Source organism: Saimiri boliviensis, chromosome 6 (assembly GCF_048565385.1).
Source record: "Saimiri boliviensis isolate mSaiBol1 chromosome 6, mSaiBol1.pri, whole genome shotgun sequence".
NCBI lineage: Eukaryota > Metazoa > Chordata > Mammalia > Primates > Cebidae > Saimiri > Saimiri boliviensis.
The window spans coordinates 114,529,120-115,098,305 of NC_133454.1; the positions used below are offsets into that span (position 1 = coordinate 114,529,120).

A 569,186-nucleotide genomic window follows, 5' to 3' on the forward strand; every position below is an offset into this window, starting at 1 on the left:
CCCAGTGCTTTGGGAGCTGGAGGTGGAGGATTGCTGGAGTGTGGGAGATAAAGGCTGCAGTGAGCTGTGATCATGCCACTGTACTCCAGGCTGGGTGAAATTACATGTCCATCAACAGAGAACTTTTTACATGAATTATGGTATATCCATTCAGTAGACCACTATGCAACTGTTAAAAAGAATGTGGTTAATCTTCGTGCTGGAGTAGAAAAATGCACAAATTTTATTAATTGAACAAAAAGCAAGTTGCAGAACTTGTGCAATGATTTTATTATATATGGTTATAAATGTATGTGTTTGAGGGCATGCCTGAAAATGGTTAGAACCTTCCTGGAATTATAAGAAACTTAATAGGAGTGGGACTCAATAGGGAAGGAAATGAATTTTTACCATTGATTTGGTGTGTGTTTCTTTTTTCATTCATAGATGGAGGGAGATGTCTAGTGGGGAAAGTGTTAGTCAGGGCACAGAAACAAGGAAGTGCATCGTATGTATGGGACTGAACATGTGGGGTTGATTTTAGTACTGAAATTATGTTGGGAAGTAGTCGAACACAAGATTGACACAGAAGGTTAGAAACAATTCTTAAAGGATCTTGAATCCCAGGGTATGGAATTGGTACTTTGTTAAGTAGATAATGGGGAGCTGTTGAGAGTTCCTGAGCAAGAGAGTGACAAAATCAGAGTTGTACTTTAGGAAAATTATAATTAGCTTGATTGTCTAAAATGGTTTAGAGTTGGGAACCCAGCAAGGAGTCTGATACGAGGTGTTAGCAGAAAAGAGAATGAGAGCAGATTCAAGAAAGAATGAAAGATTTGACAACTGACTAAATTAGTTGCAAAGGAGAGGGTAGATCCCATTTAGGGAGGCGAGTCAAAGAGAATTCCAGGATTTGATTGCCCAATAGAAGTAGGAAATGAGAAGAAGCCAGTCTCAACGGTAGGGTGAGGAGTTTAAATTACAACCTGTTTACTGGTAGGTACCAATGAAGCATTCTCATCTGAGTAGGCCTAGAAAATACACAATGGAAGCTGGAAGAATAGATGTAGAATCAGTGATAAAGATTTGGGGATCACATTGATAGAGTGAATGAGACTACAGATGGGATATTGGAAAGAGCGAAAGGATGGGCAATGAGGAAAGATCCACATGTAGGAGAAGACGAAAGGAATGAATCAAAGCAATACGGTCATGGTAACCTTGGAGAAATTGATGAGGACATACAGAAATAGTCTTCAGTCATTGCTTGTTGGCATATTTACTTCATTTAAATATTACCAGAGGCCGGGCGCGGTGGCTCAAGCCTGTAATCCCAGCACTTTGGGAGGCCGAGGCGGGTGGATCACAAGGTCAAGAGATCGAGACCATCTTGGTCAACATGGTGAAACCCCGTCTCTACTAAAAATACAAAAAAAAAAACAGCTGGGCATGGTGGCGCGTGCCTGTAATCCCAGCTACTCAGGAGGCTGAGGCGGGAGAATTGCCTGAACCCAGGAGGCGGAGGTTGCGGTGAGCCGAGATCACGCCATTGCACTCCAGCCTGGGTAACAAGAGCGAAACTCCGTCTCAAAAAAAAATAATAATAATAATAAAAAAAATAAATAAATATTACCAGAAATAGGGCCGGGCGCGGTGGCTCAAGCCTGTAATCCCAGCACTTTGGGAGGCCGAGGCGGGTGGATCACGAGGTCAAGAGATCGAGACCATCCTGGTCAACATGGTGAAACTCCGTCTCTACTAAAAATACAAAAAATTAGCTGGGCATGGTGGCACATGCTTGTAATCCCAGCTACTCAGGAGGCTGAGGCAGGAGAATTGCCTGAACCCAGGAGGCGGAGGTTGCGGTGAGCCGAGATCGCGCCATTGCACTCCAGCCTGGGCAACAAGAGCGAAACACTCCGTCTCAAAAAAAAAAAATATATTACCAGAAATAAACTGAAGATCACATTTAAGGAGAGGGTGTGATGATAATCTGGAATTGGCTTAATAAAGGATGTGTGTGCAGTCTGGGTCCTGAAGAGTTTTAGAACAAGACGGCAAAACCCCTTTTTGTCTTGGATGACTTAGGTACATCCCTACTTTAAGATGTGCGTTAGATGTCTGATTCTACTCATTTATTCATTTATTCATTCAACAAATGTTTATCAGCACCTAGTATGTGAAGGGACTGTTGTAGGCACTGCAACGATCAGTAGACAAAATAGACTCCCCAAAATTTCCTCCCCTTGGGGCACTCACACTATAGTGTGGAAACACAGACAATCAATGCATAAATAATGTAGTGTGTTATTAGACAATATGTCCAGTGGGAAAAGGAGAAAGAATAAAACTGGGTAAAGGGATAGGGAAATGGGGTTGGAAAGACTGTAATTTTATTTTTCAACATTTATTTTAGATTCGGGGGTACATGTGCAGATCTGTGATAAAGGAATATTGTGTGATGCTAGGTTTGGGGTATGATTAAACGTAGGTACTGAGCATAGTACCCAGCAGTAGTTTTTCAGTCTTTGTTCCTCTCCCACTCTCCCATCTCTAGTGGTCCTAAGTGTCTATCATACCCTTCTCTATGTCCATGTGTACCCAGTGTTTAGCTTCTATTTCTAAGTGAGAACATGCAATATTTGGTTTTCTGTTTCTGCATTAGTTTGTTTAGGATTATGGCCTCCAGCTGCATCCAGGCTGCTGCAAAGGACATGATTTCATTCTTTTTTATGGCTGCATAGTATTCCATGGTGTATATATACAACATTTTCTTTCTTTCTTTTTTTTTTTTTTTTTTTTTTTTTGAGACAGTCGCACTCTGTCGCCCAGGCTGGAGTGCAGTAGCACAATCTTGGCTCACTGCAACCTCTGCCACCCGGGTTCAAGCAATTCTCCTGTCTCAGCCTCCTGAGTAGCTGGGATTACAGGCCCCTACCATCACACCCGGCTAATTTTTGAATTTTTAGTAGGCATGGGGTTTCACCATCTTGGTCAAGCTGGTCTTGAACTCCTGACCTCGTGATCCACCCACCTCAACCTCCCAAAGTGCTAGGATTACAGGTGTGAGCCACCGCACCCGGCCTAGTACCACATTTTCTTTATCCGATCCACCATTGATGGGCACAAGGGTTGATTCCATGTTTTTGCCACTGTGACTAGTGCTGTAATCGGTACATGTGTCCTTTTGGTAGAATGGTTTATTTTCCTTTGAGTATATACCCAGTAATGGGATTGCTGCATTGAATGGTAGTTCAACTCTTAGTTCTTTGAAAAATCTCCAAACTGCTCTCCACAGTGGCTGAATTAATTTACATTCCCACCACAGTGTACAAGTGTCCCTGTTCCTCTGCAGCCTTGCCAGCATCTGTTAATTTTTCACTTTTTTTTTTTTTTTTTTTTTTTTGAGACAGAGTCTCTGTCGCCAGGCTGGAGTGCAGTAGTGTGATCTTGGCTCACTGAACCTTCTGCCTCCTAGCTTCAAGCAATTCTCCTGCCTCAGCCTTCTGAGTAGCTGGGATTAAAGGTGCCCACCGCCACACTTGAGTAATTTTTGTATTTTTAGTAGAGACGAGGTTTCACCAGGTTGGCCAGGATGGTCTCAATCGCTTGACCTCATGATCTGCCTGTCTCAGCCTCCCAAAGTCCTGGGATTACAGGTGGGAGCCACTGCACCCGGCCAATTTTTTACTTTTTGACAAAAGCCATTTTGACTGGTATGAGGTGGAATTCGTGGTTTTGATTTGCATTTCTCTAATGATTAGTGATGATGAGCATTTCTTCATATGTTTGTTGGTCACTTTTATATCTTTTGAAAGTGTTTGTTCATGTCCTTTGCCCACTTATTTATTTATTTAGAGACGGAGTCTCACTCTGTTGCCCAGGCTGGAGTGCAGTGGCATGATCTCAACTCACTGCATCCTCTGCCTCCCAGATTCAACTGATTCTTCCACCTCAGCCTCCTGAGTAGTTAGGATTACAGGTGACCACCACCATGCCTGGCTAATTTTTGTATTTTTAGTAGGGACGGGGTTTCACCATGTTGGCCAGGCTGGTCTCAAACTCCTGGCCTTAGGTGATCGCCCACGTTGGCCTCCCAAAGTGCTGGGATTATAGGCATGATCCACGGCCCCCAGCTTGTCCACTTTTTAATGGGGTTGTTTTTCACTTGTTGGTGTAAGTTCTTTATAGATTTTGGATATTAGACCTTTGTTGGGTGCATAGCTTGCGAATATTTTCCCCCATTCTGTAGTTTGTCTGTTACTGCTGTGTTAGTTTATCTTGCTGTGCATAAACTCTTTACTTTTAGTAGGTCCCATTTATCAATTTTTGGTTTTGTTCCAATTGCTTTTGAGGACTTAGCCATAAATTATTTGCCAAAGCTGATATTGATAGCAATCACGTTCATTATTAGTGGGATTTAAAAAAAAAAAAAAAAGCTGAAATCGAGAAGGGTATTTCCTAGAGTTTCTTCTAGGATTCTTATAGTTCAAGGGAAAGGCGGTAATTTTTTTTTTTTTTTTTTTTTTTTAGATGGGGTCTTGTTCTGTCACCCAGGCTGGAGTGCAATGATGTAATCACAGCTCACTGCAGCTTTGACCTCCAGGGCTCAGGTGATCTTCCCACCTCAGCCTCTTGAGTAGCTGAGACTACAGGCATGCATGAACACACCTGGCTATTTTTAAAAAATTTTTTGTAGAGACAGGATCTCATTACGTTGCCCAAGATGGTCTTAAACCCCTGGACTCAAGCAATTCTCCTGCATCAGCCTCACAAAGTGCTGGGATTACAGACATGAGCCACCACACCTAGGTGACTATAATATACCTATAAAGGAAGCCGGGGGCTGTGGCTCATGCCTGTAATCCCAGCATTTTAGAAGGCTTCACCTGAGGCCAAGAGTTCGAGACCAGCCTGACCAACATGGTGAAACCCTGTCTCTACTAAAAATACAAAAATTAGCCAGGCGTGGTGGGGGGTGCCTGTAATCCCAGCTACTCAGGAGGCTGATGCAGGAGAATTGCTTGAACCCAGGAGGCGGAGGTTTCAGTGAGCTGAGATCATGCCATTGCACTCCAGCCTGAGCGACAAGAGCAAGACTCCATTTCAAAAATAACAACAGCAAAAACTGCCAGGGTGTGATGGCTCACACCTGTAATCCCAGCACTTTGGGAGACCGAGGCAAGTGGATCACCTGAGGTCAGGAGATCGAGACCAGCCTGACCACGATGGTGAAACCCTGTCTTTACTAAAAATACAAAAGTTAGCTAGGTATGGTGGTGGGCGCCTGTAAGCCCAGCTGCTTGGGAGCCTGAGGCAGGAGAATCACTTGAACCTGGGAGGCGGAAGGGTGCACTGAACCGATATCATGCCATTGCATTCCAGCCTGGGCAACAGAGTGACTCTGTCTCAAAATATATATATATGAAAGGGTGGTCAGAGTAGGTTTCACTGAAGGTACATTTGAGCAAAGACTTAAAGAACGTGAAGGAGTTAGCCATGAGTATATCTAAGGGAACAAAGTACCAGCAAGGGCCGGCAGCTGTGCAGTCCTTACATTTTTGAGGAAGAGGGAGGCTCGTGTAGCTGGCCCAGAGTAGGATGCAATAGGGGGAAGTAGGAGATGAAATCTTATAACAGGGAGGGTGAGAAGTGGCAGATCCCATAGGGCCTTGTAGAAATCTTATACAGTACTTTGCCCATAGTAGGTATTCAATAAATGTTTGCCCAGTCATCTTTTGCCATCTGGGATTATCATCAAATAGTATTTACCTGTGTATTTATTGGAGTTACATGTGTCTCTTTATTTCAGGGTCCTTTCAACAGTCCTTTTACATAAGGAGTATATTTATGAATATACTGCCCTCTGAGGGCAATGAAACCCTTGTGAGCATTAGAGATCAAAATGAACGCTTTATTTTTGCAACTGGAAACCATAAATAAATGCCAAATACTGTGGCTGTTGAATAACTGTGCTGCGCATTTCTAAAAAGCCTGTTAGGGTTGGGACAGTGCTCATCCTTTTGTAATCACAAGCTGAATTCTGGTTGAAGCATCCCTATCATGGGACATGTATCCATATTTCTAGCCTAAAAGGAGCAGCTTCAGTGATGAGCTTCCTTTCAACTTTCAATCCAGGTGCCCTCTGCATTATTTCCCTGGCAGTGGTGACATTAATGTAGATTTCAAGTGCCTGTGGTTTTAGTGCCAGCGGTCTTCCAGGATTGCAAAGCCTACCCTGGCTTGCACTTGATTGCATTTAATAGGTGCTGGTTGAATGAAGGAATGAATAGCCTGTTTTTTTTTCTTTTCTCATAATTCATTTTCCATAGCCCCCAAAACATAGGCTGTCCAAGAACTTTGAGCACAGAAGTATCAGCCCCACCAAAGAGGAAGGAAGGAGAAAGGAGAGGAAGGGACCTCATTAGCAGGCTCTCAACAGACTTTTAGGGCCTGGAGGGAAAACCATCAGGAAGGGCAAGATATGTGAAAGTTCTTGGCTCTTCATGTCTTATAAAATGAAATAAGCAGATTGTGTGGCTTGGGGCTAACTTAGCCTTGGGTTTAAACTCAGACCCTTAATTAGGCTGTCTGGGTCTGTTTAACACCATGTCAAGGAGACCAAAGTTAATGAGCTGGAGCTTTGACTGGACATCAAACTATTCCCTATGCTGAGCTCTGCTAGCCTCTCCAGCTGGTTAACGGGAGAATGGCGTGGAGAGAAAATAAGTAGGCAGATGAGGGAATGTTTCAAAACAAAGACTGCCTAAAACATCCCAAAACACACATCCTATTAAGTGCATTCGTTGACTCATCTTCACATTTGAAAACATATTACAGACTGTTTCGCAGCCATTAAAAGGACTCAAGCACATTTCTTTTTATCATTATGTCCATAGATAGAAACCAGAGAACTTAAGCTCACTGAATAACCTTGGATATCAGTGCATTACACTTAGAAACATATGCACCCTCAGCTCTTGCAGATGCTGCCTCTGAGTTCCTATGCATTAATTTTGTGTTTGCTTCAGGCCTAAGTTTCGTGAGAGCTTCAGTTCATGCCATAGAGTCCTTCCTATGGGCCGGAGATCCTTTCATTTTAGATTCCACAGTTTGTTCACACATCATAAAAAGACAGGCAGTGACTGTATATTGAGTGAGTTTGCAAAAATACGGCCAGTTTGTCAGAACTTGACCCACCATCTGCTCACTTACCAGTTTCAGGTTTTTCTGCTTTTGATTTTTAGTGACAGGGTTCTGCTCTGTTACCCAGGCTGGAATGCAGTGTCGTGATCGTAGCTCGCTGTAACCTTCAACTCCTGGGCTCAAGTGATCCTCCTGCCTCAGCCTCCCAAGCAGCTGGGACTACAGGCATGAGCTCCCACACCTGGCTAATATTTTTTAATTTTTTTGTAGAGACAGGGTCTTGCCATGTACCCAGGCTGACCTTGAACTGCTGGCCTCAAGCAATTCTTACTTCTCTCTTGGCCTCCCAAAGTGGTGAGATTACTGTGCCTGACCCTAGTTTCAGATTTTATATCCAGAGAACCAGACAAGGAATTCACAACCTTTGTTTTAGCCCAAGATGTCCTCCTTTTCTGCTTTTTTCCCCCCAAAAGAGAACAATGGGGGTTGGGGGGATGGTTATCCTTGGGCTATTCTACTTGTTTTTGTTCTGGCACACTTACTCCTCACCAAAGTTGGAAAAATTACACACTTTATTTTATACTCATCTCTGGTCACTTCAATACAGAAGCTTCAGTCTTTCTTGCTTTCATTTTTTTCTTTTTTGGGATGATGGTGGTAATGGTGTGGCTAGACTCTAAGCTCTGTAAGATTATGTCTTCGTTTAGGCATGGGCAGTGCCTAGCCCACAGTAGATGAATGGAGATATTATTCTATAGATGGTGTGTGGTTTAGAAAATCAACTATTGAGACTTGACATGAAATTCTACATTGGGCATTGAGACTAACATGATTCTCAGTTTTCACTGAGGGGTATCACATCCATAGAAACTGAGAAGGGATCACTAGCTCCTTATTCTAGCCTTGGGAAGTAGTGGATGAGCTGTGAAAAGGCAGCTTTTTTTAAAATAAATGAAATCCTAGTGATCACTTGATCCATTCTCAGAGTAACTATGAAAGTTGACTAAGATCAAACAGAGCTAGTGGCAGATCTGGGACTGGAATTAGCCCTCCATGTCTCCAGTTCCAGTACTTTTCTTACTACATGAGATAGTCTTGCCAGTGACCATCACTGCAAGGCAAAGTAAAGTTCTGTGACAAAGACCTAGAACAGAAATAGAAGATACCTGGTATACATGCCATGACATTTCCTTCTAGTGCACAAGAGATGGCACTAACCATAACACATTCTTTCCAGTGAGTGTGAACAGGCCCTCAGGCAGCCACTACCAACCAGTCAGAGTTGGCACTCAAGAGGAAACCCCTCTACCATTCCTTTTTTTTGAGATGGCATCTCACTCTGTAGCCCAGGCTGGAGTGCAGTGGCGCGATCTCGGCTCATTGCAACCTCCACCTCCTGGGTCCCGGTTCAAGCAATTCTCCTACCTCAGCCTCCCAAGTAGCTGGGATTATGGGCACAAGCCACCACACCAGCTAATTTTTTTTTTTTTTTTTTTTTTTTTTTTTTTTTTTTTTTAGTAGAGACGGGATTTCACCATGTTGGCCAGTCTGGTCTTGAACTCCTGACCTTGTGATCCACCCACCTCAGCCTCCCAAAGTGCTAGGATTACAGGCGTGAGCCACTGTGCCTGGCCCCATTCCTCTTCTAGAGGAAATAAGGGTTTCATCGGTCAACGAACTCTGGCTTCAACCTGTCTTCTCCAGATGAGCTGAAACTCCGGCAGAAGCCTCACACCCTTTACTGCTCTTCACTGTCCCCACATCCACAAAGGACTTAGAAGTGATATCTGAGCTGGGTGCGGTGGCTCAAGCCTGTAATCCCAGCACTTTGGGAGGCTGAGGCGGGTGGATCACGAGGTCAAGAGATTGAGACCATCTCGGTCAACATGGTGAAACCCTGTCTCTACTAAAAATACAAAAAATTAGCTGGGCATGGTGGCGCATGCCTGTAATCCCAGCTACTCAGGAGGCTGAGGCAGGAGAGTTGCCTGAACCCAGGAGGCGGAGGTTGCGGTGAGCCGAGATCGCGCCATTGCACTCCAGCCTGGGTAACAAGAGCGAAACTCCGTCTCAAAAAAAAAAAAAAAAAAAAAGAAGTGATATCTGTAAGCAGGTTTTCCACAGAATGGGTCTGCCAGACAGAGCAGGTGCAGAATTAGTCATGACTCCAAGCCAGGCAAGGTGATTAAGAAAAGCTAAATTTATATTAAATTATCATAAAGTCCTAAAATACTGAACATAGTGGTTAAATAACTCCAGAAAGTCCAATCTCTCCAGTGAGTAACGTTAAAACCATGACACATGAACATGGGAGGATCACTTCCATTAGTTTAGGACAGAGAGATTTTGCTTTTTACAGAGTAATCAGTGCTCAAATAGATATTTCCTCAAATATGTCCTTTCTACATTCTGAACAGCCCAAGTGCAACAAGATCCTTCCCCGTTTCCGATCGCGAGAATGCCACTTTTCTACCTGCTCTTCCTCTCCAGACATAAGTCTAAAGACCCAAAGTGCTCCTTCCTTTACTGCTTTGTCAAGTGTGAAATGTTCCCATTTCCTCCCAGAGATGGCACCTCACCTTTCCAACTTTGTGCACTGGTGAACCCTTGGTGGCCTGGCCTGTCTCTAATGTGGGGAGGCCCAGACCTGGGGCTGACACTACCGGGAGCAAGGCTAAGGGCTTGGTATCTCTCTCTAGCAGTCTTAGAACTGACCAGAAAAGATTTGATCTTGTCCTTTTTCACCCACGTTTGGTAACTGATTTCTCAGTACCAATAACCACAGAAGAAGTTTCAACTCAGAAAGAAGTTTCCCCTAGAAATTCTCCCCTGCATTCACAGCCCGTTGTTCTCTCCTGCCACTTCTAATTCCTAAGGAGAAGAGGTCTGGGTCTGCCACAGGCTAACAGGGTCTCATCAGTGATTCTACCTTTCTACTCCTTGCCCACCTCTTTGCACCTTTATTTATTTAGCCCTCCCCACCACAGGACTTTGGAGATTGCTGGTGCCACAAGGCTTGGTCAGAAAAAGCAAATTAGGCAAAAAACAAATGAAAAAAACAAACAAACAAAACAAAAACCATGAAGAACAGCTAGGGAGATGTTTTAGGGCAAAAGTAAGTCTCAATTTCCCTGATACTAGGCTGAGACACGTGCCCTTTGTGTGAGTGAGCATGAATCCAGTGATGGCATCCCACATGGAAACTAAGCCCCTTAGCTGAGGAGAGAGCTGGAAGAGGAACATCACCACCCCATAGCCACAGGCTCACTGTCCACTAACTTAGATCCCTGAGCACTTGCGGCAGAACACAGGAAGTTCAACAGGAAGTCTAACCTTATGGATACTTCTCTTTAGGTGCTGGGTGTCCCGAGTCTCCAACCTGATTGTTCTTTCTGATCATTTATGACAACTTCTGGTTTTTCTTTGAAAGCTTATTTCTGAGTCTTTTCCCCAGAATCCCAGGGAATGAGGGAGAGAGGGTTCAGGTGGTATACCATGTTTGCTCTAGGCAGAGCTTCTTAGACATTTCAGAGACTCAGCCCCCGAGGCCTAACACTCACTCAAGCTACTGGCTCACAACCTGGTTACTTTGAGCAAAGACTTAGGAAAGGTACTGGCCAGTGGTGGCACCAGGAGGGAATTCATATCAGCCAGTAGCCTCATGATAGGAGCCCCAGTTATCTGAAGGTAGAAACAGCTCCAGGCATTCTAGCAGGAAGAAGAACAGCTTCAGCCACCCCCATCTTGCCAGTATCTGCTGCTGAAAAGGCAGTGACTCTTAGGGCAAGAATGTCCACTGCCAGCAATGGACCGGAAACTACCCCCAAAAGCTTTTTTGTGTTGTCAACACACTTGAGGCTGGAGGTTTCCTAGATGCCCATACCTGCTGGGCGGACTCTCCCTTCTCTCAGCCTCTGTCCTTCATCCCTCTTTACCCACACCCCCTTGTCTCAGCCCCTGATGGGCAAGTTCTCTCAGAGAAGCAGTCATGCTGGCTGTGACGGTGCAGAGCACAGTCCTGGCTCATCAGCTGCATCAGCACTGAGAAGCAGGCACTGAGGGTACCAGGGGAAAGAGAGGTGGAGCTCTACGCTCGTGAGGAATCATGAATAAGCAGTTTCAGGGGGCCCAGGACGGAGTACAAGATGTGAAGTTCATGGTAAAATCCAGGTCTAAATTCTCGAGATGCGCCATCATTTCTTGTGCACAGGTAGTTATGGACTCAGGTGGTAAACAGCTCCCATGAGGGCTTAGGAGCAGTTATGGGGTGGGAGGAGGAGGATGAACACACAGGAAGGGGACCTCTGGTGTAAGCGAGCACAAGGACTAGACGTCCATAAAGGAGAAGAAACAGGCAGGCAGGGAAGAGAACGCGGGCATTTAGACCTGGCTCTCTGAGGAGAGCTTGCGTTCGTGTTTCCAGCCCGTGTCTGGCAGAGAGCCTCGTCTTTCTGGAGTGGCTGTGGTGTGGACGCTGCTACACTCAGACTGCTCTTCCTGTAACAGCTGCTCCGTCTCTGTGTCATCCAGGGAGCCAGAGCTGGCCTGGATGGACACTGTGTCTGTCTTCATGCATACGTGATCCCGGAGGAGGCCCCCCCGTGAGCTTCGCAGTTGCTTGAGGTCATCCCACTCAGCATCATCCCCCGAAAGGAGGCAGATCCCTTCTACGATCTTGATCTTCTCCTTGGTGTAGTTATGGTCAGGCCCTACCTAGGGTGGAGAGTGGGCAGACATGGTCAGTCAGTTGGCTTTCTACAAAGGATGCCATGGTCAACTGAAAAAGGAAGTGGATGGGGTAAGAGTAGGAGTGAAATGCAAAAAATCCCACAGACAAATGGGGAAATGTGATTAGGGCAAATATATGAGGCCTAGCCTAAGAGGGGAGGGGCAGCTACGATGATTATTACCATTATCATATGGGGAGGAGGGAAAACCATGGCTGTCAGTCCTGCAGCAGCCACTCACTGGCTTCATCACCTTGGGCAAATGATTTCACATCTCTAAAACTCAGCATCTGAAACTCTGCTGTGTAAAGTAACAGTATCCACACCTCACAACCAACTGCTGCCAGGTGAAATGAAGTGACACATGGAATGCAGTTATCAGAGTGTTGACACGAGATGCACTATAATGTGTTAGCTTTGTTATGTTGGCACTATGGTTTATTCATGGGACATCATGCTGATATAAATCATCAAAAGCAATTGGCAAGAGCAATTAAATGTGTATTTATTCAGGACTTTAAGCTACTTCAGGTTATTACTTTGTTCTCAATTATCTCTTTTTTCTAATTTTGTTAAGGAGAAAACTTGAGAGATAAGATGGGAGACTCTAGAAAATCCTCTTATCTGGCCAGCCGTGGTGGCTTATGGCTGTAATCCCAGCACTTTGGGAGACCAAGGTGGGCAGATCACTTGAGGTCAGGAGTTCAAGACTAGCCCGGCCAACATGGTAAAACCACGTCTCTACTAAAAATACAAAAATTAGCCAGACATGGTGGTAGGTGCCTGTAATCCCAGCTACTCAGGAGGCTGAGGTAGGAGAATCCCTTGAACCTCAGAGGCTGAGGTTGTAGTGAGCCTGGATCACACCTGGATCACAAGACTGCACTCTACCCTGGGTGACACTGAGATTCCATCTCAAAAAAAAAAAAAAAAAAAAAAAAAAAAAGAAGCAGGAGGAAAGAAAAAGGAAACCTCTTATCTGTGTCCTAATGTCAGTCTAGTGGGGTCCTGTAACCTATAACCTTTTTTGGAGGTTACTCTGGCTCTCCTGCCATGAGTCCTGGGACCATTCTAAAGCAAAACTTGGGACTTTTCCAGGCATAGCCTGGAGTTCTGCTCAGGCCTCTCCCTTTATGGCTTCCTCAAAGAGCAGCCTCACTCCTGGCTTCTGGGGTATACCAACCGACATGCCACCACTGCCAGAAGAAAATGGATCATCGCTTGGGTTCTGTCCCTGGGATAGTATTCCTGCCAAGAGTTCTGCAACTACGGCTCTATTTTTGTAACAACTCAATTCCACAGATATTTACTGAGACCCTATGTTAAGAAGGAGACTGTTCTAGGTGCTTTGATGATTATACAATATGAAATATGGTCCCTGCCCTCTGAGAGTGACAGCTCCCTCAACCATGCAGAGAGGGACATAGCACACAAGCACACACAGAGATGTCCATTCACCCAGCATATTCCCCAAGATGAAGTTAGTATAAAATGCAGGCCACTCAGTGTCTTAATCACAGAGACACACTGGGTAAGTTAGGGAGAGGTGGGGGACATGGCACTTGCAATTTGGGGAACACCACTCCCTCTACAAACACACAGCAACAGGTACCTGAAATCAAGAGGAAATCAGAAGAGAAAAGGTGAAAGACTATCAGAGGGGTAAAAGAGCTGCTGAGGAAGAAACACACAACAGAAGAAAGAGGTCACACCATTTTTTTTTTTTTTTTTTTTTTTTGAGACGGAGTTTTGCTCTTGTTACCCAGGCTGGAGTGCAATGGCGCAATCTCGGTTCACCGCAACCTCCGCCTCCTGGGTTCAGGCAATTCTCCTGCCTCAGCCTCCTGAGTAGCTGGGATTACAGGCACGCACCACCATGCCCAGCTGATTTTTTATATTTTTAGTAGAGACGGAGTTTCACCATGTTGACCAGGGTGGTCTCGATCTCTTGACCTTGTGATCCACCTGCCTCGGCCTCCCAACGTGCTGGGATTACAGGCATGAGCCACCGCGCCCGGCCTGAGGTCACACCATTTTAATTGCTATCCTGTGGCCTTCACTGCGGTTCCTTTTTGGAGCATCAGATGCTCTAGGAACCCAAGTATCTTTGAGTCTTTCTCTCAAAGATATTCATTGAGGACTCTACCATTTCTAGAACTACAAGCCATTCCTGCACGTTCTGTTTTGACTGCAGTGGAAGCTTTTTAAAAAAATGTTTAACAAAAATTTTTGGGCCAGGCATAGGGGCTCATGCCTGTAATCCAAGCACTTTGGAGGCCAGGGTGGGCGGATCACCTGAGGTCGGGAGTTCAAGACCAGGCCTGACCAACATGGTGATACCCCATCTTTGAAAAAAAAAAAAAAAAACTAAAAAAATGAAAAAAAAATTTTTTTTTTCAAACACTAACTTGAACCAGAAGTAGTGGAAGCTTTTAAAATATGAGAATTCATGGATCCAGACTTTTATGTGAAATGTATTCATTACACATGAGAGCCCTGCAGGTATGAGAGCAGGTTCTGACTGTGCTAGATAGGCCAAAGAAGAAGACCAGTTAGGATCTTCTTAAGGAATAACTTCCGATGAAGAGTTACAGGATTTTAGAAAAAAAAACAAGGCTTATATTGGATTAGGAAAATCTGAAATCCCAGCTATAGTTCCTTTGTGGAAATGGGACTTTCTTTTTTTTTTTTTTTGGAGATGGGGTCTCACTCTGTTACCCAGGCTGGGGGATAGTGGCATGATCACAGCTCACTCTAGCCTCCAACTCCCGAGCTCAAGCGATCCTCCCACCTCAGCCTCCTGTGTAGCTGGGACTCCAGGCACAAGCCACCACACCCAGCTAATTGAAATGGGACTATTTTTCATGCCTTAACATTAAGCAAATAATTTTCCATTGAAGTGACAAGTTAAAAAAAGCAGGTAAACCTTTAGAATTCTAGAGAAATTTCTGTGATAAGAGGAAGAATAGTGAAAAACAAGCCATTCCCAACCATAGGTGCTACCAGCTTGGACCGGAGGCTAACAAATGGGTGAGTCCAGGAGCTCTTGGGTTTTTTGGGTGTTGTCTAGGAGAGCTCCCTTGTTTCAGAAGTGCAAAGCCGTTAGCAGGGGAATGACAGTTCCTGGAGGGAAAGAACCTATGAGCTTGGAAACATCTCCTGGCAGGGCAACTGCTTTTAGATCTAAATCTTCTGAGATCTGCCTTCTAACCTGGCTCTCACTAAGGTCCCTCAAGCTAATCCTTCAGAGATTCTAGAACTTCCCAGAAACCCAAATTACATTCAGTTCTTCTGTTCACTATAACTTCCAGAATGGTAGATGGGATTACTCAGCAGCCCTTACTGACTTAATGAGGCACTTGGAGCATAATCCCTCCCCCCACCCCCCCAAAAAGACCCTTGAATATAAATTTCAATTTTTACCTCTTTCTTATAGCACAACTGGTTGTACATGGCTGGTTTGGGGATTGCTTCAATCTTCACTTCCTGTGTGGATGTTCGGTAGGAGGGGTTGCTATAGGTGAGGTTCCCCATTCCAGGATCAGTGAACTTAGATTTTTTGTGTCTTTAGGAGGAAAGGTGATGAGAAATTAGTTCAGATCTTTAAGGAGTTAATACCTGGGAAAATTGTAACCTGGGTCTGGTAGGCCGCCTCTAAGATGATCCCAGTGAGTCTCACTTCTTGGTATCCATGCCCTTAAGAATCCCCTCCCCTTAAGTGTGGACTGGTCTGGTGACTTACTTCTAATGAAAAGATTATGCAGATGTGTTGGCTGCTAGATTAGGTTGCCAAGAAACTGGTTCTGGTTTTGAGTTGCCCTCCTTCATTCTCTCTTGCTGTTGTTCTGGGAGAAGCAACCTGCCATTTTATAAGTTGTCCCATGGAAAGGCCCACCAGGAAGGGAACTGAGGAGGAAGGCCTCCAGCCAACAGCCTGTGAAGAGCTGAATCCTGTGAATCCTGCTAACAAGTATGTGAGCGAGTGCGGAAGGGGATCCTTCCCCAGTAAAACCTTGAGATGAGACTGCAACCCCACCTGACATCTGGATTGCAGTCTGTGGGAGACCTTGAGGTAGAGGCATCTAGATAAGCTACATCCAGATTTCTGACCTACAGAAACTGAGAAATAATGGTTATCATTTTGAGTCACTAAGTTTTAGGGTAATTTCTTATGTGGCAATAGAGAACTAATGCACTGAGCTTTAGGGTCAGACAGATCTGTTTCAATTCCACCTGTGTGATTTATTAGCTGGGACCTTGATAGATATAATCTAAAGTTTCTGGCTGGGTGTGATGGTTCACACCTATAATCTCAGCACTTAGAGAGGCTGAGGTGGGCAGATCACATAAGGCCAGGAGTTCAAGACCAGCCTGACCAACATGGAGAAACCCTATCTCTACTAAAAATACAAAAAAAAAAAAAAAAAAGAAAGAAAAAAAGAAAAAAAAAGCTTGGTGTGGTGGTGTGTGCCTGTAGTTCCAGCTACGTGGGAGGATGAGGCACAAGAATTGCTTGAATCCAGGAGGCAGAGGTTGCTGAGAGCCGAGATAGCACCACTGCACTCCAGCCTGGGCGACAGTGAGACTCTATCTCAAAAAAATAAAGATGAAAATAAAAAAATAAACTTTCTGAGCCTCAGATCCTCATCTGTAAAGTGAGGAGTAATGACACCTGTGTTACGAGGTTGTCATGACATTGACATATATCCATTAATGGTAACTGTTATGATGATGATGATGATGATGATGATGATGAACAACAGCAGCAAACTATAAACTACGTTTAAAGCATTTGGGGGAAAATATAAAGAAGAAGGGACACGAAAAGATTCTAGATAACACATTCTGCCTTTCCAAAATGAATGCTACTGATCAATAAAGTACCAACCAATATTGTAGTAAAGGACTGTGTTTGTATGAGGGAAAAATCACTTCCAATTTCAATGGTTTGAGGTAGGGAGTACTGGGAAGGTAAAAATTTTAGAGTCAGTCTTAGCTTTGCCTCTCACTCTATGACCTTGGGTAATATCCCCTGTGTCCTCAGCATCCTAGTCTATAAAGAAAATCTGAGGCTGGGCGTGGTGGCTCACGCCTGTAATCCCAGCACTTTGGAAGGCTGAGGCGGGTGGATCATGAGGTCAGGAGTTCGAGACCAGCCTGACCAACATGGTAAAACTCCACCTCTACTAAAAATACAAAAATTAGCTGGGCTTGGTGGTGTGTGCCTGTAATCCCAGTAATCAGGAGGCTGAGGCAGGAGAATCGCTTGAACCTGGGAGGCAGACGTGGCAGTGAACCAACATCATGCCACTGCACTCCAGCCTGGGCAATGGAACAAGACTCTGTCTCAAAAATAAATAAATAAAAGAAAAGAAAAAGAAAATCTGAAGGGTTGTTGTATTCATTCAATAAGGAAAATGCTTAGGTTGTGACTGGGGAAGAGGAATTATTTAGGTTTCCACCCTTTCCTTCTGCTACCCTGACCAGGCACCCAACTTTGCAATAAAGCTAGTCAGAGCTTGATTCAGTGAACCGCAGAGCTTTGGGAGATCCCAGACATGCTCATGAAGACTAATGAGCATGTGGCCCCTGCAGCAAGACTGAAGTTACCTGTACAGCATCAAAGCTGCAATCACCACCAAAATCAGCAGAATACTGAGGAGTCCACCGATGGCATAGCTGACATGAAGTCCTTCCCCTAGGAAGAATACAGAAACACTAGGCAGGAGCCACTGACAACCTTCTAGCTGGTGCTGGTGTGAGCAATGGGAAGATGAAGGGTTTCTTTTGTGGGTGTTGGATCCAACACCATCTGGTGATGGCTAGGGGCCTCCTTTTCAGAGAGGTGAATGGCAGGTGCAGGGAGGAGGCTGAGAAGGAATCTATCACTCGGCCAGCATCTCTGATCCCATTTCTACCACTTCCTAGATATCTGACAAAGGCAAGATGCTTAACTAGTAAGCCTACATTTTCTCTTTAGTTAAATGTAAAGAATAAATTGCTCATAGGACTGGAGATTGCATGAGAGTATGTATATAAACATGTACACACACATATGTGTGACATATATATGGTTTATCACATGCCTGAAATATGGAAAGCATACCATAAGCTGTCACTGTAAGTGGTGAGAGCTATTATGATTATTATTTCTATGGATTTTAGTTTAAAAAGAGTTAATTGGCCAGGTGGCCCATGCCTGTAATCCTAGCACTCTGGGAGGCTGAGGTGGGTGGACCACGAGGTCAGGAGATCAAGGCCATCCTGGCCAACATGGTGAAACCCTGTCTCTGCTAAAAATACAAAAACATTAGCTGGGCGTGGTGGTGCACGCCTGTAGTCCCAGCTCCTTGGGAGGCTGAGGCAAGAGAATTGCTTGAACCCAGGAGGCAGAGATTGTAGTGAGCCGAGATTGTGCCACTGCCTTACAGCCTGGGCGACTGTGCGAGGCTCTGTCTCAAAAAAAAAAAAAAAAAGAGTTACTCAACTCCAAAGAGTCCCAACGAAGGTTAAGAAAGATGTCAGTGGAGACTTAGATTCATTGTATCTTCTTTTCCATAACAGAGAGGCACTCAGGGCTTACCTGGAGCAGCAGGTACAGCCTCATTGGAACGTGCACAGAGGCCCAGCCTGGAATCCCTTTCAGAGCATCTGTGGGGCACAGAAAACCGAATGTGAAGCCCACTCATACTCACTGAAGATCACACCTTCCTCCAGGAAAGGGGGAAAGGCCTGTAAGCGGGGGCTTTCAGGTATGAGAATGCACCAGATGGAAGATATGAGAAGCATGGAGAGGGCAACAGCAGGAAATGGAGAGAAATCAGTGCAAGGCACTGTTTTCAAGCTGTTATACCATATTTAAATGTGTTATGAAATATGTACCTTTTTCGGATCACCTCTGGGAAAAAAACAAACAAAAATATATATATATATACCTTTAAAAATGAGAAGCAGGTTTGGAGTGAGTTGGAAGTCTGCAGAAAGAATACTAAGGACATCAATGTTAGGCCTTCTTGAACTACCAGGATGAGTCAGAAGAAGCTGCTAGTCAAACCAGTCTGATGGGGTAAAAATTATCACAAGAGCAAAATATCACAAGGTCAAAAAATTGTTTTTCTTCTCTTCATTCTTTCACAAGGGAATATGCAAGACACCCAGAGGGAATGCTCAGATAACTAACTTGAAATGCTCAGAAGGTGACTTGCTTATGGTACATTATGAGCAGGCAATTAAAGGCATCTCCTAAACAATCAGAGAAAAGCTATTTGCAAGAGCATATAGAACCAAGATGCACCGAATTTTCAAATAGAACTCTGACAATAAGAAAATGTCCAAGCAGGGGTCAAAAGTTTTCTTTCTTTTTTTTTTTTTGGAGACAGAGTCTTGCTTTGTCACCCAGGCTAGAGTGCAATGGAGCAGTCTTGGCTCACTGCAACCTCTGCTTCCTGGGTTCAAGCAATTCTCCTGCCTCAGCCTCCCGAGTAACTGGGATTACAGGCGCCCGCCACCATGCCTGACTAATTTTTGTATTTTTAGTAGAGACAGGGTTTCACCATGTTGGTCAGGCTGGTCCCAAAACTCCTGACCTCGTGATCCATCCACCTCAGCCTCCCAAAGTGCTGGGATTACAGGCGTGAGCCACTGCACCTGGTCTGAGTCAGAAGTTTTCTAAATAAACCTAAAGAAAATCAGAGAGTAATAATGACTGATAGTACTTAAAAGTTAGTGAGGCCGGGCGCAGTGGCTCACACCTGTAATCCCACCACTTTGGGAGGCCGAGGCGGGCAAATTATGAGGTCAGGAGTTCGAGACCAACCTGACCAACATGGAGAAACTCCGTCTCTACTAAGGTTACAAATGTTAGCCGAGCATGGTGGTGGGCATCTATGATACCAGCTACTCAGGATGCTGAGGCAGGAGAATAGCTTGTACCCAGGAGGTAGAAGTTACAGTGAGCCAAGATCACACCACTGCACTCCAGCCTGGGCAACAAAGCGAGACTTGGTCTCAAAAAAAAAAAAAAAAAAAAAAAATAGCATTTCACACACATTTGCCGTTGGTTATCTTTTCAGTTTCATTTCTCAAATCAGGATGCATTTTATAATGGATAGCACCTTTAATTTAATGAAATAAGATACTTCATACTTGATTTGAGAATTGTTCATGGTTATAACTACTTATTTAATAATGGTATTGGTGTGTGTGGGGGATGCATGTGTCATTACAAGCTAAAGCCATCATATCTCTGGGGAAGCCTACCTTTATGTTCCAAGTCATAAAGCCACAGCCCAGAGACTACTCTTAGACAAGACAATGATGTGAGAGCAAATGTCACAGAGAGAGAAAGAAGGAAGAATGCCATGTGGGAGGGTCCTCCTAAGTGATTTCTGTTTCAAGTTGTTCTTAAAGCTTTTTGCCCTCAGAGCTAAAAAGGGAATCACCTGCAACAATCTACAAGTCTGAATATCATCTTCTGTCCCAAATAGCAGGGACTGGTAGCTCATGACATAATCTACCTCCGAACTGCCTTATTAAGATGGGACTATGAGCTACTGGTCATGGGTTGGTGATTTGAATCAAAGGGCCCATAATCTTATATTGAACCTATTTACCTTCCTTCCAGCTCCTCCAGAGACGTGCGGGTCCGGGTGGTTGAGGAATGCAAGGTGGTAGGTAGTATGCTGGGTAGCACCCGGCTCTTTTCGCTCATGCTAGTGGCCCTAGGAGCTGGTGGTACCAGGCCAGGCACTAGACAAAAAAGAGGATTGGAGTGGGCTACTGGACCTACAAACCTCTATGTACGGCCCAAGGGTAGCAGCTGGAGAACTTGACAAAACAATCTTTTAGCTGCCCTAGTCCCAGGCACCTTTATTAGTGGCCCTTAATACTATAAATAAAAAGGAATTGGATTCAATATTAATAGCTCTGGATGGGACAGCTGGCCCACCAAAGTCAGGAAGAGAGAGTGATGTACAGGCCACTGATTATCCCACAGCAGGGACCTGGGAATCAAGAGACCTGAATTCTGTTCTAGCAAATGCCAGAGGGCAAACTCAGGTTTGAGCAATTCCCAAAACCCAAGCAGACTGCTACTGGTCACTCTACTAATAAAACCTTCTTTATGGGGATCCCACCCAGAAGGACAGATCAGACCAGGACTGGAGGCTGCTGACCCTCAGCCCTTCCAGGGGCTCTGCTGAGTGGCTCCAGCCCATTCAGTCCAACTCACCAAGGGAGCAGGGCCGGCTATCAGGTTCATCAGGACAAGCACATACGAAGTCCGAGGCTCTGGCGAAGCAGAGGTGGGTGCAGCCACCATTGTTCACGCCACAGGCATTGGTCCCTGGAGGCAAAGTAGATGGGTGTCTTATCTAGGACAGAATCAGGTCTCCCAGTTTAACGCTTCTCAAATACAGAGGAAATCCAGGATTTCCCTACTCCCAGGGACAGGGGAGCAGGAAGGATATAACCACAAGGGAGTAAAAAGGTCTAAGAGTTTAAAATGTGAACCAAGAAGCTCTCTTGTGGGCCTGTCTTGATCTCGAACAGTCCTTGGAGTGACCAACCAATCCCACAGATGGTAAGGAAGTGGGGTCAGTAGCCGGGAGCCCACCTGTCTGCCGCTGAGGGGAAACCACGATGATATCCATGAGGCCTTCCACATTCGCCAGCACTGTCTCCTTGTTCCGGCCTGAGTATTTGTCTACACGCTGGATTGACTTTGTCTGCCAGTCTGTCCAGTAGATCCACCTGTCTTGCTACTCAGCAGGGGAACCCAAAAAAGAGTAAATATTATTCAGCAAGCAGCCTCCTTCCTGTACAGCTTCTGTGCCTCAGCATGTGCCACTGCCTCTGGTGAAATGTCCTCTTCATCTCTTCCTCATCAAGTCTACTTCTGTGCGTCACTAGACATGACATTGCCAAGGAAATCTCCCCAAATCCATAGAGACGTCACCATTCTCTCCTCTATACAGTTGTACACCTTGTAGTCACTCGCACAAGTTCTTTTTTTTTTTTTTTTTTTTTTTTTGAGACGGAGTTTCGCTCTTGTTACCCAGGCTGGAGTGCAATGGCGCCATCTCAGCTCACCGCAATCTCCGCCTCCTGGGCTCAGGCAATTCTCCTGCCTCAGCCTCCTGAGTAGCTGGGATTACAGGCACGCGCCACCATGCCCAGCTAATTTTTTGTATTTTTAGTAGAGACGGGGTTTCACCATGTTGACTGGGATGGTCTCAATCTCTTGACCTCGTGATCCACCCGCCTTGGCCTCCCAAAGTGCTGGGATTACAGACTTGAGCCACCGCGCCCGGCCACAAGTTCATTTTTACATTCAAGCAATTTGTTTATAGGCCTGTCAGTCCTACCAGATTACGTTCAAGGACAAGAATGTGTTCTATTCATCTCTGAATTTCTAGCACCTAACAGTCTTCATTCAGTTGACTGAATGGCTCCCTATCTAGCAAATAGGAGTAAATTTGAAGGTTCTTCTAGGTTCCTGTTCCTCTGGGCCTTTTACTCAGAGCACTGCCCCAAATCCTCTGCTTACTTCTGTGGGCAGCTTTCTTCTAATGTAACGATGGTGAAATTCCCAACCAAAAGTGTTCCCATCCCCACCCAAGGGCATATATCAGAAACTCTGGGGAAACCTGTAGATTGAAAAAACTATATGCAGTATTATCCTGTAGCTTTACATTTAGAGTATGAAAAAAAAGCCTATCATTAAGTAAAACCAGATAAAATCTTCTTAGCTAGTAGGACATAATACAGAATACAGACAGGGTGGATAATATTTGGCAAAAAGGGTCAAATTTGTTTCTCTTTGTTTTGGTTCCTTTCTTCTTTCCTTTCTCTCTTGTCTCTTTCTCTCTCTGAGTCTCTCCTCTCTGAGACAGCATCATGCTCTGTTGCCCAAGTTGGAGCACAGTGGTACAAATGCAGCTCACTACAGCTCGACATCTTGGCTCAAGCGATCCTCCTGCCTCAGCCTTCTGAATAGCTGAGACTACAGGTGTGTACCACCATACCTGGATAATTTTTAAAAATTTTTGTAGAGACAGGGTCTTGCCATGTTGCCCAGGCTGGTTTCAAACTCCTGGGCTCAAGCGATACTCTGGCCTCAGCCTCCCAAAAGTGGTGGGATTACAGGCATAAGCCACTGCACCTGGCCAAGATTTTTAGCCAAGAGTTTTAAATGACTGAGAATTCCTGTTCTGGCCTCAGGCTTGGTAGATCTTCTTTTCCTTGCCCAAATCATTTTTTGTGTTAGAACCCTCAAAAATGATAGCAAATAATAATCAAAATGGGTAGTGATAACATGCATGTGGTGCTTACTATGTGCCGGGCACTATGTTAATGCTTTGTGTGTATTTCAGGAGGATACTATTATTAGGCTGATTTATTTTGTAGGTAACTGAAGCTAAGAGAGGTTCAGTCACTTCAGTTTAAAGTTACACAGTTATTTAATAATATAGATAGAACTTGAACCCAGGTACCTGGCACATTGATGGTATTAAATACTTACCAACTGGCTAGATGCCTTAAAACTCTGGCTTTTAGTCACTCCACCCTGTTGCCATTAAGTCAGCTGCCTAAGCCCAGATGCTAGGACCACGGCGTTAGAATTAACTGGGGAACTTGTCAAAATGTATTTTGCTGTGCCCAGCCCTCATGAAGCAGCTTCTAGAGTCCCTATAGTCAGGGCCTAGGAACCTGCATTTTAACAAGTGCCACATCTGATTCTGTAGGCCACTCTTTGAGAGCCACCCTTTGAATACTAGAACATGGGAATGGTAGGATAGCAGTAGCAGGGTACTCAGTGGCCCTACCAACCTACCACGGCTTCAGGGCACAGGAAAAATCCCTACAATGAGCTTCCATAGCACACCTGTTCAGTAGCAGCTACAGCTGAGGCTACTGACTTAGAATCCCAAAGAAACATCCCAGTCAAGGAGGTTTAGTTACCTCTCTCCTGAGCCAGTACCTGTGTGAGGGCAAAGGGGTGGGACACATGGCTGACCAAGACCTGCCGCAGTTTCCCATTGAGGTCAGCACTCTCGATCCGGTCCAGATGCGCATCTACCCAGTAGATCCTGCAGAGAAGACGAGAAGGGTAGCTGCTCCAATCGCTTGCCAGGGAGCCCAGCTCTTCCCCCTAAGAACCTATCTGTCCCCCCCTGAGCTGAACTGGCAGGTGCTATGAGAACTCAAGAAGCATCCTTGATGGGGGGTCATAGTGAGTCCCAAAGCAGAAGAGGAGAGCTGGTGGTTCATGAGTGGGGAGGCCAGGGCTGCTCTGGGGAGGGGTAGAAAGTCTAGTGACCTCAGAGGAACCACACCCAGCCTCATCTTCAGGAACTTGATTGCTCTTTGACTCCTACCCAAGTCCAAATTCTTACAAATGGTCTTTAACAAGAGAGCTCAGTTGGCTGGGCATGGTGGCTCATGCCTGTAATCCCAGCACTTTGGGAGGCTGAGGTGGGCGGATCACTTGAGGTCAGGAGTTCGAGACCAGCCTGGCCAACATGGTGAAACCCTGTCTCTGCTAAAAATACAAAAATTACCCAGGCATGGTAACACATGCCTGTAATCCCAGCTACTCAGGAGGCTGCAGCACAAGAATTGCTTGGACCTACGAGGCAGAGGTTGCAGTGAACCGAGATGGTGCCACTGCACTCCAGCCTGGGCAACAGAGTGAAACTCCATCCGCTCCCCCACCCCTAAAAAAAGGAAGTAAGCTCAGTCTACGTGGACCTCATTGAGGTCAAAAGAAAGCATTCTATCATCTTTCCAGCAGCCTTGGATTCCCTTCCCCTTCTTCTGGGCCAAAAGGGGGCACAGACTGCTTCAGAACTCCTTTCCCTCCGCCCTCAGCATTTCTTGTCTAGACAAGGAGCTGTATATTCTGGAGCCTGGGTCAGGCATGGTGGCTCATGCCTGAAATCCCAGCACTTTGGGAAGCCAAGGCAGTGGGATTGTTGGAGTCCAGGAATTCGAGACCAGCCTGGGCAACATAGCAACACGCTGTCTTTACAAAAAATTTAAAAATTAAAAAAAAAAAAAAAAAATTAGCTGGGCATGCTGGTGTGTGCCTATAGTCCCAGCTACTTGAGAGGCTGAGGTAAGAGGATCGCTTTAGCCAGGAAGGTTCAGGCTGCAGAGAGCTGCGACTGCACCACTGAACTCCAGCCTGGGCAAAAGAGCAAGATGCTCTCTCAACAGCAACAAAGTTCCAGAGCCTGAAGGGATCAAGATTTGTTATATTATAACAAATATAAGAATTAGCCCTAGCCGGGCGTGGTGGCTCAAGCCTGTAATCCCAGCACTTTGGGAGGCCGAGGCGGGTGGATCACAAGGTCAAGAGATCGAGACCACCCTGGTCAACATGGTGAAACCCCGTCTCTACTAAAAATACAAAAAAGTAGCTGGGCATGGTGGCGCGTGCCTGTAATCCCAGCTACTCAGGAGGCTGAGGCAGGAGAATTGCCTGAACCCAGGAGGCGGAGGTTGCAGTGAGCCGAGATGGCGCCATTGCACTCCAGCCTGGGTAACAAGAGCAAAACTCCGTCTCAAAAAAAAAAAAAAAAAAGAATCAGCCCTTAAATGAGTAGGGGTGTGGGACCTGTGGTTCAGCCGGAAGACATGCTCTGCCAAAGGCACTCAAATTAGGAACATGTAAACCAGCCAAACAAAACCCACCTAAGGGCTGAGAGCTGGATTTAGCAATCCCTGCTCTAAGAATACATTCCCTCATCCTTCTCAATGCTTCCTCTTCCTGACATTCCAAGGAGCTTTCTATCTTTTCATTTTTCCCACTTTAATCTCAACCATGCTCTCCTCTGCCCACCCAATTTCCAGGAGGTTATTTGGTGCGGGACTCCCACCTGCGAGTATCATAGTCCAGGGTAAGGCCATTGGGCCAACCCAGGTCTGTGTTGATGAGGACCTTCCGTTCAGAACCATCCAGGTTTGCCCGTTCAATCTTGGCAATGTGGCCCCAGTCTGTCCAGAAGAGGTACCTGAGACACAACAGTGCTGTCATCATCAAAGCATGGGAAGACAGCACCCAGAGGCTGAGAGAACACAGAGGACCCACTAACACCATCTTTTCCACCCGCCCTTCTTCCCTGGATCTCTCTTCTGCTGGCCATAAACTTACCCCTTCCTGGGGAAAACAGCAATGGCCCGGGGCTCATCCAGGCTGTTGTTGATCAGCACTTTGCGGCAGGAGCCATCCAGCCTGGATGCCTCAATGGTGTTGCGACCTGTGTCTGTCCAGTACAGGTTCCTGGCCACCCAGTCCACTGCCAGCCCATCAGTGGTCTTCAGCCCACGCCCGATCACTGTCTCCATGTTGCTGCCGTTCAGGTCTGCTCGCCTTAGGGAGAGCCCAGTGTTGGATGAGCAACCAGACTGACCCAGAATAGAGTGGAACTCCTTTAACCCATGTTCCCATAACTGGACCCCCACTGACTGTAAGCGCCACAGGAATGGAGATCAAGTATCTATGAGTACATTCCTCAGCACCCAGCATGACAGATGCTCAATAAAATAATTGCAGAATGAACGAACCAGTTCTTAGGAGGACAGAGTATTTCCGGCTAACAGGAAATAATGGCGGCTGCCAGGGGATGCCTTGCTAGAAGACAGGTGTATCATCCATCCCCACATGTTTTTGGGAAGAGACAAGGACTGCTAGGTAGTGATTATAAGAAACACAGATTTGTCAAAACCTACCTGAGCATTTTTTAAAAATTAAAAACAAATTTAAATACAAATAGATACGAGGTTTCACTATGCTGCCTGGGCCGGTCTTGAACTCCTGGGCTCAAGCAATTCTCCCACCTTGGCCTCCCAAAGTGCTGGGATTACAGTCATGAGCCACCATGCCTGGCCCTATCTGGGCACTCTGGCAGAGGCCCTACAGCAGGAGGGAACTCTACTTCAGAATGGGGAGCATGTCACTGGCACCTAGGGAACTTCCCTAAACTGCACATGCCCACCTGTCCCCAGCTTGAGACTCTAATACATTCCTTGGGGAGAGCAAAGGGGAATGTTCCCTGTTGCTCCTTGTGAGAAAATCTGCCATGGTAAACCACTCTTGCTGGTGGCAGGGCATCATATTCCTAAGCTGTGTTAGGGCCGAAAATTTAAAGAATAAAAAAAAAATAAAATAAAAATAAAAAACAACAGCTTTGTAAACCACCATTAAGCCTAGGCATTTGGGCGTGACTTCGTTACTGCAATACAGATCCTGGTTCCGTGGCCTACTCATCAGTAAGTCCTAGGGGACAATTGTAGGTCTGAAAGGCTCTAGGTCCCCACCCTGACTTTACTTGTGTTGCTGTTGTTGTTGTTTGTTTTATATACTAGACTTCTGTGTAATCTCTAAACAAACCAACGTTTGAAATTCTGCTCTAAATGATAACACTGCAAAGTGAGCAAGTCGGGATTAGAACTCACTATCCAAAGTGCCAAATCACTCGTCCACTTAGCGGTCAGAACATAACCTCACTCATGAGCGATCAGAGCAAGTCTGTGTCCTCGGGAGGTTTCAGTGTCGCTCATACCTGATAACATCCAGGAACACATCTGTGTAATAGACCTTTCCGTCCACGCTGTCATAGTCTAGGGAGATGACATTGTTGAGCTCAGGAACAGGGACATGCACATCTGTGTTGTCACTGGTGTCCAGTGAGATACGCCGGATGGAGCCACGGCTGGAGAAGAGCAGGTAGGTCTCAGGAGAGGGATCACAGGTCTTCCCATCTCCCTTCAGCTGGATGCCAGTAGGGCAGGCACAGGAGAAGCCAGAAGGCCGAGGCAAGCACAGGTGGGAGCAGCCACCATTCCTCGAGCCACACTTGTTAAAACCTGGTGATGAGAAGCACAGGTGTTCACACCTATCCTGGAACATCATCTGAATCTTACAAAGGTCCCAGTTGCTTGTAGCTGACTCTTTGCTGTTCTAAGTGATGGGATTCAGTGCCTGGCAGGGTGAGGTAGAAGGAGGGTCTGCAGGAGGATCTCCAGGAGTCCTTTGAAGGTGACAGCATCATGTAGCTGTAGCACCAGCCATACCCAGAGAGAACACAGCCCAATCTTGGAAGGGAGTTTAGGCAGGTCACTGTCTTTCTGGCTTTAAACAAGTTCTGTGCTCTGGATAGATCTCTGATGTTGAGATGACCCCAGAAAGCCAGAAGCTCTGACTCAACAGCCCCAGGGTCCTTCTCACCTAGTGGTTGTGTCCGGTCCACAGCCTGGATGTCCATGAGGCCTGGCAGGTTGGACCTCACAAGGATGACATTGCTGCCGGTACCCTTGTCAGCACGGTGGATGCTCCTGGTCTGCCAGTCAGTCCAGTAGATGTAGGAGTCGAGCAGGGTGAGTCCATATGGGTGCTGCACCGGTGATACCAACGTATGCCGACTGGCACCATTCAGATCAGCAGCCTCGATTCGCTGCAGAGGAAGGAGAGGGTTGGGAGTGGTGATCAGCAGACTGAGAGCTCTCTGCAGAGATCCTAGGTGGGCCTTTCTCATCTTCCCAGGCATCTGGGAAGCTGCAGGGGCACGGCTCTCACCTCGGTGTGTGCATCGGCCCACAGCAGTTGGGAGCTGGCCTTGTCCACGGTCAGTCCATTGGGCCATCCTAGGTTGTTGTTGATGAGCACCATGCGGTCTGAGCCATCCATTCCAGACCGCTCTAACTTGGCATTCTCCCCCCAGTCTGTCCAGTACATAAACCTGAGTGAGGAAGAATAAAAGCTCTATTAGCTAGTTATTCCAGCAGCTACCATATACCATGAGTACTTAACACTATGTCAGATACACTTGAGTACTTACACTATGTCAGGAAAAATTTTTGCTTGACAAAATACTAAACACTTCACGTGCATTATCTCACTTGATCCTCATAAGGGCCACAAGGTATGTATTCTCCCTACCACCTCCATTTTATGAAATAGGTAAGGAAGCCAACAATCAGAAAGCTTAAATACTGGACCCAAATGATATAGCTAATACGTGATGAAAACATTTCAATCCTGGTATTCTGATTCCAAGGCTCATGCTTTTAACTTCTCCACTGTACTGTCATCCTGCAAGAAGTCACAAGGGAGTGGAAGAGCCCCAGGGAGGTCACGTTGTTCCTGTGATGCAAGCTTCCTCTCCATCGCCCACCTGCACCCCATCATAACCCGAGCTGAGCTGCCCCCTCCACTACTCTCACCCCATCTCATGGTACAGTACGATGGCCCGGGGACTGTCAAGGTTCTGCCACACCAACACTTTCCGCATGGACCCGTCCAGGTTGCCCACTTCAATCCGGTTTGTTCCCGTGTCTGTCCAGTACACTTTCCGGCCAATGGCATCCACCGCGAGCCCATCTGTGGTCTGTAGCCCTGTGGGAAGTCAAAAGAGCACACTGGCTCCTACTTTGAAACAGATGGGCTATTTCCCCAGCCCTGTTGCCAGACAGGTGGTCCCTGGGCTGGGAGGAAGGCCCACCTGTGGTGATGATGTCCTCGTGCTGTGAGCCATCCAGACTGGCACGGCTGATCCTGTGCAGGGTGCTGTCAGACCAGTATACTTTTCCTGGAGAGGGAAAGCTTGGCTCAACCTAGATCCTCACCCCCCACCATGGGACACACATAGCTGATTCGTGTCCTGAAACACCAGAGCATGTCAGAGAGCCCTGGAGCATCTAGCAGAGGAAATCAAGGAAAATGCAGAAATATCATAGCAGGATAGCTCTTAGAGCTGGGGCAAAGAGGGCCCCAAACCATGCTCTCACAACCAAAGAGAAACTGCTAGAGACAGGGACAGGAGCTATGCCAGAGGGAATGGGGAGCCCCTAGGCTCCTGGCAGGGGAAAGAGGTGATGGGAAAGGAAGGACAGTAGTTGCTGTCTGAAGGGCAGGGGCAGAAGGCCAGGTGAGAAGGGAGGGCCACACAGACCTTCCTGGGGGTCTACTCCAATGGCAATAGTGTTCTTCATGGTAATGTTGATTGGTACCACCACATCAGCAAAATAAGGGATGTCCAGGGAGACCATGCGAATGTCTATCCTCCTGGCGAAGATGAGGAAGCTGTTCATGCCTACCCAGGTGGAAACAGGAAGGAGGATCACTCGAGCACAGCCATTAAGTGGATTTGGAATCAGGCAAACTGAAACTCATGCCCGTTCCTGCCAGTTTCTAGCTATGTTATTCTAGGCAAGTTATTAAAATTTTTTTTTTTTTTTTTTTTTTTTTTGAGACAGAGTTACCCAGGCTGGAGTGCAATGGCGCGATCTCGGCTCACCGCAACCTCAGCCTCCTGGGTTCAGGCACTTCTCCTGCCTCAGCCTCCTGAGTAGCTGGGATTACAGGCACACGCCACCATGCCCAGCTAATTTTTTGTATTTTTAGTAGAGACGGGGTTTCACCATGTTGACCATGATGGTCTCGATCTCTTGACCTCGTGATCCACCCGCCTCGGCCTCCCAAAGTGCTGGGATTACATGCGTGAGCCACCGCGCCCGGCTAAATTGTTATTTTTTTACTTTATTTATTTATTTTTTTTGAGACAGACTGTCACTCTGTCGCCCAAGCTGGAGTGCAGTGGCATGATCTCGGCTCACTGCAACCTCTGCCTCCCGGTTCTTGCAATTCTCCTCCCTCAGCCTCCTGAGTAGCTGGGACTACAGGTGCTTGCTGCCACAGCTGGCTAATTTTTGGTATTTTAGTAGAGATGGGGTTTTTCCACGTTGGCCAGGATGGTCTCAAACTCCTGACCTCAAGTCATCTGCTCGCCTCGGCCTACCAAAGTGCTGGGATTAGAGAAGTGAGTCACTGAGCCCAGCCAGAAGTGTCTTATTCCAACCAAATCAGTATATTATGACGACATACTAACAGATGAGAGGAAAGTGTTTTCAGAAAGGAGCATCTTTATCCAATATGCACGAAGACACCATAAGAACTAGTTGGACCCTGCCTCCAGTCCTTTCTACCTGCTCCCCAGGGGCTCTCCCCAGGACCTCTCCCTAGGCCCCCACCCTTTTCTAAAAGCTCTGAGTCTCAACCTTAGGCCTTTAGAAGCAGCAGGACTCATTGTTTCTCAGACCACACTGGAGCCCATCTGCAGGGAAGGAAGAGAGCCATTGCCCCCTCCTAGAGAGGCTGCATCTACATCTGTGATGTGTTGACTCACCTGGAGAGCAGGTCTTGCCATCAGACAGCAGGTTGATGCCTGTGGGGCAGGTACAGCTGAAGCCGCTAAGATTTGGAGACCTAAGACACAGGTGGCTACAGCCGCCATTCTCCATAGCACATGGTGTAGACACTGGGTAGAGAGGAAGGGGCATTCAATGGGGAGGGCCAGGGCATAGGAAGGCCAAAGAGAAGCCAATGCGAGCCAAGGGCTGCTCACCTGGGGGCCGCCGGCGGTGGAAGACATGGATGTCCATCAGGTTCTCCAGGTTCTCCTGCAGGGTTTCGCGGTCCAGTCCTGTTAACCGGTCAGCGCTCTGTATACTTTTGGTCTGCCAGTCAGTCCAATAGATGCGCTCTCCATAGAGGGTCAGCCCAAATGGGTGGGGGAGCTGGCTTCCAATCAGCACCTGCCAGGGCCCCCACACTGTGTCATCTTCAACAAAGTCAGACAGTATGGAGCAGTGGTAAAGAGCTCACTGGGGACTCAGAAAGTAGCTCTACCTCTAATACCTACTGTGTGACCTTCACTAAGAGCTACTTATAACATTTCTCTGAGCTTTGCTCTATCCATCTGTGATTTGATCGTGCCTGGCTCTAAGGGTTGTGTGATGGTTTTATTGGAAGATGTTGGAAATCATCTGTTACTCACATCATCTGGAGGTATCTCAGCACAAATTACTTATTAAGTACAAAAGAATAAAATAGCAACTTTACGGTGGACACTACCCTAACCGTACAATGGGAGTAAATATCGAAATAACGGAACAGGCCAACATCTGTGCCTACCGATGAGACACAATGAGAGCTCAAGGATATAAGTTCACTTAGGGTAGTATTCCTGCTCCAAATGCACACTCTGAATCCAATCACAAGGAAACATTAGGTAAACCAAAGTTGAGAGACTTTATCAAAAAAATAACTGGTCTTTACTCTTTAAAAATGCAAATGTTGGCCGGCATGGTGGCTCATGCCTGTAATCCCAGCACTTTGGGAGGCCGAGGCAGGTGGATCACCTGAGGTCAGGAGTTTGAGACCAGCCTGGCCAACATGGTGAAATCCCATCTCAACTAAAAAACACAAAAGTTAGCTGGGCACAGTGGCAGGTGCCTATAATCCCAGCTACTTGGGAGTCTGAAGCAGGAGAATTGCTTGAACACAGGAGGTGGAGGTTTCAGTGAGCAGAGATTGTGCCACTGCACTCCAGCCTGGGAGCCAGAGCAAGACTCTGCCCACCCCCTGCCCCCCGCCAAAAAAAGCAAATGTCAGCTTTGGGAGGCTGAGGTGAATGGATCACCTGAGGTCAGGAGTTTGAGACTAGCCTGGCCAACATAGCATACCCTGTCTCTACTAAAAATACAAAAATTAGCTGGGTTTGGTGGCGGGCACCTGTAATCCCAGCTACTCAGGAGGCTGAGGCAGGAGAACTGGTTGAACCCAGGAGGCGGAGGTTGCAATGAACCGAGATCAGGCCATTGCACTCCAGCCTGGGTGACAGAGCAAGACTGTCTCAAAACAAAACAAACAAAAAAATGCAAATGTCAAGAAAGACGCACAAAAGCTGAGGAAATGTTCCAGATTAGAGATTAAAGACACCAGATTAGCTGGGCCCAGTGGTGCATAGCTCCAGCTACTCAGGAGGCTAAGATGGGAGGATCACCTGAGCCCAGGTCAGCATGAGCAACACAGCAAGACTGCAGTCTCAAAAAAAAAAAAAAGCTAGGTGTGGTGGCTCATGCCTATAATCAATTTAGGAGGTCAAGGCAGGAGGACTGCTGAGCCTAGGAGTTCAAGACTAGCCTAGACAACAAAGTGAGACCCCATCTCTACAAAGAATTAAAAAATTAGCCTAGTGGCTTCAAACTCATAGGCTCCTGAGTATCTGGGGTTCAGTAGTGTATGTCTGTGATCCCAGCTATGTGGAAGGATGCCTTGGGTCCACGAGGTCTAGCTTACAGTGGGCCATGTTTGTGCCACTGCACTCCCACCTGGGCCACAGAGTGAGTGTCTAAAAATAAATAAATAAATAAAAATTAAAAGAGGTATCCTTACTAAACACAATGGGTGATCCTGTTCGGATGCTAGATTTAAAAAGTAAGGGTTGGGGAGAGCTATAAAGGACATTATTGAGGCAATTGGCAGTGAAATTGAACATAGACTATGATCAGACAGTAATATTGGGGCAGGCATGGTGGCTCACACCTGTAATCGAGGCTAAGGCAGAAGGATCATTTGAGGCCAGGAATTTGAGACTAGCCTGGGTAATATAAGAAGTCTCTACCGAAAATAAAAGAGAAAGAAAAACTAGCTAGGCGCAGTGAGCCAATATTACACCACTGCACTCCAGCCTGGGCAACACAGCATGACTCTATCTCTAAAAAAAACCAAAACCAACCAAACAAAACAGACAGTAATATTGGATCAATAGTAAATTTCCTGATTTTGATCATTGTACTGTAGTGATGTAAGAAAACACCCTTGCTTTTAGGAAATGTGCACAGGAACAGTTTGGAGTCAAAGGCAGGCTGTCTCCAATCTAACCTCAGATGGTTCCAAAAAATAATAGTGAGTATGTACAGAATCAGAATGATAACGCAAATGCAGCAAAATTTTATTTATCTATTCTTTTTACTGTTCTTGCAACTTTTCTGTAAGTTTGAAACTATACCAAAATAAAAACAGAGTTCAATCACAGGCCCATCGTGGTGCAATTGGTAATTAACAAGTGTTAGTTGTGCTGGTTAACAAGAAAGTCTGTGCATTTCTACCTCCAGCCCATAATCTATACAAGTTCCTAGTTTCTTTTCACCATCAACCAGCAGCCCCTTCCCACCCCTGCCCCCAAGCTCTGGAGAGCACCCACAGCCTCACAGAAACACCACATGCCCCATGCTGGTCCCATAACCTCTGGGTCCTCTTATGTCCCATCAGCTGCCAGCCGAAAAGTACTGTCCTGGAGGCTATCAAGGCTGTGGAAAAATGTTTCAGTGCCACCCATACCTTCCTCTTGCTGCCATCCAGTCCAGCAAATTCAATTGTCTTCATGCCAGCGTCAGCCCAGTATAGTCGCTGGGACCCGTAATCAATAGCTAACCCATTAGGCCAGGTCAGATTAGAAGAGATGATGACTTGGCGGCCCGAGGCATCCATGCCAGCTCGTTCAATCTTGGGGCTTGCACCCCAGTCAGTCCAATACATGTACCTGGGCAAAGGCAAGGGAGGTCTTACAAGCCAGTTAATATCCAGCAGGGACTCAGAGTACTAGGATCTTAGGGTTTCTGCCTGAAGTAGCTGCCTCGGCCTCCCGATTCAGTGTCCATCCCAGCCTTGGGCTCAGCGCAATCTCTGAACACCTTGTCTTCTATCACTATCAAAAGGTACAGCGTCTTAATAAAAGCAGAGCCCACAGCTTAAGCAGAACTCAGCAAATAAGCTGTACATGGGAATAGAGAAAGAGGAGGGGTAAAAATGAACAGGAAATGTTTCCTTGGCCAGCCGCCATGGTTCATGCCTGTAATATTAGTACTTTGGGAGGCTGAGTTGAGAATATCATTTGAGTCCAGAAGTTTGAGACCAGCCTGGCAACATAGTAGGATCCCATCTCTACCCCCGCGCCCCCAAAAAAAATAGCCAGATACAGTGGTGCACGTCTGTAGTCCCAGCTACTTGAGAGGCTGAGAAAGGAGGATCGTTTGAATCCAGGAGGTCGAGGCTGTAGTGAGCCATGACTGGTCCACTGCAATCCAGCCTGGGCAACAGAGTGAGACTCTGTCTCAAAAAAAAAAAAAAAAAGAAAGAAAAAAAGAAATGTTTCCTTGACTGGATGAGTTAAATAAGTTAACAGAACTCTGTGTGACCAGTGAGAAAAACAGAGGCCAGGTGCAGTGGCTTAGACCTGTAATCCCAGCACTCTGGGAGGCTGAGGCAGGAGGACTGCTTTAGCCCACAAGTTTGAGGCCAGCCTAGGTAACACGGCAACACACCATGTCTACAAAAAAATTGTAAAAATTAGCTAGGCATTGTGGTCTATGCCTGTAGTCCCAGCTACTTGGGAGGCTGAGGCAGGAGGACTGTTTGAGCCCAGGAGGTCGACGCTGCGGTAAGCCGCGATTGCACCACTGCACTCCAGTCTGGGCCACAGAGCCAGACCCTGTGTCAAAAAAAAAAAAAAAAAAAACCCACACACAAACAACAACAACAACAAAAACCAAGGTAGATTTATACACTCAAATGGAAGGATACACAAGATATATGGCAAATAGAAAAAAAGTCACAAAAAATATGCTATTTTTACAAAACCAAAACCATCACCACCACCAACAAATGTTTACATACATTTAGAAGAAAACCTGGAAAAAAATACCCTAAACTGTTAACTTATTGCTGGAGAGTGAGATCACAGAGAATTTTTACTTTCTGCAGATGTATTTTTTTTTTTTTTGAGACGTTTTGCTCTTGTTGCCCAGGCTGGAGTACAGTGGCATGATCCCAGCTCACCACAACCTCTGCCTCCTGGGTTCAAGCAATTCTCCTGCCTCAGCCTCCCAAGTAGCTGGGATTATAGGCATGTACCACCACGCCTGGCTAATTTTGTATTTTTAGTACAGATGGATTTTTTCCTTGTTGGTCAGGCTGGTCTCAAACTCCTGACCTCAGGTGATCTGCCTGCCTCGGCCTCCCAAAGTGCTGCGATTACAGGCATGAGCCACCGCACCTGGCCAGATTAAAAAATTTTTTTTAACAGTGAGTTACTTTTGTAAGTAAACCAACAATAAAAAAAGATAAGAAAAGAAAAAATTGAAAAGTTTATTTGTCCATAGTGGACACAAGGTTGTCACCAGACTCTGTAGTTTCTTTCTTTTTTTTTTTTTTGAGACGGAGTTTCGCTATTGTTACCCAGGCTGGAGTGCAATGGCGCCATCTCGGCTCACCGCAACCTTTGCCTCCTGGGTTCAGGCAATTCTCCTGCCTCAGCCTCCTGAGTAGCTGGGATTACAGGCACGTGCCACCATGCCCAGCTAATTTTTTGTATTTTTAGTAGAGACGGGGTTTCACCATGTTGACCAGGTTGGTCTCGATCTCTCGACCTCGTGATCCACCCCCCTCGGCCTCCCAAAGGGCTGAGATTACAGGCTTGAGCCACCGCGCCTGGCCAGCCAGACTCTGTAGTTTCTACACCTGCTCTTGCTTCCTTGGGCAAAGCCATAGGATCTGGTCACTCTTCCTAATCTGTAGACTCCTCTCTGGAACTCAGATCTTGGGAAGGGTGAGTTGAGTTCATTCCCAAGGGGCAGCGCTCACCCGCCCATGGGTTCCACCACAATGTCCCGAGGACGATCAAGGTTCTCCCAGATGAGTACTGTCCTCATGCTGCCATCTGTGTTGGCCACTTCAATCCGGTCTGTACCTACCAAGAAGGGATACAGAGATTAATTCTAGCCTTGTTCATTCACCCTCTTACCTTCCATGGCCAACGTAAGAGCCTCATATGTGCCAGTAGAGCCTAGAGTACGTGCTCAAATGATCATATATATATATATATATATATTTTAAATGCGGAGTTTTACATTTGTTGCCCAGGCTGGAGTGTAGTGATACGATCTCAGCTCACTGCAACCTCCACCTCCCCGGTTCAAGCGATTCTCCTGCCTCAGCTTCCCAAGTAGCTGGGATTACAGGTGCCTGCCATCATGCCTGGCTAATTTTTGTATTTTCAGTAGAGACAGCGTTTCACTATGTTGATCAGGCTGGTCTTGAACTCCTGACCTCAGGTGATCCTCCCATCTAGGCCTCCCAAAGTGCTGGGATTACAGGCATGAGGCACTATGCCCAGCCTCAGAAGATATCTGTGACAGATGCAAAATGGATATTTAATGAATTGAACCATAAGAAGAAATTCAAGGATGTGATCAGTTTCATTGCTGGAAAGAGCAAGACTTCCTAAACACAGGCAACCATAATTTAAGGCAATGATTCTCAGCTTTAGTGTATGTAAGAATAAGGAGAACTTGCTATAACACAGATTCCTGAACCTAATGCCCAAAGATTCTTTTTTTTTTTTATTTAATAAAAATATTCTAGTCCATTTCATGCTCAAGGGAGTCTTTGTACTTTGCCCAGCCTGGTCTTGAACTCCTGAGCTCAAGCAATCTTGCCTTGGTCTCCCAAAGCGCTGGGATTATAGGTGTGAACCACCATGCCCAGCCCTGATTCAGTAAGTCTAGGGTGGGGCCCAAGAATCTGCATGTCCAATAACTTCCCAGATGATGCTGATGCTGCCATACAGAGGAGACAAGATTGTCATCAGCCTCTGTGGTCCAGTGGCACTTGTTCAGGGTATCCCCTTGCCTCCCAAACCCACCTGCCTGATTAAAAATGATTGCCAGGCACAGTGGCTCACATATAATCCCAGCACTTTGGGAGGCTGAGGCGGGTGGATCACGAGGTCAAGAGTTTAAAACCAGCCTGACCAACTTGGTGAAATCCCATCTCTACTAAAAATACAAAATTTAGCTGAGTGTGGTGGTATGCGCCTATAATCCCAGCTACTTGGGAGGCTGAGGCAGGAGAATTGCTTGAAACTGGAAGGCAGCGGTTGCAGTGAGCCGAGACTGCGCCACTGCATTCCAGCCTGGGTGAAAGAGGGAAACTCTGTCTCAAAAAAAAAAAAGAAGAAAGAAAGAGAGCCTGATTTACCCAGAAAGTGATGGAAAGAAAACCACAGGGCATAGGTTTATGATCTGAAATGCCTTAAAACATTCCCCAGCATCAACTACGTAGCAGAAGTAGCTGCCACAATGTGAGCTTCTCACGTGTGAGCTTCTCACTTCAGCTCTGCAGCAGCCCTCCTGCTTCTGACCTACCAAGGACTTCATGTGAAGACAGAGGTGGTCCAGGAGGGACACTGGGCCCCTTCTGTCTGAGGCCAGGGTTTTAAACAAGAGGAATCCCAAGGAGCCAGGCAGGCCACGGCCCCCCATACATACCTGCATCTGTCCAGTACAGTTTGTTGGTAACCCAATCAATGGCCAGGCCTGCAGGGCTCTCCAAACTGGTATCCACCACCACCTGGGCAGGAAGCAAAGCTGTATCACCAACTGTACTTCCACTCTAGTTCCAGAGCCCAAACTCCACCAATTCTGAGTTGGCAAAAGTACAGGAAGCCCTCACCCTGGAGAGGGCGGATTCCACCCCTCAATCTCTGCCCTCCCTGAGGGCCTGGCCCCACGCTGGGCCCTACCTCCTGTCCTGTTCCATCCCACTTGGCCCTGCTGATGGTATCAGTGCTGACATCTGTCCAGTACACGTGGTCATCCCGGGAGTCCCAGTCAAGGGCCACAGCACTGCGCACGTCAGCTAGTGGGATGACATCATCAGACAGGTCCTCTGTGTCAAAGCTGATTCGACGGATGTCCATCCTTCGGGCAAAAAGCAGGAACTTGTCAAGACCTGATCAAAGGCCGAAAGGGGTCTTCTTTTAATGCTCTACATCCAAGAACAGTGACAGACACAGACGCTCACCTGCGTGACATCTGGTTCAATCACACTTCCTGGGATCTGGTGCCCTTTGCCCCCTAGTCTTTATAACTCAGGTCCCCTTTAAGCACTGCCATGCTGGCAGAATCAGACTTCTAAATCAAATGGAAACAGATTCAACGAAGGACCCAGAAGTGCATGCTGTTTAAGCATCTGTCAGCTTCATTTCAACTTCTCTCTTCTTACTTTTCTCCATCTCTTCTGATCCCCTGGCTTGCCCACTGCCAACCCCTGACCCCCACTTCTCTAATGTTCATGACTGTTTCAGGGCTCCTGCCCCTCCCTTCTGTCACCTAGATCCCTTCCTCTCACTCTCCTCTTCACAAATTTAAGCCAATAATAACCATTCACTGAGCACTTTCCTTGCCAGGTACTGAGCTTGGTGCTTTTTTTGGTCTCATACCAAGCCTCTGCGGTGTGTGCTAGTCTGGCTCTGTAACCCAGTGGCATGATCTCAGCTCACTGCAACCTCTGCCTCCTGGGTTCACATGATTCTCCTGCCTCAGCCTCCTGAGTAGCTGGGATTACAGGAGCATGCCACCCCACCCAGCTAATTTTTGTATTGTTAGTAGAGGTGGAGTTTCACCATGTTGGTCAGGCTGGTCTCAAACTCCTGACCTTGTGATCTACCTGCCTCAGCCTCCCAAAGTGCTGGGATTACAGGCGTGAGCCACCGGCCTGTGGTGTGCTAGTCTTATTCCCATGTTCCAGATGAGCAGCCCTGAGGCTAACAGAGATCAAGAAACTTGCCCAGGATCTCATGGCTACAAAGCACCAGAGCTGGGACTCAGGTCTGACTCTGGAGAAAGAGCTCTGCCGCTGCCCTACATAGTTTACTTCCAGCCAGCTCTTTCCACCCTTTGCCCTTCCCCTGCTCTGTCTGAATACTTTCTCAGCAGACTTTTCTACCCAGAAAGCCACTGCCTGCCTAATGTTGCCAAATGTCTTCTTCCTAGCTCTGGGAAGTCCTTAAGGGGAAGCTGGCAGGGGACAGGGGGCTTTACTTCTTGCATCTCACTAAGACAACAGGGGAAGCGCTGGGCACAAAAGAATGCAAGAGGAAAGGGCCAAGTATGGTGGCTCACACCTATAATCCCAGTACTTTGAGGGGCTCAGGTGGGGAGATCGCTTGGGCTCAGGAGTTCGAGACCAACCCGAGCAACATAGTGGAACCACATCTCTACTAAAAATACAAAATTCTCTGGGCATGGTAGCTCATGCCTGTAATCCCAGCACTTTGGGAGGCAGAGGCAGGCAGATCACAAGGTCAGGAGTTCAAGACCAGCCTGGCTAACATAGTGAAACCCCTTCTCCACTAAAAATACAAAAATTAGCCAGGCATGGTGGCAGGTGCCTGTAATCCCAGCTACTTGGGAGGCTGAGGCAGGAGAATCACTGGAATTGGGGAGGTGGGGGTTGCAGTGAGCCAAGATCATGCCACCGCACTCCAGCCTGGGTGACAGAGCAAGATCGTCTAAAAAATAAAAATAAAAATAAATGCCAGGCGTGGTGGCTCACACCTGTAATCCCAGCTCTTTGAGAGGCCGAGGCAGGTGGATTACTTGAGGTCAGAAGTTCAAGACCAGCCTGAGCAGCATGGTGAAACCCCGTCTCTACTAAAAATTCTGAAGTTAGCTGAGTATGCTAGTACATACTTGTAATTCCAGCTACTTGGGAGGCTGAGGCAGGAGAGTCACCTGAACCCGGGAAGCGGAGGTTGCAGTGAGCCCAAATCACACTACTGCACTCCAGCCTGGGTGACAGAGTGAGACTATGTCTAAAAAAAAAAAAAAAAAGGAAGGGGAAAACTCTGAACATGAAACTAAGTTCTTGGTTAATGTGCGTATGAATGAAGCGTCTGAATGTTTTCACTAACCGCAATCTCTAGAAAGAACCCAGGTCCCAGAAAAATTTTATTTTATCCAGATTTCAGAGGGTCAGCTGGGTAGGCAGCAGTAAAGAACAGCTGCTGATGTGTGAGGAATCACCCCAGGCCCCCTGCTGGTCATGCCATACATCCGGACCACTCCTCTCTGGACTACTCTTAGAAAAAGTCATGGCATACTTCGCTCTCCAGGGTTACCCTCCCAAAGCAACAACACTGCAGGAGCCCAGAGGAAGCCAAAGTAGCAGTTGAGGGCGAGCCCAGGAAATCCCATTATCTTTTGCTTGTTTGACACATATTTATCCAGGACCTACCTACTTACACAGAACATCATCAGAGATTCTAACTTTGGCTTTCTGGTTTAAGGGCCAAAAGAAAGTCTTCAACAGGGTGAGGCTAAAGGTAAAAAGGCAGGTAATCACTCCCCGGTTTTCTACATGAGCATAAAGCCCTCATGCTGCCCATAGAGAAGGCATCCTGCCTGGCAAATGATACATGAGCCTGATCGTAGGTGTTCACACTCCACCGGGTGGTGTCACTGAGCCTTCCCCAACTACTGCTGGGTCCTCAGTCCTCAGCTTTGATAGAAGATCCCTCAGCCTCTTAAGTTTTTCCTCTCCAGGGCTCCCTGGGGAATGTGGTTCTTCACACAACAGACAATCCCTCCATCTCCCATCCCTTGTTCCTCCTCCCTATCCTCACATCCGCTTCCCTGGAGGCTGGTGTCGCAGACCCACTTACTCTGGGCACAGGCGTGGCTGCTGATCTTTCGAAAGCCAGTGGGGCAGGCACAGGTGTAGTTCTGGCCACTGGGCAGACACAGGTGCGTGCAGCCTCCGTTGTTGTCCCCACAGCGGTTTTTCCCTGCTCAAAGAGCCCAGAGCAAGAAGATCAGTAAAGGTTTGCAAAAGTGACCCCAAGACTAGGGAATAGGGGTTTCGGTAGGGTGTGAGTTCCCTGAAGGGAGAAACTGTGTCTTATTATTTTTGATCGTCCCCCTCTGCTAGCACAGTGCGTATCCGGCACATAGGCGATTTATAAGATAAATGTCTGCACGAATTAGCTGGGAACGGCAAATTAGCCGGGAACGGCAAAGCTAATGCTTCTTTTCATGAATCTTGTTGTACTGCCCTGAATGTCCAGCAGAGGGAGGAATGAGCCCATGTCAGTGCCCTGCTGGATTTCCCCATGGGAAGAAATGGCAACTCTTAAGGGCAAGGAAGGTTCTCAGAGGCGACAGAGGCCACCCCAACCATGAGGCTACTCTGGCTCACCCGGTGGGCAGGTTTTTACCTGCAGGTTGGCGCTGGGGATGCAAGGTGTGGATGTCCATAGGGAAGTGGAGTTTGTTGCGAATGATTTCCTGGTTCTTCCCTGTAAACTTGTTGGCACTATTGATGCTCTTGGTGTGCCAGTCTGTCCAGTACAGGCTGTCTTCAAACACCGTGATGGCAAAGGGATGAGGGAGACCTGGGGAAAGTCCAGGAAGCCCTCAGTCTGGGTATGCTCTGCCATGGCTCCTGGGCCCAGGACTGGCAACTGCATACAGCCTCTGCCAAGGCTCCTGGGGGCCGAGATAGGGGTAGGAGGACAAGAGATGAAGAAGAGTGAAGGAAGGGCCTTACCCTGGCTAATGACAGCCTTACGGTGACTCCCATCCAGATTGGCCCTCTCGATGACGTGGTGCTTAGCATCCACCCAATACATACGGCGCCCAGCGTAGTCAATAGTGAGGCCATTGGGCCAGAAGAGATGGGTATCGGCGATGATGCGGCGTCCAGAGCCATCCATGCTGGAGGCCTCAATACGGGGGGTGTTGCCCCAGTCTGTCCAGTAAATAGTACTAGGAAGAGAGAAAAGGAAATTGGGAAGTGGGCAGCAGAGAACAGGTAGGTAACTAGGAGATTTAAGACAGAGTCTCATTCTGTCACCTAGGCTGGAGGGCAGGTGCAATCACAGCTCACTGCAGCCTCAATCTCCTGGGCTCAGAAGGCCTTCCACCTCAGCCCTCTGAGCAGCCAGCATCACCACACCTAACTAATTTTTTTTTGTAGTAGAGATGAGGTCTTGCTATGCTGTCCAGGCTGGTCTCAAACTCCTGAACTCAAGCAATCCTCCTGCCTTGGCCTTCCAAAGTGCTGGGATTACAGGCATAAGTCACCATGCCCAGCCTCAGAATGCTTTTTAAGTGTTTGAATTTAAATGTCTTTAGACAGGGCATTTATGAATTTAATAATTTCTTTTTCGTACCTGCAATGTGCAGGACATACTATCTTAGGCACTGGAAATCCAGAGGTGAACACAACAGACAAAAGTCTTGTAGAATTGACAATATAATGTAATATTAGGGAGATTTTTTTTTTTTTTTTTTTTGAGACGGAGTTTCACTCTTGTTACCCAGGCTGGAGTGCAATGGCGTGATCTCGGCTCACCGCAACCTCCGCCTCCTGGGTTCAGGCAATTCTCCTGCCTCAGCCTCCTGAGTAGCTGGGATTACAGGCATGCGCCACCATGCCCAGCTAATTTTTTGTATTTTTAGTCGAGACGGGGTTTCACCATGTTGACCAGGATGGTCTCGATCTCTTGACCTCGTGATCCACCCGCCTTGGCCTCCCAAAGTGCTGGGATTACAGACTTGAGCTACCGCGCCCGGCTAATGTAATATTAGGACAGGCACTTTCTTCTTTGTCACAATCTCTTCCACTGCCTTTTATATTTTATTTTATTTTTTATTTTTGAGACAAGAGTCTCAGCCTGTTGCCCAGACTGGAATACAGTGGCATGATCCCGGCTCATTGCAACCTCTGCCTCCCAGGCTCAAGTGATTCTCCTGCCTCAGCCTCCCAAGTAGCTGGGATTACAGGCACCTGCCACCATGCCCAGTTCAGTGGCATGATCTCTGCTCACTGCAACATCCACCCCGGGTTCAAACAGTTCTCTGCCACAGCCTCACCAGTAGCTGACGACAGGCATGTGTCACCATGCCCAACTAATATTTGTTTTTTTTTTGAGACGGAGTTTCGCTCTTGTTACCCAGGCTGGAGTGCAATGGTGCGATCTCGGCTCACCACAACCTCCGCCTCCTGGGCTCAGGCAGTTCTCCTGCCTCAGCCTCCTGAGTAGCTGGGATTACAGGCACGCGCCACCACGCCCAGCTAGTTTTTTGTATTTTTAGTAGAGACAGGGTTTCACCATGTTGACCAGGATGGTCTCGATCTCTCGACCTCGGCCTCCTAAAGTGCTGGGATTACAGGCTTGAGCCACTGCACCCGGCCATACTTGTATTTTTAATAGAGACGGGGTTTCACCATGTTGACCAGAATAGTCTCAAAGTCTTGACCTCGTGATCTGCCCACCCTTGGCCTCCCAAAGTGCTGGGATTACAGGCTTGAGCCACCACGCCTGGCCCCTTTTGTATTTTACACACACACACACACAAACACACACACACACACACAGAGCTTCTAAAACAGTTGACACACACTGCAGGATCTTATAAGACACTCTGTCCATTGAAACTGCACAGAATTTTTTTTTTTTTTTTTTTTTGAGATGGAGTTTCGCTCTTGTTACCCAGGCTGGAGTGCAATGGCGCGATCTCGGCTCACCGCAACTTCTGCCTCCTGGGTTCAGGCAATTCTCCTGCCTCAGCCTCCTGAGTAGCTGGGATTACAGGCACGTGCCACCATGCCCAGCTAATTTTTTGTATTTTTAGTAGGGACGGGGTTTCACCATGTTGACCAGGATGGTCTCGATCTCTCGACCTCGTGATCCACCCGCCTCAGCCTCCCAAAGTGCTGGGATTACAGGCTTGAGCCACCGCGCCCGGCCTAAACTGCACAGAATTTTTAAAAGCCAGAGGTAAGAACTTCCATTTCAGGAGTTTTTCTTTAATTCAGATTTCTGAATTTTAAATTTAATCTTTTTTTTTAGACAGGGTCTCACTCTGTCATCCAGGAGTGCAGAGCCATGATCATAGCTCACTGCAGCCTTGAACTCTGGGGCTCAGGTGATCTTCCTGCCTCAGCCTTCTGTGTAGTTGGGACCAGAGGCACGCACACGAAGCCCAGATAATTTTTGTACTTTTTGTAGAGATGGGATTTTGCTATGTTGCCCAAGCTGGTCTTGAACTCCTAGGCTCAAGCAGTCTGCCCACCTCGGCCTCCCAAAGTGCTGAGATTACAAGCGTGAGCCACTGCACCTGACCATTTCTCAACGTTATTTATTTAACTTTTTGTTGAGACAGGGTCTTACTTTGTCACCAGGCTGGAGTGCATGGTGCAATTACATCTCCCTGTAACCTTGACCTCCCAGTCTCAAGCCATCCTTGCACCTCAGCCTGCCAAGTAGCTGGGACTACAGGCATGTGCCACAATGCCAGGTTAATTTAAAAAACTTTTCGGAGAGATGAGGCCACACTATGTTGCCCAGGCTGGTCTTGAACTCCTGGACTCAAGTGATCCTCCTACCGCCATTTCCCAAAGTGCTGGAATTATAATTATTGCAGCCTAAAAATTAATAGAGGGGCTGGGCAAGGTGTGAGCCACCATGCCTGGGCCCTCTATTAATTTTTAGGCTGCAATAATTAATTATAATTCTTATAAATTACTAATAACATTAATAATTTGTGTTAATTATGTCAACCTTATGAGCTAACAATAAAAATGCTAAACACCTACAACTTATCTAATGTGTATTATACACAATTTAAAATGCATCACGTCATTTAATCTTCACACAACTATGATGGAGGTATTTTTTTAAATCACCAATTTAGAAATGAGTAAACAGGCCAGGCGCAGTGGCTCAAGCCTGTAATCCCAGCACTTTGGGAGGCCGAGGCGGGTGGATCATGAGGTCAAGAGATCGAGACCATCCTGGTCAACATGGTGAAACCCCGTCTCTACTAAAAATACAAAAAAATTAGCTGGGCATGGTGGCGCGAGCCTGTAATCCCAGCTACTCAGGAGGCTGAGGCAGGAGAATTGCCTGAACCCAGGAGGCGGAGGTTGCAGTGAGCCGAGATTGCGCCATTGCACTCCAGCCTGGGTAACAAGAGTGAAACTCTGTCTCAAAAAAAAAAAAAAAAGAAATGAGTAAACAAGGCAGAGAGAGCTTACCTGGCTCTAGGCCACACAGCCAGATACTACGAAGCCAGGACCCAGACTCAAGTGTGTCAGGGCACAGAGTGCATGTTATTAACATCACATCTTTTTTTTGTGTGTGAGACAGAGTCTCACTCTGTCACCTAGGCTGGAGTGCAGTGGTGCAATCTCAGCTCACTGTAACCTGAGTCTCCTGGGTTCAAGAGACTCTCCAGCCTCAGTCACTCAAGAAGCTGGGATTACAAGCACCCGCCACCATGCCTAAGTTTTGTATTTTGTAGAGACGGGGTTTCACCATGTTGGCCAGTCTGGTCTCGAACTCCCAACCTCAGGTGACCTGCCCACCTCGCCCTCCCAAAGTGCTGGGATTACAGGTTTGATTATAAGCACCCGCCACCATGCCCAGCTACACCATATCTTGAGGATGTATCTCCAGAACGTCTAGTCCAGGTAGCCTGGGAACCGTCCTGAGAGATTGCAAGAGACCCAACTTACTCACCCCTCCATGGGATGCAAGGCAATGGCCCGGGGCTTCTCCAGGTTCTGCCACAGCAGCACCTTCCGGTGGGCTCCGTCCAGATTGGCCACCTCAATCCTCGAGGTGCCTGAGTCAGTCCAGTAGAGTTTGTCATGGACCCAATCCACAGCCAGGCCCCCTGGTGAGAAGCAGCAGCAGAAAATGTCAAGAGTCAGCCCAGGTGCCCCTGTGCCGTAGTAACAAGAGCAAACTTGTACAGGTACAATTTCTTGGGCCAGCCACTGTTGTCATCATTTTACATACATGAAGGCATTTAATGATCACAACTCCCTGAGCTAGATACTGTAATTTCCATGAAGATGAGGAAACTGAGGCACAGAAAAGTCAAGTAACTGTCCAGGGACATGCATTTCTTTGTCACATCCCAGCATGCCTCACTCCCTGAATTCAGCTCCCTGATCTGTTCCCAGGGTCCCCCACTGCACTGACCCAGCGGTTTGGAAATTGTCATCTAGGGTTTTGCAGAGGCGTTTCAGAATTTCCCTAAGCATTTGAATCCAATGTGCTTGATACCAAATTAGAATTTGATCACTTCACCTGTTTGTAAAATAGTCTGAAATTGCCAAGTGAGCCGTTTGGTTTTTTTAAAATCTATAAAACATTTTGATATACTTCTCCAGCTCAATCAGAATATTCTTTTTTTTTTTTTTTTTTTTTAAGACAGAGTCTCACTTTGTCATCAGGCTGGAGTGCAGTGGCACGATCTCAGCTAACTTCAACCTCCGCACCTCCCAGATTCTAGTGATTCTCCTGCCTCAGCCTCCTGAGTAGCTGGGACTACAGGCACGCACCACCACACCTGGCTAATTTTTGTATTTTTAGTAGAGATGGGGTTTCACCATGTTGGCCAAGTTGGTCTGGAACTCCTGGCTTCACGTGATCCTCCTGCCTCAGCCTCTCAAAGTGCTAGGATTGCAGGCATGAGCCACTGTGCCTGGTCCTTCTTTTTTATTTTTATTTTTTTTGAGACAGAATCTCACTCTGTCGTCAGGCTGGATCTCGGCTGTGTCAAGAGTCAGCCTGCAGTGGCACAATCTTGGCTCACTGCAACCTCTGCTTCCCGGGTTCAAGTGATTCTCCTGCCTCAGCCTCCCAAGTAGCTGGGACTACAGGCACGCACCACCACTCCTGGCTAATTTTTGTGCTTTTAGTAGGGATGGGATTTCACCATGTTGACCAGGATGGTCTTGATCTCTTGACCTTGTGATCTGCCCGCCTCAGCCTCCCAAAATGCTGGGATTACAGGTCAGAGTATTCTTAATACTAAGCAATTGAAACAAAACTCAGAAATAAACTAGATGTGAAGGCTGATAGAGAACTCTGTCATCCAAACCTGATTCCCATGATCACATTCACCGACATGGTCTCATTAGTCTTACTGACTAAGCTCGATAATGAGCAGATGTTATATTTGAACCTATAAATGTTATATTTGAACATTTCATATATGCTAACAAATGTTTTCTATGTTAGAGCTCCAGCTAAGATTTCACTGGAAGAAAAAGATGTCCTCCTGCCTCGGGTTTGCAAACCACTGGCCCGTTCCTCCCACCGGCGCTGCACACATGGTATGGCTCTGCCCCTGTCTATAGGGCCTGGTTCCCTACCTGGGCTCTCTAGCCCAGTAGACACAACCTCCTCCACATTGCTGCCGTTGAGGTTGGCACGGAGGATCCGGTCCAGGGTGACATCTGACCAGAAGACAAGCTCGCGCCGGTGGTGGAAATCAAGGGCAATGGCGTTCTCCAGGTTGTTAAGCAGCAGAGTGTACTCAGAGCGGTGCGGCAGCACCTGCCTGATGTCGATACGATTGGCAAACAGCAGCACAGGCTCCGGCCCTGGGACACAGTACAAACATTGGGTCCCCACAAGGCTGCAGAGCTGCCCCTGGTACCCATCAGCAGGTCCTCAGCTGACCGATGAAGCCACTTGCCCACAAGGGCATGCCCCAAGCCGTCAGCATCAGTACCAGAAGAGCAGCAACCCTTAAACTATACTCCTCCACCCCACTTCACCCTACTCCACCCTAGCTCGCCCCACCCCACTCCACCCGACAGCGTTTTTCTTGGGACTCAGAATGCAACTGTTGCTCCATTTTACTGTGACAGAAATCTCTCTACCTCTCTGCAAATCCCTGAGGACCAGAGCACCTGACCTTCCTCCATGCTCAGCCCTCTGCCTACCCAGCCAATTGCCAACAGCCCTTACCCAGAGCCTTGCAGCTGCGCCGGTCCGGCCGGAGTTCATAGCCTGTTTCGCACCAGCACTGGAAAGCCCCTTCGCTGTTGGTGCAGCCCTGGCTGCAGTACCCCTCCTCAGCACATTCATTCACATCTGGGAACACCAGGCGCGTCAAGAGATCTCCCTTCTGCCTTCTCCCCACCCCCCGCTCCCAGGTTGCCGAGCTGCTTTTCTGCCCACATCTCCATCTGCTTTCCAGCCTACTGGGAAGGCCATCTAAGAAGTGGTTAGGGGCTTTACGGTCATGCAGAGCTGGGCTGGAATCCCAACTCTGTTGCTCATCAGCTGTGTGGCCTTTGGTAAGCTACTTAACCTCTCTGAGCTTCAGTGTCCCCATCTGTGAAATGGGAAGGATGATCCCCACCTCCCAGGGTTATCATGAGGATTAAATGAGGTCACATCCTTCAAATGTCTGACCCATAGGAAACACAGCTGCCTGTCTGCTGCCCTGGCCCAGAACCCCGACTCTGCTACAAACCAGGTCCCAGCTCACCTTGGCACGTGTGCCCATCCTCTGTGAGCCGGTAGCCTGTGTGGCAGGTACACTGCACTGCCCCACGCACCATCTGGCACTTCTGGGCGCAGCCACCGTTGTTAACATTGCAGTTCTCCTCACCCGTCCGGGGCCCTGTGCCAGCCAAGCCAGAGTTGGGAGCTGAGCCCAGAATCCTCCCCCAGACAGCCAACTTGGCATTCCACCTGGGCCACGGAGGACAGCTCCCAAAGCTGCCAGAGTCCTGAGGGAGGATTCCCTTTGAACCCTGTGGGTGGGGTTTGTCCACAAACCGTGGGCCAGGTCCGCCCACTGGGGACACTCACGGCAATTCTGCTGTGGGCTTTCGTCGCTGTTGTCACCACAGTCGTTGACCCCGTTGCACAGCTTCCTCTGCCCAATGCAGCGCCCGTTCCAACACAGGAACTGGTCCGAGGCACACTGTGGGCTTCCTAGAGACGGGGAGGGAAGGAGGGAGAGAGGGAGGGTCAGGTCACAGCAAGGCAGGGCTTGGGTCCACAGGGAGATGGGAGCCTGTCATTTTCTAGGGCAAGCTGGAGACAGATGAGACTCAAGGTGGGAGGGTGGGGGTCCCGGGCAGGAAGCAGCTCAGACAGGCCTGGCTGAATTTCTGCATTCACTTTCTCCCAGGACTCCACAGTGGGCTGGTGAGGAATACGGAACAGAATGAAAAAGTGCATCCGCGGCTGGGCGCGTGGCTCACGCCTGTAATCCCAGCACTTTGGGAGGCCGATGCGGGTGGATCACGAGGTCCAGAGATCGAGGCCATCCCGGTCAACATGGTGAAACCCCGTCTCTACTAAAAATACAAAAAATTAGCTGGGCATGGTGGCGCGTGCCTGTAATCCCAGCTACTCAGGAGGCTGAGGCAGGAGAATTGCCTGAACCCAGGAGGCGGAGGTTGCAGTGAGCCGAGACCGCGCCAATGCACTCCAGCCTGGGTAACAAGAGCAAAAGTCCGTCTCAAAAAAAAAAAAAAAAAGAAAGTGCATCCGCATGCTCCATACTGGGTGTGGCCAGGGGAGCACACGTGGGGGCTGCCAGATGGAGGGTAGTCCTTCCTCACTAGACCAGAGCTAAAGGCACTGGCTGTGTGTGAGTTAGAATAGGAGTGGCAATGGAAACTCACAGCTCTGATACCATGCTCCAGGCCATAAGGCCGCAGGTCAGTGATGCACCGGGATTTTACACTGGTAAAACCTCAACCCAACTGGGAAGACTGCAACAACACCCTCTTTTCACCCTTCCACCCCAACTACAGGCTAAGGGTTTTGCACCCCGGGAGACGCCACCTGTATTCTCACAGTTCTCTTCATCGCTGTTGTCGGCGCAGTCGTCCTCCCCGTCACAGCGCCAGGACAGGCGGACGCAGCGGCCTGAGCGACAGCGGAACTGTTCGGCTGTACACATGGAGGTGGCTGGACAAAGCAAAGGCCGAATGAAAGGCGGGCCCCATTTCAGCCTGAAACTCTCCCTGCCACCCAAAGCTGCAGTTTATGTCAGCACCTATGCCACTCTTGACACCAGGATCACAGCTGGTCTATACGGTATCTGTGTGAATCAGAAAAAGGTAATCTTTCCTCAAGACACTTTACTGCCATCTGCTGGAAAACTACCATGATGAGTATATAAATCTATTATGTGACTGGCTTCCCTTTGGACATATTGCCTTTGCATAGTGCACAACGTATACAACTGTACATGGTTATCTTATCCAATATATCTTCAAGCTTTATGGGTAGTGGGTGGTGGCCTCTGTCTTTTTTTTTTTTTTTTTTTTTGAGATGTCGTCTCACTCTGTCACCCAAGCTGGAGTGCCGGGGTGCAGTCTCGGCTCACTGCAACCTCTGCCTCCCAGGTTCAAGCGATTCTCCTGCCTCACCTCCCAAGTAGCTAGAAGGCGTGTGCCACCACACCCAGCTAATTTTTGTATTTGCAGTAGAGATGGGATTAACCATGTTGCCCAGGCTGGTCTTGAACTCCTGATCTCAAGTGATCCACCTGCCTTGGCCTCCCAAAGTGCTGGGATTACAGACGTGAGCCACTGCCCCCAGCTGGTAGCGGCCTCTTTGGCTCCACGAGCCCTCTCCTCAGCTGCAGCCCAGCCTATTTCCACTCCCCCACTCACTGCAGTTTCGCTCATCAGACTGGTCATCACAGTCCGTGTCACCGTCGCAGCGCCAGCCTGCGTTGATGCACAGGCCACTGTCACACATGAACTCCCCCGAGCGGCAGGGCTGGTGGGAGGCTAGGGAAACACAAGACTTCTGTCTGTAGCCAGTCTGTGCACAGTGTCCCGTGGCAGACTAGAAGGCCACAGCCCCAGAACCCCAGTTCCTCCATCTCCTTCCAAGAGGGACCAGGAAATCCAGAAACTCCTCCTCTGAACTCCTGCCCCAGCTGGCACCTGCGCTTGCCACCCGAGGAGTTCTTCCAGCCTGGACTCCCCTCCTCCCAGCTGGCCGGAGCACTCACAGCAGTCAGACTCGTCCGACCAGTCTCCGCAGTCATCGTCGCCATCGCAGTGGTAGATATCGAGGATGCAGCGGCCGTAGGCACACTGGAACTCCTCCAGGTTACAGGGGGGCACTGGCACGGCGGAGGCTGGAGAGGAGGCAGGGGTGGGGAGGGGCACACATTCAGGCCTGGATAAAGGAGAAGGGCCCTGATTCCTCAAGCAGGCAGGATGCTCAGGCAGGAGAGCTTCCTCAAGTGAGACGTAACCGGGTTTCATCTGGGACGGCCTTTCCAGACGCCCATATTCAGATGGACCAAAGGGAGCCCTCCCTTCCCACCGGGAACTTGCTCCCTCCCTAGTTCAGCCTAGGAGGAGCTGCTGCTGAGGCACCGTGCTCCTTGCTCCTGGTACATGCACTCCTCAGCCTCGCCCTTACCCATGGGACAGAACCCGTCTGCCCTCATCCAACCCAACAGCCTGAGGTCTGGGGCCACTCACGACAGCTCTCCTCATCGGAGCCATCTTTGCAGTCGCTGTCACCGTCGCAGTACCAGTGCTCAGCAATGCAGCTTCCGTCACTGCAGCGGAACTCCTTGTCGGAGCACTTGCGCATGTCTGGGGGATGCAATGGTACAGCGATCCCGAGGGGGTCCACAGGCAACCCTCTCACCCTCCTCTCTGACTCCCAACCTCACTGGCTTTGGCGGATCTGCTCCAGCCCCTAATGGCACTCCAGAGCCAGTGCAGACTCTCCAGGGAGAACCAGGGCCCTGGAGAGACTGGGCCTCAGCCTCCTGATCCACAGTTCCTGGGGGATCTGAGCGGCTCTGTACCCCACTCCAGCCCACCCCACCCCCGCCTTCCTCTGGCTGCTCCAGATATCTGGGCAGTTGAAGGTTTGGCAGTGCTAGAGCCATCGCTGCTCTCTCCTCCCCTGGCCAGGCCACCCATTGGCCACCTTGCCTGCCTCCTTCCGCTGGGGCCACCCACCACACTGCTCATCGCTGTTGTCGCCACAGTCATTGTCACCATCGCAGTGCCACAGACTCCGGATGCAGTAGCCGTTCTGGCAGGGAAACTCGTCCTCCTCACATTCTCGGGGGGCTGTGGGCACAGAGCAGTCAGGCTGCAGCAGGCAGTGGGGGGTCTGGTGCCTGGAAGCCCAACTTAAAACCCTCCAGAGCAGTCGAGTAGCTCCAGTGCGGCCCTGAGGGCTCCGAAGGAGGTGGCTGCCTCTCAGCAGCTTATCTGACTGAGAGAGGAAGTGAAAGGACAGGATAAAGTGCTGAAAGCACAAGGGCTCACGTGGACCCAGGGCATTGCTTCCTGATTGAAAATCCTTTCCCAGTAGAAATCGATGGAGTCCGCCCGGCCCCTGCCAGCACTCACGACAGTCCTGCTCATCCGAGTCGTCCTCACAGTCGTTGTCCCCGTCACACACCCAGGAGCGGCGGATGCACTTGCCATTGTCACAGTGAAAGTCGAGAGGGGAACAGGTAGGTAGCACTGAGTCCCAGGAAAAGAAAGGAAAAGTCAATCACCCTGGTATACCTAACTCAGGCTCAACTGGGACAGATGGTCCTTCACTCCAATCCCCTTGTCTTTTTTTTTTTTTTTTTTTTTTTAGACAGAGTCTCACTGTCACCCAGGCTGGAGCACAGTGGTGCAATCTTGGCTCACTGCAACCTCCACCTTCTGGGTTCAAGGGATTCTCATGCCTCAGCCTTCCAAGTAGCTGGGATTACAGGTGCCTGCCACTGAGCCTGGCTTTTTATTTTTTATTTTTATTTTATTATTATTATTTTTTTTATTCCTTTTGGGCTTTTTATTTAAAAAAAATTTTTTTTTTTTAATTTTTAGTAGAGACAAGTTTTCGCCATGTTGGCCAGGCTGGTCTCAAACTCCCAGCCTCAAGTGATCTGCCTGCCTTGGCCTCCCAAAGTGCTGGGATCACAGACATGAGGCACCACGCCCAGCCCCCTTGTCTGTTTTATAGTCCTTCCTTACTGACTTCTGTGCCCATCTCCAGCTGAGAAGCTAAGCAGAAGCTGTAGCAGGGGAAGAACAACCCAAAGAACTCACAGCCGCTAAAAAAGCTAAGAAAGCCGGGTGCGGTGGCTCAAGCCTGTAATCCCAGCACTTTGGGAGGCCGAGGCGGGTGGATCACAAGGTCGAGAGATCGAACCTGGTCAACATGGTGAAACCCCGTCTCTACTAAAAATACAAAAAATTAGCTGGGCATGGTGGCGCGTGCCTGTAATCCCAGCTACTCAGGAGACTGAGGCAGGAGAATTGCCTGAACCCAGGAGGCGGAGGTTGCGGTGAGCCGAGATCGCGCCATTGCACTCCAGCCTGGGTAACAAGAGCGAAACTCCGTCTCAAAAAAAAAAAAAAAAAAAAAAAGTGTAAGAAAAACAAGCAAGAGAAAGAAGCACCTTTTTTCTCCTTTCCTCTTGTTAAATGATGATTGACACACCTGGGCTCAATTTCCAGTTCATTACATAGCGCTCTGAACAAGTCATTTACTTTCTCTGAGCTGAAGTCTTTTGGGCTGTACAATGGGGATAATTATACTCAGCTCATAGAGGCCTTTTGAGATAATGCCTATGAAAATGAAAGTGAAGCATTTATCATCAACACAATTAGCTGAACTGGTTAGGGTTAATGAGGTCCAGGTTGTACCTCCGTTCCCATTAGACTAATTAGCCACCCTCAGATATAGATGCGCAGGTAGGTCAGAGATTGCACCTCTAACCCAGACAACTGGCTTAGCAATATATCTAAGACAGGTCACCCTGGCCAACAGTGCAGATGTTACTATGCTAGGGGAAAAGGGAGATTTAAAGAAAATATAAGATTTCTTACAAAGTTTATGTTATTAAAAAAGGTGTGGCCAGGCATGGTGCTTCATGCCTATAATCCCCGCACTTTAGGAGGCTGCGGTGGCCAAATCACTTGAAGTCAGGAGTTTGAGACCAGCCTGGCCAAAATGGTGAAACTCTATTTTTTTTTTTTTTTTTTTTTTTTTGAGACAGAGTTTCACTCTTGTTACTCAGGCTGGAGTGCAATGGCGTGATCTCGGCTCACCACAACCTCCGCCTTCTGGGTTCAGGCAACTCTCCTGCCTCAGCCTCCTGAGTAACTGGGATTACAGGCATGCACAACCATGCCCAGCTAATGTTTTGTATTTTTAGTAGAGATGGGATTTCGCCATGTTAACTGGGATGGTCTCGATCTCTTGACCTTGTGATCCACCCGCCTCAGCTTCCCTTTTTTTTTTTTTTTTTTTTTGAGATGGAGTTTCACTCTTGTTACCCAGGCTGGAGTGCAATGGCGCAATCTCGGCTCACCGCAACCTCCGCCTCCTGGGTTCAGGCAATTCTCCTGCCTCAGCCTCCTGAGTAGCTGGGATTACAGGCATGTGCCACCATGCCCAGCTACTTTTTTGTATTTTTAGTAGAGACGGGGTTTCACCATGTTGACCAGGATGGTCTCGATCTCTTGACCTTGTGATCCACCCGCCTCAGCCTCCCAAAGTGCTGGGATTACAGGCTTGAGCCACCGCGCCCGGCTTGAAACCCTATTTTTTGTACTAAAAAATACAAAAAATTAGCCAGGCATGGTAGTACATGCATGTAGTCCCAGCTACTTAGGAGGCTGAGGTGGGAGAATCACTTGAACCCAGGAGGTGGAGGTTGCAGTTAGCCAAGACCATGCCCCTGCACTCCAGCTTGGGCAACAGAGTGAGATTCTGTATCAAAAAAACAAAAAGTTTTATTGTGCAGAATACCAAACTAAGAAACATAGAAATAACCCACGTTTGTGTATAGTATATAAATTTTAAAATGCACAAATATGTAGTACATAGTCACAAAAATACAGAGACACCTATTTTAAAAACTCTCTGTTATTTCAAGGATGTTCCCTTTTTTTTACGCTTGTTTTCAAGTTTGTTTTCTTGGACATATATCCATGAACAAACCAAGAGAAACATAGGAGAGTTGGAGCCATATATAGTAAAGAAACTACCCGAATGTCAGTATCTATCAAGCTTGCAAGAGACCAACTCTCCAAGTCCGACACAGATGATGCAGAGAACACTCCATGAGCCTTGTCCTTGCCCACCCCCCCAGGTTCCTGTCCACCACCTCCCACTGCCTCTGGGGAGGCACTTACTACATCCGTCCTCATCGCTGTGGTCCCCGCAGTCGTTGTCTCCATCACACTGCCACTGGGCAGGGATGCAGGTACACTCGCCAAGAGCACTCACCGCACATGTGAAGTGGCTCCGACCACAGGCACACTCGGGGCTGCCGGCCAGGCCTGGGCAGAGGGAAAAGGAATCAGTGAGGGCTCAGCGCCTGCTCAACCAAAGTCCATTTCAAGGGGAAGGTTGAGAAGCCTAGTCTAGGGGCACTGTCACCCAAGGAGACACAGTGACACTTCAAGGGAGATGCAGGCAGTAAAACCATGCCTCCTCCAGGGCATAGACACCCCAGAAGATACCCCCTGACATTAGGCTTACAAAGATTCCAGGTGACCTCCTCAATGACAGGGTTTTTTTGCATAGCACCTCCTAGGACCCAGAGACAGATGATGTCACCTATCCTAGGCACAGTGGCCCATACCTGTATCACAGCACTTTGAGGTGCTGAGATGGGAGGATTGATTGAGCCCGGAAGTTCGAGACCAGCCTGGGCAACATAGCGAGACCCTGTTCCTACAAAAAACTAAAAAAATTAGGCCGGGCGCGGGGACTCATGCCTGTAATCCCAGCACTCTGGGAGGCTGAGGTGGGCAGATCACGAGGTCAGGAGATCGAGATCATCCTGGCCAACATGGTGAAACCCCGTCTCTACTAAAAATACAAAAATTAGCTGGGTGTGGTGGCACACGCCTGTAATCCCAACTACTTGGGAGGCTGAGGCAGGAGAATCACTTGAACCAGGTAGTCAGAGGTTGCAGTGAGCTGAGATCCCACCGCTGCATTCCAGCCTGGCGACAGAGTGAGACTCCGTCTCAGAAAAAAATAAAACAAAAATTAGCTGGGGGTGGTGGCATACACCTGTAGTCCCAGCTACTTGAGAGGCTGAGGTGGGAGGACTGCTTGAGCCTGGGGGAGGTCAAGGCTGCAGTGAGCTATGATCGCACCACTGCAATCCAGTTGGTACAGCAGAGCAAGACCTTATCTCAAAAAATAAAAAGAAACAAACAAATCCCCTGCAAAAAAACAAATGATGCCATCCAGAGATTTGGTGCTCTTGAAGAAGGGGAACAGGGCACAGAAGGGGTGATGTTGAGAGGCCTCCGTATCCTTCTCACCACAACCAGGTTGAGATATGGATGCTTCTGCCTCTGTCCTGAACCCTACCCTGGGATGTTGGGCAGGAGGGGAAGAACTACTGGTAGAATTCAAACGCCGGAGCCTCTTTAGGATAAGGAAGCCACACAGGGGAGTAGGAGGCGGCGTGGGCTGCTGTGAGTCCCCCAGTCAGATGTTACTTTTGAAGAGGGTGACCAGGAGGAGTGGGACCAGACGGGGGAGGGACAAGACCACCTCGGGGCAGAGTAATTGGGACCTGCCAGGGTCTTCCTGTCTGTGGCACAGGCCACAGCCTTGAGGAAGGCTGGCAGATGCAGCCCCTCCCCCGGCCTCAGCAGCACGCAGCTGGGCTTCCCTATTGAACATCGAGCTATCTGCCTGGCCAAGTCCCATGACCGGCTGCTGTGCCCCCTCCCCAGCGTGCCCAGCAGGATGCCCTGGGATGGCGTGTGAATGGCTCAGTGCCCTGCTCCAGCCTCAGCTGGAACAAAGGGTTCTGCCAGGGTCACTCTCCCCACTCCCAGCATTCATCCAACCCGCTGGGCTGCTCTGCTCGCAGCTGGGGAAGGAGGGGGCCGCAGCACACTGCTCATCTCTCCCCCTTCCTTTCTTCTCTTCTTCCTCCCCTCAGCTGGGCCCTGCCCTCAGGCTGGGCTGAAACAGAGAAGGAGTCAGCTCGAAACTGTCACCCCCTCTTCCTGCACTCTGTACCTGGTCCAGCTTTTCTCTCTCAGCTCCTCTCCTTGATGTACATCTTTGTCTCCATTACAATTCCTTGGCCTAGCCTAGCGCTTAGGGCCTGGGATGAAAAGGTGTGCTGCCATGCCTTCCAAAAGCAGAGAGAGACAGCTCTAGACCTTTCCCTCTCCATTTCAACCCAAGAGTAAGCATGAGCATAAGGAAGAGCTCACACTCTTCCTTATGAAAATGGATGGATGGATGGATGGATAGATGGATGGCTTTTGGGATCTGTGAATCCCTGATGCTACAGGTATAACATACAGTTCTGGGGTAAGGGAATCACAGTTTTCACCAGATTCTCAACTGAGGCCTGGCCCTCCCCCTCCACACACTATGGGAATCAGCTGCCCTAGAAAAGATGCAGGATTGGGCTGGGCGCAGTGGCTCATGCCTGTAATATCAACACTTTGGGAGAGTGAGGCGGGTGGATCCCTTGAGCACAGGAGTTTGAGACCAGCCTGGGCAACATGGTGAAACCTCATTTCTACAGAAAGAAATACAAAAATTAGCCAGGCCTGGTGGTGGATGCCTGTAGTCTCAGCTATTCGGGAGCTGATGTGGAAGGATCACTTGAGCACAGGAGGTTGAGGCTGCAGTGAGCCGTGATCTCACTACTGTACTACAGCCTTGGTGACAGAGTGAGACCCTGTCTCAAAAAAAAAGCAGGATTTCCTGCGGAAGCCAAGTGAGGTCCATTGGGAGATGCAGTCTTTCCATACCTCACAGGAAGGCCTTGCTCCAAGCCCAGTGCTCCTGTCTCTTCAGATCTCTCTGCAAACGCAGGGTAAAGCATTCTTCCCCAGGAAGCACTGAAAGACCCAGCTGCTCCTGCCCCCACTCCATCCTTTCTGGCCTATTCTGAGAACTCTGAGAAGGGAGGAGGGCTTTTCTCACTCAGATCCTGGACAACACAGCCTGAGGAACCTCGGTAGTATGACTGAATTGAACAGCAAAGATGTTTAATTACCCTCCATGTGATGGGATCCCCAGCACACAGATCCCCTTCATGGGGTATCACGGTGAGGAAAAAGGATGAAGTGGATCTCAACTGGGGATATTTTGTCTCCCAGAGGACATTTACCAATATTTGGAGATTTTGGGTTTTTTTGAGACAAGAGTCTTGCTCTGTCACCAGGCACCAGGCTAGAGTGCAGTGGTGCGATCTTGGCTCACTGCAACCTCCGCCTCGCGGGTTCAAGCAATTCTCCTGCCTCAGCCTCCCCAGTAGCTGGGACTATAGGTGCACGCCACCATGCCCAGCTAATTTTTTTTTTTTTTTTTTTTTTTGAGACGGAGTTTCACTCTCGTTACCCAGGCTGGAGTGCAATGGCGCAATCTCGGCTCACCGCAACCTACGCCTCCTGGGTTCAGGCAATTCTCCTGCCTCAACCTCCTGAGTAGCTGGGATTACAGGCACGCGCCACCATGCCCAGCTAATTTTTTTGTATTTTTAGTAGAGACAGGGTTTCACCATGTTGACCAGGATGGTCTCGATCTCTTAACCTTGTGATCCACCCACCTCGGCCTCCCAAAGTGCTGGGATTACAGGCTTGAGCCACCGCGCCCGGCTAATTTTTGTATTTTTTAAGTAGAGATGGGGTTTCACCATGTTGGATGGTCTCAATCTCTTGACCTCATGATCCCGCCTGCCTAGGCCTTCCAAAGTGCTGGGATTACAGGTGTGAGCCACCGCACCCGGCCTTGGAGATATTTTTGGTTGTCTTGCTTGGTGGTGCTTACTGGCAACTGGTGGGTAGAAGCCAGAGATGATTCTATAATGTGGCCAGGCAAGGTGGCTCACGCCTGTAATCCCAGCACATTGGGAGGCAGAGGTGGGCGGATCACCCAAGGTCAGGAATTCAAGACCAGCCTGGCCAACGATGTGAAACTCCATCACCACTAAAAATACAAAAATTAGCCGAGCGTGGTAGTGGGTGTCTGTAATCTCAACTACTTGGGAGGCTGAGGCTGGATAATTGCTTGAACCTGGGAGGCAAGGTTGCAGTGAGCCGAGATCGTGCCATTGCACTCCAGCCTGGGCAAGAGGAGCAAAACTCTATTTCAAAAAAAGACAAAGATTCTATAATGTTGCAGACAGGCCCCTGTTTTGGGCCAAAGAATTAGCTGGTCCAAAACATCAATAGAGGTCGACAAATGCTACTAGCCACACACATTAGAGAGTGGGGATGTCCCAGAGGGGAGTTCAGGATGAAAGGTGTGACAAGAACAGGGAGAAAAAAGGGGGGACTTGGAGGAGGAAGTGGGCGGAGGACAAAGGACTGGACCTGGAGCAGGCAGACTTGGGTTCCATCCACCAGCCAAGTGACCTTGTGCAAGTCACGTAGCTCCCTGACCTTCAGTTTTCTTGTTTGTAAAAAAGCCACGAGGGGCCAAAAGTGGTGGTTTACACCTGTAATCCCAGCACTCTGGGAGGCCGAGGCAGGCAGATCACTTGAGCTCAGGAGTTTGAGACCAGCCTGGCCAACATGTCGAAAACTTGTCTCTACTAAAAATACATTGGGAGGCAGAGGTGGGCGGATCACCCAAGGTCAGGAATTCAAGACCAGATGTGGTGGTGCACACTTGTAGCCGCAGCTACTTGGGAGGCTGAAGCACAAGAATTGCTTGAACCCCAGAGGCAGAGGCTGGAGGTGGGAGTGATCCAAGATCACACCACTGCACTCTAGCCTGGCTGACAAAGCGGAGACGCAAAGAAAAAAAAAAAAAGCCGCAAAGATTACACAAAAAAATAAAGGTGGAAGAAACCAACCTCATGCCTTGGTACACCAAAGGTATTCAATAATGGAGGCTGAGGTGTGTGGATACAGGGCTGTGGGGACTAAATTTTTCCAAAAACCCTTGATATTAAGAATCGGGCCGGGCGCGGTGGCTCAAGCCTGTAATCCTAGCACTTTGGGAGGCCGAGGCGGGTGGATCACGAGGTCAAGAGATCGAGACCATCCTGGTCAACATGGTGAAACCCCGTCTCTACTAAAAAAAAAATACAAAAAAATTAGCTGGGCATGGTGGCACGTGCCTGTAGTCCCAGCTACTCAGGAGGCTGAGGCAGGAGAATTGCCTGAACCCAGGAAGTGGAGGTTGCGGTGAGCCGAGATTGCGCCATTGCACTCCAGCCTGGGTAACAAGAGCAAAACTCCGTCTCAAAAAAAAAAAAAAAAAAAAAGAATCGGAGTACCAGAATAGAGAGAGCAAACACAGCACAGCCCTGAGGCTGCATGCAGATGAAAAGCCATACTGATAGGGAAGAACCTTCAACTGGTTTGTTTTTTTAGGGCCCCACCCCCGCCTTTGGCTGAGTGATAACAGAAGTCCTGATTTCCCTGCACAGCCTTTAGGAACAAAGCATTCCATCGGTGGGCATCAAGTTAGTTGCAGGCAGTTGAAGGGCCTTGACTTCCTGCCTGTCAAATCAACCTCTCAGCGTCCGCTGCAGTGAAGGGCGGGCAGCCACCGGTCAGGCAAACGCTTGACTTGGGCATTCATACAGTAAACAGACACATTATACTCCAAAAAGCCAGCTCTTCTGGACAACTGCTGTCCCTTTGGGGTCCTCAGAGGTGGAATTCTGCCTTTTCACTCAAGTCCTGGCTGTGATCATAAAGGCAGCTTTTAACCCTTTTTAAGGAAAAGAATGGTGAGTGAAGAAAGGAAACAAATGACTGTGGGTGGCAAAATGCAGCCTTCGTTTTAAGAAGTGCTGAATTAGAACACTCAGCTGTGCTTCTGGCCTTGAAAGCTGCCAGCCACACTGCAAGCTCCCTTAGCCTCCAGGGGCCTGGGCTCTAGCCCCACCACCTAATGCAATTCACCATGGGAAAGATCTCTGCACAAGGGATCTTTGATCATGAAGCCATCCAGCTTTTGGGATATATGTTAATGTGCTCATAGGGCCTTTCTGCAGAGGTTAACAAAAATCTTACCTTTTGCATCTCATCCCCCCCACTCCCACCACCTTACCAATTCCTCACTGCTTTCATGTAAAGCAGCTTGTCCAACCTGTGGGTTGCATGGCCCAGGACCGCTTTAAATGTGGCCCAATACAAGTTCCTAAACTTTCTTGAAACATGAGATTTTTTTTCTTTAGCTCATCAGCTGTTGTTAATGTTAGTGTATTTTATGTGTGGTTCAAGACAATCCTTCTTCCAGTGTAGCCCGGGGAAGCCACAAGATTGGACACCCCTGATATAAAGGAAAGAAGGGGAAACATCCATCTGGTAGACAGAATGTATGCTGTCTATTCTGCTGTCTACTACTAACTTAGCAGTAGAGAGCACAGACTCTAGAGTCAGAGACTAAGGTTCAAATCTTCATTCTCCACGAATTCTACAACTTTGAGCAAGTTAGTTAATCCCCCCCAGGCCTCAGTTTCCTCATCCATAAAATGAGAATATTAGCAGTTCTACCTCAGAGGGGTTTTAAAGACTCATCCACATAAACTGCTTAGCACACGGCTAGCACACAGCGAAAGCTAGCTCTGTTACCAGGTGCCCTCTGAGTACTTTTCTAAATGCTTTTCATATGCTACATCACTCAAGGCTCTCAGCAACCCTTGGAGGTGGTACTGTTGTTATTAGGTTGGCACAAAAGTAATTGTGGTTTTTGCCATTACTTTTAATGACAAGAATCGCAATTACTTTTGTGCCAACCTAATATTATCACCACTTTATAGCTGGGGACAATGAGCCACAGAAAGGTTAAGTCTGTAGACAGACTGCACAAGTACTAAGGGTTGAGGCCGGCATTCGCACCCAGCCAGGTGATTACACTGCTTCCCAATAAATAGAATTACTATTGTGAGAATCTCCAAAACCCCAAGGTCAAAAGGGAGAATTTACAACTTCTGGGTCCCTCTCTTTTATGTGTTTTCCAACAGCAAATATGCAGTGAATTTATGGGTCTCAAACAGTGACCTCTCTTTCTGGTTACTGCTAAAGTAAAGGCTCATTTCCCTCGCCCAAAGGTAAAGTAATGAAGCGAGGAAAGTCTGGAGTCCCAGCGCTTTTGAATCAGTGTTCGACTGTTGTTGGTCCAGGAAGGAACAGGGCTTCTGATAACAAATAATTATACTTTGCACTTTCTCTTTAGTTTGCAAGCTACTTTTGTATACACATTTGCATTCTCATTGAATCATTACAATAACCCTGAGCAGTGACTGCAGTGCCCATTTAACAGGTAAGGGCACCTGTTTTGGCCAAGATCAGGAGGTAAGTAGGAGAGCCAGGATGCCAGCCCCGTTCTGACACTTAAACAGTATTCTTCTTCTTCTTCTTCTTCTTTTTTTTTTTTTTCTGAGACGGAGTTTCACTCTTGTGACCCAAGCTGGAGTGCAATGGCGTGATCTCGGCTCACCGCAACCTCCACCTCCTGGGTTCAGGCAATTCTCCTGCCTCAGCCTCCTGAGTAGCTGGGATTACAGGCACGCGCCACCATGCCCAGCTAACTTTTTATATTTTCAGTAGAGACTGGGTTTCACCATGTTGACCAGGATGGTCTCGATCTCTTGCCCTCGTGATCCACCCGCCTCGGTCTCCCAAAGTGCTGGGAATATTCTTCTCTTAATGTGATCTCAGAGTCTAGACTTTCAGTAAGCTTTCCGGGTGACACAGATGCACACACTCAAGTGTCTAGAGGCACTGCTCTCCACCATTGCATAGAATGCACAGCTGAAGGTGGACCACACCTGTCACATGGAGGCACACAGGTATTCAGTGACTACACACAGCTACACAGCAGCTTTTTCAAGTTGAATCGGAGATGAGAAGGCTTAAGGAGTGCCCTGTGAGTATTCTGGAGTTTGACCGCTACCCCACTGTGAAAGGGATTAGGATTACAATGAGAAAAAGAGGAATCACCATTCATTTATAATATGCTATAGCGCCGGGCGCGGTGGCTCAAGCCTGTAATCCCAGCACTTTGGGAGGCCAAGGCGGGTGGATCACGAGGTCAAGAGATCGAGACCATCCTGGTCAACATGGTGAAACCCCGTCTCTACTAAAAATACAAAAAATTAGCTGGGCATGGTGGTGCGTGCCTGTAATCCCAGCTACTCAGGAGGCTGAGGCAGGAGAATTGCCTGAACCCAGGAGGCGGAGGTTGCGGTGAGCTGAGATCATGCCATTGCACTCCAGCCTGGGTAACAAGAGCAAAACTCCGTCTCAAAAAGAAAAAAAAAAAAAATGCTATAGCATATAAGCATATGCCTCTCTCCTTTTATACACTGGCAGCAATAATACTAGTTTGTTGAATGAATGAAAGAATGAATGAAACACTCCTCTAGAAGCTTGTGAAAGCTGGAGTCAAAGGGAAAGAGACTCAGAATATAGGAAATAAAAGTAGTTATTTCTGACCTAACCAGTACTAAAGAGAACAGCAATCTTCTCCTTTGCAAGGACGCCTCCCAGTCCCACCCAGGTTGTGTTTACTCCTTTCTCCTACAAGAGTTCCTTTCACCAGCTGTATTATCTGGCTGTGAAACTGACATGCCACGACTCTACTTACTTCTGTCCCATGGTCCCTTTTATTCCCCTTATCCCTAGAGGCCAGCTTAACTTGGTTGGTCTGGAAATCTACCAGGTGAAGGCAGGGCCTGGTGGCTCTCACGCTTGTAATCCCAGCACTTTGGGAGGCCGAGGTGGGCAAATCACCTGAGGTTGGGAGTTCGAGACCAGCCTGACCAATGTGGAGAACCTGTCTCTACTAAAAATGCAAAATTAGCCGGGTGTGGTGGCGCATGCCTATAATCCCAGCTACTTGGGAGGCTGAGGCAGGAGAATCACTTGAACCTGGGAGGCAGAGGTTGCGGTGTGCAGAGATCATGCCATTGCACTCCAGCCTGGGCAACAAGAACGAAACTCCATCTCAAAAAAAAAAGAAGTAAGAAAGAAAATCTACCAGGTGAAGTCTTCTCCTCAGTGGGTCCTCTCGAAAGGGATACTATCAGACACATGATTACAGATATAAGAAAGTTCAGCTCTCTCTTGCTACTGTTATATACAGAAAAGAATTCCTGGGCAGGGCGCGGTGGCTCAAGCCTGTAATCCCAGCACTTTGGGAGGCCGAGGTGGGTAGATCACGAGGTCAAGAGATCGAGACCATCCTGGTCAACATGGTGAAACCCAGTCTCTACTGAAAATACAAAAAATTAGCTGGGCATGGTGGCGCGTGCCTGTAATCCCAGCTACTCAGGAAGCTGAGGCAGGAGAATTGCCTGAACCCAGGAGGCGGAGGTTGCGGTGAGCCGAGATCGCACCATTGCACTCCAGCCTGGGTAACAAGAGCGAAACTCCGTCTCAAAAAAAAAGAAGTCGTTAATGGTTAGCCTCCAAAGTTATGAGGCGGAAGAACAAAATGCTAAGCACATGGGAACAAAACTCCCCAGGATACAAATCCCGGCCCTGCTAGTTCCTAGCTATCTGACCCTGGGCAGTTATTTAATCTCTTTATACCTTATTTTTTCAACAGGAAAATTGGGATAATAAAAGCCCCTATGTTATAAGGATGTTATGAGAAATAAATTAATTAATTCATAAAAAGGACTTTGCATTATTGCCTGGCACATATTAAGGGGTCAATAAATAATAGCTCTTGCTATTACTATTAAAGATTTGACTCACCCCAGAACTGTCACACCCAACACTCCATGATTAATACCTGCTATTTTAGGATTTGAGATGTCTGACAACCAGGCAGTAGTGCCACCCCCATGGGTTAAGTTGGTAGCATGAATAACTGCATTCTTGCTTTATTGCCTTTCTCTGGAAGAGCTTGAGACACATGGTATCAGTTATCCTTGCCTTTTTTTTTTTTTTTTTCCAGACAGAGTCTTTCTCTGTCACGCAGGCTGGAGTACAGTGGCACTATCTCAGCTCACTGCAACCACTGCCTCCTGGGTTCAAGCAATTCTCTGCCTCAGCCTCCTGAGTAGCTGAGATTATAGGTGCACGCCACCACACCCAGCTAATATTTGTATTTTTAGTAGAGATGGGGTTTCAGTATCTTAGGGTCTTGAACTCCTGACCTCATGATCTACCCACCTCAAGCATCCCAAAGTGCTGGGATTACAGGCTTGAACCACCGAGTTTGGCTTATTACCAACTAGTTCTGAGGAGGCAAAGACAAGAGAATCCAGAACCTAAAGTACAGAGGAGTTAAGAAATGGATTAGTTCCACTTTTGTAAATCAGGAGTAATAACAGTACCTATTTCATAGGGTGGCTGGGAGGTCTAAATGAGATAATACACATGAGTTTATACGAGGCAGCTGTTATTATTGTTCTTGTTATTCGTACTAATCCCATTATCTTCATCTGGATATGTCTTCTCTCTCAACGAAGGAATGTAGCTGATGCCAGGCTGTCTTTGTATAGATTCTCAAAATTATACTTGCTCTACCTGGAAGCTATCAACAGATTTCACAGATCCAACAGTGCTCAAACATGGCTATGCTCTGTGAAGGGCTGCTCAAAATATTGCTTTCCTCTCCCCCTACATCTCAAATAAGAAGGTCCACACAGTAACACGTGGTTTCAGGGAGCAACACAGCACATTTTCTGGAAGCTTTTTAAAGTATATCTCTTCTCGGGCCAGGCGTGGTGGTTCAAGCCTGTAATCCCAGCACTTTGGGAGGCTGAGGCGGGTGGATCACCAGGTCAAGAGATCGAGACCATCCTGGTCAACATGGTGAAACCCCGTCTTTACTAAAAATACAAAAAAAATTAGCTGGGCATGGTGGTGCATGTCTGTAATCCCAGCTACTCAGGAGGCTGAGGCAGGAGAATTGCTTGAACCCAGGAGGCAGAGGTTGCAGTGAGCCGAGATCGTGCCACTGCACTCCAGCCTGGTTAACAAGAGCCAAACTCCGTCTCAAAAAAAAAAAAAAATTAAAATAAATAAATAAATAAAAATAAAGTATCTCTCTTCTCCTGAGCCCATGACTTCAAGGCTACAGTAAGCTATGACCATGCCACTGTACTCCAGCCTTGGCAATAGAGTGAGACCCTGTCTCTAAAAATAAATTTTTTTTAAAAGAAGTAAATAAAAATAAAGTGTCTCTCCCTCAAAAAGCACCTGAGAATTCCTTATGCATTGAGATTCCCCGAGAAGGAGATGTCTGAAAACAGAGAGGAGAGGTCAATCCAAGGTGAAATACAGATCTTCCCAACCTAGATCTTCTGGGATAGCCTGGATTGAAACTATTTCTATTTCAAGAGGTAGCATGGGATGGGGGCTTAACAGCTTAGACTGGGTTCAAAAAGTGGCTCGTTACTCACTACTTGTGTGATAGCAAATTGCTCTGAGCCTGTTTCCCATTTTATAAGATGGGAATCTTTTTTTTTTTTTTTTTTTTTTTAGACGGAGTCTCACTCTGTTGCTCAGGCTGGAGTGCAGTGGCACAATCTTGGCTTACTGCAACCTCTGCCTCCCAGGTTTAAGCAATTCTTCTGCCTCAGCCTCAGTCTCGTGAGTACCTGAGACTATAGGCATGTGCCACTGTGCCAGCTAATTTTTGTATTTTTAGTAGAGACGGGGTTTCACCATGTTGGCCAGGCTGGTCTCGAACTCCTCACCTCAACTGATCTGCCCACCCAACCTCCCAAAGTGCTGGGATTACAGGCATGAGCCACCACACCTAGCTAATATAAGACAGGAATCTAATGGTACCTACATCATAAGGATATTGTGAGGGGTAAATGTGATATCATACACTAAATGCTTATCACAGTGCCATCTCAAAAATGTTAACTGCTCCAGAAATATATCTGGATTTTTTTAGACCACATATCCCAGTTTGTAAATCCACATGTCCCACAGTTTGCAAAAATTGTCATTGGAGGAGCTCATTCCTAGAAGGGCAGAAATTCTCATTTGAGGGAGATACGTTGTAGAGTTGTCGGTTTCTACTGGCTCTTGGAGCCTGTAGTTGAAACTCCTTGTTTAAACTGCCTGCGGTGGGAGAGTGGAAAGCCTGGAGCTCCCCTTTCCTGCCTGGAGCTCGCCTTTCTCATATGATAGGCTTGTGGATGTCATAACCTAGCCTCTCCACTTGTTTAGAAGGAGGCTACAATCAACTCAACAGAGTCTCCTGTCCTCATCCATGCCTGCACGTGGTGGCAGACCAGCTCCAAGGCTGGGGCCATGGGAACACAGGAAGGGAACGCTAAGAGCACTCCCCTTCCCCGCTTCCCCCCCAGGCATGACAGGAAGTGGTGCTGCCGAGCTGGGAGAGATCCCTGGAGGCACTTACAACCTTGCAGCTTCTTTATTTCACGTGCTAATCAGGTGTCATCTCCTGATACCCTTTTCTGTACCTGGTTTGTCCTATACCCAGACAGAGGGAGGGTCCTCTCTCCCAAAAAGGCGCTGCCTGGAGCCGGGAGCTTCCTAGGTCCAGAAAACCTCCGGTGATAAATTATGCAGCAGCACCTCTGTGTCACTGCCTCTCAGCCAGATGGGAGGTTTGCTCCCAGTCTTTTGTTTCCAGCTCTGCTTGCAGCTCTGATCCTCAGCTCCGCACAGAGGTGAGGGTGAGCTCCCATAGGCCAAGTCAGGGCTTGCAGCAAGTCCCAGCCAGGCTTCCCTGCATTGGGTCCCAGGCAGCGCCCCCAACTCCTCATTCGAACCTGAATGATAGGGGAGTCCCACTCCGCTTGGGGAAACGAGGCGTCAGGGAGAGCTTACAGTCAGTCCGCTCATCTGAGAGCAAGGATGGGGATGCCTGCGAACAGTGAAAGAATGAAGTGGGTCTGCTTGGTTGGGCGGAAGAGGCGCCCAAGGGCACCTAGGATGTTTGCTTCTTGCTAAATCAAAAACGCACAACAGAAAATGGAGTCAAGCAACCGCCAGGAAGCTAGAGAATTGGCTCTTTTAACGGCTGCTCTTGGGTACCGTCAACTTTCCGAGGCTCCCAAAAACATCACATCACTGGCACCAACTTAAAAAGAAGAAACAAAAGAGACAACAAGGGTCAAACTTTGAGGTGGAGGAGCTGGGGCTTGGGGGCCGTTCGGGGACTGGAGACCCGCATCAATTAGGTCTGCACACTGACAGGCTTCCTGATTGAAGATGGTCGCTGGGAAGGCTCCACAAACAGCTCAGCTCCCAGATTGGGGCAATTACTACCTTATGAGCTCTGGAGCCTGACTCCTTTCTCAGGCCGATGGGAGGGAGAGCTTGGAATTCTAAACTGTTCCTGCAAGAGTCCTCGGCCAGTCCCTCTCACCCCAAGTCACAGGAATCTTAGGGTGAGAGATTGCTAGGCTGCATCCCTGACCACTCAAGAAGGGAAGCTCTCGGCCAGGCGCCGTGGCTCATGCCTGTAATCCTAACACTTTGGGAGGCTGAGACAGGCGGATCACGAGATCAGGAGTTGGGAGACCAGCCTGACCAACATGGTGAAACCCTGCCTCTACTAAAAATACAAAAATTAGCCAGGGGTGGTGGTGGTGGTGGCACATGCCTGTAATACCAGCTACGCAGGAGGCTGAGGCAGGAGAATCGCTTGAACCCAGGAGGTGCAGGTTGAAGTGAGCCAAGATTGTGCCACCGCACTCCAGCCACGGCAACAGAGCAAGACTCCCATCTATTTTTTTTTTTTTTTTTTTTTTTTTTTTGAGACGGAGTTTCGCTCGTGTTACCCAGGCTGGAGTGCAATGGCGCGATCTCGGCTCACGGCAACCTCCGCCTCCTGGGTTCAGGCAATTCTCCTGCCTCAGCCTCCTGAGTAGCTTGGATTACAGGCACGCGCCACTATGCCCAGCTAATTTTTTGTATTTTCAGTAGAGACGGGGTTTCACCATGTTGACCAGGATGGTCTCGATCTCTCGACCTCGTGATCTACCGGCCTCGGCCTCCCAAAGTGCTGGGATTACAGGCTTGAGCCACCGTGTCCGGCCTAAGACTCCATCTCTTAAAAAAAAAAAAAAAAAAAAAGGCCGCGCGGGGTGGCTGACGCCTATAATCCCAGCACTTTGGGAGGCTGAGGCGGGCGTATCACGAGGTCAAGAGATCGAGACCATCCTGGTCAACATGGTGAAACCCCATCTCTACTAAAAATGTAAAAATTAGCTGGGCGGGGTGGCGCCTGCCTGTAATCCCAGCTACTCGGGAGGCTGAGGCAGGAGAATTGCCTGAACCCAGGAGGCGGAGGTTGCGGTGAGCCGAGATCGCGCCATTGCACTCCAGCCTGGGTAACAAGAGCGAATCTCCGTCTAAAAAAAAAAAAAAAAAAAAAAAAATAGGGAAGCTCTCAGAGGAAAAGCTCCATTTCTCCAGACCTTTCTCAAGGGAACAAAGCAAAGTGAGTTCCCCTAGACCGTGTTACAGCTTAGGAGACCTCTTTTCTAGGAGTGGGCACAGGACAGAACTATGCTTCAACTCCATCGCCTTTTCAAGGGGAGAAAGAAAAAGCAGAACTTTAAGAGACAAACAAAAGATCAGCTGAAATGAATGAAGGACCAAGTCTCAATTTTAGCATGGAACACAGTAGCACAATTATTTACCTGGCGCTCCTATTCTAAAGGCAACAATCATCTCTGATGTACTTATACGACTTTGCTTACGGCTAACATTTATCCAGCTCTATAGTAACACAGTAGTTGCCAAGCTCTGTGCTGTATAGTTTGAACATTCTATCTCCTGTAATTTTTATGATATTCCTATGTGATAATTTATTACTACTTCCCTCCCCCTACCCTACCCACCTTTGCAGTAACAACCGTGAAGTTCAGGGAGATTTTGCATAGGGTCACCAAGAATTGCCAGAGCCAAGATTCAAACCCAGGTCTGTGAGTGCTTCTTAATTACCGAGCTATGTATACAGTGATTATGTTAGTGCTTGACATATATGTGTTCGCTGAATGAATGAACAAATGAATGAGTGTGGAGCCTAGTTTGAGGAATGCTCCTGATTGCACGAGGAAGAAACTATCCCTGCCAGCTGTAAGCTGAAGTGAGTGTGGCAAGCCCATGCAGTCATCGGAACTATTTATAAGGCCAGAATCAGGCCCTGCCAGCTAACCAATCAGCACTGAGTCTTCCCTGGGACGCTGAATCCTCACAGGCTGAGGAGGGGAGGAGGGCTTCCGCTGCTGAAGATGAGATGGCAGTCCAGACACAGTCTGGGGCCCAGATGCCCCATGCCCAGGCAACTGTGACAAAACTCATGGCTAAGCTGCATCAAGGAATGTAGAGAGACTGTGGCTGGAACAGGCTAACAGTCTAGTCGACCAAAGGCACAGACTGTCTTGTAATTTTGTCCAATCATAAAAAGGACAAGACTCCTTTTTTTTTTTTTTAAGACAGGGTTTCACCATGTTGATCAGGCTGGTCTTGAACTCCCGACCTCAGGTGATCTGCCCGCCTTTGCCTCCAAAGTGCTTGGATTACAGGTGTGAGCCACCGTGCCCGGCTTAAGACTACTTCTTAAAGTAGTCCCTGAAATTCTGTTCCTATTTAGGAATCCCCTAATACTGATTTTTATTTATTTATTTATTTATTTATTTATTTATTTTGAATTGGAGTTTTGCTCTTGTTGCTCAGGCTGGAGTGCAATGGTGCAATCTCGGCTCATGGCAACCTCCGCCTCCTGGGTTCAAGCGATTTTCCTGCCTCAGCCTCCCGAGTAGCTGGGATTATAGGAATGCATCACCATACCCGGCTAATTTTGTACTTTTAGTAGAGATGGGGTTTCTCCATGTTGGTCAAGCTGCTGGTCTTGAACTCCCAACCTCAGGTGATCTGCCCGCCTTGGCCTCCCAAAGTGCTGGGATTGTAGGTATGAGCCACCGTGCCGGCCTCAGTTTTCTTTTCTTTTTTTTTTTTTTTTTTTTGAGACGGAGTTTCGCTCTTGTTACCCAGGCTGGAGTGCAATGGCACGATCTCGGCTCACCGCAACCTCCGCCTCCTGGGTTCAAGCAATTCTCCTGCCTCAGCCTCCTGAGTAGCTAGGATTACAGGCACGTGCCACCATGCCCAGCTAATTTTTTGTATCTTTAGTAGAGATGGGGTTTCACCATGTTGACCAGGATGGTCTCGATCTCTTGACCTCATGATCCACCCGCCTCAGCCTCCCAAAGTGCTGGGATTACAGGCTTGAGCCACCGCGCCCGGCGATTTTTTTTTCTTTAAAGGGGCAACAACATAAACAATTTCTCCCATTTTCCTTCTAACAGTTAAGACTGGCAGTTAATCAGCAGAAAGAGTGAAGGAGAAGCTATAAAACACTCTGTCCTCTGTGACCTCCTGTGTTCTTTGCTGGCCCAGAAGATGGACATACCCAACGTGCTCTGTATCAGACACGGCCAGACTTGGTTCCCTTGCACCTGTCATTCTCAATACCATGTGCCAGTCCAAAAGATGTTATCTGATATTCAACAGAGTACAGAAGAGGAAATCCAAAATCAGTGACAAGCCAAGTATGTTTCACAAGTCCAACAGATCAGGGACAAGGTCACTCAAGCACCATGACAACCATGGTCATGACAACCATGACAACAGCGAGATGGAAAGGAGACCAGTCTCAGTTCCGCTGTTCTGCACTTATTATCAGATACAACTGTCTATCTACCTAAGCGCACCTAGGCAGAAGTTTAACATTTCCCTTACCTGGATGAGACCTCCAGAACAAACACAGCTTCCACTCTTCCAATGGTTGTCATCCACGCCTTACTTTAACCTTCAGGATGAAAATACTCAGGGCTTTAACCAGCCATCAAGTTTCCTTCCAAAATCTTTTAAGGTTGGAGTGTTATGTGGGCTGAGCCCAAACCAATAGGCTCTAAGAAAAGCCCCAAGGACTAGCAGCATCCAAATAAGCACCTTAAACTTTATTTATTTATTCAGATAGAGTCTCACTCTTTTGCCCAGGCTGGAGTACAGTGGATCGATCTTGGCTCATTGCAACCTCTGCCTCTTGGATTCAAGTGATTCTTCTGCCTCAGCCTCTCGAGTAACGGGGACTACAGAATGCATCACCACGTCCAGCTAATTTTTGTGTTTTTAGTAGAGATGGGGTTTTGCCATGTTGGCCAGGCTGGTCTCAAACTCCTGGCCTCAAGTGATCTGCTCATCTCACCTCCCAAAGTCACCTTAAACTTTAGTGTCTTTAATTCATGCCTTGCTGAGGTCAGGTAGGCCTAATGGATCTATTACTATGCTTATCACAACTGCTGTCTGCCTGAGACCCTGGAATTGAATGTCAGGGATCCTCATGGTTGTATTTTTGGTTGTGCTGGTTCCAGGCTCTGAAACTGCTCAGTCTCCTTGGTGAACTGTGAATCTGACCCCTCTAGACCTCTGAGGATGGCTCAGTATCAGGCCAGGTGATGTCTATACCTTCACACCACTGCCTAATCTTACAAACATGAGCATGGAAAGCTTCCCATGCTTAGAAGTTTCTATTAAACTTTTTTCCTTAAAAAGAAACCTGAGCCAGACACAGTGGCTCACACCTGCAATATCAGCACTTTGGGAGGCCAAGGCAGGCGGATCGCTTAAGCCCAGGAGTTAGGAGATTAGCTTTGGCACCATGGTGAAACCCCATCTCTAGAAAAGAAATTTAAAAATTTGCAGGGTGTGGTGGTGCATGCCTGTAGTCCCAGCTACTGGGGAGGCTGAGATCACAAGATCACTTGAGCTTGGGAGGTTGAGGCTGTAGTGAGCTATGACTGCTCCACTGCATTCCAGCCTGGGCAACAGAGTGACACACCCTCTCCAAGAAAAGAAAAACCTAAAAGAGTTACCCCGAACCCTCCCATTCTTTTTCTGTGAAACATTAGATATTCCTAATTCTCTTCCCCCATTCTCACCCCCATCCTCTATGCACATGTAATATCTGCAGTGCTGACAGCTCTGGAGCAGTAAAATCTTCTTGGCCAGTCTCAGCCCGGAACCTTCCAGCTCCCCCTTCCCTAGGGCAGAAGGCGACAATCTCCTCTCTGGCTTTGTTGGTATCCGTTTTAACGCCTTCCCCCCCGCCCGCCTACCCCCACCCCAGTGCCTTGCCATTTCGCTTGATCTTTTTCGAAACTTCCTCCAGGGGGCCGAGAGGAAAGTTCCATCCCCGTCCCTTGCAGCCCGAAGGGGGAAACCCCCCAAAAAGCAAAGCTGTCCCTTTAAGGGGCCCATGTGGTGGGAAGAACAGCTACATTCCTACCCCAGTAGGGCCGCTGTCCCAACACGCCAAAGAGGCTACAAATAACCTTCCAGGAGAGAGCCGGGGAGGGGAGAGCGCAGAGCGGAGCGGAACGTGGGCCGGCCAGGCTACCGCTCCTCGGAGAGAAAGAGCTCAGTTCGCGCTCGAGAGGACGCGGAAAGGGCCGCTGAGAACCCACAGGTAGTTTAGATAACAGACACGAAAACGCTGTCGGATTTGGGAGCTAAACCAATCTTTAAAACGAGTGCCCAGACATCTCCACGCCCTGCCAGGCAAGTTCCGAAATCTGCACTGACTTTTTTCCACACGAACTGTCCTACGTGAAAGAAAGAACCGGTGCAAGGCCGGGCAGGGTCTGCAGACCCCTGCATTCTGAACCCCAGTCCCCTTCATCCGGGCTGAGAGGGAAATGAGGAAGACTCGGAACTCCCGCCACGGTGAATAGCGATGAGCGAATAGGGCTGGGGTACAAGGATCAAAGTCCTTTGATCTCTGGACGCAAACTACAGGCAGCTGCTCAATCACGGGGTGCACCTAGGGTCATTAGGAGGCTGCGGAGAAGCAGATTCCACCGGAGCCCTAGTCACACACCACAGGGGGTACGGGCACCAAGCGGTCCTGCTGCAGCCGTCCAGCTCCCCCAAGGGCCGGGGCCCCGCCGCGTGGGCAGAGAGGCTGCCTTCTGGGGTTCAGGGATACCTGCCCCCTGCCCCCTTACCCTGGCCGGGCAGATCTGCGGGAGCCTTCCAGCAGTGTCTTCCCTACGTTCCTCCTCGGCTCCCTTTCCAACCACCTCCCCTGGAGGTGACTGGCCGCAGCCAAGAGAGGGACCCCGAAACTACGCCGAGGGGAGATGCTGCTCGCAAACAGTGCCCCAGAGCCCCTTGGTGGGAGCAAGAGCTGGAGTCCGGGGATCGTTCTCAGAGTAGAGGAATCCCCGGTACCCAAGTACTCAGATTCCACAGGGGCCTCTCTCCGCAAACCGCCCGAGCCCCCAGCCCTTGGAAGGAGGGCTATTTACAATTTATGGGCTTAGCGACCCTCCTCGCCCGCCTACCTTTCTTCGTACGCATCCATTCGCACCAAGGACACAGAGCCCCCCTCCTAACCTGAAAGGGAAGCAGCCCCCAGCTCTTCAAAGAGCAGCGAGGGAGGGCGAGCTAACGAACGCCCCAGATCCTACCCGCGCCCCGGCCCAGACTCGAGCCCGGGGGAGCGCCTTCGCGGATGCCCCCGCTCAGACTGCGGGAGCCGGGGCTGCTCCGGGTCCCCTCCCGGGTACGCAGCCCCAGGGCCACTGCCAGCAGCGAGGGCGAGGGGTCTCAGGCCCCGGCCTGCGCCGTCCGGGTCCCGGGAGGCGAGTCCTGCAGCGGCCGAATCCAGGGACAAACTTTCCCGGCGGGCGCTGCTTACCGTGTGCGCAGAGCAGGGCGCCAAGCAGCAGCGCGCCCCACGGCCGCCTCATGGTGCCGCCCGCGCCGCCCGCCCGGGGTCCTGCCGGCTCCCGCGGGACGGCGCTACGGAGGAGCCCTCAGAGCGTCCCCCGGGGAGGGGAAGCGTCCCGGGTGCACGGCGGCCCGCGCGCCCCGCTAGTCGCCCTCCAGCCGCCGCCGCCTCCAGTGCTGCCAGAGTCGACGCTGTCCCGCCAGGGGACCGAGAAGGGGTGTCCCGGGCCCGGCCGCCCCGCCCCCAGCGCCGCAGCCCCCGCCACCGCCACCGCGCCTGGGCCCGCCCCCAGCGCCGGCCCGGCCCCTTCCCGCCCTCGGCCCCGGCTCCAGGGTCCCCCGACCCCACCCGCTGGCGCCTCCTGCGCGGGGCCCCGCTCCTCCTCAGGCCGCCCCCACATTCCTAGCCCGAGAGAGAGCCCCCCTCCCTGTCCCTATTACTACTGCTCGAATGTCCCTAACTTTAAAAAAAATTATCCTAGAGGCAACTCTCGCCCCTGCTCACTTCAGCTCCATGCTTCAGAGGAGCACCTGAGCTGACCCAAGTCGCCTGGACGTGACCCTGGCCCCCCCTTCCTGCCCCAAGTCCAGACTTTATTGATGTCTCCGAATACTCAAGGCTTGCTGATGCATAATCCTCTTGGGTCTTTATTGACATCAAACAAGGGACATCAGGGGGCCTGGAGTGATGTATCTTAACTAGCGTTCTCACTGTCAAAATTCCTTTTCTGAGATTTTCTTCTCCCTCGCCTCCCCCGATCTAGGCAGCGTTGTTCCAGGGCTAAAGAATTCACCGGCCCCCTCTTTTCATTCACTCATTTCCTGAAGTGGTTGTCTGGGTCCTATTGCTCCAGCTCAGACGTCCAGATTCGGCCCAGACAGACTTAGTTCCTCCTCGCTGTCTTTGTAAATCACCGTTGTTAGCCTCTTCACCTTCTTTGACTTTCTGATCCTGACAAGGAAGGGAGGGGGTCAGGAAAGAAATCCTCAAGGGCAGCTGCACTCCCACAAAGCCCTCAGCCTCTTTCCAGCTCCCATCTGTAGGGCCCTCCGTCAAGATTTAACTTTTGATTTACTACGTAAAATCATAAACTTGTCTCTAGTTTTCCTTACTTTTGTGGTCTACCTTCTCTGATGCATATTGGTAATACGGGTTAATTTCACCACCTTCCATTTTTCCAGGTTAAATCTTGTTTTGTTCCTTTTGCCCAAATCCCCAAATCCCCAAATTTCTGATGGCCCAGTGTATCGTTTTTTTCCCTCCCCGCTGATGTGCCAACATTTCCTGGCTTTGGATCGTCTATGGATTTCATTAATTCACTTTCCTCACCAGTATATAGAGTCAGGGAGACCCAAATGTCCTGGTTAGCTAAGGGAAAGTAATTTGGCATAGTGCAAAGTGGTTACTAGATTTCTCCGAGTGGATACATTGACATTTCATCCTTGCTTGTTTTCAATGCTTTCACTTCAAATTACCATCTTTGACCAAAGCTAACACGAACCGTACTTTGCAACAGCAACAACAACAAAAGATGTGAAGTGTTAACTCCTTGCAGTTTTCCACATTATTTTGTCTGAAAATTTTACCCTGATACAATGTGGTTGAACTAGCATCACCATGGTAACTAATACCGAGGCCTTTTCTGGGTGTGTAGTTCTTCTTGCTGACTGAAGGCGGCAGTAGAGTCAGGTCAGGTTTACATGATCCTAGAGCTAGGAATGACTGTCGACCTTTCTGGCCTCCATCAGTTATCATAGCCAAAAATCCAGGATAAAAAAAAGTAAAAAGTAGAGGCTGATTCCTCAGGACCCTCTTTCCCATCTCCCATTTCTTTCTTCTTTCTTTCTTTCTTTCTTTCTTTTTTTTGAGGCAGAGTCTCGCTCTGTCGCCCAGACTGGAGTGCAGTGGCGCGATCTCAGCCCACTGAAACCTCCGCCTCCCGGGTTCAAGCGATTCTCCTGCCTCAGCCTCCCGATTAGCTCGGATTACAGGCACATACCACCATACCCGGCTAATTTTTGTATTTTTAGTGGAGACGGAGTTTCATTATGTTGGCCAGGGTGATCTCAATCCATCCACCTCAGCCTCCCAAAGTCCTGGGATTACAGGGGTGAGCTACTGTGCTGGACTTTTTTTTCTTTTTTCTTTTTCTTTTTCTTTTTTTTTTTTTTTTTGAGACGGAGTTTCGCTCTTGTTACCCAGGCTGGAGTGCAATGGTGCAATCTTGGCTCACCGCAACCTCCGCCTCCTGGGTTCAGGCAATTCTCCTGCTTCAGCCTCCTGAGTAGCTGGGATTACAGGCACATACCACCATGCTCAGCTAATTTTTTGTATTTTTAGCACAGACGGGGTTTCACTATGTTGACCAGGATGGTCTCGATCTCTTGACCTCGTGATCCACCCGCCTCAGCCTCCCAAAGTGCTGGGATTACAGGCCTGAGCCACCGCACCCGGCTAGCCTTTTTTGTTTGTTTGTTTTGAGATGCAGTTTCGCTCTTGTTGCCCAGGCTGGAGTGCAGTGGCTCAATCTTGGCTCACTGCAATCTCCGCCTCCCCAGTTCAAGCGATTCTCCTGCCTCAGCCTCCCTAGTAGCTGGAATTACAGGCAGGCACCACCAAGCCAGAATAATTTTGTATTTTTAGTAGAGATGGGGTTTCACCATGTTGGTCGGGATGGTCTCAAACTCCTGACTTCAGGTGATCGACCTGCCACAGCCTCCCAAAGTGCTGAGATTACATGCATGAGCCACCGCACCCTGCCCCACCTCCCATTTCTTAATGTAGGTTTGGTTGGTCTCAGGGTTTCATATGTTGCTTATGAAGACTTGCTTTTAAATCTGTTGAGAAAGACCTTGGGATTCTGGAGACCATATTTTTTTTTCCAATGGAAAACTAGACACATGTGGTAGAGTGAATACAGTTGTCCCAAAAAATCCAGGACAGGCGGTCCCCATACTTTCAACGTTAGGGGATTAAGAACTTACAAACAGTTTCCACTCTGTATGCAAAGGACAGGTTCCTTTCCAGAGGCATGATTTGTGTTGTTTTTCTGGAACTGGAGAAGAAACGAGAGGCTCGCTGTCCCTGTCTGACTCAGCTCGAGAGACTGTTTCCTATGTGCATCCCAAGTCCTTCCCCACGGTTCAGCACAGTTCTGGTGCACAGAGCCACCACTGGCTGCTGTGAGTCACTGGGAATATCAATGGATAAGAAACTAACTTCGTGCATAGTCCCTGCCTGGGTCACCCCCTAGGGTGAGTTAAGTCTTGGCTGTCAGAAACTGCTCTTGTGCCAGGAGTACTAAGCCATATTTATTTTTACCAGGCCTCTCAGACTTTCTTGTTTGGAGTGAGAGATCCTGAAAAGCATGCCAGAATGGGCTGTTTGTCTCCCTTTCATTGTCCTCTGGGACATGCCCCTGGAAAAGTTGTAGGGGACTGCCAATTTCAGAGGGGTCTCAGAGGCCTTGGTTTCCTCAGAAACACCACCCCTTCCTTCATCTTTCCAGGACCAGCCAGGGGTCTGAATTTCCAAGATCAGAATATTGCCCTGAACTGGACCATCACTAATGGGCTTTACAAAGAAAACACAGGGAGTGCTACGGAAACAAGAGAGAAGTGGGCACTATTTTGATCCAACTGGGTTGGTAGAATTCTCTTATAATCCAGGAATCATTCAATTACCTGAACTTCTTTCTTTCTTTCTTTCTTTCTTTTCTTTCTTTTTTTGAGACGGAGTTTCGCTCTTGTTACCCAGGCTAGAGTGCAATGGCGCGATCTCGGCTCACCACAACCTCCACCTCCTGGGTTCAGGCAATTCTCCTGCCTCAGCCTCCTGAGTAGCTGGGATTACAGGCATGCACCACCATGCCCAGCTAATTTTTTTTTTTTTTTTTTTTTTTTTTTTTGTATTTTTTGTAGAGATGGGGTTTCACCATGTTGACCAGGATGGTCTCAATCTCTTGACCTCGTGATCCACCCACCTCAGCCTCCCAAAGTGCTGGAATTACAGGCTTGAGCCACCGCGCCTGGCCAATTACCTGAATTTCTATATGTAATTCTTCTACAACAAAATAAGGCCTGAAGTTTCACACTTCAGCACAGTGGCTCTCAACCACAGGTGAATCTGCAGGCATGGGGCAATATCTAAAGACATCCTTCCTTTCTTCTTTCTTTCCTTCTTTCCTTCCTTCCTTCCTTCCTTTTTCCCTCCCTCTCCTTCCTTTCTCTCTTTCTTTTCTTCTTCCATTTTATTTTATTATTTTTTATTTAGACATAATCTTACTCTGTCATCTAGGCCATAGTGCAATGGTGTGATCTTGGCTCACTGCAACCTCCACCTCCTGGATTCAAGAAATTCTCCTACCTCAGCCTCCTGAATAGGTGGAATTACAGGTGTGCACCACCCTGCCTGACTTTTTAGTAGAGACGGGGTTTCACCATGTTGACCAGGCTGGTCTTGAACTCCTGGTTTCAGGTGATCCTCCTACCTCGACCTTCCAAAATGCTGGGATTACAGATGTAAGCCACCATGCTTTTTCTTTGAGAGACAGGGTCTCACTATGTTACCAAGGCTGGAGTGCAGTGGCTATTCACAGACACAACCACAGCACACTGCTGCTTCGAACTCCTGGCCTCAAGCCTCCTGCCTCAGCCTCCCAAGTAGCTGGAGCTACAGGTGTGCATCACCGCACCAGGCAATTTTTGGGAGTCAATGTTACTGGCATCTAATGAGTAGAGGCCAAAGATGCTGCTTAACATTCTACAGTGAGAAGGGCAGCCCCCACAACAAAGAATTATCCATCCCCAAATGTTCATAGTCCCAAGGTTGAGAAACTGCTTTATAAGATTAAAAACATAAAACTGCAAAGAATTACTATATCCTCTTTCCAGAATCACTTTCTTGTTGAAGGCAATGTGGCCGGGCGCAGTGGCTCACGCCTGTAATCCCAGCACTTTGGGAGGCTGAGGAGGGTGGATCATGAGGTCAAGAGATCGAGACCATCCTGGTCAACATGGTGAAACCCCATCTCTAGTAAAAATACAAAAAATTAGCATGGTGGTGCGTGCCTGTAATCCCAGCTACTCGGGAGGCTGAGGCAGGAGAATTGCCTGAACCCAGGAGGCGGAGGTTGCAGTGAGCTGAGATCGCTCCATTGCACTCCAGCCTGGGTAACGAGTGAAACTCCATCTCAAAAAAAAAAAAAAGAAGGCAATGTGAAAGGAGGCAAGTTTTCTTTTTCTTTTTTTTTTCTTTTTGAGACAGAGTCTCACTCTGGGCCCCAGGTTGGAAAGTAGTGGCCTGATCTCAGTTCACCGCAACCTCTGCCTCCTGGGTTCAAGGGATTCTCTTGTGCCTCAGCCTCCAGAGTAGTTGGGATTACAGGAGTGTGCCAAAACACCAGGATAATTTTTTTATTTTTTATTATTAGTAGAGACAGTGTTTTACTATGTTGTCCAGACTGGTCTTCAACTCCTGACCTCGGGTGATCTGCCCACCTTGGCTTCCCAAAGTGCCGGAATTACAGGCATGAGCCACCATGCCCGGCCAGTTCTGAAAACTTTAGAAGAGAAAGCACAGCTAAGGGCACTAATAGAGTCCTACACCTATTTGCTTTAGAGAGGGTTAGTTTCAGGATTCGCTTACTCAATAACTACTTACAAAAGGTGTATTATGTGCCAGGCACTCTGAGGCAGTGATGAACAAATAAATATAACTGGGTCCCTGGAACTTACAGTCTGATGGTTGAAGGCAGCTGCAAGTATGTAGAGGCATTTAAACAGTGCTCCCACAAATGAATTTGAGGTTACAAATGTTAGAGGCTTTGAGGCAGAAGTACAGGGTTCTATGAAAGGAAAGACTGGATTTAGATTTGGGGGTTTGAGGCCGGGCGCGATGGCTCAAGCCTGTAATCCCAGCACTTTGGGAGGCCTAGGCGGGTGGATCACGAGGTCAAGAGATCGAGACCATCCTGGTCAACATGGTGAAACCCCGTCTCTACTAAAAATACAAAAATTAGCTGGGCATGGTGGCGCACGCCTGTAGTCCCAGCTACTAGGGAGGCTGAGGCAGGAGAATTGCTTGAACCCAGGAGGCGGAGGTTGCGGTGAGCCGAGATCGTGCCATTGCACTCCAGCCTGGGTAACAAGAGCCAAACCCCATCTCAAAAAAAAAAAAAAAAAGATTTGGGGGTTTGAGGAAGGCCTGCCAGAGGCACTGACACCCAAGCTGAGTAAGAGCCATTGGGCTAGGAGTGGGTAAAGAGGCCTTCCAGGCAGAAGGAACAATGCGTGCAAAGGCTACAAGCCAGGAAAGACTCCATCGGATGTAAGGAAAGGTTTTACTAACTTTAAGCAACAGGTTTGCTTTTTTTTTTTTTTTTTTTGAGACGGAGTTTCGCTCTTGTTACCCAGGCTGGAGTGCAATGGCACGATCTTGGCTCACCGCAACCTCCGCCTCCTGGGTTCAGGCAATTCTCCTGCCTCAGCCTCCTGAGTAGCTGGGATTACAGGCATGTGCCACCATGCCCAGCTAATTTTTTTGTATTTTTAGTAGAGATGGGGTTTCACCATGTTGACCAGGATGGTCTTGATCTCGACCTCGCGATCCACCTGCCTCGGCCTCCCAAAGTGCTGGGATTACAGGCGTGAGCCACCTCACCCAGCCCCTGTGCTTGCTTTAGTTGCAAACCCTTCATGCCACCATTTCTAGTGCCAATATTTTTCATGTTCCAGCTCAGCAGTGGTTCTCCAGTCAGGATCTGGGGCATATGGCTGATTCAGATCCCTGGCCTAACTTGGGGCACACCCTGAAAGGTGGGGCTGTCTAGCATATTTTGATCTCCTAGAAGCCTGATATTCATATACCTGGCACATATAAATAGAGTCTCTGCAGTGAATAGCTCAGTATGTCTTGCTTCTTTTAATAGTAATGATATATTCAGAATGGTGGGGTAAACAGATCAATGAATAAGTGCTCATTTAATAACAAATATGGCCAGGCGTGGTGGCTCAAGCCTGTAATCCCAGCACTTTGGGAGGCCGAGGTGGGTGGATCATGAGGTCAAGAGATCGAGACCGTCCTGGTCAACATGGTGAAACCCCGTCTCTACTAAAAATATTTTAAAAATTAGCTGGGCATGGTGGCGTGTTCCTGTAATCCCAGCTACTCAGGAAGCTGAGGCAGGAGAATTGCCTGAACCCAGGAGGCGGAGGTTGCAGTGAGCCAAGATCACGCCATTGCACTCCAGCCTGGGTAATAAGAGCGAAACTCCGTCTCAAAAAATAATAATAATAACAAATATGAATGAAGCATCTATGTAAATGGCCTGTTTCACACTTGCCCCTTCATAATTTGTTCTCTGCACAGAAACCACAGTGACTTTTTAAAAAATATAACTCAAGGTCTGGCACAGTGACCATGCCTGTAATCCGAGGACTTTGGAGGCCAAGGTGGGAGGATTGCTTGAGCCTAGGAGTTCGAAACCAGTTTGAGAAACATGGTGAAACCTCGTCTCTACAAAAAAAAAAAAAAAAAAAAAAAAAATAGCCAGGCATGGTGACATGTTCCTGTAGTCTCAGCTACCCAGGAAGCGGAGGTGGGAGAATCACCTGCGCCCAGGAAGTTGAGGCTGCAATGAGCCATGATCTCCCACTGCACTCTAGCTTGGGTGACAGAGTGAAACCCTGTCTCAAAAAAAATAAATAAATAAAAAGAAAAAAAAAAAGAATACTCAGATCATGGCTTTAAAATGTTCCAATGCCTTCCTGTTACACTTAGAAGAAAATTCTTACCTCTCATGTGACCTTCAAGGTCTTCATGACCTGACATCTGCTTACTTCTTTTATTTTTTGAGACAAAGTCTTGCTCTTTGCCAAGCCTGCAGTGCAATAGTGTGATCTCGGCTCACTGCAACCTCTGCCTCCTGGGTTCAAGCAATTCTCCTGCCTCAGCCTCCTGAGTAGCTGGGATTACAGGCATGCGTCACCATGTCCAGCTAATTTTTGTATTTTTAGTAGAGATGGGGCTTTGCCACACTGACCAGTGCTGGGATTACAGGTGTGAGCTACTGCACCCGGCCCTGCTTACTTCTTTGATCACTTTTGCTCTCACTCATTCTGCTCTAGCCACGCTGGCTTCCTTTCACTTCTGCAACTTGCCATCGTTTCTGTCCTACAACTTGAGCACGTGCTGTCTCTTTCTCTTCAAATGCTGTTCCCCTAGGCCAGGCGCAGTGACTCACACCTGTAATCCCAGCACTTTGGGAGACCAAGGTAGGTGGATCACTTGAGGCCAGGACTTTGAGACCAGCCTGGCCAACATGGCAAAACCCCATCTCTACTAAAAAAAAAAAAAAAAAACACACACACACACACACAAATTAGCCAGGTGTGGTGGCGCACACCTGTAATCCCAGCTTCTTGGGAAGCTGAGGCAGGAGTCCCAGCTACTCGGGAGGCTGAGGCAGGAGAATCACTTAAGGCCAGGAGGCGGAGGTTCCAGTGAGCCTATATCATGCCACTTCCTCCAGCCTGGGTGACAGAGGGAGACCCTGTCTGAAAAAAGAAGTCTAATGCTGTTCCCCTAGACTCTTCCTGTGACTGGTCTCAGCTCAATATCATGACCTCATAGAAGCCTCACCTTCAGAGATGTCTCACCTTACCACCCTAAAGTTGCCTCATTCTCATTTCCTGCCTTTATTCTATTTTATTTTCTCCACAGCGTTTATTATTCTTTGAAATACTCTTGTTTGTTGTTGTGTGTTTATATTTGTCTATCTCATCACTAGTAGACAAGCTCCAAAGAAGCAGGGATTTTTTTTTTTAATTCTCCAGCACCTATGAATAATGCTTAACACATATTGCTGAATAAATTTTTGGTAAAGGAATGAAAACCGGACAGTTAGCTAGGGCTGGGGAAATACAAAGATGAGTAAGATAGGGTCCATAGGGCCATGTGTGGTGGCTCACACCTGTAATCCCAGTATTTTGGGAGGCCAAAGGCAGATCACTTGAGGCCAGGTGTCTGAGACCAGCCTGGGCAAGGCAAGGAGACCCCATTTTGGAAAAAAAAAAAATTCATCAGATATAGTGGTGCATGTCTGAATTCCCAGTTACCCAGGAGGCTGAGCTGGGAGGATGCCTTGGGCTGGGAGGGTTGAGGCTGCAGTAAACTGTGATCATGCCACTGTACTTCAGCCTGGGCAACAGTGGGAGACCCTGTCTCAGAAAAAAAAAAAAAAAAAAAAGTTAGGCTTCATAACGTTAAGAAGCTCACAATCGGCAGGGCGCGGAGGCTCATGCCTATAATCCCAGCACTTTGGGAGGCCGAGGCGGGTGGATCATGAGGTCAAGAAATCAAGACCATCCTGGTCAACATGGTGAAACCCTGTCTCTACTAAAAATACAAAAATTAGCTGGGCATGGTGGTGCACGCCTGTAGTCCCAGCTACTTGGGAGGCTGAGGCAGGAGAATTGCCTGAACCCAGGAGGCGGAGGTTGCGGTGAGCCAAGATCACGCCATTGCACTCCAGCCTGGGTAACAAGAGTGAAACTCCATCTCAAAAAAAAAAGCAGCTCACAATCTAGAGGAGAGGAAGGTTTCAGAAGCAATGATAGTGCAATAGAAGTAATGTAAAAAGGACTGTGGAAACAGAGAAGAGAGGACCTTCAAGTTTGGAGTAGCTGGGCATTAAAGGTGGGGGGAATTTCACCATGTAAATAAAGGAAAAATTGAGGAGGGGGCACATATTCCAGATGGAAGAAATGGCATAAGCAGAAACATAATGTCTTGCAAGTGGCTGCCATGTTTGGAGAATAATCAATACCTTCTGTGTCTAGAAGAACATAGGGTGATTAAGGAAAGCAGAGAGGGGATCTGTTTCTTTTTGTTCTTTTTGAAATGAAGTCTTGCTGTGTAGCCCAGGCTGGAGTGCAGTGGCGCAATCTCAGCTCACTGCAACCTCTGGTGTGAGCCTCAAGCAATTCTCCTGCTTCAGCCTCGCTAGTAGCTAGGACTACAGGCACGCTCCACCATACCCAACTAATTTTTGTATTTTTAGTAGAGACGGAGTTTCACGGTGTTGGCCAGAGTGGTCTCAAACTCCTGACCTCAAGTGATCCGCCTAAGAGAGGGGACCTCTTAATAACCAACTATTACTGAAAATTGTTTCTGAATTAAATGCCCTTTATATTTTTTGTATCTGTTTATTCAATGAGCAGTGACAGAGTTCCCACCAAGTCCTAGGGAGGGATTGTACTATTTTTATTTTTTAAATTCATCTTTCTATTCTTCTTATACCTTTGACTCTAGACAATCAGAATGATACATTTTCCCAGTAGAGAGATGGGCTAGGTAGTAGGTTTACATCTGGTTTTCTTTTTCTAAAATTATTTTTATTTTTTAGGGATAGGCTCTCACTATATTGCTCAGGCTGGAGATCAGGGGCTATTCATAGGTGCAATCACAGCACTGTAGCCTCCATAAAAGTGCCTTTCTCCTCCAGCCATGATTCTGAGGCCTCCCCAGCCACATGGAACTGTAAATCCAATTAAACCTCTTTTGGTTCCCAGTATCAGGTATGTCTTTATCAGCAGCATGAAACCGAACTAATACAGACTTTTGACAAATACTTCTGTCTTTCTGGGTAGTGGGAAGATTATAACAACAAATAAAGCATGATCCCTGGCCGTGAACAATTCTCAGTCCAAGAGGAGCAATACCCAGGCAAACAAATAAATAAAGAATATGGTCAATGCTAAAATACAGGTACATATCAGGTATTCACTGGCCCCTTGGGAAATTGAATGAGGACTCATCGATGTGGTGACATTAAGCCTAGGTCATTTCTTTTCTTTTCTTTTGAGGTGGGGAAAGGTCTGACTCTGTCACCCAGGCTGGAGTGCAGTGGTACAACCACAGCTCACTGCAACCTCCACCTCCTCAGCTCAAACAATCCTCCTGCCCCAGTCTCCCAAGTAGCTGGAGCTACAGGTGCATGGCACCACATCCGATTATCGTAATTTTGGTAGAGATGGGGTTTTGCCATGTTGCTGGTCTTGAACTTCTAAGCTCAAGCCGCTCACCTCCTTTGGCCTCCCAAAGTGCTGGGATTACAGGCATAAGCTACTGTGCCCAGCCATACCTAGGTTTTAAAGAATGTGTAGCTGGCCGGGTGTGGTGGCTCATGCCTGTAATCCAAGCACTCTGGAGGCCAAGGCGGGCGGATCACCTGAGGTCGGGAGTTCAAGAGTAGCCTGACCAACATGGTGAAACCCTGTCTTAAATCTAAAAAAAAAAAAAAAAAGGATGTGTACTTTACTAGGCAGAAAATATGGTAAAGGTGCATTCTAGACAGAAAGTTTACACCAAAGCAAAGGATGTGAAAGAGCTCAGTATGTTGGGGCATATTGAGCAGGAAAGCATGGCTGTATGTGTAAGTATGTAGAGAACAGTGAGTGGTGAGATGGCTGGAAGATGAGGCTGGGACCAAAGCATAAGGGATTTATATGTTTGCATGGGAAGTTTTGCTTCTTCCTGGTAGTGATGAGTCAGTAGTAACATTTTTTTTTTTTTTTTTTTTGTGAAAGAGATGAGGTTTCAGTATGTTGGCCTGGCTGGTCACGAACTCCTGACCTCAAGTGATCCACCTCCCTCAGCCTCCCAAAGTGCTGGGATTACAGGCGTGAGCCACCGTGCCCAGCTGCAACATTTTTTTAATTTTTTAAATTTTTTTTTTTTATGAGATGGAATTTCAGTCTTGTTGTCCAGGCTTTAATGCAATGGGGTGATCTCAGCTCACCACAACCTCCTCCTCCCCAGTTCAAGCAATTCTCCTGCCTTAGCCTTCCAAGTAGCTGGGACTACAGGCATGCACCACCACACCCAGCTAATTTTTGTATTGGTAATAGAGACAGGGTTTCTTCATGTTGGTCAGGCTGGTCTTGAACTCCCGACCTTAGGTGGTCTTCCGGCCTCAGCCTCCCGAAGTGCTGGGATTACAGACGTGAGCCATTGTGCCCGGCTTTTTTTTTTGTTTTTGTTTTTGTTTTTAATGTAGAGACGATATCTCACTATGTTGATCAGGTTGATCTCAAACTGCTATCCTCAAGTGATCCTCCCACCTCAGCCTCCCAAAGTGCTGGGATTACAGGTGTAAGCCTCTGTGCCTTGCCTAGCAACACTTTTTTTTTTTTTTTTTTTTTTTGAGACGGAGTTTCGCTCTTGTTACCCAGGCTGGAGTGCAATGGCACGATCTCGGCTCACCGCAACCTCCGCCTCCTGGGCTCAGGCAATTCTCCTGCCTCAGCCTCCTATTAGCAACACTTTTTTTTTTTTTTTGAGACGGAGTTTCGCTCTTCTTACCCAGGCTGGAGTGCAATGGCACGATCTCGGCTCACTGCAACCTCCGCCTCCTGGGTTCAGGCAATTCTCCTGCCTCAGCCTCCTGAGTAGCTGGGATTACAGGCACGTGCCACCATGCCCAGCTAATTTTTTGTATGTTTAGTAGAGACGGGGTTTCACCATGTTGACCAGGTTGGTCTCGATCTCTCGACCTTGTGATCCACCCGCCTCGGCCTCCCAAAGTGCTGGGATTACAGGCTTGAGCCACCGCGCCCGGCAGCAACACTTTTTAAGTAAGGGAGTATCATGGTCAAATTTGAATTTTAGAATAATGCACTCTTGTGACAGTGTAGAGGATGGTTTAGGGGAGAAAGAAAAAAATAGGCACAGAGATTCCAGCTTCTTGTCCTAAGATTCTGAAATTTGGGAACTCCCAGTTCATATCCTAAATTTGATATCTAGCACATTCCCTCTCATCCTTCCGAACGAATTCTCTGATGTACACGAAACATTCTCTCTAACACTGTTGTTAGTTACTTTTTTCTGGGCATTTGTTTGTTTGTTTGGGTTGTTTGTTTGTTTGTTTTTGTTTTTGAGATGGAGTCTCGCTCTGTTACCCAGGCTGGAGTGCAGTGGTGAGATCTTGGCTCACTGCAACCTCCACCTCCCAGGTTCAAGCGATTCTCTTGCCTCAGCCTCCTGAGTAACTGAGATTACAGGCACACGCCACCAGGCCTGGCTAATTTTTGTATTTTTAGTAGAGACAGGGTTTCACCATGTTGGTCAGGCTGGTCTCAAACTCCTGACCTTGTGAACCACCCGCCTCAGCCTCCCAAAATGCTAGGATTACAGGCGTGAGCCACCGCATCTAGCCTGTTTGTTTTTTAGAGAAAGGGTCTCACTCTGTTATCCAGGCTGAAATGCAGTAGCACGATCACTGCTCACTGCAGCCTCGAACTCCTTTTTTTTTTTTTTTTTTTTTTTTTTTTTTTTTTTTTTTTTTTTTTTTTTTTGAGACGGAGTTTCGCTCTTGTTACCCAGGCTGGAGTGCAATGGCGTGATCTCGGCTCACCGCAACCTCCGCCTCCCGGGTTCAGGCAATTCTCCTGCGTCAGCCTCCTGAGTAGCTGGGATTACAGGCACGTGCCACCATGCCCAGCTAATTTTTTGTATTTTTGGTAGAGACGGGGTTTCACCATGTTGACGAGGATGGTCTCGATCTCCTGACCTCGTGATCCACCCGCCTCGGCCTCCCAAAGTGCTGGGATTACAGGCTTGAGCCACCGCGCCCGGCTCGAACTCCTTATTTTTAAAAATATTTTTTGTAGAGATGGATCTCTCTATCTTGTCCAGGCTGGTTGCAAACTACTGGGCTAAAGCAATCCTCTTGCCTTGGCCTCCCAAAGTGCTGGGACTAAAGGCATGAGCCATTATGCCTGGTCCGGGCATTTCATACATGGTTATTTAGGTGTAGGAAGGATTTGCCAGTGTTTTCTGATTGACTTTTAATGTCTTTCTCAATGATGCCTTGTGTTTTTCTGGCCTTTTTTTTGCTTTTGGTTTTTGTTTTTGGAGATAGGGTCTCACTCCAGGTTGGAGCGCAGTGGTGTGATCACCCCAGGATCAGTCGATCCTCTCACCTCAGCCTCTTGAGCAGCTGGGATTACAGGTGTGAGCCACCATGCCTGGCCACCTTTTTCTTTAATACAATTTTTTTTTTTTTTTTTTTTTTTTGAGACGGAGTTTCGCTCTTGTTACCCAGGCTGGAGTGCAATGGCGCGATCTCGGCTCACCGCAACCTCCGCCACCTGGGCTCAGGCAATTCTCATGCCTCAGCCTCCTGAGTAGCTGGGATTACAGGCACGCGCCACCACGCCCAGCTAGTTTTTTGTATTTTTAGTAGAGACGGGGTTTCACCATGTTGACCAGGATGGTCTCGATCTCTCGACCTTGTGATCCACCCGCCTCGGCCTCCCAAAGTGCTGGGATTACAGGCTTGAGCCACCGCGCCCGGCTCTTTAATACAATTTTTTAATGAATTGATTGCCATGAGGCACCCATAAATCCTATTGGGCGGTTGGTCTTTGTTTTCTAAACTTCTAATCTAGAGGGAAGCAAATTAATTTAACAGAAATTTATTGTATAATTGCTTTCTGCAGGCACTGCACATGGTCCCAGAAATTTAAAAATGAATGAAGACTGTCTGCCCTCATAGAACTCACAATCTAGTAGGAAGAATTTTTTTTTTTTTTTTTTTCCTGAGACAGAATCTCACTCTGTTCCAGGCTGGAGAACAGCAGCGCAATCTTGGCTCACTGCAAACTCTGTCCCCTGGGTTCAAGTGATTCTCCTGCCTCAGCCACCTGAGTAGCAGGATTACAGGTGCCCAGCACTGTGCTCAGCTAATTTTTTGTATTTTTAGTAGAGATGGGGTTTCAACATCTTGGCCAGGCTGGTCTTGAACTCCTGACCTCTTTGTTTTGTTTTGTTTTGTTTTGTTTTGTTTTGTTTTGGTGTTTTTTTTTTTTTTGAGACAGAGTTTCGCTCTTGTTACCCAGGCTGGAGTGCAATGGCCCGATCTCGGCTCACCGCAACCTCCGCCTCCTGGGCTCAGGCAATTCTCCTGCCTCAGCTTCCTCAGTAGCTGGGATTACAGGCACGCGCCACCATGTCCAGCTAATTTTTTGTATTTTTAGTAGAGACGGGGTTTCACCATGTTGACCAGGATGGTCTCGATCTCTCGACCTCGTGATCCACCCGCCTCGGCCTCCCAAAGTGCTGGGATTACAGGCTTGAGCCGCCGCGCCCGGCCTGAACTCCTGACCTCTTGATCCACCCTCCTCAGCCTCCCAAAATGCTGGGATGACAGGCGTGAGCCACCGCACCGGGCCAAGAATTTTTTTAAAAAGACATAAATGGTTATAAAAGTGCATACTCGCTGGGTGCTGTGGCTCACACCTGTCATCCTAGCACTTTGGGAGGCCGAAGTGGGTGGATCACCTGAGGTCAGGAGTTCAAGACCAGCCTGGCCATCATGGTGAAACCCCATCTTTAAAAAAAAAAAGAAAAAAGAAAAGTGCATACTCTAGGGGAGAAGAAGGCATAACTAGTTTTTGTGGGCTGTCAAGAAGAATCAGTAAATCACCCCACCCAACTATATGAATGTGTAATTTGCAACTCTTTGCCACATTTGAAAAACAATAACAAGAAGGTACAGTCCATAATGACCTTTGAACTTCAGTTCAATTTAAGCCATAGCCCCTTAACCATGTTCTTATGATGCATTAGTTATTCTTAACTGCCCAAGAGTTTGTGAATATTTCTTTTTCTTTGCAAATTACTCCAAAGCTCTGGTCTAATGGCTTGTGGCAGTCCGAAATGACTCTTCTATAAATAGCACTTTTAATTTAAGCATATGAATCCCAGACAGTGGCATCACACTTAGTTTCTACTGTGCCCTTGTGGAAGATAGGTAAGTCTTTCAAGTACAGCCTCATAGCTCAGCATGAATTTCATGACCTGCATTTCTTAGCAGCTACTTTGCCTTTAGCATCTTTTCTGCTTGATGAGTTGATAAAAGCTTGTCCTAGTTTCTTGAACCTATTTTATAGCAATAAACCAGCCTGCATTTATTGTTTCCTTATTGCTTCCTTGAAGTTTAAAACTTTTTAGTGTATTCATGGTTCACTTTTCTATAGTCTTTAATTATAGGGAGGATTTTCTTCCCTATCAGTCTGTCTCTTTCTCTCTCCGTTTTTTTTTTTTTTTTTTTTTTTTTTTGAGATGGAGTTTTTTTTTTTTTTGAGATGGAGTTGCCCAGACTGGAGTGCAATGGTGCAATCTCAGCTCTCTACAACCTCGGCCTCCCGAGTTCAAGCAATTCTCTTGCCTTAGCCTCCTGAGTAGCTGGGATTACAGGCATGCTTGACCACACCCGACTAATTTTGTATTTTTAGAAGAGATGGAGTTTCATTATGTTGGTCAGGCTAGTCTCGAATTCCCGACCTCAGGTGATCTGCCCGCCTTGGCCTCCCAAAGTGCTGGGATTATAGGCATGAGCCACTGTGCCTGGTTGCCTTATCAATCTCTTAACAGGTCTTCTGCAGAGCCAGATATGTCTATTAAATAATTTTCTCATTATAAAATCAGAAATTATAATCTGATACTTGATGTCTCAGCTGGATGCAGTGGCTAAGGCCTGTAATCCCAGCACGTTGGGAGACTGAGGCAGGAGGATCATTTGAGCTCAGGAATTCAAAACCAGCCTGGACAACGTAGCAAGGCTCTGTCTCTACAAAAATAAAAATATTATCTGGGTGTGGTGGCATGTACCAGTGGTCCCAGCTACTCAGGAGGCTGAGGTGGAAAGATTACTTGAGCCCAAGAATTCCAGGCTACAGTGAATTATAGTTGTGATTGTGCCACTGCACTTCAGCCTGGGTAACAGAGGGTAAACTCTCTCTATATATGTAAAGGCTGGATGTGGTGGCTCATGTCTGTAATCCCAGCACTTTGGGAGCCACTGCACCCAGTCTGTTTGTTTTTCAGAGACAGGGTCTCCCTCCGTTAGCCTGAAATGCAGTGGCATGACCACGGCTCACTGCAGCCTTGAACTCTTGGGCTCAAGTTATCCTCCCATCTCAGCCTACCAAGTAGCTGGGACTTTAAGTGTGTGCCATCATACCTGGCTAGTTTTTAGTTTTTTATTATTTTATTATTATTTTTTTATTATCTTAATTATTTATTTTTAAAAATATTTTTTGTAGAGATGGGTCTCCATATGTTGTCCAGGCTGATCTCAAACTCCTGGGCTAAAGCAGTCCTCTTGCCTTGGCCTCCCAAAGTGCTGGAACTCTAGGCATGAGCCACCATACCTAGTCTGGGCATTTTATACATGGTTATTTATACCATTTTATAAGAGGTGGGTGGATCACTTGAAGTCAGGAGTTCGAGACCAGCCTGGGCAACATGGCAAAACCCCATCTTCAATAAAAATACAAAAATTAGCCAGGCATGGTGGTGCACACCTGTAGTCCCAACTACTCGGGAGGCTGGGGCAGGAGAATAACTTGAACCTGGGAGGCAGAGGTTGCAGTGAGCAAAGATAGTGCCATTGCAATCCTTTCTGGATGATGGAGTGAGACTCTGTCTCAAAAAACAAACAAACAAAACAGAAAACAGTCTCAATATATTCTCTGCCTTGTGGGTGTTTTTCTTATTGTTCAGAATTTGATATTTACATCCCTCATGCTGTAGTACTGCCTTTAACATCTAATGCTCTCTATTTTTGATCAATAGATCAATGCTCTCTATTTTTGATCACTTGCCTCTTGCCTCTTTTCAAGATTGTGGATTTGTCTTCTGACTTACCAATTTACCTGGGTAATATTTTTTTGGTAAATTTTTAAGAAATACATTATGATAAGAACCCAATTTAGATGAAAGGCTCACATTTTTGTTTTCTTTCTTTTACATTGAAGTCACAAAAAATACACTTGATTTTAACAACTCTTATGTATTTCTACTCTTCTTAAGACTGATGTAGGCTGGGTGCGGTGGCTCACGCCTGTAATCCTAGCACTTTGGGAGGCCGAGGTTGGTGGATCACCTGAGGTCAGGAGTTCAAGACCAGCCTGGCCATCATGTGAAACCCCATCTTAAAATTTAAAAAAAAAAAAAAAAAAAAAAAAAAGACTGATGTAGTGTATGTTTCATTGAAAAATGTCCTCAACAACCAATGTGTTTCCAAAATCTATTATCATGTAATCTGTGACAGAAGAGAAATCTAGCAGTGGCTTCTCTTTGGGAAAAAAACAAACTCTATCTGGAAGGTCATCACATCTACTTGAAATGTTTTAAAGATTTTCATGCCACTCATTTATTTTTGTTTGTTTTCAGGTTATAATACATGCCTATTATAGAAAAATTTAAGACTACAGAAAAATACAAAGAAGAAAAATGTAAACAGTCAGTCATTCCACTACCAGTAAGGCCACCTGTTATTTCGGTGAAACTCAAAATTTTTGTGAAGCCTTACTCTAGCAACCTCCTACTCTTTTCTAAGTCCTTCTCCTCAATAGACTGTTGAGGACATTCAGAGTGGAAGACTGACTTTGAAGACAAGGATCCTTCGGATTTTTATGGAAGGGATGGAACTGTAGGAAAAACCTACAAATTACTCCAGAGATGACATCTTGTTCTTATTTAGCTTTCTTTGAGTCATTAACAGTCGGGCGCCACTGGTGCTGAAACTTATCATTATTATAACCACAAATGGGTTAATGCCCAAACAAAGCTATATTCTTGGGGCTGGTTCCCAGCTCCACCACACAGACCCCAGCAGCCAGCACCCGGCAAGTCCCAGGATAATGCTCCACCAATGACGATGTCAAATGTTCAGCCTGGACTCAACATTATCTTCTTCTATCTGGGAGCTTCCAGTTGCTAGCAGGGCAGAGGAAAAGGAAAAATAAATAAATAAAAACCAGGTCAACAAACCCTAAAAAAAGAGACTGTGTGGTTTAGTGGTCAGACCACTAGCCTGGATGTTGGGATAGCTGAGATCCAGTTCCAGCTCTACCACTGTGTGGCTGCATGATGTTAGACAAGTCACTAGACAAGTCCCTGGTGTGACCTGTGCCTCAGTTTCCCTAGTTAGAAAAGGGAAAAGTGCCTTAGAAAGTTTTTATGAGGACAAATAAGATTGTCTGCAAATGGCTACAAGTTGCTTGGGAATAAAGTAAAATTACCACTTTTTTTTTTTTTTTTTTTTTTTTTTTTTTTTTTTTTTTTGAGACAGAATCTTGCTCTGTTGCCCAGGCTGGAGTGTAATGTTGCAATCTCGGCTCACTGCAACCTCTACCTCCCAGGTTCAACTGATTCTTCTGCCTCAGCCTCACGAGTAGCTGGAAGTACAGGTGGCTGCCACCATGCCTGGCTTATTTTTTTTTGTATTTTTAGTAGAGACAGGGTTTCACCACATTGGCCAGGCTGGTCTCTAACTCCTGACCTGGTGATCCGCCCGCCTCAGCCTCACAAAGTGCTTGGAGTACAGGCATGAGCCACTGTGCCCAGCCAAAATTATCATTCTTAATAATTACTATGGTATTACCTTATTAATAAAATAGTAAAAAGCCACAGTTATGTAACATATGAACCTCTCATATCCTCAAGCTGCATGGGGGAAGCAGAGAAGAAGGCAATTAAAAAAAAAAATCAGATTCGTTGGACTTCACACCAAATATCAAATTAGTAAATTCATTGCTCAAGACACTAAGCTCTGCTCTTAGTTTGGCTCTGTCCTTTTATCCTCACCACATCCAAACTTAGAGTGACTCACAGGAGCCTAGAATTGAGACACATATACAATTTTAAGGGAAAGCAAGAATTAGGAGGTTTGAGGCTCCTTGCTGGAGGAGGCTAAGAATAGGCCACTCTGAACACAAAGGGAAGAACCTCCTCTTTCCTTTTCCTCCCAGTGTAGGTGGTCTACTGGTTTCCCAGTCATTCCTTTGATAGCTTGATTTTGTTTTCGTTGTGTCTTTTTCACAAACCTCACCTTGTTGGAGGGGGAGGGCACTAAAAAAGTGAGGACACAGTGGCTTTTTCTGCTAGGTCTGCACTGTGTCAAGTGCTACAGATCTCTGACCTGTTGTCAGGAACAGAGAGGGGCAAAAAGAAATATTTCGGAAATTGAAAACCATTGAATATTCTCTTAAAGGAGAAGTGAGCAATTGGGCATATGGGGGAAAAAAATCTAACTGGTGTCCTGGTTTCTGCAGCCCCTCCCACTCAAGTGAAATGTCTTGGTAAGAAAAAGGAAAGACACTTGGGAAGGGTACCAAATAGTAAGGGCTAGGAATAGAAAGAGGCCAGGTGTGGTGGCTCACGCCTGTCATCCCAGCACTTCAGGAGGCCGAGGTGGGTGGTTCACGAGGTCAGGAGATCAAGCCCATCCTGGCTGACACAGTGAAACCGTCTCTACTAAAAAGTCGGGCGTGGTGGCATGCGCCTGTAGTCCCAGCTACTTGGGAGGCTGAGGCAGGAGAATTGCTTGAACCCGGGAGGCAGAGATTGCAGTGAGCCAAGATCATGACACTGCACTCCAGCCTGGGCAACAGAGTGAGACTCCGTCTCAAAAAAAAAAAAAAAAAAAAAAATAGCCGGGCGCGGTGGCTCACGCCTGTAATCCCAGCACTTTGGGAGGCCGAGGCGGGTGGATCACGAGGTCAAGAGATCAAGACCATCCTGGTCAACATGGTGAAACCCCGTCTCTACTAAAAATACAAAAATTAGTTGGGCATGGTGGTGAGTGCCTGTAATCCCAGCTACTCAGGAGGCTGAGGCAGGAGAATTGCCTGAACCCAGGAGGCGGAGGTTGCGGTGAGCCGAGATCGCGCCATTGCACTCCAGCCTGGGTAACAAGAATGAAACTCTGTCTCAAAAAAATAAATAAAATAAAATAAATAAATAAATAAATAAATAAATAAAATAGAAGAACCAAAAGTGAAAAGGAATTGAGACCAGGCACAGTGGCTCACGCCTATAATCCCAGCACTTTGGGAGGCCGAGGCAGGCAGATCACCTGAGGTCAGGAATTCGAGACCAGCCTGGCCCACATGGCGGAACCCCGTCTCTACTAAAAATACAAAAAATTAGCCAGGCGTAGTGGCGGTCGCCTGTATTCCCAGCTACTCGGGAGGCTGAGGCAGGAGAATCGCTTGAACCCTGGAGGCGGAGGTTGCCACGAGCCGAGATCGCGCCGCTGGACTCCAGCCTGGGCGACAGAGCCAGAACGGAGAAGAAACGGCAATGATCTCAGAGGACTTCATGAGCACCTTTTGTGTATCCAGCAGTCATAGGCATGAAAGACCCACTCCTGACCTCTGGAAGCAGCTAGGGCATAGGCATACGTAAGCACGTGGCAGCAATTTAAGACAGTAAATACCAAAGAGATAGAAATAGGTAACGGGATACTAAGTGTTTATGGGGGCCAAAGGGTGGGGGCTGTTATTGAGTCACGATCACTGAATAAAAGCAGGGATAGTTATGAAATTCAGAAACTGCGTATATGGGCGGCCGACAGTAATTCTTCGACATCGTGAATCAACGGATTCAAAAGAATTCTGCATCTCCGATTCCTCTAAAACCAAGTCTTCAAGAATGGGAGTCCAGAGAAACCTGGACCGTCGTGAAGCGACTGCCCCCGGAACTTGAGTGGCCAGCTCCACTTTGCGACACGGAGACGGTTTGTGTGACACCGCCTCCGGGTCCCGCCCCCCTCCCGCCGCGTGGGTGCCATGGTAACGAAGAGAGACGGCAACCTGGGTTCCGGAAGCCGGAGAGCTGGAGCTCTGAAGCTACCCGGGTCAAAGGATGCTGAGTCCGGAGCGCCTAGCCCTGCCGGACTACGAGTATCTGGGTAGGTGTCCCCTTCAGCTTTGGGGCAAAAAAGACTTGCAGACGAATTAGGCCGGGGTCTGGGAGGAGGCGGGGGCGGGGGCGGGGTCTGAGTGGGATCGGGTCCGGGTGGAATGGGGAGGGGCGGAGAGGCGGGGGTTCCAGGGCCTGAGCCTGTAAGGCCCAGTGGGGAGGAAAAAAACACCTGGGGAGTAAAGAATGTCTGCAGTGTAGGGGCTGGAACTCGGGCAATGAGGATTGTGTTCAACGTGGGTCAGGTTGGAGTTAAGGGTTTGGGGCCCTGTTGGGGTATTATTGATATGCTGGTAGTGGAGTAAGAATAACCTTGGAAATTCAAATGCCAAATCAGTCATTTCGTCAATAACTGTCTTACTGTTACAGCGGCAGCGAACATTTCCAGCTTTTCTTTTTCATTAGGCACTGTGCTAAGCATTTTGCATCCATTATTCTTTATTTGAATGTCTCAACAGCCCTAGGAGAAATTACTGTGTTTTCTTCCAGTTTTGCAGGTGGAGAAACTGGGGCTGAAGAGGTAACTTGGCATAAGTTAGGCCACACAGCTAGAAAATGATAGCACTAGGATCAGAACCGGATTTGCCCACTCCGGAACTTGAAATCTTGACTTAGCTCTTGAGCTAAGACTGTGTATGTTGTACTTTGTTGAGCATCTTTAGTGTATAAGGCATTTAATGAATGAAAAAGGTACACGCCCATATGGATATGCACACACACATATGCACACAATACACATTTTAAATAATTCATAGACTTCTTTTTTTTTTTTTTTTTTTTTTTTGAGACGGAGTTTCGCTCTTGTTACACAGGCTGGAGTACAATGGTGCGATCTCGGCTCACCGCAACCTCCGCCTCCTGGGCTCAGGCAATTCTCCTGCCTCAGCCTCCTGAGTAGCTGGGATTACAGGCACGCGCCACCACGCCCAGCTAGTTTTTTGTATTTTTAGTAGAGACGGGGTTTCACCATGTTGACCAGGATGGTCTTGATCTCTCGACCTCGTGATCCACCCACCTCGGCCTCCCAAAGTGCTGGGATTACAGGCTTGAGCCACCGCGCCCGGCCTGACTTTTTTTTTTTAGACAAGTTTTAAGTTTACAGAAAATTGACTAGATAGTACAGTGAGTTCCCATACACTTTGGGTCTCCCTCATTCACAGTTTCCCCTATTATTATTTGAAAAGGAGTCGCGGGCTGGGCGCGGTGGCTCAAGCCTGTGATCCCAGCACTTTGGGAGGCCGAGGCGGGTGGATCACACGGTCAAGAGATCGAGACCATCCTGACCAACATGGTGAAACCCTGTCTCTACTAAAAATACAAAAAATTAGCTGGGCATGGCGGCGCGTGCCTGTAATCCCAGCTACTCAGGAGGCTGAGGCAGGAGAATTGCCTGAACCCAGAAGGCGGAGGTTGCGGTGAACCGAGATTGCGCCATTGCACCCCAGCCTGGGTAACAAGAGCGAAACTCCATCTTAAAAGAAAAAAAAAAAAAGGACCCGCATTCTGTCACCAGGCAGGAGTGCAGTGGCGCAATCTCGGCTCACTGAAACTCTGCCTCAAGCAGTCCTCCTGCCTCAGTCTCCTGAGTAGCTGGGACTGCAGGTAAGCGCCACCACACCCACCTATTTTTTTGTGTTTTCAGCAGAGACGGGGTTTCACCATGTTGGCCAGGATGGTCTTGATCTCTTGACCCCGTGATCCACCTGCCTCGGCCTCCCAAATTGCTGGGATTACAGGTGTGAGCCAGTACGCGTGGCCAGATTCCCTTATTATTTACATCTTGCATTACTGCAGTACATTTGTTACAGTGGATAAAGTAATATAGATATTAACTAAAGTCCATAGTTTATATTAGGGTTAATTCTTTATGTTTTTCAGTTCTGTGGGTTTTGACAAATGCATAACATCATGTATTCACCATTCCATTATCATACAGAATAGTTTCACTGCCCTAAAAAATGCTCTGTGCTCCACCTATCGATCCTTCTCCCTCCCCTGCAGCCCTTGCCAACCACTGATCTTATTGTCTCTAAAGTTTGTTTTTTCCAGAATATCATGTAGTTGGAGTCATATATAGTGTGTAAATTTTTCAGATGGGCTTCTTTAACTTAGCAGTAGGCATTTAAGTTTCCTCCATGTCTTTCTGTGGCATGATAGGTTCTTTCTTTTTATTGCTGAATAAGACTCCATTGTCTGGAATGTACTATGCATATCTTTTTTTCTTCTTTTTTTTGAGACAGTACCTTATACTGTCACTGAGGCTGGAGTGCAGTGGCACAGTCATGGCCCACTGCAGCCTCAACCTCTGGACTCAAGTGATCCTCCTACCTCAGCCTTCCAAGTAGCTGGGACTGCAGGCGCATGCCACCATCCTGGTTAATTTTTTTATTTTTTGTAGAGACAGAGTCTCACTATGTTGTCCAGTCTGGTCTCGAACTCCAGGGTTCAAACAAGCCTCCTACTGTGGCCTTCCAAAGCACTGGGATTACAGGTGTGAGTCACTGCACCTGGCTTACATCTTTTTTTTTTTTTTTTTTTTTTGAGATGGAGTTTCGCTCTTGTTACCCAGGCTGGAGTGCAATGGCGCCATCTCGGCTCACCGCAACCTCCGCCTCCTGGGTTCAGGCAATTCTCCTGCCTCAGCCTCCTGAGTAGCTGGGATTACAGGCATGCGTCACCATGCCCAGCTAATGTTTTGTATTTTTAGTAGAGACGGGGTTTCACCATGTTGACCAGGATGGTCTCGATCTCCTGACCTCGTGATCCACCTGCCTCGGCCTCCCAAAGTGCTGGGATGACAGGCTTGAGCCACTGCGCCCGGCGGCTTACATCTTTTTAAATGAAAAACAATTCTGGTTTAAATTTTGTGTTTTTTTTTTTTTTTTTAATTTTTATTTTTTTTGAGACGGAGTGTCGCTCTTGTTACCCAGGCTGGAGTGCAATGGCGCGATCTCGGCTCACCGCAACCTCCGCCTCCTGGGTTCAGGCAATTCTCCTGCCTCAGCCTCCTGAGTAGCTGGGATTACAGGCACGCGCCACCATGCCCAGCTAATTTTTTGTATTTTTAGTAGAGACGGGGTTTCACCATGTTGACCAGGATGGTCTCGATCTCTTGACCTCGTGATCCGCCCGCCTTGGCCTCCCAAAGTGCTGGGATTACAGGCTTGAGCCACCGCGCCCGGCCGTGTTTTTTTTTTTTTTTTTTTTTTTAACTTATTTTAAAAATGAATTTTAAAATATTTTTTAAGATTGGTAATATGGAAACTTGACTCAAAATATTTTTTAGGCCTGGCATGGTGACTCATGCCTGTAATCCCAATACTTTGGGAGGCTGAGGTAGGAGGATGGCTTGAGGCCAGGAGTTCAAGACCAGCCTGGGTGACAGAGTGAGACCCTGCCTCTAAAATAGATGGATGGATGGATAGATACATAGATAGATGTTTATAGTGAAAAGTCTCCTACCCCTTTGCCTCCATCTGCGCAGTTGCCATCCATCCTCAGTCCCCTAAAAGTAACCACTACTGTTTTCTTGTGCGTCTTTCCAGAGTTTATTATATACATAAAGGAGCATGCAGCGCATACTTTTTTCATTTAATACATCTCAAAGCAATTTCTTTTTCTTTTTTTTTTTTTGTTCATGAGATGAAGGAGTCTCACTCCGTTGCTCAGGCTAGAGTACAGTGGCACCATCTCAGCATACTACCACCTCCACTTCCCAGGTTCAAGCCATAATCCCACTTCAGCCTCTCAAGTAGCTGGAACTGCAGGCACAAGCCACCACGCCTAGTTAAGTTTTTGTATTTTTGGTAGAGATGGGATTTCTCCATGTTGCCCAAGCTGCTCTTGAATTTCCTGAGCGCAAGCAATACGCCCATCTTGGCTTCCCACAGTGCTGGGATTACAGGCATGAGCCACAGCGCCAGGCCTCGAAGTAATTTCTCAGTCAGTAGGTAGCTTCTTCATTCTTTATGAAATTCATTTTTAGCTATATAGTATTTCAGTAATATAGCTAACCAGTCCTGCATTGGTAAACAAGTTGTTTTTGGCCTTTTGCTGTTACTAAGAATGCTGCAATGAATAACCTGCAATTTTGTTCCTTTGCAAGTGTATCTGCAAGAATAAGTTCCACAAAGTGGAATTGGTGGATCAAGGGCCTATGCATTGAAGCATTGATAGATACTGCTGCATTACCCTTCATAGGTGTTGCACCATTTTACACAGCCACCAGCAATGTAAGACAATGCCTGTTTCCCCACTGTTTGACAACAAAATACATCAAACTTGGATTTTTTCAATCTAAGTGACAAATAGTCTCAGAGTAATTTTTTTTTTTTTTTTTTTTTTTTTTGAGACGGGGTTTCGCTCTTGTTACCCAGGCTGGAGTGCAATGGCGTGATCTCGGCTCACCGCAAACTCCGCCCCCTGGGTTCAAGCAATTCTCCTGCCTCAGCCTCCCTAGTAGCTAGGACTACAGGCGTGCGCCACCATGCCCAGCTAATTTTTGTATTTTTGGTAGAGACGGGGTTTCACCATGTTGACCAGGATGGTCTCGATCTCTTGACCTCGTGATCCACCCGCCTCGGCCTCCCAAAGTGCTGGGATTACAGGCTTGAGCCACCGCGCCCGGCCAACTCTCAGAGTAAATTTAATGTGCATTTTCAAATGAAGTTGAGTGTCTTTTTACCAAGTTTAAGGGCTGATTGGTCTTTGAAAGCTATACATACACACATATATACATGAACATATATATATATATATATATAGAGAGAGAGAGAGAGAGAGAGAGAGAGAGAGAGCTTAAGACAGTGACCACTTCCATTAATCAGCTAAAAGGGGATACTGATATCACAAATAATTTTGTGTTCAATGAATAACAAGATCAATGTCAAGCAATGCCTAGACTTTTTCCAAAGACTTTATGTATTTTATTTACCCAGTACTCAATGAATATATGAAATATTTGAAAAGCCTAGTTCGTTGTTCAGTTTCTTGGCTGTTTGCTGTTTGAATTTTATGTCTCAAAGGCTTGGCACATTTGGTATATTGGTACTTTGGTGAATAGAAGTTGGTGGTCCCTTCATAAATGGCTTTTTCAGAGAGGCCTTTCCGTGGCAGTGTTAAGAATGAATCGCCAAACGGAATCAGAGTCTCAGGTTGATTGAAAAAGCTTCAACGTGTGTGAAGTCCAACCACCCACCTAATACTTGAATCCTATACAAATGCTCCTTCATACTTTGTTGCATATTTAAGTGTCTTAGTTCCTTGTCCTAACCACCAACTAGACATTGATATTGCTGTCAGCATGGCCACACCACTCACTGACTTCTGGTTCATCAAACCATATTACTCTGCTGAAATGCGTTTGTTTTTAGTTGAGAATCATCCCTGCCTATTACAATTTGGTATCTCTTAGAGGTATGCTGCTTTGACCTGTTCACCCTCAATCTAATGACCACTTAAAACCACTCCTGGCTGGTCATGGTGGCTCACACCTGTAATCCCAGCACTTTGGGAGGCCAAGGCGGGTGGATCACCTGAGGTTGGGGGTTCGAGACCAGCCTGACCAACATGGAAAAACTCTGTCTCTACTAAAAAAAAAAAAAATACAAAATTAGCCAGGTGTGGTGGCACATGCCTGTAATCCCAGTTACTTGGGAGGCTGAGGCAGGAGAATCACTTGGACCCGAGAGGCAGAGGTTGCGGTGAGCCAAGATCACGCCATTGCACTCCAGCCTGGGCAACAAGAGTTTCAAAACAAAACAAAACAAACAAACAAAAAATACTCCCTAGAGAATAGATTAATAAAGTATTTCCTGATTTAAAATTTTAAAGACCTGTGGGCTTTTCCATTTTTGTTTTGTTTTTATAAAGTTATTTACGTATGTAGGCCTAAAGAAGACTATACTTATAGAGAAAACAAAATTGAAGACTGGGAAGCTCTAGGCATTCAGAGAAACAAAAGCTAAAGCTGAGTTCCCCTTGGTTAGTGTATCTGCTGCCCTCTCTTGAGGATTATGGTGTAAATTATGGAGATACCTATCCAACAAATATCTACAGATATCCCTTTCTCCTTGCTGGCTAGGAATTATATTTACCTTTCTGACCATTAGTGAAGAAATCAATCTTTTATCATGTTGGGTAAACTGATTGTTTCCCCACTGACTTTGTGGATTAGGAACCTGTAATCATGGCCTTGCATGGCTTAAGATCTTAAGATCCGTCATTAAAGAATAGCTTAATGATGTTCATGTCTTCAGTCATCAGAATCTGTTGATAAAACCTGTGTGAATGCCCAGGCCTAAAGAGAGAAAGGGCAGTCTGGTAAGGAGATGAAATAAGCATAGACCCTTTGTGTAGGACCCACAAAAGATTTCCAGCTTTATTAAACCTACTTAGTGGAATTTTCTGCCAGAGGCTGGAGGTGTGTCTGTGTATCTGGTTGGGTGTGACAAGCCTGTAGAGCCAAAGGGCAGCCTGTTCTGGTCCCAGGTTTGCTAAACATATCACCTACGTGCTGATCTGAGTATAAGCATGAGGGTGTGAGGTTTATTTTTTGCTCCACCTAATTTGGTGAAGTGCATGCTTTCACTCATGCTCCAAGTTGCCTCTTTTCCTTGGAACCTGTTTAGTCTCACTACGGGTGATAGTGGGTTAGCATAATAGATAACTCTAGGAAATCAAAGATGGCCTTTTTCCTTTTGGGACTAGATGTTTAGAAGACTTACAATAAATTGGGTAGCTTTTTTTAAGCTATAGTTTTTGAACTCTTCCTATATGCCTGGCACTATGCTTTGTCTCATTTAATTTTCACAACTACCATGTGAAGTGGGTACTCTTACTAGTCCCAGTTAGTAATTATTAATATCATCTTCTTGTTTTATAAATAAGGAAGCTGAGGCTTAGAAAGGCTAATTGATTTGCACAAGGTCGCACAGGCAATGATGCATAGTAAAGCAGGGGTTCAAACCCAGGTCTGTCATATTCCACAGCTCATGTTTTTTCCTCTTCACTGAAAAGATAAGAACAAACAAGCAAACAAAACCCCTGTTGGTTCAAAGGGCAGTAATTCTTGCTTCCTTATGAAAGATGGGGCTCTTATTTTATTTTTTAAATTTTTTTTGGGACGGAGTTTCGCTCTTGTTACCCAGGCTGGAGTGCAATGGCGTGATGTCAGCTCACCGCAACCTCCGCCTTCTGCGTTCAGGCAATTCTCCTGCCTCAGCCTCCTGAGTGGCTGGGATTACAGGCATGCGCCACCATGCCCAGCTAATTTTTTGTATTTTTAGTAGAGACAGGGTTTCACCATGTTGACCAGGATGGTCTCGATCTCTTGACCTCGTGATCCACCTGCCTCGGCCTCCCAAAGTGCTGGGATTATAGGCATGAGCCACCGCGCCCAGCCCAAGATGGGGCTCTTAAACATTTCATTAGTTGCAAATAAGTTTCTTGGGAACAAGAATTGTATTTACTCATCATCGTATACCTTGTATCATTGTATACTCTCCTATGCTTAATTCATATGGCGTGTGAAATGGAATATGAATAATCTGACCTCAGGGTACCCCAAATGTGTGTAGCTAACAAAAGCAACCAAGACTTACTAAGAACTTACTCTGGGCTGGGCGCAGTGGCTCACGCCTGTAATCCCAGCACTTTGGGAGGCCAAGGCGGGTGGATCATGAGGTCAAGAGATCGAGACCATCCTGGTCAACACGGTAAAACCCCGTCTCTACTAAAAATACAAAAATCAGCTGGGCATGGTGGCACGTGCCTGTAATCCCAGCTACTCAGGAAGCTGAGGCAGGAGAATTGCCTGAACCCAGGAGGTGGAGGTTGCGGTGAGCCGAAATCGAGCCATTGCACTCCAGCCTGGGTAACGAGAGCGAAACTCTGTCTCAAAAAAAAAAAAAAAAAAAAAAAAAGAACTTACTCTGTACCAGGTACTATTTTAAATGCTTTACATATATTGATGCATATGAAGATAGTTTCAATTGTTATCTCCATTCAGCAGATAAGGAAACTACACACAAAGATACCAAATAACAAGTTAGTAAGTGGTGGATCCAGAATTCTAACCCAGCGGTGTAATTCAAGTCCACATGGTTAAACTCTATGCTACAAATACCTCAAGCAACTCCCAAAATGGGGCTCCAACTATTGCGTAGACCTATACATGGATCCTGGAGTAAGGTCATTTGATTCCAGTGGCTTCATTTAACATTTCTGCTGTGAGGGGAATGTGAGGAATCAGGATGGATCATATAATGATAAAATTCCAATTACTTCTTGCTACTGGACTCATCTCTCAGAGGCAGGCAATGAGGAAGATAACTTCTACCATTTGGGAGAATTTTATTGAAAATCATCTTTGTACTTTGGGTAGCTGTATGACCTTGAAGAAATTACTTAACCTCTCTGTGCCTTAGTTTCCACATCTCCAAAATGTGGGTAATAATAGTACAGTCATGGTGGTTCACGCCTGTAATCCTAGCACTGTGGGAGGCCAGGGAGGGAGGGAGTACTTAAAATGAAGTTTTAAATATAATAGTAGAACATAAGAGACATGATCCATTAGCATATTTCTGATTCATCATCCTGGGAGCCCAGGAGTTTGAGACCAGCATGACCAACATAGTGAGACTTTGCCTCTACTAAAAATAAAAATTAGCCGGGTGTGGCGGCACACACCTCTAGTCGCAGTTACCCAGGAGGCTGAGCTGGAAGGATGGCTTGAGCCCAGGAGGTCAAGGCTGCAGTAAGCTGTTTTCATGCCACTGCATTCCAGCCTGGGTGACAAAGTGAGACCCTTTCTCAAAAAGTTTAAAAAAGGGCGGGCATGATGGCTCATGCCTGTAATCTCAGCACTTTGGGACCCGAGGCGGGTTGATCACCTGAGGTCAGGAGTTTGAGACCAGCCTGGCCAAAATGGTGAAACCGCATCTCTACTAAAAATACAAAAATTAGAAGGGTGTGGGGGTGTGCGCTTGTAGTCCCAGTTGCTCAGGAGGCTGAGGCGTGAGAATTGCTTGCATCTGGGAGGAGGAGGCTGCAGTGAGCTAAGATTGCACCACTGCATTCCAGCCTGGGTGACAGAGTGAGACTCTATCTCAAAAAAAAAAAAAAAAAATTGTACTTACCTCATACGTATAAACATTTATCCTGTTAGAGCACCTGGTACTCAATAAATATTAGCTGCTAGTGTTAATGCTATATTTTTGTGCAAATATGTAAACATTTGTGGCAACCACTGATGCGTGCCTCTCAGATCTCCTACTGTGGGTGTGGGGGATGGGGGCTGCGCAATCGACTCCTGGCCCCAGCTCTGAATCTAACACCTTGGACACACTGAGGTCACACTTTCCACAGACGGCTCCTAGTCAATGACTGAGCAGGACAGATCCACTTCTATGAGATGTTTACTCCTCTGGTACGTGACTTTGGCTTAAAGGCTCCCACTGCATTGCTGAGTCCTTCATTCTCCCTTCCTCGCCCTTGCTAGGGTCACACCTGCATTTGATCTGAGCTCTTCCAGACTCCTCCAGCTTCCTCCCCATTTTCTATCATGGGCGTTTCCCCCAGTACATCTCTTGCATGTCTGATCCTGTTTTGGTGTCTGCTTCTCCCAGTATGTGAGCTAAGACAACATCTAACAGTTACTGATACAGTCTCTTTCAGCCGTGAGGTTAATACAGTTTCTTTAGGCCTTGGCAAAGGTTCTGACATAGGACCCCTTCTGGGTGGAAGATGAGTGTTGCTAATCTTGTTTGTTTGTATTTGCTGATACCACAGCATGTGATATTTATTTGTCTGACTGCCAGACACATTTTATTTTTTTGATTTTGGATGAATCTTAATAAACTTATTTTTATTTGAATATAACTAGTGAACCTTCCAAATCCAATCCTATGCTAGGAAATATTGCTGTTTACGGTAAGGTAGCAGAAATTCTCTTAGGGCCTTAAAGTGGTTGCTGCAGAAAGGAAATGAAATAAAATATTATAGATGTTACACTGACTTCCTAAATCTTTGGAAACTAGGTTTATAATATATAGAACCAGTTAATTTATCACTTTAAATAATTATGGGCTAGATGTGGTGGTGGCTTATGCCTGTAATCCCAGCACTTTGAGAGGCTGAGGCAGGCAGATCAGAGGTGTCAGGTGTTTGAGACCAGCTTGGCCAACATGGTGAAACCCTGTCTCTAGTAAAAATACAAAAAATAGCTGGGCATGGTGGTGCACACCTGCAGTCCCAGCTACTCGGGAGGCTGAGGCATGAGAAAAGCTTGAACCCGGGAGGCGGAGGTTGCAGTGAGCCAAGATCATGCCAGTGCACTCCAGCCTTGGCGAGAGGGTGAGACTGTCTCAAAAATAAAAATAAAAAATAAAACAATTATGAACATGTTCACAAAGTCACCTCTTTCTTTCCTTTTTCCTCCTCCTATCCCTCTCCTTCCTTTTCTTCCCCCTTTCTATACCTTCTCTATATAAAGCCAGGTATGAATATATGAACATAAAACATCCCTCCCCACAGGAAATGTACATGGTAGATGGGAGATGGGACATATTCATAAATGACCATAACATAAAAGGACAGTATAGTAAGTAGAGAGTACATGAGCTGTATGGTTCTAGAGCCAGCAGCTGTCATGGCCCTTTCCCAGTTTGTTCAGCAGCTTCTCAGTCGTTGAAGGGACAGCAGTTCCCCTGGTAGCCTAGTTCTGGAATGGGCATTTTGGGAGTTGTTTCTGGAAGGTTAATGTAGATTCTTTTCCTTTTCCTTTTCCAAAGATTCTGTAACCTATTTAATAAATGTAATAAATATCTTTTTGTTGGGGGAAAAAAAAGAGCAAGTAACTTCTAAGGCATGTTGTTCCTGACCCTTGCCTACCCCCACTTCTCCAGAGTAAACTGCAGAGTGATTTCAATGTTATTCTAGGGTTTTAAGATAGCTTTACAATTTTTGACTTTGCTTATTATTTATGTATTCAAATAATCTTAAAAATCTTTATTCCAAATGGTATTCAGAAGTTGGGGATCACTTTTATTTGCACAAATGCAATATTTGCTAAATGAGTAATTCTAGGAGACCGAGTAGATTAATTGAAGTTTTAAAAATAATAGTAGAGCATAAGAGGCATGATCCATTAGCCTATTTCTGATTCATCATCCTATTTATGTCCTTCACAGCACTTATCAGAGTTATCTTGCTTACTACTTGTATAGATGTCTACTTATCTACTTGTCTGTTTCTTGTTAGAATGTAAGCCATGAGGGCAGGCCTTTTCTGTCTAAAATCTAGCACAATGCTTGGCCCAAGTGAAGTGCTCATTTGCTGAATGAATGGTCTGCTTTAAGTAACAGAATAAATTTTAAAATAAATGGGAGAAAGGAATTCAGTTCAACAAATAGTTACTGAATTCCTAACATGTGAGAGAAACTATGTTTTCCCCCTTTCCATGCATCAAAAAGGATGACTGATTAAATCTGCTCTGGATCATTCAGTTTTAACTCTGATTATACCTAAGGTTAATTTCTTAGTTGATACCATAGTTTCTGTATTTGGGTTATACAACACTAAAATTTAATCCATTTTTTAAAATCAGTATTTTATAAAGGAAGGACTTATTCTTTTTTACAATTTTGAGGTATCTCAATGAGATCCTGGCCTTTAGTTGGACAGAGTGATATGCTTTGATTAAGACTGGAATTGCCCTTGTAAACTAATCCCTGGGTCCTCTTTCTGTGTTGGGATCACCCTTACACTACTTCCCTAGGGGCCTTAGGAAATAGCTCATTCTATGATTGGAATCTCAAGTCAAAACACATTTATCTGAGCAGAATTTTAATGATTTATCAAAGAGAGGAGGGATTTTCCCAAACACATCTGAACTTACCAAATTACTGATCCCATAGCTATGTTTTTTCTTAAGCACCTTTCTTTAAACAAAGCAATTACTGCTGAAATCATCAAATGTGTTTTTTTTTCCATGAAAGCTTTTGACTAAGTTTTGTTTGATTAGCAGGAACCTAGTAAAAGTAAATATTGTTTGAGACAGGCACTTTCAGAGCCTGTTCTTTTTCTTCATTGAATTAGCTTTTAAAAGCACTATTCTTTGGAGAGAGTAAGAGCCTTTTTTCCAGCTGTCCTATTGTGTAGCTCAAGGTCTCGTTAATACTATTATCTAGCCTGGAGATTACAGGTAATTGTGATAAAACACAAGCTTCAGTTTCTGTAATCTCAGACAGAAATCTGCTTGTGCCTCAGGACTTCATATCAGGTGTTTTTAAAATTCAGACTTCTCTCACCTGGGACAATCCCATTGGCCCGAAGTAAACAGAGGCATCTGGCAGGAATGGAGCTGCATTAGGGCCCATTGCCTTTTTTTTTTTTTTTTTTTTTTTCTTTTAAATTAATGTGGCAGAACTCCTGTGGCCAACTTACATATACGACCTATTCTAAATGGGAACATTTTATATTTTAAAATGGGCATGTTTGAAACAATAACACTTTTGAATGTAAGATATACGAAAGGGCACATGTCTTCAGCTTTGCTTGTCAAATGGAGAGGCTGCCAGAACTGGTCGGCTCCATGGTTCTCATGCCCCAAAGTCCAGCAAATTGACACGTAAGTAGGCAACACACAAAGAAGTGCAGCCCATGAGAAAGTGAGTTTGGGCGCTTGGGCTGGCCTCCTTTCTCTCTGTGTGGAGTTCTTTCCAGCTTTGCCTCTTCTGTCCCATCTTAGTTTTTCAGAAAGGAGAGATTAAATGTGTCTGGTATTTCAGCATGTTAACTGCTTGGGCAACATGAGGCTAGCACTCAGGCCACTGTTCAGCCTGTCATATGGAAGGAATTGCCTTTCAGAGGAGATTATAATTGTGTATGTAGCCACACAAATGCACATTCTGCCTGGAGAAAAATGCACAGAAGAGGATGCCTTATGCTGCCACTCAGGTCTCTTTGTGGAAGGCTGCATAAGAAGAGCTTATATGACAGTCACCTCTTTTGGGCTTAATGAGTCATCTTTTTGTGTGCCATCTACTTAAAAAAAAAAAAAAAAAGGAAAGAAGAAATGTACGCTTCCCCAAGTGAGCTGCTTTTATTGGCCCTGCTGCTTTGTCTAAGAGTTTTGTACATTCCTCATGACATCATTTACAATGCTAGTGCTCAGACAGTAAACAAAAAATAATTTAGCTCTTGGGCACCTAGACGAAATTTAAACAGCCCAATTTAGAGAAATGACAACAGTAAATGTCATAAACTGAACACATGAGCTCAAGCAACAAGCATGACTCTGGTCCTTTTTGAAATGTGATGCATTTAAAGATGGCTCTAGAGAAAACTAGAAGCTCAACACATCAGTTGTGTGCAGTTAAGCCTTGAGTCCATGGTCTAGTGTTAACCTCAAGTTAGCGGATAAAATACAGGCTACCATGTGAGTAAGTCATTAAGCTCCTAGAGCCACAGCATTTACATATAAAAGTGGAAAAGGTAATATTGCCACCTACCTCACAGGAATGAAAGATGATTGAGAAGATAAACTTGTGGATTTCTTTATAGGGAAGGTATTTTGTAAATAGAAGACACTGTTACTATTCTCCTTGATCAGATTTCCCCAACAAATAAAGTTGATAAAAGCTACCTCACAGAGGGTTGAGAGGATGAATTAATTAATATATGTCTAGTATCTTACGAGTAAACTATTTAATGAAACCTAAAATTGATTGTCTTTCTTGAAAGTCTGTAAACCACCAGCTCACTGCAACTTCTGTCTCCTGCGATTCTCATGCCTCACCCTCCCAAGCAGGTGGAATTACAGGTGCATACCACCACGCCCAGCTAATTTTTGTATTTTTGGTAGAGATGGAGGTTTTGCCATGTTGGCCAAGCTGTTCTCAAACTTCTAACCTCAAGTGATTCACCCGCCTCGGCCTCCCAAATTGGTGGGATTACAGACATGAGCCACCATGCCTTGTCCTATTGTTGAAGGACCTGACATCAGGCTCTCCAGCCGGAAAGTTCTCAAACTTAGCCAAGTGATAAAAATAGCTTTGGTTGTTCAGAATTTAATCTTTTGTTTCCAATTATAGTTAGTAGTATTTGGGCAGGCGTCCCCAAACTTTTTACACAGGGGGCCAGTTCACTGTCCCTCAGACTGTTGGAGGGCTGCCACATACTGTGCTCCTCTCACTGACCACCAATGAAAGAGGTGCCCCTTCCTGAAGTGCAGCGGGGGGCTGGATAAATGGCCTCAGGGGGCCCGCGGGCTGTAGTTTGGGGATGCCTGTATTTGGGTAACTTCATTTCCCAGATTTCATTGCTATTAGGTGACACAAAAAGGGGAAAGACTTTTTCTTTTAAATTCTAATCCTCTGGGCAGGGATCACGTCTCATACTTAAAAAAAAAAAAGAAAGGGCCGGGCGCGGTGGCTCAAGCCTGTAATCCCAGCACTTTGGGAGGCCGAGGCGGGTGGATCACGAGATCGAGAGATCGAGACCATCCTGGTCAACATGGTGAAACCCCGTCTCTATTAAAAATACAAAAAAACTAGCTGGGCGTGGTGGTGCATGCCTGTAATCCCAGCTACTTAGGAGGCTGAGGCGGGAGAATTGCCTGAGCCCAGGAGGCGGAGGTTGCGGTGAGCCGAGATCGCGCCATTGCACTCCAGCCTGGGTAACAAGAGCGAAACTCCGTCTCAAAAAAAAAAAAAAAAAAAAAAAAAAAAAAAGAAATACAGAGATAATATTTCAACTTCTAAGTAGTACAGCTGCCTAAATACTGTCTTAAGTGGAAACTGTTTCAAATAGGTGTTCTTGATATGCCAGCTAGAGTCATTCTCATATTCAGGAAGACTGAAGAAGACAGCAATTTTAATCAGTCCTCACAACAGATAGGCACCAGGCTGATCCCACTTTTCTTTGAGGAAACTGAGATTGAAATTATATAACTTGTCCACGTCACTGAGCAAGTGTGTCTGGAGCTGAAGCTTGACGTTTATCTGACTCTAAAGCCGGTATTGTTAGCCACTTACTTTCAGGTTTTGTAATTTCTGAGGGTCTTCTTTCCCATTCAGTTTAATAAAAATTTAAGTTCAGAACTTAAATTTAGTGGAAAATTCTATAGAATATGTGATATATTCCTTAGACTCTTTTTTTCTGAGACAAGGTCTCACTCTGGCATCCAGGCTGGAATGCAGTGGCATGATCATGGCTCACTGCAGCCTCAACCTCCTGAGCTCAGGTGATCCTCCCACCTGAGACTCCTAGGTAGCTGAGACTACAGGAGTGTACCACTATGCCTAGATATTTTTTTTCTTTGTTTTTTAGATGGAGTCTTGCTCTGTCACCCAGACTGGAGTACAGTGACACGATCTCAGCTAACTGCAACCTCTGCCTCCCAGGTTCAAGCAATTTTCCTGCCTCAGCCTCCCAAGTAGCTGGGACTACAGGCGTGCGCCACCATGCCTGGCTAATTTTTTGTATTTTTAGTAGAGACAGGGTTTCACTTTGTTAGCCAGGATGGTCTTGATTTCCTGACCGTGTGATCTGCCTGCCTCGGCCTCCCAAAGTGCTGGATTACAGGTGTCAGCTACCATCCCTGGGCAGTTTCTGGGTTCTTTGTTTGCCATGTTGCCCAGGCTGGTCTCGAACTCCTGGGCTCAAGTGATCCGTCTGCCTTGGCCTACCAAAGTGCTGAGATTACAGGCGTGAGCCACCATGCCTTGCCAGATTCTTTGTTTTAATATGTAGAATACAGATTAACATTTTCATGGTGAGGTAGTATCATTATTTTAGTCATAATTTATTATATTATTCTATAAATATAACATTTGCCCATGAGGATGGATGTTATTTTTATTACTCATGAGAGGAAATGGGGGTTCAAAGAACTCAATTTTCCACCATTTGTATAGATAGCAGTTGGTGAAGCTAAGATTTGATTCTAGTTCTTCTAATTCAAAATTAAGTGGTTTAGGTGCCACTCAGTGTTAGTTAAATTCAAATTTATAGCTATTAATAAGAAGATATCCCCCTACCACCCCGCCAGTACTTACCATTCCCTTCTCTCCAGACTAATGTTTCATACTGAGTCAGTAAGCTGTTGAGGTCTACTGAGGTTTGGTACTTCAGGTGGTTTAGTGCTTCTGATCTCTCAGGATATTAGGGTGAGGGCCGAGCTGCTGTTATAAAAAAGAAAACCCCAAAAACCTCTGCCACTTCACTCCCCCACCCTCCCAGTGCAATGGCTCATACAAGAAAGCACTTTCTTTCTTTCTCACTTAATCCAAATCTAGGATGTGAAAGGCAGGGTCTACTTTAGGAAGTCATCATATGATTTCAGCTAGCAGAGCAGTCATTCTGTCTGAAACACATGGTTTCCAAGGATGCCTCAGCTGTAGCCATTTCCAGCCAGTGAAAGGGGCAGCAGTGAATCCAGGGCAAGGACCTTTTAGGCAAGTGAAACCAAAGATGATGCAAACATCACTTGTGCTCTCATTTCTTAGGTGAGAACTTAATATAAGGTCCCTGCTGTCACTGTGGCAGGGAATTTGAGTCTAGTGGACAATCGTGTGCAAGAAGAAGGGCAGCATATTTTTGGGGGCGGCACAAACAAGAATCTGTCATACCTAGTATATATGGTGTAGACATCTCTCCTACTCAAAGCAAGTTATATTGTTGGTAGCTGCTTGCCTTTATTCATAGATGAAGCACAAATGTGCTGGTCTGTATTTGGCTTTTTCTCCCCTACCTCTGCCTCTTGAATTACAAAGGTATTTTATCCCTGATCTCTGTCTCTGAGCTCAGTTGCTCCATTTTTACAATGGTTATTATTTTCTTTATTAACTTTATGTTGCCTGTCATTTCTGTGTCACTTCCTGTCCTTTGTAAACATTTCCAATAATCAGAATAGTTCCTTTCTATACTCTAGTGAGTCGTTCACCTTAGTGAGAACATGTAATTTTAGAATTTTTAGTTCTTTATAATTGGTTTTTTGGGCATAAGCGGTAACTTTGCTGCTAAATAATTTTTTTTCCTATTGGGAGTTAGAGACCCATTGTAGAAACCAAAATCTTGTTTTCAGAGAGCTAGTTTTACAATAAAGATATTTATCTCCCTAAACCAGAGAGTGATTGGTAAGAGATTTAGGAGGAGAATAAGAAAAAGGCAGTGCCATAGACACTGGGGACATGGGGGTGGAGAGTTTCAAGATCGAGGGAGTGTTCAGTGATACCAGATGTCTCAGAGAGATCAAAGAAGATAAGGGCTGCACAGCCCATATCACTATACTCTTGTGAGACGACTAAGGTTGTCAGTGGCATTAAAGGAGGTTTCCATGGAGTAGTGTGGTAAGATGCCTGATTTTCCTGGATTGAAAAGTAAATGAGGAAGGAGTTGAGAATAGGCTACATTCATTTCAAGAAGTTTGACTAATTAGAGAAAGGAGGAGAGGTGGTGATAGCAAGAGGAGGAAAGAGAGTTTATTGTTTTTAGTTTTTAGATGGGAGACACTTGAGTATGTTTTTAGGCTGAAGGAAAAGGACTACTTTTTCAGGGAGCGAGGGAAGATCCAAGGGAAGGAAAGGATGATGAATACTTGATGGAACATTTTTAGAAGTTTGAGGAAATTTAGGATTAAAGGCACAGGTGCCAGGCTATTTTGTAGGTGGGAGTCAGGACCATATTTATCCAGTAGGCACTGTTTGTGTGGTGCCTAACTTACAAACTATTATGGGATGCTTGAAAATGTTTGAGACCTAAAAAAAAATAAATATCAACCCTAAAGTATGGATAGATGTTTTATTATACATCTGTAAAACAGTATAATGTCGCCGAGCATGGTGGTTCACGCCTGTAATCCCAGCACTTTGGGAGAGTGAGGCAGACGGATCACGAGGTCAGGAGATGGAGACCATCTTGGCTAATATGGTGAAACACCACTTCTGCTAAAAATACAAAAAATTAGCTGGGCCTATAGCCCCAGCTACTCAGGAGGCTGAGGCAGGAGAATCGCTTGAATCCAGGAGGCAGAGGTTGAAGTAAGCCGAGATCATACCACTGCACTCTGGCAGAGCGAGATTCCATCTCAAAAAAAAAAAAAAAAAAAAAAAAAAAAAAGCAAAACCGAAAAACAGTATAATGTCAGCTTTCATTATTACATGTAATATTGACAGACATTTTGCCATATTTGAAAGCAAATCATAAGTGAGAATTTTTCTCAATTAGGAAGAATTTCCAAGTGAGAAATCAGATCCTTTTTTTTTTTGAGATGGAGTCTCACTTGGTTACCAGGCTGGAGTGCAGTGGCACAATCTCGGCTCACTGCAACCTCCGCCTCCTGGCTTCAAATGATTCTCCTGCCTCAGCCTCCCCTGAGTAGCTGGACTAGAGGTGCATGCCACCATGCCTAGCTAATTTTTATATTTTTAGTAGAGATGGGGTTTCACCGTGTTAGCCAGGATGGTCTCAATCCCCTGACCTTATGATCCACTGGCCTCAGCCTCCCAAAGTGCTGGGATTACAAGTGTGAGCCACTGCACCTGGCCGAGAAATCAGATCTTAAGGTGGTCTTAAAACAGCTTCACATGGCATAATTGTATTTGAACAACAGAGGTAGGAAGTAAGGATGATGAAGGATATGGTTAAACTTAGAAATGGAGTTAGAAGTTCGTGTTCTTTACCTGTTGATCTCTTCTTTGTCTGAAGTAAGGAATCAAGATTATCTTCTTAGAGTTAGGGAAGCAGAAGTAAAAGGCTTGAGCAGAGCGAAGAAAGTTTGTATTAGCTAGTGTGGGAAAGAAGAAAGATAGCTCGACTAGGGCCAAGTACAAGTATTCTGAGCTGCATTAAGGTATATGAAGTAAGACTGCTTAAATAAATCCACTGAAAGAAGAAGTAACTAAGAATGCTAACAAGAGCAAAGTTGACTATGGAAATTGGTAAAACAAAAAAAATACAAAAGCATTAAAAAATAGTAATTAGAAGAAACAGTTGAAAAACTCTTTTAGGACCGGGAGCGGTGCCTCAAGCCTGTAATCCCAGCACTTTGGGAGGCTGAGGCGGGTGGATCACGAGGTCAAGAGATCGAGACCATCCTGGTCAACATGGTGAAACCCCATCTCTACTAAAAAAAAAATACAAAAAATTAGCTGGGCATGGTGGCGTGTGCCTGTAATCCCAGCTACTGAGGAGGCTGAGGCAGGAGAATTGCCTGAACCCAGGAGGCGGAGGTTGAGGTGAGCCAAGATCACGCCATTGTACTCCAGCCTGGGTAACGAGAGCGAAACTCCATCTCAAATAAAAAAAATAAAAAATAAAAATAAAAAAATAAAAGAAAAACTCTTTTAGGAAAACATGATGTCACAAATAATGTATAAGAAGAGGGAGGAGGCCGGGCGCGGTGGCTGACGCCTGTAATCCCAGCACTTTGGGAGGCCGAGGCGGGTGGATCACAAGGTCAAGAGATCGAGACCATCCTGGTCAACATGGTGAAACCCTGTCTCTACTAAAAATACAAAAAATTAGCTGGGCATGGTGGCGCGTGCCTGTAATCCCAGCTACTCAGGAGGCTGAGGCAGGAGAATTGCCTGAACCCAGGAGGCGGAGGTTGCGGTGAGCCAAGATCGCGCCATGGCACTCCAGCCTGGGTAACAAGAGCGAAACTCCGTCTCAAAAAAAAAAAAAAAAAAAAAAAAGAAGAGGGAGGATCTGACCAGGCGTGGTGGCTCAAGCCTGCAATCCCAGCACTTTAGGAGGCTGAGGCAGGTGGATCACTTGAGGTCAGGAGTTTGAAACCAGCCTGGCTAACATAGTGAAACCTCATTTCTACTAAAAATACAAAAATTGGCTGGGCGTGGTGACACATGGCTATAATCCCAGCTACCCAGGAGGTTGAGGCAGGAAAATAGTTTGAACCCCGGATGCAGAAGTTGCAGTGAGCCGAGATTGCGCCACTGCACGGCACCCTGGGTGATATAGTAAGACTCTGTCTCATTAAAAAAAAAAGAATCCTGGAAGAGGTGTGTGAAAAGAAAGGAATAAGTAAATAAAAATAAAGAAGAGGGAGCATCCAGAGAATGCAAAATTCTATTTCTTCCATTGAAGAAAGTCTAGAGAATTGCTGGATTTCAAGTTTTTGATGTTTATTTTTCTTAACTACAGAGACCATTTTCAAATTTTTCGCCATTAAAAGCAGATTTTTTTCCTGCATATTTTAAAATAACATGCTTAAATTGCTCTTCTTGATTTTTCTTTTAGATATTATTTAATGACTTTATATTATAGAAGATGAGGATTAGGCCGGGCGCGGTGGCTCAAGCCTGTAATCCCAGCACTTTGGGAGGCTGAGGCAGGTGGATCACAAGGTCAAGAGATCAAGACCATCCTGGTCAACATGGTGAAACCCCGTCTCTACTAAAAATACAAAAAATTAGCTGGGCATGGTGGCGCGTGCCTGTAATCCCAGCTACTCAGGAGGCTGAGGCAGGAGAATTGCCTGAACCCAGGAGGCGGAGGTTGCGGTAAGCCGAGATTGCGCCATTGCACTCCAGCCTGGGTAACAAGAGCTAAAACTCCATCTCCAAAAAAAAAAAAAAAAAAAGAAGATGAGGATTTAGGTCTTTTATACTATTCAATTTCCCTTCCTCCTAGTCTTCTAACAAAATTATTATAATTTTTTGTTAAATCAATATTTAGTGTTTGTTATGACTATGAAAATTATATGTATGTATATACATAAACAGTATATACATATATGTAAAAAATATATAATATAGAATACTATGATTACATTTCTCCTTTTTGCACATTTTTTTTCATTTTCCTGCAACTAATAATTGCCTTGTCTTTTGTGCATGGTTTTCTTTTTCTTTTTTTTTTTTAATATATATATTTTAGGCTGGGCACGGTGCACGGTGGCTCAAGCCTGTGATCCCAGCACTTTGGGAGGCCGAGGCGGGTGGATCACAAGGTCAAGAGATCGAGACCATCCTGGTCAACATGGTGAAACCCCGTCTCCGCTAAAAATACAAAAAATTAGCTGGGCATGGTGGCACATGCCTGTAATCTCAGCTACTCAGGAGGCTGAGGCAGGAGAATTGCCTGAACCCAGGAGGCGGAGGTTGCGGTGAGCTGAGATCGCACCATTGCACTCCAGCCTGGGTAACAAGAGTGAAACTCTGTCTCAAAAAAAAAAAAAAAAAAAATATATATATATATATATATATATATATATATATATATATATATATAAAATTGTGTTTTAGGTTTTGGGATACATGTGAAGAACATGCAAGATTGTTGCATAGGTACATACATGGCAATGTGGTTTGCTGCCTTCCTCCCCATCACCTATCTAGTATTTCTCCCCATATTATCCCTCCCCAACTCCCCATCCCCCGCTGTCCCTCCCCTAGTTCCTCCTCCCCACAGACCTTAGTGTGTGATGCTCCCCTCCCTGTGTCCATGTGTTCTCATTGTTCAACACCCGCCTATGAGTGAGAACATGTAGTGTTTGATTTTCTGTTCTTGTGTCAGATTGCTGAGAATGATGGTTTCCAGGTTCATCCATGTCTCTACAAAGGACACGAACTCATCGTTTTTTATGGCTGCATAGTATTCCATGGTGTATATGTGCCACATTTTCCTGTCCAGTCTATCATCATGTGCATGCTTTTCTATGGTTTTGTCCTTAATTCATCCCCAGACTTTACAGCCTGAAGGTCAGTTATTCAGACCTTGGTCGTATCAGGCATCCTCTTAGTTTCAATTTCTTTTTCTTTTTCTTTTTTTCTTTTTTTTTTTTGAGACGGAGTTTCGCTCCTTACCCAGGCTGGAGTGCAATGGCGCTATCTCGGCTCACCGCAAACTCCGCCTCCTGGGCTCAGGCAATTCTCCTGCCTCAGCCTCCTGAGCAGCTGGGATTACAGGCACGCGCCACCATGCCCAGCTAGTTTTTTGTATTTTTAGTAGAGACGGGGTTTCACCATGTTGACCAGGATGGTCTCGATCTCTCGACCTCGTGATCCACCTGCCTCGGCCTCCCAAAGTGCTGGGATTACAGGCTTGAGCCACCGCGCCCGTCCTCTTTTCTTCAAAATAACTTTTCTGAAGTACTCCTTTATCTAACTGGTCCCCCTGTTCCAGTCTGGCCTGGTTGCTCTCTAAATCCTTCATCCTTACCATGGGTATTACTTGTCTTGCTCAAGTAAGTTATAGTGCATATTTTCTTTTTTTTTTTTTTGAGACGGAGTTTCGCTCTTGTTACCCAGGCTGGAGTGCAATGGCGCGATCTCGGCTCACCGCAACCTCCGCCCCCTGGGTTCAGGCAATTCTCCTGCCTCAGCCTCTTGAGTAGCTGAGATTACAGGTATACGCCACCATGCCCAGCTAATTTTTTTGTATTTTTAGTAGAGACGGGGTTTCACCATGTTGACCAGGATGGTCTCGATCTCTTGACCTTGTGATCCACCTGCCTCGGCCTCCCAAAGTGCTGGGATTACAGGCTTGAGCCACCGCGCCCGGCTTTTTTTTTTTTTTATATACCAGATCATGTTATTTGCAAGTAGAGGTCATTTTACATCTTCCTTTCCAATCTGGATGCTTTTATTTCTTTTTCTTGCCTAATTGTGCTGGTTAGAACCTGCAGTGCATTGTTCAGTAGAATTGGCAAGTGGACATCTTTGCTGTTACTGATAGGAGGAAAGCACATTTTGTCTTTTGCCATCAAATATAGTGTTAACTGTGGGGCTTTTGTAGATACTCTTTATCAGGTTGAGGATATTCCCTTTTATTCTAGTTTGTTTAGTTTTAGTTTTATTATAAAGGATGTTAGACCTTATCAAGTAGTTTTTCCACATCTATTGAAATGATCAGGTAGTAGGGTTTCAGTCTTTTAAAAATCCCTTTGGTGATATTTTAGCAGAGATTTTGGAGGGGAAAAAAGCATGTTTCTGTTTGTGTTTAATCTGATGTGTTTAACTGCAAGATACAAAAGAGATTTAAAAAAAGATATTAGGGGCTGGATGCTAGGAGCGCTTGGGGGGAGGCGTGGATCACTTGAGGCCAGGAGTTTGAGACCAGCCAGGCCAACATAGTCTATACTAAAAATACAAAAAAAAAAAAAAAAAAAAAAATTAGTTGGATGTGGTGCACACACCTGTAATCCCAGCTACTTAGGAGGCTGAGGTATGAGAATCATTGGAACCCTGGAAATAAAGGTTGCAGTGAGCTGAGATTCCACCACTGCACTCTGGGCAAGAGTGAGACTCTGTCTCAAAAGAAAAAAAAAAAAAGAAAGATAATTAGGAATGAATGTAGTTTGTTTGAAGTTGGTCATAGCTAGAGGTGTTTAAGAAATTTGGAAGTTTAGGAAAGATAACTGTCTGATCATGCTTAAAACACCTTATTCATTATTTTTAAGTATATAATTAAAATAATAAATAACAACCTATCATCCCTCTAAGAAAAAGGAAAAGTATAGGGTTTTATTGGATGACTCAGCAGTTTTGCATCTGGTCTTGTTACCTTCATTTCTTTTTCTCTATTTCTATCGGAGCTATCTTTCTAAAACCTAAATTGGATCTGGTTAAAATCTTTCAGTAACTCCCCATGTTATCATGGCATACAAACCTTGTGATATGGCAGCTTTTTTCCCTCTGTCTAGCACAATTCTTCCTTCAAACTCTTGTCTCCAGCTATGCCAAACAATGTACAGTTCCAGAATTCACAGTGTCTTCTTTTATCTCCGGGCCTTAATACAAACTGTTTTGTTTACCTAGAACTGTAGTTCTCAAACTTTTTGGTTTCAGGATCTCTTTATACTCTTAGAAATAACTGGGCCGGGTGTGGTGGCTCACAGCACTTTGGGAGGCTGAGGTGGGCGGATGACAAGGTTAAGAGATCAAGACCATCCTGGCCAATCTGGTGAAACCCCATGCCTACTAAAATACAAAAATTAGCTGGGTGTGGTGTTGTGTGCTTGTAGTCCCAGCTACTTGGGAGGCTGAGGCAGGAGAATCACTTGAACCCAGGAGGCGGAGGTTGCAGTGAGCTGAGATTGCGCCACTGCACTCTAGCCTGCTCAACAGAGTGAGACTCCATCCCCCGCTAAAAAAAAATGAGAATTTCTTGGAGCTTTAGGAAGGATATATCTATCAAATTGTTAATGAAACTCCAGGGGTTTGCTGTAGGTCCCATTGCTTGCCACATAGAAAGCTGATCCCTAAGACTATGAGTATTACCAGGGAACAAGGCTTTAACCTGGTGCTATAGCTGAGGAGATGAGAGATCAGTTCCAAATTCATCTCCCTGACCGACTAAAATTGGGGGTTTCTATAGCAGGGAAGAAGTGTAATCATGTGTGGGAAAATGGGAATTAGAGAGGGCTAAGGAAAAGGAGTTGGTCAGTAGGAAGCCAATGGTTGGATAGGCAATCATGACAGGTGAGTGCTCAGATTTTAAGACTGGGAGTATCAATTTCTATGTTTATTCAAAGAAACCATAAACATCAGTTCTGTGGGACAATTGGATCACTTTCAAAATGTACTGTATTTGAATTTTAAACAAAAAATTTAAATGTTAATTCATTTAAAATAACAATAATAAGCCTATAGCATATTAACACAAATAGCTTTTTTTTTTTTTTTTTGAGATGGAGTCTGTAGTGAAGTGATGCAATCTCAGCTCACTGCAACCTCTGCCTCCTGGGTTCAAGCGATTCTCTTGCCTCAGCCTTCCGAGTAGCTGGGATTTCAGGCATGTGCTACCACGCCTGGCTAATTTTTGTATTTTTAGTAGAGACGGGATTTCACCATGTTGGCCTGGCTGGTCTCAAACCCTGACCTGAAGTGATTTGCCCACCTGGGCCTCCCAAAGTTTTAGGATTATAGGCATGAGCTACCGTACCTGGCCTAAATAGCATTTTTATTAAAAATAATTTCCAAACCAAAACAATTGGTGAGAATAGTAGCATTATTTACACTTTTGCTTATCTTTTAAATCTCTAGCTTAATAATAGAAGACAGCTGAATTCTCATATCTGCTTCTGCATTCAGACTGTTACAAAATGTTGTTTTAGTTGAAGAATATGAAGGAAGTCTATCCATATACAGATATGTAGTTTGAAAAACAGGAGTCTTTTAAACTGCGTTTTCTTCTTTGATATAACACCAAAACTAGAGAAATAATAGTTTCTTACAGGTTCCCTGCGTTGTGAAATCTAAAACTACTTCAGTGAGCTTTTCAGACTCTCTTATATTAAAGTTCACAGGATTGTGTGCACTACAGAAGGATCTTTTACCCATATATGATTCATGCAGAAAATGCTGCTTCACTCAAGTAGAGCAGATCTTCCAGTATCAAAAGATCATGTTTATTCATATAATCATCTTATCGGAAAAGTCTTTAAGAGATGAGAAGTTGGCCGGGCGCGGTGGCTCAAGCCTGTAATCCCAGCACTTTGGGAGGCCGAGGCGGGTGGATGACGAGGTCAAGAGATCGAGACCATCCTGGTCAACATGGTGAAACCCTGTCTCTACTAAAAATACAAAAAATTAGCTGGGCATGGTGGCGCATGCCTGTAATCCGAGCTACTCAGGAGGCTGAGGCAGGAGAATTGCCTGAACCCAGGAGGTGGAGGTTGCGGTGAGCCAAGATCGTGCCATTGCACTCCAGCCTGGGTAACAAGAGCGAAACTCCGTCTCAAAAAAAAAAAAAAAAAAAAAAAGAATTGAGAAGCTGTCAGGTTCATGGAGGAAGTACGTTTTCCTCCTTTTTTCACCCATACTATACAGATGTAGAGTTTTCCAAAATTTTAATTTTTGATGTGAAAGCTTGACTTGTTATCACTGATAACAAATACTATCACTTGTTTTCCTTGAAGTAACAGGCTCATTTTGTTCATTTTTGAGAAAATTTCTGCCAAATACCCAAGTGTGAATAACCATGATTTGTACATTAGTTCTTTCAAGTAAAAATGGTGTTTTATAGGCCGGGCGCGGTGGCTCAAGCCTGTAATCCCAGCACTTTGGGAGGCCGAGGCGGGTGGGTCACGAGGTCAGGAGATCGAGACCAACGTGGTCAACATGGTGAAACCCCGTCTCTACTAAAAATACAAAAAATTAGCTGGGCATGGTGGCACGTGCCTGTAATCCCAGCTACTCAGGAGGCTGAGGCAGGAGAATTGCCTGAACCCAGGAGGCGGAGGTTGCAGTGAGCCGGGATCGCGCCATTGCACTCCAGCCTGGGTAACAAGAGCGAAACTCCATCTCAAAAAAAAAAAAAAAAAAAAATGGTGTTTTATGAAAAAAGCAGCTAGTTGAGCTTGCATGTCAAACAATCTTCCAGCGCTTTTCTTTAAGACAACTTTTACGCTTTAGTTTGTAGCAGAAATTTTTTATGCATACTTCTAGTTTGTACACAGAAATTAAAAAGGCATGTACTTAAGGGGCAAGGAGCAAGAGTTAATGAAATTAATATTTACTGTATCTTCAAGAACATTTGTAAGTGAAACTGGCTATATTAGTTAGCTTGGGCTGTCATAACAAAATACACAAACTGGGGTGGCTTAAACAACATTTTCTCACAGTTCTGGACGCTAAGAAGGGGAGGATCAGGACTTTCTACTGGATCATTTTGTTTTGGAAAGATAAAGTATGAAATTAGAGAAGTAGAAGAGAATATAGTAATTTCATTCCCCCTGTCTATTTATAGTAAACATTATAGAAGCAAAATATTTACTTATACTTAATCAGATTTCCAAATTGTCCTGGAGAGTAAAATATCCTCTTCTATGATCTAATGAGGAAATTAAATTGGAGGTTAAATACCTTGCATGATAACCCTAAAGAGATAGGACAGGAATTAGAAACCAGGTCTCATGTAATGAGACACCCTTGAGCATAGATGCCTGTCTGTGGGTTGGCAGTGCAGGGTGGGATCAATTCTCTGTTTAGGAGCAAGACTGAAGGTCAATTCACCTTTCCTTTTTGAGCTGGGTTATTTGAGCAGTACAATGTACACTTTCTGAAGAGATTTCTGGAAGCAATTGCAGAAGTGTCTTATACAGGATAGAATCTGACCTAAGTTGTCCAAAGAGAAATGGCCCTTAGAGAGAAGCTGTGCTTCCCCTTTGCTACCTCATATTTTATGTGCTGCCTCTCATTTGTTCCTTTTCCTCTAGTTCAAAATGCAGGATCTGAGAAGGAAATGGAGCTGTCATCAGTTCTAAACCTGAACAGAATGTTTCCTCAGTTAGTAAATGGAAAAATTATTTTTAAAAATCTTCATGTAGGTTTGTGAATTACCAAGACATTGATTTGTGGTCTAGTTTGCAATCATGATAATTATATTAATTAGTATTAATCATTATCATTTTAAACTTTCTGAATTTCTCCATTCTAATTCCATGATTGAGTGGAAAATATTTATACTCGAGATTAAGATTCAAGTTTCTGTCCTACCACTTAACAACTGTGTGACCTTGGGCAATTTCTTTATTTGTAAAATGGAGATAATAATCCCAGTCTTATCTGACTCCTAGGTTTGTTGTACGGTTCAATTGGATAACGTATGTGCAAGTATTTGGTAAGCTTTCAAGAGCAATACAAATGTTTTTGTTGAAGTTATGAAAGTCATTACCCTGTTTAAAACACAGGAAGTGTTGAAGATAGCAGTACGTCTCTTAAGATTCTAAAATAGTGTCAAGAAATGTTCAATCCTATCCTAGCATGCACTAACCTAGGTCTATGAATAGGCCAAGGAGTCTTCTGATTGGTTGCCTGCCAGATATATTAGTTTGATCCCTTCATTTATACTTTTTGGAAAATATATAGATGCTTAATGTTAGGTTTATCTGCATACAACAGGGAAACTTAAAATACCATGGTTTAAACAAGATAGAAGATTGTTTCTCTTTCATAGAAAAGAAATCTAAAAATAGGCAGTCCACAGCTGGTAGCGTATACTCCAGGGTTTCCTCAGGACTCCAGCATCAATTTTTCTGTAAAATCTTAACCATAGATTCCATTCTTTACCTCATGACCCATGAGGACTGAAGGAACTCCTTCTTATCCCTTGGGATAAATAAAGGACATCTCTCAATTGAATTAGTCCCATTTAAGTACTTTCTTTCTTTACTTTTTCTGTCTTTTTTTTTTTTGTTTTAAGACAGAGTTTCATTCTTGTTGCCCAGGCTGGAGTGCAGTGGTGCAATCTTGGCTCACTGCAACCTCCACCTCCCAGGTTCAAGTGATTCTCCTGCCTCAGCCTCCTGAATAGCTGGGATTACAGGTGTCTGCCACCATGCCCAGCTAACTTTTGTATTTTTTTAGTAGAGATGGAGTTTCACCATATTGGCCAGGCCTGTCTGGAACTCCTGACTTCAGGTGATCTGCCTGCCTTGGCCTCCCAAAGTGCTGGGATTACAGGCGTGAGCCTGTGCCCAGCCCCACCGTTTAAGTATTTTCTAGAAAACTCAAACAGTATTTTGCTTGCATTTTATAATGGAATTACATGACTAAGGGCTAGCTATAAGAGAAGCTGAGAAATACAATCTTTATGCTGGTGACCATGAGCCCAGGTATGTACTGGAGGGAGGGTGTGTGTGTATGTGTGTGTGTGTGTGTGTGTGTGTGTGTGTGTGTATGTGTGTGTTGAAGAGGGTAGTTTAGCCGGGCGCGGTGGCTCACGCCTGTAATCCCAGCACTTTGGGAGACCGAGGTGGGTGGATCACAAGGTCAAGAGATCGAGACCATCCTGGCCAACATGGTGAAACCCCGTCTCTACTAAAAAATTACAAAAATTGCCTGGCGCGGTGGCTCAAGCCTGTAATCCCAGAACTTTGGGAGGCCGAGGCGGGTGGATCACAAGGTCAAGAGATCGAGACCATCCTGGTCAACATGGTGAAACCCCGTCTCTACTAAAAATACAAAAAATTAGCTGGGCATGGTGGCGCGTGCCTGTAATCCCAGCTACTCAGGAGGCTGAGGCAGGAGAATTGCCTGAACCCAGGAGGTGGAGGTTGCGGTGAGCCGAGATCGCGCCATTGCACTCCAGCCTGGGTAACAAGAGCGAAACTCCGTCTCAGAAAAAAAAAAAAAAAAAAAAAATTACAAAAATTAGCTGGACATGGTGATGTGTGCCTGTAGTCCCAGCTACTTGGGGGGCTGAGGCAGGAGAATTGCTTGAACCTGGGAAGTGGAGGTTGCAGTGAGCCGAGATCGTGCCACTGCACTCCAGCCTGGCGCCTGGTGACAAAACAAATCTCTGTTTTCAAAAAAAAAAAGAAGAGGGTAGTTTATAGTTGAAAACATTCATATTTTTTACATAATGCTGTGGCAGAGATTTCAAGTTGCCAGCTTTGGCATCCTCTCCTTCCTTAGAAACATACTTGCGGCCGGGCGCGGTGGCTCAAGCCTGTAATCCCAGCACTTTGGGAGGCCGAGGCGGGTGGATCACGAGGTCGAGAGATCAAGACCATCCTGGTTAACATGGTGAAACCCCGTCTCTACTAAAAATAAAAAAAAACTAGCTGGGCGTGGTGGTGCGTGCCTGTAATCCCAGCTACTTAGGAGGCTGAGGCAGGAGAATTGCCTGAGCCCAGGAGGCGGAGGTTGCGGTGAGCCGAGATCGCGCTATTGCACTCCAGCCTAGGTAACAAGAGCGAAACTCCGTCTCAAAAAAAAAAAAAAAAAAAAGAAACATACTTGCAATTTTGGCCAGGCATGATGGCTTACACCTGTAATCCCAGTGCTTTGGGAAACTGAGGTGGGAAAATTGCTTGAGGGTAGAAGTTTGAGGCTACTCTGGGAAACATAGCATGACCCCATCTCTACCAAAAAACAAAAACAAAAAATTAGCTGGGTTTGGTGGTGTACACCTGTAGTCCCAGCTACTCTGGTGGCTGAGGCAGGAGAATTCCTTGAGTACAGGCGTGGAGGTTGCAATGAGCTATGACTGCCCCAATGCACTCCTGTGTGGGCAACAGAACAAGACCTTGTCTTAAAAATAAAACAGCCTGGCTCATGCCTGTAATCCCAGCACTTTGGGAGGCCGAGGTGGGCAGATCACTTGAGATCAGGAGTTTGAGACCAGCCTGGCCAACATGGTGAAACTCTGTTTATACCAAGCAATGAAACCAAACCAAAACAAAAATTAGCCAGATGTGGTGGTGTGTGCCTGTAGTCCCAGCTACTTGGGAGGCTGAGGCAGGAGGCTCACTTGAACCTGGGAGGTAGAGGTTGCAGTGAGCTGAGATCGTACCACTGCACTCCAGTCTGGGTGACAGAGTAAGACTTTTATTTAAAAAAAAAAAAAAAAAAAAGCCGGGCGCGGTGGCTCATGCCTGTAATCCCAGCACTTTGGGAGGCCGAGGCGGGTGGATCATGAGGTCAAGAGATCGAGACCATCCTGGTCAAAATGGTGAAACCCCGTCTCTACTAAAAATACAAAAAATTAGCTGGGCATGGTGGCACGTGCCTGTAATCCCAGCTACTCATGAGGCTGAGGCAGGAGAATTGCCTGAACCCAGGAGGCAGAGGTTGTGGTGAGCTGAGATCGCACCATTGCACTCCAGCCTGGGTAACAAGAGCAAAACTCTGTCTCAAACAAACAAACAAACAAACAAACAAAAAAACCCATAAAAACTACTCCAATTTTTATCTGGAGATTGGAGAAATTAGGGAAGAAACCAAATAAAATATATTTCCTTATAAAATAAAAAATGAAAATAAATTTTTAAAAAGGCTGGGTGAAGTGGCTCACACCTATAATCTCAGTACTTTGGGAGGATGAAGCAGGAGGATTGCTTGAGTCCAGGAGTTTGACAGCAGCCTGGGTGACATAGTGGGACCCTGTCTCTACAAAAAAAATTAAAAATTAGCCAGCTATGGTGGTAGACACTTGTAATTCCAGCTACTCAGGAGTCTGAGGTAGGAGGATCGCTTGAGGCTGGAAGGTCAAGGCTGCAGTGAGCTGTGATCACACCACTGCACTCCAGCCTGGGCAACAGAGCGTGACCCAATGTCAAAAATTTTTTAAAGTTAAAAAAGAGAATATATTCCTATAGTGCAATAACAAAGTGATTTGTGCAAGGAAAACTAAAAATTCTGGAGACATATTTTTAAACTCAGCAGTATCTATGTAAATAAATATTTATAATGTGAAAAAAAGTACTTCATTAAATTTTGAAAAACATATTAAGTAAAGCGAAAAAGGAAAGAAAAATGAGAAAAAATGCTAGAAATACAAGGGATACATTGGTTTAATTTGAACCTCTTATGCATATGTACCTTTACCTCCTTTTACTTTAGCTTTTCTCATCTCTTAGGAAATGAAAATGTTCAGTTGTTGCCATGATTTTGCTTGCTTTGTACAAATAAAAATGTTGGCTTTGTGGTTATGGATGGAAAGATGATCTGAAAGTCCTTCTACTTCTTAGGTTTTTGTAATTTAGGAGCAGTGGTAAGAATAGTAATGAAGTTTCTAACTACTACTTCCAAGTTAAGTAAGATCCAGAGAGGCCAGAGGGACAGACTCTGTGGGAGGATGTTGGAGGACTTAAGTGACTTTAAGTCCTGGTGAAGAGAAATTTTGTGTTTTATGGAAACTAAAGAGGACAAGAAATTTTCAGGTCAGGGGGCTTAATGGGTCATCACTGTGTTTGTTGCCGAGTTTAAGGAGAGTGGTAGGGAAAATGATGGAGAAAAAGAAAATGGACTCTGTGCTCCTAGGAAGAAAGATGTGAGTTCTCGCATTGTTTTCTATCATGTAGACAGTGAACCCCTGGGCTGGAGGGTGCTAGAGATGTGCTTTAGGTGGTTCTTGAATGCTCTGAAATGATATGCAACATATTGTATTTATTTTTCTGTGAGAAAGCATTTATAGCTTTAAGCTGATTCTTCTCATAAGCTAACAAAGCCACTCACTCTTAAAGATGAATAATAAAGACTTTAAATGATTAGAAATGGAGACAAAGTGACACTTCAGTGGTCCTACAGTGGGTGGACATAGTCACTATGATATTTTCAGAGTAAGCTAGGTTTCAGTAACACACACACACACACACACGCACACGTGAACATACACACAAAGGATGAGAAAAATGTATAGAATCGTGGGGAATTTGCCGTACAGTTTTGGGTTTGGGCTTGCTATTATTTGCTGTACCTTGGGCATGTTACATAACCTCCCTAAGCCTCAATTTCCTCCGCTATAAAATAAGGATAAAAGTACCTTAAACAGTGGTTGTGAAAATTAGAGACAGTGTAGGTTGAGTACATAGTACAGTGCTTGGCCCATAATGGGTATTTGGTAACCCTCTCCCCCAGCGGGGTTTTTAAGTTTTTGTGTTTATTTTAAGGTCCATATTGTATACAGTCATCCCTCGGTATACACAGGGGGTTAGTTCCAGGGCCTTCTGAGTATACCAAAATCTGTGCATGCTCAAGTCCTGCATTTGGCCCTGTGGAACCCGAATCTTTGAGAAGCTGGCCTCCCTATATGTGGGTTTTGCTTCCTGAGAATACTGAGTTTTCGACCTGCATTTCGTTGGAAAAAAACCCTTGCTTTTAAGTGGACCCAAGCTGTTGAAATCCCTATTGTTCAAAGGTCAACTGTATTTCACTTTGAAGGACTGGTCCTCAGCAAGCCCATCTTCCAAATGACTCAGTGATGCTCACAGTCAAGAAGACCATATCTTATTAAGTGGTTCATTTAGAGGCTCTTTCCCATGCAGATTTGCAAGCGGAGTGTGTAAAAATCACACATTGCACTTGTTGCCTGGCAGCACGTGTCCTTGAGTGGTAGTACATGGCTTGCATTGTAATGTTATCACTGCTGGGGCCAGCTGGCTAGACATGTACTGCCACATGGGCTAGGGACTCCATTCCTCAACAAAACAGCAGCCAGCACTAGGGTTAACAGAAAATGACAAACCAGGCATGGATGAGGGAGGCGCCAGCACAGCAGCGGGATGTCCTTTGATTTGCTTCTGTTATTTGCATGTCTCTCTTGTGATGTCTGTGAAATGTTTAGAATGACAAAGTTTTTAAAAGACCTGCTGACTCCGCCTGAAAAATGTGAAAAACCTCCCGTTTAGAGACCTATTATGTCCAGCTAGCCTGCACTTTCTATATCTTTTTCTTTATTTTTTATTAATGCAAACATTTGCATGAAGACAGAACCTTTGTTTCTTAAAGAGTTCATCTGCTCCTGCTGCTTACTGGCCCTGCCACGCAAGAGCACAACAGAACCTTTGTTAGGCTTTCAGCAAAGCTGTTTATGAACGGTGGCTTACTGAGGACTGCTTCCTGTGCTGTGTGCTTCCATTTTGTCTAAAAAGAAAAAAAGAAAATAGTTCTTAGGAGTGAAAAGAATTTGGACTTTCTTTTATTCAAGTCCTGGATGTTGAAACGACAAGTAGCCCCCAAATTTGTGAGGAACTGGTAATTGCATCGAATGCATTTTTTCACTTTACCTTGAACATAATGAGGCTCTTAGTGACAATAGAAGGAACAAGTGCCTTCTCATTGGAATGGAGAGAAGGAACAGTAAAAAGGCAACAGAAAGAGTGGTTGAGAACAGGACAAAAGTGGCTTCCTGTAAGAACCCTAATATTGTAATAGAATGTGTTTTGGTATTTAGTGTTTCCCACCTGGGAGGCACAGTCCTAAAATGATTGAGTTGAATAAAGAACAGCATTACAGTTTATAAATAGTGGATACAGTTTGTATGTTCATTCAGTAAATATTTGAGTGTCTGCCATGTGGAAGACACTGAATGGTCCTGAGCGTTAAAGGAAAATAAAGATAAATGAATCATGGTGCCTATCTTTAAAGATCAGGACATCTAACAAAGAAGATAACGTATGTATAACAGAAATAACTCTATATCAAGATAGAAAATGCCACCGGAAATATTTAAAATAGGTGTTTAGAGAGTTCAGGAAAAGAAAAGATTGCTTCCAGCTGGGACAGAATCAGGGAAAGGTTCACGAAGAAGGTGGCATTTGAGTTGGGCCTGGCAGGAAAGGTAGGATTGAACATCGCAACATTCCTAAAAGTGGTGAGTCAAAAATTGTGTTGGTCTAATAAAACGGATCCAAAGGACGTTTCTATAGGGTATTTTGGTGGTGTTTTTATACCATTAATTTAGATGATATGTTAAGTGTTGGTGTGAGTTTTCTGTGTAAACTAAACTGGGGCCTCTTTGTCTAGCCTATGCTTTTCCAACCATTGGGCGCCGTATGGTTTCTGTACACTTTGGCCTAGGCCTTTTTGTATCTATAAATATCTACAATGACATCCTTTACTTTCATAACAAAAATAGAAACTCAAAGGGATTATTGAGCATTATTACAGCTATATCCCATAAACAGAATGTGGAGATAGTTCTTAGTGGGGATTTGACATGTGAGACTATTTGAAAAAGAATCCCACCTTTGTGCAGAGCCACATCAACCACAAGAAAGAGGATAGGGAATTCTAAGCCCGTGAGTTTTCAGCTACTTTAAATTAGAACTTTTCTGTATCTTTTTATCATTAGAAAAAATGAGATCCTGTTACTGTTAGCTCAGTTGTTGTGAATGCCAACCAATTTTTATGTAATATTTTTAATGTAAAATGCCAAGTCAATAAGTTGTTGCATTAGCATCTTATTGCATTAATATCACTAATCTGTATATCCATAGTTAAATTGCATATTAACAGTTTAATATTAATCTGTAAATTTATTGATAATCTATAAATAACTGGTTTGCCCCCAAAGGCTATGCCTTTTTTTTTTTTTTTTTTTTTTTTTGAAGAGACTGGATTCTTACTATGTTGGTCTTGAACTCCTGGGCTCAAGGGATCTTCCTGCCTCAGCCTCCTGAGTAACTGGGACTACAGGCATGCACCGGCTATAAGACGATAACTTTTGTGCTACAGCACAATTAATTTTCACCTTGTAACTTTATTACTTCCCTGTTTGACCAGCACAATTAATTTTCACCTTGTAACTTTATTACTTCCGTGTTTGACAACATTATGAGTGGCATATGATTTACTATGTTTAGCAATTTACAGGTTTTTTTTTTTTTTTTTTTGAGACGGAGTTTCACTCTTGTTACCCAGGCTGGAGTGCAATGGCGCGATCTCGGCTCACCACAACCTCTGCCTCCTGGGTTCAGGGAATTCTCCTGCCTCAGCCTCCTGAGTAGCTGGGATTACAGGCACGCGCCACCATGCCCAGCTAATTTTTTGTATTTTTAGTAGAGACGGGGTTTCACCATGTTGACCAGGATGGTCTCGATCTCTTGACCTCACGATCCACCTGCCTCGGCTTCCCAAAGTGCTGGGATTACAGGCGTGAGCCGCCGTGCCCGGCCTACAGGTTTTTTTTTTTTTTAACCCATGGTACATTCTGGAAAATAGTTATGTGAATGTTTATGGTGTTGACTTAATAACTATACTGCTCTATGAGTAACTATTTTTGCAAAGTTATTGCCACGACAATTATTACTTGGGTTCTTCATATGTCCCTTAGATTGTAACTGTGGGAAACTTAAGTGCTACTTTAGATTTCTCTGGTGTCAGGAAGTACATTTTGTTATGGTCAGCTAGCTGAGTGCTTTAAGTTTGAACCTCTATGAAAATCTCCTTTAAACAAAAAACAGGCTAGGTGTGGTGGCTCATGCCTATAATCCCAGCACTTTGGGAGGCTGAGGCGGGCAGATCACCTGAGGTCAAGAGTTCGAGACCAGCCTGGGCAACATGGCGAAACCCCATCTCTACTAAAAGTGCAAAAATTAGCCGGGCATGGTGGTGGGCACCTGTAATTCCAGCTACTCAGGGAGTAGCTGAACCCGGGAGGCAGAAGTTGCAATGAGTCAAGATCGTGCCACTGCATTCCAGTCTGGGCAACAAGAGCCATTCCAAAAAAAATAAAAAAAAAGATTCTGTAGTTTCTGGCACTTGAAATTGCAGGACTCCAACCTATGAATGCTGTATTATTATGAGATTTAGGCTGGAAATACTGAGGCAGTAGGATTTAAGCACTTATCCTTAACTGACATCCCAAAACTATAAAAACACCAGTTTTAGGAAGGAGAAAGGAAGAAGGGAGGATTAATGGTTGACCAGAGACTATTTTGAATGTCAAGGCACTCAGCTTTGCACAGCTATTAACCAGTACAATACCCCTTTTGGTTGAGGGAAATAGACTTTAGTTTTTCACCCTCTACTTAACATAAAGATCTTTAGTCACCTCTTGTTTTCTGGTTGTCACAGGTGATGTCAGCATATGTGTAATGCTTTGTTTGCCTCTGTCGTGTCTTTTAGTATTTGAGTTTGACTGGTCGTATAGCAGCACTTTGGTGGTTTGGATGCATAGATGCAATGTATTGCTTTTGACTGTTTTATAATTAACAATTATAAAATAGAAGGTCGTTCCTTAATTTGCAAATTTGTTCTCAGAAAGTTCCATTTGATACATGTCCTACTGCATGGCTCTTTAGAGGTAGCAGTATCATGCAATGCAGACAGGAATATAGGATAATAGGCTTATACACTTGGAGTAGAGAAGGCCTTTTTGAATAGGACACAAAGCATACCAAAAAAGCTATAAACACATTCTTTTGACTGTATCAACATTTAAAACTTCTGTATAATGAAAGATACCACAGACAAGTTAAAAGAGAAACCATGAAGTAGATGTATGTATTTGTGACATATATAGAATTATCTATAAGTCAAGAAGAAGAAGAGGAAGAGGAAGAGGAAGAGGAAGAAGAAGAAGAAGAAGAAGAAGAAGAAGAAGAAGAAGAAGAAGAAGAACAAGAAGAAGAAGAAGAAGAAGAAGAAGAAGAAGAGAAGAAGAAAAGAAGAAGAGGAGGAGGAGGAGGAGGAGGAAGAAGAAGAAGAGGAAGAGGAGGAGGAGGAGGAAGAAAAGACAACTAGAGAGGAAAATTGGCAAAGGATAAGAAATACAAATAAACATGAAAATTTGCTTAACTTTATTTGTAATCCAGAAAAGTAAAATTAAAACAACAGAGAGAAGCTATTTTATAACTATTAAATTGGCAAAATTAAAAAGCATTAGGCCCAGGATAGTGAAAATAGCTACTCATTCGGCTGGTAGGAGTGTAAATTGGAATAACTAATTTGTAAAAGCAATTGTCTATCTCTGGTAAACATGAAGATATCCTGTGCATCCTATGAAATGCCAGTTCCATCTTGAGGGATCTATCTTAGAAAAACTCTTGCACATACGTACAGGAAAACATGTATAAGAATCTTCAACACAGCTCAGTTTGTTATAGTGAAAACATGGAAACAACCTAAATGTTTATCAATAGGAAAATATTTGCCTATGAACTATGAAAAGGGTAAGTCAGTTCCATATTGTTTTATAAAAGATCTCCAGACATTGTTGAGTAAAAAGAAACAGACTGCAGAAAAGTATATATCATATACTTAAAAAAACTTAAAACATAAAAATAAAACAAGCTCACAAACTATATTTCTGTATTTTTGAGAGTATGCATCCCAAACTGGTAATAGTTGTTGTCTATGGGAAGTAGGATTGGTCTTTAGCTTTATCTGTATTATTTGAACCTTTAAAAATTATTGTATGTTTAGGCCAGGCATGGTGGCTCACACCTGTAATCCAAGCACTTTGGAGGCCAAGACGGGCGGATCACCTGAGGTTGGGAGTTCAAGACCAGCCCAACCAACATGGTGAAACCCCGTCTTTATTTAAAAATAAAAATAAAATAAAAATAAAATTAAAAATAAAAATAAAAATTATTGTATGTTTAACTAGAAATAGTGTTTTTTTTAAAAAAAATTTAAAGATCGTACCATTACTTTGTCTGATTTACCAATTTAAGCTTCTTAATACTATAAAGTATTAACAGTGAAGAGCTAGCAATTTCTAGATAATGCAGTGTTTAAGATGGGACACATTGTAGGTTTTTGGATTTTTCTTGTTTTGCTTTCATTGATTTTGAGAGGTAGTGGGGTGAATGGAAGAACGTGGGCTTTGGAGTCAAATATAAGTTTGAATCCACGTTCTGCCATTTATTTAGACTTTGGGCAGATTTCTTAACCTCCCTAAGCTTTTTAAAAATGCTATTACCTACTTCATTGGGTTGTATAGGAATTACATGTGCTGGTTTTCCTCATTTCCCCATTCCCTTTGGTTAAGGGAAATTGGTCTAGTGTGGTCTAAGATCAAAGACGGTCTTGTGTGGATGACAAAACGTTTCACAAGAACACACTGTATCCTTGGACCAGGATGTACCAGTAAAGATGGAGAATGTAAATAATTAATTTTAGAGGTCTATTAACTTCTTAAACCATTAAGCTATCTATTTGTACCTCACAAGATAAAATACTAGATTATGTTAGTGATTTATAAATTATATTGAACTTGAAACTTCTAAGTAGTTTACATGACAGGTTGTTGATTAACAGGTTTACTTTTCTTATCTTAGAGAGCATTTTAATTTAGTTCAGCAAACATTTATTTGTGCCATCCAGCATCTCAATCTCAAGAGGCCTTATTGACCAAAATAATGTCTCAAAAGAGAGGGAGGAAACACCCTATGTATTTATCAATTTATTTATCAAAATCTGGCAAGGGAGGAAAAAGCCAGGTTTAAAGTTGAGTGTATGTATATACTCTGCTTTTCACTTGTACTGCTATTGCTTGTGTATATATTTGTTAATATTATATATAGCAATTCATATGAAGATTTTTTTTTCCAGTGTGGCTTACTTATTCTAGTATTGGGACTCTGTATTAAATAATAATTGTGTCCGGTGTGGTGGCTCACACCTGTAATCCCAGCACTTTGGGAGGCTAAGGCGGGTGGATCACCTGAGTTCAGGAGTTCAAGACCAGCCTGGCCAACATGGTGAAACCCTCATCTCTACTAAAAATACAAAAATTAGCTGGGCATGGTGGTGGGCACCTGTAATCCCAGCTACTTGGGAGGCTGAGGCAGGGAGAATTGCTTGAACCTAGGAGGTGGAGGTTGCAGTGAACCAAGAGTGCGCCATTGCAATCCAGCCTGGGCAACAAGAGCAAAACTCTGTCTCAAAATAATAATAATAATATCCAGTCTATCATCGTTGGGCATTTGGGTTGGTTCCAGGTCTTTGCTATTGTAAACAGTGCTGCAATGAACATTCGTGTGCATGTGTCCTTGTAGTAGAATGATTTATAATCCTTTGGATATATACCCAGTAATGGGATTGCTGGGTCAAATGGGATTTCTATTTTTAGGTTCTTGAGGAATCGCCACACTGTCTTCCACAATGGTTGAATTAATTTACATTCCCACCAACAGTGTAAAAGTTTTCCTGTTTCTCCACATTCTCTCCAGCATCTGTTGTTTCCCGATTTTTTAATGATCGCCATTCTTACTGGTGTGAGATGGTATCTCAATGTGGTTTTGATTTGCATTTCTCTGATGACCAGTGATGATGAGCATTTTTTCATATGTTTGTTGGCCTCCTGTATGTCTTCTTTTGTAAAGTATCTGTTCATATCCTTCGCCCATTTTTGAATGGGCTTGTTTGTTTTTTTCTTGTAGATCTGCTACATATACACCATGGAATATTACGCAGCCATCAAAAACAATGAGTTCAGGTCCTTTGTAGGGACATGGATGAACATGGAAACCATCATTCTCAGCAAACTGACACAAGAGCAGAAAATCAAACACCGTATATTCTCACTCATAGTCAGGTGTTGAACAATGAGAACACATGGACACAGGGAGGGGAGCACTACACACTGGGGTCCGTTGGGGGGAAATGGGGGAGGGGCGGTGGGTTGGGGAGGTGGGAAGAGATAGCATGGGGAGAAATGACAGATACAGGTGAGGGGACGGAAGGCAGCAAAGCACACTGCCATGTGTGTACCTATGCAACAATCTTGCATGTTCATCACATGTACCCCCAAACCTAAAATGCAATAAAAAAAAATAATAATTATTATTATTATAATTATTTAAAAAGAGTGCTTTAACTAATGTTAAGGTGGAAATTCTAGATCCCTCAAGCAAAAATTTCCAAATAGGACCCCTTATCATTTAATAGTGAAATAAATAACACTTTGATGGTATTTATGCTTGGGAAGAGAATAAAAAGAAATAGTTTTGGACTTTCCCTATATAAATTAGGGCCTGCTGAATAATTAGCAGTTAATAAATGAATGCTTCCTACAAGTTTAAAGACTATACCTGAAATGAGTATAAGATGATGTGTATTTTTGCAGGTGTAGGTTTTATGTAGCCCAAGAATCCTTGAAGATAATCTAAACATCTTGGTTTGATGAACAGAACTTTCAATGAGGGAGTAAGGGGCTAATATTGTTTGAGCACTTACTATGTGCCAAGCACTATTCTAAGATAATTACATAGATTATTTTACTTAATCCTCACCACAGTCTTCTGTGGTAGGTACTAGTATTGCCCAATTTTATAGAAAAGGGCAGAGAGATAAGGTAACTTATATAAAATCACATAGTCAGTAAACGACACAGCTAGAAATCAAATCCAGGTTCAATTGGCTCAAGAGCCCATGTTCTTAACCATTGCAGTAAAAAATTGTTACACTGTTTTAATCTATAGAGTCAGCATGTAGCAGTAATAATATCATTAACATGTTACTTTTGTATATATTGAATGTTTTCTAAAGAAGTAGTTTATTATCAGACATATTCTTAGAATCATACCCATTTTATAGCAGGATTGACAGTGTTGTAAAGAGATTAAGTGATCAACATGGGATAAGTCAACAGAACCAAGAAGTTTCTGATCCACAATTGCCTTCACTTGCTAGGTTGACATAAGGATCATATAGTGTTTACTTACATTTGCCTTAGATTTTTCAGTATAGCATGATGAAGTTCTAAATGCTTATCTCAGACACATTGATGCTATCTGGGCAAGACATGGACGACTGGGCATTAGTGTGGATTTTAGGACACCAGAGCATTATAGGTACATGTTAGAAAACTTAATCCTCATCTTGTTGTGGAAGTCATGGCAAAGCCAAAGAGGAAAGCCTGTCTTAAATGCTTTTCCTTTTCCAAGAGGGCAGCTATGTGCCCAGATATCTTTGCCCTCCAGCTATGCAGGTGTGCTGTTTTTATTCTTTAATCATTCACATAAATTAAAGCCTATTCCTTTGCATTAAAAAAATATATATAAAATGACACTCTCCATGTTTTATTGCCAGGCAAGAGCTTTGAACTTTGTCTCCTTGAAGTTTGATAAACTAAGGATTTTCCCGTTTTGGGTGGTACCCTTAACCACAGAGAGAACATTAGACTGATAAGAGCTGCAGGTGAAGGAAACCACCAGGGCACAGCAATTAGAGCTTCGCACTTGGCTGTTGGCTGGTATAAAACTCTCTGCCGGGAGGAACTTTTCTTCTTCTTTTTTTTTTTTGAGATGGAGTTTCGCTCTTGTTACCCAGGCTCAAGTGCAATGGCACGATCTCGGCTCAGTGCAACCTCTGCCTCCTGGGTTCAGGCAATTCTCCTGCCTCAGCCTCCTGAGTAGCTGGGATTACAGGTACGTGCCACCATGCCCAGCTAATTTTTTGTATTTTTAGTAGAGACGGGGTTTCACCATGTTGACCAGGATGGTCTCGATCTCTTGACCTCGTGATCCACCCGCCTCGGCCTCCCAAAGTGCTGGGATTACAGGCGTGAGCCACCGCGCCCGGCCGGAACTTTTCTTCTTAGCTTCTTCCCTTCACCCGCAGATGAAAAGAACACCAGGGCTTTCTTTCTCTCTCTCTCTTTTTCTTTTTCTTTTTTTTTTTTTTTTTTTTGAGAAGGAGTCTTGCTCTGTTACCCAGGCTACAGTGTAGTGGCATGATCTTGGGTCACTGCAACCTCTGCCTCCTGGGTTCAATGATTCTCCTGCTTCAGCCTCCGGAGTAGCTGGGATTACAGGTGCCCGCCACCGTGACTCACTAATTTTTGTATTTTTAGTAGAGATGGGGTTTCACCATCTTGGCCAGGCTGGTCTCGAACTCCTGACCTTGTGATCCACCTGCCTTGGCCTCCCAAAGTGCTGGGATTACAAGCATGAGCCATTGTACCTGGCCAAGGACACTAGGGCTTTCCGTTTCTACTTTGTGAACTAGCAATGGATGGGATGGTTCTTTTCAAGAAGCTTTGAAATTTAGGGACGAATTCTAACTTCACAGAAATGCTGATTGGTATGAAGGTGGGAGGACAGGACAGACAGACATACATACACATGTAAATTCACATGGACCCAATTGGACCATATCTCTCAGGTGATTTTATTGTCAACATACATTCCTACCTTTGTGCACTATGTAAAATCAAGATAATTTTTACTTCCATAACTGATTATAAAGTGTTAATGGTGAGGCAGTGTGTTAAGAGAATGGATTCTTGGTATTAGGCAAACCTTGGTTCAAATCTTGGCTTTTCTTCCCACTAGCATGTAAATTATTTTAACTTTGTAAGTCTCAGTTCTTCCACTTATAAAAATAGAAGTATAAGAATAACTATTGGCGCCGGGCGCGGTGGCTCAAGCCTGTAATCCCAGCACTTTGGGAGGCTGAGGCGGGTGGATCACGAGGTCAAGAGATCGAGACCATCTTGGTCAACAAGGTGAAACCCCGTCTCTACTAAAATACAAAAATTAGCTGGGCGTGGTGGCGCGTGCCTGTAGTCCCAGCTACTCGGGAGGCTGAGGCAGGAGAATTGACTGAACCCAGGAGGCGGACGTTGCGGTGAGCCGAGATCGCGCCATTGCACTCCAGCCTGGGTAACAAGAGCGAAACTCCGTCTCAAAAAAAAAGAAGAAGAAGAATAACTATTGGCTGGGCATGGTGGCTGATGCTGTAATCTCAACACTTTGTGAGGCTGAAGTAGGTGGATCACCTGAGGTTGGGAGTTTGAGACCAGCCTGACCAATATGGAGAAACCCCATCTCTACTAAAAATACAAAACTAGCCAGGTATGGTGCTCATGCCTGTAATCCCAGCTACTTGGGAGGCTGAGGCTTGAGAATTGCTTGAACCTGGGAGGCGGAGGTTGTGGTGAGCCAAGATTGCACCAGTGGACCCCAGCCTGGGCAAGAAGAAGAAAACTCTCAAAAACAAAAAACAAAAAACAACAACAACAACAAAAAAACAATAAAAAAGAGAATATTATAGGAGTGTATTTGGAACAAATAGAATAAAGCATGAAAACAATTAGTACAGAGTACTGTATCTGTCACTTTGTTGTTTAATAAAATTGTACAAGTTCTCTAAAATGGTAGCTGTTATTTGTAATATTAAACTAAATTATCTGACTGGCAGATAAATGTTAAACATGCATGGCCCAATATTTTTCTTTCTTTTTTATATTTTTGGTATAAAGTTTATTTTCCAGAAAATTCTTCCTTTTTTTTCTCTAGAAGGACAAAAGTACTTTGACTTTCACTGCTCTGAAAATATTTCTCCTGTAAAGGGCTTTCACATTAACTCCCTGGAGCTAGGGAGGAGAAGCAGCAGGATTTGCTTCTAAGTAGAGCTCTTTCATTTCTACCATCAAAAAGAAAAAAAAAATCCTATTCTAGCCTTAGATAGAGCTAAGTCATAAAAGGCCACATAGCCCAAGGAAGGAATCATTTTGTAAGATCAGGATAAGCCGGTAGAAGAAAGGAAGAATACAGAGGTGAAAATGCTGCTGATTTTAATGTTTCTCTGGCCATTTTTTCCCTCCCAATTTAATGTACACCTAATTATAATTATCGTATTTTGAAAACAATGCAAAAAATTGGCAGGTATTATCTCACAGCTTCACACCCAGTTTTAGCCATTTCTTAAATAAACAGTTTTCTAGCCCAGGCATTTTGGCTCATGCCTGTAATGCCAGCCTTTTGGGAGGCTGAAGTGGGCAGATCTCCTGAGGTTGGGAGTTTGAGACCAGCCTGACTGACATGGAAAAACCCCATCTCTACTAAAAATATAAAGTTAGCTGGGCATGGTGGCACATGCCTGTAATCTCAGCTACTCGGGAGGCTGAGGCAAGAGAATCGCTTGAACTCGGTAGGCAGAGGTTGCGGTGAGCCGAGATCGCACCATTGTACTCCAGCCTGGGCAACAAGAGCAAAATTGCATCTCAAAAAAAGAAAGAAAGAAAGAAAGAGTTTTCTAGTTGGATGAACTGTTGAGTTGAGGCACTGATTTTGTTTCACCTCTTTTGGGGTGGGGGAGGGGGTGGGCAGTCAGTGTTTGCAGTGGTTGATAGTTGTTAGTTTTGGGAAGCACTCATTTAGATAGAAGGAGTCACAGAATGTAAACAGGTCATCCATCTGAACTTTAGGCTGCTGGGAATGCGGTAAAACCTTAGGTCACCGTAGTCATTATGGTCAAGTGAAGACTCGAGCTCAGGTTGGTAGATTAACTTACTTGTTTTATGCACTTCACTAGACTACCAGGACTTCAGAAACAGTTTTTGGAAACACTGATCTTTTTTTTTTTTTTTTTTTGGTAAATTTTAAGTAATTCTTTCACATTTTCCTGAGGAATGAAACTATGAAAGAGGCAAATGTCTACTTTGGCAGCAACTTCATGGAATTGCTTTTTGGAAGGATATTCATCACTTTGGGTTTTTTGTTCTGACTGCTCCAGAAGAAAGTATTTTCCTGAATTTTTTATGGTAAATGGGAACACCAAATTGGAAAGTTCTATGTAAAGTTTGTCAGGACACCACTGTCATACCTAAGGACAAAATTCAGAGAAGGGGAAGAAGTATTTATTGAGTACCTGACATCTAAGAAGTTCTGACCTATGTTGTTTACTGAAGTAAATTCCCAATAACATTTTGAGATAGGCTTTTAAGGAAACATGTTATCAATCACGTACTATGTACCAAGCACGTAGTGGTGTTTTACCTGTACTGTCTTATTTAATTCTCATAACACTGTAATGTAAGTACCATAATTATCCCCATTTTACCATGAAGAAATAGGCTTGAAGACTAATTTGTTAGGCCGGGCGCGGTGGCTCAAGCCTGTAATCCCAGCACTTTGGGAGGCCGAGGCGGGTGGATCACGAGGTCAAGAGATCAAGACCATCCTGGTCAACATGGTGAAACCCCGTCTCTACTAAAAATACAAAAAAATTAGCTGGGCATGGTGGCTCGTGCCTGTAATCCCAGCTACTCAGGAGGCTGAGACAGGAGAATTGCCTGAACCCAGGGGGCGGAGGTTGCGGTGAGCCGAGATCGCGCCATTGCACTCCAGCCTGGGTAACAAGAGTGAAACTCCGTCTCAAAAAAAAAAAAAAAAAAAAAAGACTAATTTGTTTATGGTCACATAACTAGGAAGCAGCAGAACTGCGAATGGAGCCCTCGACTCTCTGAAGTCCAAAGCCCAAGTTCTTAACCAGTGATTCTTTTTTTTTTTTTAAATTGTACTTTGGGTTCTGGGATACATGTGTAGATCATGCAAGATTGTTACATAGGTACATACATGGCAAGATGGTTTGCTGCCTCCATCTCCCTGTCACCTATATCTGGCATTTCTCCCCATGTTATCTCTCCCCAATCTCCCCACCTCCCACTGTCCCTCCCCTAATCCCCCACAACAGACCCTAGTGTGTGATGCTCCCCTCCCCGTGTCCATGTGCTCTCATTGTTCAACACCTGCCTGTGAGTCAGAACGGGCGGTGTTTGATTTTCTGCTTTGTGTCAGTTTGCTGAGAATGATGATTTCCAGATTCATCCATGTCCCTGCAAAAGACATGAACTCATTGTTTTTTATGGCCGCATAGTATTCCATGATGTATATGTGCCACATTTTTCTTGTCCAGTCTACCATTGATGGGCATTTGGATTGGTTCCAGGTCTTTGCTATTGTAAACAGTGCTGCAGTGAACATATGTGTGCATATGTCTTTATAATAGAACGATTTATAATCCTTTGGGTATATACCCAGTAATGGAATTGCTGGGTCAAATGGAATTTCTATTTCTAGATCCTTGAGGAATCGCCACACTAGCTTCCACAATGGTTGAACTAATTTACACTCCCACCAACTGTGTAATACTGTTCCTGTTTCACCACATCCTCTCCAGCATCTGTTGTCTCCAGATTTTTTAATGATTGCCATTCTCACTGGCGTGAGATGGTATCTCATTGTACTTAAGAATACATAAGAAGCAGTCGGTGGTGGTGGTGGGGTACTTGTTAAAAATTACTCGGCTCCAGTAAGAAATTTAAGGTCACTTAATTTGGGACAGTGCTAGACTATAAATCTGCATTTTTTTTTTTTTTTTGAGATAGAGTCTCATTCTGTTGCCAGACTGGAGTGCAGTGGCACAATCTCGGATCACTGCAATCTCTGCCTCCCGGGTTCAAGTGATTCTCCTGCCTCAGCCTCCCAAGTAGCTGGGACTATAGGCACACACCACCAAGCCTAGGCTCATTTTTGTATTTTTAGTGGTGACGGGGTTTCACCATGTTGGCCAGGATGGTCTTGATCTATTGACCTTGTGATCTGCCCACTTTGGCCTCCCAAAGTGCTGGGATTACAGGTGTAAGCCACCGTGCCCAGTCTAGAGTTTTGTTTACAATCAGACCATCCATGCTTCAAGTGTGGAATCATTAACTCCCTGGGTTAAGTTTCTGACACAGAAGTAGAAAAGAATAGAAGGAGGTAGAAAGAAAATAACATCCAGGTATATTTGCTGAATGGTGCTAAATCTCCTCTTCAGCCCACCGTTGTCACTGAAATGAAGAATGAAGGGTTGATGCTAATACTAGCAGCCAGTCAAATGGCAATAGGTCATGTTCACGTCATCTGCCAATCTATCTTTTGAGACCATAGTTTGGTTAGGGCCAGCAAGTTTGCCTTGCCTGTTCCAATCCACTTCATCAGACAGAGCCAACACCTGGATTGCCTTACACGTGGCTTCCTACTAGGACTGGGAGAGTTCTTTTTGTAATCTTTCTCTCATTTTCTCTTTCTCTCTTGCTATTTGATTGTAGCTCAGCGACATGTCCTCACCTACATGGAGGATGCAGTGTGCCAGCTGCTAGAGAACAGGGAAGATATTAGCCAATATGGCATTGCCAGGTTCTTCACTGAATAGTAAGTACATGAATGTTTTGCTAATACAGTGAATCTAGAGGAGGCACTTGGAAGCAGGCAGGATTCTTGAAGAATAGAGCAGAACAATACTGAGTATGTAGTGGCAGTAAATGCTTGGTTTTGGTAGGTCGGTCGTGGGCTGCCCAAACATGTTTTGGAGCATGCCTTTGGTGCAGCTAGTTTTGTTCAGTGATGTCTCATGAATGGTTATGTCTACAGTTGCTTAACAACTGCTTGTTTGATCTATTAGATCTGTTTCTTTAGGTTCCTCTTATAATTTATAACTTTCTCCTTTATTCAAAATATTCACCTGAATTTCTCTTAGTTGGTGTTCATCTAGTCTGTTTTTTTCATGGCTGGCTTTTCTCATGGAATTGTTTAGGATAGTATTCCTCTGCAGTTTTCTTTCTACAGGATGCTGTGCCAGCCACTTAAAGAGTATTTCTTTTTTTTTTTTTTTTTTTTTTTTTTTTGAGACGGAGTTTCGCTCTTGTTACCCAGGCTGGAGTGCAACGGCACGATCTCGGCTCACCGCAACCTCCACCTCCTGGGTTCAGACAATTCTCCTACCTCAGCCTCCTGAGTAGCTGGGATTACAGGCACGTGCCACCATGCTCAGCTAATTTTTTGTATTTTTAGTAGAGACGGGGTTTCACCATGTTGACCGGGATGGTCTCAATCTCTTGACCTCGTGATCCACCCACCTTGGCCTCCCAAAGTGCTGGGATTACAGGCTTGATCCACCGCGCCCGGCCTTTAAAGAGTATTTCTAATCAACAAAGTAAAGAGACAACCCACAGAATGGGAGAAAATATTTGCAAACTACCCATCTGAGAAGGGATTAATAACCAGAATATATAAGGAGTTCAAACATCTATACAGGAAAACATCCAATAATCCCATTAAAAAATGGACAAAAGATTTGCATAGCTATTTCTCAAAAGAAGTCATACAAATGGCAAACAGGCATATAGAAAGGTGCTCAACATCATTGATCATCAGAGAAATGCAAATCAAAACTACAGTGAGATAACATTCCATCCCAGTTACAATGGCTCATCCAAAAGGCAGACAATAACAAATGCTGGAGAGGATGCAGAGAAAGGGAACCCTTCTACACTATTGATGGGGATATAATTTAGTACAACTACTATGGAGAACAGTTTCGGGGTTCCTCAAAAAACTAGAAATAAGGCTGCCATATGATCCAGCAATTCTGCTCAGTATATACTGAAAAGAAAGGAAATCAGTATATCGAATAAATATCAGTACTCCTATGTTTGTTGTAGCACTGGTTTAGAGTACTAAGATTTGAAAGCAATTGAAGTGTCCATCAACAGATGAATGGGTAAAGAAAATGTGGTGCATATACACAATGGAGTATTATTCAGCCCTAAAAAAGAATTAGATTCTGTCATTTGCAATAACATGAATGGAACTGAAGATCATTATGTTATGTGAAATAATCCAGGCACAGAAAGACAAATGTTGCATGTTCTCACTTATTTGTGGGAATCTTAGAACCAAAACAATTAAATTCATAGACAAAGAGAATAGAAGGATGATTACCAGAGGTTGGGAAGGTTATCAGGGTGGTGGGCGGGGTGGGGGTGGGGCTGAGGGAAGAGGTGGCGATGGTTAATGAGTACAAAACAATAAGACCTGCTATTTGATAGCACAACAGGGTGACTATAATCAATGATAACTTAATTGTGCATTTTAAAATAAAGGATAATTAAATTTAAAATAATTAAAATGATTGGATTATTTGTGACACAAAGGATAAATGCTTGATGGGGTAGATAAACTATTCTCTATGATATGATTATTTAATATTGCATGTCTGTATCAAAACATCTTATGTGCCCCCAAAATATATATACCTACTATATACCCATGAAAATTAGAGCTTAAAAATTTTTTTAGGCCAGGCATGGTGGCTCATGCCCGTAATACAAGCACTTTGGAGGCCAAGTCAGGCGGATCACCTGAGGTCGGGAGTTCAAGACCAGCCTGACCAACATGGTGAAACCTCATCTTAAAAAAAAATATATATATATATATATTTTTTTAAGAGATATTTCTAGAAGGAGGATATCTTTCGTAGATTATATTTTCAAAAGGTCATACTTCTTTGTAAAGTATACTTAGGATGTGTAAAAGTCAAAATGATTACTGCCTTTTTTTTTTTTTTTTTGAGATGGAATTTTACTCTGTTGTTCAGGCTGGAGTGCAGTGGCATCATCGTGGCTCACCGTAGCCTTGAACTCCTGGGCTCAAACAATCCTCCTGCCTCAGCCTCCCCGGTAGCTGGGACTACAGGTATGTGCTATCATGCCCAGCTAATTAAAAAATTTTTCTTTTGTAGAGACAGGGTTTCTATGTTGACTAGGCTGGCTTTCAACTCCAAGCCTCAAGTGATCCTCTTACCTTGGCCTCCCAAAGTGTTGGGATTGTAGGCATGAGCCACCATACCCAACTGATTACTACTTTTTGAATATCTCAGAAGTATTTTGCGGTGGATTGAGATAATCACTTGAAAAACACATTAATCTTTTTCTTCCAACTTTTAGATAGAGGGAGTACATGTGCAGGTTTGTTACATGAGTACATTGTACCCAGGTAGTAAGCATAGTACCCAGTAGGTAGTTTTTGACCCATTGCTCCCCTCCCTGCTCCCCTCTAGGAGTCCACAGTGTCTGTTGCTCCCATATTCATGTCCATGAATGCTCAATGTTTAGCTCTCCCACTTATAAGTGAGAACATGTTGTATATGGTTTTCTGTTTCTACATTAATTCACGTAGGATTATGGCCTCTAGCTCCATCCATGTTGCTGCAAAGGACATGATTTCATTCTTTTTTATGGTCGCATAGTATTCCATGGTATATAGGTACCATATTTTCTTTATCCAATCTGCCTTGATGGCACCTAGGTTGATTCCATGTCTTTGTTACTGTGAATAGTTCAGCAATGAATGTATGAGTACATGGGAAGAATGATGTGTTTTCCTTTGGGTATATACCCACTAATGAATGGGATTGCCGAGTCAAATGCTATCTCTGTTTTAAGTTCTTTGAGAAATCTCCAAACTGATTTCCACAGTAGTTGAACTAATTTACATTCCCACCAACAGTGTATAAGCGTCCTCTTTCCTCAGCAGCCTTGCCAGCATCTGTTGTTTTTGACTTTTTAATAATAGTCATTCTGACTGGCATGAGATGGTATCTTATTGTGGTTTTGATTTGCATTTCTCTGAAGATGAGTGATCATGAGCATTTTTTCACGTTTCTTGGCCACTGGTATATCTTTTGACAAAGTGTTTGTTCATGTCCTTTGACCATTTTTAAATGGGGTTATTTGGTTTTTGCTTCTTAAGTTCCTTATAGATTCTGGATATTAGACCTTTGTTGGATGCATAGTTTGTGAATATTTTTTTCCCATTCTGTAGGTTGTCTGTTTATTGATAATTTCTTTTGCTGTGCAGAAGCTTTTTAGTTTAATTAGCTTTTTAGTTTAATTGTCAGTTTTTGTTTTTGTTGCAATTGCTTTTGGAGACTTGGCCAAGAATTCTTTGCCAAGGCTGATGTTGAGAAGGATATTTCCTAGGTTTTCTTCTAGGATTTTTATAATTTTAGGTCTTACATTTAAATCTTTAATCCATCTTGAGTTAATTTTTGTATATAGTGAAAGGTAAGGGTCCAGTTTCATTCTTCTACATATGGCTAGCCAGTTATCCCAGCACCATTTATTGAACAGGGAGTCCTTTTCCCATTGCTTGTTTTTGTCAGCCTTGTCAAAGATAAGATTGTTTTAAGTGTGTGCTTTATTTTTGAGTTTTCTATTCTTTCCATTGGTCTGTTTTTGTACCAGTACCATGCAAAACACATTAATCTTCATGAAGGATGTGCTAAAGAAGTAGAGAGCACTATTTTTATTACCAATATGCTATCACTTATTTATTTATTTATTTATTTATTTATTTATTTATTTATTTATTTTGAGACAGAGTTTCGCTCTTGTTACCCAGGCTGGAGTGCAATGGAGAGATCTCAGCTCACCGCAACCTCCGCCTCCTGGGTTCAGGCAATTCTCCAGCCTCAGCCTCCTGAGTAGCTGGGATTACAGGCACGTGCCACCATGCCCAGCTAATTTTTAGTATTTTTAGTAGAGACGGGGTTTCACCATGTTGACCAGGATGGTCTCGATCTCTCGACTTTGTGATCCACCCGCCTCAGCCTCCCAAAGTGCTGGGATTACAGGCTTGAGCCGCCGTGCCCGGCCCGCTATCACTTATTTATATAATCATTTGGATTCTCTTTCCTTTTCTTCTGGTTTGTTGCGAACATTCTAAGAAAGGAAGAATAATCCTTATAGGCTTCCATTTAAGTAAATCATGTACTCAAGTTCATCTTCCTTGAACATAGATTTTTTTTTTCCTTTCTGTTCTTCAGAGGCTCCTTGGAGATCAGACAGCTATTCTAATGGCGTCAACTTGGGTTGCTGTTAGGGGAATACTTGACATTCCCTAGCTCTTTTGCTGAACTCTCAAGTTGTTATCAATGAAATCTGTATTTTTTATGGATTGACATGTTAGGTTTCTTGGAACAAGAAGCTTTCTGGGAGGAAAGTTGTTCCTTTCTCCTAGTCTTCTAAAGGAGGATGAGGTAGAAAAGGGAATTTTACTTGTTCTCGTGATATGGGCTGGAGCAAATGAGGTGGGCAGGGAGTAAAGACTGAGATTGAATAGCCTTGCTTGCTTTTATAGAACTGACAAGCAAAATGACAAGCCTACGGGTCAAGTTTCTAGGCCATTTAATCTGTACCAGCTCTCTTGAGGCTCCTTGCCAAGTGAAATATGACTCTTCTGGGGCTAGTGCATCTTCCTGGCTTTTTAAATTTTACTTCCCTCCCCATCTCTGTTATAAGTCTTTTCCCTGTTAAACTGGTTCCTTGAAGGTGGGGATCATTTACTCGTTTTTGTTTGTTTGTTTGTTTTGTTTTGTTTTTTTGAGACAGAATCTCCCTCTGTTGCCCAGGCTGGAGTGCAGTGGCGCGATTGTGGCTCACTGCAACCTCTACCTCCCGGGTTCAAGTAATTTTTATGCCTCAGCCTCCTAAGTAGCTGGGATTACATACAGGCATGCACCACCATGCCTGGCTAATTTTTGTATTTTTAGTAGCGTCTGGGTTTCACCATGATGGCCAGGCTGATATCGAACTCCTAACCTGAAGTGATCTGCCTGCCTTGGCCTCCCAAAGTGCTGGGATTACAGGCGTGAGCCACCATGCCCAGCCTCATTTATTCTTCATCTTTGCATTCTTGGTACTTGGCACGATGCTTCGCATATAATAGATGTTAGGTAATTATTTATTGAATCTACAGCAGTATCTATATTTTAAGTTATTGAATACCATCTTCTCTTCTATATTTTGTTATAATAAGGACTATTTTCTTGTCTTTTCCTCCCTTTCTTGATTCTTTTTGGTAAAGCTATATTCTGCGATTTTAGAAGCTGTATGTCATGCGCCTAGCAATCCGAAAGTGAATTCCACTGTTGTATGTAGCCAATATTGAGCTTTAGTGAACCAGTAGTAAGGCCGACAGTGCTAATAGAAATGTACTTTCCAAGTGGGCTGTTTCTTGTCCCCAGAAAACTAAAATTTACACAATATATGAGTGGCACATACCTGACATTTCCATAACATTAAACCAGCTCCACAAACTTTTTTTTTTTTTTCTTTTTTTGAAGACTTGAAAGGTATGGATGTATGGCAGAATGGGAAGTAGTGTAAGTATCGTTTGGTAGACAAAGAGACCTGAATGATGAAAGCTCCTGAGTTTACTTTGTGAATTCGATTTAGCCAGTGAAAATCCTTCACTTTCAGGCTTCGGTTTTGTATTGATTTATAAGAGAAGCATAATAAAGTAGAAAGAGCACTACCCTAGGAGGAAGAAGAAGAGCTCCTTTTTCTTATAAGTCCTCACTCTCTAACCTTGGGCAAAGTTCTGAAATCTGGGCTTTAGTTGCCTTATCTATGAAGTGGGTTTAATAAAGCCTTGCATGTTAATAATAATATAATAATAATTATATATTATAATATGCAGTTTTTACTAAACTAATACCATTGTTTCAGCTACTACAATTCTTTGAGATGGGTACTATTATTAATATCTCTGTTTTATAGAGGAGGAAGTGGATGCTCAGAAAGGTTAAAATAGCTTCTTCAAGTTCACAAGCTATTAAATGACAGAGTCAGGAATCAAGCCTCATCTGCAGTATTACAGAGGCCATTGTTCTCTGCTGTCTCCCGGCCACCTTACTGCTTAATGTTATTAAAGGGCTAACCAGATCATATTTGGAGGTCTCTTCTAGCTATAATTTCTACAATTTTTGAATTCTCCCTTATGAGCTATACTTCTCAAGCTTATCACACAGCCTTAGCGGGTGATCTCAGTTCATTGCCATTTAAACGTTTAATATTGGCCTTTTGGGGGATGCAACTAGAGCTGGCTCTAAAGAGCAGGAAGCATGATTTTTAAAAATATGTTAAGAGTACCCTTCCATCTTAACAGTTTCAAGTTCACATCTTGAGATATTTATACATTTAATGGAGCTCGATTTAGCTTTAAACAGTGATAAAAGTACTCCTTGAAATTGTTTTTGGAAGGCTTCTCTTCTGATTTTCTTCTCTTGGTCTGCTTGCCTTCTCATCTATGCTGTCCATGTCTCATCTATACAAGTCCATGACTGTTCCAGCAAATCTGGATAGACTGTAAAACACAAGTAGCTGAGCTGTACTTTGTGTATGTCTGCAAGACCGTGAACTCTGTAGATCATATTCCTCTGGATACTCTTGGAGGATAGACACTAAATCCCAGAGGATTTTCTTTTATATTTTATGTAACCTCTATCTCTGAATGTTGTCCTTCAACCCGTGGAAGGTAAAAGAAATTAATATTTAGAGGTGCTACTCTAAGAATAGGCCAAATGTCAGCACTGGGTCAGGACCTCTGAAGAAGTACATCCAAGAAAATGAGGCAAGAGTAGTTCTAACTTAGAAACCACAGCAGAGTGTGACCAGATTCTTGTGGTAAAGATAAAATGAGAAATGTGGCTTTTTGAGACATTGGAAAATAATGATGAGAGAAAAACAGGCTGAAATCTGAGAATTCCTATCAGAATTGAGAACCATTCTTCACAGGCTAATTGATAGTTATAACACTGTGGCATCAGGGAGCTTGACCTCCACGTACTAATATAGAAAAGAATAATATTCTGTGGTATTGGTTGGTGGGCCCAGGAGAGTTCACTCTTATGATCAAGTGTCTTGTTTTTGTTTTTTGAAGGATGATTTTAGTTTCTTGGTGAAGTTTTTATGATGACTGTTTTGGTTGCAAGGGAAAGAGGTAGACAGACTACCTTTGGTTTATCTTAAGGATACGTGAGAATATAAGACAGCATTCATTTGTGAATTATTTATTCACAAATTATTTTTGAGCACTACTCTGTGCCTGAGTGTACTATGCAATGGGAATAGAGCAATGAGCAAAAGAAATAAGGTACCTATCTTTATGAACCTAGTGTTTAATGAGGGCAGTAGTCAATAAACAAGCAAACTGATGAGGATGAGAGTATCTAATAGTTAATAAACACTGTGTGCTAGGCACTGTTCTAAGCATATGATGCGCATTATTTTACTTAATTTTCACAGTTCTATAAACAGGATATTAGTATTATCCTCATTTTACTCATAAGGAAATTCAGGTGCATAAAAGTAACGTTCTCTTGGTAACATTCTCATGGTTACACAGCTGGCAACTGTAACAAGATAAATAACAAGAAAACAGCCAGAGTAACATAATATGTAGGAAGGACAGGGAAGGCCTCTTGGAGGGAGATGAAGATTGAAGGTTCATCTCATCAGAGAGCCAATAACTTAGCTCAGAGGGTGACTCACCTTCTCTTTGTCCACCTTGATTATCTAAATAAGCTTCCTGTGTCCAAAAAAGATTATTTGATTGATTTTATTTGTTGTTACTGAGAATGGAGTACCCTTAACAAGCAGTGTTCCTAGGACCACCTCATGGGTAGTTGGCCTCCCTCATTTCCTGTTCCTGTTTAACCAGTGAAAGTAAATAAAATAATTAGTCATCAAAAGTATTTGTATTAGGCACTGCATAGTATGAATATGGAGATGGAAATCTTCGTCAGTTTTTAGAAAAGGAGCGTTAATAATTTCATTTTTATACATGTTAATCATCAGAATTAATTTTGTTTCAAATAAATCCTTAAAATATGAACATCATTATTCATCCTTGGAGACAAAAAAGAGATTCCAATAGTACATATTCCTTTTTTTTTTCTTTTTTCTTTTACTTTTAAGTTCTGGGTTACATGTGCAGAACATACAGGTTTGTTACATAGGTAATAGTGCATATTCCTAAATAACTTAAAATGTAGCTCTAATGAAAACAATCCGTGATTATAAAATATGTATCATTATTTTTTATTTTTTCTGGACAGATACTCTAAGCCCTGTGAAAAGATGACCCACTTCTTTCCTACATAATCTAGAACAATCAGGGTATAAACATTCATTCTAAAGGGGACAGATTTTTTAGGATAATTCACCATCTAGAATTTAAGTAGTGTTTTTTGGGGAAAATAAGAGGAAATGAAGTTCTTCTTATGTCCATGGTATCAGAGGAACAGAGTGTAGGGCAGCCAGAAGCACATCAGAACAAACCAGGACTTCCCTGATTTCCAGGCTCGTAGATCTGAATGAGAGATGGACTTGAGACTTCTCTGGGTCATTTCTGCTCATGTTTTATCTACTTATTTTTGTTAAATTGAGCCAAAATGTGGTGTGGTAAAATAATGGTGACTAATCCTATTATAGACTTCTTCAAAAGGGGTAATGCTTCCTCCTGCACCCACCCCTCCCCTGCCTTTTTTCCATAGTTCAGTTCTTAGCTGGAGTCGACACATTGTAACAGAAAATTACTCATTTCTCATTGTCAGCATCTGGATTCTCACAGACTCAGATAATTGCCAGGAATAGATTTGTATTCAGTTAAAGCAATCCTATTGCCACTGTTACTGGGCCAGGCACCTCTGTTAGGTCATCATAGAACCAAATCTATAGAGGATTCGGGCTCTTTTCTGTATTACTAGAGGTATGCTATAGCAAAAGGACTGCAGGGAGCCATAGTAGTGAATTAAGTCACCAAAATCTATTTTGAAACTTAAAAATCCAGGGTCACTGAGGATGCGAGAAGTTTCCTGTTTTTGTAGATTCCATCTCTCGTCTTCAGTCCCTTTGTGTTATGGTTACAGGAAACTATCCAGCAGCACTTGGCCTGGTAATAGAGGAAGCTATTTCACAGCCCACTGGTCCCTTGACTCGTTTAGAAGTCAGAGTCAAAGGTTACAGAAGTAGTAATTGGGTCCAGATTCTCCCTGTCAGGAAATACCTTCCTACCCCCTCCAACCCTGACTTCTGCTAGTTAAGAGAACTTAGCTGTTATGAAGCCATTTGGTAAGAGGACATGAAGGAACGCCATCCTTGACTGAAGTGTTCTCAAGCCCCAGTGTTATTTCTCTTTGCATGGGAGCTGCTTTTGCAGCTAGCTAGTATAAAATTTAGGTATAATTCTTTATACTAAAATATGTCCCCTTAGAGAAATAACTTGATTTATTTCTATCTATGAATAATATGAATGGTCTTTATATGAATCTGCATTAACTAGTCTGTCATGCCATTAGCAATGTAAAGTCAGTCATCAGAAGTTAAGAAATTAGGCCAGGTGTGGTGACTCACACCGATAATCCCAACACTTTGGGAGGCCAAAGTGTAAAGATCACTTGAGGCCAGGAGTTTGAGACCGGCCTGGGCAACACAATGAGACCTCTGCCTCTACAAAAAGAAGAAGTTGAAAAAGCTTTACTTCACCTACAAGAGAACAATTTAAATTTTTTTTTTTTTTTTTTTTTTGAGACGGAGTTTATCGCTCTTGTTACCCAGGCTGGAGTGCAATGGCGCGATCTCGGCTCACTGCAACCTCCACCTCCTGGGTTCAGGCAATTCTCCTGCCTCAGCCTCCCGAGTAGTTGGGATTACAGGCGTGCGCCACCATGCCCAGCTAATTTTTTGTATTTTTAGTAGAGACGGGGTTTCACCATGTTGACCAGGATGGTCTCGATCTCTTGACCTCGTGATCCACCCGCCTCGGCCTCCCAAAGTGCTGGGATTACAGGCGTGAGCCACCGCGCCTGGCCCAATTTAAAATTTTTAGTGCTTTTAATTTCTTCCATAATTTGCCCAGAACTCCAGCGGATCAATCTGTGGTGCTAGTGGCACAGGCTTGGCAGTAGAGTAGGAAGGAATGACACAATTTGGCACCTTTAACCAGAAGATCTTTAATGAGCTGGCATGGGGGTGGAGGGGATAGAGAGGAAGGAAGGACGGTTGGGATTTTGGCAGTAACACAAAGGTTCTTCTTCCCTGAGAAAAGTGAAATGAAAGTCAAATGAAGCTTCTCTCTGCGATTAGAATTTTCTAAAATGTTTATCTCTTAGCTCCCAGCCCCATGGCAGGTGCATCATTATAGTCAGTGACTTCTCCAGAAAACAAATTGTCTCTCAGGAACCTTCGGGAGGGGCCATATCTAACCAATTTCTTGTCTGAGGACATAACTGTGATTCCTTTCTTCAACTACCAGATGCAATGCTACCAGCGCTGCAGAAACTGTCTTATCAGAAAGTGACACGAGTATACATTTATTTTAGGACACAGTTCTAGGATTGCTGAGTTTTGGGGCTACAACAACAGATAATACTACAATGAGAGATGTTTAGGAAAAGCATTGTTTCTTGGGTGGCCATAGCAGCTGACTTGAAATCATCCCTTTGTCATTCAATAATATCAACAACAAATGTCTTTGTTGATGTCCTTGTATTATAATTTTCTAGGTCTAGATTATTGCTAGGGATGATAATATCTATCTTCTAGGGTTGTTATGCAAATCACATGAAATTACACACATAAGATGTCTGGCTATATATAATTCATCTTCATTATGTTGTTATTCCCCTTAAGCTCCACTTTTCTGGGATCTTTGCATCTCTGTGGATCTGGATAGTTTTCCTTTTCTCTCTCTTTAAATGGCATCAGAGTTGAAGATCTTGAGGACTTTTTACTCTCTCTTTTGTTTGTTTTTTGTTTGTTGTTGTTGTTACTGTATTTTTTTTTTTTCTTTTTTGAGATAGGGTCTGTGTCACCCAGGCTGGAGTGCAGTGGCATGAACATGGCTTACTGCAGCCTTAACCTCCTGGGCTCAAGTGGTCCTCCTGCCTCAACCTGCCATGTAGCTATGACCACAGGTGTATGCCACCATACTCAGCTAACTTTTTTTTTTCTTTTTTCTAGAGACAGGGGTCTCAGTTTGTTGCTCAGGCTGATCTTGAACTCCTGGGATCATGCTATTCTCCCACCTCAGCCTCCAAAATGTTGGAATTACAGGGGTGTGCCACTGTACCTGGCCTCTCTTACTTTCTGTAACATTTCTTGCTTGCCCTGTATTTTGTATACGTTTTTGGAGATTAAAACATTCGATGATTGCCTGCATGACTGTTAGCTACTTCATTTATCATTTAGTTCATTCATAGAATAGCCTAAGGAAGTTTTCTATCTTTGTTTTCTTTGCATATGCCATTTTCTCACTTTCTGTCCATAACCCCTTTCCTCTGGATACCAACATTTTAAAACTCAAGGTGCAGGGCCGGGCGCGGTGGCTCATGCCTGTAATCCCAGCACTTTGGGAGGCTGAGGTGGGTGGATCATGAGGTCAAGAGATCAAGACCATCCTGGTCAACACGGTGAAACCCCGTCTCTACTAAAAATACAAAAAATTAGCTGGGCATGGTGGCGCGTGCCTGTAATCCCAGCTACTCAAGAGGCTGAGGCAGGAGAATTGCCTGAACCCAGGAGGCAGAGGTTGCGGTGAGCCGAGATCGCGCCATTGCACTCCAGCCTGGGTAACAAGAGCAAAACTCCATCTCCAAAAATAAAAAAAAATAAAAAACTCAAGGTGCAATGGCAGACTTGAGTCAGCCAACTCTATCCCACTTGTGTTGTTCCCATCTTAGCTCTGGTGGTACAGTGATGTGTTCAGGGTCATGAAAAGCAGACATTCTCTGCTGAGGTCATTGTTCCTCATGCTGGCAGCCTGCTCCAGTAAGCTGTTTATCTGTGCTTGCAGAGCCAAGCTCCAGCCTCTGAACAGTTGGAATGTATTGAGAAACCACAGAGCCCAAAGAGAGAACATTACACAGGCAGTTCCAGGCAGGGAGAGTATATTTACACCAGACAAACTGCAGCTTACATGTGTGGGGATAATTGTTCATCTGCACAGTCTCACACTTTACCTTCTATGCAATCTATATACCCTCTCAAGAAGGTTTAACCAGGAGAACTTATACTGCTTCCGAATTACCCTGAACATCCACTAACATGTCAGAAGGAAAAAGAGAATATAGAAAATTTGAGATAAAAACCACCTTTTTAAGATAGTGGTTTCTTTGTGTGTGAGTCAAATTTGATGTTTAGAATCTTAGACCAGATAAGCCTGAAAAACAGTTTCTTGCATGGAAATGTTTTTCTACATCCCTTTACAAAAATATTTTGTTATACAGCTTCAAATGTGCTTTATGTCAATAGGAATGTAAGATATGGTCACTTCCCTGTGAGATGTAATATGGTTAAAGAGATAAAACTCATTGAATAATGAACAATTACAGAACAATACAAGATGTTATATAATGGCATGAAGTTATATGGCCCAGTACACTGAGAATTGAGAGTAAGGGGAAAAAAATGGCTATTAGTTAAATAAAAGTAGTTATGCCATTATAGAGGAGTTGTCTTGATTTGGAAAGGTAGATAGATTTTGGATAAACAAAACAGAAAGGACACGTATTTTGCCACATGAAAGCACCATAACATAGTGGTTTAGCACATAGACTTTGGAGTCAGATAGATCTGTGTTAGAGGGTCTGCCACTTTCTGGTATGTGATCTTGGGCAGATTGCTTACCTCATCTATAAAATAGGGAGACTCATATATAAACTATAAGATCCCATGTTACGTAATTGTTGGAATGATTAAATGAGTTAATGAAAGTAAATTGCTTGGTATTCCACCTGAGATACAGTTAGTGTTGAATTAATTGGTAGCTACTGCTACTCTTGTTCACTCATCCATTCAGTATATATTTACTGAGTGCCTATGTCTTAGTCAGCATTCTAGATGCTAGGGATATAGCAGTTAAAAAAACAGACCAGAAATTTCAACTCTTATGGAGCTTCCATCCTGCAATTGTCTTTATTTTACCTTTTTAGAATGTGTGTCAATGATTTGGGACTTACAAAAAGTTTCAAAAATCATGTAGAGTTCCCACATCCATTTCATATAGCTTCTACTAATGTTAACATTTTCTGTATCCATGCTATAATTGCCAAAATCAAGAACTTAACGTTAATTCAAAACATAACTGATCTATAGGTCTTATTTAAATTTTCACCTTCATTTTTGAAGGGCAGTTTTTTATTTTCCGAGATAAATTCTAGGTTGGCAGCTGCTTTACCATTCACCATTTTTTGGTTTCTATTGACTTTGTTGAGAAGTTGCTCTCAGTCTTATTCTTGCTTCTTTGAAAATAACCCTTTTAAAAATCTCTGGATGGTTCTTAGCTATTTCTAGTTGGTCTTTGGTTTTTGACAGTTTTATTATAATGTGCCTAGATTTGCTTTTCTTTATATTTAAACTATTTGGTGTTCTTAGTGTTTCTTGAACCTGTAGCTTGATATCACTTATCAGTCTTGGAAAATTCTCAATTATTAGGTCTTCAAATTTTTTTTTTTTTTTTTTTTTTTTGAGACGGAGTTTCGCTCTTGTTACCCAGGCTGGAGTGCAATGGCACGATCTCGGCTCACCGCAACCTCCGCCTCCTGGGTTCAGGCAATTCTCCTGTCTCAGCCTCCTGAGTAGCTGGGATTACAGGCACGTGCCACCATGCCCAGCTAATTTTCTGTATTTTTAGTAGAGACGGGGTTTCACCATGTTGACCAGGACGGTCTCGATCTCTTGACCTTGTGATCCACCCATCTCGGCCTCCCAAAGTGCTGGGATTACAGGCTTGAGCCACCACGCCCGGACCAAATTTTCTTCTGTTCTACCCTCTCTCTGTCTCTGTCACATTTTTTTTTTTTTTTTTTTTTTTGAGGCAGGATCTCTGTCTGTCATCCAGGCTGGAGTGTGGTGCAGTTATGGCTTACAGCAGCCACAGCCTCCTAGGCTCAGGCAGTCCTCTTGCTTTACTCATCCTCCCAAGTGGCTGGGACCATAGTTGCACACCACCACACTTAGCTAATTTTTTTTTTGAGATAGAGTCTTTGCCATGTTGCCCAGACTGGTCTCAGACTCCTGGGCTCAAGTGATCCTCCAGCCTCGGACTCCCAAAGTGCTGGGATTATAGGCATGAACCAACATGACTGGCCTCCACTCTGTCTTTACTCCTGTTGGGATTCCAGTTACACAAACAGACCTTTTCGTGGTAGTCTCTGTCTCTTACGGTCTTTTGTATGTTTTCCATCTTTTCTTTTCTTTTCTTTTTTTTTTTTTTTTAATTTAAGACAGAGTCTCACTCTGTCACCCATGCTGGAGTACAGTAGCACAATCTCAGCTCACTGCAACTTCCACCTCCTGCATTCAAGTGATTCTCCTGCCTCAGCCTCCTGAGTAGCTTGGATTACAAGTGCCTGCCACTGCACCTGTCTAATTTTTATATTTTTAGTAGAGATGGGGTTTCACCATGTTGGCCAGGCTGGTTTTGAACTCCTGACCTCAAGTGATCTGCCCACCTTGGCCTCCCAAAGTGTTGGGATTACAGGCATGAGCCACCATGTCCAGCTCATTATTTTGTATTTTATGCTTTATTCTGGATATTTTCTTCTGATTTATTTTCCAGGTCATTAATTCTCTCTTCATTTCTCTCTAATTTGCTATTAAACTCATCTACTGAGTTCTTAATTCTAATTATTATATATTTTTTTAGTTCAAGTCTTTTTATTCAGTTTTTGGTTGTTTCCTTGCTAAATCTTGTCTTTCGTTTGCTTGAACATAGTAAATAAAGCATGGTTATTACAAAGCCCATAATTTGTTATCTGGATTCCATGTGGGTCTGTTTCTGTTTTCTGTCCTATCTCTTCATTTTTTTACTCCATTATCTTATCTTGTGTTATACTCTTATTTTCTCTAGTTGAGTTCTGCAAATTGTGTATGAAAAACTGTACAGATAACGTGAGGCCCAGAATGTTGTTATCTTTCTTCGGAGAGGATTTGTATTTACTCTGGCAGATGGCCTAGGCACTAGCAATCCTGGATTACCTCAATCCCATGAGGATTTGAAACGATTTGAATATAGATTTACATATCAGGGAGGGCTGATTTTTCAGGATAGCTTTTTGGAATAGCAAAGAAGCCTTAGGTGTTTAACAGAGTCCAACTCCCCAGCCTGTGGGTCCAGAACTCTAATTTTTTATCTGCAAGCCCTAACAGTAATTTGAAAACTCAGGAACTTAACATTGATTCAAAATTATTAACTGCTCAGTGTATCAGTTGAATCTTCCAGAACTGTCAGAGGCCCCTAGAGCAACCAGTGGGTATAATAATACCTTATTTCTGAAGTGGTGATAAGAGTAAATGATATTGTGAGTTAACTGTTATGACAGTAATGTTACATGAAAATATCTGTGACTTTTTTTTTTTCCATTTTAAATTTTTTTGTAAAGATGGAGTCTTGCTATATTGCCCATGCTGGTCTCAAACTCCTGGCCTCAAGTGATCCTCCCGCCTCAGCCTCCTAAAGTCCTGGGATTACAGGTGTGAATCACTGTGCCTAGCCAATATCTGAGATTTATTTTATTTTATTTTCAAGACAGAGTTTTGTTCTTGTTGCCCAGGCTGGAGTGCAATGGTGAGATCTTGGCTTACCACAATCTCTGCCTCCCAGATTCAAGCGATTGTCCTCCCTCAGCCTCCCGAGTAGCTGGGATTACAGGCATGCGCCACCATGCCCAGCTAATTTTCTATTTTTAGTAGAGATGGAGTTTCTCCATGTTGATCAGGCTGGTCTCGAACTCCTGACCTCAGGTGATCCGCCCACCTCAGCCTACCAAAGTGCTGGAATTACAGGCGTGAGCCACTGCACCTGACCTATTTATTTATTTTTTGAGACGGAGTCTTGCTCTTTCACCAGGTTGGAGTCCAGTGGCGAAATCTCAGCTCACTGCAACCTCTGCCTGTCGGGTTCAAGGGATTCTCCTGCCTCAGCCTCCTGAGTAGCTCGGACTACAGGCATGCGTCACCACGTCCAGCTAATTTTCATATTTTTTAGTAGAGACGGGGTTTCACCATGTTGGCCAGGATGGTCTCGATCTCTTGACCTCATGATCCGTCTGCCTCGTATTCTCCCAAAGTATTGGGATTACAGGCGTGAGCCACTCCGCCTGACCAAGATTTCTGTTATTGAGAGAGTCACAGGTACTACTAATTCTACTATGTGTATGTTTACAATAGAAGGAAATGCCAAATTCCAGGTAGAGGTTAGTAAAAATAAAGATACAAAAATTTCCCCATGCAAGTGTGTGGTTCTCTTGACTTTAATCCATGGACTCTCTGTTGAGAAATCCCATACATTGGGAAAAGGGGCACTAAATGCTCAGCTTACCTTTCTCAGTTTTATTCTTTCATAACTTGGCCTTGTCATTCTTCATTTGCCTGGGTGGCTCTCTGATGACTTCAGACAATTGCCTTTAATAATTTTTTGATTTTTCTCTCAGCCAGAAGGGTTAGTCTGAACTACCTACTCTACTTTTATTGGAGAAAGAACTCTTTTAGAATGTGCATTCCGGTGGAACATATTAATAATTTGTTGAAGTAGAAAATATCATACACTGCAAGGGATCACAAAGGAATCTAATTTGACTCATGGAGGACTAGTACAAGGCAAAAAGCAACAAACAGCAAATATATAATGAGGATAGGGCCAGTTTGTGCTTGGCTTAATTATATTGAAATAAGTAGAAAGGCAAAATGACCAGGCATGGTGGCTCATGCCTGTAATCCCAGAACTTTGGGAGGCCAAAGTGGGAGGATCATCTGAGGTCAGGAGTTTGAGACCAGCCTGGTGAACATGGTGAAATTCCATTTCTATTAAAAATAGAAAAATTAACTGGGCATGGTATCAGGCACCTGTAATCCCAGCTACTTGGGAGGCTAAGGCAGAAGAATTGCTTGAACTTGGGAGGCAGAGGTTGTAATGACCCAAGATCATGCCACTGCACTCCAGGCTGGGCAACAGAGCGACAGCGAGACTCTGTCTCAAAGAAAAAAAGAAAAGAAAAACAAAGACAGTACCTTGTAAATGCTGAGAAACTCATTACTTTGTCTTCTTTCAATATTTAAAATTCAGTAGCTATTTATTAAACACCTATCATATGCCAATCACTGTGTCACATATGGTCCTCAAGAAATTCACTGTCATGTAAAAATTAGATAGAAACAGAAATACAAGTAAAATAGAGCATTGGAAGTGCTGGACTAGTGAATAAACTTTGATAGGAAAAGTGATTATACAGTCAGGAAATAATTCACAGAATAGTGACATTGAATTTAGGCTTAAAAAATGTATAGATGATTATCAGACAGAGGAGGGAGAATGGAATTCCAGGAGGAGAGGACTACTTGGGAAAGGAGTAGAAATAAAAAGTAGACCCTAAGTTTAGTGTGACTTGATCAAAAAGAGGAAAGTGGAATGGAGATCATGTTGAGAAATGAAATTCCTCAAAAGAGTGGGACCAGCTTTTCTTCAAAGAATCTCACTTTATACAAATTCTGTAGCAGTAAATGTTCGTGCCAAAGCAACAGAAACTATCTCTGGCCATCTTAAGCAAAGGCTTTAATGGAAGGATGTGTCAGTTGCAGTAGCTACTTGTGGATCAGGCAGTGGTGGTGAGACCTCTGCCTAGTTTCAGATGCTCAGCTTCCAAAGCTCCCTTGGTTCCTGTGTGTTTTCCAATTCCGATGGTTCAGCCACCTGTGGATTTTGAGCCACCAATAATACCCTTCCAGCAGAACCCCTTTTTGCTTAAGATAGTAAGATTTGGTTTCTGCTGCTTGCAACCAAGAACCCTATTACTGTTATTAATTTTTGTGGTACATTCTTGAATCATTTAGGAGTATATTAGTTACCAGATGAAACTGAATTCTCATAAATGTTATATGGTAGTGACTTTTATTTTGTAGGGAAAAAGAGAGTTATTCTTGGATTGTTATTCTTATTTCCAGGTAATATTTAGATTTTGTTTGATGTTAACACTATCCCTGGTAAATTTTTTTTCTTCCCTCAAGCTTCAGTGTGATTCCTAGGAAAATCTTGGAAATTGCCAATAGAGAAGATGTATTACTAAGTATCAGGAGTTTCTTGAAAGGACATCTTTCAGTTTCCCAAGATGGGATTCTGCCTGTTCAGTAGTTGCTCGAGTACTGATAAAATTCCCCCCAAATACTTCCTAATGTGTTACTGAAATATTTGAGATAAAGGAAAGCGAAACATATTAAAACTAATTTTTAAGTGGTGAGAGAAGTGGAATTAAAGGCTATTTTAGGAATTTGAAATATTTATCACCCACAGTTTTTCTGAAAGTACACATTTGTGTCAGTCTGTCAAACTTTTTGTCAAAAAACCTATGAATGATCCATTTAAAATACATTTTTATTACATTTTTTTTCTGAATCTGAGAAATATGCCAGATGGTAGGAATTGCCTAGAAGTCTCTGACACTTACAGATTAGTAGATAAATGGAGAGAAGACAAGAATTTGGGTATCCAGATTAATAGATAGAACTTTGTAAGTATTGACTTCTTGTTTGCCCTTGTGAATTTTGGAAAGGAACCAGGTAGGGTAGATGAAAAGAGAGATTCTTCTCCCTTCAGTACTCATGTAATTTAACACAGCCATAGGAGGCTCCAAGTTTTGGGGTGTGGGCACAATTTCGAAGATATATTTCTATTAAGCTTCTTGAGAGAGATATGAAGAAGAAACTAAGTATAGAGTTTCTTAGATTCAAAAATCACTTTAAAGTAGGCCATGTATCCATCCTTATCACACTTTTTTCTGAGAACTGTGATTTGCTTGTCTTGTATGGCTTTTTAAGAATCTAAGTTCAGGGCCGGGCGCGGTGGCTCAAGCCTGTAATCCCAGCACTTTGGGAGGCCGAGGCGGGTGGATCACGAGGTCAAGAGATTGAGACCATCCTGGTCAACATGGTGAAACCTCGTCTGTACTACAAATACAAAAAATTAGCTGGGCATGGTGGCGTGTGTCTGTAATCCCAGCCACTCAGGAGGCTGAGGCAGGAGAATTGCCTGAACCCAGGAGGTGGAGGTTGCGGTGAGCTGAGATCGCGCCATTGCACTCCAGCCTGGGTAACAAGAGCGAAACTCCGTCTCAAAAAAAAAAAAAAAAAAAAAAAAAAGAAGAATCTAAGTTCATTGTGTAATCAGCTTATTTCCTCTCCATTATTAATGCTCTAATTGGCAGGTTTTCTGACCCATTTTCTTTTCTGTGGTGCTCTTCCAGATGCCTAATTTTTCGTATCTGGATTTCGGTAGTTTTTCAGTAATAAAAGTTGGTGTGAATATGCTGCAGTATGTGGATTAACATATATTTAACAAATGTTTATTGCAGGCTTACTGCACCCTAGACATGGAATGAATAAATAAATAAATTAGTAAGGTAGCTTCAGATAGTGATAAATTCTATTAAGGAAATCAGGAGCCAGACATGATGGCTCGTGCCTATAATCTCAGTGACTTGGAAGGCTGAAGCAGGAGGATTGCTTGAGGCCAGGAGTTCCAGACCAGCCTGGGCAACTTAGCAAGGCCTCATTTCTTTGAAAAAAAAAAAAAAAGAAAGAAAAGAAAGAAAGAAAGCTAAGCATAGTGGCATACATCTATAGTCCCAACTGCTCAGGGGGCTGAGGCAGAAGGATTGCTTGAGCCCAGTAAACTATGATCAAGCCACTGCACTCCAGCCTGGGCACCAGAGTGAGACTCTGTCTCTAAAAAATAAATAAATAAATAAGGGAGAGTTTTGGGCTACGAATGACTGGGAGATGGAAATCTACTTCCAATAGTATAGACAGAGAAGGCCTCACTGAGGCTTTCTATTGCCATTGCTATTTTAGATACTTGCTTAAAGAAAGAGAAGTAGTCCTTTAAAAAGTACATTCTTGATGAAGATAATGGAGAGAGAAGAGGAAGAAGAAAGGGATATTGCAACCTGTAGCTGTATAGGGGAAAGGAAGAGAAAAATGACAGGGGATAGGAGATAGCAAAGCAAACTTTATTTGCTTTGTGGATAGTGTATAGACGAAAGGAAGAAAAAACAGAAAAGGAGAGCCTTGAACTTTGTTATTTGCTTTGTAAATAATTTGTGACACTTGACTTCCATTTCAAGGATATAATAATGATAGAAATTGGCTGGCAGGTATGACTGGATTCACGATGAGAACTGTTGCCTTAAATTATGCCATTGGGTTTTCTCTGAGGTGCTGTCTATGTAAATCAGGATTGATAATCTCCCTGATTTTATAGGAACTAGGAACTGAGTCTCCTTTTCTTTCTATCTCTTATAGGAATAAAAGGGGGAAATGAGCATTTTTTACACTACTGAAGTCAGGTATCCTTGGGTCTAATGTTAAAGTTAAAACAAAAACATCAGAGAGAACCCTTTTAGCCTTTGCTATTTAGAAAATACTTGATCTGGCCGCACGGTGGCTCATGCCTGTAATTCCAGCACTTTGGGAGGCTGAGGCAGGTGGATCAAGAGGTCAGGAGTTGAAGACCAGCCTGGCCAATATGGTGAAACCCCGTCTCTACTAAAAATACAAAAATTAGCTGGGCATGGTGGCTCGCGCCTGTAATCCCAGCTACTCAGGAGGAGGCTGAGGTGGAAGAATCACTTGAATCTGGGAGACAGAGGTTGCAGTAAGCCGAGATCGCACCACTGCACTCCAGCCTGGAAGACAGAGTGAGACTCTGTCTCAAAAAAAAAAAAAAAAAATACCTGACCCTCTTGCTCTCTTGCTGTATTGGTGCCAGACAGAATGGTAAGATTTATATATAATTGTTAAAATATATATAGTAAAATTACATATATAATGGCTGTGTATATATCTATCTATATATTTTTTTTCTTTTGTTTCCTCTTTTTTTAATGGCCATTCATGCAGTATATATTTATTTTTTAAGTTCCACGATACATGTGCAGGATGTGCAGGTTTGTTACATAGGTAAACGTGTGTGCCATGGTAATTTACTGCATCTATCAACCCATCACCTAGGTCTTAAGCTCAGCATGCAGGAGGTATTGTTCCTAAAGCTCTCCCTCCCTTCACCCATCCCACCAGGCCCAGTGTGTGTTGTTCCCATCCCTGTGTCCATGTGTTCTCATTGTTCAGCTCCCATTTATAAGTGAGAATATGGAATGTTTGGTTTTCTGTTCCTGTGTTAGTTTGCTGAGGACAATGGCTTCCAGCTCCATCCATGTCCCTGCAAAGGACATGATCTGGTTCTTTATTCCGTGGTATATATGTACCCATTTTCTTTATCCAGTCTATCATTGATGAGCATTTGTGTTGATTCCATGTCTTTGCTATTGTGAGTAGTGCTGCAGTGAGCATATGCGTGCATATCTCTTTATAATAGAATCATTTATATTCCTTTGGGTGTATACCCAGTAATAGGATTGCAGAGTCAAATGATATTTCTGGTTCTAGATCTTTGAGGAATCATCACACTACCTTCCACAATGGTTGGACTAATTTACATTCCCACAAACAGTGTAAAAATGTTCCTGTTTCTCCACAGCCTTGCCAACATATGTTGTTTTTTTGACTTTTTAATAATAACCCAGTGCAGTAGCTCACACCCATAATCCTAACACTTTGGGAGGTCAAGGTGGGGGATTGCTTGAGCCCAGGAGTTTGAGACCAGCCTGGGCAACATGACAAAACCCTGTCTCTACCAAAAAAAAAAAACCAAAAACCAAACAACAACAACAACAACAAAATTAGCCATGCATGGTAGTGCACACCTGTAGTCCCAGCTACTCGGGATAGCGTAGGCCCAGAAGATCCAGGCTGCAGTTAACATGAGTATGCCACTGTATTCCAGCCTGAGTGACACAGTGAGACTTTGTGGAAAAAAAAGAGAGAGAGAGAGAAAAGGAGGGAGGGAGGGAGGAAGGAAGGAGAAAGGGAAGGAAGAGAGAGAAAAAGAGAAGAAAGAGAAGAAAAAAAGAAAGAAAAAGGAAGGAAGGAAAGAGAGAAAGAGAGAAGGAAGGAAGGGAATGGGAGAGAAAGGGGAGGGGGAGAGAAAGGGGAGGGCGCGGTGGCTCACGCCTGCAATTAGAGCACTTTGGGAGGCTGAGGTAGGTGATCACCTGAGGTCGGGAGTTTGAGACCAGCCTGACCAACATGGAGAAACCCTGTCTCTACTAAAAATACAAAATTAGCCAGGCGTGGTGGCGTGTGCCTGTAATCCCAGCTACTCAAGAGGCCGAGGGAGGAGAATCCTTGAACCCAGAGGTGAAGGTTATGGTGAGCCAAGATCACACCATTGCACTCTAGCCTGGGCAACAAGAGTGAAACTCCGTCTCACAAAAGAAAGAGAGGGAGAGAGGGAAGGAGGGAAGAAAGGAAGGAAGGGAAGAGGAGAGAGGGAAAAAAAAGAGAAATAAATTAGAAAAAGAAGAGCAATTTAAAAGTTAGGAGGGGAAGGAGATGGAAAGAGTAAAGATTACAGTGGAAATCAATGAAAAAGATACCAGAAAAACAGTAGAGAAAATCTGTGAAGCCAAGCAGGTTTTTTGAGAAGATAAATAAAATTGAAAAATCATGAGCCAGACTAATCACAACAAAACAAAGACAAGACACACATTACCAATATCAGGAATGAGAGAGATACATCAGTACAGATTCTGTACGTATTAAGAGATCATAAGGAAATATTAACAATTTTATGCCAACAAATTCAATGACTTAGATCAAATGGACAAAGACACAAAGGACATTCAAGAAGAAATAGATAACTTGAAGAAACTGAATTTGTAGTTAAAAATAATCTCCAAAGAAACTCCAGGCCCAGATGGCTTCACTGGTGAATTCTACCAAATATATTAGGAAGAAAGAACACCAGTTCTACACAGATGCTTCCAGAAAATTGAAAGGAATTACTTCTCATCTCAGTCTAGGAGACTAGCATTAATCTAATACCCAACAAAACAAGGACATTTCCAGAAAAGAAAACTGCAAACCGATATTCCTTGTCACAAAAATTCTTAAAATTTTAGTAAATTGAATCCAACAATGTATAAAAACCATGTGGGGTTTATTCCAGGAATGCATGGTGATTTAACATTTAAAAATCAATGTAAACTTAAAAATTCTGAAAAAGAAATGTGTAACCCACCATATAAAATGAAAAAAATAAGATTGTTTCAATAAATAGATAAAAAGCATTTTATGAAATCCAACATTCATTCCTGATTCAAAAAAACAAAAACCAGACCGTTCACACTGGCACTCAGCTGTAATCCTCGGGAGGCTGCGGCAGGAGGATTCCTTGAGCCCTGGAAGTGGAGGTTGCGGGGAGCTGAGATCATGCCACTGTACTCCAGCCTGGGCGATAGAGCCAGACCCTGTCTCAAATAATAACAACAAAGACCTCCTAGCAAAGTAGGAATAGAATGGAATTTTCTCCCCCCACCGAAGGGCATCCATGAAAAACCTATCAAACTTAATGGTGAAAGACTGAAGACTTCCCTGCTAAAATCAGGAACAGGGCAACAATTTCCACTCTCACCATTTTTGTTCAACATTGTCCTGGAGGTTCTAACCAGTGGATAAGGCAAGAAAACTTAAAAAAACAGGTTTATTGCATAGGTCTTTATAGAAAAGCCTATGGAATCTACAAACAACAACAACAACAAGAACAACAACACGCTACTAGAATAAGTGAATTTAGCAAGGTTGTATATCAATATATAAACATTGTATTTTTGTATTCTAGCAAAAAACAATTGAAAATTTAAAATTTAAAAGCAGTGTCATTTACAATAGCATCAAAAAATACAAACTACTGGCCAGGGAAGGTGGCTGACGCCTGTAATCCTAGTGCTTTGAGAGGCTGAGGCGGGTCAAGATATCGAGACCATCCTGGCCAACATGGTGAAACCTTGTCTCTATTAAAAATACAAAAATTAGCCAGGCATGGTGGTGCACGCCTGTAGTCCCAGCTACACGGGAGGCTGAGGCAGGAGAATTGCTTTAACCGGGAAAGTAGAGGTTGCAGTGAGCCAAGATCATGCCACCACACTCCATCCTGGCAATAGAGGGAGACTCTGTCTCAAAACAAAACAAAACAAAACAAAACAAACAAACAAACAAAAAACTACTTAGAAATAATTCTTACAAAAGGTTTACACTGAAAATTATAAAACATTGCTGAGAGGAATTAAAGATTAGTTTATAGTGACAGATTAATATAAGGTAACAGAAAGTTTTATCTGTTACAGACAGGAAGTCACAGGCAGACAGGAGGGAGGGATTCCAAATGGGGTTCAAGGAAACTTTTGGAGGTAATGAATATGTTTGTTATCTTGATTGTGGTGATGGTTTGTTGGGTATATGCATATATAAAAACTTACCAAATTATATGTATACTTTTTCATTTAGTTCTATGATTTTTTTTTTTTTTTTTGAGACGGAATCTCACTCGCCCAGGCTGGAGTGCAGTGGCGCGATCTTGGCTCACTGCAACCTCTGCTTACCGGATTCAAGTGATTCTCCTGCCTAAGCCTCCCCAGTAGCTGGGACGACAGGCACCCATGCCACCACACCTGGCTAAGTTTTGTATTTTTAGCAGAGATGGGGTTTCACCATATTGGTCAGGCTGGTCTTAAACTCCTAACCTTGTGATCTGCCTGCTTTGGTCTCCCAAAGTGCTGGGATTACAGGAGTGAGCCACTAGAATTGGCGCCTGGCCAATTCTATGAAATTTTAACTCATGTAAATATATAGAACAGTGTTATCACCACAAAAAACTCTTACTATCCCTTTATAATCACACCCTCTCCCGTTTCCCAACCCAAACCCCTGACAACCACTGATTAGTTCTCCATCACTATAGTTTTGGCTTTTTAATAATGTCATATAAATGGACTTTATACAGTATATAACCTTTCTTTCTTTCTTTCTCTCTTTCTTTCTTTCTTTTTCTTCTTTCTTTCTTCTTTTTTTTGGATGGAGTTTCGCTCTTGTTGCCTGGAGTGGTGTGATCTCAACTCACCACAACATCCGTCTCCCAGGTTCAAGCGACTCTCCTGCCCCAGCCTCCCGAGTAGCTGGGATTACATGCATGTACCACCACGCCCAGCTAATTTTGTATTTCTAGTAGAGACAGGATTTCTCCATCTCAATCAGGCTGGTCTCAAACTCCCGACCTCAGGTGATCTGCCCACCTCAGCCTCCCAAAGGGCTGGGATTACAGGCATGAGCCACTGCACTAGGCCCTTTTTTTTTTTTTTTTTTTTTTTTTTTTTTTTTTCTGAGACAGAGTCTCACTGTGTCGCACAGGCTGGGGTGCAGTGGCGCAATCTCAATTTACTGCAACCTCCACCTCTTGGGTTCAAGCAATTCTCATGTCTCAGCCTCCCAAGTACCTGGAATTACAGGTGCAAACCACCACGACTGGCTAATTTTTGTACTATTAGTAGAGGTGGGATTTCACCGTGTTGGCCAGGCTGGTCTCAAGTTCCTGGCCTTAAGTGATCTACCTGCCTTGGCCTCTCAAAGTGCTGGGATTACAGGCACGAGCCACCATGCCCAGCGTCATACAGTATATAACTTTTTGAGTTTAGTTTCTTTCACTCTGCATAATGCTTTGAGAGCTTTGAGATTCATCCAGGTTGTGGCATGTACTTGCTTCTTTTTATTGCTGGGTAGTATTGTATTATATACATCTACCACAATTTGTTTATTGATTCACCCTTGAAAGGATATTTGGGTTTCCCCCAATTGGCAATTATGAATAGTGTTGCTATAAATACTCATGTATTCATTTCTGTGTGAACATACATTTTCATTTCTTTGATTTATATACCCAAGAGTAACATTGCTCAATCACATGGTATATGTATGTTTAGTTTTTTTTTTTTTTTTTTTTTGAGATAGTGTGCCAGGCTGGACTGCAATGGCACACAATCTCGGCTCACTGCAATCTCTGCCACCTGGTTCAGGCAATTCTCCTGCCTTAGCCTCCTGAGTAGCTGGGATTACAGGCGCCTGCCACCACGCCTGGCTAATTTTTGTAGTTTAGTAGAGAAGGGGTTTTACCATCTTGGCCAGGTTGATCTTGAACTCCTGACTTTGTGATCCACCCACCTCAGCCTCCCAAAGTACTGGGATTACAGGCATCAGCCACTGTGTTTGGCCATGTTTAGCATTTTAAGAAACTTCTACAATGTTGTCCAAAGTGACTGTACCAGTTTGTATTTCTACCAGCAATATATGAGTCATTGGGTTGGTCTATATCCTTGTCAGCACTTGGCATTGTCAGTATTTTTTATTTTAACTATTTTCTTTTTCTTTTTTTTTTTTTTTTTTTTTTTGAGACGGAGTTTCGCTCTTGTTACCCAGGCTGGAGTGCAATGGCGCGATCTCGGCTCACCGCAACCTCCACCTCCTGGGTTCAGGCAATTCTCCTGCCTCAGCCTCCTGAGTAGCTGGGATTATAGGCACGCACCACCATGCCCAGCTAATTTTTTGTATTTTTATTAGAGACGGGGTTTCACCATGTTGACCATGGTTGGTCTCGATCTCTCGACCTCGTGATCCACCCGCCTCGGCCTCCCAAAGTGCTGGGATTACAGGCTTGAGCCACCGCGCCCGGCCTTATTTTAACTATTTTAATAGGTATCTCATTGTGGTATTCATTGGCATTTCTCAAGTGGCTAATGATGTTGAAACACTTATTTGCCATTCACATATCCTCTTTGGTAAAGTGTCTGTTCAGACTTTTGCCCATTTTTTAATTGGGTTGTTTGTTTTCCTACTGTTGAGATTGGAGTGTTGTTTATGTATTCTAGATTCAAGTCCTTGGTAATTTGCAAATATTTTCTATTAGTATTTAGCTTGTATTTTCATTCTTTCTCAGTATTATATACAGAGCAAAAGTTTTTAATTTTGATGAAATTCAGTTTATTGGTTTCTGTTTTTTTGGACCATGCTTTTGGTGTCATATCTAAGAACTCTGCCTAATTTCCAGATTGCAAAGATTTTTCCTGTTTTTCCTCTAAAAGTTTTTAATTTGAGACAGAATATTGCTCTTTCACCCAGGCTGGAGTACAGTGGCAAGATCTCAGTTCACTGCAATCTCTGCCTCCAGGGTTCAAGAAGTTATCCCTGCCTCAGCCTCCAGAGTAGCTGGGATTACAGGTGCTTATCACCACGTCCGGCTAATTTTTTTTTTTTTTGAGACGGAGTTTCGCTCTCGTTACCCAGGCTGGAGTGCAGTGGCGCGATCTCGGCTCACCGCAACCTCCGCCTCCTGGGTTCAGGCAATTCTCCTGCCTCAGCCTCCTGAGTAGCTGGGATTACAGGCACACGCCACCATGCCCAGCTAATTTTTTGTATTTTTTTTTTTTTTTTTAGTAGAGACGGGGTTTCACCATGGTGACCAGGATGGTCTCGATCTCTTGACCTCGTAATCCACCCGCCTCGGCCTCCCAAAGTGCTGGGATTACAGGCTTGAGCCACCGCGCCCGGCCTCTAATTTTTATATATTAGTAGAGACAGGGTTTTGCCATGTTGGCTAGGCTGGTCTTGAACGCCTGCCTTGGCCTCCCAAAGTGCTGGGATTATAGGCTTGAGCCACCTCACCTGGCCCCTTCAAAAATTTTTGTAGGTTTATCTTTCACATTTAGATCCAAGATCCACTTGAGTTCATTTTTTATGTAAAGTTTGAATTTTAGGTTGAGGTTCTTTTCTCTTTTACATTTTGCATTTGTTGAAAACAGTATCTTTCCTCTATTGAATTGCTTATGTACCTTTGCTGAAAATCAATTGGCTGGCCCACCTCCCAGGTTCAAGTAATTCTCCTGCCTGAGCCTCCCAAGTAGCTGGGATTACAGGTATCCACCCCAACGCCTGGCTAATTTTTGTATTTTTAGTAGAGACGGGGTTTCAATATGTTGGCCTGGCTGGTCTCGAACTCCTGACCTCAAGTAATCTGCCCGCCTCAGCCTCCCAAAGTGCTGAGATTACAGGCATGAGCCACTGCGCCTGGCCTCTCTAATTTTTTAAAAAACATTTTCTTACATTTTGTGGGTTGCTGTTTTACTCTGTTGATAGTGTCTTTTAATGCACTTTAAAAAAATTTTTATGAAGTCCAATTTGTCTTTTCAATAGAAATTATTTTGCCTTTAAAAAATGTATAATTTAAGGTCAACACATAAACGTTTATATACTAGCAATGTACAATTGAAAACCATTTATACATGAATTTAAAAAACCATTTTTTAAATTCATGTATAAATGGTTTTATTCATGTATAAAGAGCTCTTCCAAAATGAGATATTTAGGTATAAATCTAAGAAAATATGTATATAGTCTGTATGCTACAAAATGCTGGTAAAAGAAAACAAAACTGTGGCCAGGTGCGGTGGCTCATACCTGTTATCCCAGCACTTTGGGAGGCCGAGGCAGGTGGATCATGAGGTCAGGAGATCAAAACTATCCTGGCCAACATGGTGAAACCCTGTCTCTACTAAAAAAATACAAAAAAATTAGCTGGGCGTGGTGGCACACATCTGTAGTCCCAGCTACTCTCAAGGCTGAGGCAGGAGAATTGCTTGAACCCAGGAGGCGGAGATTGCAGTGAGCCGAGATCATACCACTGCACTACAGCCTGGGCAACAGAGCGAGACTGTGTCTCAAAAAAAAAAAACAAAAAACAAAGCAAAAACCGTAAAGGGAATTCTGACTATGCTACATCATGGACGAACCTTGAGGGCGTTATGCTGAGTGAAATAAGCCAATCGCAAAAAGATAAATACTGCGTGATTTCATTTATATGAGGTAGGTAGAGTACTCAAAAAATATAGTGGAAAGTAGAAGAGTGGTTGCCAGAGGCTGTGAGGAGGAAGAATAGAGAGGAGTTTAATGGGTACAGAGTTTCAGTTTTACAAGAGAAAAGAATTCTGGAGATGGATGGTGGGGATGGTTTCATAATATTGTGAATGTATTTTAAACCACTGAATTGTACACTTTAAAATGATTAGGATGGTGACATTTATGTGTTTTACTACATTAAAAATTTTGAAAAAATCTATTGATATTTTTATCTGGATATAAAAATGATATATGTGCATCATGATATGCACAAACGCCCCTCAGAATGTACAAATAAAACTCACCTGAAATATCCATCTTAGATGACCACTATTACCATTTTGCTGATCTTCCCTCCAGACATCTTTTCTCTTACATATACACACATAGATATGTAGTTTTGTATCTGGCAGACCTTGGAGATATAGCAGGTTTGGTTTCAGACACCAGATATCACCAAAAAGCAAGTCACATGAATTTTTTTTGTTTCCCTATGCAAGTAAAGTTGTGTTGACACTATACTGTAGTTATTAAATGTGCAATCACATTATAGCTAAAAGAACAATGTATATACCTCAATTGAAAAATATTTTATTGCTAAAAATTCTAATGATCGCCTGAGCCTTCAATGAGTCATCATCTTTTTGCTGGTTGAGGGTCTTGCCTCAGTGTTGATGACTGCTGACTGGTTAGGGTAGTGGTTATTGAAGGCTGAGGTGGCTGTGGCAATTTCTGGAAATAAGACAGTGAAGTTGGCTGCATTGACTAACTCTTTCACAAAAGATTTCCCTCAAGCATTTAGCTGTTTGATAACATTTCACTTACAGTAGAATTTCCTTCAAAATTGGTATCAATCTTTTCAGACCCTGCTGCTGCTTTATCAACTTATTTTATGTAGTATTTAAAATCCTTTGTTGTCAACAGTGTTCATAGAATCTTCGCCAGCAGTAGATTTCATCTCAAGAAACCGCTTTCTTTGCTCACCCGTAAGAAGTAACTCCTCGTTTGTTTGTGCACATTTTATCATGAGATTGCAGCAATTCCATCACATTTTTAGGCTCCACTTCCAGTTTTTTTGCTATTTCCACACATCTCCAGTTACTTCCTCCACTGAGGTCTTGAACTCCTCAACGGCATCTGTGAGGGTGGGAATCAGCTTCTTCTAAACACCTGATAATGTTGATATTTTGGCCTCCTCCCATGAATCATGAATGTTCTTAGCATCTAGAATGGTGAATTTATTTTGCCCAGATCCACCAGGAATCACTATCTATAGCAGTTACAGCCTTAGGAAATGTATTTCTTAATAAGACTTGAAGTTGAAATTATTCCTTGATCCATGGGCTGCAGAATGTATATTACATTAGTAGGTATGAAAACTACATTAATCTCCTGGTCAGTGAGCAATAATGTTTTCAAAGTAATCTTTTTTTTTTTTTTTTAAAGGAGTAAGTCTCAACAGTGGGCTTAAAATATTCAGTAAACCATGCCATAAACAGATATACTTTGATGCAGGCTCTGTTGTTCCATTTATAGAGCACAAGCAGAGTTGATTTGGATCATTCTTAAGGCCCTAGGAGTTTTTAAAATGGTAAATCAGCGTTGACTTCCACTGACAGTCACCAGCTGCATTAGCCCCTAACAAGAGAATCAGCCTGTCCTGTGAAACTTTGAAGCCAGGCATTGACTGCACTTCTTTAGCTATGAAAGTCCTAGATGGCATCTTCTTCCAATAGAAGCCTGTTTTGTCTAGATGGAAAATCTGTTGTTTAGTGTAGCCACCTTCATCAATGATCTTAGCTATATCATAGGGATAACTTACTGCAACTTTTCCATCAGCACGTGCTGCTTCACCTTATGCTTTTATGTTATAGAGGCAGCTTATTTCCTTAAACTTCGTGAACCAACCTCTCCTACTCTCAGACTTTTCTTCTCTAGCTTCCCTACGTCTCTCAGCTATCACAGAATTGAAGAAAGTTAGAGCCTTGCTCTGGATTAGGTTTGGCTTAAGGGAATGGTTTGGTTGGCTTTATCTGTCCAGACCATGAAAGCTTTATCCATATCAGCAGTAAGGTTGTTTCACTTTCTTATCATTTGTCTGTTCATTGGAATGCACTTTTTTTTTGGACAGAGTCTCACTCGGTCACCCAGGCTGGAGTACATTGGCACTATTTCAGCTCACTGCAACCTCTGCCTCCCAGGATCAAGTGATTCTCATGCCTCAGCCTCTTTAGTAGCTGGGATTACAGGTGTGAGCCTGGCTAATTTTTTTTTTTTTTGTATTTTTATTTTTATTAACCATGCCTGGGTAATTTTCTTTTTGTATTTTTAGTAGAGATGGGGTTTCACCATTTTGGCCAGGCTGGTTTCGAACTCCTGTGATCCACCTGCATCAGCCCTCCCAAAGTGCTAGGATTGTAGGCGTGAGCCACAGTGCTCAGTCTGGAATGCACTTTTAATTTTTTCAAGAACTTTTTCTTTTTCTTTTTTTTTTTTTTTTTTTTTTGAGACGGAGTTTCACTCTTGTTACCCAGGCTGGAGTGCAATGGCACGATCTCGGCTCACCGCAGCCTCCGCCTCCTGGGTTCAGGCAATTCTCCTGCCTCAGCCTCCTGAGTAGCTGGGATTACAGGCACGCACCACCATGCCCAGCTAATTTTTTGTATTTTTAGTAGAGACGGGGGTTTCACCATGTTGACCAGGATGGTCTCGATCTCTTGACCTCGTGATCCACCCGCCTCGGCCTCCCAAAGTGCTGGGATTACAGGCTTGAGCCACCGCACCCGGCCAAGAACTTTTTCTTTACATTCACAACTTGGCTAACTGTTCAGTGTAAGAGGCCTAGCTTTTGCCCTGTCTTGGCTTTTGGCATACTCTCTTCACTAAGCTTAAGAATTTTAGCTTTTAATTTAAAGTAAGAGACTCTCCTTTCACTTGAACACTTAGAAACCATTGTAGGGTTATTAACTGACCTAATTTCAATACCATTGTAGCTCAGGGAATAGAGAGCACCAAGGAAAGGGAGAAAGGAATAGCTGGTTGGTGGAGCAGTCAGAACATATAACATTTATTGATTAAGTTCAAAATAATTACAATAATAACATCAAAGATTAGTGATCACAGATCATAACAAATATACAAATAATGAAAAAGTTTGTAATATTGCAAGAATTAACAAAATGTGAAGCAGAGATATGAAGTGAGCACATGCCATTGGAAAAAATGGCACCCATAGACTTGCTTGACACAGAATTGTCACAATCCTTCAATTTGTAAAAAATACAATATCTACAAAGTACTATAAAGTGAAGTGTAATAAAACAAGGTATGCCTGTAAATGGTACACTACACTTGCTATCCTGTATAATGAATTTTATTTTTCCAATTAAATAGGCTATATATATTTTAAGATTATTAAATAATATGACATTTAAACATAGCCAATCATATAAGCAAAGTTGTTCAGCTGTTTCTCACACCTGAAAGTGTCCCACACACCACATAAAACATTTTTAGATTATGTTTCCCAATTTGGACTTCTGAAAATATGGTCACCATATGCCAAGGCATGAAGGCATGAACTGGGGAATGAGTATTCAGATTGATGCCTTTCGTCTCCATTGCTCATCCATCCCTACCTACATGATGGCTACATTTGAAATGAAATAAAATCTACGTACTGGAGAGTGGTTTAGAAATCAATATTTTATGAAAACAGTTATGTCTAATAATTTTTTATTAAATAATGTGTTTATCTGAGTCTTAAGCTTAGTGATGTAATTAAAAACCTATTTGTTTTTTTCTTAGGAATCCAAATCCTCTCTTTAATCATTTAAACCCTTTAATTTGCTAAAAATGAGTTTTGTGCCCTGTTGGCCACCTAATGGAACAAGCAAATGTTGAAGATCTCTTGTGCTTTTTTTTTAGTTGCAAATACCACCAAGCTAACTCATTTTTTGCAGTGGATGAAAGGTGGAGAGCTGTTCATTTGGCAATAATAGGCAAAGGATGGTGGAGGGGAGAAAACTATCTTTCTGATATTTTTGCTTAGGAATTTAGGGATTCAGAATTCAGTCATAAACAACTAGATTAATGTGTTTAAATACCTTGAATCACTTCTAAATCATTCCTTGTTTTGTAACATACGAGATCTTAGAGATAACTAAAACAGTGGCTGAAAAATTCTGCTGTGGATTGAAGATTCTCCAAAAGAATCATTCACTAATAGGCACAGCGTTTGGGGTGATAAACAAATACCAGTGTCCTGTGGTTGCCTGTCAGAATAGGAGGAGATATGTAGCTTTCAGGCAAGAGATTTCTTTGGAGTCCACTGGCTCTGTTTTGCAAGTTTTTTTTGTTTTTTTTTTTGTTTTTTTTTTTTTTCAATTAAATCCAAGAGATAACAAAAACATGTAGTGGCAGTAGATGGTATTATTCATCGGTTTAGGATGTTGACATGTTAGGCTGTTTAAAATAAGACAGAAAGGATTTCTTTTTGCCAGCTGCATCATTTCTGGCAAGAGATTACTACTTTGCTTATTGGGGTTATTGTGGTTGTTGTTAACCCATTAGAGACACTAACCACTGCATTGGTTCTAGCCAAATCCTTGCCATCGTTGGCCCTACAGTCTCTTGAGGACCAAAGAGCACCTGGTCATTCTGAAAGCTTCTCTCCCCAGTGATTGATGCTCATCTCTGCAGGCTCTCTCAAGCTTGCCTCCCATTTTTCCTGAAGTACCTTCAAGCATTTCTGCATGGCTACTCACTCTCTTCTATTATACCTCCTCCTCCTGCCTTACTGAATACTGGATTTCTCAGCTCACAACTCTAAGAAGGAGCTTTATTTCAGAGTAGAAAGGGGCCCCCATATGTGGCCTATTATATCCATATCAACTTGCTTACCCTTTTCAAACCGCTATTGTCTTTTAATAAGGTCCTGCCTGGCAGGGGGAGTCCTTAATTCCTGCCATATAAGAATGGGCAGCTTGAGTTACAGCTAGCTGCAGTTTGGTAGTCTGATCAAAAGGCCTCTGTTGTTTTTTAGGGTTTTGCCCCCTCCCTCTCTCTCTCTTTCTGTATCCTGGGCTAATAATTCAGCACAGCAAGGTCATTACAGGCTTTGAATTGAGAGCTGAGAGTGTTAAATTACTGACCTAGAATAAAAGAGATCTGGGGGGCTCTCAAGAAAGATAAAGGGATTCCGGCTAGTAAAGTACAAGCCCAGCAACCTCAGTTCTTAACAATATTACTTTTTTAAATCCCCCCTGTCTCCAAAAGTTTTTTCTGGGACAAGGAGAGATCCCCTGCCAGACAGTTAGGTTAGAAACCCAGTGACATCTTCTGAGAGTTGTGGCCCAGGTGCTGGCAGCTTATGGGCGCCTGTGTAGTTATCCTTTTGGTCTCCTCACCTTGTCAATATTTCAGTCTCTTCTACCTTGGTCTCTCAGCCACGTATTTGGTTCTTTATCACATCAATTGTATATATTTATGACATTTCAGCTAAAAGGTAATATCCCATGAAGGGATTTCAGACATGTGGAAAGCATATCACATAGCCCCCAAAATGTCTTAAAAACATGACATCATCTTATTAAAAGCTACTTTCATTCCATTTATATTTTGTAAATAATATTAGTCTGGTCCTCTCACACTTCCACAGCAGCAACAACAAAAGCCCCATTTTAAATGAATTTGACATCTCTACTCTATTATTCTGTGTTGTATCTTCTGAAGAAAGTCATTTTCATTTCTTCATACTATCGTCTTTCGTATATCCTTTTTTTTTTTTTTTTTTTTTTTTTTGAGATGGAGTTTCGCTCTTGTTACCCAGGCTGGAGTGCAATGGTGCGATCTCAGCTCACCGCAACCTCCACCTCCCGGGTTCAGGCAATTCTCCTGCCTCAGCCTCCTGAGTAGCTGGGATTACAGGCACGCGCCACCATGCCCAGTTAATTTTTTGTGTTTTTAGTAGAGATGGGGTTTCACCATGTTGACCAGGATGGTCTCGATCTCTTGACCTCGTGATCCACCCACCTAGGCCTCCCAAAGTGCTGGGATTACAGGCGTAAGCCACCGCACCCGGCCTTTTTTTTTTTTTTTTTTTTTAACAGTTACCTCTCTCTCTCTCTCTTTTTTTTTTTTTTTTTTTTTTTTTTGAGACAGAGACTCACTCTGTCTCCCAGGCTGGAGTACAGTGGTGCGATCTCTGCTCACTGCAACCTCCGCCTCCCAAGTAGCTGGGACTACAGGCGTGTGCCACCACACCCGGCTAATTTTTGGATTTTTAGTGGAGGTGGAGTTTCACCATGTTGGCCAGGCTAGTCTCGAACTCCTGACCTCAGGTGATCCACCTGCCTTGGCCTCCGAAAGTCCTTAATTACAGGCATGGGCCACCGCACCTGGCCAGTATGGTTACCTCTTAAAGCCAGACACCTTCCACTGGAAAATGTTGATTTTCTAAGACTAATATTTTTAGAAAAGTTCCTAAAATCAACTTTCATTGATTTTCTGCACAGCAGTGTAATAATAATAAATTAGTCCCTGAATATATGAGGCATTTTATAGAATGCATTAGTAACACTTTTCATCTTTGGTAACCGTATGTAGTAAGCATTCCTTAATCACTAGTTTACAGATAAAAATAATTGAGACACAAAGTCATACACCTAGGAAGATTTGTCCCAGACTAGTGCTTCTTGAACTTTCATGTTTGTGCGAATCACTTAGGGATCTTGCTAAAATGCAGAATCAGATTTCCTAGGTCTGGGTTGGGGCCTGAGATTCTGATTTCTAACAGGCTTCTAAGTGATGCCAGTGCTATTCTCCTTGGTTCACTTTTTCAGTAGCAAACCCATAGTCGTTTTTTCTTCAGAACTACTCAAAAAGTTTTTGGTTGCAACTTCCAAATTTTTCTGCCTCAGCCTTCCAAGTAGCTGGGACAACAGGCGCACGCCACCATTCCTGGCTAATTTATATATATATATTTTGAGACGGAGTTTCGCTCTTGTTACCCAGGGTGGAGTGCAATGGCGCGATCTTGGCTCATGGCAACCTCCGCCTCCTGGGTTCAGGCAATTCTTCTGCCTCAGCCTCCTGAGTAGCTGGGACTACAGGCACATGCCACCATGCCCAGCTAATTTTTTGTATTTTTGGTAGAGACGGGGTTTCACCATGTTGACCAGGATGGTCTCGATCTCTTGACCTAGTGATCCACCCACCTCGGCCTCCCAAAGTGCTGGGATTACAGGCTTGAGCCACCGCGCCCGGCCTCTAATTTTTTTTTTTTTTTTTTGAGACGAAGTTTCGCTCTTGTTACCCAGGCTGGAGTGCAATGGCGCGATCTCGGCTCACCACAACCTCCGCCTCCTGGGTTCAAACAATTCTCCTGCCTCAGCCTCCTGAGTAGCTGGGATTACAGGCAAGCGCCACCATGCCGAGCTACTTTTTTGTATTTTTAGTAGAGACGGGGTTTCACCATGTTGACCAGGCTGGTCTCAAATTCCTGACCTTGTGATCCACCCGCCTCAGCCTCCCAAGATGGTGGAATTTTACCGGCGTGAGCCACTGGGCCCGGCTTAATATCTTACTTTCTAAGGTACCAGTTTATGTTTAAGTTATTGTTTGTGTTTTGTTGTTTGTGTGTGTATGTGTATGTGTGGGTGTGTGTGAGAGAGACAGGGTCTCACTTTGTTACCCAGGCTGGAGTGCTGGAATGCAGTGGCGTGAACACAGCTGGCTAGCCTTGATCTCTTGGGCTGAAGGGATCCTCCTAACTCATTCTCCCAAGTAGCTGAGACCACAGATGTGTGCCACCATACCTGGCAAATGTTTAAAGATTTCTTCAGAGGCGGGACCTCACCATGTTGCCCAGGCTGGTCTCAAACTCCTCAGCTCAAGCAATCCTCTTGCCTTAGCCTCCCAAAGTGCTGGGCTTACTGGTATGACTCACTGTACCCAATCCCCTCTTTTTTTAAAAAAAAAAAACATTTCTTAAAGTAAATCTTTAAAGGTTTGGCAGAAAAACTGAGTTTTCAGTACACATTTTCATTAAAGTCTATTGTCTGTAGCCACTTTGTAATTTTCAATCACAAAAGAATGCTGAGAAATGTCCTTTGATCCTTAGAAGGTTGGTAATTGGTTAAATGGCACCAAGTAGAGAATTAGAGAGAATGCTCATGTTCTAAAATAAACCAATACTAAGAAGGTTTATATCACAGAGCAAGTTTTATATAAATGAATTCAAGACCTCATCTGACAAACAGGGAACAGGTGAGCCCCTTGTTAAATTTATGCTCTTCCTTTAAGATTTTCTGGAACAATTATCCCAGGATCTTCAAAAATTTTGTGGTACCTCTTTCTCTGTGGACTTTAATAATACATTAGATTCTCATTTGTTTATAAGAGTTTGGTGCAAGATTCTGCCTGCTACCTAGTGTTCTTTGCTTATGTATCTTTAGAAATAAAATTCTCTGTTGGAAATAGGAAAAGAAATAAAATGACATTGAAACCTAATGAAATAATGAGAAAATTTGAAGGGAGTTTTAAAAAGGTATGAGGAAGAACCTGATTTTTTTCCTATGGTATAATACTTAATCATTAAGATAATAACTTTAATCATATGTGCCTACAGTGCCCTTATTTTAGGAATCCCTAGTTACCGCAATGGACTTGAACTTGGAAAGGTAAAACATTACAAAATAGCTTTTAGCTAAAGTTGATAAAATGAGCGCTTGAAAAATATACATGGATTTACCAGTAGCTTTAGATGATAAGTATACATGACTACTGAAAGAAACTACAATTATTTTCTAAAAAGTAAGACCAACTTTGGAGATAAAACAAATAGAATAATGAAAAGAAGGCAGCTCTGGAAATAATGGTAGTAAAGTAATATAGGACATGTGGAGGTGATACCCATGAAGAGGAGAATTGAGTCATTAGCTGCAAGTTTGATATGGATGGCTCTGAAAGAAGAAACCCTGCATCCTAAATCCCCTTCAATTTTATTATCATTTTGAATTATGATCAAGTCCAAGAAGACTTGGCCTATTACTAACACCTTTGTATGAAGTTTTTTTTTCAGCCCAATTCATATCATCTTGAATAAGAACAAAGGATGATGGTTTGATAATTTTTATACTTGCTGGACTTTGAACCAACATAGTTGATATGTTTAATATTTCCAGTTCCTGGATGAGGTGGTACTGAGGAAGGGGTTTATAACATCTAAAGGGACCCATAAAAATTGTATTGGATTTTCAGTGAAATCTACAGGTGATGCTAATGGGAACATTTTTAAAGGGATCCTAGTGAGAACAAAAAAAGATGACCAAAAAAATCCTAAAAGCTATAGCTGCAGCCAGAAAATAGAATAAAATTTACCTTAAAATGTTGTCTAGTGCAATGCCAAGCATAGAAATACAGTGGATGTGCAAATCTTGTAAGAATTAGCATTGAGTTGGAAAAGTTATAGAAGAAAACAGACAAGAAATTAGACAAAACTATGGTATGTGATCTAGCAGTCAAACAGACAAAAGCTGTTTTGAGGTCTGGAGGTAGAGAGGAGGGGAAGGAATGGCAGGATCTGCAGATTACTGAGGGAGACCTCACCTGCAACTGAACTCAGCTTTCAGTAGCAGAAGAAAATAGTACAGGCAGGGTGAACCAGTTGACAAAAGAGATACAGAGGTTGGAACATAGAGCTGAAGAGAAAGAAATAACAGATGACAGCTTTAGAAACCACATAAAGAATGTGAGATGTAATATGTAGCAGAAGGTAAAATGTAATAGCATTCTAAAGAGAAGCAGTCTGTCCAGAAACTCTTCCGAGGGGATAAGGCTAGGGGATATTTCCCCAGAGACACCATGAAAACACAATTATTCTGGATTTCAAGTGAAATTAGGCAGGCTCCTGGAAGCTCTGTTATTAAGAGCTCTGCTTAGAGGCCTTGTTGAAAGGACTGAAGGACCTTGTATAAACAAATTAGAGATTTATGGTAACTGTACATTTTTTTTAAAAAAAGACATAATAATATTACTGAATATTTGGGAGACAGGAAGAAATCAATAATAAGCCAAAACCCTAATCCAGTGAATAAATATAATTCATGTCTTTTTAATTTTAATCATTTTCCTTATGTAGACCTATTTTAAAGTAGCTAAAATTGGCTGGGCACGGTGGCTCATGCCTGTTATCCCAGCTCTTTGGGAGGCTGAGGTGGGCGGATCACTTGAGGCCAGGAGTTTGAGACCAGCCTGGTCAACATGGTGAAACCCCATCTCTACTAAAAATATAAAAATCAGCCGGCTGTAGTGATGTATGCCTGTAGTCCCAGCTGCTCAGGTGGCTGAGGCATGAGAATCACTTGAACTTGGGAGGCGGCGATTGCAATGAGCTGAGATAGCACCACTGCACTCCAGCCTGGATATCAGAGGAAGACCCTGTCTCAGAAAAACAAAAAAAAAAAGTAGCTAAAATTATCATGTACACACAATTTTGTTTTCTTTTTTGTTTGTTTGTTTGTTTTATTTTATTTTATTCTCAGTACCTTCCTCAGGATCCTCCTTAAATATATGAATCACATTTTTATAATTTAAATTTCTAACATGCTATAAAGAGTATATATGTGTGCAGTAACCTTTTCCCGGTGGTCAGCACATTGATTTTCCATCCTGTATTTCCCTGTTCACACTGGCCTGTAGTAACCAGCCTTATAAAAAAAGATGTTCCTTCATACTTAACAACTTCAAGGAGGAAGCAGATGTGAATGAATCATCTTAAGTCAGTGGGTAAGGAGCTGTTGTGTTAGATATGGCACGCTCGAGTTTACCATATCATGCCATGCCTTCAGCAATGAGTTTTGAAGACTGAGGGCTTCATAGAGGAGTTTGAAACATTTTTTAAAACTCTGGCAGGGTTTTAACTAAATCATAAGCAAAGATCCAATGGGGGAAGAGTTTGCTTCAGAGAAGCAGCACCTGAGAACCAGGTCCTTTCTGTAGGCTTCCTGGAAAGAAACATCTTTCTTCCTTAGCAGCAGCCCCCAGCATAGGACTAGTGCTCTATTCTACGGCTATTTTAAGAAAATTCTTTATGGATTTGGATAACAGAAAAGCACTTGGTGAAGTGACCAAGGAAAGAAACTAGCTCTGCTACTGAGGATTATTTAGGCAAAAAAATAAATAAATAAATAAAAATCTTATTATGAAACACTAATGTTTAAGGCCTTAGAATGAACTGATAAGCTGATTTGGGGCTTTTTGCTGTTGCAGAAATTATAAATCCTATCTACTACAGTGGCAGCTCAGTTCTCACAGATGGATTCATCTATCCCCAGACAGTAACTGAAGATTGATAAGTCCCTGTTGGATTTCTTCCTAAATTTTTTTTTTTTAATGTTGTCCAAACTTCTTTGGGGATTCTGCAACATAGACTAGCTGACTTGCCTCACTGATTTCTCTTATCAAGTTAGCATTGCCAATTAAAAAAAAAAAAAGAAGAAGAAGCCAAAGATCTTAGATTCTAATTCGAATCGAGCCACTGCTGACAATAAGAAGATGAAGATTGTGATTGCTCACTTGCGGTGTGCCACATACCTATTTTCTATAGCATTTACACTTATTTCTTTGCAGCCAACAGAAAAGTTGCAATCAGTGAACCTATCAATTCGTGGTGCATACCCGTGGGCAGAAGCTTATTCCAAATACATCATACGTAAAATTCTTCCTTGGATTCAGGATCATATTGTTCACTTACTTTTTCCTATAGTCAGCATGTTGTAATTTTGAACAATAGAATAATAAATAACAACAGCCCAATAGAGAATTAGAAATACTGTGATTCTAAGAACTGTAGTTCTTAGAAATACTGCATTCAACTTTTGTAAAGAAACTTTTTTGTATCACAATATAAGAAAGAAGCTAGTGTGTAAGGCAACTTCTGTGCAAATATGTTGCCTAAATTACTCTGGGGTTCTGCAACCTAGACTAGCTGACTTGCCTCACTGATTTCTCTTATCAAGTTAGCATTGCTAAATTCTATAGCTGATAGGCAATGGGAAGAAAATATTTAAGGACTTTAGGCTTCATCTAAATTTCACAAAGAAACAAACAGTAAATCCAGGGATTGTTAGTTCAGGAGAAAAAATCATACCACAGGAATATATATCTTGTTTGTTGTTGTTGTTGTTGTTGTTGTTGTTACTGTTTTTTGAGACAGGGCCTAGCTCTGTCACCCAGGCTGGAATGCAGTGGCATAATCTTGGCTCACTGTAACTTCTCTTCCCAGGCTCAATCTATCTTCCTATCTCAGCCTCCCAAGTAGCTGGACTGCAGGCGTGTAACACCACACCCAGCTAATTTTCATATTTTTTTTGAAAATATGAAAATTAGCAGAGATGGGGTTTCATTATGTTGCCCAAGCTGATATCAAACTCCTAGGCTCAAGCAATTCATCTGTCTCAGCCTCCCAAAATGCTGGGATTACAGGTGTGAGCCATTGTACCCAGCCACAGGAATATATCTTTAGAGCTTGTTGACTTCTTGCAGAACAAAACTCCAGTTAGCCAACCTGCTAGTGGAAAATATGCCACAATAGTCTTCTCCTCCTGACCTGCCCTTCTCCAACTCACAATATATTTTTTCCTTCTACTTATAGAAGCAACACAAGGTTACTTTAAATCATAATTCTGGCTGGGCATGGTGGCACACTCCTGTAATCCCAGCACTTTGGGAGGCTGAGGTGGGCAAATCACCTGAGGTCAGGAGTTTGAGACCAGCCTAGCCAACATGGTGAAACCCTGCCTCAACTAAAAATAAAAAAAAAAAAAAAATTAGCTGGGTGTGGTGGCAGGTGTTTGTAGTTCTAGCTACTCAGGAGGCTGAGGCAGGAGAATCGCTTAAACCTGGGAGGTGAAGGTTGCAATAAGCCAAGATCCAAGATCGTGCAACTGCACTCCAGCCTGGGTGACAGAGTGAGACTCCATCTCAAAAAGAAAAAAAAAAAAAAGAACATCTTTACCAAAAAAAATTATAATTTTTTCCCAAGATGTTTTGGATCTTTGGTCTTATATATTCTCTGGAGGCTGATTCATATTCTGTCTGTGTATCACCTTGGTGTGGCCAGTTTGTGCTGCATGTGATCTGTTCTCCTATTTTAGTTCTTGGCAGATATATTTAGGATTCCTTGGGAAAAAAAGAAAAAAAAAAAGGCCGGGCACAGTGGCTTACACCTATAACCCTAGCACTTTGGGAGGCTGAAACAGGAGAATCACTCGAGCCCAGGAATTCAAGACCAGCCTGGGCAACATAATGAGATCTTGTCTCTACTGGAGAAAAAAAAAAAAAGGAAGAAAGAAAATTAGCCAGGCATGGTGGTGCACACTTGTAGTCCCAGCTACTCAGGAGGCTGAGGTAGGAGGATTGCCCGAGCCCAGGTATTTGAAGCTGCAGTGAGTTATAATCACACTGTTGTAATTCAGCCTGGGTAAAAGACCCTGCCTTAAAAAAAAAAAAAAAAAGTCCTATCATAAGAGAAGTTCAATTCCAATTCTAACAGAAGATAGTCCACTCTAATGAGCTGGCCAGGCTTTAGGAATAAAAAAGGAGATAAGAGAATGGCCTAGGAAGATTCTCAACTGCCATAATCCAATTGAACGGTATAGGCCAAGGCTCACTGGCAGTTTTCAGTTTGAGTGAGAACAAGGAGCACCTGGAGGACATAGAGTGTTGTTGGAGTTTTGAATTTTTGCCTCTTTACACATTAAGAATGAACTGGAATATTTTAATTTGGTCCTTTTGCCCATATGCCATACTTCCACGTGTGGAATGTAAATAACTATTTATATAGATCTAGTATGGTTACATTTATTTATTTATTTACTTATTTATTTATTTATTTTTTTATTTTTTTATTTTTTTTTTTTTGAGACGGAGTTTCGCTCTTGTTACCCAGGCTGGAGTGCAATGGCGCGATCTCGGCTCACCGCAGCCTCCGCCTCCTGGGTTCAGGCAATTCTCCTGCCTCAGCCTCCTGAGTAGCTGGGATTACAGGCACGTGCCACCATGCCCAGCTAATTTTTTGTATTTTTAGTAGAGACGGGGTTTCACTATGTTGACCGGGATGGTCTCGATCTCTTGACCTCGTGATCCACCCGCCTCGGCCTCCCAAAGTGCTGGGATTACAGGCTTGAGCCACCGCGCCCGGCCTTACTTATTTATTTTTAACTTTTAAGTTCAGGGGTACATGTGCAGGTTTGTTATACAGGTAAACTTGTGTCGTGGGGGTTCGTGGTATAGATTATTTCATCACTCAGATATTAAACTGGTACCCATTAGTTGTTTTTCCTGATCTTCTCCCTCTTCCCACCCTCCACCCTTCAGTAGGCCCCAGTATGTGGTGTTTCCCTCTGTGTGGCCGTTTGTTCTCATTTAGCTTCTGCTTGTAAGTGAGAACATGAAGAATTTGGCTTTCTGTTTCTGGATTAGTTTGCTAAGGATAATGGCCTCCAGCTACATCCATGTCCCTGCAAAGGACACGATCTCATTCTTTTCTATGGCTGCAGACCATTCCATAGTGTATATGTACCCCACTTTTAAAATCAAAGATCTAAAGGCAGAAATACCATTCCACCCAGCAGTCCCATGACTGAGTGTATACTCAAATGAATGTATATCACTCTATTATAAAGATGTGTGGTTACATTTATATTTAATTCTTTCTTGGTGGTCCCTGAGCTACTGGCCACTTCATCAGAATAATTTAAATAAATTCTTGCTTTTTTGCTAGTTAATATCCGAAATTAAGATGTTTATGTGGAATTGACAGCATACATAAATTCTTAGAATTTGGATCTAGTTTTTCAGGAGAAAATACATACCACTTAATAGAATTCTGTATGACTTTTTCTGTACAAACAGCCTTTGTTACTAGAAGAGAAATGAAATTGTATCAAGAACTCTCATTAGCTTAACATGTTTACAAATATCTGATTATAAAATTATTAATTTTTAACACAGCTCCTGCTGTGTTTTTTTAATATATTACTGGAGAAAATTGCCCTGGAGCTTGACATGGTGGCTCACACCTGTAATCCCAATACTTTGAGATGCTAAGGTGGGAAGATTGCTTTAGCTCAGGAGTTTGAGACCAGCCTGGGCAACATAGCGAGACTCTGTCTTTACAAAAAATAAGCAAAATTAGCCAGGCATGGTAGCACATGCCTGTAGTCTCAGCTACTTGGGAGGCTGAGGCAGGGGGATCACTTCAGCCCAGGAGTTTGAGGCTATAGTGAGCTGTGATAGTGCCACTGCACCCCAGCCTGAGCAACAGAGCAAGACCCCATCTCTTAAAAAGAAAAATTGCCCTAATTATTGTATGAGTCAGGGTTCTCTAGATGGATAGAACTAATGGAATAGATATATAAAGGGGAGTTTATTAAGTATTAACTTACACAATCACAAGGTTTCACAATAGACCATCTGCAGGCTGAGGGGCAAGGATAGCCAGTCCGAGTTCCAAAACTGAAGAACTTGGAGTCCAACGTTTGAGGGCAGGAAATATCCAACATGGAAGAAAGATGTAGGCTGGGAAGCTAGGCCGGCCTGTTTTTCACATTTTTCTGCCTGCATTTTATTCTAGCTGTGCTGGCAGCTGATTAGATTGTGCTCACCTAAATTACAGGTAGGTCCACCTTTCCCGGCCCACTGACTCAAATGTTAATCTCCTTTGGCAGGACCCTCACAGACACACCCAGGATCAATACTTTGTATCCTTCAATCCAATCAAGTTGACACTCAGTATTAACCATCACAAATATTAAGCTAATAAAATAGGGAATCTATGGAATTTAATTATTTTATTGTCAAAACCAACTTAAGAGACATTTGTACTCAGCCGTTGAATTTTTTTTTACTTGAGAATTTTTAAATTTCCAGTGAAACCAAATTTTACTACTGTTGTGAACACAGTCTTCACATTTTATGCAAATGGGAGGGCTTAATTATAATTGCTTAGTGACAGTATTATAGACAAATCCAGGAACGTATGCCACATAGATGATTACATCTTCTGGAGAGAATTAACTGATAAGCTTGACTTTACAATTAATACAAACATATTCAACTAAAGAAAATGGATGCGCCATCAGGCCTTTTCATTTTAATAAACGGAACCTTGTAAGGTTAAAAATATATAACTCACAAATAAATTTTAATTTTTGATTTTTTTAACCTTCATATATATCACAGCCAAGTCCAAAAAATTTTAATTTTAATATTGTGGCTAGAGAATCCATAGAGATTTCCTGAACTTCTTATTCATTATAGCTTAAAAAGAAATATTTATATCCCTATGAATTGGACAAAGGAATATCTATTTTATGCTGCTTTTTATGTAAGGCAGAAGAGGACATAAAAATACAGTGGGCCTTTAAAAAACATGAGGATTATGGGTGCCAACCTCTCCCTTTCTCATAGTCAAAAATCCACATATAATTTTGGACTCACCAAAAACTTAACTACTTATAGTCTACTGTTGACCAGAAGCCTTACCAATAAACATTAAAACAGTTGATTAACACGTACATTGTATATCTATTATATACTGCATTCTTAAAGTAAGCAAGAGAAAAGAAAATGTTATTAAGAAAATAAAAAGGAAAAGAAAATATATTTACTATTTATTAAGTGAAAGTAGATCATGATAAAGGTCTCCATCCTTGTCTTCTTGATGGCTGAGGAAGAGAAGGAGGAGGAGGAGTTGGTCTTGCTGTCTTAAGGGTGGCAGAGGGGGAAGAGGTGGAGGAGGTAGAAGGAGAGGCAGGAGAGGCAGGCACACTCAGCGTAGCTTTATGAAAATACATGGTGATTTCTATCTGATTTTTTTTTTGCCTTTTTATGTCTCTAAAAATGTTTCTTTCTTTTTTTAACTTTAATTTTTTAATTTTTACAAGGTGCCAATAGTAGCAGGCTTATTAAGGTACATTATTCTTTGATATTTCAGGAAGGCACAGTGTTCAACTGTGAACTACAGAGTCTTGTAAATTTAAAATCAAAATTTGTTTCTCAACCATGTAATATCCAGGATTTTTTACAATTACTTTGAGATTTTTACCTCATCAGTAATGCAATGAAAATTGCAATGATTATACTTTTTTTTTTTTTTTGAGACAGAGTTTCACTCTTGTTACTCAGGCTGGAGTGCAATGGCGCGATCTCGGCTCACCGCAACCTCCGCCTCCCGGGTTCAGGCAATTCTCCTGCCTCAGCCTCCTGAGTAGCTGGGATTACAGGCACGCGCCACCATGCCCAGCTAATTTTTTGTATTTTTTAGTAGAGATGGGGTTTCACCATGTTGACCAGGATGGTCTCGATCTCTTGACCTCGCGATCCACCTGCCTCAGCCTCCCAAAGTGCTGGGATTACAGGCTTGAGCCACCATGCCCGGCCTTTCTAAAAATGTTTCTCTATGGTACTAATTTTTCTTCCATTCGCTTTAGTGTCAGTGCCTGTATCACTGAAGAATTCCTGTCATAAGGGAAGTGAAAAGCAGTCTGGAATAGCTGGAACTCTTCTGCCAGATTGTCTAATGTCAGTTTGTTTTCTGGCCCTACTTCTGTGTCTTCTTCCTCGTCTATGTCTTCTTTTCCGGCACTGGTTCAGAAGCATTCACCTTCATCAAGTTGTCTTCTGTTAATTCCTCTGATGCGATGTCCGTTAGCTCTTGAATTTCTCCAAGATCCATATCTTGGAACCCTTCCCCCGCCTTTGCCATATCCACAGTCTCTCTCATGATTTCCTTGATTGGCTCTGTCGTAAATCCTGTGAAGTCATGCACAACATCTGGTTACAGTTTTCTCCAGCAGGAATCTATTGTTTGGGGCTCAATGGCTTTTATGGCTTTTTCTGTAACAACAATGGCATCTTCAATGGTGTAATCCTCCCAGACTTTCTTGATGTTCTATCAGGATTCTCTTCTGTAGTGTTGACAGTAGAGTACTATGTGTAAGGAGCCTTAAAGGTCCTTATGATCCCCTCACTGAGGGGCTGAATTAGAAACATTATTATAGACTACTTTGATACCTTTGGTGTTGAACTCATGGGTTCTAGATGGCCAGGGGAATTGTCCAATTCAAAAGAACTTTAAAAGACAGTCCGTTACTAGAAAGATACATCCTGACTTCAGGAACAATATTGATGAAACCTAGTCTAGAAAAAATGATTCCCATTGTTCAGGCCTTCTTGTACAACCAGAACTGGCAACTAGTGTTTATCTTTTTCCTTCAAAGCTCAGGGGTTAGCAGCTTTATAGATAAGGGCAGTCCTAATCATAAACCTGACCGCATTTGCACAAAATAGAGTTAGCCCATCCCTTTCTGCCTTAAATCCTGGTACTTACTTCTCTTCCTTACTAACAAGTGTCCTTTGTGTTATTTTCCCCCTAGAATAGGGCACTATCATCTGCATTAAAAAACCGCTCAGGCAGATATCCTTTTTCCTCAATGATTTTAAAAAGCTTTTTAAATTTTTTTTTATTTTTTAAGAGACAGTGCCTCACTGTGTTGCCCAGGCTGGAGTGCAGTGGCTTGATTATAGCTCACACCACATGGAATTCCTGTGCTTGACTGTGCTTCATGCCTCAGCTTCTCGAGTAGCTGGGACTACAGGTGTGTGTCAGCTAATTTTTATTTTTATTTTTATTTTTGGTAGAGATGGCATTTTTCCATGTTGTCCAGGCTGTTTCAAACTCCTGGGCTCAAGCAATCCTCCCACCTCAGCCTTCCAAAGTGCTGGGATTACAGGCATGAGCCACTGCGCCTGGCCTCCTCAATAATTTTCTTATTGGCATCTGGAAACTTGTTTGCTGCCTCTTGGTTGGCAGAAGCTACTTATCCTAATATTCTGATATTTTTTAAGCCAAAACTTGTTCTAAAATATTAAATCATCCTTTACTGGCATTAAATTCTCCAGCTTTAGACCCTTCACCATCCTTCTGCTTTAAGTTGTCATATAATGACTTCACTTTTTCTCATATCATATTAGGGTCATGTTAGGTATGCCTTTCTTATAAAAATCCTACACTCATATAAAAGCTGCATTTTCAAGACAAGATAAAAAAAATATTTCACCAAAAGGACAGTGTTTTTATGCCTGCTGATGTAGCTACAACCACTGCTTCATGAATTTCCTTTCCTTTGTTTACAGTTGTCCTTAGATTAGATTCATTTATCTTGAAATGGAGAGCAACCACAGCTGCAGATCTCAATCTATGATGTATGTCAAGCAATTCAGCTTTTTCTTGTAACATCATGAATTTTCTCTGCTTCTTGGGAGCACTCCCAGCATCACTAGTGACACTTCATGTGGGTCTGATGGTGTTATTAGAGGTTTATGATATTGCACTGAGCACAATGAAAAATACATGAGAACCATGACAGATCACTTTTTTTTTTGAGACGGAGTTTTGCTCTTATTACCCAGGCTGGAGTGCAATGGCGCAATCTTGGCTCACCGCAACCTCCGCCTCCTGGGTTCAGGCAATTCTCCTGCCTCAGCCTCCTGAGTAGCTGGGATTATAGGCACGCGCCACCATGCCCAGCTAATTTTTTGTATTTTTGGTAGAGACGGGGTTTCACCATGTTGACCAGGATGGTCTCGATTTCTTGACCTTGTGATCCACCCGCCTCGGCCTCCCAAAGTGCTGGGATTACAGGCTTGAGCCACCATGCCCGGCCTCACGAGAGATAACTTTTTACTGTGATACACAATTTACTGAAGAAATGAACTGCCCACACAGAGATGATCAGTATAACATGGCGTTTTAAGCAGATACTTGCAACACTTGTCCTCACTGCATTAGCAACAGGAGGTGGCTGTGAATGAAATTATTATAGTAGTACAGTATGAGGTACAGTTAATTTTATACAGTTTTGATTTAATACTGTATGTTTGCTTACATTTCTTTCCACTGTGAATAGCACTGTGTATGGTCTGTAAGTGTGTGTGTCAGTTTTGCTAAATGTTAACTTTTTATAACAGATTTGTGTATATTTTATGGTAGTAAATGATGAAATAGACTAGTGTCTACATATTTTATGCATTTGTGACTTACTTAATTTTTCCAATATGTCTAGGATTCACAGTTGGACTGTGAGTTTTTTTTAATTGTTGCAAATCCCTCCAAATTTTCTAACATATTTATTGAAAAAATCCATGTATAAGTAGACCCATATAGTTCAAATCTGTGCTGCTAAAGGTCAACTGTATATACATGTATTTGCTCATCTGAGAAAAAATATGCACACAGAAAGAATAAACCAGAGACCAATGAGATTCATTATCTATAAGATTTTAGTGAAATGGAGTGAAAAGATCAAAGTGGGATAGATATAAAGGTCACTTATCTGATATTTTTTGTACATGTCTTACTTTTGGAACTATGTTACTATTTCATTTACGCAAGTAATTATACATATATATTCTCTCTATATATATATTCAACAAGATTGGGGGAGACCCCAGTCTCCTGTTTGAAAATAAACAGGAGTAAGTAAAGCAAATTGCATTTCAAATGAATAATATAACATACTAAAGGGGGTTGGAGAAGTTAATCTAAGAAACACAATATTTGGACTATATACCCTTAGGCTAAAACAACTCTAAACAAGTATTAAACTCTAATTAGTAGGCTTCTTTTTCACAGAGGAATGGGTTAGCTAGCTCAGTACATTTTATGAATAAACAAATAAGTAAATATGTTATAGATAATAGAAACCTTTTTCTCTTTAGAAAAAGAACATTTCAGATATGGAAAGGGGAGAGATGATAGAATGTAAACTGTAGTGTTGAAATGGAATCCAATCCGTGTGAATTCATAGATTTTTTTTTTATCTTTTTTTTTTTTTTTTTTTGAGACGGAGTTTTGCTCTTGTTACCCAGGCTGGAGTGCAATGGCGCGATCTCGGCTCACCGCAACCTCCGCCTCCCGGGTTCAGGCAATTCTCCTGCCTCAGCCTCCTGAGTAGCTGGGATTACAAGCACACGCCACCATGCCCAGCTAATTTTTTGTATTTTTAGTAGAGACGGGGTTTCACCATGTTGACCAGGATGGTCTCGATCTCTTGACCTCGTGATCCACCCGCCTCGGCCTCCCAAAGTGCTGGGATTACAGGCTTGAGCCACCGTGCCCGGCCGTATTCATAGATTTTTATAGATACATATGCAGTTAGAGATGTAGATAGAAATGGATATAGATGTGTATGTACACATGTATTGTGCATATATAAATATACACCTTCATCTGTTTTTTAACTCTGCATTCTGAGAGGCAGTGAGCACGTGGAGCAATCAACATATCCAGCACTTACCTAGATCTTGGTTTCTAAACACTGTTCTTTACTAAAAACAACTGTGCTTCTTGGGTAAATGGCTGGCTCTGGGGTAAGTTAGGGAAAGAACAAGATGATCCTGGAACATCTTATTCTATCAGAAAGGAAGGAAGTGATCAGAGAATTATGTGGAAATGTCAAGGGGACATAGAAGTCAGCTTGAAGGGCTTCCATGGCCAAATATGGGATCACTTGAGCATAAAAATAAATAATGATACTAAAGGATTATAATCTATTGAATAAAGTAAGAATCCATGAGTTCACAATGATATAATTAAGTAAGGAGGGAAAGCTCTTCCTTATTGTAGAAGGTCAACCTAAAAATGTAGATGAAACGACGTAGTTGGAAAAAAGATCACCATTTGGCAAAACCTTTATATTCGTTATTGCTTCTGACAACAGTTGTTGATAGATACTAAAATTTATGAATGAAAGTTTGAAGAGTAACTACATATTTCTACAGACTCAAATTATCTTCCCACAGGCTATTCATTCCAACGGCTAACTTTATAGTGGCAAAGTCTGGCTGATGCTGCTCTAAGCAAAGAATCAAAGTTAACATCCCCAGTAATTAGACTAATCAGCAAGTGCCCCTAGATGTGAGGCACTGAGAAGAACTCAGCATTACCTTTGTGATAATCCTGGCAAAGGGGCACAACCTGAATTGAATTATGAGGAAGCATCAGACAAATCCAAATTGAAGTACATTCTACAAAGAAACCTATACAACAGGTTTTCAAATAACTTTGTTTCATTACATGTCATTTTCATTGTAACTTTTGTTTTGCAGTTTAAGATCATTTTACTGAAGAGCAAGAGGCAGGGAGAGACAGCAGGGAGGGCAGCTACACCACTTCTACCCTCACCAGGGGAATAGACTCCCTCCCTGTTCCTGTTGTGCTAGACCCTTACTGACTTCGATAGGGATGGCACCATGTTTGAGAGGCTGAAGAAACAACACGGAGCCAGCAAACGAAACATAGTGTTTATTGAGGGGATTTATATCCAGGGTAGTCCAAGGGTAGCAGGCTAAACAGGAGAAGCACTACCACTTATTAAAAAACCTGCAGTTCGCCGGGCACGGTGGCTCACGCCTGTAATCCCAGCACTTTGGGAGGCCGAGGCAGGTGGATCACGAGGTCAAGAGATCGAGACCATCCTGGTCAACATGGTGAAACCCTGTCTCTACTAAAAATACAAAAAATTAGCTGGGCATGGTGGTGTGTGCCTGTAATCCGAGCTACTCAGGAGGCTGAGGCAGGAGAATTGCCTGAACCCGGGAGGCGGAGGTTGCGGTGAGCCGAGATCGCGCCATTGCACTCCAGTCTGGGTAACAAGAGCGAAACTCCGTCTCAAAAAAAACAAAACAAAACAAAAAAAACCTGCAGTTTATACAGCATTTTCACTTAGCACCCTCCCCTTAGCAACCTCCACCTGGCAACCTTCATCCAACCCAAAACAAAGGGCCTCAATCCCCTATGTGACCTGTGATCCATGGAATGGATCAGATGGTTCAGTTGTTCTCATAGATAAGGAATGAATCTCGGGGTTAGCCATTCCCAGATTCCTTCACTCAGAACTCTGAACACACATTCATCTTAGACCACAAGGTCATTCTCAGGGTATGCTTCAATTATTTCCGACAGGTGCATCTACCATACATCTGCTGCCCAAGGGGCTCCCCTTGTACTGTGGCCGAGGGGGTGGGATTTGTGTAACCTCTGTCCTGGAGGGTGGGGAAGGTGAAGGTTGGGCATAAAATGGTGGCGGCTGGGGCTGGGGCAATGGTGCTGGGTGCTGCAGGGCTTATCGGGATCCGTAAGGTGGGCTGAGAAGGTGTTGACTTTGCCCCCTGCACCTCATGGGGAAACAGTGGCAGTTTCATAATGTAAAACTCTTTATACAGGTCTTCCATCTGGTTCAGATACTTGGGCCTGGATGTTGTGTCAGGCCTCACATATCTTTCAGGGTTTTCAGGTTGGGGAAGAGAAGCTGGGTGATGATGATGTTGTATGTGTCAGTCTTGTACTTGGCCAGCTCCTGGATCAGTCCCTCTGTCTCATATAGGGATAGAACTCAGGGTTACAGTCGCAGATTATGTAGGTCATCTGCTCAGGGCCTTTGAACTGCTTGCTGACAGAGTAGATGATGGACAGTGTCTGCTTCAGCATGGAGGACAGCAGGTCTATGTTCATGTCCCCCAGGCCTAGCATGTTGCATGTTTGTAAGATAAAGGGGTTTGACCTGGTTCTTGATCTGCTGATTGCCATGTCAACCACCACCACTGAGAAGTTCATGCCCTTTGTCAGCCTCATAACCTCAGCATAGCTCATGGCCTCATCGATGCTGGGGAAGGCATGCATGGCTTCCTGCATCAACTTCTTGCTCATGCTCAGCATGTTGTCCTCAGAACTCACTGGGCAGCTGTGCTGCACCCAGGCTGGGGTCAATCTCCATAGTGAAGAGGTTGACTGTCAGAGTCTTTGACCTTGGTAGGTACCTTGAGAACTTCTGGACAAAACCATCTGAGATGTTGTGGGCCAGGTCTGTGATGATCAGAATATTCTCCTGCCCCTTTGCTTGGTGGATGGCCAGGCTGCAACTGCAAGTGGTCTTGCCCATGCCACCTTTGCCCCAGCAAGGATCCACTTAACTTAAGGCTGCACTTCTCAATGATGTTGCTAAACCTAGGCTTCAGTGGCTTTTTGAGGCTGATTTTGGAAGACTGAGGTGGAAAGATCACTTGAAGCCAGGAGTTTGAGATCAACCTAGGCAATAAAGCAATACCCAATCTCTAAAAAAAAAAAAATTTTTTTTAATTAGCCAAACATGATGGTGTGCACATGTACTGTAGTCCCAGCTACTCAGGAGGATGAGGTGGAAGGATCACTTGAGCTCAGGAGTTCAAGACTGCAGTGAGCTATGATCACATCACTGCATTTCAGCTTGGGCAACAGCAAAGTGCCTGTCTAAAAAAAAAAAAAAGAAGATAAAGAGAGATAAAGAGAGGAAGGAAGGAAAGAGGGAGGGAGGGAGGGACAGAAGGAGGGAGGGAGGGAAGGAAAGAAGGAAGGAAGGAAGGTAGGTAGGTAGGTTGGTTGGTTTCCTTATTTTTAGGAAATACTCTTAAGAGTAAATGAGCATCCTGTCTACAACTTACTCTTAAATAGTTCCAAAAATTGATAATATGTATATACATATGTACTTAGGTGTTTGTGTGTGTGCGCGCGTGTGTGTGTCTGAGAAAGAAAGAGAGAGCTAGAGAGAAAGAGAAAAAGCAAGTGAGAGAAAGTAGCAAAATTGAGTAATCCAGGTAAAAAATATTCAAGAATTATTTGTGCTGTTATAAATTCTTGGTAAATTTGAAATTACAATATGTCAAAAATTTTTTAAATTAAAATCTTCAAGGAAAAACTCCAACAACTTAAAGAATAAAAACAAAATTTGCTCAATGAAATTTGAATACTGGTTTTGGCAAAATCTGTTTATGGCAGACATATGGTATTCTTCTGTATGGCCTTTAAGATATTTTTAGGAACTTTTTTGTTTTACTTTAGAGGAAAGATTAATGTCTATTAAGCAACTTTTTGGTTCAGCCAAATACAATGAAAAATTAGTGCAAATATGCATTTTTAAGCTTGGTAGGTCAAATGTTTGTTTTGGATTTCTGGTCATGATGGCTTGCAGTGTTTATGACTTGGGCCTCTTTTTCATTCTACGCACATGGTAATGATACATAAAAGTTTCTAAGAAGAGAATTTTATGGACATAGCCATGTGTAAAGTTAATATAAATTCATCTGTGGACCAGGAACTAAATAAAACCATAGTGCAGTGAGTGGGACCGTAACCACATGCCTCCTATGCTCTGGGTTCAGAAGGCGTAGGAAACTGAAAGCTTATTTCTTGTGAAATGGTGGAGACTAGTAGTGTGTACACACAGTGCAGGAGACTGGAGCTAGCCCCTTCTGCTTCTACCACTTTAAGGGAGACTCAGAAAAAGTTATGACTGCTACCTGAGAAATGGCTCACATAAAACCTGGAGGTTTAGCTAGGTGTGGTGGTACATGCCTGTAGCCCCAGCTATTTGGAAAGCTGAGGCAGGAGAATCCCTTGAGCCAGGAGTTTGAAACCAGCCTGGGCAACATAGTAAGACCCTGTCTAGTGAAAAAACAAAAACTTTGAGATGTGAGAGGAAGCAGACAGCCTTGCAGCCAGGTCTTAGTGGTCCAACCTCCATAGGGGTACAGTGACAGTCTCTATGATATCCCTATATCATATCAGGAATGGAGCCGTAAGTCATCCAGTGCAAGACCTGGTTCTGAACTAGAATCTATCCACAGGAGAGAGTGAAAGGCTCCTGCTTCAGATGAACTTACATGCTGAAATTCCAGAATTCATGAGGAAAACCAGTGTTGAGAAAGATAGTCAGTAAACCCGGTAAACATAAATTTACTCCAGAGAAAATAAATAGTTGAACTATTTAAAACTGACTTTGAAGCCAGGTTGGAGTGGTTCACACCTGTAATCCTGGCACTTTCAGCGGCCAAGGTGGGCAGATCGCATGAACCCAGGAGTTCGAGACCAGCCTGGGCAACATGGCAAAACCCTGTCTCTACAACAAATATAAAAATTAGCCAGGCATGGTGGCACAGGCCTGTAGACCCAACTACTTAGGAGGCACTTACTATCTTAAATTCATTCTCTATTCTGTCTGGTCAGCCTGAGTAATGCAGGTTCTACAATATATCTACCCTATAGGTTTATTTTATTTTATTTATTTATTTATTTATTTATTGTTTTAAAGATGGGGTTTCACCATGTTGATCAGGCTTGAACTCCCAACCTCAGGTGATCTGCCCGCCTTGGCCTCCAAAGTGCTTGGATTACAGGCGTGAGCCACCATGCCAGCCTAATTTATTTTTAAAATAAATTTATTTTTATTTAATTAAATAAATGAACAAGAGTAGTTGGGATTACAGGTGTGTGCCACCACACCTGGCTAATTTTTGTGTTTTTAGTAGAGATGGGGTTTTGCCATGGTTGGCCAGGCTGGCTGATTTAACACAATTTCTTTCTTTCCCTTTTTTTGAGTTGGAGTCTCATTCTGTTGCCCAGGCTGGAATGCAGTGGCATGATCTCAGCTCACTACAACCTCTGCCTCCTGGGTTTAAGCGATTCTCCTGCCTCAGCCTCTCAAGTACCTGGGATTACAAGTGCCCACCACCACCCCTGGCTAATTTTTTTATTTTTAGTAGAGACGTGGTTTCACCTTGTTGGCCAGGCTGTTCTTGAACTCCTGACCTCAGGTGATCTGCCTGCCTCGGCCTCCCAAAGTGCTGGGATTACAGACGTGAGCCACTATGCCTGGCAATTCAACAGAATTTCTATCAAAATTCCAAATAATCTTTTTCACTGAAGTGGAAAAGCTAATCCTCAAAATCATATGGAATAGCCGGGACAATCTTGAAAAAAGAATATAAAATTGGAAGATTCAAACTTCCCAACTATAAAACTTGCTATGAAGCCATAGTAATTCAAGTATTATGGTACTGGTATAAGGACAAACATGTAGACCACTGGAATAGATTAAGGAGCCCAGAAATAAACTTTTACATATATGGTCATTTGATTTCCTGCAGGTGCAATTCAGTAGGGAAAGGATAGTCTTTTCAACAAATGGTGCTGGGAAAACTGGATAGCCACATGGGAAAGAATGAAATTGAACTATAAAACTCGTAGAAGAAAACATAAGGGAAAGTTTTCATGACATTAAGTTTAGCAGCGATTTCACAGATATGACACAAAAAACACAAGGTACAAAAAATATAAATAAATCAGAGTTCATCAAAATTAAGCACTTTTGTGCATCAGATGATATATCATGAAAGGGTAAGGACAACCCACACAATAGAAGAAAATATTTGCAAATCATATATCCAATAAGGAATGAATATTCAGAATATGTAAAGAACTCCTGCAACTCAACGACAACAAAACAACCCAATTTTAAGATGGGCAAAGGACTTGAATAGATACTTCTCCAGAGGAGATATCCAAATGGCCAACATATGAAAAGATGCTCAACATCATTAGTCGTTGGTGAAATGCAAATCAAAACAATAAGATGCTACTTCACACCTTCTAGGTTGGCTATTTTTTAAAAAGGACAGTAGCATGTGTTGGTGAGGATGTGGAAAAATTGGAACGCTTGCACATTGCTAGTGAGAATGTAAAATAGTACAGTTGCTCTGGAAAACAATTCGGTTGTTTCTCAAAAGGTTAAACCTATAACTACTTTATGACCCAGCAATTGTACTTGTAGGGGTAGATCTAAAAGAATTAAAGAAGGGACTGAAACAGATACTTGTATACCAATCATAGCAGCATTATTCACAATAGCCAAAAGATGGAAGTAACCCAAGGGTCCATCAACTGATGAATGGATAAACAATATATGGTATATACATGCAATGGAATGTTATTCTGCTTTTAAAAAAAAAAAAAAAGAAAGAAATTTACAGCCCTGCAGTGGCTCACACCTGTAATCCCAACACTTTGGGAAGCTGTGGCGGAAGGATCATTTGAGGCCAGGTGTTCAAGGCTAGAGACCAGCCTGAATAACACAGGGAGAGCTTGTCTCTATTATGTAAAAAATATGAAGGAAGGAAAGAGGAGGGAGGGAGGGAGGGAAAGAAAGAAAAGAAATTTTGATACATGCTATGTATACAGACCTTGAAAACATTATTCTTAGTGAAATAGGCCAGAATGGCAGATAAACGATTCCACTTATATGAGGTGCTTAGAATAGACAAATATAGAGAGACGTAAAGTAGAATAGAGGTTGTCAGGGTCTGGGGGTTGGGCAGAATGGGATGTTGGTGTTTAATTGATATCAAATTTTTGTTGGAGATGATGAAAAAGTTTTGGGTATAGATGGTGTTCACAGTCGCACAGCATTATGAATATATTTAATGACACTGCATTGTACACTTGCAAATGGTTAAATGATAAATATTATGTATATTTTACCACATCAAAAAAGTTTTCCAATTTAAAAAGAGAGAGATTCTAGTCACATTCTAAAAAGTAATAACAGATGATGAGGAGACTACACCTAAGTTATAGAAAGTGTACTTTGGCCTTTGTCTTGTTTTTATTTTTATTTTATTTATTTTGAGACAGGGTCTTGTTCTGTCACCCAGGCTAGAGTGCAGTGGCACGATCACCTTACTGTAGCCTTGACTCCCTTGGCTCCAGCAGTCCTCCTACCTCAACCTCCTGAGTAGCTGGGACCACAGGCATGCGCCACGATGCCCAGCTAATTTTTGTATTTTTTCGTAGAATTAGGATTTCACTATGTTGCCTAGGCTGGTCTCAAACTGCTGAGCTCAAGCAATCCACCCACCTCAGCCTCCTAAATTGCTGGATTATAGGCATGCGCTACCGTGCCTGGCCCCTTGTCTTGTTCTGGAGAGTTATAAAGATAATGAGTATTTTCAGACATTTTCAAAAATGTATAGGTAGGACACGCATGGTGGCTCATACCTGTAATCCTAGCACTTCGGGAGGCTGAGATGGGTGGATCACTTGAACTCAGGAGTTTGAGACCAGTCAGGGCAACATGATGAGACCCCCAATTCTACTAAAAAAAAAAGAAAAAAAAATAGCTGAGTATGATGATGCATGCCTTTGGTCCCAGCATCAGGAGGCTGAGTTGGGAGGACTGATGCTCGAGCCGGGAGGGCAGAAGTTACAGTGAGCTGAGATGGGGCCACTGCACTTCAGCCTAGGTGACAGAGCGAGATCACGTCTGGGGAAAAACATGGAGAGAAATATTATTTTAATTTTTTCAGATGGTGTCTCACCATATTGCCCAGGCTGGACTCAGACTCCTGGGCTCAAGCGATCCTCCATCCTTAGCCTCTGAGTAGAACTACAGGCATGCACTACCATGCCTGACTGATTATGTTAAATTTTAATACTAAAAGATTATAGATTTTGTCTATAGCTTCCAAACTAACAGGGAGGGTAGAAAAGGATTAAAACAAAACAAAACTTTACTAACACAGTAGAAGGTAGGAAAAGAAGATGGGGAAAGGCAAAGAAGAATGGGTAATGGGAAAGATAAAATAAGATATCAGGTCAGAAATTAATCTGATACACTAAAAAGCCACTCATTAACATATACTGACTGTAAGGTTGGGTAGAGAAGCAAAATCTAGCATATACTATTTTTAATATATATACTTAAACAAAATGACCTAGAAGGGTTATTAAAAAGATACACCAGGAAAATACCAATCAAAATAAAGCTGGTGAATTCCAGACCCAAAGCCTGGAGTTTAGAAAAGTTAATAAGATACAGACTTTCAGTATTTCCTGTGTGGCTAGCTTCAAAGATACATTCTACCTGGCATCACTTGCCTATTTATCTTATCTTTCTAAATCAGTTTCCACAAATATTTATGAGTAACTGTGAGTTAGGTAATATAATATAGTAGAGACAAAGATGAGTACAACCTAAGTCCTTACTTCATAGAACTGACAGTCTACCAGGGGAAAGTCCAGTAAGTTTAAAACAAGGTAGCAAACTGTGAGCACTGTTAGAGAGTTATACGTGAGACATGATGGAAATTGGGAATGGGAGATAAAATCAGGAAAAGACTTTACACAAAATTTGGCATTTGAAATGGTCTTTAGAAGCTGTCCCGAAGCTATAATTTCACTAGACCATGACGGAGACATCAGCTTTTTTCCCCTTAGAGTATGAAGCACACTTTGGGACTTCTTCTTTGCTGGATAGCTTCATAAATTTAGGATACAGTGTTATCATTTCAGACTTCATTTGCTGGAAATGCAGCCTACTGCATTTACCTATAACAGCTCATTTGCTGTATTTTTCATTTTCCTTTGCTTAAGGTAACAGCACTGCATGGTTAGGTTAACACTTGCATTGCTTTTGCTTTTGAAAACTATTTTCTAATCTTTTGTCAGATAATGTCCTCATACTTCTTCAGAGTGTCTTAGAAGTAGATGTCCATGCTAGCTCTCCATGAAAGAAGGGTATATAATTTGCTTTTTCATACAGTACTGTTAATATTAGCAGGAAGGAACTGCTTTTATCCTAAATGAAAACATACTCCATATTAAAGACAAGGTAGACACTTTCCCATGAAGTTGGTCTGGGAGGAGGGAAATGGAATAGATGGCTCCTGAAATGTTTTCCTGTTTCATTCAGAGTCGGAATTTTCCCCTATCCGCTTTAGATGGCCAACAAATGAAAACTGGCATTTGGAATTACCACCATTCCTCCATTGCTTGCCATCTTCAATTTAATGTCTGCTTTTCCACAAAGATTAACATGTTTTCCACTCATGATTTACTTCTCAGGGAATTTAGGCATTTTCTGGAACCTAAAGTTTGCTCTGGTAGGGATGATTACTGGATAACTGCCTATTCTTTGGTGGAATTTCCATTTTTAGATTATACCAGGCTCTACAGCCTTTATTTCTTTGGCAGGAAAACCCAAAGGCAATGGAGTATATTTTTTCCCTTCCCTGGCCCAGCTTAAACAATGACTCACTTGGGCCCTGGGGCTTTGCTTCATACTCTCATCTAGGGGCCACTTTATACCCTTGTCTCTATTTTCCTTTCTTGTTCTGTTTGGACCCTTTATGTCCTTTGGCACATGGGATTTGTCTCTGGGATTATGTCAGAGAGATATACAATACCACCCCAAACTGGAACAGATACTCCAGTTATATCCCCATAAGCCATCCTGATGGCAGCTGGTATAGGCCAGGGAAAGTACAGACAGAATTTTTTTTTTTTTTTTTCTTGAAACCAAGCCTCACTCTGTTGCCCAGGCTCGAGTGCAGTGGCATGATCTCAGCTCACTGCAACCTCCTCCCAGGTTCAAGCGATTCTCCTGCCTTCGCCTCTCAAGTAGCAGGGATTACAGGGGCCCGCCACCATGTGTGGCTAATTTTTGTATTTTTCTTTTTTTCAGTCTCCATAGAGACTGTCAAAAATTGCCAGTGCTGACGATATTTCAAGTTGTTGTGGCGGGGTATTGGGAAAAATTTTCAATTAGCAATAATCGTGCCTCAGATAAACCTCATTGGCTACGATACTGCCACTGTGCAAAGCTAATTTTTGTATTTTTAGTAGAGACGGAGTTTCACCACGTTGGCCAGGCTGGTCTCGAACTCCTGACCTCAGGTGATCCACCCTCCTTGGTCTCCCAAAGTGCTGGGATTATAGGCGTGAGCTACTGTGCCCATTCCAGAAAGAATAGCTTTAAGGAAACATAATTCCAGATGGAGTAGAGGGAAAAGTATTCTCCAAAAAGATATGAGTGCCATTGTCATCCAGTTAGAGGGTAAAAGACTTTCCTCCTTATGAGATGCTCTAATGACTGACTCAGATATCCTCTATGTGCCTGTGGAAGGTGGGAAGCACTCAGAGGAATTGGCCTCCAAGAGTTTTCAGAGACATACGGTTATATGAAAAGACTTCCTCATAGACGGACTAGGTCTAATCTAGAGTTCAGAGTTTTGTTGGGGAAAGAAATTCCTCCTTTTTGGCAGTGGTCCTCTCTGGTCCCAATTTTTCATTCGGATTCCATCCTGCTGGATTCCATCTAATGATGATTTCTTGATTTTTCTCTGCAGTTTTAACAGTGTATGCCAGGGAACTCACATTCTCTTTCGGGAATTCAGCTTCATCCAAGCCACCCCCCACAATAGAGTATCATTTTTACGGGCCTTCTGGAGATGCTTCCGAACTGTGGGCAAAAATGGTGGTAAGTCTTCCCAAATTCTTTATTCCTTTCTTTCAAATTTTTCTTTTGTTCCTATAAATATTGTTTGAATGCATGCTATTCAACATGTTTAGAATACCATACTTTCGAGGAGTTGTCTGGTTTATGTCAGAGATATTACTATTACCACTATCATCACTAATGATACCCATTAAGAGCCAAGTGCAGCTCTGAGCATTTTACATGTAGTCACTCCTTTATCTTCACAAGGCTCTCTGTGGTAGACACTATAATCCGCATTTTGTAACTAATGAAAATTAGGACCAGTGAGGTTAAGTAACCTGGCAAGACTATATAGTAAATGTTGGGCCCAGATTTACACCCAGGCAGTCTGACTCCACAGCCCTTGCTCTTGGCAGATATTAAAATGCCATGCAGGAAATACAAGGAAAAATGTGAATACAAAGAATGAAACTCCTGAATGGCGGTGGGATGGGGATACTGTTGTTAGAGAAGGGAGAGAAAAGTGGAGTAGAGAAGGTCCTCTTAGATCAACTGGCTACTTGATCTAAGGTGGGAAGAAAGAGTAGGAATCATTCACATGGATGAAGGAGAGAAGGGCATCCTAGGTAGAACACATGCTAAAGCACAAAAGAACCAGAATACTTCAGAAACAGACCAGAGTGTCTAGAGTTTGTGTGGAATTTGTGAAGGGGGTTAGGGGAGATGAGCCTGTAAATGAATAACAGACCTGCTGACAGATCATTTTTTAGCCATAAAAAAGAAATTGGGCCGGGCGCAGTGGCTCAGCCTGTAATCCCAGCACCTTGGGAGGCCAAGATGGGTGGGTCACTTGAGATCAGGAGTTCGAAGCCAGCCTGGCCAACATGGTGAAACCCGGTCTCTACTAAAAATACAGAAATTAGTGGTGGTGCGTGCCTGTAATCCCACCTACTCAGAAGGCTGAGGAACAAAAATCGTTTGAAACCCAGGATCAGAGGTTGATATGAGCCGAGATTGTGCCACTGTACTCCAGCTTGAGTGACAGAGTGAGACTCTGCCTAAAAAAAAAAAAAAAAAAAAAAAAAAAAGTTAAATTTTATTCTCTGGGTATTATTTGAAGGCTTTTTTTTTTTTTTTTTTTTTTTTTTCCTTTTTTCTTAGACCCTGTTGCCCAGGCTGGAGTGCAGTGGCATGATCATAGCTCACTATAACCTTGAGCTTCCGGGCTCAAGTGATCTTCCTAACTCAGATCACTTGAGGTCAAGAGTTCAAGACCAGCCTGGCCAACACGGTAAAATCCCCTCTCTACTAAAAATACAAAAATTACCCGGGTGTGGTGGCGCGTGTCTGTAGTCCTCGCTATTCAGGAGTCTGAGGCAGGAGAATTGCTTGAACCTGGGAGGCGGAGATTGCAGTGAGCAGAGATTGCACCACTGTACTCCAGCCTGGGTGACTGAGTGAGACCCTGTCTCAAAAAAAAGACAGTTTTTGTATTGATTCTAACTGAAAAAAGAGGAAGGCCTAAACTACTTCCTTATTTATTTAACAAATATTGCTGGCAGACTTACTATGTGCCTGGTGCTGAGGCTACAGTAAGTGAATAGGTGGATACCCTGCTTTTGAATTTAGAGATTCCCCACCATGCTCTAATCAATGCTACTGCTACTGAAACTGTAACTTTTCTAAATAGCTACTAAATATATAGCTATTGAACTTTTATATATAGTTGCTTTCTGAGGAGAAATTCATGGGAAAAGAATATATACATATATAGTTGCTAAATCTTTTCTAAAACTTTTCCACCCAATATATTATTAGTTCCACTATCCTAAGAAGTAGGTAAAGTGGGCATTATTGTGCCCATTTTTTAAATAATAAAATTGTATAACTTGCAGAAAGATTTCATGGTGGGTTAGTAGAAAGCTAGAAATAGAACCTAAATTTACTAATATGCTGATAAATTTACTAACATGCTGATGTGTTATTTCTATTGTTACTTCAATCATTGCCTCTTTGACATGTAACTCTGGAGATCATGCATCTCCATTACAGTATTATGCAAGAAGTACTTAGTGTACTGAGGATCATATAATTTCCTTTACAGAATAAATGTACTAACTGGCAAAAACCAATGTAATGGGGACTCAATTATTAAGTGAAGTAACTCAGAAAAACTAGTCCACTGGTTTCTATGTAAACAAACTGGAACTGTGAGTGTATAGGGAAAGTTCGTACTATATGATCAGAGCTTGTCTTCCCAGTCCCTTATTCAGTCAGCAAATGTGTGTTGTACACCACCTAGTACAGTCGTCTCTCAGTATATCCAGGGATTGGTTTCAGGACCCCGCTTATACCAAAATCCATGCATAATCAAGGCCTACATTAGTCCTGTGGAACCCTCACATATGGAAAGTCAGCCTTCTGTATACAGGGCTTCATACCACTAGAATAGTGTATTCTTGATCCATATTTGGTTGAAGAAAATGCGCATGTAAGTGTGGACCTGCACAGCTGAAACCTGTGTTGTTCAAGGATTGGCTGTATTGAAGAATACAACTGAAGCTAGTTTCTGTGATATATGGAGATAACTATGGAAAAAGGTCTTCAGATAGCCTTCACTGTTTTCCTGATGCAGAAGTGGGGCCTCTTCAAGAATGTATTTACTATCACAAGGGATTCATATAGCATTTGGACTCTTAGCAGATGTGGGTTTCTTTATCTTTCTAATAGCAGCTGCCAGTGACTCATCCAGCTGCTAAGAATAAGCAGCTCCAAATCCTCCCTGTTTCTCCTTGTGCCATAAACAAGACCTAGATTTTATGCTGGCTGTTTACTGTTATGCTTTTTAATCAGAAAGCCTCAAATTTCTTAGACTAAATGCAACATCTGTGTTTAGGTGATCGTAAAATCATTGATTAAGTAGTTTTAATAAATTCTCAGCTTTTTCTAGGAAACTTTAGAACATGTTTCTAAACCAGAATGTGTCAGTCCTCAATTTTAATCCAGAATGAGTGAAAACTCTTGGAGGCAAGGTTCTAAAGTAAAGGATTTATTAAGCCCTGTTTTATCAATTACAATGCCAGGTACCTGTCTACTCAGTGGAGCTCCTACTACGTTGATCTTCTACAGATAACTTCCTTAGAGCGTCATGTGCATATTTTAGCATTATCAAGTGGAAACTTAAGTCTTCTGGGAGGCAGCAAAAGAAGAGCATAACATATCTAAAAATCAAGCCACATGTAGAAATTCCAGGACCATGTCCCTTTTGATAAGAAATATTTTATTCCAGTTTTTAGCAAGTACAGGGGTATAATATCATTTCTGCATGACTGAGTACTGATGCTAATTGTCCTGTCCCAATCTTAGATAATCTTATGAAGACTGGAGTGAACCTCTTGCTATCTAAGAAACCTTAGACTGTTGGAGGCCAAATGATATATTAGAATTTTAAAAGCCTTTAAAATTATATGTCTCACTTTGCTAATTTTTTTGGTATAGAAATATTAATCTGAATTTTCTAAGTCTGGCAAAGATTGATATTCTCTTGATGTAAATCTTTACTTCTGTTTAGGGATATGAGCTCAAAAGAGCCTTCTCCGATCTTATTTTCAGTAAAAATTTAATTTTGAATACATACATATGTGTGTGTGTGTGTGTGTGTGTGTGTGTGTGTGTGTGTGTATCATTTAATAAAATAATGATAGGTACTTCCTCTTCTACCTGGGAAGAACTACCTACTAAGGGAATTGCCCTCTTGCCACTAACAATGAGAAAATCAGAATATCTGAAACAACGGTTTTCAGACATTGGATGATAATGGGGACTGTGGATTCTGAGAAGCAGTTTCCAGGCAATAGTATAGGGAGGGAGATTGTCAACGAGCTTAGCAGTGTTATTGACTTGAGGAGGTGGAGACTGGGGTTAAGAGAGGCTGGAGCAGCCAGAATTTGCAGGTCAGAATTCAAGAGAGGAAAGAGTTGTTCAGTGAGCTCCAAAATCTTTGGCTACAAACTCTGCATATGGGTGGGTTGGAAAAAGAACCACCAGAAAACAGTGGGTCAAACCATTTCTGGTGTATACAAGGGGCTGAGGATAATTCACACTCCTATCAGCCACAGAGGAGAGGCCTCAAAACTAACAGGGCATTGGGTAGAGATCTCAACAGTTTAAAAGCAAAAAGGATTAACTTGTTCTGCAAGTAATTTAACGCCATACAAGAACAAAGTTCAATAATCTTTAAAGGAATTCAACAAAATCCAGCATTCAGCAGTGCAAAATTCACAAAGTCTGACATCCAGTTCAAAATTATCAGACAGGCCAAGCATGATGGCTCATGCCTACAATTCCAGCACTTTGGGAGGCCAAGGCAAGTGGATTGTTTGAGCCCAGGAGTTCATGAAAAGCCTGGGCAACATGGCAAAACCCTATCTCTACAAAAAATTTTGAAAAATTAGCTGGGTGTGGTGGTGCACACTTGTGGTTTCAGCTACTCAGAAGGCTGAGGTGGGAGGAGTGCTTGAGCCTAGAAGGTCAAGGCTGCAGTGAGCTGTGATCGCACCACGGCACTCCAGCCTGGGCGACAGATTGAGACCCTGTCTCAAAAACAAATCAAAACAAAATTACCAGACATTACATGAAGCAGGAAAATATAGCCCATAATCAGGAGAAAAATTAATCAATCAAGAAACACAGACCCAGAAATAACAGACGGTGGAATTAACTAACAGGGATCTTAAAATAGTTATTTTAAATCATATAAATATGCTTAAGTATGTAAAGAAAGCATGAATATGATTAGGAGTTTAGTGGAAGATATTGAAAAGATACAAATGGAATTTCTAGACATGAAAAATGCAATATAGCAAAAATGATAATAGCAATTACCATTTATTAAGTGCTTCTATGTAGATTATCTTTTTTTTTCTTCACAACAACCCTATGTGTTAGGTAGATGCCATCATCTCCTTTGCACAGAAAATGAAACAGATTTAGATGTTAAATAACTTGGTAGGTCACACACCTGGTTAATGAAAAAGCCAATGCCAGAAGAAGCCATGAAGCCTGACTCCAGACTATATTATTGCTTCAGTGTGTTTCATATCAATACTGCATGAGAGGCTGGAAATACAAATGAGCAAGTGACAATACTTGCCCTCAAGGCACTCTTATTCTAGGAGAAGAAACAGAGTAGCAAAGGAACCAACCTGAAATGCCCATCAATGGTAGACTGGATAAAGAAAATGTAGAAGATATATACCATGGAATACTATGCAGCCATAAAAAGGAATGAGATCATGTCCTTTGCAGGGACATGGATGAAGCTGTTAACCATCATCCTCAGCAAACTAACACAGGAGAAGAAAACCAAATACAGCATGTTCTCACTCATAAGTGGGCGCTGAACAATGAGAACACACACCAGAGCCTGTTGGGGGGTAGGGGGTGAGGGAAAGGGACTTAGAGGACAGGACAATAGGTCCAGCAAACCACCATGGCACATGTATACCTATGTAACAAGGCTGTACATTCTGCACCTGTATCCCATTTTCAATTCTTAATTCAACACGCACCCCCCCACACACACCAAAAAAGAGTCCTATAGAAATAGTCTCCATACAGTACAGGTGATTTTTTTGAGCCACACATAAGATTCCGTAATAGCACAAGGGAGAAAATAATTCTACAGAAGTAGGTGAAGACTATAAAGGAGCAAAGAGAGTTGAGATGGATCTTGGAGTAGTAGAAAGCTGTTAAGCAAATAAGGAATACATTCTAAAATGAGGGAACATGATTTCTGAAAGTATGATAACAATAAAACAACATGGTTTCTTTGGACAGTGGTAAGAAGTCGTTGTAGCCAATAATTAACACATAATAAGGAAACCCTATCACAGTCAATAGGAGATAATGTAGAATGCTTTAATGTGTCAAACACTGAGCAAAATGTTTAGATGTATTCATTCAGTTTAACCCATACAACAAATATATGAGTTGATATGATTATCATCCTGTTTTATATGTTAAGAAACTGAGAGTTGGCGGGGCATGGTGACTCATGCCTGTTATCCCAGCACTTTGAGAGGCCAACGCAGGCAGATCCTTAAGGTCAGGAGTTTGAGATCAACCTGGCCAACATGATGAAACCCCCTCTCTACTAAAAATACAAAAAATAACCTGGGTATGGTGGCACATGCCTTTAGTTCCAGCTACTTAGGAGGCTAAGGCAGGAGAATCGCTTGAGCCAAGATTCTGCCACTGTACTCCAGCCTAGGCAACAGAGCGAGACTCTGTCTCAAAAATAAAAAAAGAAAGAAAGAAAAAGAAACAGAGTCAGAGAATTAAGTAACTCACAAAAAGCCACGGCATTTATAAGTAGCACACTTTATATTGCAACCTACCTGTTCACAAATCTTACATTCTCACATTCTTTTTTTTTTTTTTTTATTTGAGATGGGGTCTTATTCTGTTGCCCACTCACTGCAGCCTCCACCTCCTAGGTCCAAGCAATCCTCCCACTTCAGCCTCCCTAGTAGCTGGGAATACAGGCAGATACCACCACACCCAGCTAATTTTTGTATTTTTTTTTAGAGATGGGGTTTCATCATGTTGCCTAGGCTGATCTCAAACTCCTGGGCTCAAGCAGCCCACCTGCCTCAGCCTCCCAAAGTGCTGATTACAGGTGTGAGCCAGCACTCCCAAGCCCACAATGTCCACATTCTTAACAACTCTGCTGTGCATGCTACCTGAGGTTATGAAGGGCTTTATGTACACTAATAAGCTTAAGAATGTTACTATGGATTTTGGATTTTGGGGACCCAGGAGAAAGGGTAGGTTGGGGTGAGGGATAAAGGACTACAAATTGGGTTCATTGTATACTGCTTGGGTGATGGATGCAACACAGTCTCACACATCACCACTAACGGACCTACTCATGTAACCAGATACCACTGGTTCCCCAAAAATCTATGGAAAAAAAAGTTTCTCCTGAAGTTAGTAGAATCTTCTCCATTTGTATGGTATTTTCACATGAAACACAGACAAAAGCATGGAAAATAGAATGCAAGACAGGTAAAAGTGAAAGCAAAGACCCATTAGGAGGCTATTAGAATACAATGAATGACCATGAAAATGAAGAGCTATTTAAGGAGTTGGTTTGACAGGATTTGCTGATTGATTGGGTGAGGGATGTGGCAGAGAAAGAGTCAAGAATGAATTCCAGAATCTAAAGTATGGCCTCCCTTGCCTTTTCATCTCTCCCTTGCTTTTTTCCTTTCCTTTTTTTTTTTTTTTTTTTAGATGGAGTCTTGCTTTGTCGCCAGGCTGAAGTGCAGTGGCATGATCTTGGCTCACTGCAACCTCCGCCTCCCGGGTTCAAGCGATTATCCTGCCTCAGCCTCCTGAGTAGCTGGGACTACAGGCATCCACCACCATGCTCAGCTACTTTTGTATTTTAAGTAGAGACAGGGTTTCACCATGTTGGCCACAATGGTCTCCATCTCTTGACCTTGTGATCCACCCACCTCGGCCTCCCAAAATGCTGGGATTACAGGTGTGAGCCACTGCACCTGGCCCCTTTTCTTTTTTTAAATTTCATCTTTTATGTTTCACTCTGAATTCACAGTGGTTTTGTGTTCATAGTCTAGATATATTTATTCATTCAACAAACATTTATCAGTTGCTGGTGCTAAAGCAGTGACTGGGACAGATAAAAATTCTTAGTCTTGTCAACTTTGCTGTATGATAATCAGAAAATTGACAAAAATCCCTGCTTTTATAGTCTTACATTCTGGGAATCAGGGAATTTGCAGTGGATCTATCTGATTATGTGATAAAAATCTGTTACTTTTTCTAAAATATCTAATGTTATAGTGGATGAAGTGATGTCAAGGGAAAATGCAGACATCTTAGGCTGAAATGAGCTGTTGGTCTGACTTCTTTGTGTGATTTCCTTGAACTTCCACTTGATTTTGCTTGTTGCTAATCCTCATCTTCACCACTAAAAATCATTCAGTGAGGATTGATAGTGCTTTACTACAGGAGTGGGGTGGCTGTCTTTGAATTATTAAAGAGCAGTTGTTACTTCTGTAATGTTTTAAACAAACAAGAATCCTTTTGTGTGGTCTCTTCACTAATGTGGGCCCCACCAGCCAGTTATCTTCACCTGCTCCAACCAGTGCGTCGCCTCTTCTCATATTCTCCCGGAAACCTGATACAGACAATCAACAAGAATTTCAGTGCCTGTTTCCTAGCTCCATTTTGTTTATTTCTCCTCAGTTCCTAATTTTCCCTTCATTTTTCATGTTTATTTCCTTCTTCAAAATCTTTTCTCCAGGAAGAAAGTTGACAATTGATGGTCCCTCAAATATTCATCTCTCTAGCTCCAATAACTTTAATCTTTCCCCCTATTTAATGTTCTCCTTTTTTTCAATGTTGGTTATTTGGGGCTGTCACACATGTCACACAAGCATTCCTGGAATGCTTTTGTCACTGTCTTCTCTCCCACCTGAAGCTCTTCAGCCTTTCATACAAATACCTGTGGGTCTTAGTTTAAAGGTCCTTAAAGAAGCCTTCTCTTGGGCCAGGTGCAGTGGCTCACGCCTGTAATCCCAGCACTTTGGGAGGCTGAGGAGGGTGGATCATGAGGTCAAGAGATCGAGACCATTCTGGTCAACATAGTGAAACCCCGTCTCTACTAAAAATACAAAAAAATTAGCTGGGCGTGGTGGCACGTGCCTGTAATCCCAGCTACTCAGGAGGCTGAGGCAGGAGAATTGCCTGAACCCAGGAGGCGGAGGTTGCGGTGAGCCGAGATCGCGCCATTGCACTCCAGCCTGGGTAACAAGAGTGAAACTCCATCTCAAAAAAAAAAAAAAAAAGCCTTCTCTGTGACTCTCTTCGTTATCTGAATTGGGTCTTTCCATTATTCTTTTGCAGATTATCCTCTAATTTTTAATCATATCATTTATTACAGTTTCTGACTCGGTATTTACTTGAATGACTCTTGATGTCCAGCTCCCTTATTAAATTATAAACTTCAGGAGGACAGGAACCTTATTTTGCCAATAATTATATTCCTAGCACCTAATATAGGTAAATGATTTTTTTTTTGTTATATAATATAAAGGCTTACCATTTCCCAGTAATGATACAAAGGATAGATTATTGGATGGATTATATTATCATTCATTTTATCGGAGGATAGGTTAGTTTTTAAAATCTGCTGTACACTAACTTTTTATATTGTATAGGAAATCCTGGTTTAAATTAATAATAGCTACCACTTACTGACCAAATGCTATATATCCCAGGCACTAAACTTCATGTTCCAAGTGGCCCACTAAAAACCAGCCCAATCAAAGCTATACTTTAGGAAATAACACCTAATTAAAATAATATTCAGAACCCTAGTTACTTCCAAAATAAGGATTTGAAAGATTTAGATCATGATCTGTAATCAAACTTTAAACACTGGTGAGTAGTATCTCCATTTCTTTGTATTCTGGGGTTAGCCTTTACTCCATGAAAGGTATTACAAACTAGTAGCTGGCAAACTACGCATGCCTTGGCCTACAGATGTGTCTTCTTTGGCTTGCAGTGTTAAAAATACTTGGATTCAATTAGATGCCAGTGTTTTACATAAAAATTTCAATTTCAATTTCACTTGAATGGAAAATCCTCCCAGTGCCATGCCCACATTCCTGCAGGGAGGCAGTTCACCAGGGCAAAGATACAGCTGTTCCCTTTAAACAGGTCATGTGGTCTCAGATTTACCACCAACCCAAGCTGCCCTGCTTCACCTGCTGACATTTCCTTTATGTCCTCTGTGGGCATTTGAGTTTGCTACCATTGCTGGAGCTTCTTGGTCCATTTATAATCACTAAAAGGTAAAGTTACACTCTTAATTCAGTCAGAAGCTTTTCCCTCAACTATTAATAGATTCTTTTTCTCTTTTCTCCTTGTTATCATGATACCACATAAAATTGTAGAATTAGAAGGGACCTTAGAAATAATTTCATATGTATTCTATTAATAGACAGATGAAGTTTTTCTTACGTAGTAAAATATATAATAAAATTTGCCGGGCCGGGCGCGGTGGCTCAAGCCTGTAATCCCAGCACTTTGGGAGGCCGAGGCGGGTGGATCACAAGGTCGAGAGATCGAGACCAACCTGGTCAATATGGTGAAACCCCGTCTCTACTAAAAATACAAAAAAAAAAATTAGCTAGGCATGGTGGCGCGTGCCTGTAATCCCAGCTACTCAGGAGGCTGAGGCAGGAGAATTGCCTGAACCCAGGAGGCGGAGGTTGCGGTGAGCCGGTATCACGCCAGTGCACTCCAGCCTGGGTAACAAGAGAGAAACTCCGTCCCAAAAAAAAAAAAAAAAAAAAAAAAAAATTGCCATTTACCACTTTTTAATTTGAGAAATCTTTTTTATGGTGATAAAATCTATATAACAAAATTTACCATTTTAACTGTTTTTTTGTTTTTTTGTTTGTTTGTTTGTTTGTTTGTTTTTTGTTTGAGACGGAGTTTCGCTCTTGTTACCCAGGCTGGAGTGCAATGGCGCGATCTCGGCTCACCGCAACCTCCGCCTCCTGGGTTCAGGCAATTCTCCTGCCTCAGCCTCCTGAGTAGCTGGGATTACAGGCACGTGCCATCATGCCCAGCTATTTTTTTTGTATTTTTAGTAGAGACGGGGTTTCACCATGTTGACCAGGATGGTCTCAATCTCTCGACCTCGTGATCCACCCGCCTCGGCCTCCCAAAGTGCTGGGATTACAGGCTTGAGCCACCGCCCCCGGCCCTTAACTGTTTTTAAGTGTATAGTTCTGTGGCATTAAGTACATTCACAATGTTCTGCAACCATTATTATTATTATTATTATTTTTATTTATTTATTTATTTTTTTTTTTGAGACGGAATTTCGCTCTTGTTACCCAGGCTGGAGTGCAATGGCGCGGTCTCGGCTCACTGCAACCTCTGCCTCCTAGGTTCAGGCAATTCTCCTGTCTCAGCCTCCTGAGTAGCTGGGATTACAGGCACGAGCCACCATGCCCAGCTAATTTTTTGTATTTTTAGTAGAGACGGGGTTTCACCTTGTTGACCAAGATGGTCTCGATCTCTTGACCTCGTGATCCACCCGCCTCGGCCTCCCAAAGTGCTGGGATTACAGGCTTGAGCCACCGCGCCCGGCCCATGCAACCATTATTACCATATCCAAAACTCTTTTTATCTTATGAAATTGAAACTCAGTAGATATTAAAGAATAATTCCCCATTTCTCTCCTCCGCCAGTCCCTAGAAACCACCATTCTACTTTCTGCCTCTGTGTATCTGACTATTCTAGGTACATCAGATAAGTGTAATTGTACAGTGTCTGTCCTTTTGTGTCTCGTTCATTTTTCACATGATGTTTTCAAAGTGCATCCATGTTGTAGTGTGTATCCAAACTTTATTCCTTTTTATGGCTGAATAATATTCCATTGTGTATATATACCACATTTTGTTTCTCCATTCACCTATTGATACCCCACTTGCGTTGTTTCTATGTGTTTGCTGTTGTAAATAATGCTGCTATGAACATAGGGATACAAATATCTTTCTAGTCCCTGCTTTCAATTACACTGGGCACATAACTAGAAGTGGGATTGCTGCATTGTATGGTAATTCTATGTTTAATTTTTTGAGGAACTGTTGTACTGTTTTCTATAGCAGCTGTATCATTTTACATTCTCACCAGCAATGCATAAGGGTTCCAGTCTATCCACATCCCATAATGCTTTTTGGTATTTTCTATTTTTCTGATAATAGCCACCCTAAAGAATGTGAAGTGGTATCTCATTGTGGTTTTGATTTGCATTTCCCTAATGACTAATGATGCTGAGTATCTTTTGATATGCTTATTAGCCATTTGTATATCTTCTCTGGAGGAATATCTATTCAAGTCCTTGGCTCATTTTTTTTTATTGCATTTTAGGTTTTGGGGTACATGTGAAGAACATGCAAGATTGTCGCATAGGTACACACATGGCAGTGTGATTTGCTGCCTTCCTCCCCATCACCTATATCTGGCATTTCTCCCCATGCTATCTCTCCCCAACTCCCCACCCGCCGCCCTTGGCTCATTTTTGAATCAAGCTGTTTTGTTGTTGAGTTGTAGGAGTTCTTCACATCTTCTGGATATTAATTCCTTATCAGGTATATAATTTGCAAATATTTTCTTCTGGTCTGTAGGTCATCTTTTCACTTTTTTGATCATATCCTCTCATGTACAAAAGTAGTTTTGATGCAGTCCAATTTATCTTTTTTCTTTTGTTCCTTATGCTTTCGGTATTATATCCAGAAAATCATTTTCTTTTTCTTTTTTTTCAGACAGAATCTTGCTCTGTCACCAGGCTGGAGTGCAATGGCACAATCTTGGCTACTGCAACCTCCATCTCCCAGGTTCAAACGATTCTTCTGCCTCAGCCTCCCAAGTAGCTGAGACTACAGGGATGCACCACCATGTCCAGCTAATTTTTGTATTTTTAGTAGAGACAGGGTTTCACCATGTTGGCCAGGATGGTCTTGATTGCTTGACCTGGTGATCCGCCCACCTGGGCCTCCCAAAGTGCTGGGATTACAGGCATGAGCCACCGTGCCCAAGCCAGGAAATCATTTTCAAATCCAGTGTCATGGATATTTTTCCCCTATGTTTTCTTCTAAGAGTTTTCTAGTTTTAGCTCTTAAATTTAGGTATTTGATCAATTTTGAGTTAATTTTTATATAAGGTGTTAGGAAAGGGTCCAACTTCATTCTTTTGCATATGCATATTCAGTTTTCCCAACACCATTTGTTGAAAAGACTGCTCTTTCAACCATTGAATGGTATCCTTGGCACCCTTGTCAAAAATCAAATGACCATATATATGAGGATTTTTGTTTCTGGGATCCACATTCTGTATTGTTGATTTATTTGTCTGTTCTTATGCCAGTACTGTTTTGATTACTGTAGCTTTGTAATAATGTTTGTTTTTTTTTTTTCTTTTTTTCTGAAATGGAGTCTCCCTTTGTCACCCAGGCTAGAGTGCAGGGACACAATCTCGGCTCACTGTAACCTCCGTCTCCTGGGTTCAAACTATTCTCTTGCATCTGCCTTCTGTGTAACTGGGATTACAGGCATGCACCACCATGCCCGGCTAATTTTTGTATTTTTGGTAGAGACAGGATTTCACCAGATTGGTCAGGCTGGTCTCAAACCCCTGACCTCATGGCCTTCCTGCCTTGGCCTCCCAAAGTGCTGGTATTACAGGGTTGAGACACTGTGCCCGGCCTTGTAATAAGTTTTAAAATAAAAAAGTGTGAGTCATCGACCTTTGTTCTTCTTTACAAGGTTGTTTTGGCTATTCTTGATCCGTTTAAAGATATTTTATGAATTTTTTCTATTAAAAAAAATTGGAATTGTTATAGGATTGCTGTGAATCTATAGATCACTTTCTGTAATAGTATCACCTTGACAATATTAAGTTATTTAATCTGTGAACACAGGATGTATTTCCATTTATTTAGGTCATCTTCAGTTTCTTTCAGCAATGTTTTTTGAGAGAAAGTGTCTTGCTCTGTTGCCCAGGCTGGAGTGCAGTGGCACAATCATAGCTCACTGTAGCCTTGAACTCCTGGGCTCAAGCAATCCTCCCACTTCAGCCACCAAGTCTAGCTAATTTTTTATTTCTTGTAGAAATGATGTCTCACTGTTGCCCAGCCTGGTCTCAAACTCCTGGCCTCAAACAATCTTCCTGCTTCTGCCTTCCAAAACACTGGGGTTGCAGGCATGAGCCACCATGGCCAGCCTCTTTCAACGACGTTTTGTAGTTTTCAGTGTACAAGTCTGTCACCTCCTTGGTTAAATTTATTCCTAGATATTTTATCCTTTTCATGCTATTTTAAATGGAATTTTTTTTTTTTTTTTAGTTTCCTTTCATATTCTTCATTGTGAGTTTACAGAAATATGATTTATTTATTTATTTATTGAGACAAAGTCTCGCTCTGTCGGCTAGGCTGGAGTGCAGTGGTGTAATCTCAGCTCACTGCAACTTCTGCCTTCCGGATTCAAGCAATTTGCTTGCCTCAGCCTCCCAAATAGCTGAGATTACAGGAACACACGACCACACCCAGCATGTAATTGATTTCTGTGTGTTGATTTTGTATCCTGCATCTTTGCTGAATTTGTTAGGTCTAGCAGTTTAGCAGTTATGTGTGAGTGTGTGGAATCTTTAGGGCTTTCTGCACATAAGATCATGTCATTGTGAAGAGAGGTTGTTTTATTTCTTTCTTTCTAGTTTGGATCCCTTTTTTTTTCCCTCTTAATTTTTCTGGCTAGAATTTCGTGTACTATGATGAATAGAAGTAGTGAAAGCAGGCATCTTTGTCTTGTTCCTGATCTTATGGGAAAAGTTTTTCAATTCAGCAGGTCCTCAAATAACATAATTGCATTATAACATTTATGAGGGGAAAAAAAAAAATGATTCCCAGCTGGAGCCACTGCCTGTGTGGAGTTTGCACATCCTCCCCATGTCTGCAGAGGCTTTCTCTGGGTACTCCGGTTTTCTCCCACAGATGTATGTGTTGGGTTCATTGGTGTGACTAAATGGTCCCAGTGTGAGTAAATGTTGATGTGTGTGTGTGTGTGTGTGTGTGTGTGTGTGTGTGTGTGTGTATGTGTGTGTGCTCCCTGAGACGGAATGATGTCCTGTCCAGGGCTGTCCACCTTGTGTCCCAGGCTTCCAGGATAGGCTCTGGCCACCTGCCACCCTAAACTGGAATAAGCTGATTGGAAAATGAATGAATACAAATTATCATCAAATAAAAATATATAAAGTAGATGATAATCTTACAACTGCACAACAATAAGTGATGGGGTATGAAAGCGTTCAGCCAGCCCACCATATTTGTGATTGTTTTTTAATTCATGGTAGGAGTAGGTGCTCCTTAAAATTTTCTATTTGCAAATATCTGTTCCTTGATTTAATCCACCACCACTACAATCATTGTCATTCAATGATTCACCAAAAATTGGGTAATCTTACTTGTTTTTATTAACCTTTCTTAAATGTTTGTATAGCTCACATTTATTTCAATGTTCAATATTAGAGGTATTTGGGATCTTTATTTAGAAGTTTGCTGATTATTTGAGACCAGAAATATGCCATAGGAACTTAACTCTTGTTTATGTCAATTCGCCTATGATGAAATTGATTTTTATTATTCCTTGTCTGAGTTAGTTTCCAAGAACCTATTGATGTGGTTGAGGACTTTTATTTGGTTTTAAGGTAAAAGTGTGTCAAAAAATTGAGATTCATACATGTAAGTAGCTTCAAATACTAATAGATTTGTTTTTAACATTTTGATTATCTAATCTTATTTTTTTTTTTAGTTTTACTAATGTTCAGAAAGGGAGTGATAGTAAATTTGTGTTTCAAAGCTGAGTTGCTCACATTCCTAATTAATGAGTAATCACTCTGGAGAAATCAACAAATTATCTCAGCTATTTTAAACATTTTGACTGGATGCGGTGGCTCACACCTGTAATCCCAGCACTTTGGGAGGCCAAGGTGGGTGGATCACCTAAGGTCAGGAGTTCGAGGCCAGCCTGATGAACATGGAGAAACCCCATCTCTACTAAAAATACAGTAAGTAGCCGGGCGTGGTGGTAGGCACCTGTAATCCCAGCTACTCAGGAAGCTGAGGCAGGAGAATCACTGGAACCTGGGAGGCAGAGGTTGCAGTGAGCCGAGATCGTGCCATTGCATTCCAGCCTGAGCAACAAGAGTGAAACTCGGTCTCCCCCTAGTCCCCAGAACTGTGAGAAAATTAATTTCTGCTGTGTAAGCCACGCAGTCTATGGTATTTTGTTATGGCAGCTTGGACAGATGAATACAGAGGTCTTCTTTTTAACTCACAGTTTCAGCACAGAAAGATTCATTTTATTTTGCATGTTGAGTTCAAAACCTCTTTTGGTTCATCATTAACATTTTTTTTTTTTTTCCAGACAGAGTTTTGCTCTTGTTACCCGGGCTGGAGTCCAATGGCACCGTCTCGGCTCACCGCAATCTCCGCCTCCTGGGTTCAGGCAATTCTCCTGCCTCAGCCTCCTGAGTAGCTGGGATTACAGGCACGCGCCATCATGCCCAGCTAATTTTTTGTATTTTTATTAGAGACAGGGTTTCACCATGTTGACCAGGATGGTCTCGATCTCTTGACCTCGTGATCCACCTGCCTCAGCCTCCCAAAGTGCTGGGATTACAGGCGTGAGCCCCCGCCTCCAGCCCATCATTAACATTTTATCTGAAGTTGTGAGTATGGCAGTGTTGTGACTGCGTTATCAAATTGAGCCATCTAATTTAGTTAAAGTATCAGTAAGATTCCACATTGATAAACTTCAGTATAATAGAATAAATTTTAATACAACTGCTTACACGCCTGCAAATAACTCAGAAAGATCTGCAGCTTAAAGGATTCATCCTAATAAAACTGATAGTCTGTATCAATCTGTATATTACCCAGTATTACACTTTTTAAAATGTAAATGTTAATTTTGAAAACTTCTTGTGTAATTTTGGCTGAACACAGTGGCTCATGGCTGTAATCTCAGTACTTTGGGAGGCTGAGGCAGGCAGATCACTTGAGGTCAGGTGTTCAAGACCAGTCTGGCCAACATGGTGAAATCTCATCTCTACTAAAAGCACACAAATTAGTGGAGCATGATGGCACATGCCTGTAATTCCGGATACCTGGGAGGCTGAGCAGAGAATTTCTCGAACCCAGGAGGCAGAGGTTGCAATGAGCTGAGATCACGCCACTGCACTCCAATCTGGGCAATAGAGCAAGACTTAGTCTCAAAAAAAAAAAAAAAAAAGTAGAAAAACAAAACTGCTTGTGTAATTTTAACTGCTAGTGCTTATCTACACAATATTTTTGGTCTTCTCTTTTATGTGATCTTCTACTCCTTGAATTTTTTTCTGCCATTGCCTTTCCAATCATAGTACAAATAGGACTGCCTTGATACTATTTTATTTGTTAGTATCTTAACACTTAAAGACTTCCATTTTATAATTATCAAGCATTTAAAAAATAATAAATCTACTTTGCATTTGCTTCTATAACCAGATCATACAAGTAACAGGAGAAGCCGGGCGTGGTGGCTCAAGCCTGTAATCCCAGCACTTTGGGAGGCCGAGACGGGTGGATCACAAGGTCAAGAGATCGAGACCATCCTGGTCAACATGGTGAAACCCCGTCTCTACTAAAAATACAAAAAATTAGCTGGGCATGGTGGCGTGTGCCTGTAATCCCAGCTACTCAATAGGCTGAGGCAGGAGAATTGCCTCAACCCAGGAGGTGGAGGTTGCGGTGAGCCGAGATCGCGCCATTGCACTCCAGCCTGGGTAACGAGAGCAAAACTCCGTCTCAAGGAAAAAAAAAAAAAAAAAACAAGTAACATGAGAGCTTGACACCATCTGTATTCTCACCCAGTATAAAGATTTTATGTAATCTCAGCCTTTATGCCAATATAGTCCGGGATTAAAAAGAAAAGCAAAAGAACAGAGCAGATAAAAACTTCCTAATCAGTGGCGTATACAGTTACATATATACATATATTTGTGGAGTAGGAGAAATTCCACAAATGAGTTAACCTGTGAGCACAGGTTGGTAGTGTATATACATTAAAATTTACCATGCAACATATTTAGTGTACATTTTGTTTTTCTTATAGACTTTAAATAAAAGTATATTTTTAATAGGAATTGAAATTAAACTTCCATAGAAACTTCTAAGTGCCTCTGCAAAATTCTAAGCTTCTGTGGAACATGGTTTGAAAACACCTGATCTACTTCAACCCTTCTCCATTGTATAAATATAAAAATTAAAGCAAAGATTTCCTAGTCACTTGGTAGTACCTGCAAAACCAAGACCAAATTCATATCTTCTAGTTGTCAGTCAAGTGTTCAAGCCATTATCATGCTCTGCTGCTAAATGAACATATATACATTTTGTGTCATTAGTCTCTGGGATGAATGTATAATTTTCTAGCCCAAAACGCATTTGTAGTAGTTCAGGCATAAGAATGCATTGCCAGTGTGATTTTGTTTCTTCTTTCATTGTTTTACAGATGAAGGTAAAGTAGCTACCAGTTCTTTACTTTTAAGTTCCATTTTACTTATCTTCTAGAGAAAAAATAGTTATTCCACCTGACTTAAAATTCAAAAAATAATAATTCTTATTAGAGAGAGAGGTATAATACTTGTTTACTAGTTATTTCATGCTTTGAAGGATGTAATAAGCAGATTCTGGAAGTTCTTTGAGAATACAAGAAGGGTTTTGTTGGCCGGGCGTGGTGGCTCAAGCTTGTAATCCCAGCACTTTGGGAGGCCGAGGCGGGTGGATCACGAGGTCGAGAGATCGAGACCATCCTGGTCAACATGGTGAAACCCCGTCTCTACTAAAAAGACAAAAAATTAGCTGGGCATGGTGGCACGTGCCTGTAATCCCAGCTACTCAGGAGGCTGAGGCAGGAGAATTGCCTGAACCCGGGAGGCGGAGGTTGCGGTGAGCCGAGATCGTGCCATTGCACTCCAGCCTGGGTAACAAGAGTGAAACTCCGTCTCAAAAAAAAAAAAAAAAAAGAAGGGTTTTGTTGTTTTTGTTGAATTTTAAAGTTAGGCTGAAGTGAGACTAACACACAACTTTGTTAAGCCCATTCTCTAAAGATCTACCAAGCCAGGCAGAGTGGCACATGCCTGTAATCTCAGTTGAGCCCAGGAGTTCAAGGCTATAAGTGCACTATGATTGTGCCTGTTAGTAACCACTAAACTCCAGCCTGGGCAGCAGAGTAAGACATCATCTCAAACAGGATGGATGGATGGATGGATAGATAGATAGATATAAGATACATAAATGTACCAGAAATTGAATGATACCTCTTAGGCTTCTGAAATCTCTTGCTCTTGTAGTTCTGTTAGAAACAAAACTAAATGTCTAAATTTATCCACGATGAATCAAAATAACCTTAGGTTAAAGATGTCAATTTAATAAACCATACTCAAATTTGGTTGTTTTGGTGGGTTAAAGATGGAAGTATATAAAAGCAAATATAAATATGGTTGAAAATTTAATCTTTTCCAGTTTTATTTTGCTTGGCATAGCCACCCCTTGATTCCCACTGCCACCGCCTAACCCTAATTTGGAACCCTCATTAGACACCTTAGAGAGGTTGTCAAAAAGACAGATTCCTTGATCCTATCTCAGACCTACTCGACCAGAGCCAGCAGGCAAGGGGCTGGGAATTAATTTTAACAAGCATTTCAGGTGATTCTTATGATCACTCAAGTTTGGGAAACATTGAGTAACATGTTTTCTTTGCTTCAGTCCTTGCTCTTTCATAAGCGGTTTCAACCCTGCTTGCATATTAGGATCAGCTAGGGTGCTTTGAAAAAGTACTGTTGCCCAGGCCCCAACCCAGGCCAATTTAATCAGAATCTTTTGGGTTGGGACCCAGACATTTTAAATGCTCTGCAGGTGGTTCTCATACACGTTGAAGCCTGAGAACTGCTGCAAGACTGTAAATGTAAATTCCCTGAAGCACAGCCCTGGGCTTGTCACTTCTGCTGAGAACATCAATGGTTCTCTATTGCCTACTAATGAAATATGAATTTATGTCTCCATCAAGGCCACTCATGACCCAACACCGGCTTTTCCAACCACTACTCTCCTGCTCATAGACTACACTCTGGCCACACAGAAATACTCACTTTCCCCAAAGTTTTTCTTGTGCTTTCCCCTTTCATACCTCTGTTTTTGCTTTCCCACCATGTAGGACTTTCCCCCATGTGTATCTGTCACTGTCCTGCCCATCCTCAAATAGACCCAACTCAAGTAATAGATCTTCTGAAAGTCCTTTAAATTCTCATTTCCTCCTCTCCTTGCCCTCCTCCACCTCCATTCAAAAGCGATCTCCTATGGAACTTGTCCTATCATATCTGATATTTAGTTATTGGCAAATACAAAGTAATCTCTTTCATAAAATGCCATATGGAATTAAGAGTAAGTGGATTTTTATTTTTCCTACTTTCCCCATCTAGATCGTAAATTTGTAATATCAACTATCTCTTTACCTCTGTGTTAGGCACTAAAGAGAAAGACTTTAGAGTCAAATGGCCCCAGGTTCAGGTGCCTTTTTTATTGGATATGTCTGTGTGACCATGGTCAGGTGAATTTTTCCCAGCTTTAGTTTTCTCATCTATAAGATGGAGAATATATGACTTCAGTGTTGTGAAGACTAGATTTGATAACTGACTGAAGCATTCAGTAATCCTGGTATGTAATAACTGCTCTGTCAAAGCCTGTTGCTTTCATCATTGTGATAATAATCATTGTCAGCTCCCTTGAGGGCAAAGATTGCATATTTTATCTTTGGATTCCCATTCTGAACCTTGCTTATTGTAGGTGCTTGATAAACACTGGGTGCATAAAGTAAGGAATGTCTGCTGGGCTGTGCTTACTTATACAGGCCACTACCAGTCAGTTCAGACTGTCTTGGAAGGAACACATCAAATTTCAATTTAACCATCAGATAAAGAAAGAAAATAGGATTTCCACTAAAAACTTTAAAACCTGTATTAAAAAGGCCAAAACCCCAGTTAAACCGTAAGACAGCTGCTCTCTTTCTGCTGCCAGGAAATAGAGAAAACCCTCCAAGAACTATTTGCTGTTTGTTTGTTCATCTTATAATAAACATGCCGTGACTTGGGTAGAGCACACACTTCCCTGCAGGCAAGCTGGGGTTTGGGAAGTTGCATGTAGCAGCAGTGAGGAAGAAATCCCCCACTCTGTGGGAGATGTTCCTTCAGGGACTCCAATAAGCCCATTTGCAGTTTTGCGGAGTTATTTACTAAGATGAAGGGAGTGGGTGTGGCTGGTCTGAGACTTCTCCTGGGAAGTCACTTCAAGAATCTCCTTAATTTCCTTGCCCTTCATCTTTGTTCTCTGGCTTTGGTGCAAGGGTGCAGTCAGTCGCACCCAGTTGGCTGCTGTTCCCAGCACACTGAATTCTTTGAAGCTGGCTGTTGCAGCCAAGGATTCCCTGTTCTGTTCTTTTCCCCTTGCCCTGATTTGAAAAACAGTGTGGAAATTCTCATCTGGCATGACCAGAAGGAGCTTAGTAGGTTGCAAGCTGTTTTTCTAGATACACAGGACCAGAAAGAACCTTTAGAGCTTCAGATTACCATTTCTCAAAAACTCAATATGACGGATTTTACGTGGACAAATTATATAACATAGGCTCTACCATTGCCACTATCATTTAAACAAGAAGGGCAACAAATTGAGATGAAACTGATACAGGAAAGTAATTAGCATCAGCGTTGTCCTTGAAGAAGGAATGTGAGGATGTATTAGCTAACTGAAACCTCGGGAAAGATGTGTAACAAAACATATAAGGATTAATGAGTAGTCCACAAAAGTGTTTAACAGGTAACCAGTATCTTTTAAAATATATGGATGTATTGCAGCTCTCTCTTAATTAGCAAATACACACATATGTATATATGTATATATGTATATACACACACACACACACACACACACACACAAACACATATGGATGAATAAATGAATTTATAATAGGTGTGATGACAAAAGAATTCGTAATCTGAAAAATATGTAATTCCAGTGATCAGAGCCTTATGTATCATGCTAATTGGCCAATAATTCCTTGAAAGGACATTTCTACTTTTGAAGTAAAATTAAATTCAGGAAGCAGTGATGAGCATATGTGTGATAAAATCCTAGGTAGACGCTGAATATTTATATTTATTGTAAGACCAGCATGTCTTATAATAAAGAATACTATTTATATAAAATTATGTATCTTTATGTCTTTATATTGTAAGACCAGCATGTCTTACAAAATAGAGCACTATTTATATAAAATTATGTATCTTTATGTCTTTATATGTTTACATGCATACAAAAATATTTGCTAAGAGGTTTTCTGAAATGTTGTGAATGATTTTCTCTTAGTTTTGAGACTACTTTTTCCTTCACTCTTTTTCATATTGAGTTTTTTTATAATGAGCATGTAACATTTTTATAATCATAGTAAAAATAAAGCTATTTTTATAGCTTTAATAAAGGAAAATTTTGCTTGAGCATCTGCTATGTGTCAAAAGTGGTACTAGAAATTATGAGATATAGGAAAGAAGGCTGTGGCCTGGCTACCAAGATGCTTACTGTCTAGCTGGGAAGACACTAAGGGGTGGGATCCTATAGAATGTAATCAGATGTTGGGATGTATGGTTCAAAAAGGTGCTACAGAGCATCAGGAAGAGGAGAGGAAGCTCTCATTGGAAGGAAGGTTTCGCTGAAAGCAAGATTAGGCTGGGTGCATGCCTGTAATCCCAGCACTTTGGGAGGCAGGAGGATTGTTTGAACCCAGGAGTTTGAAACCAACTTGAGCAACATAATGAGACTCTGTGTATTTTTTTTTTATTTTAGAAATATTTTAAAACTTAAAAAGAAAGAAAAGGAAGCTTAGACTGGACCTTGAAAGATGGACAGAAATTGAATAGGAGGGAGGGAAGAAGGCATTTTATGCAGCTTGAGCACTAAAGTGATAATAATGCTTTTTGAAAAGAAAGGAAGAAACCAGCTTCTCTAGAATAATAAGCAAATATGATTTATGGGGTAGAAATTTGTTTTATTGCAAAGTTTATTTCATAAGATATCTTTGATATATTATGAACTATATTTTTGTATACTTGAGAGCATTTTAAAAAGTAATCCTAGAAGAATATTTTATGATTATTTTAAAAATTGACTCAAGTGATAGAAAAGCTATGACTGCTATGAAAATTTCATTATTTTAGTGTATTGAGGATGGAAGATTTCAGTAAATATGCCCTGTAATACTATCATCTCTCTGTACAAGCTTGTTCTCAAGTCAGCCAGTAGCTTTTTGTATAGTCTTTTAATTTGTGGTTAATATATTCCTACGCCTTTCTTCTCCCAGCACTTTGGGAGGCCGAGGCGGGTGGATCACGAGGTCAAGAGATCGAGACCATCGTGGTCAACATGGTGAAACCCCGTCTCTACTAAAAATACAAAAAAATTACCTGGGCATGGTGGCGCGTGCCTGTAATCCCAGCTACTCAGGAGGCTGAGGCAGGAGAATTGCCTGAACCCAGGAGGCAGAGGTTGCGGTGAGCCGAGATCGCACCATTGCACTCCAGCCTGGGTAACAAGAGCGAAACTCCGTCTCAAAAAAAAAAGAAAAAAAAAAAAAAAGGCAAAAGGACAAAGAAAACAAAGGAAGAAATGACAGCAAATAATAGATACCAACCAAATTTTAGAAAGTGGACAGCAGATGCATAAGCAAAAACTGATTTAGCAAAGAAAGCTGATGTGTAACTACTTGCAAAAGAGAATGGTATGTTTGTGCCATAGAAGTCTAAAAGGGTTCAAGAATTGGAGGTGTCGGCTGAGCGTGGTGGCCTCACACCTATAATCCCAGCACTTTGGGAGGCAGAGGCAGGTGGATCACCTGAGGTCAGAAGCTCAAGACTAGCCTGGCCAACATGGTGAAACCCATCTCTACAAAGATACAAAAATTAGCCTGGCGTGATGGTGGGTGCCTGTAATCCTAACTACTCAGGAGGCTGAGGCAAGAGAATCTTTTGAACCTGAGAGGCAGAGTTTGCTGTGAGCCAAGATTGCGCCACTGCACTCCAGCCTGGGTGACAGAGCAAGACTCCATCTCACCAAAAAAAAAAAAAAAAAAAAAAAAAAAAAAAAAAAAAAAGAATTGGAGGTGTCAGGTACTCTGAAACTGAGTGAGAGAGGAGGAGCTGAAAATAAGAGTATATATGGAGATATTGAAAGTCATTATGAGGCACAATTAGATCCCCAGAGCCCTCCTCCCACTTCAAGCATCAAAGTCACTACCCGTCTTCATTCCATAGAAGACTGGTATGTTAAACTAGAGGAGCTCTTGACTCAGGAGCACCAGGCACAGAGTGTAGGTGACATGCTCTAGTGAAAAAAGATTGTCAATGTCTATCTGCTAAATGTTGACACTCATTTTCTGGCCTCCCTTCCCTTGTTTAGCTGTCAGAATATTGGCTGCCAAATGGATATCCCTCAGATGGGCTTCTAGAATATTTTTTTTTGAAGAAACTGAAATAACCTCTGAGGAAGTCCCTACAAATCTGACATTTAAGAGTTGCACAATGAAATGACCAGATTTCCGCCCATTCATTCTACAGTGAAGCTCAATATAAACAAGCTCCAGTTCATTCAGATAACGAGCTTTTTAGTACCTTGCACCAGATAGTAAGTATTCAAGGATCACCAGAAATTTGGGGGAAGTCTCTAAGAATAGCCAGAAGCCAAAACAAAACAAAATAGAGGCTGGGCACAGTGGCTCACACCTGTAATCCCAGCACTTTGGGAGGCCAAAGAGGGCAGATCACCTGAGGTCAGGAGTTTGAGACCAGCCTGGCTAACATGGCAAAACCCCATCTCTACTAAAAATACAAAAATTAGCCAGCCATGGTGGCATATGCCTGTAATTCCAGTCATTCAGGAGGCTGAGGCACAAGAATTGCTTGAATTCAATAGGCGAATGTTGCAGTAAGCCAAGATCGTGCAATGGCGAACAAGAAAGAGTTCTTAGAAATTAAATGTTATAATAGCTGAAAGAAAAATTCAGTAGATGGGTTGAAAGATAAAGTTGAAGAAATTACCCAGAAAAGTCAAAGAAGTAGAAAACAGGAGGAAAAACAAGGAAATTAAAGGCCCAGTCCAGGAGTATAAGACCTAAAAATGTGAGGTCCTAGAAAGAACATCCATTTTTCTTTCTAGAAAGAAAAAAATGCAAGAACTAGAATGCCATCAGGCTTCTTAATAACAACATGAGAAGCTTAAAAAAAAAAATAGAGAAATGCTTTTAGAATTTTAAGGGAAAATTATTTTCTTTTTTTTTTTTTGAGACGGAGTTTCGCTCGTTACCCAGGCTGGAGTGCAATGGCGCGATCTCGGCTCACCGCAACCTCCGCCTCCTGGGTTCAGGTAATTCTGCCTCAGCCTCCTGAGTAGCTGGGATTACAGGCACGCGCCACCATGCCCAGCTGATTTTTTGTATTTTTAGTAGATACAGGGTTTCACCATGTCGACCAGGATGGTCTCGAACTCTCGACCTCGTGATCCACCCGCCTTGGCCTCCCAAAGTGCTGGGATTACAGGCTTGAGCCACCGCGCCCGGCCGGAAAATTATTTTCAAGCTAGAATTCTGTACCAAACCAAACTACCAATCAACTGTGAGGATAAAGGTTTTTTTCTGATTTTTTATTTTGAAATGGAGTCTGACTTTTGTAGCCCAGCCTGGAGTGCAGTGGCCCGATCTCAGCTCACTGCAACCTCCACCCCTTGGGTTCAAGCAATTCTTCTGTCTCAGCCTCCCAAGTAGCTGGGATTACAGGCACCCACCACCATGCCTGGCTAGTTTTTTTGTATTTTTTAGTAGTGACAGAGTTTCACCGTGTTGACCAAGCTGGTCTCAAACTCCTGACCTCAGGTGATCTGCCCACCTCGGCTTCCCAGAGTGCTAGGATTATAGGCATGAGCCACTGTGCCCAGCTGAGGATAAAGGTTTTTAGATGGGCAAGATTTCTTAAATTTTAACTCTTATGCAGCCTTTCTCATGAAACTCCTGAAGAGTATGTTACATCAAAAAATGAAAATAAGTTTAGGAAGATGAAATTATGAGATCTAGCAGGAGGGGTTCAACACAGGAGAGAAAGAAAGAGAATTCTTAGAATGATAATGGAGGGTAGTCCCAGGACAACAGTGTGTGCAAGACAGCTAGAAAGCAATGAATTCAGATTGGAGTAGCAGGACAGAAGGCTCTAGGAGGAATTTCTGCAGGAAAATTAAATATTAGAACTGATAGATTATCTGTTGTGTATAAAAATTTTCCAACCTTCAGTTGGATAATTAGGGTTTAATACATCAGTTGAAGAAGCACTGATTAATACTTAGAAACCCCAACAAATGGAGAAAGAAGAAATTATTCCAAGAAAAACAAAAGGTCATATAAGAAAGAAAACATAATAATATACCTTGTGTTTTTGCTGTGCATAATATTTACATAGTCATAAATTAGTAAATACTGAATACTGGTAAGCCAAAATTAGTCTCGTGAAACGATGGACAGATAGGAAGTATTGTGGGTGAAAATTATAATTTGTCGTCTTCAACTGAAAGTTAAAAGATAATGTCTAAAATTTAAAAATCAAGAAATAGCAGTAGGCCGGGCGCGGTGGCTCAAGCCTGTAATCACAGCACTTTGGGAGGCCGAGGCGGGTGGATCATGAGGTCAAGAGATTGAGACCATCCTGGTCAACATGGTGAAACCCCGTCTCTACTAAAAATACAAAAAATTAGCTGGGCATGTTGGCGCTTGCCTGTAATCCCAGCTACTCAGGAGGCTGAGGCAGGAGAATTGCTTGAACCCGGGAGGCGGAGGTTGCGGTGAGCCGAGATCGCGCCATTGCACTCCAGCCTGGGTAACAAGAGCAAAACTCCGTCTCAAAAAAAAAAAAAGAAAAAGAAAAAAAAAGAAATAGCAGTATAACCATATTATTTAAAAATGCAGGCCGGGGTTGGGTGCGATAGTTCATGCCTATAATCCCAGTACTTTGGGAGGCTGAGGCGGGTGGATCACCTAAAGTTAGGCGTTTCAGACCAGCCTGGCAAACATGGCGAAACCCCATCTCTACTAAAAATACAAAAAGAGTTAGCCAGACATGGTGGCACATGCCTGCAATCCCAGCTACCACGAGGGCTGAGGCAAGAGAATCGCTTGAACCCAGGAGGCAGAGGTTGCAGTGAGCCAAGCACTCCAACCTGGGCAACAAGAGTGAAACTCTGTCTCTAAAAAAAGAAAAATAAATAAAAATGCAAAGGGAAAAACAGGGGACTCAGTGAGTTTTGTTAAGTATGACAGGTTAGAAGAATTGCTGTAATAGTTTAGTTGAGGGTGAAATGAGTCATAACTTCCAGGAGAGCAGTTTTAGTTGAGTGATGGAAGCAACATTGAAGGAGTTACTGAGTAAATGAATGGCTGGTAAGAAAGAGGAGATAATGAATATAGCATGCTCTTCTGAGAAATTTGACTTTGAAAAACGAAGGAGAAAGTAGTGTTAGTGAGTAGAGTCTATGAAAGACTGTTTAGAGTAAGGGACCACTTAAACATGTGTGAAGGCCCGTCGCGGTGGCTCACGCCTATAATCCCAGCACTTTGAGAGGCCGAGGTGGGTGGATCACGAGGTCAAGAGATCGAGACCATCCTGGTCAACATGCTGAAACCCCGTCTCTACTAAAAATACAAAAAATCAGCTGGGCGTGGTGGCACATGCCTGTAATCCCAGCTACTCAGGAGGCTGAGGCAGGGGAATTGCCTGAACCCAGGAGGCAGAGGTTGCGGTGAGCCGAGATCACGCCATTGCACTCCTGCCTAGGTAACAGCGAAACTCCATCACAAAAACAAAAACAAACAAACAAACAAACAAACACACGTGTGCATAGACAGCAAGGAGTTCATGGAGAAGGCAAGGTCAGCGATTCAGGTATAAAGGGGATGATTGGTGGAGCAAGGTCCCAGAAACTGAGATAACATGGACTCTAGAGCATAGATGGAAAGATTAATTGTAGTAAGAGAAGGGAAAGATTTTTTTCTCTGAGAGAAGGAAGGAAGAGGTGAGGATAAGTGAGAATGCAGAGAAATATTAAGGTATAGAGGAAGGAAATTGAGGGACTTAAAAAGGTAGCTTCAGTCTTTTCAATAAAATAAGAGGTTTTCTGCTGAGAGTTTGTATTTGGGGCATAGGATTACCTTGGAAATTTGAGGATGGAAAATATCTGAAGTCATGTGATGCAAAGTTAAAAGGAGATGACTGAAAGGATTATCCAGTAGCCATGAGTGTCCAGTTGAGGTTAGATAGTAGAAATTGTAATATAACAAAACCAATAAATATGGTTTATAGACTTCCTCCAAGAACATTTTATCTCCAAAAGTTGTATTAATCATCATCTTGGCTAAAATAGCATTTCCTTGGAGTGTCTTGAGAGACATCCCCGGATTCAAAAACTTGAGAAAATGCTTGCTTAAGGAGAGTCAGTGCTCAAGAATATGAGAGAAGTTTTTCTTGTGGGATACTTCAATCTAGGTCATTCGGAGGTCTTGTGGGAGATCATGGACAATGAAGAAGAAATATACTTAAGAGACTTAAACGACACAAAAGTGGCCGGGCGCGGTGGCTCAAGCCTGTAACCCCAGCACTTTGGGAGGCCAAGGCGGGTGGATCACGAGGTCAAGAGATCGAGACCATCCTGGTCAACATGGTGAAACCCTGTCTCTACTAAAAATACAAAAAAAATTAGCTGGGCATGGTGGCGCGTACCTGTAATCCCAGCTACTCAGGAGGCTGAGGCAGGAGAATTGCCTGAACCCAGGAAGCGGAGGTTGCGGTGAGCCAAGATCGCGCCATTGCACTCTTGCCTGGGTAACAAGAGCGAAACTCCGCCTCAAAAAAAAAAAAAGACACAAAAACAGTTTGATATCAAAAAGATCTATAGCTGCATGGACACCTAGACACAAATCTGAGGCTGGGAGCATGTTGGAGAACATCTGGATTCAGATAAAAGAAGAGCAGAAGAGGGTGACGTCATTGTGGGATTAAACTATAGGCTATCTAGCCAGATGGAAGAAATAGATAAGCATTCCTGATGCAGCTCACAAAACTGGCCTGAGTCAAGAGAGCTTGGTGATAGGGATTTCAAGCATCAATACATAAGTCAAGTTTAGCCAAAAAGCTGTATACTTGATTAATTCCTTTTTTCTTGTTTGTTTATGTTTTTCTGATCATCAAAGAAAAGGGTGCTTATTGTAGAAATGTAGTAGTAGTACAGGAAAGTGTAATGAAGTAAAAAAATAGTCACTCATAAATCCACCACCCACGACACTCACCATTAAAATACTTGCTAATTATTTCTCATATTTTTATGCATTATCTTTGCATAATAGAGATTATGCTGAATATACATTTGTCTAAACTTTTTAACATAAAAGACTTTTCTCATGTATATTTCTTATGTATCTCATGTATTTTCACATACATCCGAAATTCTTTTTATATATTCACCTTTCAGAAGGAAGAAATATGGCCAGGCCTGGTGGCTCACACCTGTAATCCCAGCACTTTGGGAGGCCGAGGCAGGTGGATCACTTGAGGTTAGGAGTTCAAGACCAGCCTGACCAACATGGTGAAACCCTGTCTCTATTAAAAATACAAAAACATTTAGCTGGGCATGGTGGCACACACCTGTAATCTCAGCTACTCGGGAGGCTGAGGCAGGAGAATTGCTTGAACCCAGCAGGTGCAGGTTGCGGTGAGCACAGATTGCACCATTATACAAAAAAAAAAAAAAAAAAAAAAAAAAAAGGAAGAAAAATGAGGATGGGGTCCTAGATATATAATTGTAAAAATAATTTCACTGTTTACTATTTGCTAACATTATTACATTTTTCTGAAGCTAACCAGTCAATGCTACTCTATTAGGTGGGAAAAAGAAGTAAGAGGCATAAAAATTTTAAAGGAGAATGAAAAATTACATGATTGTAGGTGATATGATTACTTAGCTGGAAAGCCCAAGATGATCAAATTGAAGTCTATTATAAACATTATGAAAATTCAGCATAAAGGTGGATGGACAAAATATACTAAAATCAATAATTTAAAAAAGTAATAAGGGCCAGGCGCATGGCTTACACCTGCAATTCTAGCACATCGGGAGGCTGAGGTGGGTGGATTGTTCGAGCCCAGGAGTTTGAGACCAGCCTGGGAAGCATCATGAAACCCTGTCTTTACAAAAAAATATAAAAATTGACCAGGCATGGTGGTGTGTGCCTGTAGCCCCAGCTACCAGGAAGGTTGAGATGGAAGGATCACTTGAGCCTGAGAGTTTGAGGATGCAGTGAGCTAAGAACACACCAGTGCACTCCAGCCTGGGCAATAGCGAAAGGCCCCATCTCAAAAACAACAACAACAACAAAATGATTACATACGTAGGAGCAATTGTAACAAAAATATGCAAGAACCATATGAAAAGAGCTTTAAAACACTACTGGAAACAAAAAAAGACTTGGACATATGGAAAGACATGGTATGTTCTTAGGAAAATTTAAGATCATCAACCTGTCAGTGCTCCTTAATTTAATCTGTAAGTTAGCAATGTCTCAGTAGGAAAAAAAAAATCACACACACACACACACACACACACACACAGGATTTTTTGCTTATTTTCTTGAGAGAAATGATTGTAAAACTCATACAGAAAAAACTGTGTAGACTAGAATAACCAGAAATATCCTGAGAAAGAAAAGAAATAACAAGATACTGGCCTTGTTAATATCCATAATAGAAATTAAAATCTGTTATAAAGCTATAATAATTCCACTGTAATTGCTAACAGTAAACACTATGTGCCAGGTACCTTTAAATATAATAATTCATTTAATTCTCTTAACAGCCCATTGAGATTAACGTGCTCAAACTCAACATTGCTAATAAGTGGCAGAGCTCGGATTTGAACTCAGGTGCTAGCTCCAGAACACATGCTGCCTTCATCACCAGAACATTTGTTATTGGTATATTAACAGACAGGCAATCAATGGGCCAGAATCAAAAGCTTAGAACTTGACTCAACTATAAATCTACATTGGGGAGGGCATTTAAATCAATAATCACAACTGGTAGCCATGTTAAGAATATGATGTGGGATTCTTTCCTCAAATCTTGCATACAAATAAATCCTAGATGGATCAAAATTTTCAATATAGTCCAGCTACGGTGGCTCATACCTGTAATCCCAGCACTTTGTGAGGCCAAGGTGGGAGGATTGCCTCAACCCAGGAGTTCAAGACTAGCCTGGGCAACATAATGAAATCTGTCTCTACAAAAAAAAAAAAAAAAAAAAACACCCTTTTTTTTAACTAGCAGGGCATAGTGACACATGCTTATATTTTGCCATTAATGGCAAAAGCTGCGATTACCTTTGCACCAACCTAATAGTCTCAGCTACTCAAAAGGCTGAGGTGGAGGGGATCACTTGAGCCCAGGAGTTGTAGGCTTCAGTGAGCCATTATCACACTACTGTATCAAGCCTGGGCAACAGAGTGAAACCCTGTTTCAAAAAAAAAAAAAAAAAGTCAATACAAAACCAAAAACATAAACATACTCAAAGAAACCACAGGAAAATGTTTTTACAATCTCACAGAAGGGAACATGTTTCTAAGTGTGCTGACAAAAAAACCGTGGAAGCCTTAAAAGAAAAGATTGATATAGTTTATTGCAGGTAGAGGGAAAAAATTTGATTGCCAACAAATACAATAAACAAGAACAAAAGATTAACAACAAACAATTTGCGACTCAGATCGCAGATGAAGAGCTAATTTCCTTGTATACAGAGTTCTAAAAATCAGTAATAAAAATACTAAAAACTCAGTAGAAAATTGAAGGATGAAAATGAACAGAAAGTTCATAGTAAAGGATTATATAAGCGGTTCTTTAAAAATGGTTTTCGATAGGCTAAGTTTGGTGGCTCATGTAGTCCTAGCACTTTGGGAGGCCAAGGCAGGCTGATTGCCAGAGCTCAGGAGTTCACAACCAGCCTTGGCAACATGGTGAAACCCCATCTCCACTAAAATATGAAAACTTAGCCAGGCATGGTGGTGTGTGCCTGTAGTCCTAGCTACTTGGGAGGCTGAAGCAGAAGAATCACTTGAACCTGGGAGGTGGAGGTTGCAGTGAGCCGAGATGGCACCACTGTGCTCCAGCCTGGGTGACGGAGTGAGAGTCTGTCTCAAAAAAAAAAAAAAAAAAAAAAAAAAATTATTTAAATAACTGGATTGAGATATAATTTACCTACCATACGATTCACTTATTTAAAGTGTACAATTCAATAGCTTTTAGGATATTCAGAGTTGTAAAACAATCACCAAAATCAGTTTTAGAACATTTTCATCAAGCTTCTTCCCCCAAGAAAAATACCCCATACACATTAGAAGTAACTCCCCTTTCTTCTCCACCCACCAACTCCCACTTGTAGGGAACCACCAATCTACTCTCTGTACCTGTGGGCATTTCATGTAGATTCTATATAGATAGAATCATACAATATATGGGCTTCTGTATCTGGTTTCTTTCACTTAATGTTTTCTTTTCTTTGTTTTTATTTAAGTTCCGTGGTACATGTGCAGAATGTGCAGATTTGTTACATAGGTAAATGTGTGCCATGATGGTTTGCTGCACAGATCAACCCATCACCTAGGTATTAAGCCCAGTATCCATTAGCTATTTTTTCTAATGCTCTCCCTCCCCCGACCTCACCCCACAACAGGCCCCAGTGTGTGTTGTTCTGCTCCCTGTGTCCACATGTTCTCATTGTTCAGCTTCCACTTATAAGTGAGAACAGGTGGTGTTTGGTTTTCTGTTCCTGCGTTAGTTTGCTGAGGATAATGGCTTCCAGCTCCATCCATGTCCCTGCAAAGGATATGATCTCGTTCCTTTTTATGGCTGCATCACTTAACGGTTTTCAAGGTTTATCTATGTTGTAATATATATCAGTATTTTATTACTTTTTGTGGCCAAATAATATTCCATTGTATGATTATACCACTTTTGTTCCTCCATTCATCCATTGCTAGACACTGAATTGCTTCCACTTTTTGGTTATCATCAATAACGCTGCTGTGGATGTTTGTGTACCTGTTTTTGTGTAACCTGTTTTTAGTTCTCTTGGATATATACCTAGGAGTGGAATGCTGGGTCATATGGTAATTCTGTGTTTAAAAGAACAGCCAAACTGTTTTCCAAAATGCCTGCACTCTGTTACATTCCCAGCAACAGTTTATGAGGGTTACAGTTTCTCCACATTCTTGCCAACACTTGATATTATCTGTCTTTTTTATTATAGCCAGCCTAGTAGGTGTGAAATGGTATCTCACTATGCTTTTGATTTATGTTTTCCTGATGGCTAATGACGTCAAACATCTTTTCACATGCATATTAGCCATTTGTGTATCTTGACAAAAAAACCCTGGAAGCCTTAAAAGAAATGTTCATCACATTATGCTATGGATCGGCACTTCATTCCTTTTTACTGCTATGTAGTATTCCATTGTATGAATATAGCACACTTTGCTTTTTGTTTACTTGTTAATGTACACTTGGGTTATGTACAGCTTTTGCCTATTATGAATAGATCTTCTAGAAACATTTGTTCCAGGTCTTTTTATGGATGTATGTTTTCATTTCTCTTGGGTAAATACTTAAGGGTTGAATTACTGACTGCTTTCTAAAACAGTTGTACCATCTTACATTTCCACCAGCAATGTATGAGAATTCCAGTTGTTACGATTGCTTGTTAACATTTGGTGTTGTCAGTCTCTTCCATTTTAGCCATTCTAGTGGGTGTGAAATAAAATCTCCTTGCGGTTTTAGTTTGCATTTCCCTGATGACTAATGATGTTGAATACTTTTGTATTGCTTATTGGCCATTTGTATATCTTTCTTTGTGAAGTGTCTCTTAAAATATTTTACCCAGCTTTTAATGGGTTGTTTTTTATTACCCAGTGGCAGGAGTTCTTTACACATTCTGCTTACAAGTCAGATATGTTCATCACAAATATTTTTTCCCACTGTGGCCTCTTTATTTATTTCCTTAGGAATGTCTTTCATTGAGCAGAAGTTTTAATTTTTTTGCATTTTTTTATGGTTAATACCATCTGGGTTTAGTCTACCACATCTTTGCCTACCCTATGTTTGTGGCAGTGTCACCCTATATATCCTTCTAAAAGCCTTGGAGGTTTCACTTCTATGTTTAGGTCTATAATCCATCTTGAATTATTTTTTGTTGGTAGTTTAAGATCGAGGGTCAAGGTTCTTCCCCGCCCCCCTCATGGGTAGCCAGCTGATACAGTACAATTTGTTGAAAAGACTTTCCTTTTCCTACTTGTTTTGCTTCCTTTGTTTAAAAACCAAAATATCAGTTGGCCGTGTATTAATGTGTACACGTCTATCTGTGAATTCTCTATTCTGCTCCATTGATCTAAGGTAGTGCACACCCTTCAACTGCTTCTTTTTCAAGATTGTTTTATTCATTCAAGGTCCTTTGCGTTTCCATATCATATTTAGAATAAACTTGTTTATTTCTACAAAAAAAAAAAAGCCTGATGTGAATTGAATTGAAATTATTAAGAATCTGTAGATGGATTAGGGGAAAATTGTCATCTTTACTATATTGAATCTTCCAATCCATAAACATAGTACATTTTCCCTTAGGTCTTCTTTAATTTCGCTCAACAATATTTTATCGTGTTTAATGTACAGATCTTAAACATTTTATTAAATGTATTCCAAAATAGTTCATGTTTCGTGCTATTCTTGTAGATGGCATTATTTTAAAAATTTCTTTTTTAACTAGCTTTGCATTTCAAGAATATAGAAATATAACTGCTTTTTATATATTACCCTTGAATCCTGTGACCTTGCTAAACTCATTTATTGTTCTAGTAGTTTCTTTGTAGATTCCTTAGAATAGTCTACATAGAAATTTCTGTCATGTGCAAATAATGGCAGCTTTCTTTCTTTCTTTCTTTCCAATCTTGGTGTAACTTTTTTTCTCTTTCTTTCTTTACTGGACCTTTATTACAGTGTTATATAGAAGTGATGAGAGCAGATAGTCTTTTTTTTTTTCAGGAGCACATGACTTTATTGAACATGACTGTAGAAAAGTGTGTGAGGGTGAAGGGCTGATACAGGATGGGCTGGGGGCAGGGTAAGGGATGGAAGCTGGAGTACGTGGGAGACAGACAGGTCACGGGCAGAGCCCCTGGCCCGGGTGATTCCTCTGGATCTACTGATAGGCTTGCAGAATCAGTATTGGGATGATGATCATCAGAATGATCATGATGATGCCCAAAATCAGGGCCCAGATGTTCAGGCACTTGGCGGTGGAGGCGTAGGCCTGGGCCCCGGTCAGGTCGCCAACCATCTTCCTGTCCCTAGACTTCACAGAGTAGGCGTACGCTATGAAGCCCAGGCAGCACCAGTTCATGAAGATGGTGTTGAACAGGGACCAGACGATGTGGTCAGACACGGAGGTCTCGCTTCGGATGTGGATCACGGTGGATGTTGGGGGTGCAGGGTTGTGGGGCACCCCCAGAGCAGCACCTCATGCTCCTCCTTCAGTATCTCATAGTTCAGGGGATGGTGGGTGTTGGCGGGAGTGAAGAAGGTTTGGACAGTGTGGTTCATGGTGTCCGGGGAAGACCGGCCGTGTTGGGGTTGCTGGGATGCTTTTCCGAGAGCAGATAGTCTTGACTTGTTCCCAGTCATGGCAGAAAAGTTTGCAGTCTTCCAAATTAAGTTATATTTTTCATAGATTCCCTTTATTAGGTGGAGAAAGTTTTCTTTTTAGTTTGCTGAGAATTTTTAGTGTGAATCAGTATTCAAAATTGTTTACATCTATTGAGATGATCAGGTGATTTTTCCCCTTTATGCTATTAATGTGGACAAATCCTCTTAGTCATGATTTGTTATCCTTTTTATATGCTTCTGTATTCCTTTTACTAATGTTTCATTAATGATTTTTGCCTCTATCTGCATGAAGTATTTTAGGCTACAGTTTTCTTTCCTTGTAATATTTTTGCCTTATTTGAGAGTCAGGATTATGCTGGCCTTATAAAATCAGCTTTGTTTTGTTTTATTTTGAGACAGAGTCTCACTGTGTTACCCAGGCTAGAGCCCAGTGGCGCAATCTTGGCTCACTCTAACCTCTGCCTCCTGGGTTCAAGCAGTTCTCCTGCCTCAGCCTCCCTAGTGCCTGGAATTACAAGCACCTGTAATTTTTGTATTTTAGTAGAGACAGGGTTTAGTAGAGACGCCTAGCTAATTTTTGTATTTTAGTAGAGACAGGGTTTCACCATGTTGGCCAGGTTGATCTCAAACTCCTGACCTCAAGCAATCCACCCACCTTGGTCTCCCGAAGTGCTGGGATTACAGGCGGGAGCCACCACCCCCTGCATAAAATCGGTTTTGGAGTGTCTTCTTTTCTCAAAGAGTTTAAGATTGGTGATATTTCTTAATGTCTTTTTTTCTGTGAAGGTTTTTCTGAACTTTAAATTAGGTTTAATATGCATTTTTCCAGCCTTTTCTTAACTTTTTATGCATTTAAGTATTTGCTTAAATTATGTCTTCCTCATTAGACTATCAGCTTCAAGAGAGCATTTATCTGTCCTGCTTACCCCATGCCCCTAGCATCTAGCTAAGTGCCTGCTTCAAAGTATCATATACATAAATGAATATTTACTGAATTGTATTAAATTAAAGGGAAAATAAGAGACCAGAAAAACTGGGAATTGTGACATAATACTAAAGACAATATTAAAAGGCTTTTTTAAAAAGTTACATTGGGAGCAAAAAAAAAAAAGAGTCCTAGGTGGGTGGTATCATATTAATGAATGAAAGAAAGAAAACACAGCATTCACCTCTATTTTGGTTTAGTCTTCTCTGTTAAAGAGAATACTCTTTGGACTGGAAAAGATAAAATAAACACTGGTTGCAGGGAATGCAATCAAACATAGTTGAGATTGAAAGAGATCACGTAACTGCTTTAAATGAGTTCAAGTTCCTTAACCTTATATTTGAAGGTACTGAGGACTAGGCCGGGTACGGTGGCTCATGCCTGTAATCCCAGCTCTTTGGGAGGCTGAGGTGAGTGGATCACCTGAGGTTAGGAGTTCAAGATTGGCCTGGCCAATATGGCGAAACCCCTATATCTACTAAAAATACAAGTATTAGCTGGGCGTGGTGGCAGGCACCTGTAATCCCAGGTACTAGGGAGGCTGAGACAGGAGAAATTGCTTGAACCCAGGAGGCGGAGGTTGCAGTAGGCCGAGATCTCACCATTGCACTCCAGCCTGGGTGACAAGAGTGAAACTCTGTCAAAAAAAAGAAAAAAAAAAAATACTGAGGCTCATTGGATGAGCTGGCTGAAGCACTGCTGGCAGTCTTTGAGAAAGTGTGCATGGGAAGCGGGTAATAGGGGTGAGGGGTCAGGGATGGATAGAAATTTCAGAAGATTGGAGTCAGGGAACTAATATTCAGTAAGTTACTTCAGCAGACTTGACATCCCTCTTAGGTAATATTCTTAAACTACTTATGAACAAGAATAGTTAAAAGGCCTGGCCTAGCAGTTCATGCCTGAAATCCTAGCAGGCAATCATGGGCGGATCACTTTGAGGTCAGGAGTTTGAGACCATCCTGGTGAACCCCAGCTACTTGGGAGACTGAGGCAGGAAAATCCCTTGAACCTGGAAGGCAGAGATTGCAGTGAGCCAAGATTGTGCCACTGCACTCCAGCCTAGGCAACAGAGTAAGACCCTGTCAACGAAGTAAGACTCTGAGAGAGGAAGAGAGAAAGAGAAAGAGAAAGAAAGAAAGAGAAAAGAAAGAAAAGAAAAGAAAGTTTCTCTTGTCATTTCAGTTTCACCAATAAGGAAATCTGAGGGCAAGGAGTAATTCTGGGGCAATATAAAGTAACAAACGTAAGTATTATATCAGCACAGGGGCTGATTAAGTAAAAGAGTTGAGCTGGACGCGGTGGCTCACGCCTGTAATCCCAGCACTTTGGGAGGCCGAGGCGGGTGGATCACGAGGTCAAGAGATCGAGACCATCCTGGTCAGCATGGTGAAACCCCGTCTCTACTAAAAATACAAAAAAAATTAGCTGGGCATGGTGGCGTGTGCCTGTAATCCCATCTGCTAAGGAGGCTGAGGCAGGAGAATTGCCTGAACCCAGGAGGCGGAGGTTGCGGTGAGCCGAGATCGCGCCATTACACTCCAGCCTGGGTGACAAGAGCGAAACTCTGTCTCCAAAAAAAAAAAGTAAAAGAGTTGATGTTGACAGTAAAAATGTAGAAGCAAATTTAGAAGAAAAGAAAGAAGGAAGGGGAGGGAGGGAGGGAAGGAAAGAAAGATTAAGAAAAGGAAGGAAACTGGGATCACGGTTATGCTTACCAGAATTTATTGAAGAAGGAGACAGAGAAGGGGAGGAAGTAGGGGGTAAAGGGGAAAAGGAAGAAGGGAAGAGAAGAAAATAAAGGGGAAGGGAAGGGAGGGGAAGGGAAGGAAAGGAGTAGGAAAAGATCCCAGGCTTAGTGGGTAAATAAGACTTGATTTCAATCCTAGCTCTTTTACTTCATAGTAAAATGATGTTAGCCAGGTTATTAATCACTAGAAGCCAGATTTCCTTATTGGTAAAATTGAAATGATAAGAGGAACTAATTCAGAGAGTAGTCCTAATGATTAAATTAAATAATGTGTATATTGTGCTTATTTATAAAAAGCAGTGATAACTGAAGGGGGTGAATGATGGTAATGACAGTAATACTGATGGAGAAGGAACAACAGTAGTCAGTGTAAACTTACTCCCTTTTTGAAGAGATTACTACATTGGTAAATTGGGAGAATCTGTACAGTATAGCTGTATTTAGTATATTTGTTTAGCTCAGTTGGATTTCAACAAGACTTTGACAACATCTCCATGACATCTTTGTGAACAAGGAGGAGGAATATAGGCTGGACGATATAGGCTGGTTAAATAATCGTACTTAAAGTGTGCTGATTAATGAATTCCTGCCATGCTGAAAGGCCAGCCTGACCCACATGGTGAAACCCCGTCTCTACTAAAAATACTAAAATTAGCTGGGCATGGTGGTACCTGCCTGTAAACCCAGGTACTCAGGGGGATGAGACAGGAGAATCACTTGAACCTGGGAAGCAGAGGTTGCAGTGAGCCAGGATCTTGCTATTGCACTCCAGCCTGGGCAACAGAGCGAGACTCTGTCTCAAAAAAAAAAAAGAAAAGAAAAGTTCCACAGCTAAGACTGACAGGCCCCCAGTCTCCAGCAAAGATGGGGAAGACTTGCTACTTCACACACCTCCCCTGAGGGCAAGGAGTAATTTTGCGGGGGATATAAAGTAACAACCATAAAAGTTTTATATCAGCAAAGGGGTCGATTAAGTAGAAGAGTGGATGTTGACAGTAAAAATTTAGAAGCAGTCATTAATATGGCTGAATCACGAGATAATCTAATTTCTTCTCTTTATGTATACATTTATATATATATGGGTACATTATGGCCATCATTAGCCTCAAGGATTGTCTAGTGTTCACTGGAAACAAAAACATAAGCACTCTCCCACCCAGGTGGATAGAGTAATTTACTGAGCCACTTTGGTAAGATAAGAACATTAAATTGAAGATATTGTCACACCTTAAACTTGTTAATTTATTGGTGTTTTGATTTGCATTAAACATTAGACAGATCCTCAGGCTAGCATCTGACATGGTGGAACTCTGATTAGTATCTCACCAAAATAGCAGTCAAACTTCTAAGATGTTCAAAACATAATTATTAATTTGAAAGTAAGTAGAAATGGTTGCTGGGGAGCCAGTATTTACAGAGGTTATATGCATTATTGTAGGTGAGGCAGGAAGTCCCCTAAGATTTCACAGGGACTCTCCCGACTTATAAATGCATAAATACCAGTATCGATCAGGTCAGCAGTGACAGATAAAAGTAGTGACATGGGTTTTAACTGTTGCTAGCCTTAGCCACACACTGACATTTGTGATAAATGGTAACAGAAAAGGGAGTTATTAGAGATTCAAACAGTGAAGAGAAAATATGTATTTAAAAAACAATACTTTAAGATAGGTAATTTACTTTGTAGAGAACAATAAATGGCTTTATGCATCTCTTTTTTTTTTTTTTTTTGAGACGGAGTTTCGCTCTTGTTGCCCAGGCTGAGTGCAATGGCGCGATCTCAGCTCACAGAAACCCCCGCCTCCCAGGATCAAGTGATTCTCCTGCCCCAGCCTCCTTGACTAGCTGGGATTACAGGCATGTGCCACCACGCCTGGCTAATTTTTTTTTTTCATATTTTTAGTAGAGATAGGGTTTCTCCACATTGGTCAGGCTGGTCTTGAACTCCTGACCTCATGTGATCTGCCTGTCTCAGCCTCCCAAAGTGCTGGGATTACAGGCTGAGCCACCGCGCCCGGCATGTCTTTTTGTTCTTTAAGGGTATCTATTGTGGTCCAAGACAATGAGCAGTATGCACAGTGTTGAACCAGAGTTGATAAACAAAAGGTAACTGATGTTCACTATCATCTTTTTTAGTAAGCCAAGGAAGTTTGTGATATAGTTTACAGATACTTCTATCAAATATTAAAATGTCTTAAGATGAAAAAAAAAGTTTTGACACTCAAGTAGGTTTTACTTATTGATTTATATAGAATACACATAGAAGAAAGGGTCAGAGAGGTCCCTGGAAATGCTGTGTAATGGTTCAGCATCATGGGAGCTGCACAGCCTGGACTGTGAGTAATAATTGTAATAATAGCTATAATTTGGTGAGCATTTACCATGTGCCAGGAATTATGTTAAATCTTTGCATGAATTCTAGTATTGAGCCCTTTATCTATCCCTTGAGTAGATACTGTTATATCTATTTTAAAGATAAGGAAATTGAGACATGGTGGTTAAAAATTTACCTAACATTGTTCATGTGATTAAGTGGCAGAGCCCAGAATCAAACTGAAGTCTGAGTACCTCCATCCAGGTTTACTATCTCAGTCTATGTGTTTTATGGAAGTGAAGTATGCCCTTTCTGAGAAGGAATGATGTTATTGTACCTCCTTAGGTATTTTCATTAAGAATGAGTGAGGACCTCATGTGACCCTTTCTTTTCCCTCACCCTGTGGGAGGCTGAATAATGGTCCTAAGATATTCAGGTCCTAATCCACGATTATCCAGGTGAACCCTAAATGTAATCACAAATGTCCTTTTGAGAGGGAGTCAGAGAGAGATTTGATGGCAGAAGAGGAAAAAGACGATCTGACAGCAGAAATGGGTGTGTTTGGAGCTGGGAAGTGACATGATGTGGGGCCACAAGCCAGAGAATGAGGATGGCCTCTAGAAACTGGAAAAAGAAAGGAAAGTGATTCTCACCTAGAACCTCCCGAAGAAACCAGCCTGCTATAACCTTGATTTTAGTCCCATAAGACTTATTTTGGACTTCTGGCATCCAGAACTGTAAGAGAATAAATTTCTGTTGTTTTAAGCTACCAAATTGTGGTAGTATTTTATAGCAACCATAGGAATCAAATACATATCCCATATTACTGGCTTCAGGACTTATTTGCTTTATACTTTCTCCTTGTATTTTTCCTATGCCTTGTAATTGTTTATTACTTCCTGAATGCAGCTGTATAGTGTGTAAATAACATATTCATAAAAGCATTGTTTCAGATAAAGAAGAGGTATTTTATTTTGAAAGAATATCTAATTCTATGACTGTCCCATATCCCACCCTTTCCAATGGCTCCAAAAGGGAAAATTGTGGGACAAATGTTGCCAAGTGTATGATGAAAGGAAATCTTTCCCACATGAATTATCAATAAACTTGTAGAAAAATGTCCGGCATAACAAGAGTCAAACCAATTAATCATAACCCACATTTCTGACTAGGAATGCAGTGGATTTCCCCCACTCCCATCACTTTTTATTTGGAAATTTGTTGAAACCCACAAGAGAATCATGAGAATACTATAAAGGCGCTTCCCTTCACCAAATGCTAACTAACATGTCACCATATTTGTGAACAATAGATATATAACTTGAAATTAAGTTATGGGAATCATGACATCTTCTTACTACCCCTCACATCCCTTATCTCCTAAGAGTGAGAACTTTCTCCTGTTCTCCTGCATAACTCCAATGTGGTTTGAGAAAAGTAACACTAATTTTATAGCATCACCTAACATCCAGTCCAATGCAAATTACAATATCCCCAATTGTTCCTAAACACTGTTAATAGCTATTTGTTTTCTGACCCAGCATCCAATCAGGATTTACACATTGTACTTGGTAATGTCTCTTTAGCTTCTTTGAATCTGGAACAGACCCCTTTCAATTTTGTTTTCATGATACTGACTTCTTTGTGTTTTCCTGACCCTCCTGCACTAGACTGTAAATTTTACAGGAGCAGGGATTTTTGTCTCTTTGTTCATTCCTATGTCCTTAGCATTGAGAATGGCGCCTAGCACTTTGTAAATATTTGTTTAATAACTAGATGAGTGAATAAGTAATCCAAGTATAATGAGTGTCATGAAAAGTGATTTAGAGGACGCCAAGGGGGCTGAGACTCTAATCTGCCGTGTTTGTGTGTAACTCTTACCTCTGTGTTACACATATTGTGTTACACACATGTGTGTTCTAGGCTTGAGCAAAGGGCTCATTTTACAATCAAGGTAGAGATGTAGGTGTAATAAATATAAGAATTGAGTTTTTAAAAATACTCTTTTTCTGCAGGGCTGTTAAAAAGAAAAAAAAAGATAAAAAATACTCAAGTTGGTCAAGATAAAAAGCCATGATAGCAGGCACCTTAACAGCGAAACTATAAGAGACTTAAACTGAGTTTGGGCAACTGTGTGATGAGACTAGCAGGACGCTAGATTAGCTTTAGACTTAATGCAATAAGAACAGAGGCCATAATGAAGAAGGTGACTGTCTTGTTCTATTTAGTCATTCTTTCATTCAACAAATATTTCTTGAGTGCCTCCTGTGTGTCAGGCACTATTTTGATGCTGGATATATAGAATCGAACAAAACAAAGTCTTTGGCCACATGGAGTTTACATTCCATGATGAACAAACAATACTCACAGTAAGTTTTTTGAGGGCAGGGGTGCTGTGCTTTCACAAGAGAGGCAACATAGTGCCGTGGTCAAGAGCAGTAGTTTTTGAGTCAAAGACAGAGGTTTGAGTCCCATTTTGAAAACTTTTTTGTTTTGCTGCCTGGTCTCAGGTAAGTTTCTTAAGCTCTCTGAGCTTGAGTTTCCTCAGTAGTAAGGTCAGGGCAAATAACAGTACAGCCTCATAGGTTGGGAAGGGACTCAAGTGAGATGATGCATGAGAATGGTCTCACATGGTGCCTGGCATTAAATAGCTTCTTGATAAATGTTGTTGTTTTCATCATAATTAGCATTGACTAAAGCATGCCTTACTAGAAGAGGGATTTGAAAGCAAATGATGAAGAACAGTTCAAGGAACCAGGGGTGTCAAACTCATAGAAAAGTAAGTGGAATACATGCTTACTGATTTCAAATACTTGATGATGTCGCATATGACCTGAGCTTACTTATTCTGTATGGCCCCAGAAAACAGAATTAAGTCCAGTGGGTGGAAGTTACCAGGAAGACAGCTTTCACAATGTAAGAAGAAATCATCTTAACAATTAGAATTATCTATCAATAGAGCTACTTGGGAGGAAATAGATTTTCTGTCATTAGAGATAATAAAGCAGATAATAGCCATGTGCTCTCCAGTATGTAGCCACTAGTTATAAAAGCAGAGGATAGAATGTCAGTTTCCAGGGATTGGGGGAGGGAGAAATGGGATATTGTTGTTCATTTGGTGTAAAGTTATAGTTATGCCAGGTGAATCAATTCTAAAGATCTGCTCTACAGCATAATGCCTATAACTAACAAAATTAGGAACTTAACAATTTATTAAGAGGGTAGATCTCATGTCAAGCATTCTTACCCTCCCCCCACTGCCCACACACACTCAGAAAGAGAGAGAGAGAGAGAGAGAGAGAAAGAGAGAAACTTTTGAGGGTGTGGATATGCCTATTATCTTGATGGTGGTGGTGATTTTACTGTTTCATGCATGTATCCAAGCTCATCAAATTGTACATATTAAATATGTATAGTTTTTGTATGTCAGTTAAACCTCAATAAAACTAATTTTTAAGAAATTAAATACAAATAAAATTCAGTTTTTAGTCGCAAGTTACATATGGCTAGTGGCTACTGCCGTATTAGTGCAGAATAACAAACATTGCCACCATCACAGAAAGTTCTGTTGTATAGTGATGTTCTAGATAATGACTGAACAAAGATGTTAAAGAAGAAATTAAGGCACAAGATGAGAAAGAAGAGTTGAATTAATTACATAACTTGTAAAGTCCATTCTAAGCCTCAGTTTTATAGATTCTTAAAGGTCATCTTTTTAAACCATGTAGTAATAGAGAGATAGTAGTTTCATTCTGGAATAAAGAAAGAGTTATTCTCACAGAAATAAAACTGTTGTGTTATTTGGAGATATTTTTATTTTATTGATTTGACTTAAAAATTGCTTCTTGTCAGCTCTACATTCTAGTTAGAGAAATAAATTTCTGAGGAGAAATGGCCTAGCAATGGCATGGCCCAGAAGAAGTATAGTAATCATTGTGTCTTTGTCCCAAAAGATTTCTGTGATAGTTTAGTTCAACCTGAAGAGCCATTTGTGACACTTAAAAATCGGCCGGGCGCGGTGGCTCAAGCCTGTAATCCCAGCACTTTGGGAGGCCGAGGCGGGTGGATCACGAGGTCAAGAGATCGAGACCATCCTGGTCAACATGGTGAAACCCCGTCTCTACTAAAAATACAAAAACTTATCTGGGCATGGTGGCGCGTGCCTATAATCCCAGCTACTCAGGAGGCTGAGGCAGGAGAATTGCCTGAACCCAGGAGGCGGAGGTTGCGGTGAGCCGAGATCGCGCCATTGCACTCCAGCCTGGGTAACAAGAGCGAAATTCCGTCTCAAAAAAAAAAAAAAAAAAAAAAATCACTGAGGGGTTAAAAAGGGACTGAGCTGGACAAGTTGTTCAAAGGACTTGAGGGGCGAGTCTTGCTTTAGTTGCTAGTATTAGATAGGATTTCATTTGTGAACTTTGTTCTCTTGTCCAACTCCAGTTCCTACAGGTTTCCTTTTTCCTTTGCTCTCCAGTCAAAAGGAAAAACACTCATGTGATTATTAGAAATACTGGAGCAATAAGTTGTTTGAGGGACTTGAAACACTCTTTTTTTCTTTCCCTTCAAAGCCTTAAGTGGTACTTGCCTCATTGAAGCTCAGAGATCATTAAAAGCAGTCCTGCCAGGGCAATGTAATATATGTTTTAGCTTTCAACTGAAAGAAAATCTCTACCAAACTAACCTTTGAGTCATACACAATTTTTTATTTTCTAATTTTGATGTCTTGGGTGTTCCAGCACTTTTTCATCACCTGCCATATATAAAATCCCCATATCTTTATTTGAGCCAAAAACGAAGTCTGGTATCACCTCTAACAAGTACAAATTCCTGGGCCTTTTCAACTATGTTATTATTTGCCTATTTTATTTATTGCGGAGCAGTTCCCAAGGAATAATGTCCTGGAGAAACAGAAATAACACCCTAGAAGAGAAGTCGTTCCATGGACATTGAGAGTACCATTGCAAGCCTGATTTTTTTGCATCTTTGTGGCTTCAGTTTCGAGTAATTGTACATTGGCAGAGGCCAAGCTGTTTTCAATTTGACCCTTGGTTAAGCTAAAAACTACATAACAACTAAGGGTACCCTGTTTCCTGTTACAGAGAGAGATACAAAAAAAAAGGAGAGACAAACGAGAAAACAAATAGCCAGTCTGGGTTATGGCCACAGAATCCGTAACTTTAATAAGCACACCAAGTGATTCTGGTGAACAGACGACTAATTTGGGGAACTGCCTAGGTCCACATTATTTTGTAAAGGAATGATTGAAGAACACTTTTTCTGATTTTTTAAACATAAGACATCAATTTTTTATTGTAGGAAAATATATGTAACATAAAACTTACCATGTTCACCATTTTTAAGTATGTAATTCAGTGATATTAAGTACAGCCATCACCAGCATTTCCAAAACTTTTTCATCATCCTAAACTGAAACTGTACCCATTAAACAATAACTCCTCATCTCCCACTCCTTTCCCTCCCAGGCCCTGGTAACCTGTATAACACTTTCTGTCCCTCTGAATTTGCCTATTCTAGGTCCCTCATATAAGGGAAGAGATAATTGATTTTTAACATAAGTTTAATTGCTTTCTTGCCTGGAGGCATGGGTCTGAGTGAAGGGGAGCAAACATTAATTGGTGTCTTGACATGACAAGTCAAGGTAGCATTCAGATTTACTGGATTTATCTCAAGCAATAGAGAACTTATAAACTTTGGTTCCGTGGAATCATACAGGCTCCTTTTATTCTTTTTTTTTTTTTTTTTTTTTTGAGACGGAGTTTCACTTTTGTTACCCAGGCTGGAGTGCAATGGCGCAATCTCGGCTCACTGCAACCTCCGCCTCCTGGATTCAGGCAATTCTCCTGCCTCAGCCTCCTGAGTAGCTGGGATTACAGGCACGCACCACCTTGCCCAGCTAATTTTTTTTTTTTTGTATTTTTAGTAGAGACGGGATTTCACCATGTTGACCAGGATGGTCTCGATCTCTTGACCTCGTGATCCACCCGCCTCGGCCTCCCAAAGTGCTGGGATTACAGGCTTGAGCCACCGTGCCTGGCCTCAGACTCCTTTTATTCTGATTATTTTTATCATGACCTGTTTGTTCACCTATGAAATTCATTCATTTGAAATTGTTACTGGCTAGTTGGTGATCTTCAATCTGATTTTCTCATAAAAATTCGTAAGTGTTTCTGGAAATCTCCTCTCAATTACATCATTCTAAACAATTTCTGCAATTTTTTTTTTTTTTTGAGATGGAATTTCACTCTTGTTGCCCAGACTGGAGTACAATGGCACAATCTTGGTTCACCGCAACCTCTGCCTCCCAGGTTCAAATGATTCTCCTGCCTCAGCCTCCCGAATAGCTGGGACTACAGGCATGCACCACCACACCCAGCTAATTTTTTTTGTATTTTTAGTAGAGATAGGGTTTCTCCATGTTGGTCAGGCTGGTCTCAAACTCCTGACCTCAGGTGACCTGCCAGCCTCAGCCTCCCAAAGTGCTTGGGATTATAGGCATGAGCCACCACGCCTGGCCCAATTTCTGCAATATTAAGGCTCAGGAGAAAAAAAATAAAAATAAAAAATGTTACTATCAAAATGTTTCCAAAGTTCAAAAGCAGAAGAATGCATCTACCTCAAGCCATAGCAAATTTGATGTTTCAGATCCTCTGTCCTCAAGATTGAGTACTTGACGATAGCCCTTTTGGCTCCTTCCAGATGTCCTAATAAAGCGGGGAGCTCCTTCAGTGTCCAGCACGCTACTCTGGGGAGAAGTCCTCTTCACCTTGTCTAGAGAGGGCTTCAGATTATCTGTGCCAGAGGCTCAGAAAAGCACCTGCCACTTGTAACGTAGAACAAAAGAAAGGATTGTTTCTTTTTTTCTTTCTTTTTTTTGAGATGGAGTTTCGCTCTGTTGCCCAAGGTGGATTGCAGTGGTGGAATCTTGGCTTACTGCAGCCTCTGCCTCTTCGATTCAACTGATTCTCCTGCCTCAGCCTCCTGAGTAGCTGGAACTACAGGTGCCTGCTACCACAGCTAATTTTTGTGTTTTTGGTAGAGACAGGGTTTCACCACATTGGCCAGACTGGTCTTGAACTCCTGACCTCAGGTGATCCTCCTGTCTCAGCTTGTTTCATTTATTTTAAACAATTTTCCTAAAATTTATAAAGCCAATTCTCCATGACATGCTTGCAACCTTCACTGTCTGGTAAACCTGCTCTATCAGTAATAAAGTATGGCAACACTTAATTATGTGTCTTATGCACAGCTATGGAACAAAAAGTACCCCCTGTTACTTAACCCTCTAATTGTAAAATTGTGTTTTTTCTGTGCCCTGAGGTTGGACCACAGTATTGTGATAAACCATGGGACTGATGGCTGTTGCTACCCATTCCTGTTCTTCATTAAAAAAAAAAATGTAATCACATTTCTTTTAACCCTTTAAGAGCTCTTCTGAAAACTTAGATCTAACTGTTTAAAGTTGAACCCTGGATTCTATAACCCTCTCTCTCACAAATCTGCTTTGTAACTTTGAGCAAATTATTTATCTTAAACACTTAACTTTCCATACAACTATCCATTGAGGATAAAACCCGGATAATGATACCTCCTCTGGAAAAAAGGATTAGTGACTCAGTAGGTCTGTTTCCCTACTTAAATCTGGAAGGGAAAATGCCTTCATACTCTTCCTTCTGAATTTTCCCCTTTGGTCCCTGGCACAAATGAAGACTCGCTTTTCTTGGCAGCATCCATGGCTGCCAAGAGGAACTTTGCCCCACTGCCTTTGATGTGGCGAAACAAAGCCTTTACCAGAGTGCTCGGATGATCTGGAACCCTGGAGACTCCTTGGGGCCCCCACCCACACCCTCTTTGGGAAGTTCTTTCCTAAAGTTGTATTCAGATTTATACCAATATGCAGAGGAGACATCTTTCCTATAAAAAGCTTGCTTTTCCTCTCAAAGCTGTGAGGAAGCTAGTGAGGGGGAAGTTGAACTGGGTATAATATTGGCAAATGTTTTGAGCTCTTCAGATAAAAATGTTTGATAAGTGCAGTCTTGTTTGTATGGCCTTATTATACTGCCTATTGGAGAAAGTATTTTCTTTGGTCACCTGCCAATGAAAAAGATTAGCTTTTTCCTGAATTTAGGATTTTTTTTTTTTTTTTTTTACTAGTTATGTTGGTAAAACAAGATAGACAAATGCTGCTGAAATTAGCAAATCTGTACTGGAAAACGGTGATACTTATTGCCCCTCAGCGCCCTTTTCAATTCATTGACAGTTGCTGCAAGCAGTGTGAATGGGTTTTTGATGGGATTCTGTATCTCTCTTTACCTATTCCAATTTCTATTTTCACTTTAGTTCCCTTGCTCTGATGTCCAAGATTTTTAAAGATTTGCCACTGCCCCCCACACCATGTGTTCCTATTTTACAGCATCCAATAAGAAATATTTTTTCATTTAAATGCCTCTTCTGTAATATGAGCCACCCTTTAGATGTCTATACATTGTATCTTCTAGTTTCTAGTCCAGAAAAATTATAGTTTCATCTTCTTTGAGGCAAGATGTGAAGTTTTTTTTTGTTTGTTTTTTTTGTTTTTTTTTTTTTTTACCCTCCCTTAAATTTATTCCCTGTTTACAGCAAAAGAAGCCACTGGCTTCTTTTCTAAAATATCTGTACCAGAAGCTAGTTGAGCTAAATGTATATACTTTTTATATTCCCCTTAAGGTGTTTAGATTGATCTGGGGTATATCTTTTGGCTCTGGACATTGTGAAATAAAGGCTTTAACCCATCATCAGCCTATCTCCATTTCTTCAAACAAAAAGGAAAAGAACTTCCATTGCTGTAGGAATAACTGAAGTCACACATAAGGGCAAATTTATTAGCAATAATGTTATTCAAGCCAGGTGTGTTGGCACCTGGCTGTAATCGTAGCACTTTGGGAGGCCCAGGTGGTAGATTGCTTCAGGCCAGGAGTTCGAGACCAGCCTGGCCAACATGGCAAAACCCTATTTCTACTAAAAATACAAAAATTAGCCTGGCATGGTGGCATGTGCCTATAGTCCCAGCTTCTCAGGAGGCTGAGGCACAAGAATTGCTTAAACCCATGAGGTGGATGTTGCAGTAAGCCAAGATCGTGCCACTGCACTCCAACATGGGCAACAGGGGGAGACTGTCTCAAAAAACAAACAAAAGAGATAATGTTATTCCATACTGGGTTCCTAAGCAGTATTGCAGAATAACCTCTGAAATTCTTTGCTTTTGTTATTAATAGAATAGATTTTCATAAGGAATAGGTTAGGTACAGATCTTGACAGCATGAGATAACAAGTTATCTCTTAAAGTCACTCTTTAGAATAAATAAGTTAATTTTTCTTTTTCTTTTATTTTTTATTTTTATTTTTTGAGATGGAGTCTCCCTCTGTCACCCAGGCTGGAGTGCAGTGACACGATCTCAGCTCACTACAACCTCCACCTTCTGAGTTCAAGCAATTCTCCTGCCTCAGCCTCCTGAGTAGCTGGAGTTACAGGTACTGCCACCACACCTGCTAATTTTTTTTTTTTTTTTTTTAAGTAGAGATGGGATTTCACCGTGTTGGTCAGGCTGGTCTCAAACTCCTGAACTCAGGTGATCCGCCCACTTCGGCCTCCATTCAAAGGGAATTTTAACATTGATTTAATTGAGATAATTAAAAGAGCCTGGGGCTAGTTTACAGAGAATAGCCCTTTTAGGTAGTATTTTTTATTTGACTTGCCAACCTCTAATTCTCACTTACTTATGGTGTGTTTCAAGTATGTATAGTTTTAAGATGTGGTCAGTTCCCATGATTACAAAATAAAATATGAATTTCCCATGTTACTTGAAGACTGTTTGTGGGAGGTCTTGATTTGGGTCTTTGCATCTTTTGAGGAGCAGACCATGGTAAATAGCCTCTCATCTGAACCCTGCAAAGATAGCGATATTCATCCTAGAAAGAAAGAAAAAAAAAAAAAAAACAAAAAAAAAAAACAAAAAAAAAAACTTGCATACCTCCCTAAACAGCATTCTTTGCTACCACCTAAAGCTGTTTGCTAATGAAACAGTAACCATTGGAACAATAGTCTGAGTTCATGTCCTCTCTCTTTGTCAGTCAATTCTTAGAGACTCTGTTACCACCTTCTTTTGCGTTTTTACTGTCAAAAGGACAAAAGGGATTGGCAGAAGCAGAACAACCTTTATAAACTTTTCTCAAGCAGTGGTCCATGATCCTAGATTAAAGTAGGAATCAGAAGACATCAGGTCTAGAAATCCTCAGAGTGACCTTGTTTGACAGAGAAGATATTTATATGAAGAAACATCAGTGCCAGTGACCTAAATTAAGCTGCCTAACCTCTCAAATCATGATTTCTCTGCTTGTAAAAGGGAATAGTAACACCAATCACTACCTTCCTCTGGCGTTTGAGAGATGTTTAATGAGATAATGAACTTAATGCTCCTCTTACAAGGGAATACATTGTTGACTTTTAGGAGAGTGATTTGGGGGTCCCTAAGGGGCTTGACAATCTATTACTTCTCTGGCACTCAAACAGGATTATTGTAAAAAAACGAATCTGCCAATAAGTAAGCCATTTATTCTGTGGATAGATCAGGTCCAGTGTTAAAAAAAAGGATTTTGATCTCTTTTTTGGAATAGCTATTAGTAACTAGATAGGCACAAAGATGTCTTTTTTGTCTTTCTTTCTTAAAAAAAAAATCCGAACAGAAGTGTAATTGTGTTTCATGGTTCACTTTGGGAGAATGTTAGGTTCAATACTGGAACACAGTCAATCAGATGGATATACTTTTTTTAAAAAGCCTCTAGAACATGCCTCCTCAATTGAGGCAATTGAGGCCTCCAAGGGAACGAAAATTGGTTATTTGGGAGGCAAAAAAAAAAAAAATTAGGCCAGGTGTGGTGGCTCACGCTCGTAATCCCAGCACTTTGGGAGGCCTAGGCAGGTGGATCACCTGAGGTCAGGAGTTCGAGACCAGCCTAACCAACATGGTGAAACCCCGTCTTTACTAAAAATGCCAAAAAAATAGCTGGGCTTGGTGATGCGTGCCTGTAGTCCCACCTGCTCAGGAGGCTGAGGCAGAAGAATTGCTCGAACCCAGGAGGCAGAGGGTTGCAGTGAGCTGAGATTGCACAACTTCACTCCAGCCTGGGCGACAGAGTGAGACTCTGTCTTAAAAAAAAAAAAAATTAGATATTACAATGGTTTGTGGCCCTCAAAAAGTATATATATAGATAATATGTTCATGACATCAAAATTTCATAGGAGGTGGACAAACAGAAAAAAAGGTCTAAAAAGCTAGGAGGGTGATAATGAAAAAAGACTGAGAAACATTTCTCAAGTCTAGAACATGCATATAGATGTCAGTTACTCTTTCAGCTGTGTCTGTCCCTAAGGATGGGCCAGCTGCACATTGTCAGGTCGAAACCACTTGCTATTGATCATTCGTTCAGTCTGAGAGGAACTGAGTTCATAGAAAACTTGAAAGAAATGAAATTTGTACCCTAAGGGATAATGATTTCAGACAAACAAACATAAAATCTACCTGTTAGAACCAATACTTTGTGCTTTAAAATGTGGTTAAGCCTTTAAGGTAAGAGGTTTCTTTTTTCTTATGCCTCTTTAGCCTTAAAGAAAGGCACATCAAGGGTAGGAATGATCTTCAAAGTGGCTCACAGAAAAAAAAAAAAAAAAAAAAAAAAGCCACATTGGGAGAAAGGAGAGGGTGTGGACCCGGAAGGCAGGAGGGAATAATTGTCTAAATAGTAATGTAAAGGGCACAGCATCAGCAGGGTGTGGTAGCTCGCGCCTATAGTCCCAGCACTTTGGGAGGCTGAGGTGGGAGGATCACTTGAGCTCTGGAGTTCAAGACCAGCCTGGGCAACATAGTGAGACCCTATCTACAAAAAACACAAAAAAAATTAGCCTGCTGTTGTAGCACACAGCTACTTGGGAGGCTGAGGTGGGAGGATCGCTTGAGCCTGGAAGGTAGGGGTTGCAGTGAGCTGACATCATGCCACTGCACTCTGGCCTGGGTGACAAAGCAAGACCCTGTCTCAAAAAAAAACAAAAAAAAACAGCATCAAAGTCAAGAAAATTTAAGGGAATTGACACTGAAGTCCTTAAGAAATTTTAAGTTTGCTATTGCTGCTAGTATTAATAAACTTTCATCTATCCAACATAATTTTCCTTCCACCTTTCTCATGTATTATTAGTTCTTTCATACACTCAGAACGGATGGGATGACCCCAAATGGACTTGCTACATACTGTGGAATTTGGAAGAGACCTGTGTTTTGCTTAGCAGCCCTGAAACAATAGAATGGCCTTTTTTTTTTTTGAGACAGGGTCTCACTGTGGCCCAGGCTGGAGTGCAGTGATGCTATCTTGGCTCACTGCAACCTCCTCCACCTCCTGCGATTCTTTTTTTTTTTTGAGACGAAGTTTCTCTCTTGTTGCCCAGACTGAGTGCAGTGGTGTGTGATCTCAGCTCACCACAACCTCCACCCCCTGGGTTCAAGCAGTTCTGCCTCAGCCTCCCGAGTAGCTGGGATTCCAGGCATGTGCCACCATACCCGGCTAATTTCTTATTTTGTATTTTTAGTAGAGATGGGGTTTCTCTGTGTTGGTCAGGCTGGTCTCAAACTCCCACCCTCAGGTGACTGCCTGCCTCGGCAGGGGTTATAGGTGTGAGTTGCCGAACCTGGCCAAGTTCAAGCAATTCTTGTGCCTCAGCCTCCTGAGTAGCTGGGACCACAGGTATGTCTCACCACATCCAGCTAATTTTTTTTTTTTTTTTTTTTTTAGAAATGGGGTCTCACTATGTTGTCCAGGATCTCAAACTGCTGAGCCTATGATCCTCCCTCCACGACCTCCCAAAGTGCTAGGATTATAGGCGTGAGTGACTGTGCCCGGTAATGGCCATATTGAAAAATATATATTTTTCCTTGGTCTCTGATGCTTCCTTGCTTAATCATCCTATTCTTTAGTATACAAACGTATAAAGAGAATCAGAGATTATTCTCCCTGCTTAGCCATTTCATGGTGGGACAATGAGCACTCTTTCTCCAAGCCAAGCATTTGATAAGCATTAGTTGCTATGGGCATTTAACTGCCTTAAAGAAATCTACCCCAGTTCCCTGCCTATTGATTTCTCAAGATCACAGAAGAAAGTGGAATGAATCCTAGAGAGGCCTTCAAGCTCCCTGACACTCATGGGGCCCACTCATCTCCACCCACCTTCTCTAATTCCAAAATCTCACACATTGTCCTTTTCATAGTTCCTCAGTACCCTGCCCTTCAGCTTCTCTTTGTTAGCCACTGGGTGGGTGTAACACCAAATCTCAGTCCCACTGTGGCCCCGGCAGCTGGGCTTCTCTCTCCCCCATTACATTGCAGACATTCTTTTCACATCATTTTGTCCTCGCTGCTGCATTCCCTCCATTTGGCTTCGTTTTCTCTGTGCAAACTTCTGTTTCAAGGGACAGGAGTTTGCCAAGGAGATGCTGGCAGAGAGGGTCTAGTTCTCTCCTTTCTCTCTGAAGAGCCCAGTGTCACTCATTAGCATATGAGAAGAATGGTTGTAAATAAACATCAAATGAGGTTAACGAGCTGCGGCTCATCAATATTAATGAAGTCCACCTCACAGCCTTGGCGGGAGGTACCAATGGCTCTAATCACAAGAAGCAGTTTCGTAGGGCCCTAGTTACAGGGCAGGAAGGGCTAGATCCAGCCGTTGAAATGTTTGTCATTTTATGACCCCAGGAATGCTGCAGGGTAAGGCAGTCTGATACCAGATCTGTGCTTGCAAGTCCCTCTTGTGTTCAGATTATATCTGTCTCAACAGGTGGAAGCCTAGGAAAAGGCTGTATCTGCTAAGCCAAAATCTGGGGTGGGAATATTCCAAGTCAGTCTGCAATTCCCAAGTCAAAACTGAAGCTCCAGAGTACCAGGGTTTGTCTCTCATTGTTCTTCCATCAGTTACCCCAGATTACCCAAACACTTGTTTCCAGTGTAGTGAAGTATGGTCTGAGGATCTTCTAAGCTCAGCTTGGTAAGGAATGAAGAAACTCCCATTTCATGTGTGCCAACCACTAAATAAGTCCCTGTGCCTATTATTTGAGGATTCAAAGAGTAACGACCTCATGTTAAAGTTACAGGCATGGTGGCTCATGCCTGTAACCCCTATACTTGGGGAAGATGAGGTGAGAGGATCACCTGATCAAGAGTTCCAGACCAGCCTGGGCAAAATAGGGAGACTTCTCTCAAAAACAATAAATAAATAAATAATTTAAAAGTAGCTGGGCGTGGTGGCATGTGCCTGTATTCCCAGTTACTCAGAAGGCTGAGGTGGGAGGATCACTTGAGCCTAGGAGTGTGAGGCTACAGTGAGCCATGGTCATACCACTGTACTCCAGCATGGGCAACAGAGTGAGACTCTCTGAAAAAAAAATTTTTTTTTTAATTAAAAGAAACAGAAAGTATAGGTATCATTTACTGAATAACTTACTGTGTCCTAGGCAATGGCACTAAACATTTTTGTTATGTAACCCTCACAATAATCCCATGAAGGGGGCCGGGCACAGTGGCTCACGCCTATAATCCCAGCACTTTGGGAGGCCGAGGCGGGCAGATCAGGAGGTCAGGAATTCAAGACCAGACTGGCCAACATGGTGAAACCCCGTCTCTACTAAAAACTACAAAAAGCCGGGCGCGGTGGCTCAAGCCTGTAATCCCAGCACTTTGGGAGGCCGAGGCGGGTGGATCACGAGGTCGAGAGATCGAGACCATCCTGTTCAACATGGTGAAACCCCGTCTCTACTAAAAGTGCAAAAAATTAGCTGGGCACGGTGGCACGTGCCTGTAATCCCAGCTACTCAGGAGGCTGAGGCAGGAGAATTGCCTGAGCCCAGGAGGCGTAGGTTGCGGTGAGCCGAGATCGCGCCATTGCACTCTAGCCTGGGTAACAAGAGTGCCTGGGTAACAAGGGCAAAACTCCATCTCAAAAAAAAAAAAAAAAAAAAAACTACAAAAAAAATTAGCTGGCATGGTGGCTCGTGCCTGTAATCCCAGCTACTTGGGAGGCTGAGGTAGGAGAATTGCTTGAACCGGTACCGGGGAGGCGGAGGTTGCAGTGAGCCAAGATTGCACCACTGCACTCCAGCCTGGACTACAGAGCGAGACTCCATCTCAAAAAAAAAAAAAAAAATCCCATGAAGGTATTCCCATTTTACAGATGAGGAAGTTGGAACTCACTGATTTGATGTCATGGGTCTAAGATCACACATCGGCCAAGTGGCAGAAGAGGAGTTCAGATTTAGAGCTGTCTGACTGCAGAGCCCAGGCTCCTGCTACCCTCTGTGGCATCTCAGAGTCAGTCACACAAAATCCAAGCTTTTGGGCTGCTCCTTCTTGTCAAAGATGTGTGTCCTCCAGTTTCGAGGGGCTAAACACAAAGTAGTTCCCTGGAAGTAGAGTCAGAAGACTTTAGAATTAATTGTTTTTTTTTTTTTTTTTTGAGACGGAGTTTCGCTCTTGTTACCCAGGCTGGAGTGCAATGGCGCGATCTCGGCTCACCGCAACCTCCGCCTCCTGGGTTCAGGCAATTCTCCTGCCTCAGCCTCCTGAGTAGCTGGGATTACAGGCACGCGCCACCATGCCCAGCTAATTTTTTGTATTTTTAGTAGAGATGGGGTTTCACCATGTTGACCAGGATGGTCTCGATCTCTTGACCTCGTGATCCACCCGCCTCGGCCTCCCAAAGTGCTGGGATTACAGGCTTGAGCCACCGCGCCCGGCCCCTAGAATTAATTGTTTAAGTACAAGTGCCTCTTTGAAATTGTTTTTAGAAAGGAAACCTTCATTAAATATGTTATTCTTGATATATAAATTTGGGGTCAGAGGGATTAGGCTTTGACAATGTGCGTGTGTGCACAACCCAGCACGTGTTGAGAGCCGTGATACTGATTTATCCACCTTGTCACACTAGTTCCTTTTATGATTAAGCACACACTGCTTGAGGCCAGTGACCATGGGACAGAGAGAAGCCGCTCTGTGGCTGATTTGAGCCTATGATCCTAGCCTCAATTACATTGTTTCAACAAATGAATACCTGGTTTATTACTTAAAGTACTATCATTGTACTTTTTTTTTTTTTTTTTTTTTTTTTTTTGAGACGGAGTTTCACCCTTGTTGCCCAGGCTGGAGTGCAATGGCGCGATCTCGGCTCACCGCAACCTCCGCCTCCTGGGCTCAGGCAATTCTCCTGCCTCAGCCTCCTAAGTAGCTGGGATTACAGGCACGTGCCACCATGCCCAGCTAGTTTTTTGTATTTTTAGTAGAGACGGGGTTTCACCATGTTGACCAGAATGGTCTCGATCTCTTGACCTCGTGATCCACCCGCCTCGGCCTCCCAAAGTGCTGGGATTACAGGCTTGAGCCACCGCGCCCGGCTCATTGTACTTTATCTGTCATTTCCTTGAGGGTGGGAAGGAGAACCAATCAAATTGTTGTTATCACAAAAGCTACACCTGATTGTAAAGAAGGACTTTGATGACAGTGAAACAGCTACTTCTGTTTCTTTTATTTTTCTCCTTGAAAACTCTGGGGACCTAGGCCAAGGTAGGCAGACCACTTGAGGCCAGGAGTTCAAGACCTGCCTGACCAAGATGGCAAAACCCCGTCTCTACTAAAAATACAAAAATTAGCCGAGCATGGTGACACATGCCTGTAGTCCCAGCTACACAAGAAACTGAGACATGAGAATTGCTCGAACCCAGGAGACAGAGGTTGCAGCGAGCTGAGATTACACCCTGGCCTGGGTGATAGAGCAAGACTCTATCTCAAAAAAAAAAAAAAAAAAAAAAAGAAAGGAAAGAAAGAAAGAAAGAAAACTCAGGGACCTTACTTGGTAATTTTTACCTAGGCAAAACGCCCAGGAATGTTTCCACAGAATGGCACCCAAAGCCCACCCATGCAGGAGCCCTTCCTGCCACCAAGGTAACCAAGACTAGGAAGCAATTGAAACTGGGCCTTCCTTTCCCAGGCCTGTGGCTGTCAACTTGGCTCAGAAAGAGGGAGACTGATGACTTTGTCTCCTCACCCAGTCACACTACCACACAGTTCTCATTTGAGCCTGGTCACATGGCTCTGCCTTCTTATGGCCAAACAAGGATACGCTGTTTCCCATTCTTTGCACCCTGGGTTTGGCCTGAGCATCCTTAGATGAAACCATCAGGATCCCCAAACCTTGAAGCTCTTCCAGGGGCAAATTGCATGCAGGGATGGGAAGGAGGGGCTGAGCTGTGCAGTGGGGCAGCGGATGGTGTGCAGTCGGGATATTTGCAAGAGCCAAGGGGTTAGTTCATTGCTGCTTTGTATACTCAGGCACACCAGAAAACTCAGATTAATAGGCTGTTTATTCTTCAGCATGTTCCTTCAATCAAAGGCTCTGGATGGTATTATTAAAGAGTGTTTGTGAGAGCGCCCTGGAACACTCCTCCTGGGCTCCGCTCACTGAAGAGGAACGATTGAGTCCTTTCATTTCCTGGGCAGCATCCCTCTCACTCAGTGCTCACTGTGGTATAAAGGTCTGCAGAGCCTTTGTTAGAAACAGGATCTTTTGTTCTGTCCTTATGAGGTCCCATTACCTATAGCACCTTGATCTGTTGGAGTCTAATTATTTAATGTGCTTGTCTTTTGATCTTTTGTGCTACCTGAACCTGATGAATGCAGTCTACTCTATCCCAGGGAGTTGTTTTGGTTTTTTGCCTCCATGTGGCACCAGTTTCCTGTTTAGTCAGTATTGTCTTTTCTTTTTTTCATGGTTGTTTTCAAGGAGTTTGTCCAGGAGGAAAGGAGACATTCACCTGAACCCTACTCTATTAAGGAAGCGAATGTGTTTTTTCTTTTAGAAGATTCTCCTGAAATGTTCTGAAGTTTGTTCATACCTGAAAATTGAAGCATATTGAATTACGAAAGTTACTTCCTCTACCCCCACCCCCTGCAGTGAAGAATTATACTGGAGAAGGTAGCAAAAAAACTAGGAGGGAAACTGCTCACTACAGTTCCCCCCAGTTCCCCCCAGTTCCCCTGGGGCAGCAGCGTGCTGCACATGAGGGATCACTGTGCCTTGTCCCCCAGCAGTGATTCTTCTCTGTGGCCGGGCAAATATTGTATTCCAGGCCTTCCACAACTTCTGCATGTGTGCACACATGCACACACATGCCTACACACACACACACACACACACACACACACACACACACACACATACCCATCCTGGGCATCCCCTTAATACAGAGTCATCCAGTATACGGCAAAGGTACTACTCATCACTATACACAGTGCAAACACTCAGCACATTGTAGGCACTCGTTCATATCAAACAAACCCAGTACAAATAATAAGCAATAGTTTGAGATCTGGCACAACCTTTAATTACCACAGCCAGAGGCCAGAAAATGAAATCAGGGTCATATATCCGAGGTTAGAACTCTAGACTCTATCTGGCATCCTATAACCCAAAGCACCACCAGGGAGGTACACCTTGGAGCAGTGGGAGCACTGTCATCCAGAAGACATTGTCCCCTCATTTCCCTCCAAAACTAGCACAGCTGTTTGGACGAGGGCTATCTGCTGTATATACAGTGAGACTAAGATATATATACACACCCTGGCGCTTCGCCTGATTCCTTCTGTGAAGTCCATCTGTTTATCCAGTTCCAGATCCCAAAAGGCAGTCACCAAAAACTAAATAGTGAAAAGGGACAGGCTTTTCTTTCTTTCTTTCTTGATAAACATGTTCCAGTGAACAAAACAGATTTTGCAAACACATTCCATCTAGTAAATCTTACCTCACAGCTGTGTGAGAAGGGCTTGGAGGAGAGAGGGCTGAGGAGCGGGAGTGTCTCAGGACTTGATTGGAGAATTAGAAAGTTCAGAAACCCACAAGGGCGGGACAGTTCAGTACTATCTACTTTTTTTTTTTTTTTTTTTTGAGATAGAGTCTTCCTCTGTCACCCAGTCTGGAGTGCAGTGGTTCTATCTTGGCTCACTACAACCTTGGCCTCTTGAGTTTAAGTGATTCTCCTGCCTCAGCCTCCTGAGTACTGGGATTACAGGCACCCACCACCATACCTGGCTAATTTTTGCATTTTTAGTAGAGAAGGGGTTTCACCATGTTGGCCAGGCTGGTCTTGAATTCCTGACCTCAAGTGATTCACCCAGCTCCGCCTCCCAAGTGCTGGGATGCCACTGCACCCAGCCTGTCTTCTTATAGGGTGAAAATGTGCTTTCTCCCTTCTTTCTAGCCCCCATCCTAAAGCTGGGATCTGTGATGGGCTCACCAAAGATAAAGAGCTGGCTGCAGATGTTAGCTTCTTTTGCTGAAAAGCTGATCTAGCCAGACTTCATCTTCAAAGGACAGGCCCTGCACTTCTGATGTTCCCTGAGCCTCTCCCCCTGAGCCTGCACTCGTCCACTGCAGCCATCGTGCTCCCTGGATTCAGACAATGGTGTGTTGTCCCAGAACACCCTATCTAGCCTGTCTCTGCTTCACATCTACCCCTTTGGCTAGAAAAATGAGGGACAGAGCTCACATCAGTAACGGATTCTGAAGATCGAGGACAAGCAGAAGAAATTGACCTTTTGCCTCAGAGGCAGCTGGATGTTTGTGTGTCTCTGTTCGATGTCGAATTGGCTCACTGAACCACTCAAGAGTTGTTTTTTAAAAATGTTCTCCTCACTCCTCATTTGCGGGTCAGATGCTTTGGATAATCCAGTGGAATTCTCTCTGCTTCACTGCTGGTTGCTGCCAGACACAGAGTGCTAAATCCTGTCAGTCGGTGACTTGAAATGATGTGTGAAACTGTGCTGCGATGTGGACATCCTGCACTCATTCACACGGACGCCTTTGCCGGTTAACCACAGTAGTGAAATGGGACAGCGTGGGGCAGCTTCCACAGCCCTTGCCTTATCTTTCCTCACTGTTCCCACCCTCCCGCATGGCAGTATGTAGCACCAGTAATTGGGAAGGCTTGGAATTCTGTTTCATTCGATATTATTCCCTTCCCGGGCATCATAGAGCAATTTCTTTAACAGATTGCAACACACCAGAGACAGAGAAATAGCATTTGTGTGCAGAATGGTGAAGCGGGAAGCAAAACACTCTTACTGCTGGTTCCCATCTCTCAGTCTTTGCCGCTTCCTTCTTTACCCGGATTGCCTGGCTGGCTCCTTCTCATCTGTTGAGTTCTTAGCTCAAAGGTACCTTCTCAAAGATGAGCCTGGCCCAGCCGTCTCGTGTGTATCACACCACCCTGCCTGATTTACCTCTTTGCTCTTCTCACTTCCTAAAAGTATTTGTTTCTTTGTTACTTTTATTGTCTGTCTCCCCCACCACTGCCACCACGCATACATGCTAGAATGTAGGTACCATGAAAATGGGAATTTATATCTGTCTTATCCCTTGCTATTTCCCTAGAACCTTGCACAGTCCCTGGCATACCATTGACACTTAGTATATTGACTAAATATGTAGGTAAGAGTGTAGCAATTAAGAACTTCTAAAGCAAATATCCATGGTTATTATCAGGAACTAGTAAAGGCAGACAGACAGAGGGTTTGAGGAATGGAATGAGAAGACATGATTTCTTTTTTTCTTTTTTTTTTTTTTTGAGACGGAGTTTTGCTCTTGTTACCCAGGCTGGAGTGCAATGGCGCGATCTTGGCTCACCGCAACCTCCGCCTCCTGGGTTCAGGCAATTCTCCTGCCTCAGCCTCCTGAGTAGCTGGGATTACAGGCACGCGCCACCATGCCCAGCTAATTTTTTTTTGTATTTTTAGTAGAGACAGGGTTTCACCATGTTGACCGGGATGGTCTCGATCTTTTGACCTCGTGATCCACCCGCCTCAGCCTCCCAAAGTGCTGGGATTACAGGCTTGAGCCACCGCACCCGGCTCGACATGATTTCTTATACTGATTTTAATAATGGTCTTAATTACTAATTGAATATGTTAAGTCAAAGATCAGAAGATCGAGTCGTTCTTCATTTCTTCGGACTCTGACTAAACTGCTCCTTATACTGAGTAGGTTAAGTCATAGAGACCAAGTACTGCAAACTTCCTGGCCAAACTGGCATAATTGGTGCCACAAAGGATGCCCACTTCCAGATTTCCATTGGACAGTGCCTGGCTTTGCAGATGCCAGAAGAAACTGGCACAGTTTAAAGTGGTTTAAAGCCCAGACTGGGTACCTTCTTCTACCCTTTATTACATTCTTGCCTGCCTCCAGTTCCCAAAAAGACTGCATTCCTCTCTGCAGCTCCAGGGCCCTGCAGCCCCTTCAGTCGTGAAAGCCATGGAGGTTGGTTAGCCCTGATCCCCCAGGCATGAGACAGTATGACCAAGAGAACACATCTAGGCCGGGTGTGGTGGCTCACACCTGTAATCCAAGCACTTTGGAGGCCAAGGCAGGCGGATCACCTGAGGTCAAGGATTCAAGACCAGCCCGACCAACATGGTGAAACCCTGTCTTTAAAAAAAAAAAAAAGAGAGAGAGAGAGAACACATCTTTTAGTCCGGCAGACACGTGGCACTCATCTCCTCAAGAGTCCTTCACCCAAACGAGAATTATTAGCTTCTCAGAAGTTTTCCTTTGTCTTGTTGGGGCAAGATCTGTGCCTAGTGTCAAGAGAGCGATATTAAAGATTAAAGAGCCTCCACCAGGAAAGGGAATAGTTTTACCTGAATCTCTTAATTTGTTTTTACCCCATACAAGTGAATTCATGTTGCTGGGCTTCCCGGCTTACTCCCCAGCAGTTTGTAGTCATTTTTAATCATGACTTTGTGGTTGCATTGATACAAGAGTGGGTTTTGACTGCTGTAGGTGATGTTCATGCTCCACTGCTTTTTCTCTTAAGTTGCTAAGGACTCTCCTGTCGGTTTCAACCCTTAGCCAAGCCTACCCCACTCCCCACCCAGCTCCTTCCCTGTCTTTTATTGATGCTGTGTTGACTTTGCATGCCTCTGTTAGTTCCATTTTCTGAGCACCTGCAGAGAATTAGCCATCTCTGCTTGCTGCTGCGGATCACCTAGGCCTTTGATCTGTCTGATTTTTGTACTTTTAGAAATGTTGAAGGACCCTCTAACCCCACCAAGGTACAGGCTAGAGTCCCTGTAGCCTGACCTCTTCCAGACTAGCTCTGCTTAGAGACCAGAAGATTTTCATGTAAATACAGCTGTAGATGCCATTTAGTAAATGTTTTCTATGTACTATTTGACTGTACTAAGCACTTATGAATATTTCATTTAATCTTTGCTTGTAGAGCTAAAAGGCCATGTCCATGAACTGGCCCCAGTTATTTCTCGAACTTCGTGTCTTCTTCCTTTCCCCCTTGTTCTTTTGGCTCCTGCCATGCTGGTTTCCATGCTGTTCCTCTTACCCAATAGGCTCACTTCTTCCTTAAGACTTTGCAATGGCTATTCCCTCTGCCTGGAATACTCTTCCCTCGGATATCTGTATCAGTTACTCCTTAACCGCCTTCAAATCTTTGCTTGGGTGTTACTTTCTCCACAAAACCTACCTAGACCACTGTACATAAAATTGAGCCACCAGTACCATCACATATTCCCTATCGGACTTGCTGTATTCTTTTTTACCATTATACTTATCACTAACTTCCTATATTGTTTGTTTATTTGTTTATTTGTTCTTTGAGGCTGAGTCTTGCTCTGCTGCCCAGGCTGGAGTGCAGTGGCCCTATCTCAGTTCACTGCAGCCTCTGCCTCCCAGGTTCAAGCGATTCTCCTGCCTCAGCCTCCTGAGTAGCCGGGATTACTACTCAGGTGTGCACTGCCATGCCCAGCTAATTTTTATATTTTTAGTAGAGACAGGGTTTCACCATGTTGTCCAGGCTGGTCTCAATCTCTTGACTTCAATTGATTCACCTGCCTTGGCCACACAAAAAGTGCTGGGATTACAGGTGTGAGCCACTGTGCCAGCCTATTTGTTTATTTTCTTTATTATTCATTAACTGTCTTCCCCACTACAAGATGAGCTCCATAAAAGCAAAGAGCTTGTCTGTTTGTTCCCTAATGTATCCTAAGCACCTAAAAAATAATATCTGGCACATAATAGCTGCTACATAGTATCTATTAAATGAATGAACTTTGTCCCTTAAAAACCCATGAGGTAGGTTCTTCTGTTATCCTCATTTTTATGATGATGGAATCGAAGCTCAAAACATTTAAGTAACTAACTTGCCCCAGATCATTTGTCTAATAGCTAGTGGAGCTGGGATATGAACCCAGGATTGACTAACTCCAAAAAACATACTTTCAACCATGAGGACAATCCTAAGAGTCACCTGAGCTGTTTAATTAAATGTCAGTTCTCACTCCCTGACCCGACGGATTCTGATTTTGCTTCTGTGGGTTTGGGGTACAGGTGATTCATGCTTATATAGTGAGATGCTTTGAAATATACTACATTGCTTTTAGGGTGTCACATCTGTCTGGGAAGGCATAGGGTTAAAATTTATTGAACATTTTTTAACTGCCTACTGTGTGCCAGTCCCTGTGGTATGTACAAGCACGTGAGATGGAGTCCCTACCCTCAAGACCCGGCCTAATGGGACCTTAGAACCCTGCATTGACTCTGTCAGACTACCTCACTTGAGCAAGCCACTCACTCTTTAAGCCTTGGTTTCTTCATCTGTAAAATGGAGATAATCAATTATTTACTTCAGAGCAAAAGGCCTCATCTATGATCTTGTGATTCCCAAGACTCTTTTAAGTTGTGAAGTCACGGAGTGGACTAACTTCCAATGCTGAGAACAGTGATGGGGTGGTGATGGGGCTAACAAATAAATCAGTAATTCAACCATCAATAAATAGCAGAAGACGTAAAAGCATGCGCTTTGGAATCTGGCAGATCCATGATTCAAAGCCCAAATGTGCTTGCCTCTTGCTGGTTATGTAACTGGGCAAATTACTTCACCTCCCTGTGTCTGCAAGTAAAATGGGGACAGTACTTGCCCTACAGGACTGTTGTGAGACATTAAGTGAGAATAATGATCAACAGCACTCAGTACAGCAGCTTAAAAGCAGATAACAGCATGAGGCAGCGCAGAAGCAGCGATCCATAAATGGTTTAAAACAGTCAACATCTAAAGCCAGGCGCGGTGGCTCATGCCTGTAATCCCAGCACTTTGGGAGGCTGAGGTGAGCGGATCACCTGAGGTCAGGAGTTCGAGACCAGCCTGACCAATATGGTGAAACCCCATCTTTAAAAAAATTAATTTTTAAAAAATATAAAAATAAAATTTCAAAAAATAAAAATAAAAATATAGCAGTCAACATCTAAAGACCCAGAAGAGTTTTACAGTTTTACAAGCCTACTATTTTATAGTTTAAATTTAGGTACGACTTTTTTTGCTCTTCTTAGTAGAATTTACATGGAAATCTTTTAAAAATATATGTGATATGTATACAGTGGCCTTCCCTGCCATCTTATATAATTTAACTCCTCGAGGCATCTAAGCATCATCTTTGTAATCATAAATCATTTTACTCTGCTGGAAAACATTATTGCCTTCAGGACCAACTGAAATGTACCCTAAATGCATCCAGATTGCATTTTAGGTATTTTTTTTCTGCCTCTCTGTTCGGTCATGTAGTTGATGCCTAATTATAATTCTTTTTCCTCTCCCTGTTTACCCTATCTAATCTGTATTGGGCTTAGAAACTAGTGACCAAGCTTGTTAAACTGAGTATCATCACAGTATGTCTTGGAAGTCTGTTAGCCACACAAAAGCTTTTGTATGTGGACTTCATGAAATCTTCTTGCCTACTTGGAGACTTAACTGACATTTAGATAGTTGATATTGACTGTTAAGTTTTAAATGGACTAGATATTACTGTGTGGGGTACAGATATCTGAAAAAAAAATTCCATTATTCTCAGCATTGGAAGTTGATCCATTCTATGACTTCACAACTTTAAAGAGTTTTGGGAATCATGGGCTTATAGGTCTGGCCTTTTTCTCTCAAGTAAATAGCAATTGATTATTAACTCTTTTTTACAGACATAGAAATTGAGGCCTAAGAGTAAGTAGCTTGTTCAAGTGAGGTAGTCTGGCAGAATCAACGCAGGGTTCCAAGCCTGCCCTTCCGCTCTGCCACACACTGTTCCCAGGAGGAAGCAATCATATTAGGCTGTGGAAAGGAAGGAAATGAAAATTTTTTGGCTGGGTGCGGTGGCCCACGCCTTTAATCCCAGCACTTTGGGAGGTCAAGGCCAGCAGATGACTTGAGGTCAGGAATTCAAGACCAGCCTGGCCAACATGGCAAAGCCACATTTCCACTAAAAATACAAAATTTAGCTGGGCATGGTGGTATGCACCTGTAATCCCAGCTACTTCGGAGGCTGAGACAGGAGAATTGCTTTAACCTGGGGGGCAGAGGTTGCAGTGAGCCGAGGTCGCACCACTGCACCACAGCCTGGGCAACAGAGCAAGACTCTGTCTCAAAAAAAAAAAAAAGAAGAAGAAGATTTATGTTTTAAAAGCTGTTCCGGGCCGGGCGCGGTGGCTCAAGCCTGTAATCCCAGCACTTTGGGAGGCCGAGGCGGGTGGATCACGAGGTCGAGAGATCGAGACCATCCTGGTCAACAAGGTGAAACCCCGTCTCTACTAAAAATACAAAAAGTTAGCTGGGCATGGTGGCGCGTGCCTGTAATCCCAGCTACTCAGGAGGCTGAGGCAGGAGAATTGCCTGAGCCCAGGAGGCGGAGGTTGCGGTGAGCCGAGATCGCGCCATTGCACTCCAGCCTGGGTAACAAGAGCGAAACTCCGTCTTAAAAAAAAAAAAAAGCTGTTCCGAATGATGGTATGTAAAGTATATCTCAAAAAAGCTGTGAAAGGAAGGATGGCAGACCGTCCAGAGATGGTCAAGGGTGCGTCTTCCTTCAGAAACCCATTTCCACGTCCCTTGTTCTCTATGGCCCGTCTTCCCCCGTAAGTCGGCTGAATGCTATTTAGTTCCTTTCCTACACCTTCTTTTGTCCATGATGAAAAGATAATCATTTTTTATCATTCTTTCCATGTTTTTGGATTTCCCTTACAGAGATATTCAGGCTTACTGATGGGATAGTAAGGTTAGACACCCCTTCAAATGAGGGCAGGTATGATAGGAAAAACATCTATCCAAATAAGGGCATAGAACTGAATAGTTACAATATCCCCCATAGATCTCATTTTTCAAAAAAAATTTTTTTTTGCCTTGAGACAGGGGCTTGCTCTGTTGTCAGGCTAGAGTGCAGTGGTGTGATCATAGCTTGCTGCAGCCTCCATTTCCTGGGCTGAAGTGACCCTTTTGCCTCAGCCTCCAGAAAGCACACATCACCCGCAGTCACCAAACACAGAATTAACTCCCATTGTTAACTCTGTTGATGTATTCCATTCTGTTCCCTATGCAAATTTTTATTTTTATTTTTTTAATTTTAAAGTAAAGATGGAACCATAATCTATAAAACAATTTTTATTTTGCTCTTTCCTATTAATAGCATAAGGTCATGTACTTTATTTTCATCTTAAACTCATTTCGTCAGATGAATTAAATCTTTCTCATAAAAGCGTCCAAACAGAAATTCCTCATCTGGGGTTGAAAATTCAGACGCCAACACTGGCCAGGCAGGTAATGTAAGAAGCACAGGTGTTAATTCAGTGGCAAACGGGCAAGAGCATCCCCTTCCTCAGCTCCAGCTGATTGTGGTCATGCAGGAATGCTGGTCCAGCATTGCCAGGTCTTCTGATTTTTCCTAAAAAAGAGAGCCATCTGAAATCTAGATTGTGTCATGGGAAATATCTTAATGTTTTGCCTTGAAATTTAAAAAATTAACTTCAAGGCCGGGCGCAGTGGCTCACACCTGTAATCCTAGCACTTTGGGAGGCCGAGGTGGGTGGATCACCTGAGGTCAAGAGTTCAAGACCAGCCTGGCCATCATGGTAAAACCCCGTCTTTAAAAAAAAAAAAAAAAAAAAAAATTAAAAAAAAATTAAAAAAAAATTCACTTCAAGGCAAATGAAACCTATCTGCCAGCTATATTCTCTGTCCCAGCCAGTGAGCGCTAAGAGCTTCACAAGCATTATCTCATGTACTCTTCACAGCAGTCTTGCTCCTCTAATGGTTCCTTATTAGGAACCAACAATGAATAAAAGTCAAAATCCTTGCTCTCTTGGAGCTTCTGTTGGGGAGACAGGTAATATAGTTACTGCTCCAGAGAAAAGATAAAGCAGGAAAACAAGATAGGAAGTATTGGGAGAGTTTCGCAGCATCGCCCCTCTGCTAGCAAGTTATGTGCTGGAAGGTCAAATTACTGCTGGGCGTGGTGGCTCACGCCTATAATCCCAGGGCTTTTGGAGGCTAAGTGGGGCAGATCACCTGAGGTCAGGAGTTTGAGACCAGCCTGGCCAACATGGTGAAACCCTCATCTCTACGAAAAATACAAAAATTAGCCAGGCATGGTGACGGGGCACCTATAATCTCAGCTACTTGGGAGACTGAGGCAGGAGAATTGCTTGAACCTGGGAGGCAGAGGTTGCAGTGAGCGGAGATCATGCCATTGCATGTCAGCCTGGGTGACAAGAGTGAAACTCCATCTCAAACAAACAAACAAACAAACAAAAACAAATTCTGCACTACCCAGTCTTTGTGCTACTTCCTCAACCACAGAGAATGACATTGAAAGTATCCTAGAATGTCAGACCCAAAAATTAAAAAAGGTTTGTACATTTTCAAATAGTTCTTAGTGGTCTTTTAAAAAATTGTTTGATGTCTTCTCATTGCTCATACTTGTGTTTGTTCTCTTAATTTTAAAAATAGATTATACGTGAACATGACAAAATTCAAAAGGGTGTACAATCTTTTATATACTTTAAAATAAAATATATATTTCTTAGTCTAATCAACCTTGATCATTTATTTATATGTGAGGCATGACAGGAAGAAATTGAGGCACAGAATTGGTGCCCAGTGGAAGGCCACCCATTGATGGGGAAACAAAACCCCAGTGAATAAGACCAGACTTTGTCTTTCAGAATTCTTGTGCATAAAAGAAGTTGGGTGGATTCATCCTGATGCCACTGGATATTTTTCATCTTTTTCCTTTACTTTTTGTATGCCTGCCAGTCCCAGAGAAAGATAAGGATCAGGGTTCAGAAAGCCTAACTATTGTGTCTTTTCCTGGGATGGAGAGCACTATCATTTGGTTCACATTTTTATTAAAATAAGATGAGTGATTCACTCACATTACAGGCAAAGGATCCTTTACCAGGAAACCATACTTTGAAAAACAAAGCTGATGGCTTTAAGGAACAGTAACTACTAACACCAATTTCCTTTCCCATCAAGTCCCAAAAGAGTCAGACACTCTTCTTTCTCTAGCTGCCTCATTCTCTTACCAATACATATCCACATAATTATAGATAGGGTACATTACATATGCCCGCAAAAGACAAAACAGCAGGAAAGACAAAGGTGGATTCCGCTGAAGAGATGTGTGTGTTTATCTATTTCTAGTCCCCTTTCTGGTTCTTGCTGTTTCTGTTCCTTACGTTGGGTTTTTTAGTTGATAGGCAGCCATAAATCCATCATCATTGGTGGAAGCTAATGGACTCTGACGAGAAAACAGGCTGTTGTCTTCCTAAGCACGCCTACATGCTGGCCACCGCCTTCCCCTGCTCGCACACCCATCAAGAACCAGAGAACTTAGATTGTTGTTTTTTTATTTTTAGTCTGTCTTGGTTCCACTCGCCCTCAGTGAGTAACCCCGTTAGCCACTGCTTCTGTTTATTTAGAAAGAAGGAAAATGCATTTTAAGCAAATCAAATGCATAATCTGTTCCACTTCTTATTTATTCTGTGGCTGCTTTGGACTGTGGAAAACTCAGAGAAATTATAATAACTTTTATTAGTTTTTGTTTTCTGTGGCTTTCTCTCTTCTCATCAGACAGTTTTGCTAATGACATAAAATTTTACCCTAATGATAAGCCTGATTTTAAATTGCCAAGAAAAAGGAGGAGGGACCGGATGCAGTGGCCTGTAATCCCAGCACTCTGGGAGGCCAAGGCTGGTGGATCATTTGAGGTCAGGAGTTCAAGACCAGCCTGGCCAACATGGTGAAACACCATCTCTACTAAAAATATAAAAATTAGCCAGGTGTGGTGGCACATGCCTGTAGTCCCAGCTACTCAGGAAGCTGAGACATATATGTGTGTATATATATGTAAAATTAATTTTGTTGTCTCTTCTCTGTTTTCTTACAGACATCAGTAGCAAGTCACTTAAAATAGAAAGGGCCCGTCAGTTTGTTTGGTGGGGGAAGCAAGGAAGTTTAGGAGCCAGATAGACTGCATCTGACCCTGTAGCCACGCTAGGATAAAAGGTGATAGAAAGAGATGGACTAGCTACTGGGGATTTAAATGTTCACAGTAATAATCATTGGCCAGGTGCAGTGGCTCACACCTATAATCCCAATGCTTTGGGAGACCAAGGCAGAAGGATCATTGGAGGCCAGGAGTTCCAGAGCAGCCTGGGCAACATAGCAAGACTCTGTCTCTAGAAAAAATAAAAGTGAAACAATTAGCCAAGCATGACGGTGCACACATGTAGTCCTAGCTACTTCCCACCTAGGCTAACGCAGGAAGAGCGCTTGAACTCAAGAAGTTCCGGGCTGCAGCAATCATGCCACTGCACTCCAGCCTGGATGACAGAGCAAGACCGTGTCTCTAAAAAAATTAAAATAATGGCCAGCACAGTGGCTCAAGCCTGTAATCCCAGCACTTTGGGAGGCCGAGGCAGGTGGATTGCTTGAGTTCAGGAGTTTGAGACCACCCTGAGCAACATGGCTAAACCCTGTCTTTACAAAATATACAAAAATTAACCAGGCATGGTGGTGGGTGTCTGTGGTCACAGCTATTTGGGGAACTGAGGTGGGAGGATTGCTTGAGAGGTGGAGGTTGCAGCGAGCCGTCATGACTCCACTGCACTCCAGCCTGGGTGACAGAGCAAGACCCTATCGCAAAAGAAAAAAAGAATAAAATAATAATAATTAAACAAAATAATAATAGCAGTTGCAGCTAACATTTACTGGGTTCTCACTGTGGGCATTCATTGTGCCAGGTGTTTTTCATCCACAGACGAAGGAAAAGCAGGCTGAGTTCCCAGAGACTTACAGCACATGGAAGAAGACATCCTAGGGAGCCAGCTTGTGTAGCAGAGAAAGGCCAGCCTTTGAATGAGAAGGCTTGATCGGGTCCTGAAACTATCACTTATGTGGCAGTTTTGTCCCTTGCTGAGTCTCATTTTCCAGGTCTATAAAAATGGGAATTAATACCATTTTCTTCTCCCTGCCCCACAAAGTTCTTATGGGGATCAAAGTGATAATGCATATGAAAATGGTTTGCATAATTCTACGGTGTCTACAAATATGAGCCATCAGCACTATTAAAAGTGAGGTGACAGAGTATTGGCAGTGCACTGAGAGTCCAGGAAAGTGTGCACCTGCCTTCAGGCAGGAAGTCTGTTATTCATTCATCAGTAAAGAACAAAGTCTTGATAAAATCATTATGAGATAAGAAATAAGATGGTTTCAGCCACCCACTGGCTGGAGCTGAAGGAGAACGCTGATAAATTACGCCTTTTGTTATGCAGGTGCCTTCCCACCTGTGTGCCTTAAATCAAGGAAAGTAGGAACAAGAGCAGGTACTGTTGATTGGCTTCTTATCTGTGCCATGTACCAGCCCCTTAATTTACCATCTCTTCCTTTTAAAAAAATTATCTTTTAATCCTCTCAAAAATTCATGATTAGTATTATCATCATTCATACCATTATTACTGTTATTCACTCTCATTTCCAACTGGCTTGCCCAGTGTCACTTGGCTAGTTAGCGCAAGAACCAGGATTTGGACCCAGATTGGCTGATTCAGGAGCCTTGACTTTTTTTTTTCCGAGATGGAGTTTCACTCTTGTTACCCAGGCTTGAGTGCAATGGCGCGATCTTGGCTCACCACAACCTCTGCCTCCCGGGTTCAAGCGATTCTCCTGGCTGCCTCCTGAGTCGCTGGGATTACCAGTGATGCACACCACACCCAGCTAATTTTGAATTTTTTTGTTGTTGTTGTTAGTAGAGACGGGGTGGTCTCCATGTTGGCCAGGCTGGTTTCAAACTCCTGACCTCAGGTGATCTGCCCACCTCGGCCTCCCGAAAGTGCTGGGATTACAGGCATGAGCCACCACACCTGGCCATCACAATTTTTTTTTTTTTTTTTTGAGATGGAGTCTTGCTGTGTCATGTCACCCAGACTGGAGTGCAGCGGTGCGATCTTGGCTCACTGCAACCTCCGCCTCCCAGGTTCTGTTTTGTTTTGTTTTGTTTTTTTGAGACGGAGTTTCACTCTTGTTACCCAGGCTGGAGTGCAACGGCGCGATCTCGGCTCACCGCAACCTCCGCCTCCTGGGTTCAGGCAATTCTCCTGCCTCAGCCTCCTGAGTAGCTGGGATTACAGGCACGCACCACCATGCCCAGCTAATTTTTTGTATTCTTAGTAGAGACGGGGCTTCACCACATTGACCAGGATGGTCTTGATGTGTTGACCTCATGATCCACCCGCCTTGGCCTCCCAAAGTGCTGGAATTACAGGCGTGAGCCGCCGCGCCCGGCCGCTTCCTAGGTTCAAACAATTCTGCCTTAGCCTCCTGAGTAGCTGGGATTACAGGTGCCTGCCACCACAACCAGCTAGTTTTTGTATTTTTAGTGTAGACAAGGTTTCACCATGTTGGCCATGCTGGTCTCAAACTCCTAACCAAGTGATCCTTCTGCCTCTGCCTCTCAAAGTGCTGGGATTACAGGTGTGAGCCACTATGTCCTGAGTACATCCTAAGCCTGTACCCTTGACCGTTGCACTATGTAAGACCCACTTAAGCGTTAGGGCCAGTGGTTTTTAAACTGCCGTTTGTAGAGCTCTAGAGTTTTGAGGTAGCACCTGAGGCCTTCTTTCTTTGACTTCTTATCTGGATGAGAGCTGCTGAAGAGAAAGTTGACTAAGAAAGTCTTTGTTTTTATAAATATTAAATATTGAGATTCCTTACAAGATGATCATTTGTTATTTTATTTCTTTGAGACAGGGTCTCACTCAGTCACCTGAGTGAGTGCAGTGCTGCGATCATGGCTCACTGCAGCCTTAACCTCTCAAGCTCAAGGCGTCCTCCCACCTCATTCTCCTGAGTAGCTGGGACTTCAGGTGTGTGCCACCATGCACAGCTAATTTTTTCATTTTTATTTTTTGTAGAGATGAGGTTTCACTATGTTGCTCAGGCTGGTCTTGAACTCCTGGGCTCAAGCAGTTCTCCTGTCTTGGCCTCCCAAAGTGCTGGGATTACAAGCGTGAGCCACTGTGCCAGCCCTAGATTTCTGTTTTTTAAAAATGTTTATCTGTTAAAAATTTCTTTTCAGGCCAGGTGCAGTGGCTCACAACATCCTTAATTTACAGATGATAAAACTGAGGCCATGAAAAGTTGTGCCCAGATAGGTATAATCAATTATTTGCCAAAGTCAGACCAAGTTCTTTTCTATATCATGATGTGTCTCTGTAGTAGACTTTTTCCCCCTAAAACAACATAAAAACCTTCATTCTGGCCATAAGAACCCCTCAGAAAGAAATGTAAAATTCTGCCTTTTTCAAAGGTTGAGTGAGGTATTCCAGATATATCACCACTGGGACGGCATGATGTTCTCTCTTGCCTTTAGCACCATTAGGAGGGATTAAGGTCCATTCTCCAGTTTAGCTCTTGTGCCTGTTTAACCATTTCTGTTCCATTAAGAACAGGAATGCATTGCAGAAGTTGGTAACAACACCTGCTTCTTCCTGGAGAAGAATTATACCTTGGCCCTGAGGTGTCGGTTTCAAATGGCTCACCCTATTCTGTTTCCAAACAAAAAACGGGAAGTAGTAACACCTGGTGGAGCTGCATGAGCACCTGATTGGTGGTGCAAATTCTAGGCTTGCATCACTTTTTTTTTTTTTTTTTTTTTTTTTGAGACGGAGTCTCGCTCTGTCACCAGACTGGAATGCAGTGGCGTGATCGCGGCTCACTGCAACTTTCGCCTCCCGGGTTCAAGTGATTCTCCTGCCTCAGCCTCCCAAGTAGCTGGGATTACAGGCGCGCGCCAGCACACCCAGCTAATTTTTCTATTTTTAGTAGAGACAGGGTTTCACCATGTTGGCCAGGATGGTCTCAAACTCCCAACCTCAGGTGATCTGCCCACCTCAGACTCCCAAAGTGCTGGGAATACAGATGTGAGCCACTGCGCCCAGTCGGCTTGAGTCACCTCCTTGATGGGCTGCTGGAGCCTTTGGGAGCTTATGGTGCCAAGATCCTGCTCCACATTTTGGTATCCAAAACCGCCTTCCATTTCCCGAATAATGGGTAGGAGACTATGTCCATGCCAGAGTAGCTAGCCCTGTTGTTACTAGAGAGGCTTTATTTTCTTCTGGCACTGGTGCCTCTTTCCACAGTGCCATATGGCTGCCCACCCTGGGCATGTGCAGCCTGCATTTCATGTCCTCGTGCTTTCTAAGACAGGACCTCCGCCAGAACAAAGCCTTGCCTGGCTCCTCCAATCCCTAATGGCCCCATTGTGATGAACAGACCCCAAGGGTTCGACATAGCATAGGAGATTCTTGACAGACCAGGCCTCTGGTTCAAGCCACCAGTGGTGGTTCAGGATGGCCATGGTTGGCCTAAAAACCTGGTGAGAAAAACCTGATGATATGTCCTACGTGACCTTGGGAACAATGTTGAGATCCTGGCTAGAAATGCCCGCATTTCTTTAAATCTTTACTCGCTATCTATAAACAGTTCCTGGAGAGTTGCTTTTGTTCATTTTAAACATTGCCATAAAATCGTTACTGTGTCCGATTTAATACTTTGCCTAGAACAAATATTACCACCAAACAGAAACAGATTAAATACATTTCTAGCTTGGTGTCTGGCTTAGTCATAATAAAATATAAAACTAAAAGGGCTTCCCTGCCCCCACTGGAACACAAGGAAGATGCTCTGGGGGGTAACGAGCTGGCGAAGGATAGTGTTCAGAATGGCCCAAATACCTTACCCCGCAGGTCTCTTCCTTTTGTAAGTTCATTTCCATTCAGTAAACTAATTATCATTACCTTCCATTTATAATATAAAACACCAGTGCTGTCAAAGGAGATAAAATAGAATAACACAGCCTCCTCTTTTTCTGGGGCTTTGCTTGATGGGAACATGGCCCTAGTATGGTAGCAATCTTTCTGTGACTTGTGGTACCAACTGCTGCTTGGGGAGTGAAGCCATCAGATGTCTCGCCTCCTTCTCCCCTTCCTCCGCACTCTCTCTCACTCCCTTCCCCCGCTCTCAAGAGTAGCACTGAGAAGTATTTACTCAGCTGTGGCCTGGTAACAAAGCCTCGGTGTCCCAGGGATTGGAAGGGGTGGTGTGGTCATGCCCCAAACTATCCGTGTCCTTCCGAGCATCTCTTGGCAGAGCAGCCTGGCTGAGGATGAGTGTCATTTACAGTGAGCCTTCACAACCCCTGCATAAAAGAACATAAAAACAATTGCAACTGAAAATTGGAGAGTCCACACATGGGCTGTGGTATTCTCTGGCCTCTGTGGTAGTCCTATTGAGATCATGCAGCCAACCAACTAGAGGCTGCTCAGTCCTCTGGGATTCCCATGGCTTGTAGCATTTCATTATCTTCAGCTCTTGTTCAGCACTAGCTCGCTCAACCAACATGTAGGCACTCACACAAATGAATTCAGACCAAGCCCCGTTTCATCCCTCATACTTTAGAGCTAAAAGTCCTTGACTTCAGCTTTAGGGAAGGCTTTCTCTGAAGGAATGAATATATGGCCCCAGTTCCTTCCATCTGGCACTCCTCCACGGGTCTTCTTTAGTGACACCACTGTGACCCTGGCAAAGGTACCATTTCCCAGGAAGAGGAGAGGTATCTGATCTACAGCCACATTCCACCACAGTTCTTCCGAGCAAATGTGGACATGCACGGTGGTCTGCAAGGAGGGTGTAGACCGAGCTGCTCCCAGAGAGCTTCAGAGGCAGGACTCACCACAGCAAGAAGGCAGACCAATGTCAGAACGACATCCTTTTCCTACAAATGAGGAGGAGTTCACCCTTGAATAGATTGGGAATCTATAATTTCTGACTAGATTCATTTTCTTAGCTAAAGTAAATTCATCTAACACTCTCTGGGATTAGAGTGGAGATAATCAACAGAAGAATATTTTGAGTCAGGGCACTGCTTATCTTGAAACAGTAGTATTCATGCTAAACTTCTAAAAGCCTCTAATTGGTTGGCATGAACTTTGAACTAAAGCAATCAGCACAATGCCTGGTGCATTGCAGTAAACATGTTGAAGAAATGAATGAATAAAAACATGCCTCACATGTGACTCAAATAAAAATTCATAGGGACAAAGTCCTGGTCACTGTGTGAACACAGAGATAGGGGATCTCCAGCCCTAGGCTTTCTTTGGTTTACATAGAAAAATCAGTGACACAGCCTGGTGCGGTGGCTCACACCTGTAATCCCAGCACTTTGGGAGGCTGAGGCAGGTGGATTGCCTGAGGTCAGGCGTTTGAGACCAACCTAGCCAACATGGTGAAACTTCGTCTCTACTAAAAACAGAAAAATTAGCTACGTGTGGTGGTGTGCACCTGTAATCCCAGCTACTTGGGAGGCTGAGGCAGGAGAATTGCTTGAACCCAGGAGGCAGAGATTGCAGTGTGCTGAGATTGTACCACTGCATTCCAGCCTGGGCTACTGTGTCACCAAAAAGAAAGAAAGAAAGAGAGAGAGAGAGAGAGAGAAAGAAAGAAAGAGAGAGAGAGAAAGAAAATTGGTGATACATTCTTATGAAAAGAAATATTCAAGCTGATTGATGAGCACTTGGTGAGGAGGCCAACAGGCTTGTGAAGTGTAGCGCAACTGCCATGGTTTATCGTGCTTACCAAGAGTTACAGTATGTGCTTACCAAGAGTTACAGTACCTAGGATGTAGGGTCTTTTCCTTATTTCATACTTTTCAGCTCCTGGCTGCTCCCCATATCCCTGTAAGTTTGCAGAAATGCCTCCTGTGCCTGGAGATCCCCTATCTCTGTGTTCACACAGTGACCAGAACTTTGTCCCTATGCATTTTTATTTGGGTCACTTTGTGAGGCAGATTTTTATTCATTCATTCCTTCAACAGATGTTTACTGTAATGCACCAGGCATTGTGCTGGTTGCTTGTTTTTTGTTTTTTGTTTTCAAATAGAGATGGGGGTTTCACCATGTTGATCAGGCTGGTCTCGAACTCCTGACCTGGTGATCTGTCTGCCTCAGCCTCCCAAAGTGCTGGGATTACAGGCATGAGCCATCATGCCCAGCCTGTGCTGGTTGCATTAGCTCAGTTCAACGTGCCATTGCACTCCAGCCTGGGTAACAAGAGCGAAACTCCGTCTCAAAAAAAAAAAAAAAAAAAAAAAAAAAAAAGATTCCTTAATTTCAGGACTTCAAGTTTTAATCAGTTAATAATTATAAAATAATGCTACCACTTATTGACACTTCGCTAACTTTTTTTAGAAAAGTATCTTGTAGACCTCTTTTGATCTTTTTCGATTCCATTAGGTACTGTAGTTATTCACACTTTTAAGGCAAGGAAACCAACGTTCAGGGAAGTTGTACAACTTGTCTAGTCATGCTGGTGGCAAGTAGTGGAACTACGTTTTGAAGCAGGGCATCCCATTGCAAAGCCAGAGTTCTGCAGTAATACAACTGCCCTGCCCAGCTACCCCGTGCTGTTTAAAGTGGCCTTCCTGAAGGGCACCTGTGTGTTTAACGTTGATATAAAGTCTGCCAGTCATCTGGTATGAATAATCCTATCATCAGAAGTTGAGTTCTTCACAGAGCAGCTGGATCCCACCTGCTGGGGTGGAACTTTCAGGACCTTCCGAGCCTGTGCTGGGCCTAAGTCTGAATCTCAGCCCTCTTCCTAGCTGTTTCCTTGAGAAAATTATTATACCTCACTGAGCCCTAGTTTCTTTATTTCTGAAATAATAATAGCAAGTACTAACAGATGGCCCTTACAATGGATCACTAATGTAAATGTTCTAAGCACTTTACATTAACTCACAACAACTCTGCATGTTCATACTGTCATTTCATAGATGGGGAAACTGAGGCATGGAACACTTAAAGGTCAAGTAACTTGAAGGCAGTGGCAAAGCTAAGATTTGGACCCAAGCAGTCTAACTCCAAAGCCCACGCTATTAGCCACAGTGCTATGCTGCGCTGTCTCTGGAGAAGATAAAATCAAGGGTGTAAAACACCTCTGGTCTGGAGCCAGCCACACAATTTGGGAGACTGGTCCAAGGCTTAGAAGAAGAAACTTTAGCAGGTCTGACCACCCACAAAAGGAGACACACAAATTTGTGGAGAGTGTACTGATTTTGATCTTACACCAAAGCCTTATTATGTCTTTGCCTTTGAACTCACAAGACCTACTGGCTGTCTCCTTTCTCACTGTAGGGGGTATTCCTTTAGAGAAGATGTCTATTGATACACAGTACCTCCCCTGCACCTGCCAGGTAGAACAGTGGCTGGCAGGTGGGTGGGGATGAGACACGGCGGTGTGGCCACCAGTACAGGTGTCCCCCAGCCCATGTCCTCTGGTCTAACTGAGGCTGCTGTACTGGAGCCTCAGTCTAACCTGTTGACAGTAATTAGAACCTTTCAGACTCAATTTCTTATGTGGAAAATCCCAATTCACTTGAATTGTCTCCTTGATCCAGTTCACCTGCAGCTATTTAGTTCCTGCAGTTAGTTTAGAGGGGAAAACAAGCTCTTAAGCCTCACACATTTTGGCTGATAAGATCAAGGTGCTGACAGTGTTAGCTGGGTAGGTTTTGGAGCCAGACTGCCTGGGTTTGAATTCCAGTTCTACCTCTTAAGTGTGCACAATCTGAGTTTTTGTGTCTGTGAAATGAGGATAATAGTAGTGAAGATTAGTGAGGTAACATATGTAAACACCTTAGAACAGTGCCTCGCCGAGAGGAAGTGCTCAATAAATGTTAGCTGTGTAATCATTAATAAATTCCTGCTGCCATCAGCCTTCCTTCCCTCCTTCCCAGCCTGAGATCTTGCTCGGGGAAGACAGGTCCCCTTCCTGTCCCCTACCCTGGACCCTCCTCTCCTCGCTCGCCAGCTTATAACTTCCTCATCCTCATCTGTCAAATGGGACTGGGAATAATGGAGCCTGCTTCATAAGGTTGCTGTGAAGGCTATGTAATTTTTTTTTTTTTTTTTGAGGTGGATTCTCGCACTGTTACCCTGGCTAGAATGCAGCGGCATGATCTCAACCCACTGCAATCTCTACCTCCTGAGTTCAAGCAATTCTCCTGCCTCCTAAGTAGTTAGGATTGCAGGCACCTGCCACCATGCTGGGATAATTTTTGTATTTTTAGTAGAGATGGGGTTTCACCATGTTGCCAAGCTGGTCTCAAACTCCTGACCTCAGGTGATCCACCTGCCTCGGCCTCCCAAAGAGCTGGGATTATAGGCATGAGCCACTGCACTTAGCCTAAGTGACTTAATTCAAGAGCTAAGCACAGTTTTTCATGACTACTCACTGTCATTACAGTTATTGCTGGAGCGCAAAGGGCTGTGAGAAGGGCCTTTGAGATCTTGGACAACTCTAAGTGCCAAAAAGCCCAAAGTAGGAGCATTGGGGTGAACTGGTGCCCGAATGCTGGCCGCAGAAGCTAGGGGGACTGCTGGCTTGTTCATCATAACATGGAGCCTGGAACAGAGCAGGCACATGGGAACAGGAAGTAAGTGGCCACTGCGGGAGAGTGTTGGATTTAGCTCAGGCAACCTGACAGAGAATTTTCAAAGCAGAACACTTTTAGGTGTGTAATGTCCAGACTCAGCAACAGCGAGGCTCATGCCTGTAATCCCAGCACTTCGGGAGACTGAGGCGGGAAGTTCCGGAATAGGTGGGAAGTTCCAGATGGCATGAGACCCCGTCTCTACAAACATTTTTAAAATGGGCGGGGCATGGTGGCATGTGCCTGTAGTCCCAGCTACTTGGGAGGCTGATGCAGGAAGATCGCTTGAGCTTAGGAGTTCAAGACTGCAGTGAGCTATGATCATGCCACTGTACTCCAGCCTGGGTAACAGAGTGAGACCCCCATCTTAAAATTGATCTATTAATTAAAATTTTAGCTGGGCATGGTGGCGCATGCCCGTAATCCCAGCTACTCAGGAGGCTGAGGCTGAAGAATCGCTTGAACCCGGGAGGCGGAGCTTGTGGTGAGCCGAGATCACACTGTTGTACTCCAGCCTGGGCAACAAGAGCAAAACTCCATCTAAAAAAAAAAAAATATGTATATATATATATATATATATATATACATATATATATATAATTTATTTATTGTTTAAGACGGAGTTTCACTTTTGTTGCCCAGGCTGGAGTGCAATGGCGCAATTGCGGCTCACCATAACCTCCGCCTCCTGGGTTCAGGCAATTCTCCTGCCTCAGCCTCCTGAGTAGCTGGGATTACAGGCACGCACCACCATGCCCAGCTAATTTTTTGTATTTTTAGTAGAGCCAGGGTTTCACCATGTTGACCGGGATGGTCTCGATCTCTTGACCTCGTGATCCACTCACCTCGGCCTCCCAAAGTGCTGGGATTACAGGCTTCAGCCACCACGCCCGGCCCAAAATTTTCTTTTTAATAAAAAACACTCAGCAGCAAATACCTTCCTCCTTTCTTCTCCTCTCCTCACCCCCAGGATTTGAAAACAGAAGCAAAACAACTCCTATTGTTTAATGTTACTAAGTTCTAAACATTCTGCTCAGTACTTTATAGACATCATCTCTTTTACACTTGACTTTAACCCTGAAAAGTGTTGGTATCATTTGCATTTTAAGGATGAGAAATGGAGACTTGGAGAGATTAAGCAATTTGCCCAAGGTTACATACTTGGTAAATTGCAGAGCCAAGAGTTGAACCCTACCCTCTGGAGCAGGAAAGGAACAAGCTCCCATATGCTCCTCAGTGTTCTGATTTTGAAACAAGTCTTACCACTCATGGTTCTCTCAATACCCACTGTACGGCAGCTGAGAAGTGTCTCAAAGTAGCAGAAATCATCTGGCCTTGATGTTATCTGGTCACTACTTCAGTAGAATTAGAACTCCTCTTTCCACACCACCAACGCAGAGTCTGCGTGGAAGAAGAATAATAACAATAACCAATAGACTACTTCTCCACAATTAAAAGTTTATTTGCTTGCATTTTTATTAATCTCTTTATCTGAATGCTGTCTGTACTTAACATTTAGAAGAGTCAAGTTCCAGAAGTGGTGAGCAGGATGTATTCTGTTTTTAGTATTTTTAAGAGCTTTTGTTGCATTAGAGAAGTACACAGTGATATTTGTAAATCATTATTCTGTCTTGGAAGTAAATATTTGAAGTACATGAGAAAGAATAACATCCAGAACCTGAAGAGGGACTAGGGTGTAGAAACCAGGAAGCTCATGTTGAATCCTAGCATTGTCTTTCTTAATTAACTCTCTCTCGTTTTTTCATTTTCCTTCATTCTGTTATCTTCCCAAGGATATTTTGTAGGTAATTTGGGGGTTAAATGTGAGTTCCTATGAAACACTTTGACTCTCCGTAAGAATGCTATCAGATCCATCCACCAAAGTTTAGCCTAGAAAAGCACTGATGATTCAAAGATAGAACTTCCTTTATTTACTCCCTGCCAGAAATCACTCTTCTCTCTACATGGGGAGTTCCGGAGTGAGAATAAAGTGGGAACACGTTAGATTCCGTGGCTTTTCTCCCTTCCCTTCGCCTTTATCCTCACCCCAAGTCTGAGACCACGAATGGCGATGACTCCCTCCCTTGAAGAACAAGACCTCCTGCCAGGCTGTGCCCGAGGTCAGGCGAGTGGGAAGAGGAAAGTGCCACAAAAGCCATCTTGATCCTTTGACCTATATTGACGCTGAGTCTGTTCCTTTGGTGTTCCTGACTTCGGCAGTGTGGTTAGTCAAACTCTGTCCCCACCTTGAATTGAGCTTTAATGAAAAAGTACTAGGAACCCAGGCCTTTCCCTGGAGATTTGGGGTTTTTGTCTTGGAAAAGCATCAACCGAACTAGCAGGGGCAGGAGGTCTGGATTCCTGTGGCTTTGGGTTAACTTAGGTCCAGTAAAGCCAAGTGCCTGTGATCATCATCTCCATTCCCCAAATGTAGCCATGCCCTCTGGTTTCCCTCCTCTCACTCATCCTCCTCCCAATTAGACAGGCTTCGGAAGGGATTGCTCTCACTTTAGTGTTACTGGGTTCTTCCATATTCGAAATGCTTTGGTACGTGGTAATACTTGCACGTTCTTACTCCTTGGCTGATCTGAAATCTTTTGCCTTCAGTATGTGCAGCAACAAAATTACTTTTAAGCATCAGTGTATTCTTCTCCCTCGGGATCCTATAAATCTCTCTGAGATTCGCCTCTCTGGGTTCTCTGCTGGGCCACAGAGCCTCATCCTGGCCCACCTCTCCCAAAGCACTGCTTCTGTGTATCAGGAATCATTTGGTTGCCTTGACTGTATATCTTGGACCTTTGTCTTGGCTTCCTATAGCAGGATGACCAGATTTGTTGCAGGCATCAAAGAGAAGCCAGCCTGCTGCAGTGCTGGATGACAGAGTAATGAGGTCTGTGGGTTTCTATGCTATTCTCCTCCTCCACACACGGCAAGAGTGTTTGCCTTGGTACTGCTTCCAGATATTCTGTGGATGGTCTTTGGGAATGTGGTGGTAAGTGTCCCCATGCCAGAGAATTTCAGCAGATTTAACCGGCTTTGAAATGACTTGTTCTTCCAGATTTTTATATACAAAGAAAACCAAACTTAAGAAGGTTGATAAAGGTGCCTCTCTCGTTTGCTGTCTTCACCCGACCAGTTTTCATACCAGGGAAGCTCTGCTGGTCAAAATGTTGTAATTGGGTGCCTCCCACCCAGGAAAGGCTTTGTAGGAATATTGATCTTAAAATCTCACACCTGGAGGTTAGAGACTAGCATACCCTTAACACTGACTTGCCTTTAAAAGAGCAGCTCTACCAAGACCAGGTTTGAAACTCATGAAATGAACAATAAGAGAACAGTGACTTGAAATGCAGAGACCTAATGTGTTCCTCCCATTTCCACTTCAGATTTGCTGACTATGAAAGAATATCACTGTTTGCTGCAATTACTGTGCCCCGATTTCCCGCTGGAGCTCACTCAGAAAGCAGCCAGGTACGTCTCCTGAACTCTTGAAACCAACTCAGCTCTGTGTGGCCGCTGCTTCTTAGAGAAACCTGAAGTGTATACAAATGAAAAAGCAGCATTTAGGGAAGAAACTGGCACTGGTAGAGGGGTCTATTTGGGATTTGCCCCAAAACAAAATACGTTCTGCATTTCCAAAGGGAAGCGAAATGAGTCTTTGTGGTTGCTGTGGGGAGCCTCAGGGTCTGAAGATAGAGTTGGAGGGTGGTGAGATGAAGAGACAGAAAAAGCCCGACCCCTGCGCGCGCGCACACACACACACACACACACACACACACACACACACACTAGAGGATATTCTGAGAAAAGAGGGGCTGTATTTGTGTGTTTTCGCGGTACTGTGAAAATACTACCCAAGACTGGTATAAAGAAAAGAGGTTTCATTGACTCACAGTTCTGCATGGTCTCAGGAAACATACCATCATGGCGGAGGGCAAAGGGGAAGCAAGGACTTCTTTCACATGGTGGCAGGAGAGAGAAGTGCAGGCAGGGGCGATGCCAGATGCTTATAAAACCGTCAGATCTCGAGAACTCAGTATCACAAGAACAGCGTGGGGGAAACCGCCCACGTGATCCAATCACCTCCCGCCAGGTTGCCCTCTCAACACCTGGGGATTACAATTCGGGATGAGATTTAGGTGGGGATACAAAGCCTAACCATATCAGGGGACAAGGCTTGGCAGTGACGTGTGATGAACAGGGTTGAGGTTAGGGACTAGAAGGGCATGAAGGTGATAAAGCCCCAGTTGAGGGAAGGGCGAAGTATATTATTTATGTCAGCAGAAGCTTTTCAAGATCAGTCCAGAGCCAGGACTTGGCAGAAATAGTTAGAAGCCCCTAATTTCTGTGTTGGGTTTCACCGTCATTCACAATTTTTAACCACATGAGGTAGCTGAACTATGCCTCAGTTAACTTTTACTTACTTAACTCAAAACCTGAGCTAGACCGGGCATGGTGGATTACACCTGTAATTCCAGCACTTTGGGAGGCCAAGGCAGGCAGATCACCTGAGGTCAGGTATTCAAGGCCAGTCTGGCATACATGGTGAAACTCCATCTCTACTAAAAAGACAAAAAATTAGCCAGGCACGGTGGCGCACACCTGTAGTCCCAGCTACTCAGGAGGCTGAGGGAAGATAATCGTTTGAAGCTGGGAAGCAGAGGTTGCAGTGAGCCAAGATGGCGCCACTGCACTCCAGCCTGGATGACAGAGCGAGACTCCATCTCAAAAAAAAAAAAGGAAAAGGAAAAAATAAAACAAGCAAATCTGAGCTAGGGTTGCAAGTGGACATGTAGCAAAAATCATGTTTATTGAAGAATGTCTACCTTCCCTAAATCATACTGAATGCATTTACCTTCATTGTTCTATTTAAATGTGTTTACCTTAACTGTCTCACCTAATCCTTGTAAAAACTGTTACTTCCCTTTAAAATGACCCTTTGTGGTTTCCGTGGGAAGCCTTAGGCTCTGAAGACAGAGTTGGAGGGTGGTGAGAGAATTAGGCAAACAACAACAAAACACACACACACACCCTAGGGTATATTCTGAGGAAAGAAGGGGCAAAGGTTGGCAGTGACTTGTGATGAAGAGGGTTGTGGTTGGAGAACAGGGAGGTGACAAAGTGGCCGGGCAGTGGCTCACGCCTGTAATCCCAACACTTTGGGAGGCTGAGGTGGGTGGATCACCTGAGGTCGGGAGTTGGAGACCAGCCTGGCCAACATAGCAAAACCCCATCTCTGCTAAAAATACAAAAGTTAACCCAGTGTTGTGGTGGGCACCTGTAATCCCAGCTGTTTGGGAGGCTGAGTGAGGCAGGAGAATCACTTGAACCTGGGAGGTAGATGTTGCAGTGAGCCGAGATTGTGCCACTGCACTCCAGCCTGGGGGACACAGTGAGACTCCATCTCAAAAAAAAAAAAAAAAAAGGCACGAAGGTAATGAAGTCCAGTTGAGGGAAGGCTATTACTGCTCACTTCATTGAAGTGGGAACTGAGGCTCAGAGAGGGTAACAACGTCATGCGAATATACTGATAGCTTATAAGTAGCAGAGGCGGGACTGGAACCTCAGTCAGCCTGAATCCAGAGACAGGGATCGGGAACACAAGGAGATTCAGAGTCTCCCACCTCCCTGTGTCATGCCGTCATTTCTGCTTTGTGGTTTGACCCATTGAAAACAAAGCTGCATTGGCTGCGCTGCACCAAGAATCACCTCACTCCTTTTGAAACGTGCCAATCAGCTCCTCCGCTGACTTTGAAGATGGCAACTTTATTCCTCCCAGCAACAGACACCAGCCCCACAGTGCGACAGGGTATTTTGCAGCTCACAGCTCATGACCTAATTTTGCTGGTCATGTGCAAAATCTGTTTAGTGATCACGCACTCCGAATTTTGTAGGTTTTTCCCCTCATTATTCAGTGGATACTTTTCTTTCCCTGTAGCAACTGCCATTAGTAAAAGCTGCAGTTCGGGTTTTATCATTTTGATTTATCTGCTATCCAAAGGAGATGGGATTTTTTCTTCACTGAAAAATTTAAAAAGCATGGGAGAGTATCTCTTGTAATTTAAAAGCAGCCAAGTGGAGTTAGCTTAAAATTTCCATGATAGTTCCCCTTTGGGCTCAAATCATTTTTATTTATTTATGTATTTATTTATGTATTTATTTTTTGAGACAGCGTCTCACTCTGTCACCCAGGCTGGAGTGCAGTGGTGTGATCTCAGCTGACTGCAACCTCTGCACACCCCCCGCCCCTCGGTTCAAGTGATTCTCCTGCCTTAGCCTCCTGAGTAGCTGGGGTTACAGGTGCGCACACAATACCCAGCTAATTTGTGTGTGTGTGTGTGTGTGTGTGTGTGTGTTTTCAGTAGAGATGGGTAGGGTTTCACCATGTTGCCCAGGCTAGTCTCAAACTCCTAACCTCAAATGATCTGCCCACCTCAGCGTCCCAAAGTGTGCTGGGATTACAAGCATGAGCCACAGCGCCCAGCTGGGCTCAGATCATTTTAAGGAAGATTCAGCCCCAAAATCTGGGGAGAGAAACTCAGCATCCTTAAAGACTGAACTTAAGAATGAAGGTCAGGTATGACAACAATTAGAGAATTTCTAAATAAAGAAAAGGAACCATAAGTGTGAGAGTGTATTCCCAAGAGGGCAAGTAGACCCATAGTAATCTTGTTTGCTGCTTAATTACTGTCACTTAGCATAGTACCTAGATACATACCAGATACTCCATAAATGCCTGCTGAATGAATCAATACATGAATGAATGTGTGAGTGAATATTCCTTGTCTGGCATTTTACATGATTCTAATAGTCCGTGATTCTAAGAAACTCTAAGAACAAGAGTCAGCAACTGTATCCTATATTCATTTGTTCATTTGTTTATTCATTAAATATTTCTTTTTGCCGGGCGCGGTGGCTCAAGCCTGTAATCCCAGCACTTTGGGAGGCCGAGGCGGGTGGATCACGAGGTCGAGAGATCGAGACCATCCTGGTCAACATGGTGAAACCCCGTCTCTACTAAAATACAAAAAATTAGCTGGGCATGGTGGCACGTGCCTGTAATCCCAGCTACTCAGGAGGCTGAGGCAGGAGAATTGCCTGAACCCAGGAGGCGGAGGTTGCGGTGAGCCGAGATCGCGCCATTGCACTCCAGCCTGGGTAACCAGAGCGAAACTCCGTCTCAAAAAAAAAAAAAAAAAAAAAATTTCTTTTTAACAGCTATTTGGGATACAGTTTATATACTATACACTTCACTCATTTAAAGTGTAAAATTCAATGGCTTTTAATATATTTTAGAGTTGTGCATCCATTGCCACGGTCCATTTTAGAACATTTTCATTACCCTAAAAAGAAATCCTACACCCCTTAACCATTACTCTTCAGTCCCCCCTCCTCCATCTTCCCCCAACCCTAGGCAACCTCTCATCTACTTTCTATCTCTATAGATTTATCCACTGGCCATTTCAAATAAGTAGAATTGAGGCCAGGCACAGTGGCTTATGCCTGTAATCCCAGCATTTGGCAAGGCCAAGTGGGAAGGATTGCTTGAGCTCAAGAGTTCCAGATCAGCCTAGGCGACATGGTAAAACCCCATCTCTACCAAAAATACAAAACCAGCCAGGTGTGGTGGCATGTGTCTGCGGTCCCAGCTACTTGGGAGGCTGAGGTAGGAGGATTGCTTGAGCCTGGGGGGGTGCAGAGATTGTAGTAAGCTGAGATTGTGCCACTGTACTCTAGCCTGGGTGACAGAGTGAGACTTTGTCTTTGAAGAAAAAGAAGAAGAAGAAACCAAATAAGTAGAATTGTATATGTGTTCTTGGCTGGGCATGGGGGCTCATGCCTGTAGTCCTAGCACTTTGGGAGGCTGAAGCAGGCAGATCATTTGAGGTCAGGATTTTGAAACCAACCTGGCCAACATGGTGAAACATCATCTCTACTAAAAATACAAAAATTAGCCAGGCATGGTGGTGCACGTCTGTAATCCCAGCTGCTCGGGAGGCTGAGGCAGGAGAGTCTGTTCAACCCAGGAGGCGGAAGTTGTAGTGAGCCGAGATCACACGGCTGCGTTCCAGCCTGGGCAACGGAGCAAGACTCCATCTCAAAAAAAAAAAAAAAAAAAAGTGATCTTTTGTGACTAGTTTCATTTATTAGGTGGGTGCAAAAGTAATTGTGGTTTTTGCCGTTGTTTTCAAAACCGCAATTCCTTTTGCTTCAACCTAACAGCACAGTGTTTTCAGGGTCTATCCATGTTGCTGTGTGTGTCAGTACTTCATTCACCAAATGTTTCTTGAGTGCTGATTTTGTGCCAGGAGGTATTCTGGGGATACAGTCATGAATAAGATATCGTTCCTGCCTCTCAAAGAACTTGATTTAGAAGGGGATTGCTTAGGTACTGGTCACTGGCTGCCGCCAGTCTGTGCATATGACTTCGGTTTTGATTGATCACTCCAGAATAGCCACTGACCTCTTTTCCCATCCTGTGATGTGAAGGAGCTTATGAAAGTGGGCCTCAGATACACATCCTAGCCCCCCGCAGCCACAGCTTCGCATTTGCCCCAGCTCTCCTTAGACCCTTCCAATCTGATACATGGAGGCACCACAAGATTTGAGTATAGGTGCTAGAACCCTGTAAGAACCAAAAATTCTCAATACCAACGTATAATTGAACAGTTACTGATACCAAGGTGCTTCTGGAATGGTATTCCTCTATTTGTGGCTGGAAACTTACCCAGGCCTCACCTAGAGGTCTGTTGTTTGACAGAAACCTCAGACCTTTCTGTTTGAGGAGGAGGAAGCATGGAAGCCAATTCATGTCAATAGCAGTATGAGGGAATTATGGGAATGGCAGTAACAACAGAAGGGCCCAGGGTAACCCTCACGGCACTGGCTGCAGTTAGATGCATTCAGAATTCAGAGAGGTTTGTTTTCTCCCCGGGGATGAGCTTCAAGCTTCTGTGTCCACCTCATCTCCTCAGTGCCATGTTTTCCCCTCTGTACCCCAGCTGGTGTGTATGTAGAAAACTTGTATGTATCCCAGAAAGTGTCCCCTGATTTTGTAAGCTACTCTCATTTTGTCCTGAAGGTCAGGATCTCAGCTTCCACACACACACCTATGCATCTGGCCAGAATCGCAAAAGTGGGTGGTTGAGACTTCAAAGCAGTTACTATTGCTAGAAGAGGAACTGCCCTCTCCCATCTCACTGCCAGGCTTACTTTATTTAGGACCCTGAGGTCTGGGGACAGGCTGCAGAAGGAGGCTCCAGTCTGTGATGATGTATGCATAAAAGAATGTCATCCACAGGCAGCTGTACACCGGAGCCTGTTCAGAGGCATGGCATCTCCACATACGCCTGCCTTATGTGCTGCAGGCATCATAGCCAGGCCTTGGGGCAGCAGGTGTGAGCTGGAAACACAGGAAAAGAAAAAGCAAACAGACTCCATGACAGCAGCCAACCCAGAGATCCCTCCACCTCGCATGTCCCTGCAGCAGTTGGAGTAGTTTTATCCTTACGTAATCACCACAGCATCACTCGCTTTCCATCCTCCATGGACTAGAAGCTTTCCTAATGGTTAAGAGCATGTAATTGGAGCCAGACTTCTTGAGTTCAAATCCTGGATTCCATAGCATACTAGCTATGCCCTTGAGAAAGGTGTTTAATTTCTTTGAGCCTCAGTTTCCTCATTTGTAAGATAGGAATAATAATAGTTGTAATGATTGAAGGAAAAGTGTATGATGTGCTTAAAACAGTGGGTGGGCACAGAGTCAACTTGTCCTAATTATTAGAAGTAATATTAACCTTGACCTAGGAGAACACAGGCCCCATGGCATCAGAAAGTTCAAGTGTACATTCCACCTGTGCCCATTAACTAGATGACCCTGAGGAGATCTCTTAACTTGTCTGAGCCCTGTGTTTATATCTGTAAAATGAGGATGATAATAACTAACTCATAGGGTATAAGATTTTAGTAACACCAACAAAACCATGTAAATTGCTTAGCATATTGTAGACATTAAATAATAATTTTTTTTTTTTTTAGAGAAAGTCTTGCTCTGTTGCCCAGGCTGGAGTTCAGTGACGTGATCTAAGCTCACTGTAACTTCCGCCGCCCAGGTTCAAGCAATTCTCGTGCCTCAGCCTCCCCAGTAGCTGGGATTACAGGCATGCACCACCATGCCCAGCTAATTTTTTGTATTTGTAGTAGAGACGGGGTTTCACCACGTTGGCCAGGCTGGTCTCAAACTCCTGACTTCAAGTGATCTGCCCAACTCAGCCTCCCAAAATACTGGGATTATAGGCATGAGCCACCATGCCTGCCCGGTAATCTCTTGTTGTTACAATAATGTTAGTATTAATAGTGCCAGATTTTTTAAAAAATAAATGAGAAGTTTCTGGATTTCCAAAGGCAATGCTTCCTGGCCTTTTTGCACTTCACGGCAATCAGAAAATAATATATAACAAAAATGTCTTGTAAAGACAAGACTGCTTGTGATTGGCCTGCAGGCTCTGGCCTCCATTCAGCTGGGCCAAGGGGACCATCACACCTGTAAGTCATTTGAGGCCCAAGTGACACAGGGTTGGGAAGCTCTGCTCCAAGGGTGAAGATTTAAAGCACTGGTTCTCAGACTTGAGCATGCATCAGAGTCACCTGCAGAGCTTGTTAAACCACACATGGCCAGACCACAGCCCCAGAGTTCACTAGGTTTAGGGCAAGCTCAAAAATTTGTATTTCTAAAAAGTTCCCCAGTGATGCCGATAGTCTGGGAAACACATGATGAGAACTACTGATTTAAAGTATTACCTGCCATTCTTTTTTTTTTTTTTTTTTTTTTTGAGATGGAGTCTCACTCTGTTGCCAGGCTGGAATACAGTGGTTCAGTCTCGGCTCACTGCAACCTCTGCCTCCTGGGTTCAAGCGATTCTCCCTCCCAGCCTTCCAAGTAGCTGGGACTGCAGGCATGCACCACCATACCCAGCTAATTTTTGTATTTTTAGTAGAGATGGGGTTTCACCATGTTGGCCAGTATGGTCTCGATCTCTTGACCTCATGATCTGACCACCTCAGCCTCCCAAAGTGCTGAGATTACAGGCCTCAGCCACCACGCTTGGCCATATTGCCTGCCATTCCTATTCTGGCCGGGTGCGGTGGCTCACACCTATAATCCCAGCACTTTCAGAGGTGGAGGCGGGGGTAGGCGGATCCACTTGAGGCCAGGAGATCAAGACCAGCCTGGTCAACATGGTGAAACCCCATCTCTAGTAAAAATACAAGAAAAGCAGGGCATGGTGGTGTATGCCTGTAATCCCAGCTACTCAGAAGGCTGAGGTAGGAGAATCATTTGAACCCATGAGGCAGAGGTTGCAGTGAGCCAAGATTGTATCATTGCACTCCAGCCTCAGTGACAGAACAAGACTCCATCTCAGACCAAAAAAATAAAGTATTTCCTGCCATTCTTATTCTGACATTTTAGAACTGGCTGGATTTAAAGGAGTTACATTCCCTTCTCTTTTCTCATTGGAAACACTATTTAACTTCTCCCTCACCAAAGGCCAGCACCCCAATGAGTATTATATGTTTAATAGAAAAAGCTCTGTTATCATGGTTATGTTATGAACACATATGGTGCTTCAAAACATATAAGCGCCTAAGGAATCTGGTTTTAGACGTAACTACTCACCTCCATTCTAGAGAGTTGCTTTTCAGGTGGTCCCTGTGTCACAAAGCCCCAGTGTAGCCCAATGGCAAAGGACTCAGGCGCTGCTGCCAGACAGCCCTGGATTCAGATCCCATTTCCTTTACTCACTGGCTTGTGACCTTGATCAAGTTATGTAATTGGTCTAAGCCTCAGTTTCCTCATTTTATAGTACATATCTGATAGAGTCGTTTTAAGGATTTAATGAGATAATCCACATAAAATACCTGTCACGTGGCCCTCAAAAAATTACCTATTTTTAAAAATTATAACTTAGTGGGGAGTGATGTTTCAATCCTATATTCAGTTTTCAGGTGTTTACTAAGTAGTGTCTGGTACCTGCCAGACCTCACGCTATGCCCTGAGGATACAGCTTTATGCTTTCTCGGTGTCCCTTTCTGCCTCTCCTCTACAAATCCTTCTGCAGATACCTGCCTACATCACTGCACTCACAATGTCTCGCCATCAGACTATCTTTTCTTTTCCCATTCTTTTGTTCACGAAATATATACCGAATGCCTGTTATGTGCCAACCATTGTGCTTGATGGAGGGGCTATGGCAGTGACCAGAGTAGATATTGCCTCAGCCCTGGAGGAACTTACAAACTGATAGAACAGCAGATATTAAACAGATGAAACGAAGTGCCCTAGAAACCTAGAAACAGGAGGACCAACCTAATCTGGGGGATCATGGAAGTTTCTTCCATAAGAAAGAGATGTTGAGGCCGGGCACAGTGGCTCACCCCAGCACTTTGGCACGCAGAGGCGGGTGGATCACGAGGTCAGGAGTTCAAGACCAGCCTGGCCAACAAGGCAAAATCCCATCTCTACTAAAAATACAAAAAAAAATTAGCTGAATGTGGTGGCAGGCACCTGTAATCCCAGCTACTAGGGAGGCTAAGGCAGGAGAATTGCTTGAACCCAGGAGGCAGAGGTTGCAGTGAGCCAAGATCATGCCATTGCCAGCCTGGGCAACAAGGACAAGATTCTGTCTCAAAGAAAAGAAAAACACAAGAGAGAGATGTCAAATCCAGGACCTGAAGGATTAATAAGAGATTAATTTATCCCAGAAGATACCAAAACTGTCAAGATGAAAAGCCACCCTAATTAAGACTGTATGGTACTAGAGTAAGGATTAGACAAGTGGATCACACTGAACAGGACAGAACACGTGCACACACTTACAAAACCTTGACATATAAAATGGTAATAGTGCAGAACAATTGGGAAAAGGGTGGTTCAAAAAGTGGTGGGGCGGGGTGCAGTGACTCAAGCCTATAATCCCAGCACTTTGGGAGGCCGAGGCAGTTGAATCACTTGAGGTCAGGAGTTTGAGACCAGCCTGGCCAACATGGTGAAACCCCATCTCTACTAAAAATACAAAAATTAGCCAGGCATGGTGGTGTGCACCTGTAATCCCTGCTACTCGGGAGGCTGAGGCAAAAGAATTGCTTGAACTAGGGAGGCGGAGGTTGCAGTAAGCCGAGATCACGCTGCTGCACCCCAACCTGGGCAATAAGAGCAAAACTTCACCTCAAAAAATAAGTAAATAAAAAATAAAAACTGTATGGGCCAGGCACGGTGGCCGATGCCTGTAATCCCAACACTTTGAGAGACCGAGGTGGGTGGATCACAAGATCAGAAATTTGAGACCAGCCTGACCAACCTGATGAAACCCCACCTCTACTAAAAATAACAAAAATTAGCCTGGCATGGTGGTGCATGCCTGTAATCCCAGCTACTCAGGAGGCTGAGGCAGGAGAATTGCTTGAACTTGAGAGGCGGAAGTTGCGGTGAGCTGAGATCGTGCCATTCATTGCACTGCAGCCTGGGTGATAAAGCAAGACTCTGTCCCCGCCAAAAAAAAAAGTATTTTAAAAATTTTATTGTTATTATTTTTTGAGATGGGGTCTTACTCTGTCACCCAGGCTGGAGCGCAGTGGTGCATTCATAGCTCACTACAGCCTCAAACTCCTGGGCTCAAGTGATCTTCCCACCTCAGCCTCATGAGTAGCTAGGACCATAGGCACATGTTACCAAGCCCAGCTAATTTTTTATTTTGTAGAGATTAGGGCAGGGATCTTACTATTTTGCTCAGGCTGGTCTTGAACTCCTGGCCTCAAGCAATCCTCCTGCCTCAACTTCCCATAAATTATTTTATTTTGTTTTAAGATGGAGTCTTGCTGTCCAAACTCCCAGGCTCAGGTAATTTTCTGCCTCAGCCTCCCAAGCAGCTGGGACTACAGGTGCATACCACCACACCCAGGTAAGAAATTTTTATAAAGAATTCCTACAAATTGGCCAGGCACAGTGGCTTATGCCTATAATCCCAGCACTTTGCGAGGCTGAGCCTGGTGGATCACCTGAGGTTAGGAGCTCGAGACCAGCCTGGCCAATATGGTGAAACCTCATCTCTACTAAAAATACAAAAATAAATTAGCCAGGCATGGTGGTGGCACCTGTAATTCCAGCTACTTGGGAGGCTGAGGCAGGAAAATTGCTTGAACCCAGGAGGTGGAGGTTGCAGTGAGCCGAGACCGTGCCATTGCACTCCAGCCTGGGCAACAAAAACAAAACTCCGTCTCAAAAAAAAAAAAGAATTCCTACAAATCGGTAAGAAAAAGATTAAGGATCTTAGTAGAAAAATAGTCCAAAGACATAAAGAGGCAATGCACAGAAGAGCCTTAACTAGTAAGAAATCTTTGGGCATATTTTCATGCCCATACTCACCCGTAATCAGGAAACTGCCAGTCAAATGGAGACACCAGTTCATACCTATCAAATTGGCAAAAATGTTAAAGTCTCATAACACAAATGTTGGTGAAGATGGGAAACAGTGGGAACGCTCATAAACTGTGGGTGGGAGTGTAAATTATGACAATTACTCTCCAATAATTTAGGCAAATTTTAAAAGTTCAAGAGCTCCTTCTGGGAATAAGGAAACATGCGGTATTGTTTGTAATAGCTGCCACTGGAACAATCTGCGTGTCCCTCTGCCACGGAAAGAATATTCTTTTCACCCGTAAAGAATAAAGTGTGGCATATTCATACCATAGGTGTGGAAATCTATCCAGCGGCTAAAATGAACAGCTAGATATGCATCAATCCTGATGAATCTCAAAAGGTCAAAGTTACAGAATGACACATAGAGTTTGAAATAAAGCAAAACAAAGCTATATAATGTTTTAAGAACATAGATATTTGCATGAGTTCATTATAAAATCACACAGAGGAGCCAGGCACGGTGGCTCACACCTGTAATCCCAGCACGTTGGAAGGCCAAGGCGGGTGTATCACAGGGTCAGGAGTTTGAGACGAGCCTGACCAACAAGGTGAAACCCGGTCTCTACTAAAAATACAAAAAAATTAGCTGGGCATGGTGACGCACGCCTGTAATCCCAGCTACTCGGGAAGCTGAGGCAGGAGAATAGCTTGAATATAGGAGACAGAGGTTGCAGTGAGCCAAGATCGTGCCACTGCACTCTGGCCTGGGCAACAGAGTGAGACTCCATCTCAAAACAACAACAACAGTCGGGCGCGGTGGCTCAATCCTGTAATCCCAGCACTTTGGGAGGCCGAGGCGGGTGGATCATGAGGTCGAGAGATCGAGACCATCCTGGTCAACATAGTGAAACCCCGTCTCTACTAAAAAATACAAAAAATTAGCTGGGCATAGTGGCGCGTGCCTGTAATCCCAGCTACTCGGGAGGCTGAGGCAGGAGAATTGCCTGAGCCCAGGAGGCGGAGGTTGTGGTGAGCCGAGATCGCGCCATTGCACTCCAGCCTGGGTGAAAAGAGCGAAACTCCGTCTCAAAAAAAAAAAGAAAAAAAAACAACAACAACAACAAAAGACATGCAGAGAAACGCTAGACCCTCAAGTTTTAGTAAACCGTGGTGATTCCCAGGGAAGGAAGGTAGAGGATAGGATGAGGGAGGGATGCACAGGTGGCTCAAATGGCAACTGAAATGCTGCATTTCACAAAGCTTTTCAAAACGAAAGTGAGGATAAGTAAGACATTATGGTATGATAGGATTTGCTAGTGGGGACACAGGTGTTTGTTACATTATTCTCTGTAGTTTTCTGAGGTTTTAAACATTTCCTTTAAATCAAAATTGATAGGGGGATTAGGTAGAGAGCAGTGAGAGCAAAAAGCATGTCAGGGAAAGTAAGCAGCGTGGAGAAGCAGCTAGGCTCTCACCAGTAACGGCGCGGAGGAACCAGAGAAGCCAGGAGGCCTGGATTTGAGCTATTTGAGGGCAGAGGGAGGGAAAGGGGCCTGTACAGGCCATACATTGGGTCTTCATTCTAAGGTCTATGGACCAGTTCACCCCTAGCTGCCAGGCTTCCTGGGAGGTTCCAGAGTAATGAGGCCTTCAAGCTGTCTGCAGGGAAGCAGCAGCCCCCGGGGCCTAAGCTTCCAGGCCTTCTGGGGCAGTCCTAACAAACACCCAGGCGGGGAGAAGGGAAGGGGCAGCAGCAGGAGCGCTTCATTGTCGCAAGACCTCGCAGAGCCCACGCTTTCTCACCAGAAGTGGCTGCAGGTGACCTCGGAACTGTGATTAGTGTCAGAGAGGCCTGTATTTGAATCACAGCTCTTTCGCTCCTAGTTTGTCACCTGTGTTAGGTTTCTTAATTCCTCCGAATGTCTGCGTTCTCCATAAAGATACTCGCTGAACTGACCTCATAGGATTAATATGAGCAGAAAATGAACTTACGGGCGTGTAGTGCTGACAGAGTAAGTCCTTAATGAATATTAACTATTATTATCATCACAGTGTTTCCCACGCCCTCTGGATCAAGCGTCTTAGGCATTTCAGGGCAAGTAGGGTTTCGGGGAGGTGCAGGCTGGAATCAGGGCAGAGCAGTGACCTGGACATCCCATGCCATTTTCAAGGGCCTGGGCTAGAGGCAGCCTGTGCAGCATGAGTGTGCCTCCAACCCAGGCCACGAGAGGAGCGACCCTCAGGAAACGTCCCAGGACACCTTCACAGCAGCCTTTGTCCTCCCACCTGGGGAAGGTAACCAGACATCGTGTCATCGCTGCTTCTCTCTCATGGCCCTGACGTTCACACAAAAACCACAGAGGTGCACAGTGAGCCCAAACAGCCTTGGGGACACACTTCAGCCACACCATGAATGACGCTGGTCATGTGACCTCCTCAAAGAAGTCAGTGGAGAGTGGCTCTTCTTTCTGGCCCTGGCTGAGGGCTGGCTTCCCCCAAAAGTAAAGTGGAAGCTGGATGGCTGGCTTCCACCTGAGACCTCTGCCCGGTGGATGCTGGCAGCACGCACTTCCTCTGGGCTCTATTTTTATTTGCCCTTTGGGGCTCTCCCAGCACTTTAAAACAGATAGAACATACTGATTATAGCCAGCACTTACTCTGACTGCCTGTTAGAAACTAACACATATAACACCATCACGCTGAGGCTCCACAAGAATCCTGGGAGACAGGAACTATGATAATTTCCTCTTTACAGAGGAGGAAACTAGGGCTCAGAGGGAAACGGTCACTTGGCCAGTGAGTGGTAGAACTGGGACTTGATCCTGGGGTCAGCTAATCCAGAACTTCAGGAAAGCGGGTGTAGCCCGTGCCGCTGGACCAGAGAAACTGAGCCTCATTAGGGGTGAATAGGAAGTTGGCAAGTCGGTAGGTTCGGGCTGGAAGCTATTTCTTCCTTGGCACCCCCAGAACTCCCAGCCAGTCTGCCCATCTCAGCTGCTGGAAGTCAGCAGGGGAGGGAGAGCGTGGCCAGCCCCTCAGACCAGCCAAGTGCTCTGTCGCCACTCCGCCACTCCGGTTGCCTGTCCTAGGCTCCGCCCCACACATGGTTCTGCTCAGCGCAGCTTGAACCCAAGTGCCTCTCTTCTCCCCAGTCCCTCCCTCTAGCCCCGAGGCAAGGCCCGCAAGGATCCCCTCATGATCCAATAGATTGATGCAGACTCTCGCTGGCAGCAGCTCCTTGCTGGCTCCACTTCAAAGCAGGGCAGCCAGGCCCCCCCAGGTGTCAGAGGCAGCTGGCACGTTAGCAGAAAGCCTCTGGCAGGAAGGGGTGCTGAGCCAACTGCCAGCAACTGGAAAACAGCACATGGGGATGACCTCGTCTCCAAGAAGATTCTTTCCTGAGCCCTCTGGGAGTGGCGATGAGCTTGCGTTCAGGAGGAAGGAGCTGTCTATGGGGATAAAAGGGTTGCAGGCAAAGGCAAAGACTGACCAGGAGCTTTCTGCCTGCCTTTGCCCACGGTTCTGCCGAGATTCCACAGCTAGAAAGATTCCACAGGGGGAAAGTCCCAGGTGCCTAGAACTTTTGTGGGTCTCAGCATCTGTTGGCAGATGGACAGCACAGCATATGGTGTGATTAAAAACACCTTTCAGGCCGGGCGCGGTGGCTCACGCCTGTAATCCCAGCACTTTGGGAGGCCGAGACGGGTGGATCACGAGGTCAAGAGATTAAGACCATCCTGGTCAACATGGTGAAACCCCGTCTCTACTAAAAATACAAAAATTAGCTGGGCATGGTGGCGTGTGCCTGTAATCCCAGCTACTCGGGAGGCTGAGGCAGGAGAATTGCCTGAACCCAGGAGGCGGAGGTTGCGGTGAGCCGAGATCGTGCCATTGCACTCCAGCCTGGGTAACAAGAGTGAAACTCCTTCTCAAAAAAAAAAAAAAAAAAAAAAAAAAACCAAAAAAAAAAAAAAAACACCTTTCAGTCAATCCTTCAGAATATTCTGCAGCCATAGACCTCTGAACATCAGACTCTCCCCACACTAGACTTAGCACTAACAGGAGAAGCTGTTCTGTCCACCCTTGGGAAGTACGAGCCTTCAAACTTCTGCTTGAACATTTCTGGCAACACACATCTCATTCCTTTACAAATCAGCCACAATCCTAGAGCAAGGCAGCTAGAAAAAGTCTCGAGAGCCAAACTGTAGATCCCTGTGAATTCCCCCCACAGAGGCGGCCCTTCGAGTCTTGGGTTTCAGCCCTCACTTCCTCCCTTGTCTTCACTTCTAAGCAAAAGGATCTAAATGCAGTATTTGCCCAATATCATGGTTTTTAGACTCTCCACCAGCCCGACCCTCTTCTCCGGGACGCTAGTTTACTCCCCTTAAACGGACTGTCCAGACCTGAAAGTAATTGTATTTGGATGATAGCTCTTTTGCTCCTAGCCCGTAACCTTCACCGAGTTTCTTAATCCCTCGAAATGCCTGCATTCTCCATAAAGATTCTCACTAAGTATCTTTATGACAGGGATTAAGAAATTACTCCAGGTGTCACCTGGCAGGAGGAAAAGGGGACGGTCCTTCTCTCACTCATTTGTTCATGCATTTCTTCATTCAACAGACACTGACTGCTTACTATGTGCCAGGCACCATGCTAGAGTCAAGCCACAAGCAGGGAGACAGAGGTGTCACTTGGTAGATCTTATGTTCCCAGGACAAAGACGACAGTGTGAGGAGGTTGCTGAGAGCTGCAGAAGCCAGTAGCGGGGGTTGATTCTAGTCGGCGTTAGGTGCTGTCCTCTTCCATCTCCCCCGAGAGGTGCCGTGGAGGCTTCAGCCTGAAGAATACAGAGCTCTCAGTAGGTGAGGAGGAGGCATGGAGGGCAGGGAGCATTATGGGTAGAGGGACAGACTTGTCTGGAGGGCATGAGGAAGGACGGTTTCGGAAGGACGGAAGGACCGGTGCGGCCAGAATGCAGTGGAGGAGTGGAGGGAGGCAGGGGGCAGATGGAGCAGGCTCACAGGCTGGATCCAAATCAGGGGCCGTGTCCTGTGGGAAGGCTTGAAGGGTTTTGTTTGTTTGTTTCACACGGAGTCTCGCTCTGTCACCCAGACTGGGGTGCAGTGGCGCAATCCTGGCTCACTGACATAGCCACCTCCCAGGTTCAAGTGATTCTCCAGCCTCCGCCTCTCCAGTAGCTGGGATTACAGGCGTGAGCCACTGTGCCCAGACTCTGTAAAGGGTTTTCGACACAATAGTAAAATGGTTACATTCACATTTCAGGAAAGTCATTCTGACCACAGCATGGATACTGAATTAGAAGAAGGCGAGAGTAGCTGCAGGGAAACTGGGTAGGAGGTCATGCCATCGTCAGGAAGAGAGGGCTGGAGGCTGCGGGCAGGCTGGTGGCTGTGGACATGGAAAGAAGTAGATGGATTCAAGAGAAATTTCAGCAATAGCATTGATAGGACTTGGTGACTGGTTGATTGGCTTGGGGCAGGGGAGTGGGGAGTTTCCAGGATGTCTAGAATGGCCCAGGTTTCTGGTTGAGGAGAGTCATAGCTGCTGCTGCTGCTAACACAAGCTCAGATCCAGTGGGCTTTTTAAAAGGCAGCCAGTCTCACTGCTTACAGTCGAGAAAAATCCCTCAGTCCTTTATTTTTTATTTATTTATTTTTTTGAGATGGAGTTTCACTCTTGTTGCCCAGGCTGGAATGCAATGGTGCGATCTCGGCTCGCCGAAACCTCTGCCTCCCGGATTCAAGCCATTCTCCTGCCGCAGCCTCCCAAGCAGCTGGGATTACAGGCATCTGCCACCACTCCCAGCTAATTTTTGTATTTTTAGTGAGACAGGGTTTCACCATGTTGGTCAGGCTGGTCTCGAACTCCTGACCTTGTGAGCCACCCGCCTCAGCCTCCCAAAGTGCTGGGATTGCAGCTGTGAGCCACCGCGCCCGGCACCCTCAGTCCTTCATACACATGCTGCTGGAGTCCTGCCACGTGTCTCTCAGAAAGCCAGCCCCCACCTCTGTCTGCTGCCCTTCACTTGCCCCTGCTCCCTTCTGCCAGGCATACGTATCAGCCCCCCAGTCTCTGAGCCTCAGACTCTTCACCTGTAGAATGGAAATAACATTAAGACCCATCTGTAGGACTGTTGTTGGGTAAAATTTAATTAATGTAGTCAAATGACTTAATACCCTGCCATGAGGTAGGGTACTCAAGAAAGGTACCTGCCTCTATGGTGGATCACTTGACGTCAGGAGTTCGAGACCAGCCTGGCCAACATGGTGAAGCCCGTCTCTACTAAAAATACAAAAATTAGCCAGACATGCTGGCAGGCACCTGTAATCCCAGCTGCTCGGGAAGCTGAGGCAGGAGAGTCACCTGAACCTGGGAGGCAGAGATTGCAGTGAGTTGAGATCGCACCACTACACTCCGGCCTAGGCAACAGAGCAAGATTCAAAAAAAAAAAAAAGGTACCTGCCTCTATTGCTACCCATATTACAAGGCACCTGCCGGGCTGCCCTGCTCTGACAGACACCCCTACCCTCCCATGATGTATGCTCCCTCCCCCACAATGGCCTGTCTCCAAAGGGACTGCTGATGTTCAAGGTCAAGATGGCCCCTAGCAGAAAGCTGCAGATCCGTTCCGAGGCTGGAAGGGTGTGCCCTGTTTGCAGCTTCTAGTCCTGTCTGTGTGTGAAAGAGGAAGGTGCTCATGGCACTCAGCATTAAGGCCTCCACGGAGGCTGGGAGGCAGGTCCTGGCTCCAGGGAGGGCCTATTGGTGAGAATTGCAAAGGGAGGTAATTTCTGCAATTAGACAGTGATGATGGTGTCTCTACTCTGTGAATAAACTAAAAAAAAAAAAAAAAAAACTGGTGGCCAGGCGCAGTGGCTCGCGCCTGTAATCCCAGCACTTTGGGAGGCCGAGGTGGGCGGATCCTGAGGTCAGGAGTTTGAGACCAGCCTGACCAACATGGTCAGGCTAAAAATACAAAAATTAGCTGGGCATGGTGGTGCACACCTGTAGTCCCAGCTACTCAGGAGGCTGAGGCAGGAGAATCACTTGAACCCGGGAGGTAGAAGTTGCAGTGAGATCACACCATTGCACTCCAGCCTGGGCGACAGGGTGAGACTCTGTCTCAAAAACAAAAAACAAAAAACCTGAATTGTACACTTTTAAAGAGTGCCTTTTATGGTGTTTCATTATATCACAATGTAAACAAGTGGAGGTACATAAATGAAAATCTGAAGTTACTGCTGTAGGAGCCAGAGTGCTGCGTCGATTGATGATAAACTGAGAAGCCAGGGAACGTGGGGAAAGGCTTGGGCTTCCCTGGTGGTTTCCTGCTGGGGATATTCGCAGTCCAGTGCTGTTCTGTCCTAATTAACTTGAGACTATTGGGGTCCTCGGCTGTCCCGAGAATAGGGCAAGAAGGGAAAGTCAGTGGCTTCTCATCTGCAGAGCTTTTGCTTGCCCCTGTGAAGGACGCTTTTTTTTTTTTTTTTTTTTTTTTTTTTTTGAGACAGAGTTTCGCTCGTTACCCAGGCTGGAGTGCAATGGCGCGATCTCGGCTCACCGCAACCTCCGCCTCCTGGGTTCAGGCAATTCTCCTGCCTCGGCCTCCCGAGTAGCTGGGATTACAGGCACGCGCCACCTTGCCCAGCTAACTTTTTGTATTTTTAGCGGAGACGGGGTTTCACCATGTTGACCAGGATGGTCTCGATCTCTTGACCTCGTGATCCACATGCCTCGGCCTCCCAAAGTGCTGGGATTACAGCCGTGAGCCACCGCGCCCGGCAGGAAAAGGTTTGAGAAGCCGGCGGCCCTCGCTCCCTGGGCACTCCTGGGAGAGCTTGCTCTTCCTCTGCAGTTTGGGTGTCTTTGCTAAACCTGGTCCTCTCTAGCTGCCCACTCTCTGCCATATCCCTGCTTCCCCAATCCAATCAAAACAGATTCTGCCATCCGGATGGGAAGGCAGCTGTTTTGCCTGCTGGGTTGTCCTTGAGTTATGAAAGGTGGAGTAAGCACTTGGCCTTTGGCACTGCTCTTAGTCCGGGAACGACTGATGGAGGGACCAGGGCGCTCTCTTGTGGCCCTCAGCGGCATTGCTTGTTCCCACCCTCAGTCTTGAATTTTTTTCCAGCTGGAATTTTAGTGTTGGATTCTGGTTAGTGAAGGCAGCAGTCTTTCTCCCCAAGAGATACCTAACATGTAGGTAAAAAGAAAGAAAATAAATTAGCCACAGAAACTAGGAGATAAAATGTTAGTGTTTCTGTTGTGTATCAGCTGTGTGTGCGACTTCGGCAGGTTGACCTCTCTGAGCCTCAGACTCTTCATGTGTAGAATGGAAATAATAAGACCCACCTGTAGGATTGTTGCGAGATAAAATGTAAGACTTTAACAGCCTGCCATGAGGTAGGGTACTCAGGAAATGGTACTACAATAAAGACGAGGCAGGAACCACTGTCTCTTCAGCCAGCTCACAGGCAAGGGGCGTGGAACCACAGTATCGCAGCCTCTTTGAAGCCCCGTCCCCAGCAGTGAGCAATCCTGGCTTTCTCTGGAGCTGATCCAGTTGCCAGTCTGGGGAACCTCTGACTCAGGGAAGTGGAGAGAGATTTAGAAAAATACAAGAGGCCAGGCGCGGTGGCTCAAGCCTGTAATCCCAGCACTTTGGGAGGCCGAGGCGGGTGGATCACGAGGTCGAGAGATCGAGACCATCCTGGTCAACATGGTGAAACCCCGTCTCTACTAAAAATACAAAAAATTAGCTGGGCATGGTGGCGCGTGCCTGTAATCCCAGCTACTCAGGAGGCTGAGGCAGGAGAATTGCCTGAACCCAGGAGGCGGAGGTTGCGGTGAGCCGAGATCGCGCCATTGCACTCCAGCCTGAGTAACAAGAGCGAAACTCCGTCTCAAAAAAATAAAAAAATAAAAATAAAAATAAAATAGAAAAATACAAGAAAGAGAGCCAAAAAAGAAACCTTTTTTTTTTTTTTTTTTTTTTTTTTTTTTTTTTTTTTGACAGGGTCTCGTTCTTTTGCCCAGGCTGGAGTGCAGTGGCGTGATCTCGGCTCACTGCAACCTCCGCCTCCCAAGTTCAAGTGATTCTCCTGCCTTTAGCCTCCTGAGTAGCTGGGAATACAGGCACACACCACCACACCCGGCTAATTTTTGTATTTTTAGTAGAGGTGGGGTTTCACCGTGTTAGCCAGGATGTGCTAAACTTCCTGACCTCATCATCTGCCTGCTTCGGCCTCCAAAAGTGCTGGGATTACAGGGGTGAGCCACTGCATCTGGCCGAAAACAATTGTAAAAAACAGTAAAGATAAAGCCAAAAGGGCCGGATCAGAAAGAGGCTGGAGGCCAACTCCACCCCAGCCAGTCATTGGTACCTGCCTGGCATGTGGTGGAGCCCGGCAAGGGCTCCTTTCTGGACCTGAGCAGAGGATGAGCATGGCCTTGGTCTGATCCCTTTCCAAGTCAGATGGCTTTCTTCCTGTGAGGCAGGTCTTCAGTGGGAGGGACTAGAGACAGGGAAACTGTGGGGCAGGCAGCCTGTTAAGGTGGACAGCGAGGAGGGGCAGGGCCACCATGGCAGCACAAGATGAGTGTGGTTTTGACCCTCACAACCACAGATTCCCCAGGAGCTCTTTGCTCTCTCCCCTTGTCTGCCATCTGTGTCCCAGGGTGGAGGTGTCTGTCGCTGTTCTGGCCCTTTGGTAGCTTATTAAATCTTAGTACCACTTGCCAAGACCCTTTAAACCCCTTGGCTGTTCTTTTTGCCTTTTCTGATCAGCTGTATTTATTCTGAACTAAATGGTCCTCACGGCAGAATGAAAGGATTTACTGCTTAAGTATATGAAAAGAAACCTTGGCTGCATGACAATTGCATCTCTCCGCGCTGCCCCCTCCCCATGCTCTATCCGCTAGCTGGTGCCTCTGAGACTGAACTGGGTGCCTGCTCTGGGTACAGTGTGGTCGGTTCAGTTTGGTGGCAGAGTCCAATTGATGGAGCAGTGAGGTGACTGGGAGGAGCATGCTTTTGGGAGCCCTCTCCTAAATGTCCTGCTGCCCCGGGGGGTGGGGGGCAGGAACAGCTTGCCCTCTCTCCCCCCTCACTTTTCCCTTCCTCCCTCCCCCTCTCTCCCTCCCCTCCTTAAACCACCCCCCAACCACCCCATTCTCTCAGATTCTCTCTCTTTCCCCTTCAGGATTGTGCTCATGGATGATGCCATGGACTGCCTGATGTCTTTTTCAGATTTCCTTTTTGCCTTCCAGATCCAGTTTTACTACTCAGGTGAGAGTGCTCCAGGCCCCATGTGGCTCTGTATAGGACCATGTCTCCCTGACCCGCCCTGTTGCCCTCCCCATCTGTGTGCCTGGCACACACACACACGTTTCTCTTCCTCACTGCCCTTGGGAGTGTGCTTCGCTGCAGGTTGCTAACAGGATGTCTAGCGTTCAGTGGTGGTCACAAGATTCAGTCAGCAGAGCTGACTTCCTCAGCCTCCTGAAGACACTGAAAACCACAGTGCTTACACCAAATCAGTTTAAGTGATAATGACATTAACAACATCCACTGCATCCACAGCATTCACTGTTTACTGAAAACTATGTCCCAGGCGCAGCACTGACTTTAGTCTTGACAACAACCTTGAGAGATCGTCCTTTCAGAGATAAGCTTACAGAAGTAGGTAGCCAAAGTCGTGTAGCTCATAAGTGGTAGAGACCAGACCTGAAGACTGACTCCAAAGCCGGGGTTCTCAGCCTCGCTGCTGTTTTACTGCCTTCAAGGGTCTCTCCCTTGGCAGTCGATGGTGCATTTGGGTGCACATTCTCCTCCACCCCACAGCTTTAAAACAGCACACACCAGTCCTTTTTGTCACACTCCCACCCTGCTCCCCGATTCACACAACCTGCACCCTTAAGTCTTCGCTGGAATCAGATGGAATAAATATAGACAAACAAATATAAGTATACACCAGCTCACACACAGATACATCAAATAGAATGCTGGTTTACAAACTGCTGACTGTGTTCATAAACAAACTTGTTTGAAATGGGCTCTTCCAGTAAACAGAAGGCTGTCCTTCAAGCCTAGAGGTGGCCTTCCTGCCAACTGGTGGCCCCAGCCAGCCCTGGCCTCACTTGGACCCCACATTCTGTTTACTTGATGGCAGCCCAAGGGCCGTGCAGGTGGGGGCTGGGGCCTGGGGTGTCGACACCTGCTCCTGGCAGCACCCGTCATTTCCCATTTCTCCAGAGCTCTTGGGCCCTAGAGAAGCAGCAGCTGTGTCTGGGAGAACATCTTCCCCTCACTGCCTTCCCAGCCCTCTTCTTGCAGCGCTCCCAGAGGGATGGGACAGCCACTACACTGGGCCGGGGGCATCACTGACACTGCGCAGCAGTGTGTGATAGAGATGAGCTGGGCCATAAGTCAGCGGTTCTAACAATCGCTCAACTACAAAATGTGAAAACCATTTCAGATGACTGGTTCATCAGCAGCTTGCAGCTTTCTCTGTTGCTTGCTGCTATTCCTACACGCTTTCTTGTTTTTTTTTGTTTGTTTTTTGAGATGGAGTTTCACTCTTGTTACCCAGGCTGGAGTGCAATGGCGCGATCTCGGTTCACCGCAACCTCCGCCTCTTGGGTTCAGGCAATTCTCCTGCCTCAGCCTCATGAGTAGCTGGGATTACAGGCACGCGCCACCATGCCCAGCTAATTTTTTGTATTTTTTAGTAGAGATGGGGTTTCACCATGTTGACCAGGATGGTCTCGATCTCTTAACCTCGTGATCCACCCGCCTCAGCCTCCCAAAGTGCTGGGATTACAGGCTTGAGCCACCGCGCCCGGCCTCCAACACGCTTTCTTGAGGTAGAGAGGCAGGTGGCCGCACACGATGGGGAGCACACACATGTTTGCTCCTCCAGAAAATATTTATGGCCGTAATAGGTGCCAGGCACAGTGCTAGGCAGGAGAGGCCCACAAGGCATGACCCCTGCCTTTGTGCATTCCAGCAAGGAGACAGATGAGACAAATGATGACACAGAAAACTCCCCCCTGGCTAAGTGCCAGAAAAAAGCCTGGGGTGCTATGAAAGTGCAGTGGTGGGTCTCACCTGGTCCAGGAAGCACTGAGCAGAGGATGGGACATTTGAGCTAAAACACAGATTAGTGTCGTCTCTCATCAATGTGCTGTCAAACAAGCTTGAGAACTTCTGCTCTCAGGACACTGTGCCCTGAGCCCCAAGGCTGCTGTGGGACTGAGCTGGCAGAGAAGGGAGGATACAGAGAAGGGACAGAATGTGTCCTCTCTGCCTGAGCTGTCTCCCACCCCCGCGGTTCCAGAATTCCTGGACAGTGTGGCCGCCATCTATCAGGACCTGCTGTCGGGCAAGAATCCCAACACGGTGATCGTGCCCACGTCCAGTGGGCAGCACCGCCAGCGACCTGCCTTGGGCGAGGCCAGCATGCTGGAGGGTGTGGAGGCGTCACTGTTCTGCCAGTGTCTGGAAAACCTGTGTGACCGGCACAAGTACAGGTGAGGAGTGGGCACACCGCCCCCAGCCCCGGGGACCTCAGAGCACTGCCGCGGAACAGAGCGCTGTGAGATGCTGTGCCCGGCCCAGGGCCTGTAGGGCCCTTGTCAGTCATAATGCAGCCGCGCCATCTGCCCCCAACCAGTTGTTGACTAAAGGGCTCCCAAGTGGCTCACTTCAAAAGGACTGCTTTCACTTGTGCAAGACCAGTGTAGATGACCAGTTTACTGGGTGACAGACTGGCCTTAACGTTTTAGAGAGCAGGAAAGAGCACTCCTTGTATAAAACTTTCCTACACAGAGAGATGGGTAATCTGCCCTGTGTGTACCCTTCGGAACCGAGCAGCGGGTTTGGTTTCCTGTAGACATTTCCCCGAGTTACCGCCACTCCTGCCCCGCTGGTGAGAGCATCCATTAGTGAACGTGCCGGTCCCTCCTGACCACAGTGAAGGCCTGATCCCTCGGGACCTTGGGGCTCCCAAGGCAGGCCCCTGGCATGGCTGTGGGTATCCTCGTGAGCCTGGAAGTGTGGGTCCAGAGGTGGCCCTGAGCCTGACTAGTCTCTGAATCTGGCATCTCTTCTACTTAGCTGCCCACCCCCAGCACTTGTCAAAGAGGTCCTAAGCAACGTCCAGAGACTGACTTTCTATGGATTCCTCATGGCACTCTCCAAGCACCATGGAATCAACCAAGCCCTCGGTAAGCCAGAGCCAGCAGCGGTCAGCCTCTCCTGCCACACAGCACATGGAGCAGCTGGTCTCTGTTGGCTGCACGGCTCCATGGGGAAGGGGCCTCACCATCTCAGCCTTGACTTCCCAGGGCCAGACCCAGTCCCAGGGAGCGGGAACACGCATGAGAAAACATGGCTCTGACACATTCCCGTGGTAGGGGCCAGCCTTCCCTGCCCATGGCCCTGCCCCAGCATGAAGCTGCCTCCCCACAGCAGAGGCGCCGCGCCCAGCCCCTCCTCAGAGTCCCCAGCCCTGCTTTGGGGAGCGGCCTGCAGGTAGGGCAGACACAGGACTGTTTACTCAGTGGTGCTGGAGATTATATATCAAAGAGACCTGAATCCCATTTACAAACAGAGCAGAGGTGTGTCTCGGGAGACCTTTTTTCCAATCTGAAAAAAAGAAATCTGATTAATCTGAAAGGGAGGAAAAACAATGGGGATAGCTTGCAGTGGCAGTTTTTCCCCCACGCCTTCTCTGCCCGCCCTCCTGTCCCCCTCCCACAGCCACTGCTATCCTAAGGGAAGAGCCAGCAAGCGTCCATTCTGCTAGAGTTTAAGGAGTTTTGTTTTTGTTTTTGAGACAGTCTCACCTTGTTGCCCAGGCTAGAGTGCTGTGGTGCACTTGACCTCCTGGGCTCAAGTGATGCTCCCACCTCAGCCTACCTAGTAGCTGGGACTACAGGCATGCGCCACCATTCAGGAAAATTTTTGTGTTCTCTGTAGAGTCTGGGTTTTGCCGTGTTGCCCAGGCTGGTTTCAAACCCCTGGGCTCAAGGGATCCCCTCACCTTGGCCTCCCAAAATGCTGGGATTACAGTTGGGAGCCATTGCGCCCAGCAAGCGGTTGTTTTTTGTGTGTCTCAAGAGATCCTCCTGCTGTGCTTGGGATCCCAGGTGCCTGAGTCTCAAAGAAGATACATGGCATCCCCCTTCCTCTTGCCAGTTGAGGGAATGGGATCAAGGGAAGGAAAGTTAACATTCACTAAATGCCAACCACAGCAGGCTAAGTACTGTGCTGGATGCTTTATATTTTTAATCTTACACAGTATTACAGTCAGCCAGGGGATGCTGTGGGATACACAGGCACAAATCCCACCAGGCTGAACTGCATGCCACTCGCAGCCTTGTTATTCTGAGTTGGTGCTTAAGGCACACACAAGTCTGAGGGAGCCCTCAACTAACTGAGATGGGTAGCCGAGGTCACCTGCTGGACTAGGACTAGAAAGGAGGCAAAAGACAGGCCAGGTGCAGTGGCTCACACCTGTAATCCCAGTCTTTGAGAGGCTGAGGCAGGTGGATCACCTGAGGTGATCAGGATGTTCAGGATGGTCAGGAGTTCAAGACCATCCTGGCCAACATGGTAAAACCCCGTTGCTACTAAAAATACAAAAATTAGCTGGGCGTGGTGGCACTCGCCTGTAATCCCAGCTACTCCGGAGGCTGAGGCAGGAGAATTGCTTGAGCCTGGGAGGCAGCAGTTGCAGTGAGTGGAGATCGCGCCATTGCACCCCATCCTGGACGACAGAGCAAGACTCTGTCTCATAAAAGAAAAAAAAGGAGGCAAAAGAGTCAGGAATCAAGAGTAAGAGGGAGGTGGGTGGGATCTGCCCCCGTACTCCTTCATACTCCTAGTTACGACCACCCTTCCTTCCCACCAACAGCCGCCACTAGGAAGGAGAAGGAAAAACCAATTAGCAACTGGGTCACAGCCTGGACTAACCTCATCCCCTTTTTCTTTTTCTTTTTTAAATTTTATTTATTTATTTTTTTAAAGATGGGGTTTCACCACATTGGTTAGGCTAGTCTCGAACTCCTGACCTCCGGTGATCTGCCCACCTCAGCCTCCCAAAGTGCTGGGATTACAGGCATGAGCCATCGCACCTGGCTTCTTCATCCCATTTTTCTAAGGGCCTTTAAAAAGGACACTGCCAGCTGTGCACAGTGGCTCATGCCTGTAATCCCAGCACTTTGAGAGGATTAGGTGGGTGGATCACAAGGTTAGGAGTTCGAGAGCAGCCTGGCCAATATGATGAAGCTCTGTCTCTACTAAAAATACAAAAATTAGCCTGGCATGGTGACGGGCGGCTATAGTCCCAGCTACTTGGGAGGAGAATCACTTGAACCCAGGAGGTAGAGGTTGCAGTGAGCCAAGATTGTGCCACTGCACTCAAGCCTGAGCAACAGAGCGAGACTCTGTCTCAAATAAATAAATAAATAAATAGGACACCAATAGCCAGACATGGTGGCTCCACCATAATCCCAGCATTTTGGGAAGGTGAGGCAAGAGAATCACTTGAGCCCCAGAGTTCACAACCAGCCTGGGCAATGTAGGGAGAACTCCATCTCTTTAAGAAAAATTAGCTGGGTGTGGTGGCACATACCACTGGTCTCAGCTACTCAGGAGGCTGAGGTGGGAAAATTACTTGGGACTGGGAGGTCAAGGCTGCAGTGAGCCAAGTGAGTCATACTCACACTCCAGCCTGGGTGACAAAGCAAGACTCTTTTTTTTTTTTTAAAAAAAAAAAAAAAAAAAAAAAAGGCACTCTCCCTCTCTTATTAAACCACTTTTTTTTTTTTTTGAGACGGAGTTTCGCTCTTGTTACCCAGGCTGGAGTGCAATGGCGCGATCTCGGCTCACCGCAACCTCCGCCTCCTGGGTTCAGGCAATTCTCCTGCCTCAGCCTCCTGAGTAGCTGGGATTACAGGCACGCGCCACCATGCTCAGCTAATTTTTGTATTTTTTTTTTTTTTTTTAGTAGAGACGGGGTTTCACTATGTTGACCAGGACAGTCTCGATCTCTTGACCTCGTGATCCACCCACCTCGTCCTCCCAAAGTGCTGGGATTACAGGCATGAGCCACCGCGCCCGGCTTTTTTTTTTTTTTTTTTTTTTTTTTTTTTTTGAGATGTAGTCTTACTCTGTCACCCAGGCTGGAATGCAATGGCATGATCTCTGCTCACTGCAACCTACACCTCCTGGGTTCAAGTGATTCTCCTGCCTCAGCCTTCCGAGTAGCTGGGATTACAAGTGCCCACCACCACTCCCAGCTAATTTTTTGTATTTTTTATTAAATATGGGGTTTCTCCATGTTGGTCAGGCTGGTCTTGAACTCCTGACCTCAGGTGATCCACCTGCCTCAGCCTCCCAAAGTGCTGGGATTTCAGGCATGAGCCACATCTGGCCTCATTTAGCCACTTTTACTGAGCACTAACGTTGGATGGCTGGGTGGAATGGGAGACACAAAGAAGCATGTGATCTCGGGCCTCACCTGCATCTTTAGCGTATGAAATAGAAATCTGGAGACACACTGGTTGAGACCAGTCATGAAGAAGGTCAGCCCTGTTCCCTTAGTCCCCAGGGCACTCCCCAAATGAGAGGGTCCCATAGGATGTAGTTTGAAAAACACAAAAACTTAGTGCAAGAGGGGCCAGGAGGTATCTGAAAAAGATTTGGTCAAACTGGAAACCAGCCTATGCCTGGTGGGTGATTCTGGTCCTGACCCAGCCTTCTCTTGCCCCCGAGATTCTCCTTGGAGGAGCAGAGGCAGTATTTTTTTTTTTTTTTTTTGCCATCTGTCTCCAAAGTGGGGTCACCTTGATTGTTGCACCAGGTCACAACCACCACCTGGCCTTAAAAGAGGATCACGTTTGTTTGGGGATGTCTCTTTGGCTGTGGTCTCTGCCCCAGGAGGGGAAAGTAGGCATTAGGATTCAATAAATCTATCAAGCGGCAACCAGGACCTTCCTGCTCTGCGACTGTTCTTTGGCCCCTCTAGCAGTCCTCAGATCTTTGGATCAGCCCTCCCAGGGTCAGCAGGACAGGCAGCCGTGAAGGTGAGGGGCCTGGTGGCATGTCACCTGGCTGAGGGGCCATCAGATTAACTATTGTGCTCCCAATGATCTCCTAGGAGCTTTGCCTGACAAGGGGGATCTGATGCATGACCCAGCCATGGACGAGGAGCTGGAACGGCTGTAAGTGTCAAATGGGAAGATGCTGCCCCCTTGTGGGGGCCAGACGGGTCAGACACGGCTGTGCCCCATCTGGGGCCAACAGCATTTGTCTCTAACACCCCGCATCGGCCAGGGAAGGGTGTGGGGGCCAGCAGAGGCCTGAGATGTCCCTTCCTCTGAGTCTTTTGGGGGCTGCAGCCCAGGGGTTCCCCTAGTGTAAGAGTGAGCATGGAGGTCCTGCTCTCTGGACAGGACTCTCGCTGCCCTCCAGGCTTCTTCCCTTCTTCAGGCTGGCCCAGGTCCCGGGCCTGGTCAACTCGGTCACAGCCAGTCCAGAAGCCACTTGCCTACCTTCCCGGATCCCTCCCCGGGTTGGCTCCCCCTGGAGACCCCTCCATCATTCCCGAAAAGTGGATGGAGAGAGTGATGGCTCCACCGAAGAGACAGACGAGTCGGAGACTTGAAGAGTCTGAAGGGTCCTGCCTGCAGCACCCTGTACCTGCTCCCACCCAGCCCTTGGCACACCCACCCAGCCTCCTCTCCAGCACTTTGCTGTGCTGCCCTCTGCTGCTGACAAGGCGAATAACAGCCCCAAGACCAGCCGGAGGGTCTCTGATGAGCAGCCCAGCCAGTGGCCGGGAAGGTGAACCGCCTGCTCTCCCTGGCCCTGTCAGCCTGTGAACTCCACTCAGATCCCAGGCTGACAGACTGTGCTGAAGCCACCTTTTCACTACGAAGGGGACTCTGCCGTAGCCTGTTAGTCCTGCTAACCTCTTAAGAAGAGCAGTCTCTTCTGAGCCAGCCTCTGCCGGTCCCCGATAAGGTTCATCTCACAGCCACTCCATTAAGAGGAGAACCCACATTGCCACGCAGGGCCTTGCACCATCGAGGGTGACACCTGCGACACAAGTACCAGGAGGACATGGCCACTGTGGCCTTCTGCTGGAGAACAGCCACTAGCCTTGGTAGGACGGAGAAGGGTGGGCAAGGCAATTTCACTTGCAAAAACTGCTTCATGTCCCCTTTGTGTCTAATAGCTAAACGTGAAACGAATAAAGTCCCTCGTGTCTGGTAAGTGGTGCGTCTGAAGCTCCCAGGCTGGGGGGAGAAGGGAAAGGGAGAGTTTGGATTTCTGGTGCTTTTCTGGCAGGACTAGGAGGTAGGGGCCAGTGGCCCACTCAGGCGTGGCACCTGCCTCAGATCATGGGCAGAGGGGCCTAGCTTCTCCCAAGAGCAGCCTTCCAGAGGAGAGGTGCTTTACAGCTGGAACGGCCGTTAGGTGTTTCAGTTTGGAGGGTTCAAATCCAGGTTCCCATAATTTTGAAGGCTGTGGCCACAAAGGGTTAATACTGCGCAGCCTCTGAGCCAGAGTTTTAGTCAACACTCACCCAGCACCCACTTGGGGTTAGGGTGTGGCACGCAGCTGTGAAAGACATAAGCCTGGGCTAGACACATCCCAGCCAGGATGGGAGGTAGGTAAGGACAAGTGGTCTTCAATTTCTTTAGATTGAGGTCTGTGGGCGGGGCTGGGGGGGGGGTCACTCCAGAAAGCCAAATCCACCCAGAGGCCCAAGCAGAACAGGGCTGCCTCCTCTGAAGGTGGATGTCACCACTACTAGGCATACGCATTGCCCTGGCCTCATCCCTACCCATAACAGATCATTACAGGAAATGCCTCCCAGCCAAGAATGAGCATTCCAGCCCCTAAGAAGCTCCAGGGTGTGGTGGCTCATTGCCTGTAATCCCAGCACTTTGGGAGGCCAAGGTGGGCTGACTGCTTGAGCCCAGGAGTTCAAGCCCACCCTGGGCAACATAGACACTATCTCTACAAAACAAAAAATTACCCAGGCATGGTAGCTTGCACCTGTAGTCGCAGCTGCTTGGGAGGCTGAGGTGGGAGGATCACTTGAGCCCAGGAGGTTGAGGCTGCAATGAACCATGATCATGCCACTGCACTCCAGCCTGAGTGACAGAATGAGACCTTTTTAAAAAAAAAAGCTCAGGCTGTATGATGAGCTCTCTAGGCCCACAGTGACCTATAGCCTGTGAGACGGTTCTCAAATCCTGGTGTCCTCAGACTCAGTGACACCTATTGACAATGCACATTACAAAGCTGTATGGGTCCCAAGCCTATACTCTGCAAATACCTGGCTTTCTAATCATCCACTTCCCAGCCCAGTGGTATGTAACTACCATAAGCGCTCTTCAGGTGGCAGAGACGTTTCAGAAGCCCCGAGGGAAAGAAGTGGCCAAGCTAAGGGTTTACACACAAATACATATTTTCCTCCTGAATTTAAAGGTCCCATTAAAGTCTGTGTTTATGTATGTACATACACACATTTTTTTTTTTTTGAGTCTCACTGTCACCCAGGCTGGAGTGCAATGGCATGATCTAGGTTCAATGCAACCCCTACCTTCTGGGTTCAAGCGACTCTCATGCTTCAGCCTCCCAAGTAGCTGGGATTACAGGAGTGTGCCACCAGGCCTGGCTAATTTTTGTACTTTTAGTAGAAAGAGGGTTTCGCTATGTTGGCCAGGCTGGTTTTGAATTCCTGGCCTCAAGTAATCCACCCGCCTTGCCCCCCAAAGCGCTGGGATGACAGGTGTGAGCCACCATACCCAGCCTTAAATAAGCTCCACTGAAGCCCATCCCAAGTCAAGCCTACTGCTGTGACAAGGGGCAGGACTGCTGAGGTTGCTTACCCGCCCCTAGCCAGTGAGTTAAAGGGCCAACTAATGCCAGCTCTTTCCTCTGCGTGCCACAGGGTGGTGAGGTCGAGGCTGCACCGGACCTCACAGCAGCAGAGCCAAGGAGCCAGGGGCCTTTGGCTTTCAGAGAAGAGAGAAGCAGGAGGCCCTGGAGAGAGTGCCCTCAGCTTCGGTACTGATGTCCTACCATTAGCAGTGGGAGCCCCGAGAGTGAGGCCAGGGGCCAGCCCTGTGCAGGGAGGCAGGACCCAAAGGACACTGCTTCACACAGACCAACAGGGAGCCAGGCCCTGCAGGGGCTTTATTTTGACACCACTTTGTTTCGATACAAACAGTCCAGAAAGAAAGTAATGTCCCTCTGGGGGTGGGGCAAGGGGGAAGAGTGGTCTGTGTTGCTTGGGAGCCCAACCTACAACCTGAAGGTGGGGGCTGGGCCGAGACTGCCAGCGCAGCAGTGGAAGATGGCACCAAGAATGACACAGTGCATGGCTCAGCTCCCAGAGGGTAAGGCCCGTAAGCTCTCACTGGCAGGTGCTGTCCAGGCCCCCAAGCCCAGAATGATGCAGAGGAAGCAGCTGAGCCCTGGGAGCCTGCCTCTGCCCCTCACACTGCTTCCCTGGCCAGCATCAGCTCACAGCATCCAGAGTTGACACACAGCAGACCAGACCCTCCATGGCCACCAACCAGGGGAAGGGACACAGAATGTCACAGAGGGTCCTGTGGCCCACAGTAGATGATACAGAAGGACCCTGAGACTCCTGGAAGTCATCTTCCAAGTGCTTACCGCAGAAAGTGGTGGTGAGATGGGAGACCACTCAGGCCTCCAGTCTGATCCTGAATGAAACCTTTAGGTACCAGGTAACGTTCCCAGCCCTTAGTTAAGCACAAAGGTCCTTCCCCTCCCTCACCCTCTCCTGGCACCCAGAAGAGGCCGCTGACGGCAGCGGCAACAAGTCCGCAGCCTCTTTCCCCAGAGGACGGGTCTACAGTGAACTCCTTCCAGGCCTCCCCCAGTTCCGGAGGATGGAGGCCCAAGCCCTTGAGCTAGAAGAACCCTAGAGCCAGCACAAAAGCCTTCCTTCCGCTTTCCCGACTTGTGGAAAGGCTGGACCCAGAATAAGCCATCCTGGGGGAACCCCTCTCCCAGTGCGGCAGGACAAGTGAGCAGCGGCTGTGGGGGCAGGACAAGAGGACAAGAGGCGAACACACGGTTTGTGTGTGGGGGGAATAAGGGGCTCAGTCCACAGGCAGAGGTCAAGGGCTGGTACTGACCATTCCCCTCACAGGTGGCCTCAAAGGCTACCCCACACACACACCACACATACAAAGTAACAAATCCTCCCCAGCTTTCACAGGGCAAGCATCCGCAGCCTGGGATCTGTGGAGTTCTTGCTGCCGTCACCACCATATGCCTGAGTCACAGAGCTCGGATCAGTAGGAACCGTAGCGATCCTGGGGGTGAGGGAAGAGAACAAAACAGTCAGGGCTCTAAACTGCAGCAGCTTCCCGGCGCACACACTGCCTGCCCCAGCACGCGCTCCACGGCCAGTCTGGGGAGGCAGGGGCTGGACAGCCGGTGAGGCAGGAGTCCACGGTGAAAGCTGGGGCAGGGGCCCCTCAGGCACCCAGCAAGGGGGAAGCCCTGCCTGACCTCAGAGAAGCTGGGAAGGGAAGAGAGAGCAGAACAGGTAACAAGGCTAGGGAGGAGCATGACAGACGCAGCAGCCTCCTGGAGAGGCCTGGCCCTGGCATGGAGCTGAAAGGAGGAAACTGTTCTCCAAGAAAAGAAAATGCCTCTCTAGACTCCTTTTTTTTTTTGAGACAGAGTGTCACTCTTGTTGCCCAGGCTGCAGTGCAGTGGTCTCATCTTGGCTCACTGCAATCTCCATCTACGGGTTCAAGCAATTCTCCTGCCTCAGCCTCCCCAGTAGCTGCGATTTCAGGTGCTCGCCACCATACCCAGCTAATTTTGTATTTTTAGTAGAGATGGGATTTCCCATGTTGTCAGGCTGGTCTCGCATTCCTGACCTCAGGTGATCCACCCATCTCAGCATCCCGGTGCTGGGATTACAGGCGTGAGCCACTGCCCTCGGCCGAAAATGCTGAGAGGGGCTGAGCAGTAGTAATGTCTCCATGTGGTGGCGAAGGGTGAACCTTACAGCACTCATTAGGCCCCACCCCAGCCTCACCTGCAAGGAATTCATCACACCATTAGCCAGCACAGCCATCTTTCCGGCCACAGACTTGACACCCTGCTTAAACTGGGCAATGTCCGCTGTAGGCAGCACGTTCCCCAGAGATACACTTCCTGTAAAAGCAAGGACAGGGTGACCCCAAGCCCAGCAGGAAGCTCTTCCCAGTCACAGGAGGGCCCTTCCACCCTGCTCCCAGGCCTTGCTTGGTGCCTGCCACCCCACCAGGGCCCTACCTGCTCCGTGAGCTCCATCCATGTCCCCAAAGAGGTCTGAAGAGCTGATGGCACTGCTGCCTGCGAGCTGCTGCAGCCGAGACCTAGCCTCATACTGCGGTAAGGAAAAGGCCAGGCCTGGGGATCTTGGGGCCGAGAACCCAAAGACTCACACAGGCCAGGCCTGGTGCTATAAAGCCTAAAGCAGCGGCAGGGAGAAAGCTCATGTTTCTGCCCGCTGCCTCGGTCCCAGGGCAGACAACCCGACTTACCTCCGCATCCACCTCCCGCCCAAAGAACATGTCAGATGAGATGGCTTTGGCTCCTGCGAATTTCTGACGCGCCTCACTAGACTCAAGGCCCGTGCTCCGGCTCTCCACCTCCCTCCGGTTTGTGGCCCTGAAGGAAAGGTGGGGAACATTTCAGGCCCCTCTCGTTACCATCAGGGGAGGCAGAGGACAGGGATCAAAGGAAGCACCAGTGGCCTTTTGGAGATGGATTACCGGGTCCCATTCTGTCTGTGGCTGTGTGACTCAGGCCCTCTCCCCTGGTGAAGAGCCTCCCTTCTTCACACTGAGGCCAAGACCCAGAGAGCTTAGAAACCTGCACTAGGCAGGGTGGAAAACGGTCTGCAGCTGCCTAGGCTCCTGCCCCACAGCACTACAGCTTCACCAGCATTCAAGAGCCCACACAACTGCCGCTACCCTATGCCTAGTGACAACTTGCTTGGTGCTACAATGAGCATGTGTCGGTCTGCCTGGCTTTACACCTACTCGTCGTAACTATGACTAGCAAACTGCCCCCTTTACTCTCAAAAGCATCCTGGTGTGAAGAGGGAGATGGTCACTCTCATCTAGAGCTGATTTTGTGGACACTGGGCCAGGTATTTCCGGAGACCCTAGGAAGTAGTTACATTCCCCTTTTATAAGTGGATAACACAGATAATTTGTCAACTAAACAGATCCCAGATTAAGATGGAGTAGAGTTTTTAAAAAATAAGAAGACAGCTGGAGACATAAAACCCTTGAAAGGAAGTCAGGACTGAAGCATAAAATCAGGCCCCTTCTGCCAGAGAAATAGACCCCAAGCAAAAGAGCTGCCAGGCCCTCTGTGACGACAAAGCACAGGTCAAACCAAACCCAACTGCTGCAGTGTCTAATGAAGCAGGCACCAGCCACATGTGGCTATTTGCATTGATCAGAAATTAAATTACATTAGAAATTCAGTTCCTCAGTTGCACCAACCACCTTTTAAGGGCTCACAGCCACATACTGTGGCTACCATACTGAACAACACAGATAGACAGAAAACATTTCCACCATCAAAGAAAGTTCTACTAGACAGTGCTGCCTTAGACTTCTCTACCTTCAGATTGTTTAAAAAAAAAAAAAGGAAAAAGAAAAAAAAAAGACCGCTCTACCTTTCTGAAATAGGCCGGATGCTTGAGATGGTCACTTCTGGCTCCTTCTCGACCCTGTCCATACCCCAGGCAGCATCTGTATCCCAGCGGGAACCAAAGCTTTCTCCTAAGGAAAAGGGGTTGTCCTTGTACCTAGGGAGACAGTAGAGTTAGGCTCAGAGAAGCCTGACGAGGAACACAGCAGCCAAGTTTACAGCTCGACAACAGCCTTACTTTGGGGGTCCAGAGGCGAAAGTACCAACATCCTCAAACAAGTCCAGCTGCGAGCGAGAAGATTTTGCACTCACTGGGGTTTCCTGCTCAATCACCTGCATCTCAGACAGCACGGAGTGGGAGACAGAGCTGTGCGGCAAAGCAGAGCCAGCCATGAGACCAGTGGATAAGCGTTAGCATCCCCGCACAAAAGACAACGCCCAGCTGCTGGGTTCTCCTGCACGGGGCATCACCCAGAGCCTTCTGTCCTTACCCGAGCACAGGGCTGGGCCAGACTCCAGCAGAAGGCCAGAAGCTATGTGTGATGACCTGTGAAGCCTCAGAATTCTTTATATATCAGCTTTGTTTATTCAACATAGGAGTTCCCTAGCCAGTAAGTTTGCCTGTTATAATTTTATTTGCTTTTTTTTTTTTTTTTGAGATAGATTCTCACTCTGTCACCCAGGCTGGAGTCCAGTGGCGTGATCTCAGCTCACTGCAACCACTGCCTCCCAGGTTCAAGCAGCTCTCATGCTTCAGCCTCCTGGGTAGCTGGGACTACAGGTGCATGTTACCCCACTCAGCTAATTTTTTGTGTTTTTCCAGTAGACACAGGGTTTGGCCGCATTGCCCAGGCTGGTCTCAAACTCCTGAGCTCAGACAATCCACTCGCCTTGGCCTCCCAAAGTGCTAGGATTACAGGCATCAGCCACCGCGCCCGGCGCCCACGTTTTATTTTTAATAATGTGCACCTGATGCCAGTGTTCTCTGTCCTCAACTTCCTGCCTTGTGCACCACAAACCCCATCCTTCACTTAGACAGATGCACACAGCAAAGAATGAAAAAATGCCCCAGAAAAATGCCCCAGAACCAGGGAAATAAGCATGACTACATCAAAGGACAAGTTCTTCATCATCCTACTACTTAAAAAAAAAAAAAAAGCTCGGGAGACTGAGGCAGGAGAACTGCCTGAACCCAGGAGGCAGAGGTTGCGGTGAGCCGAGATCGCGCCATTGCACTCCAGCCTGGGTAACAAGAGCGAAACTCCGTCTCAAAAAAAAAAAAAAAATTTAAAAAAAAGGCATCTCAAGCACAAAGCTGGCCTTATGCACTAAGACCCAGAATTGCTGTCTGGTTTCTCAAAGAAAAGGTGTCTAGAGTTGGCAGGCAGTACAACTCTTGATGCCTCTCTCTCCTCTGTCAGGCTCCGCAAGGACACTTTAAGGAGTCATTTGATTTAAATAAATTCATTTAAAAATATCTATAACTTTTTTTGTAAGAACCCCAATGAATAAATATTTTGCAATAGGGCTTTAAATAGGGTGAGCTGGGTTTAAGTAAACAATTCTGTTGCACTGATGAAAAACTGTTCATATACCTCAACCCAGTTAGTCATCCTTAACCCAGCCAGTCACCCCTTAACCGAGTCATCCCTTAACCCAGCCAGTCACCCCTTAACCCAGCCAGTCACCCCTTAATCCACTCACCCCTTAACCCAGCCAGTCATCCCTCAACCCAGTCACCCCTCAACCCAGCCAGTCACCCCTTAACCCAGTCACCCCTTAACCCAGCCAGTCACCCCTCAACCCAGTCACCCCTTAACCCAGCCAGTCATCCCTCAACCCAGTCATTCCTTAGCCCAGTCATCCCTATGTGACTGAAGCAGGAAAAGGAAGGAGTCCCAACATCCTTTCAAGTTAAAATTTTATACTTTCGCTGGGCAGTAGCTCACACCTGTAATCCCAGCACTGGGCACAGTGGCTCACGCCCGTAATCCCAGCACTATGGGAGGCCAAGAAGGGCAGATCATTTGAAGCTAGCAGTTTGAGACCAGCCTGGCCAACATGGCGAAATCCAATCTCTATTAAAATATAAAAATTAGCTGGGCGTGGTGGCACGTGCCTGTAATCACAGCTACTTGAGAGGCTGAGACAGGAATATCTCTTGAACCCGGAAGGCAGAAGCTGCAGTGAGCTGAGATGTCACCACTGAACTCTGGCCTTGACGACAAAGACTTTGTCTCAAAAAAAAAAAAAAAAAAAAAAGTTTTGCTGCTTACCTATGGATTATGCTAGCAGCACACAAAATTAAAGGAAATAAAATACTACTGGCTCAGCCAGGTGTGGTGGCTCATGCCTGTAATCCCAACATTCTGGGAGGCCGAGGCAGGCAGATCACTTAAAGTCAGGAGTTCGAGACCAGCCTGGCCAACATGGCGAAACCCTGTCTCTACTAAAAATACGAAAATTAGCCAGGTGTGGTGGTGGGCGCCTATAATTAGCTACTCAGGAGGCTGAGGCAGGAGAGTCGCTTGAACCAGGGAGGTGGAGGTTGCAGTGAGCCGAGATCATGCCATTGCACTCCAGCCTGGGTGACAGAGCCTGACTTCATCTCAAAAACAAAAAGACCCATAGCAGCCAGGCATGGTGGCTCACACCTGTAATCCCAGCACTTTGGGAGGCCAAGGTAGGTAGATCGCTTAAGCCCGGAGTTCGAGACCAGGGTAGGCAACATGGCCAAACCCTGTCTCTACAAAAAAATACAAAAATTAGCTGGGCATGGTGGCTCCTGGCTGTGGTCCCAGCTATTCAGAAGGCTGAGGCAGAAGGATCACCTGAGCCCAGAAGGCAGAAGTTGCAGTGAGCCGAGATCACACCATTGCACTCCAGCCTAGGCAACAGAAGCAAGAACTTGTCTCAAAAGAAAAAGAGAGAAAACCACAGCAAACCCAGTGGTTCTCAAATAGGAAGGATTCCGCCCAAACTGAGGGCATCTGAAATGTGAGTATTACAGGCAGCACAAATGGCACCTCTAGACAGGAAATAAGGAATTAAGGATGATACTAGATGCACCACAATTCTTAGGGAGGTCTTGAAAAATAAACCGTCCCATGATTCAAAGTGCGTTTAAGAAAAACCACCCTAGTCTCCTGAAGATACTGAAGTAACACCCAATCCTGTGTTTCATTCACACACTTATTCACTCATTCAACTTACTGAGCACACATCTACTATGCTAAGCACTGTATTAGGTACTTTAAGACAGTAAGCCAAGTCACCTACTCAGACTTGGAGAAACAGTAAGCCTAGAATCCCAAAATGCTGGGAAGGCCCCGCAACAGTTCCCAGAAAACAATGTTACTTCCCTGCAACACCCAGAGCTAAGCCTCACCTTCGAGACACCAAGCCCATGCCCAGCCTCTCTGCCTGCTCTCGCTTTTTTCCTTCCAGATTCTGTAGCTTCTTTTCCTCTTTCTTACGATCAATCTGGAGCTCCTGATAGGCCAGACGCATGGAGGCGACCCTTAGAGAGAACAAAGGTGTCAGCAGCCACCACCCATCCTGACCTGCCCAACCAACCCACCCCTCAAGCCCCACATGAGCCTGAAGCTCCGGCAGCGAACACTCACATGGACTCCTCCGCCTGCTTCTTGGCATCGGCTGCCTGCTGCTCTCGGAGCTTCTCTGCCACCTGGGCCTGCCGTTCAATCTCGTTGAAACTCTGGCTGCTCACCTTCTGGGCCCCTAGGCCTTTCTTGGCACCCAGCTGGGAAAAGAATCAGGTAAGGTGCTTTGCCAATCTTGCTCTCCTCCAATCCCTCCCAGGCTCAGGCACTCTAGCCACACCCACAAGGAAAAGGCCCTTCTTAAAGTTTAGGGTAAAAAATAGAAGCCCAACCAGCATGTCCAAGAGAACAGCGCTCCGCTGGAGCTGGGCGTGGGTGGCTCACACAGCTCCAGCAGAGCTCAGGCCTGAGGATGGCAGTTAATGCTGACAGGGCCAAGTATGTGCCAAGCACTCCGCTAAGCACTAGATGTGCCCATCTCACCGGCCCTGCCCAGAGCCCTTGAAGACAGCAATCTTCAATCGGGGAAGCACAGTGCCTTTACCAAAGTCATATAGCTGGTAAGTGGTAAGGTCAAGGGGCAAACACAGGTAGCCTGCGCCCAGCTCCTAACCCCTCTCCCCACCTACCCCTTTCTTAGCTGCTGCTGGCTTCTTCTTGCCAATGATGGAGCTTTTCAGTTCTGCGTGAGAAAGTGGGTGGGTATGAGCTAAGACAAAGGCAGCTCAGAGGCAGCAGCTCAGTCCACACCATGCAGCTTCATGGCAAGAGCCCCTAAGAACAAATTCAGGCAAGGGAAGGCAAAGCGCCACCACCAGCTTCAATCAGTGGTGTCCAAGCCAAAGACAGACGTGGCTGGGGTATTTGCTGGCGCCCAGCAGAGTGAGACAGAAACCTAGACCTGAAGCACCAGAGACACTCAAAGCCCCTGAACTAAAACAAAGACGGCGAGGCAGGGGCCAGATGGTGAGCACCGGGCTCAGCTTCTAAGGCAGGAAGCTGTGAGCAGGGGCCAGGGTCCCCAAGCAGCTGTCAGTTACCTCCGGCAGGAAGGGTCCCTTTAGCTGACAGATACATGGACTCTGGAGGAGAAACAGACTTGTGGCTAACAAGAGGCCCACCCCAGAGCCTCCAAAAAGCTCCTAAGCCCAGCGGTCTCTATGAAGCCCTGCTTCACCAAGCTATGCCAGCCTTCTCATGGATCAGTCTGACAGTCACTCTGCTGCATTCCAGCCCCAACCCCCAAGAGTCAACAGAACAAACCGAGGTCAGCAAATGGACTGTTCACCCTGAACCAAGGCTGAAGGACACTAAAGAAAATGTAGAAAAGAGTTAAAGGACAGGCTGGGGGACTGGCTGAGAAGGGACAATGTCACCTGCAGCTATCAGCAGCTCAGAGCTGCCCCTCCACCCCAGGAAATGGGCCAGACAAGCCAGCCCTGCCTCACGGCCCAGGGATAGGTGTCCAGTCTCATGCTGGCCTCCCCAACACTTTGGCTAGACCCAGCCCCACACTCAGAGGCAGATGCCAGGCCTTATATACTGGCCCACCCGGATTCATCAATTCAAATGGTTTGGCTCTAAAATCAGCATTGCAGCCACCATTTTAATCACAGTCCCCACTCCAGAAAGGTCAGACGGATGCTCAGTCTCCTGTGGCCTCAGTCCACACAGCCAGGCAGCAGGAGTTCTGAAAAGAACATTTGAGGTCCACCCTTTCCCAGCCACCCCCCGCCCGCCACTGGCATACTGACCCAGTGAGGCTTTGGGTGAGGTGCCAAGCAGGTCTGTGTTGGGGCCATGCTCTGGCTCTGTGGATGCAATGGTAGGAGTTAGAGATGAGGCTCCTAGCTTCCTGCAACCTCCCCTTGAGAGAAGTGATGGGACGAGAGTCAGTGGCTTTCCTCAGCTTGCCACCAAAAGAGAAAAGGAGTATCTGCCACTTCCTCCCAGGATTAAAATGAATCCCGGCCCCCACAAAGATACAGGAGGACCCTAACCCTATTCTCACGGCCAGATAGCCCCTTACAAACCCCACCTCCTTTCCTAGGACCAGGGCACCTGGTTGGAATCTGGGCTGAACTCACGTGCCAGGACACTGCTTTCTGCAGCCAACGCTGGCTGCTGGGTCCCTGAAGGCTCAGTGGCTGGTGCATCCCAGGAAGGGGGCTGAAAAGGAGGCCAGATCACAGAAGTCTTGGTGAGCCGCTCCTGCTGTCAGGGAGCACCAAGACCTACAAGCATCTTGTGGGCAAGAGATCGTTCTCCAAGCCCACGAGAAAAGGTGCTGGAGAGTAGCAACTGTGATCTCAAACAAGATCTACGCACCGTGGAAGAAAGCAGGAAACAAGCAACCCCACCCAAGCCCTTCACTATTAAAGCCAGAGCCCATTACCCTAACTTAAAAACGGTTAACTGCCACCACCTAACTGCAGGCACAGATCCAAAGGCTACTCATATACAAATACATTTAATTATCACAATAACCCCTTCGAGGGAGCTCCGTCTCAATTTTAGAAACTGAGGTTTTGACAGGTTGACTTGACCACCATCAGAGAAAAGCTGAGCAGAGAACAGGGACTGAAGCAGAGTCAAACTTCAGCAGCCAGTGCCAATAAAGAAGAAACCCTCCTCAAAGGGGTGGGACAGGGAGGAGGGAGTCCTTTCACTGTCCCCCAGCACACTGCCTTTCTTATAGGGGAAAAATCCGGGAAAACGTTTTTGGGGCCCCAAACACCTCTTGAACCTTCAAGAAACTGCTCCTCTTCCCCACCAGCCCAGTTTATAGGAGGCTATTTCTAAGGAGGGCTATGCTGCGCCCCCATTTATGGAGAAGAAAACACCTGGGCCTACCCAGCAGGAGCAGTGGACTCCAGACATAGTGTCCGAGACATCACACCAAAGCAAATGGCATCTATGGCCATGATCGCAGAAGGCCTTGACCTTGGTAAATAAACTGTCAAGAACTAGGAAAAACATTCCTTGTCGGCACTCACTTGAGTGTGTTCTGTGAAGAAATCAGAGTCCTTCTTCTCCGGGGAGTGACTAGGAACAGCACTACTCATGTTGTCTATCCACAGCTAGAAAGGAGAAGGCACCCCTGAAACACAGGGCTCTGAATATTCCTGCTCACTCTCATGCCCCAGCCCCAAGAACAGGCACTTACATCAGTGCCGTGCCTAGCCAGGGCCGCACTCCCCAGCTGCCGGATCTTCTCCCGGTACATCTGGGCAGCTCGGCTATTGTATTTGGTGTTGGCATCATTGGCTGTGCATCCATGTTGGCGGAAAAAAGCCGTCTGGAAAGCAAAGAGAGCACACGTGCTACAGGTGATTCTCAAGAAGGAAACGTGTTGGCTGTAGGAGGCATCCCCTTACCACAGCTGAGTTATGATCATCTTTACAGGATGATATATCCTATTGACACCAGTTTTTCGAGGTAAAGTTTCTCGAAGTCCTGCAAAAAACACCTTGCAGCGTGCCATCCTCTGATGTGACTGACATCCAGCCCTCACTGCACCTGGCCTGAAGACAGAATGCCATTCCCAGTCTCCCCATCCTTCGTCCAGGACAGGCCCACAAGACTCAATGACTGTGAAGGCTCCAACTCCTGTGGCTTTCCCCCAAGAACACCTGCCCAGTTTAATTGGAATTTAAGGCCCATTTAAGAGAAGCTGTGACCAGTCGCGAAGTTTTTTTTTGTTTTTTTTTTAAATAGCATACGGTGGTGTTACAAAACAGAGAACCCTCTGAACAGGGAAACTGAGAGGAGTCGTGCAAAGTTTGTACCCAGTTAGAGGGAAACTCTGAGGGAGTCGTGCAAAGTTAGTACCCAGGCAGAAGAACAGAAGGTGGGGGAGGTAGAAGGAGCTTTACCGCATTGGCATTCCCGCCGACCTGCATACACCTCAGCTGGAACCAGTTCCAGTTGGAATCCAACTCTGTGGACCTGTGTACAAGGGCTGCGTCTCACTCACCAGCAGATACCAGGAAGAGGGGTTTCCCTGACCACCGATACCTGTCATTTGGCTTCAGACTGTTCTAGGCACCCAGAAAACAATCAGCCATCACCCCACCTCCTCCACACTACCCTGTCTTTGCTCTTCATTCATCTACTCCAAAGAGTACTAATTATGTCCCCAGATCCGAAAGGAGGTCACATTCTCAGGCATGCACGCCTGGATTTGGCTTTCCCCTAAGGGATGGTCACATTCTCACTAGAGACATACTGGGCCAACAACGTATCAGCAGCAACAAGGTCAATGCTTCCCTTTCCCCGCAACTAACGCTGAGTCTCAAGTTTGACCGACAAAAAGAGAGTTTTGACCCAGAGGCGAAGACCGACCGCCTATGTGCCAAGCGGCCCACACAGGTGGTTCCCTCCGGCTGGAGGCTACCGACCCTCGGCCCGGAGGCGTCCGAACACCGAATTCACAGTGGTCCAAGTCCAGACAGCCACTCTCTCTTACCCACACAGCCCTGGCGGGCCGGGTGGAAACACAACAACCGCGCGGAGACCCCACCTGATGAAGCTCAGATGGACGCCCAAGGAGCGGTGCACCCCGGAGCAGTCAATGCATAAGAAAACGCCATACGTGATGCTAGCCCAACTCGGATTCTTGGCGCCACAATCGAAACAAGCCTGGGTGGAAGGGGCGATGAGCAAACGGTTAGGGGCCCCGAGTAAAGGCCGGGCGCCGACAACCCAGAAAAACAGCCCGCTTCCGCCCTTCTCCCTCCCTCAGGCCCCAGGGGAATGAGAGACTTCGCGCGTCCCCTGCTCACGCACCTTGTTGGTTGGAACTGCGCGAAGCCTCTTAAAAAGGGTCTGGATTTCGGTCTTGCTCGGTTCCGCCGCCATTTTCTCTCCTTCCCAGACACAACCGCGACCGACGGGTCCCGCCGCAGGCCAATCCACGGCGGGGAGGGCGGGCTCGCCAGTGCCCCGCCCAACCGAGGGGTGGAGTGACTGGGGCACAATCTGAACCAATGGGCAGCAGGCGGGATGGGGGCGGCGACGTCAGCCGCGGCCGCAAGAATCAACGCCGTGCCGGGCCAATCCGCAGCCGGGGAGGAGCGACGGCGCGCGGGCCGGCCCAAACCTCCTCGCGCGCGCCGCCCCCGACGCCTGGACTCCTACGTGGAGTCGCCCCCACGCGGCGCGAGCGGCGGAGGCTTCGGGTGAGGACCCCCTACTCCAGCCAATTACAGATCGGTGAGTAAGGAGTAACAGTCTGCCCAAACACTCCTCGGTCCTCCGGCCTAAACGGGCAGACGCGCTGGCTGGCCTCTCTCGCCCAGCCTCCAGCCGTTCTAGGCTCACAGCAAGCCAAACAGGGAGTCCCTTCCACTCCAGATTAGGATCTAAGTTCCAGGCAGGTACCCCGCAGGCAAACCCTTTTCCAACCCCGGCCCCATAACAGACGCTAGGCCTCCCTCCAGATGCCCTCTGGAGGCCTGGCACGGGTGTCCTATCAAAAAGATGCACATGAGCCCGACAGTGTTGTGTGGTTTTTTTTTGTCAAGTTTTAATTCACGCTAGAACAAGCCACAAAAGAGGGTGCAGCTAGGCCGGAACTACACTCACCCCAAGCCCACCCCAGGAACCCCAAAGCAGAGGTCAGGAACTGGGTCCACAGCTCCTAGGGAGGCCCAGGCACCCCTGAACCATTCTGTCACCTCTGACCTCGCATCTTGCCCTCATCCAAGACTCAGTTGGCCCTTCCCTACCAGTCCCTTTCTAGACAAAGGCCCTTTCCCTCCCTGGGTCCCAGGACTTCCTCCCTCAAGGGACAGAGGAACAGCAGGGGAGCGATGGTTGAGGGCCCTGAGGGTCCAGCTGTCCAGAAGAAGCTGGGCTCTGTCCCAGGGTGGGAAAGCGTCGCTGAAGGGCTTTCAGGGCACTCAGGCGCCCACACACTCCACGTAATTGGCAGGGTACAGGCCAATACGGCCGCTCTGCAGCTGGCCCTGGCACCAGCCCTGCTCATCCTCCTCACTCATCTTCAGCAGCTCCTCCCCTGGGGGAAGGAGGATTGGTCACTGCCAGTGGCCCTGGCCCAGCCCATTCCTGCAACTGAGTCAAGCACTAAGGGGGATGGTGTGGTCCCAGAGCCCAGACATAGCTCAGGCAGAGGTAGGTCAAAGTCAGCAAGCTGCCCCACCCCAGATCTTGAATGCAGCCACAGGCCCCCAGCTGTCTGGCTGGACCCAGAACAGCTGAAGGGCCAAAGGACTGGTGCTTGAGAAGTGGGTAGGTGGCTTGCCTTTCCCACACCCCTGCTCAGGCGGGTAAGGCAGAGAGCAAAGCCTGGAAAGGAACAGGAAGGGGGTCCCAGGGTACCTGCTCGGAAGCTCAGCTCATCAGCTTCCTGCCCCGCGTAGTCATAGAGTGCCCGCACCCGAACCCCAGTGGCGGCCTTCCGGGGACTCTCCTCATCTGACCACTCCTCATCCTGCCCCGTGCTGCAGAGGAGAGGCAAAGGGAGCAGCTCAAAGTGCAAGCAACACAGGGCTGAAGATCTCACCCAGGATTAGGGCAAAGGCCTCCCCACCCCCAGAGGCACCTGGGAGAGGCACCTGGGAGAGGCACCTGGGAGAGGCAGGTGAGGTGCTGAAAGATTCTAGCTCTACCTCGCCATGCGGGGCTGTGAGCAAATAGGCAATCCCTGCTACACGATGCCGATTTAAGGCATAAGGGAGAGGGAACGCTGGCAATGCCTGGCAAATCTAAACCACTATGAGAACCACTATCATTACAGCTACTAAGTTGGCCCTTAGGTCCCTGGCACCAATTTTCAACCCATTTCAGGTGTGAAGGGAATGAAACCAAGGAGAAAGGAAAGGAAGGCGGGAGGCAGAGCTGTTTCTTTGCCACAGCCACACTCCTGGCTCTCACCCTGGGGACCCCGGGGACTGGGGTAGGGGTGTGGTGCCATCTCCTGTGGGCACGATGCTGGTCAGGGTAACCTCATCAGGGCTCCGGCCACCTTTCTCTTTCCGGCTGATTGTCCTCTGTGTGTCCAAGGACCACTCCTATGGGGACAGCACTTACAGTCAGGCGGGGCTGCTGCTTGGTGGCAGTCAGGCCCATCTAGACCACCTTCACTTCATTCCTAGCCCTGGCCGAGCCGAGTGGGAGCCCATCCCACCTCCCAGCCCCACCCCGCCTGGAACACGTGCCTCAAACTGTGGCCAGTTCATGGCCATGCCCGGCCCGTGGGTGCTGCGCCACCAGCGCAGATCCTCTTCGTCACTGGCTGCCTCAATGCTCTGGTGCAAGTTGCGGTGGAGTTCATGGAACCTACGGCCCAAGGCATTCCCTCAGTCTAGGAAGTCCTGGACCGCGCATCCCCCAGTCTCAGCCAGAGCCTGGGGGAGACGGAGAGGACCCGGCACTCCCCCAGATCTCCACGCCCACCGGGCAGCCCATACTTCTCACTGCTGGAAAGGTCGAGGTGCTGGTGTAAGGTGAGCAGCATATCCTTGAAGAAAAGAAGCCGCTGGCGCTCAGCGGCCTGGCAGGTCTCGAAGGCCTGCTCCATGTCCTCCATGTAGCGTGGAGTGTAGCGATGCAGTTCTGCAAGCGTCTGCTCGTACTGAGCTTTCGTCTGGGTGGGGGAGGAGGGGCCTGGTGAGGACCAGACCTTCTTCCACCCTGGACTTCATACCAGACACTGCCATGGGCTGCTAAACCCAGGGCTAGCCATGAGGGGCCATCAGTCTTAAGACCCAGTTCCTGCCCTCAAGGACCCCAGCAGCCTAACAAGGGAGGTGACATCAGACGCAGCAGAAAAAAGCGTATGGTGTGGCTCACTCCTGTAATCCCAGCACTTCGGGAGGCCGAGGTGGGTGGATCATGAGATTAGTTCAAGACCAGCCTGGCCAAAATGGTGAAACCCCGTCTCTACTAAAAATACAAAAGTCGGCCGGGCGCGGTGGCTCAAGCCTGTAATCCCAGCACTTTGGGAGGCCAAGGCGGGTGGATCACGAGGTCAAGAGATCGAGACCATCCTGGTCAACATGGTGAAACCCCGTCTCTACTAAAAACACAAAAAATTAGCTGGGCGTGGTGGCGCATGCCTGTAATCCCAGCTACTCAGGAGGCTGAGGCAGGAGAATTGCCTGAACCCAGGAGGCGGAGGTTGCGGTGAGCCGAGATCGTGCCATTGCACTCCAGCCTGGGTAACGAGAGCAAAACTCCGTCTAAAAAAAAAAAAAAAAAATACAAAAGTTAGCTGGGTATGGTGGCATGTGCCTGTAATCCCAGCTACTCAGGAGGCTGAGGCAGGAGAATTGCTTGAACTGGAACCCAGAAGGCGAAGGTTGCAGTGAGCTGAGATCGCGCCACTGCACTGGACTACAGAGCAAGGCTCCATCTCAAAAGAAAAAAGTCACCGGGTGCAGTGGCTCAAGCCTGTAATCCCAGCACTTTGGGAGGCCGAGGCGGGTGGATCACGAGGTTGAGAGATCGAGACCATCCTGGTCAACATGGTGAACCCCATCTCTACTAAAAATACAAAAAATTAGCTGGGCATGGTGGCACGTGCCTGTAATCCCAGCTACTCAGGAGGCTGAGGCAGGAGAATTGCCTGAACCCAGGAGACGGAGGTTGCAGTGAGCCGAGATCGCGCCATTGCACTCCAGCCTGGGTAACAAGAGCAAAACTCCATCTCAAAAAAAAAAAAAAAAAAGAAAAAGAAAAAAGTCCACCTCATATTTCACACACAGTTAAATAAATAAATAAATAAAAATCTACCACCTGTAATCCCTGTACTTTGGGAGGCTGAGGCATTCAAATCACGAGGTCAGGTGATCAAGGCCATCCTGGCCAACATGGCGAAACGCTGTCTCTACTAAAATACAAAAAATTAGCTGGGTGTGGTAGCGCATGCCTGTAAGTAGTCCCAGCTACTCAGGAAGCTGAGGCAGGGGAATCACTTGAATCTGGGAAGCAGAGGTTGCAGTGAGCGGAGATTGTGCCACTGCACTCCAGCCTGGGTGGCAGAGCAAGACTTCATTTCAAAAAAAAAAAGAGTCTGGTGGAGAGTGAAATGAGGTCAACCTACAGGAAAGAATGGGAGAAATCAGAAAAGGCTTCCTGGAGAAGGTGGAAACTGTGCAGCATCTCAGGATGCAGAGGATTTGCATATGCAGAGCTGCAGGAAAGGACACTTCAGGCAGAGCAGGCAATACGGGACACTGCTCAAGGAAAAAAGCTGGAAGTTCTCTACTGCTGAAGTCATCCCAATGCCTGAAACTCCGTCTCTTTCCCTAGGTAAGGCATCACCTTTTGCCAGGTTCCTCCTTTAAATGATTATCTGGAGAGAGGGTGGCAGGTGGGGATTAGGGTAATAAGAGTGCTGGGGACTGGACAAGGTTTTCGAGGAGCAAGATTCATTCGGGAAGCCGTGCCCTGGGCGGGGACCAGGTCTGGGACCTGCAGCCTGTACCTTCTCGGCCTCCTTAGCACAGCGTTCCACCCGTTCCTGCAGTTTGCGCAGCTGCTCCTGGGAGACGGCGCTGTCTGCCTTCGCGTGGCTCTCCCTCGTCTGGGCTGTCTTCTCGTCCTTCCGGGATGCGTGGTAGCTCTTCTTGGAAGCTTCAACCTGGCATGCACAGAGACCACTCTGGACCCTGGATGCCACGCCCTGGTCCCCTCGAGCCCTTGCAGACCAGGAAGGAGCCTGCCTCGGATACCTCTCCCACCCAGCCTCACCTCTTTCAGCCTCTTCAGCCACGGCTTCTGGGCCTTGCGGAATCCATCCTCCGCCGCCCGGCTCTCACGGAAGCCGCCCAGCACAGGCCGGTGGAAGGCCCCCCGCTGCCAGGCGCGCACCCGCTCACTGTCCTGCCCTTGCAGCTTCTCCCGCACCTCCAGGTGCATCGCGCTCAGCCGCTCGGCCGCCGTGAAGAAGGCGTGCCAGGCCTTCTCCAGTGTGCCATACTGGGGGCCTGCGGGGAGGGACAGGGCTTGGGCCAGGCCTGGGTACCACCCAAAATGAATCCTGCCCCTCTCGCTGGGCACGAGGCATGGAGACATGGGGGTGCAAAGGTGAATGACAACCCTGACAGCTGGGCTTATGAATCCTTGTCTCAGCCACCACCGTGAGGACAGGGACATTGTCAACACTGAACAGGCAAAACACTGAGGTCCAGAGAAGTGAACTTGCCAAAGCATTACGGCTACAGGAGGAACTGAGATTCAAACCCATCTGCTGCATAAACACTACATTCTAAGGCCTCAAAGGAAGAGCCTGTGTGTGCCCTCGAGGAAGACCACGTGCGAAGTGGAAAGGTCCAGGCCCCCAGTCAGAGTGCCCGGGCTCAACCTTCAGCACTTCCTAGCTGTGTACCATTAGGCAAGTCCTTTAGCCTCTCTGAAATTCCAGTTTCTCCTCTAGAAAATACATAAAACAGGCCAGGTGTGGTGGCTCATGCCTGTAATCCCAGCACTTTGGGAGGCCAAGGAGAGAGGATCGCTTGAGCCCAGGGGTTCAAAACCATCCTGAGCAACATAGCAAGACCCCATCTCTACAAAAAATGCAAAAATTAGCCAAGTATGGTGGTGCATGCCTGTGGTCCCAGCTATTTAGGAGATCGAGGCAGGAAGATCACTTGAGCCTGGAAGATGGAGGTTGCAGTGAGCAGGGGATTGTACCACTGCACTCCAGCCTGGATGACAGAGTGAGACCCTGTCTAAAAACAAAGAAAGGAAAGAAGGCCAGGCGTGGAGGTTCATCCCAGCACTTTGGGAGGCTAAGACCTGAGGTCAGGAGTTTGAGACCCACCTGGACAACATGGTGAAACCCCATCTCTACTAAAAATACAAAATTAGCTGGGCATGGTGGCAGGTGCCTGTAATCCCAGCTACTTGGGAGGCTGAAGCAGGAGAATCACTTGGATTTGAGAGGCAGAGGTTGCAGTGAGCCGACATCACATCACTGCACTCCAGCCCGGGTGACAAGAGCAAAACTCCATCTCAAAAAAAGAAAGAAAGAAAATGGGCAAAACAGGCCGGGCGCGGTGGCTCACGCCTATAATCCCAGCACTTTGGGAGGCCGAGGCGGGTGGATCACGAGGTCAAGAGATCGAGACCATCCTGGTCAACATGGTGAAACCCCGTCTCTACTAAAAATACAAAAATTAGGCAGGCGTGGTGGTGCACACCTGTAGTCCCAGCTACTTGGGAGGCTGAGGCAGGAGAATTGCTTGAACCCAGGAGGCGGAGGTTGCGGTGAGCCAAGATCGTGCCATTGCACACCAGCCTGGGTAACAACAGTGAAACTCCGTCTCAAAAAAGAAAAAAGAAAATGGGCAAAACGGGACCATCTCGGCAGGGTTGTTAGAACTGGAAGTAACTCTTGAGCAGCCTTTGTAAACTCTAACCCCGCAGCCACAAGGATGACCAGGAGGATCTCCCCTCTCTAAGGGAGGGTGGACATGGAGTCCTCAAACTTCCCACAAGACAGGCCAAAGAAGCTGCCCCGACAGGCCTGCACTCAGCTGCCCTCTGCCCACTTCAGGGGCCTGGCTCACCCTTCTCCACAGTGCCCCTCCACTTTCGGGCCCAGTCGGCCAACTGCTGGGCATAGGCCTTCTCGATGCGGGCACGCTCCTGGAAGCAGCTGACCAGATCCCCGCACAGCCGGTGCCCGTCCTCCACCCGCTGCACTGTGCGCCTGTAGTTGCCAGCCTGGGCATGCAGGAGAAGGGCGCCGTCACCAGAGAGAAACCCCATCTTGGGCTGGGGCTGTTGGCTGGGCTCCTCCCCTAGACAAGTAGCCGAGCCCAGCTGCTCACCTCCCAGAAACTGCCCCCTAAGGCCTCCCCTCCAGCGTCCTCTTCTGGAGCCATGGTGTCCCCGCAGCACGGAATGATGGCAGATTTGGGGCTGTGGAGGGCAGAGGGGTAAGCGGGAAAGTTGGACATGTGCTTCTGGCGATAGGAAAAGACCCTCTCTATCCTTGGGCCTCGTCCCACCGCCATCCCCACCACCAAGGAGCCTTCAGAGCTAGGACTTAGCAGGCAGGGTGCTGAAGTCCCCAAGAAGAACCAGGATGGATGAGGATGGAGTCTCAAAGTTCTTCGTCTCACGGCTCTGTCCTTCCCCCCTTAACCCCCACATACCTGGGGTCTAGAGATCACTTCAGGGACCCGGGTGTCCAACTCTCAAAGCTGCCGCCGTGACTCTGCCTTGAAGGAGAGCAGAGCAGGGGTGAGGGTGAGGGCCTAGAGTGTCCAGGGCGGTGCCCGGCACCCCCAATATAGCAACTGCTGTCAGAAGCGCCAGATTCCAGGGAGGAGAATGCCAAGCGGGTCACACGATCCAGCTGAGGATTAAATGGCAGGCGGGGGTGGGCGGTGGGCAGAGGGCCCCACTCCCCCAACTGCTGATGAGAGAAGAAGACTCCTGCCCCCGCCAGGGGCTCTGTTGCCTTCCCTTGAGTGACAAGATGACCCTATTACCCAAGAGGCCAAGTGAGAGGGTGCCTGGCCACATCCCAGTAGCTCCTTGTGCTGAAGAGGGCACGAAGAGAGCCAAGAGGCCTGGGTTCTGTCTTGGCCAGGAAGCCCGAACAAGCACATGTAACTCTTCCCTCCTAAGGAGGCCCCAGCTCCAAGATGGAAACTCCTCCATGTGCTCTACTGCTACGCTAGGGCTGGTGTGAAACTCAAACCAAGCAACACACCAGAAATACCAAGGGCCCTGCAGTCACAGGAAGATACCCATCTCACTCCACACATCCACTGAGGGCCCGCAGGGCTCTGTGGGGGACACGCAACCTGGGCCTGCCCTCCAAAGGCCTGGCATCCAGGGTAGTATGGGGAAGTGAGAAGCAATGGCCAGCTATAAGAACGTTCCCGGCCGGGCACAGTGGCTTACACCTGTAATCCTAACACTTGGGGAGGCCGAGGCGGGCGGATCACAAGCTCAAGAGATCGAGACCATCCTGGCTAACATGGTGAAACTCCGTCCCTACTAAAAATACAAAAATTAGCTGGGCGTGGTGGTGCGTGCCTGTAGTCCCAGCTACTTGGGAGGCTGAGGCAGGAGAATCCCTTAAACCCAGGAGGTGGAGGTTGCAATGAGCAGAGATCGCACCACTGCACTCCAGCCTGGGCGACAGAACAAGACTCAGTCTCAAAAAAAAAAAAAAAAAAAAAAAAGAAGGCCGGGCACAGTGGCTCACACGTGTAATCCCAGTACTTTGAGAGGCCGAGGCGGGTGGATCACGAGGTCAAGAGATCGAGACCATCCTGGTCAACAAAGTGAAACCCAGTCTCTACTAAAAATACAAAAATTAGCTGGGCGTGGTGGCGCGTGCCTGTAATCCCAGCTACTCGGGAGGCTGAGGCAGGAGAATTGCTTGAACCCAGGAGGCGGAGGTTGCGGTGAGCCGAGATCGTGCCATTGCACTCCAGGCTGGGTAACAAGAGCGAAACTCTGTCTCAAAAGAAAAAAAAAATGTTCCCGAGGCTGGGTGCAATGGCTTATGCCTGTAATCCCAGCATTTTGGGAGGCTGAGGTGGGTGGATCACTTGAGTCACTTGAGGTCAGGAGTTCGAGACCATCCTGGCCAACATGGAGAAACCCTGTCTCTACTAAAAACACAAAAATTAGCCAGGCATGGTGGCAGGCACCTGTAGTCCCAGATACTTGGGAGTCTAAGGCAGAAGAATCACTTGAACCGGGGAGGCAGAGATTGCAGTGAGCTGAGATTGTGCCACTGCCTGGACAACAGAGTGAGACTGTCTCAAAAAAAAAAAAAAAATTTCCCCAGAATCACAGAGGAGGGGAGGCCAATTCCAACCCCAGAACCACCACCCCAGACAGAGACTCGAGAACACAGCAGCATGTGGCTGCTCTCCTCCTGCCTTTGGGTAAGGTCTCAGCTGTCCCCAGCACGGATTGACTCACGGACTCTAGAAGGAAATCGCTTCCTCTCTGAGCAGGCCCAAGGGACACAGCCAGACCCAGGAGGACAGTGTGTGACCTCTGTCCCCAAAGCAGGGTTCTGTCACAGCACTTCCTCCAAACTCATGAACCACTGCTCCTTCAGACCTCTAATTGAGGCATCTTCTCAACCACTTCCCTTGTTCCTCTATCCTTGCTCCTGTAGCCCCAGGTGACCCCTCAGTCGAGGCGTATAACCCATGGGTTGTGGCCGACAGGACAGTATCTGTCTCCACTCACGGACAGAGGCTTCTGGGATTCTGATTTGTGTGTCCCCACTCGCTGGAATCAGCAATAATTAGTTAAGTGAGAAAACAAGCGATGTCCACCTGCGGCCCAGGAAAGCCGCAGGCTCCAGCAGCTGTGGGAACGCTTGGTGCAGGCGGGCTTCCCCCCATGCTAACAGAAGGCAGAGCTAGGGGCTCCGCAGAGACCCAGGCAATGAAGGTGCCCACCAGGGGCCCCACACTTGGTTCCCTCTGGAGTCTGTCCTGCCAGGCCAGAGAGGACTTGACAGGGCGATGGCGAGAAAGAGAGCTGCAGTCATGAATTGCAGGGTTCTGGAGCCATCCCAGTCCAGCCTCAGGGGCCTGGGGCCCCCTGCCTGCTCCAGCCTCCAAGCTCCCTGCTCCCCAGAGAGCTGTCCCCCCCCCCCACCCCGTCCCTCTCTCTGGCCCCAGAACAGAGCAAGCTGTGTGTACCGGGCTGGCACAGCTCCCTCCGGCCTCCCAGAGCAAACACAGGCCCAAGCCCCGGGTGCAGCCAGGCTCCACAGCCGCAGCCTGACCTCACTGTGTGTGTTGGGGGGAGCCTTGCACCTTAGCCCCTGTTGAGGAGGTTGGCACCCTGTGCCTCCTGAGCTCAGCAGAGACCCAAATCAGTCCCCAGAACACACCCCATCAAAGGCCAGAGCTCAGAAAGTAGGTAATGCAATCTTTCCAGTCCCGGGAGCCAGCACCTACGGGCTGAGAGGTCTTCCTGGGCCTGGCAGGGTCTCCTTGCAGTTGCACGGGCCAAGGTAAGAGTCCCTGATTCAGGGAAGACCCACTCTCCCTACCTGAGGCCTGAAGGTACCCGACCCAGACCAGCCCCGACCCCTTCTAGAAGCTAGGGGCTTGCCCCTGGGAGGGAGCTCAGCCATCCTGCCCGGCCCATCCCTGCGTCCTGAGTCACAGGCTGCGCCCAAGGGCTTCTTCCCCCGGAGTCGCCCCCCCCCCCCCACCAACCCGCGTCGGCCCGCAGCCCTAGGTTTTGAGGACACAGCGGGGAGAGGCAGTCGGCTGGTCCGGAGAGGGGCAGCGGGGCTAGAGGGGCTGGAATCGGTAGTCAGAGCCAGCCTGGAGGTCAGGAGGCTGGGGAAGGGGGTGGCGCAGCGAAAGGGGGAGGAGGCAGGGCCAGGGAGGGGCATAACAAAGGGGCACTTTTGGAAACCCGACCTGCCGGCCGGGGTGCCTGCTCGCTTATGACGCACTCCGAACCCCAACCTTCACTCCAGGGCTCGGAGCCCAGGGGCTGCGCGCCTCTGGCCTCAACCCTTATGGACCTCGCCCCTCGACAGAACCTCTTGCCGCCCGGAGCTGCAGAACTCTGAGCCGGTGGAGCCACGCGGAGCGGCAGGGCCGGGCCTAGCCACCTAAGCTCTAGGACTTCTTGGCCAAACTTGTTGAACTTGGTCTCGGCGGGGGTGGGGCCACCGTCATCGCCATGGAGGGGACGCCCCCTGCCTGGGCCGGTCTCGCCGTGGACTCCAGTTGGTAGCCCCAAGCAGAGGACCCAGGAATCGGGGCTTGCTGCAGAGCGTGAGGGGTCGCCAGAGAGCGAGGCCCCTCTCGGGCCCCGGGACGGGCGCGAGGCGGGCGGATGGGGCCCCTGGAGATGGCTGAGCTCCAGCGCTGGCACCCCCTCCCCCGGGCGGCCCGCGGAATTGCGGAGCCCGCGGCGCAGCAGATTGGACGGCCCCTCGGCGCGGCTGCGGCCCTTCCCGTCAGCAGGCAGAGCGGGGTGGCCGGGGGCTCCTGGGGCTGGAGCCGGCTCCACTGCAAACTTCAGGAGCCGGGGCAGGAGAGGGCGGGCTCGAGCCACGGCACCCGCCGCCCGTCCCCGCGCGTCCCCTCCACGGCACTCACCGCGTCCTCCTGGGGCACCTCGGCGAGCGGGGGTCCGGCCACGCTCCAGCCCTAGTCCTGCCGCTCCCGGGCCCGCGCGGCCGCCTCCCGGAGCGCGCCGGGCCCTCCCCCGGGAAGCCCGGCCCCCGGCCCCCGGCCCCGCCCTCTCCTGGCCGCCGCTGCCTCTACCCCACGCGGCGGGGCTGCGGGGCTGCAGGCATCGCATCGACCGGCGGCTCTTGGGTCGCGAGCCGGGAGTTCTCCGCTCCCGTCTGTAGAGCGCCTGGGCGGGCTTCCCAGGGTTGCGCCCCTGGGCCTCAGGGAGCCAGATTTCGGCTTTGCCCCTCCCCGACCATTGCAGAGCCTGGGAGACCGGAGGGAGCAAGAAGGGACCGGGCCGGCATGGGCAGCCCTGGAGCGGGGCCGGGGTACACTGCCTTACATTTTTGGCTGAGCACAGCTTGCTTAGAAATTGGCTCAGGCGAGGCTCACAATCACCCCTTATAAGCACTGGGATTCCCATTATACAGATGTAAAAACTGAGGCTCCGGGGCTTTTCAGCGGCTTGCCCAAGATCTCCCTCTAGTCGGGCAGGGCCGGGACTCCAAACCCGTGCCCTACCCTTCCACAGCTCCCCTGCTAATCTGGGGCGCCTTCTAAGGTCTGAGGCGAACACGCAATGGGGGTGGGACAAAAAGGCGTAAGCTCCTCCCTCTCCGAGTTCTTATTTCCAGATTTTGCACCGCGATTCATTCTTAAATCCCTTCGCCCCTTCACCCCCTTTATCAGTCTGGTAGATTTTTCCAGATCGCCACGATGCCACCCCACACTAAATAAATTCCTTCTCCCTCCCCTCTCCCCGCTTCCCCCTGAGGAGGAGATTTTGCAGAGCCGGCCCGTCTGTTATTTATATCCACTGGAGCGGTCCAAGAATGTTCCGAAGCTGACCTAATCGCCACCTGCTCTGCCTCTCCACCCCTCCCGCTCTCTCCTGGGCCCGGTGACACAGCGGCAGTGGCCCCGAGCCTGGGAGACTAGGGGGAGCGCGGGCCAACGGGGTCGGACGTCCGGGATGCAGAGGGTCCCGGCCGCGCAGATTCCGTGCGGATTGGAGATCCCCGGCGATCTCCGCGGAGTGAGCCCCCAGGGACGCGGCGCTGCGCCGGTACAATTCCTCCCACTCCCAGCTCCCTGAGGAGTGTGAGTGAGTGCGCGCGGAGTTTTAAACGGCACCTTTAAAAATAGCACAATTATGTTGTTTCTAAGTCCAGGAGGAATCACTGACGCGTTCTTTACGCAGTTGAATCCGCTCACAAAATGGAAAAGGGGCCTGGAGAAAATGAATGGGGGTAATTTTATCGGTGAGGACTCACTCTCTGGGCAATGCTAATGGGAGGGTAAAACTGCCTCCCCAAGACACCTGTGGGGCACCCAAGGCGCTCCACCTTTGGCCTGAGGATTCTGGCCGTGTTTGGCAAATCATACCTGAATAGTGAATCTGAAACCTGGAATGTAGTTTCTGAAACCAGTTTCAACACTCAATCTCGCTTAGGGCTTGGAGAAGTCCCTTCTCTCCTTATCTCTCTACCTCTGTAAAACATGACAGGTGACCCGGCTGACCTTCCACTGAGCCATGAGCCCCAGCTAATTAATGATTGTAACAACAACTGCACATCAGAGGATCTGGGAAAATGGCAAATGACAGCCACAGTGTTTTGTATTCTTTAAAATCACTTAACATCCCACCTAGTGCCTGAAGGCCTTTAGGCACCTAGACTGGAGTGTGAAAACACAAGAATGAAACTAATTACAGGAACTACCTATTAAAACCTCATTAAAAATTAAGTTGGCAGCCAGGCTGTGGGATGTGGGAAAGCCAGGCCATAGAGAGACTCAGAAAACAGGGCTGCTCATCAGACCACAAGGAGAAGGGATGTGGAGTGGAAAACATCTGGCTTGCCTTGGGCTCAAGTCTGGGAGCAGAAAGCAGAAATGTTGCAGCTGATCTTAACTGCCCCTAAAGTACTGTAGGGGAAAAAAAACAACAAAATAAAACCCAGAGCATAGGGGCTGCTTCTAAGGTGAAAGTACACAGACACGCCCTTGGAAACCCAGCTCCAAGCTAATGATGCCCCCAGGGCTCCGATTCTGTGCTCTACGGCACATCATCCATACTGCTCCATCCTTGCTGTCCTCAACCCTGAGTTCAAGAGATGTCCATGGATAGAGGGCTGCATAAAGACAGAAATCTAAGGCTGGGTGTGGTGGCTCATGCCTGTAATCCCAGCACTTTGGGAGGCAGAGGCAGGTGGATCGCCTGAAGTCAGGAGTTCAAGACCAGCCCAACCAATATGGGGAAATCTCATCTCTACTAAAAACACACCAAAAAAAAAATTAGCTGGCATAGTGGCGGGTGCCTGTAGTCCCAGCTACTTGGGAGACTGAGACAGGAGAATTGCTTGAACTGGGGAGGCTGAGGTTGCAGTGAGCTGAGATCGTGCCACTGCATTTCAGCCCAGATGAGGGAGACTTTTTGTCTCAAAAAAAAAAAAAAAAAAAAAAAGACAAATCTAGCAAGGCACTTGGCTCAGTGTACCAATGGAAGATTGGTCCATAGCCAAATATGCCCCTCACAGACTCACCTTGAGTTTCTGGAATGTCCTAACCACTGTGCCTTCATTTGTTTATTTATGCATTCATTCATCCAGCCAAGAAAACATTTGAATTTTTACTCCATGCTAAGTTCTATGCTAGGAATGTTGGGGATACAAAGTTAAATAAGGCAGATCCCCAGCAGGCACAGTGGCTCACACCGGTAATCCCAACACTTTGGAAGGCCGAGGCAGGCAGATCACGAGGTCAGGAGATCGAGACCATCTTGGCTAACACGGTGAAACCCCATCTCTACTAAAAGTAGAAAAAATCAGCCGGGCGTGGTGGCAAGCGCCTGTAGTCCCAGCTACTCAAGAGGCTGAGGCAGGAGAATCTCTTGAACCTGGAAGGCAGAGGTTGCAGTGAGTGGAGATCACGCCATTGTACTCCAGGCTGGGCAACACAGCGAGACTCCGTCTCAGAAACAAAAGGCAGAGCCCCAAGTGTACAGTAATGATGCAATGCAGATAGTAAGTATTCAGGCAGAAGGGATGACCTTTCACAGGACATGACACTGATTGGTCTTGATGAGTAGGAATTAGTCATGTGGACAGGCATTCTAGGCGGGAGCTTCAGGGTGTGCCAAGCCCCAGGGGTGTTACCATATGACTTTGTGACCTAGCGATTCTACTTTTTGGTATTTACCCTGGACAAACGAGTGCAAATGCAGAAAGAGGTACAAGGATGTTTGCATATAGTACTGTTTGCAACAGGGAGAACTGGAAACACATCATCATGAAGGCAATAGTTGAATAACCTAAAGTTCATTCATGCTGTGGTTTACTCTCCAAAAACTCAAGAACAAGGTAGAGATTCACCTGAGGTCAGGAGTTCGAGACAAGCCTGGCCAACATAGTGAAACCCCATCTCTACTAAAAATACAAAAATCGGCCAGGCATGGTGGTGTATGCCTGTAGTCCCAGCTACTTGGAAGGCTGAGGCAGAAGAATTGCTTGAACCCGGGAGGCGGAGGTTGCAGTGAGCTGAGACCACACCACTGCACTCCAAGCTGGGTGACAGAGCAAGACTCTGTCTCAAAAAAAAAGGAAAAAAAAAAAAAAGGTTTAAGATGAGAATGGAGAAAAAAAATAGAGAGAGAGATAAAGATGAGAATGGAGAATGTACCTATGTGTAAATTATGTAACTAAAATTAAAAACTGAACGGGTGGTAAGTGTATCTAAAACAGTGCTATCCAATTATTTTCTGCAATGGTGGGAATGTTCTATAGCTGTGCTATACCAATATGATAATTATTAGTAGCATGAGACTGCTGAGCACTTGAAATGTGGCTATTGAAAATATAAAATTTTAATTTAAAATTTTTGGAAAAAAAAGAAAAAGAAATAAAAAATAGGCTGGGCGCGGTGGCTCAAGCCTGTAATCCCAGCACTTTGGGAGGCCCAGGCGGGTGGATCACGAGGTCAAGAGATCGAGACCATCCTGGTCAACATGGTGAAACCCTGTCTCTACTAAAAATACAAAAACTAGCTGGGCGTGGTGGCGCGTGCCTGTAATCCCAGCTACTTAGGAGGCTGAGGCAGGAGAATTGCCTGAGCCCAGGATGCGGAGGTTGCGGTGAGCCGAGATCGCGACATTGCACTCCAGCCTGGGTAACAAGAGCGAAACTCCGTCTCAAAAAGAAATAAAAAATAAAAATTTTGAAATTAATTAAAAATTTAGGTGGTGCGATGGCTCATGCCTGTAATCCCATCACTTTGGGAGGCTGAGACAGGAGGACCACTTTAGACCAGGAGTTCAAGATTAGCCTGGCCAACATGGTGAAACCACATCTCTACCAAAAATACAAAAATTAGCCACGCATAGTGGTATGTACCTGGAGTCCCAGCTACTCAGGTCAAGGCTGAGGCAGAATTGCTTGAATCCAGGAGGTAGAGGTTGCAGTGAGCTGAGATCCTGCCACAGCACTCCAACCTGGATTTTAGATCAAGACCCCATCTCAAAAAAACAAACAAAAAACAAACAAACAAACAAAAAAAACACTGGGCAAGGTGGCTCACGCCTATAATCCCAGCACTTTGGGAGGCTGAGGTGGGCAGATCACGAAGTCAAGAGATCAAGACCATCCTGGCCAACATGGTGAAACCCCATCTCTACTAAAAAAAATACAAAAATTAGCTGGGCATGGTGGCGTGTGCCTGTAGTTCCAGCTACCCGGGAGGCAGAGATTGAAGTAAGCCGAGATGGCACCATTGCACTCCAGCCTGGTGCCTGGCGACAAACCAAGACTCTGTCTCAAAAAAAAAGAAAAATTAGCAGAGTGTGACGGCACAAAACTGTAGTGCCAGTTACAGGGGAGGCTGAGGTCACCTGAGCCTGAGAGGTCAAGGCTGCGGTGAGCCGTAATTGGCCACTGCACTCCAGCCTGAACAACAGAGTGGGAATCTGTCTCAAAAATAAAAAATAAAAAAAATTAACAACTACATGTGAGTAGTGGCTACTGTATTGGACTGTGCAGATCTCCAGTATCTAGAATAATGATGTCATAGGCCGGGCACGGTGGCTCATGCCTGTAATCCCAGCACTTTGGGAGGCTGAGGCGGGCGGATCACCTGAGGTCAGGAATTCAAGGCCAGCCTGACCAACATGGAGAAACCCCGTCTCTACTAAAAATACAAAAAAAAATTTAGCTGAATGTGGTGGTGCATGCCTGTAATCCCAGCTACTCGCGAGAATGAGTAGGAGAATCCCTTGAACAGAGGTTGCGATGAGCCAAGATCGCGCCACTGCACTTCACTGCAACAAGAGCGAAACTCCGTTTCAAAAAAAAAAGAGATCATGATGGGGTGGAAGTATCAGAGGCATTTGAATCAGAGAGACTCCAGCTTGAATAACGGGTTGGGTATAAGGCTCGGACCTACTGGGCTGCATTCCCAGAAGGTTAGGCATGCGGAGTCCCGCAGATAAAAGGATGCGATAAAGAAGCCGGCCAAAACCCACCAAAACCAGGACGGCAATGTGACCTCTGGTCGTCCTCACTGCTCATTATACGCTAAATCTACTGAGTTAGCATGCTAAAAGACACTCCCACCAGTGCCGCGACAGTTTATAGATGCCAGGGCAATGTCAAGAAGTTACTCTATTAAAAAAAAAAAAAAAGTGCCGGGCGCGGTGGCTCAAGCCTGTAATCCCAGCACTTTGGGAGGCCGAGGCGGGTGGATCACGAGGTCAAGAGATCGAGACCATCCCGGTCAACATAGTGAAACCCCGTCTCTACTAAAAAAATACAAAAAATTAGCTGGGCATGGTGGCACATGCCTGTAATCCCAGCTACTCAGGAGGCTGAGGCAGGAGAATTGCCTGAACCCAGGAGGCGGAGGTTGCGGTGAGCCGAGATCGCGCCATTGCACTCCAGCCTGGGTAACAAGAGCGAAACTCTGTCTCAAAAAAAAAAAAAAAAAAAAAAGTTACTGTATATAGTCTAAAAAGGGGAGAGACCCACAGTTCTGGGAATTGCCCACCCCTTGACTGGAAAACTCTTGAATAACCTACCCCTTGTTTAACATATAATCAAGAAATAAATAAGTATTCTTAGGTGAGCAGCCCTTGCTGCTGCTCTGCTTATGGAGTAGCCATTTTTTGTTTGTTTGTTTGTGAGACAGTGTCACTCTGTCACCCAGGCTGGATCCAATTTTAAGCAATCCTCGTGCCCCAACCACCAAAGTAGCTGGGATTATAGGCATTCACCACCAACCCTGGCTAGTTTTTGCATTTTTGTAGAGACAGTGTATCTCCATGTTGGCCAGGCTGGTCTCGAACCCCTGATCTCAGGTGATCTGCCTGCCTCAGCCTCCCAAAGTGCTGGGATTACAGGAATAAACCACTGTTCCTGACCAGCGTAGCCATTTTTATTCCTTTACTTTCTTAATGAACTTGCTCTCACTTTATGAATTTGCCTCGAATTCTTTCTTTCACCATACCCAAGAACCCTCTCCTGGGGTCTAGGTCAGGACTCCTTTCTGTTAACAGAAGCAGATAGATGGAAGATGAAGCTGGAAAGATAGGTTGGGATTGGATGGTGAAGATTTGCAAACTGGGTTAGGAAATTTGTTCTCTATCCTATAGGCAGTGGGAAGTGTGCATGGGAGTAAGTAGATCAGATTTCCCCCCACCCTTTTTTTTTTTTTTTTTTTTTTGAGACAGAGTCTTGCTCCGTTGCCAGGCTTGAGTGCAGTGGTGGGATCTCAGCTCACTGGAACCTCCACCTGCCCAGTTCAGGCGATTCTCCTGCCTCAGCCTCCAGAGTAGCTGGGATTACAGGCATTCATCACCACGCCCAGGTAATTTTTGTATTTTTAGTAGAGACAGGGTTTCACAATGTTGGCCAGGATGGTCTCGATCTCCTGACCTCGTGATCTGCCCACCTCGACCTCTCAAAGTGCTGGGATTACACCGCGCCCAGGCGATTTCCCTTTTTTAATGATAACTCTGGCCACCCTGTGGAGAGTAGATCAGAGCTCGATTTCCCAGCAGGCGATTTCCCTTTTTTAATGGTAACTCTGGCCACCCTGTGGAGAGTAGATCAGAGCGAGCTGAGTGCTGCAGGCAGGGTTGTCTCTTCCCACGGCTGCTTTGTGAGTTTCCCTCCATGGCCTCTGGACATTCCCCCAGCATTCCTGACAGGCAGCTGAATAAAGTATTCTGATTTCACTGCTATGTTTTTCAGATCGCAGGCAGTAAAGGTGTAAAGACTGGTCCCAGTTATTGAGAGTGGTTAACTTCAGTGGGGGAGGCTGTTCGTGAGTTAGCAGCAGACCAATGGTGAAAATGAATTGCAGGTTTCAGAGTGCAGCTTATAGAGAAAGGAAGTTACCCTAGGGGGGAAAAAAAAAGTTACCCTACATAGTCTAAAAAGGTGAGGAACCTGTAGTTCTGGGAATCCACCATTGCCCCAGGCATATTCTTTAGCCAGTCAGCACTGGCAGGAAACACCCAGCAGTTGTCATGTGTACCCTGGGTTACAGCTCCATTGGCCAGGAGGCTCCTGCTCAGGAAGCCTGTCCTGGTGCACTTGGGGCCTTCCCTGAGGTCCACTGGGGTCTTCTTGCCAGTGAATGAGGAGTTCCTCCCGGCAGATCCATTCATTTAGTCGGCTTTCAGGGGACACCTGTTGTGTGTCCAACATCATGCTGGGTGCTCAGTCCTCAATTCAAAGAAAGTAGGCCAGGTGTCGTGGCTCACACCTGTAATCCCAGCATTTTAGGAGACCGAGGAGGGTGGATCACTTGAGGTCAAGAATTCAAGACCTGCCGGGCGCGGTGGCTCAAGCCTGGAATCCCAGCACTTTGGGAGGCTGAGGAGGGTGGATCACGAGGTCAAGAGATCGAGACTATCCTGGTCAACATGGTGAAACTCCATCTCTACTAAAAATACAAAAAGTTAGCTGGGCATGGTGGCATGTGCCTGTAATCGCAGCTACTCAGGAGGCTGAGGCAGGAGAATTGCCTGAACCCAGGAGGCGGAGGTTGCGGTGAGCCGAGATCGCGCCATTGCACTCCAGCCTGGGTAACAAGAGCAAAACTCCATCTAAAAAAAAAAAAGAGTTCAAGACCTGTCTGGTGAACATGGTGAAACCCTGTCTCTACTAAAAATACACAAATTAACCAGACATAGTGACACATGCCTGTAGTCCCAGCTACTCAGGAGACTGAGGCAGAAGAAGTACTTGAACCCCGGAGGTGGAGGTTGCAGTGAGCCGAGATCATGTCACTGTACCCCATCCTGGGTGACAGAGCAAGACTCCATCTTAAGACAAAAAAAAAAAAAAAAAAGAAAGAAAGAAAACAGACAAGATGCCTAACTTCATGGAATTTTCCACTGAAATCAAATAAAGGTCCGAAAACATCATTACCAATTGTGATGAGTGTTTAAAAGAAAAAGGAAAAAGACCGGGCGCGGTGGCTCATACCTGTAATCCCAGCACTTTGGGAGGCTGAGACAGGTGGATCACAAGGTCAGGAGTTGGAGACCAGTGTAGCCAACATGGTGAAACCCCATCTCTACTAAAAATACAAACATTAGCTGGGCATGGTTGTGGGCATCTGTAATCCCAGCTACTCAGGAGGCTGAAGCAGAAGATTGAACCTGGGAAGCAGAGGTTACAGTGAGCCAAGATTGCCCCATTGCATTCCAGCCCGGGTGACAGAGCAAGATCTGAAAAAAAAAAAGGAGAGCGTGCTGGAAGGGGATAGTGGGAGTGTGGATTTAAGGAGTTTAAGCCGCCACCCAAAAAGACTCAAAAGACAAATGGAAGTTAAGAAGGTGAAGAGGGAACCTGGGAAATGGCATTCCAGGCAGAACTGATGTACGCAAAGGCCCTTGGGTGAGAACTTGACCTTCTGGGACAGAAGGGTAGAGTAGGCGGGGCATGGCAAATGAGAGGGTGAGAGGCCCAGGATGAGGTGGGAGAGGCAGGCAGCACCCAGACACTACCAGGCTTTGTGAGTTCTGTTCCGCATGCGGAGGAGCCCTTGGAGTGATTTCAGCGGAGGAGTGAACTGAATGGCCTTTTTGGTTGTTGCATGAGGAATGGATCAGAGCGAGACATTAGCAAGCCATGGCCTGTACGGCCCACAGCTGAGAGTGGTTTTTACTTTTTCTCTTTTTTTTCTATAGAGATGAGGTTTCCCTGTGTTCCTTAGGCTGGTATCAAACTCCTGGACTCAAGTGATCCTCCTGCCTCGGCTTCCCAAAGTGTTGGGATTATAGGCATGAGCCACTGCACTGGGCCAGTTTTTACATTTTTTAATGAAAGAAAAAAATAGTAAAAATAAGACTTTTGTGATACACAAAGGTTATAGCAAATTAAAATTGCACTGTCTATAAGTAAAGTTGGATTGGAACACAGCCGCATTCATTTATTTATAAATTGCCTTTAGCTGTTTTCATACCACAATGGCAGAGTTAGTACTGTAGTTGGAAGAGAAATCATATAGCTTAGACAGCCTGAAATATTTACTAACCGCCCTTACACAAAAACTGGCCTGACTCATGGATTAGAGAGAGAGAAAAAGCAGGGAAACAAATTAAGAGGTACCTGTGGTCATCCAGGGGTAAGATGACCACTTAAGGTAAACAATATGGCTTGTTCCAGGGTGGTAACCATGGAGGTATGAGAAATGCATGGGGCTGGGCACAGTGGCTCATACCTATAATTCCACCACTTTGGGAGGCCGAGGCAGAAGGATCACCTGAGGTCAGGAGTTCAAGACCAGCCTGGCCAACATAGTGAAAACCCCTCTCTACTAAAAATACAAAAATTCGCTGGGCGTGGTGGTATACACCTGTAATCCCAGCTACTCGGGAGGCTGGGATATACGGAGAATCTCTCAGGAGGCGGAGGTTGCAGTGAGCCAAAATCACACCACTGCACTCCAGCCTAACTGACAGATCGAGACTCCATTTCAAAAAAAAAAAAAAAAAAAAAAAAGTACATGTTTTGAAGAAGTATTTTGGGGAAAGAATCACCGGAACTTGCTGATGTGTTGAAGATGAATGGGAAGGGAGAGACGCTTTTCAAAAAGACTCCCAACATGTGATCTTGGATTGGATTCTGGACCAGAATAGGACATTGGTTGGGCATTTGGCAGAATTTGTATAAGACTTGTAGATTAGATGATAGTGTTATCAGGGTTAACTTCCTCGTCTTGATCAGTGTATCATGGTCATATATGATGACTATGGGGAATCAGGGAAGAGTATATTGAAACTTCTTATAACTTTTTTGGAGCCGGGCACAGTGGCTCATGTCTGTAATCCCAGCACTTTGGGAAGCCAAGTTGGAAGGATCACTTGAGTCCAGGAATTCAAGACCAGCTTGGGCGACATACTGAGACCCTGTCTCTACAAAAAACAAAACAAAACAAAACAAAAAAACACACAACTTTTGCCACTCTTTTGTAAGTCTGAAATTATTTCAAAATGAAGGGGTCTCCTCTCTTGACTTTAGAGCCCCCCTCCCTCTGTCTCTGTACAGGGAAGTTTCTTCCTTCTTTTTTTTTTTTTTTTTTCCTTGAGATGCAGTCTTGCTCTGTCATCCAGGCTGGAGTGCAATGGTGCGATCTCGGCTCACTGCAACCTCTACCTCCTGGGTTCAAGTGATTCTCCAGCCACAGCCTCCCCAGTAGCTGGGATTACAGGCACGCGTCACCACGCCTGGCTAATTTTTGTATTTTTAGTACAGATGGGCTTTCATCATGTTGGCCAGGCTGGTCTCAAACTCCTGATCTCGTGATCTGCCTGCCTCGGCCTCCCAAAGTGCTGGGATTACAGGTGTGAGCCACCACACGCAGCCTCCCAGCCTTCTCTCTTCTTTCTTACCTGTTAAACTCTCTGCTTCCCGGCTGGGCGTGGTCTCAGCACTTTGAGAGGCCGAGGTGGGCAAATCACCTGAGGTCAGGAGTCCAAGACCAGCCCAGCCAACATGGTGAAACCCCGTCTTTAAAAAAAAAAAAAAAAGAAGAAGAAAGAAAGAAACTTTCTGCTTCTTAAAACCACTCCAAGTGTGTCTGTGTCATTTTATCCAGTTCTCGTGAGACAAGAGCTCTGGTGCTCCACCACTCATCAGAGCCATATCAGTGCCATCTTCAAAGCGGAGAGCAAGTCCTCGACAGACAGCATATGTGACCAGCCCTGGTCTTGGACTTACAGCCTCCACGACAGACTCTGCTCCAACTACGAACTTAGGAGTTTAAGGAGTGTACTTTTTCCAACTAGAAGCTGGACATCCTAAGTGATTGGTTAGAGGATCATGTTTGGTTTTTTTCTGCCTGGTTCCAAGTTGAAAGTAGGAACAATAACAACATGAGGAAGCCTGCAATTTTTGACCACGTCCTGATCTCTCTGTGCTGATCGCCGTCAAGGTGGGGGTCAGGGTTCTGTTTTCATCTGTGCTCTGTTCATCGTCTGCTTGAATATTCTGTCTCTCTATCTATAGAAGGGAAAAACAATAACGTTTATTATCAGAAGCCTCATTCTAAGTTTACTTTTCTGTGTAGGTGTCCTTGTACAAATCACTTTGCTTTTTAAATATACAAATAATGTTTTCTTACTGAGTAGCAATAGAAGTAGTATTTTTGCTAGGCTTGAATTGCTTACTATTAAAAAATTATACTTATATTTGTATAATAAAACCTAATCATAGGTTCAGACGCACATACGACAGAGAGCAATGCTTGTCTTTTTGCTTAATTTTCATATTACAAAATTAATTTTTATTTATTTATTTATTTTTTATTTTTTTCTTTTTTTTTTTTTGAGACGGAGTTTTGCTCTTGTTACCCAGGCTGGAGTGCAATGGCGCGATCTCGGCTCACCGCAACCTCCGCCTCCTGGGCTCAGGCAATTCTCCTGCCTCAGCCTCCTAAGTAGCTGGGATTACAGGCACGTGCCACCACGCCCAGTTAGTTTTTTTTTTTGTATTTTTAATAGAGACGGGGTTTCACCATGTTGACCAGGATGGTCTCGATCTCTCGACCTCGTGATCCACCTACCTCGGCCTCCCAAAGTGCTGGGATTACAGGCTTGAGCCACCGCGCCTGGCCTTAATTTTTATTTATAATTAATATATATAAACACGTTCATTTGTTGTTGTCGTTGTTTTGAAACAGAGTCTCACTCTGTTGCCAGGCTGGAGTGCATTGGAGCAATCTCAGCTCACTGCAACCTCCACCCACTGGGTTCAAGCAATTCCTCTCCTGCCTCAGCCTCCCGAGTAGCTGGAACTACAGGTGCACCCCACCACCCCCAGCTAGTTTTTGTATTTTTAGTAGAAACAGAGTTTCACTATGTTGGCCAGGTTGGTTTCGATCTCTTGACCTCGTGATCCACCTGCCTTGGCCTCCCAAAGTGCTGCGATTACAGGGGTGAGCCACCACACCTGGCGGTGAACATGTTCTTTTTAAAAGATACAAAATGTGATGGGTAAATCTAATGTCCTTTTTGATCATCATCCCTGATTTTAAGAATATAACTGTCTAGGCCGGGCACAGTGGCTCACGCCTGTAATCCCAGCACTTTGGGAGGCCGAGGCGGGTGGATCACGAGGCCAAGAGATCGAGACCACCCTGGTCAACATGGTGAAACCCCGTCTCTACTAAAAATACAAAAAAATTAGCTGGGCATGGTGGCGCATGCCTGTAATCCCAGCTACTCAGGAGGCTGAGGCAGGAGAATTGCCTGAACCCGGGAGGCGGAGGTTGCGGTGAGCCGAGATCGCGCCATTGCACTCCAGCCTGGGTAACAAGAGCGAAACTCCTTCTCAAAAAAAAAAAAAAAAAAAAAAAGGATATAACTGTCTAGAGAAAATAGCTAATAGAGCTCATTGTGTATTATCTAGAACTCATTGTATGCCAGGCAATTTTCTGACAACCTGATGGGGTCGGTACTATTTTTTTTTTTTTTTTTTTTTTTTTGAGACGGAGTTTCGCCCTTGTTACCCAGGCTGGAGTGCAATGGCACGATCTCGGCTCACTGCAACCTCCGCCTCCTGGGCTCAGGCAATTCTCCTGCCTCAGCCTCCTGAGTAGCTGGGATTACAGGCACGTGCCACCATGCCCAGCTAATTTTTTGCACTTTTAGTAGAGACGGGGTTTCACCATGTTGACCAGGATGGTCTCAATCTCTCGACCTCGTGATCCACCCGCCTCGGCCTCCCAAAGTGCTGGGATTACAGGCTTGAGCCACTGCGCCCGGCCTAGGACTCCTTTTCAAAAACAAAAAAAGAAAGCCAAATGATGTCCAGATGTTTAGCTACCTGGAAATACCATTTATTGAGATGAAGGAAACTGTGAAGGAGACAGAAGAGAGGGAAAGATCAAGAAGAGTTCATTTTTGGACACATTGGATTTGAGATGCTGATGAGATGTCTCAGACGATTTGTCAAGAAGGCAGCGCCGTGACTACTCTGTATGTACATCAACAATGAGCCTGAAACCTAGGAAAAGGTATAGAAACCCTGCTCCTCGGCCAGGCGCAGTGGCTCAAGCCTATAATCCCAGCACGTTTGGAGGCCAAGGCGGGTGGATCATGAGGTCAAGAGATAAAGACCATCCTGACCAATGTAGTGAAACCCTGTCTCTACTAAAAATACAAAAATTAGCCAGGCATGATAGCACATGCCTGTAATCCCAGCTACTCAGGAGGCTGAGGCAGGAGAATTGCTTGAACCCCAGAGGCTGAGGTTTCAGTGAGCTGAGACTGTGCCCTTACACTCCAGCTTGGCAACAGAGTGAGACTCCATCTCAAAAAGAAAAGAAAAGAAACCCTGGCCGAGCGCGGTGGTTCATGCCCGTAACCCCAGCACTTTGGGAGGCCGAGGCGGGTGGATCACGAGGTCAAGAGATTGAGACCATCCTGGTCAACATGGTGAAACCCCGTCTCTGCTAAAAATACAAAAATTAGCTGGGCATGGTGGCACACGCCTGTAGTCCCAGCTACTCAGGAGGCTGAGGCAGGAGAATTGCTTGAACCCAGGAGGCGGAGGTTGCGGTGAGCCGAGATCGCGCCATTGCACTCTAGCCTGGGTAACAAGAGCGAAACTCCGTCTCAAAAAAAAAAAAAAAAAATAGCCGGGCATGGTGGTACATGCCTGTAATCCCAGCTACTTGGGAGTCTGTGGCAGGAGAATCACTTGAACCTGGGAGGCAGAGGTTGCGGTATGCCGAGATAGTGCTATTGCACTCCAGCCTGGGCAACAAGAGCAAAATTCTGTCTCAAAAAAAAAAAAAAAAAAAAAAAACCCTGTTCCTCAGCCTTGGAATAGGAGCTCTGTGCCTGAGGTGAGGCTGGACCAGGTGGAGAAGGGGGCGGATGAGAGCTCACGGGTAAGTCGTGCCTGTGGCACACCTGGCATTCTGCTCAGCACCGTCACCACAGCCTCACAGCAACCTGGCTGACAGAGGAGGACTTACTCTTCCCTTACAAAGGAGGAAACTCAACATCAGAGAGGTGCTAAGATTTGCGTAGGGACAGCTAGGAACTAGTGAAGTGAGGGCCAATCGGTAACGCTGAGCACCCCGGCAGAGACCAGGTGTATTTGTTTTCCAGGTTGGTTGTAACCAATTACTGCAAATGAGTGACTTTAAACAACAGAAATGTATCCTCTCACAGTTCTGGAGGCCAGAAATCCAAAATTAAAGTGTTGGCAGGGCCGCACTCTTTCCCCAGGCTCTGGGTAGAATCTTTTTTTTTTCTGGTGTGGGGTCTTGCTCTGTCGCCCAGGTTGGAGTGCAGTAGCATGATCATAGCTCACTGCAGCCTCAAATTCAAGGGATCCTCTTACTTCAGCCTCCCCAGGAGCTGAGACTACAGGTATGCATTGCCATTCCTGGCTAATTTTTTTTTTTTTTAAGTTTTTGTGGAGATGTTGACCAGGATGGTCTTGAACTTCCTGGCCTCAAGTGATCCTCCAGCCTCAGCCTCCTAAAGTTCTGGGATTTCAGGCGTGAACCACCGCACTGAGCCTCGAGTCTTTCATTGCTGCTCTCCTAGCTTCTGTGGCCGCCAGCAGTCTTTAGTACCCCGTGGGTTACAGCCCGTCTTTCCAGTCTCTGCCTCCGTCTTCCCAGGATCTTCTCCTCTGTGCATCTACTTCTCTGTGTCTGACCTCCCTCTGCCTCACTCTTTTGTTTGTTTCCATTTTTAGAGATGGGGTCTCACTGTGTTGCTCAGGCTGGTCTCAAACTCCTGGTCTCAAGAGATCCTCTGACCTTAGCCTCCCAAGTAACTGGGACAACAGGCATGGGCCACCACGCCGGCTTGCCTTACTCTTTTTGGTGCATGCCTCACTTTTTTTTGAGATGGAGTCTCTCTCTGTCACCCAGGCTGGTGTGCAGTGGTGCCATCTTGGCTCACTGCAACCTCTGCTCCCTGGGTTCAACGATTCTTCTGCCATAGCCTCCCGAGTACCTGAGACTACAGACATGTGTCACCATACCTGGCTAATTTTTGTATTTTTAGTGGAGATGAGTTTCATGACATTAACCAGGCCGGTCTCAAACTCCTGAGGTCAAGTGATCCACCTGCCTCTGCCTCTGCTTCCCAAGCTGCTGGGATTACAGGTGTGAACCACCATGCCTGGCCATTGCGCTTCACTCTTTTTTTTTTTTTTTTTTGAGACGGAGTTTCGCTCTTGTTACCCAGGCTGGAGTGCAATGGCGCGATCTCGGCTCACCGCAACCTCCGCCTCCTGGGTTCAGGCAATTCTCCTGCCTCAGCCTCCTGAGTAGCTGGGATTACAGGCACACGCCACCACGCCCAGCTAATTTTTTGTATTTTTAGTAGAGACGGGGTTTCACCATGTTGACCAGGTTGGTCTTGATCTCTTGACCTCGTGATCCACCCGCCTCGGCCTCCCAAAGTGCTGGGATTACAGGCTTGAGCCACCGCGCCCGGCCTCTTTTTTTTTTTTTTTTTTTTTTTTTTTTTAAAATGGGCTTTCACCATGATGGCCAGGCTGGTCTTGAACTCCTGACCTCAGGTGATCCACCCACCTTGGCCTCCCAAAGTTGCTAGGATTACAGGTGTGAGCCACCGTGCCCAGCCATGCTTCACTCTTATTAGGACACTTGCCTTTGGATTTAAGGCCTAGCTAGATTATCCCGGATGATCACCTCACCTAAAAATCCTTAGTTAGGGCTGGCACAGTGGCTCAGGCCTGTAATCCCAACACTCTGGGGGAAGCTGAGGTGTGTGGGTTCCTTGGGCCCAGGAGTTGGAGACCAGCCTAGGCAACACAGTGAGATCCTGTCTCCACAAAAAAATGTAATAGTTAGCTGGGTGTGGTGGCATGTGCCTGTAGTTTTAGCTACTCAGGAGGCTGAGATACGAGGATCCGTTGAGTCCAGGAGTTCAAGGTTGCGGTGAGCCATGTTCTCAACACTGCACTCCAGCCTGGATGACAGACTGAGACTCTGTCTCAAACACACAAACCTTTTTTTTTTTTTGAGACAGATCTCGCTCTGTCACCCAGGCTAGAGTGCAGTGGTGAGATTGCACCACTGCACTCCGTCCTGGGTGACAGGAGTCAACCAGATAGAGGAGCTAGAGGAGGCCACAGCTGTTGGCCTTGGAAATCTTATAAAATGCTTCCCAAGCTTAAAAAGCAGGCAGCTGGCCGGGCGGGGTGGCTCAAGCCTGTAATCCCAGCACTTTGGGAGGCCGAGGCGGGTGGATCACGAGGTCGAGAGATCGAGACCATCCTGGTCATCATGGTGAAACCCTGTCTCTACTAAAAATACAAAAAATTAGCTGGGCATGGTGACACGTGCCTGTAATCCCAGCTACTCAGGAGGCTGAGGCAGGAGAATTGCTTGAACCCAGGAGGCGGAGGTTGCGGTGAGCCGAGATCGCGCCATTGCACTCCAGCCTGGGTAACAAGAGCTAAACTCCGTCTCAAAAAAAAAAAAAAAAAAAAAAAAAAAGCAGGCAGCCGGCCAGGCGCGGTGGCTCACACCTATAATCCCAGCACTTTGGGAGGCTGAGGCAGGCAGATCATGAGGTCTGGAAATCAAGACCATCCTGGCTGACATGGTGAAACCCCGTCTCTACTAAAAATACAAACAAAAATTAGCTGGGCATGGTGGCACGTGCCTGTAGTCGCAGTTACTCAGGAGGCTGAGGCAGGGGAATTGCTTGAACCCAGGTGGCGGAGGATGCTGTGAGCCAAGATCGTGCCACTGCACTCCAGACTGGGCGACAGAGCAAGACTCCATCTTAAAAAAAAAAAAATCCAGACCGGGCGCGGTGGCTCAAGCCTGTAATCCCAGCACTTTGGGAGGCCGAGGAGGGTGGATCACAAGGTCAAGAGATCGAGACCATCCTGGTCAACATGGTGAAACCCCCGTCTCTACTAAAAATACAAAAATTATCTGGGCATGGTGGCGCGTGCCTGTAATCCCAGCTACCCGGGAGGCTGAGGCAGGAGAATTGCTTAAACTCAGGAGGCGGAGGTTGCGGTGAGCTGAGATCGCGCCATTGCACTCCAGCCTGAGTAACAAGAGCGAAACTCAGTCTCAAAAAAAAAAAAAAGCAGGCAGCCTTTCCTATTTTTTCTTCATCCAGTTTCACAAATGTGCCTCTTTGGAGGATGGCCCAGCAGCCTAAATGCTGCCAACCCAAATGTGGCGTGATCTTCTAGACTGCATATATTTATGACAAAAGCCTCAGATTCTGAGTCCTTATGACACAGGGATAGTCAAGCATGAAGGGGAGGCTGGGTGTGAGAGCTCATGCCTGTAATCCCAGCACTTTGGAAGGCTGAGGCAGGTAGATCACTTTAGGTCAGGAGTTCGAGGCCAGCCTACATGGTGAAACCCCATCTCTACTAAAAATATGTCCAGAATTAGCTGGACGTGGTGGTACATGCCTGTAGTCCCAGCTACTCGGGAGGCTGAGGCAGGAGAATTACTTGAACCTGGGAGGTGGAGTTCTAGAACCCGGTGTTCTAGAAAATACCCCAATAAAGGGACCGTCTAGTCCCTCTGCTTTCATTTTAGGATGAGGAAACTAAAGCCTAGAAAAGTGAAAGGACGTAGAGACATTGACATCTCCAATCAAAAAAAAAAAGTGAAAGGAGGAACTCAAATTCCCATAGCCTAAGTCCAATGCTTTTTCCACTGTGTATATTATCTGTTCTAGAAAAGCCAAATATTGTTTCCCAGATCAAAGAGACGCATTATTTAGGGTCATGCTCATGATCTGCCCAGCTTCCAGTATGAACACGAGACCTTCATTTGCTATCACCAGCGGCTTTTCAGTGAGTTGCCTTGTGATGCCTTATGTCAAAGGAGTGTCGCAGACAGGAGCAAATCGGCTATAAGCCAAGATTGCGCCATTGCACTCCAGCCTAGGCGACAAGGGGACACTCCATCTCAAAAAATAAACAAATAAATGTCGGCTGTTCATCGTGGCTCAAGCCTGTTATAACAGCACTTTGGGAGGCCAAGGCACGAGATCACCTGAGGTCAGGAGCTTGAGACCAGCCTGACCAACATGGAGAAAACCTGTCTCTACTAAAAATACAAATTAGCTGGGTGTGGTGACACATGCCTCTAATCCCAGCTACTCGGGAGACTGAGGCAGGAGAATCGCTTGAACCTGGAAGGTGGAGGTTAAGTGAGCCAAGGTCACGCCATTGCACTCCAGCCCGGGCAACAAGAGCAACACTCTGTCTCAAAAAAAAAAAATGTCTTTGGGGATGCAGACTCAGAGTTTGGAACACAGAGGAGGACACGTGTGGATTTGTACCAAGACACTGCCCCACCAGGCCATGGGCTTCACCAATAAGAAGCACAGCTACCCAGGCAGCTCGACACCTTCCTCCCCAGGGAGAAACTTAGCTGGGGTTTCTTGAGTAAGTTTTTGGTCACAGGGACAGGAGCCAACGCAGGGCAGTGCAAAGGAGGGTGGGAAGAGGGAAACGTGCAAGAATGTAAACGTAGTTCTCCCAGCCCTGCTCACACGTGACTCATCTACCCATAGGGAACTAGCTTCACTGTAACACAGATGGAATCATTTTTATATCTGCCACTTGGGATTTTTGCTGTCCTTGGAAGAGACCTTGGCATCGGAATAGTGAGAGGAAGGATATACCAGAACTCAAAACCCTGGTTTCTGATTCTGGTTCTTTCCAAGATGGTTTTATAACCAGTGAGGAGTTCTGAGAGCAGCAAAGGTCTTCTTCATGGTCATCATCAGACCTTATCAGTAACTCACATGTCACCAGATTATATCACAATGTCTATTTGCAGAACACTTTACAGTTTACACAACACTTTCATATATATGATTTCAGCACTCCTGCGATGGCTGTAGTTCGTAGCAAAGGGAGCCAAAGTAAAAGAGTCTGGCCGTGTCACCCAGGATGGAGTGCAATCTTGAACTCCTGGCTCCAGTGATCCTCCCGCCTCAGCCTCCCAAAGCGCTGGGATTATAGATGTGAGCCACCACACCTGGCTGAGCATTCCCTTTGGAATAGTGAAGAGGAGAGTAGGTTTTAAATTAATGATTCTCCTGCCTGCCATCCAACTGCCCCCTTTATCTGGGCCCTTTTTTTTTTTTTTTTTCCCTTTTTTGAGACAGAGTCTGGCTCTGTCGCCCAGGCTGGAGTGCAGTGGTGTGATCTCAGCTCACTGCAACCTCCACCATCCAGGTTTGAGCGATTCTCCTGGCTCAGAATCCCAAGTAGCTGGGACTACAGGCATGCGCCACCCAGCTAACTTTTGTATTTTTTTTTTTTTTTTTTTTTTGAGACGGAGTTTCACCCTTGTTACCCAGGCTGGAGTGCAATGGCGTGATCTTGGCTCACCGCAACCTCCGCCTCCTGGGTTCAGGCAATTCTCCTGCCTCAGCCTCCTGAGTAGCTGGGATTACAGGCACATGCCACCATGCCCAGTTAATTTTTTTTGTATTTTTAGTACAGATGGGGTTTCACCATGTTGACCAGGATGGTCTCGATCTCTTGACCTCGTGATCTACCCGCCTTGGCCTCCCAAAATGCTGGGATTACAGGCTTGAGCCACCGCGCCTAACTTTTGTATTTTTACTAGAGTCAGGGTTTTACCATATTGGCCAGACTAGTCTTGAACTCCTGACCTCAGGTGATCTGCCTGCCTCAGCCTCCCAAAGTCCTGGGATTACAAGCATGACCCCCTACAGCCGGCCACCTCTTACATTTTTAAAAGAAATAGAAATAAGAGAAGTCTCACTATGTTGCTCAGGCTGGCCTCAAACTCCTGGGCTCCAGTGATTCTCCGAGCCTCATCCTCCTGACTAGCTGGGACTACAGGCACACGCCACTATGCCCAGCCAGCCCCTCTAACTCTGGACAGATCCTCAATATGAGGATCTCTTCAAACTATCTCCTATCCTACCAAGAAATGTCACTGTTCCCAGCCAAACACCACCAGGAACACTCCCGTAGCTGAAATTTGCATTTATTGCTCTTTGCAATGGAGAATGTGTACTGAGGGAATGATAGGACATCTGTCTAAGAGGGTAAAAGAACTTATTATAGGCCGGGCGCGGTGGCTCAAGCCTGTAATCCCAGCACTTTGGGAGGCCGAGGCGGGTGGATCACGAGGTCGAGAGATCGAGACCATCCTGGTCAACATGGTGAAACCCCGTCTCTACTAAAAGTGCAAAAAATTAGCTGGGCATGGTGGCGCGTGCCTGTAATCCCAGCTACTCAGGAGGCTGAGGCAGGAGAATTGCCTGAGCCCAGGAGGCGGAGGTTGCGGTGAGCCGAGATCGCGCCATTGCACTCCAGCCTGGGTAACAAGGGCGAAACTCCGTCTCAAAAAAAAAAAAAAAAAAAAAAAAAAAGAACTTATTATAGGATTTGACTTGCATTGGGTGATTGGGGGAAGAGTTGAAGAAATAGGGCTTTGCTCTAAATTGAAGGCTGTCAGGAAGTGGGAGTAACACTGTAATTGTTTTCTTTGTTGTTTCCCGCCCCGCCCCCCACCCCCAAGACAGTTTCTCTCTTGTTGCCGAGGCTGGAGTGCAGTGGCATGATCTCGGCTCACTGCAACCTCTGCCTCCTGTGTTCAAGTGATTCTTCTGCCTCAGCCTCCTGAGTAGCTTGGATTACAGGCACGCACCACCACGCCCAGCTAAATTTTTGTATTTTTAGTAGAGTTTTGCTGTGTTGGCCAGGCTGGTCTTGAACTCCTGACCCCAGGTGATCCACCTGCCTTGGCTTCCCAAAGTGTACGTATTACAGGCGTAAGCCACCAAGCTTGGCCCTTAAGATTCGTTACTAAAGTGGTTTAGAGCATGCCACCCCAAAACATGCCACTTTAGCATACTGATTTATATATTGGGCTGAGGGCACATGAGAAAGAGCAGATACAGGAAAGGATCTCTGACCTCTCCCTTTCTACCTAAAAGAAGTCATAAAATTTCCCACAAGAAAGGTGCCCTCCCTGAACCAGGAAGAAAGAGACTGAACCCATGCCCAAATGGACCTGTACAAACCAACCTGCTGAAATAAGCCTTATCTTTCATTAGTTTCCTTCATCTGTTTCCTAGTCACTGTCTCATTTACTGCCCCTAGTTCAAGCCTCTTTGTCTTGTCACATCCCCACTATGCCCAGTGTGAACAATTGATTGTTGTTGTTGTTGTTGTTTTTTGAGATGGAGCCTCACTCTATTCCCCAAGCTGGAGTGCAATGGTGCAATCTCGGCTCACTGCAACCTCCACCTCCCAGGTTCAAGTGATTCTCCTGCCTCAGCCTCCTGAGTAGCTGGGACTACAGGCATGAACTATCATGCCCAGCTAATTTTTGTATTTTTGTAGAGATGGGGTTTCACCATGTTGGTCAGACTGGTCTTGAACTCCTGACCTCAGGTGATCCACCCACCTTGGGTTGGGATTACAGGCGGGAGCCACTGTACCTGGCCCACAATTGATTGTTCTTTGTGTAAAAAGGTAAAGGTATATAAGCTTTTGAGACTAACAGCTTCTTTGGGTCTTCATTTTCTTTCTGAAGGCTCCCAGGTACACACAAAAATATTGACTAAAATTTGTATGCCTTTCTCCCATAAATCTGTCTTACATCAAGTTTTTGGTTTTATTTATTTATTTATTTATTTATTTATTATTTTTTTTTTTTTTTTTTGAGCCAGAGTTTCGCTCTTGTTACCCAGGCTGGAGTGCAATGGCGCGATCTCGGCTCACTGCAACCTCCGCCTCCTGGGTTCAGGCAATTCTCCTGCCTCAGCCTCCTGAGTAGCTGGGATTACAGGCACACGCCACCATGCCCAGCTCATTTTTTGTATTTTTAGTAGAGACGGGGTTTCACCATGTTGACCAGTTTGGTCTCGATCTCTTGACCTCGTGATCCACCCGCCTTGGCGTCCCAAAGTGCTGGGATTACAGGCTTGAGCCACCGCGCCCGGCCGATATTTGACCATTTCTGTGTTTTGGACAATGTTCATGTTTTTGCCTGTGTTCCGACATGAGTGATGATTTTGTTTGTTTGTTTGTTTGTTTGGGACAGAGTCTCACTCTGTCACCCAGGCTGGAGTGCAGTGGCATGATCTTGGGTCACTGCAAACTCTGCCTCCTGCATTCAAGAAATTCTCCTGCCTCAGCCTCCTGAGTAGCTGGGATTACAGGCATGCATCACCACACTAGGATAATTTTTGTATTTTTAGTAGAGACAGGGTTTCACCATGTTCATCAGGCTGTTCTTGAACTCCTGACCTCATGATCTGCCCACCTCAGCCTCCCAAAGTGCTGGGATTACAGGCATGAGTCACTGCACAATGATGATGTTTTTGTCTTGGTTCAGATGGAGTAGCCTTGTCTGGAGGAGATGTATTGTGAAATTGTTTACTTCAGCAGAACATCAAGGCCTAGCTGATAGTACCAGGCCCACTACCAGATGCCAGAGCTTCATTTTCTTTCTCAAAACTCACACCTGCTCCTGAATGTTACCAAGTTGTTCCTAGCCTAGGATGCTCTTTTCCATTCCCTAGCCATACCCTACTTTCTTCAAGTCAAACTGCACAAAATCCCATCTGCCCTGTGAGGCCTTTCCAAAGAAAGTGAAACCACCTTTGCAAATATAACTGACCATGAAAGAGATCTAACTTAACCAGCTCCATCTTGCTTCTAACTTCCAAGCTGTGCTTGTTCGTTCCTGGGCGTAGGCTGAACCAACTTTGGGGAGAAATTTAGTTTATAATTTATAGTTTGAAACAAAGACAATGGCCAGGCACAGTTGCTCACACTTGTAATTATAGCATTTTGGGAGGCCGAGGTGGGCGGATCACCCAAGGTTAGAAGTTCGAGACCAGCCTGGCCAACGTGGTGAAATCCCATCACTACTAAAAATACAAAATTAGCTGGACATGGTGGCACATGCCAGTAATCCCAGCTACTTGGGGCGCTGAGGTGGGAAAATTGCCTGAGTCCAGGAGGTAGAGGCTGCAGTGAGCTGAGATCATACCATCGCACTCCAGCCTGAGCAACAAGAGCGAAACTCTTATCTCAAAAACAAAAACAAACAAAAAAACCCCCCATCACCAACAATAAAAACTCTGTTCCCCAAATGCTTGGGGAGACTGATTTGAGTAATAATAAATCTCTAGTATCCCGCACAGCTGGCTCAGCATGAATTACTCTTTCTCTATTGCAATTCCCCTGTCTTGATGAATCAGCTCACTCTAGGCAGTGGGCAAAGTGAACCTCTGTGGGTGGAAGACCCCGTGGGAGACCCTGAAAGTGCTGAGGCAAGGTTCTTAAAGTCTCCGCCTGTTCCCATATAAATATAGAGCTAGAAAAGAATTAGAGATATAGCTACATAGTTATTCTTCTATATGTATAACCATATATAATCACAGTTATTCACATATAGATGCTCAATATAACCTTTTGAGTTTACTAATGATTATCGGGTTATGAAGCATGGAACTGAGGTGACAATGTGAACGAAGTGAAGGTAAGATGCTCTAAGCCCTCTGTTACGCCCACATAAGGGCTGCTGGAGGGCGCCTCGGCTGTGTGGCAGCACCAGCGCTGGGAAAGCGCCCGCTGTTTAGCCAGCTCGGGAAGGAGACCTCTAAAACCTCTGAGAAGTTAGGTGAAAACTCCACTTCTCCAAGCTCTTGCGGTAGGCCTGACGACTGTCAGGGAGGCCCACAGGCATCCAGGGGCTTAAGTGTCTCTATGTGATGCTGTGCTTCAGTGCTCACGTTCTCTGTCCACTCTCACGCTCCGCTTCTACACCTGGTTTCTCTTTTTCCCAAAAGATAAGAATCGGTAGTAGTAACATAAATCTTTTTTTTTTTTTTTTTTTTGAGACGGTGTTTCGCTGTTGTTACCCAGGCTGGAGTGCAATGGCACAATCTTGGCTCACCGCAACCTCCGCCTCCTGGCTTCAAGCAATTCTCCTGCCTCAGCCTCCCGAGTAGCTGGGATTACAGGCGTGCACCACCATGCCCAGCTAATTTTTGTATTTTTAGTAGAGACGGGGTTTCACCTTGCTGACCAAGATGGTCTCGATCTCTTGACCTCGTGATCCACCCGCCTCGACCTCCTAAAGTGGTGGGATTATAGGTGTGAGCCACCTCGCCCGGCCCAGTAACATAAATCTTAATGTCTTTGTTCTTTCTTGAAAAGTATGAGAAAAGTGCTGACGTATTAGGTTTTCTCCCTGCCTCGGCTGTTTGAAAGACCTGGGCCCCTATCTCCAAGACATGTGATTTACCTGACCCTATCACTGAGCACCATTATCTCACCCTACCTGCCCTGTCCCCTGCTTTGTACTCAATAAAAGTCAGAGTGTCCAGGCACTCGGAGCCACTGCCAGACTCCGAGTTTTGGTTGGCAGTGGATCCCTGGACCCAAACTCTCTTTTCTCTTCCTTGGTATCTTGTGTCTTTTATTTCTACAGTTTCTCCTCTCAACACCTGCAGAGAGGGGCTCACAGGTCCCTGAAGGGCTGGACCCTACAAACCCCTTGGGCTGTTATAACAGTACTACTTTCTCCATAGAATTAGCTTTCCTGAGTGTATCTAAAAATCTTAATTGGTGGCCAGGCATGGTAGTTCATGCCTATAATTAAAGCAATTTGGGAGGCTGAGGCAAGAGGATGGCTAGAACCCAGGAGTTTGAGGCCACCCTGGGCAACATAGTGAGACCCTGTCTCTATAAAACTGAAAACCAAAAACCTTGGTGAGGGTAGCACAGTGAGTCTTCAAACGTGTCCCTATATTGAAGTGTTTTACTTGTTTCACGTGTATTTTTCTTCTGTTTCCAGTAGGTTGTCTTTTAGAGGCAAAGTCCATTTCTTTTTTTTTTTTTTTTTTTGAGACAGAGTTTTGCTCTTGTTACCCAGGCTAGAGTGCAATGGTGCGATCTCGGCTCACCGCAACCTCCGCCTCCTGGGTTCAGGCAATTCTCCTGCCTCAGCCTCCTGAGTAGCTGGGATTACAGGCACGCGCCACCATGCCCAGCTAATATTTTGTATTTTTAGTAAAGACGGGGTTTCACCATGTTGACCAGATGGTCTCGATCTCTTGACCTTGTGATCCATCCACCTTAGCCTCCCAAAGTGCTGGGATTACAGGCTTGAGCCACTGCGCCCGGCCTAAAGTCCATTTCTTACACTTCAATATCCCCTACAACTGAGCACCCTGCTGAAGGGCAGGTTGGTTAAGCTGGCATGTTGGTTGGTCTGAGTAAGGGGAGAAGGGCAAACAGTTTGCTTCTGCAACACACTTCTGAAAACAACTCTAAGCTAGCAGGGGAGAAGCTCCCAGCTTTCCCCTTTCCCAGGCAAAGCCATATCTTTTCTTTCTTTCTTTCTTTTTTTAAATTTTTTTTTATTTTTTGAGTCTCACTCTGTCACACAGGCTGAAGTTCAGTGATGTGATCTCAGCTCACTGCAATCTTCGCCTCCCAGGTTCAAGTGATTCTCAAGCTTCAGCCTCTCAAGTAGCTGGGACTGCAGGCACATGCCCCATGCCTGTCTAATTCTTGTATTTTTAGTAGAGACGGGTTTCACCATGTTGGCCAAGTGGGTCAAACTTCTGGCTTCAGCAGCAAATCACACTGCCATGTGTGTACCTATGCAACCATCTTGCATGTTCTTCACATGTACCCCAAAACCTAAAATGCAATAATAAATAAATAAATAAATAAATAAAAAATTCTGGCCTCAGGTGATCTGCCCACCTCGGCCTCCCAAAGTGCTGGGATTACAAGCGTGAGCCACTGCAACCGGCCTTCCAATTTCCCTTTTGGAGCACTTCATTCTGTTGCAAGAGCTTATTTAATTTTTATTTATTTATTTAGAAACAGGGTAAACCTCTGTCACCCAGGCTGGAGTGCAGTGACACAATCATAGCTCACTACAGTCCCAAACTCCTGGGCTTAAGTAATCCTCCCGGCTTGGCCTCTCAAGTAGCTGGGACTACAGGCATGTGCCAATACACCTAGCTAAGTTGTGTATTTTTTTATTTTTTATTTTATTTTATTTATTTTTTATTTTATTTTATTTATTTATTTATTTTTTTTTTGACAGAGTTTCGCTCTTGTTACCCAGGCTGGAGTGCAATGGCACGATCTCGGCTCACCGCAACCTCCCCCTCCTGGGTTCAGGCAATTCTCCTGCCTCAGCCTCCTGAGAAGCTGGGATTACAGGCACGTGCCACCATGCCCAGCTAATTTTTTTTGTATTTTTAGTAGAGACGGGGTTTCACCATGTTGATCAGGATGGTCTCGATCTCTTGACCTCGTGATCCACCTGCCTCGGCCTCCCAAAGTGCTGGGATTACAGGCTTGAGCCACCACGCCCGGCCTTTTTTTTATTTTTTAAAGAGGGGTATCAGTATTGCTGAGACTGGTGTCCAAGTCCTGGGCTGAAGCAATCCTACCCTCTTGCCCTCTCAAAGTGCTGAGATTATCAGCATGAGCCACCACACTGGACCAAGAGTTTATTTTGGAAATATCTTCTGTACCCTATCTGTCTGAAAAATCCTTGAGAGCAGGCTCTACCATTAATGCATTTTAAAAAGATTATTTTTTGTTTGTTTGTTTTGAGATGCAGTCTCACTCTGTCACCCAGGCTGGAATGCAGTGGTGCTATCTCTGCTCACTGCAATCTCCGCCTCCCAGGTTCAAGTGATTCTTCTGCCTCAGCCTCCTGAACAGCTGGGATTACAGGCACATGCCATCACACCTCAGCTAATTTTTGTATTTTTAGTGGAGACAGGGTTTCACCATGTTGGTCAGGCTAGTCTCGAACTCCCGACCTCAAGTTATTTGCCTGCTTCAGCTTCCCAAAGTGCTGGGATTACAGGCATGAGCCACTGCGCCCAGTGGTATTTTTTAGTAGAGATGGGGTTTCACCATGTTGGCCAGGCTGGTCTTGAATGCCTGGCCTCAAGTGATTCACCTGCCTCAGGCTCCCAAAGTGCTGGGATTACAGGCATGAGCCACTGCGCCCAGTGGTATTTTTAGTAGATATGGGGTTTCACCATGTTGACCAAGCTGGTCTTGAACAACTGGCCTCAAGTGATTCACCTACCTCAGGCTCCCAAAGTGCTAGGATTACAGGCGTGAGCCAACGTGTCCACCTACCATTAATGAATTTTTGTATATCTCCTCCCACCCCAACAAACCATCAGGCACAGGGCTTAGTGGGTGGAGGAAAGGCCCAGCAGTATTTGAGTAAGCCCAATCCCTTCCCGCCTCTTCGCAGAAACTAGGGTGCATCCAAACTGTCTCTTCTCAGGCGAGGCAGGACAGCGTGGACTCATCTCTGAACCTTCATGCCTTGGCCTTTGGCTGACACCAGGGCATAGGAGTTCTAAGTCCTGCTGGCCCATCACTGTCTCAGGCTGCTCCTAGGTGGACACTCAACAGGTTAGGCAAATCTTAGAAGCAGTAAGGAGGCTGGGCATGGTGCCTCACAACTGTAATCTCAGCACTTTGGCAGACTGAGGTGGATGGATACTAGGGGTTCTAGACCAGACTAGGCAACATAGGGAGACCCTGTCTCTAGAAAAAATGCAAAAATTAGCTGGGCATGGTGGTGTGTGCCTTTAGTCCCACCTACTTAGGAGGCTGAGATGGGAGAATCAATGCCCGGGAGGTCGAGGCTGCAGTGAGCCCAGATCCTGCCACTGCACTCCAGCCTGAGTGACAGAGAAACTCTCAAAACAAAACAAAACCAGTCAACCACCAAACAAACAAAAAAGATGTGAGGGCCAGACAAGGTGGCTCATGCCTGTAATCCCAGCACTTTGGGAGGCTGAGGCCAGAGCATCACTTCAGCTGAGGAGGTCCAGACCAACCTGAGAAACATAGCAAGACCCTGTCTCTACAAAAATAAAAATAAAAAAATTAGTCAGGCTTGGGAACACAGGTCTGCAGTTACTTGGGAGGCTGAGTTACTTGGGAGCATCAGTGAAGCTTGAGGTCAAGGCTGCAGTGAGCTGTGATCGCATCACTGCACTCCAGCCTGGGTAACAGAGAGACCCTGTCTCCAGGAAAGGAGAAAAAAAAAGACAGAAGTCAAGGATTTCCAATCAATCTCCCACATTCTCCCTTCACAGAGAAGCAGCTTGGATTCGATGGGACTGTAGGTTCTAGAACATGACTGCAGAGCTGACCGGCCGGCCGGTAGAGCCCAGCTTCCGACTTAGGAAAGGCACCAGCTCTCTACAAAGCCGCCAAGCCCCAAATACACCCAAGGGACCAGCCAATCCCAAAGCCCGAGCGGGCGTCACCACCAATTGTAAGGCGGGAGCCAGGGCGTTGGCTGGCACCAGACCTCCTACCCAGACTCGCAGAGGCCTAGCTGCGCCGAGTCTGAAGAGGGTTCGTGTCGGGAGGCCAAGGCTGGATGATCACTTAAGCCCGGGAGTTCAAGACCGGCCTGGATAACATAGATAAACCCCGTTTCTCAAAAAAAAAAAAAAAAATTAAAATAAAAAAAAATATATATGTATATATACAGAGAGAGAGAGAGAGAGAGAGAGAGAGAGAGAAATTAGCTGGGCGTGGTGGCGCACGCCTGTAGTCCCGTCTACTTAGGAGGCTGAGGTGGGAGGATCCGTTGAGCCTAGGAGGTGGAGTCTGCACGGAGCTATGATCGCGCCACTGCACTCCAGGCTGGGCGACAGAGCCAGATCCCGTCGCTAAAATAAATAAAATAAATAAATAAATAAAGCCGGGGGCCATCTTTGCTCCGGGCAGGTCAGCTGACCCGGGCTGGCACAGGTCCTGGCGCAGTTCCCGCCCCTCCCGGGAGGGCTGGCCCCGCCTCCCCGCCCCGCCCCTCCGCCCCGCCCCTCCGCCCCTCCGCCCCGCCCTCTCCCCGCGCCCCCGCCTTCCAGGAAGGGGCGGGTCTCCGAGACGGGTGGGGCCGGAGCTCCAAGCTGGTTTGAACAAGCCTTGGGCATGTTTGGCGGGAAGTTGACTTAGCTCGGCTACCTGTGGCCCCGCAGATTTGTAGTCCCCGCCTTGTTTCTCCCCAGAGGCCTCTCAATCCTCCCTCCATGATCTCTGCATAGAACACAGTACCCTCTCGCACGGAGGACGAGATGGCTCCCAAGAAACGCCCAGAAACCAAGAAGACCTCCGAGATTGTATTACGCCCCAGGAACAAGAGGAGCAGGAGTCCCCGGGAGCTGGAGCCCGAGGCCAAGAAGCTCTGTGCGAAGGGCTCCGGTACTGCCTGTGCCTGCTGCTTGAATATTTCCGCCTTTTGGGGTGCTCGCGCAGGAGGCTGCAGCGGGGGATGGGTGCCCCGAGGCTCCCTAGGCCGTCCCAGGTCACGGATGCCTCGGGCTGTGCATTCTACCTGCAGGTCCTTTGACACTAGAGAGTTTAGGCTTCAACACCTGTCCCGCTAGGTGACAGGAAGCAGATGAGCTCCGTAACAACAGATACACGGACTTGTCAGATTCCTTGTTTATAGCAGGGTTCTTACACGGTTAGGACGGCTTCAGAGAATCCTACCTTTCCTGGCTGTGTGTGTGCTGGGTTTCATAGTCCTGCTTGTTAGCTGCGTGTCCTAGGTGGTCAGCTGTGAGAGCCCCCAGTCTCTTCCCTCCTTAGAAAGCTCATTCTCTGAGGTTTGCTGGGGCTTGAACCTGGGGCTATAAGGAGTTTCGAGACCCTCAAAAGACAGGAGTCGGGGCTTGTTAAGTGGTTTTTGTCCAGGAGAAGAAAATAATTGGTTTTCAAGTGGTCAGACCTATAGAGATTTGGTCCTCAAATACAGTTTGGTGATCTGGAGCTGTCGCTTTAATTCCTATTCTAATTTCGTTTACCTCCCCAGAAGTAACCTACTTAGCGTTTCCAGGCTTTTCTATTCCTTCTTTTCCTAAACAGTGACTTCTGCCATGCTGTCCTAAAAACTTTTTAATCATGCATTATATGTGATTTATAAAATTGTGACCTAGTCCCATCTGGAGTTTTGCAGCCCAAACTGGGAAGAGTTCTTCAGTGTGCTTTATTCTTGTGTGTTTCTGTGACTGGGGTCTCAGGAACCCTGCACGATCTATTTAGTTTCACTTAAGACTTACTGCTTGAGGGAGTGTTTTGGGGAAAAGACCAAATCCTCACTCCTTTTAAAATTTCTGGTGCTGGGTGATACCATGTGGACATGGAAGAGCCTTAGGAGGTGATAAGATGGAGATGAGCCATGCCGAATGAAACAAGGCTTCCTTTTGGGGATTTCAGCAGAAAAACCTTTCGTGAGATTGGAGAGGAAAATATGTCTGTTCTGCTTGGCAGGTCCTAGCAGAAGATGTGACTCAGACTGCCTCTGGGCGGGGCTGGCTGGCCCACAGATCCTGCCACCATGCCGCAGCATAGTCAGGACCCTCCACCAGCATAGGCTGGGCAGAGCTTCCTGGCCATCTGTCCAGCAGGTAAGGCATTTTTTTCCTCAAGCCCTCAAGGATTTGTACATGCATTTTTACTATTGCATGCTCCCAAGTTAGATGATGACTTGGTTCACCAGCTTGTCAGAGTGGTCCGATCACCCAGACTGTGGTGACTGGCCTACTGGGCACTCAGCCAGGTAAGAAAGTCTTATGTTGTAAAGGTCCCAGCTGGAATGCACTCTGCCCCTTTTACTTTCCAAGATGATTAGTTCGTGTACCTTGCAAATATTTTCGTGTACAGGGCAGGCAGTTAGCTTTCCTTTGGTGGGAGGACTTGGCTGTAGGGCTCATCTGTGAAGGAGGCAGAGATTGGCATTTACCCAGGACTTGAGTTTTAATTCAACCTAATTCATTTCTTTCTGTGACAGGGGCTCCAGCAGTCCTTTTTGCACACTCTGGATTCTTACCGGATATTACAAAAAGCCGCCCCCTTTGACAGGAGGGCTACATCCTTGGCATGGCACCCGACTCACCCCAGCACCGTGGCTGTGGGTTCCAAAGGTGGAGATATCTTGCTCTGGAATTTTGGCATCAAGGACAAACCCACCTTCATCAAAGGGGTGAGCAGTTCCCCGTGCCAGGTAGTGCTAAAGACGTGTTTGTTGGCCGGGTGCGGTGGCACATGCCTGTAATCTCAGCACTTTGGGAGGCTGAGGCAGGCGGATCACCTGAGCTCTGGAGTTTGAGACCAGCCTGGCAAACATGGTGAAACCCCGTCTCTATTAAAAATATGAAAATTAGCTGGGCGCGGTGGCAGGCGCCTGTAATCCCAGCTGCTCCAGAGGCTGAGGCAGGAGAATTGCTTGAACGCAGGAGGCAGAGGTTGCAGTGAGCCGAGATCTTGCCATTGCAGTCCAGCCTGGGCAACAAGAGCAAAACTCTATCTGAAAAAAAAAAAAAATTATAATAAAATAAAAATAAGGAGTGTTTGTTGAAGGAATGAAAGGGATATTGATTTAATCCAGTAATTGTCAGGAAGAGAACTGGGATCAAAAGTAACTGTGGGCATTTTCAAATACGTAAATGGTGATGATACTCATATATTTTTCTAATGCCTGCCCTTACAGTATTAAAAGGTATAGACTATTGATCATCCATAAAATCGAAGCCCCTTCTGGGCCGGGCGTGGTGACTCACTCCTGTAATCCCAGCACTTTGGGAGGCTGAGGTGGCTGGATCATGAGGTTAGGAGATGGAGACCATCCTGGCCAAAGCAGTGAAACCCCGTCTCTATTAAAAATACAAAAAATTAGCTGGGTGTGGCGGCGCACACCTGTAGTCCCAGCTACTCGGGAGGCTGAGGCAGGAGAACTGCTTGAACCCAAGAGATGGAGGTTGCAGTGAGCTGAGATCGTGCCACTGCACTCCAGCCTGGGTGACAGAGTGAGACTCTGTCTAAAAAAAAAAAAAAGAGAAAAGAGAATAAGAACTGAAGCCCTTTCTTACCATACTGACCTCATCTTATACCACTGTCTTACCTCACTTCCTACACTGTAGCCACACCAGCTGTTTCTATTCCTGAAACCGGGTCTCTGCAATTGCTGTTCCCTTCTATTGGAGTGCTTTTCCCCCATGGTCTTCTCGTGGCTGGCCTCTTGTCATGCAGGTCTCTGCTGATTCTACCTCTTCAAAGAGGCTTTCACTGGATGTCCTTACCCATAACATAGATCCCACTCCTCCACCCCCGTCATTCCCTGTATCGTTACCCTGCTTCATGTTTTCCCACAGTGTTGATCAATGTCTGAGATCTGATGCTTATTCGTATGTGTTTGCCCACTGATGGCAGGGACCTTGCCTTTCTGGTTCACCACTCTATCCCCAGTGCCTGGAACAAAGTTTGGGCCAGAGTAGCTGCTTTCTATTTGTTGAATGAATGAGGGGCTTGGGGTGTAATTGAGCAGATGGGATGTATACATAGGAGGTAACTAACAATACAGATGCTAAGTGCTGCAGAATGTGAAAGAAGCAAGAAGAATTGGAGTCAGTAGAGAAGACTTCATGGACACGTGAGGAGGAGCAGCATTAGATAAATGGAGAGAAAAGAAGGAAAGGTGTAGTGTGATTGGGTCAGGTTTGGCAGAGAGTTCTTAGGGATGGTCTCTGTTGTGCTAGAGTTTATCATCCATTGCTGAGGGGCGAGTGTGTTATTCCCTCCCGGATGTCCCCAGCTAGTCCAGCTGGTGGCTGACATTGGAGGGCTGTGCTGTGAAAAGTGACACTGGGTTTAGAGTAGGAGTCACAAACTTATATGGCTCCAGAAGCCAAACAGAGTGGGAAAAAAAAAAGAAGCAGCAGCAGCAGCAGCCTGTTGGCTCACGCCTGTAATCCCAGCACTTTGGGAGGCCGAGGCGGGTGGATCACAAGGTCAAGAGATCGAGACCATCCTGGTCAACATGGTGAAACCCCGCCTCTACTAAAAATACAAAACATTAGCTGGGCATGGTGGCACGTGCCTGTAATCCCAGCTACTCAGGAGGCTGAGGCAGGAGAATTGCCTGAACCCAGGAGGCGGAGGTTGCGGCGAGCCGAGATGGCGCCATTGCACTCCAGCTGGGGTAACAAGAGCGAAACTCCGTCTCAAAAAAAAAAAAAAAAAAAAAAAAGAAGCAGTGTAGGGTATTCTAGGGGAAGAGCTTCCTGACTAACAGGGTAATGACAAGTGCTTTGAACTTGTGCCAGACTGAGATTGGTTTCGTTTGCATCACCTTGTGACATGCATGTCACTTTCTTTTTTTTTTGAGACGGAGTCCTACCCAGGCTGGAGTGCAATGGCGCGATCTCAGCTCGCCGCAACCTCTGCCTTCTGGGTTCAGGCAATTCTCCTGCCTCAGCCTCCTGAGTAGCTGGGATTACAGGCACGTGCCACCATGCCCAGCTAATCTTTTTGTATTTTTAGCAGAGACGGGGTTTCACCATGTTGACCAGGATGGTCTCGATCTCTTGACCTTGTGATCCACCCGCCTTGGCCTCCCAAAGTGCTGGGATTACAGGCTTGAGCCACCGCGCCCGGCCTGCATGTCACTTTCTTTACTCTGTAATGGAGATTGGTCTAGGCATTGAACTTTGTGACTTGCAGTTGCAGAGAGCTAGGCTGGAGCAGAGGAAGGGTATGGCGGTCTGAAGAACTGTCTGGTTTTACTCCCCGCTGCTGACAGCAGAACGCTGATTTGACACCAGTTACTGGGGGAGCAACAGTGCCTCATTTTGTCACTTCTTTTTTTTTTTTTTTTTTTTTTGAGACGGAGTTTCGCTCTTGTTACCCAGGCTGGAGTGCAATGGCACGATCTCGGCTCACCGCAACCTCCGCCTCCTGGGTTCAGGCAATTCTCCTGCGTCAGCCTCCTGAGTAGCTGGGATTACAGGCACGTGCCACCATGCCCAGCTAATGTTTTGTATTTTTAGTAGAGACGGGGTTTCACCATGTTGACCAGGATGGTCTCGATCTCTCGACCTCGTGATCCACCCGCCTCGGCCTCCCAAAGTGCTGGGATTACAGGCTTGAGCCACCGCGCCAGGCCTAGTCACTTCTTTAATAATGTGACCTTTACATTCTTCAGGCCCTTGGCAAGAGAACACGTATTACAGTTTCACAATGAACATAGCTTAATTTTATTCCTAATGTAAAAACAATGTAGGGAGCCAGGCCTGTGGGTCATGCCTGTAATTCCAGCACTTTGGGAGGCCAAGGAGGGCAGATCACATGAGGTCAGGAGTTCCAGACCAGTGTGACCAACATACAGTGAAACCCTGTCTCTACTAAAAATGCAAAAATTAGCTGGGAGTTAGTGGTGCATACCTATAGTTCCAGTTACTCAGGAAGCTGAGGCAGGAGAATTTCTTGAACCTGGGAGGCAGAGGTTACAGTGAGCGGAGATGGTGCCACTGCATTCCCGCCTGGCTGACAGAGCGAGACTCTCTCTCGCAAAAAAACAAAACAAAGGCCGGGCGCGGTGGCTCAAGCTTGTAATCCCAGCACTTTGGGAGGCCGAGGCGGGTCGATCACGAGGTTGAGAGATCAAGACCATCCTGGTCAACATGGTAAAACCCCATCTCTACTAAAAATACAAAAAATTAGCTGGGCATGGTGGCGTGTGCCTGTAATCCCAGCTACTCAGGAGGCTGAGGCAGGAGAATTGCCTGAACCCAGGAGGCGGAGGTTGCGGTGAGCCGAGATCGCGCCATTGCACTCCAGCCTGGGTAACAAGAGCGAAACTCCGTCTCAAAAACAAACAAACAAACAAACAAACAAAAACAAAACAAAACATTGTATTCTTACTATTAAAAAATACAGAGAAAATATAAAGAATAAATATGATCTAAAATCCCCATTTTCAGCATCCCTCTGTGTATGTGTACACTATTTTTTTTCCAAGACTGAGTCTTGCTCTGTCACCCATGCTGGAGTGCCATGGTGTGATCTCACCTCACTGCAATCTCTGCCTCTGGGTTCAAGCGATTCTCCTGCCTCAACCTCCCAAGTAGCTGGGATTACAGGCATGTACCACCATGGCCAACTAATTTTTGTTTTTTTTTTTTGTTTTTTGTTTTTTGTTTTTGAGATGGAGTCTCACTCTGTTGCCCAGGCTGTAGTGCAGTGGTATGATCTTGGCACACTGCAACCTCTGCCTCCCGAGCTCAAGTGATTCTCCTGCCTCAGCCTCCTGAGTAGCTGGAATTTCAGGTGCCCACCACCATGCCCGCCTAATTTTTAGTAGAGATGGGGTTTCACCATGTTGGCTAGGCTGGTCTTGAACTCCTAGCCTCAGGTGATCCACCTCGGCCTCCCAAAGTGCTGAGATTATAGGTGTGAGCCACCATGCCTAGCTTAATTTTTCTATTTTTAGTAGAAACGGGGTTTTGCCATATTGGGCAAGCTGGTCTTGAACTCCTGACCTAATGTGATCTGCCTGCCTCGGCCTCCCAAAATGCTGAGATTACAGGCGTGACCAACCTGGCCCGGCCTGCATGTGTACACTATTACACAGACCCATTCTTGTACTTCCATTATTACATAAATATCCTAGAATCTGTTGTGGATTGCTTATTATGTCAAATATTCTACTTTAATCATATCATACCAGAGGATAACTATTTACAAATATCTTGCAATTTTCTTTTTCTTTCTTTTTTTTTGGAGACAGGGTCTCACTCTGTCACCAAGGCTAGAGCACAGTGGTGCATTACTGCTCACTGCAGCCTACACCTCCCAAGCTCAAGTAATCCTTCCCCTTCAGCTTCTGAAGGAGCTGTGACCACAGATGCACATTACCATACCCAGCTACTTTTTTTGTTTTGTTTTGTTTTGAGACAGAATTTCACTCTTGTCATCCAGGTGGAGTGCAATGGCATGATCTCAGCTCACTGCAACCTCTGCCTCCCAGGTTCAAGAGATTCTCCTGCTTTAGCCTCCTGAATATCTGGGATTATAGGCACCCGCCACCATGCCCAGCTAATTTTGGGGTTTCACCATGTTGGCCAGGCTGCTCTCAAACTCCTGACCTCAGTCGATCCGCCCACCTTGGCCTCCCAAAGTGCTGGGATTATAGGCGTGAGCTACTATGTCTGGCCAGTTCATTGTTTATTTTTTTAAATGTCTTTATTGATTGATTGATTGATTTTTTTGAGACAGAGTTTCACTCTGTTGCCCAGGCTGGAGTGTAATGACTCAACCTCCACTCACTGCAACCTCTGCCTCCCAGGTTCAATCGATTCTCCTGCCTCAGCCTCCCTAATAGCTGGGAATACAGGTGTCTACCACCATGCCCAGCTAATTATTTGTATTTTTAGTAAAGACAGCATTTCACTATGTTGGCCAGGCTGGTTTCAAACTCCTGACCTCAGGTGATCCACTCGCCTCAGCCTCCCAAAGTGCTGGGATTACAGGCTTAAGCCACTGCGCCCGGCTAAATTTATTTATTTTTTTAAGATGGTGTCTTGCCCTGTCACCCAGGCGTGATAATGGCTCAGCATAGCTTCAACCTCCTCAGCTCAAGCGATTCTCCCACCTCAGCCTCCTGAGTAGCTGGGACTACCCATATAGGCCATCATACCTGGCTAATTTTTAAATTTTTTTTTTTTTTTTTTTTTTTTTTTTGAGACTGAGTTTTGCTCTTGTTACCCAGACTGGAGTGTGATGGCGCAATCTTGGCTCACCGCAACCTCTGCCTCCTGGGTTCAAGCAATTCTCCTGCCTCAGCCTCCCGAGTAGCTGGGACTGCAGGCACTCACCACCATGCCCAGCTAATTTTTGTATTTTTAGTAGAGATGGGGTTTTACCATGTTGACCAGGATGGTCTCGATCTCTTGACCTCGTGATCCACCCGCCTTAGCCTCCCAAAGTGCTGGGATTACAGGCTTGAGCCACCGCGCCCGGCCAATTTTAAAATTTTTTAATAGAGACAGTCTCACTGTGCTGCAGAGGCTGGTTTCAAACTCCTGGCCTCAAGCAATCCTGCTCCCTCAGCCTACCAAAGTACTGGGATTATAAGCGTGAGCCACTGCACCCAGTTGCATTGTATTGATATGCTACAGTTTATCCATTTACCTGTTGAAGGACATTTGGATTTTTTTCTAGTTTTTGAATGCAACAAAGTGGCTGTGAACATTCATGTACAAGTATTTGTGTGGATATATGTTTTTATTTTTCTTAGGTAAATACTTAGCAGTGGAATGGCTGGATTATAGGGTAGGAATGCTTTAAAGATACTTTTTAAATGAGAAAAGGCTTTTATATTACCCACATATTGTCATTTCCAGTGCTTTCATTTTTTCATGTGATCCAGATTTCCTTTTGGTAATATTTTCCTTCTGCCTGAAGAAATTCCTTTCATATTTCTTATAATGCAGATTGGTGATGAATACTTTCTGCTTTTGTTTGTCTCCAAAAGTATTTTGCCTTTATTTTGGGGGAGGATGTTTTTGCTAAGTATAGAATTATGGTTCACAGTTTTTAAAATTATTTAATTTTATTTTTTAGTTAACAAATTAAAATTGTATCTATTTATCAGATACAATATATTGGTTCAGAGTTTTATTCCTTCAGTACTTTAAAGATGATTTTGGCAGGGCACGGTGGCTCACGCCTGTAATCCCAGCACTTTGGGAGGCCAAGGCAAGTGGATCATTTGCGGTCAGGACTTCAAAACTAGCCTGGCCAACGTGGTGAAACCCCGCTTCTCCTAAAAATACAAAAATTAGCTGGGCATGGTGGTGCTCACCAGTAATCCCAGCTACTCGGAGGCTGAGGCATGAGAATCATGCTTGAACCTGGGAGGCAGAGGTTGCAGTGAGCCGAGATCACATCACTGCCCTCCAGCCTAGGCGACAGAGCAAGACTCTGCCTCTAAATAAATAAATAAATTAAAAAAAATAAAGATGATTTCTAGCTGGGCACAGTGACTCATGCCTGTAATCTCAGCACTTTGAGAGGCTGAGGCTGGTGGATCTCTTGAAACCAGGAGTTTAAGACCAGCCGGGGTAACACTGCAAGACCCCATCTCCACACAAAAATCTTAAACATTAGTGAGTGGCTCAAACTTGTAGTTCTAGCTACTCAGGAGGCTGAGGTAGGAGGATTGCTTAAGCCCAGGAGTCCAAGGCTTCAGTGAGCTAGGCAAGCCTGGGTGACAGAGCAAGATCCTGTCTCTAAAAAAAAAAAAATTTCTGATGAGAAGTCAGCTACCATCCTTATGCTCTTTTCTACATGATTTTTCTTCTGGCAGCTTTAAAAAAGATTATGATGTGCTTGGAGGGATCATTGAGCTTCTTCGATTTGTGGAATTTATAGTTATCAGCAAATTTGGAAATGTTTAGACCCTTGTTATTATTATTATTATTTTTTTGAGATGGAGTTTCGCTCTTGTTACCCAGGCTGGAGTGCAATGGCACGATCTCGGCTCACTGCAACCTCCGCCTCCTGGGTTCAGGCAATTCTCCTGCCTCAGCCTCCTGAGTAGCTGGGATTACAGGCACCCGCCACCATGCCCAGCTAATTTTTTTGTATTTTTAGTAGAGGCGGGGTTTCACCATGTTGACCACGATGGTCTCGATCTCTTGACCTTGTGATCCACTTGCCTTGGCCTCCCAAAGTGTTGGGATTACAGGCTTGAGCCACCGCGCCTGGCCTAGACCATTATTATTATTATTATTGAGATGGAGTCTCACTCTGTCATTCAAGCTGGAGTGCAGTGGCATGATGTCAGCTTACTGCAACCTCTGCCTCCAAGGTTGAAGTGATTTTCCTGCCTCAACCTCCTGAGTAGGTGGGATTACAGGCGCCAGCCATCACGCCTGGCTAATTTTTGTATTTTTACTAGAGACGGGGTTTCATCATGTTGGTCAGGTTGGTCTCAAACTCCTGACCTCCGGTGATCCGCCCGCCTAGGCCCCCCACAGTGCTAGGATTACATGTGTGAGCCACTGTGCCTGGCCTATGCCAGCTACTGTCTGATTGGATATTAGATATTGTGAATTTAACATTGTTGGATTTTGTTGTATTCTTTACTTAATTACTTAATTTTTTTTTAAGAGACAAGGTCTCACTATGTTGCCCAGGCTAGAGTTCAGTGGCTAGTCACAGATGTGGTCATATTGCATGACAGGCTCCAACTCCTGGGCTCAGGCAGTCCTTCTCCTCAGTCTCCTGGGTAGCTGGGACTACAGGCATGTGCCACCATCCTGGCTTTGTATGTTTTTTTTTTTTTTTTTTTTTTTTTTTTTGAGACGGAGTTTCGCTCTTGTTACCCAGGCTGGAGTGCAATGGCGCGATCTCAGCTCACCGCAACCTCCGCCTCCTGGGTTCAGGCAATTCTTCTGCCTCAGCCTCCTGAGTAGCTGGGATTACAGGCATGCGCCACCACGCCCAGCTAATTTTTTTGTATTTTTAGTAGAGACGGGGTTTCACCATGTTGACCAGGATGGTCTCGATCTCTTGACCTCGTGATCCACCCGCTTCGGCCTCCCAAAGTGCTGGGATTACAGGCGTGAGCCACCGCGCCCGGCTGTATGTTTTTTTTTAAGACGGGGTTTCATTTTTTTGATGTTTTTAATTTTTAATAAAGATTTTAATTAAGCTTCAGTCATTAAGTAGTTTTTAAACTTAGGTTTCATGATCCTTTGCCTTCATACTTATAGATGGAGTCAGTTACCATTTCAGAACCAAAAATATGGAACGCTTCACGAATTTGCGTGTCATCCTTGCGCAGGGGCCATGCTAATCTTCACTGTATCGTTCCAATTTTAGTATATGTGCTGCCGAAGTGAGCACAAGACGGGGTTTCACTGTGTTGGTCAGGCTGGTCTTGAACTCCCGACCTCAGGTGATCCGCCTGCCTTGGCCTCCCAGAGTGCTGGGATTACAGGTGTGAGCCACTGCACCCAGCCTGGCTTTGTATTTTTTAAATATTGTTGGGCTTTGTTCTAGGATGTAATTAAATTACTTGTAATCCACTGGATTCTTTCAGAGCTTGTTTTTAAGGTTTTTTAGTGTATTAGTTTCCTATTGCCACTATAGCAAATTACCTGCACAGTGAATTGCTTAAAACAACACATGTATTCTCCTTCAATTCTATAGGTCAGAGTCTAAAATCAGTTTCAGTTGACTAAGGTGGAGATGATGCAAGGACTGGTTCCTAATGGAAGTTCTGAGGGGAAGATTTGTTTCCTTTTCCGGCTTCTGGTGGGTGTCTAAATTCCATGGTTTGTGGCTCTTCTTATCTTCACGGTGATTCATTCCAGTTTCTGCTTCCATCATCACGTTGCTTTCTCTTCTGACTCTGACTCGTGTGTTCCTCCTATAAGGACCCTTTTTATTCTATCAGGACCTCCCAAATAACCCACGGTAATCCCCACATCTCAATATATTTAACTTAATCACATTTCAAAAATCCTCTACCAAAGGCTCCAAGAGGCCCTCTGAAAATCTCCAGAGTGCTGTCTCTGTGGATCTCTCTCCTCTCTGGCATTTTGCCCCACAAATTCTGGTGGGTTTTTTTTTTTTTTTTTTTTTTGAGACAGAGTTTCCCTTTTTTTTTTTTTTTTGAGACGGAGTTTCACTCTTATTACCCAGGCTGGAGTGCAATGGCACGATCTCGGCTCACCGCAACCTCCGCCTCCTGGGTTCAGGCAATTCTCCTGTCTCAGCCTCCTGAGTAGCTGGGATTACAGGCACACGCCACCATGCCCAGCTAATTTTTTGTATTTTTCGTAGAGACGGGGTTTCACCATGTTGACCAGGATGGTCTCGATCTCTTGACCTTGTGATCCACCCACCTCGGCCTCCCAAAGTGCTGGGATTACAGGCTTGAGCCACCGCGCCCGGCTGAGTTTCCCTTTTTTTGCCCAGGGTAGATCTGGGCGTACAATGACACGATCTCGGCTCACTGCAGCCTCTGCCTCCCGGGTTTAAGCAGTGATTCTCCTGCCTCAGCCTCCTGTGTAGCTGGGATTATTGGCTCGCCCGGCTAATTTTGTATTAAAAAAATACATCACCACACCCGGGTAATTTTGTATTTTTAGTAGAAATAGGGTTTCACCATGTTGGCTAGCCTGGTCTTGAACTCCTGACCACAGGTGATCTGCCCGCCTCGGCCTCCCAAAGTGCTGGGATAATAGGTGCTAGCCACCACACCTGGCTTTTTTTTTTTTTTTTTTTTTTTTTTTTTTTTTTTTTTTTGAGACAGTCTTGCTCTGTTGCCCAGGCTGGAGTTCAGGGTTACAATCTTGGCTCACTGCAACCACTTCTTCCTGGGGTCAAGTGATTCTTTTGCCTCAGCCTCCCAAATAGCTGGGATCACAGGTAGGTACCACCTAAGTTTTTTATATTTTTAGTAGAGACAGGGTTTTACTATATTGGCCAGGCTTGTCTTGAACTCCTGGCCTCAAGTGATCTGCCTCAGCCTCCCAAAGTGCTGGGATTACAGGTGTGAGCTACCGCAGCCAGTCCACAAATTGTTGCCATTTTGGCAGAGAACTCTGTCTCCTGGCCTGGGTGAGACCCGCTCCTCTGTCCCTGTGCTGCGGCCTGGGTACTGTCTTCAAGCTATAGGCTGAGGCAATTGCCGGGTAACTACATTGCTTTCTCTCCTGTCTTGTGTTGCCCATTGTTCAAATAGGAAAACTTGTTTCATGTATTTTGTCCAGTTTGCTAATTTCTTTTTTCTTTTTTTTTTTTTTTTGAGACGGAGTTTTGCTCTTGTTACCCAGGCTGGAGTGCAATGGCGCGATCTTGGCTCACCGCAACCTCCACCTCCTGGGTTCAGGCAATTCTCCTGCCTCAGCCTCCTGAGTAGCTGGGATTACAGGCACGCGCCACCATGCCCAGCTAATTTTTTTTTGTATTTTTAGTAGAGACAGGGTTTCACCATGTTGACCAGGATGGTCTTGATCTCTTGACCTTGTGATCCACCCGCCTCAGCCTCCCAAAGTGCTGGGATTACAGGCGTGAGCCACCGCGCCTGGCCAGTTTGCTAATTTCTTAAGGCGGAAGGGTATATTTGCTTTCTGTTACTCTATCCTGGTGGAAAGCAGAAATCCATATTTATTAATTAATTTTGTTTCTACACAATCTTGTCATCTACAAATAAGGAGTGTTTGATTTCTTCTTTTACCATTCCTGTACTTTTCCCCTGCTTATTCCATCAGTAAAGGCCTCTAGTAAGTTGGAAAACAGTAGCTATAGCAGACATCTTTGTCTTGTTCTTGATCATGGAGGGTTTTTGTATTTCATCAAGTATTCAAGTATGATTTTTGCTGCTTTTTTTTTTTTAGACGGAGCCTTGCTCTCTTGGCCAGGATGGAGTGAAGTGACACGATCTCTACTCACTGCAACCTCCACCTCCTGGGTTCAAGCATTTCTTCTGCCTCAGCCTCCCGAGTAGCTGGGATTACAGGTGCCCACCACCACACCCAGCTAATTTTTATATTTTCTGTAGAGAGGGTGTTTCACCATGTTGGCCAGGCTGGTCTCGAACTCCTGGTCTCAAGTGATCTGCTCACCTTGGCCTCCCAAAGTGCTGGGATTACAGGCATGAGCCACCATGCCCGGCCTTTGCTGCTTTTTTTATTGTAGTAAATTATATATAACATAAGCCATTTAACCATTTTAAAATGTACAGTTCGGGCCAGGAGCCGTGGCTCACACCTGTAATCCCAACACTTTGGGAATCCGAGCCGGCAGATCACCAGGTCAAGAGATGGAGACCATCCTGGCCAACATGGTGAAACCCCTGTCTCTACTGAAAATACAAAAATTAGCTGGGCGTAGTGGCGCAAGCCTGTAATCCCAGCTACTGGAGAAGCTGAGGCAGGAGAACCACTCGAAGCCAGGAGGTGGAAGTTGCAGTGAGCCGAGACTGCACTGCTGCACTCCAGCCTGGCGACAGAGCGAGACTTCATCTCAAAATAAAATAAAATAAAATGTCCAGTTCAGTGGAGTTACATTTACATTGTTGTGCAACCACCACCACTTCCATCTCCAGAACTTTTTCATCATTTCTAACAAACTCTGGACCCATTCAACAAAAACTCTTTATTAGAGCAGAACTGAAGGAAATAGAGACACACACACACACACACACACACCCCTCTTTATTACCCCTCTTCCCAGCCACTGACAACCCCTAATTTGCTTTCTATCTATATCAATTTTAACTATGCTAGGTACCTCTTATAAGTGGAATCATGTAATAATTGTCCTTTTGTATTTGTTTTTTTTTTTTCGCTTAGCATAATGTTCTCAGGGTTCATCCATGTTATAGCATGTATCAGTACTTTACTCCTTTTTATAACTGAATAAAATTCCATTGTATGGATATACTACATTTTATTTATCCATTCCTCTGTTGATGGACACTTGGGTTCTTTTGCCTTTTGCTATTATGAATAGAACTGCTGTGAACATTTGCGTACACCTTTCGGTTTGAAGATTTGTTTTTAGTTATTTCGGGTGCATGCCTAGGAACTCATTTGTTTTTAAAATTTGCTTATTGGCCGGGCACAGTGGCTCACGCCTATAATCTCAGCCCTTTGGGAGGCTGAGGTGGGTGTATCAGTGAGCCCAGGAGTTAGAGACCAGGCTTGGCAAAATAGTAAAACCACTTCTCTACCAGAAATACAAATATTAGCCAGTTGCATAACCTGGTCTCAAAATAAATAAATTAAAAACTTGCTTGTTTTAGAGCTGACAGTGGTGGCACACACCTGTAGTACCAGCTGCTCAGGAGGCTTAGGTGGGAATATTGCTTATGGCCAGGAGTGTGAGGTTACAGGAAGCTTGTGACTAGCCACTGCATTCCAGCCTGGGCAACAGAGCAAGACCCCATCTCTTTTATCTTTATTTTATTTTGTGTTTTTAGAGAAAGGTCTTGCTCTGTTGTCCAGGCTGGAATGCTGTGCTACAATCATAGCTCACTGCAGCCTTGAACTCCTGGCTCAAACAGTCCTCCTGCCTCAGCCTCCCAAAGTGCTAAGATTACAGACATGCACTGCAGTGCCTGGCCTTTTTTTGTTCATTATTTATGTTTCTTTTTTTTGAGACAGAGTCTTGCTCTGTTGCCCAGGCTAGAGTTCAGTGGCAGTGTCCAATCACTGCAACCTCCGCCTCCCGGGTTCAAGCAATTCTCCTGCCTCAGCCAGCCTCCTGAGTAGCTGGGATTACAGGCGTCCGCCACCACATCCGGCTAATTTTTGTATTTTTATTAGAGACGGGGTTTCACTATGTTGATAAGACTGATCTTGAACTCTTGACCTCGTGATCCACCTGCCTCAGACTCCCAAAGTGCTGGGATTACAGGTGTGAGCCACCATGCCCGGCTTATTTATATTTAATTTTTTTTTTTTTTTTTGAGACGGAGTTTTCGCTCTTGTTACCCAGGCTGGAGTGCAATGGCGTGATCTCGGCTCACCGCAACCTCCGCCTCCTGGGTTCAGGCAATTCTCCTGCCTCAGCCTCCTGAGTAGCTGGGATTACAGGCACGTGCCACCATGCCCAGCTAATTTTTTTTAATTTTTAGTAGAGACGGTGTTTCACCATGTTGACCAGGATGGTCTCGATCTCTCGACCTCGTGATCTACCCGCCTCGGCCTCCCAAAGTGCTGGGATTACAGGCTTGAGCCACTGTGCCCGGCTATATTTAATTTTTTCTTTTTTTTTTTTTTTTTTTTTTTTTTTTTTTTTTGAGACGGAGTTCCGCTCTTGTTACCCAGGCTGGAGTGCAATGGCGCGATCTCGGCTCACCGCAACCTCCGCCTCCTGGGTTCAGGCAATTCTCCTGCCTCAGCCTCCTAAGTAGCTGGGATTACAGGCACGCGCCACCACGCCCAGCTAGTTTTTTTGTATTTTTAGTAGAGACGGGGTTTCACATGTTGACCAGGATGGTCTCGATCTCTCGACCTCGTGATCCACCCGCCTCGGCCTCCCAAAGTGCTGGGATTACAGGCTTGAGCCACCGCGCCCGGCCATATTTAATTTTTTCATTAAAATTTTTTTCCCTCATGTTTTTGTCTTTACAGTTACATCCCTTTGCTGGCCATGGTGGCTCACGCCTGTAATCTCAACACTTTTTTTTTTTTTTTTTGAGGCGGAGTTTCGCTCTTGTTACCCAGGCTGGAGTGCAATGGTGCGATCTCGGCTCACCGCAACCTCCGCCTCCTGGGTTCAGGCAATTCTCCTGCCTCAGCCTCCTGAGTAGCTGGGATTACAGGTATGCGCCACCACGTCCAGCTAATGTTTTGTATTTTTAGTAGAGCCGGGGTTTCACCATGTTGACCAGGATGGTCTCGATCTCTTGACCTCATGATCCACCCGCCTTGGCCTCCCAAAGTGCTGGGATTACAGGCCCGTGCCTGGCTCAACACTTTTTTGAGAGGACAAAGTGGAGGGATAACTTGAAGCAAGGGCAACAGAGTGAGACCCTGTCTCTCAAAAAAATTTTAAAAATTAGCCGTGTACAGTGGCATGTACCTATAGTCCCAGCTACTTGGGAGGCTGAAGTGAGAGGATCATTTGAGCCCAGAAGTTAAAGTTTACAGTGAATCATGATCACAACAGTGCTTTCCAGCCAGGGTGACAGAGTGAGATCCTGTGTCTTTTTTTTTTTTTTTTTTTTTTTTTTGAGATATAGTTTTGCTCTTGTCGCCCAGGCTGGAGGACAGTGGCATGATCTCGGCTCACTGCAACTTCTGCCTCCCGGTTCAAGCAGTTCTCCTGCCTTAACCTCCTAGGTAGCTGGGATTACAGGCACACACCACCACGCCCAGCTAATTTTTGTATTTTTAGTAGAGACCGGGTTTTACTATGTTGGCCAGGCTGGTCTTGAACTCCTGACCTCAAGTGATCCTCCTGACTTGGCCTCCCAAAGTGCTGGTATTACAGGCATGAGCCACTGCACCTAACCCACACTTTTTTTTTTTTTTTTAAAGCAGTGTTACTTGTTAGAGATGCTTTTTTTTTTTTTTTTTAAGACACAGAACCCAGGAGGCAGAGGTTGTAATGACAGATTATGCCACTGTACTCCAGCCTGGGCAACAGAGCAAGCCTCCATCTCATTAAAAAATAAAAAAACTGTGGTAGAAAACACATAACAACACTTATTATCTTAACCATTTTCAAGTGTAGTAATGTTAACTATGTTGACATTGTTGTGCACCAGATCTCTAGAAAAAAAAACAGAACTTTTTTCTTATAAAACTGATACTCTATACCCACTGAACAACAAGCCTCCACTTCTCCCTTCCCTTAGCCCCTGGCAACCACAGTACTACTTTCTGTTTCTGTGAGTTTGATGACTTTAGATATCTCATATAAGTGGAATCATACAGTATTTGTCTTTTTGTGATGGGCTTATTTCACTTAACGCAGTGTTTTAAGATTCATCCGTGTTGTAGCATGTAACAGAATTTCCTTCTTTTTTAAGACTGAATAATATTTCATCATTTGTATGTATCACCTTTTGTTTACTTCCGTTTATTCATTGATGAATACTTGGGTTGATTTCATCTTCTGGCTATCGTGAATAGTGCTGCAGTGAATATGGGTGTGCAATATGCCTTTGAGACCCTGATTCCAGTTCCTTGGGGCATTTGCCAAGAAGTAGGATTGCTTCATCAAATGGTAATTCTGTTGTTCATTTTTTTTTTTTTTTTTTGAGATGGAGTTTTGCTCCTGTTACCCAGGCTGGAGTGCAATGGCGCGATCTCTGCTCACCACAACCTCACAACCTCCGCCTCCTGGGTTCAGGCAATTCTCCTGCCTCAGCCTCCTGAGTAGCTGGGATTACAGGCACGCGCCACCATGCCCAGCTAATGTTTCGTATTTTTAGTAGAGACGGGGTTTCACCATGTTGACCAGAATGGTCTCGATCTCTTGACCTCGTGATCTACCCGCCTTAGCCTCCCAAAGTGCTGGGATTACAGGCTTGAGCCACCGCGCCTGGCTTTTTTCTCTTCAGATTGTATAAATCTTTCGTCTTTTTTTTTTTTTTAAGATGGGGTTTCACCATGATGGTCAGGCTGGTCTTGAACTCCTGACCTCAGGTGATCCACCCACCTTGGCCTCCCAAAGTGCTAAGATTACAGGCGTGAGCCACCGTGTCCAGCCTCTGTTCATTTTTTGAAGAACCTCCATACTGTTTTTTGTACTGGCTATACCATCTCATGTTCCCATCAGCAGTGTAAAAATGTTCCAACTTCTCCACTTCCTCACCAATACTTCTTTTCTTTTTTTTATGGAGTCTTGCTTTGTCACCCAGGCTGGAATGTGGTGGCACAGTCTCGGCTCACTGCAATCTCTGCCTCCCGAGTTCAAGTGATTCTCTTGACTCACCCTCCCAAGTAACTGGGATTACAGGTGCCTGCCACCATGCCTGGCTAATTTTTGTATTTTTAGTAGAGAGAAGTTTTGTCATGTTGGCCAGGCTGGTCTCGAACTCCTGACCTCAGGTGATTCACCCACCTTGCCCTCACAAAGTGCTGGGATTACAGGTGTGAGCCACCGTGCCCGGCCTTTTCTGTTTTTTTTTGATAATGGCCATCCTAAGGGGTGCGAGGTGATAGCAGTGTGGTTTCATTTGCATTTCTCTAATCATTAGCAATGTTAAGCATCTTTACCTTGTTGGCCATTTGTATATTTTCTTTGAAGGAATGTCTGTTCAAGTCCTTTGCCTTTTCTTTTTTGAAACAGGGTCTCACTTGGTCACCCACGCTGCAGTGCAGTGACGTGATCATAGCTCACTGCAGCCTCGAACTTCTGGGCTCCATCAATCCTGCTGCCTTAGCCTCCCGAGTAACTGGGACTACAGGTGCTTGCCACCATACCCTGCTAACTTTGTTTTGTTTTTTTTTCACTATCTCCTACAGAAAGGACCTAGTAACTTAAAAAAAAAAAAATTTTTTTTTTTTTTTTGCGCCAGCTGTGGTGACTCACGCCTGTAATCCCAGCACTTTGGGAGGCCGAGGTGGGTGGATCACAAGGTCAAGAGATCGAGACCATCCTGGTCAAAATGGTGAAACCCCGTCTCTACTGAAAATACAAAAAATGAGCTGGGCATGGTGGCGCGTGCCTGTAATCCCAGCTACTCAGGAGGTTGAGGCAGGAGAATTGCCTGAATCCAGGAGGCGGAGGTTGCAGTGAGCCGAGATCACGCCATTGCCCTCCAGCCTGGGTAACAAGAGCAAAACTCCGTCTCAAAAAAAAAAAAAAAATTTTTTTTTTGGTAGGGACTGAGTCTTGCTGTGTCTCCCAGGCTGGTCTTGAACTCCTGTTTGCCTATTTTTTAGTTGGGTTATTTGTTGTTGTTTTGCAGGAGTTCTTCATATATTCTGTATATTAATCTTTTTTTTTTTTTTTTTTTTTTTGAGACAGAGTTTCACTCTTGTTGCCTAGGCCAGAGTGCACTGGTGCAATCTCTGCTCACTGCAACCTCCACCTCCCAGGTTCAAGCAATTCTCCTGCCTCAGCCTCCTAAGAAGCTGGGATTACAGGCACCTGCTACCATGCTCAGCTAGCCTGATTGACTTTTAATAGTTAAACCAACCTTGCATTCTTGGAATAAGTTCATCCTGGTTTTGTTGTATTTATCATTTTTAAATATTACTGGTTTGAGTTGGGTAATATTTTAAGATTTTTGCATCTGTATTTGTGCATAAAATTTGCCAAATCCTTGTCAAATTTATGTATCAAGATTATGCTGATTTCTGAGAATTGCTTGAGCCCAAGAGGCAGAGGTTGTAGTGAGCCGAGATTGCACCACTGCACATCAGCTGAGTGACAGAGTAAGACTCTGTCTCAAAAAAAAAAAAAAAAAAAAAAAGATTATGCTGACCTCATTAGCTTGGGAATTATTCCTTCTTTTTCTAGTCTGTGGAGAGACTTTAAGATCACTTATCTGGCTGGGCTCACGCATATAATCTCAGCACTTTGGGAGGCCAAAGTGGGTAGATCATCTGAGGTCAGAAGTTCGAGACCAGCGTGGCCAACATGGGAAAACCCTGTCTCTACTAAAAATAAACAAAAATTAGCCGAGCCTGGTGGCAGGTGCCCGTAATCCCAGCTACTCTGGAGGCTGAAGCAGGAGAATTGCTTGAATCTCAAAGGCAGAGTTTGCAGTGAGCCAAGATTGTGCTACTGCACTCCAGCCTGGGCAAGAGCATGGGACGCCATCTCAAAAAAAAAAAAAAAAAAAAGAAAGATCAATATCTCTTCCTTAGCCAGGTGCAATGGCTCATGACTAATCTCAGCACTTTGGTAGGCTGAGGCAGGTGGATCATTTGAGGTCAGGCGTTTTAGACCAACCTGGCCAACATGCTGAAACTCCCATCTCCACTAAAAATACAAAACTTAGCTGAGCATGGTAGTGTGAGCCTATAATCCTAGGTACTCAGGAGGCTGAGGCTGGAGAATCACTTGAACCTGGGAGGCGGAGGTAGCAGCAAGCTGAGATCTATCTTCTTTCCTCATCATCATCTTCCCTTCCTGAACAGTTCAAACCAAAAGTCATTAGGTAGGATCAAGCAAGCTAGATGTTTACATAGTGGGGAGGCTACATTGCTGGAAGTGCCAGGTGCTGAGGCCCCTGAAGCTGAGGTGGATGTCAGTACAGGTGGCACATGGCAGCTCAGTACATAGGGACTGGGCCCAAGCAAGATCAGAAGGGCATCCATGCAGGCAGGAGTGAAGAGTAGAGGAGGCCTGGCATAGAATAGTGAAGTCTGAAGCAGGAGTGAGGAGACTGAACTTCAAGGAGGCCTAGAGTGGGGTGCTGGACCCAAGTGGGCTCAACAGGGCTTTTGCATGGAGAGGGGCAGCCTGATGTGGGCAAGGAAGTTGTGTCTGCATGGTTGAAGGAGTGGAGAGAGGGGAGAGGGTCATTGTGCCCTAGGGAGGGTGACAGAGTTCAAGCAGCCTAAGGATTAGACTTGCGTTTGGGAAGCGTGTGGCAAGTGTGGAAGATTGGTTACATACAAGATTAATGAAATATGTACGTATATTGAGTGTAATGGGAACCAGATTTTTCACTGTCAAAGAAGGGAATTATAAATATGGAAAGAGAGAAACTCGAATTAACTCTGCGGTGTTAAATTTGAAGACATTAATATGAATTTATGGTGGTGTTTGTTGGTTGGTTGGTTGGTTTTTGAGACGGAGTCTTGCTCTGTTGCCCAGGCTGTAGTGCAGTGGCACGATCTCACGTCACAGCATCCTCTGCTGCCCGTGTTCAAGTGATTCCCCTGCCTCCGCCTCCCGAGTAGCTGGGAGTACAGATGCACGCCACCACGCCCAGCTAATTTTTTTGTGTTTTAGTAGAGACGGGGTTTCACTGTGTTGGCCAGGATGATTTTAATCTCCTGACCTCATGATCCACTTGCCTTGGCCTCCCAAAGTGCTGGGATTAAAGGCGTGAGCCACTGAGCCCAGCCGAATTTATGGTTTTCAGTATACAGAGTAAAGGCATTTGTGAAGCAATCTGATTGCAGATTCTTTTAAAATTTTTATTAACTCACTTTAATCTTTTATAAGTATCTCACTCCATGCTTAATTTGATGGCTTTTTTTTTTTTTTTTAATAGAGACAGGGTCTTGCTCTGCTGCCCAGGCTGGAATACAGTGGCGGGATCATAGCTCACTGTAGCCTTGAACTCCTGGGCTCAAGTGATCATCTGGCCTCAGCTTCTTGAATAGCTGTGAGCACAGGTGTGCACCGTCACATCTAGCTAAATTTTAATAATTTTTTGTAGAGGCTGGACACAGGGGCTTATGCCAGCACTTTGGGAGGCCAAGATGGAAGAATTGCTTGAACCCAGGAATTCGAGACCAGCCTGAGTAACATAGTGAGACCCTGTCTCTGCAAAAAAAAAAAAAAAAAAAAAAAAAAAAATTAGTGACACATATCTATAGCCACAGTGACTTGGGAGGATGAGGCAGGAGGATCGCTTGAGCCCAGGAGGTTGGGCTTCACTGAGCCGTCATTGCACCACTGCATCAAGGTTTCGAACTGGCCTCAAGTGATTCTCCTGCCCAACCTCCCAACATACTGGGATTGTAGGTGTGAGCTAGTGTGCCAGCCAATGGCTATTGTTTTTGCAGGTCATTACCGAGTTCTTGAAACGCTTTCAACATGACTTTTATGGAAGTAACAATAGCCTCTGTTTTTGCGTGTGTTTCATCAGTTTACGTGCTTAATAAATTTGGTATTAATTACAGTGAAAGGTACAACTGGAATAAACAGGTTTGAGAATGACTACAACTAACCCTTGGTTTGGTAAGCATAGAACTCAACTGGAGGGAGCAGAAGATTGTCATATTGCCAGCAAGCATTTGGCAGACCATGAGCATTAGAATGACCGTGAGGTTGACTGGACACGGTGGCTCATGCCTGTAATCTCGGCACTTTGGGAGGCTGAGGCGGGCAGATCACGAGGTCAGGAGTTCAAGACCAGCCTGACGAACATGGTGAAACCTGTCTTTACTAAAAATACAAAAAATTAGCTGGATGTGATAGTGCAGGCATGTAATCCCAGCTACCCAGGAGGTGTAGACAGGAGGATTGCTTGAACCCAGGAGGTGGAGGCTACAGTGAGCTGAGATTGTGCCACTGCACTCCAGCCTGGGCACAAACTCCATCTTAAAAAAAAAGACACACACTGGCCGGGCGTGGTGGCTCAAGCCTGTAATCCCAGCACTTTGGGAGGCCGAGGCGGGTGGATCACGAGGTCAAGAGATCGAGACCATCCTGGTCAACATGGTGAAACCCCGTCTCTACTAAAAATACAAAAAAAATTAGCTGGGCATGATGGCACGTGCCTGTAATCCCAGCTACTCAGGAGGCTGAGGCAGGAGAATTGCCTGCACCCAGGAGGAGGAGGTTGCGGTGAGCTGAGATCGCACCATTGCACTCCAGCCTGGGTAACAAGAGCGAAACTCCGTCTCAAAAAAAAAAAAGACACACACAAAGAAAATCCCCCCAGGGCCGGGCCTGGTAGCTCACACCTGTAATCTGAGCACTTTGGAGGCCAAGGCGGGCGGATCACCTGAGGTCGGGAGTTCAATACCAGCCTGACCAACATAGTGAAACCCTGTCTTTAAAAAAAAAAAAAGAAAAAGAAAATCCCCCAAAAAAACCAGTGCCTGATACATAGTAAGCACTTAATAAGGTTAAGCCATTGATATTATCATGTTTATTTTCATCATCATTTTCTGGGATACTTGGAAAAATAGGAAGGGGCACAGATCCGACTCCTGCCGTCCTAATCCAACCTCTGCTCTGAGCCGAACCTCTTTTAAAGAGAGCGCTGTGGTAATAACAAATTAGCGCACATCCATAGAATGGAATACTTGAGCAATAAAGGGAGATGAGCTATCGATACAGCAACTTGGATGAATCTCGGAGGCATGATGAGTGAAATGCAACAAGATAGTCTCAAAAGTCTGCATACCGCATAATTCATTTACATGACATCCTGTTTTTAATTTAATTTTTTTTTTTTTTTTTTTTTGAGATGGAGTTTCGCTCTTGTTACCCAGGCTGGAGTGCAATGGCACGATCTCGGCTCACCGCAACCTCCGCCTCCTGGGTTCAGGCAATTCTCCTGCCTCAGCCTCCTGAGTAGCTGGAATTACAGGCACGCGCCACCATACCCAGCTAATTTTTTTGTATTTTTAGTAGAGACGGGGTTTCACCATGTTGACCAGGATGGTCTCCATCTCTTGACCTCGTGATCCACCTGCCCGCCTCGGCCTCCCAAAGTGCTGGGATTACAGGCTTGAGCCACTGCGCCTGGCCTATATGTTAATTTTTTTTAAATAAAAATAAAGCCATAAGAAATGAAGGGAGGCCAGGCATGGTGGCTCACGCCTGTAATCCCAGCACTTTGGGAGGTCAAGGGGAGTGGATCACCTGAGGTCAGAGGTTCAGGACCAGCCTGGCCAATGTGTGAAACCCCGTCTCTACTAGAAATACAAAAATTAGCCAGGCGGAGGCTGAGGCAGGAGAATCACTTGAACCTGCTAGGCAGAGGTTGCAGGGAGCCAAGATTGCGCCACTGCACACCAGCCTGGGCAACAGAGCAGGACTCCATCTCAAAAAAAAGAAATGAAGGGACCGGGCAAAGTGGCTCATGCCTGTAACCTAGCACTTTGGGAAGCTGTGGCAGGAGGATTGCTTGAGTGCAGGAGTTCAAAACCAGACTGGGCAACACAATGAGACCCTGTGTCTACCGAATTTTTTTTTTTTTTAATTAGCGCTTATAATCCCGGCACTTAGGGAGGTCAAGGTGGGCAGATTGCTTGAGCTCAAGAGTTCAACACCAGCCTGAGCAACATGACAAAACCCCATTTTAAAAAAATAGAAAAATTAGCTGAGCATGGTGGCGCACACCTGTAGTCCCTGCTACTTGGGAGGCTGGGGTGGGAGGATCGCTTGAGCCCAGGGGGTTGAGGCGGCAATGAGCTGTGTTTGTCTCACTGCACTCCAGAGGCTGTACCTAAGTGACATGGAAAGACCCTATTTCAAAGGAAAAGAAGTGAAGGGCCCCGTGGCGAGCGTCTCAGTGTTCAGGTGTCTAAGCTGGCCTGGCCCCAAGCGCTGGCCAAGTGGTGCTTCTGTGGGAGCACAGCACGTGTGCCCAAGCCTGCTTCCTCACGGCCAGGCCCATCATCACTCACTGGCTTTTTCCTTCCTCGTGTTAGATTGGAGCTGGAGGGAGCATCACTGGGCTGAAGTTTAACCCTCTCAATACCAACCAGTTTTACGCCTCCTCAATGGAGGGAACAACTAGGCTGCAAGACTTTAAAGGCAACATTCTACGAGTCTTTGCCAGCTCAGACACCATCAAGTGAGTAGTTTAACTAGCAGGGGAAAGGGCTTCTAAGCTGAGGTGTAGTTTTCCGACAAGAGTGTCCGGATTCCATTTCCTTAACCTAGCCTGGCACAGGGAAGAGAGGAAAGATGTCAGCCACTTTGCGCCGTGCTTTCTCTTTCTCAAACTGCTCCTTGGCTGCTCTCACTTTGGTCCAGGTGGTTTGCTGCTTTGGGAAGGTGTTCTGAAGCCTCAGCTCTTCTGTAAGTCATACCTGTATTAAACTAGACCTTGACCCTCACTAGATAAGCCAGCATGGTGTGGCCCTAGAAAGCCACCTAGAGAATGGAGCAGCAGCTAAGAACTTGAAACTTAATTCCTCACACTCGCTGTGGTGTCATAACCTGACCTGTTCCTGGGTGGAAGCGTACGTGGATGGAATCTTGTCCATAAAGTGCTCTGGACTTCCCAAGAGTAAGTGGCTGGAGAACTTAGAGAATGTGGCCAGGTGTGGTAGCTCATGCCTGTAATCCCAGTACTTTGGGAGGCCAAGGTGAGTGGATCACCTGAGGTCAGGAGTTCGAGACTAGCCTGGTTGTGAAACCCGGTCTCTACTAAAAATATAAAAAATTAGCCAGGCGTGGTGATAGTTGCCTGTAATTGTAGCTACTTGGGAGGCTAAGGCAAGAGAATAACTTGAACCTGGGAGGCAGAGGTTGCAGTGAACTGAGATTGCACCATTGCACTTTAGCCTGGGCAACAAGAGCAAAACTCTGTCTCAAAATAAATAAATAAATAAGAAATGACAGAATGCTGGTCACTTTGATTTCCACCTAGAGCAGGGACTCTGACTCCCCACTGAGGAATTAAGTGAGGGTGCTGGGATGTAACTAGCATTGGATGGATCCTGGGCTGTTGGCAGGGATGAGGAGTGCATGGGCAATTCAGCAGGTGATTGGATAGACGAGGCTCCAGGCTACTCTTCCACAAGAAATCTTCCTGCTTGAAGATATTAACAGGGGATGGTAAAAGGCAGTATAGCATGGATTTGAGCGTTTTGAGACAAACTGAACCAAGCTTTCCTGGCTGCATAACAGGATCCCTGAAGCATCCCCACTAGCCAATGATCCCTTCCAGTGGTTTGCAGGACCCGAAGAGCTCTGGGTTGTGTTGTTTTTTCCCTCCATGTTCAGAAGGGGGCAGAAGTGCCCTTCCAGCCAGTTCTGAGAACAGGGCCATGCAATCCCTGTTTGGTTTATGGTATCCTTTGGTCCAAAGGAGGGTGGAGAGTGAAGGGAGAGAGCCATAAAGGAGGCTTACTCAGAACCTGGGGTGTAGGGGGAAGTGCCCTGGGGCTTGCTTTATGGTCTGAGCTTTGTCTGCTTCAGGGACTCTTAGGAGCTAGGGATCCTGGGCCCAGCAGTAACCAGACAGATTTCTGAGCCCCCTTACCTACTACTTCCTCTGTCTGGATGGTAGAGCGATCTGAATGTTCCTCGCTGGGAATCCACACAAGACAGTTATTCATTCATTCAACAAATATTTATTGAATGCCTGCTGTGGGCAGTCACTGGAGCGGCAACAGTGAGTAAATGGGCCTATCTCTGTCCCCAAGAATCTTACAACACAGTCTCTCCCTCCAGCATCTGGTTTTGTAGCCTGGATGTGTCTGCCAGCAGCCGAATGGTGGTCACAGGAGACAATGTGGGGAACGTGATCCTGCTGAACATGGACGGCAAAGAGGTGGGTTCTCCCATGTCCTGCCTTTCCTGCCCTCACCCCTGCCTCGGTTCTGTGTCCCCACCTGAACCGAGCTCTTCTCTGCAGCTTTGGAATCTCAGAATGCACAAAAAGAAAGTGACGCATGTGGCCCTGAACCCATGCTGTGATTGGTTCCTGGCCACAGCCTCCGTAGATCAAACAGTGAAAATCTGGGACCTGCGCCAGGTTAGAGGGAAAGCCAGCTTCCTCTACTCGCTGCCACACAGGCATCCTGTCAATGCAGGTGTGATATCCCAGAACTCATCTCTCCTGCAGACCCTGCCTCTCTGACCACTGCTGGGGTCTTCCCTCAGCGTGGAAGCCACTACGTCAAACCTTTACCCCGATAGCATCTGCCAAGCTGTTGTCTGGGAATTTTTGTGAGTGTGGCTGTCCCCATCAGCTGCCGAGTTTCCAGACTTTTTATTGTTCACAGCCCAGATTCACCTCTTCCCTTCCGCTCCTGTCTTGAGCGGAGTGGGAGGGAGGGTATCGCTGCAGGAGAAGGCCTGCCAGGCCAGGACCACGGGGGGCTCGTGGTTCCTTCAGCTCAGGGGCTTTTCACTTTGCCAGCTTGTTTCAGTCCGGATGGAGCCCGGCTCCTGACCACGGACCAGAAGAGCGAGATCCGAATTTACTCTGCCTCCCAGTGGGACTGCCCCCTGGGTCTCATCCCGCACCCTCACCGTCACTTCCAGCACCTCACACCCATCAAGGTGAGTGGCAGGAAGGAGCTCACAGAAGGAAGCTGTGATCATGAGGCCAGAGCAGGTCTGCACACAGTGGGGAAGGGCTGATGCGGTAAGCCTGCTATCCCAGGTCGCTCCTGGCCCGAGCACAGAGCATCACAGACCCTTTGGCTCTCTCTTCCTTTTATCCCACTTCTGCAATCTCACACGGTTGAGTTTTCTTTCTCTCTGGTAAGTTATTTTCCTGAGTTTTTTCAGCCCAGCTCTGATCTCACTCTGAGCATTTTCAAGATCCTGACCCTTTGTTCTGTCTTCTCAGCTTCAGTTACCTGTGGACAGTTGACCCACAAACCTTCACATTTTTAATTTTTTTTTTTAAAGATGGGGTTTCACCATGATGGCCAGGCTGGTCTTGAACTCCTGACCTCAGGTGATCCACCCACCTCAGCCTCCCAAAGTGCTGGGATTACAGGCATGAGCCACCGCGCCCAGCCCCACATTTTTTTTTAAGGCAGGTTCTCGCTCTGTCACCCAGGTGGGATTGCAGTGGCGCGATCATGGTTCATTGCAACCTTGATCTCCCAGGCTCAACAATCCTCTCACCTCATTTTTTTTTTTTTTTTTTTTTTTTTTTTTTTTTGTAGAGACAGGGTCTTCCTGTGTTGCCCAGGCTGGTCCTTTTTTTTGAAGGACAGGTTCTTGCTCTGTCACCCAGGCTGGAGTGCAGTGACAAACACAGCTCACTGCAGCCTCAAAATCCTGGGTTCAAGCAACCCTTCCACCTCAGCTTCAGGAGTAGATTGGACTACAGGTGTGTGCCACCACACCCAGCAATTTTTAACATTTTTGTAGAGATGGGGTTTTGCCATGTTGCCTAAGCTGGTCTTGAGCTGTTAGGTTCAAGCCATCCTCCCGTCTTGGCCTCCCAAAATGCTGGGATTACAGGCATGAGCCATCGCGCCTGGCACCTTCACTTTCTTAGTTTGTCTTAGAGGTTTCGGTGGCTTCTAATAATAAAAATAACTTTTTTTTTTTTTTTTTTGAGACGGAGTTTCACTCTTGTTACCCAGGCTGGAGTGCAATGGCGCGATCTCGGCTCACCGCAACCTCCGCCTCCTGGGTTCAGGCAATTCTCCTGCCTCAGCCTCCTGAGTAGCTGGGATTACAGGCACATGTCACCATGCCCGGATAAGTTTTTGTATTTTTAGTAGAGATGGGGTTTCACCATGTTGACCAGGATGGTCTCGATTTCTTGACCTCGTGATCCACCCACCTCGGCCTCCCAGAGAAAAATAACTCTTATTTACCCATCTTTTCTCAGGCTCTTGTTAATAGCTTCTCTATCCTTAGTCCCCAAAACTAATAGCTTTCAAGTCCTTCAATGCCTTCTTGCCTGCCAGTTCTGCATTCTTTTCCAGAATTACAGATCCTCTTCAGACCTTCAGGTTTTATGCCTGGACTTCCCTGGTCAGTTCAGCATAGTGGTGGGGAGCACCAGTTTCCAGCAGCCAGAGCCCCCCGGGATAGAATCCTTGAGCAAATTACTTATATTTTGGATCTGTTTCCTCATCTGCAAAAAGAGAATACTAGTCTCTAACTGGTAGGGTTGTTGTGAGGATGAGTCAGGATACTTCAAGCACTTGGCCCCATGCCCAGCACCTGGTAAGTACTGGTAAGTATTCAATAAATGGTGATTGAATACTGAGTGGCCCCCATGTACCTCAAACAGATCCAAGCTCTTAATAATGTCAAGAATCCTTCCCTAGTTGGTGTTCCTGTTAGTCCATCAGGGTTCCTGATAATCCATCTGTCTGCATGTCCCAGTTTATATCTAGCCAGGCTTCCTAAGTCATTACAGCTTCCTGCGTGTGATTTGTGACTTATTTCCAAGCTATTGTATGTATTATTTCTTCCTTCCTGCTAACCGTGTCTTTCCTCCTTCAAAACTTCCTTGATAAGTTTAATTAGGAAAATTCCATCCAATTCTCTCATTCTAAAACTGCCAGATTTGTTTTTATTGGGGTGATCTGGGGAATGTGGGTTTCCTCTCTTTTATAGCCAGTAGCAATTTTATACTCGACTCTTATTCATGTTGATGGAGGGGGATGATGGTGGGGTTCCTTCAGAACTTAAGTCCTGTTAGGTTTTGGTCGCCAGAGGCTTTTTTTGCTTTGTTGTAGGCTTAGCTCTTAGGTCGATATCTGGGTCAGTATGATGTTAAAACATTTATCAGTTGGTATGATCTTAGGAAATGCAAAAGAGGGAGAAGGCTCAAAGGTGCCCTAAGGGCCAGGGAGGCCAGCTAGGGATTAAAAATGTACAATGGCAGAGGCACACACAACCAAAAACCATTCTTGTAGTTTTGTATAGGACTTAGCTCCATTATTAGGTTGGCTTGTTACTGGCAAAGACGACTTTTTTTTTTTTTTTTTTTTTTTTGAGACAGCGTTTTCACTCTTGCTGCCCAGCCTGGAGGGCAGTGGCACGATCTTGGTTCACTGCAACCTCCGCCTCCCAGGTTCAAGCGATTCTCCTGCCTCAGCCTCCCAAGTAGCTGGGACTGCAGGTGTGCACCACCATGCCCAGCTAATTTTTGTTTGTATTTTTAGTAGAGACGGTGTTTCACCATGTCAGCCAGGATGGTCTCGATTTCCCGACCTCATGATCTGCCTGCCTCAGCCTCCCAAAGTGCTGGGATTACAGGCATGAGCCACTGTGCCGGGCCCAAAGAATACTTTTGATGTCCCTCTTTGTTGTTGTTTGTTTCTGATGTCCCTCTTGACCCTGTTCTATGTTTACTCTCATGACCGGCCTCCATCTCCTAGGCAGCCTGGCATCCTCGCTATAACCTCATTGTCGTCGGCCGATACCCAGATCCTAATTTCAAGAGTTGTACTCCCTATGAATTGAGGACAATCGATGTGTTCGATGGAAACTCAGGGAAGATGATGTGTCAGCTCTACGACCCAGAATCTTCTGGCATTAGTTCGGTGAGGCTTGGACCCTCAGAGAATGATGGCAGGAGGCAGGGATTCAACCTACATTATTGATCAGAAATGACCAGACATTAGGCCTTTTGTGCCCTTCTCTGTCTTTGCTAATACCGTACCCCTTCCTCATGCTGACACTCTTATCTCTGCAGCTCAATGAGTTCAATCCTATGGGGGACACGCTGGCCTCTGCAATGGGTGAGTAGGAGGAGGATGTATCTGACTTGCCAAGCCTGACCCTACTGCCCAAGGTTCAGTGCCGGCCAACCTCAGCCCTGCCCTGCCTCATTCTCCCCAGGGCAGTGGCCCGTGAAGAAGATGGCTGGGAGACAGTGGTCTCTTTAGCTGAGGCCCTCTAACCCTCTGGCTTTGTCTTGGTCATGCAATGCCTGGTTACTTTCCAGCTTCTAGTATTTCTTTCTTTCATTTTTTGAGATGGAGTTTCAATCTTGTTGCCCAGGCTGGGGTATAATGGTGTGATCTTGACTCACTGCAACCTCTGCCTCTCAGGTTCAAGTGATTCTCCTGCCTCAGCCTCCTGATTATCTGGGATTACAGGGAAATGCCACCATGCCCGGCTAATGTTTTTTGTATTTTTAGTAGAGATGGGGTTTCACCATGTTGGCCAAGCCGGTCTTGAACTCCTGACCTGAGATTATCTGCCCTCCTTGGCCTCCCAAAGTGCTGGGATTACAGGCGTGAGCCACCGCACCCGGCCAGTTTCCTAATATTTCTTTGTGAAATCCTAGGTTCCCAGGCCAGCCCCAATCTCTGAGAGGCTGGGAACAGAAGGTGTAAGTCAGACTGGTCTCACTCCTTCTAGGTTACCACGTTCTCATTTGGAGCCAGGAGGAAGCCAGGACACGGAAATGAGAGACACTAAAGAAGGTGTGGGCCAGACAAGGCCTTGGCGCCCACACATGAGGTCAAGTCCTACAAGAGGTGGCAATTTGTTAAAGGGCCTAACGTATCCACATGTAGGGTTGGAACAGGGGTGCTGGGGCCTGAGGCACTGTGGGACTGGGACGCTGTCGTGGGACTGCTCTGGACTGCTCCAGAGTTGGTGATGCAGCTGCTGCAAGGGTCCCTCTGTATCTATCCTGGAACCAAACTTCTCTTGGAACTAAATGACTTTTCTCCTCGGTGTGTGGTAGCAGAGGGATCAAGCAGTGATCTGATTTGTGCTCTCTTTTGATATGGCCAATAAAACCATACCTGACTGAGCTTCTGCGTGGATTTTCCAGAAGTGACCTGGTCAGAGAGCTTCCTGCGTCTCAGAAATGAAGAAAAGGCACAGGAAAGAGCACTAGCAGTCCAAACTTTCATTCTCCAGGAGCTGCCCCAGCCCTATTCTGGACCACAGTCTAGAGCTTTCCAGCTCACAACCTCCATGTCACTCAAGTCCCTGGAGACCCCAGCCCAGCTGAGGGAGAGCAGTGTCCTGATTCCGTGTGACAAGCAGCTCCCCTCCCACCACTCCCCACTCCCTCCCAAGTACAGACACCCTTCCGACCTGCTCCAGATGAAAGGGTGGCAAAGATTCCGGAAGCATTCTGTCTGAGTCCGATGGTGGCTCCAGGCAAAGGGAAATGTGGCTGGCTGGTTGCTGGGTGACCCAGTTCCTTGGGAGCCAATATTCGTACTCCTAGTATTAGCTGTTTTTCCCACTAAAATAAGCACTCATGAGAGGGAAGACCGTGTCCTCTGAGCCATTCGCCAGAGACCAGACTGGAGGAGAAAGAGCAGGGCTTGACAGAAGTGCAAGGCGGATCGAGCACCAACTCTGCCATTCTCTAATCCTAGGTCCTGAGTGAACACCGACCGCCGGTTTCCATCTCGGGTGTGTAGGGAGTGTGGAGGAGGCAAATCCTGTTTGGAGAAAGCCAGTGTCCAACATAGCACTTGGTAAACATCAGGCATGGGAATGCTGGGTGACAGGCGTGACCACGGGCCATGCTGAACCCCACTCGCTCATCTGGCTAGGGTCATCAGAGAGAGGCCCAACCCAGGGTCTCCTGTCCATGGGCTGGGGAGCAGCAACAGTCAGGAGTGAGGGCCCAGCCCACCTCCGAAGGGGGCTGAATGGTTGTCAGGCGTGGTCCTCCCCGTCTGCGACGTGGCGGTAGCCTGGAGGCTGGGCCTGCATCCGGAAGAGGACGGTGAGGAGCAGCACTATGAGGAGGAAGAGGATGGAGCCACATACAGCCAAGGCCACAATCACCTCTGGGCATGGGGAGGAAAGAGAAATGTCATATCAGTGTTCCGTCATATGCCAGGTACTGTACAGGAGATACACAGGTGGCCAAGACAGAGTCGCTGCTCTCATGGAGTTTACATGCTGGGAGAGGGGATGCAATAAACAAGCAAATGGGCTGGGCACAGTGGCTCATGCCTGTAATCCCAGCACTTTGGGAGGCGAAGGCAGGCAGATCACCTGAGGTCAGGAGTTTGAGACCAGCCTGGCCTTCATGGGGAAAACCTGTTTCTACTAAAAACACAAAAGTTAGCTGGGCATGGTGGTGCATGCCTGTAGTCCCAGCTACTCAGGAGGATGAGGTGGGAGAATCACTTGAACCCCGAAGGCGGGAGCTAAAGTGAGCCAAGATCAAGCCACTGCACTCCAGCCTGGGCAACAGAATGACACTGTCTCAAAAAAAAAAAACATGATAGGAGTGACAGGTCAGTGATGAATGTGGTACAGAGAGACAAAACAAAGTAGGTTAGCAGGCAAGGCATCATTGAGGAAGTGAGATTTTTAACAGAGACCTGGCATCAAAGACATACAGTGATCTGAGAAGAGTGTCATGGGGCAGAGGACAGGAAGGAAGAGCAAAAGGACCAGATGTGGGGATAAGCCTGGCCCGTGCTAGGATCACCCAGAAAGTCAGTCTCACCAGAGCAGAGTAAGCAAGGACCAAGTAGGAGATGGGGCAGCAGACCGGATGGAGCAGGGCCTGGAAGGCTGTGGTGAAGAACTTGGATTTTCTTCCATATGTGATGGGAAGCCATTGGAAAATGCTGAGAGGACAGTAGCGTCAACTGGTTTATGTGTTTTAAAAGTTAACTCTGGCGGATGGATCACGAGGTCGAGAGATCGAGACCATCCTCGTCAACATGGTGAAACCCCGTCTCTACTAAAAATACAAAAAATTAGCTGGGCATGGTGGCGCGTGCCTGTAATCCCAGCTACTCAGGAGGCTGAGGCAGGAGAATTGCCTGAACCCAGGAGGCGGAGGTTGCAGTGAGCCGAGATCGCGCCATTGCACTCCAGCCTGGGTAACAAGAGCGAAACTCCGTCTCAAAAAAAAAAAAAAAAAAAAAAAGTTAACTCTGCTGTGCTGAAAAGACTGGCAGGGACAAGAATAGAACCAGAAAGAACTTTAGGGAGCATTTCAGTTGGTCAGGCAAGAGCTGATGGTAGATCGGACTGAAGGAAGGCAAGAGCGTGTTTTAATATTGGAAAGGCTGAGTTGATCTGGCAGTGGACTGGATGAGGGGCATGAGAAACGATATTCAGAATGACCCCAAGGGTTACACTTTGCCACTAGGTGACTTGTGGCATTTACTGAAACAAGGAAGCCTGGAAGAAGAGCAGCTTTGGAAGGAAAAGCATCTGGTTTTAGACACTGCGACTTGGAGATGACTTAACATGCCCGTAGAGCCCTCAAGTCGGCAGCTGGAGATGAATCTGTAGCTCAGAGAAGAGGTCGTGAATCTGTGAGTCAGGGCATAAGGACAGAAGTGAGCATGAAGATGGGCATAAAGTAACAAGGCTGCATGAGATCACTTGGGAGTGTGCACAGATGGGGAAAGCTCCAGGGATGAGTCCTGGGTCATCTGTTCTTTAGTGAGGAAGGGACGCCTGAAAGTCAGGAGAAGCCGAGAAAGTGTTTCAGGATGGGGTGACCAGTTATATAATGCTGCTGACAAGTGAGAGAAGCTAAGAATTGGTCACTAGTTTTGGTAAGAGGAGGTCACTGGTCACAAGACAAGTGTGGCTTCAGGGTAGTGGAAGGTGACACAAGACTGTCTAATGTGAGTCTAAGAGAACAGGCAGTGAGGAAGCAGAGCCAGAATCTAGGCAGCTCTTTTGTGGATTCCATTCTGAGAGGGAAGAGGCTGGTGGCTGGGGAAGAGGTGGCTCTCAGAGGTCTTGGATGGGCTTTTGGAAGGGAAGTGATCCAGTAGAGAAGCAGAGGCATCAGAGCTCCTTGCAGAGGTAAGGAGAGAGAACCCGAGTGCAGATGGAGAGGCCACCCTAAGCAGTGGCTTCCCCCAGCAAGTAAGCCAGGGAAGCTGGTGGTGGGAGAACAAGCTGATTCTCTCCTGGCTTTTATTTTCTCGGTGATATAAGTGAGACATCACCTGAGAGCGAGGAGTCAGGAGAAGGCACAAAGCCGTCTGGGGAGGAGACTCCCGGCAAATGCAGTCAGATGGCTGGAAGTTCAAGAGCTCTAGAGATTTGTGGATGTGAATTGCAGGTTGGTCTGGGGCGTGACTAGCAAAGAAGCCCGTGGCAGCGTGCCAGCGACAGCTCACCTGTGTCTGCAGGACCGCTTGCCAGCTGGCACTCTTGCTGCCAATCCTTGGGCACGACGGGCTCTGTGAGGCGAAGGAAGTCCTGCAGTGGGCAGCGGTGAGGGCAGCCAGGCAGGCTGAGTGGCCAGGGGGCCCTCTCACTCTCGTTCCGAAAGTACATCTCCACTGAGAAATTCCTGAGGGTTGACAGGAGGCCACCTGGGAGCTGCTCAGCCTGCCCGTAATGGGGTCCTTGGGCTGCCCTGATCCACCCCCTGAGGGCCCCTTCCAGAGAACACTGCTAGCTCCACTCACCCAGAATCTTCCTGGTACAGTTCAAATATGTGGCAGGAGGCGTAGGGGGCTTGTTCGCCATTGTAGACGTCCAGTGCCATTTGCAGGGCAACCAGGGTAGTGTCGTGCTGTGAGGGAGAGGGGCTCCCCATCAGCACTGTTCCCTGCATCCCTAGGAACTGAGAAGAAATCCAGCTCCTTGCCTGACACAGCACAGGGAGCACAGGCGCTTACCGCGGAGTAAACCAGCAGCTTGGGGAGCTGGGAGGTGGTCGCCATTAGGGTCAAGTTCTTCCGTATCTGAGCCAGCAGGACTCCTGAAGGAGAAAAGTCCCTGGTGTTGGTGGCTACAGCCACCTCTGCCTTCTAATTAGACCTGTCTGTGCTCCTTTCGCCCCCTGCCAGTCCTGGGCCTCATCACCTACATGGAGAACTCTTGAGTGTCATAGGGACCATGCAGGAACTCTGTGGCACTCCTATCTCTTAAGAACTGTCAAATGTACAGAAGGACACAAGACAAAACAAGATATCTACCTATATTTCTTTCTTTTTTTATTTTTTGTTTTGAGACAGAGTCTTGCTCTTTCGCCCAGTCTGGAGTACAGTGGCACGATTTCGGCTTACTGCAACCTCTGCCTCCCGGGTTCAAGCCAATTCTCTTGCCTCAGCCTCCCCAGTAGCTGGGATTACAGGTGCATACCACCACACCCAGCTGATTTTTGTATTTTTAGTAGAGACGGCGTTTCACCATGTTGGCCAGGCTGGTCTCGAACTCATGACCTCAGGTGATCTACCCACCTCAGTCTCCCAAAGTGCTGGCATTACAGGCATGAGCCACCGCACCCAGCCTCTACCTATATTTCATCACGGATGTGGAAACCTGCCCATGTTTATAGAAGCACTTCAGTTTGAAACAAATGTAAACTTAAGATTGCTTCAGAGTACACAGTGGGTGAGTCCTTGTCAGGTAACTGCCATATCCTCTGAAAACTAAGATGTCAAAAGGTTTGACAGCAGGCATGCCTTTGGGTGCTCAAATGAGGAAGCTGGTGTGTGTGTTACTCTCAGCCTTCTCAAAATGGCCCCCAGTGGTTCTCTGGGGTTGGCTATTCATTTAGGAGAGGGAGGATCTTCTGATGTGGGTGAAACTTAAGAATATGAATGGCAGGGCTGGGGGCGGTGGCTCATGCGTGTAATCCCAGCACTTTGGAAGGCCAAAGTGGGCAGATCACCAGAGGTTAGGAGTTTGAGACCAGCCTGACCAATATATTGAAACCCTGTCTCTGCTAAAAATACAAAAATTAGCTGGGTGTGGTGGCATGCACCTGTAGTCTCAGCTACTTGGGAGGCTGAGGCAGGAGAATCCCTTGAACCTAGGAGGTCTCTACCTAGGTTACAGTGAGCCAAGATCACGCCACTGCACTTAAACCTGGGTGACAGAGTAAGACTCTGTTTCAAAATAAATAAATAGGCCGGGTGCAGCGGCTCATGCCTATAATCCCAGCACTTTGGGAGGCCGAGGCAGGTGGATCACCTGAGGTCAGGAGTTCGAGACCAGCCTGGCCAACACGGTGAAACCCCTTTTCTTCTAAAAATACAAAAATTAGCTGGGTGTGGAGGTGCACACCTGTAATCCCAGCTACTCGGGAGGCTGGGGCAAGAGAATTGCTTGAACCCGGGAACCAAGGTTACCGTGACCTGAGATTGTGCCACTGCACTCTAACCTGGGCAACAGAGTGAGACTCCATCTCCAAAAAAAAAAAAGAGTATGAATGGCAGAAAAGAGGGAGAGCTGGGGAAATCTGGTGACTGACAGCATGAGGAGGGGGATTTCGTTTTGAAAGAGCAGGGAATATTTCAGTAGAGAGGGAAGTGTGTGAGAAGCCCCCATAGCAGACCTTAGGGTCCTGAGGAGCAGAGTGACATGCTGCCCTTGTCACTCACCCCCCTGAAGCCGGGCCTTCTCCGCCTGCTGGTAGATTCCGAAGAGGAAGCGGAAGCTGAAGTCCTTCAGCCGGCTCAGACGCTGCATGGTTTGGGGCGAGGCCCAGGGCGGCAGGCGCAGCCCGTGCGTTTGCTGTGTATCGCAGCGGGCAGGTTAGTGCCCCAGGCCTAGGCCAGAGCCTCTCCAGGGGGCAGCTCTCTTCCCCAGTGGGAAGGTGCCTGTGTGTGTGAGGGACGGAGGGAGAGAAGAGAGAGGGAGAGGGCCTGGAGCCAGTAGACATGGCAGTCGGTGTGGATGCTGCAGGGTACAGGCAAGGAAGCCCCGGCATGAAAAGTGAGACTCAGCAGAAAGGAGCTCTGGGTGGAGAGCGGCAGGGACTGCTGACAATTAACAAACCGTTTCCCACTCTGAGGATCTCTGTCACCAGTGAGGGAAGTTCCCAGGTTTCACAAGCACAGCCTCCCTGGACCTCCCCAGGGGCGTGACAGTATCAGGCACCATGTTCTACTGTCCTGGTGACCTGGGCCTGCTGAGGGGGAGAAGAGTGACCAGAGTGAGCACCCTCGTGGGCTCACCTCACAGAAGAGTGTGTCGTAGACATTCCAGACGCTCTCCAGTGTCAGGTCTGTAAGCCCTGTCTCGTTGGCCACCATGTCCAGAAATTGCTATGGAAAATGGATCGGGGGATCAGTCCTGCTGTGGGGAAAAGACAGCATGGTGACCTCCACCTCCGCCCCTACTCACTGCATTGCGAGAGCTCTCGTTCTGATACTCTGGTGTCTGCCGAGTCTCGTTCTGCAGCTGCTCATAACGGGGACATGGGCCCAACGGGAACTTCAGCAGCTGTAGAGCAAAGTGAGGAAAAGGCAGTGGGAAAAGGAGCCTGGCGTCAGCAGGTCCACGGCCAGAGCTGTCCCGTCACCGCCACCCCGGTGGGGCTGGCCACTCTCACCCTGTCCTCAGCCATGGGCACAGTGTGCACAGGGATAGGCTGCCACGAGATGTTTGGGTTGAAGCGCTGCATCCCGTTGGGAGGGAAGAGTCCAGCCAGGTTGGCCTCAGCACTCATGAGAGTCCGGTCAAAGTCTGTGCTTCGCACATAAACCTGCAGAGATGGCAACACAAGCCTTACGTGTGTGTGTGTGTGCGTGCGTGCGTGTGTGTGAAGTTTTGGTCACCCCAAAGTGGAGCCGCAGGGGAGAACCTGTTTTTTCTTGATACCCTGTCTCTGGCCCTCACCCTGCTCTCGCCTCTGGCCTTCCCTGTTTCTCAAACACTCCACTAGGGGTTGTCATAGCTCTGTGAAGAACTCCGGTGGAAATGGCACTAATTGAAATGCCCTTTCCGCAGATCATGAGGTCCGGAGATCAAGACCATCCTGGCCAAAATGATGAAACCCTGTCTCTACTAAAAATCCAAAAATTAGCTGGATGTGGTGGCACGTGCCTATAATCTCAGCTACGCAGGAGGCGGAGGCACAAGAATTGCTTGAACCCAGAGGCAGAGATAGCAGTGAGCTGAGATCACACCACTGCACTCCAACCTGGTGACAAAGCAAGACTCCATGCCCCTGCCTCCCAGTCAAAAGTGCTTAGTCAATCAGTAAGGCTTTCTAGTCTGTCTGGCTTTATAACAACACCTGTCTCCCTATCTAGATCAGGGTCCTTGGGGCAGAAACTGCTTCCAGTGACTATCCTTAGAGACCAGGGAGCAAAAAATAAGATAAAGGCTGGGCCTCATGGCTCATGCCTATAATCCCAGCACTTTGGGAGGCCAGTGCAGGGGGATCACTTGAGGCCAGGAGTTTGAAACCAGCCTGGGCAACTCGGTGAGACCCTGTCTCTACAAAAAATTTTAAAATTAGGTGTAACGGGTACCTGTAGTCCTAGCTACTTGGGAGGCTGAGGCAGGAGGATCACCTGAGCCCAGGAATTTGAGGTGGCAGTGAGCTATGACTGGGTCACTGTACTACAGTTTGGGTGACAGAGCGAGGCCCCTTTAAAATATATGTACATATTCTGAAGAGATCATGAGACAGTGGTTCATGAAAAGGGAGGAGGAAACTGAGGAAGAACAAGCTTAGGACAGAGCTCGGCCTTCAGGGAACAATAATGTTTAGGGACTCTTGAGACAGCTGTGGCTGAGCGTGGTAACCAGAGGAACAGTTTCCCCATCGTGGGGGTGGGGCGAGGACTCAAGGAGCAGGCACACTCGCCAGTCTCCCTGATGTGCCCTATCTATGCATGTCTTCCTCAACACCTTTCATCTTGGCTCCATCTGGTTTATCATCAGATACCCCCATGACATTCCATGACATTCTAAGCTCCATGAAGACAGCATATCTGTGTGGTGCACCACTGTGTGCAAAGTGCTAGCACAGTCCCTGGCCTTTAATAGGTACTCAGTAAATGTCTTGGATGGAAAGCCTGTGATTTCACAGAGTCAGGAAACCCTCTGCCAGTCCCACCCTTAAGTCTGAATTTGGATGCTTAATCAGGTTTGCCTCTTCCCAGCCAATCAGGGGCAACTCAGCTCCTAGAGCTTTGTTCCAGACAGCTCTCAGATGTCTTTTCCTGTAGTTGTGACCAAAAATACGGGAAGGAGGTCAAAGTGCTCAGTCTCAGCCTTGGGCTTCCTGAGGGCAAACGATGAGGGCAGCACACCCCCCATTCCCTTTGCCTCTGGAGCTCCCAGCCTTACCTCTTGCCGGTGGTAAGAGGTGTTTAAGAAGCCGTGGTAGCGCTGCCGCAGGGCCTGGCCAAGCTCCCAGTGCTGTAGCATCCCCTCCTGTGGGCAAACTCAAGGGTTAAGAGGGTCTAGAGGGAAGGGGTGGCTCACAAGCCCCATAGGGTATAGGCCCTGTTGCTTTCCAGGTTTACCCTTTGCTGGAGTGAGTTACTCTGATCCCAGAAGTCTTTCATTAAGTGGACAGTCATGCATGGCAATATCATGGGCGCAGAGATGAAGGTTATGAAATGTGGTCAAAGTCCGCACCCATGTGGGAAAAGGCAGTTGAGTAGGGCCCAAGTTCTGTAGCCTGCTCTAGACATCATTCTGCAGCTCACCCTGAGGAAAGGCTGGCTTCTGACCCACCTTGGTTAACTGACCAAACCCCTGGGGCCATTCTTCTTCCTGATAGGGATCCTTGGGATATGTCTTCACTGGTGAACGGTCTCCGTGGCGGTACAGCTGAGGGAAGAAAATGGTTGGCCTATAGGTCAGAAGGGTCTCCTTGATAGGAACCCAGAGCCTATCTTTTGCCCCATTTTGGGGAAGGAAGTCTCATTCCCTCTGGGAAGCCTACTCGCTACAAAAGACCCCAGCTAGGAGTCAGTCACTTCTTCCAGATTCCAGAGATTCTAACTTGGCTAAACAATGCCACTGGAGACCACAGGCAAAGCCAAGGTACGGTGGGAAGGGAAAAGAGAAGTGAAAGCAATGTGTGTGGTGGGGACTTGGGAAAAGAAGATAACCAAAGGCTTCTTTAGAGATGAGTCTTAATCATTCACCTACTTCCCTGTCTCAGGGCAGACTCACCCCGACCTATTCGGTCGCCCTGACCCCCATAACCCAAGGCTTCACGTCAATCCTGAACCCAGCCCCCGAGCTTTCCAGGCCAGGCGTCCCCTCCTAAATCAGCTGTTCCTTCCCAAGATCCCCGACCCTCACCAGCTGGCCTTTGCCCTTCTAGCTTCGGGGAACTCTTTGGTGACCCCATCTCTCATTACCAAGGTAACGAAGCGCAGACTCCGGGCCTGGGTGGGCGGCATCACCATCGGGTTCACGCAGAGAAGGAGCTGGAGGAGAGCCACCGGGTTCCAGCCGGACTGCTTGCCCGCCATCTCCGTTGTAATCTATGCAGCAAAGAGGCTGGAACCTGCTAGGTGGCACCTGCAGCAGCCGCCCGGACGCACCCGTAAGGACACACGCCGGAAGTGCGCTCGCCTCCATCTTACTTAAGGACAGGCTCGGGTTGGGGAAGAAGGCGCAGTCTCGGTGGGAACGCGTGCAGGAGTGTAGTGATCTGGCTGTGGCGGAGGAGCGTTGGAATGTAGCGCGACCTGGCGCGGCAGCCAGAACTCGAAGATCTCATCTTAATAAAGAAGGCCATGAGTTCCCGTTTGCTTCTGCCCGGAGAAATCCCTTACCAAGGTGGCGCTTGCAGTGGGCGGGACTGTGGCCTGGAGAGCAAATATCCCCTCCAGTCCGGGTGCTGCTGGGCTTGACCCCCTAGCTAGAGCGGGTGCAGAATCGAGGCGAGGGATGGGAAAGTAGAGGTCCCGTTTCTCCACGCGCCTGCCTTTGGTGGAGATTGAGCCCTGGCCCTGTTCTCTGAGAGACGTTTTACTTGGGGTGCAGGGCGCAGTATGTCAACAACCCTTTGGACTCCCTGTGTCCTTGAGGTTGCTGCCAGTCCAGCCTACCGTTCCTGTCCCGCACAAAGCTTCAGTAGCCCTCTCACTTCCCCTTCCAGTCCTTTCCCTGTCCTTCCTCTCCTCCACTTCCGAGTTTTAGTTAATTAGAGTCAAGACGTCATGCCTCTTTCCAAAGGAGTTGGGTTGCACAGGATGTTCAAACTTTGCAAAACTAAAGTGCTGAATTCCTAGGGGAGGAATTTCAGAACAGTGGAGAGGTATTTTGAGGTAAGGGGCAGGTACATACCATAAAGTGGGAGTAGCTGGGTTTCCATACAATCAGTGGCCCTCTTGATTTTGGCCATCAGGATTCAGGTACAGCCAGTTTGGCCTCAGGACTTTGTGACTCCTGTGGAGGGTTGCAGAAGTTAAGATCATAGGTCCTGGGAATGCTTTGATTCAGATCTGCCTAATAGAAGCAAATCTCAGATCTTTGGGAAACAAAACTGATCAGGCTTGGGCGCCTAGGGGCCAAGGCAGGCGGATCACCTGAGGTCAGGAGTTCGAGACCAGCCTGGACAACATGGCGAAACCCTGTCTCTACTAAAAATAAGAAAAAAATTATCTGGGTGTGGTGGTGCACTCCTGTAATCCCAGCTTCTCAGGAGGCTGAGACAGGAGAATCGCTTGAACCCTGGAGGCAGAGGTTGCAGTGAGCCGAGATCAGGCCACTGCCCTCCAGCCTGTGCGGCAGAGCAAGACTCCGTCTCAGAACAACAATAACAGCAAAAAACTGATTAGGCTTGGTGTGGTGGCTTACGTCTGTATTCCCAGTAATTTGGGAGGCCAGGGTGGGAAGATTGCTTGAGCCCAGGAGTTCAAGATCAGCCTGAGCAGCATAGGAAGATCTTGTCTCTACCAAAAAAAAAAAGTGTAAAAATTAGCTAGGTGTGGTGGCATGCACCTAACTCCTTGGGAGGCTGAGGTGGGAAGATCAATCACCTTAAGCCTGGGAGATCAAGGCTGCAGTTAGCCATGACGGTGCAACTGCACTCCAGTCTGAGTGAAAGAGCAAGACAGTGTCTTTAGCTCAAGCCTGTAATCCCAGCACTTTGGGAGGCCGAGGCAGGTGGATCACGAGGTCAAGAGATCGAGACCATCCTGGTCAACATGGTGAAACCCCGTCTCTACTAAAAATACAAAAAATTAGCTGGGCATGGTGGCGCGTGCCTGTAATCCCAGCTACTCAGGAGGCTGAGGCAGGAGAATTGCCTGAACCCAGGAGGCGGAGGTTGCGGTGAGCCAAGATCGCGCCATTGCACTCCCGCCTGGGTAACAAGAGCGAAACTCCGTCTCAAAAAAAAAAAAAGATCAGCCGGGCGCGGTGGCTCAAGCCTGTAATCCCAGCACTTTGGGAGGCCGAGGCGGGTGGATCACGAGGTCAAGAGATCGAGACCAACCTGCTCAACATGGTGCAACCCCGTCTCTACTAAAAATACAAAAAACTAGCTGGGCATGGTGGTGCGTGCCTATAATCCCAGCTACTCAGGAGGCTGAGGCAGGAGAATTGCCTGAACCCAGGAGGCGGAGGTTGCGGTGAGCCGAGATCGCGCCATTGCACTCCAGCCTGGGTAACAAGACCGAAACTCCGTCTCAAAAAAATAAATAAATAAATAAATAAATAAATAAATAAAAAATTAGCCAGGCATGGTGATGCACGCCTGTAATCCCAGCTACTTGGGAGGCTGAGACAGGAGAATCGCTTGAACCCAGGAGGCAGAGGTTGCAGTGAGCTGAGATTGTGCCACTTCACTCCAGCCTAAGTGACAGAGTGAGACTCTGTCTCAAAAATAAATAAATAAAATAAATGGGTCCTGGCTGATTGGCAAAATACTGCATATTACTTGGGGGGAGGGGGTTTGAGTGTTTTGTTTTAATGAACCTCTCTCCTTGCAAACTAGCCAGAACATTGTACTTTCAGAGTGTAACTCTGGCTTACCAAATTTTAGCCATCTCTCAAATCCAGCTTTTGCATTTCTTCCCACTTGCTCAAATATGTCTATATTCTTTGTGCCTGCAAGAATCCCATGTAGGAGCAATTGATGAAGCAGATGTGATTTCAGTTTTTATATGGAGAAACTATTCCAGGAAGGGTGGGGATTGATTACAAATAGATAGTAGGGCCTGGAGCTGAGCCCCAGTTTCTTCACTTGCTTCCCCCGAGCCTTTGCATTTTCTGCCTGATTCTATGGTCCTTACACTTTGGTTCCTAACTACAGATGGAAAAAAAAAAAAAAAAAAAAAGTAGATGGTGAGATAGATGGATACGTGGGCCTATCCCAAATCAAATAAATCAGAATCTCTGAAGGTGAGTACAGAAACCACTACCTTACCCTGTGTTGGCGGAAGTAAATCTAAATCTAGGTACATTAGCCATTTTTTTCCCATTTGAAGAGGCAGTTTTATAAAACGGAGTGTGTTTGTGGTTTTTGCTTGTTTGAGCTTGAGCTTGAACTTTTGAATCAGCTATACTTGTCATCTTCTTATTCTTCCTCTTCCTCTTGTTTTTGAGACCATAAAAAGAGGCATCTGAAGAGGCAGATTTATGTAATTGGAAGGTTTGTGATTTTTGTTTGTTTGAGCTTGAGCTCGAACTTCTGAATCAGCTATAATTGTATTCTTCTTTTTTTGAGACAGTCTTCCCTCTGTCGCCCAGGCTAAGTGCAGTGGTGCAATCATGGCTTCCTGCAGCCTCGACCTCCTGAGCTCCAATAATCCTCCCACCTCAGCCCCCCAAGTAGCTGGGACTACAGGCAGATGCCATCACACCTGGCTAATTTTTTTTTTTTTTTTTTGGTAAAGATGGGGTTTTGCCACGTTGCCTAGGCTAGTCTCAAACTCCTGGACTGAAGTGATCTGCTCTCCTTAGCCTTCCAAAGTGCTGGGATTACAAGTGTGAGCCACCACACCCAGTCTTATACCTGTATTCAGATTTGATATTTGCCCCTTGTTAGTAACTATCTCCTAGAGTTTACTGTGAGAATAAATGAAATAATACATGTAAAGATAAACATATGTGGTAGGGATGAAATAACTGTTTCCTTTTTCCTTTCTACTTTGATAACATCTCTGAACTCAAGTCTGGGAATCCAGAATTCTGGATTATCCTTTCTTGTGATTGGAAGGTTGGGCAGAAGTCACTTGAGTAGATACGCAAGTAAGTCTGTGAGATGATCCCCACACTTTCCACCCTTCCAGAATGGTAAAGGAGGGAACAAGAAGCAGTTGCCCTTGTCCATCCCTGCAAACCTTACCCTGTGGCCTGCTTCATGGGAATGAGTGCTTTCAGGGGGGTTAGCCATATAGTATCTGTGACCGTGGCTGGTGAATACTCCTGTTTCTGCTTCAAGTTTCCCCTTGCTGCAAGAAGAAACCTGTGGAGGTTCTGGGGGGCCAGATATATGACTTGGTAGATCCCCAAGTGTGTTCTCAGGGACATGGCTTCTTACAGGAGCCAGGGAAACACAGAAGAGGCTCACAGGACTGGGGGGCTCTGGACCTAACAACTGCTGGCTGTTGGGACTGTGCCACAGGGCTGGGGCTGGCAAAGTGGGAACCTGATTCCAGCTGCTGATCACCTGACCGCTTGCCCTGGCTTGAAGCAAGTCTCAGTGGTTGATCTCCAGAAACTCCGTGGAAATACTGCCAACAGGTTTTGGTCTTCTCCCATCTTATCCTCCTTTTCCCTCTTTGTGGGGATGAAGGTTGGGGTTTCTGAGCTGTAACCTGATAGGACAGCTCTGGCAGTTGAAGTCCTGTTTATAATTCCTCCTAAATAGGAGATAAGGCTGAGGCCAACTCCCTGGCTTGGGGGATTTGGTGCCTTGACCTACTTTTTCAGCAGTTGGCCCTAGCCTGCCCCCACCCCCCACCTCCAGATGGGACTCATATATGGCCCTGGATCCTGCGAAGCCACCTGTGGGGAGACTAGGTGTCAGGAGAGTGAGTTGAAGAACAAAGTGGATGAAGGAGGCTTCTCCCAGCTCTCGGATGATAGGGCACCAGGCCCCAGCCCATTGAGTCCTGAATTTCTTGAAACCAGGCATCTCAGGGACATCTCTGACTGCCCTGCTGGGCTGGAGCTTCTGGGAGGTAGAGGAGGGAGCTGGACTGGTGATGTGGGTGCTGGGACAGAATAGTGCCAGCCTCTGAGGGACTACAGTCCCTGGTTTCTGCTTTTCCAGGACAGCTGGGGCCTTGTGAAAATCAAAGAGGGAACACAAGCGAGAGGAAAGGAGAGCCTGGTGCTTGTGACTCAGAGATACCCAGACCAGGGTGGGGTCCTTGGGAGGGGATGACCTTGTGATGAGGGGGAACAACAGCAAAAGCTGGAGGCAGAAGTCTGAGATGGGGGTGTCACAGGGGCTTTTCTGAAATGTGAAAATGAATACATGGGCAGATTTTGCAACACCACCCAGCCTGCTGCTTCTCACACTGCTCCCCGGCCCCTGCCTGTTCCCCTGTCCTACCCTGTGCTTCCCCCCGCCTTTCACCAGGCTCCTCTTCTGCCTCAGCCTTCATCTTTTTCTCATCTGGCTCCTGTCCCACCCCACACCCACTGTTCACTCTTTCCCTGTTTCCTCTGTTCTCTTCCCTGGTGCCCTGTTCATCTGTTTTGGTCCCTTTGGCTGCCTGCCCTGGCCCCCTGTCCTCAAATGCTTTAATGTGGGCCCCATGGGAACTGGAGTTCATAGCAAAACAGGAAGAGCCCATGAGCAGGAAACTGGGAATGGGGCAGGGGGTGAATGACCAGCAGTAACCTCCACTCCTCGCTTCCCACATCTGGACTGGAGCATCTGCAGGGTTCTCAGCTTCTCCCCTGTAGCCCACCAGCCCTGGCTGCTTCCATTCCAGCACCTGACTGGCCTAAGAAGCAACAAGACAAGATTGTCCTGGACTCTGACACAGCACAGGGACTGGAGTGAGGACATCTGGGTTCTGATCCCAGCCTGGCCACTAACTGTGTGGTCTTGGAAAAAGCCCTCACATGAGTTTCAGTGTCCTCTGTCAAGTGGAGCTCAGGTTATTACCTTCCTTTCCTCCTGGGGCTGCTCTAAGGACCAGAAAAGATAGTAAAGGGTTTGTGTTGTATATGGAAACAAGTACAAAGTTCAAAATGCACCGAGTTAAAGTGATGGGAAGACCCCCCAGCTGAAAGAACTGGGAGGGTGATGATAACTGGTACCATTTCTTGAACACTAACTTACATTGTGATATAATTTGTGATGTAGTTTCTTTTTTTAAATCTTTTTTTTTTTTTTTTTTTTGAGACAGAGTTTCACTCTTGTTACCCAGGCTGGAGTGCAATGGCGCGATCTCGGCTCATCGCAACCTCCGCCTCCTGGGTTCAGGCAATTCTCCTGTCTCAGCCTCCTGAGTAGCTGGGATTACAGGCACGCGCCACCACGCCCAGCTAATTTTTTGTATTTTTAGTAGAGACGGGGTTTCACCATGTTGACCAGGATGGTCTCGATCTCTCGACCTCGTGATCCACCCGCCTCGGCCTCCCAAAGTGCTGGGATTACAAGCTTGAGCCACCGCGCCCGGCCTCTTAAATCTTTTTTTTGTTTGTTTTTTGAGATGGAGTTTCACTCTGTCACCCAGGCTGGAGTGCAGTGGCACCATCTCAGCTCACCGAAACCTCCACCTCCTGCATTCAAGTAATTCTCCTGCCTCAGCCTCCCAATTAGCTGTGATTATAGGTACCTGCCATCAGGCCTGGCTAATTTTTTTTTTTGAGATGGAGTTTCGCTCTTGTTACCCAGGCTGGAGTGCAATGGCGCGATCTCGGCTCACCACAACCTCCGCCTCCTGGGTTCAGGCAATTCTCCTGCCTCAGCCTCCTGAGTAGCTGAGATTACAGGCATGTGCCACCATGCCCAGCTAATTTTTTGTATTTTTAGTAGAGACGGGGTTTCACCATGTTGACCAGGATGGTCTCAATCTCTCGACCTCGTGATCCACCTGCCTCGGCCTCCCAAAGTGCTGGGATTACAGGCGTGAGCCACCGCTCCCAGCCTTTTTTTTTTTTTTTTGTATTTTTAGTAGAGATGGGGTTTCACTATGTTGGCCAGGATGGTCTTGATCTCTTGACCTCATGATCTGCCTGTCTCAGCCTCCTGAAGTGCTGGGATCATAGGCGTGAGCCACTACTGCACCTACTGCACCCGGGTCTCTCTCTCTCTCTCTCTCTCTCTGTGTGTGTGTGTGTGTGTGTGTGTGTATGTGTGTGTGTGTGTGTGTCTTTTTTGACATAGAGTTTTGCTTTTGTTGCCCAGGCACTGGAGTGCAATGGTGTGATCTAGGGTCATTGCAACTTTTGTCTCCCGGGTTCAAGCAATTCTCCTGCCTCAGCCTCCCGAGTAGCTGAGATTACAAGCATGTGCCACAACACCCAGCTAATTTTTTTTGGATTTTTAGTAGAGGTGGGGTTTCACCATGTTAAGCCAGGCTGGTCTGGAGCTCCTGACCTCAAGTGATCCATCTGCCTTGGTCTCCTAAAGTGCTCAGATTAGACATGAGCCACTGAACCCAACATGATCTACAGTTTCAACCTCCCAACAACCTTGTGTGGTAAAAATAACTCTTATCCCTATTGTATTTATTTTTCTTTCTTTATTTTTTTTGAGATGGAGTTTCTGTCACCCAGGCTGGAGTGCAGTGGCCTGATGGCTCACTGCAACCTCCCAGATTCAAGCGATTCTCCTGCCTCAGCCTCCTGAGTAGCTGGGATTACAGATGTGCACCACCATGCCTGGCTAATTTCTGTATTTTTAGTAGAGATGGGGTTTCACTACATTGGCCAGGCTGGTCTCAAACTCCTGACCTCAAGTGATCTGCCCACCTTGGCCTCCTAAAGTGCTGGGATTACAGGCATGAGCCACCATACCTGGCCTTTTTATTTTTCAACATACCATTGCTGGCTCAAATATTCCTATTTTAAAGATAGGGAAACAAAGATTCAGATATATTAAGTAACTTGCTCAATCAAGATCACACAGGTAATAAGAGGTTTAGGATTTGAACCCAGAATCTGAGCCCAGAGCCTGAACACCAAATCTACATGCTGAGTTGAAATTGACTACAACAGTTGTGGTGGTGCACACCTGTAATCCCAGCACTTTGGGAGGCTGAGATGGGAGGATGGCTTAAGCCCAGGAGTATGGAACTAGCTTGGGTAACATAGCGAGGCCCCACCTCAAAGGAAAAGGAATAAAAAAAAACTGACTGGCCGGGTGCGGTGGCTCAAGCCTGTAATCGCAGCACTTTGGGAGGCCGAGGCGGGTGGATCACGAGGTCGAGAGATCGAGACCATCCTGGTCAACATGATGAAACCCCGTCTCTACTAAAAATACAAAAAAATTAGCTGGGCATGGTGGCATGTGCCTGTAATCCCAGCTACTCAGGAGGCTGAGGCAGGCAAATTGCCTGAACCCAGGAGGCAGAGGTTGCGGTGAGCCGAGATCGCGCCATTGCACTTCAGCCTGGGTAATAAGTGCGAAACTCCGTCTCAAAAAAAAAAAAAAAAAAAAAAAAAAAAAAAAAAAAAATTGACTAGGGCTAACAAGTAGGGGATAGAAGAGAATATTTTTCTTGTTATTCATTCAACAAACAGGAACACAGTAAGTACTCTGTTGCCTCCTCTATGCCAGGCCCTGATTCAGCGGTTTTAGGGGAGATGAAATCAATGAAATATGATGTCTACTTTCACAGATTTCATGCCCCAGGCAGCAGAGTGGCTACAGTCTCAGTAGCTGCTGCCTGGAGCCTGCCATCACTTCAGATAGGGCTGTTCCTCAGATGAGGCAGCCTGCATACTTTCCCAGGTCCATTGTGTGCTGGCACCTGAGTTGCCCGCCTCCTGCCAACCCTTCCCCCCCATCCCAGGCCTGCTATTACTCATTGCAGATTTCCTACCAAAGGCTCTCCTGGCCTCTTCTTTCTGTGGTCCCTGCTGGGCACCCACATTCAGAAACTCCTTGGAAGGCCCAGCACCTGTCTCTCTCCACCCCTGGATTTCTACCAGCTTGGCTGAGGCCCGGGGAGAGCTTCTTGGCCTCTTCCCAGAGGCAAGGGAGGAGGAGAGAGGCTGGGAAAGCAGGCTGGGACCCAGTGTCGCAATTCCGGGCCGTGCCGGGACCTTTGCTCCTCGAGGTGTCTATGGAGGGGAGGGAACACCGACTCTGGAGGCTGCTGGGATTGGGGTGGGGGTTCCTGGGAGGCAGTCCTTCTGCAAGAGCTGCTAAGAGCGCTGGGTAAGGAGAGGAAGGGGAGAGACATGGAACTTGGCAAGTCTGCAGGGAAATGCCACTGCTTTGGCCGAGAGTAGGGGGGCGGGAGTGGCGGGAGAGGGGGCGGCCTGCTGGGGAGGAGCCAACCTGATGGAGAAGCTGCCCTGTGGGCGGGGTGAGGAGGGGAGGGCTCCGGTCGCCAGGCAGGAAGGAGGGGTGGCCCGACCCCTTGGCAGTCCCTCCTCTCAGACTTTCCCCAAATTGCTACTTCCCTGGGGTTCCAGGTCCTGCTTGTGCTCAGCTCCAGCTCGCCGGCTGGCCACCAAGGCCTCTGGACAGGGAACTGCACCATCCTCATCTCCCAGCAAGGGGGCTCCAGAGACTGCCCACCCAGGAAGTCTGGTGGCCTGGGGATTCGGTGGGTCTGCTCCTTAGCAGTGGCCTGGGACTCTGTATCTGGGGTGGGGTAGGGGAGTGTCCTAAGGATCTGAAAAGGGGGTTTCTGGGGAGAAGTGAGGGGTGATCGTGATGGGAGCTTGGGACAGAAACAGGACTCTGGGTCCCAGAATAACTCATGAGGGGTTCCGGGGGAGGAGGTCCTCCATGTGAATTGGGGAGATTCTTGGAGACAAGAGGTTTGTGCTGGGACCCTGGAAAGTGGCTCGAGTGAGGGTCTCTAATAAGCAGCGTATTTCACTGGGTGGAGCGAGCTTTGATCCTGTCTCCTGGTCCTGCTCAACTCTGGCTGTCCTCAGTGTTGGAGTGAGGGGGAAGAGGCCTGAGAGAAGCAGGGCAGATGTACCCAAACATTCCCTGCTGGCCTGGAAGGCACTTCGGGGGAGAAAGGCTGGCAGTGTCTAGGAGCCCAGACTTTGGAGTCAGAGCAGGGTTGGAGTCTTGACTCTACCGCTGCCTGTGTGACCATAGTTACTTAATCTCTTTGAACCTCAGTTTGCTCACCTGCAAAATGAGTTTAAGAATAGTTCGGTGCCAGGCGCGGTGGCTCAAGCCTGTAATCCCAGCACTTTGGGAGGCCGAGGCAGGTGGATCACGAGGTCGAGAGATTGAGACCATCCTGGTCAACATGGTGAAACCCCGTCTCTACTAAAAGTGCAAAAAATTAGCTGGGCATGGTGGCACGTGCCTGTAATCCCAGCTACTCAGGAGGCTGAGGCAGGAGAATTGCCTGAACCCAGGAGGCGGAGGTTGTGGTGAGCCGAGATCGCGCCATTGCACTCCAGCCTGGGTAACGAAAAAAAAAAAAAAAAAAGAATAGTCCTGAGCCGGGAGCAGTAGTGTGAACCTATAATCTCAGCTACTCAGGAAGCTGATTGCTTGAGCCTAGTAGTTTGAGGTGATAGTGCACTATTATTACACCTGTGAATAGTGCTGGGCTCTAACCTGGACAACATAGAGGGACCCCATCTTAAAAAAAAAAATAGTCTTGACTTCAGAGAGATATTATGAGGAAAGCATGTAGTCTCATAACAGGCTGGGTGCAGTGGTTCACTCCTGTAATCCCCACACTTTGGGAGGCCCAGGTGGAAGGATCACTTGAGCTTAGGAGTTCCTAGACCAGCCTGGGCAACATAGGGAGACCCTGTCTCTAAAAAACATAATAGTAATGCAATAAGTCCTTAGTATAGGCTATTATATAGCAAGTAAATGTTAGCTGATATTGTTGGTACTGATAAAAGGGAGGGTCAGGTGGAGGAGGGAGCTGAGGCCAGAAAGGAGCCCAGTTCTAGAAGAGTATAACCTGGGTCCTTCCTGCAGGGCAGTGCCTTGGTAATGACCAGGGCTCCAGGAAGAGATGTCCTTGTGGCTGGGGGCCCCTGTGCCTGACATTCCTCCTGGTAAGCTTCATTCCAGCCCTCTCCCCTGAGCCCAGACCGCAGGCTCCTCGCCTCCTGCAGGAATCAGCCTCCTTCATTACCTGCCTTCTTCCCTCCTCCAGAGAGCAGTCCAGAGTCACTCTTAGTGGTGCTTGCCTCCCACCCAGTTCACCTCTCCCCTGGTTCCACTGCCTGGTCTTTGCAGTCACCTGCCCAGTCCTCCCCAGTCTGGGCTTGCTGCTGGAGAGAGCTGGCCAGCTGAGTGCTTACCCTGCTCTGGCTTTAAAGAGTTTTGTCTGATCTCTGAAATGCATACCCTCCAGCCCCGCAAAGGGACAAGGGTTATCTTCATTGAGGGCTTGAGATGTAAGAAACAAGTGACTAGTCCTAGCTAGAGCCCACACGGACTCTAGGGTCCCAAAGCCTGAGCTGGGACTTTGCTGCCCTCTAAGGGCGGGGATAAGTTTGCAGTTTCCCAGCTAGAACACTGGGCAGGGGAGCCGGGATGGGGCCTGAGACCCCCTTGTGCCTCTCTTTTGGTGCTCAGACTCTGCAGTGGCGCTGTGGAAGCCAGGCACACAGGATGCAAGCAGCCAGGCCCAGGGAGGCAGCAGCTGCACCCTCAGAGAGGAAGCCAGGATACCCTACTCTGCCGGGGGCACTGCAGGGGTGGGGCTGGAGGCTGCTGAGCCCACAGCCCTGCTCACCAGGGCAGAGCCCCCTTCAGAACACCCAGGTGAGGAGCTTCTGGGCTTGGAGGAGGTAGGATCTGGAAGAGGTTCCTTGGGGGGTTTTACCTTATATATAATTTCATGGTTAAGTCCAAAAGCTTTGGAGCTAACTAAATCTGACTGATTGAAGTGTGAATTTTGTCTCTACTTTAGGCCTTTCTGAGCCTCAATTTCCTTGTTTATAAAATGTAAATAAAAATTATGGGCCAGACGTGGTGGCTCACACCTGTAATCCCAGCACTTTGGGAGGCTGAAGCGGGCGTATCACGAGGTCAGGAGCTCGAGACCATCTGGCTAACAGGGTGAAACCCCATCTCTACTAAAAATACAAAAAATTAGCCAGGCATGGTAGCACGTGCCTATAGTCCCAGCTACTCAAGAGGCTAAAGCAGGAGAACCTGGGAGGTGGAGGTTGCAGTGAGCCGAGATCACACCACTGCACTCCAGCCTGGGCGAGAGAGTGACTCAGTCTCAAAATAAATAAATAAATAAAATAAATGTATGGTTTTCATAAGGTTCAGTGTATATAAAAGGGTCATACACTACCTAGAACATAATGACACTTGGCAAATGAGGGCTACTGTTCTCATAAAAGAGAGATGGAGTTGAAGGGAATGGAGGTCACTGGGTGCCCAGGGCAGTGGCTGAGTCAGGGAGAACGGGAAGTTCTTTCCCCTGGGGAGAGCACTGAGGCACTTTCCTGTCTCCAGAGCTCCGTCCACAAAAGCGGAAAAAGGGGCCAGCCCCCAAAATGCTGGGGAACGAGTTATGCAGCGTGTGTGGGGACAAGGCCTCCGGTTTCCACTACAACGTTCTGAGCTGCGAGGGCTGCAAGGGATTCTTCCGCCGCAGCGTCATCAAGGGAGCGCGCTATGTCTGCCACGGCGGCGGCCACTGCCCCATGGACACCTATATGCGTCGCAAGTGCCAGGAGTGTCGGCTTCGCAAATGCCGCCAGGCTGGCATGCGGGAGGAGTGTGAGTTTCCGGGGCTAGAGTGGGGAAGAGGCTGAGGGGAAAGAGGGAGCCAGGGTGTGACCACAGACAGGTGCCTGAACTTGCTGGGGCTAACCGGTCCCTAAGTATGGATTAAAATATCTTTCTTGACAGGGCGCAGTGGCTCACACCTATAATCCCAGCACTTTGGGAGGCCAAGGCAGGTGGATCACCTGAGGTCAGGAGTTTGAGACCAGCCTGGCCAACATGGTGAAATCCTGTCGCCTCTACTAAAAATACAAAAATTAGCCGGGTGTGGTGGCATGTGCCTGTCATCCTAGTTACTCAGAAGGCTGAGGCAGGAGAATCACTTGAATCTTGGAGGTGGAGGTTGCAGTGAGCTGAGATCATGCCACTGTACTCTAGCCTGGGTGAATGTGACACTTCGTTTCAAAAAAAAAAAAAAAAAAAAACTTCCCTTTACCCAGTGCTATCTGCTTTTCTGGAGCCCCAAACCGCCTATTTTGCCCCCTTCTTGCTTCCTGTCTCCTTATCTGTGCCCCTCCTCACATCTGGCCCTGTCCTTAGGCGTCCTGTCAGAAGAACAGATCCGCCTGAAGAAACTGAAGCGGCAAGAGGAGGAACAGGCTCATGCTACATCCCTGCCCCTCAGGGCTTCCTCACCCCCCCAGATCCTGCCCCAGCTCAGCCCAGAGCAACTGGGCATGATCGAGAAGCTGGTTGCTGCCCAGCAACAGTGTAACCGGCGCTCCTTTTCTGACCAGCTTCGAGTCACGGTACTTGACACACCTGGGGAGAGGTGGCTGCACCCAGATCACCAGTGGGCTTCTTGATGTTCGACTCAAAGCGCTTTGCCTTTTTCCTCCTGGGTAGCCTTGGCCCATGGCACCAGACCCCCACAGCCGGGAGGCCCGTCAGCAGCGCTTTGCCCACTTCACTGAGCTGGCCATCGTCTCTGTGCAGGAGATAGTTGACTTTGCTAAACAGCTTCCTGGCTTCCTGCAGCTCAGCCGGGAGGACCAGATTGCCCTGCTAAAGACCTCTGCGATCGAGGTGGCTGGAGAAGGGCGAGGGATGAAGGGAGAAGCAGAGTGGGATTATCTGTGGGAGGGCCTCCAGACATCGAGCTGGGAGAGCCAGATCCGCTGGGAAGCAGGGATGAGGGGAATCGGCCTCCCTGGAAGGGGCCATGCTCCAAGACCAGCCCTCTCGTCCCGGTTTGAGGTCTGCTGCTTGTGTGCAGGTGATGCTTCTGGAGACATCGCGGAGGTACAACCCTGGGAGTGAGAGTATCACCTTCCTCAAAGATTTCAGTTATAACCGGGAAGACTTTGCTAAAGCAGGTGAGAACTGAGATCACACAGGGGTTGGGCTTGGATGGACAGGTGCTTCTTTTTTATTTGTAAAAAATGAGATAGAGTGTCTCACTATGTTACCCAGGCTGGTCCCAAACTCCTGGCCTCATTTGATCCTCCTGCCTCGGACTCCCAGAGTATCGGGATTACAGGCGTGAGCCACCCACCACACCTTGTTATTGCTGTTGTTGTTTTTGCTGTTGTTTTTGAGACAGAGTCTCGCTCTGTCACCCAGACTAGAGTGCAGTGGTGCGATCTCAGCTCACTGCAACCTCCACCTCCTGGGTTCAAGCAATTCTGCCTCAGCCTCCCGAGTAGCTGGGATTACAGGTGTGCGCCACCATGCTCAGCTAATTTTTGTATTTTTAGTAGAGACAGGGTTTCACCATATTGGCCGGGCTGGTGTTGAATTCCTGACCTTAAGTGATCCACCCGCCTCAGCCTCCCAAAGTGCTGGGATTACAGGCACGTAATCCCACTGAGCCTGGCCAGGACTGGTGCTTTATGTCATAGGCTCATAGTGACTACAGAGCCACAGGTCCAATGTTTGGGTGGCTGGTAAGGAAAGGCTCCCCTTGTTTTTTGAAGATGGAAAATTGGAATGCTGATAGGCTTCTCTCATCTGCTCCAGATAGACGCCTGTCTTCTGTTGCTTCAGGTCAGTAGTTTTCAAACTGTGTTCCAAGGAACATGAGGGATTTATGGAAAAGGCACGCTGGAGGAGAAACAGGAAGGCACAGAGATGTCCTCCATTCTTACTTTAGCCAAACAAGAAGCTCCATTTAAATCCGCGTTGTATATTGCACTGCTACATAATATTTTGCTTGCAGATTTTATAGCTTAAAAAAATATTTGGGCCGGGCGCGGTGGCTCATGCCTGTAATACCAGCACTTTGGGAGGCCGAGGCGGGTGGATCACGAGGTCAAGAGATCGAGACCATTCTGGCCAACACGGCGAAACCTCGTCTCTATTAAAAATACAAAAAAAATTAGCCGGGCATGGTGGCACGCGCCTGTGGTCCCAGCTACTTGGGAGGCTGAGGCGGAAGAATCACTTGAACCAGGAGATGGAGGTTGCAGTGAGCTGAGATTGTGCCACTGCACTCCAGCCTGGTGATAGAGCAAGACTCCGTCTCAAAAAAAAAAAAAAAAAAAAGTTTGAAACTCACTGCACTGAACCTTTTAGTAGTCAGAAAATGAACAAATCTTCCTCACATGTGCTCTTTGGGGATCATGGGGGCTGATTTCCCCTATTCTTTTTTTTTTTTTTTTTTTTTTAAGACAAGGTCTTGCTCTGTCACCCAGCCTGGAGTGCAATGGCATGAACACGGCTCACTGCAGCCTCAACCTCCTGGACTCCAGCAATTCTCCTGCCTCAGCCCCCCAAGTAGGTGGGACTACAGGCACGCACCACAACACTCGGCTAATTTATTATATATATATATAATGTATATATTTATTAAATATATATAAATAAAAATATATAATAAATTATATATAATAATAAATAATATATAACAAATATATAAACAAAATATATACTATATATTATATATATATATATATATATATATATTTTTTTTTTTTTTGAGACGGAGTTTCGCTCTTGTTACCCAGGCTGGAGTGCAATGGCGCGATCTCGGCTCACCGCAACCTCCGCCTCCTGGGTTCAGGAAATTCTCCTGCCTCAGCCTCCGGAGTAGCTGGGATTACAGGCACGCGCCACCATGCCCAGCTAATTTTTTGCACCTTTAGTAGAGACGGGGTTTCACCATGTTGACCAGGATGGTCTCGATCTCTTGACCTCGTGATCCACCCGCCTCGGCCTCCCAAAGTGCTGGGATTACAGGCTTGAGCCACCGCGCCCGGTGCTATAATATATATTTTTTAGGCGGAGTTTTTGCTCTGTTTCCCAGCTGGAGTGCAGTGGCACGATCACTGCAACCTGTTCAAGCGATTCTCCTGTCTCAGCCTCCCAAGTAGCTGGGATTACAGGTATCCACCACCATGCCCAGTTAATTTTTTGTATTTTTAGTAGAGATGAGGTTTCACCATGTTGGCCAGGCTGGTTTTGAACTCCTGACCTCAAGTAGTCCTCCCACCTCGGCTTCCCAAAGGGCTAGTATTACAGGCATGAGCCACCCCGCCTGTCCTGACTTTTTATATTTTTTGTAGAGAATGGGTTTTGCCATGTTGCCCAGGCTGGTCTTGAAATGGTCTCGAACTCCTGAGCTCAAGCAATCCACTCGCCTCGACCTTCCAAAGTGCTGGGAATACAGGCATGAACCACCACACTGGGTCTCCCCTCCTCTTTTTCAATTGCACTTTCTGATGAACTGGAACCATGCCCAGAGGGGATGTACGATAAGAGCAAATGCTTCCATCCCCACCCTGTGTCTGAAGTATTTTCTCCAAGAATTAGTTCACATTGTGGCTCTCTAGCTGATGCTTGCTTGGGAGCTACGCAGAAGGGGTTTCTTCATATTCAACTATTGGCAATGTTTGTGTGATCAGAACTGGCCTGGGAAAGGATGGGAGGCTGAGGGAGTTTTGGAGTGGCTGGAATTGAGCTTCAGCAGGAAACCAAGTAGTTTAACAACTGGATAAGTGGGGCTATAAAATATGGCTGATGCCATGACTCCATTCTCAGGACTGGTATGTCTGTGGCTGGGCCAGTCATCAAGCCTTCCCTGGTTTCTGATGACTCAGGCCAGCTCATGTACTTCTTATATCTCCCTCTCCCAGCACTGGCCCACCCAGTGAGCTTTCTAGGAAGGCCTTCCTTCGCTGTAGGGCACGAATGGGCCAGGGCTTGACAGGGCTATGTTGGCACCTCTTGCCTTCTGTACTGCCCAGTGTGCTGCCTGCATGTATTGGCACCTAATAGGGTAATTTAATGACTTTATCGAGGTTTAAAGCCCAGCTTTTTTTTGGGTGGGGGGAACAGAATCTCGCTCTGTTGCCAGGCTGGAGTGCAGTGGCACGATCCCGGCTCACCACCACCTCTGCCTCCCGAGTTCAAGCAATTCTCCTGCCTCAGCTTCCTGAGTAGCTGGGATTAAAGGCACTCGCTACCATGCCCAGCTAATTTTTGTATTTTTTTTTTAAAGTGGGGTTTCACCATGATGGCCAGGCTGGTCTTGAACTCCTGACCTCAGGTGATCCACCCACCTTGGCCTCCCAAAGTGCTAGGATTACAGGCGTGAGCCACAGCGCCCGGCCAATTTTTGTATTTTTAGTAGTGAAGGGGTTTCACCATGTTGGCCAGGATGGTCTCAATCTCCTAACCTCGTGATCCACCTGCCTCGGCCTCCCAAAGTGCTGGGATTACAGGCTTGAGCCACCGCGCCCGGCCCTATCTTAGGTCTTCTTAACCGTGGCTCTTCTCTCCTTCAGAATATTCTCCTTTTGGAATTCTGCCCAGTTCTAATATCTCTATATTCCTTTGGTACTCATAGACTTGTGCTATCTGAATCTGTACCTATTTATAGATTTATTTGTATAAGCAGTTTTGATGTCATCTTGTTTTCCTTTCATTTCTCATTTCACGAGTGAAGTTTTGGGGAGAAGGGAACAGGAGCTGTGTTTGTCAGGCCTCCTCCCCTCTCTGTCCACTACTATTACTGCATACAGTAGACGACTGGTGACATGGGCCGAGCACATTTGAGGTGTCCATTCCGCGAGCATCAGCAGACCCTTACAGGTGCATTAGCCAATTATAGAATCTTTTATTAATTTCTGTATAAAGGGGGCTGTTTGCCATACTTTGGGGCTCAAATCCTCACCAAGAAATGCTTTAGAAAATGGGGCTTGCAGGCTGGGCGCGGTGGCTCATGCCTGTAATCCCAGCACTTTGGGAGACTGAGATGGGCAGATCATGAGGTCAGGAGTTCAAGACCAGCCTGGCCAACATGGTGAAACCCCATCTCTACTAAAAATACAAAAATTAGCCACGTGTGGTGGCACATGCCTGTAATTCCAGCTACTTGGGAGGCTGAGGCAGGAGAATCCCTTGAACCTGGGAGGTAGAGGTTGCAGTGAGCCTAGACTCCAGCCTGGGCAACAGAGTAAGTGAGACTCTGACTCAAAAAAAGAGAATATGGGGCTTGCCGCCAGGTGCGGTGCAGTAGCTCACACCTGTAATCCCAGCACTTTGGGATGCTGAGGTGGGCGGATCATTTGAGGTCAGCAGTTCAGTACCAGCCTGGCCAACTTTGTAAAACCCTGTCTCTTCTAAAAATAGAAAAATTAGCTGGGTGTGGTGGCACACGCTTGTGGTCTCAGCTACTCAGGAGGCTGAGGCAGGAGAATCGCTTGAACCCAGGAGACCGAGGTTGCAGTGAGCAGAGATCGAGCCAGCCTGGGTGGCAGAGCAAAACTCTGTCTCAAAAAAAAAAAAAAAGGGGGAGGCCGGGGTGCAGTGGCTCACGCCTGTAATCCCAGCACTTTGGGAGGCCAAGGCGGTGGATCACAAGGTCAAGAGATCAAGGCCAATGCTGGTCAACATGGTGAAACCCCGTCTCTTCTAAAAATACAAAAAATTAGCTGGGCATGGTGGCGCATGCCTGTAATCCCAGCTACTCAGGAGGCTGAAGCAGGAGAATTGCCTGAACCCAGGAGGCGGAGGTTGCAGTGAGCCGAGATTGCGCCGTTGCACTCCAGCCTGGGTAACAAGAGCGAAACTACGTCTCAAAAAAAAAAAAAAAAAAAAAAAAAAAAAAAAAAAAAGAAAAGAAAATGAGGCCCGCCCATTAAATGGACTAAGGCACATACTTGATAAACATCAAGGTGAAAGTACAGGAAATGACTAACCAAGAAGCCTTGAATAGAAAAATGTAGCAGATGGTCGCTAAAAGAAATCTGACAAAGCCTGGGGAACAAGGTAGGGTGCAGAGAATTTGACAATGTGTATGCGAAAGTATTCTCTAGGTGTTATGACTTTAGATCATGGTTTGTTGCATTTTAGTCTTCTCAGCAGGAAGACTATTTCCATTAAAAAATCATTATTTATTGGTTGGGCGCGGTGGCTCACAGCTGTAATCCCAGCACTTTGGGAGGTCAAGGAGGGTAGATCACGAGATCAAGAGATTGAGACTATCCTGGCTAACATGGTGATACACTGTCTCTATTAAAAATACAAAAATTCCGGCCGGGCGCGGTGGCTCAAGCCTGTAATCCCAGCACTTTGGGAGGCCGAGATGGGTGGATCACAAGGTCAAGAGATCGAGACCATCCTGGTCAACATGGTGAAACCCCGTCTCTACTAAAAATACAAAAAATTAGCTGGGCATGGTGGCGCGTGCCTGTAATCCCAGCTACTCAGGAGGCTGAGGCAGGAGAATTGCCTGAACCCAGGAGGCGGAGGTTGCGGTGAGCCGAGATCGCGCCATTGCACTCCAGTCTGGGTAACGAGAGCGAAACTCAGTCTCAAAAAAAAAAAAAAAAAACAAAAAAACCAAAAATTATCTGGGTGTGATGGCACATGCTTGTAATTCCAGCTACTTAGGAGGCTGAGGAAGGAGAATCGCTTGAACCCAGGAGGTAGAAGTTGCAGTGAGCCGATATTGCGCCACTGCACTCCAGCCTAGAGACAGAGCAAGACTCTGTCTCAAAAAACATGAATTATTACTAATTTTACAAACACTTATGTGGTAGTTACCATATATGCCACATATTTATGATAGGTACTATTATTATTCCCATTTTACAGATGGGAAAACCAAAGCCCAGAGAGGTTAAATAACTTCTTCGTAAGTGGTAGAGCCATAATTCAACCCCAGACAGTCTGGCACCAGGGTCTCACCCACGCTGCAGTATTCCCTCTAGGATGTGATACATGAAATGTGTCTCTGGTGTTCAAATAAGTAAGGCCAATGCCAGTTAAAAATGTTTTGTTTTTTTTTTCCTTTGAAGCAAGGTTTTACTCTGTCGCCCAGGCTGAATACAGTGGTGATCACGGCTCAATGCAGCCTCGACCTTCTGGGCTCAAGTGATCCTCCTGCCTCAGCCTTGAGTAGCTAGGACTACAGGTGTGAGTCACTGTGCCCTACTGAAAACGGAATCTTTTTTTTATTTTTCATTTTGGAGCTGGAGTCTTGCTCTGTCACCCAGGCTGGAGTGCAGTAGCACAATCTCACCTCACTGCAACCTCCACCTCCCAGGTTCAAGCAATTCTCCTGCCTCAGCCTCTCAAGTTGCTGGGACCACAGGCGCCCAGCTAATTTTTGTATTTTTAGTAGAGAAGGGGTTTCACTGTGTTGCCCAGGCTGGTCTCAAACTACTGAGCTCAGGTAATCTGTCTCCCTTGGCCTCCAAAAGTGCTGGGATTATAGGTGTGAGCCACCATTCCTGGCCTTTTTTTTTTTTTTTAATACAGAATCTCGGTCTGTCACTCAGGCTGGAGTGCAGTGGAGTGATCTCGGCTCACTGCAACCTCCACCTCCCAGGTTCAAGTGATTCTCCTGCCTCAGCCTCCTGAGTAGCTGAGATTGCAGGCACCTGTGACTGCGCTTGGCTAGTTTTTGTGTTTTCAGTAGATATGAGGTTTTGCCATGTTGGCCAGGCTGGTCTGGAACTCCTAACCTCAGGTGATCCACCCACCTTGGCTTCCCACAGTGCTTCCCATGGTGCTGGGATGACAGGCTTGAGCCACCATGCCTGGCCTTCTGTATAATTCTTTATTTTTACTTCTTTATTTTTTTTTTGAGACGGAGTTTTGCTCTTGTTACCCAGGCTGGAGTGCAATGGCGCAATCTCGGCTCACCGCAACCTCCACCTCCTGGGTTCAGGCAATTCTCCTGCCTCAGCCTCCTCAGTAGCTGGGATTACAGGCACGCCCCACCATGCCCAGCTAATTTTTTGTATTTTTAGTAGAGATGGGGTTTCACCATGTTGACCAGGATGGTCTCGATCTCTTGACCTTGTGATCCGCCCACCTTGGCCTCCCAAAGTGGTAGGATTACAGGCTTGAGCCACCGCGCCCGGCTTTTTTTTTTTTTTTTTTAAAGACGGGGTTTCACCATGTTGGTCAGGCTGGTCTCGAACTCCCGACCTCAGGTGATCCGCCTGCCCTGGCCTCCAAAGTGCTTGGATTACAGGCATAAGCCACCATGCCCGGCCCCCCTCTGTAGACTTCTTAGTGAGTTCCTAGTAGTTTCCTAAGGTGAGGCCTTAGAGAGAGAAGGAAGTTTCTGCTGCTTCTGCCACAGGCATCAGCCTCCCTTCTTCCTCCCCAGGGTTGCAGGTGGAATTCATCAACCCCATCTTCGAGTTCTCCAGGGCCATGAATGAGCTGCAACTCAATGATGCCGAGTTTGCTTTGCTCATTGCCATCAGCATCTTCTCTGCAGGTGTGGAGGAGGGGCAATGGGAAACAGCCAGAGACTTGCACCAAGGAGGGCTGCGGGCCCACAGGAATCGAAGAGTGGGTTGGGAGGGTGGAGACATTTGCTATGTTATTTTGGGATGGGAGAGGGTGGCTGGAGCACGTCTCTATTTTTTGGTTGCGATTTGGGGTATGGATCTGGACCCCGGCCAGACCTGCTCCTCAACTCTCTTGGTGACCCATAGACCGGCCCAACGTGCAGGACCAGCTCCAGGTAGAGAGGCTGCAGCACACGTATGTGGAAGCCCTGCATGCATACGTCTCCATCCACCATCCCCACGTGAGTATCCCCATGGTGCCCTTTTTCCTCCTTTCCACGCACAGGCCGGTTCCCTGACATACCTGCTTTCCCTTCAAGTACGATGTGCAGGCAATTCACCTCTCCTACAATTCCCCTACCTTTGCCTCACTTCCCTGCAGACAGGTAAAAGCTGTGCTTGAATCTCTCTTCTTTCCCCAGGACCGACTGATGTTCCCACGAATGCTGATGAAACTGGTGAGCCTCCGGACCCTGAGCAGCGTCCACTCAGAGCAAGTGTTTGCACTGCGCCTGCAGGACAAGAAGCTCCCACCGCTGCTCTCTGAGATCTGGGATGTGCACGAATGACTGTTCTTTCCCCATAGTTTTCTGTTTTCTGGGTTGGATGGCTGAGGCTCAGGGGCTGCCTCCTAGAAGTGAAACCGACTGAAAAGGGCAAACATTCCTGGGAGCTGGGCAAGGAGATTAAAAGAGTCAGAAGGTTCGGAGTTTTGTGGCTGCTGAGCAGTGGGGCGCCGGCTAACGCCGTGCTGTGTCTGAAGACCACATTGACCCCAGAAACGGATGGGCCTGGGGGCCACTTTGCACAAGGTTCTCCAGGGCCCTGCCCATCCTGCCTCCACCACTTCCTGTTTTCCCCACAAGGCCCCAAGAAAAATTCTCCACTGTCACTCTGTGGTATGGCCATAAATACCTCAGGGCCGCCTCACTGATAGGTCTGGTACTGTTTGAACAGGAAGATCAAAATGAATACAAAATGAGAGGAGCCAATTTCTGGTTTGGGGGTGGGGACACGGTAGTAGAGGAGGAAGCCTTCGATCTTTAGGATCCACCTCCAAGACCAGAGGAAGGAGAGTCCCAAGTGACAGCCTTGGCCGTGAGAGAGGGCCTCTTCTTACTAACCCCCACTGCGCCACATGGGTAAATGGAATGCAGAGGCTTAGGCACGCCCTTCCCCTGCTGGGATCCAGGTGGGATCACGTTGCCTTTCTGCGGGGGAGTAGGAAGTGTTGTATTTCAGAGCTAAGACCTCGGGGTGCACCTCACGTGCGTGTGTAGCATGCCTTACTTTTTCATTTGGCATATGAAAAAGACACAACCTGAAAGACCCAGTGCCCAGTTTCGGCTCCCAGACTCCGTGGCATGAGAAGAGCCGTGCGGCCGCGAGGAGGCTGTCCTGCGGCTGGCTGGCCTTGGGAAGGGACTGGACTCCATCTCCCAGCGGGCGCCGCGGCGCTGCCACGCCCCCCCTTGCGCGCACGCGGTGGAGGTAACCGCGACCGCGCGCCCCGCTGCGCCCCCGTCGCCCAGGATTGGTAGGCTCCGCCGCGCGACAGCCGGCTTTGCAGCCCGGGCACCGGGCACCGCCAAAAAGCGTGAGGGGGGGAGCTGGACGATGGGGAAGCTGTCAGGAAGTCTCAGGGGTCGACTATCTTGGGAAGTCACTTTCAGAGGAATCCACAATTTGTCGAAACTGGCGCTATGACCCCCTAAGGCGAAAGTCTCTCGGAGCAACCCAAACAGAAGGTACTGCTGTGTGTCCTCCCCTTGGCACGCGTCGGCGCTGGGCCGACCCGGCGCACCCTCCTGCGCCCGCAGGCGCCCTGCTAGGTGTGTGCGCAGCCGCTGTCTCTCGAGGTCGGTCCCGCCCCGCGGTACTCGGCTTCGCGCGGCGCCGACCCCCCGGGCTGAATGGTACGGCCCTGCTCCGGCTTCCCCTCCGTCCGCATCCAGCGCCGAGTGGTGCGCGCCCCCAGGTGCAGACGCGGAACTGGCGCCCGCTCGGAACGGCGCCGCGCGGGGGACATCGGGCCGGGCCTGGCCAGTCCCCCGGTGCTCGGGAGGTAGGAGAGTCCGGGCCGGTGGGGTTCCTGGGCGAGCGTCTGGGGACTCCGAGCGGGAGATGGGCTCTGAGAGGACACCGCGGCTGTTGGAGGAAGGGGGTCTCTGAGGATGCCCCGCGGTAGTGTGAAAAGGCCTGGGACGGGGATCCGCGGAGGGGGCGGGGCCGGAGCTGGGGGCGCCCGGGCCGAAGAAGGGACTCCGGCTGCGGGTCTCGGTTCCTGCTGGGCGGGCGGCGCGGGTTCGGGTTCGGATTCGGATTCGGGTTCGGGTTGGGACGGGGGCGGGGGCGGGAGAGAACTGTCCAGCAGGTGAGGGGGCGGGCAGAGCTGGCCAGCCCCGGGGCCCGAGCTCACATCACTTGGCGGGTACGCGTGTGCGTGTGCTCGCGTGAGCCTTATTTTTGGCTATGATTTGAAGAACCACGTTTGATTCTTTAAAAAAAAAAATTGTTTTTCTTTTTAAATTTGTTGTTTCAAAATTGACTTCCTGGAGTGTGAAAACACCATTTCATCTCTCTGCAGTCTCTCTCCTCCCCATCCTCGTGTATCATCTGCTTTCTTCCACCTTTCCCTGCCCTTCGCTCTTCCCCAACCCTGCCAGCTGCCAGCCTCTTTGCTCCAGTTCTCCCGCACGCTGGACCAGTCTGTGCTGATGAGCTTGCAAGGTCACTGCCTGGGGAAGGAGAAGAGGGGAGGAGAGCCTGCTGTTTTGCTCACGTCAGCAGAGATGTCATATCGCTCTCTGCTTCCTGTGGTTTTACTATGAGGTCCTGTCCAAAATGAGGGACGAATCCAAAGGGTTGGTTAGGATGGCCATTTTGGCTGAAAAGGCATAGATAACCTAAAAGTTTGTGAATCCTAAATCTACCTCTGGGTGGAGCGGATGGTGATGTCGGACTTCAGCAGATAGGTATACATTTTGAGCTTGATGCTTTTGGAATGCGTGAAGATAGGAGCCAGAGGCTCTACGTTAGTAAATATGGTTGAGGCAAGAAGCAGAGTCTGAGCCTTGTTGGTTGTGAAGACAGAGTGTGAGTTGTAGGTGATGTTAGAGGAGTTAGAGGTGTTAGTCTTTGTGGGGAGGGGAGAGGAGAGAATGAGAAGAAGAAATCTTAGTTATCTTTGCAATCTGCATCTGAACGCAGTGGCTGCTGATCAAATGTGAATTCTGGCTCAAAATCTTTCCTACTACCCGTAGCTAGAATAATAAGATCTCAGGGTCCTTGTGGCTCTGGAAGGAGCTGAGGACTGTGAAAGACATTAGTTTCATTAGATAGTTCTCAGTGGAGAGGGGCTGAGATCCCACCAAGGCCAGAGAGGCCTGACGCATACTCTGTTAGTAGGAGGTACTTAGGCCTGATCGTTGAGATTTTGCCTGGAGAGGGCTCCTGGTTTTCAATGTAAACCCAGATTGCAAGGTTTAGCCTAGAGGTAGTCTTCTGTAAATTCTGTTTTACTTTAAGATACTTTGGCTTTCACTCTAGTTATCTCTACATAATTCTTTTTTTTTTTTAAATCCTGTGACAGATTAACTACATAATTCTTTATTAGAACAAATTATGCTTTTTTACTTATAGCCTATTTCATTTCTCTATTTTTCTGCCCGTTTCACTCTGCGCAGGAGGAGCTGAGCGCAGCTCTGTTATGGTGCCCCACCTCCTGCGGTTTGCTCACGACTCTGGTGCAGTTGGGAGAACCAAGGGACTGTTTGGGTTCCTTAAGCAGTGGTGATGCCTAGAAATGAATATATGGTGTGCTCGGAAACCTGGTGGTGTAGAAATATCACTATCAAAAGCCAGAGTTAGGGCAAAGTAGGAACTACTGACAGTTGAGGAAGAAGATAACCTAATTCTTAGCAGGTACTGTCAGTGGGAGAGGTGTCTCTAGGTTCAAGGAGAATGAATTGTTGTGGGCCTTGGCCGACTCTGGAGTAGCAGCTGCTAGCACTGTGCGGTCACCAAGCAGGGGAGGGGCTGTGGCTCTGCTATAAATAGAGCTGGGAGCCAGAGTCGCTATGGAGATAAGACTGAATCCTATTACCTGCAGGTCCTCTATTGGGAGCTCAGGAAAAGAGGAAGCAGTATTTTGAGGATTTGAGAGGTACTGAAAATAAGTCTTATTTATCATTAGGTAGGGAAGCAGAAAGAACTTCTACTCATTACCTGAACCAGGGTAGGGCCTTAAGCATCCAGGGAGTGTGTATGTCTGTATATATGGGAGTGCCCGCAGCAGCAGGTGAGGGAGTAGGGTGTGTGTGTGTGTGTGTGTGTGTGTGTGTGTGTGTGTATGTGTATACTGTGATGGGAGTCTCTCTGTGTGCAATGAACAAGGTCTTAGTGAGGCCACATGCAGAGCACAGAAGTAGAATCCTGGAACACTAGGAATATGAGAAAAGAACTTCTGCTTATAGAAGAAATAGCCCTGCTAGAAATAGCCTTGCAGTGGGGTAAAACGTTTTTTTTAGAGAAGTGTATAGACACTTAACAGGAAATAAATTATAATGAAGACCATGAAAGCTTTTCCTAATTTTAGGACATAGTTTAGACATTTCTCTGAGCACCTCTCCCTGTCCTTGCAGAAATTCTAGTATTTCTGCCTCTAATTCATGGCCTCTGTAATGTATAGTAGGACAAGGACTCATCTGTATGTATTGGATTACTGATTCTGAGCCTGAGATTAGAATAGAGGAGAAAGACTATGATTCAGCACCAAGGGCAGAGCTAGCAGCAGTAGCCTCTGGGCTCCTTTCTTGACTTAAGAGGGGAGAAAAGTGGATCAGATGAGGCAGTTGGGGCATGGACATTTTCATTTGCAATCACATGAGGTAGAATAGCCAGCTGTTGTTATTGTCTAAGCACAGCTAACTAGGCAGTCTATATGGTAGTTTCACATTAAGCTGAATGCATTCTGTTGAAACAGAATGATTAGCTTTCCATCTAGACCTAGAAGTGCAGATGAGTGCTGGTTGAGGAGTCTGGTTTGATCCTGATTCACCCTGGAGGGGTCCTGAGAGTGACTTCAATTTTTGTTGTCATAATGGCTAAGTGACTGAGTCCAGATTAGATGGCCTAGGATCTTTTTTAGAAACAGCCCCAGGGGTTAAGCTGAAAATGAAGTTGTTGGTAGGGATAGGTAGGTGAGCCATTATTTATCTACTTTTTTAAAATTTTTTTATTTTTTATAATGGAGTCTCACCCTGTCACCCAGGCTGGAGTGCAGTGTTACAATCTCAGCTCACTGCAGCCTCTATCTCCCGGGTTCAAGCGATTCTCATGCCTCAGCCTCGCAAGTAGCTAAGATTACAGGCATGCGCCACCACACCTGCCTAATTTTTTTGTATTTTTAGTAGAGATGGGGTTTTGCCATGTTGGCCAGGCTGGTCTTGAACTCCTGACCGTAGGTGAGCCTCCCGCCTTGGCCTCCCAAAGTGCTGGGATTACAGGCGTGAGCCACTGTGCCTGGCCTATCTACTTCTTGACATTTGATTGTGAGCTCAGAAACCTAGACACAAGGCTAGGCACGTGTCAAGTTCTCCTACCGTTAGTATGAAAGCAGAAGACCTTCTAACCTCTGCCCCTGGTGGAGAAGAAGTTGAGAGGGATGAGTCCCTTAGGCACAGCAGTGGATCTTATCAGTACTTTTTTCCTATTAGACTTTAATTTTCAGAATTCCTCCTGGGAATGCTGACTCCTTGCTTGGTGCCCAGATGCTTCTCTGAGATGAACTGATGAATTGGAACCATGGTGCAAAAGAAGAAGTTCTGTCCTCGGTTACTTGACTATTTAGTGATCGTAGGGGCCAGGTAATCCAGAAATTTACTTTTGTCTTAACATCTGGGATAGCCAAAAAACTTGCAGTTATTCCCCATGCCGATTTCCACGTTGCTTTGCATAGCTCATCTTCCCCTGTTGTTTTACCCCGTTGGGAGCATTGGAGCCCGTAGGGAAAACAACATAGTCAGGTGCATTGAAAGCAAAACCCTTCTCTTAACTAACACCTTCCTGATGTCGAGCAAACAAACATACTCTTTATTCCTCAGTTTTCTTATTTTGTAAAAAGGAGAAGTACATTATAAGTTCCTTCTCTATGTATGCTCTTTTGGTAATTTATTAGCTAATTCACTTTAAAAGGTGTTAATCATCTTGAGGTGTTAGTGATATTTTTATTGTTGAAATCTCCCCTTTGTTTCAGAATAGTGCCTTCATGACAGTACAGACTTCTCTTAGCCAGCAGCTCTACATGGCAGGCAGCACCCATGTTTTCCAAGGTGTTTGAGCTAGGTTGCTTTATCCCAAATAGCATCTTGAGCTTTATTTGTTGGCTGTGGTTAAAATGTGATAGCCCATTCCATCCCTTCAGGCTGCTGACTTTGTCTTTATGTTCTTCAGGCACCCGAGCAGTGATAGTGTGGCCCAGACTCCTGAATTGCTACGGCGATACCCATTAGAGGACCACGCTGAGTTTCCCCTGCCCCCAGATGTAGTGTTCTTCTGCCAGCCTGAGGGCTGCCTGAGCGTGCGGCAGCGGCGCATGAGCCTTCGGGATGATACCTCTTTTGTCTTCACCCTCACTGACAAGGACACTGGAGTCACGCGATACGGCATCTGTGTTAACTTCTACCGCTCCTTCCAAAAGCGAATCCCTAAGGAAAAGGGGGAAGGCGGGGCAGGGTCCCGTGGGAAGGAAGGAACCCGTGCCACCTGTGCCTCGGAAGAGGGTGGCACCGAGAGTTCAGAGAGTGGCTCATCTCTGCAGCCTCCCAATGCCGACTCCACCCCCGATGTGAACCAGTCTCCTCGGGGCAAACGCCGGGCCAAGGCGGGGAGTCGCTCCCGAAACAGTACTCTCACGTCCCTGTGTGTGCTCAGTCACTACCCTTTCTTTTCCACCTTCCGAGAGTGTCTGTATACTCTCAAGCGTCTGGTGGACTGTTGTAGCGAGCGCCTGCTGGGCAAGAAACTGGGCATCCCTCGAGGCGTACAAAGGTACAGCTTGCTGCTGATGCCCAATAGAGGGGAAGCGTTTAGAGATTCCATGTAGTTGATCTTTAAGGGGCATAGGAAATTTCCTATGCAGCTCAAGGTCCTTCAGACCTGTTTAAGCATATTTAGATAAAAAGATACTTATATCTTTTTTTTTTTTTGGAGACAGAGTCTTGCTCTGTTGCCCAGGCTGGAGTGCAGTGGTACGATCCCGGCTCACTGCAACCTCTGCCTCCTGGGTTCAAGTGATCCTTCTGTCTTAACCTTCCGAGTAGCCGGGATAACAGGTGTGCACCACCATGCTCAGCTAATTTTAGTATTTTTAGTAGAGACGGGGTTTCACCATGTTGGCCAGGCTGGTCTCAAACACCTGACCTCAGGTGGTCCACCTGCCTTGACCTCCCAAAGTGCTGGGATTACAGGCCTGAGCCACCTCACCCAGCCAAGAGTTAATCTTTACTAAGCAAAAGACTGCTGCAGAGTTAGACCTCCCTCCAAAATTGTGTTTAGAGTAATGCTGAAGAATTTGATGTTTACCGGTGGTCAGGACAGTTTACCCAGTGTATATTTTCATACTTTTTCTTCCCATTGTATATACCTTCTGGTTTTATCTGAGCTCAGAAACTGGGCTTTCCTAATGATGTTCCTTTTACTGTTGTCATCGTTAAACAGCCTCTGTGGTGATACTGGGTTGCAGTGGGGTATCAGTTCCTGATGCTAATGTGTGTGATTCCTGCTGTCTGCTTCTCAGGGACACCATGTGGCGGATTTTTACTGGATCGTTGCTGGTGGAAGAGAAGTCAAGTGCCCTTCTGCATGATCTTCGAGAGATTGAGGCCTGGATTTATCGATTGCTGCGTTCTCCAGTACCCATCTCTGGGCAGAAGCGGGTAGACATCGAAGTCCTACCCAAGGAGCTCCAGCCAGCTCTGACCTTTGCTCTTCCAGACCCATCTCGATTCACCCTAGTGGATTTCCCACTGCACCTTCCCTTGGAACTTCTGGGTGTAGACGCCTGTCTCCAGGTGCTAACCTGCATTCTGTTAGAGCACAAGGTGAGAGGCCAGCTTCCTAGATCTTTCTAGGGGAGGAATTCTTAGATATGCCAGTGGCCAGACCATAAGCTCTTGGAGGACAAGGACTATATCTTTTTCATCATCTTGTCTTCAGGAGGTAACATGATGCCTGGTATATAGCAGGTATTCCTTAGATGTGGGTTGAATTAAGATACTGGTGTCATATGGGATGTATTCAGAGGATTTACCATTCATAGGGCTTATCCTTAACTGTACTGACCTAATTCTTTGGAAATATTAGTAGTTCTGTTTCAGTGAGTGGTCCTGGGATGGGCAATACAAGAACTAGGAAGGTAAGGGAGTGATTTACATATTTCAGGTGAGGGAGGATCACCATTGTGTCTGGGTTGGGACGTGGCAGGCGTGGTGGGGCAGGGGGCAGTGGGAGAAACAAAGCTGGAGCTGTAGGCATGGTGAAGTGGAAACCAAATCGTAATGTTGGAAGCCATTTTCCTGTAAACCTTACTTTATGTTTTGGAGTGATTCTTACTGGATGGGTCATGACAGGTGGTGTTACAGTCCCGAGACTACAACGCACTCTCCATGTCCGTGATGGCATTCGTGGCAATGATCTACCCACTGGAGTATATGTTTCCTGTCATCCCGCTGCTTCCCACCTGCATGGCATCAGCAGAGCAGGTGAGTCTCAAGGCGTCTTCTGGCTTTGTCACCTCTGTCTTCCTGAGGGAGGAGACCCAATGCCCAAAGAAGTTGCAAGTCAGTGCTAGTTCTCAATCCTTTATCATAGCTTACTTGTCTGCAAAATCTGATTTGAACTGATCTGGTGACAAAAGTTATACTAGTTGTAGTTTTTATTTATCACAATAAATGTTAATGACTGTAGGGTACTGGCTACTCTGCTGCAGGTGTTACATAATGCAGTAGTTCCTTCTTATCTGCGGAGGATGCATTCCAAGACCCCCCAGCAGATGCCTCAAACCACAGATAGTTTTTTTCTATACATACATAGCAATGATACAGTTTAGTTTAGGCACAGTAAGAGGTTAAAAACTTCTCTTTGGGCATATATTTGGGGTTTTTTGGAGACAGAATCTCCCTCTGTCACCCAGACTAGAGTGCAGTGGCCTGATCTCAGCTCACTGTAACCTCCACCGCCTGTGTTTAAGTGATTCTCCAGCCTCAGCCTCCTGAGTAGCTGGGATTACAGGCACCCCCACCATGCTTGGCTAATTTTTAGTAGAGGCGGGCTTTCACCATGTTAGCCAGGCTGGTCTTGAACTCTTGACCTTAGTTAATCAACTTCCTGTCTCAGCTTCCCAAAGTGTTGGGATTACAGGGGTGAGTCACTGCGCCCGGCCTCTGTGGGCATATATTTGGCTTCTCTTCGGTGTATCCCAATTGCTAGCATCAGTACCGTTGTGCTTTGGGGCCATTGTTAAGTAAAATAAAGGTTACTTGAACACAAACTCTGACATCGTTGCTCTGATAACCGAGATGGCTACAGGCGGGTTGCATATACAGCATGGACATGCTGGATACAGGGATGATTCATGTCCCATTGGGACAGAGCAGGACAGCATGAGATTTCATCATGCTTCTCAGAACTATTGTCTTCGACTTCAGATATGATCAAGCTGCAGTTTTTAATTTATGAATTGTTTATTTCTGAAAATTTCCATTTAATATTTTCAGAGTGCAGATTATCTCAGGTAACTGGAATAACAAAGTGAAATTGTGGATAAGGAAGACTACTATATACAAAACAATGCACCATATTACCTTTCAAAAAATCTGAAAAATTCTGAATTTTCAAATACATCTGTCCTCAAGGGTTTTGGAAGAGGGATTGTATCTACATATCCTTATTTGGAAGAATCCTGACTTGATAAGTGCTTGTGATAGGTTTTGTCTTTGTTTCTCACCCTCTTTATCATTTCCACAGCTGCTGTTGGCTCCAACCCCATACATCATTGGGGTTCCTGCCAGCTTTTTCCTCTACAAACTGGACTTCAAAATGCCTGATGACGTATGGCTAGTGGATCTGGACAGCAACAGGGTGAGGTTCCTGGCTAAGGCACTGCAGAATCTAGAGCAGGATTGCATTCTAGACCAATCCTGGGATATCTGTTTTTCTTGATTCCTTTTAGGAAGGTCCTAGGTTGTTGGATAGTTTCTTTTGTGAGACTTATTGAAACAGTTTTTTTTTAAACAGTTTTTTTTTTTTTTTTTTAAATGCTCCTTTTACCTTTTTGGCCAAATAAGCCCTTGGTTAGGTCTCAGAGAATTACAGGTTTTATTTTTTCCAGAATTAAGTGCCTCCCACCCTGTATTCTCCAATAACAGTCGGGCAGTTGTGATCTAAGGACCATTATATGTAGTATAGATCATCTCTTAATGGTTTCCCTGGGGTATAGTTTCCAGTAAGAAACTGTCTTTCAGTGTAGACTTAATGAATTATATGAACATTTTACAGTGTGAGTACATTCAAACTTGGGTGGGAAGCCATTGTGTGTTCATTGTAAAACTTAAAAAAAAAGTGTAAATAAAATAAGTGAAAAGAAAAACCGCCGGGCGCGGTGGCTCAAGCCTGTAATCCCAGCACTTTGGGAGGCCGAGGCGGGTGGATCACGAGGTCGAGAGATCGAGACCAACCTGGTCAACATGGTGAAACCCCGTCTCTACTAAAAATACTAAAAATTAGCTGGGCATGGTGGTGCATGCCTATAATCCCAGCTACTCAGGAGGCTGAGGCAGGAGAATGGCCTGAACCCAGGAGGCGGAGGTTGCGGTGAGCCGAGATCGCGCCATTGCACTCCAGCCTGGGTAACAAGAGCGAGACTCCGTCTCAAAAAAAAAAAGAAAAAAAGAAAAGAAAAACCATAATTGTGTTATCTAGAGATAATAACCAATAGTATTTAGTATATTTCTTCTCAGATGGATATGTATATCATATATGTGTGTGTACCTATATCTTATTGTGCAGTTATGTAATGGGTATTCATTTATATAATAATGTGAGGCCGGGCACGGTGGCTCAAGCCTGTAATCCCAGCACTTTGGGAGGCCGAGGTGGGTGGATCACAAGGTCAAGAGATCGAGACCAGCCGGGCGCGGTGGCTCAAGCCTGTAATCCCAGCACTTTGGGAGGCTGAGGCGGGTGGATCACGAGGTCGAGGGATCGAGACCATCCTGGTCAACATGGTGAAACCCCGTCTCTACTAAAGATACAGAAAATTAGCTGGGCATGGTGGCACGTGCCTGTAATCCCAGCTACTCAGGAGGCTGAGGCAGGAGAATTGCCTGAGCCCAGGAGGCGGAGGTTGCGGTGAGCCGAGATCGCGCCATTGCACTCCAGCCTGGGTAACAAGAGCGAAACTCCGTCTCAAAAAAAAAATAAATAAAAAAAAAAATAAAATAAATAAAAATAAAAATAAAAATAAAATAAAAAGAGATCGAGACCATCCTGATCAACATGGTGAAGCCCCGTCTCTACTAAAAATAAAAAAATTAGCTGGGCATGGTGGCGCATGCCTGTAATCCCAGCTACTCAGGAGGTTGAGGCAGGAGAATTGCCTGAACCCAGGAGGCGGAAGTTGCGGTGAGCCGAGATCGCGCCATTGCACTCCAGCCTGGGTAACAAGAGCGAAACTCCGTCTCAAAAAAAAAAAAAAAAATAATAATAATAATAATAATAATATTGTGTATATATATTGCTTACTCTTATATAAGTGAAATTCCTGAGCAATAAATTCTAAGGTCACATCTTTTATCATTTCTCCGGTGCAGGTGATTGCCCCCAGCAATGCAGAAGTGCTGCCTATCCTGCCAGAACCAGAATCATTAGAGCTGAAAAAGCATTTAAAGCAGGTAGGTGAAGAATGAAGGAAAGAAAGGGGAGTAATAGATGCTGTGGGATTGCTATTGGAAGACAGCTATTCTCAGAGCCAGTTTCCTGTCAAACTTCAAGTGGCATAGATATTCTTCACCCTGGATGGGCTTAAGAAAAAGCCTATCCCATGCTGGATGGAAGAGTGAATCTCAGAGTGTTTCTGATTCCAATTCATTGTATGCCTTACCATCTTCTAATGCTTATGTTGCTGTATAAAATAGCCCTCCACTTTCCGTTTCTTGTATGTGTGCCACTCTCTATGGCCTCAGAACATTTTCTCCATCTCCTTAGGTGGGCGTTAGTGTGGACTGTCTGGCTACTCTTATATCATCTTCTAGAATTGATCCTGAGGCTCCTTTCTTCAAAAATTCCTTTCTTTGGCCAGGTGCGGTGGCTTATGCCTGCCTGTAATCCCAGCACTTTGGGAGGCCAAGGTGGGCGGATCACAAGGTCAGGAGTTTGAGAACAGCCTGGCCAATATGGCAAAACTCCGTCTCCACTAAAAATAAAAAAATTAGCCAGCTGTGGTGGCAGGCACCTGTAGTCCCAGCACTCGGGAGGCTGAGGCAGGAGAATTACTTGAACCTGGGAGGTGGAGGTTGCAGTGAGCTGAGATCATGACAATGCACGCTAGCCTGGGCAACTGAGCAAGACCCCGTCTAAAAAACAAAACAAACAAAAAAATTCTTTTCTTTGAGTAATCTCTCACATCCATTTTTTATTGATTGATTTTCTTCTTCCTCTGCATGCTGAACACAGTACCTAAAGGTAACACCCGATAAAGCTTTGTTCCCTTCCCCTGCCTACTGTGTTGTGTAGAACCTCCAGTAGATACCACTGTGTTTATTTTTAGAAATCCATGTTCACTTAAAGGGCCTGTAGAAACCTTTTCTGTGTTGTCTGAAGTATTCAGTTTTGCCTCTAAATGCTGTTTGGGTTTAAATGCATCATTTTGTATCATTCCTCTTACCTCAGTTGCTTTTTCACTGCTGATATAATATGATACCTTGTTACTGCAGAGTCTGGTGGGAATTGTAAGTTCAGAAAGTTCTCTAGCTGCCTTTACTTGCTGTGTTTTCAATCTTGATGGTTGCCGTAGTATGACTAATGATATGGAAAAGTTAATATATGGAATTATATTTATTTATTTTGAGATGGAGTCCTGCTTCGTCACCAGGCTGGGGTGCAGTGGCGTGATCTCAGATTGCTGCAACCTCTGGCTCCCGTGTTCAAAAGAATCTCTTGCCTTAGTTTCCCAAGTAGCTGGGATTACAGGCACACACCATCATGCCCAGCTAATTTGTTAGTATTTTTAGTGGCGATGGGGTTTCACCATGTTAGCCAGTCTGGTATTGAAATCCTGACTTCAGGTGATCTGCTCACGTTGGCCTCGCAAAGTACTGGGGTTACAAATGTGAGCCACTGCACCTGGCTAGAATGATATATATATATATATATTTTTTTTTTTTTTTGAGATGGAGTTTCACTCTTGTTACCCAGGCTGGAGTGCAATGGTGCGATCTCGGCTCACCGCAACCTCCACCTCCTGGGTTCAAGCAATTCTCCTGCCTCAGCCTCCCTAGTAGCTGGGACTACAGGCCTGCGCCACCATGCCCAGCTAATTTTTGTGTTATTAGTAGAGACGGGGTTTCACCATGTTGACCAGGATGGTCTCGATCTCTTGACCTCGTGATCCACCCGCCTTGGCCTCCCAAAGTGCTGGGATTACAGGCGTGAGCCACCGCGCCCGGCCTAGAATTATATTTTAAATGTTTGTAGGAGCTAAGATCCTTGGACTCATCCATCCTGTGTTTTAACCCCTGCTATTAAAAGTGTGGTTTGTGGACCAGCAAAATTAGTTTCACCTGGGCTTGTTAAAGTGCAGGATCACCCCAGGCAAATTGAATGGGGATCTGCATTTTAACCTTCCCGGGTGATTCCTCACCTCACTCACATTTGAGACGCACTGCTGCTGTTGACCAGTGGTCTTTACCCTGCCCCAAGGAGTCTTCTGAGGGGCTGATTTAACTTGGAAGCCCTGAGCATGTGAGGCTCTGCTTTCTGTGTACTTCAGAGCAGCTGTTTTCAAAATCCTTTCTATGTATTTTCACATAGATTCCAATTTTGAAAAACATTTAATGACTAATAATTTGGGGGGGTGATGTCGCCCAGGCGGGGGTACAGTGGTGTGATCTCAGCTCCGCCTCCCGGGTTCAAGCATTTCTCCTGCCTCAGCCTCCTGAGTAGCTGGGATTACAGGCATGTGCCACGATGCCCAGCTAATTTTTGTATTTTTTTAAGTAGAGACGGGGTTTCACCGTGTTGGTCAGGCTGGTCTCGAACTCCTGACCTCGTGATCCGTCCACCTTGGCCTCCCAAAGTGCTGGGATTACAGTTGTAAGCCACCGTGCCCGGCCAATGACTAATAATTTTGAAAACTTACTGTCCTGGACTTCAGATATGATCAGGTTGTCTTCAGCTAGGTTGTCTTTTTTTTTTTTTTTTTTTTGAGACGGAGTTTCGCTCTTGTTACCCAGGCTGGAGTGCAATGGCGCGATCTCGGCTCACCGCAACTTCCGCCTCCTGGGTTCAGGCAATTCTCCTGCCTCAGCCTCCTGAGTAGCTGGGATTACAGGCACGCGCCACCACGCCCAGCTAGTTTTTTTGTATTTTTAGTAGAGACGGGGTTTCACCATGTTGACCAGGATGGTCTCCATCTGTCGACCTTGTGATCCACCCGCCTCGGCCTCCCAAAGTGCTGGGATTACAGGCTTGAGCCACCGCGCCCGGCCGCTAGGTTGTCTTAAGATGGAGAGCTAGATAGTTCAGACTGTTTTCTTTTTTTGAGACAGAGTTTCACTCATTGCTCAGGCTGGAGTGCAGTGGTGCCATCTCGGCTCACTGGAACCTCCGCCTCCTGGGTTCACGCGATTGTTCTGTCTCAGCCTCCCTAGTAGCTGGGATTAAAGGTGCATGCCACCGTGCTTGGCTAATTTTTGTATTTTTAGTAGGGACGGAGGTTCATCATATTGCTTAGGCAGGTCTCGAACTCCTGACCTCAGGTGATCCACCTGTCTTGGCCTCCCAAAGTGCTGGGATTACAGGCATGAGCCACGGTACCCAGCCAGTTCAGACTGTTTTCTAAAGGCTGAAATATTTGGACTTTTATTTCAGGGATGAAAGGTCTGAAGCAGGTTAACCATGAATTGCAAATTAGCACTGTTGTTCGTTGTAGAACTTTTTGACCAGAGAATAGGAGGTAGAAGACTCCAGGAAGGCTCTTTCCTTGGAGTTGAGATTGGCTAGCTCTCCAGGAATGTGCCTTGTATAAGGAATTTTCTTGTTTTGCAGGCCTTGGCCAGCATGAGTCTCAATACCCAACCCATCCTCAATCTGGAGAAATTTCATGAGGGCCAGGAGATCCCCCTTCTCTTGGGAAGGCCTTCTAATGACCTGCAGTCCACACCCTCCACTGAATTCAACCCACTCATCTACGGCAATGATGTGGATTCTGTGGATGTTGCAACCAGGTAAGACCAAGCTGACTGTATAATCATGAGTTCTTAAATTGATCTCTTTGCTCTCTCAGTGACCTTGGGGCAGACTATTTCCTGAATCAGGGTTTTTTTGTTTTGTTATTGGGAGATGGAGTCTCGCTCTTGTTGGAGTGCAGTGGCACAGTCCCAGCTCACTACAGCTTCCATCTCCTGAGTTCAAGTGATTCTCCTGCCTCAGTCTCCTGAGTGGCTGGGATTACAGGTGCCCACCACCACATCTGGCTGATTTTTATACTTTTAGTAGAGACAGCATTTCACCATGTTGGCCAGGCTGGTCTTGAACTCCTGACTTGAGGTGATCCACCCGCCGTGGCCTCCAAGAGTGCTGGGATTACAGGCATGAGCCACCACAACCAGCCCAGGGTTTTTGTATATATAAAATATGTACCATAGTTGGTTGTTATTTTCTACCGTAGTAAAAGCAAAGTGAAGAAATAGTAAATGATGTGTTCAGGATGATGAGGGGACTGATAATTCTTTAAGCTACCTCTCCCCTTGATGTTGGAAGCCTGTTAAATGATGGCTTTGGAAGGTGTTCTAAGACTTTGAATCATGGGAATCCTTATCCTACAAGACATGGGTCTCGAATTTTCTCATCATCTCCTTCTTCCCCAGGGTCGCCATGGTACGGTTTTTCAACTCTGCCAATGTGCTGCAGGGATTTCAGATGCACACGCGTACCCTGCGTCTCTTCCCTCGGCCTGTGGTGGCTTTTCAAGCTGGCTCCTTTCTAGCCTCACGTCCCCGGCAGACTCCTTTTGCCGAGAAATTGGCCAGGACTCAGGCTGTGGAGTACTTTGGGGAATGGATCCTTAACCCCACCAACTATGCCTTTCAGCGAATTCACAACAGTGAGTCCACCTGCCCTCCGCTCTGCTTTGCTCTGCCTTCTGCCTCTGTCCTCCTGATGGACTTTGCTTTTTCCTTTGCTAATCTTTGACCGTTTCCTTCTATCCTTGCTCTGCTTTAGACTTTTTCCTGCCTTTCTTTCAGGCATTGCTTGCCTTTTCTTCCTTGCTGCTGACTCTCTATTCTTTTCCCTCATGGGGTAGATATGTTTGATCCAGCCCTGATTGGTGACAAGCCAAAGTGGTATGCTCATCAGCTGCAGCCCATCCACTATCGCGTCTATGACAGCAATTCCCAGCTGGCTGAGGCCCTGAGTGTACCACCAGAGCGGGACTCTGACTCCGAACCTACTGATGATAGGTGAGCATCCTCAGAGCAGCAGACAGGTTTTTAAGGTGAAGAGGCTCTCAGTAGCCTTTCTTTAGCACAGAGGAGGTAAACTCTCATAGGCTTCCCATATCAGTTTGTGTGTGTGTGTGTGTGTGTGTGTGACAGTCTTGCTACTCTTTCGCCCAGGCTGGAGTGCAGTGGTGTGATCTCAGCTCACTGTAACCTCTGCCTCCCAGGTTTAAGCGATTCTCCTGCCTCCACCTTCTGAGGAGCTGAAGACTACAGGTGCCACCACCTCACCTGGCTAATTTTTTTTTTTTTTTTTTTTTTAATTGCATTTTAGGTTTTGGGGTACATGTGATGAACATGCAAGATTGTTGCATAGGTACACACATGGCAGTGTGCTTTGCTGCCTCCCGTCCCCTCACCTGTATCTGTCATTTCTCCCCATGCTATCTCTTCCCACCTCCCCACCCCCCGCCCCTCCCCCATTTCCCCCCAACAGACCCCAGTGTGTAGTGCTCCCCTCCCTGTGTCCATGTGTTCTCATTGTTCAACACCCGCCTATGAGCGAGAATATACAGTGTTTGATTTTCTGCTCTTGTGTCAGTTTGCTGAGAATGATGGTTTCCAGGTTCATCCATGTCCCTATAAAGGACGTGAACTCATCGTTTTTGATGGCTGCATAATATTCCATGGTGTATATGTACCACATTTTCCCTATCCAGTCTATCATCGTTGGGCATTTGGGTTGGTTCCAGGTCTTTGCTAACACCTGGCTAATTTTTGTGTGCATATGTATATATTTTGAGATGGAGTCTCACTCTGTTGCCCAAGCTGGAGTACAATGGCACAATCTCAACTCACTGCAACCTCTGCCTCCTGGGTTCAAGTGATTCTCCTGTCTCAGCCTCATGAGTAGCTGGGATTATAGGCACATGCTACCACGCCCAGCTAATTTATTGTGTTTTTAGTAGAGACAGGGTTTCACCATGTTGGCCAGACTGGTCTCAAACTCCTGACCTCAAGTGATCTGCCTGCCTTGGTCTCCAAAAATGCTGGGATTATGGGCGTGAGCCACTGTGCTCAGCTACTTTTTTTTTTGAGACAAAGTCTTGCTCTCTTGCCCAGGCTGGAGTGCAGTGGTTCAATCTCAGCTCACTGCAGCCTCCGCCTCCTGGATTCAAGCAATTCTCCTGTTTTAACCTCCTGAGTAGCTGGGACTACGAGTGCATGCCACCATACTCAGCTATTTTTTTGTATTTTTAGTAGAGACGGGTTTTACTGTGTTAGCCAGGATGGTTTCAATCTCCTGACCTCATGATCTGCCCCCATCGGCCTCCCAAAGTGCTGGGATTACAGGTGTGAGCCACCAATCCCAGCTGTGCCCGGCTACTTTTTGTATTTTTAGTAGAGATGGGGTTTTACCATGTTGGCCAGGCTGATCTTGGACTCCAGACCTCAGGTGATCCACCCACCCTAGCCTCCCAGTCCGGGGATTACAGGCGTGAGCTACTGTGCCCAGCCCCCATATCAGTCTTTATGCTTTGGTTGACCGTTTTTCTTGATTTCTTACTTGATTTGTTCCCTGGCCTTGAGTTCGGAGTGCTACCCCTTGTTAGTTTTCCTGGTGCTGATTGCAGGTCTTCACCCTGTCTCTTTCTGTTTTGTTTTTTATGTGCCTCCCTCCTGCAGTGGCAGTGATAGTATGGATTATGACGATTCAAGCTCTTCTTACTCCTCCCTTGGTGACTTTGTCAGTGAAATGATGAAATGTGACATTAATGGTGATACTCCCAGTAAGTGTGCTTGGGGAGATTGGCCAGCCCTGGGCAGGGGTTGGGGTCCAGGGATGGGGTGGTCTATACCTGCCCCCCTTGGATTTTGGCAGATGTGGACCCTCTGACGCATGCAGCACTGGGGGATGCCAGCGAGGTGGAGATTGACGAGTTGCAGAACCAGAAGGAAGCAGAAGATCCTGGCCCAGACAATGAGAACTCTCAGGAAAACCCCCCACTGCGCTCCAGCTCCAGTACCACCGCCAGCAGCAGCCCCAGCACCATTATTCATGGAGCCAACTCTGTAAGTGAGGAGCGATGGATAAGAACCACTCCCTGGGATGTGGGCCTCATCTATTAGGAAAGCCAGGCTGTAGCAGTTAATTAGCTTCTTCTCACACAATTTTCTTATCTTCCTTTTCATGGGCTCTAGAGCTTACAGCCTAAGAGACCTAGTTTTGACCCCAAAAGGAGATCATCAGGCTTTTTTCAGGGTACGCCTATGATCCTCCTTATATATTGTGGGGACAGAGAACAGGGTGACTCAGATCTTTTCCCACACATTCCTTGGGCTGGAAATCCAACAGGCCTGGCCCAGCCCTGCCAAACTGGGATTACAGGAAGGTACCATTGGGCAGCAGGTAACCACTTTTAATTTCATGTGGCCTTTAGGAACCTGCTGACTCTACGGAGATGGAGGATAAGGCAGCAGTAGGCGTCTCCAAGCCCCTCCCTTCCGTTCCTCCCAGCATTGGCAAGTCGAACGTGGACAGACGTCAGACAGAAATTGGAGAGGGGTCAGTGCGCCGGCGAATCTATGACAATCCATACTTCGAGCCCCAATATGGCTTTCCCCCTGAGGAAGATGAGGATGAGCAGGGGGAAAGTTACACTCCCCGATTCAGCCAACATGTCAATGGCAATCGGTGAGAGCCTGGGGATCCCTTCTAGATGGGTGACTGAAGGACCTCACCTCAGTGGACCCTGGGTGAGGGTTAATCAGAAAGTCTGAGAAGTTTGAATGCTGTCCTGGTCCTGCCATCCCCACAGGGTGGTGTTTTGATCCAGGGGTTTAGGAATTATGGGAAGGGAGCAGCGACTGCAGTGTAGCTTAAGGCCCATACTCCCAAGGTCAGGTACCCATGCGTGGGGCTCATGGGTGCCACTGTGCATTCAAGGGCTCAGAAGCTGCTGCGGCCCAACAGCTTGAGACTGGCAAGTGACTCCGATGCAGAGTCAGACTCTCGGGCAAGCTCTCCCAACTCCACCGTCTCCAACACCAGCACCGAGGGCTTCGGGGGCATCATGTCTTTTGCCAGTAAGTGCCTTCAGCTCTCGCTTTCATTCCTGTGTTCCGTTTTCTCTACAGCAGAGCCTTACTATGGCACATGTTGCTTAGAACTTCAGATGTAGGGCTGGGTTAGCATTAACAAGCCCTAATCCAGTCATCTGGGTGATACCGAATAAGGTGTTTTCAACTGAGGTCAGGAAAGGACAGGTACCGATTAGTCATTATCATTATGCCTGGACATTTCGGTCTGTTTCAGGTAAGATAGCTGGATGGGCAACTGGAAAATGGCAGTAAATTCAAAATCACACACTTGTACTTTTATTTGTGGAAATATTCTGGTCAAATTTGATTTGGTTCTGTACCTGGCATCGTCTTTGCCTCATGAGGGACTCTTCCATGAATGTGCTTTGAAATCAATGTGAGATTGATATTTGTGCTTAGAGAGTATTTCCAGCAGTGTGGGGTGGTATCAGTTAAAGATTGAAGAACAGACCATGGAGTAGGGGGAGCCAGTATAGAGGATCCCTGTAATTGTGAGTTTCTCCAGCAGCCAAGGAGAGACAGTGCCAGCTTCAGACTGGAAGCCTGTTAACTGTCAGCTTTCTTGCTGTGCAGCAGGAGATGAGAGACTTGGGTATTATGTGGGGTGGACAGAGAAAGCTGTTACTGAGTTTGGGCTGATCCTGGCAATGGCTCCATTGTTTGCCTAGAGTTAGACTTGATCCTTTCTAAGACAGATCAGAGGTGATCTGACCCACCAAACTGGGATTGTGCTTGAGAAGGAGGGAGGTGCTGATGCTGATAGTCATTAGTCTAATGCTTTGATTACTTACTCTGCCAAGTCATTGCTCTCGCACCCTCCCCTTGATAGGCAGCCTCTATCGGAACCACAGTACCAGCTTCAGTCTTTCAAACCTCACACTGCCCACCAAAGGTGCCCGAGAGAAGGCCACGCCCTTCCCCAGTCTGAAAGGTAACTACAGCCTTCCTTTTGCCAAGCCAGGTTTCTTCAGAAGATATTTTGGGCCTGTGGGTTCATGTCAGGAGCCCTGCGTCTGGTGAATCCTTTGACCTGGCTGTCATCCCTCGTGTTGCTCCTCATGGCTTTCACTGCACATCCTGGGCTCTGATGGTTGTCAGATGGAAACTGTTTTCATAGCTAGAGAGGTCCCTGTTATGTCATGTAAGGTCTGTGGCAACTGTGGGGTTACTGCTGCATCTCGGGAGGACCTTGTCAGGTTACATGATTAACATGGGGCCATCATCCACCCCCAGTCATCTGCTGGGTTGCCACTGCATGAACTTAGGACAAACTCCATGACAAGGAGCTAGCCCACTAGAGAATGGTTATGGAGAACCTGGCATGTTCATAGAGTGCAGCGTCTCACCGTGACTTCATGTCAACCCAGGGCCTCTGAGTGTACCAGGTAGTATTGGTTAGTTTCTAGGGACAGTTAAGACCTTATTTGAATTTGGTTTGTGATATCTCACAGTTTCAGGGGATTTTCTGATTTTGATTTTTTTTTTCTAAGACAGAGTGTCACTCTATCACCCAAGCTGGAGTACAGGGTTGTGATCTCGGTTTACTGCAACTGCCATCATCCAGGCTCAAGCCATTCACATGCTTCAGCCTCCCATGTAGCTGAGATTACAGGCATGCGCTACCATGCCTGGCTAATTTTTGTATTTTTAATTAAGATGGGGTTTGGCCACGTTTGGCCAGGCTGGTCTTGAACTCCTGACCTTGAATGATCTGCCCGCCTCAGCCTCCCAAAGTTCCAGGATTACAGGTGTGAGCCACGGCACCCGGCTTGACTTGTTTTTTTCCTGGATGGTATGCCGAAATATTTAGCTTGTGGAAGGAAGTACAATGAGAAGCAACCCCATGTATTCTTTAACTGACCTCTCATTCCCAGTGGTCAAAAATGTCAGGTTAGCTGGGTGCAGTAGCTCACTCTTGCCATCCTAGCTACTTGGTAGGCTGAGGCAGGAGGTTCATTTGAGCCCAGGAGTTTGAGGTAGAGAGAGAGAGAGAAACAAACAAAATTGCCAGGAGTCTAAGGCATGTTCTTTAGTGGGGATGGGAACATGAGACAGATGGGCAAAGGTACATCAGAGCTGGTAGTGTAAGGAGCAAACTAGCACTGCCAGGGAATCCACATGTGGCTGGGTAGGCTAGGGATGGAAGGGCGTCAGTGTCACTGGCCTTCATTTGGCACCTTTGAAGAGAAGATGATTGAATCTCTTTCATTGCATGCTGATGCTTTGTCGCATTTGCTGCACTTACCCTCTCATCCACCTCCCATCCTCATACCCCCACCGCATTCCCCCCAACAGCATCTGCAAGATGGTTGCTTCCCTGCGCATACCCTCAGGACCCTGGCCCCCCGTGCTGGGTGTTTTCTGAAAACCAGCGTTCCCTCTTTGATGCATGTGTGTGTTCTGTACCTGAAGGCTCCCTGTGTCATTTACCTGCCCCTGGCTTTGAAAGGCCACAGTCTTAAGAATGGTCTTTTCTTAGAGCCTTGGTTGTCTCCTGGTCACTTGGCTTCCAGCTCTGAGGTGTCAAGAACCAAGGTTACGTGCATTCCTCAAGCTTTGGGAGAATGCTCAGATTATCTGGCTTACTGCTCCTCGGAGGGGTAGAGGGGTTGCGGTATTGTGGTGCACCTACTAATTGTGTATTTTGTGTCCCAGTATTTGGGCTAAATACTCTAATGGAGATTGTTACTGAAGCCGGCCCCGGGAGTGGTGAAGGTGGGTCTTGCCTGTGAGCTGTGCATGATCTTTTTTTTTTTTCTCTAGCATCTTCTGTGCCTGCCCAAGGGCCATCCTCCTCATGGAGCAAGCAGTGTCACATGAGTGACCTACTTGCCCCGTCCCCCGTGACACCCATGCTTGCCCATGGGGCGTGCTGCTGGTGCATGTGGAGTGGCCTGAGTCTCCATCCCCACCTCCTCCACATTGCCATGGCTGGTTTCTATCTACTTGTGATGCCTTGGTACCACCCTCACCCAGCCCTTCTGAGGAGCGGGCGTGGAACATGGCTACTCAGGGATATGCTGGCATGAGCTCCTGAGCTAAATAGTGATGTGTCTCATTCTTACCTCCCCACCACAGGAAACAGGAGGGCGTTAGTGGATCAGAAGTCGTCTGTCATTAAACACAGCCCAACAGTGAAAAGAGAACCTCCATCACCCCAGGGGCGATCCAGCAATTCTAGGTAGTAAATGGCAGAGCTCTTTTAAAAGTTCTCTGGTAGAGGTGGGTGGTTCCTTTACAGACCCTTAGGGGTGCTCAAGAGTGGGAGAGGAGCTCTCAGTGGGGTGGATGTAACCAATTTCTTGGCAGCACTTCTCATTCTGACTCGATCCCCATGCAACAGTGACAGCTGACGGTTGTCAGTTGACGGGGGTGAATCAGCAGTGATGGGTGTTTGGGTAAATCAGATTCTCTGGAGAGGTGGGGAATGTGGTGGACTTGGACATTCAGAGATGTGGCTTTGTGTTTTACCCCTGGAGGCAGATGTTTAGTTTGGGTGAAAGTTGGGGGAGGGGGGGTCTGCTCTGCAAAGGAGCTAATGACCACAGAAGCGGTGTGTGGACCCTGTAGTGAGAACCAGCAGTTTCTGAAGGAGGTGGTGCACAGCGTGCTGGATGGCCAGGGAGTTGGCTGGCTCAACATGAAAAAGGTGCGCCGGCTGCTGGAGAGTGAGCAGCTGCGAGTCTTTGTCCTGAGCAAGCTGAACCGCACGGTGCAGTCAGAGGACGATGCCCGGCAGGACATCATCCCGGATGTGGTCAGTGTTGAGGGCAGGGAGTCGGAGTAACTGGGGAGAGGGATGTGAACACCAAAAGCAATTCGCCAATGCCAGCCCCTGGGTTGCTGTTGCAGGAGATCAGTCGAAAGGTGTACAAGGGAATGTTAGACCTCCTCAAGTGCACAGTCCTCAGCCTGGAGCAGTCCTATGCCCATGCGGGTCTGGGTGGCATGGCCAGCATCTTTGGGCTTCTGGAGATTGCCCAGACCCACTACTATAGTAAAGGTAGGGATCGTACCTGCTGGGCACCACACCATCCCCAGCTCTCCACTTGTCTCCCGAAGAGAAAATGTATTTGTCCCCAAGACAAGTTTCCCAGTGCCACGCTGCTTCCCATCAGGCTTTGGAATTTCATTTTCTAGTGCATGTTTATATGTAGTCGGTGTTTTTTGTTACTAAAACTAAGACGTCAGCTCATCTTTCCTTGAACTTCTTCCCTTCCACATCCTCCTGTACACTGGCTTCTCCCACCTCATATCCGTATCTTGATTCCTACTCACTACCTCTTTTGACCTCTTGATTTTTTTTTTTCCCCTCAGAACCAGACAAGCGGAAGAGAAGTCCAACAGAAAGTGTAAATACCTCAGTTGGCAAGGATCCTGGCCTAGCTGGGCGGGGGGACCCAAAGGCTATGGCACAGCTGAGAGTTCCCCAACTGGGACCTCGGGCACCCAGTGCCACAGGAAAGGGTCCTAAGGAACTGGACACCAAAAGTTTAAAGGAAGAAAATTTTATAGCATCTATTGGTATGTATCCATGTGTTTGGTGTGGTGAAGGGGTCTTGGCTGCCTAAATATCCCTCTCTCCTCAGTTCATCCAGAATCCCGCCTTTCTCTTCCCCATGCTTTGCTTCCTAGAGAGGGAAGGGCCTCTGTCCATTTCTAGTGGTGTTTCTTTGTACTGCTCTAGTTCTGCTTCATCCACAGCCACCCCCTGCCCCGTATCTTAGAAGAATGGAAGTTTTGTTTAGAAGGCCCAGTGAAGCTTAATTGCAGGGGGTCTGAGCTGTCCTCCTGGCTGCTCTTTTTATTTACATCTGCATTTCTTCACATAGCGGGGAGAATTCCTGGAAGTGCTCAGGAAGTTTACAGATGCGTCTTTGGGCTATACAGTCATAACACTGGTGTTCCTGAAGCCAGTGTTCTCCCATTCCAGCTGTTATACTGCCTTGGAATGTGCTCCTCTGGGGCAAGTCTGGCAACCCCATTTCCCTGGGTTCTGGATCTTTGAGATATCGGTTTCCGAGTCAGTTCTTCTTGAAACCCTCCCTCACTGGACTTGATTAAAATCTTGTGTACATTCGGTGTTTCTCCAGTGCCTTAGTGAGCTTTCCGGGCGTCACGTCTGTTTGACTCACTCCCTGCTTGACCTTGAGTCTTTGAGGTTGGATCCTTCCTTCTTTTTCTGGTTTTGAGTCCCTGGGCACTCTGCTTCCAGCTGATGGCTCTTTTTCGTGGCCATTAGCAGTTGCCTTTTGCTCCCATAAATAGCGACATGGAACCAGATTCCTTTTTAGGGGAGCTACACTTCCCTAGCCAGCAGGATATTATTCTAGTAGCAGTCAACTCCTGGCTCTCTCCTGCCTCATGTAATATTTTAGAAAAAGTACAGACCTGCCCGTCTGGAGGTCTGGAGTTTCAGTCCCGTATCTGCCTCCAACTAGAAATGCAACTTTGGGCAAATAACTTCCCCTCTCAGGGTCTCTGTCTCTTCTTCTGGGAAAAGAGGAGATCATACTAAGTACACTCAAAGTTCCTTCCAGGAAAAGAATTGCTGTGGTTGCCATTCTGTCTGCTTTCCCCTATGAAGATGCTGGTCTTGACCATTTTATGTTCTCTGTTACCTCAACTAGAGGCATTTCTCCAGATCACTGGTTGCAGGGCAGGCACTGGCTCTGGGGGCGAGTTGGTTTCTTGACGAGCAATGAGGAGGGATGCTAACTGCCTGCATGAATTGGCCTCTGTCCAGTCCAGTGACTCTAACATTGATGTTTGTGCTTCTGAAACTGGCTGCTTGAGGTGTTCATCTGTGTCATCCAGAATCTGTAAAAATTGCCCTTCCCCAGCTCATTTGGCAGAGAGAGCATGGTATGGTGGACATTTAAATGGATCCTAAGTGACGTGATCTTGATGAAGTGCTCCAGCCTCTTCAGGGCCAGTTTCCTCATGCAAAAACGAAGGAGCTTGCCGAGGGCCCTTCCAGCTCTCACATTCTGTAGGGTTTTTACTGCCACATTGGGGTTGGAATTAGAAATTTGGAATCTGTAGTTCATGAGTTTGGGTGGAGGGTTAGCTCTCTTGATTCCTGCCCCTTCTCCCTATGAAGATATCTTTGTATCTCTTGGTTGGTAATCTGGTACCTGTGACTGAATCGACTTGGGTGGGTGGATTTCCATTTCGTCTGTCTGACCAGCCTCTGACTCTCTGTCTTTCTCTCCTGCTTGCATTGCATCTGGGGTAGAATTGTGGAACAAGCACCAGGAAGTGAAAAAGCAAAAAGCTTTGGAAAAACAGAGTAAGGAACAAATGCCCCTTCCTGTTCCCAAGTCTTCCATACCTGCCAACTCCCCAGGCCCAGTTGGGGCAGGCTCCCTTTGTCCGCCCCACCCCAAATTTGCTCTTAGGGGGTGTTTGGAATGGCAGCAGGTAGGTAGCATGTGACTCCTAGGCGTGTGGCATGGAGGCCGCTTCTTTCCCCCTCCCTCGTGGCAATCAGGCTATAACCAGGTGTCTGCTGCATACAACTCCCCAGAACTTGGTTCTCTGTTGCTTCAGAGTTGGTGGGGAGGACATTTACCTATTTTAGTGACCCCCATTGGCTGATATCTCTCTCACCTGTTAGAAGGCCTGTGGGCACAGTTGGCAGAGATGGTTGCTGTCCCTCCATGTTGAGTCTGTAGCTGCCCAACTCTCTGGTGGCTTGCCTAGGCACGCTTTCTTGCTTTCTGTCATTCTGTCCTTCTGCCATACCATTGTGGTTGGGTGGGGGAAAAGAGGGGTGGTTTTTATCTCAAATGTAGAAGTTGTAGGATGGGGATAGGCAGTGCCTACCAAAACAGCTGGTTTTTCTTATCTCATCAGGCCCAGCCTTCTCTAGCTCCTTTAGACACATTTGTTTGGGAAGCATTAAGTGATCTGAGGAACATTAAATGGTCTCAGGTACCAGTGAAGCTTAGACTCTGAGTGCTGTGAAATGTGGTTTAGACATTTGTTTGTGGAGCTTTTCTTTCTTTCTTTTTTTTTTCTTTTGAGATGGAGTCTTGCTCTGTTGCCCAGGCTGGAGTGCAGTGGCGCGATCTCGGCTTACTGCAACCTCTGCCTCCAGGGCTCAAGCAGTTCTCCTGCCTCAGCCTCTCGAATAGCTGGGATTATAGGGATGTACCACCACACCCAGCTACTTTTTGTATTTTTTGGTAGAGACAGGGTTTCATCATATTGGCCAGGATGGTCTCAAACTCCTGACCTCAGGTGATCCACCTGCCTTGGCCTTCCAAAGTGCTGGGATTATAGCCATGAGCTACCACACCCGGCTTTGTGAAACTTTTCTGTTCTAAGATGATTTGCTCAGAATTTTCTCAAGGTGAGAAGATGGCTGCAGAACTCATTGAAACCAGTTCTAATTTGTCCTACTTGGTTCTTAAGGCATCTAGGGACCTCTTTTTCCAGTGGGTCTTGAGTGGGGGGTAGTCGTTGGAAAGGTGACTGGAGTGGGCTGACCAAGTCTGGGACTAGCCCGTGCTGCTGTCCCACGCCCTTTACCAGCCTGCCCCTAGCCTTTGTGTACTGAGTAACAGAAGTCTTCCCCTACTCAGGGCCTGAAGTAATCAAACCTGTCTTTGACCTTGGTGAGACAGAGGAGAAAAAGTCCCAGATAAGCACAGACGGCGGTGTGAGCCTGACGTCTAGTTCCCAGGTTTGTAAGAACCTTGTTGAAAATTGCAAGGATTAAATATGCTATCTGAGAATACTTCTTTAAATTAAAGAAGCGGCCAGATGGCTGGGTGCGGTGGCTCATGCCTGTAATCCCAGCACTTTGGGAGGCTGAAGTGGGTGGATCACCTGGGGTTGGGAGTTTGAGACCAGCCTGACCAACATGGTAAAACCCTGTCTCTACTAAAAATACAAATTAGCCAGGTGTGGTGGTGCATGCCTGTAATCCCAGCCTCACAGGAGGCTGAGGCAGGAGAAACGCTTGAACCTGGGAGGTGGAGGTCATTGTGAGCCAAGACTGCACCATTGCACTCCAGCCTGGGCAAAAAGAGTGAAATTCCGTCTCAAAAATTAAAAAAAATAATGGCCCCAAGAGGAGGCTAACACCTGTAATCCCAGCACTTTGGGAGACTGAGGCAGGTGGATCACTTGAGATCAGGAGTAGGAGTTTGAGGCCAGCCTGGCCAACATGGTGAAACCCATCTCGCCTGAAGATACAAAAATTAGCCGGGCGTGGTGGCATGTGCCTGTAATCCCAGCTACTTGGGAGGCTGAGGCAGGAGAATTGCTTGAACCTGGGAGGCAGAGGTTGCAGTGAGCTGAGATCATGCCACTGCACTCCAGCCTGTGCCAGAGTGGGACTCCCATCTCAAAAAGAAAAAAGAAACTACCTCAAAACAACATAAATATCTAATGATAAGTGGATTACTAAATAAATACAATAGATCCATGTAATGCAATGTTAGTATCCATTAAAGACTGTTTTCAAAAATTTAGTGACATGGGAAAATGTTTAACAAAGCTACATACAGGGTGATTCCAATTTTATTTTTTAAATGTATTTCAAAAGACTGAAAGGAAATATACTAAAAACAGTGCTTAAGGTGGGTGGTAGATTTACAGCTTGTTTTTATTTCCCTATTCTTCATGCATTTTCTTCAGTGAGCATGTACTTCTTTTTTTTTTTTTTTTTTTTGAGACGGAGTTTCGCTCTTGTTACCCAGGCTGGAGTGCAATGGCGCGATCTCGGCTCACTGCAACCTCCGCCTCCTGGGTTCAGGCAATTCTCCTGCCTCAGCCTCCTGAGTAGCTGGGATTACAGGCACGCGCCACCACGCCCAGCTAGTTTTTTGTATTTTTAGTAGAGACGGGGTTTCACCATGTTGACCAGGATGGTCTCGATCTCTCGACCTCGTGATCCACCCGCCTCGGCCTCCCAAAGTGCTGGGATTACAGGCTTGAGCCACCGTGCCCGGCCGCATGTACTTCTTTAATGCATTGTTTTTTGTTTTATTTTTCTGAGACAGAGTCTCACTCTTTCGCTTGGACTGGAGAGCAGTGGTGTGATCTCAGCTCACTGTAGTCTCAACCTCCTGGGCTCAAGTGATGCTCCCACCTCAACCTCTTGAGTGACTGGAACCACAGTTGCCCACCAACATGCCTGGCTAAAGTTATGTTTTTTTTTGTTGGTTTTTTTTTTTTTGAGACGGAATTTCGCTCTTGTTACCCAGGCTGGAGTGCAATGGCACGATCTCGGCTCACCACAACCTCCGCCTCCTGGGTTCAGGCAATTCTCCTGCCTCAGCCTCCTGAGTAGCTGGGATTACAGGCACGTGCCACCATGCCCAGCTAATTTTTTGTATTTTTAGTAGAGATGGGGTTTCGCCATGTTGACCAGGTTGGTCTCGATCTCTTGACCTCATGATCCACCCGCCTCGGCCTCCCAAAGTGCTGGGATTACAGCCGGCAGTTGTGTATTTTTTATAGTAACGGGGTTTCACCATGTTGCCCAGGATGGTCTCCAATTCCTGGGCTCCAGTGATCCTCCCACCACAGCCTTCCAAAGTGCTAGGACTACAGGCATGAGCCACTGCACCCAGCCTATTCTTTTTTTATTATATAAGTTGTACATATTTTATATTCTAGAAAAAAGTTGCATCACTTCTCTAAGGATGATGATGGAAGGGTGGGGATGGGGAGAAAGAAAAAGGTACGATATTTCTGTGGGAAACTGAGAGGAGATTGGACACCTCCCCTAATGTCCCTGTGTCTTGTTTCAGAAGACCGATCAAGACTCTGTCATCAGCGTGAGTCCAGCTGTTATGATCCGCAGCTCAAGTCAGGATTCTGAAGTTAGCACCGTGGTAGGGGAACACCACACTGGCATCTTGGTGGGTGGGGTGTGGATTTCCTCTTTGGAGGCTGTTCTGAGTCTCAGGTCAGCATGGTTCTCATGGTGGAGATGTTTACCATCATAGGTGTGTGTACACAAGATTTCACCCAGAGCTTCTCATCTTATAAAGAAGGTACTTCCAGAGGCTATCTGACACACCTTTGAAATGTAATACTTTTTTATGGTGGCAGGGAGCTCTAACAGCTTGGCATTTCTGGGGCCCATCCCTGGGGAATATCTCTTACTATGTTTTTTCCTTTCCAGGTGAGTAATAGTTCTGGAGAGACACTTGGAGCTGACAGTGACTTGAGCAGCAATGCAGGTGATGGACCAGGTGGCGAGGGCAGTGTTCACCTGGCAAGCTCTCGGGGCACTTTGTCTGATAGTGAAATTGAGACCAACTCTGCCACAAGCACCATCTTTGTAAGCTTTGTTTACTAACAAAAGAGAGCATTTCTTTCATGGACATGGGAAGTGGGCTAGAAAAGAATGAAAGTTAAGAGACAAGGCAGTAGAGGTTAAATAAGGAAGAGAAAATCCTCATATATTTGGCATTAAGGAAAACATTTCTTAAGGCTTTTTTCAGAGTCATTTGACTGACAATCTGAGGCTTTTAGAACCCCCTCCTGAATCACTGATGAGTTAGGCTTCCTGCCCAATTCAGATAAGGGCTTTGAATCCTACGTAGTATTAACCCCCAGGTTTAACACAGGCCGAGGGACAATTACAGCTCTCATTTAGTCTCAGGCTGCATATTTCTGTGAACTAGTCCGGTTTTATTTTGGTCGCTGTGCTATATAACACCTTAAAATAGCATTTTATTTTAGTATATTACTAATAGTTATTTGAAGTTTTCATTTGTTAATAAACATCCATGAAGTGATATACTAAGTGCCAAATTTTGCATTAAAGAAACAGGGATGAAAAAGGCATGGTTTCTACTTAAGTTTACAATTCACTGTATCGCTGTGAGTCATCGTCTAATAGGTGAGGGGAACAATGCCTTAGGAAAAAAGAACTCCCTAGATGACACAGTAAGCCCATGATCGGCTGGAAGGAGATAAATTCTTTTCAGTCCTTGCTTTAGATATGCAGCTCCCCCCTCCACCCTACGTAGTCTCTCACTGTCATCTGGGCTGGAATGCGGTGGCATGATCTCAGCTCACTGCAACCTCCACCTCCCCGGTTTGGGTGATTTTCTTGCCTCAGCTTCCCAAGTAGCTGGGGTTACAGGCATCTGCCACCATGCCCAGCTAACTTTCTAGTTTTTTAGTAGAGACGGGATTTTACCAAATTGTCCAGGATGGTTTCAAACTCCTAACCTCGTGATCTGCCTTCTTCTGCCTCCAAAAGTGCTGGGATTAACAACTGCGCGATTAACAACTGCGCCTAGCCTGTTTTTTTTTTTTTTTTTTTTTTTTTTTTTTTTTTTGACAAGATCCTGCTGTGTTGCCCAGGCTGGAGTGTAGTGGTGCAATCACTGCTCACTGCAGCCTTGACCTGTCAGGCTCAAGTGATCCTCCCACCTCAGCCGCCTGAGTAGCTGGGACTATAGGCATACACCACCACGCCTGGCTAATTTATTAGTTTTTTGTATAGATGGTGTTGTCCATCCTGGTCTCAAATTCCTGGGTTTAAGTGAGCCTCCTGCTTTGGCCTCTCAAAGTGGCATGAGCCACTGTGCCCAGTCTCTGATTTCTGATATATATGTGCCTGTGTAGGCTCCATTAAAACACTAATATCCTTGCTACTTTGTTAGATGTTCTCTACAAGAGCTGGTAGGTCCTTATCTTTGGCCTATGGGGAGAAAATTTAAATGAAACCAACTATTTAACACTGATAATCATTCCCACCCCCAGAGCCTTCTGTATGTGTTTTTGTTTTTTTTTTTTTTGAGGTGGAGTTTCGCTCTTGTTACCCAGGCTGGAGTGCAATGGTACGATCTTGGCTCACCACAGCCTCCGCCTCCTGGGTTCAGGCAATTCTCCTGCCTCAGCCTCCTGAGTAGCTGGGATTACAGGCATGCGCCACTGTGCCCAGCTAATTTTTTTTGTATTTTTAGTAGAGACGGGGTTTCACCATGTTGACCAGGATGGTCTCGATCTCTGACCTCGTGATCCACCCGCCTCGGCCTCCCAAAGTGCTGGGATTACAGGCTTGAGCCACCGCGCCCAGCCTGTATGTGTGTTTTAATAGAGCCAATGACCTCCCAGAGTGAAGATTGGGAATAGGATCGGTAGGCTACTCAAGTTAATGGGCCTTAATTCTCTCTGAGTCTGAATAGACTGATTGGTTGATTAAGTAATTGATGGACTTTTGTGCCGACAGTTTATTAGTGATTTTCAATAATGTTTTCTTTTCAAACTAGTTCAACTTTTACCCCAAAAACTAACCATGCATCATAAAACTTAAGTTGGCAACAGGTCTAGCCTGCTATACTTCCTGTTTACCTTTAGATGCTTTTCAAGCCCGTAAGGGTGAAATTTGTGATAGAAGGAGCCAGAGGGAAAGGAAAATTACTTCCCTTCACTTAGAAGAAAATCCTCCACCTTGAACATGTTCTGACTTTTCACTGTAAGACATCTCAGTGTTTGCTAGCACTGTTCAGCCCCATAACTATGAAGATAGGAACCATCAGTTTCTCATAAACAAGGAACATGGAAGCAGCAGTGAGAACTATCTACAGCAGTTTGGCTTCAAGGCCTTTGTAGAGGCCCATTATTTTAAAACTTCAGTTAGTTAGCCATTTGTATGTCTTCTTTTGAGAGCTATTCAGCTTATTTGCCCCTTTTTAAAAATAGATTATTTGTGTTTTTTTGCTGTTTTTTGTTTCTTGTATTTTCTGGATATTAATCCTTTGTCAGATGAATAGTTTGCAGATATTTTCTCCCATTCTGCAGACTCTCTCTTCCTTCAATTCATTGTGTCCTTGGTTGTGCAGAAGCTTTTTAGTTTAATATAATCCTGTTTGTCTGCTTTTGCTTTTGTTGTCTGTGCTTTTGAGGTCTCCATAAATTTTTTGCCCAGACTAATGTCCTGAAGCATTTCTGCTCTGTTTTCTTGTAGTAGTTTTATAGTTTTGGGTCTTAAACTTAGTATTTAATCCATTTTCGGTTGATTTTTGTATATGGTGAGAACTAGGAGTCTAGTTCTATTTTTCCACATAATGCATATCAGGTTTTCCCAGCACCATTTATTGAAGAGACTGTCCCTACCCCCAGTGAATATTCTTGGTGCCTTTGTCAAAAAACAATTGGCTATAAATATATGGATTTCCTTCTGGGTTCTCTATTCTGTTCAGTTGGTCTATAGGTCTGTTTTTTTTTTATGCCAGTAGCATGCAGTTATGGTTATGATAGCTTTATCTTATATTTTGAAGTCTAGTAGTGTGATACTTTTTTGCCCAGGATTATTTTGGCTCTCTGGGGTCTTTTGTAGTTCCATATGAATTTTAGGATTGTTTGTTCTATTTCTGTGAAGAATACCATTGGTATTTTGGTAGGGATTGCACTGAATCTAGATCATTTTTGGTAATATGGGCATTTTGACAATATTCTTCCAATCCGTGAACATGGTATATCTTTCCATTTTTTCCCTAAACTCTCTTATATCAGTGTTTTCTGTTTTTCCTCATAGAGATCTTTTACCTCCTTGGTTGAATTTATTCTTAGGGCATTAATTTGTGGCTATTGTAAATGAGATTGCCTTCTTGATTTCTTTTTCTGCTATTTTATTGTTGGTATGTAGATACACTACTGATTTTTATATGTTGATTTTCTAGTGGAGCTTTTACAACTTACTTTTCTTTTCTTTTTTTTTTTTTTTTTTTGAGACGGAGTTTCGCTCTTGTTAACCCAGGCTGGAGTGCAATGGCACGATCTCGGCTCACCGCAACCTCCGCCTCCTGGGTTCAGGCAATTCTCCTGCCTCAGCCTCCTGAGTAGCTGGGATTACAGGCACACGCCACCATGCCCAGCTAATTTTTTGTATTTTTAGTAGAGACGGGGTTTCACCATGTTGACCAGGATGATCTCGATCTCTCGACCTCATGATCCACCCGCCTCGGCCTCCCAAAGTGCTGGGATTACAGGCTTGAGCCACCGCGCCCGGCCTACAACTTACTTTTCTTTTTCTTTCTTTCTTTTTTTTTTTTTTTTTTTTTGGAGTAGGGAGAAGAACCAGGCTGGAGTAGTCCAGTGGCACAATCTTGGCTCATGGCAACCTCCACCTCCCGGGCTCACACAGCCTTTCCATCTCAGCCTCCCAGGTAGCTGGGACTACAGGCATTCGCCACCATGCCCAGCTGATTTTTTTGTATTCTTTGTAGAGACAAGGTGTTGCTATGTTGCCCAGACTGGTCTCAAACTCCTGGGCTCAAGCATTCCACCTTCCTTTGTCTCCCAAAGTGCTGGGATTAACAGGTGTGAACCACAACACCCAGCCTGCTTTTAGGGACAGTTTGACTTTTTCCTGTCCAATTTGGATGCCCTTTATTTTTTTCTCTTGCCTAATTGCTCTGATTAGCACTTCTAATTGAATAAAAGTAGTGGAAGTAGACATCCTTGTCTTGTTACAAATCTTAGAGGAAAAGCATTCATCTTCTCCCCATTCAGTATGATGTTGGTTGTGGGTTTGTCATATATGACCTTGTTTTGAGGTGTTTTCCCTTTGTATCTAACTTTTTGAGAGCTTTTGTCATGAAGGGATGTTGACTTTTATCAAATACTTTTGTATTTGGTATTAGTTCTTTTTTTTTTTTTTTTTTTCTTTGAGACGGAGTTTCGCTCTTGTTACCCAGGCTGGAGTGCAATGGCACGATCTCGGCTCACCGCAACCTCTGCCTTCTGGGCTCAGGCAATTCTCCTGCCTCAGCCTCCTAAGTAGCTGGGATTACAGGCACACGCCACCACGCCCAGCTAGTTTTTTGTATTTTTAGTAGAGATGGGGTTTCACCATGTTGACCAGGATGGTCTCGATCTCTCTACCTTGTGATCCACCCGCCTCGGCCTCCCAAAGTGCTGGGATTACAGGCTTGAGCCACTGCGCCCGGCCGGTATTAGTTCTTTAAATGTTTTTAGAATTCTGCACTGAAGCTATTGGGTCCTGGCGTTTATTTTTTTGTTGTTTTTTGTTTTTGTTTTGTTTTGTTTTTCTGAAACAGAGTCTTGCTCTGTCGCCCAGGCTGGAGTGCAGTGGCATGATCTTGGCTCACTGCAACCTCCACCTCCTGGGTTCAAGTGATTCGCCTCCCGAGTAGCTGGGACTACAAGCGTGTGCCGTCACACCCGGCTAATTTTTGTATTTTTCGTAGAGATGGAATTTCACCATGTTACCGAGGATGGTCTTGATCTCCTGACCTTGTGATCTGCCCACCTGAGCCTCCCAAAGTGCTGGGATTACAGGAGTGAGCCACCACACCTAGCCTTTCTTTTTTGCTGTTGTTGTTGTTTTTTGAGATGGAGTCTTGCTCTGTTGCCCAGGCTGGAGGGCAGTGGCATGATCTTGGCTCACTGCTACCTCCACCTCCCAGGTTCAAGTGATTCTCCTGCCTCAGCCTCCCAAGTAGCTGGGATTACAGGTGTCCACCACCACGCCTGACTAATTTTTGCGTTTTTAGTAGAAATGAGGTTTCACCATGTTGGCCAAGCTGGTCTCAAACTCCTGGCCTTAAGTGATCTGCCTACCTCAGCCTCCCAAAGTGCTGGGATTACAGGTGTAAGCCACCCTGCCCTGTTATGGGAAGCTTTTAATTACAGATTCAGTCTCATTACTTGTAATTGATCTGTTCAGGTTTTCTGTTTCTTGGTTAAATCTTGGTAGATTGTATATGTCTAAGAATGTGTCCATTTCTACTTTGTTGGCATATGGTTTTTTTTTTTTTTTTTTTTTTTGAGACAGAGTGTTGCTCTTGTTACCCAGGCTGGAGTGCAATGGCGCAATCTCGGCTCACCGCAACCTCTGCCTCCTGGGTTCAGGCAATTCTCCTGCCTCAGCCTCCCGAGTAGGTGGGATTACAGGCACGCACCACCATACCCAGCTAATATTTTTTGTATTTTTAGTAGAGACGGGGTTTCACCATGTTGACCAGGATGGTCTTGATCTCTTGACCTCATGATCCACCCACCTCAGCCTCCCAAAGTGCTGGGATTACAGGCTTGAGCCACCGCGCCCGGCTGGCATATGGTTATCATAGTCTCTAATGATTTTTTGTTTTTCTGTGATGTCAGTTTTAATGTTTCCTTTTTTTTTGGTTTTTGGTGTTTTCTTGGCGGGGGTCTTTTCACTTTTTTTTTTGTTGTTGTTAGTCTAGCTAATGGTTTGTGGATTTTGTTCATCTTTCCAAAAATGAACCTCTCATTTTGTTGATTATTTATTTGTTTATTTTGAGATGGAGTTTTGCTCTTCTTGTCTAGGCTGGAGTGTAGTGGCTCCAGCCACTACAATCTTGGCTCACTGCAGGCTCCACCTCCCAGGTTCAAGCAGTTCTTCTGCCTCAGCCTCCCATGTTGAGTAGCTGGGATTACAGACATACATCACCACACCCAGCTAATTTTTTTTGTAGAGATGGGTTTTTACCATGTTGGTCAGGCTGGTCTCAAACTCCTGGCCTCAGGTGATCCGCCTGTCTTGGCCTACTTTGAGTGCTGGGATTACAGGCATGAGCCACCATGCCTGGCCTTTTTTTTTAGTGTCAATTTTATTTCTGCTCTGATGTTTATCATTTCTTCTACTAATTTTGGGTTTGGTTTGTTCTTGTTTTCACAGTTATTTGAGATGCATTATTAAGTTAATTTGAACTCTTTCTACTTTTTTGATGTAGGCATTTATTTGCTCTAAGCTTCATTCTAAATAACTGCTTTTGCTGTATCGCATAGGTTTTGGTGTTTTTATTAACATTTGTGTGAAGAAATTTTAAATTTCCTTCTTAATTTCTTTGTTGACCTATTGATCACTCAGGAGCATATTGTTTAATTTCCATGTATTTGTATGATTTTAAAGGTTTATTTGTTATTTATTTCTAATTTTCAGACCACAGTGTTCCCTTGTGGTCTGAAAAGATACTTGATATGATTTCAGTTTTCTTTCTTTCTTTTTTTTTTTTTTTTTAAGACGGGGTTTCACCATGTTGGTCAGGCTGGTCTTGAACTCCTGACCTCAGGTGATCTGCCTGCCTTGGCCTCCAAAGTGCTTGGATTACAGGCATGAGCCACTGTGCCTGGCAAATTTCAGTTTTCTTAAATTTGTTACTTTTTTTGTGGCCTGATATATGGTCGGTCCTAGAGAATGTTCTGGATGTTGATGAAAAGAATATGTATTCTGCAGCTGTTAGATGAAATGTTCTGTAAATGTCTGTTAGGTCCATTTGTCTAAAATGCAATCTAAATCTAAAATGCAGTTTAAATCCAATGTTTCTGTGTTAATTTTCTGTCTAGATCTGTCCAATGCTGAGAGTGGGGTGAAGTCCCCAACTGTTACTGAATTGGAGTTCTCCCTTTATTTAGATCTAATAATATTTGCTTTATATAGGTATTGGGTGTTGAATGCATATATATTTGTAATTGTTAAATCCTCTTGCTGAAGTGATCCCTTTGTTACTATATAATTACCTTCTTTGTCTCTTTTTAGTTTTCAACATAAAGTCTGTTTTGTCTGATAAATTATAGCCACTCTTGCTTGCTTTTGGTTTCTATTTGTGTGGAAATCTTTCTTCATCCCTTCACTTTCAGTCTGTATGTGTCTTTACTAGTGAAATGAGTTTCTTGTAGGCAACATATAGTTAGGTCCAGTGTTTGTTGTTGTTGTTGTTGTTGTTGTTTTTTTTTTGAGACGGAGTTTCGCTCTTGTTACCCAGGCTGGAGTGCAATGGCGCGATCTCGGCTCACTGCAACCTCCGCCTCCTGGGTTCAGGCAATTCTCCTGCCTCAGCCTCCTGAGTAGCTGGGATTACAGGCATGAGCCACCATGCCCAGCTAATTTTTTGTATTTTTAGTAGAGACGGGGTTTCACCATGTTGACCAGGATGGTCTTGATCTCTTGACCTCGTGATCCACCCGCCTTGGCCTCCCAAAGTGCTGGGATTACAGGCTTGAGCCACCGCGCCCGGCCTGTTGTTGTTTTTAATACATTCAATTAGTCTACCTATTTAAATGAGGGAATTTAATCTATTTACATTCAAGGTTGTTATTGATAGGTATGGACTTACTCCTGTTTTGTTAATTGTTTTATGATCATTTTGTATGTTCTTTGTTTCTTTCTTTCTCGCTTATTTATCATTAGGACTTGGTGGTTTTCTGTGGAGATAAGGTTTGATTCTTTTGTTTTTCTCCTTTGTGTATCTGTTCTACCAGTGGGTTTAATACTTTTATGGGCTGGGCATGGTGGCTTACACCTGTAATCTCAGCACTTTGGGAGGCGGAGGTGGGCAGAACAGGAGGTCAAGAGATTGACACCATTCTGGCTAATATGGTAAAACCTGTCTCTACTAAAAATACGAAAATTACCTGGGCGTGGTGGTGTGCACCTGTTCTCCCAGCTACTCAGGAGGCTGAGGGAGGAGAATTGCTTGAACCCAGGAGGTGGAGGTTGTAGTGAGCCGAGATCCTGCCATTGCACTCCAGCCTGGCAACAGAGTGAGAGTCTGTCTCAAAAATAAAAAACTGTTGTGTATTTTCATGATAGTAATTATCATCTTTTTCTTTCCAGATATAGGACTTCCTTGAGCATTTCTTGTAGGGCCAGTCTAGGGGTGATGACTCCCTTACTCTTTTTCTTGTCAGGGAAAGATTTAATTTATCCTTCATTTTTGAAGCAGAGTTTTGCTGGGTGTAGTATTCTTGGCTGAAAATCTTTTTCTTGTGGCACTCTGAATATATCATCCCATTGTCTGCTGGCCTATAAAGTTTCTGCAGAGAAATCTGTCAGTTTAATAGGGATTCCCTTAAATGTGACTTAACACTTTTCTCTTGCTGTTTTTAGAATTCTCTCTTTAACTTTTGACAATTCGACTGTAATATACCTTGAAGAGGACTTTTTTGGGTTGAATCTGTTTGGGGACTTTTGAGCTTCCTAGATCTGGTTGTTAATATCTCTCCCCAGACTTGGGAAGTTTTCAGCTATTATTTCATTAAATAGGTTTTCTATGTCTTTCCCCTTTTCCCTTTGAAAATCCAATCATATGAACATTTGTTTACTTAATGGTATCCCCTAAGTGTTGTAGACTTTCTTCACTCTTTTTCATCTTATTTCTTTTTTTCCCCGTGAGTAATTTCAAATGACTTATCTTTAAATGTAGAGTCATTTTTCTGCCTGATCAGGTCTACTGTTGTAGTTCTGTATTATATTTCTTAAACTTCATTGAATTACTCAACTGCAAGATTTCTATTAGATTCTTTTTTATGATTTTTATCTTTTTGTTGAGTTTCTAATTCATACCATGAATTGTTTTTCTGATGTTGTTGAATCATTGATCTGTATTTTCTTGTATTTCATTGCATTTCCTTAAGATTATTATTTTGAATTTATTTTCTGGCAGTTAATTGATTTCCTTTTCACTGGGATCTATTACCAAAGAGTTATTATGTTCCTTTGGTGGAATCATATGTCCTTTTTTTTTTTTTTTTCATGTTTCTTATGTCTCCGTGTTGATATCCATACATCTGGCAGAACAGTCACTTCCAAACTTTCTGGAGTGGCTTTCATAAAGACTTTCACGTGCAGTTGGGTTGTAGTGTGCCAGTTGGGAAGTGTGTGGTGACTCTGTTTTTGGATAGATGCAGTGGTATATTTTCTGTGTAGCTTCTTCAGCTGCATTTAACATGAGCAATAACTGCAGGTGCCTCAGAGTCCTAGGCTATAGAAGTGTGGCATTGGCAGTGGTGGTATATGTTCTTAAGATCCTTGGCATCAAGGACTTTTAGAGTTATCCTATTCTAATTTTCCTCACAATGGAGTGAATTAGCCAAGAGAATCCCTCTTGATATCAAGATGTGGCCTACAAGCAACTGCAGAGGCACTAGGTTCCAGGTACAGATGCTTGGCGTGGCTGTAGGGTCAGGGTTCTAGGCTTAGGGTCTCACAAACCTATTGTGGCACCTGGATATTGGGTGCAGGTTTGCTCTCTGTGGCAAGGTTGGATGTAGGTTGCCCACAGAGTGAGGATCTGAGGCACCTGCTAGCAGCTCAGGCCCAGTGGACTGGCTCATAACTGGGATTCTAACACTGGGGGATAGGCCATAGCACTGGCCTCACTCTGGGAAGGAAGGGGTGCTCTAGAGGTTTGGGCTTAGGGAGCAGGGAACAGCTGGAATTCAGGGATCTGAGCCAATAGGCCTCAGTGGCAGCTCAGGTTCCAGGGAATGAGGCACCATGTAGTAGTGACTCTAGGATGGTGGGGCTTGGCTATATCCCAAGACTTTGTGAGGCCAGGTGCAATGGCAGCAAATACCCGGGCATGGCAGAGCACAGCTTTCATTTGGGCCCTGGGTGTCAGGGAGCAGCACAACAATGACTCCACACCCTAGGAAGAGGGTATCTTAGCAACTCAGACTCTAGGACAAGGCCAGTTCCAGGGAAGCAGGGTACTAAGTTGTTAGGCCAGGGCAAGGTATCTCGGCTCAACCACTGCTCTGTTTCCCTAGGACATGGGGTACTGTGTCAGCTCAGCCCTGAAATGCACAGCTGCTCAGCTTGGCCAGCCACCAATTCCCCTGGAGACAATGTGCTGCTTTAGCACAGGCCTAGCGTGGGCATAACTGTTCTGGCACAGTATCCCTGGAATGCAGGGTGCGGCTTCAGGTTAGGTATTAGGATGCATGACTGCCCTGGGTCACCATTTCCTGGAATACAGAGTGCTGCTTCACCTTAGATTGCTGCTCTCAGCAATCTACTGTTTGCCCAGTAGATAGGGTACTGCTTCAGCTCCAGCCCAAGGGGACAGGGGAGGGGTAGATGGAATGGCCCTGCCTCCACTTGGTTTCTTGGGGAATGGTGTAATAGATGCTCACAGCTTGGCTTAGATTGTCAGGACATCTTGTTGGAGTGGTTTGGTGGTGGCTTAGCCTCAGGAATGAAGGTGATCTGTGGCCATCTGCCCCCAGAACAAAACACTCCCACCATAGTTCCAATTCCAAGATGGCATAGCATAGTAGCCACACAGGCCACAGGGGCTGGCATACAGTATTGGCTCCTCCTCTGGAGGCAGCATAGCTGTATGGACTTCCAGGCAGCTCCTTGAGCTGGGCTTAGTGCTTAGAGGACTGCAGGGAAGCTAGTGGTGGAGTCTGTAGGTGTCCAAGGTGTTGGTGGAAGTTTCTAGAATTGTCTTGCTTGCTTCCTTGCTGTAGGGAGAAGTTCCTCCTTATTCCCAGCTGATCCTGGATGGGGGAAGGGGGATGGGGATGGAGGCCTGATGTTGCCTTCTGTTCTCTATGTGGCCATCCTGAGTTTCAGTGCTCATCAGCGTTCCTGTCTCCCTTTCTGATGCACCCCCACACTCTCCCTCAGTTGTATTTGTTAAAGTATTGCTGTTTATTCATCCTTCTGGCTCTCTTTGTGACAGGGATGAGTTCCAGGGGTACTTGGCCATATTCCTGACATTACTGCCCTAGGCTGTTTTATTTTTTTGTTGCTTTTTAAAAATATGTATTTATTAATTAACTTATTTACTTATGAGACAAGGTCTTGCTCTGGTACCTAGGCTGCAGTGCAGTGGTGCGATCATGGCTTACTACAGCCTCAAACTTCTGGGCTCAAGAAATCCTCCTGCCTCAGCCTCCCACGTAGCTGGGACTACAGGCATGCACCATCCCTCCTGGCTAAGATTTTTATTTTTTTTTATAGAAACAGGGTGTTGCTACATTGCCCAGGCTGGTCTTGAACTTCTGGGCTTAAGTGTTCCTCCTGCTTCAGCCTCCCAAAGTGCTAGGACTACAGACGTGAGCTATCGCGCCTGGCCAAAGTGGGCTGCTTTTTAATAAGAGTATTTAAAATTACTCCAATGCGTTTCCATTCCAAATGGTAAAATAGATAGGACAGAGTTAACGGTCTTGCAGGAAGCCATTCAGCTGTGTGCTACCTTTTCTGGCATCTTCCTGAAACAAATTCATATCTGTCCTATGCTGGTGGGTAAGGGCTCTTTATACAGAGCTGCTGAGTGTAGTTACCTGAATTTCTTTGCTCAAACAAGGCTGTTTTAATAAGAAACAAATAATGTAAAGTCACGTGGTTCATAGTAAAATATTGGGCTGTGAACCAGGAGACTGGTATTTAGTTACACTGATTAGGCCTTACCCAGTAACCTCTCATCAGTTCGCTTCTCTACTTATTCTATTTGATGTGTTGTAAAATGGCATGATGTTCTTACCCAATAACCTTTGATCAGTTGCTTATTTACTTATTCTGTTTTATATGTTGTAAAATGGCATGATATTACCTACTTCTTGCCTAGTTGAAAATCTTTTAATGAATAGAAAATCTACTCAGAAGTGGCAGATGAAGTTAGTGATATTTCTTAGGAGCAGAAAGAGATGATAGGAAAGAAGAAATTACTCAATTACTGGCCATGTGTTAAGCACCGTTAAGTGCCTTATATGTATCTTCAGATGTAATCCTTGTAAAATAGTCCTATGAGGTAGGTATTATAACCTTCCTTTGACAGATAAGGAAAATGAGGCTCAGAGAAGCTAATTTTTGTACCTAAGGTCACACAGCCAATAAGAGGCAGGGATCTGAACCTGGTCAGTCTGACAGCAAACCCTGGGTTTTTTCTGCTGTGTTATGTTGCCACATAGAGAATTAGTCTGATTGTTGGCATTGTTGCTTTAAAGAGAAAATAATCTTACAGAGACTAAAAAGTAAAGATAAGTCAAAAATGAAAACTTGATTTTATAGTTTAGGAGCCAGTAACAGAAAGCAGCGTAAGTGGACTTGAAGCAGGGGTACTGGAGTTTATGTTGCTGATGGATAGTGACTGGTGTGAGAGCCTCTTAGTGAAATCCTTGGTTTCCTATGCCCCTGTTCATTGGTACCTCTGGCCACTGACCTGTCACCTCTTCTCTCTAGGGTAAAGCCCACAGCTTGAAGCCAAGTGTAAAGGAGAAGCTGGCAGGCAGTCCAATTCGTGCTTCTGAAGATGTGAGCCAGCGAGTCTACCTCTATGAAGGACTCCTAGGTGAGAAACGTCCTGGGAAGGCCCCTTGCACTGGAGAAAGCTGGCTCAGCCAGGGGAAAGGGTCACACTGAACAAGTAGCTGCTTGGCTTTCTACTGATCTCAATGCTGACATTAGACAGCATTTTTACATCTGGAGCAAGCGACTTACTGGGTCTAGAACAAGCAGTAGGTGAAAACTGGACAAGATTGGGTTTCGGTATTAATCAACAGCCTCTGCCTTTCTGTCTTCCTTTCTTTCCTTTCTTGCTACCATGGTCCTTCCTGCTCTGCAATTGGCAGGAAGGGACAAAGGATCCATGTGGGACCAGTTAGAGGATGCAGCTATGGAGACCTTTTCTATAAGTAACCACATTTATTTGTGTGCTGTGTTCATCCCTCCTCCTTGGGAGGGACTGGGCCTTACTTGGAGGCATCTGGGGCTGGTGGCAGGCATGTTAGATGTGGGTAGAGAGGTTGTGTTTCCTTTGCCCTGAAATTTGTAATTATTCTCTTTTATCTGGATTTTACTCTTTATTTTTGTTTGGCAGCTATATTCTTAAAAGTTAAATAAGCCCCCTAAAAAACCTTTATTCTACACAGGCAAAGAGCGTTCTACTTTATGGGACCAAATGCAATTCTGGGAAGATGCCTTCTTAGATGCTGTGATGTTGGAGAGAGAAGGGATGGGTATGGACCAGGGTCCCCAGGAAATGATTGACAGGTATGGGGCTTAGGAAACCATTGGGAATATGCAAATTCAGCCTTCTCTCAGTTAGTTCTGTGGTCTCCCACTTGAGGGCCGACTTGTGCTTGGTCTTCTGCTTAGGTACCTGTCCCTGGGAGAACATGACCGGAAGCGCCTGGAAGATGATGAAGATCGCCTGCTGGCTACACTTTTGCACAACCTCATCTCCTACATGCTGCTGATGAAGGTAATGTCAGTTTTGCTGTGTTCAGCTCCACTGATGCTAGAAGGGCAAGGCTTGTTCCTGTCACCTGAATTTCAGAGCAGCTGGGAAGCTATCAAGGTATCTTACTTAGGGCTGTCTTCTTGATTGAAAGTCTGAGGCCTCTCTGCCAGCTTACAAAGTTCTGTTTATTTGAAGCTGCCAGCCTGTTTTACTAAGGAGTATTGTAGAAAGAACTGATGATTCTGTTTCTTTTTTTGAGACTGAGTCTTGCTCTGTTGACCAGGCTTGAGTGCAGTGGCATAGTCTCAGTTGACTGCAACCTCTGCCTCCTGAGTTCAAGTGATTCTTGTGCCTCAGCCTCCCAAGTAGCTGGGATTACAGGTGCCCACCACCACACCCAGCTAATTTTTGTATTTTTAGTAGAGATAGGCTTTCACCATGTTAGCCAGGCTGGTCTTGAACTCCTGACCTCAAGTGGTCTACCCACCTCTGCCTCCCAAAGTGCTGGGATTACAGGCATGAGCCTCTGTGCCTGGCCAAGAACTGATGATTCCATATTATTTATTTATCTATCTTTATTTTCATTTTTTTGAGATGGAGTCTCACTCTGTTGCCCAGGCTGGAGTGCAGTGGTGCGATCTTGGCTTACCACATTCTCTGCCTCCTGGGTTCAAGCAATTCTCCTGCCTCAGCCTCCTGAGTAGTAGCTGGGATTACAGGTGTCTACCACCATGCCTGGCTAATTATTCTATTTTTAGTAGATATGGAGTTTCAGCCAGTTGGCCAGGTGTTGAATTCCTGACCTCAAGTGATCCGCCTGCCTCAGGCTCCCAAAGTGCTGGGATTACAGGCATGAGCCATCATGCCCAGCCATTATTTGTTTATTTTGAAATTTATATGGCCTCCTTTTACTAAATAGTTTTAGTATCAGTAGAGCTTCCCATAAAATACAATGAATTAATTTTTTTTTTGCAGTAGTAAATTATAAAACCTCAGAAAGGATGCTCAAGGCTGGGCACAGTGGCTCATACCTATAATCCCAGCACTTTGGGAGGCCAAGGCAATGGAGCACCTGAGATCAGGAGTTCGAGACCAGCCTGACCAATATGGTGAAACCCTGTCTCTACTAAAAATACAAAAGTTAGCTGGGTGTGGTGGCTCACACCTGTAATCCCAGCTACTTGGGAGACTGAGGCAGAAGAATCGCTTGAACTTAGGAGATGGAGGTTGCAGTGAGCCGAGGTCGTGCCATTACACTCCAGCCTGGGCAACAAAAGCAAAAATCCGTCTCAAAAAAAAAGGAATGATGTTCAGATTTTGTTTTTCAGCATTGCCCTGTATCTTACAGAATTTTCTATAGTTAAAAAAAAGAGCCACCCATTAACAAAGTAATAGTAGATTCTAACTTAATTTGGTTGTACTTGGTTTTAATAGCTGTGGAAGAAGTATGTTACCAAGTAGAAGAGTTCTGTTCTGAAAGGGAAACATAAGTTGATGGGCAGAAGAGAACTGTTTGGAGAAGGAGCCACTGGGTTTCTCCTCCTTCTGTTCTCCTCAACCTGCTTAAGTGTGAAGGGATCAGTTGATCAAATGCAGGGAATGAATGCCCCCAGCCCCTCTTGGTCTGCTTCATTTCTTGGTGTAAGTTTCACTGTACTCTGCAGAATTTGGAGGATGCCAGTTGACTGGCTGGGAAAGGATACTGAACCCTAACCTTCAGAGGTGTCTTGGCTACAACCAGTGTGGTGTTGCCACTCTTAAGTCATTGTTTCTGAATTATCCTGTGAAGAGCCCTGGCGGGTTTTAGAGCCCCTGTAGGGGTGAATGTTGTGGAATTAAGTGGGGATAGGGAGAAAGTGTCCCCTGGAACCAGAACTGCTCTAAGAGCCACTTTTCTGCAGAAGCTAACTAGAGACAGAGCCAGGGCTTTTCCTCCCCTCATTGTGGCAGAATACACAGTTGGAAGTTTTCACCCATGTTCAGTGATGTGGTCTTTCAGAATTCCATGTCTCTAGATAGTAGGAAACCCACTTGTACATTCTCTTCTCTCTACCTCTGTTGAGAGGAGAGCAGATCCCTTGTTAAGATTCCTGTTCTGGCTTTTCAGGTAAATAAGAATGACATCCGCAAGAAGGTGAGGCGGCTAATGGGAAAGTCGCACATTGGGCTTGTGTACAGCCAGCAAATCAATGAGGTGCTTGATCAGCTGGCAAATCTGGTAAGCGCAACTGGCCACCCCTTAGGCTTCCTTCCCCATGGGTCATTTCTTGGTTTGTGTCACTTGCAGTCCAGTTCACCCCTGGTTTGGAAAATGGAGCAGTTGTCTTTGACTCTAAATGAGGCTTTAGTCCCTGTATTTGCTGATGGGATTCTCTATATAAAACCATTATAATGCATCAGTTTTGATGTGTGGTCTGTGGACTGCTGAGGATTCAGAGGATGAAAATCATTTCAAACAAAATAACATTCTAAAAATGTTATTTGCCGTTTTCACCGGGTTACATTTGCACTGACGGTACCAAAGCAGTGGTGGGTAAAACTGCTGGTACTTTAACCCAGGCGAAGACAGTGGCCCCAAAGTATGCCAGTAGCTGTTGTATTCCTTGCCTCCATACACTCTCAGGTTTTTTTTTTGTTTTTTCTTGTGCCTCAGACTCATGAGTAGCTGGGATTACAGGTGCATGCCACCACACCCAGCTAATGTGTGTGTGTGTTTGGAAGCAGAGTTTTGCTCTCTTGTTGCCCAGGCTAGAGTGCGGTGGCATGATTTTGGCTCACTGCAATCTCCGCCTCCCAGGTTCAAGCAATTCTCCTGCTTCAGCCTCCTGAATAACTGGGATTATTACCAGCATGCACCACCACGCCCAGTTAATTTTTGTATTTCTAGTAGAGACAGGGATTTATTTGCCATGTTGGCCAGACTGGTCTCAAACTCCTGATCTTAAGTGATCCACCTACCTCAGCCTCCCAAAGTTCTGGGATTACAGATGTGAGCCACCACACCTGGCTTGCACTCTCAGTTTTTTAAAAATGCCAGTTGTGCTTATAAATGTCCTTGAAGAAGCAGTGAAGACTATTACTTTTATTAAATCTTGATCATTGACCAGGCGTGGTGGCTCATGCCTGTAATCCCAGCAGTTTGGGAGGCTGAGGTAGGGAGATCACAAGGTCAAGAGATCGAGACCATACTGGCCAACATGGTGAAACCCCATCTGTACTAATAATATAAAAATTAGCGAGGCCGGGCACGGTGGCTCAAGCCTGTAATCCCAGCACTTTGGGAGGCCGAGGCGGGTGGATCACGAGGTCAAAAGATCGAGACCATCCTGGTCAACATGGTGAAACCTCGTCTCTACTAAAAATACAAAAAAACTAGCTGGGCATGGTGGCGCATGCCTGTAATCCCAGCTACTCAGGAGGCTGAGGCAGGAGAATTGCCTGAGCCCAGGAGGCGGAGGTTGCGGTGAGCCGAGATCGTGCCATTGCACTCCAGCCTGGGTAACAAGAGCGAAACTCCGTCTCAAAAAAAAAAAAAAAAAAAAAAATTAGCTGGGTGTGGTGGCGTGTTAGCCCTAGCTACTTGGGAGGGTGAGGCAGGAGACTGGCTTGAACCCGGGAGGTGTAGATTGCAGTGAGCCAAGATCGTGCCACTGCACTCCAGCCTGGCGCCTGGCGACAGAGCGAGACTCTGTCTACGAAAAAAAAAATCTTGATCATTGATTATAAATGTTTTTAATATTCTGTGTGACAAAATGGGAAGTACACATAAAGCATCTCTGTTGCAAACCCAGTATGATGGGTTTTTTTGAAGAAAAGCAATTTGCGACCTTGAGTTGCAAGGTGAACTTGGTCGCTTTGTTCATGGAACATCATTTTTACTCGACAACTAGCAAACCGTGGTTATTCAGAGTTGGATATTTGGCAGACATTTTCCTTAAGTTAATGAAGTGAACCTGTTGTTTCAAGAAAAACAACTGACAGTATTTGTTGCCAATGATGAGATTCAGCTTTTAAGTGAAAATGAGAATTTTGGCAGAGTTTTAAACTTGAAGCTTCCCAATATTTAAAGACTTTTCTAATGAGATTGATGGTGATATTAATGAATGTGATTTTAAAAATATTTAATATTACAAAATATGTCAACATTTGGAAGAGCTGCGTAACTCAATGAAGCAATTTTTTTTTTTTCCTTTCTTTTTTTTTTTGAGATGGAGTCTCACACTGTCACGGGACTGGAATGCAGTGGTGCAATCTTGGCTCACAGTAAGCTCTGCCTTTTGAGTTCAAGCAATTCTTCTGCGTCAGCCTCCCAAGTAGCTGGGATTATAGGCACCCACCACCGTGCCCAGCTAATTTTTTTGTATTTTTAGTAGGGACGGGATTTCAGCATGTTGGCCAGGCTGGTCTCAAACTCCTGACCTCTTGATTCATCTGCCTTGGCCTTCCAAAGTGCTGGGATTATAGGCATGAGCCACTGCACCCAGCCAGTGTTTTCTAAATACCAATGTATGATGTTATAAATTCAAGTATGGATGAAAGATCTACTCAAAATGGAAGGCAGATATATGAATCTTTTTTTCTTTCTTTCTTTCTTTATTTATTTATTTGAGATGGAGTTTCGCTCTTGTTTCCCAGGCTGGAGTGCAATGGCTCGATCTCAGCTCACCGCAACCTCCGCCTCCTGGGTTTAGGCAATTCTCCTGCTTCAGCCTCCTGAGTAGCTGAGATTACAGGCGTGTGCCACCATGCCCAGCTAATTTTTTGTATTTTTAGTAGAGACGGGGTTTCACCATGTTGACCAGGATGGTCTCGATCTCTTGACCTCGTGATCCACCCACCTCGGCCTCCCAAAGTGCTGGGATTACAGGCTTGAGCCACTGTGCCCGGCCAATTTTTTTTTTTTTTTTTTTTGAGACAGAGTTTCACTCTTGCCCAGGGTGGAGTGCAGTAGTGCAGTCTCAGCTCACTACAATCTCTGCCTCCTGAGTCCAAGTGATTCTCCTGCCTCAGCCACCCTAGTAGCTGGGATTACAGGCACACACCAACATACCCAGCTAAGTTTTTGTATTTTTAGTAGAGCTGTGACCTTGATTTTCAAGGTGAACTTAATCGCTTTGTTCATGCATGTTGGCCAGGCTGGTCTTAGAACACCTGACCTCAGGCGATCCACCCACCTCAGCCTCCCAAAATGCTGGAATTACAGGCTTGAGCCATTGCACCTGGCCTTATTTTTAATTTTTAAGTAAAATTTTATTTTCAGCCTGGGCAACATAGGGAGACCCCATTTCTTTTTTTTTTCTTTTCTTTTTTTTTTTCTTTTGAGACGGAGTTTTTCCTCTTGTTACCCAGGCTGGAGTGCAATGGCGCGATCTCGGCTCACCGCAACCTCCGCCTCCTGGGTTCAGGCAGTTCTCCTGCCTCAGCCTCCTGAGTAGCTCGGATTACAGGCATGTGTCACCATGCCCAGCTAATTTTTTGTATTTTTAGTAGAGACGGGGTTTCACCATATTGGCCAGGATGGTCTCGATCTCTTGACCTCGTGATCCACCCGCCTCGGCCTCCCAAAGTGCTGGGATTACAGGCTTGAGCCACCGCGCCCGGCTGGGAGACCCCATTTCTAATAAAAATAAAACAATTAGCCGGATGTGGTGGCATGCACCTGTAGTTCCAGCTGCTTGGGAGGCTGAGGTGGGAGGATCACTTGAGCTCACTGTTGAAGCTGCAGTGAGCCATGATAGCACCACTGCATTCCAGCCTGGGTGACAGAGGGAGACCCTGTTTCAAAAAAACAAAAGTATGGAGAATAGGGTCTCACTGTGTTGCCCAGGCTGGTCTCCAACTCCTGCCTCGGCTCAAACGAAACTCCCAACTTGGGCTCCCAAAGTGTTGGGATTACAGGAATGAGCCACAATGTCCAGCCTAAATGGATTTTAATGTAACAGTGTAAAATGCTCATTGATGTGCTTTCAGATTCCACACTGAACTAACTTTAAAAAGCTGCTATCAGGCCGGGCGCGGTGGCTCAAGCCTGTAATCCCAGCACTTTGGGAGGCCGAGGCGGGTGGATCACGAGGTCGAGAGATTGAGATCATCCTGGTCAACATGGTGAAACCCCATCTCTACTAAAAGTACAAAAAATTAGCTGGGCATGGTGGCACGTGCCTGTAATCCCAGCTACTCAGGAGGCTGAGGCAGGAGAATTGCCTGAACCCAGGAAGCGGAGGTTGCGGTGAGCCGAGATCGCGCCATTGCACTCCAGCCTGGGTAACAAGAGCGAAACTCCGTCTCAAAAAAAAAAAAAAAAAAAAGTGCCGGGCGCGGTGGCTCGAGCCTGTAATCCCGCACTTTGGGAGGCCGAGGCGGGTGGATCACGAGGTCGAGATCGAGACCATCCTGGTCAACATGGTGAAACCCTGTCTCTACTAAAAATACAAAAAAATTAGCTGGGCATGGTGGCGCTTGCCTGTAATCCCAGCTACTCAGGAGGCTGAGGTAGGAGAATTGCTTGAACCCAGGAGGCGGAGGTGGCGGTGAGCCAAGATCGCGCCATTGCACTCCAGCCTGGGTAACAAGAGTGAAACTCCGTCTCAAAAAAAAAAAAAGCCGCTATCAGCCGGGCGTGGTGGCTCACTCCTGTAATCCCAGCACTTTGGGAGGCTGAGGTGAGCAGATCACCAGAGATCAGGAGTTCGAGACCAGCATGACCAATATGGTGAAACCCCATCTTAAAAAAATTTTTTTTTAAAGCTGCTATCACTGAGTGTGGCCGTTTATGCCTGTAATCCCAAGTACTTGGGCTGAGGCAGGAATGTCACTTAAGCCCAGGAGTTCAAAACTGTAGTAAGCTATGGTTGTGCCACTGCACTCCAGCCTGGGTGAAAGAGCAGGACCTTTTCTCTAAAAAAAGAAGAGGCTGCTCCTTCTCAAGTTCTGGTATAGTGTTAAAGAAGAATACGCCTATTTTTCTGAAAAGGCTATGAAAATTCTCTTCCATTTTCCAAATATGTATCTGGGAGGTCAAGTTTTCTTCATATACCTCAAGCAAAGCAACGTATTGCAACAGGCTGAATGCAGAAGCAGATAGGAGGATGCAACTATTTGCTGTTAAGTCAAACATGAAAGAGATTTGCAAAAATGTGAAACAGTGCCATTCTTTTCTCTATCTTTTTCTTTTTTGGAAAATATAGTTATTTTACAAAAAATTGTTACTTATATTACTATGTAATGGGCTATTAATGAATCATTAATTGTATAATTACTCATTTGAGAAATTTCCATTTAAATTTCTAGTATGTAAATACCTATAAATATAACTCACATAAACAAAAGCTCTTTGGAATCTTTAATAATATTTAAGAGATACAGGGCTGAGACCAAAGCATCTGAAATCACTTCCCTGGTGACCAGTGGCCAGCAGATGAGACTATGCTGAGGAAGCTGATAGGAATTTGATTGCTGGATGGGGAATTGTTGGCCCAGAGCTCTCTGGGAGGGATGTATGACTGTCCCTAAAAAAATCTCTCTTTCATCAGAATGGACGCGATCTCTCTATCTGGTCCAGTGGCAGCCGGCACATGAAGAAGCAGACATTTGTGGTACATGCAGGGACAGATACAAATGGAGATATCTTTTTTATGGAGGTAGGTGCTGGTTCATGCTGGGGGCCCAGAGGTCTATCTGAGAGTCACAGGGAATTCCTAGAACTGATGCTAGAATATTTTCCTCATTTCTCTCATTCATCTTCATGATCCATTTATCATTAAATCATCAGATTTTTGTTTTGTTTTGTTCTTTTGGGTTTTTTTGAGATAGTCTTGTTCTGTCACCCAGGCTGGAGTGCAGTGGCTCAATCTCAGCTCACTGCAACCTCTGCCTTCCGAGTTCAAGCAGTTCTACTGCCAATTAGCTGGAATTACAGGCACCAGCCACCATGCCCAGGTGATTTTTGTATTTTTAGTAAAGATGGGGTTTGACCACGTTGGCCAGGCTGGTTTCAAACTCCTGACCTCAAGTGGTTCACCCATCTCGGCTTCCCAAAGTGCTGGGATTAGAGCCATGAGCCACTGTGCCTGGCCAGATTATCAGATTAGATGATACCCATTTCTTTTCTTTTTCTTTTTTTTTTTTTTTTGAGATGGAGTTTCGCTCTCGTTACCCAGGCTGGAGTGCAATGGCGCAATCTCAGCTCACCGCAACCTCCGCCTCCTGGGTTCAGGCGATTCTCCTGCCTCAGCCTCCTGAGTAGTTGGGATTACAGGCACGCGCCACCATGCCCAGCTAATTTTTTGTATTTTTAGTAGAGACGGGGTTTCACCATGTTGACCAGGATGGTCTCGATCTCTTGACCTCGTGATCCACCCGCCTCGGCCTCCCAAAGTGCTGGGATTACAGGCTTGAGCCACTGTGCCTGGCCTTTTCTTTTTTTTTTTTTTTTTTGAGACGGAGTTTCACTCTTGTTACCCAGGCTGGAGTGCAATGGCGTAATCTCGGCTCACCGCAACCTCCTCCTCCTGGGCTCAGGCAATTCTCCTGCCTCAGCTTCCTGAGTAGCTGGGATTACAGGCACGTGCCACCATGCCCAGCTAATTTTTTGCACTTTTAGTAGAGACGGGGTTTCACCATGTTGACCAGGATGGTCTCGATCTCTCAACCTCGTGATCCACCCGCCTCGGCCTCCCAAAGTGCTGGGATTACAGGCTTGAGCCACCGCGCCCGGCTCTTTTTTTTTAAGACAGAGTCTCGCTTTGTCATCCGGGCTGGATTGCATTGGCATGATCTTGGCTCACTGCAGCCTCCACCTCCTGGGTTCAAGCGATTCTCCTGCCTTAGCTTCCTGAGTAGCTGGGATTACAGGTGTGCGCCACCATGCCTGACCAACTTTTTTATTTTAGTAGAGACAGGGTTTCACCATGTTGGATACATAAAGATATCTATGTATAGATGATATAGTCACATTGTTCGTAAATCAGAATAACACAAAATAGTACACATTGGGAAGTCTTGCACTCATAACTGTCCCCTTCCACTCAGTTTCCCACTTCCCTCACCCCTTCATCCTATAGCCAACCACTTTTATTTGTTTCCTTTGCAAATTCCAGTGGGTTTTTTTTTTTTCTTTTTTCTTTTCTTTTTTTTTTTTTTTGAGACAGAGTCTTGCTGTGTTGTCCAGGCTGTAGTGCAGTGGTATGATCTTGATTCACCGCAACCTTTGCCTCTGGATTCAAGCGATTCTCCTGCCTCAGGCTCCCAAGTAGCTGGGTTTACAGGCGCCCACCACCACGCCTGGCTAATATGTTTTTTTTTTTTTTTTTTTGAGACGGAGTTTCGCTCTTGTTACCCAGGCTGGAGTGCAATGGCGCGATCTCGGCTCACCGCCACCTCCGCCTCCTGGGCTCAGGCAATTCTCCTGCCTCAGCCTCCTGAGTAGCTGGGATTACAGGCACGCGCCATCATGCCCAGCTAATTTTTTTGTATTTTTAGTAGAGACGGGGTTTCACCATGTTGACCAGGATAGTCTCGATCTCTTGACCTCGTGATCCACCCGCCTTGGCCTCCCAAAGTGCTGGGATTACAGGCTTGAGCCACCGCGCCTGGCATATGTTGTATTTTTAGTAGAGATGGGTTTAACCATGTTCGTCAAGTTGGTCTCAATCTCCTGACCTCTGGTGATCCACCCGCCTCAGCCTCCCAAAGTGCTAGGATTACAGGTGTGAGCCACTGAGCTCATATTTTATTGCAAACAATAAAATATGAACACACATTTTCTTTTTCTCCTTTCAGAAAAAGACATCTTATCCATTGCTTTATACTTTGCTTTTTTCATTTAACATTATCCTGGTCCTCTTCTAAATCAGTACCAAGAAAGCTTTCCTCTTTGTTTTAAGGCTACACGTATTCTGCTGTTACTGTGCCATAATTTATTTAACAAGTCAGTACATATGGTTGCTTCCAAACTTGCTGTTGCTGATAGTGATACTGTGAATGATGCTGTGCCTGCTTCATTTCATACATGTGCAGGTGTGTCTAAGGATTCCCAGAAATGAGATTGCTGGGTCAGAGGGACATGCATTTGTAATTTTGGTTGATATAATTCTTAGGTGTCTCTAAACACGTAATACCCCCTTTGCCATTTATTTTGTTTAACAAATTGGATGGTTTGCACCGTGAAGTCTCCTACATTCTAGATTTTTTGCTGATTGCATCTCCTTTGTGTTATTATGTTTCCCTATCACTTGTATTTCTCATAGACTGGTAGTTTAGTTTCGAGGTTTGATCAGTTTCAGATTCACTCTTTTGGCCGGAATACTTAATGAGCGGTGCTGTATGCTTCATGTTGCCTCATGTGGTCATCCCTCTCCTACTGATCAGTGGGCTTAGATGTGGGCAACCTGATCTGCCCACCAGAAAGTTTCTCATTTGTCTTCTGATTCTGCCTATTGTATTTTTTGACACACAGAAATTTTTAACATATATATATATATAAATTTTGTGTGTGTGTGTATGTGAGACAGAGTCTCTCTCTGTCACCCAGGCTAGAGTGCTCTGGCATGATCTTGGCTCACTGCAACCTCCACCTCCCAGGTTCAAGCAGTTCTTCTGCCTCAGCCTCCCAAGTAGCAGGGATTACAAGTGCCTGTCACCACAGCCGGCTAAATTTTATATTTTTAATAGAGATGGGGTTTGGCCATTTTGGCCAAGGTGGTCTCCAACTCCTGACCTCACGTGATCTGCCCACCTCAGCCTCCCAAAGTGCTGGGGTTACAGGCGTGAGCTACCACGTCTGGCCAAGGAAGATTTTTTTTTTTTTTTTTTTTTTTTGAGAATGGGGTCTTGCTATATTGCCCAGGCAGGTTTCTAACTCCTGGGCTCAAGCTATCCTCCCACTTCTGCCTCCCTAAGAGATAGGATTACAGGCGTGAGCCACAGCACCCAGCCAAGATTTTTTTTTTTTTTTTTTTTTTTTTTTTTTTTGAGATGGAGTCTTGCTCTGTTGTCCAGGCTAGAGTGCAGTGGTGCAATCTTGGCTCACTGCAACCTCCACCCACCCAAGTTCCAATGATTGTACTACCTCAGCCTCCCGAGTAGCTGCGACTACAGGCACGTGCCACCACACTCAGGTAAATTTTTGTATTTTTATTAGAAAAGAGGTTTTGCCATGTTGACCAGGCTGGTCTTGAACTCCTGGCCTCAAGTGATCTGTCTGCCTTGGCCTCCCAAAGTGCTGGGATTACAGGTGTGAGCCACTGCACCTGGCCAAATATTTTTTAAAATTGTTTTTATTTTCCTTTTTTTAAGTTACAAAAGTTAAACAGCATATGCTATAAACGTTTCAAACCATGCAAAAGTTGAAAAATAAGTAAAAGTTTCACTCCCTCTCAATCGTTTGTCCCAGAGGTAACCATTGTTAAAAGAATTTTGTGTGACTCCTTTTAGATTATTGAAAATGCATATTTGTGTAAATATAATTTATTTATATGGAATTTTGTTTTGGCACTTATGAAAGTGGTATTAAATTACAAATATTGGCCGGGCGTGGAGGCTCAAGCCTGTAATCCCAGCACTTTGGGAGACCGAGGCGGGTGGATCACGAGGTCAAGAGATAGAGACCATCCTGGTCAACATGGTGAAACCCCGTCTCTACTAAAAATACAAAAAATTAGCTGGGCATGGTGGCGCGTGCCTGTAATTCCAGCTACTCGGGAGGCTGAGGCAGGAGAATTGCCTGAACCCAGGAGGCGGAGGTTGCGGTGAGCCGAGATCGCGCCATTGCACTCCAGCCTGGGTAACAAGAGCGAAACTCCGTCTCAAATAAATAAATAAATAAATAAATAAATAACAAATATTGGGCCAAGTGTGGGGCTTGCATGAGCCTGTAATCCCAGCACTTTGGGAGGCTGAGGCAGGTAGATCACCTGAGGTCAGGAGTTGCAGACCAGTCTGCCCAGTGCAGTGAAACCCCGTCTCTACTAAAAATACAAAAATTAGCTGGGCATGGTGGAAGGTGCCTGTAATCCCACCTACTTGGGAGACTGAGGCAGGAGAATCACTTGAACCCAGAGGCAGAAGTTGCAGTGAGCCAAGATCATACCACTGCTCTCCAACCTGGGCGACAAAGTGAGACTGTCTCAAAAAAACAAACAAACAAATTACAAATGCTGTTAAATTATTTGCTTTTTTTACTTAATGATATACCTTTCCATGTCTCCTTTTTTTTTTTTTTTTTTTTTTAGTTTAGTGGATGTTTAGCCATTAGATGTCAAATGGTGTACCATAATTGGTTTGCCTTCAACTTTTTTTTTTTTTGAGACAGAATCTTGCTCTATCGCTAGGCGCCAGGCTGGTGTGCAGTGGTGCGATCTCGGCTCACTGCAACCTCCACCTCCCGGGTTCGAGCAATTCTCCTGCCTCAGCCTCCCAAGTAGCTCGGACTATAGGCACGCACCACCATGTCCAGCCAATTTTTTTTTTTGTATTTTTTAGTAGAGACAGGGTTTCACCATGTTAGCCAGGATGGTCTCAATCTCAGCCTCCCAAAGTGCTGGGATTACAGGCTTATGATCCACCCACCTCAGCCTCCCAAAGTGCTGGGATTACAGGCATGAGCCACCGCTTCTGGCCCGCCTCCCACTATTTTTTTAAAAAAATATTGTTCATTAGGCCAAGCATGATGGCTTATGCCTGTAATCCTAGCACTTTGCTTGAGCCCAGAGTTTAAGACCAGCCTGGGGAACATACGGAGACCTTGTCTCTACAAAACATTTTAAAATTAGCCATTCATGTGGCGGTTTACGCCTGTGGTCCCAACTACTGGGGAGGTTGAGGTGGGAGGATTGCTTGAGCCCAGCAGGTCAAGACCACTCTGGGCAACATAGGGAAACCCTGTCTCTACAAAAAAATTTTAAAATAAGCTAGGCATACTAGTGCATGGCCATGGTGCCAACTACTGGAGAGGCTAAGTAGGGAGGATCCTTGAGCCTGGGAGGTCAAGGCTTCAGTGAGCTATGATTGCACCACTGCAGTTCAGCCTGTGTGAAAGAGCAAGACTGTGTCTCAAAAAAAAATTGCTCATTGACTATCCTTGAACATACATTTTTGTACTGTCACATGAGAATTTCTATAGGATATAGGCCTAGACATGAAATTTTCAAGTCAAGCTTATATATATTTTAAATTTCGATAGATTCTGCCAAATTGCCATCCCATAGACTATACCAGTTTACACCTCCAACAACCGCTTAAACGAGTATAGCACTATATATTATGAGCATTTTTCTAGCCTAGAATTCTCTAGCTTAGAAATCATGTGTTCTTCTAAATGTGTTCTGCTCTCCTTTATATGATGTTCTTAAAGGATCGTTAAAGGTGGAATGGTATCATCCATTTTCCCCCTAGAGAAAACCACAGAATCAGACTGGGGCTAGAGTTCAAGTTTCCAATTCCTACTCTGCCTTCCAACTCCTACCCATCCTTCAAAGGCTTTAGAACTCCAGTGAACTCTTACATAGCAGCTTCAGCCTGATGGTCTTGTGTCTTCCTTACCCACTCACCTAGTATTTATGGAGCACATATTGTATGCTAGGTACTTTGTTGGGTGTCAGGATTATAGCAGTGAATAAGACAGATGTGGTTTCTGTTGCCCTTAGCATTGACAAAGCTATTGGGGAAGTCTCATAATTAAAGAGTATTATAAAATATGATGCACATTCTGAAAGAAGCTCAGCGGGCAGGAGTTATGCGAATACACAGCAGAGGGCCTAGGAGCTGTGGACAACTCCTTTGAGAAGTTGACCTTTGAGCTGAGACTTGAAAGAGTAAGAGTTAATGGTTGGGGGGTGGAAGAGCGGTCTAGGGATATTTGAGCCAGAACCACTGGGACTCAATGATGGAGTGTAGTTAGAGGGAAAGGGAAAGAGTTGGGCATCACTTCTTCATGTCTGGCTGGGGCAGCTGGGTGGATGGGGGTGCCGTTTACTCAAATAGCAGGCTATAAAGGAGGATCTACCCAGGAGGAGATGTTGAGTTCAGATTTGGACACAGTGAGTTTGAGATGCTGCATGTGAAACATCCAGACATTGAGAGGCTCAGGAGCTCAGGAAGAGAGATCTAAGATAGAGAAGGAGATAAGAACCATCAACATTTTAATAATCATTAGTTTTATATTGCTGATATCTAGTAGCTAAGTAGGGTACTTTCTGTGTGCCTGGCTTTTGTATGCATATTAAGTACTTTATGCACATTAACTCATTTAGTCTTCATAGTTTAACTGCAGAAAGTTATTACTGTTACTGTCCCCATCTTAGCCGTGAGGAAATGTGGACACAGGTGAACTTGCTCAAGCTGACACAGCTAAATAACAGCAGAGCTGGCATCTAAAGTCAAGCTATCTGACTGTAGACCTTTGCCTCTCCCCATTGTGCTGTAATGTCTCCCGTAACATTTGAAGCCCTAAGAACAGATAACTTCACCTGAAGGAGAATGTTGAATAAAAAGAAGGTGTGAAAGACTGCTTTTTAATTTATGGCATGCTGTATTGTATCATTTTTATGCAATAAGCCCCGTTCATGTGTCACTTGTACAATTAATTTTTTAAAAAATGTATTTTTATAGAGAAAGGGTAGAGCCAGGATTAGAAAGTGGCTCCATTTTCCTCCTTGGTTAAGTCTGTCATGATCTTCTGCCTTTGTGTTTGTCAACAAAGATGATTCCAGAGGTCATAAGATGGAGGCATGAGATCGCCTCCAAATACTTTAAATCTGTAGAGCACATAAGCGGTAATAAATAACTGGGCCAGGCGCAGTGACTCACGCCTATGATCCCAGCACTTTGGGAGGCCAAGGCAGGTGGATCACTTGAGATCAGGAGTTCAAGACCAGCCTGGTCAGCATGGTGAAACCTCGTCTACTAAAAATACAAAAATTAGCTCAGCATGGTGGTATGTGCCTGCAATCTCAGCTACTCAGGAGGCTGAGGCAGGAGAATCATTTGAACCCACAGGCAGAGGTTGCAGTGAGTCAAGATTGCACCACTGCACTCCAGCATGGGCAACAGAGTGACTCCATCTCAAACAAAAATTATAGCCAGTGTGATGGTGTGCACCTGTAGTCCCAGCTACTTAGGGAGCTGAGGCAGGAAGATGATGTCCCAGTTTCACTGGGAGATTGAGGCTGCAGGGAGCTGAGGCAGGAAGATGATGTCCCAGGTTCACTGGGAGATTGAGGCTGCAGGGAGCTGAGGCAGGAAGATGATGTCCCAGGTTCACTGGGAGATTGAGGCTGCAGGGAGCTGAGATTGCGCCACTGTACTCAAACCTGGGGGACAAAGTGAGACCCTGTCTCAAAAAAAAAAGAGAGAGAAATAATAAATAACTGATTGAGTTGAACCTCCTCCCTTATATACGGGTTCCTTCTAATGATCCATTTCTTCCAGTCCTTATGTCCGGCAGCATGTCAGTAGTTCTGTTTTGTGTCTCCACCTAGGGAGACCACAAGTGTAAGGCAGAAAACCTGACCATGGGGATGCCCCAAGGCCAGTTGTGCCATCATTTCTCTGTAGGAGACAGTCTGGGGAGAGGCTGTGAGAGACAGAAACCACTGAGCCACTTTGTGCACTTCTCCAGGTGTGTGATGACTGTGTGGTATTGCGCAGTAACATCGGAACGGTGTATGAGCGCTGGTGGTATGAGAAGCTCATCAACATGACCTACTGTCCCAAGACCAAGGTGTTGTGCTTGTGGCGTAGAAATGGCTCTGAGACCCAGCTCAACAAGTTCTATACTAAAAAGGTACCCAAGAACTGTGTTTGGGTTGGGGCTAGGGTAGGCATTGAAGGCCAAATAGTTTCTCTTGGGGAAGTTGAAATTCCAAAACCCGGCCGGGCGCGGTGGCTCAAGCCTGTAATTCCAGCACTTTGGGAGGCCGAGGCGGGTGGATCACGAGGTCGAGAGATCGAGACCATCCTGTTCAACATGGTGAAACCCCGTCTCTACTAAAAATACAAAAAATCAGCTGGGCATGGTGGCGCGTGCCTGTAATCCCCGCTACTCAGAGGCAGGAGAATTGTCTGAACCCAGGAGGTGGAGGTTGTGGTGAGCCGAGATCGCGCCATTGCACTCCAACCTGGGTAACAAGAGCGAAACTCCGTCTCAAAAAAAAAAAAATTCCCAAACCCATCTGGAGCCACGCTTCTGTCTCCAGCTGGATGGGGTACCTAAAGCTGTTTCTGAGGTCCTGGTGTCAGCCTACGCCTTCAGTGGCCATTACAGAGCAGTGGGCGGGAACCCTGGACGGCCCCCATGACGGGACCACTCTCCCCGTGTGCCGTAGTGTCGGGAGCTGTACTACTGTGTGAAGGACAGCATGGAGCGCGCTGCCGCCCGACAGCAAAGCATCAAACCCGGTGAGGAGAAAGTTTCCTGAGAGCGTCTTCCCTCTGTTTCTCCCAGTCCTTCTGAGTGTCGGGGGCCTGGCAGGAAAGTCAGGGGCGGGATGATTCCCCACCTCACCAGTGAGCTCATAGCCCTCTCCCTCACCACAGGACCTGAACTGGGTGGCGAGTTCCCCGTGCAGGACATGAAGACTGGTGAGGGCGGCCTGCTGCAGGTCACCCTGGAAGGGATCAACCTCAAGTTCATGCACAACCAGGTAAGTGCGAGCGGCAGCACGAGGCTCCCTGTCGTTCTATCCATAAGAAGGACCAGTGTCCAGGCCCCCAGTACTTCCCCAGAACCATGAGAAAGGGCCCTCTGGAGCTAGAGGGAGAACTGGAGCAGCTGGACCCGGGAGAGAAATCCCAGGGGAGGGCACAATGACATTGGCGACCACCAGGTGCTGTGAAGGTGCAGCAGGGAGCCCTCGGGGGAGGCTGGGCAGGAGCGAGGCTGGGTGGCCGCGCTGCCCCGTCCGTTGGACTCCACACAGTGTGAGTGGGAGCGTCTCATTTGGCCCTTCCCCGCAGTGTCTCTGCCTTCCTTTATTCCCAGGGTATGCTTCTGCCTGGTGTTTTTGCTTTGAGAGTCTAGACTGGCCGATCTTGTGTCTTTCTGGTGCGTGTGCAGCTTGCGTGTGCGTGCGTGCCTGCGTGTAAGTCCGGCGTGTGTTTATTTGCCTTTTTCATCTGCGGGTTCTTCCTGTTATTTTCCTTCCTCTGAGTGTTCCCGCTCTGTCCCCTGCTCCACAGGCCCCATTCCCCTTCTTTTGATTGGGAAGCAATCTGGATACATCTTTCCCTCATTGTAATTCCACCGTAGGAGCTGACTTTTTTTCTCTCTCGGTCTTTAACACAGTGTTACTTTTTTCTCTCAGTGGACATTCCTTAAGCTAATTCCTTTCTGAGGCCAGCGCATCATCCCAGGTCCGTTCACAGCTCTGACTCCTCACACAAGTGCCTTCCCTCCTCTTTCCCTGATGTCCTGGTTTCCCTCCCTGAGGCTCTGAGCCAGATCCGAATGTGTGAAGCACCACAGTCCCTGGCCAGGCCACAGACCCTCGGGAGGTGGCCGCCACCTGACGTGGCTTTCTGCCTCCACTAGCTGCTGTAGCGCTCTTTCAGGAACGTAGCTGGGCAGCTTTGGTTTAACAGGAAACGGCTGCCCAGACTCCCAGCAGCCCCTTAGTTTATTTTCAATCTAGGACTTAGGGTGGTAGCCAACCCCAAAGACCTTAGGGCCAGCCCAGAGAGGGGTCTATCTAAGTGATGGGTCTACCTGAGTGCTTTTCTGGACCACAAAGGTGTCAGTACCTCTTGGGGAGCAGGCTGCTGACCTCATTTTAGTGCCATGGCTGCCCCTTCTGGAGATGGGATCTCGCTGAGCAGGGCCCAGGTGCTCTGCCCTCTTCCTCATCCTGCTCTTGGCGCAGCCCCTCTGGGCAGCCAGCCAAGCCCGTCTGTGGTTGAAGGCTTGGCCCCTAGAAGAGAAGGGGAGGAAAGCCCGGCTTCTCCGTCTTACCTCACAGTTAATAATGAGACAGCGACCTGCCCCCTCTTCTGCAACATGGTGGTCAGTTGGAGTGGAGGGGCAGCAGACCTCCTGGTGGAGGTGGAGTGAATAGGAAAAGCACAGGCTTTGGTGTCAGGATGTGCTTGGATTTGAAGCCCAGCTTCCACGTTCATGGGCAAAGAAACTTTCCGATCGATAGTTTCCTCCTGTAGAAAATGGGGGTAATACTATATACTGTGTCATGTAGGTGCAGGGATTAGAAATCGTATTTGTAAAACCCCGAGTAGGTGCTCAGCAGGTGGTAGCTGGTGTTATTATCACCACATACCTTTTGGGAGATCTGGATCCTGTTTCAAGAAGGATACCAACACCTCCCACCCTGAGGACAGTCTGAGGGGAGCTTTGCGCCTGTGCCAGCCCTCTGCGCCGGAGGAGGATGCATGGAAGGGTAGAGACCTGATGGGCTGAGCGGGGACCCCTGGGGCACCATGTCTTACAAGCACTGCCCTGGGCAGAGGGTACGGGCGGGCAGCCCAGGCCAGCAGCGGGGCCTTCGGGTTGGATTTGACCATTCAAACTAACGCCTTCATTTCTCTCCCATGCTTTCTCCTCCGGCCAGGAGCGGAAGGTACATGCCCTTTCTGCTATCTTTGCTTCTTAGCGCTTTTGAGTTGTGTGTGTGTGTGAATTCTTCTGTCCTCTCTTTGGGAAGTAGGCTTTCTGTGTGCGGGTGGGGCTGTAGCCGGGAGAGTGTGCTGTGTGGGGCTGGGGTGGCGCCTCTGGGCCTTACCCCACCCTCCCTCCCTCTCTTGCAGGTTTTCATAGAGCTGAATCACATTAAAAAGTGCAATACAGTTCGAGGCGTCTTTGTCCTGGAGGAATTTGGTAATTACACTATTTTGCTCTTAGGTCTGGACTCACATGGCAGTAACTCAAACCTCGGAGCTCCAGAGGAGGGTCTAGGGGCAGGGAGAAGGAGAACCTCTGTAGAGAGGTCAGGAGGAGCAGGAGTGACAAGGAAGAGAAGGGACCTCTGAGATGAGAACAGGGAAGGAGAAGGGAAAAACAGACAATGGGTCGCAGAAGAGGCAGTGGGTTTTGAGTTTAGAGGTGGTCCCGAAGCGTCTCAGCAAAGTAGCACCATCTCCTCGTGCTGAGCCAGCCAATGGTCAGAAAGTTGGGGACAGAGCGGACTGGCAACCCCCAAGTTCTACTATGTCTGTCACCTGCTGCAATCTTTCTAGCAGCCCAGTGCACCACCCAGCCTCCCTGGCACCACTTGTCTCCACCTGGTCTCTGTGCCAGACGAAGGGCATGGGGCATCACAGGCAGACTCACTGGAGGGGCACAGGAGCCTAGGGGGCCTCAGGGACAGAAGGGGCAGCTGTAGCCGGAAGCTGGGACCAGCGCTAGCGAGTGGTGTAGTGGGTTCTCACCCTGGGGCTTTGAGTTCCTGCTGTGTTTGTGCTTCATTCTTTTGTGCCCCTCATCGCTGCTATGAAAACCTTCGTTCTCCAGCAGGTAAAGTGATCTCGGCTCGTGCTGCCTCTCCCCAGGTCTCTGCCTTGGGCCCTGCCATGGGTGGGTGGGCTCCCTTCAGCCGAACCAGCTGCTCACACTGCCAGCTCGTCTCTTCCTTCCTCCCCTCGACTCACCCTTCCCCCCTTGCCTCCCCGCTCCCACCGGCTCACTGGTTCTGACGTTCCTCCCGTGTGCTCCCTTCTCTCTTTTGTCAGAGAGATACTTAGGGGAATCTTCCAACTTGGGAGAATGGCCTGGGGCTTCTCGATCTACCTTTGATGAGTTTATTCCCCACCTGCCCTGGGTTCCCCCAAATTCTCCCTCCCAGGGTCAGAAGAAGGTGCGACCAATTCTCCTCCTGCCTTTTCTGGCCCCCGGGGAGATGTCAGGCCCCTCTGCTCCCAGTCTCAAGGGGCCATGATGATGGCTGAGCCTGGGGGCCTACTCCTTCCTCTGGCCAAGCAGAACCCCGGCATGGCTGGGGCGGGGGGACTCTTAACTCTTGCCTTCCGGGCTGTGGACATGTGTGTATCTTGCCTGATGCTCCCTGTCACTTCCCTCCCTGGGTGCTGTACTCGCCTGTCTTCTGCTGGGTGTGTCGCTCCAGAGCCCTCAGACGCTCTCCCTCACACAGGCAGGCCTGGGCTTCTCCTGCCACTCAGGGAAGAACACTTCCACATCCTGAGGGTTTAGTATCGAGCTACCTCTTCATCCAGCCTCGAGACCCTCTGTGTAGGGGGCTGGGAATAAAGGGAACTGTGTTTGACATGACCAGACTTTCAGGCTGGTGACAAGACGAGCTCACGGGTGTCTCAGTAAAGTTGGACACAGGCTAGAGACAGCTCTCTTCTCCCAGCCAAATCCTGGAAATTCTCCACTGCAGCCCCTCAGGGGCCCTGGACAGCCGTGACCAGGCTGGTGAAAGGCCCACCCTCCCATCCGGGGCTTTCAAAGAAGTGGGTGGAATCACAGCCATCAAGTAAAAGCCACTGCAGACGGCAGAGGCCTGGCTGAGGAGGCTGGGGCCACGTCCTCCCAGTCGGCAGTATCTGGACAGAGCCTCTGGTGGCCTCTGCCCTGTCATAGCCTAAGCTGCTGCAGCCACTGTGAGAGGCCGCAGAGGGGAAGGGGACCCTGGCGCCGGGCGCTGCCGCCTGGGGGAGCGTGACACTACTGCTCTTAGTGTTGAACTTTCTGTTTTGTCTCTTGCCCGTCCGGTTTTAGTTCCTGAAATTAAAGAAGTGGTGAGCCACAAGTACAAGACACCAATGGTGAGTGTGCTGCCCAACCCTGACAGGCCACAGTCTGCGCAGGGCTCCCCGGGGACCTTCGGACAGGAGGAGGGGTGGGCCCTCTGAGTGCACAGGGGTGAGTGGGGACCCGGTCTAGTTGCCAGAGGCTCAACTCCAGCTGAAACAGGTCTTCAGCCCTGGGAGACAGGCACACACACACGGATCCCTTCTCCCACAGGGACAGCATCTTGAGGTCTTGCTTGGAGCTCACATTCAGCCCAGAGGCCCGTGCCCAGTGTTAGGGCAGGTGTTGCCATTGGCAGATCCTCGAATGTGGGGATGCAGGAGCCTCAGGACCGTGACCCGCCTGGCTTTCTCTCCCCTCTAGGCCCATGAGATCTGCTACTCTGTGTTGTGTCTCTTCTCGTATGTGGCTGCGGTTCGTAGCAGTGAGGAAGATCTCAGAACCCCACCCCGGCCTGTCTCTAGCTGATGGAGAGGGGCTACACAGCCAGCCGCCCCAGCCCAGGGCACGCCCCTGGCCTCTTGCTGTTCCCAAGTGCACGATGCTGCTGTGACCGAGGAGTGGATGATGCTCCTGTGTCCTCTGCAAGCCCCCTGCTGTGGCTTAGTTGGTTACCAGTTATGTGTTTCTGAGTGTGTCTTTGAGTGTGTCCACCTTCTCCCTCTCCACTCCCAGAAGACCAAACTGCCTTCCCCTCAGGGCTCAAGAGTGAGTGTGTGTGTGTGCGCGTGCGTGTGTGTCCTGGAGATACTGGTGTTGTGGTGGTTTGTCCTTGTCCCTGGCGGCGTAACTGTCCACCGCAAGAGTCCAGCTCTCCATGCTCTGTGACCTGGCACGACAGGGTGCCTGGAGCATTTCCATTCTGTGAGGAGTGAGGGAACCATGGGGCTCACCCTCTCAGAGGAAGGACAGACAGGAAGGGAAGGACTGGGGGGCAGCCGGAGCGAATGGCAGCCTCCCTGCTTCCTTCTGCATTCCCAACCCAGCAGCTGCTGCCTGCCTGCAGTGGAGCAGCGAGTTCCCTGTGGCCTGCCGTGCCTTTGGCATCAGAGGACGCAGTGGTTGAGGCTCGTGACATCCCAGGGACTGCTGGCTGCTCCGCCTGAGCATTGGGGAGGGGGCAGGAAAGACCAAGCTGGGTTTGCACATCTGTGTCCTCAGGCTGTGTCTCCGGGTATGGGGTGCCAGGAGGGAGAGGTGGCCTGGGTGTGGGCAAGAAATGCCTGTAAATATTTCAGCCCCACATTATTTATAGAAAATGTACAGCTGTGTGAATGTGAAATAAATGTCCTTGACTCCCCTTGGGCTCCCTGGCTGCCTCATATTAAATGACACCTCCTCTTGGCTCAGGTGTGGGGAAGGCTGTCCCTGGACTCTTAAAAAGGCACTTCAGGCTTGAAGGAAAGAAGGAGATGCGGTCATCCATGTCCAGGCTTTGGCACATGGAGGCCCCAGCTCTGCTGTTCTCCCAGAGCAAGGCTGTGGGTGGCGCTTTCATTCCTGGGCACCTGGGGGCACTGCAGAGAGTTGGGCTGCCACGAACTGGAGGAGCAGCCAGACTGGGAGTCCACACCTGAACTGAGATCAGGTGAAAAGCCGGGCCCTGGCCTTTCCACGCCCTAACAGGTAGGTATGGCCCAGAGAGGTGTGGTGACTCAGCCAGGGCCCGGGACACCTGGCCAGGAGTGTCTTCCACTGGGTAGAACTCCTAGAAGCACCCCTAGGAGCTGCCTTCATGGAATTTCTGCCCTGGAAAAACCTGGCTGCATTCTCGGGGAACTTTTGAGACCTGCTGGCTTCCCCCGCCCAAAAGGAAACTGATGCTCGGAATTAGGCTCCCCATGGGGGAGGTGAGAGCAGAGTGGGGTTCAGGCCCTGACACCCACGGTCCTGGGCTGGATTGGATTGCTGTCCCCCACTGGGATGTGGGTGCACACCAGCTGTGGGCTTGTTCCTTGCTGAGACCCCAGAGCCACCTAGTGCAGCTCCATCCCGGGACAGTCACAACACTTGAGAGTCTGCCTTACCCACCTCCAGGAGGCTTCGACCACACCACGGCCCCTGGCACAAAGGTCATGCTGAGCACCTGGGTCTGACTCATGCGCTTTCTGCTGTCACAGCTCAGTTTCATCATCTGAGTCAGTGCCATCGGGGGAGGCAGGTTCCTTCTAGTGCTAATGTTTTATGAACTCAGATTCCACTCTGGGCCTAATTTAATCATCCAGAAGAAAATAAAAACAGTATCTGCCCTCACTTTGCTGTGAAGATCAGTGTCCCCATGCTTTTTTTTTTTTTTTTTTTTTTTTTTTTTCCTTCTTCTTTTTAAGACAGGGTCTCTGTCACCCAGGCTGGAGTGTAGTGGCACGATCTCGGCCCACTGCAACCTCTGCCACCCAGGTTCAAGAAATTCTGCCTCAGCCTCCTGCGTAGCTGGGATTACAGGCGTGCACCACGATGACTGGCTAACTTTTGCATTTTTAGTGGAGATGGGGTTCCACCATGTTGACCAGGCTGGTCTTGAACTCCTGACCTCAGGTGATCTGCCCACCTCAGCCTCCCAAAGTTCTGGGATTACAGGTGTGAGCCACCGTGCCTGGCCAGCCCTGTGTATTTTTATGAAAATGGGCACACTGAAATTGAGTAAGAAGAGTGAGTTCTCTGTGACCACTAATCTTTTATTGCCCGGTATACATTGGGAAGACATGGCAGGCCAGAAAGATATGTCCCCAGACACCGTTTCTTGAGGCCACCCCCATTTCACTCCAGAGATCCAGGAGCTTCCGTCAGGAGCCCTGTGGACCAGTCTGCAACACCTACCCGGGCCCACCCAACATAACTGGCCTGCTGATCCCCCACTGCAGCCCAGGAGACACACTTGTCACATACGCATCCAACAGCAGAGAGGGGTTTCCCCAACTTCCCTCCAGGCTCCTGGCATGGGGCTGGCATCAGTTGTACCTAGGACACAGGTTCTCTTGAGTGAACGGAGTTCCCTACAGCCTCCCATTTCCTGATGGCTGCCTCGGGACCAAGGGCCAGGGCTCAGCTGCTGGGTGTCAGGTGGTCTGGACTACGTACCTGGCCATCCCCGGAGCCAGCCTGGTCACTGAGGCACTGCAGAAGAGAAGGAGGCTATGTCATTGTGTCCTAGCCTTCTGGAAGCTAGTACCCCTCTGGACGTGACAGGGTCCGTGCCTGTGCAGCCAGAGCAGCTGCTTGGCCCAAGACAACAAAGCAAAAGCCAGGGTCCCTGCCGCTGCCCCGCTCTTCCCACCTCCCAGCCCCGGCCCCGGGGGCTCCTCACCTCGCACCTCCAGGCGGCACTCACACTGTGCCTCGCCCTGTAAGTTGGCAGCCCTGCAGACATAGATGCCTCCATCAAAGGGGCAGGGCTTTCTAATCTCCAGGGTCAGCACTCCCTGCTTGCTGAACATGCGGAAGCGGGCATCTTCTCCCAGGTCCAGGCCATTCTTGAACCAGGAAATCTTGGGCTGCAAATAAGGTAAAGAGAGGGAGGGAAGCCATCCGGGCCGAGAGGGGACCTGGCAGGGACCTGGGGCACGCCTTTGTGTTTCCCTGGGCCCCTACTTGAGAGTTTCCCCCTGGAGTCCCTGACCCTGCCCAAGGCTGGAAATGAACACAGAACCCACAGTGAGTACCATGGCCCTGCTCATGAGGAGGCCGGCCCATACACCCCAAGGTGGAGAGAAGGCAAGGGAGACCAGCTGGGGAGAGAACTGCTCGACATTGAGGCCTGTGAGCCAGCCTGGAGCAGAGCCTGAAGTTCCCTACCTTGGGGCTACCCCGGACAGCGCAGCAGAGCATAGTGGTGTAGCCCGCAATGACCGAGCGGTTCACCAGGGGCTGCGTGAAGCTTGGGGCCTCGGAGAAGTCCAGGGCCTTGTAGTTGGGTGGCTCATAGGTGATGCCTGTTGGTAATAGGACTTGGTACCGAGACGGCTACACCAAGCTAGGCCCCCCTCCCTGTCCCCACAGCCTCCCTGCCCCAGCCCCTGGTGCAGGGAATGAGGAGACCGCACCTGGTCTGGGGATAAAGACAGGCTCCTTGGTGGTGGCCGCTCTGTCACTGGAACCAACCATATTCTGGCTAAAGACGCGGAAGTAGTAGCCATTGCCGATGATGAGCTCTGGCACCACACAGTGGGTGCGGCGGTAATGCTCCAAGACCGTGAACCACTCCTGGGGCAGGGAAGGAGGGGAGGCATCTCAGCCAGGCCCTCCCTGACACCGAGAGCCTCTCCTGGGTGCCCCTGGCATCTCCACCCCTACCGTGGAGGGACTCAGGGCAGTAAGGGAGGGTGAGAAGTCCATGGTGAGGACAGCGAAGGGTAGCTGGGGCCTGGGTCTGCCAGGCCTAGGCAGGGTGCACATGGGGACCCCAGGCTCACCATGGTCTTCTTGTCGGCTTTCTGCACCGTGTAGCCCCAGAGCTCCGTGTTGCCATCATCCTGGGGTGGCTTCCACTCCAGAGCCACATTAAGACCCCAGGCCTCAGTGACCCGGAGGTCCTGGGGAGGACTTGGCTTGTCTGCGAGAGATAGACCCAGTCGGGTCACCATACCTCCTGACAGCAAGCAGGGTGACGCTGGGTTCCAGGGACCCCCTACCCCTGCCAGCCAGGCCCGGGCCTCCTGGGCACTGGACTGGAAAATGTGAGCTGTGGGTTGGGTCGCCTGGCTCGGCCCTTGACCCCGGCAGCCCGGCTCAGGGATGGGAAACGAGGGGCTCAGGGAGGCCCTGGCACGCACCGACGACCTGCAGCACCAGCGTGGCCTTGTCCTCCATGTTCTCGATGCGTACTGTCACCTGGTAAGTGCCTGAATGCACGCGGCGAGCAGCCCGGATGAACAGGATGGTGTCCGTGGGGCTGTTGCGGACACTCACCTCCTCGCCTGCCAGGGACTGCCCCTCTTTGGTCCAGGTCACCTGAGGCCGGGGCTTGCCCTGAGGGGAGGAAAAGCTTAAACCTGATCGGGCCAGCCCTGAGCCATCAGTCCGCTGGCTGGGAACGGCACACCGTAGCCTCTCCCCTGGGGGACAGGGAAGGGGGTCGGTCCCACCTGAAAAGGGATGAGGAGGTTCACAGCCTCCCCGACCTTCTTCTGAACAGTCTGGCGCAGGTGCCTGGGTAGCTGGAGCCGTGGCCGTTCTGTGGGTGCAGAGTAGGGAGCCAAGTGAGGGCCCGCCGCAGCCCTGAGGGGCTCCATGGCTCCATCCTCCCTTGAGACAAAGCCCAGAGGGCTGCAGCTAAGAAAAAAAGCTGCCTGCTGGGCCCTGTGCCTCCTTTAGCTCCTGAGGACACAGCAACTCCAGCCTGCCCAGGCCCAGCTGGCTTCCCCCTGAGCCTCACCACATTGCTTCAAGAGGCAGGGATCAGAGAGGGTAAGCAACTTGACTGAAGTCACACAGCTAGTAAGTCACAGGCCAAGGCGTAAACCTGGGCTTTTACATCCTCTGCCCTGTGCTGTTTCCACCCTAGTTTGCGGCCTCATTCCAGCTTTGAGAACCAATCTTCACAAAAGATGGACCCTTTATTGGGACAAGGAACAGAGGAATGGGAAGTGGACCACAGAGGGACCAGTCTCACAAGACAGACAATACTTAACCTCTTGGAGCTGAGACTCCTAGAAGAGAGCTTGGGTACTGTGGCCTTTATTTTCCCTGTTCCAGAACTAGAGGCCTGACATAGGCCAAGAAAGCCCTCTCTGCACCTTTTTTTGTTTTTTGGGGATTTTTTTGAGACGGAGTTTCACTCTGTCGTCCAGGCTGGAGTGCAGTGGTGTGATCTCGGCTCACTGTAACCTCCGACACCTGGTCCAAGTGATTCTCCTGCCTCAGCCTCCCAAGTAGCTGGGATTGCAGGCATGCACCACCTTACCCAGCTGGTGCTGGGTGTTCCGCCATGTTAGGCAGTCTCGTCTCGAACACCTGACCTCAAGTGATCCGCCCACCTTGGCCTCCCAAAGTGCTGGGATTACAGGCGTGAGCCAGTATGCCCAGCCACCCTCTCTGTACTTTCTTCCTGAGCCTAGTGCATGGACGATGGCTCCAACCCCTCCTGTCCCTGCCCAACATTCTGGTGGGGCCTCCCTGCCTGTCCCCACCTCCACTGGACACCAAGGGCTTGGGGTGTCAGTGGCAGGTCTTACGACTGCACGAAAGGGCACTCACGCAGGATCTCCTGCACTGTCACCGGCTCCGTCGTGGTAACAGGGGCTCCAGACCCCGCCATATTGTGTGCCCGCACTCGGAAGAGCAGCCGGGCCCCTGTGGGCAGGTCCTTCACCAGCATGGACGTACGCTCCGTCAGCCCCTGCAGGGCAGCCACCCACTCTGAGCCTGGGGGTGGGGAGGGGCAGGCAAGGCCACAGGCTGTGTCAGCATGGACACCGCATCCGCGCTGCCCACTCCTCTGATACGAATCTCCGGGATTGAAATACGTTTTCTAAATGTAGTTGCTGATTGCGCGCTGCTCGAAGTGCTACAGTCAGCTTTACTCTGTATTTGTTTTTCACTAGGCAAGCTTTTTTGCTTCTGAAAACAGGACAGGTATTTCTCTGGATGTCCTCAATGTTTGGCAAAAGTAGGCCAAAAAACTTGTCCTACGCGTGGATCTGCTCAATGGCAAGGTGAGTGGATTCTTCCTTTAAGGAGGAGGGCTGGTGGGGGGACACTCACAGCCCTCCAGGCAGTACTCCACGCTGTAGCCGTCCAGGCCTCCTGCTCCCACGCGCTCCGGGGGCCGCCACTTGAGGGAGACTGTGGTGTCCGAGACGTCCTCTACTGCCAGGTGGGTGGGTTCGCTGGGGGGACCTGGCAAAGGAGAGGTCAGGGAGAGGTCTGAGCAAGCCTGGGGAGGCTAGAGGTCCACAGCCTAGACCCTGAGCTGCCCACTGGTCACATGGAGGGGACTTCTCATTCCGCTGGCTTTCAGGTACTTTAAGGAATATTTTGGCTCTGTTACAAGACATGTCTGTAGATTGTTTTGAAAACAAACAGCAACAGCGGCCAGGCGCGGTGGCTCACACCTGTAATCCCAGCACTCTGGGAGGCCAAGGTGGGCGGATCGTCAGAGGGCAGGAGTTTGAGACCAGCCTGGCCAGCATGGTGAAACCCCATCTCCACAAAAATACAAAAATTAGCTGGGCACGATGGTGGATGCCTTAATTCCATCTACTCCGGAGGCTGAGGTGGGAGAATCACTTGAACCCAGGAGGTGGAATTTCCAGGGAGGTGAAATTGAGCCAGGATTGCACGCTAGCCGGGGTGACAAAGTGAGGCTCCATCTCAAAAAAAAAAAAAAAAAAAAAGGCTGGGCGCGGTGGCTCAAGCCTGTAATCCCAGCACTTTGGGAGGCCGAGGCATGTGGATCACGAGGTCAAGAGATCGAGACCATCCTGGTCAACATGGTGAAACCCAGTCTCTAGTAAAAATACAAAAAATTAGCTGGGCATGGTGGCGCTTGCCTGTAATCCCAGCTAGTCAGGAGGCTGAGGCAGGAGAATTGCTTGAACCCAGGAGGCGGAGGTTGCGGTGAGCCGAGATCGCGCCATTGCACTCCAGCCTGGGTAACAAGAGCGAAACTCCGTCTCAAAAAAAAAAAAAAAAAAGAGGGAAAAAAGAGAATAAAACTACAGGAAAACATGGGCATTTCCTGGGACCATATGATTAGGTGAGCTGACCAAGAGCTGAACTCCAGAAGTCAGTCCCTAAAAAGAGAGGCCTGGACCCTTCTTCCCACAGGCCCCACTTCTTGCCATCTTCCCAAGCTGTGCCCCCTTCTCTGGGCCCAGGGGTCCCTGGGCCTGCCCCTGACACAGATGGCTGCCCCCAGACTCACCCACCCTGGTGGGGACAGGTGTCCTCCGGAGCCCTGCCACGCCCTCAGCTCCTGTTCTGCCCACTCAGACCCCATTATACACATGAGGACACAGGCTTCAGGGAGGGGAGGGATGACTCCAGCTGGCCTCCCGGGGACCATGGAGCTGCCTCTGCCATCTCTGAGTCTTGGCCCAGGACTCTTTCCACAGACAGACCCCCGCAGAGCCCTCCACTAACCACAGTCCTTGCCCCATTCCATAGATGACAAACCCTGGGTTGAAGCGGGTGGGGAACAGGGGACAATGAACATGTATTGAGCACCTACTGGATGCCAGACACCCTGCCTGGTCCTCCCATATCATCCTAACAGCTCTCTGAGGCAGGCAGTGACATTATTCCCATTTTGTAGACATGGAAAGTGAGGCTTGAAAAGTGAACTAGGGGTCGGCATAGTGTGAGAGTCAGCCCTACCCCAGCCAGCTGGGAGATCTCAAGCAGGTCATTTAACTGCTCGGAGCCTGTTTCCTCATCTGTAAAATGTGGCTGAATATCCCCAGTGGAGGATGAAAGGAGACCATGGATATAAGTGTCTAGTGTGGCTGCCTGCAGAGCAGCTGCTATTACTGGGGGCTGTTGACTGGGGGTGGGGCAGGGGCAGGAGCAGGCCAGGCAGGCTCACCGATGGGCATGAAGGGCTGGGAGGCAGGGCTGGGCCTGGACATGCCGATGGCATTGACTGCGTAGACGCGCATCTCGTACACCACACCCTCGATCATGCGCCGCGCCTCATGGCTCAGCTCCCGAATCAGGTCGAAGTTCAGCCGCATCCACCGGTAGCTCTTCTTCTTCTTGCGCTCCAGGATGTAGCCTGGCTCGGTGGAGATGGCAGCTCTGGTCTGGGACCCAGGTACCCCCACAGTGCCTTCCCTTGGCTCCGTCCGGTGCCCTCGCACTCACCCAGGACAGGCTGCCCGCCGTCGTAGGCAGGTGGCTCCCACTGCACCATGCAGGAGTCCTCGCCCACGTTGCTGATCTTGGGGGCCGCAGGGGCGTCTGGCACGTCTGGAGGGGGTGGGGCCTTGAGTAACGTTGTTTATCCGTTTCCCACTCCAACTAACCAACACAAGCTGCCCCCACCACCCTCAGATCCCAAGAGATCTTTCTAGAATGCATTTATTTCCTTCTTTTTTTTTTTTTTTTTTTTGAAGTGATATGGAGTCTCACTGTGTTGTCCAGGCTGGGTCTCAACAGGATGCATTTCTGATCATGTGGCCAGCCTGCCATCAACCCTCTAAGGCTCCTCCGTGCCCAGATTCACCCCTGTCCTGGCTCTGATCCTCCCAACCCCACCCAGTCCTCCCCTGTCATTTCATTCATTCTCCACATCCAAAAGGCCCTTCCTTTCCTTTCTCCACCCTTTTGTACAGTCTCCTCTGCTGCCTGGGATGCCTTTCCTCACCATCTTCTCAGCCTCCTAAAGGCCTCACCCCCCAGGCGCAGCGATGGCTCTCTGCCCAGTGCTCCCACACCACTTTGGACACAGCTCATGTACAGCAGTGTCACGGGAAATCTGCTGGATGCATCTGTCTCCATCTCCCCCAGAGTCGGGCTCCTCGTGGGCAGAAAAACCTGCCCCATTGCCGCTCAGCTCAGGGAGCGTGCCCGTGATGTTTGCCAAGCGGCTAAATGAGTGAACAGATGGGTCTTCCTTGGGGCTGCCCCTCTGTGTTCTCCAGCTTGGACCCTGGCGGGCCTCACCGATGACCTTGACTGTGAGGTTGACCTGGTCCTCGCCCACAGGGTTCTTCACCGTGACCGTGTAGATGCCCTCATCTTCCTTCTCTGCCCCCTCGACCGTGAAGATGCTGCGGTCCTTGGTGGTCTCCACACGGACCCGGCCCTCGGTCTCACACAGCAGCTAGGGGGACGGGGAGTTGGGGTGAGATCCAAGTCAGACCCCAGAGGCCCCTGCAGCCTCCGTAACAGCCAGACGACCTGGGGTCCATGGGGGGAACACAGCCTGAGGGAAGACTGCACTGTCAGCATCTAGTTCAAAATCCTCTGTGTGGCACCAACCGAGGGCAGGGGCTTGGGCTCTTACAGCTTTGTCACAGGACCTGGGGCAGCCACCTGTCCTCTGAGACCCCACCCTTCAGAAGAACCAAGAGTGCCCGGCAGGAGCTAGACCCTGGCAGCTGCACTGGTAGAAAAGTGCCTCGAAAACGACTCCCTAGTTGAGAGGAAGCACAAGGTCAAGGTCAGGGTCAAGGTCAGCTCAGGATGAGGGGAGCCAGGAAGCAGCCCAGTCATGAGGGCTTCCTGGCAAAGAGAGGGTGTCGACGCCCTTGTGAGGATCATCAGCACACTCCATAGAGACCCTGCCTCAGGTGTGAGGGCCCCACAGGGACCCTGTCGGGGGCGGTGACACACCTGGTCAAGTGTGGCACCTCCATGGAGACCTCGCCAAGGGCTGGACACCACGTAGGTAGAAAGTGGTTGAGATAACAGAGCCCATCCTGACTTCAGCCTCACTCACCTTCTTGTCAAACACCCACTCGTCACTGTCAGCTGTGTCCTCGGGGGCATCTGAGGCTGGCCTCGCTGAGGCCTTATTCCCCTGGGAACAGGGCAGGAGGGAAGTAGGGGGCAGAGGAGCTGACTCAGCCTGGAAGTGCCCCTCTGCCTCTTCTTCCACCCCCTGACCCACGCTGCCCACCGCACCTGCGCCCTGGCCAGTGAGCCTCTGCTCTCCCAGGGGGTAGCCAGCAGCAGGGCGAGCACATGTGGGTGGGGTGTGCAGCAGGCCCTAGCACTTGGCTGGTTCTGCACACCCATCTTACAGATGGGGAGACTGAGGAGGGACCCACAGTACCTGTGTGATGGCCTTCTGCCAGATCACAGTGGGGGCAGGGTCCCCAGAGATAGGGACATCCAGACGTAGCTTATTTCCAGCTACAACCACGATGGTGTCTGGTACGCGGCCCGGGCAGTCCAGGTGAATCTTGGGCGGTTCTGCAGAAGAGGCAATGCAGTTCAGAGGAGCGGGAGGCCCAGGAGGGGCACAGGTCACTGGGGAGGGGCCAGTAAGGAGCCTGTGTCCCAGTTTTTGGGTTTTTTTTTTTGAGACAGTTTCACTCTTGTCACCCAGGCTGGAGTGCAATGGCACAATCTTGTCTCACCGAAACCTCCACCTCCCAGGTTCAAGCGATTCTCCTGCCTCAGCCTCCCGAGTAGCTGGAATCACAGGCGTGCGCCACCACACCGAGCTAACTTTTGTATTTTTAGTAGACATGGAGTTTCTCCATGTTGGTCATGCTGGTCTCGAACGCCTGGGCCTCCCAAAGTGCTGGGATTACAGGCATGAGCCACCATGCCTGGCCCGCTTGTTGGTTTTTAAAAATTTGTATTGAGGCTGGGCGTGGTGGCTCAAGCCTGTAATCCCAGCACTTTGAGAGACCGAGGCGGGTGGATCACGAGGTCAAGAGATCGAGACCATCCTGGTCAACATGGTGAAACCCCGTCTCTACTAAAAATACAAAAAAATTAGCTGGGCATGGTGGCGCATGCCTGTAATCCCAGCTACTCAGGAGGCTGAGGCAGGAGAATTGCCTGAACCCAGGAGGCGGAGGTTGCGGTGAGCCGAGATTGCGCCATTGCACTCCAGCCTGGGTAACAAGAGTGAAACTCCGTCTCAAAAAAAAAAAAAGAAAGAAAAAAATTTGTATTGAGGTATAGTTTATGCGTGATAAAATGCACAGATCTGACTGTAGGCATGTAACCATTAAACCAACCAAGATCTAGAACATTCCCATCACCCCAGGACATTGTCTGGGAGGCTTGTAATATTCAGGTAAGATCACTTAGCATAGCATTTTGAAAACTGGGGGAACACCAGTCTACACACACACACACACACACACACACACACACACAGACACACACACACACACACACACACACACACACACATATCTAAAAGGTTCCCTGGTCAAATAAATCAGGAATCCACCCTTGGTTAAACGAAGTTAAACAAAGGCAAGTTTCTTTACCGCAGGATGTTTCAGAGCCTTTAACACCTGAATCAACAAGAGGTGAGGCAGGTGTTCACTGCTTCCCAAACTGATTTCATCAGAGAACTCTTTGCACATGGGTTAACAATGTTCAATGAAACCAATTTAGAAAACACGCAGAGTATGCCACAGTCTAGATTATTCTCCTAAAGTTAAACTTGTAGAATGTCTGATTATAGCTTAACCTTGGGCCGGGCGAGGTGGCTTATGCCTATAATCCCAGCACTTTGGGAGGCCGAGGTAGGCAGATCATGAGGTCCAGACATGGAGACCATTCTGGCCAAGATGGCAAAACCCCATCTCTGCTAAAAATACAAAAATTAGCTTGGTGTGGTGGCACACGCTTGTAGTCCCAGCAACTCGGGAGGCTGAGGCAGGAGAATTGCTCGAACCTGGGATGTGGAGGTTTCAGTGAGCCGAGATCGCGCCACTGCACTCCAGCCTGGGCAACAGAACGAGACTTAATCTCAAATAAATAAATAAATAAATAAATAAATAAATAAATAAATAAAATAAAATTAAGCTTTTTTTTTTTTTTAAGAGCAATCTCCACTCACTGCAACCTCCACCTCCCAGGTTAGAGCGATTCTCCTGCCTCAGTCTCCCAAGTAGCTGGGAGTACAGGCACGCACCACCACACCTGGCTAATTTTTGTATTTTTAGTAGACGGGGTTTGCCATGTTGGCCAGGCTGGTCTGAAACTACCGACTTCAGGTAATCCACCCGCCTCGGCCTCCGAAAGTGCTGGGATTACAGACATGAGCCACCGCCCTTGGGCTGACTAAAGCTTAATTTAAAACCAGGAGAAGGAGAGGTCCAAGCGTGGTGGCTCATGCCTGTAATCTCAGCACTTTGGGAGACCAAGGCAGGTGGATCACTCAAGCTCAGGGATTTGAGACCAGTCTAGGCAACATGGCAAAGAAACCTTGTATCTACCAAGAAATATGAAAATTCGCCAGCACAGTGGCGTGTGCCTGTAGTTCCAGCTACTACTGAGGTGGGAGGATTGCTTGAGCCTGGAAGCAGAGGCTATAGTGAGCTGAGTTCGTACCATTATACTCCAGCCTAGGTGACAGAGTGAGACTGTCTCAAAAAATAAATTAATAAAAATAAAATAAAAGCAGAAGAGATACTTCCAAAAGAAGAAAAGGGCTGGGCACAGTGGCTTGTGCCTATAATTCCAGCTCCTTGGGAAGCTGAGGGAGGAGGATCACTTGAGGCCAGGAATTCGAGACCAGCCTGGGCAACATAGCAAGACCCTTGTCTCTACAAAATCTTTAAAAATTATCTAGATGTGGTGCTGTACATCTGTAATCCTAGCTACTTGGAAGCTGATGTGGGAGGATCCCTTGAGCCCAGGAGTTTGAGGCTACAGTGAGTTTTGGTCACACCACTGCACTCCAGGCTGGGCAACAGAGTGAGATCCTGTCTCTAAAAACAATAACAATAATAAAATTAAACAAGAAGAAAAGATGTGGCCAGGCATGGTGACTCGTGCCTATAATCCCAGCACTTCGGGAGGCTGAGGCAGGCGGATCACCTGAGGTCAGGAGTTCAAGACCAGCCTGGCCAACATAGTGAAACCCCATCTCTACTAAAAATACAAAATTAGCCAGGTATGGTGGCAGGCGCCTGCAGTCCCCAGCTCCTCAGGAGGCTAAGGCAGGAGAATCTCTTGAACCTGGGAGGTAGAGGTTGCAGTGAGTCGAGACCACACTGCTCCACTCCAGCCTGGGCGACGGAGCGAGATTCTGCCTCAAAAAACAAACAATAAGAAAAAGCTAATCTTTTAGAAAGAATAACTACCCTATGGGGGTAGGTTTCCTCTTCCCATTTTACAGAATAGGAAACTGAGGCTCACAGAGATTATAACTGACCCGTGGTCATGAGTGGCAAAGCTGGCACTGGGCCCCCCTGATGCTTGCTCTTCCCTCTGTGAGTAGAGGGGAGACCTGGGTGGGTGGGTTGCAGGAAAATGGGCAGAACCAAGACTCAGGAGCCCCGAGACTCACCCTGCCTGGGTACGAAGTCAATCTTGACCTCTGCAAGAGAAAGAAGAGCAAGTGGCACAGGGACGAAGGCAGAACCCAGTGACAGGGGCTCCTGGCCCACTGCCCCCACCCACCCTAAGCCGGAGCAGCCTCACCCATGAAGTGGAGCTTGGCCGACAGGTTGCAGGCGAAGCCCTCGGGCACAAAGCTGTAGTCAGCCTCGTCAGCAGGTGTGACGTCGTCAATGGTCAGTTTGTGGACCCTGCGGGGGAGCCATGGCTCGGGGGACCCCACTCAGTCACAAACCCCTGGCCTTGACAGACCCCCCAGCCAGGGTCCCAGGAGGCCCTCACCTCGTCCTGGCTTGTTGGTATTCTGATTTTTTAAAATGTTGTTTTTTTTCTATGCTATCAAATTTTCCAGCTCTTTCATGTGCTTTCAGAGGTAGGCAGTGTAGAAATGATTTCTACATCAAAGCATCCCCTTGGCTGGCCCCTTGGAGACTGGGCAGGGCCTAGGTCTCATTAATCTCTGTGAACTCAGGCCCAGCACGGCCAGCCCAGTTGCTCTGGGGATGAACAAGAGGGCGGGAGAGACAGCGAGGGACTCTGGCCAGAGCCGGCCTCCTTGGTGGCCTCCCGCCCTGCCCTTGTCACAAGTTGCCGGAGGGCGCTGGGGAGCTCCTGACCCAGTCTGTGTGTCTCCCTGCCACCTCTTTGTCTCTGTCCCTCTGTTCTCTGTCTCTGATGAACTCTCCTCTGTGTGTGGCCTGTCCCTCCCTGTCCGTAGCTTTCTGTCTCCATAGAGCTATTTCTGTCTGTGTCTCTGTCTTTTCGTGTCTGTTTCTCCCTCTCTGTGGATCTCTGTCTCAGTCTCTGTCCTGTCTCTGTGCTTCTGCCTCTCTGTCCTCCTGTCTCTCTCTTTCTCTCTGTCTGTTTCTCCCCGTCTCTCTCTGTCTCCATCTCAGTCTCTGCCTGTCCCATCTGCCTGCCCTGCACACTTACCGCCCAATATGGGACACCTTTATGCGGCTGTTGGGCACCAGCTCCTTCCCATTCTTCAGCCACACACCCCGCACGTTCTCATCTGAGACCTCGCACTTGAACACGGCCTGATCCTTGGCGCCCACCGTCAGGTCTGCGATGCTCTGGTACACCTCCAGCTTCTTCTCTGCAGAGCGGGGCAGAACTATTGAGCTCAGGAGGGTATGTGGGCTCTCAGGCGCTGGTGCGCACATGTCTGGGTGCGTGCAGGCATGTGAAAACACGTGTGTGCCATGTTTGCCTATGATGGTGCAGTGCACACAAGGAACCTCAGGTGTTCGAGGGGTGGTGATGCTCACCAGGTCCACCTGACTCACCAGGCCCATCTGACCCTCTCGTACCCTCTGGAGCGGTCACCTCAGCATCGTCTTTTTTTTTTTTTTTTTTTTTTAGAGACAGAGTCTTGCTCTGTTACCCGGGCTGGAGTGCAATGGTGCAATCTCGGCTCACTACAATCTCTGCCTCCTGGGTTCAAGGAATTCTCCTGTCTCAGCCTCCCAAGTAGCTGGGACTACAGGCACACACCTTCTTGCCCAGCTAAATTTTTTTTTTTTTTTTTTTTTTTTGAGACAGAGTCTTGCTCTGTTGCCAGGAGCCAGGCTGGAGTGCAGTGGTGCAATCTCAGCTTACTGCAATCTCCGCCTCCTGGGTTCAAGCAATTCTGCTGCCTCAACCTCCTGAGTAGCTGGGACTACAGGTGTGTACCACCACGCCCAGCTAATTTTTGTATTTTTTAGTAGAGACGGGGTTTCACCATGTTGGCCAGGATGGTCTCGATCTCTTGACCTTGTGATCCACCCGCCTCAGCCTCCCAAAGTGCTGTGATTACAGGCATGAGCCACCGCGCCCAACCTTTTTTTTGTATTTTTAGTAGAGACGAAGTTTCATCGTGTTGGCCAGGATGGTCTCGATCTCTTGACCTCGTGATCTGCCTACCTTGGCCTCCCAAAGTGCTGGGATTACAGGCGTGAGCCACCTCACCCAGCAGCATCGTCATTTTAGAGATGAGAAGGGTGAGGTTTCGGCTATTGACAGCCTAAAGTTGTAGAAGCCTTGAGCCTGGGTTTGCCTGCTCTCCCCCTGCATGGCTGGGTGGGGTGGGGTGGGGGCTGAGGGTCCCAAGCCTGAAGCCTCTCCCCAGTGACCCCAGCCAGGCTCACCCTGCACGATGAGCTCAGCCAGTGCCTGGCCCCCGCTGGTGCGCAGCGCGTAGTGCCCTGCATCCTCCAGCGTGGCCTCATTGATGATCAGGTGGTGTCTCCGCCCATCCTTCTTGAACCGGTATTTGAAGGTCTCCTCCCGGGTCAGCTCCACCCCATCCTTCAGCCTGACCAGGTGGGCGAGTGGGAAGTTCTGTGGCCTCTTCTGGGCAGATATCCCTGACACCCAGCCCTGCCGCTTGCCCCGTGTCTCTGGCACTCACCATTTGACCTGCGCCCCCTCCTCCGAAACTTCACACTCAAACTCCACCCTCTGCCCCACCATCACCAGCTGGTCCTCCAAGGGGCGCGTGATGAGTACGGGGGGCTCTGTCCAGGCAGGGTGAGTGTGAGGGTTGGCTCCCCTGAGGCCGTCTCCTCCCCAGGTCCCCACGTCCCCAGGTCCCAGGCCCACCTTTGACAAAGAGCTCTGTGCTGCACTTCTCCCCACCCACCACGCACTGGTAGGCTGCGTCGTCTGCCAGTGAGCACTGGCTGATGGTCAGGGTGCGCTTGGCACCGATGGACTCGAAGATGTACCTGGGTCGGGGCCGCAGGGAAGTGGCAGGAGAGCCAGGGACGCACCTCTGGGCCCAGGGCACCCCATGGTAACCCCTGTGCCTCCCACCCCAAGCCATCCAGAGGGAAACGTACTTGCTGTGGAACAGAAGGGGTCATTGGAGCATTCCCAACAGGAGGAAGTGAGCCCGAGACAAAAGGAGAGAGCAAGCGGACAAGAAATCAGACCCAGAGGGATGCGCTGAGAGCCACGGAGAGTCACAGACACGCGTGTGGAGATGGGCAGGAGGTGAGGTCGTGGGGATCCCCACCTCCACCCTAGGCCCCCCCCAACCCCGGGCCACACCTGCCACTCATCTGGATCTCCTGACCGTTCTTGAGCCACTTGACCTCAGCGTCGGGGTCGGCCAGCTCCACAGTCAGCCGGATCTTGTGGCCTTTGCTGACCTGGTAGGCCGGCTCCAGCTTCTTCTGAAAGGCTGAGCACCATCCCTCAGCCTCGGCCACACCACTGCCCACACCCTGCTCCCCCAGGCTGGGCTACCGTGGCTGGGGCTGGGGCTCAGGTCCTCACCCAATCCCCCACTGTGCCTCCACCTGTCTCTCTCTGTCTCTCTTTCTTTTTGTTGTTTTAATTTTTGTTTGTTTTTTTGAGACAGTCTTGCTCTGTTGCCCAGGCTGGAGTGCAGTGGCATGATCTCGGCTCAGTGCAACCTCCACCTCCTGGGTTTAAGTGATTCTCCTGCCTCAGCCTCCGGAGTAGCTAGGATTACAGGTGCCCGCCACCATTGCCCGGGTAATGTTTGCATTTTTAGTAGACACAGGGTTTCACCATGTTGGCCAGGCAATCGTGCTGGGGTTACAGGCGTGGCGTCTATTTCTTTATCTGTGTCTGTGTGTCTGTCCATCTCCTTGTCTCTGTTTATCTGACCTTCTCCTTCTGTCTTCCTTGGGGTCTTCTCCACCTGCTCAGCTCAGGGATTGGGTTAGGGGCTTCCAGAACAGACGGAGGACTGGGGCTGGGGCAGATGTGCCTTCTCTTCTCTCAGCAACCCCTGACTTTCGTTCTCCTGCCAGACGTTCCCACCTAGCAGCCCTCTGTGCCCGATGCTCTCACTCCCATCTCAGCCCCCAGGGCCAGTGCCATGGTCCCCTGGCTGCTTCGGTGGGGGAAACAGGGCTCAGAGAGGCAGCCAGCCTAACGCCAGCAGCCCCGAAGGCGTGTGGCAGAGCTGGGTTTCGAGCCCAACCCTGCCCTGCGACAATGCCTCCTCTTGCAGCAGTGTTTGTAAAAGCCCGCGTTGCTGCTGCTGAGCCCAGGGAGGAGGTGGGGGCTCCATCCACCCAGCAGAGAAGGCCCCTGAGTCCTCAAATGCTCTGGCTGGGCCTGGAGTCAGCTGTGGAGGGGCAGAGATCTATGCCAGGTGCTCTGTGACCTGAGCTATTTCCCTAACTAATCTCTCTGTGCCTCGATTTCCTCCTTAGCAGCCTGGAAATGGTCACAGTCTCTCCATCGCAGTGTTCTGAGAATTAAATGAAACAATTATGCAAAGCACCTAGTGCCTAGCTTAGGAAGAAATTAGCTCTTTTTTTTTTTTTGAGATGGAGTCTCGCTCTTGTTACCCAGGCTGTATTGCAATGGCATGATCTCAGCTCACCGCAACCTCCACCTCTCGGGTTCAAGGAAATTCACTCTTTTTACTATTATTGGTATTCCTGGAAGATACCCCTGCCCTTGGAGGTCCCTGTCTGCCTTGCCAGCCTCCATCTGCTCCTCCCCAGGCACCTGCAGGCCTTTGCTTGGTGCCCTCTGGGTTCAGCAGTTCAGAGGTTAACCCAGAGGCACACTGGTGGCAGCCAGGGGATCCCTGACTTAAATAGGGCCACAGCGCAGGTAAGGGTGAGATCACCTAGCTATGGGGTGAGGCAGGCGGGGCAGAGGGCTAGGGGCCCTGGGGGAGATCAGCTGGGAGGGACTAAGCAGCTTTCCCCTTCCCTTCGAGCTCGTATGTTTTGTATGTGTGCTTTGGGAGGGGCTCATCTCGCATACCCTGCACAGAAGCTGACCTGTCTACTCGGTTGCCTTTTTTTTTTTTTTTTTTTTGAGACAGAGTTTCACTCTTGTTACCCAGGCTGGAGTGCAATGGCGCAGTCTTGGCTCACTGCAACCTCCGCCTCCTGGGTTCAGGCAGTTCTCCTGCCTCAGCGTTCCTGAGTAGCTGGGATTACAGGTACGCATCACCATGCCCAGCTGATTTTTTGTATTTTTAGTAGAGACGGGGTTTCACCATGTTGACCAGGATGGTCTCAATCTCTTTTTTTTTTTTTTTTTTTTTTGAGACGGAGTTTCGCTCTTGTTACCCAGGCTGGAGTGCAATGGCGCGATCTCGGCTCACCGCAACCTCCGCCTCCTGGGCTCAGGCAATTCTCCTGCCTCAGCCTCCTGAGTAGCTGGGATTACAGGCACACGCCACCACGCCCAGCTAGTTTTTTGTATTTTTAGTAGAGACGGAGTTTCACTATGTTGACCAGGATGGTCTCGATCTCTCGACCTCGTGATCCACCCGCCTCAGCCTCCCAAAGTGCTGGGATTACAGGCTTGAGCCACCGCGCCCGGCCTCGGTTGACTTTTTTTTTTTTTTTTTTTTTTTTTGAGACAGAGTGTCGCTCTTGTTACCCAGGCTGGAGTGCAATGGCGCGATCTCGGCTCACCGCAACCTCCGCCTCCTGGGTTCAGGCAATTCTCCTGCCTCAGCCTCCTGAGTAGCTGGGACTACAGGCACGCGCCACCATGCCCAGCTAATTTTTTTTTTTTTGTATTTTTAGTAGAGACGGGGTTTCACCACGTTGACCAGGATGGTCTCGATCTTTCGACCTCGTGATCCACCCGCCTCGGCCTCCCAAAGTGCTGGGATTACAGGCTTGAGCCACCGCGCCTGGCCTCGGTTGACTTTTATAGAGTGCTGGAGTTATGTGCCAGGCACCATCTAGACTCAGATATGGCAGGGAGCAGGCATCTGAGGCCCTTGATTTCCTGGCTCACACCTGCCCTGGTCAGTACCTTGGTGGGGAAGGGCTAGCCTGGGCCCTCCTCCTTCCACCTGCCTGGGGGTGAAGGGCGCTAAACCAAGCCCTCCTGCTTTGTTTGCCTGGGAGGGAGATTAACCAGGCTCTTCTCTCGGCCTGTGTGTGACTCTCCCAGCTTACCGGGCCTCTTCCCTTTTCTTTGGGGTGTAGAGACAGTTAACTGGGCTTCATTGCTTTTCAGAAGGAAGGTAGAGAAAGAAAGGGTAGCCTGATTTTTCCTTGGTGAGGAGGGTTAACCTGAGCTCTGTCCTTTTCCTTGTGGCTGTCCTGCCCTAACCTTTGCCCTTCTCTTCTGTGTGGAAAGGCGCTAACCTGGGCATTCCTGGGTTTTTCTACACAAGGAGGGGTTAACCTGAGCCCTTCTTTCCTGTCTCTGTGCTAAGCTGGACTCTGCTCTTTCCATGCATGTGGAGGAGGTGGGGGGCTAGCCTGTGCCCTCTCCTCTCCCATCAGGGGAAGGGCTAGCCTGTGCCCTCTCCTCTCCCATCAGGGGAAGGGCTAACCTGTGCCCTCTCCTCTCCCCTGTGGGGAAGGGGAAGGGCTAACCTGTGCTCTCTCTTCTCCCATGTGGGGAAGGGCTAACCTGTGCTCTCTCCTCTCCCGTAGGGGAAAGGGCTAGCCTGTGCCCCCTCCTCTCCCCTGTGGGGAAGGGCTAACCTGTGCTGTCTCCTCTCCCATAGGGGGAAGGGCTAGCCTGTGCTCTCTCTTCTCCCGTGTGGGGAAGGGCTAACCTGTGCTCTTCTTTTCATCTCGCCTCATGCCCTTGAGCCTCTTCAGCATGCCACGCAGGTCAGTGACGCCGTACTGGAAGGCGATGCGCTCATACTCGGATGGGGGTGCCTGCCGCAGGATCTCCCACACGTCCTCCTCTGCTGGTGCCTCTAGCTTTGAGTCCCTGTGTCCCGCAGTCCAGGCTGTGGCCAGGGGCAAGTCTGCAGCCCCTCAACCCCACTTCCCCGGGCAGGGCTTCCTGGGCCCAGGAATAAGGAGCTGTAGCTACCCCTGCCCCTCTGCCCCTTCCCTTCTGGTGGGGCAGCTGGAGTTGGTCTGAGTCCCAGGTCAGGTCTGGGGGCCAAGGGAGTGTAAAGGGGGCTGGGGATATGGAGGGGTTCCTGGCAGAAGTAGGGGCGATGCGGGTGCTGGGCTATGACTGGACACTCACCTCGAGGCCCTGAAACTGCTGCTCCAGGGCAGGGAGAAAGGGCAGAAACACATGAGAGGTGCAGGTGCCTTCCCTCAAAGTCCCGGACCGCACCCACGGCCTTCACCTCCTCCCGATTCTCTGAGCTTCCACTCCCTGCATTGCAGGGCACCCATGCTGCTCCAGAGACTCTGGCAGGACCGCCTGTGTGCATTGCTTTTTCTTTTCCTTTCCTCTTTCTTTCTCTCTCTCTTTCTTTTCTTTCTTTCAAGACAAGGTCTTTGTCGCCCAGGCTGGAGTGCAATGGCATGATCTTGGCTCACTGCAACCTCCGCCTCCCTGGTTCAAGCTATTCTCCTGCCTCAACCTCCCCAGTAGCTGGGATTACAGGCATCGGCCGCTGTACCTGGTTGTTTTGTATTTTTAGTAGAGACAGGGTTTCACCATGTTGGCCAGGCTGGTCTTGAACTCCTGACCTCAGGTGATCCACCCGCCTCAGCCTTCCAAAGTTCTGGGATTACAGGAGTGAGCCACTGCGTATCCCTCCTAAGCTCTGACAGATAGGGGGTGGCAGGAGAAGCCCAAGGCACAGAGACGCACCCCGGTCTGTGGAGAGCCGCACCCTGCTCCGAGCCTCTCACCACAGCCCCTGAGGGAGGGGACGGGATCCTCCCGGCCCACCAGTGCCCTGCCACCCCAAACACCCAGACCCCATTTCTTACTCTCTGGGCCACAGCAGCATCAGCCATAAGGGAGGGGCCGGAGGAGAGGGAGAGAGAGGACAGAGAGAAGGCAGTCAGTTGGGCCGGCCTGGTAGATAATTCCTGCAGCTTTGGGGACCCTCTCTCCATTGCTTCTGGGTCCCCAGAGTTTACTGAGGGAGCTTTTGCAGCCTCAAGTGTAGAGTGGCCATGGGGGACACTGAGAATGACTGTTGATGAGACATAACACCTGCAGAGCCCTTTAACTTCTTCCCACACCAGGATCGTCACTCGACAGACACACCAGCTCAGAGAGGTGCCTGATGTGCTCAGGTCACACAGCTGGCAAGCCACAGCGCTGGGATTTGGAGCCAGGCCTCATCACCCGCCCCGGAACTGCCACCCAGGACGCACCTCTTTTTCAGCAGTGAGCTGAAGTCCAGAATCCCAGCGTCCTCGTGGCTGTCACTATGGAGAGGGACCCCTGGTAAGGCTGCAGTGAGGGACTGGAAGGGCTTAGGAGCGGGGACAGGGAGCAGGGTGGGGAGGGAGGAAGGGATGCTGGCCAGACTGGGCTCCTACCCATCTCAGACCCCCAGGGATCTGTGGATGGTGCAGGTAGGGCTTGGGGCACGAGTACCTGATCCGCCGGCCACCTCCAGCCAGGCTCCTGTGGGGGTTAGACTCAGTATCTTCACCTGCCCGGGAAGCTTGCTCTCCCCCCAACCCCTCGACTTCAGCTCTGCCCTGACCCCAAGTCCAGACCCTGAAGGGCCTCAGATCCAGCACTGGCCTGCCCCAGGTCCTAGGATGGCCACTCACGTGCGGCGGAAGGCTGATAGGAGGTCCAGGTCTCCGGGGCCCATGGCCTCTGGGTTCAAAGGGTGGAAAGATGGGGGAAGGGGCTTCAGAAGGGGCCATTTGAGAAGCCCTGCCCTGGGGGTCTCTGAATCTTCACAGACTTGCCCATTCATGACCCTATGAGGCTGGGCATCTGACCCAGGATCTCACCTTCCCAGGCTTCCCCAGGGTTGAGGTACCAGGGAGGTGGGACTATTTATTGTCCCCAATTCCCACCCATCTCTCAACTCACCTTCACCCATAGACCAAACATTCAGATGCCAGACCCTGGGCCAGCAGCTGTGACACCAAGATGATAAAACAGAGTCCCACCCAGATGAGACCTGGAGTCAGCTCTAAGCAACCACCCCACCCCTGCAAGCCTGGGGATTTCTCTCACACCGCAGCACGGGCACGTGGCCAGCACTCGTGTCTGGCCAGGAGGAGACATCCTTCTTAGTGTTGGGAAAGGGAGGCAGGTGCACAGGGAGCCCGAGCCCAGGACAGACCAGGTCCCCTCACCGTGGACAGTGAGGTTGAAATTGGAGCAGTCGAATTTGTCCTTGGTGGACACCTCACAGCGGTAGCCGCCAGCGGAGGCAGGTTGGGCGTCGGTGATGTGCAGCTCAAACAGATAGACCTGTGTGTATGGAGGGAGGGGGCGTTAGGGGACACCAGGGGCCGGGAGACAAAGTTCCTCACCCTTAAAGAAGACTGGGAGTGGCCAGTGTGGTGGATCATCCCTGTAATCCAGCATTTTGGGAGGCTGAGAGGGTGGATCACATAAGACCAGGAGTTCCAGACCAGTCTGGCCAACGTGGTAAAACTCCATCTCTACTAAAAATAACAAAAATGGCTGGGCGCAGTGGCTCACACCTGTAATCCCAGCACTTTGGGAGGCCAAGGCGGGCAGATCACAAAGTCAAGCAATCAAGCCCATCCTGGCCAACACGGTGAAACCCCATCTCTACTAAAAATACAAAAATTAACCGGGCATGGTGGTACATGCCTGTAGTCCCAGCTCCTCGGGAGGCTGAGGCAGCAGAATTGTTTGAACCCCGGAGGTAGAGGTTGCAGTGAGCCGAGATCGAGCCACTGCACTCCAGCCTGAGCAACAGAGGGAGACCCTGTCTCAAATAAATTTTTTTTTTTTTTAAAAAAAGGAGGCTGAGCCGGGCGCGGTGGCTCAAGCCTGTAATCCCAGCACTTTGGGAGGCTGAGGCGGGTGGATCACAACGTCGAGAGATCGAGACCATCCTGGTCAACATGGTGAAACCCTGTCTCTACCAAAAATACAAAAAATTAGCTGGGCATAGTGGCACGTGCCTGTAATCCCAGCTACTCGGGAGGCTGAGGCAGGAGAATTGCCTGAACCCTGGAGGCGGAGGTTGCGGTGAGCCGAGATCGCGCCATTGCACTCCAGCCTGGGTAACAAGAGTGAAACTCCGTCTCAAAAAAAAAAAAAAAAAAAAAAGGAGGCTGGGAGTGACAAATGCCCATCAACCTTCTCACCCTCAGGGTTTAGTTAAGAGAAAGGGGACCATCTCAAAACCCATGACTGCCATCTGCTGGCACATGTGGTAAAACATAGTGCTTTTGCGCAGTACACAGCCCGCACAGCTGAACATGTTGGCCCTCTCCTGCTAGAGGCCTCCTCTCCTGCTAGCAGCCCCCTCTCCCGGCCCAGGACTGTGGAAGGTTAGGAAAAGCAGAGGTTTGGAGTGAACACGCAAGGGTTAGACTTAAGTCTTAAGGTTCTGGTGGGCAGGGTGGAAAAAAATGAAATAACACAGAAAACAAGGCTTAAGATTCTAGACCTGTGTCTAAGGTACACTGGCACAGCTACTTAACCTCTCAAGCTCTGGTTTCCTCATCTGGATAATGAGGAATTATTGTGGTCAATCCCTGAGAGTCCCTTGAGCCCTGATACTCACCCATCCAGGGGCTTTACAACCCACTAGCTGTTGCCCCCAGACTTCACGGTGTCCTCCAGGCTTCCTGAGCTCTCCTAGAGGACCCTGAGCCTTATCAGGTGCCCCCTTGAGAGAGTCACGTCCTCCAAGTCTCCCATGTCCCCCACAGCGCTCCTGTAAGCCTCATCATGCTCCGTGGCCTCCAGGTCTCCAGGATCTCCCTGTGGGCCCCTGGCCCCTCAACCTGCCTCCCCGGTTCCCATGTCCCTGGCTTGCAGCTCGTGTGTGCCTCAGGTCTCACGGTGCCCTCTGTGTGCCTTCTGCCTTCCAGAGCTCTCCATGTCCCCTCTTTTCATGTCCCCATGACGCTGGTGGACCCACCTTGCTGGCGCGGTCGTAGCTGTCATGCAACTGCAGGTGCTGGCCCACCTTGCTGCTCAGGTCCACCCACTTGCCCTTGAACCACTTGACCACGGGAGGCTTCAGCAGGCTGGCCCCGGCCACGCGGGCTGAGAAGGTGATGCTGCCACCTGCGAGGGCAGGGTGACAGGCCTGGCTTGGGGAGTGTCCTGCTGCCCCCCTTCCCACCCCCTGCTGGGCACAGCAGCTCACACTCACCCACAGTCACCTCGCCATCCTGTGGCCGCATCACGAAAAGGCCAATGGGGTCATCGGGAGCTTCAGGGGTGGGGCCACTGGGAGCTGCTGAGCTTGACCCTGCGAGCAAAGGCTTTTTTTTTTTTCTTGAGACGGAATCTCACTCTATCCCCCAAGCTGGAGTGCAATGGCTCAGTCTCAGCTCACTTCAACCTCCACCTCCCAGGTTCAAGCGATTCTCCTGCCTCAGCCTCCCGAGGAGCTGTGATTACAGGCACATGCCACCATGCCCAGCTAATTTTTTGTATTTTTTAGTAGAGATGGGGTTTCACCATGTTGGCCAGGCTGGTCTCAAACTCCTGACCTCAAGTGATCCACCCACCTCGGCCTCCAAAGTACTGGGATTATAGGCCTGAGCCACCTTGCCTGGTGAAGCAAAGGCTTTTGAGACCTGCCCCAGACACCCCCTACCCATGGATCCTGCCCCTCCCTGCCCAGCCCCTCTCACCTTCGGGACTTGGAACACTTTCTTCCAGCTCAGCGGCTGGGGCCGGGGCTTCTCCAGGGGCTTGAGTGCCCTCAGCAGGGGCAGGGGCAGGGCACAGCACGGGCTCTGCCTTCTCTGGAGGGGATCGGATGGGAGTTGTGGTGCAGCCACTAACCAGAGACCCCTCTACCCTCTCTCTCCTGAGCATTGGACCCCTGAGCCTGCTGTGAACGAGGAAAGTCTGCCCTGTCTGTCCCCCCCCCGCCCACCGCCCAGGCCCCTGCAGCGCATACTGAGCTGGAGAGCCAGCCTGCCTCACATTCTCCTCCCTGTCCCCGGCCATCAGTCCCCACATCCGCTGCACCTGCCCCTAACAGCTCCGGCTCCATCCCTGCTCTGCCCTAGCCTTGGAGCAGCTCCTCAGACTGGGCTGCGTGCCTCGTCACCCACACCTCCCGGGGCTTCCCTGCCGGTACACAAGGTGTCATCTGTGCCTGGTCATCTCCCCAGGGAGGTCTGCAGGGGGGCGGGTGGGGTTGAGTCTTGTTCACCTCTCCCACCTCCCGCATGGCTAGGACAGGCCAGGGCGGCACATGGGAATACTTAAGAGAGGTCATGTGCAGAAAAGGGGCAAAGGGCGTTCCTGGGGCGGGGGTGGGGGGTGGGGGCACAGCCACAGCAAAGGCAAGAAATTGTGGAAGCACCTCCTGTTCCCTGGATGGATGGAGAAGCGCCTCGCTGCCCCTCCCCGCAGAAGCCTGAACCTCAGGAAAGGCTGACCAGGATCCTACCTGCCTCTATGACCTTGAGTTCGAACTTGACCTTGGAGGAGCCAGCAATGACTGCATAGGCCCCTTGGTCAGCAGGGCCCACCTCCCGCACTGTCAGTGTGTGTCGCGTGCCCTCTGCAGCCAGGATGTACTTGTCGCTGGCGCCGATGTCACTGCCTCCGTGCTGCCAGCGCACCTTCACTCCTGCCCGCTCTGTCTCGGCCTCAAACACGGCAGGGCTGCCTGCTGCCACTTCCGCTGACCGTGGCTTCTTGCTGAAAGCTGAGACTGAAGGGCCAGATGGAGGCTACAGCGGCCCCTGGCTGGGGCGTGCACCCCACCCCTGCAGCCCTGCTTAGTAAATACTGTGATAAGCAGTTTCTCTGGATCCCCTCGTGTAATACTCCTATCATGTTATTATGAGGTAGGTGTGGTTCCTCTGTTCATTTCTCAGAGGACTACACTGAGGCTCAGAGAAGCTAAGTGCCTCCTCCAGAATCACACAGCCTGTCGTCAGGAGAGCCAAGGCGGTGGTCCTGACCTCCACACAAGACTTTTGTGCTGTGTGTGTCCCCTGGATATGCCACTCTCCCAGCTTGGAGACACCCGTGAGGAGCCCAGCTCCCCTCCCCCACCGTATGGGGCCCTTGGCAGGAGGCAGGGAACTCTGCCTTTTTGGAATGTGTCCAAATTTGTCCTCCAGGGACCTCAGGCTGAGGATCAGCAACTGAGATAAAGCTGGCCTGGGAGGGCGTTGGGAATGGGGACCGGGATCTCTGACCTGGACGACCTTGGTAAGGGCACGGCCCAGGCCCAGGACCCTAGGCTGTGATTTTCCCTGCCCTTAGCCTGAGTTCAGGGGCTCCTGACTGTCCTCTTTCAGAGAAGAGAGACTGTGTCACCCCCAACATGGGGACCACACCATACAGGCTTATGAAGCAGATAATGTCACAGCCAGGAGGAACCAACCCACCACCACCACCCACCCCAGTCCCCAGGTTGGGAGACTAAGACCCAGAGTGGGTGGAGACTCGTCTGAGGGTATGGCGTGAGCCTGGCTCCGCTCCGCATAAATGTGGGCTCTGTCTGCGGGGATCCCTGCGGTGGACGGCGAAGGAAATGGGGCAGGGATGGGGTCCCTCTGCGTTCCGAGAATGGGTTGACCCCGGGTGCTTCCTGTCTTGGTGCTTTCTGTCTTGGTTGACCCCGCTCTGCGTCCCTGACCCTGGGTTTACCTTCACCTCTTATCAGAGGGAAGGGAGAAAGAAACTGAGAATCAAAAAAGGACCCAGGAGGACTGGCTGTCCCATCCTGGGGCTCAGTGGCCATGTCCTCTTCAGCCCCCTCAAGAACTCCCTCCTTGCCCTGCTCCCCAGTTGTAGACACCCCCTGCTCCCACACTTAGACCCAACCCCAGGCCCGGAGCTACCTGGCTTCTTCCCCGGCTCAGGCATCCTGAGAGACGTCACACCAGGCACCAAGCAGGCACAGGCCACCCTAAGAGGGACTGAGTGGGGTCCTGTCCTTCCCACTATATATGGGGACCTCCCCCTCCCCAGGCGCTGCTTATCTGCCTCTTGTCCAGCCACCTGCTAAATATAGATGAATTCCAGAGAGCTGAGGTCTCTCCGGGGAGAAGGTAGAGCCACACTGTCCCTGGCTGGCTCCTGTCCCTTCCCACCCCCATCCCCGAAACACAGTAGAAGGGCTTCTGCCTCCCCAACCCTTGACAAGCCTCGGGGGTACCCCAAGCCCTGTGTGTGTCCCGCTCACAGCAGATTGTACGGTGGGAGCATGCTCGGCCCATAACCCTGAGGCTGACGGGTCAGCAGCATCCTTGCTGGCGGTTAAGGCAGTGGCCACATCCACAGACCCTGGATCCGGGCTGCCCCTGAGGCCTGGCACTGCCATCTCTTCCAACTCAAAGCACCTGGTTTCCTCATCTGTAAAGCAGGGCAAGTGACAGCAGCACCCACTGCACAGGATTGTCAACATATGAAGTGGGTTTATCATTTTTAAAATGCTAGGCTGGGTAGGGTGGCTCATGCCTGCAATTCCAGCACTTTTGGAAGCCAGGCAAGCGGATTGAGGCCAAGAGTTTTTGAGATCAGCCTGGGCAACATGGCAGAACCCCATCTCTACTAAAAAAAATAAAGGCCGGGCGCAGTGGCCCATGCCTGTAATCTCAGCACTCTGCAGATTGGGCGGATCACGAGGTCAGGAGTTCAAGACCAGCCTGGTCAACATGGTGAAACCCCCGTCTCTACTAAAAATACAAAAATTAGCCAGGCATGGTGGCGTGTACCTGTAATCCCAGCTACTCAGGAGGCTGAGGCAGGAGAATCCCTTGAACCCGGGAGGCAGAAGTTGCAGTGAGCCAAGATCATGCCACTGCACTCTAGCCTGGGCAATAGAGCGAGACTCCATCTCAAAAAATTAAATTGAATTAAAAATAAAATAAATACACACACAGAAATTAGCCAGGTGTGGTGGTGTGCACCTGTAGTACCAGCTATGCGGGAGGCTGAGGTGAGAGGATGGCTTGAGTCCAGGAAGTTCGAGGCTGCAGTGAGCCAAAATCATACCACTGCACTGCAGCCTGGGCTACAGAGTAATGGTGTCTCAAAAAAATAATAATAAAATAAAAATGGGCTGGGCGAAATGGTTCACGTTTGTAATCCCAGCACACTGGGAGGCCGAGGCAGGCAGATCACTTATGTTCAGGAGTTCAAGACCAGCCCAGGCAACACAGTGAAACCTCACCTCTACAAAAAATACACAAATCAGCCAGGCATGTGATGCACTTGTCACAGCTACTCCGGAGGGTGAGGCAGGAGAATCGCTTGAGCCCAGGAGGTCAAACCTGCAATGAGCCGTCTTGGTACCAGTGCGATCCAGCCTGGGAGAATAACTAACATAATGAAGACATGATGCCATTTTGCCTTCTCTTGTGTTGAGTTGCTGTGAGCCCTCTGTGGGTGAGGAGGTATGCAGGGCTGTTCGTCCTTATGATAATGTCCCAGAATCTGGGTTCCCTGAGGTCTTTGACTGCGTTGGGAAGTCCCTCACTCCCATGCTCTCCGCCGCCACTTCTTGCTACTGTCTGAAGGAAGACTTGGTCTGTTTCTCTCTTGCTGTGGCGAGGAGCTAGAGAGCAAACTGAACACGGGGGTCGCACCAGGGATTCACCTGAGTCTAAGGTCCTGCTGGGTGTGCAGCTGCTGAGAATGCTTTGTGGCCCACAGGAGCTTTGGGACTTAATTCCTGCCCTCGGAATGCTGAAGAGTATCCTCTTCCAGATAAGCAAAGCCTCCTACTCCGCATTGACGTGTCGGGGACAGACTCAGAGTGTGATCCAACTCGGCCACTCAGCGGCTGTGATCTTGGGCAAACTATTTGGCCTCTGCAAGCCTCAGTTTCCCATTCTATAAAATGGAGTGATATTAGACTCCACATCTCAAGGTTGGCAGGTACTAACTGACCAGAAAATCCAATGTTGTTGCTATAGTCATCATCATATGAGTTCAAACCTCAAGGCTTAAAAAAAACAAACAAAAAAAAAAACCACCGGGCTCACACCTGTAATCCCAGCACTTTGGGAGGCTGAAGTGGGCGGATCAACTGAGGTCAGGAGTTCCAGACCAGCCTGGCCAACATGGTGAAACCCTGTCTCTACTAAAAAGAAAAGAAAATAAAAATAGCCGGCGTGGTGATGCCCGCCTGTCGTCCCAGCCATTCGGGAGGCTGAGGCAGAAGAATCGCTTGAATCCAGGAGGCAGAGGTTGTGGTAGGCCAAGATCATGCCACTGTTCTCCAGCCTGGGCAACAGAGTGAGACTCCATCTCAAAAAAACAAACAACAACAACAACAACAAACCTGTCAGGAGTAGAGAGCTTTAAAACGGGATCGATTCCCCTAATCACAATTGAGGACTTGTGCTTTTCACCAGACTCTGACTCCCGGTCAGGCGCTGTGTGTCACTGGTCCTCAGGTCCCCAGGGTCCAGCACTGGGTACAGTCCTCAGTAAACACCCGACGGACAAATGACAAAAAGAGACGCCGCAGCACACAGGGGCCAGAGGAGGTACACAGCAAGTTTTCAAGGAGACTCTCTGTGCTGCAAAGGATGGACTGATAATAACTTTACTGGTTTTCGGGGAGGAGGTTAATGGGTGGGAGGGGTGACGGGAGGTATGATTTACATAGGGACTTGAGACTCCCAAGGAAGTACCCCGGGTCGTCCTCAGCAAGGTTGCCCCGGTGGGGTCTGCGGCCCAGGTGGCCTCCGAGGCCCAGGTGGCCTCCCGCAGCCGGGGCGGAGTCCTGGAGGGTGGGGAAGCGGGCTGTGGGGAGGGGCTGGAGGGGGTGGAGGGCGCGTGAGGCGAGGCCCGGCCCGCCACAGTCCTGCCTCTGGGCCCCGGGAGCGCCCTCCCTGTGTCCGGGCCGGGCGAGGGCTTAATGCTATGGCCAGCGGGGAGGCCTGGCGGGGCCCGGCGGGGGCTGCGGGCTCAGTGGGGCGGGTGGCGCCGCTCGGCCAGGCCCCCGCGGCCCAGCACTTCGCCGCTGAACTGGTAGGTGAGCTTCTTCTTCACCTTCTTGACCTCGCCCGTCTTGCCATAGTTGCGCAGCGCGCGCGCCATCTTCTGGTAGGTCATCTTCTTGCGGTTGCCCTTCTGGATGCCCCAGCGGTGCGCCAGCGCCTCCTTGTGCTTGGACGAGAACTGGAAGGTGCCCTTGTCCTTGTCCACCCACCAGATGCTGTCCTTCATGTCTCCGCTGCGGAGCAGGTCCAGCAGGAACTGGTACAGGCGGATCTTCTTCTTGCTGCCTGCGGGGGGAGGGCCCGGTGGGAGGGAGCCCGGGGCCCACACAGGAGCCGCCCCCACCGCCACGCGCACGCACGGGGACCCGGGAACGGGGGTGGCCGGGAAAGGCAGGGAAATGGCTACCCCAGCCCGCACCGGGTGTGCACACACAACGCACCCACGTTAATGCACACACACAAACACCTGCTCGCACACACCCGTTCACACCCACTGACAACCACACATGCACTCACACCGTGCACACCCCCACACACACCGCACCACTCACACACATGCTCACATACCCACATAACACACACACATCTGCTTACACTCATTCTCATGCCCCACACTCTCACACACTTGCTCATACAACGCACCTGCTTACACGCACACATCCTCATACACCTCACACCATTCACACGCACACACCCACTCACACATGCTCACACCTGCTCACACCCACGGTCACACACACCTCACCTGTTTATACACCTGCTCACAGTGCACACCCGGTCTCACACACACTTATGCTCACACACACATGCTCACACACATGCTCACACCTCACATTTGCACCCACTCACAAGCTCACACCTCACATGCTCACATCTTACACACCCACACACCTGTTCACTCATACCTGCACACACATGCTCACACCACATGCTCACACCTCATACGTGCCTGTTCACATGCACGCTCACACCTCACACCTGCCCCCACATGTGCTTACACACGCTCACACCAGCTCATTCACACCTCATTCACACCCGCTCACATCACACCACTCACACACTTGCACCTCACATCTGCTCACATATGCACGCACATTCTGCTCAAACACCCATGGTGACACCCACAGCCACCTGCATGCTTACACACCTGCTCACAACCACTCGGGCACCCACCTGCACACTCAAATGCTTATATTTGCTAACACATAAAACTGCTCACACACATTCTGCTCACACACCCACTCACAGCTGCTCACACACACACTCGAACATCACACCCACTCATAGCCATCCTTTTTTTTTTTTGAGACAGAGTTTTGCTCTTGTTGACCAAGCTGGAGTGCAATTGCACGATTTCGGCTCACTGCAACCTCTGCCTCCCAGGTTCAAGCAATTCTCCTGCCTCAGCCTCCCAAGTAGCTGAGATTACAGGCGTGCACCACCACGCCTGGCTAATTTTAGTATTTTTAGTAGAGACGGGGTTTCGCCGTGTTGGCCAGGCTGGCCTCAAACGTGACCTCAGGTGATCCACCTGCCTCGGCCTCCCAAAGTGCTTAGGATTACAGGTGTGAGCTACTGCGCCCAGCCCACTCACACCTGTTCTCACACACTCTCATTAACACACCTGCTCTCACACCTGTTCACACACCCACTCACATGCACACCACTCACACATGCAGATGCTCAAACATGCCCTCATCCCCCTCACACACAGGAACATATACATGCTCACACATGCTAAAACACATATCCACTCAGATACATGCACAAACCTCACATATACACATACATGCTCACACACCCCAGTTCACACCCTCCTGCTTACACACTTACACCTGCTTACATACACAAGCATATTCACACCCACTCACATCCACTTACACACACCTGCTCCCACACTCATGACCATTCACACACTATCACACATGCCCCCACTCATATATACATTCACATGTACATACTTGCTCACACACATGCTCACACACACCCACTCACACACACCATGATCACATCCCTGCTCACACATGCATGTACACTGCTGACACCCACTCACGTGATCATACCTGCACACCTCACACACACATGCACAGACTCACACACTGACATGCATTCATATGCTGACACACACACAAACATGCCCACACCCACTCATCCACACCAGCTCTCACATTCACCTTCCACACACCCACTCACACAGCCACTCACACACATTCACCTGCCCGTACCTGTTCACACACACTTGCTCACACACACCCAGATCCACACACACTCGGGGCACAGAGAGACACACACATCTGGCACACTTCATGGAGATGCCTGCATGCACTCACAGCAGATACGCACACAGAGACAGCCACAGACAGCCCCACAAAACACACACATTGGCAAACATGGCACACATACATGCACTCAGTGGCATGGCTGCTGGGTCAGTTAGCCTGGCTGGGAGGGGGCAGGGCACAGACACAGTCAGGGGCGGGGCTGGGTTGGAGGGCCGAGCACCCCACCTGTCTCCCCGGGCAGGAGCCCAGGCCCAGGCTCCAGGCCATCCGCCTCGCCATCAGACACCTCCAGTGGGGGGCTCTGCCGCTCGCCCTCCTCCTCATCAGAGCTGGGCTGGGCTGGGGACAGGGACGGGTACGGGAGGCACATCCGGGGCACGTAGGAGACCTGGATAGTGGGAGAAGGAGATCGGAGTCAGGAAGGGCCAGCTTACAGCTCAGGGGGCTGGGAGGGAGGTTAGCTGGGGAGAGAAGAGGGAGGGCAGAGGGCAGGGGATGATGGCAGGCAACAGGAGACTGGGGAAAGTGAGGGCCAGTCCAGGTGCTGCACACGGAATGCAGGCTGTGGGGCAAGGGGTGCTGACATCCAGCCCACCCAGCACTCCCAGCTGAGCCTCCCAGTTCAGGGCTGCGGTGCCTGATTGTCCTCCTGGTGGAGGTGCTGTGTGACCCCGCAATGGGCTGGGGTCAGAAGTGGGTGTGCTGGGGGCCAGTGCGTTGGGTCTGGAAGGGGGTTTGATAGGCAGGGTGATGAGCGAATGGAGGGACCCTGGAGGTCAGTAGGGGTGGTAGAGGTCAGCAGAAGTCATTGATCCGGGTTAGGTCAGTAGGGAGGGTCACTGGGGAGAGGCAGGGTCAGTGGAGGCGTTAAGTGGCTTGGTGCGGGACTCATGAGGCCTTGTGAATAGGGGCGGCAGACACTGAGGGCCAGGAGTGCCCACAACAAGACTTTGGGGTGGGGAGGCTCAGTGAGGGTGCGAGAATTATCTGGGGTATGTCCATCCTTGGGGCAAGAGGAGATAAGGGGTGTGGGGTCACGAGGTCACTCGGGGGGTCAGGCGGCAGCCGTTGGGGCTGCAGCCGCCGTTGGCGCCGTGGGGCAGGAAGCCGAGTTGGGTAAGAGCCTGTGTCAGCTTCCTGTGAAGCTCCCGGGCCCCACCACAGGCCTGGCAGTCTCCTGGGGGACGGGGCAGGCGATGGCACGCACCTGGTGGCCAATACTGGCGTGGGGTGGCACCATGGGGGTGTCAAGAACGTGCATCTGCTCCAGCTCCATGTGGCGGTAGAGCTGCTGCAGCTGCGGGGGCTGCACGCTCTGGAGCTCCGTGAAGTTGTTCTCGGCGAAGCTCTCGAACTCGTTGTGCACGTGGTGGGGGTGGAAGTCCCAGTAATGGTCTGCAGGGGACAGCAAGGCAGCATGGGGTGAGCTCAGGGTCAGAGAGGGCGGGAAAACGTTACAGTAACATTAAATAATACTGCCAGGCCACAGCGGGCCTTTGCCTTGCACCAGGCTGGGCGGGTTACGTTAACCATCTCGTTTAACGCTCGCCACCTGCACGGTTACTCTAGGACTGCATTCTATAGATGAGGACGCTGAGGCTTGGAGCAGCCACATAACATGCCCAAAGGTCACAAGTGTCAGGGACAGAGCCAGGACTCTGGTCTAAACTGAAGCTCATGTTCTCAGCAATTCCATCCTGCTTCCTGAGCAGTCACACAGACTGAGCGTCTAATCCTGGCTCAGCCATTTACTTGCTGTGCTATCTCAGGCACATATGTGGCCCTTTAACCTCAGTTGAGTCGCCTGTAAAATGGGGATCAGAGCTATTGGGAGGATATGAATGAGGTGGTATTTGTAAACCAGCACCAGAGCAGGCCCTCAGGGGCCCTTCCCCTCTTAAACTGATTCCCTTCCCCTCTTTTTTTTTTTTTTTGAGACGGAGTTTCGCTCTTGTTACCCAGGCTGGAGTGCAATGGCGCGATCTCGGCTCACCGCAACCTCCGCCTCCTGGGTTCAGGCAATTCTCCTACCTCAGCCTCCTGAGTAGCTGGAATTACAGGCACGCGCCACCATGCCCAGCTAGTTTTTTGCATTTTTAGTAGAGACGGGGTTTCACCATGTTGACCAGGATGGTCTCGATCTCTCGACCTCGTGATCCACCCGCCTCGGCCTCCCAAAGTGCTGGGATTACAGGCTTGAGCCACTGCGCCCGGCCGCCCTTCCCCTCTTAAAACTTCCCAGCCAGGCGGGTGGCTCATGCCTATAATCCCAGCACTTTTGGAAGCTGAGGCAAGTGGATCACAAGGTCAGGAGATCAAGACCATCTTGACCAACATGGTGAAACCCTGCCTCTACTAAAATACAAAAAATCAGCCGGGTGTGGTGGCATATGCCAGTAGTACCAGCTACTCAGGAGGAGGCTGAGGCAGGAGAATTGCTTGAACCCAGGAGGCGGAGGTTACAGTGAGCCGAGATTGTGCCACTGCACTCCAGCCTGGCAACAGAGTGAGACTCTGTCTCAAAACAAATAACCAAAAAATAAACCAAAAAAACCTCTCATGGGTTCCTCAGCTCCCTGGCTGCCCACAGTCTTGCTCTGTCACACACACACACACACACACACACACACACACACACACACAGAGCCTTGTCATATGGCCAAGGTGTGACAGCAAAGTCACAGGGCTGACATTTCTCACACACCAGAACTTGTCCAGACACACGGTGGCCCTTCCTGTTCGAAGCCATGACCTTCAGCAGTGGCGCCTGTGTTCCTATGACCTGAGACTTTTAGGCAGTGGCGCCTGTGTTCCTGGGACCTGAGACTTTTAGGCAGTGGCGCCTGTGTTCCTATGACCTGAGACTTTTAGGCAGTGGCGCCTGTGTTCCTGGGACCTGAGACTTTCCTGGAAAAGCACTTGTGGGTCCCTTCGGAGTCTGCGGTGGGGTGGACTCAAGTCTGGGCAATAACTCCATGCCACTGAAAGCCCTGTCTTGGGACTGGGCTTGGGACTGAGCACCTTTTCCAGGAACAAAAACTGCCACGCGTCTGCGGGACTTCCTGGGCACAATTCAGGGTCCAAAGTGAAGCGTGGTAATAAAGTGACCAGAGGGACTGTTTCATGTGGGCCAAGGAGGGAGCATTATGAGACTCCAGGTCCATGCAGTGGCTCTGGAATAAGTCTACCACCAGCCACGTGTACGTGTGTGTGTGCGCGTACGTGTGTGTACATGTGTGCAAATGACTGCCTGCCTCTCTCTCTCTTTCCGTCTCACATAAACACCTACTCACACGTCCCTAATAAATAATGATGAATTTGGGGTCTGGACCGGATCCGAGTCCCCGCTTTCTAATCATGCTCAGCGGTGGCTTTGTAGTATGACCATGGACGAGCCTTTTTTTTCTCTCCCAGCTTGTCATTCCCCACGGTGTAAGTCAGAAACATACCTGGGTGGTTACTGAGGCCCTGTTCTACATGTGTAATTATTTGGCCCCACAGTCTAGACAGCCCAGACTCCTACCTTTAGGAAGCCAATAGCAGAGAGGAGAGAAAGGCAGTCCTGGGTTCAAGTTCTGGCTCTGCCATTTACCACTGTGTGACAATGGTCAGGTCATTCTGTATCGCCAAACCTCAGTGTCCTCATCTGTTTAATGGGGCCAACAGTTATACCCGTGACATAGACTTGTTTTGAGAAGCAAATTACTTCTTGCTTCCAAAGTGCTTAGACTACAACTCGGCACAAAGTAAGATCTTGATAAACATTCACTTCATCATTATCATTAATAACAATAATAATAGTTTATTTTAAAGAGCCTGGATTCCCACTGAGTGTGGTTACACCTATAATCCCAGCTACTCAGGAGGCTGAGGAGGGAGGAGCACTTGCGCTCAGGAGTTTGAGACCAGCCTGGGCAACATAGTGAGACCCCATCTCTACAAAAATTTGTTTTCAATTTGCCTGACATGGTGGAGCCCACCTGTAGTCCCAGCTACTGGGGAGGCTGATACAAGAAGATCGCTTGAGCCCAGGAATTTGAGGCTGTAGTGAGCTATGACTACATCACTGCCTCCAGCCTGGGTGACAGAGTGAGACCCTGTCTCTTTTTTTTTTTTTTTTTTTTTTTGAGATGAAGTCTCACTCTGTTGCCCAAGCTGGAGTGCAATGGCGCAATCTTGGCTTACTGCAACCTCCATCTCCTCAGTTCAAGTGATTCTTCTGCCTCAGCCTCCCGTGTAGCTGGGACTGCAGGCATACACCACCATGCTTGGCTAATTTTTGTATTTTTAGTAGAGATAGGATTTCCCTATGTTGGCCAGGCTGGTCTTGAACTCCTGACCTCATGATCTGCCCACCTCAGCCTCCCAAAGTGCTAAGATTATAGGCATGAGCCACTGCCTGTCTCTTAACAAAAAGGTATTCAGTGTGCAGGGGGTGGGGCTTACAAAAAATTATGTTTAACTAAAAAAAAAAAAAAAGCCTGGATTAGCACTTAAGCAAGCATACCACAAACATTTTTTTGTTTGTTTGTTTGTTTTTTGAGATGGAGTCTCTATCACCTAGGCTGGAGTGCAATCTTGGCTGGCTACAATCGCCACCTCCCGGGTTCAAGCAATTCCCCTGCCTCAGCCTCCAGAGTAGCTGGGACTATAGGCGCCTGCCAACACGCCCAGCTAATTTTTATATTTTTAGTAGATGGGGTTTCACCATATTGGCCAGGCTGGTCTCGAACTCCTGACCTTGTGATCTGCCTGCCTCGGCCTCCCAAAGTGCTGGGATTATAGGCATGAGTCACTGTGCGCGGCACACAAATGCTTTTAATATGTTTCTTTCCTCTTCTTCTCCCTGCTCCTGGCCACCCTGGTCAGTGGCCCAGAGAAATAATGTTAGGGGACCATGTTGTTTCTGCAGTTGGCGCCCGAGCATGGCACCATGAGGGCAGGGCCTGGTTTTGCTCACCTCTATATTCCCAGGGTCTAAATACAGTAGGCACTCAACAAACATTCACGAACCAATGAATTATTGCCTCTTTTTGTTTTTTAATGTATTTTTAGAATCTCCAGCCTGAAGCCCTGGGATCTTCCTAGAGAAACAAAAGTGTGATCCAAACAGAGAAGAAAGATGAGGAATCAAGAAAGGAGGAGCCAAGAAAAACACCTTCTCACAAGATCATCGACCTCTAGACTAGGGTTCCTGAGGCCCAGCCTCTCCTGAAAATTATTCAGACGTAGAAACAGGCTCAGAGGTCGAGGCAGGTGGATCACCTGACATTGGAAGTTTGAGGCCAGCCTGGCCAATATGGTGAAACCCCGTCTCTACTAAAAATACAAAATTAGCTGGGGGTGATGGCGCATGCCTGTAATCCCAGCTACACCGGAGGCTGACTCAGGAGAATCCCTTAAACCCAGGGAGGCAGAGGTTGCAGTGAGCCGAGATCGTGCCATTGCACTCCAGCCTGGGTGGCAGAGCGAGACTCCATCTCAAAAAAAAAAAAAAAAAAAAAAAAAAAGGAGACCTCTCAGACTCTCCTCTGCAAAATCATCTAAACCTGAAGCAAAAACAAAACAAAACTTAATTCGTACTTTCATCTTGTTTCATCTTGCAGTGAGTTAACAAGATCCCGAAGCTTTCCTCGCTGTGGGAGAGTTTGACTCTGCTCTTTAGTGAGGAGGCTGCCCTGGGGCTCTGGGATTTGGTGAGCGGATTCCTCTCCAGCTGTAGATCCCCGCTTCAGCCCCACTCCTGGATCTGCCTATTTTTGCTTCCCCTGCCTAAGTTGGAGTGCCCACGTCCTGGTATAATGGCTATGGATTCTGCTCTCAACAACCCATCCCTGAACCCACTTGCACGCCAGGGCTGCGGGACCCTGTGCGCATGCAGCCCTTAGGTGTGGGGTGAGAGGCACCTGACTGCTCCCTTTTCCTCCCCACCGCCGCCTCTGTTCTAGCTCCACGTTAGACCGATGACCTGACTGCGGTGGTCCCAGCCTGGGCCAGCATTTCCCAAAGCTGGTCTCAGTTGACCTTCATCCGTCACTGGGAGGGGCTGGGAAAGCCTGTCGATGTGGGGCCCTGCTGGAGACCCCCGGAGCAGAAGCACTAAGAGGAGCCGGGAATCTGCACATGCAGGCCTCCAAGGAGGGTTCTGTGCTCACAAAAACTGGGACTCCACCCGGGCTCTCCTGAAGGCCGAAAGAGACTCCCGAGCTACAATTAAGGTTTCCGAAGTCCCAACGGAAACCTCGCCTTTACCCTTGATTTAGTGCTCAGGCAATTAGGTAATAAATGCTGTCTGGTAGACAGAACCATTCCAAATACAGGGCCCTCTGTGAAAACACAATACAAGGAATCCATAGTGCGAAGGCCGGCACGCCTGGGCTCCTCGGACCTCCTTTCCCGATGAGTCTTCTACAACGCATTGCTGTATCTGTGTCCCTTCACTGGGCCGCCCAGACCATCCGTTCAGGGGCCACCCATGTGCCCCTCAGCATGACTCGCAGCTCCAGGAAAGAATATAATGCATTTGCATATCTGGAGATGGCTCTGGACCCTCCTTTCTACAGACCTAGGCACCCAACACACAGCAGATCTTGATATTTGATTAAAGGATTAACAAAAGTAGCCGGGCACGGTGGCTCAAGCCTGTAATCCCAGCACTTTGGGAGGCTGAGGCGGGTGGATCACGAGGTCAAGAGATCGAGACCATCCTGGTCAACATGGTGAAACCCTGTCTCTACTAAAGATACAAAAAAAAAATTAGCTGGGCATGGTGGCCCATGCCTGTAATCCCAGCAACTGAGGAGGCTGAGGCAGGAGAATTGCTTGAACCCAGGAGGCGGAGGTTGCGGTGAGCCGAGATCGCGCCGTTGCACTCCAGCCTGGGTAACAAGAGCGAAACTCCGTCTCAAAAAAAAAAAAAAAAAAAAGGATTAACAAAAGTTAGCTTTTAGCGTATTTTTTAAGATACCAGACACTGCACTAAGTATTCAATCCACATTATCTCATTTAATCCTAACCCTAGCTCTCAGGAGGTGGCTATATAGTATTATCTATTGTTTGCATAGGAGGAATCTGTGGCTCAGAGAAGTTAAGTCCTTTGTCTGCAGCAGACATCGATGGAATCAGAATCCAAACCCACCTGTATCTGAACTCAAGGACTGAAATCTTACCACTATACCATACCACCTCTGAGAAACAAGATGATTAATGAAAACTTTAAGACCTGGGGTGACACTGAGAGTTTATTTATTTATCTGAGATGGAGTCTCCCTCTGTCGCCCAGGCTGGAGTGCAGTGGCACAATCTCGGCTCACTGAAACCTCCGCCTCCTGGGTTCAAGTGATTCTCCTGCCTCAGCCTCCCAAGTAGCTGGGACTATAGGCATGTGCCACCCCGCTGGCTAATTTTTGTATTTTTAGTAGAAATGGGATTTCACCATGTTGGCCAGGCTAGTCTCAAATTCCTGACCTTGTGATCTGCCTGCCTCGGCCTCCTAAAGTGCTGGGATTACAGGCGTGAGCCACCGTGCCAAGCCAACACTGAGAGATTTTATTATTATTATTTTAAATTATTTTTTTATACTAAGTTTTGGGGTACTAAGTTTTATTATACTAAGTTTTATTATAAAACCTGGTTTTATTATACTAAGTTTTATTCAGAACGTGCAGGTTTGTTACATAGGTATACACATGCCTTGGTGATTTCACTGAGAGATTTTTTCCTTTTTTTTTTTTTTGAGACGGAGTTTCGCTCTTGTTACCCAGGCTGGAGTGCAATGGTGCGATCTCGGCTCACCTCAACCTCCGCCTCCTGGGTTCAGGCAATTCTCCTGCCTCAGCCTCCTGAGTAGCTGGGATTACAGGCACGTGCCACCATGCCCAGCTAATTTTTTGTATTTTTAGTAAAGACGGGGTTTCACCATGTTGACCAGGATGGTCTCGATCTCTTGACCTTGTGATCCACCCGCCTCGGCCTCCCAAAGTGCTGGGATTACAGGCTTGAGCTACTGCGCCGGGCCTTCACTGAGAGATTTTAATGACAGCTCTTATCCACCTGACCACCATCATTACCCATCAGCTGTCATTCTTCATCCACCCTGCATCTATCCATCATCCCCCATCATCCCACCCATCTATCTTCATCATCCATTCATCATTGAACCATTATCCATCCAACTGTCATCCAGCCAGCCAGAAATGACCCATTCGTCTTCATCTCTCATTTCCTCCCTCTAAAGCAGTTCTCAATCTGGGACCAAAGTCCTACCCACACATCCCTAGTCTTACTCAGTGTTTTGGTGTCACACCTGTACATCACCAGTACAAAAACAAAATCACATTCAAAACAACCACACAAAAGATGTCAAGCTTTAAGTGTCATTCAGTTGACCTTATCTCCTCAGAACAGAATCTCCAGCCTGAAGCCCGGGCTCTTCCCAGGGGAACAAAAGTGTGATCCAAACAGAGAAGAAAGATGAGGAATCAAGAAAGGAGGAGCCAAGAAAAACACCTTCTCACAAGATCATCAACCTCTAGACTAGGGCTCCTGAGGCCCAGCCTCTCCTGAAAATTATTCAGACGTAGAAACAGGCTCAGAGGTCGAGGCAGGTGGATCACCTGACATCAGGAGTTTGAGACCAGCTTGGCCAATATGGTGAAACTTCATGTCTACTAAAAATACAAAATTAGCTGGGGGTGATGGCACATGCCTTTTTTTTTTTTTTTTTTTTTTTTAAAGACAGAGTTTCACTCTTGTTACCCAGGCTGGAGTGCAATGTCGCGATCTCGGCTCACCGCAACCTCCGCCTCCTGGGTTCAGGCAATTCTCCTGCCTCAGCCTCCTGAGTAGCTGGGATTACAGGCACGTGCCACCATGCCCAGCTAATTTTTTGTATTTTTAGTAGAGACAGGGTTTCACCATGTTGACCAGGATGGTCTCGATCTCTTGACCTTGTGATCCACCTGCCTCGGCCTCCCAAAGTGCTGGGATTACAGGCTTGAACCACTGCACCCAGCCGGCACATGCCTTTAATCCCAGCTACATGGGAGGCTGAGGCAGGAGAATCGCTTGAACCCAGGAGGCGGAGATTACAGTGACCCGAGATAGCACCACTGCACTCCAGCCTGGGTGACGAGTGAAACTCAGTCTCAAAAAAAAAAAAAAAAAGAAAGAAAGAAAAAAAGAAACAGGCTCAGAGAACAGAGACCTGCAGGTTTCATGGCACTTGTTACTCTCTACCTTGGATTCTAATTATTAGAGCTCTAATTCTTTCCCTTATTACAAAGCTGGATCTTGCAGGAGTTGTGTTTTATTCATTCCACAGCATCTAGCAACGGGCCTGACATATAAAAGATACTTAGTATGTATTTGTTAGATGGATAGGCCATGCAAGATGGAGGGCTTGGTAGGTAGAGGCAAGGACAGTTGGAAAGGTGGCCAAGTAGATAGCTGTGTGAATAAATTAATGAATGGGTAGATAGTGATATGAAAGGATAAAGAAGTATATGGAAATTAGATGGATGGAAGGATGGATAGAAAGTCACATTTTGGAACTTTCTTTTCTTCATCAGTCTTATCATAGACTGGGCACAGTGGCTCACTTTTGTAATCCCAGCACTTTGGGAGGCCAAGTCGGGTGGGTACTTTGAGGTCAGGAGTTCGAGACCAGCCTGACCAAAATGCTGAAACTGCATCTCTACTAAACATACAAAAATTAGCTGGGTGTGGTGGCATGCGCCTGTAATCCCAGCTACTCGGAAGGCTGAGGCAGAAGAATCACTTGAGCCTGGGAGGTGGAGGTTGCAGTGAGCTGAGATCGTGCCACTGCACTCCAGTCTGGACAAGAGTAAGATCCCGTCTAAAAAAAAAAAAAAGAAAAAAAAGAAAAAAATCAACAAAACCACTGTATCATAAATAGCAAATTCCGGCCGGGCGCGGTGGCTCAAGCTTGTAATCCCAGCACTTTGGGAGGCCGAGGCGGGTGGATCACGAGGTCAAGAGATCGAGACCATCCTGGTCAACATGGTGAAACCCCGTCTCTACTAAAAATACAAAAAAAAAAAATTAGCTGGGCATGGTGGCGCGTGCCTGTAATCCCAGCTACTCAGGAGGCTGAGGCAGGAGAATTGCCTGAACCCAGGAGGCGGAGGTTGCGGTGAGCCGAGATCGCGCCATTGCACTCCAGTCTGGGTAACAAGAGCGAAACTCTGTCTCAAAAAAAAAAAAAATAATAAAAATAAATAAATAAATAAATAAATAAATAGCAAATTCCAGCACACTCATTAGGATAGCTACTATGAAAAAAAAAAAAAAAAAACCCACAGAAAATAACAAGTGTTGGTGAAGATGCAGAAAATTAAAATACTTGTAGCCAAGCACAGTGGCTCATGCCTGTAATCCCAGCAATTTGGGAGGCTGAGGCAGGTAGATTGCCAACATAGTAAAACCCCATCTCTACTAAAAATACAAAAAATTAGCTGGTCATGGTGGTGAGCACCTGTAATCCCAGCTACTAGGGAGACTGAAGCAGGAGAATCGCTAGAACCCGGTAGGCAGAGGTTGTAGTGAGCTGAGATGGTACCATTGCACTCCAGCCTGGGCAACAAGGGTAAAACTCCCTCTCAAAAAAAAAAAAAAAAAAAAAAAAAAAAAAAAAAAAAAAAATAGAATTACCATGTGATGTGGCAATCCTACTTCTGGGTATATATTTTGAAAAATTAAAAAGTCTTTTTGGCCGGGTGCGGTGGCTCACGCCTGTAATCCTAGCACTTTGGGAGGCCAAGATGGGTAGATCATCTGAGGTCAGGAGTTCAAGACCAGCCTGGCCATCATGGTGAAACCCCATGTTAAAAAAAAAAAAAAAAAAAAAAAAGACTTTTTTTTTTTTTTTAGACAGAGGTTGTTGCCCAGGCTGAAGTGCAGTAGGGCGATCTCGGCTCACAGCAACCTCTGCCTCCCTGGTATTCTCCTGCCTCAGCCTCCTGAGTAGCTGAAACTACAGATGCGGCCCACCACACCCAGCTAATTTTTTTTGTATTTTTGTAGAGACGGGGTTTCACCGTGTTAGCCAAAATGGTCTCCATCTCCTGACCTCGTGATCCGCCTGCCTCGGCCTCCCAAAGTGCTGGGATTACAGGTGTGAGCCACCGTGGCCGGCCAAAAACAGGGTCTTCCTACAACCCTCTTCATGGCAGCGTTATTCACAACAGCCAAACAGCGGAAGCACCCCAAGTGTCGGGCGGATGGATACAAAAAATGTGGCGCGCACACACACAATGGAATACGATTCAACCTTAAAAATGAAGGAAATTCTAACACATGCTACACCATGAGTAAGACTCGAGAACATTATGCTAAAGGAAGTCATAAATACTGTGTAATACCACTCATGGGGGGACCTAGAATAGTCCAGTTCATAGGGACAGAAAGTGGAATGGTAGCTGCCAGAGGCTGTGGGGAGGGAAAACGGGGAGTTGTTCAATGAATACAGGGTCTCCGTTTTGCAAGAGGAAGAGTTATAGAGATGGGGGTGGGGAGGACTGGGGAGGGTTAACAGGAGAAATACCTAACGTAGATGACGGGGGGATGGATGCAGCAAACCACCGCCACGGCCCGCGTACACCTATGTGACAAACCTGCATGATCTGCACATGTACCCCAGAACTTAAAGTATAATAAAATAGTAAATAAAAAGTTTTAAAAAGAGTTATAGAGCTGGATGGTAGTGATAAGGTGAATATATTTAATCTCACAGAACTAAACACTTAAAATGTAAAGAAACGGTTAAGATGGTTAAAAAAAAAAAAAAAAAGGTTAATGTTATGTGTATTTTACCACAGTTAAAAAGAGCAATAGGCCGGGTGCAGTGGCTTATTCCTGTAATCCCAGCACTTTGGAGGCCGAGGTGGGTGGATCACCTGAGGTCAGGAGTTTGAGACCAGCCTGGTCAACATGGTGAAACCCTGTCTCTACTAAAAATACACAAAAAATAAATTAGCCGGGTGTGGTGGTGCATGCCTGTAATCCCAGCTACTCGGGAGACTGAGGCACAAGAATCTCTCGATCCCAGGAGGCAGAGGTTGCAGTCAGCTGAGATCATGCCACTGCACCCCAGCCTAGGTGACAGACAGTGAGATTCTGTCTCAAAAAAGCAAGCAAGCAAACAAAAGAGTAATAAAAAACAGTAAATCCTATAAGTCCTTCAAAATCTATCTTCAATCTGTCCCCCCAGCTTTCTGTCTTTGTTGCTACCACTCTTGTCCAGGCCACCATCTCTTCCCTGTATTATTCCAATAGTTTCCTCAATTTTTTTTTTCCAGCTCCTATTCTTGCCTCTTTTCCATCTACTCTCCACCCTGACTGACTTTTTTTTTTTTTTTTTTTAGACAGAGTCTCGCTCTGTCACCCAGGCTGGAGTGCAGTGGCATGATCTCAGCTCACTACAACCTCCACCTCCTGGGTTCAAGCAATTCCCTGCCTCAACCTCTTGAGTAGCTGGGATTGCAGGCGCACACCACACATCCGGCTAATTTTTGTATTTTTAGTAGTGACAGGGTTTTCTCCTCTTGGCCAGGCTGTCTTGAACTCCTGACCTCATAATCCATTTGCCTCGACTTCCCAAAGTGCTGGGATTACAGGTGTCAGGTGATCTTTTAAAAAGTTTACTTAGTTGAACGCTGAGGTATTGGGAGAAGATACTAAAAACTTCCAGAGAAAGAAAACAAAAGAGAGAGAGAAAAAGCAAATGAAACAAACAAACAGAAAAAACTAAGTTATTTATAAAAGAAATCTAAAAGAACACGGAGTGGCATCAGACTTCATAGGAAAAATTCTAGTAACCAGAAGACAGTAGAAAATGCTTTCAAATTTCTAAGGGAAAAAATGATTTTCAACTTAGATTTCCATACACAGCCAAACTATGATTAATCAAGTGAGAGCACAGAACAAAAGACAAGAGGTAAAACACAAAATAAAACCATCACCACCACAACAAAAATGTCACCTCCCATACACCCTTTCTTGGGAGATAATAATGATAACAGATCTGTGCAAAACGTGCACTGTTCTAAGCATTTGACCTACAGCAGCTCATTCAATCCTTACAGCAATCTTGTGAAGTTGGAATTGTTATAAAGAAGTTGAGACACAGAGAAGCTGGAGGTCTTGCCCATGGTCACCCAACATGGCAATGGAGGGGATGGGGGATGAGTTTCAGCAGCCTGGTTTCAGAAGAAGGGTTTTTATCTCCTTGCTACATTGCCCCTCAGAAATATGCGAATGAGGCCAGGCACTGTGGTTTACACCTGTAATCCAGCACTTTGGGAGGCCAGGACCAGTGAATCACCAGAGGTCAGGAGTTCGAGACCAGCCTGGTCAACATGGTGAAACTCCATCTCTACTAAAAATACAAAAATTAGCTGGGCATGGTGGTGCGTGCCTGTAATCCCAGCTACTCAGGAGGCTGAGGCAGGAGAATTGCCTGAAGCCAGGAGGCGGAGGTTGCGGTGAGCCGAGATCGCTCCATTGCACTCTAGCCTGGGTAACAAGAGCGAAACTCCGTCTCAAAAAAAAAAAAAAGAAAGAAAGAAAGAAAAGAAATACGAGGGTGAAAAAGTACAGGTAAGGAAAGGATGCCATGTGGCTCAGCTGTCAGGAGCAGCCACACAGTCATAACAATGGAAAATTCAAATGCCGATTTAATAAAAGTTACCATATACAGTAATGAATTGGGGATGTGTGGAGAAATGTGAATGTGTGTATGTGTGTGTGTTGCAAATAACTAAAGTTGAATTCTGATCGTACAAGTAAATAGAAAATATCTCAAACTGAAAAAAAAATCAAACTGTTTTGTCTCTGCCTGGCACATCAGAGGTACTCAATAAATGTTTGCTAATGAATAATGCTCTAAGTATTCCACATCTGGATTTGTACATTTACATAGGACTGGAATAGAAAGACTGGAAAAAATAGCTTTTATCAATCTCTGATATGCTACATATGTCATGGAGAAATGCCTACATGATAAAGTAAAAAATAGCAAATTGCAGAATGGCATGACATGAAATTCCATTATTGAATGAATAAAATATGCACGTGTATGTATATATACTTACCAACACTTAGGATTGTGTATGCAGAATAAAATGTCTATAAGGATAGACTAAGGTGCTCTCAGTGGGAAATGAGATTGGGAAGAGGGGGATGTATACTTGATATGATGTTGTATTTTTAAAGTTTTTGCAATGAGTATCTGTTACTTTAATAATAAAAAATTACGCTGGGTGTGGTGCCTCACACTTCTAATCCCAGCAGTTTTGGAGGCTGAGGCAGGAGGATTCCTTGAGCCCAGGAGTTTGAGACTAGCCTGGGCAACCCATCTCTACTAAAAATACCAAAAAATTCGCCAGGGCTGGCACAAGCCTGTAGTTCCAGCTAGCTGGTGGCCGGAGGCAGAAGAATCGCTTGAATCTTGTAGAGCCTGCAGTGAACCAAGATTGCGTCACTGCACTCCACCTTGGGTAATAAAGTGAGACCCTGTCTTTTTTTTTTTTTTTTTTTTTTGAGATGAAGTCTCGCTCTGTCACCCAGGCTGAAATGCAGTGGCATGATCTCGGCTCACTGCAACCTCTGCCTCCCAGGTTCAAGCAGTTCTCCTGCCTCAGCCTCCTGAGTACAGCTGGGACTACAGGCACCCACCACCATGCCCGGCTAATTTTTGTATTTTTAGTAGAGACCACTTTCATCGTGTTGGCCAGGTTGTTCTCTAACTTCTGACCTCAGGTGATCCACTCGCCTCAGCCTCCCAAAGTGTTAGGATTATAGGCGCGAGCCACTGTGCCCAGCCTAATCTTTGTATTTTAGTAGAGATGGGACTTCATCATGTTGGCCAGGCTGGTCTCAAACTCTTGACCTCAAGTGTTCCAACCATCTCAGGGTCCCAAAGTGCTGGGATTATGAGCATGAGCCATGGTGCCCCGCCGAGACCCTGTAGAAAAAAAAAAAAAAAAAAAAAGGCTGGGCATGGTGGCTCACACTTGCAATCCCAGCGCTTTGGGAGACTGAGGGGGGTGGATCACCTGAGATCAGGAGTTCAAGACCAACCTGGCCAAAATGGCAAAACCCTATCTCTACTAAAAATAAAATTAGCTGGGCATGGAGGCGGGCACCTATAATCCCAGCTACTCAGAAGTCTGAGGCAGGATAATCACTTGAACCCAGGGGGTGGAGGTTGCAGTGAGCCAGGAGCATGCCACTTCACTCCAGCCTAGGTGAAAGAGTGAAACTCTGTCTCAAAAAATAAAAATAAAATACAAAATTTAGCTGGATGTGGTGGCACGTGCCTGTAATCTCAGCTATTTAGGAGTCTGAGGCAGTAGAATAGCTTGAACCCAGGAGGTAGAGGTTGCAGTGAGCTGAGATTGTGCCACTATGCACCAGCCTGGTGAAAGAGGGAGACTCCATCTAGAAAAATAAATAAAAATAAAACCTCAAAAATATATAAAAATAAAAATTAGAATATTTTGGTCAGGTGCTGGCTAGGAAACCTGTAATCCTAGCACTTTGGGAGGCCAAGGTGGGTGGATCACTTGAGCCTAGGAGTTTGAGATCAGCCTCAGCAACATGGTGAAACCCCATCTCTACAAAATATACAAAAATTAGCTGGGCATGGTGGCAGGTGCCTGTAGTCCTAATGACTCCAGAGGCTGAGGTGGGAGAATCACCTGAGCCTGGGAGATCAAGCCTGCAGTGAGCTATGCTCATGCCACTGCACTCCAACCTGGGTGACAGAGCAAGGCGCTATCTCAAAAAAAAAAAAAAAAAAAAAAAAGTCCAGGTCTAGCGGCTCATGCCTGTAACGCCAGTACTTTGGGAATGGGAAGCCGAGGTGGGAAGATCACCTGAGGTCAGAAGTTCAAGACCAGGCTGGTCAACATGGTGAAACCCCATCTCTACTAAAAAATACAAAATTAGCTGGGCATGATGGTTCACACCTATAATCCCAGCTACTTGGAAGGCCGAGGCAGGAGAATCGCTTGAACCTGGGAGGTGGAGGTTGCAGTGAGCCAAGATCATACCACTGCACTCCAGCCTGGGCAACAAGAGCGAAACTCCTTCTCAAAAAAAAAAAAAAAAAAAAAAAAAAAAAAGATTGTATTTTAAACTGTCAGCATGGCCGGGTGTGGTGGCTCAAGCCTGTAATCCCAGCACTTTGGGAGGCCAAGGCGGGTGGATCACGAGGTCAAGAGATCGAGACCGTCCTGGTCAACATGGTGAAACCCCGTCTCTACTAAAAATACAAAAAAAATTAGCTGGGCATGGTGGCACATGCCTGTAATCCCAGCTACTCAGGAGGCTGAGGCAGGAGAATTGCTTGAACCCAGGAGGCGGAGGTTGCGGTGAGCCGAGATCGTGCCATTGCACTCCAGCCTGGGTAACAAGAGCGAAACTCCGTCTCAAAAAAAAAAAAAAAAAAAACTGTCAGCATACACACACACATACATGAAAGGTTATTTAGATCATGATCATGTCATTTCCCTTCTCAGAACCCCTAGTGGCTTCCCATTGTGTGTGTGATAAAATCCAAACTCCTGCCATGGCCTGCAAGGCTGTGTGAGCAGCTGACCCCTTTATTCTGTCCCCTGCCCTGTGCCCACTGGCCTCTCTGGTCCTCCGTCAGTGTCCTCTGTGCTTTTGCACTTTCTGTCCCCTTCACCTTGAGTACCTCTCCCCTACCTGTGGTCACATGGGAATTACGAGTTCCTTCTCTTAGCTCAGCTGCCACCTCCTCAAAGGCCTTTCCTGGCCATTCAAAAGAAAGCAGCCCCCGGTGTAGACACTCCATATTACATCTGCGGAAAATGGTCTGCTTGTCTGATTGTTTCTATCCCCATTCCCTCGCTGGAGGGTGAGCTCTGTGAGCGCAGTGTCGGGGGGCTCATCATGGACCCCCCCCCAAGAGCCTACAGCAATGTCTGGTACATGGCTTGTACTCAGAGACTATTTGATGGACAAGGGAGGATAAGTAGATCAGATGGGAAGCGGCTGGCAAGATGGACGAGCAGGTGGGTGGATGGGAGGGTGAGTGCACGGATGTGGGGGTGGGTGGCAGGTTGGCCATCTCCTGGGTCAGTGGAAAATGACCCAGCTGGTCTCTCACAGAGTCCTCCGTGCTTCTCCCACTCCCCAGCTGCTTTGTCCCTCCTGCCTTGGGGGATGCAGTGAAGCTAGCATGGGCTTCGTCCTCTGCACGTGACCCTACCTCACAGATTACATGTTTTACCTCGCTGAATCATCACAGCTCTAGGAAGTAAGTCTTTTCATTCTCGAAGTTTTATAAATGGGGAAACGGAGGCACGGAGAGGTTATGTTACTTGCCCCAAGTTTCACAGCTGGCAAGCCAGGGCTGGGCCAAAGCTTTTTCACTAAGCTTTGGTACCTAAAAATGTGGACAAAGAGGACGGGCAGAAATTGATGGAAGTGTGTGGGAGTCTCTATTATTGAGTCTTCAGACAATACATTCCAGTGGGTATAGAAAGGGACAGCCCAGGCCAGATGCGGTGGCTAACACCTGTAATCCCAGCACTTTAGGAGGTGAGGCAAGTGGATCACTTGAGGTCAGGAGTTTGACAGCAGCCTGGCCAACATGGTGAAACCCCAACTCTACTAAAAATACCAAAAATTAGCCCTGGGCATGGTGGTATACACCTGTAATCCTAGCTATTTGGGACGTTGAGGCAAGAGACAAGCTTGAACCTGAAAGGCAGAGGTTGCAGTGAGCTGAGATTGTGCCATTGTGCTCTAGCCTGGGCAACAGAGCAAGACTGTCTCAAAAAGAAGGCTGGGTGCAGTGGCTCACACCTGTAATCCCAACACTTTGGGAAGCCAAGCGAGGTGGGTGGATCACCTGAGGTCAGGAGTTCGAGACCAGCCTGGCCAACATGGTGAATCGCCCGTCTCTACTGAAAATACAAAAATTAGCCGGGCTTGGTGGCGGGCGTCTATAATCCCAGCTACTCGAGAGGCTGAGGCAGGAGAATCACTTGAACCCCAGAGGTGGAGGTTGAAGTGAGCCAAGATCGCGCCATTGCACTCCAGTCTGGCAGACAGGAGCAAGACTGAGTCTTAAAAAAAAAAAAAAGAAAGGGACAGCTCAGATGCCCTGCTTGGTAACGATTCACAGCGGGCCAGGGGCAGGGCCGAGGATGCCTGGGAATGCTGGTGGAGGCTCTGGAGGAACTGGGGGTTTGTGACCAAAACGGGGTGCCCAGGCATCCAATCAGGAGTCATTCCTAGAGCCCCACCCCATATGTAAGGAACCTGCTTGGGCCCTGAACCAGGAAAACACATGCTTTCTCTAAAGTGCTCACTCCATCAGGCCCAGCCCCAGGCCTCAGTGGTTTCCAGCTATGTGGGCAGTGCCCTCATGTTACCGGAAGGAAATGCACCCAAGCCTGGTGAACAGAATGGGGATTGGGCCAGGGAGAATGCGTCCTCAATGGAGGCGGCCCAGCAGCACTGTTTGTGGGGAGCCGGGCCACCAGGGGGCGCCCGTCCTGGGGCCCAGCGGGGCCTCCTGGGGTCCTGGAACTGCTTAGTGGGAAGGTGGGGGTGCGGTCTCTGGGTCCCCCAGACCTGGCTCTTCGCCCTGGTGGGGAGAGCTGGGATGGAAATGGAGGAGAGGGACTTTCCCTCTACATCGCCTGGGTTTTCCACAGAGAGGATGTGTTTCTTACATAATCACAAATAAGCTTGAAGGAATGAAAAAAAGATATTTGTAAGGCTTTCTAACCCTAAAGATTCTAAAGCTGTGACCTGCCGGGCGCGGTGGCTCAAGCCTGTAATCCCAGCACTTTGGGAGGCCGAGGCAGGTGGATCACGAGGTCAAGAGATCGAGACCATCCTGGTCAACACGGTGAAACCCCGTCTCTACTAAAAATACAAAAAATTAGCTGGGCATGGTGGCACGTGCCTGTAATCCCAGCTACTCAGGAGGCTGAGGCAGGAGAATTGCCTGAACCCGGGAGGCAGAGGTTGCTGTGAGCCGAGATCGTGCGATTGCACTCCAGCCTGGGTAACAAGAGCGAAACTCCGTCTCAAAAAAAAAAAAAAAAGCTGTGACCTGGAGGCATATCCACCATCTACTCCCGGGATGCGGCCTCCAGCCTGAGTTCCCAGTGAAGCTGCTCTCCAAGCTTGGCCTCCAGATGGGAGGGCCCTAGCTGTGGCCAGGCACATGTGGATCCCTAGATGGGTCCATCAGGTCCAGACGTCACAGGCGTGTCCGCAGAACAGAGCTTCAGGCATGACTGGCCGAAGGGGTGGCCTTCAGGAGTGACACCTTCCTTGACTGTGGGCCTCTGCCATTTGGGGCGCAGACACCCCAGTCGCTGGTCTGCCCAGGTCCCAGATGCCCTGAGGAATCCCCCGACTCACCCACTGACTGGGCCACCTCGCTTTGGGTCAGGGATGTCCAATAAGCCAAGATCCACTTCGGACGACCTCTCACAGCCCCCTGCTCAGGTCCCAGGCACCTAATGCCTCTCTCCCATCCCCTGAATTTGCTCCAGGATGGAGGCTGGGCCTTGGGGTGGACAGTCAGATCCAGTAGGACTGGACAGACAGAAGGAACCCCCGGCCAAGACCTCTTCCTCCCACCTCAGCACTGGGGCCCTCAGCCTCTGCTCAGCAAGAGGTCCCTATAGGGTTTCCTTTTGCCCAGCAGCTCCCAACTCGGGGTGATTTTGCCTCCCTGGGGAGATCTGGCAATGGGTGGAGACATTTTTGGTTGTCATGATTGGCCATGCCCCTGGCATGTGGTGGGTAGAAGCAAGGATGCCACTAAGCTTCCTATGGTACCCGGGACAGTCCACCCCGGAGTCATCCCACCCAAAATGTCAGCGATGCCGCGGTTGGGAAACCCTGCTAACCACACACGGCAGAGAGTGCGGATGCGTTGAAGGGGAGTTTGGGACAAAGAGAGTGACGAGAACAGAGAAGAAGAGGTGGGTAGTTAGGCAGGGGCGGAAGAAAGAGCACAGGACCCGGAGCGGACGGACCTGGGTTCCACCCGGCAGCCATGTGACCTGGTGCAAGTCTCCTAGTACCCTAAGCCTGTTTCCTTGTTTATAAACAAGACCTCAAGGGCAGAACCAGAAGATAACCGTGGAAGACATAAACCCTGCGCCTCGACACCCTGCAGAAGCTCAATAACCGAGGCTCAGGGGTGGGAGTGCACAACGATGTTGCAGTTCGCTCCCCCGGAGAGCTAATGTGATCTGATTCTCAGAATTCCAAAGAAGTCCTGGGAATCATTTCTTCTTTTTCTCTCTCCAGATCCCAGGAGCCCAGGCTGGGTGGGGGGTGGGGGGTAGGGGATGGGCACTCACCGCTGTGGCTCTCCCCATCACTGCTGAGATAGGGGTAATACTCATGCGTTTGGCGTGGGTACAGATCCGTGTCGTAGGGCACCAGGTCTTCTGATGGCTGCTGAGAAAGGAGGCGTCAGGGCCTGCACCATGATGGGGGACCCCAGCCAGGCCTGAAGCACCCCAGCACACTGGGTGCCCACCACCTTCTCTGGCTCAGTGGCTGCGTTGGGCCTACAGCCCTCCCTCTGCCTGGAATTGGGACAGAGAGTAGTGCAGGGGACTCAGGAGGCCTGAAAAGGGGTGACAGGGACCTTGGAGGCCAGAGGTCAAGAGGACTGGGGTCCCCCTCCGCTGGGCTACGCCCCATAGCCCCCTCCCGCTCACACCCACTCACTCCCGTGTGCCCTCATCCTCATCCCACACACCTCTCCTGGTCACACTGATACACAGGTCCACAAGATCCCTGTGACCCCCTCACACAGTCCCACACACAGACTCACTCTCAGGCTCACACACGCTGTCCCCCACACACACATCTTCACGCCCACTCAGAGGTCACCCACCTCACGGAGACATGGTACACTCAGCTCGTGGGCACACGGAGTCGCCTTGATTGACACTCGCACAACACCACGTTCTAGCCAGCCACACGCACACTCACACCCCCAGGGCCACTCACCGTGCGCCCCCACACTCACCCGCACACACTTGCCTGCCCAGCCCTGCTCTTACAGCCTGGGCCCCTCACACAGCCGGGGCACGAGCAGCACCACAGTGCCATCCACACTGATGGCTGGTGCAGGGGTCACCCAGGCAGGCTTGGGGGCCCAGCGCATGGAGGGCCTTGATCCCCTCACTCTCCCTCCTGAGTCCTCCCTATCCTCCGCCTTCCCTCCTCACCCACCCCTCTGCTGCCTCTGCTTCCTTCTCCCCCTCCTCACTCCCGTCTGTCCTGCTTTCCCTCCCCCTCCTCCCTGTCCTCCTTTCCTCCTCTTCTTCCCCCCCTTCCTCCCTCCTCCCTGTCCTCCTCCCCCGACTGGCACAGACACAGGGCCGTGCACACCCGGAGCCTTCCCAACAGTCATCAGGCCTCCCCGCCCCCGCAGCGTGTGCCCCGGGATTGCACAACAGTCCCTGCGGCCCTCAGGGCTGGGCTTAGGGAGCCGGGGCTGCCTTGGGAGCCCACCCTACCAAGAGACACTCAGAGTAACCCTGGAGCTGCAGAGAGGGCTGGGGAACCTAGAGGCAGCCCAGGAAGCTCTGCCTCCCCTCCAGCTCCACCTGGAGCTCAGCATTGAGAGGTCAGGGGTCAGAGACAGTGGGCCTGCGGCTTTCTTGAGGCAGAATTGGGTCTTCCTGAGACAACCTCCGTCCCCCTCTGCCTGCGCCAACCCCTCTGTGGTCCCAGGTGGGAAGGGGTAACGGTGTGGACACCACAGTGGGTTGACTGGCCGAGTCGGGAGGCCGGGAGCCCGGGACAGAGCCTGCCCCTCTGGGTTTCCAGGCAGCGCAGCCTCTGCAGGATGTCAGGCCGGCTCTGGTCTGGTCAGGGTGATGTCAGACCTGGGGTGCCTCCCAGCCTCCTGGGGTGGCTCTGAGCCAGCGCACAGTGGGGGAAGGGAGCTGCCTGTAGGCCAGGGACATGGAGTCAGGGGGCAGCCTGCCAAGCCCTTCCTGGCTCCCCTCAAGCCTCCCCACCCCTGAGAGGACGTGGGGTAGGAAAAGGGAGAAGGGTCCTCTCAGAGGGACCCTGGTCTGACATCTGCCTCGGCTGCAACTGTCACTGAGAGTGAGGAGCAGTGGCGATCTTCTCAGGTTCCCCTCGGGCTCCTGCTTCTTCACCCCCAAGACCCAGTCCCTGTCCTTGTCCCAGCCTCAGCCCCCATTCTAACTGCAGTCCCATGCTCACCCCAGGTCCTACCCAGCCCCAATCTCAGTCCCGGCCTTGTCCCAGCCCCGTCCCCTGCCACGACTCCCCCTGAACTCCAGCCCTGGGGCCGACCCTAACTGTACTGTCTCAGCTCCACTCCGGGCTCCTTCCTAGCACCGGCCCTTGCCTCCTGTGGCCCCGCCGTGGCCCATGGCTCAGACCCTTTGGTCAACAATCATGTCCTCTGTGCCAGGCCCCAGCCTGGGCGTTGGGGACCCAGAGTTCCATCAGCCTCGGTCGCCAGGAGCCCCAAGGCCATGGCCAAGACTTCTGCCTGCTGCCTTCTGCCTTCACCCCTTCCTGTCCAGGGGACCGGCCTCCCCATAGCCAGTCTCCGCATCTCCCTCCTGTACCTCTCTGCTGCCGCCCTCACCATCCTCAGCCCAGCACCCTCCCCAGGAGCCCCGGCCTCCGCCTGCCACCCAAGCCCTGTCTATAAATAACTGTTCAGGCCCCACCGATCACAGCCCCACCGTGGCCCGGCCTCAGCCCGCCAGGGCATGCTCCGAGGAAGCCAATGGCCCCTTCGCTGAGTCTCAGGCCAGGAGCTCCAGGGAGGAAACCCTGACTTCCCACAGATAGCACGCCAGGAGGGCAGCGGGTGGGCTGGCAGGTTCGTGGGCAGGCAGGCAGGCGTCCGAGGGCCATGGGCTGGGCTGGTATAGAAGTCCCGGTACTCACAGGGGGGACGAGGGGAAACCCTTCCATTTTGCACGCCTGTAACATCCAGCCGGGCTCCGAGTCAGTCAGATCCCCTGCCTCGGTGGGGGCCAGTGCAGAGCCCCTCAGGATGGGGTGCCCCGTCGGGGGCTCGACGGCTGTGGGGCGGGTGCAGGGCTCAGGCCTGCCCCCTGAGCTACAGGAGCCCTGGGTGAGCCCCCTCCCTTGACATTGCAGGGCCAGCACAAGTTCCTGATTTTATCGACGGCCTGCCGCTGGGAGATAGTCCCCTTGGGGTGACATCACCGCCCCAACCCGTTTGCATAAATCTCTTGCGCTACATACAGGAAGTCTCTGGCCGGCTGGGGCAGGTGGTGCTCTAAGGGCTGGCCTGGGAGGTCGTAGGGTCCAGGCCCCCTGCCCAGCGGAAGCCGAGACTGAGAGGGATGACTTTGGAGGCTAGGCTGGGGAGGGAGGATGGGAGGGAGAACGGGCCGCTCCGCCACACCACTGGGAGGCTTTTGCTCTAACCCAACAAATGCCTGCTTTTCCTGAGATCCCTATATAGCCCACAGTCACCTCGTTGGGGTCAGAGCTGGAAGGGGTGGTCTCTTGGGACCTCCACTTTCTGGGGTCAGCCTTGCTGGATGAGGGCTCTGACCTAGCAGGCTACCAGACCTGGCTCTTCCTGTGGCCCTGCACCCCCACTGCCTAGGCTGTCCCTAGGCTGAGGCTGGGCTCCGGGCTAGGGTCTCCAGCTAGTGCGGCTTTCCTCCTCCTTCCCTCTGAGTCTGTTCACATGGGCTTCCCTTCCACCAGAAGAGGGTCCTGGGTTCTCACACTCTCCCTTCCCAGCTTCTTGAGCACCACAGCTGTGTTCAAATCCCTAGGGCTCTGTTGCTAGCCCGGGTTTCTCAGTTTCCCCACCCCTTGCCAATGCCTAAATATCAATCTAGTCTTAATTTACAGATCTTTCTTGTCTACCCACCCGTTCATCTGTTTTCCCATGCATCTATTTGTCTATTTGTCCATCTAGCTATCCATTCATTAAGCCCACCATGCATTCACTTATTTGTCCATTTATCCAACTGTCTGTTTATTTGTTCATTCATCTGTCAGTCAGTCAATTCATCCACTCACCCATCTGTTTCTCTACTTGTCTATCTAGTCATCTGTATGTCCATTAATCAGCCTGTCCACCTGCTATCAGTCCATCAGTTCACAATTCCATCTGTTAACCCATCTGTGAATCTGCTCATCCATTCATCCACCTATCCATCCATCCACTCATCCACCCATCTATCCATCCACTCATCTGTCTGTCAACCCATCCATTACCCACCTACCCCTTCATTCATCCACCCATCCATCCATCCACCAGTCCACTCATCCACCCATCCACCCACCTACCCTTCCACCCATCTATTCATCCACCTGTCCATCCATTCACCTGTCACTCATCACTCATCCTCATCCATCTATTCATCCACTCATCCATTCATCCACATATCCACCCATCTATCTATTCACTTATCTACTTATCCACCAATCCAGCCATCTCCCCATTCACCCATCCACCCCTCCACCTACCCATCCATCCACTCATTCACCCATCCAGCCATCCACCAGTCTACCCATAAACTTATCTACCCATCCACTTATCCCCTATCCATCCCTCCACTCATCCATCCATCCATCCATCCACTCATCCACACATTTGCCCATTTACTCATCTACCTATCCACCATTCCAGCCATCTACCCATTCACCCATCCACTCATCCACCTATTCATCCACTCATCCACCCATCCAGCCATCCACCAATCCACCCATCCACTTACCTAACCATCCATCTATCCATTCATCCACCTGTCCATCCATCCACACATTCATCTACCTGACTATTCACTCATCCATCCACCCATGCATCTTCCCAATGTTGAATTCCAGGCTCTAAGCTGAGCACTAGGAAAACAAAAAAGTATTTTGTAAGACCTCTGCCTTCAGAGAGCTCCTGATCTTTTCTGGAAGGTGGAGGGATGAGTAGAGGCATTTTTTTGTCCCAGTGATCTCTGGTGAGTCCCCTCTGCTGGGAAGGAACTTTTGAGCATTCAGTGTCCTCCCCTGTATAATCTAACCCCTTGCTTTATGTTCCCACTCTACTAAGACAGGCCTGCGTCTTTGCCAGTGGATTCCCAGGCCTCACATGTTCTTTCATTAGCAGCAAACACCAGAATTTCACAGCCCTGGGCTCACCGTTAGATCTAACTTGACTTCCACCTTCACTGACCTTTTCTATCTGCACTTGCAACTCTCCAAAGCCTCCAGGCCACAGGTCTTCAGGGCTCCCTAGGAATCTGGCCAAGGCCTCTACCCAAAAGGAGGGGAAAGACAGGCTGGCTTGGCATCAGTTCCATCCTCACTCCTACTTCCCCATTAAGAAAGGCAAGCCCCAGCTAACTGGATACAGCAGGGTATAGGGTTATCCACTCCGCAAGATCTAGGCCCTGCTTGATGTGTTCATTCATTCATTCATTCATTCATTCCTGTGTGTGTTACTGTCTTTTTTTTTTTTTTTTTTTTTGAGATGGAGTTTCGCTCTTGTTACCCAGGCTGGAGTGCAATGGCGCGATCTCGGCTCACCGCAACCTCCGCCTCCTGGGTTCAGGCAATTCTCCTGCCTCAGCCTCCCGAGTAGCTGGAATTACAGGCAAGTGCCACCATGCCCAGCTAATTTTTTGTATTTTTAGTAGAGACGGGGTTTCACCATGTTGACCGGGATGGTCTCGATCTCTTGACCTCGTGATCCACCCGCCTCGGCCTCCCAAAGTGCTGGGATTACAGGCGTGAGCCACCGCGCCCGGCGTTACTGTCTTGCTTTGGTTTGTATATATGCTTATTTGTTCATTCATTTCATCACTTTTTTGCATCTATTTAAGGGGTACATGTGTAGTTTTGTTCAGTGGATATATTGCATAATGGTGAAGTCTGATCTTTTAGTTTATCACCACCTGAATAATGTACATTGTACCCTCTAAGTAATTTCCCATTCCTCGCCTTGGTTCCCACTCTCCCACCTTCCAAGTCTCCAGCGTCTGTCATTCCACCATGTGTGCACATTATTTAGCTCCTGCTTATAAATGAGAACAGGCTGTGTTTGACTTTGTTTCTGAGTTGTTTCACTTATGACAATGGCCTCCAATTCCACCCATGTTGCTGCAAAGACATAATTTCATTCTTTTTTAAGGCTGAATAGTATTTCATTATATATATATATGATATAACATTTTATTTATTCAGTCATCTGATGATGGACACTTAGGTTGATTTGGTATCTTTGCTATTGGGAATAGTGCTGTGATAAACATACAGGTGCAGGTATTTTTTGATACAGTTATTCCTGCAGTTAGATACTCAGTAGTGGGATTGCTGGATCAAATGATAGTTCTTTTTCTTCCTTCTTTTCTCTTTTTTTTGAGACTGAGTTTCACAGTCGTTGCCCAGGCTGGAGTGCCGTGGTGCCATCTCAGCTCGCTCTGCCTCCCAGGTTCAAGCGATTCTTCTGCCTCAGCCTCCTGAGTAGCTGGGATTACAGGTGGCTGCCACCACACCCAGCTAATTGTTGTATTTTTAGTAGAGACAGGGTTTCACCATGTTGGCCGAGCTGGCCTCGAACTCCTTACCTTAGGTGATCCACCCACCTCAGTCTCCCAAAGTGCTGGGATTAGACGTGAACCACCTCGCCCAGCCAGTTCTTTTCCTTTTGAGACAGAATGTCGCTCTATCACCCAGGCGGGAGTACAGTGGCGTGATTTTGGCTCACTGCAGCCTGGACCTCCCAGGCTCAAGTGATCCTCCCACCTCAGCCTCCTGAGTATCTGGGACTACGGATGTGTGCCTCCTATAGTCCCAGCTAATTTTCTGTATTTTTTGTACAGATAGAGTTTCACCATGTTGTCCAGGCTGGTCTTGAACTCCTGGGCTCAAGCAATCTGCCCGCCTCAGCCTCCCCAGATGTTGGGATTATAGATGTGAGCCACAGCACCTGACCAAATGGTAGTTCTGTGTTTAGTTCTTTGAGAAATCTCCGTACTCTTCCATAGAGGTTGTCGTTTAATCATTCACTTTTTATTGAGTGTCTTCCACGGTCTGGGTCTAGTAAGGGGGACAGACGTGAAAGAGGCATGCTCGGAGCCTCCAGCAGCTTACAGGCTGGCAGAGGGTCATGTGAGTGGGGCAAGAGAGGAGGTGCCAGGTACGTTTGGTCTCAAAGGTGCATTTGGAAACAATTGATTGCGTCAGGCTCCCAGATGGGATGGCTTGGAGAAGCGTGCAGGGGGAAGGCACGGCTGGCTGAGAATCAACTTAAGCAGAGGAAAAGAACAGGAAAACAGGGAACCACCATCCTTGCAGCAGAAGCAAAGCAGGACAGGAAGGCAAAGAGCCTTGAGTGGCAATCCAGGGAGCCTGAGTCATGTACAGGAATGGCTGTGGAGCCTTTGCTGGTTGTGAGCAGAGAGTACGGGGCTCTCCTTGGGGTGCAGCCAAAAAACCAGGTAGGCTGTGTGCTCCCGGGGCCTAAGATTCAAGGGGCTCCAGGAGAAGGAAGATATTCCATTGTCTCAAGTATAGCCAAGCCCAAGGATCGTGGATGAAGTCCATAAAAGAGATCCAGGGCTTGGCCGGGCGCGATGGCTCACGCCTGTAATCCCAGCACTTTGGGAAGCCGAGGCCAGTGGATCACCTGAGGTTGGGAGTTCGAGACCAGCCTGACCAACATGGAGAAACCCCGTCTCTACTAAAATTACAAAATAGTGGCACATGCCTGTAATCCCAGCCACTAGGGAGACTGAGGCAGGAGAATTGCTTGAACCCGGGAGGCAGAGGTTGTGGTGAGCTGAGAACACATCATTACACTCCAACTGGGGCAACAAGAGTGAAACTCTGTCTAAAAAAAAAAAAAAAAATCCAGGGCCAATAACCTCTGGAAATAGGAGGAATGCCCTCTGCCTTCTGAGCAATGCTTGAGTGTTCTCCCAAATCCTCTTCCCACTCCTCCACCTCCCAAAATACACCAGAAACCTCATTCCCTTACATCCCCAGGACTCAAATTGGTAATTCAAATTCTTGAGAATAGTAGGACCCAGATTCTAAGAACAGGAAGGGTTTGGGTAATGCACAACCTCACGGTTAGTAGTTCCTTAAAAAGGAAAAGGGAAAAAATTTTTGAGTGCTTGGCACCATGCTGGGTGCTTCCACCCTGTGATCTAACATCACCAAGAGAGTCATCTGTTGAACTGAGGCCCAAGAGACCAGTGACCGGCCCAGGATCACACAGCGTGTGTGGGTAGAGCGCTGGGGCGTGATTCCTGGCTTCTGGAGCTCTAGGAAGGGCTGAGTCTCCTGCGGAGGAAAGGAAGCTAGAGGAAAAAGGGAGAGAGACCGAGAAGCTGAGGCCGAGTAGGGAGGAAGTGGAGGGAGAAGAGAGAAAGGGAAAGAGAAACAAAATAGTAAGATCAAAGGAGGGAGCAGAGAGAAGGGAGAAACAGGAGCGGTGAAGAGGCAGCAAGAACCTCAGGCAAAAAAGGAAAGCAGGCCGGGCGCGGTGGCTCACGCCTGTAGTCCCAGCACTTTGGCAGGCCGAGGTGGGCGGATCACGACATCAAGAGATCGAGACCATCCTGGTCAACCTGGTGAAACCCCATCTCTACTAAAAATACCCAAATTAGCTGGGCATGGTGGCACACGCCTGTAGTCCCAGCTACTTAGGAGGCTGAGGCAGGAGAATCACTTGAACCCAGAAGGCAGAGGTTGCAGTGAGCCGAGATCACACCATTGCACTCCAGCCTGGAGACAGAGGAGTGAGACTCTGTCTCAAAAAAAAAAAAAAAAAAAAAGAGGAGAGCAGGATGAGGGCCACGGAGGAGGAGGACACAGGAGGGACAGCAAGGAGGTTCGGGGGAAACAGGGGCAGTGGCTGGTTGGAGGCCATGGGACCGCAGAGGAGCTCGCTCCCAGCCTCCTCTTTCCTCAGAGAAGCAAAAGAGTGGCAGAGAAGGTTCCCGACTTGCAGGAGGCCAGCAGGTGCGTCACACTGGAATGTGGCTTCATTTCATTCTGGTCAGCAGGAAATTGGTTTGAAACCAAAAATCTTGGAAGCTCTAGAGACTGAAAAAAAAAAAAATCATTTTAAATTATTTGATTTTTTGAAGAGATAACACGTGCATATGGTACAAAAATTCAAAAGGTACAAAAAGGTAAGTAACTGCCCAGTTTCCCTTCCAGACTACCTGATTCTTGTGTATCTGCCTAGAAATCATCTAGACGGCGTGTAGCAGATATATTTGTTGTTTTGTTGTTGTTGTTGTTTTGAGACAGATCTCGCTCTGCCACCCAGGCTGGAGTGCAGTGGTGTGATCTTGGCTCACTGCAACCTCCACCTCCTGGGTTCAAGTGATTCTCCTGCCTCTGCCTCCCAAATAGCTGGGACCACAGGCACACGCCACCAAGCCCAGCTAATTTTTTTTATAATTTATTTTTAATAGAGACAGGGTTTCACCATGTTGGCCAGGATGGTCTTGATCTCTTGACCTTGTGATCTGCCTGCCTCAGCCTCCCAAAGTGCTGGGATTACAGGCATGAGCTATTGCGCCCAGCCAGCAGATAGATTTTTTTTAAATTTTACACAGAGGGGAGCACACTAAATATATTGTAGTCCCCTTGCTTTTTCCCCTGTATCCATGCCACACCCACGCAGAGTTGTCTTGTTCTTTGTCGTTTTTTTGCTTTTTTAGTTTTTATGGGTACCTAGTAGGTGTGTTTATTTATGGGGTATATGAGATATTTTGATACAGGCATAAAATGTGTAATAATCACATCAGTAAATGGGGTATCCACCACCTCAAGTATTTATCATTTCCTTATGTTATCAACATTCCAATTACACTCTCTGAGTTACTTTTAAATATGCTATAAATTATTGTTGACTGTAGTGTCTTTTTTGTTTGTTTGTTTTTTGTTTTTTGTTTTGGTGCCATGACTCGAATCCGAAGACTGCAGTGTCTTTTTTTTTTTTTTTTTTTTTTTGAGGCGGAGTTTCGCTCTTGTTATCCAGGCTGGAGTGCAATGGCACGATCTTGGCTCACCGCAACCTCCACCTCCTGGGTTCAGGCAATTCTCCTGCCTCAGCCTCCTGAGTAGCTGGGATTACAGGCACGTGCCACCATGCCCAGCTAATTTTTGTATTTTTAGTAGAGACGGGGTTTCACCATGTTGACCAGGACAGTCTCGATCTCTTGACCTCATGATCCACCCGCCTCGGCCTCCCGAAGTGCTGGGATTACAGGCTTGAGCCACCGCGCCCGGCCTGTGGTGTCTTTTTAATGGCTATATAGTACTCCACTATTTGGTTGTACTATGGTATTTTTAAGTCATGAAAGACATTGTTCACTTAGAAGAGTGAATACAATATTTATGTGCAGTTTAAAGAGGAATTATAAAACTAATATCTATGTAACCACCATCCAGGTCAAGAAATAAAACACTGCCAGCACCCCAGAAGAATTCCCAAATGTCCCTTACTTCCCTCTAGAAGTAACTCTGTCCTACCTTTTTCAGTAATTTTGTACTTGCTTTTCTTTATAAGTATCCCTTATAGTTTAGCTTTTACCTTAACAGGTTTTAATCATTATAGGAAAAGAATCATAGCGTAAATAGTCTTTTGGGTCTTTCTTCTTTTTCCCACCATATGATTGCATGTCATTATGGTCCATTTTCATTGCTGGATAGTATTCCAGTGTTATTTATTTACTTATTTTTTGAGATGGAGTCTCACTCTGTCATCCAGGCTGGAGTGCAGTGATGTGATCTCGGCTCACTGCAACCTCTGCCTCCTGGGTTCAAGCAATTCTCCTGCTTCAGCCTCTCAAGTAGCTGGGATTATAGGCATGTGCCACCACGCCCAGCTAATTTTTGTATTTTTGGTAGAGACAGGGTTTCTCCATGTTGGCCAGGCTGGTCTCAAACTCCTGATCTCAGGTGATCTGCCCAACTCGGCCTCCTAAAGTGCTGGGATTACAGGTGTGAGCCACCGTGCCCCACATTCCATTGTTATTTAACCAGTCTCTTAGCAGTATGTATATATATATTTGAAACAGGGTCTTGCTGTGTCACCCAGCTGGAGTGCAGTGGTTCTATTATGACTCACTGTAGCCTTGACTTCCTGGGATTAAGGAATCCTCCCACCTCAGGACCCCCAAGTAGCTTTAACCACTTATTAACGGACATTTGAGTTGTTTCTGGCCTTTTCTATTACAAATAATGTAGCAATCAATAACATATGCTAATTTACATATGCAGGAGGATGTCTAAGAGAGATTTCCAAGAGTTGAATTACCAGGTCAAAAAGCAGTACATTTTTCTTTTTTTTTTTTTGAGACGGAGTTTCGCTTTTGTTACCCAGGCTGGAGTGCAATGGCGCGATCTCGGCTCACCGCAACCTCCGCCTCCTGGGCTCAGGCAGTTCTCCTTCCTCAGCCTCCTGAGTAGCTGGGATTACAGGCACGCGCCACCATGCCCAGCTACTTTTTGTATTTTTAGTAAGGACGGGGTTTCACCATGTTGACCAGGATGGTCTCGATCTCTTGACCTCGTGATCCACCCGCCTCGGCCTCCCAAAGTGCTGGGATTACAGGCTTGAGCCACCGTGCCCAGCCTTTTTTTTTTTTTTTTTGAGAAGGAGTTTCGCTCTTGTTACCCAGGCTGGAGTGCAATGGCGCGATCTCAGCTCACCGCAACCTCCGCCTCCTGGGCTCAGGCAATTCTCCTGCCTCAGCTTCCTGAGTAGCTGGGATTACAGGCACGCACCACCATGCCCAGCTAATTTTTTGTATTTTTAGTAGAGACGGGGTTTCACCATGTTGACCAGGATGGTCTCGATCTCTTGACCTCGTGATCCACCCGCCTCGGCCTCCCAAAGTGCTGGGATTACAGGCTTGAGCCACCGCACCCGGCCTCATTTTTCATTTTTTAATTATTTATGTATGTATATTTTATTTTATTTTATTGAGATGGAGTCTTTCTCTGTCACCCCAGCTGGAGTGCAGTGGCGCAATTTCAGCTCACTGCAGCCTCTACCTCCTGGGTTCAAGGGATTCTCCTGCCTCAGCCTCCCAAGTAGCTGGGATTACGGGGTGCACACCACCACGCCTGGCTAATCTTTTTGTATTTTTAGTAGAGACAGGGTTTTTGCCATCTTGTCTAGGCTGGTCTCAAACTCCTGGGCTCAAGAGATCCATTCACCTTGGCTTCCCAAAGTGCTGGGATTACAGGTGTGAGCCACCACGGCTGGCCTGTATTTATTTTTTAGAGATGGAGTCTCGCTCTGCTGCCCAGGGTGGTCTTGAACTCCTGCCCTCAAGCCATCCTCCTGCCTTGGCCTCCCAAAGTGCTGAGATTACACGTGTGAGCCACTGTGCCCGGTGTGCATTATTAATTTTGAGACAGAGGATAGGAAGACAAGGCAGGTGCAGTGGCTCATGCCAATAATCCCAACACTTTGAGAGGCTAAGGTGGGAAGATCACTTGAGCCCAGGAGTGCGAGACCAGCCTGGGCAACACGGGGAGACCTCAACTCTACAAAAAAAATTCAAAATTAGCTTGGTGTGGTGGTGGTGTTGTGTGTGCTTGTGGTGCCCAGCTACTCAGGATGCTGAAATGGCAGGATCAGTTGAGCCCTGGAGGACAAGGCTGCAGTGAACCGTGATCATGCCACTGCACTCCAGCCTGGGTGACAGAACAAGACCCTGTCTTAAAAAAAAATAGTAATTGCCGGGCGCGGTGGCTCAAGCCTGTAATCCCAGCACTTTGGGAGGCCGAGGCGGGTGGATCACGAGGTCGAGAGATCGAGACCATCCCAGTCAACATGGTGAAACCCCGTCTCTACTAAAAATACAAAAAATTAGCTGGGCATGGTGGCACGTGCCTGTAATCCCAGCTACTCAGGAGGCTGAGGCAGGAGAATTGCCTGAACCCAGGAGGCGGAGGTTGCGGTGAACCGAGATCACGCCATTGCACTCCAGCCTGGGTAACAAGAGCGAAACTCCGTCTCAAAAAAAAAAAAAAATAGTAATAATAACAAGACAGGAAACAGATATTGTCACATTGCCCTTAATAAAAGTTGTACCAGCTGGGCATGGTGGCTCATGCCTCAGCACTTTGGGAGGCCGAGGCGAGTGGATCTCCTGAGGTCAGAAGTTTGAGACCAGCCTGGCCAACGTGGTGAAACTCTGTCTTTGCTAAAAATACAAAAATTAGCTGGGTGTGGTGGTGCGCGCCTGTAGTCCCAGCTACTCGAGAGGCTGAGGCAGGAGAATTGCTTGAACCTGGGAGGCAGAGGTTGCAGTGAGCCAAGATCACGCCACTGCACTCCAACCCGGGCGACAAGAGCAAAACTCTGTCTCAAAAATAAATAAATAGGCCGGGTGCAATGGCTCACGCCTGTAAACCAAGCACTTTGGAGGCCAAGGCGGGCAGATCACCTGAAGTCAGGAATTCAAGACCAGCCTGACCAACATGGTGAAACCCCATCTTCTAAAAAAAAATTAATTAATTAATAATAAATAACAAAAAATAATAAAAGTTGTACCTACTGTTTCTCCCACCAGCCCTGCTAGACAGTGCGGCTTCCCAGCCTGCCGGACAAGTGGGAGACCTTGTATGACTGGACCCTGCAGCGTGACAGGGAGGCTGGGCAGGCCTAGGGTGGTGTGGCCCTTGGGCCCTGCTGGCTGGGTTACTGATAGGGGCAGGCCGGGTGCTAATGCAATCGCAAGGCAGGCGGGCAACAGGAAACTTGAGCGGGTGTCCTCGAAGTTGAGTCCACAGAGGGGAGCACGACCCCTGACCTCACAGATCCCTCAGCCTTGGCCCAAACGAGCTAGAAAATGAGGAAATGCCCCCCACCCACTTTCCTAGCAACCTGTCCCCACAGGGCGTGACAGGGCATGTGAGAACACACAGGCCTCGGACCAAGCTGGGAAAGTTGACCAAAAAGAGCTGAGCCTGTGGACAGAAATGGCAGTCTTGCAACTTCCTCTCACGGTTGAGACACTGGGAGAGGCTCCTCGGGCCCCTTGGAGCTCCCCAAGCTTTGCTCATAGCACTGGGCTGGCTCTTTGGTGCAGTAGGGCCTTCAACAATGATTGACTCGGGGTCTCTGCGTGCCAGGTGACCTGAACAGGCAGGGCCCTCCCCCACCCTTCGCAGACCTGCTCTGCAGCAGGGCAAGTCCCATGATGAACATGATAGTGAGTGCGTTCCATTGCATGTTGGAAGATGACACTCGCCATAGGAACAAGGGCATGCAGCTGGGTAAGGGGCTTGCAGTAGGCAACAGACTGGGTGGGGACAGTTTGCAACAGTCATGAGAGCGGGCAGGGCAGGCTTCACCGGGAAGGGCGCATTCAGCAAACCCTGGAAGCCAGTGACAGAGCGAGCCAAGCAGATGTTTGGGAGAAGAATTCCAGGCAGGGGACCAGCCAGTGCCAATGCCCCAGGCAGGAGCGTGAGCCAGGCAGGGATGGCAAAGAGGCCATGGGAGCACAGCCAGTGGCAGAAGCTCAGACCAGGCCGGTCAGGCCATGGTATGGAATTTGGCTTTGACTCCAGGAATCGTGGAGTGCGTCACAGGGTGCGTCCTCTCTCATTCCAGTCTGAAGCTGGTGCCATGGTACAGATGAGGAGACTGAGGCTCAGAACTGGTCGTGATTTGCACAGCGTGTCTTGGCCAATTCAGGGTGTAGGTGAGGCTTTCGCCCAGGGCCGCCTGAGACCTAGACCGCAACAGTGCTCATGTGCTTTGGGTGGTGCCAGACTGGGGGTGGGGGCGGCGGGTGTTTGTTGAGCCCCTGCTGGGCACTAAGTCACCCCACCTTCAGTAACCCTAATGAGGCAGGCCTTGTCAGAGCCGCTCTGCAGATGAGGGAAGTGCGGGTCCAGGAGGTGAGGGGCACGGTCAAGGGCACACAACTGGGAGCGGGGTAGGAGGTGATGTAGTTCTCAACGCCCCTCGGGCCTGCGCCTCCACGGCTGTCCCTCTCCGAGGTTCTCTCATGGATATTTCCCCACTTTAAAGTCTTCCTGAGCGCTCGCCTGTCCTCAGGCTGAAGCCTGAACCTCTGAGGCCTGTGTGGGAACCTCCAACACCAGGAGTCCGGCCAGCCTTTCTGCCCCACCTCCACCTCCAGCCAGAGGACACCGCTGCGCATTCCCAGAACCTTTCTCAGTCTCCCCAGCCTTTGCGCACAGTCCCACCCACTTCCACACCCTAAGGCTTCTGTCTTTCAAGGGCTTGCCTCCTCCAGGCTGCCACCCCAGACTGCCTTCCCCCTAGTTTCCCTGCACTGCTCCCCAGCTCTGCCTCAGTCTCTTGTCCCACTCTGCCCCGGCCCCAGTGGCCAGGGCCATCTAGACCACCTCTGAACCCCGAATCCTGGCCAGTCCCCCCACACCGTTGTCCCTGCTGACCAGCCCTACAGATGGGGTGCTCACCTCCCAGCCACATCACTCAGGCTTCGGCACCTCAAACCCACCACCACCCACAGCGACTTCCTTCTGCTCACCGCGGGCAGCACCACACCCCTGCTCGCTCACTGAGGACAGGAGCTGCCTCCCCACCCCAGACCCTTCCCCTGTGGAGCCCACACCACCACACCCTGGTCTCCAGCTTCCCCTGAGTCTTTCCCTGCGGATTGGCTGTGTGGCCTTTGGGTGAGTTCCTTCCCCTCTGCAGAGCTCAGCTGCTCCAGGTTTGCAGAGCGGTCAACAACACCCACTTTGCAACACTGTCCTGAGGACTGAGAGAGACGGTCTGTGAAAGCCTTTGCTTGGTATACAGTAGCGGTTCAATGAGTGCACATTTCCTCCACTGACCTGCGCAAACGCAGAGGTTAGGAGTGTGGCTTCGGAGGCCCTGATTAGAATCCTATCCCCGAACCTCATTCACTGTGTGGCTGACGGAGAGTCACTCACTTCTCAGAGCCTCAATGTCCTCATCTGCAAAATGGGAACATTCATAGAACGTTCCTGGTGGGACTGCATGAACTGGATGCGGTAGCACATGGCTGTCCGTGTATGATAGGCCCTGCATCCCGCTGCAGGGAGGAAGTTCGGCCCTGTCCTCAGCCGTCTGAGCTCCCACCCTGGGCCTCTCCACAGCCTCCTTGGAGAAATAGAAATACAGGGAGAAGCTCTGGAAGCTGGCAAAGGAGGCCCTGAGGCAGCGGCATCCCAGCCTATGTCTCTGGACCATTCCCCACCTGCCTGGGTCCCGGGCTGCACTTCGCTCTCACCCTTCCTGTCTGAGAAAGCAGCTCTTGGGAGGAGAAGCCAGCCTGGGAGAAAGGGCCTAGCTCTGGAGTAGGGACCCTGGGATCGGATGAGCCAGGCCTTTTGAAAAGACAAGGAAACTAAGGCCAGGCGCGGTGCTCACGCCTGTAATCCCAGCACTTTGGGAGGCCAAGACGGGTGGATCACGAGGTCAGAAGACAGCCATCCTAGCCAACATGGTGAAACCCCGTCTCTACTAAAAATGCGAAAATTAGCTCGGTGTGGTGGCAGGCACCTGTAGTCCCAACTACTCAGGAGGATGAGGCAGGAGAATTGCTTGAATCCAGGGAGGTTTCAGTGAGCTGAGATTGCGCCACTGCACTCCAGCCTGGGTGACAGAGCGAGACTCCATCTCAAAAAAAAGAAAAGAAAAGAAAAGAAAAGAAAAGGGCCGGGCGCGGTGGCTCAAGCCTATAATCCCAGCACTTTGGGAGGCCGAGGCGGGTGGATCACGAGGTCAAGAGATCGAGACCATCCTGGTCAATATGGTGAAACCCCGTCTCTACTAAAAATACAAAAAATTAGCTGGGCATGGTGGCGCGTGCCTGTAATCCCAGCTACTCAGGAGGCAGAGACAGGAGAATTGCCTGAACCCAGGAGGCGGAGGTTGCGGTGAGCCGAGATTGCGCCATTGCACTCCAGCCTGGGTAACAAGAGCAAAACTCTGTCTCAAAAAAAAAAAAAAAAAAAAAAGAAAAGAAAAAAGAAAAAAAAAAAAAAGGAAACTAATGACAGCTCCCACCACGGGCCCAGCACACGAGATCTTTACAATAGGGTTATCCATTTTACAGATGAGAAACGGGGCTCAGAGTGGATGCTTACGCCCGCTCCAGGAAGAAGGGCCAGAATCAGGATTTGCACCCAGGCTTGTCTTCCTCCCAAGCCTGTGCTCTCAGCCCAAGGTTGCCTGAGTGTGTGCCTCGAGCCCTTGGGACAGACAAGGGAGAGTGGGCCCTGAGGCGCCAGTGAGTGAGGAGCTGAATTCAGCTTTGAGGCTCTGGGCCCAGGACTGGTGCAGGGCTGCCAGGGGGCCCGGGCTTGGGGTCAGGGGCAGCCCAGGGTGTAGGAGCAGGAGGCCTGGGCCTGGAAGGAGTTAACTGCGTGAGGGGCCTGAGTGAATCAGAGGCTCCGCAGGCTACAATGGAAATTCCCTGTGCATGGCATGTGGTCACCCAGAAAAGGGAAACGGTGCTTTTCAGAGCAGGGACGGCGGGGGCTGGAGCTAAGGAGCAGACACCAGGCTGGGTGGGGCTGGTGAGA

At 46.7% G+C, this 569,186-nt stretch overlaps 10 protein-coding genes, 2 non-coding genes and 1 pseudogene across 69 annotated transcripts; 4 read left to right on the forward strand and 9 right to left on the reverse strand.

Moving 5' to 3' along the window:
* Positions 1-9,307: 9,307 nt before the first annotated feature.
* Positions 9,308-75,203, reverse strand: LRP4 (LDL receptor related protein 4). 2 transcript variants are annotated; one of them, XM_074401392.1, is made up of 39 exons: positions 74,963-75,203; positions 55,492-55,638; positions 52,705-52,821; positions 52,306-52,419; positions 51,814-51,930; positions 51,333-51,461; positions 50,986-51,105; positions 50,150-50,275; positions 49,163-49,288; positions 48,837-48,971; positions 48,311-48,436; positions 47,710-47,940; positions 46,064-46,220; positions 42,085-42,302; positions 41,753-41,929; positions 41,201-41,323; positions 38,279-38,487; positions 38,025-38,106; positions 36,340-36,445; positions 34,039-34,240; positions 31,259-31,448; positions 31,040-31,171; positions 29,807-29,947; positions 29,357-29,443; positions 29,079-29,250; positions 28,432-28,594; positions 28,084-28,309; positions 27,419-27,722; positions 26,008-26,226; positions 25,733-25,867; positions 23,833-23,941; positions 21,466-21,610; positions 21,082-21,195; positions 20,465-20,600; positions 18,436-18,503; positions 17,463-17,550; positions 15,276-15,417; positions 13,465-13,526; positions 11,751-11,838 (listed from the first exon to the last, which is right to left on the reverse strand). In XM_074401392.1, exons 1-38 carry the CDS (start codon positions 75,012-75,014, stop codon positions 13,482-13,484), a joined length of 5,430 nt encoding a protein of 1,809 aa, XP_074257493.1. In that variant the 5' UTR covers positions 75,015-75,203; the 3' UTR covers positions 11,751-11,838; positions 13,465-13,481. The 2 variants fall into 2 exon arrangements, with proteins under 2 accessions (XP_010335713.3, XP_074257493.1); XM_010337411.3 differs by lacking the exon at positions 13,465-13,526 and having other exon boundaries at positions 9,308-11,838.
* Positions 75,204-96,594: 21,391 nt separating this feature from the next.
* On the forward strand, positions 96,595-317,519 carry CSTPP1 (centriolar satellite-associated tubulin polyglutamylase complex regulator 1). 2 transcript variants are annotated; one of them, XM_003920053.3, is made up of 9 exons: positions 96,633-96,758; positions 143,786-143,888; positions 205,244-205,374; positions 288,189-288,273; positions 309,439-309,524; positions 311,575-311,767; positions 312,354-312,463; positions 316,402-316,465; positions 316,734-317,519. In XM_003920053.3, the coding sequence occupies exons 1-9, from the start codon at positions 96,713-96,715 to the stop codon at positions 316,906-316,908; spliced, it is 993 nt and encodes a 330-aa protein (XP_003920102.1). In that variant the 5' UTR covers positions 96,633-96,712; the 3' UTR covers positions 316,909-317,519. The 2 variants fall into 2 exon arrangements, with proteins under 2 accessions (XP_010332413.1, XP_003920102.1); XM_010334111.3 differs by lacking the exon at positions 143,786-143,888 and having other exon boundaries at positions 96,595-96,758.
* LOC120364629 (ATPase Get3-like) lies at positions 190,815-198,968 on the reverse strand (annotated as a pseudogene).
* LOC120364707 (U4 spliceosomal RNA) lies at positions 204,580-204,720 on the reverse strand. Its single transcript, XR_005579863.1, has one exon. It is a non-coding gene; the product is annotated as a U4 spliceosomal RNA (small nuclear RNA).
* Positions 317,520-319,427: 1,908 nt separating the features above from the next.
* ARFGAP2 (ARF GTPase activating protein 2) lies at positions 319,428-331,451 on the reverse strand. 2 transcript variants are annotated; one of them, XM_010334095.3, is made up of 17 exons: positions 331,307-331,451; positions 331,041-331,159; positions 330,394-330,466; positions 329,685-329,816; positions 329,515-329,598; positions 328,606-328,687; positions 328,273-328,329; positions 327,559-327,600; positions 327,148-327,200; positions 326,582-326,718; positions 326,344-326,475; positions 323,194-323,322; positions 322,981-323,112; positions 321,833-321,959; positions 321,582-321,675; positions 321,343-321,461; positions 319,428-320,605 (listed from the first exon to the last, which is right to left on the reverse strand). In XM_010334095.3, the coding sequence occupies exons 1-17, from the start codon at positions 331,376-331,378 to the stop codon at positions 320,585-320,587; spliced, it is 1,605 nt and encodes a 534-aa protein (XP_010332397.3). In that variant the 5' UTR covers positions 331,379-331,451; the 3' UTR covers positions 319,428-320,584. The 2 variants fall into 2 exon arrangements, with proteins under 2 accessions (XP_010332397.3, XP_003920100.3); XM_003920051.4 differs by lacking the exon at positions 327,559-327,600 and having other exon boundaries at positions 331,307-331,450.
* Positions 331,452-332,020: 569 nt separating this feature from the next.
* On the reverse strand, positions 332,021-342,712 carry PACSIN3 (protein kinase C and casein kinase substrate in neurons 3). 2 transcript variants are annotated; one of them, XM_039470395.2, is made up of 11 exons: positions 342,601-342,712; positions 338,647-338,708; positions 338,320-338,410; positions 338,056-338,212; positions 336,236-336,471; positions 335,970-336,125; positions 333,952-334,127; positions 333,700-333,820; positions 333,416-333,552; positions 332,861-332,982; positions 332,021-332,537 (listed from the first exon to the last, which is right to left on the reverse strand). In XM_039470395.2, exons 3-11 carry the CDS (start codon positions 338,371-338,373, stop codon positions 332,422-332,424), a joined length of 1,275 nt encoding a protein of 424 aa, XP_039326329.1. In that variant the 5' UTR covers positions 338,374-338,410; positions 338,647-338,708; positions 342,601-342,712; the 3' UTR covers positions 332,021-332,421. The 2 variants fall into 2 exon arrangements, with proteins under 2 accessions (XP_039326329.1, XP_039326328.1); XM_039470394.2 differs by having other exon boundaries at positions 338,647-338,712.
* Positions 342,713-372,124: 29,412 nt separating this feature from the next.
* DDB2 (damage specific DNA binding protein 2) lies at positions 372,125-403,608 on the forward strand. 2 transcript variants are annotated; one of them, XM_003920062.4, is made up of 10 exons: positions 372,125-372,434; positions 373,506-373,642; positions 374,026-374,217; positions 396,836-396,981; positions 398,589-398,688; positions 398,773-398,950; positions 399,280-399,422; positions 402,221-402,385; positions 402,538-402,583; positions 403,209-403,608. In XM_003920062.4, exons 1-10 carry the CDS (start codon positions 372,308-372,310, stop codon positions 403,256-403,258), a joined length of 1,284 nt encoding a protein of 427 aa, XP_003920111.1. In that variant the 5' UTR covers positions 372,125-372,307; the 3' UTR covers positions 403,259-403,608. The 2 variants fall into 2 exon arrangements, with proteins under 2 accessions (XP_003920111.1, XP_010332446.1); XM_010334144.3 differs by lacking the exons at positions 396,836-396,981; positions 398,589-398,688; positions 398,773-398,950; positions 399,280-399,422.
* LOC120364732 (U6 spliceosomal RNA) lies at positions 382,816-382,922 on the reverse strand. Its single transcript, XR_005579881.1, has one exon. It is a non-coding gene; the product is annotated as a U6 spliceosomal RNA (small nuclear RNA).
* An 84-nt stretch (positions 403,609-403,692) lies between the features above and the next one.
* On the reverse strand, positions 403,693-413,070 carry ACP2 (acid phosphatase 2, lysosomal). Its single transcript, XM_010334128.3, has 12 exons — positions 412,871-413,070; positions 412,236-412,331; positions 411,843-411,929; positions 410,095-410,247; positions 409,887-409,985; positions 409,718-409,807; positions 409,142-409,274; positions 407,432-407,514; positions 407,219-407,325; positions 406,925-407,100; positions 404,452-404,608; positions 403,693-404,254 (listed from the first exon to the last, which is right to left on the reverse strand). Exons 1-11 carry the CDS (start codon positions 412,982-412,984, stop codon positions 404,475-404,477), a joined length of 1,272 nt encoding a protein of 423 aa, XP_010332430.1. The 5' UTR covers positions 412,985-413,070; the 3' UTR covers positions 403,693-404,254; positions 404,452-404,474.
* An 8,632-nt stretch (positions 413,071-421,702) lies between these two features.
* Positions 421,703-435,522, forward strand: NR1H3 (nuclear receptor subfamily 1 group H member 3). Of its 2 annotated transcripts, none has more exons than XM_010334159.2 (10): positions 421,703-421,812; positions 422,073-422,206; positions 424,171-424,359; positions 425,065-425,331; positions 425,878-426,086; positions 426,184-426,363; positions 426,554-426,653; positions 433,901-434,014; positions 434,235-434,329; positions 434,510-435,522. In XM_010334159.2, exons 1-10 carry the CDS (start codon positions 421,718-421,720, stop codon positions 434,654-434,656), a joined length of 1,530 nt encoding a protein of 509 aa, XP_010332461.2. In that variant the 5' UTR covers positions 421,703-421,717; the 3' UTR covers positions 434,657-435,522. The 2 variants fall into 2 exon arrangements, with proteins under 2 accessions (XP_010332461.2, XP_003920109.1); XM_003920060.3 differs by lacking the exon at positions 421,703-421,812 and adding an exon at positions 423,565-423,644 and having other exon boundaries at positions 434,510-435,520.
* Positions 435,523-435,610: 88 nt separating this feature from the next.
* Positions 435,611-499,859, forward strand: MADD (MAP kinase activating death domain). 50 transcript variants are annotated; one of them, XM_074401395.1, is made up of 36 exons: positions 435,611-435,835; positions 439,805-439,954; positions 440,541-441,137; positions 441,886-442,189; positions 442,718-442,849; positions 444,114-444,227; positions 445,958-446,038; positions 449,412-449,590; positions 450,233-450,468; positions 450,670-450,826; positions 452,492-452,595; positions 452,688-452,878; positions 453,247-453,500; positions 453,753-453,892; positions 454,737-454,838; positions 456,563-456,622; positions 456,986-457,088; positions 457,478-457,664; positions 457,760-457,910; positions 458,225-458,431; positions 460,146-460,199; positions 461,497-461,597; positions 463,675-463,758; positions 464,052-464,210; positions 476,847-476,955; positions 477,236-477,298; positions 477,536-477,656; positions 477,762-477,867; positions 479,954-480,064; positions 485,379-485,486; positions 493,463-493,627; positions 494,169-494,241; positions 494,380-494,486; positions 496,597-496,666; positions 498,527-498,573; positions 498,923-499,859. In XM_074401395.1, the coding sequence occupies exons 2-36, from the start codon at positions 439,893-439,895 to the stop codon at positions 499,025-499,027; spliced, it is 4,944 nt and encodes a 1,647-aa protein (XP_074257496.1). In that variant the 5' UTR covers positions 435,611-435,835; positions 439,805-439,892; the 3' UTR covers positions 499,028-499,859. The 50 variants fall into 50 exon arrangements, with proteins under 50 accessions (XP_074257496.1, XP_074257498.1, XP_074257499.1 ...); XM_074401397.1 differs by lacking the exon at positions 435,611-435,835 and adding an exon at positions 435,915-436,152 and having other exon boundaries at positions 463,678-463,758; XM_074401398.1 differs by lacking the exon at positions 435,611-435,835 and adding an exon at positions 435,915-436,152 and having other exon boundaries at positions 463,678-463,746.
* Positions 499,860-501,213: 1,354 nt separating this feature from the next.
* MYBPC3 (myosin binding protein C3) lies at positions 501,214-526,298 on the reverse strand. 2 transcript variants are annotated; one of them, XM_074401414.1, is made up of 33 exons: positions 526,189-526,298; positions 524,781-525,047; positions 524,011-524,124; positions 523,524-523,622; positions 523,287-523,435; positions 521,515-521,632; positions 520,975-521,023; positions 520,793-520,822; positions 520,567-520,620; positions 519,473-519,490; positions 519,042-519,205; positions 515,570-515,702; positions 515,120-515,361; positions 514,929-515,034; positions 514,666-514,832; positions 513,467-513,632; positions 512,618-512,724; positions 512,484-512,513; positions 509,274-509,413; positions 508,938-509,018; positions 508,160-508,319; positions 507,359-507,463; positions 507,081-507,269; positions 505,259-505,393; positions 504,752-504,919; positions 503,641-503,729; positions 503,329-503,524; positions 502,969-503,108; positions 502,600-502,759; positions 502,352-502,488; positions 501,864-502,050; positions 501,638-501,673; positions 501,214-501,517 (listed from the first exon to the last, which is right to left on the reverse strand). In XM_074401414.1, the coding sequence occupies exons 1-32, from the start codon at positions 526,211-526,213 to the stop codon at positions 501,663-501,665; spliced, it is 3,936 nt and encodes a 1,311-aa protein (XP_074257515.1). In that variant the 5' UTR covers positions 526,214-526,298; the 3' UTR covers positions 501,214-501,517; positions 501,638-501,662. The 2 variants fall into 2 exon arrangements, with proteins under 2 accessions (XP_074257515.1, XP_074257514.1); XM_074401413.1 differs by having other exon boundaries at positions 519,473-519,493.
* Positions 526,299-528,886: 2,588 nt separating this feature from the next.
* On the reverse strand, positions 528,887-554,813 carry SPI1 (Spi-1 proto-oncogene). Of its 2 annotated transcripts, none has more exons than XM_003920065.3 (5): positions 554,562-554,813; positions 551,969-552,065; positions 532,792-532,979; positions 531,810-531,972; positions 528,887-529,587 (listed from the first exon to the last, which is right to left on the reverse strand). In XM_003920065.3, the coding sequence occupies exons 1-5, from the start codon at positions 554,604-554,606 to the stop codon at positions 529,268-529,270; spliced, it is 813 nt and encodes a 270-aa protein (XP_003920114.1). In that variant the 5' UTR covers positions 554,607-554,813; the 3' UTR covers positions 528,887-529,267. The 2 variants fall into 2 exon arrangements, with proteins under 2 accessions (XP_003920114.1, XP_010332598.1); XM_010334296.3 differs by having other exon boundaries at positions 551,969-552,068.
* Between the last annotated feature and the right edge of the window lie 14,373 nt (positions 554,814-569,186).

Excerpts from the sequence above, each read along its gene's own strand:
- CSTPP1 (XM_003920053.3), top strand. The coding sequence starts at position 96,713 with ATGCTGAGTCCGGAGCGCCTAGCCCTGCCGGACTACGAGTATCTGG. Across the intron at positions 311,768-312,353 it reads TGTGACCGGCACAAGTACAG|CTGCCCACCCCCAGCACTTG; the intron begins GTGAGGAGTGGG and ends TCTTCTACTTAG. Across the intron at positions 316,466-316,733 it reads GACGAGGAGCTGGAACGGCT|GCTGGCCCAGGTCCCGGGCC; the intron begins GTAAGTGTCAAA and ends TCCCTTCTTCAG.
- LRP4 (XM_010337411.3), bottom strand. The coding sequence starts at position 75,014 with ATGAGGCGGCCGTGGGGCGCGCTGCTGCTTGGCGCCCTGCTCTGCGCA. Across the intron at positions 38,488-41,200 it reads CAGCCACGCCTGTGCCCAGA|GTCTTGACAAGTTCCTGCTT; the intron begins GTAAGTGGGTCT and ends GCCTTTGATCAG. Across the intron at positions 29,444-29,806 it reads TGGAGTAGACCCCCAGGAAG|GAAAAGTATACTGGTCTGAC; the intron begins GTCTGTGTGGCC and ends TTCCCTCTCCAG.
- PACSIN3 (XM_039470395.2), bottom strand. The coding sequence starts at position 338,373 with ATGGCTCCAGAAGAGGACGCTGGAGGGGAGGCCTTAGGGGGCAGTTTC. Across the intron at positions 338,213-338,319 it reads TAGGGGGCAGTTTCTGGGAG|GCTGGCAACTACAGGCGCAC; the intron begins GTGAGCAGCTGG and ends CTGCATGCCCAG. Across the intron at positions 332,983-333,415 it reads CAGTCCCCGGGGTCCCCAGG|CACGGGGCAGGATGAGGAGT; the intron begins GTGAGAGCCAGG and ends TCTCCTCTGCAG.
- DDB2 (XM_003920062.4), top strand. The coding sequence starts at position 372,308 with ATGGCTCCCAAGAAACGCCCAGAAACCAAGAAGACCTCCGAGATTGTA. Across the intron at positions 396,982-398,588 it reads GCCAGCTCAGACACCATCAA|CATCTGGTTTTGTAGCCTGG; the intron begins GTGAGTAGTTTA and ends CTCTCCCTCCAG. Across the intron at positions 402,386-402,537 it reads AATCTTCTGGCATTAGTTCG|CTCAATGAGTTCAATCCTAT; the intron begins GTGAGGCTTGGA and ends TTATCTCTGCAG.
- MYBPC3 (XM_074401413.1), bottom strand. The coding sequence starts at position 526,213 with ATGCCTGAGCCGGGGAAGAAGCCAG. Across the intron at positions 525,048-526,188 it reads TGAGCCGGGGAAGAAGCCAG|TCTCAGCTTTCAGCAAGAAG; the intron begins GTAGCTCCGGGC and ends CTGGCCCTTCAG. Across the intron at positions 503,525-503,640 it reads ACCTCCTCATCCCTTTTCAG|GGCAAGCCCCGGCCTCAGGT; the intron begins GTGGGACCGACC and ends TCCTCCCCTCAG.
- NR1H3 (XM_010334159.2), top strand. The coding sequence starts at position 421,718 with ATGGAGGGGAGGGAACACCGACTCTGGAGGCTGCTGGGATTGGGGTGG. Across the intron at positions 421,813-422,072 it reads AGAGCTGCTAAGAGCGCTGG|GTCCTGCTTGTGCTCAGCTC; the intron begins GTAAGGAGAGGA and ends CTGGGGTTCCAG. Across the intron at positions 426,654-433,900 it reads GGAAGACTTTGCTAAAGCAG|GGTTGCAGGTGGAATTCATC; the intron begins GTGAGAACTGAG and ends CTTCCTCCCCAG.
- ACP2 (XM_010334128.3), bottom strand. The coding sequence starts at position 412,984 with ATGGCGGGCAAGCAGTCCGGCTGGAACCCGGTGGCTCTCCTCCAGCTC. Across the intron at positions 410,248-411,842 it reads CCTCTTACCACCGGCAAGAG|GTTTATGTGCGAAGCACAGA; the intron begins GTAAGGCTGGGA and ends CCATCTCTGCAG. Across the intron at positions 407,326-407,431 it reads AGCTGCTGGTTTACTCCGCG|CACGACACTACCCTGGTTGC; the intron begins GTAAGCGCCTGT and ends TCTCCCTCACAG.
- ARFGAP2 (XM_010334095.3), bottom strand. The coding sequence starts at position 331,378 with ATGGCGGCGGAACCGAGCAAGACCGAAATCCAGACCCTTTTTAAGAGG. Across the intron at positions 323,113-323,193 it reads TTCGCCTCTGGACCCCCAAA|GTACAAGGACAACCCCTTTT; the intron begins GTAAGGCTGTTG and ends CTGTCTCCCTAG. Across the intron at positions 320,606-321,342 it reads GTGTGATGAATTCCTTGCAG|GATCGCTACGGTTCCTACTG; the intron begins GTGAGGCTGGGG and ends CCTCACCCCCAG.
- MADD (XM_074401395.1), top strand. The coding sequence starts at position 439,893 with ATGGTGCAAAAGAAGAAGTTCTGTCCTCGGTTACTTGACTATTTAGTG. Across the intron at positions 457,911-458,224 it reads GACCCACTACTATAGTAAAG|AACCAGACAAGCGGAAGAGA; the intron begins GTAGGGATCGTA and ends TTTTCCCCTCAG. Across the intron at positions 476,956-477,235 it reads CCTCTATGAAGGACTCCTAG|GAAGGGACAAAGGATCCATG; the intron begins GTGAGAAACGTC and ends TGCAATTGGCAG.
- SPI1 (XM_010334296.3), bottom strand. The coding sequence starts at position 554,606 with ATGTTACAGGCGTGCAAAATGGAAGGGTTTCCCCTCGTCCCCCCT. Across the intron at positions 552,069-554,561 it reads GGTTTCCCCTCGTCCCCCCT|CAGCCATCAGAAGACCTGGT; the intron begins GTGAGTACCGGG and ends CTCCTTTCTCAG. Across the intron at positions 532,980-551,968 it reads TGATGGGGAGAGCCACAGCG|ACCATTACTGGGACTTCCAC; the intron begins GTGAGTGCCCAT and ends TGTCCCCTGCAG.